This window comes from Chaetodon trifascialis, chromosome 8 (genome assembly GCF_039877785.1).
Source record: "Chaetodon trifascialis isolate fChaTrf1 chromosome 8, fChaTrf1.hap1, whole genome shotgun sequence".
NCBI lineage: Eukaryota > Metazoa > Chordata > Actinopteri > Chaetodontiformes > Chaetodontidae > Chaetodon > Chaetodon trifascialis.
The window spans coordinates 16,400,694-16,933,559 of record NC_092063.1 but is presented as its reverse complement, the minus strand read 5'-3'; the positions used below and the strand labels follow the sequence as shown (position 1 = coordinate 16,933,559).

At 42.6% G+C, this 532,866-nt stretch overlaps 19 protein-coding genes across 40 annotated transcripts; 12 read left to right on the top strand and 7 right to left on the bottom strand.

The window, feature by feature from the left end:
- The first annotated feature begins 28,285 nt into the window (after positions 1–28,285).
- On the top strand, positions 28,286–109,122 carry LOC139334703 (TOX high mobility group box family member 2-like). Of its 2 annotated transcripts, XM_070967793.1 has the most exons (9): positions 28,286–28,909; positions 56,755–56,847; positions 65,721–65,780; positions 83,569–83,829; positions 100,543–100,773; positions 103,167–103,247; positions 105,332–105,730; positions 106,369–106,508; positions 107,435–109,122. In XM_070967793.1, exons 1-9 carry the CDS (start codon positions 28,805–28,807, stop codon positions 107,475–107,477), a joined length of 1,413 nt encoding a protein of 470 aa, XP_070823894.1. In that variant the 5' UTR covers positions 28,286–28,804; the 3' UTR covers positions 107,478–109,122. The 2 variants fall into 2 exon arrangements, with proteins under 2 accessions (XP_070823894.1, XP_070823895.1); XM_070967794.1 differs by lacking the exon at positions 56,755–56,847 and having other exon boundaries at positions 28,289–28,909.
- A 2,318-nt stretch (positions 109,123–111,440) lies between these two features.
- Positions 111,441–121,207, bottom strand: LOC139334701 (large neutral amino acids transporter small subunit 1-like). Of its 2 annotated transcripts, none has more exons than XM_070967788.1 (11): positions 120,794–121,207; positions 119,638–120,171; positions 119,369–119,494; positions 117,198–117,303; positions 117,004–117,048; positions 116,498–116,621; positions 116,242–116,345; positions 115,603–115,699; positions 115,000–115,149; positions 114,083–114,257; positions 111,441–113,831 (listed from the first exon to the last, which is right to left on the bottom strand). In XM_070967788.1, the coding sequence occupies exons 1-11, from the start codon at positions 120,867–120,869 to the stop codon at positions 113,755–113,757; spliced, it is 1,614 nt and encodes a 537-aa protein (XP_070823889.1). In that variant the 5' UTR covers positions 120,870–121,207; the 3' UTR covers positions 111,441–113,754. The 2 variants fall into 2 exon arrangements, with proteins under 2 accessions (XP_070823889.1, XP_070823890.1); XM_070967789.1 differs by having other exon boundaries at positions 119,638–120,168; positions 120,794–121,181.
- Positions 121,208–129,242: 8,035 nt separating this feature from the next.
- On the bottom strand, positions 129,243–146,697 carry LOC139334706 (N-terminal EF-hand calcium-binding protein 1-like). The gene is made up of 12 exons (XM_070967798.1): positions 146,377–146,697; positions 142,923–142,947; positions 138,187–138,295; positions 137,082–137,107; positions 136,651–136,748; positions 133,748–134,006; positions 133,472–133,551; positions 132,201–132,254; positions 131,870–131,982; positions 131,632–131,709; positions 131,357–131,448; positions 129,243–130,450 (listed from the first exon to the last, which is right to left on the bottom strand). The coding sequence occupies exons 1-12, from the start codon at positions 146,491–146,493 to the stop codon at positions 130,422–130,424; spliced, it is 1,080 nt and encodes a 359-aa protein (XP_070823899.1). The 5' UTR covers positions 146,494–146,697; the 3' UTR covers positions 129,243–130,421.
- Positions 146,698–148,249: 1,552 nt separating this feature from the next.
- On the top strand, positions 148,250–156,674 carry alas2 (aminolevulinate, delta-, synthase 2). Its single transcript, XM_070967787.1, has 10 exons — positions 148,250–148,341; positions 149,594–149,945; positions 150,095–150,190; positions 150,342–150,564; positions 150,707–150,891; positions 151,100–151,279; positions 151,991–152,155; positions 154,721–154,989; positions 155,367–155,529; positions 156,009–156,674. The coding sequence occupies exons 2-10, from the start codon at positions 149,615–149,617 to the stop codon at positions 156,170–156,172; spliced, it is 1,776 nt and encodes a 591-aa protein (XP_070823888.1). The 5' UTR covers positions 148,250–148,341; positions 149,594–149,614; the 3' UTR covers positions 156,173–156,674.
- A 10,409-nt stretch (positions 156,675–167,083) lies between these two features.
- Positions 167,084–178,400, bottom strand: LOC139334702 (tumor necrosis factor receptor superfamily member 1A). 2 transcript variants are annotated; one of them, XM_070967791.1, is made up of 10 exons: positions 178,141–178,400; positions 175,452–175,539; positions 175,226–175,351; positions 174,404–174,535; positions 174,196–174,241; positions 173,086–173,267; positions 172,647–172,817; positions 171,711–171,748; positions 171,354–171,462; positions 167,084–167,596 (listed from the first exon to the last, which is right to left on the bottom strand). In XM_070967791.1, exons 1-10 carry the CDS (start codon positions 178,303–178,305, stop codon positions 167,235–167,237), a joined length of 1,419 nt encoding a protein of 472 aa, XP_070823892.1. In that variant the 5' UTR covers positions 178,306–178,400; the 3' UTR covers positions 167,084–167,234. The 2 variants fall into 2 exon arrangements, with proteins under 2 accessions (XP_070823892.1, XP_070823893.1); XM_070967792.1 differs by having other exon boundaries at positions 172,647–172,814.
- A 1,887-nt stretch (positions 178,401–180,287) lies between these two features.
- znf362b (zinc finger protein 362b) lies at positions 180,288–188,973 on the top strand. Of its 2 annotated transcripts, none has more exons than XM_070967795.1 (9): positions 180,288–180,406; positions 182,419–182,482; positions 182,761–183,022; positions 183,170–183,274; positions 184,103–184,421; positions 185,149–185,373; positions 185,516–185,594; positions 185,771–185,929; positions 186,726–188,973. In XM_070967795.1, the coding sequence occupies exons 2-9, from the start codon at positions 182,420–182,422 to the stop codon at positions 186,840–186,842; spliced, it is 1,329 nt and encodes a 442-aa protein (XP_070823896.1). In that variant the 5' UTR covers positions 180,288–180,406; position 182,419; the 3' UTR covers positions 186,843–188,973. The 2 variants fall into 2 exon arrangements, with proteins under 2 accessions (XP_070823896.1, XP_070823897.1); XM_070967796.1 differs by having other exon boundaries at positions 180,292–180,406; positions 182,788–183,022.
- Positions 188,974–189,004: 31 nt separating this feature from the next.
- Positions 189,005–205,479, bottom strand: ccdc30 (coiled-coil domain containing 30). 8 transcript variants are annotated; one of them, XM_070967779.1, is made up of 28 exons: positions 205,386–205,458; positions 204,368–204,601; positions 203,162–203,344; positions 202,757–202,877; positions 202,284–202,462; positions 201,950–202,030; positions 201,704–201,781; positions 201,053–201,209; positions 200,728–200,799; positions 200,152–200,267; positions 199,960–200,066; positions 199,665–199,857; positions 199,303–199,401; positions 198,803–198,931; positions 198,535–198,672; positions 197,922–198,100; positions 197,459–197,726; positions 196,990–197,112; positions 195,439–195,609; positions 194,961–195,170; positions 193,895–194,055; positions 193,568–193,733; positions 193,216–193,337; positions 192,901–193,042; positions 192,633–192,769; positions 191,332–191,449; positions 191,010–191,074; positions 189,005–190,931 (listed from the first exon to the last, which is right to left on the bottom strand). In XM_070967779.1, exons 2-28 carry the CDS (start codon positions 204,386–204,388, stop codon positions 190,724–190,726), a joined length of 3,744 nt encoding a protein of 1,247 aa, XP_070823880.1. In that variant the 5' UTR covers positions 204,389–204,601; positions 205,386–205,458; the 3' UTR covers positions 189,005–190,723. The 8 variants fall into 8 exon arrangements, with proteins under 8 accessions (XP_070823880.1, XP_070823882.1, XP_070823883.1 ...); XM_070967781.1 differs by having other exon boundaries at positions 193,895–194,052; XM_070967782.1 differs by having other exon boundaries at positions 201,704–201,778.
- A 1,051-nt stretch (positions 205,480–206,530) lies between these two features.
- LOC139334709 (epithelial membrane protein 3-like) lies at positions 206,531–209,544 on the top strand. Its single transcript, XM_070967799.1, has 5 exons — positions 206,531–206,616; positions 207,584–207,671; positions 207,772–207,874; positions 207,960–208,100; positions 208,809–209,544. Exons 2-5 carry the CDS (start codon positions 207,594–207,596, stop codon positions 208,982–208,984), a joined length of 498 nt encoding a protein of 165 aa, XP_070823900.1. The 5' UTR covers positions 206,531–206,616; positions 207,584–207,593; the 3' UTR covers positions 208,985–209,544.
- Positions 209,545–209,742: 198 nt separating this feature from the next.
- zmynd12 (zinc finger, MYND-type containing 12) lies at positions 209,743–216,120 on the top strand. The gene is made up of 8 exons (XM_070967797.1): positions 209,743–209,931; positions 211,598–211,727; positions 212,252–212,423; positions 212,622–212,791; positions 213,061–213,183; positions 213,279–213,372; positions 214,008–214,153; positions 215,773–216,120. Exons 1-8 carry the CDS (start codon positions 209,792–209,794, stop codon positions 215,902–215,904), a joined length of 1,107 nt encoding a protein of 368 aa, XP_070823898.1. The 5' UTR covers positions 209,743–209,791; the 3' UTR covers positions 215,905–216,120.
- A 39-nt stretch (positions 216,121–216,159) lies between these two features.
- Positions 216,160–233,849, bottom strand: rimkla (ribosomal modification protein rimK-like family member A). The gene is made up of 5 exons (XM_070967778.1): positions 232,831–233,849; positions 224,882–225,112; positions 222,969–223,055; positions 221,564–221,767; positions 216,160–220,645 (listed from the first exon to the last, which is right to left on the bottom strand). Exons 1-5 carry the CDS (start codon positions 232,991–232,993, stop codon positions 220,125–220,127), a joined length of 1,206 nt encoding a protein of 401 aa, XP_070823879.1. The 5' UTR covers positions 232,994–233,849; the 3' UTR covers positions 216,160–220,124.
- Positions 233,850–238,788: 4,939 nt separating this feature from the next.
- LOC139335668 (forkhead box protein J3-like) lies at positions 238,789–299,767 on the top strand. The gene is made up of 13 exons (XM_070969387.1): positions 238,789–239,045; positions 250,648–250,771; positions 251,084–251,558; positions 270,798–270,872; positions 274,509–274,592; positions 279,101–279,202; positions 283,454–283,612; positions 288,086–288,302; positions 291,714–292,007; positions 294,142–294,243; positions 295,457–295,729; positions 296,380–296,481; positions 297,716–299,767. The coding sequence occupies exons 3-13, from the start codon at positions 251,199–251,201 to the stop codon at positions 297,835–297,837; spliced, it is 1,890 nt and encodes a 629-aa protein (XP_070825488.1). The 5' UTR covers positions 238,789–239,045; positions 250,648–250,771; positions 251,084–251,198; the 3' UTR covers positions 297,838–299,767.
- Positions 299,768–300,790: 1,023 nt separating this feature from the next.
- Positions 300,791–310,946, top strand: pdpn (podoplanin). The gene is made up of 4 exons (XM_070967587.1): positions 300,791–301,332; positions 307,414–307,806; positions 308,099–308,207; positions 309,317–310,946. The coding sequence occupies exons 1-4, from the start codon at positions 301,269–301,271 to the stop codon at positions 309,321–309,323; spliced, it is 573 nt and encodes a 190-aa protein (XP_070823688.1). The 5' UTR covers positions 300,791–301,268; the 3' UTR covers positions 309,324–310,946.
- Positions 310,947–317,154: 6,208 nt separating this feature from the next.
- On the top strand, positions 317,155–326,051 carry prdm2a (PR domain containing 2, with ZNF domain a). 3 transcript variants are annotated; one of them, XM_070968398.1, is made up of 5 exons: positions 317,167–317,441; positions 318,868–318,953; positions 319,393–320,899; positions 321,956–323,676; positions 324,019–326,051. In XM_070968398.1, the coding sequence occupies exons 3-4, from the start codon at positions 319,462–319,464 to the stop codon at positions 323,647–323,649; spliced, it is 3,132 nt and encodes a 1,043-aa protein (XP_070824499.1). In that variant the 5' UTR covers positions 317,167–317,441; positions 318,868–318,953; positions 319,393–319,461; the 3' UTR covers positions 323,650–323,676; positions 324,019–326,051. The 3 variants fall into 3 exon arrangements, with proteins under 3 accessions (XP_070824497.1, XP_070824499.1, XP_070824498.1); XM_070968396.1 differs by having other exon boundaries at positions 317,155–317,441; positions 319,393–323,676; XM_070968397.1 differs by having other exon boundaries at positions 317,167–317,656; positions 319,393–323,676.
- A 7,231-nt stretch (positions 326,052–333,282) lies between these two features.
- LOC139335693 (kazrin-like) lies at positions 333,283–488,837 on the top strand. Of its 8 annotated transcripts, none has more exons than XR_011602436.1 (11): positions 333,303–333,713; positions 354,200–354,357; positions 382,931–383,117; positions 441,163–441,270; positions 469,113–469,304; positions 478,841–478,977; positions 479,492–479,662; positions 479,896–479,979; positions 481,042–481,231; positions 483,105–483,228; positions 488,758–488,837. XR_011602436.1 is itself a non-coding variant. In XM_070969434.1 (11 exons), the coding sequence occupies exons 1-11, from the start codon at positions 333,638–333,640 to the stop codon at positions 483,273–483,275; spliced, it is 1,611 nt and encodes a 536-aa protein (XP_070825535.1). In that variant the 5' UTR covers positions 333,303–333,637; the 3' UTR covers positions 483,276–485,752. The 8 variants fall into 8 exon arrangements, 6 of the variants coding, with proteins under 6 accessions (XP_070825536.1, XP_070825535.1, XP_070825537.1 ...); XR_011602437.1 differs by having other exon boundaries at positions 483,105–483,216; positions 488,758–488,835; XM_070969434.1 differs by lacking the exon at positions 488,758–488,837 and adding an exon at positions 482,585–482,721 and having other exon boundaries at positions 483,105–485,752.
- On the top strand, positions 487,131–493,299 carry LOC139335695 (kazrin-A-like). Its single transcript, XM_070969441.1, has 7 exons — positions 487,131–488,966; positions 489,093–489,211; positions 490,295–490,526; positions 490,641–490,742; positions 491,372–491,538; positions 491,691–491,832; positions 492,093–493,299. The coding sequence occupies exons 1-7, from the start codon at positions 488,721–488,723 to the stop codon at positions 492,249–492,251; spliced, it is 1,167 nt and encodes a 388-aa protein (XP_070825542.1). The 5' UTR covers positions 487,131–488,720; the 3' UTR covers positions 492,252–493,299.
- A 3,408-nt stretch (positions 493,300–496,707) lies between these two features.
- tmem51a (transmembrane protein 51a) lies at positions 496,708–502,625 on the top strand. The gene is made up of 3 exons (XM_070969442.1): positions 496,708–496,879; positions 498,483–498,938; positions 499,632–502,625. Exons 2-3 carry the CDS (start codon positions 498,532–498,534, stop codon positions 500,035–500,037), a joined length of 813 nt encoding a protein of 270 aa, XP_070825543.1. The 5' UTR covers positions 496,708–496,879; positions 498,483–498,531; the 3' UTR covers positions 500,038–502,625.
- Positions 502,626–503,115: 490 nt separating this feature from the next.
- On the bottom strand, positions 503,116–506,295 carry LOC139335510 (chymotrypsin-like elastase family member 2A). Its single transcript, XM_070969143.1, has 6 exons — positions 506,155–506,295; positions 505,780–505,877; positions 505,045–505,167; positions 504,695–504,831; positions 503,545–503,690; positions 503,116–503,304 (listed from the first exon to the last, which is right to left on the bottom strand). Exons 1-6 carry the CDS (start codon positions 506,293–506,295, stop codon positions 503,116–503,118), a joined length of 834 nt encoding a protein of 277 aa, XP_070825244.1.
- A 1,475-nt stretch (positions 506,296–507,770) lies between these two features.
- On the bottom strand, positions 507,771–509,126 carry LOC139335508 (chymotrypsin-like elastase family member 2A). The gene is made up of 6 exons (XM_070969138.1): positions 509,109–509,126; positions 508,971–509,056; positions 508,867–508,920; positions 508,604–508,740; positions 508,247–508,392; positions 507,771–507,929 (listed from the first exon to the last, which is right to left on the bottom strand). The coding sequence occupies exons 1-6, from the start codon at positions 509,124–509,126 to the stop codon at positions 507,771–507,773; spliced, it is 600 nt and encodes a 199-aa protein (XP_070825239.1).
- Positions 509,127–510,198: 1,072 nt separating this feature from the next.
- Positions 510,199–512,502, top strand: LOC139334948 (chymotrypsin-like elastase family member 2A). 2 transcript variants are annotated; one of them, XM_070968250.1, is made up of 8 exons: positions 510,199–510,235; positions 510,408–510,496; positions 510,597–510,694; positions 511,116–511,238; positions 511,366–511,502; positions 511,648–511,793; positions 511,900–512,052; positions 512,485–512,502. In XM_070968250.1, exons 1-8 carry the CDS (start codon positions 510,199–510,201, stop codon positions 512,500–512,502), a joined length of 801 nt encoding a protein of 266 aa, XP_070824351.1. The 2 variants fall into 2 exon arrangements, with proteins under 2 accessions (XP_070824351.1, XP_070824350.1); XM_070968249.1 differs by lacking the exon at positions 512,485–512,502 and having other exon boundaries at positions 511,113–511,238; positions 511,900–512,064.
- Positions 512,503–532,866: the final 20,364 nt, after the last annotated feature.

The window sequence follows — 532,866 nt, the reverse complement described above, 5'->3', positions numbered from 1 at the left end:
CTTTTGGGCCAAAGTCATATGACAAACATGATAAATGGACATAATTCCCCACCTCATGCTCATACTGTTTCCAGACTGACCCAAAACAAGTCTCTGCACCACCCCTTGACCTCAAGGCCCCAGAAAGGACCAGAGAGCCCCCCCTGGGCTCCCATAGTCAATCATGTATTACATTGTGCATTAGCCTGCCATTGACCTCTGCATGCTAAACCCAATTGCCGTATTATCTCCACCTTAATGTTCTGCTCTTAGTTATCTTCCTAAGACTGAATCAGATTTTGTGCCCCACTTCACCCTCAGGCATAAAAAAAGTCTCAAATGACTGCCAGGACTGGAGGGATGTGAGAGTAGGTAGTGGGGGTGGGGTCGGGGCGGGTTGTCTCATCTAAATCACCAAAAATGGGATCTGAGGTACAGAAAGGCAAGAGAGGCAAATGAAAGATTCGGGTAGGGATGTAAGACAGAGAGAGAGAGTCGCCGTTATTATTTTTCCATTAGAAAAAGTGCATTTAAAAAAAATTATCTCTTTAGAAAAGTCCCTTCTGACACCTGGCACTTCTAACATCTCTAATTATCTCTCACTGGCTTAAGCAATTATTGCTTTTATTATTACGACCAAACATGCTTGACCGATGCTCCCGCAAATGTGTCTACTTATCCTGCTAATACAGAGAATAATGATAATCCTGTGATAATGTTTTGAAGTCAAAATAATGCTAATACCTCTAATGATGAAGCATGTTCAGAAATCCCTCCCCGTCATCCCATTGTCTCTCGTGGCGGAGGAGCTAGCCCCCGCGGCCCCATGGGAAATCTGTAATATATTCAGCCAGGCCTTGGGAGTAAAATGAAAACAAATGTGGTGTAATAAAGGAGAGAAGATGAAGCGATTCTGTGATGATGCTCTCCACCAGCCTTATAAATCAAAATAAAAGTGGAGCAGGTCATATGTGCCCGCACCCTCACTGGGTTTTGTGACACACACACACACACACACACACACACACACACACACACATTCGCATGCATGCATACTAATACAGGGGTGAAAAGAGAAGAAGAAGGCAGGGGAAAGCACAAGAAGAAAACCTTCGTACCATCTATTTGCAGCAAACGTAGTGTGTTTTACTGTTGTTTTTTGTTTGTTTGCATGCACATCAGGAGTTTCTTTTCATTATATAATTGCAAAAATGTGTTTATTCTTGATACATGTGGCCCAGTAATGATCAAATTTCTTAACATCTTGTACTTAAACTTCATACACACCGGTATCCTATCCCTCAACAATACAGAACTGTTTTTGCAGCTTTTTTTCTTTATGACCTCTTAAAAATAAGCATGTGTGCTTATGTGTTATAACCAGGTCAACCACAAAGTGCTTTTTGTGACTGCTCCTGTTTCATCTGAATATTTTTAGCAGCCTGGAGAGGTCAAAAAATTTTAGTAATTCACAAGAAAAAAGCAAAGATTCTAAATGTTTTTGTGTATTTACCCTGTTAATCATCTCATGACCCCTGAGATTCATCTTGCGGGCCTCTTTGGTGCCTTCGACCCTTCGTTTGGAAACCACTGTTAATGTGATTAAACGCCGAAGCTGAAAGCCGTGGTAGTACTGCGCTCCGCCTGTGGGGGCTGCTGTGGTGTCAGTGTACTTACTGTATGAAGCCAGCGGTCCCAGACAGAGAGACTGGAGGCCTGCTGATGGTACAGTAGTGGCAGCTCTCATTATACAGAAAATCAGAAAAATTAAAATGGAAAAAAAGAAGAAATCTCACAGCAGCTGGTTATCTTGGCCCAGATTTTAAGCAGGCAAGAAGACTTAAAGATTTATTGACATGAGGATTGGGGTTGATTTGATAATTGTCACCTTCATACATGCATGGTGTGTCAGGTTTTAAGGTCAATAACAAGATGTGAGTTCTTTTTTCCTTTGGGGCTCTGCTGCATTAGCATGGAGAGATCCACTCCTTCAGTCCCTTTCGAACGTGCAAACTTTGAAGACGGTTTTTGAGACTTTCTCTGACAAGGTGGCTGCTTATTACACAGATAAAGAATAGTAAACAGAGAGTACAATAAATAATTGATGCCTAATAAGTTGAGGGAGAGCGCGCCAGGGCTCCTTTCTTTATTTTCGGGCCAGGAATAGAGAAAGCCTCCTGAGTTGTTTATTTCCTCCATCCTTTCTTTCTTTTCATGTCCTTCTCATTTTACGAGCCATGAGTCAACACAGCACACGTAAATGATATTTTGACACAGAGAGCCATGAATAATGCATTTGAATTTACTTTTATGCCAGAGTTAGACCCCTCTCAGCACCCTTTCTCTCCCTCCCCATCTCTCCTTTCTCTCCCCTTGTGCCCCCCTTTCTCCCCTCCTCTCAGTCCCCACCACCCCCCTTCCTCTTTACCCCACCCTCCTCCTCTTTTTTCCTCTTCCTCTCCTCACTATTCATCCTCATCAGAGCTCAACCTCATTTCTCCTCTCCTCGCCCCTCCTTCCTTTTCTCCTCCTACACCTCCATCAGACAGCAGAGGGGAAACAGTGCAGGATCAGACTCGAGCTTTCACAAATGAGCATCTACTGTATCTGTGTTTATTATCCCCGTCTTGCTCAGGTGGCTGCTCACTGACACATTTTCATTATCATGAGAGAGGAATTGGGACACGAGTGATATTTGTGCACAAATTGAGAGTAAAGCTTGATTAGCTGGTTAACTTATTGATTTACTATGGGCCAATTGTCTGAAATAAGGTAAATAATGAAAAAAAAGCAGAAATGTGGAGGAAGACTGGTTCTAGTTAAAGGACAAGATGCTGAGGTTGACACTTGTATTTTCTAAAGTAATCAACCACTTCAGAAGCAGGGAAGCCTTTTACATATGTCACTTTACACGACCTAATGAAGGCCTGCGAGGTGAACAGAGCCCTGATGAAGCCAACAGCACGCATTGATTCAGTGTCTAAATTAATCAGCCATAACTTGATCCGTTCCGATAAAGTCATCAGCAGCCGGCATGCTGCATGATCAGCAGCAATCACTCTTCCCCTGCCACGTCGCTGATGTTCAGCCCGGGGCCCACAAACCGCCGGGCGCGCCCGTGTTTTAAAAGTAAATTTAAAACATTTATTCGGCTGCTAAACAGCTCGCTTATAATCATGACAAACAGAGGAAGTGAGGATGGAGGATGAAACTCACGGTGCTCCGACTATGTCATCATCCTCTCCATCATCGTCATGTTCATGCGTCTGCTCCTCCACCTACACATCATCAGTATCATCATCATCTTTCAGCGATGTCCAAGCTCTGATCCATGTTACCTTCCTTGGTCGTTTATTGTTTTCCAGAAGGCCCTCAGAGAAATGAGAAATAACTTGATTTTATTCATTTTATGCCCTCTTCTCTCATTGTATTTGGTCCTATTCCGTATTAATCCAAACTGTACAGTCAGAGGATATTGTGTCTTTGTCGTTTTGTTCTGCGTATTCTGTTTGTAATATATTTTCAATAAACTCTGCTGCCAGGACTCTGTCAATATACCCTCAAGACTGTCCTGGTTAGACAAAGGTTAGCTAAAAGGATATTTTAATATTGTGTAATGCTGAGCTGACAAAAACCTCAACATGAGGAACAGTTTCATTTTCAAATTTTTTTCACTGGGAGTTTCTACAACTAAACAATTTTGTGATCACCCCACCGACAGTATTTGCCATTCCTCTCATCAGCTGTTATTGTCTTTTGACTCTGTCATCTGATGTTACGTCTTTGTTTTCTTCTGTAAACCGTACTGTCATTTTGACCAGGACTCTCCTAAAAACATCCTGATCTGAGAGTCTTTCCAGGTAAAATAACAGTTAAATTTAAATGACGCATAAAGTGTCAGTGAGAAAGAAATCAACACCTACTGCAAACTAGGCCCCACACAGGCCATTTCAGATACAATCTTATCAAACCATATGTATCAATGTGCAAGTCTTTGACATTAAAAAGTTTGGGAACCCCTGATCCAGACCATAATCCAGATGGTGATACCAGTCCCTGGCTGCGGCCTTTAATCTACTTATTTTACACTTCTGGGTAACACAGTCCTCATCCCTCTGGTGATAAATCCCTCCGCTGAGAAGTGGCTTCGAAGGAAGCAGGAATGAATAATCTGCATCATCCTCATCGTCCACAGAGTGGTTCTCCATTCATAATTTAACACCCCCCCCATTACATCTGATGAAAGCCACTGACCTGAAAATACAGAGGGAATGAGCTCCTTCAAGTATGGCGTTAACATTGTCTGCGTCCATCCTGTACATGTTGCCAGCAAACATCAATAAATGAGTCCAATGTCAGCAACGGGATCTGATGTCCTCTCTGCTCATCCACATGGGAATATGACACTGAGCAGGTTTCCACTCAGATATCTTATATTTGAATGAAGCGCTGTAGCATCACCTCAAGTATAATGCATATTTATAGTGCATATTAAATGGATCCTTATGGTGTAACTGAATGTTTCACAGCAAGATACACAATTACACGATATTAAACTCAGAGATGTGATCAAATGTTTTAATAATCCAGTAAATTTAGACTAAAGACCACATGTGGTGCTGTTTTATGAGTGAAAGGACATCAAAGGGTGTTTTTACATCATCATGCATCATATGCAGCACAGTATGCATATACCCATGCAGTACTGGAAAGTCAAATGTATTAAATGCGTTTCTCTGAGGCTCTTCTTTCCCATGCTATGACCCAGAAACTGCATTCTCCCAATGGTGTTTGAAAAGTGCAAAGATACACATTAAGCAGTTACATTAATTTAAATTGTGTGTGTGTGTGTGTGTGTGTGTGTGTGTGTGTGTGTGTGTGTGTGTGTCTGTTTGTGTTTGTGTATGCATGCATGTGCTGGGACTGAGAACACGTTAATGGTACATCTCTTGGCCACACATTTTCCTGAGCTGAGACCTCTTTTAGTAGGCATCCTTTTGTTTTACTGTACGATTGGATTGTGACAAACAAAGGAAAAAGCTTAGCACGCAACAACAAGTAAACAGTAAATTAGTGCCTCATCCTTTTCCCACAATGCACTGCCTCATACTGAAGAGAAGAAAAAGCTCCATTTAAATGGTTATTAAATAAACTTTAAAGAAGTTTTTTTTTTTTTAACTGGAATCTGCTAAAATACTATTATATAACCAGTTTCTTGGCCAGCACAAGTTTGAAGCTCTCCCTTTTCTTTCTTGTAAAACATGACCAGTTTTCACATTAAATATATAGGCTGTCTAATCGCAGCTAAATGCATTAGTCACCGTGTTGGCCCGAGGCAAGGACTGTGTTCACAGCGCATCATTTGCTGTGATATCTAAAGCTACCATATCCCTTTAAGCTAGTTTCACCGAGTGTATTTCTTGTTGCAGTTAAGTGCATATTTAACAGACTCTGGTTTCTCCTGTATAGTTATTCATATCAAGCTTTTCAGAGATAAGCCCGTCTCAGAGCACAGTTTAAGAACTTCCACTCCCCTCCACTTCCACAAGTAAAAACAGTTAAAGAAGTGGAACAAAAAGAGGAAGCTCCAGCACTGTCAACACTGTACCCATTCCATATCAGCATGAAAATCAGGGTGTATTGAGAACCTCAGTGTGACTTTAACGCACCACATGAGTCATCAGGGATTATGAGTCACATTCTACCTCAGTACAACAAGAGCCCCTGCTTTACCACACACCTACAGACAGGGAAACTTTTGACAGACTGAAGTTACCACCTCAGCATGCCTGCGACTGTCGACTATGTTAAAACTGGGACAATCGGCTTTTCTTTTTGTTCTCTTTTTTTTGGCAGCACAGCCCAAATGTTGTCGCAGTGAGGAAATGGTGACAGCTATGAAGCCTTTGACCTTTGAAACTTTGCATTGTACTGCATTTAAAACGACCAGGTCTGGATAGATAGATAGATAGATAGATAGATAGATAGATAGATAGATAGATAGATAGATAGATAGATAGATAGATAGATAGATAGATAGATAGATAGATAGATAGATAGATCTAAACTCTTGCATGCAGAGTCACAATTGCACAACACTCCAACACAAACGTGCAGGAACAAAGTCGCTCACCTCAGACTTCATTAGGTGAACTTCATCTGAAGTTGCAAACTCTGTTTGAAATAGATGCATCTGTGCCATTATAGGGAAATAATTGTGGCCACTTTCATCCCCCGCGCAATTAGTCTCTCTTCTGTGAAGTCGTCAGTCAGATAAAGGACAGGAGCAGACAGAACCTTTGTCACTTTAATCATTCTTCTGCTTGTTTTTTTAATCCACACTGGAATGGAACGAGTTCCCTACAGTTGAATGTCAACAACGCGACGTGTCTTTCAGGCCTATTTCACATCATTAGTGCTCTTCTTTGAGTTGATACTGTGACACTGCCAACCTGTGTTGCATGCCCAGGGGCATTAGAAGCACTGTGTACTATGTTTATGTTATTTCCAAAACGGATCTTGAGTCGGCAGTTACGTTTGAACACAGAATGCTGTAGGACTGTTATAGTGTTAAATTATACCAGCACTAACATTTAACACGTTTCCTTCAACAGAAAAATATCTTCTTATAGCAAATATGATCAGAATTTGAGATATTATCACAGTTGTGTGCAGAATGTTAAATAAACAAGTCATCACAAGACTGTTAAAAAATCAAAATACTGACTTTTATTAATGTATCTATTCATTCATAAAAGTAGCACAAGCACGCATTCAGAACCAGAGGCTGAAAAGAAGATTTCTGGGGACACACATCAGTTTTTTGTCTCATTGTCTGCAGACACATAGAAAATCATAATGTCGCATGAGCAGATAATACTCTGCAAAGGGCTTTAAGTAATATGTTTATTCACTGATGCTGCTGAATGACAAGTAACATAATACACCGTGTTGAACGGCTTGTGTTTTTGTTGTTTCACACACACTTACACACACCCACATGCACACACACTTGGCTTTTGGTTTCATCTCTTTTTTTCATAAGTGTGACTGACTTTGTCTGATGCATTTCCAATGGAACAGACATTTTCCTTAACGTGATAATAGTAACACAATAATAGAATATTGTCAATGATGTTAACAATGATAATGCTGATAATGCCTCTACACTTTCTGACTGCAGTGTTTTTACTTGTAAAGGAGTATTTAAACATCGTCACATTGCTGCCTTATTGAAAGAAACATATCTGACTGCTCCCTCGACCACTTCCTGACTTTTCGCTCTTTGTTCTGCCACTAATCGCCGATAAAAGTGACTTATTGTCAGCAGTTAATCTTCGGCGCACACAGTCACCCTCCGTGGCACTGTGGTGAAGCCTAGTGAACCAGAGCTACAGTTTGAACACCCCCACCCCACCACCCCCGCAGCACCTCCCAATAAAACTGATTTGCTCTGGCATGTATTGTTTTGGAAAATAAATCAGTCGACTCTTTCCACTTCATGCACTCATGACATCATTTGTTTCCCCTCTTAACTCAATTATTGTCACTTAGTTCATCTGAACGGCAACAATGACCTGTAGCTACAGTATACAGGGCCCTTCCCACTCTCTGAAGCATGACAGAAAGGACTAGGAAATGGTTACGCCTTGAGCCTGTAAGTTTGTCAAAGTTAAATACAAGAGAGCATATTATCCGCCTTATTTTTCTGTCACCCAATCCTCTTTTTCCCGCCTCGAAAATAAGCTTCAAGGTAATTGTGTCATTGTGTCATAAGGCACAAGAAAAAATGGTAATCCATTAAATTGTATTCCTTGCTCTCTGTTGCTTTTGTAGTACAGAGCGACACCACAGGATTTTGGAAAGGTGAATTATGAATAATTGCCTTTGATCCAAAAAGCCTGACGAGTAATAACATTTAATGCTATAGCTGATCAATGAAACCGAGGCTCCGCGTTTTTCATGTTCGATGAGACGGTTTGTGCCAGCTTGTTTATTATCATATTCACAAAGAGAAAGTGTGATTTACACCGGCGATATTTCCACAAAGTTGTTAAGTTTATTTTTCTTACTTTACTTCAGTTCAACCTTTAACCTTTGCTGCCTGACGTGTTCACCGGCGCCTGAAATGTTAAGTTACAGCTAGTTTGGATGCAAAAGACTCATCCTGGTGAATAATTTAGCATTAAACATGAGAGGGGCCAGTTGTCATTGAACACATTCGAAAAGGTCTTTGTTGTGTCAATTAGTTGATTAAGTATCATCTACTCCCCTGTTGATGCCGGAAACCTGATCTGTTTTTAAACGGATTCATATTACAGGCGTGGTGGAGAGCGAGAGAAAGGGGACATTTTCAATTACACGTCAGCATATTTGACTGACCGTCAGCCACCATTTGATCAGGCTTTTACTTTAATTGCTTGCATTTCATTAAGTATAATCATTTATGGTGGAATTTAATCAGTGGGGATTCACGCACACACACGCACACACACACACACACACACACACACACACACACACACACACACACACACACACACACACACTCTGTGTGGACCGTGTGGAGGCAAACAGCAGAATACACTCAATGGAAGCAAGAGAGGTTTTAGACAGCCTCACCATCAGGGTTCATTTCAGCCTAAAAGTCAAAAATATGCTGGTGTTTAATTGGTTCATATCACAGTTTTGTACATGCAGGTCAAAGACATCAGCTCAGCAAGTGGACAAACGATGTGTAACAAACATTTGCTTAGTTGTTAACATGAAAACTTCACTGGAAATGAGCAACATGCCTCTCACCTCTAACATTTGAAAGGATTTAAAAGACACTTGAAATCCTTTCACAGAACTGAAATCCTTTTGTTCTTAAAACTATTTCTTCCCACACAAAATACTTTCTTCCTACACTAAATCTCTAGGATGCCTACTGTAGATGTGATCATTTGCAGAAAAGAGGAAAACAGCTGCGAAGCACAAAGACGACGCAGAGCGAGCACGAGTGTGTGTGAGGAAAGACGAGGGGATAAAGCCGGAGTGGAAGCCATATTAAGATATTTTATATTTTATAATATTTTTTATAATATTTTCATATTTTCAAGATCATGATATGTTGCTCATAGAAAGTCTTTATCTGAAAATTAACCAGTAACTGAAGCCCCTAAATAAATATAATGGTACAGTATTTCCCTCTGAAATGTAGTGGAGTAGAGGAGTAAAGTAGCATAAAGTGGAGATAGTAAGTATAAGTGCATCAGAATTGTACTTGAGACACAGACAAGAAGCCCTGAGCCGAGCCTTATGATGAGTGCCTGGGCACAGCAGGAAGTCTTCACCCTCCTAAATATTAGCAAGCACCTGATTCTCAGCTGATAGTCCAGACCTGGCCATATTAGGTCAGGAACATCACAAGACCTGATCCTCCACCACCTGCCAGAAGGACACACATCAACGGCTCGTCTCTTTCTCTGTCAGACCCTCTGGTTCACCTGCAGGGAGGAAATCATTTTGCAGAGAACAAGATTATCCCTGCAGCTGATGGAAGATATGTCACCTGTGGATTTGGAAAAATCTTCGGTTTGCTGATCAAGCAAATTTTTAATCCAAAATGTGAGTGCAGATAATAACTGCTGTGGAGAAATTCTGTCTATCAACAACACAGGAAGAAGCACTCAGACTTAATTGCTTGCACACAACAATTAATAAAGCTTGTTTTGAAAGGAACATATAGGAAAGGGCAGTGATGCGACACATGATAGCTGAATTTTAAAGAGTCGGATCACCCAAATTACAAGGAAACTTATTTTCTCATTTAGCCCGATCGAGCCATGCAGAGAGTTTTGGTTTTATTTGCCCGGGTTTTCAGATGGTCCCCAAACAAACTGTTGAGAGTGTGCTCTAAAGTAACTGGGACACTGTTTCTAGAAAGGAACATTGCTGTTGAATTTTTAAAATGTTTTCAATGCCTTAGACACCACAAACAAAATCCCATATATCTCCAATGTCCTGAGGTGGAGGCGAAATTCTCAGACACTGATATTTAAAACAGCTTTCGTTTTTTATTTATGTTTTTTCATGCTAGTGGCATGGCACTTGGGATGGAAATGCCAGTTTGATGAATTGCCGTGAAATTCTGTACAGATGTTCATGGCCCTCAGATGATGAATCCTAAAGACACTGGCGATCCCTGACTTTTCCTCTGGCACTGCCATGAGGTTGAGTGAAATGTCTCGACAACTATTGGCTAGATTGCATTGAAATTAGGTTCGGACAGTCATGCTGCCTTAATTTTTCATGTAGCGCCATCATCAGGTCAAAATTTTATTTTTTCTACGATGAAATCAGTGTAAAAAAAAATAAAACTACATCATCCTCAACTGAACTCACTGTTTTGTGTTAATTTGCAAAGGTTAATAAGCTAAAGACAAGGAATATGGTAAACATTATATCTGCTTAACATGAGAGTGCTAGCATTGTCACTGTGAGTGCGTTAGCATTTAGCTCAAAGCACAGCTGTGGCTACGTAGAGCCTCGCAGAGCTGCTAACATGGTTGTAGACTCTTGGTGTTATTGTGACTGTATGAATTCCAGTCCTAAGCGACAATCACCTGACTATCAGCTAAACGTTCTGTGTTCATCTCCACAAAAAACAGAACCACATGTTAGTTTCACCATCAGAACCTCGCTCAATTTGGCTTGTCGGTCTGAAACAGTACTGTGCTATTCTCACGTCGCGTGTCCTCTCAGTGCTAATCCATTCAGTCTGGGCCGAAACAGAGAGAGAAGACAAAACTGCAGGAGACAGGCATACACAAAACCAATTCTCTTTGACTGCTTCCTCTGACATTGTTTCTCAGTAAGAAATGGGGAAAACCATGAGACGGTTTCATTCATCCTATATGCACAACGCCGCGCGTGGGTGTTCACCTAGCAGATGGACATCCTGATCTAAATTATAATCAGGTTATCCAGTGAGAAGAGGGACAGCTCATCATTGATGGGCATGTAATTTGCATAAAAGTACACACTGCTGTGAAAACCCCCATTTCTTGTGACATATGCCTTAAGTTCACATTATCTTGGAATGCACAGCAGCAAAATCACAGGGTGACAACAGGCATTTAAAAAAAGAGAAAGTGATTCACGCGCATTGCAGAGAAACAGTTCACCCCTCTTGTGCCATTTGTTTTTTCATAAATACCGCAGCTCTGAGCGCTGTTAATACTTTGTGTATCAGTTTGTTCTTGTTTGCCAGACAGTGTTCAGTAGCAGCCTCTGGGGCCTGTCTACAGTCAAACAGGCTTTCTCCTCTCTTTCTCTGTTTTCTGACAGTTTTAAGTGATACAAGACAAGGGTGAGAGATGGCGGCAACAAGCAGCTGTACAGGAGTGTGTCGTCTGCTGATGCTGGTCTCTCCTGGCACATGTAAGAGCTGTCACTTTTCCTCTCAATCACAAAATCTGTGTCTGTGTGTCAAAACATGGAGGCAGAAATAATTCTTTTTTAAATCTCTGACCATAGTCTTAATACATCTCAATTTGTGAGCATTGTTCAGAGTCAGAAGAAAATGACAAAATTGATGGCAGAGCTTATTAGTAAGATGCATCTAATTAAAAGCATGTATCAGAATGAAACTGTTAAATTACAGAAAAAGAAAAGAAAAACATCTCGGTGCATATATTTTCTCACTTTCTGTGCTTACTCTTTTGTATCGTAATGGCAATATTTTCACAATGTTCCCCACCATCTGTGGGAATGTGATACCTTTCTATAGCTGAGTGAAAGAAGGGTGGGGGGAGGAAGTGGTGTTCTCTAATCCCAGAATCCCTCACATCGAATCATGCAAATTTGGTGCACTTTGAAGCGAATCCAGCTCCTACCATATGCAGAGTGAAAACAACAATCTATTATGCATGCATTGCACCAAGCTTATGGTAATGTTATTTCACTGCTATTCCTATAAAGTCAAATTTGCAGATGCACAAAATATCTAAAGTTTCTTTTAAAATAATATTTGTCTCATTGTGGTGTGTGTTTGTGAATAACAAGCAAAGCGTTTGGAGGTATCGCTGCTGAGATCTGTTTGTGTCTCACTATCCAAGTGATGCTTGAAAATTGGACGGGTGATATTTTCTTCTTCCAATCTGTGTTTGAGAGGTTGTAGTTTTCCTGTACTCACTCTGAGTATGTTCTCATGATTCAAGTTCTGCTCTTCAAAGACAACAACACAATGAAAACTTCCTGCAATACATTGCTGTTTTCGTGGTGTTTGTCACTCCCCATCACCGCAGAGCTCAGCGTTCATGATGTCTTTGTCATGGTGTTCATCAGTAGCAGACCATGTTAGAACGACATGATGAAGTTAGAGATCTGCATGTGCCACAAAAAAAAACTTTTAATGACAAGGTATGTATTGAAGCTGTCGGGCTGCTCATCACAACAAACCGTTGGGCACTCTCACATTATATTTCACAAGCCAAAAAGCTGTCAGCGCGCTTTGTTGCTCTCCGTCTACGGCTGGATTAAGAACACAACATCAATGATATTTCCATTTGTTCAATGGATAATTAGGGCCCACGACATGCCAAGAATCATTTTCCATCTTGGCTCATCCTAATTTGGGGGAGGAATCATGCAAAGTGTAATTGGCAAGACAAGATGTGACTGGTGTCTCCCAAGCGGATCCATGCTTTGTTACAACACACAGTTCTTAATGACGAGGCCGGCGGCTCGCTTGATTATGTTGTGCTGTAATACAAAATCATATGCATAAGCCTCCCAGTACTGTGCAAGTAAACTAAATTAAAACTTAAGTCATTACCTGACAATTCTATCTATCTATCTATCTATCTATCTATCTATCTATCTATCTATCTATCTATCTATCTATCTATCTATCTATCTATCTATCTATCTATCTATCTATCTATCTATCTATCTATCCGCTTACTTTGCATATTCCTGTATCTTTGGGACTGAAGTTTTTTCATCTTTTTCTCTCCCTCTGAGCAGATCTGAAAGAAGAAACTTTTACTGAAAGCAACATCAGCAGGTTTGAGACTGTCTGGGTCAGTGTGGGTGATGCTGAAGAAGGGATGGCATCCCTCTGAAAGGACACACACACACACACGCAAGCACGCACACAAGCACACGCACACAAGCACACTTTGCGGTGTACCTGTGACAGTACTGTTATGAAAGATGACAGTGTGTCAACCAGTTTCTTGTTGATTATGAAACCTATTTCACACACCGAAGCACTGTTTTCCTGCAGTGCTGCATGTGCCCAAACCCCATACATACTGTACACAAGTTTACTTGCTTACTTGTAGAGTGACAGTGTTTCGGTGTCACTCTTCACTCTTGATGGTGGATTCTGAGGTGGTTAAAAATGCATTTCAATCATTAAAATACATTGGGAATCTTTTAATGCACCTTTTACCCCCTTAAATATCCAGTTTCTCCCTGTATTTCTCCTTTTCAGGGCTGTCTGGCAGGCTTGGCTTATTTCAGCTCTTCATTCAAGCTACAGTGTGATACATACTCAAAACCCAAAACAAATGTCTTTTTATGGCTGCACCTTTCCATCAAATGGAAATATTCTAAATATTTTGTGCATCTTTTTTTTTTTTTGCACATTTCCTCAAAATTCAGCCTGACCTATTTTGCGTCTTTGGAAACTTTCTCCACTAGAAGCAAAAATAAAGCTCTGCGGTTTTGAGTGTTTTTTCCCTGCACATCATGAGTTTGTAATGACTGAGCTACCGACAGGTCAGAGTGGTTTAAATGTTAGAGGTTTTCAGTACACGATACAGCCCTGTGGTGCATACATATATAGCACATATACAACACTGAAATGCACACAGGCATGCATACAGCAGACACAGTGGCCTTCACACGGCCATTATGCACACAAAGTCTCATAGCTGGTGCGTACACCTTATAAATCCACAGGATTTAGGGAATAAAACTGTTAACCCACTGTTGAGAGTGAGAGTGTGGCTCGGCAGGGGTGGCTGCATATCATGCAGGATGAGAGACGGGACGTGGGGTGGCTTTATCACTCAAACTGGCCTCATGGAGCCCAGTGCTCCCTGCCAGCCAGACTCCAAGTTATTCTATGCCAGTGGAGCATTGATTTTCCACACTGTTAGCTCATATGATTCCCCCTTTCCTCAGAGGAAAATTGCCGGGATGAAAAAAAAGGACTCCCTGTGATCGATTGGTCCGCTGCGCTACTGAATTCAGGTTACAAGCTGAGGGAGATGAGGAGAGAGGGAGAGCAGGGAGGGTGAGGCTGAAGACAGCGCACAGCAGGGCGTGAGCATGTTAGTCTCACTGAGGTAAATATGGACCTGTAAAACTACAGCTGAGGAGGAATAGGTTGTAAAGCAACAGCAGTAGCAGTGCACAGGTACTTGTTTTGCACCCTTTTAACCATCATTAAAAAAAGGGAAAATCACCATTTTGGATTTTTGTGTATGTAATAATTAACTTGTTGCTCAGTGTTTCGTCTCAAGAGTCGGGTTGTGTATATCAGTTAAGACCCATCAACCTTGGAGAGACCTTTAATTGCTCTCCTCTAATGTTATTAATCTTGCCAAAAATACTCCGCACTTGCCTTTGGCTTTATAGATTCATGTGGGCTGGGTACTCGCATCAAGATGCTAAAATATCTGTGAAATATATCTGTGAATGTGTAACCAGAGCCTCTCATTCTTTTTGGCTGTTCTTTATGTAACAGCATTCTATAGTCAATGTTTCACACATTAAACCATTTCAGAAAAAGCCCGTAATGATCCAAAATACTGGATCCAAAGCCGACAATGCCAATAAGCAGCAGAACATAATAATGTAGTTTCCTTCCTTGTGGAAAAACTTGGCAACGAGGAACGAGCATGAAGTGTATGGAGACGGTATGAAAATAGCCCCTGCCATCAACAGCCAGTCACTTAGCCATTTAGGATTAATAAATAATGCTCTGTCTTCCTCTCAGTCTTTGCTTCTACTAGTTTTAAATGGTATACATTTTCATTAATGTCAGTGGGTGCTTCGTTATTGTGCCATCCTGCATGTTAGGTGAGCCTCTCTCAGCCTCTTAAGACCATTATGTTAGCAGTGATGCATACAAACTCATTTTCACATGATGGATGTGAAGGGTGGGGGAGAAGCACAATGGCCTCATACAATAGCTCATCTATGGGTGTGAAAACAATAGCTTCCTATGTGTTTTACCATGAAACATCATGTCATGCTTGTATGTATATAGCCTCCTGTACTGCACTGTACTTCAGCCCTGCTAGCAGCACTGGTCTAAGGATGGCAGTCAGTCATCCTCCACTTCCAGACAGAAATATCTCAACAACTAATCAATGGATTGTGGTGCAGTTGTGTTGTTATATTCATGGTCCCCAGAGGATGAACTGTGATAACTGATCCCTTTAACTTTTAGCTTTGGTGATCCTGACTTTTCCTCTGGCCCGCCATGAGGTTCACATTTGTGTTTTTGAGTGAAATGTCTCAATAACTATTTGATGGACTTATAGGAACGGCACTACAGACATTCATGCTCCCCTGAGGATGAACTGTGATGACTGATCCCTTTATTTTCATTTAATGTAACATCAGGCCATATTTCAGTGTGTCCGATACTTTGGTCTACGACCAAATACCGCAAAAGTACTGATATTCAGCCTCAGTTGCTATTTGTATTCTGTGCCACTTAGCAAATGTTAACATTCTAACGTGCTAAAATCAGATGGTGATCCTGATAGACCTACTGACCTACTAAACATCAGCACGTTAACACTGTTATCATTATGAGCAAGTATGAGTACGAGTAAGTTGCATCCTGATGGTAGCACTTAGCTCAAAGCAACACTGTACCTAAGTACAGTCTCACAGAGTCACTAGCATGGCTGTAGATTGTCTTTATTTATTTATTTCAAGATAGAAGTGCAGATATCACTAACCACTATCAACACACTCTCACCACCAATCAGGAGGTTTAATAATAAAGAAAAAAATATTCTTACTTAATTCCAGTGGTGTAGCCAGGCTCATAATGTGGTTTGGAGGCGTTGATTAGGTCTCTCAGAATTTGGCCTCCACACCAATACAGTGAAAGTGAATGAATTTGGTTTGTGGCATTTAAAAAAAACAATGTGTCCTTTCAACAGCAATGTCCATGTTACCTCACTGTGAACAGTTTCATGTTTGCAAAAATGGGGACACAGATTCTGTAAAGTTGTTTAATTCTTTTATGTTATTTTTGAATGCCGTGAGCACCACTAACACAAGTCCATTCACCTCCATTGTGCTGGGGTGGTGGCAAACATCTCTGACAGATATCTCAAAAACTGGCTTCATCGTCTTTTTGTAAGCTGGGCCAACCAGCTATTTCAGAGGCAACCTGATTTCAGCTCTGCAACGCTTATTTGAACAATTACATATGAATAGGGGCCCGGGAGGACTATTTTCACACACCGCAGTCTTGAGCAGTCCAGGAGGTAGACATTTGCCCTGCTCCCATGAGTGAAACCCATATGTAAAGTATAGGTTTCATGCAACAGAAGAGAACTTAAATGTGTCCACTGCATTCCTTATTTTACTATAATACCATGACACTGCCTACTTGTGTGTGTGTGTGTGTGTGTGTGTGTGTGTGTGTGTGTGTGTGTATATATATATGACCTTACTGTATGTTTGCATATATGATCAAAGAGTTTGATTTGTAGATTTAAAAGTCCAGACCAAAGGTAGCCCTTTAGTTCTGATTTAGATTACAGATTGAACCTTTGTCAGAGGGTGATGTTTGCACAGCACAGAAAACTGTAAAAACGGCTTCTCGTGTTAATTGTAATTAAAGGATGACCTTGCAGGGTCAAAAAGTAAATATAATTGATTCTAATCTAAGAGATCTAAGTGATCTACTTTGTATATAATGCAAAATCAGGTTTAGAAGTCTTGTTCTTAAAAAGGTTGCTTGCTGTACCTGCTGTAAGTTACCTCGTTAGAACCCTATTCTGTGTGCCTGTGTGTGTGTGTGTGTGTGTGTGTGTGTGTGTGTGTGTGTGTGTGTGTGTGTGTGTGTGCAAATACTAAAAGTTCAAAATCAGCACTTTTCCTAACGCTATTCTAATAATCTCCACTCAAAACAAATGCTAAATTTACATCTCATCTTAACCATATTTATCCAAACAGAGCAATGCTTTCTTTTTGGGGGGCCAGAATGGGTGATAAGCTTTGTCACTTTAATTACATCAACGTAAATATTTCATATTGGCCAAATCAGATCTTGTGGCTGCAACATTCTTGTAAATGGAATTTTATCTGTAGCTCGGGACCATTAGTGGCACTGAGTTCTGAGGCAGCCTAGAGGACGGTAATTAAGTCCACTCAGCCGTGACTAAACATTTTTGACATTTTTCCTAGTCCGGAATGAACTGTCAGTGTGCAGAGAGAGTAACCATCTTGTCACTTTGTGTTTGTATAAGAATAGCAGAAAGCTGGGTGCTACGCTGCAAGTCCAGAGTTTCATATCATAAAAAAAAGGAATGAAATGCAGAAAAGGAGAAAATGGTGGTGGCTTAAACATGGGTTTGTCTGTCTGTCTGACACACACACACACACACACACACACACACACACACACATAGAAGAAAGACTGTAACCCATTTCTAATTCTAAGTTATTTTCATTTCACAACAGCACTGAGGGGAGAGCAGCCTAAGATACAGTGTGTGTAAAAATGTAGAAATGTTTGGAGCTCAGTTCATGCGAAGGAAAGTAGGACACATTTGACTCTGCTTTGCATGGTGGTTTGCTGATGGACCGAAGCTGTCAGAATAGCCCAGTTTCTAATAGGTGCTTTTGTTAGATTTTCTCCATATTTGTTTGGACCTTCAACCAAGGTGTGTGCACGTCTGTGTCTGTGTGGAAGCGCATTCATTAGCAGAAACTAAGGTCGATTTCAACAAAGTTACTGCATATTGTGATACATTTTGCATCTCATCACAGTAAGGTACCAGGGTACTAATCTGTTTCTCCTCTTGTGCGTGCAGAAATAATGAGTTACAGTGGTATCGAAGACAAAATTCAGAGATAACAAGGTGACTTTGAACTTGCCTCTGAAGATATTCCACCGGCATTCTTAAGAAGAAGAAAACAACCAATGCCTTAATAGCCAATACAAGCATTCCATCAACTTTGGTATGCTTGAGTAAATTGAATACCCCTGCTTTGCCTTTTGTTCTAGAAAATGCATCAAATTGATTGAAAGAAGCAATTACGGTACCAGGGAGCAGTATTGATTTTATGAAAGTGTGCAATTACTTTAATTGGGATAAGCGTGTCTCGATTAGACGTTCGTAGTAGGCTATGTTAAAAAAAAAAAAACAAGCCTGCTTTTTACAGTTGTTTTGATTTTGAGCAAATTCCATTTCCACTGCAGCCCAACCTTTGTACCTGATTAGCCTGTTCATTTTTCTCTGTAATCATTTTCTCTGGGGATTCAGAAGACATTCAATCAACATGGGTTCAAAGGTAATGAAAAAAGTCAATGGAAACATTAGTGAAAATTATTTTCAATGTCACATGTTTGAATGATTCTTCGGCACTACACTGGATTTAATTTGTGCACCGCACACGTGGTCTGTGAAAGCCCCATTATGAGCAAACAAGAACTGTGTTTGATCCCTAAATGTGTTGTTTGCCAGGTACAGCCGAAATGCATCTTCTGCTCCAGCAGCAGTACTGAGTTAGAACCAGCAAAAAAAAAAGGGGGGGGGGGGTAAAAATGAACAGTGAAGTCAAGCCTTAAATCTGGCTGCATACCATGTGACTTGACATGGAGCAACCAAATGAAAAAGAGAGAAACCGAGAGAGAGAGAGAGAGAGAGAGAGAGAGAGAGAGAGAGAGAGAGAGAGAGCAATACCCCCATAAAACCATCTCTGCTTTCAGTTCAAATAGGTCCTATCATCTCCATGACAACAGTCGTAATGGTAACATGGAAATATATTAATGTAAAACCATGGCAACGTTCTCCAATTGAATTAAGCAGCACCTGTGCACATTACAGAAGAAGATAAAAGACAAAAGGAGCCAGCTTCTGCTTGCCAAGCAGCTGTGGCTTTCAGACCTTAAAAACCCATCTACATTTCCTGAACGCATTTGTTTTCCAATGTTTCTGTGCGGCAAATTACCGTAGCATTGCACGTTTTTTGAGGGGTTTTCTGTCGTATTTGTGCAAACAGATGAGAAACTGGATAATTACATTCTTTTTTTCCGCCCCCCGTCGACTATAAGCCCAGCTCCTCTGCCAGAGTAGTGCAGCCGGATTAAGAGTATGTGTGTTTTATCATTAAATCACATAATGGCGGGGCAATCATTCTGATAGGTAAAAGGGCACGGTGTTTGTGCACAAAGAGACGTGTTAGACACACAAACTCGGTACATTGTGCTCCCCTTCATTCAAAACAGGGTGTGAGAGAGTGAAAGTGGTTGTGCTCTGCCTTCTTTTCTCTGAGCTGTGCTGAAAAGAGAAAACATTATCTACATCACCATGCCATCAAATCTGATGGATTTTATCCCATCCCTCCCCCTCCCTCTTTCTTCTCTCTTCCCCTAGCCTCTGTGCTCACTGGTAATGGCAATGTAGCATTCTCTCACCCTTGAAAATGCGAGTCTGTGTGTGTTTGTTTGTGTCGGTAAAAGAGGAAGAAAGAAGGGGTGAGGCTGGCGAGGACACGCAGCCTAAGTGAAATTACTCTTAAAAGGATATTGTTGTTCCCAAAGAGTGTTGAACAGCATTTTCAACTGCCATATTTTATTCATACGGGCAGTCATGTCCAACACAGAGACCCATACAGTACATCGACTTCAGCTCAACTCTGTCTGTCTCTGGGAGAAAATCCTCATCCTGTTGCAAGGTAGCGTAGATAAAACTCTAATCTCCAATCTCTCATGGGATCTGATGAGAAACTGTTTTCTCCATCCTGCTTTCCATTGTGCAACAATGCCACTCCTTCCAGGCGGGTAGAGGTCCAAGCTGTCAGTACTAAGTGTGCTTATACATTATAAGGCACTCAGGCCTCCCAGCAGGCACCTTCTCTGCAATAGGTCAAAACTGCATAACAGTCTCTTTCAAATGTAGCGTCTGTTTAATGCCAGGGAAGAGGGACGGTGGGTTAACAAGATGAACACTGAGGGAAAGTCTAGATTGGCTCTCTATCAAATATACAGTACATCAGTGAGCTGCACGAGAAGAGTGTGCAGTGCACCAAACCTTTGATTGTTTGGTTTACGTTGTGCAATGGCACTGGTGCTTACTTAGTGGAAAATTGCAATAATTTGCCCAATACACTGCATGCGTGAAAATGAGCAGTTAGGTTTTCCCAGGAATTTGACCGTGAAACACATTTTTCCATGTGTCTGGTAATCACCGACATTTCTCACCACATGAATCCACTTGTAGAACGAGATTATAATGTGATTTGTCCTTTTATAAAGCCAAGGTGAGAAGGTATTATGAAGGCAGCCTTGAATTGTGAGAATACTAAATCCATTCTGTACTCGACTGCCTGTTGGGCAAAAGGTTCATTTCAGTTTCCTTTGCTCAAATTTCAGTGAAAACGCTGATATACTGTATTTGCAGTGGCCTTTTAGTGCTGGGTTTTATGTATTGATAAAGTAAGTTCTTTCTTAAAGGAATATTTCACCCCAAGATTACAGACTTTGTATCAGTACAAAGTACTGTAGGAGGCTCCAACATTTGTGGTACCTCTGATGCAATTAAGTTGACTGCATATATATATATATATATATATATATATATATATATATATTTAGAAACTAAATAAAGTGTAAAGAAATATGAGAACAATTTTTTTCATATTGTATTTTGGGCTTCAAATGGTGAAATTTATGAAAGATTATAATTGGATAAAATGTACCTTTAGCCATCACTCAATAATTACTATTATTTTTTTATTTTTTGTTGTTGTTGTTGAAATATCCCTTTAATATACTCTGCTTGATACAGTATCTGATTTTTTTTTCACTCACAAATAATATATTTTGTGAGTGAAATATACCTTTGAACATCCAGTAGTTTGATTGTCCTTCATTGCTCAGTAAATAATATTATTTTCCAGTGAAAGAGCCTATCCCTTGCTAATTGATAATATTTGGGTGAAATATTTCTTTGTCATCCAGAAAATAAGATATTTTGTGAGTGAATATTCCTAAATATTCCTTCAGCTTCCAGTATGTTTGATAATTGATAATGTTTGGGTGAAATACTGCTCTAACCCGAAGTCAGAAATATACTTTTCGTAGCTACTGTTGCTGTGTCTGTCAAGTCTGTTCAGGATGTGACACAAATGCAGTTTAAGGTGATGCAGATTTAACACCTGCAGTGTTTTTCTAAAGATTAAAGGTTTCTTGATTTTCAGCTCTGATTTTTTGCTGAAATGAAAACCATCATTGTCAGATTTTATTATCTATAGCCAGCTAGCTTATAAAACTAACATTAGCTCCAGGAGTTGGTCTAAACACTGTCTTTGTCTGACTATTAAATATTTCCAGCTGACCGGTTTTAAAATGAGAACCGTCTGAATGGGTCTGAAATATGCTGTTTATTGCTACATACATGATGTGGTGCTAACAGCTAAAGGCTAAAGCTGATGTTCTGTCAACATTCTCACCAGCTAATTATCCACACAGAAAACATGGAAACAAAGAAACAGCATGTTCTTGCATTGCAGTGAAGCCAGCTAGCCCTAGTATTACAAGTATCGTAAGAGTGAACTGATGTTTTTAGGCATTTTATTTTGATGTGACTGTGTTTGAGTTCCATTTTTAAAGTTGAGAGCAAAGACTTTAGCAATGAGGACTAACCAGTGTGTTTGGTGAACATAATACTATGTTGGATAACGAGTTTGGCTGGGCTTCGCTGAAGCACAGACTTCTTCAAATCAAATAAAGAGCAGCACAGAGCTCCACTGTGCCATAGTTACAGTTGCTAAGCTATGATTGGACAGTTGCAGTTAAGGGGTGGGTTTTGACAAAAGATCACTAGATCATTTTTGGTAGATATCAACACTCAGGGTGTTTGACAATGCTAATATTTGAGTGAAATACTTCTTTATAATAATAACCCATATGTGAGGTGAAATATTCTTTGAACATCCAGCTCAGTCTTCAGAGTTCATCCGCAGGTTTGAGGCCATGCAGCCCATTTCAATGTCTCTAATAAATTTATCGCACTTGTCCTCTTATTTCAGGACCTGGATAGAGGCCAGTGCAGGCATCATCCTTCAACCCAGATAAAGATCAAGTATGCTTCATTTAATCAGTGGACGGAACATGAGAAGCAAAAGCATTGTTTCACCACCATGCATGATAGATGCTACATAGGATCTGCGTGTGTTGACATCAGCAGAGAGTGAGAATGGAGAGGGCTTTTACACAAAATGATGCTCGTATCTAATCTACAGATCTGCATAAATACAGGATTTTAGCATGAGTTTACTGCAAGGCTGTGAAGGTTAACAGCTACTGAAAAAGGATTATATTAAAATAAAACATTGACTTCTGACCAAATAAATTCCAAAATGTGCAGTCAGTGGAAAGTAAAATGTAATTCAATGGTTGTTATTGCTGTTAGGTCACATTAAAAAGATGCCTGAATTCAAATTAGCCTAATTTTTTTTTCTTTTTTCCTCTCTTTTTCCCCCACTCGGTAAAAACATCTATAATTTGAGCTACTCAAAAAGAATCCTAATTGCTCATCTGAAAGGGACCATGATTGGATGCTTGAATTTCTTTATATAGGAATGACTCACAATTCCTCCGCTTGAATGACAAACAATTTTCTCTGGCAAATGATGCCATGTGTCTCGTTGAGTAGAAGTAAGAATAGGTCCTGTTTTCCGACATGTGCACAAAACATGCACTCAGTCATATGCATGAGATAAATTGTGTCCAAAATGTAAGAAAAAAAAATGAAAAAACAGAGGCAATGTGACGGACTTGGTTTGATCACGCATACCAAGCGCTGGCGACCAAAACAACGCACTCTCTCTGATTTCTAGACAGCGTTCAGAAGTACAAAACTTTAAGTCACTTGACATTATCACCATGTGCAAATGTTGGCCTTTTTAATGATATGAAAACACTGAGCTAAGCTCCTGCAGACTCCAATACATTCTTCCCCAAATGAGAGCTGAAATGCTATAGGCAATTAGAAGAGTCTCTAGAATTTCCTCGAAATGAAGTGCTAAATGAAACGTGGTCAGACTGACAAGTCTGCTCTCTTTTTCACTGAGCTTCTCTGTCTTCCTGCAGCTCTTCATGCAGAGGGGAAAGGTATTCACATCTCTTTTTACCAAATCAAGAGTCAATGCATGTAAGCCCTGTGGTGATTTTCCTTAATTATGCTTCAGGGTGATTTGCAAGGTGGATGACACAATGAGGACATGATGTCAGTCAAATAGTATCCCGGCATTTTTCTTCACTGCAAGCTCAAATTTACATGCGTACTGTACTGCATCTGAGTTCTGCTAGGGAGTCAGCATTTTCCATGTATGGAATAAATCAAGAAAAACCACACATGGACATAATCTTTTAGTGGTTCACATGTCAGAGGCTTAAAGTCCTGCAACAGAGTATGGGAGCTGACCTCTGGGGAAACTGGGTCATGACCTCCTTGTCTGCAAAGCTGCATTGAGGACATTATAGGATCACTACAACTATTCCAATCGGGAAATTGGAAAGAAGAAGAAGAGACTGGCTTATGTTTCACTCACAGTTAAAACAACATTCACATAGATGGAAAATTACAACTCGCTCTTTTGTCCTTGAGTAAATGAATGATCCCAGAATCATTATCTTTACTGCTGTTTGTGCTCTTGGACCAGATTGTTGACACACTCAGGACACACTGCTGGTTCCCATGCCCTGTTGAAACAAGCAGGGTCAGTGTGACCTGGCACAGGGGTCGGAGGTCAGCAAGCTGGGCCAGAAAACTGCCCTCAAGTCTCCCTCAGGTGACTGCGAGATTTAAAAGTGTTGTTGTTTTTTAAACGTCCTGAGGTGTCATGTATGCTATTGCCCACATCCCAAAAGTATTAGTAATAGTATTTGAACTTCATACACTAGAAGCAAGTCATATTTTTATATTCTCACTTCTTAACATGTAAAGGGGAGCAGTGAGACAGAACCACTGATCTCAATAAATGACTGTTGATACTCAGTAAATGAACAGTCTTTAACATTTATCTCTTAGCCCTGAGACGCATTTAGCTCCAAATGCCCCGCAGGCTTTGCAGCTCATTATTGCAAGACTGCTACAGGTACAACAGACAGGTACTGTGTGTTTGGTAATAAGCAACTCACTGAGAGACACTGTTCAGGGTATTTTCTCTACAGCTCAACACCGTTTAGTGGTGCAGTAAAACTAAAAAATAAAACAATGGACTAGACAATAAACAAATATACAATAAAATCTAATGTAGTTTTGATTCTATGTATTTTTAACATATATTATGATTTATATTCATATATTATATGACTGGCAAGCTAATCGTTCTTTGTATATATGGGGAAAATATGATGTACTTTTTGCATTTACTGAGTGAGAGCAATGATAACCTTATTGCCTCATTTGCATGTACCTTACCATAGCTGCCCTTTGTCATTACAGTTTGCATGAACAGATCAGATTGTGCTAAATGCTTGATAGTACAAGTACAACATGTACTGCACTTCTGTGGGTGTGTCACTCTGTACATCAGGAACAAAAACTGGTTTGTCAGAATTTCAGAGAATCTCTGTGTATGAAATCGGTGAGTGAGGACGAAGCCAGTCATCAGTCATCAGTTCTTATTTACATCCCCTGTCAAGATTTCCAACAACTTCATTCATAGTCTGAATTTAATTCTTTTTAAAGATCCTGTTAATCCTGAAACTTGAACTAAGGCCTTGTGGTTTTATCCCTCTGCCAACCAGTCAAGTCGAGATGTGTAGTCAAGACTGAAGTAATTTGATTTAAAAAAAAAAAAAGGTATTAGGTGAGTTTTGGTGGAATGAAAGTTATCACTATATTGACATGTATGATTCCAGTGAATTCCATTTAGAAACATGCTGTCTTCATCTCATGGTGCAACAACAATCACCTGAAGCTCAATATCAGCAGTACCAATGATTTTGTGGTGAACTAAAATGCTTCAAATATGGATGCTGCTGCAAAGAAGCCACAGAGGATCTAAACAATGAGCGCTGTGTAACGGTCGACACCCAAGATTAGTGTCAACAATTCAGTATCTGATGAAATATGAAATATGGTCACAATCAGCCCTTCTGTTCCTGAGTTATGGTGTTGAATAATGTCCAAAAAAAAAAAAGTCTTGTACAGAACTTTATGATATCACAGTGAAGCTGACCTTTGACCTTTTGGATGTAAGATGTCATCCCATCATTATTTTGTCATATGAGACATTTATGTGAAATTTTGTCATAATTAATGTGTGAATTCTTGAGCTATGGCCAAAAAAGTTTTGTGTGTGGTCACAGTGACCTCTCACCACCAAAATCTAATCAGTTTGTCATTGAGTCCAGGTGAACATTTGTGACAAATTTGAACAAATTCCCTGAAAGCGCTCCTTAGATATCACATGGCCACAAACTCATAATCTGATAATAAAGTAAACAAATTTGTCTTAGCTTCATCACAAGCTCATCATAGGAAGAAATTAAAAACACATTCCTTTGGAATATGTGTAACACCCACCTTTTCACCAGCTAGACTAGAATATTATGCAATTTCCTTCTTTTGTGTTGTGCTACGTGAGGCACTTCACTAAGAAGTCTCAGTATTAAAAAAAACATTACAGTACAAATACTAGAGGCTAACAGTCTGTGGACACATGCAGCTTCAAGCCGTGTTGTACGGTAATTACTTGAATATTTTGAAAGTGCTTTAATGATGCATGAATCAGGACTGGGGAAGTCTAAAAAGGCAACCATACTTTCAAACTGTGAAAAGTTTGTAGTGAAGGCATTCAGCCACTGCTCGACTCCAGTAACGTGAGACTGTGCTTAATTCTCAGAGAGATCAAAAAGCTCCATAACGAGAACTGACACAATTCAATTACTGAACTTAAATAAAGATACAAATACACAGCTTTCAATGTGCATTCATCCTAAGATCATGGTTACCATAGCTGGTTAGAAATCAGAGCAATGTTCAAGTAAACACACCCCGTGGTCCTTGAGAAACATTCGGTGTAAACTAAACAATGCACACAGCCACTATGGATGCTTTGCAGTGGTGGTCGCTTCCCCGGCCCACTCCAGCTCTGCTCAGTTTGCTCTGTGATATGAAGTAGGCCTTGAGTGAGTGTTAAACAGTCTACAAAGTCACTGAGTTTATTGCCATAGCAGCTTTGCAAGTCATCATTTAATGACATTGCAAACTGGTTTACTGCTTTCTGCTGCAACTTTGGGAAAGAGACGTTCAGCACTCGCTTCTTTTCTTAATTTAGCTGTCCAAGGTCACAGAAATATCACGTGCGGATTGAGTTTTGAGATGATTTTCGGTTTAAACCAGCACCACCCTCAGCAGTTCTTTTGTTCTCCCACGCTTTACTCAAATCAGCCATCATTTCTGCAGGACGCACCGACAGCCAAATTATCTTATCTACCTTTCATCTTCCAAATTTTTTCATCTGCATCACATTTTATTTGAGATTAAAGTAGGGCTGTGTCTTTGTGCAGCACTAATTGCCATAGAGCTTCAGTAATTAAAGGACAATAAAGCCTTAGTAGTAATTAGTTTCTCTTGTTTGGTTGCTAGCCCATCAATTGTGCTTCAATAATACTGATCATTAGCATGCGCCTGGGCAGTGAGGGATGCTGGGAAAGGAGCCCTGCACACACAGCACTCCACATTCCATTCCCATGAAGCCATGGCACTGAGCCATGTGGTTAACCCTCTGTGCGCTGGGCCGGGGAGAGTGGCAGCCTGTGCCTACCAGCGAAGAAGGCCCACACTGTAAAATAAAGAGTTTGCACTGTAACATAATAGACCTGCTGAAATAATAAGCAGCTTTTTACATTTCAGGAGGTTGGGGACATAAGCGCTGCAGCAGTGGGCAGATGCTGCTGTCATGGTTTGCATAAAAACAATTGTACCCTTCTCTGTGTTACATGCTCCTTTATTCACATCCAGGTTCACCTAATGAAAGCCTGTCTGCAATACTGTTAAGGAGTGATGAAGAGGATATATTATCACCGCTTTAATGCTGATGCATCCTATAAACAGATCAAATTTGGTATCTTTACACAGAACAGCATCGGGAGAATAAGGAGCATTTCTGTGCAGGCAGGGTGTATGGATTGTGCTGTAAACTGTGGCACAGTAATAACGCCAGGCAGCAGAAAATGTGCTCTGTTCTGTACTTTGCCTTGACATGATTGAAAGACAATGGTCCCATGGATAGGCCATTTCAACATCAAATGTGCATGCACATCACAGGGCAAGGGTGTGCCATCCATCACATTCAGTGAGCTGTCAGAGGCAGCTCTCACAGCCCCGGCTTCTCTCCACACACATATGCAACTGCGTGGCAATACAAGATTAAACCTCCCTGCACATATTCCACCCCGAACATGCTATATTTTACACTTTTTGAAAGTCCCCAGAAGTGTGCTTCTCTGCATTGGTGTGTGTGGTTACTGTGAGAGCTTTCAGTTTTAGACCTTATTTTAATCCAAACAACACAAAAACTAGACAAAAGCAACTTTATTGTTATTGAAATTGACTTCAGATTAAAACATATATAACTATCCTAACACAGATTACACAAAACTTGACTTTATAAGAATGAAATCTCTCAGAGTTGTGCTCCTCTGCTTTAACCTTTTAAAATGAGAGCACAGAGTGCATTTTGCGCACTGCTTTCGGCTACAGACTGTGATAGGTTTCCTATAATCAGGTGATGTCGGCATTAAACACAACAGGTTCGGCTTGCAGCCATGAAAATGACAAACAAAAATACATGAATACACGGTGGAACAACAGAGGAGAGACTCCGCGCAACCTCCTCCCATCCGCCTTGGTACAATAACCCAAATGGAAGCCTTTATGAAGCACTGATGGAGGCAGAGTGCGCTTTATAATGCACAGCCGCGCACACTACTACATTTCCAGCTAATCAGAAGCGCGCAGTTGCAGAAAGGAGAGCGGTTGCCAAGGCAGCCACCAATCTCCCCTCCCCCTTCTCCCTCCGTTCCTCTTTCCCGTTTATTATCGGCAGAGGTCGCATGGCAGAGGGAAGTCCAACCACTTCTGTACTGGAACCAATGCAAGAATATGCACCTCCATAACAAAGCCCGTGTGGAGTCCTGAGAGCAGTGGGAAAACAGGAGGCTGCACATTTATGGGCTGCTGTTTAAAAGGGGTTTTTAAAAAGAGGATCTAAGTTTTGCTTTAATTTGTTCTGGAACAACGGGATAGTTTTGCCAACACGTGTGTTTCCATGAAAATTGTCCTCTGCGTTTTGAGTGAGTGAGTGCTTCGCATCCTGGTGCGGGGCTCTGAGGAGGACTGCGCATCTTCAGAGTTGGTGCCGAAGTTCGGCCGCGAACGGATGTGAGGGAAGAGTGCACCGAGTAAAACTCCCCCATTTCTTTTTGTGTGTGTATGTGTGTGTGTATGTGTGTGTGCGCGCGCGTGTCTCCTGCTTCGGCGTTGTGTTTGCTGAGACAATAGTGAGTCAAAGACGCTGAAAGTGATTTCATGCCTTCAGTCTCGCACAACCTGAGATGGACGTGAGATTTTATCCTGCGCCCCCGGCAAATGTGGGTTCATGCTCCATACCGACTGATCCAAGTTGTCTGAGCTCGTTGGACTATTACCACTCGAACAAGGTAAATAACAAACTGTGTGTCCTCGTGCGTTGAAATGCTTAGTGTCTCACCTGTCTCTCCATATGAGCTGAATACAGCCTGCAACGTTCACGCAACGCCAAACGCATGTATTTGACACGTTTGATTCACGGGCACACACTTAAAAAAAAGAAAAAAAAAAAAAAAGTCAAGTGTCAGCAAGTGACCTGAGATCAGATGGGCAGCGTTTCATTTAGTCTGCAGGGCACAGGATTTGTATTCAGTTACTTTCGACTGAAACATGCAATCTTTCTATTTTGCTGTTGAAAGAAAACATGTAGTGCAACTTTCTTCCCTCTCTCTCTCTAACCAACATGGTTATTATGTTATTTCCCCGGTGAGATTGTGCAGTTGTGTTTTGCACGAAGCTGGCATTAAGTGTCCCACCCGATGTGGAATACCAGGGGCTGTATAGAATCCATACTGCCCCACTCTGCTCTCTGTTCCAACATGATCTTCCCTCTCAATGGTTTCTCATAGCTTTACATGCTTTCTTCCGCTGGGACTTCAACGATTAAATGCATGTGTGTCAGTAATGTACTGTTAATTACTTTGTGAGGAGAAACCAGCCTGGCTGGTAGCTACAGGTACCTCTCTTTTCTGAGCTTTGACACCCCGCGGCTTTAGGTTTGTGACCTGCACTGACTCCACTGCAAGTGCGCAGGTGGCATTTAAAACAACATTATGAATATTTTGTAGTTTAAATAAATCATCATCCCCCGCAAAAAACAACCCATGTCTGTTAATCCTGTTATAAAGAAGCGAAGGATGGGGCAACACTAGAAATCTTTAGGTGTGTTAAACTGAAAGCCTGCCATAGGAGATTTAAAAAAAAAAAAAAAAAAACACCACAAAGTAAGATAAGCTCACAGCAAGTGTACTAATGAGCTGCACAAACCTAAGATATGCCCTGTGGAAACAGTTGGAAAACTATTTTAAACTGTTTAATTAACAGACTTACAGCCTCCTCTAGTGCTACCTCCATTCAGCCATCTGCACTCACAGAATTAGACTTTGTTGTTGTCGCTTACCGTGGTGGGAATATTACAAATCAACAGGCGCTCGCTGTTGACCTGCTGCTGCAGATGAACTTCTAAGGAGGCAAAGATGGTCTGCAGCTCTTTGCCTTGCTCTGTCAGATAAAGATGGCTTTCAGGTATGGCAATGAGGGGAATGATACACAGTTGGGGATGTTTGTCTTTCACTGTGTGGGCATTGGAAAATCTCTGTAACTGAATGGAAAATTCCAGTCATCAACAGCAAACATCATCTCCCTGTGCAGGTCTTAAAAAACGGTCGCTGCTCAGGTTCGGTCGTGCAGAGCTTGTTTGAGCTCCGAAGACAGTTTTATTCAGCCTGATTTGATCACAGATGAAATAAAGTCCATGTGAAACGTTTACTGACGAGCCTGGTTTACACCTGCGACACACAAATGGGCTCATATAACTGTCTTCTCCGCACAGGCTATCATTTTGTAGGTCAGGCGAATTAGGATCATCCTCCATGCGGATAATCCCAAGAATATGCTGATATCCACACACAGCATGAGTCCTGGAAACAAAGCCAGTAGATATTAAGTGATATAAAGTGCTTTCACAAGGGAGAAAGTGACACCAACTAGTGTCACTGTTACAAAAGTGTGGCGCCCTTCAAAATTACAAGTGTTCATTTGAATTATTGAAATCTCCTTTTGCTTGAGGGGGTGTGGGGGAGTCTTTTCCACAAAGGGAGGTATAATTTGCTATCATCACATGTGTAACACTAACTACCTTCACTAATGCAAATGAAGGCGGGAGCAGCAGGGATTGGTGTCCTGTTAACACAGCGCACGAGGTCAAGTTCCTCTCCTCAAACGCTTGTCAAACTGGCTGTGGCATTAAAGAGACATCTGATTTGTTATGTAGGTACTGTATCTATGGATCAGATCTGCCTGCTGCTAATCATCTCTGACAGGCCCGGTTGGCCAATTTCAAACTCTGCCCAGGTCACTTTCCAAAGCAGCGTAGAGCCAAAAGGCTAATCATAGCATTGAGGTCAATTGTTTTTACGGACTTACTTTGCATATTTATGTGGATTTTTTGGGTTTGTAGCTGAGTTTGTTGGTGGATTTGTTGGCTTCTGCTTTATCTTGAGAATATTCTTTTGGGATAATATTATTGGAAAAGTGTGAAAATAATTTAAATAAAAAGAAGCTTTTGGTAAGATGGCTGTAATTTGGCAACTGAATTGAGATTTAGCACAATTATTCCTTCCTGGCTGCTCCAGTATCCTTGTTGTTTTTTTTTTTTTAACCAGTTCACAACTGAAAGAAAACATCTCCCCTTTTATCGCTGTGAAATTTAGTGTTAATCTGAGTCACACACAAGCTTAATTGGATGAAATGAGCATGTGTTGGTTTTTTTTCATGTTATAGTCCGTTTATTTGCAAACCTGTTTTGTACCAACCTGTTTCGTGCGCGGACACAAGCCTAGTTTGAGTAATTAGCAAGTTTATGTGACTTCCAGGGAACATGTGCTGCTTTCATGCCTTCAGCCTTTTTCACTCTGCTCATTTGGAGCCGCAGCTTGTTTCACTCATAATCGTCGATGTGCATGCATGCTTCTGGATCAATTCTTCCCTTCACCTTATTCACTGTGCTGATAATTACCGTGATCACCGATCGCTGTGTGAATCACTTGCCTTGATTAGGCAGTGCTGTCCACAAACAACAAAAACACCTTAGGAGGGGTAGATGTGAACATTTTTGCAGATTTGGCAGTCAACATCTGTCATCGCCTGGCGCTTAAAGAACACAAATCACTCTGCTAGCCACATCAGTTTGTGCTGAGACTGTGTTCGCTGACAAGTTCAGAACTGGAAAGCAGAAAACAGGTGATGAATGCAAAAAAAGAGATGCTTTAAAATGAGCAGAGAAGGTACTTCAAGTGCAGATTAAGATGATTCACAGTGATCCATAAATAACCTTGAAGATGTCAATACTTTCAATGCTCACTTCTCTTTATTACTGTGGCGCTCTCCACAGCCAAGGAGAAATTACACAGAACAATACCATTAGAACAGCTTTGTGCTCTGATGGCCATAATAAAATGTTTCATGTTTTAATGCTTTCTGCTGCCTTAACGGCTGCATGGTACATGTATTACTCATACATAATTTGCACTCTTTGCGTTGCAGAAAGCTCTGGAAGTATGCATCTCATCTTATGCAACATGTACAACTTTAACTTGTTTGTCAGGCACTCTTAGTTTGCCCTGTGAAATGGGAACACAGCGTCTGCTCCTTTATTTGAATACCTTAATCAAACAGTGCCGACTGCTGCTGCTGCTGCTGCTGCTGCTGCTGCTGCTGCTGCTGCTGCTGCTGCTGCTGCTGCTGCTGCTGCTGCAGCTGAGGTGAGGTAGTGCTCACAGTATAGCAATAGCATAGAGTATAGAGAGAGTAGGCCCTGTGTTTATACATCCAAGCCCCACCCAGCTCATATATCCTCCCAACAACTGATATCTGCTTAGATAGGGCCTGACTGAAGAGCTGGCTTTGTTAGTTGGTGGTCTCCTCTCCCTTAGATAAGCTTGGGAATGATGCACTCCATTTGAAGGCCTTATCTTAGTTTTATTTTTTATTACAGGACTGCCTTGTGTATGCTGTGCAAAGGTTTGATTGCTTTGCATTAACATATTCAGTCAATTCCCATCAACTGATCATCCTCAGGTGAGACAAGCTCTTAAATAAACGCAGTCATGTTAATTGTTAGTTTTGGATACATGCGCAAGGGTTATTTTTAATACTTTGAGTCTGTAAACATGGCTGATAAATTAACCAGTCCCTGTAATGCAGGCTGTAGTGTTATGTTCATGTTGAGTGGTGTTGTTGCTATTAGCTAATGGCAAACTCTGTGGTATGTGACAGAGAGGCAAAAAGGGAGAATCAAAGGATGAGTGAGAGTCAAATGGGTTGAAGTAATCAGTGGCCCAGTATGGGGACAGCGTGTGTGTGTGTGCGTGCAAGTGTGCGTGCCTGCACATGCTAACTCGGGGCCATTCAAGCGTTTTGCTGACTACGGAATCACAATCACAATTGCTTTCATAGCCCCGTGCAGAGGAAGGCCATGCATACCACAGTAAGGGCCGGTGACACACAGCGAGCAGGGGCAAAAACAGCCACTAAATCATATTCTCCCAGCCCCGACACACGGAGGAGATTTCTAATAGGGATTCCAACCATTTGAAATCATTTCAATGAAACTGGAATTGCTTCTGACATTGGCTGAGTCACAGAGTCAGCATATGGCACAGAGATTTCTTGCCATATATATATATTTTTTTCCTTACTCAGGTGACTGCGTGAAAAGTCTTTTCCCGACTGACCACAAGGTGTCTACATCTTTTTTTTCTGTCTTTGTTTTGGGGATTTTTGTTAGATAAATATTGATGAAAGGAAATGAGATACGTGATGCAGCAGTAATACCACATGCAGGATCACGAATGACTTTTTCACCATTCAAATGCCCCGTTTGTCTTTCTTTGGCCTTGAAATGCTTGTGTTTGATGTAGGCTATGAGAGTGACAGTATGAATGTGTGTGTGGTAGTGGTAGTGGTGGAGGTGGGGGGGGGGGGGGGCTACCCATGTGCTAATTATTGGCCCTGGCAGTGCTAAGCTACTTGCTCGTTGGTGGGTAGCAGTGCATCCCCCTCAGCGTCTGTTACCGTAATTAAGACCAGCCGCCCCACTGTAGTGTGCTTACATTAGTCAGCCTGGGCCTTCCCATGGGGCAGTGCGACGGCATTCTTGTTCTTACTGCAGAAGAAGAAAGAGAAAGAAACAGAGCCAGCACCTGCTGCAGAGTAGGCCCCTGGGTGTTTAGTTAAATGTTGATTATGTTTGTTAATGGCTGCAAACACTCAGAAGGAACGAGGCTCGACAGTGTGGTTAAATTGATGTGCAAAAGATGCAGCCTATCTATCTATCTATCTATCTATCTATCTATCTATCTATCTATCTATCTATCTATCTATCTATCTATCTATCTATCTATCTATCTTGGTGGAAGTTCCTCAGAGCTTTGTCATCTCTTGTAATAATTAAACATGCATTTGTTGCAGTGGTATTGTTGGGGTTTTTTTTTAGTGGTTTAAGTTCACTTGCACTGACAAGATTACTGGAGCTTTGAGCTGTTCCCTCAGGAGATTTTAACATGAGACCTCCAAGTAACTCCAATTTTATTTGTTTAGCAGTAGAAAACAAAGGAAAAAAACCCTAGAGGACGATTTGGAAAGCTGCAACGTACAACACACCACATATATTGTACATCTGCACTCATACAGAACCCAGCCAGCATCTCTATGCTTAAGGGAAGCAAATGTAGACAAATAGTGAGTGCATGAGTGCCAAGAGAGCCTCTTTCTATAGGCCATGTCCAGTATGTATAGACACTGTATGTTTCCATGAGCTGATAAGTCAATTAATTGATTAGTCAGTTGACAGAAAATGTTTGTCTGATTTATGTCATTGTAAATGGAAGTCTTTGAGTGTTGACTGTTGACTGGGGAACAGAAGCCATGTGAAGTCATCTTCTTGGGATCTGGGACACAATTCATTGATAAAAGATTTAACAGAATCAGTGATTAAAACAGTCAGTAGTCCCAGTATGTACACAGCATGTTTACTGTAGACCTATGTATGCACTGGATGTATGATTTGCCATACATATTTATGTACAGTTTACAGTATATATGTCAATGTATGTATGTATGCGCTGTGCTGTATGTGCTGTGCTGCCTGTGCTGTATGTATGTACTGTATGGAAGAGGCTGGAAGCTGGACAAACATTCCCAGTTGTCTCAGCTTCCTGAGGTATGTCCTGTGCAAACACCATGGGCCATGGTATAAGCTCCTTGCCAGGGATTTAAGGCTCTTTCCCTCCCTTGTTTTCACTGAATATCCTTTACAAATATTACCGGCCTGGTGTCAGTGCCATGCTTGCACTGCAGCCTGAAGGGACAGTACCTATATGAAAGTTCAGTTCATGGTTCGGGCCCAGATTTACACAGTACATATAAAGTACATTTTTCTGATCTGAGCCTGTGCTTGGATCACTCTAAGTCTTGAGGGAGTTCAATGATAAATCAGATCAGAATCACTTTTTTAGGTTGCATCACTTGTAGGTCTTTAATTTCTAACCTGAAGGCTGATGTCTTCCGTTAGTTCATTGACATTCATTGATTTGGGCTGCCAAAGGTTTCCACTTGAGGAAGACAAGGCTGATAAATCCATAAGATCCTGAATTTGCTCTCTTTCCTCTTTCCCCAGCTGTGACTGTCTCGCCTTGTCCCTTGTCTGTCAGGAGCATGTGTTTATTACGTGTGACATATTTAGCAGGCAGATATAATTGCCTGTGCAAGGCTGTAATCGTCTGCGTCCAATTGAGTCAGCAGAGACTGCGGGAGCCCACAGAGCCGCCGAGGTAATCAAACTGTGGCTCATTCTTCCTCTTTGAGAGCTAATGATGAGCTCCATGATTGTTTACAATGGGCAGAGAGAGAAGTGTGACAGAAAGTACAGGGGTAATACCATGGTTTTAGTTCTTATGCTGTTATCTTTTGGTTTAAGACATGGGAATCCACTAAAACGAGGAGAAATGGAAAAGTTGCTGTACAGTTCTGGATAGAGAAAAGAATAGAGATAGACATTAAAGAAAAAGGGAGGTAGAGAGGTTTGTGGAGACTTGTGGGTTGAGAAAAGGGAGGGAAAGCGAGAGAAAGAGGCCCTCTCTTTGTGTTGTCGACCTATTTAGGCTCAAGCTGGCCAAGAGCCTCGTTGATGAGTGATGTCGCAAAGAAAAACAAACAGAGGAAAGAAAAGCAGCATTTTGGGAATCATGATATACGGTCAATAGAGTTCTGCTATCAAGGACTCTGTCTGTCTCTTAACCAGGCCTCAACAACCTCACAGCAGCTCGGCACGGTTGTTAACACACAGGAAAGGGAAACTTGAGCAGATCTTTTTATAGAATTGTTAATAACACAGTAGACAGTAGTGAAAAACCGTAGCCTAAAGCAGCACTTACTGGCACAACCCACGTGAACCAAGCAAGTAAGTATACTCTATGTGTATGTGTGCGCATATGTATGCATGCTTTTGTGTGTGTTGTTGGCACCTTAGCAATGATGAAAGACATATTGAAATCCTTTACATAGGTGGAAGTAGCAGTACCACATGGTAGAAATACTCTGTTACAGGTAAAAGAAAGTCTTACATTAAAGTACAGTAAAGATATAATATCAAAAGTTTATGTACCACTGTCTGTACATTAGATGTACTCAAGTTTTTGACTTTAATGAGCAGTTTGTAAGATTATCCCAGAAATGCAATAGAGTATTCATAAGTATGATTTCATTGGTGTATAATCACCTGAAAATAGGAATTGTTGTGCTTTTATTACCTTAGAATGAGCTCATTATGTCTACAGTGGGACCCCTTCCACAACTTCCACCATGTTTCTACAGTAGCCCAGAAAGGACAAATCAAACGCTGGCTCTAGAGAACACCTTTCGAGTTTGTTGTGAGATTTGTGGCCACTGTAGGTTCTTCTGCATGCTTGGAAAGGGAGGAGTGAAGCGAGGGGTGTTCAGCTGGCTGCAATCTGCAACCTCACCACTGAAATGCCACCAAATCCCACTCACTGGTCCTTTAAGTACAATTTAGAGGTTCTAGTATTTTACATGTGTACTTCCATTTTATGGAACTTTATGCTTCAACTGCAATATAGTTCACATGGAAATATTGTACTTTTTACTCCACTGCATTTCTATTAAATTTATAAAAATACAGTCCATATTCTGTAATAAAGCAGTGGTTTCGAATGTTGGCTTGTGGCAGCTTAGATGAGTTCCATCAAAGAGTGACTTCCCCTTTTATTGAAATAATTGCCTCAGGGTCAGAGAGATAAAACTGTCCAATATTTCATGAAAATATGCATCAGAACTTTTTTTCTTCTTGGCCCATTATCTCCATTAACCATCCCATCCTCAGATTTCGAGGTTCTGCAATTAAAACAGCAACAGCAAAAGGCTTTAGGAACGTCATAACCAGGAGCAAATGTTTGTGGCAGCGGGGCAGGGAAAGGGAGTGAAACTGAGAGATGGTCATGTTTTATTAAGCCTGATAATGCAGCCTAATCTGTGGCTCGGGTTACACAGTGCTTTGTGGGTAATTAGAGATCATGTCATATGCCTGGCCTGCTGAAAAATTGCACTCCGCCCTAATCCCCTCCTATCTGCCTTTCACCCGCCACCTCCCTTCTTCTCCCTCTTCATTCTGTCCAAAAAAAAAACAAAACAAATGAGCTGGCTTCCTGTCAGGAAAACGCACAAATAAACAAACATGGCAGCCATACTTCAGGTAGCTAGTCATCAGAAAGTCTATACCTTGCTGTAAGACACTTGGAAATGTGCTTATGTGCTCAGAATTCAATAAGAGGAAGTCGACGGTGGAGCACTTTGTGGTTTGTTTTGTGGAACTTGTTAGATGAATGACTAATGCCTCCTGGCAAGTGCCCCAGGTTTACTATTACCAAAACAATGGCACTTGATACAGAGCACCGTAGCCTTGGTTTTCACACAGACAGGAGCTCAGGCTGCTGTTTTCTTTTGAACCCTAAATGCTGACTGCCCATTCATGCAACATCCCCCGAACACAGAGACACACACAAAGGAAATTCTCAACTGACACAGTGACTTGTTGAAAAAAAACAACAGCTGCTTTCATCGCTCATTGTCCCCAATTTTTCCATTGTTAAAAACTGAGAAACGTTTCCCTTTCTCGGCATCTAGATTTGGCTATCGCGACGTGTAAAACAGCAGCCGTGTTGACATGCACACAGTTGTTTAATTACTGGCTTCACTGGGATTATGACTGCAACTGCATGACACTGTCTGCACATCAGGTGGAAAATAATGATGAAACGGTTTTAGAGCAAAAGCAGCTGCCTCCCACCATAAACTGCATAGGTGCAAAGACGGGATGAAAAGCAGGTTTAAACTGTAACCCACCGAGTTGAATGCATGCAGTGTTTCCCCCCAAATTTTTGTCACGCCTGGTGGTTTGAGCTAAAAAACCCCTTTACATAAAGGAAGCCATGAAAGCGATAATAAAACCAGATATATATAGAAACTGTGCATTTATCTCCTCAGTATCTCACTGCCAGCTCATAAACATCCTACAGTATTGACTGTGTGAGTCATTGAAAGAAAAGTATCGGTAAACTGTTTTGAATTTTATCATTATGAGTACACATGATAACAGTATTGTCACAGACAGCTGCCACAAATAATTAACAGTACTTGTGTGATGTTTGGTTATCCACACTCACATCGAACTCATTAACCTCCAAAGCCATCTGAGGAGGTCTTACAGTATGAATGATCATTTATGCAGACACAGAGGAGATGAAGGCACAGCTTTTCATTGGGATATCTCTTCATATTGCTGCCGTGTAAGAAACAAGCTTTCAAACAGCTCATATACCATCAGGCTTCACATTTGCATAAAAAATGCAAAACTGAGCTATATTCAAAGCGTTCAAGTAGCATGGCGATTATTGGCAGAGCTAGAAGGCTTTTAAGAGTTGCGGTAGCTAATAGCTACCAGCGGCTCTTCATCTCAGTCTGCATGTAGGTGTTTTTTGTGGATATGTAGGAATCAGAGACAAAAGATAAAGCAGGAAAACAACAGAGAAGTTGTTAAGCAGCAGGTAAATTGGACTCGTGAGGCCAGACCTCAGCTTGTATCAGCTTGAGGTGTAGGTTATTTTGACTCCTCTGTCCTGTTTCTGCTGGTGTGATTGGCTCCACCGGTTGTCAGTCAGTGGTTCAATGGTTGTCAGTCATCCCCACATACAACATGTTTTTGTTTTGAGTCTTTAAACTTGTGTGACAGACACGATATATATAGTTGATATTGTTCTCACTCAGGTTGTAGGATAAATGCTAGCCTCTGGTTCAAATGTTGCTTTTGTATTTGGCCCCATTATTCCTGCTAATAATGCAATCATCCACATGTCATTGACAGTATTCTCATCAGAAGAAATCAATGCGCAGTCTAACTTTCTGTTGGCCAAGATGCCCAATTACAACTGCAGGACTTCCAAACTAATTTTGAAACCGGCAGGATCTCACACACACACACACACACACACACACACATACACACACACGCAGGGTCATATACACTCACTCACTTTTACACCTCTGAATCCCCCACCATCCAATCATGCACACACTCGGCATACAGCTTCAAGGCATTTCATTTCCTCTCCTCCTATGACAACATCACAATATAATGGGACATGGTGTCACGTGACGAGAGCAAGTACATGGAGCGATCAAATCGCTCTCTCTGTCCCTCTCTCTCGCTTGAAGGGCAGAACGGTCAGTCGTTACATAAACTAGAGTTGGTTCAATTACCGAAAAAATGTGCTTTGTGTCCTTGTCATAAGCAGAGTGATGAAGCAGATAAAAAATAAGTTGCTTCAGGATTTTGATGAAATACCGTCCTTTCTGTGCTCACTCTGGCCATGGAGCCATACTGCAGTGAGGCTACAATAGGATGCTAAATCTAAGTGCTGCTACTTCAAGTTTTATGTAAAAATACACCTGTATTGTCAGCTGAATGGCTGCGTGGGGCTGCGCTATAAAAGAGCTTCTCATCTTGATCAGTAGAGATGGAAAATTTACACAAATGAAATTCTTAGATTAGATGTGTGCACCCTCTATCTCCAGGAAGTGGCAAACCGACAGTCTCTTCTATGCCTCTCCCTTTACATGCAGTGTCCTTTGGTTGGAATGACCAGCAGGGCTGCTCTAACATTATGCATGCGGCTTATAATATCTCACTCCTGATGTTATCCTTTATTAAAATTGCATCTTAAAACCAGGAAGAACAAGCAGCAGCACTGTTATCCTTCACACCTCCTCACAGCTGACACTATTAAACCATTTCTGCCTTTGCATGACTTGAATATGTTTTTTTCTGGCGTGCAGGCCTTTTTCCAGCAGCTAATTTTTCATCCATTCAACTTTGTTGTGACTGACCCTTACTCCAGGTACTCACTGTGTTCTGCAGCACAGTGCCATCGCACAGTTTTCAGATGAGCCTGTAATTAAGTCATCTTGGAGCCTTGAGCTGAGACCAATTTGCTGCTAATTGTCCCGAGTTTTAATTTCTAATGGAATAAGGGCCAGAGGGAATGCCGCCTAATGAGATGCAGTTACTAGTTAGTGTGAGTGAGTGAGTGTGTGTGTGTGTGTGTGTGTGTGTGTGTGTGTGTGTGTGTGTGTGTGTGTGTGTGTGTGTGCGCTCTTTTATCTGTTTACAGTAACTGCTCTTGCCCTGCTGAATAGAGAAACAAGAGCAAGTAAAGCAAAATGTTCGGTTTTAATTCCATTACTTTGGTTCTGTTTACTCTACAAAGCACTCAAGTTGTCTCTTGTCTGTCCAAACTGTGAATTTACACATTATAAATAGTAAATGCACCTCGACATAAGTAACGGAATTGATTGTACATTGACAGTAGAGTCAAAATCTGCCTTTTAGCGATACCAACTCCCTTTTACACAAACTGAGGAGAGCCGTCTCTTAATAACTGTGTGACAATGGAGAACCATCCAAAAGTGAGAAGTGCTTTTTGCCCCTGGCACTCAAGTTATTGCTCAGAAAGCGTGGCTTAGACTGGGACTAGAAGGGCTGTTTACATAGCCTTGGGAGTGTTTGTGTCATGATTTAGATTCCAGGCATTTCAACATCCAAATAAATCAGTTTAGACTTCTGAGGACAAATAAACCTCCAAAAGAAGAAATGGGTCAGCTGTGTTTAAAATCTGCAAGGTACTCTTATCTCGAAGCTCAAGCAATTTTCTTTTCAATTATTGTAGGCAAAGGAAGTGGGAGTCAGAGTTCACTGAGTATATGTGGTTTAGTATATTGGCAATAGGGATGTTTATCTTTACAGTAAATTGCTTTTGCCGTGTTTGTATTTGTTACATTATTATTGCACTTCATTAGGCCTGTGGTTTTAATGATAGCACACACACACACACACAGACGCACACACACACACACACACACACACACACACACACACACACACACACACACACACACACACACACACACACACACAGCAGTCAGCTTGTCCTGTGAGGTGCTACATAGACAACAACTTTGGCAAAACTGCTAAGAAAAAGAAAAGCACACGAGCACCCCAGAAGACACACGTCGACATGAACCTTTCAAACACTTTGGTGACTTCACTGTGATTTTTCTACCTTATCGCTTTCGAGCGGAGTTTGCTTTTGCAACTGACTCAAGGCCCTTCCTCTTATTGTTTCAATATGTCAGAGCATTGTTTGAATGAGGTCACCCATTACCGATCTGGCCTGGGGCCAGCTTGACTTCAGCTGATTTAATTGAATCTACGACATGAGTCAAATTCAAACAAGCAGAGACTGCTTTGCCATGACAGCCTCATTACTCCACATTAAGAACTCATTTCAAAATGCATTGTGACTTTGGGCTTGACAAATGGTGAAAAGGGATGAAATCAAATAAGTGAGTACATTTTGGGAGACTACTCTTGAAGTGCTCTGGCTGAAAATATTCCAGTACTGTACATATATTATAGGGAAGCCAAAATGCAGTCTTTCTGCTATTTTGTATAAGTTAATGTGAATGCCTTCTGGGTTAGAGTGTTCCTGTGTTTGCCGTCTGCAGTAATGGAATGACATTCAATGCCATTTTCCCTCTTAAATGGAATTTTTGTCAAAGCGTTATGAATTCAACCTGCCTTGTCACTCAAGCCGCAGACAGTGCTGAGAGAGGAGAAAATATGCGAATGAAACCTTTCTCTGCAGATTTTACTGTTAGCTGTGAGCAGACCAAATAATGACGCCTTTATCACGTCTATGGCACAACAAACAAAGAAAGCTTTCTTGTGACATACCACAAGATGTGATATGGGGCAGTATAATGACGTGCATTATGTTTGTAACACACGCACAATATTCACAGCATCTCAGCAGTGTGCTAGCTGCATTTCAGCATTTCATCAGCTCGAACCTCGACTAAATTTCTCAATTAAGCACGCATTCTTTGAGAGCCATTGGCAGCTCGGCCAGAGCTCGCGGGGGGAAAAAAAAAAGTACAGCAGGCTCGACGTGCCAGGGCCTCGCTCCACAATAGGGAAGGAAATGTTGAGGCTGCAAGGCCTGTGGAGTGGAGATATGGCAGTGTTTGCTTAGGGCTAGGTATCGGGCACAAAAACAAACATGGCCGCCCTTAATGAGCCTGTTTGCCTGCCAAAGGTAAAGACAGCTGTTGTCTCTCGCCACAATGGGACAGGCTTCAGTACCATGGAGCACAGAGGAGCACTCCGCGTCCCCATAGTAATGCTCACCTTGTGTGCACTCGAGAGGCAACTTATTAAGTCCTCTTTGCAGATAAATAGTGAGTAAAATGTACATTGTGAGGCCGGACGGCACTTTCATAAGGCCTGACTGTGCAATGAAGAGGTTTATTAAATCTTGTCTTTAGAGTGCTAAAAGTGAAATTGGCTTGTGGGAGTGTGAAACGGCTGTGCCTTGAGCATGGACTCTGACTTACTCATGACTTTCGCAAGTGAGAGTTGAGAAACTGTGGCTTTCTCTTTTCGACAAAGCAGAACACATGTTATCGGACAGTTTGAGAGGCCGTGCTCACTTTGCTTTTTCTGCATCTGTCTTTCATGGCTGCAGAAAATCTCTCCAAAAGAAAAAAAAGTGGCTTCTCAAAAGGACACTAATGCACAGGGATATAGGCAAAGTGGGGGGTACCGAAACCTAGAAAAGCACTTTTCTCCCGTATGAGAAAATTAATACATTCTAGCCGGACCTGTCCAACTGAATCAGTGCTGACAGCTTGCTGCACTCCACGGCTAGTTTTAGAGTGTGGAAAGTGAGTGAGATGACTGCACAAGCATTTTGTTGAGAGGATAGCAGCCAGTAAGAAAGTGCGAACATTAAAGGTCCAACTGTCAATTGCATCAGGGTGGCTTCTGTTGAAACAAAGCCCTCCCAGCCCCCGCCGCTTTCCTGGCATTGTTTACAGTACAGTTTGAGCTATTGAATGGATGACATTTTTTTTCCGATATTACCCTGGCTTCTGAGAAAAGGACTGACAATGTCACAGATAAACAGAAACGTTTTATATTTGTGGATGAGTGCGCTGTGTAATGTGCTTCGTTAAAGTTAGAAGTACCGTGACCTGAATGGACGAGAATCTTCACAGACATTTAATTACATATAGAATAAACAGAGCGCAGGCAATAAGTGAGAAATATCTCACTTGGATATAAAAAGAAAAATTAATGTATGGAAACTACTGGTTATAATTGAGAGGAAGGAGTATGGCAATTTAAAGACAAAGCAAACTTGGACAAAAGGGAAATAAGAGAGAATAAATGCTGGCAGTATTATTTCAACGTGTGCTTATATTTATGTTCATACACATATGAAGAATTTGATTGAACAAATTTCAGACCATGCAAAGATTGCTTTTACTTTATTGCCTCTGTGTTTGGTCTAGATTAACTTTGCTACAAGTTGGAGTTAACTTGGATGATGCAGAGTGGAAATCATGCTCTTCAATTAGGTGTTAACCGCTCTGCAAAACTGATGCAAGTCTCGTGTTTGAATAAGATTATGGGAATCTTAGTCACACACAAAAAAAATCTTTAAAAGCAAGTGGGATTTATTTTTTCTTTTCACTGTGCACTTTTTTTTCTTCTCTTGTGAGAAAAGCCTTACAATTGCCGTCAAAGCTCAAAGTACATTTTGTGTTTGGCTTTTTCAAAGAAATTCCACACAACTCAACCGCTGCCGTATTGTGACTGTGTTGAAAATGTCCCTGACCACATGTTTGACACCACAGTTCCTGCATGGTGACTGGTGATGTGACTTGTTGGCATTTTATGTCCTATATCTTTGCATTAATGCACACCCACGCATGCACGCGTGCACACACACACACACACACACACACACACACACACACACACACACACACACACACACACACACACACACACACACACACGCATCACATGCCACAGCTCCTCTTTGGTTATGCTGCTGAGGCAGCACTCTGGTGGTGCTGTTGGTCTTTGCTGCTGTGTATCAGGATGTGAAAAAGGTTTTTGCCTTCTTTGGCGAGTTATGACCCCGCATTATAATGGAACTAATTATATCATGACAATAGATGCACAGTCCAGGAATAGATGCACAAAATGAGGTTTTTATTCAGACATTTCTTAGAGGCAGAAATGATGTTTGGTTCATTTAAACCTCACTGGGTGGAGCGAAGGAACCACTCAGACGTGCAGTGATGAAAAATAACGACCTACCTATATTCAACTTTCCAGGTTAGCTTAGCTTACAGCCCAAATGTTGCTGAGTTGTGTTAGCAAGCACCATAAGATAGCTTCTTAAGTCATAATGCCATGTTTAATTCTTTTTTAAATGGTAGTGTTTTATGTATTTTTTAGGTTAGATTTAATACTTTGCTGTTCAGTTTTGTGCATACGTTGAAACAAAAAAAATAGGTTGATTGCACCCTTTCATTGAGGTTTAGCTCAGAAGCTAATGTTAGCCTTTGTAGCTGCTCTGCCTTAAAGAAATGTCAGTATAACCTAAAACAGTCTCTAATTAGTGAACCATTGTTGTGTGCAGCACTTTGCATGGTTAAGATTCTATATTTTCCCGCACAATAACATCATTCCTTTGTCAGAGACATTTGACTTGCTGCTTGTGTCCCTGGCTGTAATATGTTGACACTTCCCCTATTTGTTTGCTGCAGTGTCTTTCAATTAAACAGCAGGGCCAGTTTCTTCAGAGATTTCGTTTTCGAGTGACTCCCCAGAGAGGGAGCAGAGGAAATGGCTGAACACATCAGACACATTTGTCTTCTTTGCTTAGTTACCTTGTAGGGGGAAGATGGTGATACCCATTTCCTCCATCTAATGTGTTTGCTTTTACACCCTATGCCAAGTGTCAACATGCAGCTTCTTGACAGTCATTTTTCATTTGGTGCAAGTAGCTGGGTTGCATAAGCCAACGCGTGGCACTGTTTTTGCTTTTTCCCTTCTTTCATCAGCCAGTTGTTGTTTTTAAGGTGGCAAACTTCTAACACGTGTAAGGTTAAAAGTGCACTAGTCAGAGAGATTATCACTTAATAGCCTTGGCTGGTTGTTGATTGAGAATAAAAAGCCAATTATCATAATAGGATATGGGACATAATGACAGAATTAAATGAGTGTGACAGACACACAATAGGCCTGCTCTGTCATCGCCTTAGCCCAGCTCGCTTATTAGAATTAATCTGGCCTGATTAAAAATGCAAATGGCTCAAAGTCATTGACAGAGTTTACATGTTTTTATAACATTTAACTGATTTAATTACATGGAAAATGAAATGGTGGGATGTGCGATTGATTTTTTTTTGTTTGTTTTTTTGGTCGTCGTCACCCGCCTGCTGGTTGCCACAGAGAGATGAATATTCTCTCGTGCCAGGAAGAGAAGGTAATGAGATTAGTGTTCTTCCTCTCTCTGTTTCTCTCTCCCATCTCTGCCTTTCAGAAGCTGATGGTTTGGTTCATCGAACCAAGAAGAGCTGTTTTATTGTTATCACTGAAAACATTTTATCTTGGTCTCAGAAGCACCTACTGTATTGTGTGGGCTGAGAGCTTCACAAAATTTAAAGAGTTTCCTCCTACAGTGTATCATTTCAGAAGACCACTATATGATGTATAGCCGGCGGGAGAAAAGAACATGTTCTGATTCCTCCTGCTGTTGTTTTTCATACTTAAACTGGCATGTAGAGGAATTATCAGAAGTCTTAACAAACGCTAATTGTTTATGTGTACATGACATGCCTTCGCCTGTTTAATTCCAGGAATGTGTTTCTGCCTTAATAGCGATTTGTCACATGACGTGAAAGACAAGCAAACTAGTTCTTTTTTCCTGTTCTAATTGTGTCCTGCGAAATCAAACTGTTTGCAAAAAAAAAAGGAAGAAATGTTGTTCTGCATCAAGCTCAAGGTTAAAAAAAAAGTCCCTTAAAGCGATCATCTCTTTTTGCACAGTCATACAGTGTATCGCACAAAATGACCGGCTCGAGTGAGATCAGCCAGTTCCTGTTTTCAGACTATATTCAGACTGTGTGCACCTTGTACTGCGAGCTTGTTAAAAGTGCAGATTGATAGTTTTGCTTACTTGTAACATGCTCTGTGTTTTTGCACCTTTCAGCCATGGTCGTAAAAACCTGCTCGCATGCGGTGGACATCCTGTGGGGGAGGAAATTGATTTTGCTGGGTTTGTTTGTTCTAGACCGACAGGCGACATGTTTTTTTTTTTTTAAATCTCTTTACATTTCAGCCTGATCGTTTTATTGGTGTATTAACATGTTTTATGGCTGCTATGACTTTATAGCTTTTTCAGAATACTGTTATTTGAGCCAATCATAAAAGGTCTGCAATGTGCAAGAGAAGGCATTTGGAAGTTACCGAACGTTTTTAGATTTGATTCATGTGAATGGGCCAGATGTTCCATTTTGATCTTGATGTGTTGTGTCTATGCCTCTGTTGCACCGTCTCCCACCCACCTTGCCTTACATCATCATCAGCCGTGCAGTTATTCAGTGTGTAATACCGAGATGTCAAGCTACAAAGGGGTTCGAGGCTGCAAACACGCTGTGAAAAAAGCTCTTTATTTAAACACCATTTATTTTGCAGCCGGAAAAAAAAAGACACACAGAGCTAAAACTTTGTGTTGACAGGACAGGATCAATTCCAACTGCGTGTCCGTACATCAGCTCAATGTGTTGAAATGGAAAGTATGCTATCGATCTGTGTGCATTAGTGCTCTACAGTAACATAAGCAATGAGTGGCAGAACAAAAGAGGCACTGTGCGTCACGCTAGAGGAGAGGTTCAGTACAAAGAGGACAGTTAACTCCATGCAGTCTATTGGCATTTCATTGTTTATCATTTCAAGTCCAAACGTATATTTGTCTTTCATAAAAGAATTTTAGCCACTCACACACATCTGGAAGTAATTCTGGATAGTTTGAAATATATAGGCCTAATATACTGTTTTGCCCTGCAGACAGAAAGGTTATTAAAGTATATTGTAGTAAAGTGCTGAAAAAAATACGATAAGACTTGACATTAAAGGGCTAAGAACGCCAACAAAGCTTTCTCTAACAGAAGCCGGGCAACACAGTTACATCCTAGAAATCAAGTTGCTCATTTAGATCTCCAGGAGCCACCCTCAGTCACAACCGCATCATCTTATGAGGCTGGAAAGCATACATCCTGCACCGATATTTCTCCTCTTCCAACTCATACTTTCCCTCTAGGGACAAAACACAATTACTCCATTGTGTCACACAGTGCAGTATATCACATTCTGCGCATTTCAGCCGGAGAAAAGACGCAGTGTTGTGTTGGGGCATAATGGCATCATGATAAATATGCTTTAGAGGAGGAGGGTAAGGGTTGGAGGAGGGAGGGTCACTGTGAGGGCAGAAATTGAATGAACTTTAGCGTGGTGATTGGATTAGTGCAATGTAAACAAAGAGTTATTTCTGTAAATATCCTAATCCCAAGGGCCTGGATTAAAGGCAAACAAACAGAGGACAGTGAACCAAGAAATGTCTCCAGTACTTAGGCTTAATGTTTCCGCTTTAGCATGTCAATGTATCTAACATGCTATATGGAGGAAATTACCTTTATATCACAAGCTGCAAAAGGAGACACTACCTCGATAGGAAGACAAAGATCTGTGACCACATCTTAGAGAGAGACAGTTAGACAAACAGTGTCAGGGCCTTTTCAGTAAGTGCACTGTTTAACTGTACCTACACACCGATGACAGGAAACGTGGTGGTGACAAGGAAAACCCTGAGATGCCACACCGAGGGGTAAAAATAGGCCACTTGGCACGAGAGGCAGCAAGAGAGTGGGAGGAGAAAAATCAGAAAGAGGGGAAAATTGGTGCTCAGTGTCTTCTTGTAGGGACTTTCTTCTGCAGGCCCGAGATAAGAAACTTCACTCTTTAATGTTGGCAAGTTGTTAGATCAGTCTCATTCTTGCTTGTTCTTCCTCTGAGAGAGAGAGAGAGAGAGAGAGAGAGAGAGACAACAGAGGAACAACGAACACCTCTCTCTTTGAGTTTACAGTCTGCGCCTCCTACACCTTCAGTTTGAAAAGCTGCCCACTTTAACCTATCACAACCTGAAGTGTGTTACAAATCTCACTTCCTAACAGTGTCAGTGATATTTCTTGTAAACGCTGACCCAGGAAAAACCCACTTTTCTTGTGGGTTTCAAGGGTCATCACAGCGTTTCTCGTCCAGGTCCATTACAGGTTACCCAGCACTGGTGGAGATCAAACACTGCTGTAGGGGTGGATGCTGACCATGACTTGAACCCAAAGATGCTTTAACATGGTTGTAAAGTGTAAGATCTCACATGAACCAAACTGCTGCTTCAGATATGTTGAATCTATAAAAACAGCATTACAAGGACCAGTACAGTCCCGTTTGTTCAATATAAGATTCAATAGCGGATCTCAAACAGGGGATCGACGCCCGTCAAGTGGGTCTTAAGATAAATCTCATGGATCAGAAATGATGAATGTTTTAGGAAAGAAAAAGAAATGCTGTTCAGCTGCAGAAATGGGATTCCTTTTCTGATTTTCACCTAATTTTTGCCTTTTTTCTTATAAATTAAAGGATGTGTGCACTATATTTCAAGCCTGTCTCAGTCAGGTGCCCATATGGACTTGGAAACAGGTCTGGTTTGCTGTTTCTCCTGTTCACCATCATTAGATCCCTTCCCCATGTGCTTCAGGTGATGGAGTACAAAATCCTTGTTCTGTGCAAAAATATATTCAAAAGTTTATCTGAAACGACTCGGAGGCACATGAGTGTGTTTCTTTTTGTTACCATCCTTCCACTGCAGGTCAGCAGGGAAACACTGTCTAAGGAAACACAAAGAGGGATTTTGCACTAAAAAGGCTGTACCTGGAAGATAACCACTTGATTTGAGTAACTCAGACTGCTGGAGCCTCGTGTTTGCTTCAGATAAACTTTGGGAAAGGAGCTTTTAATGGCCAGAATTCATGGACGTGTATGGGCTGTGACAGGCAGACACTGCTTCATATTATGGGCCTATAAACCAAAAAGGTTTGACTCTGTTTTTGCATGTTCAGATATTCAAATAATTCATATTCATGTCCTGTATCACACACCAGATGTGTGAGGGTCAACTCAGCTTGTTCTAAGCCTTTTGGCTTGTCTCAGCTAACGGTCGAGCTGGAACAGCCAGTCAGAGTCCGCTCGTGGCCCTTGAGGAATTGAAAAACGACATGTCCTCAGGCCTGGCCCTCCACTGCATATCTGCTCATTCATCTGGGCCACTCATTAAGGGGTAATTACCTGTAATTAGTGAATCATGTCGCTTTAATGAAGATGTTGAAAGCTGCTGGAGCCAGAAGGGCTGGCCTTAATTCTGAGTGATGTTCAAGATTAGTGGCAGACAGGAATTCAATAAAGGCGGACATATTAATGAAATATTAATGTTTTTGGGGTTTTTTTTGCCAGTGCTGTCGATGGCTTGTATTTATATTTTATATTCATTTACAATTCCAGCGGCATCAACACCTGGTTCTGAAGGGCAAGTACGTGTTACTGTATCAGAGCAGGCTAATAGGCAGGATGATGATGAAGCTGTGTGTGTAAGTACGTGTGTGTGTGTGTGTGTGTGTGTGTGTGTGTGTGTGTGTGTGGTACATGTGCAAGTGAGTGTATTGCTTGCTGTGCTGAGTGCGTGTGTATGTGTGTGTTCCCTGGCGGCATGGTGAGTGTTTAATCTGGCCCGGTGGCGTGCCGTTGGCCCGGCTAATCACAGTGTGTCTGTAGGAGTGCGCTGAGCCAGGGGAGCACGCCGTCGCTAACAGCGCCTGACAGACTCATTAGAGAGACCTGGCACTGAGCAAGCAAGGCACACACACACACACACATGCACACACACACACGCACGCACACACACACAGTCAAAGATACACACTCAAACACTTTGAAACACATGCAGTGGGAACGGCACTCAGGCTCAACTGCACAGACATTTGGATGAATTCACACACTTAAACACCTCTTTTTTTGGACATTTTTGCACACACACACACACACACACACACACACACACACACACACACACACACACACACACACACACACACATACACACTCATTCATATAATCACCCATAGATGAGTGTGCACTGTGTCTGTCTTTTACACACACACACACATACAAACACACACAGGCTCAGTGCTCCACGTGTGAGAACAAGGCAGGCGGTGACCCCTCACAGTCGCAGCCTAAACACAGACAAGAGCCGAGAGAGCATCTGCGAAAAGAGGAGGGAGGGAGGGGAGATGGAGGGTGGGAAAAAACGAGAGGAGGGCGAGGAGGAGGAGAAGGAGGAGGAGCGGAGAGGATAGAAGGGAAGCATCTGATGCAGCAACGCTTTCTTCCATTCAAATGGTGTGTTTAGACAGGCAAATGGCATTTTCAAAGGCTAATTATGTGCAGTCAGGAGCTCACCTGCACCCTGTCAAGAACCTTAAGAGTGTAAAAAATAGCATGTTAGAGACACGCTGAATGCAGGCTGTGTTTACAGGCAGGCTCAATGTGAAAAGGCTTATTAGTCCTTCTTCAGGCAAAAATGTTCACAGTTTTTTTTCCAAGCGCGAACATATAAGTGAAAACTATTAATTTTTCAAGTTTAGGTAGAATGACATTTAGCAAAGTTCGACAAACTACTTTAACAGATTACTGAAGTCTTGCTTGCGTTGTGCTCACAGTGAGGTTAATTGCAGCTCAGCTGCTGCAGAGCCAAGTGGAAACATTAGGTTCGGCTGAATAACAGGTGAATGCAAAGCAGGTCAATACGTAGTCAAGTGTGGGCCTGCCAGCTGTTCACTCCCTCTGTTCTGCCACCACCGCACCACAGTGACACACACACACACACACACACACACACACACACACACACACACATGCACACACACACACACACACACACACACACACACACACACACACACACACACACACACACACACACATGCACACACATGCACACACACATGTTCATGCTTTGCACACAAGAAATAACAGGGACAGGGAGTTAACCCTCTGAACCCTGAGCAGTTTCTCTGCAGTTTGTGCAAAGAAGTATTAGAGACTATTAGAAAAAAAGGGAGGGGGCCTCCACATACATTGCTGTGCATGCAGTAAATACAGTTTTCTAAACTCTGAACAGAGTTTTTTCAACCTCTCCTCTCTGTGTAAGCTCAGCCTGCAGATCACTTGTCTTAACAGAGTTTTGGTCATGTGACCTGGTGTCAGCGTAGTCACTCGTGGCTTTCCAGGTAAGCTGAGAGCACAGAGTTTTCCCATGAAAACAACAAAACCAGCAATGCATTTATCTGACTAACAAGTACTGTCTGAAGCCACCAAAGCCTGATATATATCAATCCTATGTGCCACAGCCATCCATTGATGTCTAAAATAATAAAAACACATGAATAGCCGCCCAAAACACACTTTGCACCCGTTTGAAGTGGCAAATCTAAATACATTGATTTTTTTTTGGCCACTGGGGGCTGTGAACAATCTGTAAACACAGCATTGGTGAACTTTCTAGCAAACATTTGTTTGTTTACATCTCCATCAGACATGGAGCAACATTAATATTCATCTGCACTCATGATTCCATCCACCTGACAGATATACATCCAATAATCACTCTCCTCTTAGCTCTGTGTTGCTCTCCATCACTTCTTGGTGTCTTTGCTGCTAAATGTTCCACTGCGCTCTCTAGCTAGTCACTAACTTTGCCTGTTCTTTGGTCGTGGGCAGGTTTTTGATGAAAAAAACAATGAGCTGAAAAATGCTAAAATGCTTCATAGATTATTGGGTTCGAGTCTTTTGATGCATTATTCATATAAAACACTGATAGATTAGAGCAGCTTTTTTTCTTTCTTTTTTTTTTTTAACTGTTTATTTGTGACCCATTTTTTAAAGCTTGACGTTTTCTTCTGCAGGAACAAACGGTGTAGCTGTTAGGGAAGTCGGAAAATATTGAGAGAGGACTAACACATTGTTTGGTTTTGGTCTTTTCTTTGGATTTTGTTGACTGTTACAAAAATCTCAAGTAACACCTGCTGTATCCTGTAACACTTGAAAACACTTAGAGAAACAAAGAAAGATCCCACACAAAAATGCACCTCATAAGGTACAGCATATTCTCCTGCTGGTTATTCTAGGTCTCTCTCTTTCTATTTCTCTCTCTCTCTCTGTCACACACACACATACACACACACACTACCCTCCTTGTCTGGATTTTTAATCCAGCATGGTAGCTGTAACTGGAACAAGTTTTGCTGACAACCTTGTTTCACCTAAAAGCCAAATCAAACTGTCTTTAATTTTCTCTGCCACTGTACCATGTAACAGGCCAAATCTCCTCTCTCCCTCTCTGTTTCTCTGTCTTCACAGTACAATGGCTGTTTTGCTCTCCATTCTCTCTCTCACTCTTCTCCAGCACAAGGCTATGACATTGAGGGAATGTGATGTGATGTATTGTAGTGAATAATGTATTCTGCGAGGATTGTACAGAGCGCGTAGAGCAGATGGCAGCAGGTTGATCTCGATGTGAGTGTGTGTGTGTGTGTGTGTGTGTGTGTGTGTGTGTGTGTGTGTGTGTGTGTGTGTGTGTGTGTGTGTGTGTGTGTGTGTGTGTGTGTGTGTGTGTGTGTGTGTGTGTGTTTAATGATGACAGTGTGTATATGTGTGACGTGCCTATGAGCATGTGTCTGTGTGTGTGTGCTCACTCAGAATGGGGGAGGGGATGGAGGAAAAGAAGGGAGGGAGAGTGGGGGTTGGTGTGTGTGTGTGTGTGTGTGTGTGTGTGTGTGTGTGTGTGTGTGTGTGTGTGTGTGTGTGTGTGTGTGTGTGTGTGTGTGTGTGTGTGTGTGTGTGTGTGTGTGTGTGTCTATGTGAGCCTCCTTTGTGAGATAAAACATGCAAATGGTGGATTATTTTAATGCATTTTTTTCTAGAGCCTCGAGCTATAATCCCTAAAGCAGTTGAAATGAAAATAGTATATGTTTTCTTTCTTTCCTCCCTCTCTGTTTTTTATTCCCTGATAGGAATTTACAAGTACCAGCTGTCTAGGAACGGGATCCTTTGCGCTTAAATTTCTCTCTAGTGTAGTTAAAGCCAAAGACTGATGATTATACCGGGATAGCATGGAACTGACTAAAGCTTGTCAGGCCTGCACTGCTCTGTTACACAGTGGAAGGATCACGGTTGTGAAATCTGTCTGATTGAATGTATGATAACAATGTCGATCATAAAAATAGGGCAGAATGTTTGTTACTTTGAGTGGACTGCAGATATAAAATATGCGCATTTCTAAACACTTGCACATCCTCAAGTACATTGAATGTAAAAAAAAAAAAGAAGAGGAAGGCTCAGCATTGCAGGGCCGTGGTGCTTGTATAGCATTTAAGCTTTAAGCCAACACTATAGATTATCTGTAGCTTATAATACATGTAAACAATGTATTATGTATCGTGAAAATCCACATCTCACCTAACCAGCTCTTTGAAAACAAAGCTCATGTTTGTTACGTTTTCACATATGAAATGAGATTCACGTGTAATGTCTCATATTCCTTGTTTGAAAAATCTGAAATGTAGCTACATGTCTAGTTCTCGTTACCTCGATGAATAACAAAGTACTGAAAACAAGAGCTTGCCAGGGTTTTTGTTGTCAATTTCAAATGTGATTAGTATGAGCATAATAAGCAGTGGCTGAGGCACACGAACCGACACTAATACACACTTTTCCCCAGTATGATGCTGTCCCCTATAGACGAAGCTAACAGATGGTAGAATCTATTTATGCTCACTCAGGTGATGAGTTTGTATGCTTAAGGTTATTCTACAGTTTCCTGCACCTAGCGTTGACTTGTTGTTGTGTTGTGGAAAATATAGTCAGCTGTGGAGTTGCAGTCACACTGCATGTATTGATTGCCTCATTATTCTTCATTACTCCTTTCATTAATTTTGACTTGGCACTGTACCATGGTATTCCTGTTCATTTCCATCCTTTTCCTACCTGTTGGTTACCTGCCTCAGGAGCTGGCGGCGTGATGCTCTCAGACTCCTGAAGGCTCGTCAGCCATGTGGCAACAGCGAGATATTTCTAGGTGGCATCTGAGGCTGCAAAGTGCAAAGTCTGGTTGATGCCTGGCAACTGGCCTGCAATGTTGTTGTTACTGAAGCTAGACAACACGACATCGACAACACGACACGACAACAGCAAACATCCTTTAGTGTATCTCCTAGTCCGCAGAAAAAATAGAGGAAAAGTCAAGAACCTTGTTGTTGCTTTTTTCTATGAAAATCTTTTATCAGTTCATCATTATATGAGTTGATGAGGATTTTCTTGGAATATGAAGGCTGAATCAGAGCATTTGGAGCAGTAGGCCGAAGAAAGCTTCTACATCCTTGTGTCTTTCATACGAGAGACAGCGAGCATAATTGAGTAAATGTATTTAAGTATTTGAGCGAGCCGATTCAGCCTCTCTGGGATGGCTGATATTGTACTTAGGAAGAATATTGCCTGAGGCAATTCATTAGTGGTAAATAATTGAGAAGCTCGGATAGTGCTAAGGTGAAATGCTGTTATTATTTTATGGAGTTTGTGTTCTTAGGGCTCTTCAGTTTAAGAATATTAAAAATGCACACGGCTTTCCACAAATTACTCACTGGAAAGATTCACAATGGGCGCTAATGACTAGCCATCCATCTTCCATTGTTTTCATGCTCTGTAAAAGTGTTTCCCTGCACCATTATCAATTCTTTTTCTGCTTTTGGTAATGCTCTTTTATTTTATGAAAGATGTCATTTTACCCGCATGCTTTTAACATTTTTTACTCATTTCATTTGATTCAGGTGATTAAGGCACATCAGCTATTACAGTGGGATACCTTTCATTGACATTTTATGTACTTCTGAAACCTTGTAACTTACATCGTAGCGTCCAGCCTCTCAACAAAGGGTGTGGAGGGTGTAATGGAGCTGTCAACCAGGCGTGCAGCAGACTATATGCAGCTATATGAATAGTGAGGGTTTAGATCAAACATCAGCAGTCTTGCAAAGACTCATTGGCAAACTAATAAATCTGCCCCATGTCAGTGTGGAGTACACCTGCATCTGTTTATTTAACCTCTCATATGCTCAGATGTCATTTTTTATATTCATTTGTATTCAACTAAGTTTCTATCTGCTGAAAGGTTTTATAAAGCTTTCCTTTGAACGCTACTGTTTTGTTTTTTTTTTCCTCTCTGTGGCTTTCTTGTTTGTGCATGCTTCAACTCTTATGTGTTAAAGAACTGTCACCTGGACATGTTGGTTTTCCGATGATGCAACTTAAAGGCCACTGAGGTTTTATTTAACGTCGTATACACCCACTTGCCATCATGTGACAACCTCAAAATGGGAGAGCAACTGATGGTCTGATCGGTTATTCACAGCACTATATGTACTTTAATAGTATGACGTGTTTAGTTCGTGGTCTGTGGTCTGGGCGCAAGACCTGTTGGTCCTTAACAAGTCCAGCGTTATGTATAGTTGGTGTAATGTTTGTGAAGATGTTAACACATGTGGGGGCACTTTCATTTCAGCCATCGTAGCAGAGGATGGCAGAGGATGTTAGCTGGTCTGTCTGTCTGACTGTGTGTCAGTCCATTTGTCTTGTGGAAAAACGCTTTGAGTGCAAAATGCTGAATGGGTTGATATTTGATATGAACATTCATGGTCCTCAGAGGATGACTCCTGTCTTCATTACCATCAGCAGGCACTTGATGACGGGGTACCTCTAAACCTCATGAGGGAGTATCAAATATCCTAAAACCGCTAGTGTACAGAGGATGAACCCTTTTGATTCTGGTCACATGGTGCCATGAAGCTAAACCACACTGTTTGCCTCACACATTTTTCAGCCATTCGAAAGGTTGTTTTCCATTGCGTAATGAGGATTTCAGCCTCACTGGGCTGAAGTTTAATATGTTATGTGGCTTTGATTATGTGCGCTCATATTTGCAGGTCATATTTATAATGCAGGTTATGTTAGATTACTCTCACAGTTGTTCATAATCCAGCGATTGCTGTGAGCTGTGTTTAATGTATGTGGAGACAGTGTAAATCCACTCGTTGCTCCATGATACTCCTTTAGTCTCAGATCCTTGGCTCAGTGCCAGTGTTCAGCCCCACTGTCTTGTAGAGGGTTTGTGTATATGCTTGTCAGTGTGTGTAAGAGAGTAGGGAGGTGGGCAGAAGGAGGAGGCGTGTTCGGGGTGGAGGGGATGTCAGCTCATTAACCTCCATTCTTTGCCTAGCATGGCGCTGCGTAGAGTCACTGTGTAAGTCTCATGTCATTACTCCTCCCCCTGCACGCGTGTGCTGGGCATGAGGGGAAGAGCAACTGGAGGAAGGGGGAAGGACGGAAAGGTTCACGACAGAGGACGGGGGGGTTCTTGACATGTTCCTTTACAAATGCCCTGCTTGTATCTCACATAAACTAAAGCCCCGCCATCTCGTTTCCTTCCCCACCTTTGTCTTCTCTGTCTCTTTCTCTCCCTGCTGTCTCTCTCGCTAACCACAGGCCCGGTACAGTGTGGGTGAACGAGGGGTTAGACTCCACACTGCCCACCCCCCTGGCATCAATCCAGCTAGGAAAAGACTGCCCACTGCTGTGGTGAGATATAGTAGCCTAGCCTCCAATTTCTGAAACCATGTCTGTTTGTAGCCAATTGCTTCAGAAAGGTGTACCACAAGGTACTGACCTGGGCCCGGTGTTTTTTTGGAGGCTTCTTTTGGAGGCGCTGAGAATATCTAGAGTTGTTAAAAAATATTTGCTTAATGGAGAGATATACTGTATTTACTTCAACTTGGTAAAACATGCACATACTGCCATATACATGTGTGAATACATTCGAAAAACTCATTATTTCATGTTCTCCTCCACACAGTGCAAATATTGCATTTATTTGCATTGAAAAACAGTTACATTTACTGGAATTCACAGATGATACCAGGAGTTTCTTAATCGCTGCAACATATGTGTGAAAGCATGCATAGGTGTAAAACACGCCTCTGTAGTTGCTAAAGTTGGGTCACACTGTGTGAGCATCCATCGAAACACATTTAGTCTGAATCTGAAAGCACCTTTGACATCTCCAGAGTTAATCTTTGATCATGTATTATTAAATGATGAATAAATGACTCCAATGCAGTGCCCAAAATATAGCACATAGATATTTCTACAAGCAGCCTGCTCTCAGAATAAGTTACTTTCTGTGAATGTTATATCTGTTTGAGCTACGCTGATTTATTAGCCTGCCTGATATTACTGGTAATAATGTAGCATACCTTCCTGTATGGTAAACTAAAGTGTTTTTGTGTTAATATTTGCGTGTGTGTTACTAGTGCGATAATTATTTGCTGTCAGAAAGTGAACAAACCACAATCTGATTATCAGTACTGTAACAATAACAATTACAACACTTCCCTCACAACTCCCATAACTGTAGATCTATGCTGCCTGTTAAAGTCTATGCCATGGTGGTGCATGTAGGACACAGACATAACCTTTCGTGTCATCTCCCAACAAAGAAGACACCTATTTAAACAGGTTGATGTGTTTCCTATACTCGTAATGATTTATTTTAGTCACTGCCAGAACAGTCAGACTTCAGACTTTTTTTCTTCTTCTCTCTTTGCTCTTTCATACTTTATTCTGTGCAGAGGCAAGAGAGCAGTAGATTGCAATAAGATAACCAATTATATGCTAGAGGAAACCAGACTTTTTTTTCCCTGCTGCTGTTATCTGATGCTGCGGTGAGCAGAGGCAAAGGGCTGGGGTAATGTGACATTCACTCTGCCCTTTATCTTCTCTCATCGCTGTTTACCCTAGTCAGTTAAAAGTGGCTTGTGCTCTGCATCCTCTCCTGCAGCCAGAGAAACCTCACTGACATAGACTCACACTGAGACGTGCACTTACTGTACAGACACACATATTGTACATACAGACACACAAAGCACACACACACATATTCTCACCCCAACCAGACAGTGTAAGTGTCAGGTAGATTGGTGGGATAACCACTTTCCTCCTAGTAGCGGCCATGTTGTTAAGTATAGCCTATTGCATCTGCTGGGTCTAGCTGCTAATTGCATGTGATGGTGCTCTGCTTGATGTCAAGAAGGTGTTTCCCAGCACTGGTTAGCAGGCAGGCTGTTGAAGGCCACCGCAGCAGGATGAGGGAGGTCGTGTGGGTGGCACTTTGGTCTGACATAATTTTTTTCTGTTAAACCTTTGCACATGCTCTTACATGTGGTGCAGTCCATGTTAATTACCTCTTTTGCTCTCTGCTTTGGAGACAGTGCACTGATGATACACAATCCAGCTATATGTTGACATTTTGCACCTCTTGGAGAGATGGTGCATCCATGTTTCATCTAGCGAGCCCCATAGGGACAGAAGCTTTGACCTAAAGCTGCGTATCACATAGAAGTACATTTCACTCATAATCCTGAATAAAAGATGTTTTTAGCCAGTTGGGTGGAGCAGAAATAAGATAAAAAATGCTTAAATGATCAACCTTAAAGTTCATTCAGAAAACCTGTTAGCAAACAGTTGCCTCTACATCCAGCAGAAAGCAACACTAGCATTCATTTGGAGTCATGTCTCTGGCCGTCTGATGCAAATGTTCACTCTCGTTTTAGCTCTGTTTTTGCCTCCACCAGCTGCTGAGGGAAATATCTGTTTCTTTTGCAGCCAAAGGCTCCACTGTGTTCACCAACTAGTCGCCAACTTTGTTTAGGCCATTTGGTGAAGGGTAGTGTACAGGTGTTTTTTTCCTCACAGAGAGCTGAAAGACGCTAAAACTCTCCTGCGAAGTCACTGCAGGTCCATGTGATAATTCTCTGTGGGTTCAACATGACAAGTGACCCACTTCACAAACAAGTAGTCATGTGATCCACTGCTGATCACACAGATGGATAAACGTTAAGAGCGAATTACATTTGTTTCCTAAAAAGTAGTGACAGCATGTGAATATTTTGATCTGTTAAAATGTTATTTGATATGAAACCATCACAGACTGGGTAGGTTGGTAAACACGAGCCCCCTGTGTGCTGTTTGCTGACACAGGTTACATGGTTTCTGTGTATTACAGTTCTGGTTTCTTAAAACATTTTCTTGTTACGGCTTTTTGCAACCACAAATATGAAGTTTGTATTGTAAGCTTCACTTTCACTCAGAATTTGAAGACTGTTTTGTTGCTGTGCCTGCAATTGGAACAGAAGTCATATCGTTATTAGAAATTACTTCTCTATGAAATGATTTTTATTGTTATATTAACTCAAAAACACAATGAGACAGAAAAAACAGATTTTCCGAAACATTCTTAAAGGCATCGACCTGCGATTGCTGTTAAAACAGTGTGACTTATTATGCGTCACCATCACAGTTTAGATTTTTATCCTGCTGTGAACTCACTAACTCACAGTGAACCTGAGTTCACAGTGGAAACAAAACCTTATTTAGCGCCTCCCCACCTGGCCTCCCTAACACACACACACACGCACACACACACACACACACACACACACACACACACACTCACACACACACACACACACACACACACACACACACACACACACAGCGCTTCTCCTCAATCTCCCCTCCCATCTCTGCTGTTGACTGTTGGTTCTGTTTTGTGGTTGCTCCAGTGCAACAGAAACTGGATGAATGAGAGCTTCAGCTTGCCTTCTTTATTTTTACACATCACACGGTATAGGTGGAGCCGGAAGCGGTTGGAACCTGTATCATGTCTTTTGTGAAAAAGGTTTTTTTTTTTCCCAAGCTGTTTCTGATGGGAAGTGTGCTGTGTGTTTGTGTGTATTGTCTGAGTGTGGAATGCTTTAGACCTGATCATAACAAACAGAGCTGATGCTCATTAGATGTGAGCTGATGGATCGCACCGTCGCTGACAATAAAAGAAAATATTTCTTGAACAGAATCAGCTGGAGAAGTAACGCAGGTAGTCTTTATAACACTTTTGAAACATCCCTTTGAGGAAATGCAGCGCTGGACCGATTCATGTTTCCAATTCCTCTAACTAAATACTCTCTAGGTTGGCACGAGGCCAGCAGATTCCAAACCGAATTCCATCAAAACCCCTCCGTGAGATACTGCTGCGTGTATCTTGTCGATATCTGATCATGGCGTCTATGTTATGTGGTCCGCTGACCGGAGCACTGTGTGTCCAGATAAACATAGCCCAGGTTTTGCATATGAAAATGAACCATGCAGCTGATAAAGGTGAGGATACATAAGATGCTGGGCGTTGGTGGATGTGACCCCGGTGCTGCTGCAGCTGAGTGTGCACATGCAGTGTGTATGTGTGTGTGTGTGCGTGCATGTGTGTGTTTGTGTGTCGTGTGTGTACAGGATCAAACTCTCACACCCAGGAAGAGGCCCTGTTTCCCTTATCTAACGACAACAGAGCATGTGTCGCCATGGCCACAGGCTGCGCTTTTTATGGGCTTTGTGTGTGTGTTTGTGTATATGTGCGTGTGTGTGTGTGTGAGTGCCATGTTCATTGTTTGCCCATGTTCATTGTTTGCTTGGGGCGTGGTGCAACACCAGAATTGTTACTATAGTCTCTCCTCTCTTCCCTATTTCTCTCTCCTCCTCCCATGCAACTCTGAAGTCTATCTACTGTAGCTTTCTTTCTTTCTTTCTTTCTTTCTTTCTTTCTTTCTTTCTTTCTTTCTTTCTTTCTTTCTTTCTGTCTGTCTCTCAACCTCTTTGTTTTCACTCTTCCTCTGCTTTTAATTGTGTGTGTGTGTGTGTGTGTGTGTGTGTGTGTGTGTGTGTGTGTGTGTGTGTGTGCGTGCATAAGTCTGTCTCTCTGCCTTTCTGTCTGTCTGTCTGTCTGTCTGTCTGTCTGTCTGTCTGTCTCATCCTCTTGTCTGGCTTTGAACCAGCTCTGACAAGTTGGGCAACATCGAAATTCAGTGGCACATTGTCTCACGTTGAGGTTTGTTAGGTCTCTCCTGCAGCTTAATTGTACAGAGGACGAGGGAGAGAGAGATGTAAAAAGAGAAATGAAGAGAAGAGGGGGAAGATGAGGAAGAAGGGTGTTCAAACAGGCATACATATTGCATGAGCCCCCACCATCACCACCACCTCCACCACCTCCACCACCACCACACCCCTTTCTTCACAGAATGGCTGTGTACTGTTCTGGGCTTATTAATTCCGCTCGGTGAGAGAATTATTTTTAGAGACTTGGTGTACTGGCAAAGGCTTTTAAAGTCACAAGTATTACACATTCTGCTTATAGATTCCCTTTTAAAATCGAAAAGCTCTAAAAGTTTGTTGTGGTCCTTCTTTGGTGTGATCCTGTGTGTTCTTTTGTTACACTTCTACAGATGTTGCTATGGTCTGCTTGAAAGGTAATTGGGTAAATGTCAAATTCTTCCTTTTCTTTCCCACGCACCAACATCTCTAAAAGTAGAAGTAGTACTATCACAGTGTGAAAATACTGTAAAGAAAAAAAACTTTCTTAAGAGAAGTCAGGAAGAGAATTGCCCCCTCAGGGTGTGTATTATTTATGTAACTGGATTATTAATATTAATGCATGAACTTATAAGCAGCATTTTAATGTTGCAGCCAGCCAAGGTAGATTTAAAACTACTTTATACACTTTTGAGTTGTTTAATCCTGAACAATGCAGCGTTCTTTACAAGATGCTGTAAAATCCTCATCTGCAGTAAAGTAATCAGTAACTATAGCTGATACATGAATGTAGTGGAGTAAAAAATGCAGTATTTACCTCAGAAATACAGTGGAAAAGAAGAAGAAAGTAGCCTGACACGGAAATACACTTCCTTACTTTCCACCGCCTGTGAAGCCCTTTGAGACGAGCTTGTAATAATGTTATATAAATAATGTTATATAAATAAACCTGAATTGTAGTTTAGCTGTTGATACTAATAGAAAAGAGATTAGTGTTTGTGTGTTTCAAATCACTGGATCCAGTTATGTAAGTTATGACAATTATTATTTTATTCTGCTCCTACATAATTGGTGTCCTAGCTTTCAAAAATTAAGGTTTTTTTCCATCATTTTTCTGTCTAATGATTGGACATTGTTGTAACATTACACAGGCACACGAGTGCCTCATCCCCCCCCCCCACAAACAGATGTTGCCTTGACGGCTTTACGAGGAGCTTATATGAATTGTCCATCAATCAAAAACAATCTTCCATGGAGTCTGTAATTTTGCCTCCGATCCTGCCATCAACTGCCTCACCGGTGCACTCCAAGATGAAAAGATCCCAGCATTGTATTGCACCATTAGCACTGTGTAAATATTACATGTTTTCCCTGGATATGCTAGTTAGCATTACTTCCACCTTGTGGCTTCATTATTTTTGAAACGCTCAGCTTTGTCGATGATTGCGAGGCATGACCTAGTTCTGGGACTCTCTGTGTCTCTCTCTTTCACTGTCTTTGCTTTCTCACTTTTCTTCCTCATTTACTCATTCTCTACGTCTTTTTCGTTCCATCTCGAGCTCTCCACCTCATTTTCTCCTCATGCCGAATCTGTCTACCTCTTTCTTTGTCATTTATTCATTGTCTTTCTGCATTTACTGCCTCAGCATCACCTTCATCCTTTCAGTCGGTCTGTTGCTCTCATCCTCTTTCTCTCTCATGTATGCATTCTTTATTTCACAATTTGTCTCCCTTCCACAACCTATTATTATTTTTCTCTATTCTCACATCCTCCCCCCTCTCTCTCTACGCCTCTCTGACTCTCCTTCCCTCTTCTCCATGTTTTTATTCCTCTCTCCCAGCACCACGTGTGTCACGGAGGGAAACATCGCGAGCAGTGGTCCCTGCTGAACAATTACCATGCAAAGCAATCCAAATAGAGATGTTTGCCGAAAACAACATGTGTGTAATTACTGCTTAATGAGGCCCTTGTCTCAGGCAGAATGCCCAATTAGACTGCCGATGAGAAAGCGATGCCAAGGCCCACTGAAGAAAGAGAGAGAAGAGGGGGAGGGAGATGGAGAAGGAGAAGGAGAAGGAGAGGGAGGTTGTAACACGGAGAGCGGTGGGGACGATGAGAACATGGGAAAGGGAACAGAGGAGAGAGAAAGCAGCAAGGAGGGAGGATAGAAAAGAGGAAGAAACAGTGAAGCCGGGGGCGGGGGGGGGGGGGGATGAAGAAAGAGGGAAGAACAGAGAAAGAGAAGATGATTTCTGCTGTGAATGTGGAGTAATGGCAGAGCTGATAGCATTGAGCCGAGGATAAATTGGCATTTTAAGTGGGAGAGCGAGGCAGTGCAAAGGAGAGCCATGGAGAGAAGAGCAGGGGAAACAGCTTTACATTGCAATATATGGGCAGCCATGTTGAAGCACAAAATGGCTGACCTTTCCAGGCTGCATTTGGCCTTTTTGGTGAATATTACACTGCAGATGGAATTGGTGAAAATGAGCACTGTCTGACTTCATTGCTTCATTTGGAGCTGAAAGAAACAGCAATAAGGCTCGGCAGTCGAAGAATTCAGTTTGCAGAAATAAGCTTAAATGCAAGAACTGGCAGCATTTTGTTAAAAATGGCATTACTCACTGACTGTACTCTCCTTTCACCCGAGAGAATCTTATTCCAGAGAAGCTCTCAAAATGGCTTTACGTCACCAGTGATATCAAAGTGGATTTCAATGGAATGAAATTGGTCAGTTATGCGAGGACAAGAGGCTTTCATGTGAGGAGCAGAGAGTTTATTGTAGATATGTCACCAAGGTCAACATCACTTTGGCCCTCTCAGTGAGCTGCAGTCACTTCTGGCTGTCAGGTGATGGACGCCACCATGCTTCATTAAGCAAATTATTGTCCGCGTCTCCAGCTTCTAGCATTGGACAATTAGTCAGCATTCAGCTCTACCTGAGATAAACATGCCATTTTTACAGATTAATCGTGTGAGGTGTGAATGCCGCTTAAAAGCAAGTGCTTGTCTCGGTTTCATTTTTGCGTCTGTGGTTGAATGTAAATGCAATCATTAGAATAACCAAGTGAATCCTCACAAGGGCTTCCATGACACGTGTCGTTAACCAACCATTGCCCCGAGGCAGGCGCTCATTCCCCCGGCCTTTCTCCTGCAATAATGTACAGTAATTTCTCTTTCTCACCACTCACACGCTCATTTAGCTAATTCAACTTTCTCCTGTCGACCGGTGTGGATATTAGATTTCACCCACAGGAATTCTTCCCATTTCCGTCCATTAGTCCACCTAGTCGGACATTGTTTTTGAGCAGGTATATCTGGTATGATCCATTTGTGTTCACTCATATCCAGCGTGTGTTTATCTTTCAAGCATTCAGTTGCTTTCTCCACAGGCACAAAGCAAACCAACCCCAAATGAAAAGCCCCCCCTACCCACCCCCATATCTTCACATCTGAGGAATTTGACATGGAATGCTGTCTAGTTTGATCACGTTGTCTCTGCTGTCTGTTCCAGAGACTTCTATGCATTGATTTCACAAAGGATGACCTCCGTCAACAAACAAAAAGGAGGCTTTGTTTGACACGTTTGGTCTGTGTGTGTGTGTGTGTGTGTGTGTGTGTGTGTGTGTGTGTGTGTGTGTGTGTGTGTGTGTGTGTGTGTGTTATTATCCAGTCCAGTCAAGGTTTGTTCCATTTGCTGCAAGCGTAGTATGACAAAGCTTTATGCCTTTGGAAGCCAAAGGCATTTCACAATGCGGCTCTTCTTAACATGGTAACGGTTTCTCAGTCACCTTGACACTGCACAGGTTCAGTAACTGAGCCTTTTGTGGGGCAGAATCTCATTTTCTCTGGAGCCAAAAACAGAATCTGTGTTGTTTTTTCCTTCATTTGTCGCCCACTCGAAGCTGATCTCAGTGGGGACTTCTTCAGGGATTTAGCTCACCAGCACACAAGACATCAGAGCTAGCATGTTGCACGTCACGCTCAACCGGTGGCCTGGTGCTGTTTCCCAGCACCCTTCGGGGTCAGGGGTCATTTGTTGTTACGAGAGCACTAACCCTGTGTCAAACAGTGTTTTGGCACCTGCAGCAAGAGATCTTTCAGTGCCTGATTAACTCCATCCTGAAGGCCCAGCATGCCCTCACTTTGCGGCACACACACACACACGCACACACACACACCCTGGATCCACAGCCTCAGACAAGAACACACACACTTTACTACTGTCTGCACTCACAGATTCATTCACACTCATTCTCCCTCTCAGACACACAGCAGAGCCCACAGGGAAAAGCCCATCTCTCGTCACTGTGCTCATGTAGCCTAATTACCGGCCCGCTGACGAACAGTAATTACCCACGCTGCCATGCCACCACGAGGTTTAACCAAAGTGACAAAGTCATTAGTCTCACACTTCAGGCCACCCGTAAAGAGCCTTTCCTCTTCACACCTCCTCCCCAGCCCGCTTTTTTTTTTCACACATTTTTTTTTTTCCCTATAGCACAATATGTTTATTTCTCCTCTCTGTTTCTGTCCGCAGTTTGATGGTGACAACATGTACATGAATGACAATAACCAAGAGTTTCGGTCTCCAAACCAGGTAAGACAGCCCACGTCTTTTCCTATGAACCCCACACGCTTGTATAAATAAATAAATATCTGGGAAACTGTGGTGTTATTAGCTTCAGTATTGCAGGTGTCAGCTTTTAAGAGTTTATATAATTAGAATAATATGTTTTGGTAAATGTTGGAAAATGTTAAATGCCAGTAAAGGTGCTCATTAAGTAAAGGCGGGGTTGGCTGTAAACAGACACGGTGCTGCGTAAAACTGGAAAATAGGCACAATTTACTGGTAATCTGAGTGGAGAACTTAAGTCACAATGGCATGTCGACACTCTGACGTTATTAACTGTTGAGGGTAAATCTTTAAACTTCATCGGCCAAATGTGATGATTCTTAAAAGATCGTGTACAAGCAAGACATGAAGACAAGCTATGCTAGCAACATAGCTCGAGGGATAACAGTCTGTTGGTTAAAAAAACTGAAATATCTCAACACTGGATGGATTGCCATGACACTTTGTGCCGACAGAGGTCCCAAGAAAATTAAATCTACTAATGTTGGAGCCCTAACTTTTCCTGTAGCGCCACTGACAAGCTGACATTCTAGATATTTAGTGCCACCCTCAGGTCAAGATTTCGCTTTGTCCAATACTTTGGTGATTTATGATCAAATACTTGCAACACTAAAGACATTCCCATCAGCCTCAGCTCTAATTTGTTTTCAGTGCTAATAAGAAAATGTTAGCATGCTAACCTGCATCACTAAGACGTTGACTTTGATAAACATACCTACGAAACATCAGCATGCCACTGTTGAATGTCATTGAGAGCATGTTAGCATGCTGACATTAGCATTTAGTTGTGTCAATGTACAGCCTCACAGTGTGGTCACAGTCACGTTTTCCATTGTACTCTATGAATCCACAGATTTGGTACGTTGGTATGTTACTGCTTCATAGTCAGATTAACTCAGTGACAGCAGCAACAGGAATGTGATCTCTGGTTGGCAGTTTTACCAGGTGTCTGACATGTCAGATCATCTGATCTCTTCAACTTTCAAGTGAAAACTTGAGTATTAGAGATGAAGAGGTGTCTTTTGCAAGATCTCATGCTGAAGATTTCTCTTAAAATCTTTTATGTAAGAGCAAGTGATGTTTTTTGTGTAACATCAGCTGATTCAAAGATCAAATCATTGATCGGTATGGGTAGCCTTGAAACCCTAATCGGAACATCACTCTAAAACAGGCGTCCATGACTTTGAGCCTCTCTTGCTAAGTAGAAAAAAACATTTAATTCCTCATAAGTCAAAGTAACCCTCTAACATGTGCTGTTTGATAGATTGCTTTATCCAAAGCACATTAATGTAACATATATCTTTAACATTACAGGGATTAAACCATTAACCCCAACAGTGTCAGTACAAGGTCAACCCACTGAGCTAAACGGGTCACTCACAGATAAACCAGCACTAATGTTCACTCTTCCAACTCTTCCAGACTCATTGAAGTACTGGTCCCAGTCTGTAGCGGCACAATCATAGTCACACTGTCAGTGAGTTAGACAGGCGCGGCACAAAGTGCTCCCAGCTGGTAGATGGGAACACATGGCCGGACATATGGCAGAATTTGGAGCTCCAGGATTTGTTGATCCAGCGGCAAGGCCTTCATGTTCTGACAAAACACGACGAGGTGGAGGCTCCTCGTCAATTAGCGCCTCGCCAAATACTGTCAGGGAGTCGCGGGACAAGGCCAGAAGGCTGAGGACGGCGGGACACACACACATGCACTCTCACACACAAACACACACGCATACTGTAAAAGGAAGTGACACATTCTCTGACACAAAGTTATTCATAGGTCATAAGCACATGTGCAAGAAGACATTCTCAATTTCAGTTTGTTTCACTCATGTACTGTACGAACTGCACACACACACACACACACACACACACACACACACACACACACACACACACGTGTCTATACATGAGGACCCACATTGACATAATGCTTTCCCTTGTCCATACTCAAAAACTTAACTATCGCAACTACCTAAGTCCAATCCAAACTTTAAAGGGTCTGTTCACCCGATTTACAAGAAGATGTATTTCCTCATTTACTTGAGTGATGTCCAGCCATTCATAGAGTTTTGGTTTTATGTGTTGAGAGTTTGAGAAAGCTGCCACTGAAATGTCTGCCACCACCTCAATTCAATGGGGACAAATGAAATTTAATACGTGGCTCCCTAAATGTGAAAAATGATGTGTGGAGAACAGACACTTCCCTTTGCAGAAACAATTTTCTGGCTACTCTGGATAACCTACAAACCATGCTTTAAACTGATTTTACAGGAGCTGCCCTCTGCCAAAGAGGTTTTTTAGCAATTTGTGTGAACTGACCCTTTCAACCTAATTATAACATTATCAACATTAACCCTAAAACTGTCTCGGCTGTCAAGCAGCCCTTTGAAGAAGTGATGACCAGCCAAAATGTCCTCACTGTGCAAGTGTGCTTACTGTCAGAATGTAAAACTTAAATTGGTCCTTGGAAAGACTGACGAACATACATATGTATGTGCACATGAACACATACATATACACGCTCATAAATCCATGCACACACACATACTGTCATGAACCCTGAAACACACACACACACACACACATACATATATACACACCGTCATGCTATAGCTATAAGGTTGTCTTTCCTTTGATGTTGAGATTGAGTGACTGTAATGAGGGGTCGAGGGGGGCTTTAGCAGCTTATTGTCTACTTATAACACACATCACAGACGATGAGGTCCATCGCTGTTTGCCACTTTTCCTGATCTGCCCCAATTATGTCACTTTGCTTGCATACATGGGTGTGTGCTAATTGGGATAAATGTCCAGCTTTGTAGTTTCTCTGCTGCAACGGTCACATGTCAATCATTGACACCCACTCCAGGTTTGCAGTGTTGTGTCAACAAATACCTTCTTAGTGGATGAGGCAATTTGGGCTTTTCAAAACATGTCAGCTGCAGTTGATGCTCTGTCAGTGCCGTCAAATATAAGCTTACACACCACTTCTGAATAGCCCACCGAACACGGAGTTCACTGTTTGGCCTCCATTTTTTTAATGGAGCAGATTTAATTTGAAGTTTAGAAGAGGGAGGATATAAAGTTGAATAGAGCCTTCAGCACAGGTTTTAAGGAAAGTAAACGTTAGCTGCAGCCCTGATGACAAATACCTGAGTGGCTAGCACTGATCTTGATATCTATGCACAACCTTTTTTAAGCTTGACAGCATAAAAACCCCTATCCCACTGTTTACCAGGAATTTTCCACCCCACAAGCCAAACCATTACATTCTAGTTGTCTTGTGCATAAGTTTACACATATTTCCTTATAATTTAGCATGTCCTCTGATGTTTGGATGTTCACCAGAGTTAATCATTTCTCTGGATTCAAACAGTACTTGAGCACAAGCCTGCTTTTTCAAAGGTTAAACCGGTAAAGTCTGAAGAGGTTAACCCATAAATATCTTCAAAGCCACCACATCTGAGGAATATCTGCATTTTGTATGTCGTACAAGATTCATCAGTCTTGCGGCTTGCTGCACATGTGGGCCAATCCTTTCTTAATTGATGCTTAATTGTGTGCATTAGCCGTGCGGTGCTTTGTCACGTACAGCTTGCTTTTGAAGTTAAATCAGACAAATTGGAGGTTCAAATATGGAATCATTTTCTGCATCAATTTGAAATGGTGATTACTGTCTAATGAATATGTTGAATACCTGCCTACGTTCTGCTGTGTGTGTGTGTGTGTGTGTGTGTGTGTGTGTGTGTGTGTGTGTGTGTGTGTGTGTGTGTATTATTACTGTTTTTTAATGTGTTCCTCATTTTTCTTAAGATTTAAACATTCCTCAGCTCTGTTTGTCAAAAGAACAAGATGGAAAACAGTATCATTTCTGTTTCTCGTCGGTTTATTCTGTGTGAACAGCTGCAGTAAGACTTTTATTCTTTGCTTCTGAGGAAAACACTCAGCGCTCACAGCACCATCACAATGGCCAAACATATTGTGAAAGAAGCACCCTGTATATGCCTTAATGCAAGTTTTAACACCACGTTGAGATGCCCACCCGAGCCTTTACATGATGTGTGCCTGTGAAAAAGGTGCATGTAGCCAGAACAGAGAGTCCTTTGTTTGCATGTCTCGGGGTCTTCCACAGTGTACGCACTGAGGTAGCAGTTTGACATAGCCAGGAGATTGCATTACACATAACATCTCTGAGCTTTTAAAAAGAGAAAACCACTAATCAGAAACAGCTTTAAAGGGGCCATTTACTGTATGCTTGAACACAATCTGTCCATTCAAACAAGATGTTTTCAAGGCTTTCAATACGGTATGGGTTCTGTATGAGATATGCGTACACGCTGCACATATGGAGCTCTCAAATGTTTTGATCTATTGAGGTTTAATATTTGGTTCATCTGTTGAGGTTTCAGCCTATATGCAGAAGTGTGGGCGTGTTATTTTGTTCATCCGCATTGTTCATATCTGCCCACACACAAAGCTACTTATGGGATAGTTTGTTGAATTAAAGATTATTAAACATCTCAATTATCCTGATTGACTCAGAATGTGCTTGTGAGCCATGCAGAGTGTGTAATCCCTCTTGTAACCTTGTTCCAGAAGCCTGAAACGCTGGCCACGTCTCGGATTTTTTCAGCAATTCAAATACATGTAGGTCTGGTGTGTGCTCATTCACTACTGATTAGATCAGCATATTTCTTCCAAAAAAAAACAGAGGAGAAGTGCTGCAGAAACCGCAGCGCCTGTGTCAGATGAAATTGACGTCGAGGGACGGACACATCAGGCTCATTTGACCGTGATTTCAGACTGAATAATAAAGAGAAAATGGCAATTGAGTCTGATCTATCTGGTGCATTCATGGCAAATAATGCTGACTGCGGTGTATATTTCTGCAGCACTACAATAGCTGCATGAGAATGATCACGGCCAAACCAAAATGGCTGCCTCCAACCACACATATTCTAATTCTGTATAAAGGACAATTAGTGTTCCTCATTTGGATTCATATCAGGTCTGATCTCTTTGAGTGATTGTGCAGACTTGTACCTCCATGAGTATTTTTGTGTGTTTTGGCTGGCGTCCTCTCTCCCTATAATCAGTCTCTACATCATGTGGATGCATGTCCATGTGTACGGTATATACAGTATATGCATGGGATAGTTTAGAGAAAATTAGAGACCAAAAAAAATGTTTTAAATCTCTGGTTAGAGAGGAAGCTTGAAAGAGAAAACAAGGCAGTGGCAGGAAGAGGGAGAGTAATTTTGTGCGTCTCTTCCTCTCGTGTGTCGTACTTGTTGCATTGTGCTCCTGCGCAGGAGAGGAAGCTCAGGGGCCACTGGTCTTCGGAGAAGCAGCAAGTTTCAGCCTGTTTGTGCCTCTGTGTTTTCTGTTTCCAGGTGTCTTGCTGAGCCATGTGTCTCTATCGATTTGGCCGGCTGCAAGAGAACAGTGGCTGATGTTCGAGATTAGAATAGAAACCTCACTTGTTGGATACAGGCTCTCTCTCTCTCCCTCTCTCTCTCCTCTTTCTGCGTCTGTCTGTTTATTTTCATATATTCTTTAACTCTTGACACTCTCTCACACTCACTCATTCTCTGCCTTTCTCCTTCTTGCTCTGGTTTTTCACCCACGTTCACCCACCCAACTCCTTTCTCCTGAAAATGTCTGGCTCTCACATATATCTCCTAAACTTCAGACAAACAAGTCATGCATTCCTACATATACACAAAGTAATTATACAGCTCATCAATTCCTTCATTAGTTGCTCAAATGCAAAACTCACTGAATCAACTTAACTGAACTTAAAATAAGTTCAGCTAACACCTCGAACATTTTTGTTTTTCAATAGGGTTCATTTTTGCTCTCGGAAAGCAACATCATTTTGTGTTTGAAAGACAAAAAAGACATTATGGGAAGTGGTTGAAGCGGACAGAGATCATGTGACTGAGACGTGTGTAGTGTGTACTACCTTAATTTGATGTTGCATTCGTTGATAAAATGTCGGGGCACCACCTTCCTCAGCTAAGAAGGACTGCAGAAATTAACTGCTATAACGCTGATAAATACTAACGAATGAACTAACGGTAAACCAGTCTGATAACCTGAAGTGTAAATTCTGGATACAGGGATCGTAAATATTCAGTTCAAAAGGACACCGTCTAACCAGGATTTAAATCAAAATATCATTTATTAAGCAGAATTGTGGATAATGGGTAATGTACCATGAACAATAAGACAGAAGATGGGAGGTGATATGACAGAACAAACAAGAAACTTATGGCAACACAAGGGTAAATAAATTGGCGATAGTGAGAGGCAGTCTAAAAGGAGTAATGGGGACGCGAACGCGGAGTTAAGGGAAAGAACGATTAATGGAGAGAATTTGGACGAATTGACCTAATCTTAACCTCACGGACCAACTCTTATTCAAACCCACTTAGCGTGCCTACTTGGTTGCTGGCGTCCCGTTGTGCTCTGCTCCGAACTGGCTCGAAGACGTTCCAGATGTTCGTCCGCGGCTCGATCTACTTGGTGGTCTAGTGGAAGGCCCAGACCTCCAAGATGACAAACTGGTGCGGAACGGGGCGTCTCTGGAACTGGTTCGGCGGTCGGTTACAGATGATGGACTGCTCCGGATGGTTGTGAACCGGACCAAGGATCAACAGCTGGCCGCAGGGTTTGGTTCGGTTGAGTCCGTGACGGATTATTTTAGACTGATAGTACAAATTAAGAGTCTCTTCGATGGCCGGTCGAAGAAGGCTACAAAATTAGTATTACTTGCCTAATTTCACTAATGAAAACAAAACAAAACGTTTGGCTAAAGAAGAAGTTAACTTTGAAGTTTACGGCAAATTATAAGAATACGTCTTCTGAAGATTATTTACGCTACTCGGAATGGCTTGGAGTAGCTCGAAGACGAAAACTTAAGGAGCAAAACGACTGTGCAAAACTTAAGACAAAAGCAAAGAAAGGAATTCAGCTGAGAGTAACTAGACGTGAAAGAAAACAAAGGAACAGAACAAAAGAACAAAACAAAACTAAAAATCTACTACAAATCTACTCTACTATAAAATCTACTAAATCTACTACAAAATCTACTATAACTCTTACTCTAAATATACTCTACTGAAACGCGCACTACACGCAGTTTTTAAAGGTCGCTCCGGGGCGTGTCGAAAGGCAGGCCATCGAATCACGGGAGACTCTTTGTGACGCGCGGTGTAATCTCGCCTCATGGAGCTGAACTAATCAAAGAATCATACGAGGGCTCATCTGCTTCTCACTATGGTCAATCACATATAATTTCAATGACCAATTTTCAATGGCATTTCAACATTGCTCACAGCATGCATTAGACACTTTCTATGGTTGGGTGAAAACATTAAATGATAATCATGGTACAGTTTTATCCTAACAGGTATAATAACTCAATGAATAACTAATACAAAAATAAAGGTAATAATAAAGAGAGGCAGATTATATTTGTCAAAAAAAATGATTATCACGATTACGGTTACTTATCGATAAATGTACCAAGTAAAGCATATTCAATCTGACGGTTAGGAAACTCTGGATGGCAGTATAGTTTGTGGTGACAATTCATACAACTTTATAAAACCGTTAAAATCACAACTTGGTCATACTTCGGGTCAGAGATACGGGAAAAACATCAATATTATGCGTACCCCGAGTCCTGTAGGTTGAAAACATGAAAAGTTAAGTTTGACATAAAATCTGGTTATCTTGGAGTGTTGAGGAAAACACACAAACGTGAGTCACTAGTTGCTTCAAGGGATGTCCGGTTTACGACCATCAGCATTTGCTGATGTCTGTGGATTCCTCTGAGGCCTGCTATTTGTCTCTTAAGGCAGTCTTGTTGTATGGAGTCCTCGGGCTATTGGGGAAGTAATTAGCATAGAGGGGGACATCCTGGTTTAGAGATAGGCGCTGACCTTTTGGCTCTCTTTCTTCAGTGTGTGAGTAAAGTAGTTTACTGAACCAGACTTCCTGTCTCTCTTCGAAACCAGATTGCATTATAGGTAAACCAGACGGTCTATAATTCAATTGGTTGGCGGGTTTACACCTCCATTTCCCTTGAGTATCACCAGAAAAGGAGGGAAAGAAGGGGTCAGTTAAAGGCCGGTTCTGCTACACGTGTATAAAAATAAACATAACAAGAACATGAGCGATCTTTCTCCAAATTAAGAAAAAGGAAGACTCTCTGGGATTTCAGCACAAATGCTGAGAAGTATGCTAATTTTATGACCGAGACGAATAGTTTGACATTTCGGGAAATTTGCTTGTTCACTTTCTTGCCAAGAGTAAGAAGAGAAGATTGATACTACTGTAATGCCTGTACTGTCTATATGAAGCTAAAGCCAGGAGCTGGAACCCAACTTGAGATGTTAAACAAACACGACATAATTTGTTAATTAATTCATTAATTGTGCTTTAGAGAGGTTTGCATATTTAGTTACCTTTGGGCAGAGCAAGGCTAGCTGTAGCACCAATGCTAAGCTGGCATGTTTACATGCAGACATAAAAGTGGTATCAATCATCTAATCTAATGTTCGGCAAGGACGCAAATAAACATATTTACCAAAATGCTGAACAGTTCCTTTAATTTGGCGAGTGGGACATTTATTCGGCTCATGGCATTATGTTCAAAATGTTGAGTTCTGCAATGGATCTGACTATTTAAGTTGACCAATTAAAGACTGACAAACTTATCAAGATGCTCTGATTAAATGACAATAAGATGAGTTAGTTTGATTAAATTAATCAGGAAATGCACACATGGAAATAGAATAAGAAATACTGAAAGGAACAGTTTCAGATTTTGGGAAGTACGTCTCTCAGCTTTCTTTCTGAGAGTTAGATGAGACGATCGATACCACTCGTATGTCACATTAAACATGAGCTAGCAGCCTGTTAGCTTAACTTAGCCTGGCTCTGTCCTAAGGTAAAAAATATATCTCACTTTTTCAAGCTAAGCTAACCGTGCTGCGGGCTGTAGCTTCAGATTTAGCGTGCAGATATGAAAGTGGTATCGACCTTCAGAATAAGAAAAGAGGATAATTCTGTTACAAGCAGTTGACATAATGATGTTTTGTCAATCAGCTATGAATAGACATCCAGATGTTTGACCTGATGTTGTAACACGTCATCCCTTCCCTCCCTCCCTCCCTCCCTCCCTCCCTCCCTCTCTCTATCTGAGGCAGAGACACCTCAGTACACCCTGGCACCGCACACCCAATGTGGGCGATGCTGATGTGAAAAGGCACCGTTACTTAACAGTGACTCACAGTGCACCATATACCCCCACCGCCACAACTGCAACACTCTCCTCACTTCATAACACTCCCCCTCCCCGCCAGACACCCCCCTCACACTCCACTGAGTGTGTTTCTCTTTCTATCCTCTCTCATATCCTTTCCCTGCAAGAAAAGTTAGGGGGACATTCTAGACAAAGGATGAAAAATGAAAATTGAGGGTCTGAAAACGCCAACACACATCTCACTCCCTCTTTGAGGCCGTACGGAGCCGCTGGCAAGGTCGCGAGAATGAAGAAGAGATATATATTGTACGGTATTTAAATTTCAAGAGAGCGTACGATTTCAGTAGCGTGGATCGAGGCTGAAAACAGTTTTCAGCTCTAAACCAGCACTGGGGCGTCAATATCTGAAAACAATGCTGGAGGAACATCAGAGGAGCACCACATCCACGCCCATGCCAGTGGGGATTGTAAGTTACAGTTGTAACCAGGGATCGGTGGTTCTTTATGTAGGTCAGTCCATGTCAGCCAATAAGTCCAATTACCATCAGCCTCTGAAAGAGAACAAGCTGCGACCTCTGCGCTGCTTTCATGGAGCTGAAATGAATGCGATGGATGGAGATTCGTACTCTGCAGCGGAGTAAGGATTTTATTTATTGAGAATAGACAGATATTAGTGAGTGTAGAGTAAACAGCAGGGTGAAAAAATATTAGAGGGAAATGTCAAAGGCAGGGATCCGTGGTGATGTGATTTTCCCTTGTTGGAAGAATATGACAAGATTCATATTTCATGACGTCTGTTGGTATCAGAGGCTTTAAAGAAAACGACCCACTGTCCCACACTTTACGCCGTGCTCCCTCCTCAAATACATAGCCCAAAGAGAAGCAGCACCCCCCCCCCCCAAAAAAAAAAAAAATATATATACAGCAACTTATCGGCAGCGAGAGTGCTCTCAATGATTCATACACTCTTTTAAGAGAACTTGAAACCTTGGCTCTATTTCGGTCCGGGCCTCTCTCTGTATATGCTGCACGACGGAGCAGAGGGATTTAGTGGGACTAAGTAGTTTGATATTTCTATTGGTCTTTTGGTGTATTTTCGCTCTCTCTTTCCCCCACTCTCAGTGATCTTTCTCATCATATGGAGACCAAGGTCATGGCTGATTGAAATATAATAGAAGTGTAGACATCTGGCCTAATACTGTGGGAAGTTAAATCTATTTTAATGGCCCCTGCCGCAGTGGATTCTCTCTGATGCACTCTTGCGCTTCACTGACAGTAAATCACAATGTTCTCTTATTACCCTGACTGGAATGAGGGCATAGAGAAAGAACAATGAGGGATCCACATCATTTGTTTTCACCCCTCCCTTGCTTTTTCCTCTCCCCTCCACCCCTCCTCTCCTCCCCTCTCCACTCCGTTTGCGACTCATAAAGCAAGGGGCTTAAAGAGAGTGACATCATGAAAATAAAAATAAAGGGGATTATGGACGAGCGATTGTGCCATATGTGATTACTGGGGCTTCCATGTTCCCTTGGGGGGGATGAGTGACTACGAGACAACATATTTTATTTATTTATATGATTCTCTCTAATGAATAAGAATAGGAAATGTGGCTGAGACCGCAGTATTGCCTACCAAAAGAAAACACAGCCTTTGCTCCAAACTCGAAAGAATTTTCTGTTCCGGTACAAAGATCACAGATATTTTTGATCTACAACTATGTGTTTGGTTGTTGTTGTTGTTTGTTTGTTTTGTTTTTCGAAATGAACTGACATAAATGTGCAGCCACTTTTCACATCTTTTAAAAATTCAATCCTTTGCGGCTGTGTTTTCAGAGCTCAGGTACAATCCAGCAGAGGTCCACCCGCATCTGCAATGAGGAGTCAGGTCCTTTTTGCCCACCTAAATGAGATCCATTTTGATGTGACATTTGAGAGAATTACCAGTGCATGGGGGGAGCAGGGAAGAGGTTAGCTCACTCCATTGCCATTGGTTGAAGCATAGCACAGCCCACCTTTAGTGACGGACGGTACGAATGACCCTGAGCTACTATCGGTCATGGTGAAACGCCCCCCTCCCCACCCCTCCTTGCACACTTCACTTATCCCAGTTCTGTCTTGCTGTCAGTCAGCCCGGTGGGTCTGCTGTTCCATTCTCCTCCTATTGTACCGCTCTGCCTGCTTCTCTTGATACATCACCCAAATGGAGTTCCTTGTCGTTTCAAAGTCAGGTCAGATAGCCTTTGTGGACCCTGCAGACTGTCACTGTAATGGTCACTTGTGCAGCACAGCTCAGGAGTGTTCAACAGCGGCTGATGATGAGTTTGATTTCTGCCCTTTCTCTGCTCTGCAAGGTTGATCTGTGAAGGTGAATTTTGAAATTCCCCATAAGATGTTTTAAAGATTTGCCGTTGCCGTCCGTCTATCTGGGCTACACAGAGTGGACGTGAAGACCTTTATGTATGCATGGCCAGCTGTTGTTTGTCGCCAAAACCATGCTGCACTGTCATTTTTTTTTCCCACAAAGTAACATATGGCTGGATGACTTTCCACAGGACACTGTATACTCATTCAAAGTTATGCGATTTTATGACGCAAAAGAGTTTTTTTCTGAAACCTTGTCAGTGTTTGGTATTACAGGAAACACTCTGAGTGTGTCAGTCACTGAAGCTGTAATTACAAAGTCCATCAAAGACAGACAGCTCTTGTCTTTGGACAATTTGCCTCCCATCAGCCATGACAGGCTCTCTGTTGTACTGTGCAACATTTTCATTCTGCTCCCTTTGACGAACACATCATTGTTCCCAGATGAGCTGTCTTCCACTAAACACCTCATAGGCTACGAATGACTCCATCACCAAGCTAATGACTTCATCTCATCTTCCCAGCCGTTTGTGTCAAGAAACTTTTAGCTCAGCTGATTCATTTATTTCCACTTAAGATGGCTTAACTGCTTAAGATAGCTTGACAAGGTGGAGCTGTGTTTGGTGGAGACTTTTCAACCTGCTAACAAGCTAACATGTCAAGGTGCTGTTTCAGCTGTTACTGTTGCTGCAGCACGGACCCAAATCTTGAGAGAATTTAACAAACATACATAAACTAATGCAAGAGAGAGGACTAGAAACTATATGACTTGGTGCCTCTGTGTGGTGTCTGACTTTCTGCACATACTATAATATAATACTTTTTACTTTGTTTTGCTGAATTAAAACACATTTCAATAAAAAACTTTTCTATTCATCAGCCTAACTTTGAAAGGCAGTGTTTTGCCACCCTCTGTGGTCAAAACTTTCAACTCTCTTGGGTGTGATCAGACAGTCTCTGCTGTTGCACCTGTAACCACATCCAACAGCGATGTCACTGCACACACCGGGGAGGACGCAGCTACATGACTGCAGCAAGGTGAGGGGTTAAACCACGGTGGGGGCCAGCACAAGCAAGGTTTTCAGCTGCTGTTGCTCTGTAAAGCAAGATTGATAAAACCGTGTCTGTTAGGAAATAATGCTGCGAATCTGACAACGCATGGTGGTGGTCATGGTGGTGGATCAGCCTCAGTGACGCAGGCTTCATTTGTTAGGAGTTAATATTATAATAACGGTCACCTGCTACTTAAGCACAGCACTGGGTCGCTTTAAAAGCAAGAAAATACATTTTCTTCCTTTCTTTCCTGTGTGGAATTAATCAAGCTTTGGGTTAAGTTATGTAGGAGTGAATGTCATTAGCTCCACTGAGCTTGTGACACCGCAGAACTTAATGATGTAGAAGATACAATTGAATAATATTACCTTAGGTTCAAACCAAACAGTAAGCGTCGTTAATACTGCTATGCTTGAGCTTCCTCTTAAAACCACTTTTTATGACTCCATACCCAAGACAGTTGCTTCTGGAGACAAAGGTTTTTTTTAAGGTTTTTTCGTACATCCACCAGCCCATCCCATTCTGGTGAATGTGATTTCTCAGTAAGACATTGAGGGAAAATCTTCAAATTTGGAACAAACAAGGATGAAATGATTAGGTTTGCTGGTCAAAGGTCACTGAGACTTCACAAAGCATGCTTTGGCCTGTTCAAAATGCTAATTATGACAAAATTTCAAACAAATGAATCAAAAGAGGGCGCGTGCCTCGCAGCAAGAAGGTCGCCAGTTCGATCCCCAGGTCGGGCAGGGCCTTTCTGTGTGAAGTTTGCATATTCTTCCCACGCATGCGTGGGTTCTCTCCGGGTACTCCAGCTTCCTCCCACAGACCAAAAACATGCTCATTAGGTTAATTGGTGACTCTAAAATTGTCCTTAGGTGTGAGTGTGAGCGTGAATGGTCGTTTGTTTACATATGTTGCCCTGCTATCTGCTGGCGACCAGTTCAGGGTGTACCCCGCTTCTCGCTGGGATAGCCTCCAGCGCCCCCGCAACCCCGAAAAGGGATAGTCAGGCATAGGAAATGGATGGATGTCTCAAAAGAATAAAATAAATAAGTGATGACATTTTCTATCCAGGTCAGCTTCATTGTGATGTCTTAATGTTAAGGGGAGATTGGGACCATTTCACGTTCAGTCGATTCTGAGTTGATGACTCTAATCTTGGTGTCCACCTTCAAACTGTGCTGGTTGTTTAGATCTTCTGTGCTGCTGGGTTGAAGGCGTGAGTGAAGCATCCATGTTTTAGTTTGCGGCTTCTTTGCAGCAGCATCCACATTTGAAGCGTTGTAGTTCACCACAGGCTCATTGGTTCTGCTGATACTGATCTTCAAGTGATTGTTGTTGCATCATGTGATGAAGCACTCCATCAGTCCTTTTGAATAATTCACTGGAGTCATACATGTGCAATATAGTGTTAACTTCCACCTGGAAAAAAAAACAGCTAATTCATCAAATTCACATTAAAGTCTTCACTACATGTTTTGTTTTCTTTGTATTGAGTCTGAACAGACATGGCTGTAAACTACAGCTTGGGGTTGGTTGGATGCAGACGACCACAAGGCCTTAATTCTACTTAATGTGTGTTTGTGTTTTAATTGATCTTAGTGTGAAACATCAGACATTATACATTTTTTCAGTCTGCATCTCCCATAGATTAAAAAAGAATTGCGAACAGTTCCCCTGGGATGCATCATCTCAATGTTTTTCTCTCCAAGAACCAGGATCTGCCTTATGTATGATGATAGTCAATATGCCTCGGAGCAGTATCTTACATCTATAAACTATGTTAAAGCAATATGGTTTTTTGATGTCAAATCACAACTGATGCAAAAAACAAGCTCAGTGCAATCGTGTTTAAGTTATGGAAAGAAAAGAAAATGATGTGTAGACTCCTCAAAGATCCAAAGTCACGTCCTTGTCTTGGAAGATGACAGATTTGCTTAAATTTCACCTCTGGAGGGAGGGGGGTGAAGGTTAGTGAAAGAAGGCTGAATCAACATTTGGCGTTTGTTTCTGACCCCTCGCTCTTTTATTCACTCTCCTCCATGTCCTGAAAGACAGTATATTTATGAATTATTTATTTATGTTTGAAAATATTAAACTTGTGATGTCCTTGTCCTGTGTCTTATCTCCAAGGGCATCATAAGAAGCTGTAAAGAAAAAAAGGAATCACCAAAGCGATGGAAGGCACGGTCATAAAATAGCTCTGACAGCATTTAAATCTTGGTACATCCCTCAGCGTGTTAAATTACTCATTCTGGCCGAACAAGCCTCTCCTTCTTTCATTCCTTCTTTACGGTGATCAGAAAGGGTTGTACCTTAGCTTCCTATCTAGAGTTCCTGCCTTTTTTGGCTTGTGACCCTTTATAGCCAAGCAGCGTCTATTCAGCTGCGTACATGCATCGTACTGCAGAGACAAACACATCTTCAGAAGATGAGGTCATGTGATTGACACCAGTTTCTTCTGTCTATGACTGTGATGCTCCGCTAAGGTTAACTAAAAGTATTTTATGGGCTGAACCCAACCAAACTTTAACCATAGTGGTGGTAGATGAGAAAACAATCATATGAATCATGTTTGTGTGGTGTGGCACATCGGAAAATGTGTTATTTTGAAAGGCAATGGCCAACCACCACAGTTTCTCATTGAAACTGGAGGACTTGTTGAATTTATGTCCCACAAGAAAGAAAAATGAAAGTAATTTTGTGGAGCTAAAATCTTTTTTCTTCTTCTGAGTCAAAGACTCAGTTTCCTCTCGCACAGCAGCTGCAACTAGCAATAGTTTTCATTATCAGTGAATCTGCTGAATACTTTGTCAATGAGTCTTAAGTTAATAAAATAGCAAAACAAAAAAAAAGGTTTCCCAGAGACCAAGGTGACATCTTCAAATGCTCAACAACACCAAGATATTCAGTTTATTATCATTACTGACAAAGAAAACCAGCAAACATTCACATTTGCGAAGCAACCAGCACATTTGCCATTAAGAAACAACAAACGATTGATTGCTTAGTGATCACAGTTATGGCTGATTCCTTTTCAGTCAATCAGTCGCCACACCATTGCAGCTCTTGCAGCCCCCAGCTGGGGAAACACTGCACTAAAGGGACAGTGGTGTAACTGTTTTTCTTTTTATCTGTACATGTATGACCTTTGAGCATTTGCATAGTGGCTGTATTTCAGTCAGCATGGGGTCACAACCCAGGGGACACAGGTCGTGACTCAACAGACTGAAGCTTTACATGGTCTGTCTGTGGTCTGTTTAATGCATGAATACTCAGATGTAATACTTTAAATAGCTAGGACTAGATGCACAACCTAATCTGAATAGTTTTCATTTTTATTCTATTATAACTAGTGTGTATGATCATGGCACCTCCACGTCCTTACCACAGCGGGTTCGATTCCAACCTGCTTTCCCATCTCTCTTCAGCTATCCAATGAAGGCAAGAGACCAAAAAAATCTTAAAAAAAAAAAAAAAAACAGAAAACAGTGCATACACTTGTTAACAATAATAACAAATGACAATAGTAACAAATGTTAGACAATGAAGAAACAGACATTTGCAAAACCTTCATCGTGGGAAAAGGAATTGTCAGCAATAATATTTCTGAGCAAGCACCAAACGAGGAGAGTGAGCGTTATGGGAAGAGAAAATAGCACATCACCCCCTGATAGTAAACATACTCCCTTTTATTATTATTATTTTCTCCCTAATGATAGTGCACATTATGAGACTTTTATCCTATCTTCAAGCACCGGTTCTGTTAGTGGGGACATTGTAGCGTCGTTTCTTGCCATTTGTTTGCTAAAAATATTTGTTTGCAAGATGAATTGCTGCACTGGCAGGCGAGATGACAGCCTACACGAAGATGATATTGAATTGATTTCTGAAATGTTGCAGAACGGACTAGTTGATGTGTACCACGAGACATGAATAATAAAAATTCTATTAAAAAGCTCTTGAATGGCTGACACTGGAATATTATTTGTGATGATTAATTTTCTTCAGTCATTATAAAGGGGAGTTGGCATCAGATTGCCTCTGACAAAATTGCTTTTCATTCCCTGGTGAATACCCTCAGTATGCTTTTTGAGAGCACAAAACCATATTTCTCAGCGCAATATTATGTCAAGATAGGCCCTGGAAAAGACAACCACAGGCTCTGCTCATGTATCACTGTATTAGTGCCATAAAATCTGTGCTCTTTTACCTGGTGGGGGTCATTTGGACATGCTGGATATGTTTCATGATGAAGAATGTGAGGTTTGCTTCGTCCAGCCTTTCTGTTTCAAAAACACGTGATTGGCATTATAATTACGAGATCATAAAAATAGCAACTTAAGTGAGTGTCACTGGTGTTTTCCCACTTAATGAATTTGATTAAGTATATTTTAAAGGCGTGCAGGCTGACGGTATGTTGCTTTAAAGCTGACAAGACTTCTGAAGCAAATTACTCTGTACAGCAGCTGCTGTTGTCTAATGCTAATTAATTTGCCGTGTACGTTTGTGTTCAGTGTCTGCCACGTACACAAATATGCACCACAACAACAATCAACAGGTGCATTTAAAAGCCAGCTATGAAGTTTTTTTCTAATTACTCTGGATCAGCCTTTGTTTGCTTTTTCTCACCCAGATACTGAACTTCAGTTTGTCATTAAAATGTTGTACAGTGGTTCGATTGTCTGATGGCTGCATCTGCTGCTTCTGAGAGAGAGAGTGCTGAAACCAGGCTTGTGTTTTATTGATGCTATTTTATTGGCACTGGTTTGAGATGCAGGTGGAAAGTTTCTGTGTGGTCTTGTTGTGTTCATGTGGATTTTCTCTATGTGCTTCTTCCCACGTTCCAAAGGTATCAAAATGACTGTAGGTGGGTTAGAAGTTTCCCACATATATTAGCATCTGTTAGCTGTCCGTTAGCGGCAAAAGCTTTCCTTGGTTTTTTTTAGATGCGTTGCAAACAAATGAACCATTTTGCAACCCTGAAAATGTAGCAACAATTAGTAAATGTGTGAAGGTTGCTGCGATTGATTCCCCTCTTCTCTCTGCCTTTCCAGAGCTACTCCAGTCAGGGCAGAGGCAGCAGTGGCGGAGGAGGAGGAGCAGGGGATGAAGACTACGAGATCCCCCCTATCACACCCCCCAACCACGCCGACCCTTCTCTGTTGCACCTCATGGAGCACGAGTCAGGTTACCCCTTCCACTCCCTGCCTCACAATGGCCTGCTCAACACGTACTCCTACCCCGAGCTGCCCGCCCTCATGATGTCCAACATGCTGGGTCAGGACAGCCACCTCCTCTCGGGGCCTATGCACTCGGTAAGTTTGCCTCTTTTTTTTTTTTTTTGTCCATCCCTTTCCAGCTTTGTGATAATGCCGATCAAGCGCTGTGGTAGGCTGTTAGTCTTCGTGGTCGCAACTGCCCGTGGATCTCTGCAGGTTTCACATGTTCAGTCATGGAGAGTTCAGCCTTTTCAAAATGTTTCCAAAAATTGATGATCTTATGATACTGCTGCAAAGCAAAGAAACAGCGAAGTGACTAATTCTTCTGTGTCAACAGTCTCAGATCATTTTTTTATTATGGGTAAGCGTTCTTCTATTACAGTGATAATTATCTCGGTTAGAGGGCAAGGAAGCTGAGACAGTCAAGTCTGAGCCTGGCCAGGGTCTCTACATGCAACATTTATAAATACAGAGAGCTGCTGCCTCCTTAACACCCAGACCTTTGCAGCAGAGCACCTTTAATATCTATTCAGCTACACAACTCAAAGATTTCATTGCCTCAAAGTGAGCTAAGAAAGAGAGCAAGAAACTCTGCGCTGCACATTTTCATTCGTTATGATCGGCAAAGCAAAAAGGAACAGCGAGGGATGGGGGGGTGAACAAGAAATCTTGACGAGGAGAGGGGGGTATTCCTTGTCAGCTACTTTTCATTTTCAAAGGGATGCTGAGGACCCCCGCTCCCCCCTCCAGTAAAGGGACTTTTTCTTGTGTTAAACATGTTTCAGACTGAACATGTAAACACCCCTGGCGAACACATTCAAATGCTTTAATCATAGGATCGAACCAGATGAATTATAGATGGCCTGTGTGGTGAATTATTCAGCGTTATATACTTTCATCTGACATAAATGTTACTTTTTTTCTCTCTGCCCTCCATCATGAATATTTATGCTTTAATGTGAGCATCCGTGGCATTTATCCTCCGTTAATCAGGTCTTATGTGATTTTCAGAATCAAACTGCATAAGTTGCAGGCTTCTTTTTTTCCGTGGGTGGTAGCTAAGGCCTCCATTAAAGCCAGTCTTCAGGATTAGGTCACAATCCATTGGCTACTGTTCTGAATATGCTGGGTGCAGGAGAAAGATGCTGTTGACTGGAACATTTACAGTCAGGCTGCTTTTTAGTCCCAGTGGCTGCAAACCTGTACAATGATTTGGATGGGTTGATTTTAGTAGAAGACAACATATAAACCGTGTCTCTGGATGCATTTATGCGGTATTAAGTTTATACTTACGTGATGTCCGTGCATGAGTATATGTAACAAAGCAGCCCCTTTTGACCAATAGTATTTTAGAAGGAAACAGAGAGGGAGTGCCTGCTTCTCACACAGCTTTTGTTTCACCTTTGCAATTATTTATTCTCAAATAGCCCTTCAGGGTAATGTTCCATTTTCTTATTTCACACCCCCTTTTCTCATAAATGAACCGTCATTGCAATAAATCACTGCACAAACAGAGACTTGCACACACTGTGAAAGGTCCAGAGATTTATGTAACACATTCATGTTTCCCACTTCCACATTTTAGTACTACTCCAGCAGAGCCTGGCTAATAATAGCCGCTATTAATATTTCTTGTTGCCTAGCAACCCCAGCAAGTAATAGCTTACTCTGGAAAAATAGATGACCGATAAGGAAGGGGGGGGGGGGGTGGATTCAATTCATTTATTATCTCCTGGGACAAGAGGAGCTTATTTCTGAGGCTGCGGAATAGGAAAGTAGGCTGTATATTGAGAAATATTTTAAAGCAATTGGAGATGACGTTATTTTCATTTTGGTTCCATTAGGGATGTTACATTTGATGCTTCCCCAACAAAGTCAATTAACCTTAATTTCATACTGATAAAGGTATAATAAGCAAGATTGAATTTATGTCTGCTGAATGCTTAAAGAATAATAAGGGTGGATGGAAACAGGCTGTCAGTGTAACCGGGGTCGGAAATGAAGAGACAAGCCTTTACCTTTGTTGTGTTGTATTAACAGAAGACTTACAGACAGAAATTGGAGGAGATAGCTGGAAAACCAAAGCGCTAATCATTCAGCAGTCTTCGTTCCCCATCACCGAAGAAGCGAATAAAAAGTCAACAGCATTACCTTAAGGATACTCTTCTCTTCAATAAAAGCTATCCTTCAGTGCACATATAAACCTCCTACAAGTACAAGCTCAGCTGGAGCAACAGATACGCTTCATCTCCAGGGATGTTGTTGCTGGTTTTTGTACAACATTTAGCCTAAGGCTAAAGCTCTGTAAACTTCTCCCTGCTTTGGGATTCTCTTTTTCAGCGCACATCGATCCTACAGCAGTTAGATCATTACGGGATTGAGAGCAGCGGATTGGCCATCATCATCATGCTGCACAGGCGCACAATTTTGCATCAGTTCATCCTAGAAGCTTTAAAGACTGTAATTTCTGTTCATTTAGAGTTGACTATATAATAATCTTAAGATTTCTGGCCGGCAGAACAGCATATGTCTCTGCAAGAGCCCTGCTTTTTCAAGCTAAATTTATTCTGTCTGTCAGCCTCCTCTTTTCCATCTAATTATGACTCCACAGGCAGCAGAAAAAAAGTATAGTAGGTGGATAAAACAGGTGTCAAATACATGCATTGAGTCTAATGCAACTTTCGGAGCTTTAACATTTATGTACATTGTGATTTGGTTTTCTGCTGGAAGATGTAGCACCTGTTCAGATGCAGCATTCGATCCTTTCTGCTGCATTCACATGTTGTTCGTAAAAGTCTTTAGTGACACTTTTGAACCATTTCTCATCTGAAAATGCAACATTTACAAGGACTTCAAAAAGCAGAAGGATCAGCGTCCGCATTATAAAAGACAGAGCTGTCAATCATAAATGCTTTTACGTTCTCTTCACTCCACCCACAACGCTGACCTGCTCTGTCCGCTCCTTTGAATGGAGCCAGAAACTGGATGTTGTGAAATGTAACATGGGCCGTTTCTCAATATGCGTTCTTCTCTGTACTTGTGTTCTTGTGTACTTGAGAAACGTCATCACTCTGAGTCCAAGTACGGTTCCAATTCAAAAGTCCGCATCTCGACAAGTACACTCAAATACCCGGATGTGTTATTGCCCCTCCCACTTTATCGAGGATGCATCGGATGACTTGTGCGGACTTGGGGCAACCACGTATCCCAGAATGCATTTCGTAGCAACGATGGCGGAGGAGAGGACTCACAACTATAAGTTACAAGTTTGGAAATACTGCTGTTTTAGTAGTACGGAATGTGGTTTTAAGATTATTTTATGTGAGAAAGCGGATGTCAAAACTTAAAATCTGTGGTCGATTCATCACGATAGCGCGTAGTTTAACATTTGCTCCAAAGTTTTCGGAGATGTGTCGTCCTGCTAACATCATCAAGCACGCTGCTGTTCCAATTGCAGAATGACGGTCCTGCGTCCTCCCGTCCTGGAGAGACTGTACTCCCAAGTCGAACTTGCTAAGTCCGAACTTGGCGTACTTGGTATTGAGAAACGGACATGGCTTCGTGTGAATGCTCATTGCTGAGGGAGAATCCCTGTCTCACCCTAAGCTGTCAGCGTTTCTGCCACCCCGGTGTTCAGGGAAGAGGTGGCACCCGGGGGTCTCATGTTCAACAAGCCCCCTGATCGTTCTGGTCTGGCTGAGGCTGTGACGGGGGGAGATGTAAGAAGATGTGGCCCTTTGAAAAAAATAAAGGAGGAGGAACACTCACTGGCAGACGGTAATGAGGGATCGTAGAGGAGTTTGCAGAACGGCCCCAACACGGAGCCTTGAGGGGCACCAGCACGTTTAAATATTGAAACAGAGCACCAGCCCCCATCTCATTACCAGTCTAATGAGGCTGGTGAAGGAGTAGGAAAGCCCCTGCTGCCAAAAAAGCAGCTGCAAGTTTTACAAGTTTATGCCACACGTTCAGTCAGATGAATCCTGTTGGGAATTTTGTTTAGTTTTGTTAAACACGTGGTGCCAGATTCATATTTTTGGCAGGATGTGTGATGTGTGACAGTCCACCGGCAGTCCATTTGCTGCTGTGTTGAGACAGTTGAGACAGGCGTTATTTTGACAAGTTGTTTTTGATATCATGCATAATTTGTCAGTTGAAGATGCTTATTTATTTTAGGGCTGCATTAACAGATTTTTGATCATTTTATTTGTTTGGGATTGATTGCTCTTTTGTTTGTCTTAGTGCTGAACAGTTATGGTATTCAGTTTGTCAGATTTGATTTGTTGAAATCTACTGCTGCTGGAAACTGGGGTTACAGCAGGTTTAGTTTGTAATAAACAGGTCATTATCAGGACATAAAACCACAACAGTTAGTTAAAAGAGGCTGAGAAGGTGCAGAGTTAGGTGATAATTCACAATGAGCAGCCCCGTTCACATTACACATAGTCATTCGATTCATTGGTAAAACAGAAAATATTGATTAGAGGAGCTTTAACTGGAAAATAAGTTGACCTCATCCAAAGTATGAAATACTGAGCACATTATTAGTGCATTGGTACAGTGTGTTTGCACTGTCTTGCATGCTCAACAATGATACACTATAAGTGTGTTTACTGCATGTATGTGTGTGCCTTTATTTCAGTCTTCGTCAGAGTCACTGATTGCTACGAGGTTATGTGAGCTTGACTTCATTTAATCGGTGATAGGAAAGTTATTTTGCATCACTTGGCATTTAGGACATAGTCAGTCAGGGGAAAGGCCGTAACTATTTTAATGCAGCAACATAAAATCTGTATTGACAGCTGTGGTTATTGACAACACAGGGGTAGTTAGATAGAGGCACAATTAAGCCATTAAAAGCACATAGTAAGCTTATCAGTGCTCATTCATACTAATATGAAAATCCACAAAAAGGAAAAATGTGTTTACAGTAGAATCTGTGAACTCAGGGGTCTAGTCAGTGGCCAAAGGTGCACATCATGTATGTTTCAACCTGGAAGATCACCAGGCCCGTCCGCAGCCTAAAATCTAATGAGAGGAACTGCCTTAAAATAAACTTTATCTTAAAAAAACAAAACAGAAACGCTGCTGAAAATTTCAGTTTGACTTGACTTCACATGCTCAGTGCAGTTGGATTACGCATGTTTTTTAAATTGAAACAGCAATCTTTCTTTTCCAGTGTAGGTTTTAGACATATCTCATATGACCTGCTTGCTCTGCTGCCTTTCACTGGGATAGATATGACATCTCAGTGACGTTCCCAGATAAATCACTTTTTGTAGCAGTAAAAATCTTTTCTGTTGTGGCTTTTCAAAAAAAGACAGATGCCCTTCAGTGCCGCACTCCACAACACGGGTGAACAATGTGTCTTGTAGCTGTCAAGAGAAATGACAGCGAGATAATTGGGAGGGCACTCCCGTTTCATTTAAACTGAAACAAATAGGCTTCCAAGGAGACTGTGCTTTTAAAAAGCAAAGCTTTGTTTTGTGCAGGTTATCATGCAGGGTTCGCAGCGAAGCAATGAAGAGGAGTATTAATGGATTGAGCATTAAAAACAAATGCTCATTCATTGCATTTCATGAATATTCATGGTACTAATTCAAATAACCTTAGGCGAGTGTTACGACTAATGAATATTTAAAACAGCTTGGTCACAGAGATTTGAACACTGCATTACAGCTGACTTTCTGGGATCATCATGTACAAGGGTAAACAATTAGGAATGGCAAAAACAGATTTCAGTGGTGATCAAAATACATCTGGAAAACAATATCTCATGTTGTCACATTAGTTACGGGCCATTGACGCCGCAAAGGAGAACGTGATGACATGCAAGAGGACAGCAGAGTGAAGAGTTGGCAATACTCACAGTGATTAGCTGATTAATCAATTAGTCAGTCAACTGAAAATATTCTCTGGTTCCAGTTTTGCAAATGAAAGACTTTGCTGCTTTTCTTTGTTCTTATGGTTCTGCATTGAATACCTTTGGGATTTGAATTGTTGGTTTTACAAAACAAGCAAGTTAAAGATGTCTGTGATGGGCTTTTTTTTCCCTATTTTCTGACATTTTGTAGATCAGATTATTTATTGATTAGTTGAAAAAGATAATCCACAGTTTCATCAGCCTCAAATCCTTTGAGCTCCCTCATCCGGGCAGAGTTGAAACACAAGCAGGGAAAAGCAGCCTCAGCACGGCAGCTAACAGAGCGGGACTCACCCTCTGAGGGACCCGCGGGTGACGAGACATGTTTACATTTACCACGCTGGTTGCGAACAAACCCGGCACCCTGACTCGCTACAAGTAGGAGAATCCCACACTGCCCACTTAAAAGGGGGCCTCGGCTGCCTCCTTTGAGGGATCAGCGTGGTGACTCGTCCTCCTCGCCACCACCGCAACGCTAATTAGGCCCACCACAAAGCCAGCCTGTGGGGATAATGTCCCATTATTAGAGTCATTTGTTTCAATTAACCGCTCTGTGATTCTACAATAGCACAGCGCAGCCCAGTGCAAAGAGGCCATTACTCTCGCCCAAGGAACCACTGAGGTTTGGGAAAAGAGTGTTTGTAAGAGGTTTATGGATACCTGCTCCTGCCAGCGGTGATGCTGCCAGGCTCCACATACTGCCCAGTCACTGATGAGTTGTTTCAGCACCCAGGGAGAGCGGAGCAGTCCTTATTCACATCTTATCTAGAGCTGTTAAAGACTGTTACTGGCTTTGTTAGGCCGACGTGCCAGCGGCAGCCGTGACTGGAGGCGTCACGTCTTCAGCTCGTCAATGCGATATCTCAGAAACGCCTGCAAGAATTTCGTTCCATCTGACACAAACGTCCTCTTGGACTCAAGGATGAACTGATTCGATTTGCTGGTCAAAGGTCACTGAGACCTCACAAAGCCTGTTTTTGCCCATAACTCAATAATTCATATGCTAATTATGACAAAATTTCACACAAATGTCTCAAAGGATAAAATGATGAAGTGATGACATTTTCTATCCAAAAGGTCAAAGGTCAACTTCACTGTGATGTCATAATGTAATGTCATAACTCAGAAACAAAAGGGTAGATTGTGACCGTATTTCACATTTGGTCAGATTCTGATTTGATGACACTAATCTCGGTGTCCACATTCAAACTGTGCTGATCGAAGATGTGTGTGAAGCATCTGCGTTTTGCAATTTGTAGCTTCTTTGCAGCGGCATCCATATTTGAAGTATTTTAGCTCTTTGGTTCTGCTGATATTGATCTGATTGTTGTTGTACCATGCTATGAAGCTCTTCATCAGTCCTTTGTAAATATGGTCTCTAAGTGAAGACAGCATTGGAATCATGCATGTCAATATGGTCATAATTTCCATTTCACCAAAAAATACACTTAATACCTTTTATCAAAGTCTTCACTGCATGTATTATATGAGTCTGGGCAGACATGGATGTAAAGTGCAGCTTGAGAGGGTGACAGAGGTGAACAGCCTGAGGCAGTGTTTCTAGGTGTTTCTGAAATTTGGGAATTTTTGTGCACTTCACTGAGAACTGATTGAAGATTAGTAAAAGGACTGTTGACTTGAGCGTGGACCACTGAGAACTATAGGCGGTTCTCGTTCCCTTTTACACACTGAGAGCATTGTGGTTGACTGAATTACTATTCTACTACCGTATACTTAGGCTGCTCTTGTCATTTTTAGACTGCAATCAGGTTACTTTCTGAGCTTTGGGCAGCAGGCTCTCTTTTTCTCTTTTCAGGTCATGCATTGCTCTTGTACCTCTAAAGTCCTTGTCTTACATTTGACAAGCTTTGTTTGTGTGTTTTCATTTTCACATTAGTAGACAAAGAAAGATTTTTTTGGACAACGACCCCCCTCCCTAGTTCCTTTATAGCCTCCAATATGCGACCCTTGATGAGCGCAGTTTGCACTGTTTATGAACACTTTAATGCTGCTTTCTTGTGGTCACAGCTGAACGAGCCTACCGGTTGCAGGTTGCATGAGGCATGAACGTGAGAGAGATCATGACTGTCGCTGCCGGATGTAAGAAGAAGATCAGATGTGTTTGTGTAAATGGCTTTGATGACAGTTCACTTTTTCCTGATCGTTTGCAGGTTGTTTTTAGCAGCTGTGAGCTTCACTGTAAACTACCTCAATGTTTTTGGACATTTAACAGCAGTAGTACAAAGACGCTTATCAACTTCAAATGCTCCCAAACACAATATTTCAGAGCACTTTTAGGTCCTTTCACCACTAGATAATGGAAACTTCGATTGTTACCAAGAGGTTGCTGCCCTGTGATGCTTCTGTTGCCAGGCTCTCTCATTGGCTTTCTCCCCCCGCTGCGCAGATGTTTACAAAGAGACATCACCAGCTCACATTAAAGGGTTCAAGTTGTCCCCTCGGGCTGTTGCTATGGAAATAACCCTGCTATGGTCGCTCATTCCTGTTTGATTAATTGTTTTTTCCTTTCTGTGCTGTTGCCCCTACAAAGACCTCATCATGGGAACATTTCATCTTGAAAACAAACGACAGGAAAAGCTCAATATGTCCAAATCGGTTTTATTCTCTCCACCTGCTTTGTGGACATTTTGTGGATGTTCTGTGGTGATAAAAGTCTTAGACACTGTATATGTAGAGTGTTAATGTTGATAAAGCTGTGCCTGTGGAGCCTTACAATCATAAAGACTGTGTTTTTATTTCGTTTCCCAGACTTACCTGGACTAAAGATAAGCATTTTGCCTTTTCGCCCTCCTAAATTGCACTGTGCTGTGCTGAGCTACAGCAACCCACTGGGGCCAATTAGGATGCCAGCAGAGCCAGGAAGTGCATAGCAGATGCTTTTGCCACTATTTATTAAAATCCAATCTGCGGGGGCCCCTCCAACAGCTCGTTAAACTACCGTTAATCTAATTAGCTCTCACTTGCCACTGTTTTCACCACATTACCAAATACAAGGGCCTCGACTTCGCAATTTAGGGTGATTAAGTAGGTCCAGTGCTGTTAGGCAGTGCTCGTAGGGAGGAACTCCTCAGAGCTGTCAATCATTTTCCTGAGTCGGATAAATCATGCAGCTTAGTTCAGCAGCGGCTTTGGGCTTGATTTTGATATATAGTATCTGCAATGGGAATATTGGTTGGAATCAAATCCACATTGCCAGCTCAGTAGTGCAAGCCTGCATGTCTGAAAACACTAATCAAATACTCCACATCAGAAAGACCTTGTATATTTGTAATGGCATGGTATCAGAACTGGATACAAATTCTATAATGGGCTCTTTATGGATCAGGTCTATGCGTCTCCCATTGATGTCCTTTCATGTCATTTAGATCACAGCCATGAATCTGCACTTCCGCTTCATTATTGTTTTGGCGGGACCATAGTTTTATTTGATGAGTGCTGCTTTCTGGACAAGTGCCTGGTTCTACTCAGAGATCTGTGCGGTGGCGCTGATGTGCAGTCCAGCTCATTGCTTACAGATGGGCAGGCTGACATGGAGCAGTAATCTCTTCCAGATGAGGAGGGCACAGTTTGTATTTTAAGGTATGTTTGAATCCATCAAGCCTTTGTGGTGTACTAGGTGGTGGGAAAACAAAATGACAAGACAAACACAGGGGTGATTGTAAAATAATTGACAGGTAGTAGGAGATAAGAAGGATTTATAGGAACTGTGGTTTAAGTTGATGATCACACATTGTGTGATGTTCATACAGGTTGTAAGAATGTGTTTTAACAAGCATCTTGGATTCCATTCATGGCATCTACAGGCAGTCTTAGTTTTGAGAAGGTTGAATCATTCAGATCTCAAACAGCTTTGTTTACATTCTCATCCTGCCTGCCAACATTTTTAAGGCCACAATCTTGACAGCATTGCACACAGGGGCACTTTGAAATGTTAGGTGAAACCAATATCTAAATAACAACTAAATGCATGTAATAAAAACCAAAATGTAAGCCCACATGATCCCGCAGCCTAATTATGGAAACTTAACAAAGACTTGCTTGCTCTCTCTCATAAGCCACTCCAGCATTTATTCTCTCCTGCTCCCAAATCATCTGATCATACAGTCAGGTAGAGAAAAGCTGTAATTCATTTTAAAAACATGATGTCTTCTGGAAAAACTTTGGAGAGTATTCATCATTCATCATACGTTCCTGCACTCCTTACATGCTGCAGCTAACAACTGGATGGATGATTCAGTTGACAAACATGTTTTCACGTGTTTAAACCAGCTGACTTTGCAGCCACCCATGAAAGATGACTGGATGAAAGAAGATTTTTTTGTTCTGATATTTTTGTCACACCACACAATCATCAGGAACCCACTTTCTCCTTAAGGCTGCGAGTTACAGCTGGTAGGGAAAATTGCAGAAAAATTATATATGGCATCTTGAAATTACATTATTCTCACTGCTGCTTCTCTAACCATGGCCATTTATCTATTTATAAACCCACAAAGGCTTAGAGTCTGTAACAGCTGCACTAAGCTGCACTTCTCTCCAGTATGCTTGTATGGAGCGGTCCGTGCCTGTGCTGTTGAAGAGATTTATGCTGCTGTACCACATATGTGGTTTTTTTTATGAATATCATTATTTAATTTCCTCAATCAGAGTCTCCATGATATAAGATCATAAGAATGTATACTAGATACAGTAGCCTGAACCACCTGAACATTATGTGCCATGGTTCATTGGAGCTTTTGATCCTCTCACCAGGGAAGATATTACTCTAAAGTCATTAGATGAGATCCATTTACATTGAGACTAATGTTGATGCAATGTTGAATCTTTGAAACAGCTACTATCGGTATTTTTATATTAACAATGGTTCACATGACTTCTTGCATCTGAAAGTGGTTTCTCGGAGTGGCAAATCCATTAAGTGTTTTTCACCAAACAGGTCATCATAGCTCTAAGGAGCAAAGTAGCGTCTTTCATTGTTGTAGTCTTCTGGTCTAGTTCTCTCTCATTACTCCCATCGACATCGTTTCTGGTGCAGCAGGCAGCCTCGGCTGTAAAGCTCTGAAAACCTGCTCCGCACAGGCAACGGGGGCAGAGTTAGCAACTAGCTGGTGAACATAGTGGCGCTTTTAGCAGCTTAAGAGCCAGACATTTACCTCAGAAGCTGGTGGAGACTAAAGCGGAGCTTAAAAGAGAGTGAATTTTGGACTTAGATTCATCAAGTGGATAGAAACTGAAAAAAAAAACAAAAACACATGCTCGCACAGCTTAAAACAATTAAGTATCGGTATCAAGGCCAGTCTGGACATATTTTAAAGGATTGGTATCGGCTAAGAAAAAGCACAACTTCTTCAGTCCATTCTTAAGACAGCATTTAGGCACTTCAGCACTGAAAACAACAATCTTAAAAGTGGTCTTGTTATTGAAAAGTCTCCTTGTTAAAACTACTTTTCCTGGCTTTTTTCAAGTCAGGCCTCAATCAAAGACCGTTTCACTAAAAATCTTTTTATTGATGTTTTTGAGCTGCTGTTTTAAAGAGCCTCTTCTGTATCACCATCAGCTGCTGAGTAGCATTTCTTCTCATTCTTCAGACTTTTCCCTGCAAAGACTAGCATGTAAAAATGTGTCTATCATGTATTCTATGTCGATGCTTGCTTGCACACAAACTGCATATTACACCGAAAGCCACTGCTGTGTGTGTTTTTCCATTGTACAGTTGTTTGGCTTGAAATCAATGGAAGCGGCATTCAGATTTGATTAAGTGCCGTGCCCAGCATCTGCATCATGCTTCGGTATAATGACCATCACCGTAAAGAGAGAGTGCATCTGTGCATCACCTCTGAGCAGTTCCTGTGTGCTTTTATGGCCTTTTGAAATCGATATGCCATGCAGCACTCTCCACTTTGTTGCCCAGTGTGTATGATGATGATGATGATGATGATGCATATATTCAGGAGGCTGTGATTTGACAAAAACTCTCCCATACAATTACCTGGTTTTATTGTCTAATTTTCATGTCTCTTTTACTCTGTCGCTCTCTGCATCTGCGCCTGTCCTTTTTGTTATCGACCCTCCTCTCTCTACATCACTCCACCTCCCCCCTCCTCCTTTTATCTGCTCTCTCTACATCAACTCTCTCTCTCTTTTCCTTTGCATCTCTCCACTCCTCTCTCACTCTCTCTCCCACTTCCTCATTCTCCCTCCTTCTTTCTATCTCTCGCTCTGTCTCTGCTGTTTTGATAGTGACGCAGTTATCAGGCTGTCAATTCTAATCTTGTCTTGCCAGTGCAGTGCTGTCCATTCAGAATTACAGCTTCCCCCTCCTCCCTATCTCTCTCCCCGTGTCCACCACCCGTTCCATCTCTCTTTCCCCCCTCCCTCTCTCTCTGTCAGACAACAGGAATGCTGATGGGATGAGTGAGCTAAGGCTGACACTACAGTTCAATCTTTTGCTTGTAAACTATAAAGCTGTGTGCAAAATATATTTAGACTCAACTGCTCTGTGCAAGACATGGTGGTCTCACCTAGCAACAGCCATGTGCTGTTTTTGGCCGTCTCTACATTGTGGTCTTTAAAATATAGATGAAGTGAAAATGTCTTTATTTTTTTCAACATCACTGTTGATCTGCCCTGTAAATGGGCAGCATGTCCTCTTGTGTAGAGAAAAGACTAAATATTATTTATTCTTATATCTTCTGGTCTCATGGTCGCAGTACCTCAGTACTTTCTATGTACAGACCAAAAAGTGTATGTAGCACGAAGTGTTGAAAACTATCGTGTTCTAAAAACTGATATCAAAGATTTACTTACTATCATCTTTACTTTAACTGTGATTAGAAAGGTTCAAATTAAAATGTTGCCAATTTTAGATAAAAGTGTATTAAGACAAAGTTCCTGAAAAAACATTAAAAACCTTCAACATTTGGCTTTTTCTCTTACAGGATATGTATGACAAATATTTTCTAAGTAAAGCATTGAAAAATTATTGTTTGATATCACATATAGTGTGGTGTATTATGTATAGCTGCAGTATTTATGTCTCTAGAAGCACACAGTCTGTAAATGGCCCTTTGACTGAAACATTCACTTTATTGTTCCACCTTTTGCACGCGGAATAAATGGATTCTTGCTTCTTCAGACATTTTTCTATGAGATGGCAATGTTCGGATTGGCCTCTTAATTCACCTTCGTTGTCACTTTTTTCTGTCATTTGACTTGCACGCTAAAGCTTAAGCTCCAGAAGAAGAAGACAACGACCTAAAGCAGACGTCTGTGCATGTTCACTGCAGTAATAATAATAATAATAATGTAATAACTGAAATTCATCATTCATATTTATTAAGAAATGAGCCTGTTCCTCAGTGACTTGGAAGCTAAAGGGAAATGTTCAGATTTATATTTGTTGACATGTTTGGAGGGCATACATGTGTTTTTCTTATTACTGTGGATGTCTGGCCAAACAGACAAAATTACTTCATGTCAAATCACGATATCTCCAGCACAGTGTTGTAGGACATGAGATAAATGTCCAGCAGTCTCACGTATGAATGGTAAACGTCAGGAACCAGTGTCAGCACATCATCAGAATCAAAGAGCTACTTTACAGACTCAACACTTCACATCAACAGTCACATGGGGAGAAATCCATCGTAGAGGATGACCAGATACCAATCTCTCCACTGACAGTATCAGAAAATAGGCCAGAAAGCAGTGCCGCCACAGGATGTTGTGTTATGAATAAGGGATGTGACTCTCTTTTTCTCAGCTGACAACAACAGCTGTCATAATCATCACTTTTCTCTGCACCTGAATGAGAAAACCAAAGAAAATAAGCTCGTTATTACAGAGTGGATGTGTGGTGGATATTTGTTTAGCCACCATCAATGACTTGTAAAACCACTCGGATGAATGTGTTTGTGATTAAGGCAAAGAGGAAGAAATAAAAGTCATCTGTGGTCCTCGTATTTGAGTAATTTTATCCACATGAAATTACTCAGATGTAACATGTGAAATCAGCTGTCTGCACTTTGTTGTGGTTATGGAAACTCCACTGAGCCACTGCAAAAATCCCCTCCAACAAGCAACTATTAATCTTGAGACCTTACAGCATCTTCACTAAAATCTGCAGATTTCTAAAAATCAGGCAGCTGTAAAACCTAATTTGACCTGAAATCTAGTGAAACAAAGACTTTATAAGAGCAATAAAATTGAAGAAATTCAAGATAAATGATCGGGAAACAAGATTATTTGTCTTTTTAGTGTGACAAATGTGGAATTATTATGCTTATTTTAATGTGGATTTATACATTTGCAGTGAAAGCTGTGTCTGTCTACTTGTTGCAGCCAGGTAGTTCACATTTCACTCCTGTTTTTTGTCGGCTCGAGCCCAAAAATAGATCTAGATATACGTTAAGTCAAATCAAAGCCAGTGTCATATTCTAGTGAAAATGTTTCTTGGTCAAATATTGTCTTCCTGTCAGACATTATTCTGACTTTTTCAAATTGCCTTTTTCAATGAAGTTCACACCCACTTTTTCTTTTTTGAGGGTATTCTGGGAAATGTAGGAAGATGTTAATTAGACAGGGTGAGAGAAAATGAAAGCACGTGAAAAAGTCCAGATTACATCTGAAGGTGGATTTGTCCTCTTACGGTTACTGAAGGAAGACGATGAACACTTTCAGTGAGTGGAGTTTTGGTTTTATTGTACTCTTTTTGGTTTTATTGTACTCTTTTTCAAAGTATGTTCATTCATTTTTCATCTGTATTCTTTCCAGTCTTTCATTGATATTTCATCTTCCTCTGCCGGCCTCCAATAAATTCACAAACATGAGTCTTGTACAATGAGAGAGGAAAATAAATAAAGAAATGGAAGAATATGCCCCTTGTTCTCCTGGTTGATTGCATGTAGCTGCAAGCTATTGAGTGTCATCACTCTCTCCTCTCTGTGAACACATGTGAATTTTCCTGGAGATTATTTAGCCTTCTTTTTTCCCCATTTTGTCATTCCATTAGCTCTACCTTCAGTTTATTCTATTTTCACTTCAAAGGCTCGGGTGGAACAGATGTCGTTTCAAATGCCTGTCTTCTGCCTCATTGCCTAAAAGTGAGGGATGATTATTTTTTAATGAAACCAGGCATACTCGCACAAAAAAATTACCTGTAAGCTGTGAAATAGACAAGCAACACTTTCACATAACCCTGAATGAGAACATCCATTCATTTCCGCACACCACAAAAGCCATTTTGAAGTTTTTCTTTAGCTGCCAAATGTGCTCCTGGACCTTGAATTTTGATTAGTTAATTTCATGCTGTGTGGAATACAGTGTGCTGTTTGGCTGCGAATGCTTTGCTGAAACAATGCGATTTTCAAAGGCAGTCATTTCCTGTTTTCCAATTGACAGTTAAAGGGGAGAACATGGCTGTTGCTTAATCCCGTGATAAGTATGCATTAGATGGATGTGAACGTCTTTAAATGTCCTCAAGTTGCTGTTTGATACTCGCGCAGGGACAAATCTTTTTCATGGTTTGTTCTCCCCTCCTGCTGAGTTTCAACATTGAAACCCAGGATCAGGGGATCATGAAAGAGAACAAAGCTGTTTAAATTTTCTAAAATGCAACCTGATGAAATAAAAACTGTTTGCCAGAAAAAAAAAAAAAAGAGTTCGCTCTCACTTCACTCGAAGTCCCTAACAGCATTTGAGTAACCCCTCAACCGTAAATAGTGCACATAAATATTCCTCATTTGATATAATGCCAATGTATATCATTATATATTCAGTATGTCATTATATCTTCTATTATATGGATGGAAATTGGATTGTTTTTTCCTGCCTTCACAGCAACCAAGATTTCAGGTTAACTGATGTTCTGCCGATACTAATGGCAACATCAAGCCGTCACTTCTTCCTGGCCGTCCTCCCTCTGCTGCACCTCCTCTCCCTCTTTCTTCACATCTCTCTCTCTCACTCCCCACTCCCTCTCCTCTCCCTCCTTCTCCCGTGCTTGATGTGTTCTCTCCTCAGCAAAGAAGGCAATTTCCATATAGAATCGCAACCAGGATCAGGTGACCTGGATTTGACTCCCCGTCAAAGCCCCTGCACGGAAAATGAAAATGTATTCATGTGTATTGGATCGAGTGTATCACACAGATGTGAGCGGTTTTTGCCTCCTGAAAATGTAGTGAGACTGCAGTGTGTTATTGTTGACAAACCACCTGGGTACGTGATGTGAAAAATATAGATTTAATCCTTTTTTTTATGGCTGCCTCAGAAAGTGGAATTGAATTCTTTGTGATCTACATGGAGACAAAATAAAGATTGAAAGAAAACCAGAAAGTATCCACCAATCCAGCGATTTCACGATGAAGTCTTGCCAATGTGAAACCAACTGGAACAGCTGCCAATGAGAGTTCAATTAGCCCAGGACTCCCCCCACCCTCTCCCATGTTTGGCCAGTTTCTCCTGAACCGCACCTCCCTTCCCTCCTCCCGCACCCCAGAGGCTAACCTGTCTCACTGACGTCCTGTTAGTCTTCATTCACCCATGTCCGTAAATTGATCTGTTTTCTCTTCTCGGAACATGCTGCTGCTGCTGCTCTTCGCAGAACTCTCCTGCCTTCACCCTCTGTCCAGCGTTTATTGAATGTTCTATGTGTCTATTTCTTTTATGCCACGCGACATGTGCACAGTGGTTAATGGTTATTTAACCTTGAAAATATCACCATGCAGATGCATCATGCCATAAATGCATTAAACAATGAAATACTTCGCTCTGTAGCAGCTGCAGCAAAAGACTCATTGTCATCGTCTGATTTATGACCAGCAGTGTCTCTTTTTCCCTCGTCCCTCCACCCCTCTTTCTGCCTCCAGATAAGCAGTGAGAAGCGGCCCTCTGCAGAAATGATGAAGCCCAAACCCAAACCTCAAAAGAAGAAGAAGAAGAAGGACCCCAACGAGCCACAGAAACCTGTGTCGGCCTATGCGCTCTTCTTCAGAGACACCCAGGCGGCTATCAAGGGCCAAAACCCCAACGCCACCTTCGGGGACGTCTCCAAGATCGTGGCCTCCATGTGGGACAGCCTAGGAGAGGAACAGAAGCAGGTACAAAATATGAGGGTCTGGTATATTGGAAACAATAGAGTGGCCAGGAATCTCTAGTAGATTCAGTCATATTAATGCACATTTTCACTGCTTACACTAAAATGAAAATGCACATATACATACACACACACACACACATTGGCACAAACACACACAGTCACATGCACGCATTCTGGTCCAGCCAGTAGATGGCATGTGTGCTGCAGCAGGCGAGCAGCCTTTCCCTGGCATTATGTGCTGTGTAATTACCAGAACATTGCTGTGAGATACAGCTCACCTTAATGAGCTACTTCTTCTCTTTCTAAAGATAATCCATCCGTTTATCCCCACTCCCCTGACTCTCATAAAAATGATTTTCTTTCTAAATTTAATTCTAGCAGAGGGGAGGAGGAGGGATGGGGTAGTATTCCGTGCAACAGCAGCCCGTAAAACAGTCTGAGACTAACAAAGTTGGACATTTTACAGGCACGAAATGGTCAATATGGGAAAAGCACGAATGCACACGGGGAGAATTCAGGAGTCTAGAACTGATGCAGTTATGCAGTGTGTAAATACTCTCATACCCACGTGCTAGTGCAGCCCTGCAAAAGCAAACAATCAGATATGAATACACCCAAGGTGACGCACCAACTGTCACAGTGCAAAGGCGTCCTCTGAGTTTTTCTTAGCAGCGCAGTGTCCATCAAGCCAAAAGAGGATTTTCCAAAAATATAGTTGTAAAAGTGAAAATCACCTCTTTGCCAAAATGAAACTCCCACAAAGCTCCAGGCGCAGGTACGCTCCACACTTCCTGTGTCCCTCCAGCCTCCATAGCTGATGCCTCCACACCATGCATCTTCATTGGCCCTCTGACAAGCAGGGATGTGAGAACTTCTCATTTCCTCTCTTTATTTATATCTCTCGCCTGCTATTTTGATCGTGCCTAGAATACAGAATTAGTGATCCCCCCCCCCCCCCCAACTATCGTCTCGTCCTTGGATATAGCTGAAGGGCATCTTGGCTATCCAGGAAGAGCAGTCTATTGTTTTTGTTGCTATTTAATGTCATCTCCAGCTCAGCAGTAATAGGTAGGAAATGCTAATGATGACAGAGTTATAGGAGGTCATAATGTTTTTCCTCATGGGTATTCAACACCAAGAAACCACAGTTGTTAGTTTCTTTTGCTATTAGCAATTCTCTTGGGATGAGGCAGGTTTGATTTTCAAGAAAGGATTCTGTGTAAAGGCAGCGTAGTATATGATGTGTATTTAAAGGCACTAAAACTGTTTGTTGTTGGTTTGGAGCATCAGCTCTGTGCTACACAGAAAGAGGATTGAGTGAAAGCAAATGTGTCCATAGCGCAGGGCATCGAAAACCGACACATAATAAAAGCTGGCATCATTAAATTCGTAATAATGTATTTTTCATCAAATATTTACTTAAATCGAAAATCAGGCAAAGTTCTTTTATGCAGGCGACATTTAGCATTTGAGAAGTTTGGCGTATAAACAAGAAAACATGTTTATACCCTCAGAGTTAGGTATTAATAAAAAAATTCTGTTTGGTATCAGCACCAGAGGTCACAAGAGCACTAATATAAAAATCGTCAATGCCCAGCTCTACATCAAAAGCACAATGTATACTGTAAATCCTTTGGTTTTCTTCTTCCCAGCATGCTTCTCTCTCCTTTTGTTTTGCATAATGGACATGATATTTGCCTATAGCCCGTATAGCTAATAGGCCCATTTTCACACACTCCACATCCTACACGGACAATACCTGCAAAAAATACCTATGTGCAAAAACACGTATCCTTATGCTCTCACAAAGCCACATTCTTTATGCAAACCAGCTAAGTTCATTCAAACACATAGCAGCAGCAGCAGCAGCAGCAGCAGCAGCAGCAGCAGCAGCAGTTAACTGTGTGACAACAGACGTTCATACATCACTGAAACAACATGGAAGGCAGTTTCAAACAAAAGTCAAACACAGGCAGGGACTGTATCCTAATGTGCCAAATGACAACAACCATTCTGGTGTATCACTAATGTCAGTATGCTGATATGAGTGTTATTGTGGAGCTAAAGGGAGAGAGAGAGGAGTTCCACTTCATTTCTTTAGGTGGATTGGAATAGAAATGATGTGCTGCTACAATAGAGGGAGACACATTGAGATGAGGGAGTTTTAGTGCGGTGATGAGGAAATAGAGGTGTTCTGTACCATTGGCTCTGATGGAAAGGGAAACATTAAGGACTTGTGTGTGCGTGTGTGCATGATGTGTTTAAGAAAGTGTTAGATAAAAGGCGTGTGTGTGAGTGTATTCAGAGACAGACCTGTGTGTCTGCACATTTATGAGCATGTCAACCTCTCCTCTCACCCGAAGCCTCTTGTTTTGATGTTTTTTTTCTTCACAGGGGTACAAGAGGAAAACCGAGGCGGCTAAGAAAGAGTACCTGAAAGCCTTGGCCGCGTACCGAGCAAGTCTGGTTTCCAAGGTAACGCTTATGACACACAGGCCCTGGCTAAGACTGATGATGGATTGGATGGAAAATCCCTGCTAATGGCCTGGGCGGGGCTTCTTTGGAGTGAGGTGGTGGTGGTGGTGGTGGTGGAGGTGGAGTGGGTGGGGGCATCTGATGCAAAAAGAGCAGGCCATATTTGGAACAATACCTGATTTCCATAGGGTGCAGATGTTGGGGGTTGGTGATTGTAGTTGGTATGGTGATATAGTTGGGGGAGGGCCAGTTGTAGCACACGAGCATATGGCCATAACATGTAATAGAGATGGAGGATGGAAAGTGATTGCTCTCTCGTGTGCTTTACAGTCCCTGGTCTTCTTTATACGTATCTTCAGAAAATACAAACCCTACATTTATCCTTCACCAACACACACCTGTGTCATGCATTAGATCGTCAATTTCCTGCATCTCATCATCTACAACAGGAAATACATCAAAATTAGTGCAGGCAATCGTAGGATTTCCTGCTGTTTCCACCTCTGACACCGTCCTGCAAATTCAGGTCTGTGACATCCCTTTCGCCCTGTGAATGACGATGTCTTGCATACACCGGCGTAGTAGCACGGAGAATAAAGAAAGGCAAGGAGGAGGGCTGTGGATTGCATTGTTTAGTGCCGTCTTGTATTAACAACACACAATGTAGTGTGGGGAAGATTCCTTTTGTCATTCCATTTGTTCTGCAGGCAAACAGCCTCATTTCTCTGCCTGGCCTCCTGCATATATGTGTGAGTGTGTGCGTGCGCGCGTGCGTGTGCATGTGTGTGTGTGTGTGTGTGTGTGTGTGTGTGTGTGTGTGTGTGTGTGTGTGTGTGTGTGTGTGTGTGTGTGTGTGTGTGTGTGTGTGTGTGTGTGTCTCTACTTTTCTCATCTATCTGTCAAGGTGTCTATTGATCATTACCTCGGCCCCAGCTCTATTCATACAAATGGGCTCCATTACCTTCTAATCAACACTGATGGTTGGAGATGAGCAATCTGACAGCTCATCATAGGGGCCTGGAGAGGGTGGGGTGGGGATGGAGGTGGAGGTGGGGTATTTTGTGGGTGTGGGCACCTGCTCAGAGTCATACTGTCCAAAGTGAGAAGAGGTGAAGTTTGGGGGATTTTGGTTTGGAGTTTGGTGTTTGTCCTTTAAAGCACTGCATCCCTTTTCAGCCTCCACCCTGTTTCCCCATCCGTACGCCCGTGTGTCTGCGTGTGTGTGAAAGTGTTGCAAAATAATTAGTGGAAGCTGTCAGGCCAAGGACGGAGTGAAAATTAAATATATAGAGTCTCATTACTCGGTGAATATCAACATGCTGGGAAAGATTTGCTGTTAGGAGATTTGATTGTCAACTGTCCTGTTAAAACTGGATGGGAAAGCAGCTCTGTAGTGAAACAGCTGTTGAGAATTTGGACAGTGCTGAGGAGGCAGTGGGGGAACATTGTTTTTTGTCATCCTGTGTGTTTTTCTCAAATAAAGCTAATTATGCCTGTTTATCATGATAGCATTGACTCACAACCTCTGTTGCATAGATTTGGCTTGTAGGAGTTCAACCTTTCCAAAAAACCTACAATTGTAACGTAATCTAGTTAAACATTTCGGGGAATACACTTATCTACTGTCTATTGAATATGAAGCTGAGGCCAGGAGCTTAGCTTAGCTTAGCATAAAAACTGGAAACATGGGGAAACAGCTAGTTCTGACAACCCACTCATCTATCTCAAGAAAGGGAAAAGGAATAATTCCTTTAAAAAGACAGGAAGTTGTCCCCTGGAAATCCCTGCAGCTGTTGTAGTAATCCACTTCCTTTTCAACTTGGCTGACTTAGCTGCTGTGTAATAAGACCCAGCTTGACCAATAGCAGAATTTGCCTTTAAGATAGAGGTCTGGCCTGAAGTTTTGTCTGAAGTGTAATGGAGGCTGCTATTAAAAAGTGAGAGCAGAGATGTGCTGTGGTCAGGGTTTGATGAATGGTGATTGATGTGTTATTGTGATGTGATGAGGGTTTCAGCTCCAGGTTACATGTCTGTAATTTAGAGAATGATCGCAGTGATTAAAATTCTCTCTTATTCCTCCACAGACTTACAATGACCCTGAACCAAAAAGTGCCCAGCAGACCAGCCAGCCCTCCCACCTGCTGCCCCCAAAGCAGCCCCTGTACAGCGTGCCCCCCCAGCCCTCCTCACCCTACCTGGGCCCGCCGGGCTCCTTCCCCTTGTCAGACCTCCAGAGCTATGCCGGCCCACCCCGCCACACCCTGGCCCCGACCCTCAGCCAATCCCAGATGCTGCCGCCCAGCATGAGTGCCTCTCCCCCAGCTCCCTTCCAGATCAGCCCTCCTCTGCACCCCCACGCCCAGCTCTCCCTGCACCAGAGCTCCCTGCTCAACCAGCCAATCCGCATGCAGCAGTCGCAGCCAATCATCTCACACCAAATGGGGCTCCAGGCGCCTCTGCATTCCCCTCCTCTCAGCCAACAGGTCGGTCCTTATTAAAAATCTGTGAAACATATATATGATGACACACATACATCTGTTAAAGCTCCTCATATGATCAACAGAAAGTGCAGATATTGTCACCTGTAATCAAATGACCAATTATTTTTAGCTACTGATAATTGTTAATGTAATTTTTTTACACTTGCTGTTGTGTTTTTTGGCTATGATTAAAATGTTTGTGTCAGTTGCTCCTTTTCTTTTCAAACTCAGTCTCATTGTATCACATAACAGGCCTCAATCACGCTTTTAGCATAGATATAAAGAACAAAGAACATGCTGGAAAATTAGTTTTCACACATTTTTTTTTTCTTTCCCTTTGACTTGATAAAGTCTTCAGTCCAGCAGGGTGTCGGTGTAAGAAGTGTGATTCTGAGACCCCTTTTAACCAAGTGACCAGAGTGAATTGAGAGAGAAAAAAGTGCTATTCCTGTTTCCCACACACTCAGTTCAGGAGCAACTGCTAAAGACCACTGACAGCAACTGACCCCACACAGGATCATAGCTTAGCAAACTCTAATGGCAGACCATCTCAAAGCTTTCCTCTCTCCTCTCCTCTCCTCTCCTCTCCTGTCCTCTCCTCTCCTCTCCTCTCCTCTCCCCTCCTCTCCTGCGATCTACAGGGATTCTCCCACATCCAGGCTGATTACCAGAACAGTGTCGGGGGCTCACAGTCTCCAGGGGCCCCGAACCCAGTGCACGGCCAGAACCCTGACTGGGACGGCGAGTACTGCAACAGGGACTGCGGACCCAACCACTGCGGGTGAGCTCATCACATCAGTCCACATGTTGTGTTGTGATGGTTAATGTTCATCAAGGACACAATAAACAAGGAGAGATCACATCGAGTTAGCCGCGAATAGACGATCCAAAATAAAAATGCCTTCGCCTTCTGTAAATCCAATCTGGGACGTTTGATTGTTGAGAATAGCAAGTCGTTGTCTGACAGTTCCTCATTTTCCAAATGAGTTGCACTCAACCACTTCACTTTCACACTCCGAGACTCAGACAGTATTAATCATAAACTGCGATTTCCCTGCTAAAGCAAAGCATCTCCTTGAAATTGAAATGAGTAATGCAGCAGTAGAACAATGCTATTACCAAGCTCGGAAAAAGTGTGACATCCAATTAAGTTTCCCTGTGTTTCGCTCAGCACACATTGCCTTATTGAATCAAGCTATTCAAGCAGGTACGAGAGGAATGTTGCTTAGTTTCACACCTGAAACTTGGTGTTGCTATTCCGAGAGGCGGCAGAGCTGGAAGTCAGTATCTCCTGCATTTAGAGCTGATTCATGTGTATGTCAAATAGGATCACGCCTGGGTCAAATCAGGTTTGATGCTCTTTGAAGTAGATTGAGTCTGCGCTTAAAACCTGCTCCCTCAGTGTCAGATCATTGTAGTTTGCAGTTTTGGAGGGTGCGGAATTATTTTCAGTGTGTCAGTAAAGATAACTGGAGAACAGACTCTGCATCTGACATTTCAAGCACCAAGCGATCTGCAAATCCTGACTTTTGTCTTTCTTCGTCACGCCGATTGATGTCTGTTTTCTCAGCCAGGTGTCCCTTTGAAAAAGATTTCGTAATCTCACGAGGATTTCCTGCTGAAAATATAGAATGAAGAGAAACGCACGCAGCGAGAACGCGCTCGTGTTCACATGCAGACATACATTAACGCTCTCTTCCTCCTCAGCAGTGGTATGGGAGCTCGGGACAAGCCTCTCTACCTCACTTGAAGTTGAAAGACCTCCAAATGTCAGACTCCAGGGAGCTTTCCAACATTACGTCATCGATGTATCAGCTTCTACACCATTTTGTTTTTTTGGGTTTTTTTTGTGACGGATTTCGAAAATCCCAAAGACTGCTACAGTAACTTCACCTATTTGCCAAGCACTTAGATCGGCCCAAAGCCTGAGGCACTTCTCTTGCTTTTTTTCCTTATCAGTGAACTCTCTCTCTTTTTTTCCTCTTCCTTTTTTGCTGGGGCACCGAGCTTCAAGCTCAGGCCAACATACTGGAAATGAAGACCAAAAGAAAAAAAAAGTCTTCTCATTTTGTTTTGAATTTTTTAGCAATGCTTTCTCTCCTCTTCACTCCATTACTGTGTGTTTGCCATGGACTGCCCTCATCAGGGAGATGAAATGCTCTGAGCATACTCAGCGTAGGGGTCTTGGGTAGAAAAGCTAATGCGGGAAACTAGAATATAGTCACGTCAGCAGGGGTGGATGTACTTCAGGACCGACTGAAACACCCCGACTGAGTGAATGCGAAGCGAAATTTTAATGAAGATAGTCACGAACACATAAGACATTTGTAAATCATCCTCGCCCATAATAAAGGACTCGCTCATTTTCTTTCTTTCACACAGAGTGATTGTAAATATCACCAAAATGGATCCCTCTTATGTGTGTATTTAGCTGAAATCCCTTGCTTTCGTTTTCTTTTTCGAGCATTCTTTTCGTTTGGTTATGTGATTTTCGTGCAGGCGGATTCAGTGAGGGAATACACACACTAAAAGTTGTGTTGAAACTGTGTTCACTGGTCTTGTTTCTCTCCACACGAGAGAGAAGAAGACTGCAAAGCGCTCCATTTCCTCCTTAACCGGCGGAGCCCCAACAGAGAGCGTCACTCTCTTCACATGGCCTCAGGACGTTACAGAACTGCAGAGGTCAAAGGTCGATACCTCTCCTTTTAGCTCCTCCTCCTCTTGGTCAGTAAGGACCGCCCCCACCTGTAACCCCGCCCACCTCCCCTTAGTCCCACTTGTACAGGTGAATAAAAAAAAGTTGCTAAATGTGAAATGTTACTAAAGAAAAAAAAAAACATAACAGTGGGTTTTAAAGTTTTTGACTAGTTTTATTAGGTGTTTTAGAATTGTGTTGAACTCATCTTTATCATTTTTTGTGAAGAAAAAAAAATTCTGAAGATATTTTGTTTTTGTTTTATTTTATTTTTTTCACTGTAGCAGGATTTGCGTTTCGGAGGAACAGTTATGGGGTAGATATTTTAATTTTGTGTATAAACCTGCCAAATGTACTTCTTTAATTTGTAAAGCCAGTGATGAGAGAACCCATTTTGTTTTGTTGAATATCATATGTTTTACAATATGGTCATTCTATTTAATTTGGTTGCAGGTTTCACATCTATTTATGAATGATATGAAGTAACATTTTGGCTTATTTTCATCAGGGTGCATTATTATTATTATTATTATTATTATTATTATTATTATTATTATTATTCAAACACCATGATTATTAGAATAAAAATATTTTTTCAGAAATTGTCGTTGGTGCAGCACCAGTGCACCAGCATTAGATTCATTTTGTGTCACAGATACTTCTTTTGTTTTCTTTTGTCTGTAATAAAATGTTTAAAGTGGAGAAATGGACGTGCTCGTCTCTACTTTTTTTTTTCATCATTCGGTTTGCTGTGCTTTACATTCATTAGCAATTAGATGAGTAGAACCCGCCGCGGTGGCCTATAAGCATAACTTTGCATTCCCTTGCATGTGTCTGAGGTTAATTAGCAGAATTATCTTTGATGCTGGAGAAAAGTGTGGCTGCTGTCACACGGCTCATTAGGTGAGAAGTTTAGGCTTCACAGCCTACTTTCGCTTAATGAACTTTAACCTTTTCACCGTTTTTTTGTTGTTGTTTTTTTTCCTGATGTGATCAATATAGTATATCTAGCAACATATCTCTGCCTGCCGGTCAAGTTTCTTGGTGAAGGTGTGATGATGAAACTTGGAGTTGATCTAGCAGCACGCTGTCTTTCAGAGAGCTACCTGAGAAGAAAAAACGAATGCCTTTTACTTATGAATTTCACAGTTGGATTAAAGGCAGAATAGAAATGGAATCTATCATCCCTCCCCTCCTCTCTCTCTCTCTCTCTCTCTCTCTCTCCCCATGATGATAATGATGACGTAGTGCCCCCTAGAGCTGATTCATAAAACTCAGGCTGTTGTTTTCACTTCTTCTTCCTAAAGAGGAATCAGTTCATTACAATTCAGTGACTTCATTTCAAGTGTTGGTGAAAAGCAATGCTGATGTGTTCTACACATAAAGGCCATGAAAGGCCCCGGCCTCAGCATCATTACACCCATGGAGGTGCCCTTCAGCAAGGCCTATCCCACAACTGTGTTTTACTGCACAGCTTCCAGGTATGAACGAACAGGAATGAACGAGGGCATCGCTCACAGCAAAAGTACCTTTTAAAATAGATTAAAGAGTTGAGTAAAAATGAGCACTTGGGATGTCACATTTGTGAGCAGATGAGAGCAGAATATCCTTTCAATTCCAACAAAAAGAGGAAAAATAAAGATGTCACACTGTACATAGCTTTAAAGGATGTTTTATATAGAAACACTGTTCTGGCTGATTACCAGCAGCAAATAGCACACTGGACAGGACCTCTCTGCCGTTTGACCGTCTCCCATTGATGTTCCTCTGTCGCCATCTGCTGGTGACATAGAGTGTTGGTGCTAAGTTTGTTTATAAACTGAATCCAACATCTGTATTGTTTCAGAAATGCAAAATAATATATATTTAAAAAGAAAACAGAAATATATCCTGATTCTATGTTTTGTTTTGTTTTTTCTCATTTTAAGTCACTACAACAATACAAAATAAGAAAAATCTGGCATTGGGGTAAGCTGTTAAAATATTGGTCATGACTTTTTAGTAAATTTCTTTTGGCTGTTTATCTTTTATTTCAACGCCATTCTCAAAGCAAGTGACAATGCTCAGGGGGCAAGTGGATTTATATCACCCTGCTGGCACAATTTGTCTTGTGTGAAGAAAAATACATCTCAACAGGCTCAATGCAAACAACAGAATTATGTGTAAAGATTGATGTTGATGGTGTATTCTGCGGTGAAATTGAATCAATCTCATCCCAGCAAGATATATATAATTGAAACTCCTTGCAGATGTAGTTTTGTCCAGGGGTTACATCACAAAGAAGAAAGCTTGCCAGGAAAGTGAAAGGTAAACGAAAACAACAATGTTTTAATGTAATTCCTGCTTTGTGAAATGACCTTTCAGATCTGTTCTTTTATGTGTGCTTAATACATTATGCAGCCCATTGACTCCAGTGGGGCTGGCCTTTACTTCACTGTATCTGCTCATTTATTATACCACAAATTAAATGAGCTGATCAAGTCCCTGTCTGATGCCCCCCCACCCTCTTTCCAGAAGGTTTCTCTGTATGTCATCTGTGCAATATTGGCTCCTTGCTTGTCCAATCTCCCATTGCTAATATTGTCTCCAGCAGCTCTGACACTGCTTTCATCAGTAGCCATCAGACCCTCTCATTTCCTCCTCAGACGGATATGAACTCTCCTGACGGCACAGACATCAGCAGCATCGTTGTCTGACAGCCAGCAAACAATACGAGGCAAACAAGAAACGACAGAGCATTTCATACAGATCACTAACCAAACACTTGATGGCTGAGACGATAACGCCGCCGGACGACATTTGGGGAAAATCGTGCTTGTGAAACCTCCTCATTTGGCTAGAAGCTATCTTGTGTTTTGGGATTGCTTGCTCTATTTGAAAGTGTTATCTGCAGAGAGGCTGAGGGCTGGTCTTTTGTTAACTGATGCAAGTATATTAGCACACAGCAGTGAGGAATCTGATTTTAACCTTCTGAGGAAGACTTTTTGTTGGCTTTACATAACACACACAACCAAAGTGTGAACAAAAATATTTTTATTGTTACATGTACCTGCCATGGTCACTGACATACAACAGTTACAATAACTGACAGAGGTACTTTGCTTTTTAAGATTAAAAATACACTATTGGAGTTTTTTCTCCATAACATTTCATTAGAGAGGTACTGTCAACTCATACATACAGTAATACTCTCCATACAGTAAAACAGTATGTTGTGCAAAACATAAACTATATGATGGAGTCTACAGAGACCATTTGTCTTAATAGTCACACACAGTGATGTACTGTGTGTGTTTGTGCCCTCAATTTAGATTTATTTAGTGCACATACAGAATTCTTCCTTCAAGCATTGCACTGTTTGTTGTGCTTGCAACTATATAAATCAGAGTGGAAAAGGTACATTATGTTCAAAAATTTATATCAAACATTCAGAATTTCTTTTTTCTTCAGATCCGGTGTAAACATTAGAGGGTTTAGGGGACTTGGGTTGTTAATCAGAGATGCTTCTCTCTCCCTTTGCATGTAAATTCTTTTCCATGGTGGTATTTTTAAACTTTGATTGATCGCTGTCCAACGTGTTGTAACTGCACGGTTCAATTTCCATCAACATGATGTTTTACGAGCGCTCGTGCTTCTCAGAAAGAGCACATTTCATCTCGGGTCGTAAAAAAAGATGTTTCGATGAATAAATATGTTGGAGGTCATTTTTGTATCAGCCTTTCCATCGCTGCTTTCTGCCAATGTGTGAAATTCAGAAGGCTTTGACTCTATTTATGTTGGAAGAGCAGCACTCGTTTTTCTGTTTCGTCTTCAACCAATATGCATTATTTCAGTGCATGTATTTCCATTTGATTCCAGTGTCCTGCAAAACCTGAACTGTCAGCACGATCAGTCGAGGCTGACAGTCCATTAACCAGCGTTGATATTTAGGACTTTCTACTCTGTAAAAATAAAAAATCCAGACACCAGTCAACTTCCCCGTCCTTCGGTTCCCTCAGAGACTTTCTTCCTCTGGGATCTTAGCCCGAGCAGACTGGTGCTTGCAGTGACTTGGGGAAACCTCATATATTCAGTTTGAGGTACATTTCTTATTGAAAAAAAAAAAAGAGCAAAGCTGATGTCCCTAATTTTGCAACATTCATTCTGGTCTTATTGTGACAATATAATAAAACATCTGGAATATCAGTATTGACATGTCTGCCACAGAATATAGATACACGCAATACAAAACACTAACACTACAATGAGTTTACTAAATACAACCAGAATGACATTTATACAGGATTTCAGTTTCTTATAACAATGCCTCACAAACAGTTGCTGGTATCCACTGTCATTTCATCAAAATATCATCACACACAGAGCGCTGACAGTTTGATGTGAGAAGAAAATGACAGAAGAAACACCTGATTCACAGCAACACATCTTAAGGAAACATTACATACACTGCTTTATCTTGCTTTCGTTGTGCTTCAAGACAGTGCCGTGGATTCACTTTGAAATGAATACAGAAAAAAAAATACTAATAGTTAAACCAGCTGTTAATTAACATAAATATTAGTAGCATATGAGTATAATGTCACCAGTGTTATACTAGTTAACCATCTCCTCCTCCATCCCTGACCTTATTTATATGCTGTACACTGTCAGTGATTGGTTCTCCTTTACCTCAGATTGGTCCACACATCACTAAGTGCAGCAGTGAGTTTTACTCACAGGTCATTAGCTATTCCAGAAAACTGTAAACTATACAAAACTATGCCTAGTTTGGTTGTTAGAGTTTACTCAAATGTAAAGAAAGTAAAAAACTTTTTTCTTGTCTTTCTAGGATACTCATTTGCACACTTTAGGTGAGCCATAAACGTTTATGTTTTAGGCCACTAGAGGATACACTGTATATGCAGCTTCGGATGTTGTGTTTGCAGTATGCAATTAATCACATGACTCTCCATTAACTAACTAACATGCAACATACAAGCATGTTCTGGCATTAAAGGAGGTATGCATGTCAAATAGAAGTAAAGCAGTGGAAAATCTAAATGTCATGACTAAGAGAAGACTTTCTTCAAATTTGAAACATTGTGCAGTGTTCATAACATGTGCCCTCACACTGCAGAAAAGAGCGTATGTCCATGTAAACCCTCCTTTACCGAGATTGCCAGGCCGCCCTTGTAAATACCAGTTTGTTCCACAGCTACCAGCCTGGTTAGATAAAGGTTTCAAATAAACTGCTGCAGCCAAATCACAAATGAATGAATGTAAACATCAAGAAAGCAACATCAAGAATGTTGAGACAGAAATATTGACTTCATGTTGTTGGGCCTGTCCAGCTTTACTCAGCCGCCTCATGTTGCTCCCTCTCCTCAGGAACAGACATGAAGATCTTCTGACAGAACATGGTGAAGATTTCTGAGGAGAAACAACTCATCGCATTAGCCGTGTTTGTTTTCTTTCGCTGGGTTGCTACAGGTCAAATGATGTCAGACTTTTATTAAACATCAGATCGACACCTTGGTTCAAGTCCCTCACGCCGCCTATATAAACACACTCCAGCAGATATTCTCACATGAACTTCATAACAAACTGTAATGAATGCTCCTCCAACCTTGCCTGAACAAACAGAGAAAGACACTGGAAAGAAACAAAAATGCCTCACTCACCCAGCATCTTCTTGACCACATGGGGTTTCTTCCACTTGTAGCCCAGTAGGTACGCCGGGATGCCTGTGAGAATAATGCTGCTGCCTACCAGGGACTCAAACGGAGCTGCCCAGAAGGACACGACGATCATGAAGACGCAGCTCACAACGAAAGTCACAGGGATGATCAGAGGACACTGCAGACAGAAAACGCAACAGTTACTTGTGTATATTATCACATCACCAGTTCAAACCAGTGCCAGAAAGTAGCTAAGCACATTTACTCAGGCGCTGTACTTTTGTACAATTTTGAGGTACTTTACTAAAGCAATTCTATTTAAAACAAAAAAAAAAAAAAACTTTTTACTCCAATTAGTCAGTCAGATCCTAACAATCTACAGTTATTGTAATATTGTGATTATATTGTTATCTGGCCATTTAGTACATTTTAGGAACAGTACTCAGTGTCTCAGCTGAGCCTCACAAGCTAATGAAGCAAAACACATTGTTGCCCAGTCAGAGGTTCTCAATTTAGATCTAGGAAATAGCCAAGCTGTCCTGTTTCATGAATGGTTTACTTGTTAGAGGCTCATTTTATAAAACAAATGGACTGAGAGCACTCGGGCTCAAAGGAAAGATGAAAGACTAACGGTCCCATGATGAAACAGAAACAAAGAGCCACTCCGTCTTTTCCTGAAAACACAGCGTGGTTCCTCTTCCAACTAATAACAAGAGCGGTGATACAATGGTGCTTTCATTAAAAAAAAATAATAAATAAAATAAAAGATAATGGACTCTCTATGAAACCAGAAGCCTTGTTGATGTTTTGGGCAGACAAAGAAGCTGGCTGAGGTTCAGTTAGAACAAAGGTCTTCCATCATATACCTTTCAAATCCTTTAAGAAAGACTCTTCGCAGGTGGCTCTAGAGTGTACTCTACCTTAATGGGCCTCCTGAGCTCAGGCTTGGTAAAACGCAGCCAGAGCATGCCAGCAATGGCCATACCAACACACAGCCAGGTGAAGAAACTGAAGAGATTGATGACAGAGAAGATGTCCTGAGAGATGGCGTACATCATGGACAGCAAACACTGACACGAGGGAAAAGGAAGACGACACTGTATTAGTCGTACATACACGGCATATAAACACACACCTGTTGTGCTCCTCAAATTATATTGAAGCATCTTTTAATGGTGTTTTTGTGCGTTGCTAAATGCTAATGTGAACATTCAGAGAGCTGATTAAGAGGCTTCACCTCTAAATAAACATGACATGTGAAATACACATTTCACAAAATAAAAATAACTCTACTCTCCGAACACATTCATGGCCTGTTCTCTTTTAGCGAACTTGTCAGAGACTTGTTGGTCCTGTTGCTGTCCTTTGCTTACAGATAGACGTCAATAAAGGTCACACCTGACTTAATGCACCTTTATGTTTAATACCCTGATTGGATTGGTTGTTTTGACACCAAGGATTTCTAATGGTGATCATTTATAAGACAGAAAAGTAACAGTCACATCAGTGGAGCAGCATCTTACTGTGAAGATGAGGGATGGCACCGGTGTGAAGAGGTCTGTGTGGACCAATCCCAGAGCAGCAGGGAGCTGACCCTCTCGAGCTCCAGCATAGAACAACCTGGAAGAGAGAAAGCTCAGTGGTGAGTATTTTCTGATGAAATACTTTTTTTTTTGCGTTTGTGGCTGTTCACCTTGTAAAATCTAGCATCCAACTGCAATTTCACCTTCAAAGAAATATTACATTTACATACATTTTTGTAAAACTTTTGGAAAAATAGACCAAACAAGCATTCCTGAACCGTATATCCCACCCAAAACTTATAAAGTCCCCGTCCATCTCCTGTGCCCCATGCACGCAGTATCGGCTCTAAAAAGTACAATGTAACAGGCAACTTACATATATACATACTATATACAAACTGTGACTTTCTTGGTTTGCAAAATTATCTTTTAAACTGACAGATATCATATGTGTAATTCATGGCATATTTCAGGATCAGACGTGTCTCTCGTTGTTAACTACCGTACATATTTTTTCCTAAATCAGGCCCCATGGTGACCCACTGGAAGGGATTTTTCCTCTCTGTTGCATAAGCTGTAAACTCTTATATTACTGCAGCAAAATACATTAAGTTTTGTTCCCTATGTGCAAACACACACCGTGCTGAGGTGAACAGCGATCCGTTGACGGCTCCGAAGCAGGACAGTCCCACAAAGACAGGAATCATCCAGGACATCACACCAAGATGGTACTCCCCAAAACTCTGCCAGACAGCACAACATGGATGAAGACAGCTCACATTTAGTGAACACACAACGCACCTACACGCACAAGTTAAAGGTGTAACCAATGGCTGAGAGCTGCACTCTGCTCGCCATCGCTGCGCTAACGCTACCACAGAAGCATGACGCTCACCACGGCAACCGCCTCGGACTCCACCATGGCCTGAGGAGAGATGGTAGTGAAGTAGGCCAGGTTGGTCAGGACATACACCACCGTCACTATAGGCATGGATATGACGATGGACAATGGCAGGTTCCTGTGGTGGGGGGAAAGGTCAAAGGTCATTTGAAGAAAGAACCCCCAAACGTACTTCATATCAACTGTTTCTGTGAAATCAGTGATTGGATTTGTGTTCAGTTTTACTCAGTGGTATTTGATGAGCAGCATGCAGTAATCAGCCATGCTAGATTATATAATATTTAAAAGCATTAGCATCACGTGCTTCTCTGAACATCTTCAGATTTCAGGTATCACACAAAGGGTGGACAAAACAACTGGAACAGCTAAATATCTGATGTAATCCAGTCCAGTGCAACACAAGTCAATACGCTTTAGTCAAAACGGTCAGAGAGCTGTTGAAGGATGGATGGACGTAGTCATGCATCCTGTCGAAACAGCTGTCACCACACTGAACTCACCTCTCTGGGTTGATCATCTCCTCTGTTACGTAATTCAGGTAATTCCTAGAAGAAAATACACAGCACAGTGCTATTTTAGCTGTTAGATAAAAACTGAAATTACTGTGTAATATGAAAAGACACAAACGGTCTATGAATAAACCATTTCTATTTCTGGTCTGTAATCATGTCAGAATAGATCACAAAAGCCTCACCAGCCTCCGAAAGCAAAGAGACCACTGTACAGAGCCAAGACAATGCTGTCCACTCCCAGTTTGCTGCCTTCAAATGCCTTTTCTGGTGTCAGGTACGGCACATCGCCTGCACACACACGCACACGCACACACACACACACACACACACACACACACACACACACACAGTTCATGAGGTAATCGTGAGATTTCCAAGACATTTCATGGATTTTAATTCAAGGCTGTTGCCACTTTTATATTTCTCGCCTGAAGTCCAGTCTGTTGCTGCCTGCCATTTGACAGGCTTTGACATTTTCCAGCCAGTCGGGACTCCATCTGAGCACTTTACTTCTGTGTTTGATCGTGTGCTTTGATGTGCTTAAACACAATCAGGTCCGACCCAGCTGACATTTGAACATGAGCAGAAATATCTCTTGATAAATAAACCGCAATCCACTCGTTTATCCACGGCAGCTAATAAATCCAGAGAGAGTGAGTGTGTGTGTGTGTGTGTGTGTGTGTGTGTGTGTGTGTGTGTGTGTGTGTGTGTGTGTGTGTGTGTGTGTGTGTGTGTGTGTGTATTCGCACATGTTTTACTCACATAGGTGCCCATAATGTTAACCATTACATTTCAGGGGAAGACTTGGGTTAAGGTTAGGTTTAGGTTAAAATGTTAGAGTTAGGCATGTAGTGGTTATGGTTAGTATATGGTGTGTGTGTGTGTGTGTGTGTGTGTGTGTGTGTGTGTGTGTGTGTGTGTGTGTGTGTGTGTGAGGCCTTGGTTCAGCTTGACTCTCTCCTCTACCTGTGGCATTCAGATGGTAATGACTCTGCTTTCCATGAGGTCTTTTACGCACACATTATTTTGTCACTCTGTCCTTCTCTCTCCACGCTCTGAAAGACCACAGTGTGACAACAGACGGCAAGCTTCGTTTAGCTTAGTTTCCATGGTAACACAGCGTGGAGCACAATGGCGGTGGGCGTGGCCTTGGGAAAGGGGGGGGGGGGGCAGATGTAGCATGGAGCAGACGGTGGCCACACTGTGTTCCCGCGCTGTTTGATTTTGAATGACAGACTGGATTCAGTTTTGGAAAGCATGTACATCTCTTGTTATTCGCGCACGTATGAATCATGCAGGATGTGGCTGCCTCCATGTTTAAGGATTCATTGCGTCAGTAATCAGTGTTCCTCAAATTTCCACTGTTTCTCTTACACCATGTCAATTCTACGATGTTCTCTTAGCTTCATACATATGAGTCACGTATGAGACGAACCATGTCGAGCAGTGTTCATACACCCACGCAAGCACACATGCACATGGCTGCACACTTGCTCAGACTCAATCACATGGCCGCAGACAGACGAGCCTTGTGTTCAGACTCAGCAACTGTGCTAACAAACTGAAAGGAGGGCAGTCTGCTTGGTTGGACTCATTAGTGTTAGTCAACAATTTGTTGATCATCAGAGACAAAAGAAATAGACTTGCCAGTTCATTGGTGCTGACACACAGAAGGACGGGACATTAAAGGATCGGACTATACTTTGATAAAACCTACAAACAGTAAGAGTATTTGTTTTATTACACTTCAAGCATCACTAGTGAAATAAGCAACAGTGTAAGACACTGTACACAGTTGCATGTTGGGAAATACACACTTATCATAGGCAGCAAAGGCAGCCATTAAAAAACTGACCATCACACAGTGTAGTTTTAGTGGTCATTTAAGTAGATCTTAATGCTCCTTAGGCATAAGATAATCTCGTTACACACACAAGGTAAGTAAGAACCACCTTTCCCTGCTTGTTTTTCTCACATTCGGAAGGTCTAACAATGTAGTTTCACAGGAGACTGTGGTTAGTGGTTTGGTTTGGTTTGGTTAGACAGTACCTGTCTAACTTGTCAAGCATGTCTACTCAACTCAAAGCACCAAGCTGTGATCAAGGAGTTGGCACTAACATTGGAAATGAGACCAGAGAGTGAAACTGACTGAACTGCAACACCCAGCTGGTAACACATGCAATTGAGAGATGGGATTAATTAATGTGTTATTATCGCTTCTTTTGGTTTGTTTGTGTTTATGAGACCTGGGGACACAGAATGTTATAAATCCCTGAAAGAAGCCTGAATCTAAATCTGGACTTTTTGTGGCTTTGTGGCTCCGTATGTTGGTCTGTGAGTCAGTGGGACTCACCTGTAGAAATCTGGATGAAGCCAAAGAGGATGATGGTGACCAAGGCCAGCAATTTGGAGGCTGTGAATATGTCCTGGACCTTGGTGGCTGCTTTCACGCTGATACAGTTTACAAACGTCAGGGAGGCTACAGGAGGAAGAGGAGGAAAGAGTAGAGTCAGGAGTGAAGGGAATAATCACCTGTGGATTTTATTTCTTTGTCCTCTGTAAAGAAAGAGAATAAATTTCAACAGTTTTTGCAAGGTAACCCTCAAAGCAACCCTTACTCACTAAGACACAGGCAGGCAATGAGCTTGGCAGCACTGTCTGGCACAGCGCAGTTTGGGTAAAGAGGTTTCAGCAGGTAGGTGGCAAACACCAGCGACACCACGTACTGTGACGACGGCCGGATGATGAGCATCTCTATCCACAGCTTCAGAAAGGCCGCCAGTTCGCCGTATATCTCCAGGATGTAAGTGTAGTCTCCCCCCGACTTGGTGATGGTTGTGCCAAGTTCGGCGTAGCACAGGGCACCCATGGTGGAGATCACTCCACAGGCAGACCAGACAATCAGGGAGAGGCCAGCTGAGCCAGTCTCTTTGACCACGCCTGTCGGGGTGACGAAAATGCCAGAGCCTATGATGGTGCCTATGATCATTCCCACACCATTGAGGAGGGTGATGCTGCGTTTCAGTACGATCTTATCCCCTTTGTTGGGTGAGACATTGGTAGGGCTTGTAGCAGTGGGAACGGGGACCATGGGGGTGGATGGAGACGCTGGCTGTCCAACAATCAGACCATCTTGGTCTGGGTCGGATTCAGCTGCTGGAGGCAAGAGGACAGCAGACCAGGAGATGAGACAAGGCAGTTTTGCATTTGAGGTATGACCTCTAAGTTTGATAGTGTTCACAAAAAAAGAGATTCATCAAGTTGTCTAAGAAGATTTCTTGGCTGAGACATTTGAGCCGCTGGTGCATTTGAGAGGATGTGGTACCAAACTTATATGAGTGCACACATGTGAGACCAAGCACAAAACAGGTATTTCTTTCCCAAAGTCTGTCTCTGCGTGAGGATCCAAGCAGTGGAATGGCGGTACAGTCTGCTGCCAAACAGGTTAAACAGGCTCATCAGGGTAATTTTAAAAACCCGTTTCTTAGGAATGACATCTTAACTCCCCAATATATCTCTCATACAGTTGTTGTGACACACACTGAATGAGGTCATTGTGTTGATACATCCTAGAAAGGGCCGTTTAAGATTTCCACACCTGTCACCTTGGTCACCTGTCACCATCACACAGACACCCAATACATCACAACACATCTCCATAGCCCCATCAATCTGAGTGTACTCTTGCATGAGGCAATGTTGCATCAGAGCACATGGCGGAAAAATGCAGCCATGCACCATGTGGAGTCACAGGAGTGTGAGCATGCACAGTACCTACCCTCCATCTTTTCCTGACTTGCCGCCTTGGCAACGCTCTCCCGGCTGCTCCGTGATTTCAGCTCTGGCTCAGCCATCTTCCCTCTTAATCTGGGTCCCCTTGTCTTGTCTTTTTCCTCCTGCCCCCCTTTTCCTTCCTCCCTTTATGTCCCCTTCCTCCTCCTGCCTGGATTTCCTCTCTACCTCTCTCGCACTCGCACAACCCACCCCCCTCAGCCCTGTCTCGCTCTAAAACCCTCCCTGATTTGTCCTCTCTCACACACATGCACACACGTTGCCTTCGTCACTCAGACTGACCCTGATCCTCTCTGTGTGTCTCCCTCCCTCCCTCCCTCTGTTTCTCCAGGATACAGCAGGGAGGAGCTGAACCTTTGTGATGATGCTGCTGCTGCCTGAGCCTACACCCACTCCAAATGAATGATGGGATATCTGAGAGAAGGCGGGGGTTAGTGGTAGGCACCATTTGGAGGGGCCGCCATGTGACGCTGTAATCTTTTTGTGTGCTCCCTAATCCAGTAGCATACAGTATGTCAGCCTGTATCTGTGTGTGCTTTAATGTCAGAGAGTATTAGGAGGGATGTTGTAAATCTAGTGCTCCCTCTAGTGGCGTCAACATGGAAAAACAAGTGTCTTTGTTCTGTCAGGCAGAACGGTGACACCACAGAGAAAATGGAGACCCACTTGCCATTTTTGGTGCAGGCAATACATAATGATAATAATGACGAGACACGTGATATTTCTATATTTCTATATCACGTCTATCTGCTTTCCCACCATTTTATTTCCACCACATTGACTAATTTGAAATTGTGAAATTGTCCCACAAGGTCTTCAAGCAGGATCAGATCTACACAGCACCACTGTGCTCATCCTGCTCCACAGCCATAAGGGTACTGTAGCCTGTTGTGGGTGCATAAACATACACCATCATGTGATCATTCATAGAAATTATTTTGCTGTGAATTCTGGGTAGCCCGAAGTGATCAGTTTTCAGAAGAAACAGCATTGCAAGTACTTGATATATCAAACAATGCAGCCTATTGTTTTCCTGAAAATTATTTTTATTTATTTTAATGTAGCACTTCATAATTAAAATGGGAAGTACGTGGTGACATGAATTATGGAGAGTTTTCACATTTGATTTGCAAATTATAGCCTATTTTGTAAGGTTGATTTGCTTGGATTTCTGTCTGGCACTTGGTTGGACATTCATGGGTGGCACGTCACATTTTTGACCACTAGATGGAGACATAAACGTGTTTCAAATGCGGAACTTATTTCTGTCAAATGATGAATACAGGTAATGCTGAAGAGGGAGTGTAGAATGTACACACACACACACACACACACACACACACACGTTTCTCATTTCAAGCTCTGGTAAATTCAGTTTGTTTTGAAGCTTTTTTTTTTTTTTTTTTTTTTTTTTTTTTTTTTTAAATAACCAAGCACACCATGTGTTCAGAGCCCACAGCTGTGAATTATGTGACCCATCAGATTCTGAGACTCATAATACTGTACTAGTACAGACCCTTCAGGCTCACAGTGTATCATTGGCACTTGATGTGTTAATAACTACTGTGTGGATATTTAGATATTTTATATTTCAAAGTAGTTACTGAGTAAAGGGATGTGCAAAATGAGCATTCCGAGAATAAGCCCCGTTCTGTTTCAGCTTTCGTAAGCACCCACTTGTATGACTATTACGCTGACAAGTTCGGCACGTGACCACCAAGCTCTGCTCATCGAGCGTCTTAGCTTCGAGGGAAGGAGGCGCACGAGTCGAGACTGGATTCACCCAGGACACTTTCTGCCACGAGTCCGGGGACTTTCCCCTGAGCGCGAGGTGAGGAATCAAATCCTCCGCGTGTAGCTCAGAGTACAAGCCTTCCGAATGCCCGGATGTGCCAATGTGACACCGAGATATAAGAAGGCAGACAGTTTACGTGAGTCTACAATCATGGTTTAGCAAAGCTTAGAAATAGTTTCATAGTGTAATGTTCATTTTATGAAATACAAGCGACTGCTTCCTATTATAAAGATCGTCTCTATTGTTTTTAAGAAGCAGATTTAAATTAAAACGTCCACAGCCGCGAGGGATCATGGGGATTTTTAAAGGCGTAGTAATGGGCCAAACAATAGTCAACGCAAAAATGATAGATAAGTTCTTATTTGTTTATAGAGGCACAGTGTGTGTCCCAGCACTGAAATCCATACCTTCCTCGCTCCCACTTTGAAATGCATTTACACGTCTGTTAAACCTGTTAAGGTTGTCCACGCGCAATAGTTTATATTCATGTTTGTATCAAAGTAAGTAAGGAAAAGCACAAACTGCAAATCATGCCTTCTCAAACTCTCCAGATATTGATCTCAAGTAGATATTATGAACTAAAACAACTGATTGAAAAACAAGAGTGAGTAATGAAGCTTCTCAAAGCTGATTTCTTTCTCACTGGGGATTCTTGCAAATTATTGTATATGACTTAAGTCACATAGATAAAGGAAATTATGAAAATGTATATTCATTGGGAGGACATAACTGTAGCATTTTCTCCCCACTGTGCTGATTCTTTACCCATTAGCTGAATTATATTTTGATGTGAGGCATGGATGGCTTCTCCATTTAAAGCAAGGAGTTTTTGTTTTTTTTCTTACATATAACAAAGGAAAGTTTTCTGCAAAATCAAAAAGCCCTTTGTTTCATCTGTTGGGAGTGTGATATGATCATCTGAATTATCTAAAAGAGATCTCTCTCCCAGCATGCCACATTTCCCCCCATGTTTTTATATCACCCAGCCCGCTGTTTTATGAGGAAGGACTCCAATTCAAAAAAGGGAAAGCAAGAAATTGTATCAGAGGTATAAGATAAAAGTAGAACGAAAGTACTGCAAAATAAGTCATGTTCCTGTGCTCACAGTGAAATTAGAGATGTACTATCTGCAAAATGTATGTAGCAATCCAAAGTGAAAGTGTTCATTAGTATTACACAGTAGCCCCCATGCTTGTGTTATTGTCACAGTCTGTGTCCCTGTTCCTCCTCTCAGTCACATTTGTGTCCTCTCGGACCCTTTGGTGCTATTCTCCACTTATCCACCAGATGCCCTCAGACTTTCTCTCCTTTCCCAATGACCAGACAGCCTTTCCCAACCTCTCACCTGTTCTCCCTCTTCTGTTCTGCAGTTGCCTGGACTTCTCTGCCCACCTGCAGCTCATTCCACCATCAGACACTCACTTGACTGTACGCACTGGTCTACTTCCTTTGCTCCTTGCCAGTTTGTAATATCACTGTTCATAAGCCTTGGGTTTTTTGTCCTTTCTGTGTATCTGTTACTTTGTTATGGAACCCGTTTTTGCCTGCCTGACTGCTGTGTTTGTCTTTTAGCCTGCATGTCAGATTTTGGATTTGTGCCTGTCCCTTTTGGATCTCTTGTCCTGTGTTGGACTGCTGTCTTCTTGTTATGACCCTTGCCTGCCTCACTATACTGTAAGTCTTTTGTATGTTGTTGTTGAACTGCACCAGCTCTTCCTCAGAAGTCTGCATTGGGTCTTTCACCTGTTACCCTGCTTGCACAAGCCGTGACAGTCATCATATACAGTATACTCTTAAATCTAATAATTCTTCTTATTGATGTCTCAGTGTGCCAGTACTTGGATAAGTAGAGCAAATTTAACTGCTTTATACTACTGGGGAGTTCAGTCTATAACAATGCATCAAATTAGAGTCTGATAATATATTTTGTAAGTAAAATCTGCACCAACAAGTAACTTCAGTTATCAAATAAATGTTGTGATACATAAAGTGCAATGTTTCCCTCTGAAACCTCAGAACTGTTCTTGAGTAAATGTACTGCCAGCAACTTGCATATCTAAGCACATTGAGAACCCTGCTGGTTAATACATTCAACAATAATATATTTATTTTGTTAAGTGGTATGCTTCATAACCATAAGCCTTTCTTAATCCATTAAATCTACATCTGTGAGGTGACATGATAATAAAAGTAAAGTCATTTGTGGCATTGCTGAGGCGATTAAGCAATGATTACTTATAATATCTTGCTTGTATGATTGAACTCATGTGAAAGTTATACCCAGTATATTGCACCAATATGATGGCACATTAATTACTGCCTGTGCCGACAGTGCTGACAGATGATGATGGACCGACAGGTTGTGCTGCAGCCCACACAGATGTGCAAGCAGTGTGGAGTTTTTTCAGACCGCACTGTGACAGTCAGCATCTCACAGGATCCACCTGCAGTGATTTCACATGCCGTCTGCATTTCAGCATTAAAAGTCCTGCATTCAAGTTAAAATACATGTATAGGCAATTTGCAGTAAATGTACACAAGTATTCAAATGTTGTAGGACTCCTTGTGAAGAAGGGACCCTTTCACAGTGCTAATTTAGCAGCAGGTCAAAAATCATCATTACATTACAGTATTGCCATCTTTTATCTTTCCTTTGGGGATTTTTATGTTTTTAGAAATGTTGATAGTGTTGACCATTTTCCCCATGCATTAGATTGTGTATAATAACAGACTGTGTAACATCTGCTATAATGCTCTTTGTTCACAGATGTTTTTTCTCTGCATGCATCTGATTTTCTGTTCTCATGTATGTTTTTTTCATCGTCTGCTCTTATTTATTTTTGGCTTTTCCATTTTCATCGCTATTCATTGTTCTCTTGTTGCTTTTTTCCCCCTCTGGCTTTCTTCTTACTTACAGTCAGCTCATATCTGTAATCTTATTTCACAGGCTGCTTCAACCTCCTCTCTTTTCACCTTTTAATCCTATCATCTTCTTTTCTTCATCTGTTTTTTTCTACCAGCGTATTTCTCTCTCTCAATCCATGCTCTCCACCCAGTTTTGTGCTTTTCTTGTTTTCTGGTCTGTCTGCCTCCACTCTTCCGTCCTACGCTCTTCTACTCTAGATATGTCTTTTCTTTGCTGTTATCTGCCTGTATATGAGGAGACAGTGATAACTTCATGATGAATGTTTTATCACTATCAGTTCTCAAAGACCTGAAGTGAGGCAGTTCATGGGTCCTGAAACTGTTTGCCCTAATGCAATAAACTCATAATAAGTAAACATTTTACTTTTCCTTCCACACAGTTTATTATTGATGTATTATGTGTACAACACGGTAAAAATCCATGGAGACACAAATTATACAACCATATGTGACCTTATTATGCTGCTGTAGCAGCCTTCACTCCTCAATGAAGGCTTTCCACAGTAATTGAAACATGACTGCAGGGATTTCACTCAGTTCAGTGGATTCAGGTACTGATGCTGATGCACACTAAGTGTTCCAGTTCATCCAAAAGGTGTTGGGTGACGTTGAGGTCAAGGCTGTGAGTTCTTCCACAACAGATTAAAAAAAACATTACATTATTTACATTTATTATTACACCACTGTAGAAAATACCACTAGACGCTGTAGCATTGATACTTCTCACACTTGAACATAAGGAGTCTAAAGCCAAAACCATAAAAAAACAACCCCACAAATGCACACAATTATATGGACAAGGGTGTCCACATACTTTTGGCCATGCCGTGTGGATGCATTGTTAATACTGCAGGTTTTCCGCACAGGATTTGCATCCTTTTTAAAAAATCTCATTATTCTCTGTATGTTAAATTGTTTGCACATCTTTTTGCTCTCATCCTGCCCCACACTCTCCTTCATCATTTCATTCCACAAGTTTCCATCTCCTCATTTTTTGTACTCCTTCATCTTCCTCTCCTCTCACCCAGTTTTTTTGTCCTGTATTTCACGGTGCCAATTTACCGTTTCTCAACTCTTCAAAGAGCATCCTCCCCTCTGCTCCCATCACCGATTCCTCTCTGTTTCATGTTTCTTTTCATCTGGCCTCCTCCACCAGAACCTCCTGCATCTCCTCCCCAATGACCCCACTCTGCCTGTATGAGATGGCCATGTTGCAAATTGGCTTTATCTTATCTGCCTCTTGCTCTTTTCTGCATTGCTTCTGTATCTTTTCTGTATTTTAACCTCTTTTTTCATTTAATTGTCTTCTCTCACCACTGTGCTGCTCTTAGCTCCATTCTCTTGAACCTCTCTGCTGCTTTGTGGCTGGTCAAATGTTTTTTTGTTTGTTTGTTTTTATTTATTACATCAAGCCAGACTATCCAGATAATGACTGTATATAATGATAGATTTTAGTAAATTAACACAAACATACAGCAGCTACTTTATGGTGATCTGAAGTTTGTCAAGCAGGGACACAATTAACGTGCTTCATCTTAGTCTTATAGCACCGTAAGACTTGAAGCAGTGGGTAACTTGATGCTTACTGCACAGAAACCACATCATCCATCTGCTGAATGTCATCACTTCTGTTTTATTCAGCATTAAAGAGAAAAAGAAAAGTCTCAAGAAGCTCCACAGTTATCCTGCTTGTGAGCAGATGCACTCCTCCACTTACAGTATGTTTGTGTCATCCTCTGCCGCTGCCGCAGTGAATGTGTGGCCAATGAAAGCAGGCAGCGGAGCCCATCTGATAAGACAGATCAAACGCCTTCTAATTCCAGAAATATATTTTGTGCCTTGGGCCGTCAGTAATTCCTCCTTGATCAACTGTCGCTAAGCTGGCCTGGAAAATGCAAGGAGACATGTAACTATACCCATCGCTGCATTCTCTGAATGCTCTGCTCCCACTTCCTCCTCCTCCTCCTGCTACCTTATAGCTTAGCTGTGTGTGTGTGTGTGTGTGTGTGTGTGTGTGTGTGTGTGTGTGTGTGTGTGTGTGTGTGTGTGTGTGTGTGTGTGTGTGTGTGTGTGTGTGTGTGTGTGTTGCACTCGGGGAAATCAGAGCTCAGGCTTTCTGCTTGAGTTTGCTTCCCCTCGGCGTCAGTGTGCCCTGACAGTTGACCCTGATTTCCCTCCATGTCTCTTCACACACCATTTCCTCTTCTCTCTCTTCCTTTTCTCATTCTTTGTCCCACTTTACTCTGCTCTCTAGATTTGTTCATTCCCTCTCACCCTGTCTCCAACTACTCCAAGCGCTTCTTCTTAATTATACACAAGCACAAACACAAGCACATAAGCTACTAATTGACAGAGCAGCGGTGTAGAGACACTTAAGTGCATTAACATCAGGGACAGACATGCATTGTCTGCTAATGGGTGCCAGAAATGGCATCCATTTACAGCCAATTAATTACATTGGCTGACTCATCCTCTCTCGTGTCCACCTTACAGTCATTAGTGCACTGGGAAATTGCACAAAAATATATAATGGTGTGTCAATGTATATGTTCTCAGGAGGATTGTAAAGAGACAGTTTTGAGACCTGACTTGATGCTTACACATACACATGGACCCTATATAACGTTTTTTTAGCCCACATAGCTGCAGTCGTTTGGGCCTCAACATCCAAGCAGAAGCCCCGCTGTCACTGAGGAGAAAATAGCAGCAGAGAAGGATTAGGATGTGAGATCTGAAGCGACACAAGAATTTCTCTCCATGAGAGGCTGCAGCTGTAAAAGGCCTCCTGCGTCCACCATCTTCACTTCCTCAAAGAGAAACCTTTCCATTTGCTTTTTATGCTCTTTAGGTTTCATTGGAATCACATGAGACGTGTTAATAGAATTCACATATGAAGCACTTAGAAATACTTTCAACTGCTATAATGTGAGGAAACGTTACACTGGCCTATTTTCAATGTCTGAACATCCACTTATGGTTAACAAGTGTAAGCACAACAATACAGTGTTAGTACTTAAAGGAAATCCTCATATGAGTTATATTGTGCATAGATTATGTATAAAGAGGCACAAAGTACAGAACTTCCACAGCTTAAACTGCTTATTTTAGAGTACTCTGAGATAAAGATGTCAAATATAACCTGATGTGTATGTATTATTAAGGTAATATAGAGTGAATGTGAGCTGTCAGCTGCTGCAGGTGGAAACTAAATTTTCTGGGTTCGAGATGTTTCAGGTTGTGTTTTAGAGGGAATCAGCTGAAAGACTGAACAGGCTCTGAAGAGGGAAAAGCAGCCAAAAGACCCAGATTCAACACAAGGTGGGCTTGACATTGTTCCATTGTTTTTAGGCTGTTCCTCGAAGGTGCCAGCCGTTGATATCACAAGTTCATATTTGCAAAGGGATTTCAGTCTGTCAGTCTTCTTCAGCCAAGGAGAAGGGAAATAATTTCCTCTTTTTTCACTTTCTCTGACTGCTGCCACATGCAAATTGGTTTCTAGTACAATTTAAAGATCAAATCCAGGCTAAAACCCATTATTTACTCACACTGATCATTTATATATTTGCAATAAAATTTGGTTACAGGGATAAACATAAGCACAATATGAGGTGGCTGCTGAATACTGTGGACCATTTCAAACTTAGAAATATCCATGATTTTTAGATTATTAGATCACAATTCAGGGGGACAATTATTGCATCAAGTCGCGTCATCAACAAGTCATTGACTTTATTGCATGCCATAAAACAAACATAGCATCCACATAACAACTGTATATTCTTCATAAAAGAAATGATAAACACTTCAATGAAACACATTCATTCCTCCTCAGAGCTACCAAAGCTCAACATACTATCATACTGTACATTTACCAACGTTCTACAACACTTACAGCTGTCATTAATTACTGTACACCATCTGAATAGACTTTGTTTCTAATGGCATTACACTGAACAGTTTATGCTTAATTTCTGTACTCAAAATATAAACCTCTATTTGCTGTACCGCCAAACTCTTCTGATTACACACTGCACATGTAAAATAATGGCTTTTGAGTTTTATTTCTAGAGTGACAGTACAGGCAAACTGCAGAATTATTTGGTTAATTGTTATCGTCTGCTAATGTCTCTCTACACATCAGTGCAGCTCTTGGCTCATTATAACACCAGTTAATTCTACATTTTCAACAAATCTACAATAAATATCCATTCTTCACAATTAGGTCCATGTTTCGTGTTTTTCTAAAGTGCAGGAGTGACACACGGATGATAAAAGTTTAGATGTGGACCGTAATTGTTCTACCTAATGGCTGTCTAACCCATCAACGAAAAGACGACTGGAAGCAAAGCTTTGAAGGAGACAAAATGCACAATACCACAGAGAGAACAAGGGGAAATGCAGGTTAACCCTTCCACTAATTCTGTTTCTGTCTGTATTTAAGAGTGACTGATGGATAGTGACAGATGGACAGATCAGTTTTCATTCATGTGTTTCTATTTTTGTGGCATCACTGACATTATATCTACTCTAAGATGTAATTTTGATTGAAATAAACTAGCACTGAGAAATAAGAAGTCATGCAGATCTTTTTTTTTCTATTAAACCAGAAGCAAGAAATGTGCCAGCCCTGTTGAATGAATTGGCAAAGATCCTGACCACACACTTAAATATTACATTACTGAAATTCTTTCTCTCCCAAGGTTTTCATTTGTTTCACTGAATGATTTATCTAAGTGGTCTTCTCTTCTGTAACTTCGGACAAACGCTTTGCAAAAACAATCCTGGCCATGCCATGAGGAAAAAGTGGACATCAAAGAATGAGAAAGATAAAACGATTACATAATCGCCTCTTCTTCCTGCTTTTATTGTGTTGAATAGCAGCAGCTTTGCTCTGTCAGTTGTTGTTCATGATCCACCAGGAAGCTGTTAAATGAAGCAATAATGAAGCATCAGTGTTTTTATGCTCTTTGCCTGAAATAAAGCCAATCAGTAAAAATAACAGTTAATATAAACGTGTTTTTGTTTTTTTTTGTTTTTTTCTTAAAAACAAAATGACCTAAGATTTTAATTCATTATCTAACATGTATCTCACACGCTGAGCCTGATTTTGTGTAGCGGAAACAAGATGTAAACAGAAGACTTACATACAGGACTATCAGATTTTAAGTTAATATAGCAATTTACACATCCAGCAGGTACAGAGCAACATTAGCATTCATTTGTAGTGACGTTTCTGGGCAAAAAGTTCAATATTCACTCGGCTTTTAGCTCTGTTTTGGTCCCCACGCTCGGGAGGTTTCTTTAGGAAGTAAATGCTCCGTTATGTTCACTTGCTAGTCGCTAACTTTGTACGTCATTCAGCGACGGGCAGGTGGCACACAGAGGGTTTATCAGAGCTTTTTAGATATTACCTCGATATTACAAAACAGTAAAGTTACTGTCCAGAAAACCAAAACAATGAGCTGAGAGAAGCTAAAACGCTAACGCTGTTAGAGCTGAGGGGAACTGCAGAGTCAGGTGATAATTATCTGTGGGTTTGTGATTATGAGTGACTCCTTTCATATACACATAGTCATTTGATCCTTTACTATTCTAAAAATATTGATTTTAGCAGCTTTAACATTAAAGGGTACCTGTAAAGCACCTGAATTCTCCCAGCTATTTTCCCAGAAAGACTTTAACTACAAATAAGATCTTATAGTTCAGAATACAGAATATTTATCATTAATTCATAAAGGTAGCAATCAAACTGGACTTGTGTGAACCTCTGTGCTTGAAAAAGCAGATTTCAGTAAGCTAGAGATGAACGTTTAAGAGTCTGGTCTTTACCTGGAAGGAGCATAGTGGACACCATCTCCGGCTCTTCCAGCGAGTCGATAATGCCGCGCTGGAAGGTCTTACTGATGGACGACTGCAGGTAGCTGAGAGGAAAGAGGGATGTAAAGGATGAGACTGTCAACTGCCTTTTAGCAAGGCAATAAGGCTTCAAAGAGAGCCCATGAGCAGCTTGGTGTGCTGTGCAAATTTCGGTGCAGCAAATTGAAATTGAAATTCTCAGAACGTGTTTTCTAGCCTAACGTACCATGACGCCCTTCTGATCCTACCTCATCCAGGAGAGACGGTCCTGCCAAAATTCGTACATGATGAAGCAGGATCTGTCTGGCAGGTTCTGGACTGAAACACTAAACGGGGGGGGGGGGGGGGGGGGCAGAGAGAGAGAGAGAGGGCAGTGGAGGTTATTTCATATGTTTGGGAAAATTGAAGCAATTTGAAATGGCTGCATGAAACCACAACAGAGATCCTGAGGCAAACGAATACACCGAGGCAGACAAAGGGACATACTGCAGGTTGTTTAGCTGGCTGCAAGTGGCATCAGTGTAGATTTTAAGAGCTTGCTGAAACTGGTCCACATCCCTCTCCTTCACAGACATCTGTCTCTGGACCAGAAGTATGTTCTAGAGGAGGTGGGGGTGGGGAGAAAACAAACCAGAGTCATAATCACATCTTCAGATGACATCAACAAATTAGGCTCATTTATTTATTGTTTTTTGATGGATAAGTGATTTCCAGCTATTCAAATATATCATATACAAATCAAATACATGAAAAAAAACATGCATGGGACAACTCAACAACAGCAATAAATACATATTTCAGCACACGCTGGACTCACCGATTTATATGTCCCTGCCAATGTGTCCTCTTTGAGAGGTTCAAGATGTGGACTCTGAAAACGGGGGCATAAATATTTCAGTTAGCCATGGGCAGAACAAGAATTAGCAGCAGAACAGGCTCGACCGAATCAAGAAAAAGTTACAGCCTCTGGTTACAGTCTGTCACGATATGTTGGCTTTCACAAGGAAGAAACGGCCGCATTCACATTCACCCTCCAACAGCCACACTGCAGCCCTGAGAACGCGTGTTCTGCAATGTTCTTGTCTGCATGGCCAAGATAAGAAAACGTCATTACTAGTGTATTAGCAGGCTAGCTTTTTATCCTAAAGCGATGATATCTAATCTTGGAAAATGCCTCATATGTAATCATAATTAAAAAATGTTAGTTGAAGAAATTCAAAACATCTGAACACGTCTGTGTTATCGAGGAACACCAACGACAAACAATCTGAATCTACAGCACAAAAGCATCAATATCTGTTAGCAGTGTCGAGTTTTCAATCAGCCGCTGTGTCTCGAGCTTTTTCTGGGTCCAGTTAGAGTGAAGCACAGCGTGTGTGCACAGGATGATACCTTCTGCATGACGTTCAGTGTGTGCGTAGTTCAATGTACCGTCAGCCTCCACACCCACATGCACTTTGTACAAATCATCCTCTCTGACAGCATGTTGGATCTCGTACCGCAGGGCAGACTCTGTACATATCTGCAAACACGCAGCAGGGCTCATACGGTCTGCTTGACATTTCTGTCTGTAACAGCTGAGCCTCAGTAGTTAGATGTGATCCTCACAAAGAGCAATTCTTCCTTGTCGTTGCATCAAACCCTTTGGCAGTAATTGTCAGTCTTTCTAACAAATGAAACTGAAACTGGAACATGGTTGTGTCAGCCTCAGCAGAGTCGGGCTGATATGGTCTTGTGGAGCTCAGGACATATGACACTGACATGGTTTAAATTCTCATTAAGATTTTTAAAAACGGAGATGGGATTTCTATAACTTTTGACTTGCTTTGGACCTGTTTTTTCATTAAAGCCACTATTGTGATGAATTGGATGACAGGGATAGATCACCATTTTGGAAAATGCACTTATTAGCTCTGTTGCTGAGAGTTAGATTGATAACACTCTCATGTCTGCCTGCTAAGTATGAAGCTGGAGCCGGCAGACAGTTAGCTTAGCTTAGCTTAGCTTAGCTTAGCTTAGCTTAGCTTAGCTTAGCTTAGCTTAGCTTAGCGTAAACACCAGAAGCACAAAAAGAGATTTCATACAAACCTCACACTCCAGTTTGTCTATGAGCTGCTCCAGCTGGTTGATCTGGGAGCCCCAGTGGTTGTCTGGCTCCACGCTGACCCCTGACCCCAGAAACACAACATCAGCACAACACAACACAGGATGTCTGAACAATGACAATCAAAGTGATGCACGTTTTGTTTTGGATGACCGACTGTAAGTGTCCCCCTGATCCCAGTCACTTGCAATATTCCCTTGTAGGTGTCCAGCATCTTGTCAGACTTTTGCCCTGATCAGGTTTATCTTCCTGAAACATACCTGTGGTGAGCATGCCAGAGTAGGGGTCAGTAGGGGAGAGACACATGTTCTTCTGGATGCGTCTCCCAGGGCGTTTGGTCACCCTCTGGATAGGCAGGTCCTCAGGCTTCTTCACTACCCTCCTCCCTGTGCAGCCCTGGTCATGAACAGCCTCCATAGCGCAGTCCAGTGATGACTGAAGGGACTGCAGCTGGGTGGTGGTCTCCCTCAGCAGGAAGCGTGTCACAAACTGACCCAGCACTGATGAGCCCTGGTACTCCTGAATGGAGAAGGAGGAGTAAAAATGAAGAGAAAGAATCAGCGGTGATGTGGGGAAAACATGAAATTAGCTTTTAATTCTTCCCTCTTTAATTTCTTTCATTATCTTTAGTCCGAGACATGTTTGTGTTTTTGTAGCTGACATGACGGACCTGCCTGCCTGTTAATGAACTGTGACACATGAAAGAAAAAGCCTCGAGCTGAGATTTTTGGTTCGTGCTATGTTCATCTTTTTGAGCATTTGCTTCTCAGATAATCTTCAATTATCAGGTATCTTATCGCAGTTATATCTTCAGAAGAAGTTAAAATAGCATTAATCCCACCTGTTAAAAACAAAACAGGAGTAAACACAGAAACGTGCATGCTGTGAACGTGCCGCTCAAATTATGCTCAACTAATGAATGTAAAGCAGACAGAGTGATAATGGACTATTCCATGAACTGGAAAGAGATATTATGGTAATGCATGGATGCCTGCTGCCGAGACCTCTCTGAGAACATTTGATGCAATATCTGCTGTTTTGTTTGCTTGTTTTTCGGATGTATAATGAGTGCCGTCACCCTCACCAGCACCCAGCAGTGCAGTCAAATAGAGTCAAAAAAGAAAATGACAGGGAGACATTTGAAAAATGACCAGCGAGCTTATTGGGATCCTTGTCTCTATGTGCTCTGTTTCTCAGCAGCAGAGACGCTGAGTAATGAACCTCTGTGCGTTTCTCAATTTCTCTTTCCTTTCATTTCCAGAAAAAAAACACCACAGCGGATGTTTTCTTCTTGTCTTCTTATAAGCACCACAACAATACAAGTTAGTCTGTTGATTTCATCACAGTACTGCTCGTATTTCCAGGCATTATGAAAGCATAATAAACTGGAGTTTGTGTAAAAGTGTTACCCATAGTTTTGCCTTAAGTTAGATGGTAGTCTTGGTGATAATTGAGCACAACTACAGGATCAGTTTCTTTAGCAACAACTAATAAATAAGGCACATCTCAGGATGGCTAAAAAAAGCATCTGTTCTTCAGGGCAAAGAAAGCTTTTTGACTGACTAATAGCAACATGAAAAATGCATGAGCTGTAGGAAGGCACGGGTGATATAGAGACGGGAAAAGTACAAGAGGAAGAGGAAAAAAAAGGCAGACAGGAAGACAGTGTCGGAGAAGATGGATGTACAGTGAAAGGAGATAAAACAGGGAGAAGAGAGTGTGCCTGAGCGAATAATAGACTTCTAGAAACTGAAAGAGAAGGAGAATAGAGCTGAAAAATGGCCGTGTGTTTGTGGTGCAGTTATGCGGAGGACATCCTACGTCAGATCAGCTGGACAGCTGGGGGGGTTGTCAGCCTTAGTTACTGTCACCTTCGCTCTACTATCGCCCTATGTTCTCTCTCTTAATATCATCAGTACCACCCACTTCCTGCACTGGAGGGAAAATAAGTCACCACCAAAAAAGAGCCAAGCTCAGTGGAGGTTTGCATCCAGATCCAAGCATCTACTGTTCACAGTCCACACATGCCTCTCCTCCCTTGCCAAACAGAAATAAATATTCACCAGCTGGCTTAACATGGAAGGTTAGGTCAGATCGATGGAGAGTGAGCTGAGCTATTGATTATGTCTTAGTGGAGTTCTTTTGATGTTGATCTGGTTTCAGTGTGTGCCGGAGCCAACAGGATTACAGCCCTGCATGTCTGGGGCAGACTCTTTAATCCCCTCTACATCTCAATGAAATATGTACAGTACACGGTTCTGCTCAACCAGGTTTCATAACAGGATCTCATAACGCTCTAATTAGCATGTTTCACAAGTCAAGGCTGGTGATTTGATGAGATACTGTGCCTCATTATCTGGGAATACACGTAAAAGAAACATTGGTGTGAATGTTTCGCTCTTTTGAACTGAACAGCATTGATCTCTACTGCATCTCCGAAACCTTTTTTTCTTTACTTTGCAATTAGGATAGAACATATGTAAAGAAACCAAAGGTTTGCAAACTTGGAAACATGTTAAGATACCGAATACTTGGTTTAAATAAAAAGCCCCAAAATATTCAATATAATGTCAAATGACCAAAGCAATGCAACCAGCACTATCATGTGAAAAGATACACAAGTTAACAGCAGTAATAACACGAGCTACGCTGCCAGAGCAAAGCCAATAAGGACACAAAAGCGTCTGTTTGGTTTGTCCATTCTGGGCTACTGTAGAAACATGGCAGTGCAGCATGTAGAAGAAGACCTGCTCCATCTGTAGATACAAAGAGCTCACTGGAAGGTAGCAAAAACGAATTATTATTTTCAGGTGAATTAATAAACTGATAAAAATACACTTATGAACATTGTAGCTCTATGACCGCCATAGAAGTTAATATCTCTACAGTATCTACACCATCCTCTTCAGAGGCAGAGTCAGTCATGCTGGCAGGTTTCCTTTCTTCTGTAACGCTGCCACAGCACAGTGATCTCAAAGACGTCTGAGGGGGTTTCAGACTGACAGCTGATGCACAAACAAAAACTTGTCTGAACACTTGGGAGGCATGAAGGATGCTTACGAATGTTCTGAAAGCTGCTGAAATGGACGATGGTGTGCTGGTGTCCAGTTGCATTTAAAGTAGTGCAAAATTTAAGACCATGGTGAAAGCCATCGTGACCCACCTCTTTAGTTTTATCCATGGCCTTCAAAATGGCCACGTTCAGCTTTTCCAGAGCGGACAGGACGCTGACGTATTCTCCCAGATGTGGAGTGAAGTACTCTAGAGGAAAAGAAGATTTCTTAAGCAACGTGCTTTGTGGCTGATCAGCACACTGATCAGTGCGTATTTCCACAAGAGGGACATAAATCAATATGACACTCATGACATTAATTGGAATTAAAGTAGTTTGGCTACTGATCGTTGAGTCACTGAGACTGAGGCATGCTTGTCTTTGATTTATAGTCATCATCAGACAGATTTAGCCGATAGCAAGAACTAAAACTAAACTAAAACTAAATACATGAAGTTGATGTTATGTACTGTCTGTAAAATTTTAAGAGTAGTTTTATGAGCAAAGTCAGTAAAATAAGGCAAGAAGGACACATCATTTACCTGAGAGTTTGTCTATGTCCAGGTTGCTGAGAGGAAATGGGAAGAAGACAAAAAGAGACATGTTATTTAAGAGATGTCGCTGGGAAGCCAGAGATATTTTTGTCAGTAAAAACAGTCTCGTTTTTTTGTCTGTTTTAGCTGTAAAACTAATGACACTCCACCAGCTTCGACTCTTCTTTATGTGTAGTGCTACTTAACAAATGCTATCATGCTAACACAGTAAGCTCAGATGGTGAAGATTACACCTGTACACATTATACCTGCTTGACATCAGCATGCAGGCATTGTCACTGTGTGCATGTTAGCATGCCAACGTTAGCATTTAGCTCAGAGCACAGTGTCAGCCCCTAGCGTAGCTGGAGACACAAGGCAGTACAAATTTTCAGGACTGATCTCTGAGGGCCGTTTAGGCAAGGCACTAAACACAGGAGCATAAGTGCCTTACAAATAAAAATAAAAGCACTTTTACAGCACAGAAAGAACAGTATAATCCTGTATTTATAGTAATTAAAGTGCACTGTAATGTATACTGATGTTTAATTGTTTATGTATTGCAAGTTTTCTTATACTCCCCCCCCTTTTTTTTTTTCTTCACATATTTATATTTGTTTGAAGTTGATGGTACACAAATGACGCTGCACATTTAAGGGAGTAGTGAAAATTGTAATACCTGAGAGGTCATTTTTCTCTGTGATTGGTTGATACTTCAGTGATGCTAGTGGCACACTGTGATATCTCGCGTCTATTTCATCAGTGTTGCTGCCCGCAGACACAGCAAAGAACACCCTCTTGGCTATTCTTTTTCTATTCCACAAAACATTTTTCAAGTTCTTTATTGGCCAAGTATGTGTACGCATACAAGGAACTTGACTCAGTTTAACTGTAAGCCGGTGGCACAGGCAGATGTTTACATAATCTTGCTCTTCAGTGTGCAGAGTGCTGCAGACTCTTGAGCTTTCATGCCAGAATTAAGGCTCTCTATGGAATATTGACATCATCTCCATTGAAGTGAGGTGTCGACATCTCGCTGCCATGCAGCAAGAGAGCAGGAGGGGCTACAGATGGCAGGGGAGTTGGAGGACGTCCAGAAGGAAAATGAGCTTACTCTGTCTGCTGCCTGTCGATGGAGTAATACAGCTCCCGCATCTGCTCGTCAGTAAGGATACCATCAGTGAAGTACGACTGGAACTCCTCCAAGGACAGCTTCCCGTCGTCTGAAAGGAGACAAAAAATAAAAGCTCACTGACGCCTGAGAGTTTTTTTATCACCTTAATGAAGAGTTTGTTCATCATTCAATATGATGAAATTAGGCTACTTTGGTTTCACAGCACTAAATTAATTCCTGTGATAAGCTCAGAGGTGCTGCTGCAAATGAAAACGCTTAACATCAACTGGCATGATCCCAAAATGTCTCTTTATGAAGCTTTAAAACCTCTGTCAAGGACAAATCTTCAGGCAAAAAAAATAAACTTTGAGGACTTTCCCATAAAGCAAAATAGAACTTTGTAGTAATTTCCACTTGTCCACCTCCATTATTGTGGTGTATTATGAGTTGTTAGCGATGTGATTCATTTGAAAATCCAATTTATGGTAATAATGACCTCACTGAGAAACACACAATGAAAAAATAGGGCTGCTTTTATGTCCTCTCAGCTGAAAACTGAAACTGCAAAATAATTCACCCACTGTTATCATTTCTGCTCCAAATCATTTCTGCTATTACAATTTTGTCATAATCACAAAAACACAATCTGCACATGAACCAGTCTCATAGGACTGTGTAGTTAACGGCAGCTTAGAAGGTGAGCATGGTCCACCTCTGATTAGCGACGTGCTGCAGTGCCTCCAGGGTCCTGAGGAAATTGGGAGCAGGGATTGAGGGCTAGTTTGAACAGTCAGAGCTCAATAGCACACAAACGATGATAACGAGATATCGCCTCCATCTCGCCAGCTTTGCTCTGTAAGCACTGAAACCTTTGGAGACCCGGCTCTGAGATCGCCGCCAGGAAACAGAGCTCAGACTGATAGGCCTGAGCCAACAATAAATCATATCATCTGTTAGTTTGTCAGAACTATTTTGACTTCGTGCCAGCTTACACAGTGGACTCTGGACATCATGCGCAAAGCCTTGTTAGCAAAACAACACATTGTTGCTTCATCATTAATCTTGCATAGGGATCATACCCTTAAGAGGGAAATCTGCATGTCTGCTGAACATTTGTTGTGGTCTAGCGAATCTATTAGAGAAGGCAGAATTATAATTCTTTTCTCAGACTTCCCTGTAAAAATCTTCTTTCCACATGATGGAGGAGTAAACACAATCTGTTGCACCTCTGACTCATTTTACAGCCGTCTCCATCAGAACGGCTTTGGTGGAGATTCACACCCAATTAGACAGCCGAATACAAGTTACAGAGCAGCTCAGATGGCATAATACGCAAGTGTTTCTCAAAGAGCAGAGCTGCAGTGGTAGAATGGCTGAGCTTGAGGCCACAGACAGACTCACTTATACTTCTGTATTCATGACTCTTGCGGCAGACGCTTAGCTAAACCTAAACCACAACATAAAACAGGATGATTTGCTGCCTTTTTCTGTTTCATATCCATTTCAAAAACAACTGGCAAACAGGTTTCTCTTCTATGTGAATACAGAGATTTTGCAGCAACTAGTCCAGAGGCTTCATGACTAACAAGTGTCAATACGCCCTATCTGCAGGGAAATTAAAGTGTTGTTCAGGTGGATGATAAATCAGTACCTCCCCAGAAGTGAGGCAGCTAACCCGCTTTAATTGTCTCGCTTCACAGTGAATAAAACCGCAGCTGCAAAATCTCTCCCTGTACTGAAGCTCGTATCTTTCCAGGAAAGCTTTTTCTTGAGGGAATCCTAAAGCAAAAAGTGCTAACACTGAAGCAGCACCAATAATTCATGAAGCCCAAAAGTGCAATTCAGGAGAATATGAGAGATAAGAATAGAAAGAGTAGACACCGACAATAAATAACTCAATTTACGGATGTCAGGTGAACCAAGTCGATTCTCATTATTGCTGCAGTATATTTAGGTCAAAAATAAATGCGCCAAATTTCAGGTGTCAAAACTTTGCTTGGATTAATTAATGGAGTCATGTTGTTGTTGCTAAAATAGTGATTGGATAGAAGGCAGCTGAATATCTGCTTTTCACAAACTGCTGGTAATGTTACTCTCTTCCGCCCGGAGGTGCAGCAGTTTGGTACATCGCTGTATCCTGTGAGGACTCTGCCGTCATCTCCAAACCTCTCCACTACAGCACTGAACACAGCATTCACTAAAAAACTAAAAAAAGTATGTGGTCCTCCTCCTTGTATGCAAAGCCCTCAATGGACTAGCCAAGTCACGTGGCTTAATCCCTTGTTCACTATTTGTCTTCAAGAACGCTGCAATCATCTGCTGATGGTCTACTGGAGGTTTCCAGCAACAGCCAAAAGAAAATCAGGAAAGCTCTGGAACATTAACCACAGTTAGTGTTGTTGTAAAATCTGAATTCTATGGAACTGAACTTTGGGTGCATGTCTTGTGTTTTTTGTTTTGTTTTTGTTTTTTGTTTTGTTTTTGTTTTTGTTTTGTTTTGTTTTGTTTGTTTGTTTGTTTGTGTCTCCTGTTGTCATAGTGTTGTGGAATGTTTGTCCCAATACTTCTGTTTAAAGCGTCAATCAATGTGAGTGTTATGTTTACATGTATGATGTGATGTTTATGTTGAATGATATGATGATTGAAAGGACCCCAGGAAGAATAGCTGGTTGTCCAGGCTAATGGGGATCCTAATAAAACCTTGAAACCTTGAAACAGATATCAGGGAAGCAGCAAGCTCAAGATTTTTTAAATAAAGCTATAAACTAAACTTAACTAGCTGTGACATCTCTGACACAGACCTGAAAATTTGTGATTTGCCTCGTTTTTGTTATTTTGTCCATTAGGTCTTTTCTATGTCAAGCCATCGCTTAGTGAATGTGATTTCTTTGCTGTAAAGCACTTTGAGCTGCAATTCCTGTATGAAGGGAGATACACACATAAAGTTCAGTATTATTATTATGTAGTAAAACGATTTTGTCTTTAATAAAACTATTGCTTATGTGAAATCAATCAATAGCCTTGACGAACCATTTTCAGCCCACTGCCTGTCGTAACACTTCAGCTCAGATAATGATACTTAAATCTGTTTCTTTGTTGTTTTGGATTCTAACATCACTGATCGCACTCATCATCTCGGTACACTGTGAAGCCTCATGTACGTCTCTGAGCTCAGTGTGCAGCAACATAAATGTATCTGAAACCAATCTGAACACAAGGGAGTAAAAGCTTTCAGGATCTACTTTATATTCTTGTAGCCTTACAGTTGTTTTCTTGTGCTTTTAAAAATTTAATTCCTCATTACAATAGCGTGGAGGAATAAAGTGTAGTTGGTTGGTAGCCAGCCTCATTATGTGGTAAATCTGCAGTGCTCGAGGAGTATCATGGCAGCCCACTCAGTGCTGATTGGTAGGGAGCGCTTTCCTCTTGGGCGCACGACTCAGTGAGTTTGTGAAGACGAGAACCAAAGCGGAGCTGCAAGCTGAAGATAACTACCACAAACATGAGACAGAGTTCTCGCCTCTCCTTTTATCTTCCTTCTTTCTACAAAGAGTGAAAAATAAAAGCTTTGTGTGAGCGTTGGGAGGCGGCGGGTGGAGAGAAAGAACATAAGGAGCAAATGTGAGACTTCATAAAAATGTAATATAAATCTTTTACTTACTGAGTCAACATGTATTTCTATTAAACCGTCACACCCCTGTTGAGTTTTCAGGCAGAAATTTAAAAAGTAATCACCTGAGACGAGACACAACTTGAACAAATAAAAAATCCTCCCACCCTTTTCGTTCTGTCTTCTTCAGGTTCTTCACAACAGCAAAGAAATGATCATTTTTTATGGGCTCTTTGATAATTCACCAACTTACTTTTTTCTTCCATCTTAAATATCAAGCCCCAAAGGCCCCCCAGACAACCGCTGCTCACGGCGGCACATGTTGCATCATTAAACCCTGCTCTTACGTAACACACACACTGTCCTCCTGAGAAAAAATGATCAGAGTTTGGGAGATACTCTACATGCATTAATCACTTACCCCTTTCACATTCTGCGTTCCATTAAATGGAGATGCTGTGCATGAATAAAAAATTGAAGCAAAAACATTTTCCTGTTTGTCAGCACTGTTTTTCATGCGCAGCTGAACGCTCTGTGTTTTCCCCGGGGATATTTAAGGAGGGGGGAATTTCCTTTGAAGTAAAGAGAGGATTTAAATGTAACCCTGTAACACATTAATCAAATGAAACAGTGACAAGTTTGCAGGGGGACTACATTAAAACTACATTAGGTGCAAATCTGCAGTTATTTTGGAGTTATTTTCTACTACTGAGGAAAACAGCACAGGCCACATTTACTCTATAGGAAGATTACCCACGATACAAAGCAGTGTGTACGTGTTCTCACTGAGCACAGTATCGTTGGATAGCACTGAGATGAGCATTGCATGGTGAGCCCCATCAAATCCACTCACATCACAAAACCAAAAAGATGCATCCGCACCTGGACTTGATTATTTATATCCTCTCTACCTGGATCTCTCATATATCAGAAAGATATTTCCACCAGGGTCACATAAATCCCTCAAAGTCAGAACAGAGCGCCTGTCTCAACAGAGCCATCAAAGTTGTGCCTTTTTGTCACGGCATGCATCTCATTTTTATGTGCAGCGACTCCTTCAAAGAGATTTTTAATTGAGTTTTAATCAGCCGTATAATCTAATTACCTGCTTATTTTACTTACTCACCATTTTTGTCTGCCCGGCGGAATATCTGCAAGAAGAGGAGAAGATCATGTTAAGGTTTTTAGTTTGGAGTAGAGGCAAAAATGACTCAAGACAGTGGAAAAAAATTAAAAACATACATCAAAAGGATCTGACATTTTGGGCAATTAAGAGGAGGAACAGTATCGTCATGTCCTGACAAGACATTTTTATAATCTGAGAACAAATGCAACACAGATGCAAAGATTCGTGCCACAGATGTGAGGCAATCCGTCTGCATAAGAACAATTTTTTTTTTTGACATACTGCTGTTTCTTCGTGCACAGGAGAACATTTAAGAGGAGCTGCAATTTCCGCATTTCAATAACAAAAGAGACTTGAGACATCTCAGGAAATGAAACGCTGACATTTATGTGCACCCATTAGGAGCTTTGGAGTGATAGCTTTTATGTTATTTTTCCTCTCCGGCACTGAGAACAATCCCGCTGCTTTGAGATATTTGCAGGGTTTCGCGCAAAATCTGCAAGCAGCAATCCTTTGTGTTCATTAATTTACGCTGTAAAATCATACATAATACATTATATCTTAATTTTCATCACTGCGTAACGCCGAACCTGGGACGAGTCAGATCTGTCTGTGGAGTGTGAGGTGTTGTTTGTGAGAAAACGGTGGCACCCTTTTTTTTTCCGAGTTAATCATGGTGTGTGAACCAGTGAGTCCCAGTGGCTGTTTGATTAACTGTATCATCAGAGTGGAGCGGCGCACTCACTCCCAGCTGTCACCTTTCGAGCACATCAGAGTGTGAAGGCCTGGACATGCTCTGCTCACATCCCATTCTTTAACAACACCACCCCCCCCCTCCATTCAAGACACATCTACTGAGCCTCTCTGAAATCTATTACAAGAAATAATGGTTCTGAACATCTGCAAAAGAATTAGAAAGACTGAATATGTCAGAAACCCAGAACACATTCTGTCTTCATGGTCCAATTCAGAGTGCACTTAAAGGACTTTACCAATGTGTTTGCAAATCATGTACATTTAACATCCCCCACTATTCCAGGCAAACACGGACAGACTTGATTATGTTGTGCAATCAATCACAGTGATCGTTCAAGTCTGCTTTCATTTATTTCAAAGTTCCACTATCACTGCACAGTAATGCAGTTTAAGGCCAGATTGATTAGAAAAGTCTGCACGGCCTCTTCTCAAAACAATCATGTCCTGCTGACAAAAATAGATCAGACACTACAAAACATTAAATGTAGCAGTGTGTGAATAGTGAATGTGCGGAGCCCTGAAACTGACTGAGAGCTGTAAAGGTAAAGCTGTAAAGTCAACAGTACAATTGAAAACATCGATCAAAAAACACGCACCTGCTAATCTTTTAAAATAGTCAGTCACCAATAGTTAAATTAATTATTAATACCTGGCAGTACTCTTCAATATGCATAAAGGTACAGGAAAGTTTTTCAAGCTATTATTTATGTCAACACATTGAAAGCATGACATTTCTGCAGTGTCCATACTCTAACAGCAATCAGAATATCTGTGATAAGGTAAAATGAGCCAAAATATCAGCCTGCATGGTGTATCAGTCAGGCACAAAACACAAAGGATAGTTGTCATCGGAGAATAGAGGATTTGTAGTGAGTGGACTGAACCATTCAAAACAACTGGTATGATCCTTTAACATCTGACGTTTGGATGCAGGTGATGCCTGGAGGCTGCCCATCACTCTCAAATCTCCCTAAACCATAAAAGCTGACGCAAGCATCCTGTCCAGGGCACGTCAGAGGAGGCCAGCAGGGAGCTGCTCCATAAAATCTGGGAAACAAATTGAGAGCAATAAACACTGGCTCTGGAGAGACTGGAGATTTACTGGCCTTTATTCCTCCTTTGTGCTTTTAAGTGGGAGGTTGGTGGACTCATCCCACAGAGCAAATGAAGTTCTCCTTAAAGCAACACGGATGCTGCTCAGTTGTAATTTCTTTCTCAGCCGGTCCCCGAGGCCTGTTAATATGTCCAACTGAACACAATAAAACTAGTAACCGACAGTCGCTGAACATCTACAGAACGGCTCTGAATGAAATGCTTCCCATCAGCCTCTGAAGCAAATTATTATCTCTAAAAGAGCTGCAAAACACTCCTCGGGGATGTAAAAGCTAACAGCCTTCACACAGCTGTGAGCCTTTTAAATCAGGCAACGAGCCCTTCAACTTGTCTAATTATATAGACAAACATCCTTTTTTTTCAGAGATGCAGACAAAAAAACAAAACACAAAAAGCATCCTCAAGTGTAAGTGAGCCGTAATGAGAGCGTGCAGAGGAAGGAAAGCACAAACAAGGCTCAGTTTTCTGTAAAATACTGAGCACCAGCATGATTTAGTTGTGAGGAAATAAGACGGAGAAGAACCAGTGCAGGTCGTTTGACAAGTTGCCTTCCAGCGATCGCACTCTTAATTCATGCAGCTATTAAAGAATAAATGACCATCCATTAGCTGCTGTAATAGGTTCAGTGAGGAAATGCCAGTTTGGACGTTATGCAGCGTTGGGCTAGAGAGAATGGATGTTAACTGCATTTAAAGCAAATGCGTACTCGCTGCAGTCTAATGCTTCGCTCGCTGGCCAATAATCTGCCTCCAGGAAACTGGAGAATTGCATTTACAGCCAGCTGTCAGGGAGTCTAAGGCTGGGAAATGATGCTGCTTGTATTATCTGGTGCCATCAGAAAACCAGAGGCAAAGCAGCCACAAGGGCTCCAAACATAAAGCAATGGTTTCCAACATGATACTGCATGCACAGACTAGCATTCACATCAGCAAAAAGAGGAAGACCTGGAGTTTGAGAATATATCTGTGCATGTCAGTCCAACCCTCTGTCAACTATGCGAGCTGCACCCTGCTTAAATCAGTCACACTTTGAGATCTCTCTATTTTTATGTGTGGTTGGAGCTGTGTGAAGGGAAGGCTGCTCATTAAAGATGTACAGCATATCATGTTTGAGATAGGCACCATGCATGTTTCATCTAGGGTACAATCAACATCATGACTCGCATCATCCATTATCACATGAAAAAAAAAGAGCTAAGTTAAAAGAAGCACATTATAACGCTTCGCAGGTTAAGAAGGTGAAACATTTGTGTGTCACGTGACTCACATGACTTGTCTCTTTTGTTATTCACGCACTAAGGGCCATGCACTCACCTTTCTTACATAATAGGGCTGCTGCACATCAAGCACATGTGAATGAGAGGCTGGCGAGCATTACCTCAGTATGAACCATTCATAAAGAGCAGGATGAAGGACAGTGACTTAAGCATGCTGTGGCTTTGTAAGACGACCCTCCAAAAGGTGGACGTGAGCAAAACATAGCTAAATACGGACAGGATCGAAAATATCAACAAAAGGCTAATTAACAAGGAATGAATTCTGAAGCTATATACCTCTCAGGGCGGTAAAAACCAGAGTGTACTCACATCCTGAACGAGAGAGATGCCTTGATTTTGGTTGTGGTCAAGCTCCTGCTGCTTTCTCAAGTGTTCGTGCTTGGCGGACTGAAGACACATGGTTATCATCTCTGTGCAGGCCAGCATCTTGCTGCTTTCGATGCGATCTCTGCTTTGCTTTCAAAGAAAACGGATCCTGCCTCTGTGTTTTCACTCTGGGGAGCGTTTGTCCTCGTCGGGGGTGGATGGGGGATGATGCTGTTGGTGCTGTGATCCAGTCGGGATGGAGGTGGACTCAGCCTGCTGCCCTCTGCCTGCACGACGACGACAGCAGCAGCAGAGAGAAAGCACTCCCCCTCCACACGACCAGCAGCAATGATTCAGAAAAGCCCAGAGAAGGCGCCATCTGCTGGTGGAGAGCACACTCTGTTAGACAAACAGTTCATTACAGGCTGATGAGGGGAGTGAGGAGGGCAGAGGACAGGAGTGAACAAAGAAAGGAGGACAAGCTGCATTTAGACATCACCTGTGCTGTAATATATTCAATATTCTGAATATTATATCCCCATAAGGATTTTAAAGTGAGTTCACGTGTTTCTGCAAGAGCTTATTCGTTGGTGTGATGTGAGAATTCATGGACTGTGAAATTAAAACCTTTATTTGCCACATTTATACTCTTGATATTATTTTAGAATACTTAAATCTTATTCAGTGTACTGTTATTTTTATAAACGCAGGTATTAAGAAGTTTTTAGCCGTTTATTAATATATGTGTAAGCAATTGTAGCTCAATAGCATCTATGACTGTTTATAATAGGAGTGTCAATAGGAATGATTGATAACGCAGTATTACACAGATGTATAAGTGTTTAAATACACATTTAAATCGTCCACAAACTGTTTCTGAATGTGTTAAAAACTGAAGAGGACATGTTGAGTGTCACATTTTTTTATTCTTAAGCCAGAAACAGTTTGAATAAAACATTAATTCAAGGCCCACTTACCAGATTTTTTCTGGAGTTTTCAGTCCCATCTCAAGGCCTTTATCAGCAGAAGGTGTTTGCTCAACTGCTCAACCATCCATCCATCCATCCATCCATTTTCTATGCCGCTTATCCCTTTCGGGGTCGCGGGGGGGCCGGAGCCTATCTCGGCTGTCAACGGGCGAGAGGCGGGGTACACCCTGGACCGGTCGCCAGTCGGTCGCAGAACTGCTCAACCAATAAATTAAAAATAAATACTGCTTGAAATGACAAACATCAGGAAAGAAATCTTCAAACTGTACAGAACAGAGCAGCCAGATGAACTCTGTTTGCTGTAATATGTGTGAGATGAATAAACGATTATCTTGGCTAATGGTGGAGGCTGAGGTAAACTCCAGCCTTCTGGAATAATATACCACATGTCCTCTGTGAAAAACTCATATATAGTGATTTTGGTCATGGGTATGACATGTCAGGTGAGTTCTGGTCATCTAGAGGTAACAAATCCAGTTATAGGTTGTATGATGAGAACTGTTCTTCTGCCTTCTGACAGTTCACCGTGCCCTTCTTGTGTCTTATGACATTTTAATCTCCTGATATCACAACAGCTAACAAAAAGAGAATTATCATTATTATTATATTCACGTATGTTGTGGAAAACGCAGCATCACTGGTTTAACAGCTCAGACATCAAAGTGAAACGACCGCCATGAAGTCATTTTACATGACAGAGAGTGGCAAGACTTTAATGGAGGCTTATCAGCATCTTTGCACCTCCCATACACACACACACACACACACACACACACACACACACACACACACACACACACACACACACACACACACACACACACACACACTTTACTGGGTGGCCCCCAAAGCTGAGACCCATATGACATGTCTGAGGGGTGGGAGCTGAGCTCTTCTACATCTGACCAATAACTGCTGACACTTTCTGACTTTCTGTCTATTTGCTGTTTTGAAGTTCGTCCTCAGTGCAGGTCAACAGGTGAGCTTCCTGACAACTTACTACTGTTACTATAATTAGAATTACCAGTATTATTATTGTTATTAGTAGTAGTAGTAGTAGTAGTAGTAGTAGTAGTAGTAGTAGTAGTAGTCGTCGTGTTGTTGTTGTTGTTGTTGTTGTTGCTATCAGCATTTTATTTATTTTTAGTTATAGTTGATAATGTTGGCAATCACACTATTACTATCATGTGTATTATTAGTAGTAGTAGTGTTATTTTTATATACACTGCTGTATAATTATTGTGGTTATTATTGTTAAAAGCTACACATGTGACAATAAATATGGCATAAATTGTTATAATTATTTATGAGTGCTTTATTCATTCCTACATGTAGTGGAGAGCACACTACATGAATATATACTTATGCAGACACAGTTTATCCCTAAACATTTGTTGACAGTCAGTGAGAGCAAACATGAGATGTGGATACTGCAGCCTGTAGTTCTGGCTTGTGGCATTTAAAAGACAGTGGTCTTTGAGAGACCACTCAGATAACTCAAGATAACATTTGACCACAAGAGAAAGCCACACATCTCAAGAATTGTTGTATCTGCTGACCGCAGGAGGGAAATGACACAGCCGGCCTCTGTTTGTAAACTACACTACACACACAGGTGCTCAGCAGCTTATTAAAATGTGGATCATGTATTGTTTTCTCATCTTACAGTGGATTATTCATTGGTGCTGAAATGGAGTTTTTCATCCAACATTCATTTTTTTCCCTTGGAGTCAGAGAAACTTAAAACAGCAGGGAAACAACAGTTATTTATCAAAAGGATTAGATGCATTCCTGCTGTGTTTTATGGGGGATTATTTGATGGGCATGGCAGTAATCAGCTGATGACGTCTGTCAGGGCAGCACTTGTGCGCCTGCAGGGTGAAGATAAGCAGCAGCAACCTGCCGCACCCTGGAGGAGGCACCGACTGCTCTCTGAAGCTACACCGAACGACCACATACATCTCTAGCACCTCTGAATGTGTTTAACTTTGTAAACTATGAGATTTCAGTTTTATGAAACTCAGTGGCAAATCCAGTCATTCTCATTTTAAACTTTGGTCATCTGATATAGAAGTGATGAGATTTTGGATTTTCTGTTTCCCAAAAGGCAACGATTTCTTTTAAATATCCTCACTGCACAGTAATTCATACTCTGTACAGATATACTGCCTATGATGAGTCATCCTTGGATATTTCTTTAGAATAAAAGAATTTCTTTGATCTTAACTCAGACTAAGAACAGCTGTGGTACAATGGCTGCCTTCCTTCATCACTGCCCCTTCCTGAAGTCTGTCCCAAAGCCAGCTTTGAGGAGAACAGGGGCCACCTTGCTGTCCCTGGCCGATCGATGCCCCATCATCGCTCGCCAGATCAGCGTGAGCGGCCCGGCCTCTCTGGAGGCCAAGCTGAGAGTCTCACCCATCACACCGAAGGCAAACCGGCTTCCCGCAGTGAACCAGAAGAGGCTGTTTGCTCAAACGGCTACTCAGGTGGCTGTGTCTGCATCTAAGGGCTGCCCTTTCGTCACCTCTCAGATCGGGATGGTCCGAGCCAGCCCTGAAGTGCAGGAAGATGTCCAAGAAGGTAGGAAGGATGAGCCAGCTGTAGTGATGCTGCAATGAATGTACACAAGACCAGGGTAACTGACTTTGAATTTTATCTGAATCAAATATCAAAGAGAAGATGGAAATGTTAACACCCCACACTGACAGTCCTGCACTCCTCTTTCACAGGCTTGATGACTTCACTGTTGAAGGGTTTAAAGGATTCAATCCTCCCAACATCAGCTGAAACCAGCACTGTCACCCACCTCCTCAAAGACAGCATGGGTATGTTTTACAGCTGAAATGAGCTGAAGCCACTAATATCACTTATTTCATATGATGCAGTCTAGTAATACATGCTTTTTTTTTTGCATAATTAGATAGCTGTTCATTGAGTGCTGTGAGTGCTTCAAAGTCTAAACTTTCACTCCTGCAGTTGGTCCCAGCTACGACTACGACAGTTTCTTCAATGAGAAGATTGCTGAGAAAAAGCAGGACCACACATACAGAGTCTTCAAGACCGTGAACAGGAGCGCCGAGGTCTTCCCTTTTGCTGAGGACTACTCCGTCTTCGGGCGGGAGGGCTCCCAGGTGTCCGTCTGGTGCAGCAATGACTATCTGGGGATGAGTCGGCACCCGCGGGTCCTCAGTGCGATCAGGTAAAATGATAACGTCCGTAAGATGAAGTTAAATCTCAGCAATTTGTCTGGATTTGAAAATCAGTTGAAATAATAAATGATGAGACACCCTTCACAGCATGAGTTACGTGATGCTTTATCATTTTGTCCTGGATGATCTCAGAGATGCCCTGGACAGGCATGGTGCAGGAGCAGGTGGGACCAGGAACATCTCAGGCACCAGTAACTTCCACGTGTCTCTGGAGAAGGAGCTGGCCCAGCTGCACCAGAAGGACGCAGCGCTGGTCTTCTCCTCCTGCTTCGTGGCAAATGATTCCACCCTCTTCACTCTGGCTAAAATGCTTCCAGGTAAAGACTGACCTTTGACCTCTAAGCCACAGGTTGCATTAACAGATTCAGGGGTGATGGCATTTATTAAATGTCCAGCATGAATGTCAATGTCACAGTTTGTCAGTTACTTTTCTAGAGGCGCCATAATTGTATCACATTGAAAAGGTGATCATTATCTCAGGGTTATTGTCTCGAGGGTTTCACGGTGTGTTCGCTGTGTTTACAGGATGTGAGATTTACTCTGATGCAGGGAACCATGCATCAATGATTCAGGGCATCAGGAACAGCGGAGCCAAGCGCTTCATCTTCCGTCACAACGACAGCCGACACCTGGAGGAACTGCTGCAACGCTCCGACCCCATGACACCCAAAATAGTGGCGTTTGAGACAGTGCACTCAATGGATGGTGAGTTAATTTAATTTAATTTAATTTAATCAGATGTATAATGAAGGGTAAACCCACTTAACCTGGATATTTACTTGCAGAAAGAGTTTAGACATAAATTAATTTTATCATTTGTCAAGAGATGCAAACCTTGATCTTTATTTACTCAGACTTATCTGAGTAGCATCATGTGTACAGTACCTTAAAAAAGAAAAATATATATAAATGTATGTCCTTTAAAGAGTTGAAGTTATTGTTTACTGTCATTTACGGTACATTGGTCTCTGTGTGGTTATGAAAATCTTCAGCTCACTGTATGACCATAGTGTATTTAAAGATTTAATAATGAAATGCTCCAAAAACTAAAAAGGGAATATAAAATTGTTTCACCAGCTGTAGTTGTGTTTTCCTTATATAGATATATTATATATTATATATTATAAAATAAGTACTCCAGCCACCTTCAGCAGTAATTAATAGCTAATAAAGAGAAATAAAGCACAGCAATAAGCACAAAGCACAGGCTGAAGTAGACTGAATGTAAGGTTGTCACCACATCCAGGAGGGTTTTTCAAAATACTGACACAAACAGGTTGTTTTGACACAAATGTCCACATGCAGTTTACGTATATTGTACATATCTAGATGTTACACAGTGCAGCACAGATTTCCTGCTGTTCACCGACATTGCACAGTTCTAATTATAACACCTGATTCTCTGGGGGTTTTCAGGTGCCATATGTCCTCTGGAAGAGCTGTGTGATGTAGCTCACCGTTATGGAGCTCTGACGTTTGTTGATGAAGTTCACGCTGTGGGCCTGTACGGAGCCCATGGAGCCGGAGTGGGAGAGAGGGACAACGTTATGCACAAGATTGACATTGTTTCTGGGACCTTAGGTGAGTCTCTTTAAAAGACACCCTCTTGTTGTCCTTTTACATGTTTGTTAGTAAAGATGGCACTAAAAGGGCAAGGCAAACTGCTTCAAACTGTCAACTATTCTTGGCCAAACTCCCATTTACAGCCACTTGCACTAACTGACACTGTCACACTGCCAACAACAGCAGCAATAGCTCTCAACAAGCGCGATACTGCTGCAATGTTGGTCAAATGAGGGCAGGAGAAGAGTGAGCTCTCATCAGAGGAAGCAGAGGTTTTATCAGCTGGGTGTCGGCTTTACTCCCTCTCTGGACAGACTGATAACGCCATCATCAGGGAGTCCGTGCTGTGTGTCGCTTTATGACGACTGAAGGGTTTTAGGTAGAAATCCCTGTCAAGCACACATCAAGTGCAAACTAATCCTGGATTACAACACTTGACTTTACAAGGCTAGAGCAAATAAAGAAACAAGCTCAAACCGAAATAACAAATTATTATGTGCTGTATCAACACACAGAACAGTTTGATTCCTTACATTATGGTCATGTCATAATTGTTTAGTCACTGGGACTCCAAAATAAAACAGCGAGAGTTTAGTCTCACATCATCTTATGTAACACAAAATCCATTTGAATATCAGAAAAAATATATAATGTGGTGCCAGAAAAAGAGAAAGTATCCATCAGATTCTTTATTTAGTAAAAGTAGCAATACCATAATGTACTCACATACATACAATTAATTAATAAATCTATGTACGTATAACAAGTAAAAGTATAGATTTTATACTGAATGGCTGTTTTACAACTGTTACGTTGTTGTATATGAACACAACAACATAACAGTTGTAAAACAGCCATGTATTATTGTTATAATGATTTTATATGCTGTTAGTTTCATCTTGGATGTACAGCCGGTGAGAGTAGGGATTCGTTTTTTTCTACTTTGTGGATTACTTTCATGAACTTCAGGAGATGCACTGAACTTCGGGTCCATTGTTTACACATGGGAACGGCTGATTGCGCTGAGCAACACCAGCATATTGTCAGTGGCAAGACTGGAGATTCCCAAGGAAGTAAGGAGAAGGGAAAGCAGAGCTGGGGTAAAGTGCTGGGACAAGAAAAGATTGTACAAAGCATCCATACCGTCAGTTATTATAGGAAACGTGAGATCTCCAAATAAAGATGGAAGAGCTAAAGGCGCTAACCAGACTGCAGAGGGAGTACCGGGAGTGTAGCCTCATGTGTTTCACTGAAACTTGGCTGACGGAGATCATGTTGGACTTGCATGTTACGCTGGACAATTTTCAACTGCTGAGGGGGACAGGAGAGTGAAGGAGAGCGGTAAGAGGAAAGGTGGGGGCATAGTGATGTTTGTGAACAACAGATGGTGTAACCCAGGGCACATCAAGGTAAAAGAGTAGCACTGCACCAGGGACATCAAGCTGTCAGCTGTTAGCATTCAGCCACATTACCTCCACAGGGAGTTCTCGCACGTTATTGCGATAACTGTGTACATCCCCCCATCGGCCGATGCTGCAGCAGCATGCAGGTTTCTGCCCACAGTGGTCTCACAGCTGCAGACATTGCACCCCCAGGCCCTCCTCCTCATCTCTGGAGACTTCAATCACACGTCCCTGTCTTTCACTCTTCCCACTTTTATACAGTATGTTAAATGTCCCACCAGAGACAATAGAACACTGGACTTAATGTATGCAAACACTAAGGATGCTTACAGCTCATCACCTCTCCCCCCTCTGGGCCATTCCAATCACAATCTGGTTTATCTGCTCCCTGAAAGCCCTACTGAACGAGAAGAACAAGGTCCTTAGATCAGGGGACAAAGATGAGCTGAGGAGGGTACAGAGGGAGCTGAAATGGGAGATACTGAGAGGCAAGGAGAGCTACAGGAGGAAGCTGGAGGAGCGCCTTCAGGGGAGCAATGCCAGAGAGGTTTGGAGGGGCTTGAAAACCACCTCAGGTTACAGTAGCAACAGCAGGGGGGCTGAATCTGTAGAGCGTGACCTGCACATAAACGCCAGCAAGACGAAGGAGATGGTGATGGATTTCCTACACCTGTGAAGATCCAGGGCTTGAACGTTGAGATTGTGGGTGATTACAAATACCTAGGTGTTCACCTCAACAGCAAACTGGACTGGATAAATAACACAGGTGCCCTGAATTTATAATCTGTACAAAGGTACATAAACATAGTTGTTTTTCTATTCTGTATCCTGGACACTTTTTATTTTGACCTCTTTATGCCAATGTGCTCGCTCTTTGTAATACTTGTTGGCTGTAACAACTAAATTTCCCCAGTGTGGGATCAATTAAGTCTTATCTTTATTATTTATACATATTTTATATGCTCATCATGCAATATGTCTTCTATATTAAATATTAATCAACAAGGTCAAGTTGTCAAACAAATGAAGATGTCTCCTATCTGAAATGTAGTATAGAAAAAGTACAGTATATAAAGTGGAAATACTTTAGCATGTTACATTTGTACTTGAGTAAATGTACTTCTCATCACTGATCAGCCTCCTCACCTCACATACCCTCTGTCATCTGCTGCTGTTTCAGGCAAAGCCTTCGGCTGTGTTGGAGGCTACATCGCCAGCAGCGCTGCCTTGGTGGACACGGTGCGCTCCTTCGCAGCTGGCTTCATCTTCACCACTGCCCTGCCCCCTATGGTCCTGTCTGGAGCCCTGGAGTCTGTCCGGGTCCTGAAGAGTCCCGAGGGGCAGGCACTCCGCAGAGCCCACCAGAGGAATGTCAAACACATGAGGCAGCTGCTCATGGACAAGGGCCTGCCTGTGGTCAACTGTCCCAGCCACATCATCCCCATACGGGTATGCAGGTTTAGCAGCTGCTGCTGCCTCCTCTGCAAGATCTGACTCCTCATCTGACTCAAGTTGTTAATTAAATTTTGCATTTAAATTATGCAAACTTAAATCTTTTTGTGATACCATATTCTGTGATTTCATGTAAAAATCATGATTATGAATTCTAGGTGTTGATGTTTTGAATGCATCAATTACATTTTGATTAATCAATTTGTAATTACTTTTTAAAATGCATCATATGATTAGAAAACACAAAAACTATATAGTAATGCCAGTGGCATACACTTGATTCCACAGGTCAGCCACAGTAACGCGTTTCCTACATGTATGACCAGACTGCACTAACTAATGGCTCATATCACCTTTCATGATCCATTGTCTAGGTGGGCAATGCTGAGCTGAACACCAAGGTGTGTGACACTCTGCTGGAGAGACACAACATCTACGTCCAGGCCATCAACTACCCCACAGTGCCTCGTGGTGAGGAGCTGCTGCGTCTGGCTCCGTCTCCTCATCATGACCCCGCCATGATGGAGTACTTTGTGGGTGAGTGTGGAGATCCTGACTGAAATTAGGTCAGAGTCGATCCAGCAATCATCCAATCACATTAAGTGAGGACAGCAGTCACAACCAGTGATTTATGTCTGTCCTCAGTGAGTCTCTTTGCTCTGTAAGCATAATACAGTATGCGTCTCTTGGCATGCATCTGTCACCAGACTGCAATGCAGTAAAAATGACACAACTCTGTAGAGACCTTTACATTTCCAAGACAAACTGACAAAGTCCAGTTGTGAATGATTAAATGCCCTGAAGCTTACAATGACCTGGATGAATGAGAATATTCACAGGCATCTTTACGTTCTTGTCCCTAAGTAACAAAACTAACAGCATAACCTTTAGCGTGTGCTTGCTAAAATGATCAGAGATGATATTTTAGATCATCTCTGATCATTTTAGAGAAGTAAAAGAGAAATGAATATTGGCATCCAATCATTGATTGTTCTAAATTTCTGTTTCACTCACAGATAATTTGGTGGAGGTGTGGCAGGAGGCAGGGCTCCTGCTCAACAGCCCGGCCACGGCCTCCTGCACCTTCTGTGACCGTCCGCTGCACTTTGACCTTATGAGTGAGTGGGAGAAATCCTACTTTGGCAACATGGAACCGCAATACATTACTGTGTCTGCATAATACCAAAGTACATGTAGCACCTCAACAAAAGTTACACAAACAGTATAGTATACGTATAAATTTAATGATATATTTAACATCCTTTTAAATTATAATGTCCTACTTCAGATGCACTGAGGAGAGCGTTGAAGTGTTAAACATTCTTTAATGTCAGTGGTTTGGACCAAATTCCAGTATTTATATCTGCTTTCCTGAATTTCTTCTTATTAAATTGTGTTTCCTGTCATTGATATGATTAAATAAAGTTGTACGTACTCCAGTTTAAAAGCACGATACCTGCACACTGGGCACTTTCTCTTATCTAGGTGTGATGGTTTGATTAAACTATGCTATTTAATTTCATCTTGCTTGGCTGCCTTCATAGCATATAATTATGGCCATCATGTTTTGTGTCTATTTCCACAATAAATTAATTACTAATGTTTCAGTGATATAATGTATGAAGTACCAAAGTTAACTAGTTAGTAAAACATGGCCAAATAAAACATTTAATAAATTTGTGGTGTTAAAAATCTCTACCGTTCACATAGTCTTCTCATGTTCAATATACTGCTTTAGTGTATGTCTACGTAGTTTCATTTTCTAAGTTTGCAAAGAGTTGAAAAGATTTGCTACAAACACTGGACCATTAAAAAGAACAAAACCAAGATGTTTCAGTGTTCAAACGAACATCAGTTATAAAAAGTGACAGGAAGTAACTCACATAAATATACACACATAGAAAACAGAAACACGGCTGTACTATGGGATTGCCTGTGTCCCCTATTGTGGATAACATATTATGGAAGAAGTGGAGAGGAAAGAGTGACTCTTACAAGGGTGATGCCCCAAGCCACTGGTTCAGGTATGTGGATGACACCTGAGGGAGGTGACTTCTACATCTCAAGGTCATGTGCTGATTGTGTGACTCCTTACTGTGTATTTCTTGCCAGAGTTACTTCCCATCATGTTTAACAGCTGGTCATGGTGTTTGGATGAACAGCAAAGCATCTTGTTGGTTGCTTATAAAGATCTTGAATGCTATAACAAAAGCTGCTGATAATCTTACAAACTTAAATTGAAATTGGAAGACATCATATGAACCAAGCACCGTGTCCTAAAAGAACCGCTGAATGTGTTCCATAATATTGTGGAAGATGTCTCATCAGATAGGTCATTCCTCTACAGTATGACATCTTAAGGTACAGGCACTGACATGAAGACATTATGTAACCTCAGCTGGACCTCCTGTGTGTCTCAGCACTAGTTGACGTTGCAGGGGCTCGCCACTTCTCGCTTGACCCTTGCCCTCAGTCTGCGGAGCTCAGTGTTCTCACTGTCCACAATCAAGCCACATTCAATCAATGTCCAGGCTTTGCTGAGCTGCTGCTCCCCATAGTGCTGCAGCGCCCCCCGCAGGAAGCACTCAGCCAGACGTTTCCTCCCCAAACCAGCCTCCACACACTGGATGGCCCGGGTCCTGTGGAGCTCCAAGGCCCGACTGAAGTCCTCCAGAGCTGCTCCCTCTCTGGAACAGAGCACCAGGCTGCGGCCACGCCGACACAGGTCCTCCACCCAGACTTGGGGGTCATCTGAGCAGCTGGAGTCGGATCCACCGTGTCTCTGGATAACTCTGTCCAGGTCAGTTATGGCCCGCTCGTGTAAGCCCAGTTGAGCAAGGCAGGCAGCTCGCTGGTGAAGATACTGGAGTCTGTGATTGCCCACTGCTTGTACTGCCACAGTGAGGAGTGTGACGGCCTGATCCCACTGACCACCTGAGGACACGCTGCTGGCCTCCTGTGCTGCTGCCTGTTACAATATAGACGCAGAGCATTTCATATGCAATTTGTAAATACATAAATATTCTTTATTTACTATACTTCAGCTTGATTAAGGAAATATGCTACTGTTCTTTCTTGTAAATATTGTAAAATTGTTTATTGATGTCTTCATACATTATGCATACCTTTTCATCTTTTCTGACCTTACTGTTCATTTCAAGAATATGAAATATTCATGATGAAGGTGCCACTTGGAGGGTTTCATCCCAAGTCCAGCACCCTGAGACTGTACGCAAAGTGGACCGAAGGAGGTCGAGGACTGGTGAGTGTCAGAGCCACTGTCCAGGATGAAACAACTAAGATCCAGGAATATATCCTGAAGATGGCCCCCAAATATGAGCTGCTAAGGGAATACATCAGGCAACAGAAACCCGATAATGCAGAAGAGGAGGACCGACCATCATGGAGGGACGAGCCCCTTCACGGCATGTACCACCGCCAGATGGAAGAGGTGGCTGATATTAAGAAATCCTACCAGTCGCTGGAAAAGGCTGGACTGAAAGACAGCACAGAAGCACGAATCATGGCTGTACAAGAACAGCTCTTCAGTACATGATCAATAGAGGCAGGGGTCTACCACCCCAGACAAGACCCCAGGTGCAGGCTGTGCAAAGGTGCTCCTGAGACATTTCAGCACATAGTGGCAGGGTGTGAGATGCTGGCAGGCATAGTGTATCTGTCCTGAGTGTGGGCTGGAAGCTCTAAGGTCAAAATGGAAGACACTTCCTAAGGTGGTGGAAAATGACCGAGCCAAGATCCTGTGGGACTTCCAGATCCAGACTGACAAGATGGTAGTGGCTAACCAACCCGACATCATGTTGATAGACAAACAACAGAAGAAGACAGTAGTGATAGATGTGGTGAGGGTAAGTCTCCGGGAAATGAATGTAAGTCCATGCAATGTCCCCACAAGTGATGAAAACCTAACATGTGTGTGTGTGTGTGTGTATGGTTATGTGTATACACATACACACACACACACACACACACACACACACACACACACACACACACACACACACGCACACACACACACACGGACACACACACTGTCTTGACACAAGCAATAAGTATAAATCCTGAAGCACTGGTTCATGTAACAGTTTCAGTGACTTTGAACATGTCATAATTAATAACTTGTATTCTATTTCACTTTATACAGTATATATTCTTTATTTATGTGCAACACTCACTATATTGCTCTCTATCTATCTAAAAGCAGAGATGTGAGGACATGTTTTAGTCCTGTCATGTAAATGTCTGCAACAAATAAGTATTTTGCTGATGATAGTGTTATAACAAATGCAGCCATAGCCAGAACAAACAACTCAGTTCATTCTGCATTGAAACTAGGATTCATTCCTGCACGCAGGCTTACCTGTGCCATGCGTTTTCGTTGATTGAATGGGATCACGGCCAGTAAGAAGTCCAGACTGGATGGATCTTTCTCAGACAGTTTGCTGAGTCTGCGAGCTGCGCTGTGGTAGTTCTGCTGCCAGGCCTCCACCACACCCACCCTGGCCTGGGCCACTGTATCTCTTGGCTCCTGACCAAACACCTGGCACAGATGAGCACCTGCTGCCTCAACTTCACCTGGAGCAGATGAACCGTAACAGCAGGAGTAAGGATTACTATAAACAAGGGGTACCATTCAGTGGTTTCATTTATCACCAGACCATTTCCAGTGACATCAAGGATCCCACTGAGAATTCCAGCAGCAGCATTTGGCAAATTTCCCATCTCACCTTTGGCTAAGAGTACGTCCACATAGAGGAGATGCCACCTGGGGTCTCTGCAGTCAGTCCTCATCAGAGCCCCACCAATTATAAAAGCCTCTCTGAGCTGCTCTTCATGGCAGGGGACGGCATTAGCACGCAGGATGTCTGACAGATTGGTCCGACAGAACTCATGCAGCCAATCACAGACCATCTTCCGTGCCTTGTCCTTGAGTGACAGAATGTCTTTAGTGACTATGTCAGTGTTTATCTGAAGTGCTGCCAGGATGTCATGAGTGCATTCCTACGGGCAAAAAGAAAGTTTGAATTTTAGATTTAAACTGAACATATCACCATATATCACCTGCACCAGACAGACATTCATCTCATCGGCCAAAACTTAAATATGTTTATAAAAGAAAATAACATCCTCTCCCCTGAGACCCTGTAGATCATATTTGCTCAAACTAGTCATAGTGTTGGAAGTGCTGACTTCTCATGAACTAATGCACCTTTTGCCTCATTATGCCTGCCCATTATGGTCAACATAAGCATGCTACTGGTGTTTTACAGATGTCACTAGTTGTAGCTACTGATGTGTAAAAGTGCCTAGAGTACCCTGAAGTCTGAAGACGGGCAGAGACAGGGACTAAACTGTTGAAAGCACTGTTTAAAGTACTGTACAATCTCTGAGCTACATCTTGATTTTACAGTGTTTCGACTCAAGGATACCTTTTGCTGGTTCAGCATGAGGTAGGTGAAACCTCGTCCACAGAGGGCCTTAACATGCGTTGGGTGCTCCTTCAAAATGGCACTGAAATCAAAGATGGCTGTCTTTCGTTGGCCCAGCAGGGCATAACACCTCGCTCTCTCAAGCAAAGAGTCTGCTGCCTCACCACCTTTATAAATACAATGATTTGATTGGTTTCACAATATTGACACCACTATCATTTTCCATGTTCTAGGCTACTTCCTTATTTATACATAAACAGACACTGATCAAAACACAGTTTAGTGGCACGTACGATACATGATGACATTACTTCACATTCACAGGTTTCTACTAAGGCCGACTGTCTTCTAGTTTAATAATACAGAACCAATCTGCCTGCTTCGTGTTCAGTGTTTTTAAAGATGTACCTCTGCTGAACTGAAGCCAAATACAGAGAAACAAAGCTTCTGTTTTGCCAGCCCTTCTCTTTATCCTTGTAATCATTTCCCCAGTGAAGATTAAAGTATTACCCACTATTAATTAAGCCAACAATCACAATAACAAACATCAATAACTCATCAATCAGATTCTAATCACCAGAGGCCATGATAGCGATGGAGAGATATGCCACGGCCTCCCTGACAGCACTCTCCTCTCGCGTGCCCTCCAGGATGCGTTTTGCAGCAGCATGGCAGTGCGCCTGCAGCAGTCTTCGATCCTTCTGTTGTGCCACCGCCAACAGGGGGCGCAAGCAGCTTGTATCTCCACACTGAATGAGTTTTTTCAGAAGCTGCAGGAAAAATGGACAGATATGAAATCTTTCACTGTAAAAACTGTACAATTAAGGAATAAATGCCTGAAGCTTCTTGACCTGATACACCTCTGGTGAAGTGGTGTTCAGTTTGGTTTAGATGATCATTCAAAATCAGCTGAGACTACTTATTGACTGCTTATTGGCATCTAATGTTTACAAATAGTTCACTACATAGTTATATTGTGTTTTTACCCTTATCACCTTATGGCTTATTGTTTAATGCTTAAACAGTGACAAAATGTAAACCAGGCCCATTGAATTAGCCTTACACTGCAAAAATAAAATGTCATTTTAATCTTGAAGGAAATTCACAGCCACAGCACTGGCCCTCTGTGACTAACTTAAACATAGAAAATTCAGATTTATTCATTAAATTCATTAAGAAATAAAATAATAAAAAGAGTAAGAGTCAGGATAAACTGATTGCACCCTGAGACCTTCTGTCCTAAATGTACAGACCTGATTGGTGTCATAAAGAAAGCCTCTGTGCAGCTGCAGCAAGGCGAGGCGAGCCAGAATGGGTGCCCGGGGACTGGTGGGTCCAATGGAAAGTAGTGACCGGTAGGCCTCCTCCACCCGACCAAGCTGGTACAAGGCATCTGCTGCCAGGATCTGAGACCCATCTGCACCAGGCTGGAGCTCCATCAGCAGCACAGCCAGAGACTGGACACCAGCAGGAGTCCTAATGCAAAGAGTGAGAAAAAATAACGGCACCAAGTGAGAACTTCATTGTAACAGAAATCATAAACTGAAATTTACAGTTATATTGAGATTAACTTTAACCACAAATGTAAATAAATCAACTCCAAATGACAAAGTAAATTTCCAATTGGATCAGGGACACACCATTGGCCTTCTTCGCTGCAGACATTTTGGCTTGTAACAGGAAAAGCATTCAAGTGTCCCAGTAAGTCATGACAGTGTGACAGTGAGGCAGCATGAACAATAAGAGGACTCTGAAACTGAAGCAGCTAAATGGAATTCAACTATGATTAATTTTATTATTTACATCTGTGTGTTTCATTTTGTGACGAGTCCAAATGTCTACCAAAAAAGGTCTATTGAGTAAACTGTGTGTGAGACAGATGTCATACCCTGTCCTGTGGCTGTCTCTTTTTAATGCGGCCTGCAGTTGCTCCCCTTGCTGGGGCTGTTGGGAGTCTTCATTGGAACTGAACTTGGATTCATGCTCTCCAGTCCCCTCCAGCATGACTCGTCCCTGCTCCAGTAAAACAGTAAATAACAGTCCCCGGTAGTTCCATGGCACCAAGCAGCGAACAGTCAGTGCTGTTTCCTGAGGCTGCAGCCTGCTGGCTGTCACATAGTCTAGAGCTGTGAGGTAGTTTAAGCCGCCCATCATACGCAGGAGGCCCCTGCCACACAGTGCCCGCACACAGCTAGATGGGTGAGGGGCATTGTGTTCAATCACAGCCTGGAAGTCTTCCAACGCCCCCTTGTGGTCATCAGAGAGAAGTCTTGCATATCCACGAAGAACCTGCACTGTGTTTTGATAACTCTGCTGACCTTGAGCAGCAGCTAGCTGGCTACAGATGGAGAGGGCCTCTTTGTGTTCCCCTCTGAGGAGAAGACACTCAGCCAATCGTACCCGCAGCGCCCTGCCTCCCCCGTCAGGCTCCAAATGGCACAGAGCCCGTAACTGAGTGATCACTGGGTCCAGGAGTTCAGCTCCTTCAGTGGACCGCAGGTCTGGACGGGTGAGGACCCTTTCTTTGTAAGCAGACAGGCCCTTCTCCGCCTGCTGTCGGAGGTGGTTGCGAGCAGCCAACCCTGTTCCATGATCTGTGAATAGTTTTTGGAAATGAATTCTGGCAGTAGCAGGGTGGATCTCAAATGCCTGCCCCAGATCCCTGCACGCCTCCGCAGTCCGTCCACCTGCTGACAAGCAGGCAGCTGCTCGACCAATTAAGAGTCCAGCTCTCCTCTCAGGAGTGTCTTGGAGTAATTTGTCTGTACAACTATCTGATGTGTTCTGACAATGACCATGATGCAAGAGAGCAGAGTACATCTCTGCACTGTCCCCAAACCTGCCTGTAAGAAATAAATATGCTGCTTGAAGTTCCTGAACGTCTCTATTACCTGGTGAGATAGCCAATAAAAACTCAAGAAGAGTGGGAGAATCTCCTACATCTAGCTTGTCATTTCCCTTTGCTGTCACGGCATACTCGCTGTCAAAATTCAGAGAGGGATGTGTGTGCAGTAATTGATCTTTAAAGGCCCTCACTATTTTGGGTAGGTGTTGAGCTTGTCTGCTTTTAACCAGTGTGACAGCTTCAGATTTGTTACTCTGGTAAGCTTTGAGGTAAAGCCTCAGGCCCTTGATGCTGTTGGGCTCTGAGAACAAGCAGGCCAAGGCACGAGTTATCTCCAACAACGTGGCAGTCGCACCTTGCAGATGTGGGTTTCCCTTCCCTTGAAGCAGAGCACTGCAGCGAGCAAAAATTTCCTCACAGCCATGTCCACCACTCTGAAGGAGAGACTCCATTTTGAAAATGGTGGCTGACAGGTTGTTGGGGCAGAGTGTGGACAGAAACACAGCAGCAAGACCTTTATTAAGACCCTCAGTGGGCTGGTTCTCCACATCACTGTCAAGCCAACCTTCTAGAGTAGAGATCACCCCACCCAGGCTGGACTTCAATTTCCGCAGGTGGGACACAGTGGAGGCGGCATGAGTCCTGAAGGCAGACATGTAGAGAGTGGTAGCCCTCCCGAGCTCTCCAGCCTCAAGGAACTGGTCTCCTTCATCACATAGCTCCAAAACATTGACACCAGGCCGAACCACAGCAGTCATGATCAGACAGCGAGCCCACACTCTCTGTTTGTCTCTCCTCACCTGTTCACAATGATGTCACCTGATGGTTAAAAAACGGGAAACAGGGATAAAAAATTGTTTAACTTTCAAATTATTAAGTTAAATAGCAGAATTATCAATGCTCTGAATGTTGTACCAAAACGTCTCATGGTAGGTATTCTCACATTTTGTCTTACAGACATCGTACAATAAACACAGGTGTTACTAATAACAATAACAATGTTCTAGTCAAGGGTCCCAGTAAGCCATGACAGTGAGTCAGCATGCACCTGCACCCCAAATCACAGCAGCAGAAATTATTATTTTCACTCCAGATATTTGGTCCACTGTGGAACTGGTGTTTTGTGACATTTGTTTTCTGACATTTTCTTCCTGTATGTAAGATTTTTAGCATTAAGTGTTTCTTATTAACAAGAAAAACTGAATTACTTTCAGTCAAACATGTGTGAAAGTCTTTATCTGTTTTACACTAGCATTGCAAAATAAGACATTAACCAGTATAAACAATTTAAAGTAATTCATAATATATCTAATAACTAATAACAAGAATGTGATAATATAATAATAACTAATTGTAGCCTATAAGCCGTATATACAGTTTTTAGTGTCTATGATATTTACAAGAGAAAAATATGGGCATATTAGGCTATGTCACATTTAAGGAGCAAAAGGTTTAGCGCTGTAACATTGGAAAGTACAATATGTGGAAAAACTCTGGTCTATGGTCAGAATAAGTCAAATAAATGCCTAGGTTTTTTTTTTATGGTGATGTTTTTTTTGCATACTGAAAACATATCAGCGCCCCCCTCCGTGTGAAGAGGACTCCTTGCTCTCTCTGGCCCCTGGTTCACCTACCTGCTCCTTTGGCACCCAAGCCCAAACAAAACTAAATTCGTGGCTTTTTATGAAAGGAAGTAACTCACCGATACGGCCGGTGTCAGCTCACTCTGTCACTGACCGTCCCGAGGACAGAAACCCGGGCCCCATTTTTGTAACTCAATAGCCCTTGGCTCTGGGTTGCCTGGACAACACTATGTGTCCGCTCAAACAACAAAAGACAAGTTTTTAAAGTCTCTAACAGGTGGACAGACACAGCAGCAGGACATAAACCAACCGGAACTCGGTCCACATCACGATGAACTCCTCCCGGCTCCGTCTCCTCTTGTTGGGACGCTCTCACTGCACGAGCTGTTGTTCTCGAGCAGTGGGCCGGTTGCCAATGGAAACCACTAACGCTCGTGCTCACAGGAAGACCACAACGGCGCAGAATGGGACACCGCAAGGTACCTCAGGAGGTCAAGGTTTTCAGGCTCATATACAGCAATGTAATTACAACGTAGCGTATTGGTCCCACAAGAATAGATTAGACAGCACAAACGTTCAACACATTCAGACTTTTGAAGTTAGACCAAGCGTCAGCACGGAAAAACATTTTTGTTTTTGCTTATAATGCAAAAACAAAAATAAAGAAAATTACGTGTCTTTGTATGTGCGTCAACATATTGAGGATAATGATAAATGTCCCTCTGTATGGGATCTAAGCTTTTCCTATTCAGGGTGTATGGACAATGTAAGACAGCTGTTCTTTGTGCTGAAGCAGAATTTGCAATTCATGAGACTGGTCTAATCCACCTCAAGAATAAAAAGCTCCTCAAGCGCCCTGCCTGCATTCTCTTTGTATGGGATCCTGTGTTGAAAACTGCACACCAGCTGCTGCTGTTGCTGCTGTTCAAACACTCAGCCAACACTCCCACCCCGTGGCCGTGAATTTTATTCATCACATACTGTTGGTGACCCTTTGACTAAGGCTCTTACAGTTTCACCTTATCATACATTTGCACAATAGGTGACTCCAGTGAAGATAAAATTGCTTGCTCTGACCATTTCCATATAATAATCCACTCATTGAGCTTTGTAACAAAACATACAAGCATCCAGAAGTAGTTTCAGAAACTTAAAATTATAATAATATATAATATATATACACACACACACACACACACACACACACACACACACACACACACACACACACACACACAAAGCCGAAAACCATAGACCTCGATTCATATTTAAATGTTCATTAATAAACTCCATTCATTGGAAAGTCCAACTCTACCTCCACTAACTGAACTGACACATAAAAACTCTCAAAGTGAGATACCCTTCACAACAGTCTTTGCTCTGACTAGTTGAATGTGAGCATGGATTTCTTTAGAATTCAAACAAGGAAGTTTTTCTTCGCCTTCAACACTTCCTGTGTATTTTTCACACATACATGAACACATTCATAGAGGTATAGACATTTGCATTTCAGCACTGTGCTGTAAAACCACAACTCTCCACTGTTGGCTTTTAAAAGACGCCCCACGAAAAGCTGGTGTGTGCTAAAGGGTGTTTTGACAGTGTAGCTAATGGAAGGGAATATCCCTTATTTCATTTTTAATAATTTTCCTCCACGTAGATTAGTAGAGTTCTGCCTGAGTGCTAGCAGGCCATTATGTCCTTTAAAAGAATGTGTTGTTGTTGTTGTTGTTGTTGTTGTTGTTGTTGTTGTTGTTGTTGTTGTTGGTGTCACCTGCATTCAAGGAAACCACTTAATAATCCAAGCTCCAGTTCTACAGCTGACTCTATATCTATTTTCTAGATGTATATTCTGCCTTTTAAGTGAAATCTGGAGGTAAAATAAACCTCAACTCAAGAAAGGATATATTATACTCTTGTCTTCAGTGTATTTGGTGGTGTTTGGTTATATGGTATGCTATTTGGTGATATTTGCCAATTAAAGAAGTAAGAAAAGAGTTCTAATAGTTATAAAATAGTCCAATTGTATTTGGGCTCTATCAAGATATCTACAGTGCTCCATAATGCCATTTCACACTTAGATAGACTGTGATATACTGTATATGTGACCAGCCACGAGAAAACCAGCGACAAGTCTCCTGGGGGGCATTTTGAGTTATTTACAGATTCTGAAGGTGTAGTTTCTAAGCTCTCCAATGATGCGAATATTATTTGCATTCCTCATTGTGGGTTATTTGTCACGTTATTGCAGCCTGTAGTTTCACCATGTAGTAGCTACAGTTAGTGGCATCCTCTCCAGAAACCTGAAGTTTCCAGTTTTATACACTGGTGTATAATAGTGTGGTACTAGTGTCCCCAGGTGCAGCCTCAGGTGTCCTGCATGGCCTCATTGAAACCATGGTGTCTGAAATCTTGCTTCAGTTCAGGTGGCCACTCCAGCTTCTCGAGGCTTTCCTGCAGCAGCTGAGCACACCCAGATAAATCCATGTAGTGCAAGGCCGAGAAGACGTCACTCAGGCTTGCGGCAGAACGCTGGCACCACAGCCGAAGCATCTGGTACTGCCTCTCCATGGAGCCCAGACCGGCCTCCAGCTCCACCCGCTCCAGTTGCTGATCAGCCACTGAGAGAAGACGCAAGAACTCCTTCCACCTACGCAAAGGCACCTCCTTGATAATCGCGTAGAGGACGACGGCCGGCCAGTGTTCTGATTGCTCATCTTGTCTGGCAGCTGGAAGGAGACAATCACAGACATCAGATGACACTGAAATGTGTGTAAAACTGAAAACTCTGCTCTGGAAAAGGTCAGATGCAAGAGTGCGCTGTCCGCCCAATGTGCTATTGCTTAACCACATTAAGATAAACCTTTTTTTTTTTTAATGTCTCAAGTTTTCCCTCTGTGATTCAGTGTTCAGCTACGTCTTACTGAATGTTACACTGGCTTGTTTTCTGGCCCACTGTTGACCCAGATTCAAGCTCAACAAAAAGGTCATCATGATACAGAAAGTGTGCAGAGGCATTTAAGCAGACCATGTCAGGACACCAGTGCTGCACTGACTGCATTCATTCTGAAAAGGTTCACAAGCTCTTAAAGGGAAACATTTGGTGACAATCTGTATTCTTATTTTCAACAAATCTCATGAAAATAACAAAACCAACAATTAACTGATTCTTCTAATAACTACTGAGTGTGTGGCTAAAGCCTGATAGAGCTTGTTGTCTACAAAACACATAAGAGAGCCAAAGTGTTGCACTGGATGACATGTTCCTTTATTGGTCATTGTTCATTTATTCAGTATTTACTGAGTAATGTTTCCTCAGAGCGACAGACCGCAGATGTTTTAGGAAATTTCTTGGCCTTCAAAAATAAAAATTAAAAATTTCAGCCATTGTCAAACTTGGCCTTCGTTTTGATCTCGATTACACACCTGTAAAGTGTCATGACTGCATCTTGCACAGTTGTGACGGTGCACATTCCTTACATCGAACAAGGGAATATTTCAGCAAAACACACACAGTATGTAGGTGTTCCCTTCTACCATTTAAATTGTTTACTGACAGCCTTGCACCTACGTGATGTGGGTGTAGCTGCTCTCCTTCAACTCAACAGGTTAAAAATTGACCATTCAAGAACAGTTAGGCATACTGAATAAATAAGGTACGAATTCACTTCTCTCATGACATGAACACACAGATTTGTGTCCCCCTCCCATGATGGTCCCTAGTTTTACCTAATGTCTTTGAGTGGATGGGAATGATGCAATGAAACTAGAGTACAGTGATCTGCAACTTAAAACGAATGTGGGCCGGGGGCACATCTCAACTACACACTTGTGAAGTTTTGTGACTGCATCTTGTGCACAGCGTTGACAAAATCTGCCCACAGACAGACATACAAACACTTGACAAAGAACTCAAAACTGCTTCTGTGGTAATTACAATAGGTGTCTCCAGGACCACAACAGGGCAACAGCTGCTAACCTGCTACTCCGCATAAAAACCACCTACTGTAAACATACGCTCATTCAACATCATGTTACAAAACAGCAGAGTGCCCAGGAAGATCAACAGCACTGTTAGGTGACTTGTAGGATGTGTTCACCTGATTAAATTTCCCTGCGTAGCATATACAGTAAAAGCAAAATGCCATCCTTCATCTTGGACAGGAATACACAACCACAATGCTGAAGTGCGACCGCAAGGGGGTTTTCAGCTCACCCACAAATGCCAGACACAACAACAACATGACATCACTAATTACAGGAAACACAGTTGTATTCAAGGTATTCCCTAAAGTTTTCTTTTTTTAACTGAATTTCAGAAGTTGTCCTGGTGACACAGGACTCACACTGATCTGCTGTAATTTGTTTAAAATATAGGAAATTAATCAAGTCTCATGGAGTCTCGGAATGAGCAAGTGAACGGCCAAAAAAGTGGAAAATGTGCTAAATGTGGCTTCATCAACGTTTCACACTGGAGGAGTCCTAAATTGGTGTACTGTTTGTAGGCTAGTGACATGCACTCACTATCTGATTTGCCATTTCCCCTAATGTTGAATAGCAGACTGATGCGAAAAAGCGAGGGCGTCCTGTTTCCCAGTTTCCACCTCCACACTGTGGGCCACATGGCTGATCAGTGATAAATGAACATGCTGAACAGGCAGAGATGAAAAGGCTGCTGCTCTGGGTGTGAAAACAGTGTGTGTGTGTGTGTGTGTGTGTGTGTGTGTGTGTGTGTGTGTGTGTGTGTGTGTGTGTGTGTGTGTGTGTGTGTGTGTCACCGCCACTTTTTTTTTCTTCACAGGACATTTGGTACGAGTGGCGTGATGACTAGTGATGCCACATTTTAACCAGAAAACCAGATGATCTCAAGTCTTTGTGCATGCAACTATCCACCCTGCTGAAGTGCTCTTGAGCGAGACACTAAATCCTTTACTGGTGATGGTTAGACGGTACTTTTAAATACTTCAAGTGCAAATAATGCTGTTCTAATGCTGATGCAGGGATTTCTAGCTTGTTTGAACCTCTCATTTGTCTCATTCAAGGGAAAGTTCGAGTCTTACGTAATCTGATTGACCAACTCAGCCCCATTTCTCCTGGTTTTATCGAAGAAATGTCAGAGGTCCAGTTTCATATTGTTCCCAAGCATGATAAGGCATTTATAATGGGTGATTTAAAGGTCGGTTTGTGCTGATTGGACCAAGTTTGAACTACAAACTTTCTGTCAATTACGTTTCCATCCATCCATCCATCCATTTTCTATACCGCCCCTTTCGGGGTTGCGGAGGGGCTGGAGCCTATCCCAGCTTCAACGGGCGAGAGGCGGGGTACACCCTGAATCGGTCGCCAGCCGATTGCAGGGCAACATGCAAAGACAGACAACCATTAGAGTCACCAATTAACCTAATGAGCATGTTTTTTGGTCTGTGGGAGGAAGCCGGAGTACCCAGAGAGAACCCACACATGCACGGGAAGGACATGCAAACTTCACACAGAAAGGCCCCGTCTGGGGATCGAACCGGCAACCTTCTTGCTGTGAGGCAGGCGCACTACCTGCTTGCGTCACTGTGCCGCCCCAATTACGTTTCCAATATCAAAAATGCTAACATAAAGTAATGCGTTCCACAAACGTGTAAGTTATTGATCATGAAGGTATTTTACTCCACTGTGCTTGGCTATTGAAAAACTGACTATTCATAATTAAAATCCATAACCTTTATCCTCTCTTGAAAAATGCAGTGAGTCAAGATGCTTTGCAGCAGCAACTTTTCATCGTATTAAACTATTAAAACTATGTATATAGCATCTTCATACAAAAACAAAAAAGAACTGACAAAACCACGAGATGAGTTTTTTTTACCCTCAAGTGGGAGACAGATATGACCCCAGAGATATAAATGCATAATTTAGTTAAACAAATATCTTAGACTTTCAGTGATGACGTACCTGTCTGGAGCTGACTCTATTTTAGACCAGTTTCACAGATGTCTTTTTACCATTGCAGAGAAAGTGGTTTCTTATGTTCATGCCTCTTTGATAACATGCATCTGGCTTCACATCTCACCACAGAATTGAAACTGTTTATAGGGTGATGATTTCATTACAGCTTGATTCAAAGCAGATCATAACACCGCCGAGCCACCTGTGATACATACTGACTCTGTTAACATTGTTGTCAGTAGTCGTAGAAGTAGTAGTAGTAGTAGTAGTAGTAGTACCAGTTGTGGTCAAAGCAGTAGCAATAATACACTCACGAGATGACATCTGACCTTCAGTCATAAAGCTTGAAGGTGGACTGCAGCTCAATGCGCTGTCACACTGTTTAGAGTTTACATTGTTAGTTAGCAATTTTGCTAATAAATAGATAGTTACAATGCATTGTTAGCCTTCCAAGCCATTTTTATCATGCTATCGTTCACCTAATGTTTTAAGTGTGTTGGACAGGAACAATGATGCCAAACAGCACAGTATATTGAACACATCTCTTACCTTTGGGTTCAGCGCTTGGCGATACTGGTCCGATGTGGGCCAGATGTTCTGGCGTGGTCGGATTCTGGCTGACAGTCATCATGGGAGTTTCCTCTGATATATTTAATGTCTTGACAAACAAGATAAGGGAGGTAAAAATCTTTGTTGCAACTAGCTCTTTCAAGAGAGTGATGTATGAAATTCTTTAGCCTTCAGTTCAATTTAACGACAAATTGTGGACAACATTTTTGCTCTATTTGACCTTTACATGCTTGTTGGGGTTTTTTCACAAGGCCATCTGACTATCCACCTACTGTACTGTGCCAATCTAGATCTCTATCTCAAAAGAACACAAATTGCATGAAACTGAGCACAAACCAGTGTGGTCGGACTGCTGCCTTGATGACTGCGTTGTTCTGTTGGGAGGAAAGCAGATCTTATCAGTAAGCTTCCTGTTTGAACATGCTCAACAGAAAAAGCTCTTTAAAAAACAGAAACTAGGTAAAATTTCTGTGAAAAGATGTTTTTTTGCTTCCGGTCTCTGACAATAACCTGGAACTTAAGCTTTAGCTGTGTTCTGTTACCTGCTGTATATTTACAAAGCAACAACAAAACAAACAAAACTACACAAAATGTTCTATATTTAAAGTATTTGAGGATTTAATCTAATACATCTAGTACTTCTGATAAATTAAGCACCACTATAGCTACTTGTGGTGGAAGAAGTACTCAGGTCCGTTTCTTAAGCAAAATGTAAAAGACCTGCACTCAAATGTTACTTTAGAAGTAAAAGTAGACAAGTATTGACAGCATCAAAAGTAAAAGCACGTATTGGCAGAATTGTACATAACATTGTATCATTATTATTATTGATGCATTCATGTGTAAGCAGTATTTGAACGTTGTAGTTTACCTGCTGTTAGGTAGTTAAAAATACAACATTGCGTCATATTTATAAGTTGCTCATATGTTTTGTACGTAACATATTAATAAGCAACTTGTAATTTAAAGACATCAAATCACTACATGTATGTGTATTCATTAAATATATTGTCTTCTCTACAACCTAGAATACTGGACTTGTATACAGACTTTTATTTATGTTGTTCAATTGTTCAGCTTTTTATTGTCCTTGTTGGTAGCTGTATGTCTATACCTATGTTAGTACAACCAGAGTCACATTCCCTGTATGTATACACACACTTGGATTCTGAAGCTGATTCTGATTTAAATATGTAGTGGAGTAAAAAGGTAAAGAACAGGTGGGCTACACCAAAAACTGCACTCATGAACAGCACTTCCACCACTGGTTACCGTTGAATTTGGGGTCCTCGACACAGTGCTCCAGGGTCTTGTTCACACGCCAGCAGGGACAACCCTCAGGGTATCTGGTTGGGCTTCTGATGAAGAGCAGCACAATCCAAAACAACACCAGACCTGTCACCACAACCTCCACCAGAAACAGCCAGGGCATTTGGTTCACTGCTGCGGACACGAAGAAACACTGACATCATGGCACCACTCTTCAGCTCTGTCTGAAAACCTCTGATAATGAAATCCTGAATGACCCTGCAGTTTTAGTCCAAAGCTGACCACACAAGGTGCAGCACAAGGGGAAGCAATCATGCTGTGTTACACTTGATTAAATATCCACTGCGTAAAGAGCATATGAGTCATAAAAGTGTAAAACCCGAGACCAGTGAGTCATTTTCCTTGTTAAAGTACATATGTACAGTACATATTTAGAACTAACACTTAGGTGGAACTGCATTCACAACAGGATTCGGTGTGCTGCTTGACGCTGTGGATCTTGGAGGTGTAGCTGCTGCAGTCATAAATACAGATGTGCTGTTGACTCCAGTTGTAGGTGGATTTGTAGGAGATGGACTTGTGGCTGCTATACATTTCTTCCGGCATTCTGGGTCTTTCAAGCACCTGAAAGAAAGGACGAGACTCATACAGACAACAGTGGAATCTGACATCATATTCAGCCAAACCTTAAAAGGTATGTTTAAATTTTTTCAAGGTGCACACGTGAACACAGAGACCACCTTTCACTGGCCAGCATCAACTGAAGGAATGAGTACAGCCTGTTTCAGTGCTCAGATGTGCACCTGACTATTGTTCTATGACAGACTGTCCTTAACGTGTGTCATTGAAAAGGCAAAGCGGCAATCTTGTGTGCACAGTTACAATCCTTCATCACTAAGGCCGACAACCTCGACAAAACAGTCACATCTGCAGCTACACAGTTCAGCACAGGTAGAGTAAGGCCTCAGTGAAACCACAAGAACAGAGTGTCTGACAGATTTTCTTGGTTTCCTCCACTCCAAAGGCAACATGGCTCCAGACCGGAACTCTCCCATTAAGACTAAGAGGCATTTAAGGATCAAAAGTAACATTTTAGAAGCTGGAGTCAGCTGGAGGTGTCATTTCTGCTGGATTAACTGAAACATTACTGAATTTTCTGTCAGTGGACCAATAGATTGATTGACTGCTTGTTTCAGCTCTTAGTTTCAGCCCCACAGTGCTTTCTCCAGGCTCGGTCATATGCGGATCACTCAGAGAGCGATACGCAGTTCATACACAAACACTCATCACTCTGGTTGCAGTCTGCATAATTAAAAATCAATCTGTTCCCACACTAAGTTAATCACATGAGTCAACAAAAATAGAAACGAGTACTGTACGAAAAACATATTGACTCGATGTCTACATCAGAAAATCTACATACAACACATGAATTATCCAGGAGGAAAGAAATTATCACAGACATTGTTAGACAGAAAAGGGTAAATATAAAAGCTAAGAATTCTGACATCAGTTCACAAGTTTTAGACAGTCATATTGCCAGATGTCGCACCTTTGGCAGGGCTGGCACTTCCTTTTGTAGTCAGGGTTATCAGGCCCTGAAAAAACAATAGGAGGGCGATTGTGAGAAATCCAGAAATAAAAAAAATTTCCGCCTTAGTTTAGTTTAGAGGGTGTCTATATCATACTGAATAAGAAAGGGAATTCACCAATTTTGCAGTTGTAAATACCAATCTAGGGCTCCCTTTGATTTCACTTACGTTTACAGTCTTTGCAGGGGCATGGCTGGCAGTCCTTCATGCTGGGGCTTAAGCCTGCGTTGTAGTATCCCTCTTTACAGTCACATTCCACGTCAGCATCAAAGGAGCAGGGCCTTATTTCCATCTCATAATCTGGTGGGAAATCAAAGTGTTTCTGTCTCAAAACGCAGCATTAACTCACAGTCCTGATAAGGTGACCACAGGACTTCATGCTGTGCAATGAAACCTGGAAATGAACTGCTGACAAATGAAATGATTCAGTCAGCACACAGCTATTTTCTTAATTCTGGTTAAACATGTATGGTACACCTGTCCCAGGCCAGAACTAACCTTTAAGACAAGATCCCACTTAACCTGGAGTTAACCTGGAGTTAACCTGGAGTTAAACTGGAGTTAAACTGGAGTTAAACTGGAGTTAAGCCTCACTGAATGAACTTACATGCTGCTTTCAGGTAACAAAGTCTCTAATCTGCTTTGCCAGTGAGCAGCGATATACAAGACAATTGTACATCCTAGACAGATGTAGTCCATCACACTTTTTCCACTTCCCAAACAGCAGGATTTTTTTGCACCCCCCGCCCCCCCCAGCAACATCCCACATACTATCATTAACAGAACAGCAGAATGATAATGAACCTCATCATGAGGAGAGGTGAATGGTAACTGCAACAAACAGCATCATACTTTAACTGAGGTAGCCAGAAAATGTCAACCTCCTTTATTATCTTGACCAAATTTAAAAGCTTCTACGACATCCCACAAGCTGACAGCATGTGCTTCTGTCACCCAGCCCTGCTATTGGTATTTGAACAAGATACTCACGACCACATGAGTCACACCTCCGACATTTCTGCAAAGTGTTTTCTATGTCTGTGAATGTGGTGTTTTCACATTTTTCACATCTGTGCTTTGCATTTGGATTTTCACAGTCACCAACTTTATGATATCCTAGGAAACAGTGGAGAAAGGCAATGAGTTAATGTAATAAGTATCCCATAGGAACTGTGCAACACAAGGCCAACGCATGCTGTTCCTTGTTTTAACTTACCACGTGGGCACAGAGCGTAACATGAGTTACTGGTCGCCCTGGTGAATCTCTGTCCAGTGGAAAGGAAGGCCAGTATCAGTGGGAAGACCTGAGAGAAAAGATGAGATTTGACGATGTGAGGCACTGTATGATGAAGAGGACACACATATCAACTGGCCTGACATTCTGACACCACAGTTGCCATTACAACAGAGGAGCAATGGAAACATGGCTCAGAGCAGCTCATCAAGTCACTGCATGGCCATCTTTTGCTTTTTTCATTAACATCTGATTTCAAGAAGGTCTTCAGGTTATTAAAACATTCCAATGAATTTTCAGGAACACGTGCATTTACAGGAAAACAGTGTCAGATTTTAGAAAACTTTGTGGCTGAGCTTCGAGTAGTGCAGAATGCTTCAGCTGCTCTTGTTAGATTGAAGATTTATTTTCATTTGAGGTGAATCAGCTGAGCAAAAGGTGCTTGATCATGCGCCACAGCAATTTGCAGAAAAGGCTGTTCCTGCAGCTCAGTTAGCAGTGATCTTTAACTCCTCTGGGTCCACTCTGAACGTGGCCTTCAGAGGGCTGCGATCAATGACTGTGCCACAATCATTTGAAAGGGCATCAAAAATCTCCGTCTAAACATACAGCCAAGAGTGTCCATGTCAGGCCCCAATCTTCAAGCACTCCTGAAAAGACATCTGCCAGTGTGCTCCTGGTCAGATGGAGCCTGTGAAGTCCTCTACACCGTAGTGGCCTATCCATGATCCATACTGATGAGGGAAGAGCCAGACCAACTGCTAACTGCCAAGATACTTCTAATAGTTGTGAGTCCAGCTCCTCTTCCCACTGCAGCCTCATGTGATCGAAGGAGGGACTGTCTTGTGTAAAAGATTCCAAATATTCTTCTGTCCAACTATTTTTACAGAACTCCTAACCTGTAGGTATCAGAAGAAGTTAGACAGGGGAGTGTCAAACTGTGTCTTCAGTTGTTTGAATGAGACCAAATTGCCCTCGCTAAAGCTTCTTTACGCAGCCCTCAGCTGGAAAGCCGAGCCAATGAGGGACACAGGCAACAGAGAATTATCCCAAATGGGAGCCTTGACAAAGAGCTGTTTACAGGAAAATGACTCCTAAACTGGCCCCAAATCTTAAGAGTCCCACAGACAACAGGGCAGTTCATAGAACGATGCTTGTTTAGTAGCAGCAGGGCACATATCAGAGAGCTCAGTCATACCAGTTTGTTGTATTGTAGGCACAGGGGGGATTTCTTCACCCACCTCCTCCTGTATGAGCAACACCAGCTCACGAACATTGGCTGCCCAATAATAATACATATAATTTGGCAGACAGACGGTATCAGATGAATTATGAATGAAATGAATAATGACTTTCGTGTAAGTATTTGTATTGTTTGAAATAAAAGTAAAAACTGCCATTTTTAGAGCTAGCAACAAACGACAGTGTCTTGTTTGGCTTTATCGAGGAGCTAACTTTTAAGTGTGTAATTTAAGTGTGTCACAGCTAAATATGTAAATCTTAGAGATGAAATGGCTGGTCGATTAATTGTTTAGTCGATCAGATCAACAGTTAGTTGATCAAGCATCACAAAAGTGCCTTCAAACATTGAGTGGTTTCAGTCTGAACTGTAACTGGGCCTTGGACTGCTGACTGAACAAAGCAAGACATCTGAAGAAGTCTATTTTTCTGACAATCACAGACCAAACAATGAATCAAGAGATCAAAATAATCTGTAGATTAAACAAAAATGTACATTATCATTAGTAGAAGTCTGTGTAAATGTATTACAAGATGATAAGAAGCAACACGTTGAGTCTTCCTTTTAATTCTGAACACACAGCAGTGAGATTGCACATCAGAGCATCGGTGAGTCTATGGGGACTAACAGAGTAATGTGATAGACATACACTGTGTATATATATATATATATATATATATATATATATATATATATATATATATATACACACACACACACACACACACACACACACACACACACACACACACACACACACATATATATATATACATATATATATACACACATATATATATATATACACACACATATATATATATATATATATATATATATATATATACACAGTGTATGTCTATCACATTACTCTGTTAGTCCCCATAGACTCACCGATGCTCTGATGTGCTTCACACATTTAATTTGAAACATGCTGGATGTTTATGTCAGGAAAATGAGACTTCTGCTTTTATAGGAAACAAGTGAAACAAATGAACCCAGTCACAGATTTTCACCTGTTTTGAGAGTTTGGATATGAATAGCATACTAATAGTAATTATTTAGCCAGTTGTTTCACATAATAAGTTGTTGTGTGTATTGCTTATACATAAATACTGTATCAGCAAAGACTCTCACACACTGAGCAGCTGGAGTTTTGTTGTATTAACAGAAATGAATGAAGTGTTGTTTAGAAATGATAAGTATTTACACTGAAAATAATCACTTTCACTGGCCTTAACAAGCAAATATGGACACATACAGTCCAGTGTGTTTGCTTGATCACTTTGATGGTAACAGCAACACTGTGACAAGATTTCTATAACAGGGAGTAATGATTATAAAGAATCCACTGACAGAAAGTAAAGGAACTCATCCCTGAAACAACCATGAAGACCATCCAAAATCAAACATCTGAAATGGATAACTTACCACAACAACGTCCATGTTGGAAGAGTCGACCGGGAGGAAGTTAAACAACCAACTGCAGACAAGTGTTAGTTTCGCTCTTTGGAAGGAAAACAAAGCCGGATTATCACAATAATCACTGGGTGAGGAGACGAGTAAATTCACGAACAGGAAGCATTCTGACACCATAGATTTCCTTTAAAGCTGAGTCAAACAATAAGGTATTAAAAGGAAGCTTGTCTCTGTGGGTCTCTGTGTGTGTGTTTGTGGGTCAGAGTTGTCAGTTCTTTGGAGTCTTCAGAGAAGTGGTGCAAGAAACAGGAAACACAATGAGATCACGAACACCCCCGACACACACACACACACACACACACACACACACACACACACACACACACACACACACACACACAGTGACATGATTACAGGTGGCGACGTCAGCACACGAGTCCCTTCGTCTGATTGTTTCCTATAATTTCCCTCTGGTAATAGTTCAGAGACAAGGACTGGTGACATACATGGGCCGAAATTTAAATGAGACAGTAGGCAGGTACCAGAAGTGAGGGCCAATCACATCCACTAAACTAAATGCTTATTTCAAAATTAAAAAATCAAATCTAACATGAAAGTCTACTCAACTGTTGAAAAGACTTTCAACACACACACACACACACACACACACACACACACACACACACACACACACACACACACACACTCACTCACGCCAGCTGCATATATAACTCCATATATAAGCAATACACACAACAAGTTTCATGTAAATAATTGTGTGGAACAACCGGCTAAATTAATTACTGCTGGTGTGCTGTTCATATCTAAACTCTGATAACTGTGACAGGGGTCATTTGTTTCACCTTCAGAAGTTGATAGAAATCAAGTTTGCAAGCTGACTGAAGTCTCATTTTCCTGACACGGAAATCCTGACACAACCTGCACTGAACACTGGAGTTATGTCAAAAAGTGGAAAGAAACTCAGTCAGTTTACTATTCAGATTCAGACGTGCTAACCCCAGACAGGGCTGACGTGGTACAGGGTGCCCACGAGATGTAAAACACTGATGAAAAGGTGGTGAGGGCAGACAGTAAGTGCACATATATCACTTGAACAAAGGTAAAATCTTCAGCCACGGTAAGCCCCGATTTGGAGATCAAAAGAAGTCTGGATGTAAAAGATAAAACTGGGTTGAATGTGATTGAAAAGCAAATGTTTTTAGGGATGCAGTATTTCTAAACTGCATACAAGTCTCATTTCAACAGTGTGAAACAAGTCCTAACTACATATTAAAACATCCCTGCTTTACAGTGAAACATGGTTACTGAAATGCTGCTGAAACAATGTCTGTGAAGGTTTATCTCAACCATGTTAGACCGTGTTTTTTTCACTTCTCCACCCAGTTCAGCCCAGTTTAAAGCTGCACAGTAGATTTTGCTTCTAATTAATTATCGTTGTTGTTGTTGTTGTTGTAAGTTTATGCATATTAACAATGTTTTCATGCTACTTTCTCTTTCCTAAAATTCCAAGTGTTTTATGGTACTGAGACCTTTACCTGATTAAATTAAGGAAAATAAGCTCTTGACCTGCAAATCATCAGTTTACGTGTCGGTTTTGCCTCATTTGGTGGGGATGCAGGTGCATTCAAGCTTTGAAACACATTCTTCTTTTCCTCCATTACATTTTTGGAATATTATTGTTTAAAATGACACCTCATTTATCTGACTTTTTCCACATATAGGCATGATGATGATGAAGATGAGCTCATAAAATATGATGCACTGCTGCAGAAGAAAACCCATAATAGCCTCAGTGAGGGGCCATATTTCTCATTCAAACACTATTTCTGTTTATATTTGGGCACATTTAGCAGTCACTATCTGACTCAAGTTAAATTTTGAACGCAGTACTTTTCCTTTTTTTCCACATTGTGGCGTTGCTTCTTTCATGCTCTGAGTACTTCTTCCACCCCTGCAGATCTAACGCTAAACCCAACGCGCTGAAATAACGTTATTAGATCCATCATATATGCGCTGCCCATTAAACAAGAATAAAGCAGGTCATTGTGCAAAAATATATGTGTATTAAAAAAAAAAAACAAAGCAACATTAGCAGAATATCTCCCTCTGTGTCTGCACTGTACTGAGCCTGCAGCAGCACCCAGAAGTGAACAAAGCGACCCGGAAGCGGTGGTCCGACTGGAGGCAGGCAGAAAGAACATCAACCTTTTATATTATAGCTGTACTCGCAAGACAATATCTGCAATCAGGACACAAGGTATTTGTGTGCATGTCTTTTCGTGTCTTCACCGCGGTGCATTTCTCTCATAAGCGATAGCCTCCCGCATGCCGCGCATTGTGCACAAAATGCAATAGCTGCCATTTGATTCGTCCAAAAGTTGCAGAATGTGAAAAAAAGCAGCCCTAAAGTGAAATTTGGTGAAGATGGCACAGCGTGTTTCGGGGGACCGAGCGTTGTGCGCCGGCTGTGTTTTGACCTTAACGCATCGCTGCGGGTCTTTTAGTCGGTGTGGTGTTTGGGTCGAGCCTGCTTCTTGTCCGTTTCCGTGCTGTTTTTGCAGGGCATGGTTGTTGTAGGAAGTGTCAGTTTTTTTAAGAGGTGGGGAGGCCGGGCTATTCAAACCTGCAATTCGCCGTAAACAATCATTCATCCCTTTGACATGATAAACACACCTTTGTGTCCGCGGCGGCCGCTTCTCGTCCCCGGCACCGTCCTCACGACAACATGTTCATGCTCCTAAATTTTTTGGGGTCTGCAGAATATGGCGTCCCGCCTTATAAAAATAAGGCTGCCATTTTTGTTTCTCTTTTGTCTGGAAATGTTTAAAGAAAACTGTCTGAGAATGTCTGAGTCGCCCCGGGAGGCTCGATCCGAAACACCCGCCGTCGGTTCGGGTCCAGGCGGGATCCAGCACGGCCGACATGTCCGAAAAGTCAAAGAATGGAAAGTTTTTTCACTGCGTTTATCTGAAAATTTAAAGCGACGTGCACTTATTTTCAGGAATTCACTCTCAGACAAAAGGAACAGAGGGGCTCCGTGTCCAAGCCAGACGGCCGAGGCTCCGTCACACTCGTGTGTTTTCGTACATGACGGCATGTTTCGAGGTGACATTTATCTGTTTGACCCGCGTTCACTCAAAGGTGACACCGCAGGCCTCATTTACTCTGCGCTCATTAGCCTCACTGTGACAGTAAGTTCAGGCAGTGTTTAAAACGAGCCCCGGCGTCTGTATCCACGCACAAGACTCTACTCAGTGTCTGTTTTTCAATTCATTAATTCACATTATCTTCAGCTTTTTTAGCAAATAAACTTTAACTCAAGGTCCTCTTACCAGGTTTTTTTTTTCTTTTTTTGAGACACTCCTCCTCAGCGGACGGAGTTTGCTCTCGATAACAGAGTCATCTCCATGGCAACTGAGCAAACCCATCTGCTAGGAAGCCCGTGAGATGCGGATGAAAGCGCGAGACATGTAGTGATGGAAGCTGGAGTGGGTCAAACTAGACTAGTCCAAGGTCAAGTTCAACCTTTAGACCAGGTGTTCAAACGACGTTAAGTCGTTTTCAGTTTGTGTTTATAAAATAATGTTAAATGTTGTTTCTTGTCAACATTATTAACGTTATTTCAGTATATAAAGCCAACATAAGGTTCACCTCTGTGTGTTCGTACACGTGCATACGCTTTGCTTTTCTGGATGAACCCAACCTCCTGATTACTCCACCGTCATGAAAAATGCTAAATAACTTGTTTGTCAGAGAGGAAATTGGAAATTGGAACAAATCCATAAAAGTCCATAAAAATATTAAGAACTTTTATGGACGTTATTAATATTTGCTTTGTAAAATCCTTCAGTTGCCACCAATGCAGGTAAACATGCCTGCGTGACGGCATCAAATGCTTTTATTTTTGGTCCTACGAAGATCTTATAAATGTTCAAACCCTGATGAGTTTCCTAACAAAATCTGCCCTTTGAGCACCCTGAGTGGTTCTCAATACTCAAAAAGTCATGGAAACTGACTAAATGTATATGCTAAGTTGGGCTAAGGGAAATGCTCATCTTTTCTTCTAAACGTGAAACCTGCTTGCTGCCTGTGGTTTGGGTGTCATGGCTTTCATCTTCCAGTCTCACATTAACGCAGTCTGCCTACACGTTCTGTTCAGACTATTTGAACGTTACAGCTTGAAAAATGACAAATGTGTAGGGAGATTAGCGCTCATGAAGTATAACTATAACATTTGAATGCGACTACAATAAGCGTTTCTCATTTCAGGATGGCGGAGCCTCGATTTAACAACCCGTATTTCTGGCCGCCACCTCCATCCATGCCAGGCCAGGTAAGTCCACTCATAACATGTAACTACTGTCACATTTCCACTTTTAAGTGCCATTTGTTTCCATGTGTGAATGTCTTTTCAGCCATTCAGCACCAGTCTGTTAGTGAAACAGTCTCTCAGAGTGACAATCTGTCACAGTTCCTTCTTGTAGACAAAAAAAAGGATCTCATGCTCTGTGCTGGTCAGTGTTTCCTGTCCTGGGATGTGTTTTTTGGGCGTGAATGACATTCACACACGGTGGCTGTTTTCTGTTGAGCATGACCCGTTAACCCTTTCAGCTGGATAACCTGGTGCTCATTAACAAGATCAAGGAGCAGCTGATGGCCGAGAAGATCCGACCCCTGCACCTGCCGCCTACCTCCACCCCTTCCCAGCAGCCTTTGCTGGTGCCCACCTCATCTCCGGACGGAAGTGCTCAGCACGGCATGCAGGTGCCAAAGCCCCAGCCGCAGCAGGTGCAGAGCCACCACCCGCAGCCGCAGGGCTCTGGACAACCAGACATTGCTCTGCATGCTCGCCCCGCCTCCAGCTCTGGGCCAGGTACAGCCTTCGCATCATAGTTGTAGACCGACTGTTGACTTCCGCTTGTGTGATATCCTCAGACATGAGCATAACACTGTATAGGGTCTATGTCAGGGCACGATTTACTGTTCACCGATTAAAATGCCATCACCTGACAAATTCCAGAGGGAAACATGGACGACAAGTCAGCCGTGAAGGCCAAAGGACTGTGGGAAGACTGGCACATGAGACAGCTCGGCGAGCAACCCGGCCGGATCAACCATCGCTCAGGTACTGTTAGCTGGCAAGAACGCCAGGCTTTATATCAACAGCGGGATGATCAGCCGTAGTGTTTGATTGTCTCTGGAGACTGGCAGACGATCACACGCGGTAAAGCTTCAACAAAGGAAATACTACTATACTACTGTTCAGCGTTCAGTGTGCATTCAGGCCCGCAGCATGAGAACCTGCTGTGATACTTACTGTATCATTAGTTAGCTGGTTGAAAAGCGCACAACACATCAAATAAGACATTTCATTAAACAGTTCCTCAGGCTTAAAGTGGGGAAATAAACAGAGAGACTGTATATTGTGCAGGCTGAGCAGTGCCAACAACGCTGAGGGAATAATACTGAGAGACACTGTGGTTGGTTTTCAGGCAGATGGCTGGTGATGAGAGTACACAGATTTGGGTTTTTGAAGATTAGAACAAATAATTTCAGACGGACGGGGTAAACCGGCAGGCTATAAAACCAATATATTGCTCTGACAACAAGTGATTCACATGCTAGAAGGCTCCAGGCTTGTTGAGCTGTTCAGCTAACCATTTTGCAAACTGCTGTGTTTTAGCAGTTTCAATGTGTTTTTGCTCCCTTCCAGCAGCCACTGGTTTTAATTCATTTCTATGCAATGTAAAAATCAGTGAGCAGACTTTGAGACTTAGTCAAGACGTGTATCACATGTAACATGAGTAAAACATAATAGACCTTATGCTCACTGTGATAAGTTCCACAACTCAAACAGAGCTAGAACTTCAAAAACAATGTGTTCATTAAAATGATCAGAACTGCTCTGCAGTGCTGCAGCAGGTGTTTGTGTTGAAAGTTTTTACTTCCTCAGGTCTGGCTCCTTCATCCCGACCCGACAGCCACAGCACCTCAGAGGCCCTGACCCCCACGACTCCAACCTCCAGCAGCCACAACCGCCTGGGCGGTGCGCCCTCTGTGAACATCATCTCTGGGCTGGCAAGCGGTCCTGGCATGGACCACATGAAAGCTGGAGGCCTGGCTGGACTCTTGGGTCCCCCACCCAAGGCGCCCCGGGGACGTAAGAAGATCAAAGCTGAAAACCCGTCTGGTCCTCTGCTGGTGGTGCCCTACCCCATCCTCGCTGACCAAGGCTGTGTCACTGTCGCACCCAAAGAGGGCAAAACCTACAGGTTGGACTCAGGAAGCTGCTATCGTTCTCCAGTGTGTACTGCAGCACAGGGAGGAGGATATTTCCTTTTACTGCTGGCTTTGCAAACCTAATTTACAGATTTAATTGTGGTCTACAAAAGATCAATACTCGTTTGCTTGAGACAAGTTAGGTTTTAAGTAGGCTGTAGATGACTGAGATGTGCTCGTCCTCACGGAGGCATCAATACGAAGCCATCCTTCACCTGACTGGACGAATGCTTTCCTCAGTGGACTGTTTATTGATCTTTGCCTCTGATCATCACCTGGAAAAACATGGCAAACTTTTCCTTACTCTTACTCCTTTTTTTAGTTTTTTTCTCAAGGATCAGGGGTTTTCAGAGGCAGCGAGTCACATCATTATCTAAATGATAACTTCCCAGCTGCCAGACTTAACTGATTCTCAGCAGTTGGCAAGACTTAATTTGTGAGGTTAGCACAATGCAGGTCTGTGGGACTTTTAAAACATTACCTCCTTTAAATTAATCTAGAATTAAACTCTGCTCTGATTTTGGTTGGCTACTGCTGTTACTGTATAGATCAGTGTTCACAATCGGTCATTTTTCGCTTTATTTGTCTGGAAACAATACCTTAAAACATTAAAAGTGTTATGTTATATAGTTTCTTCAAGACAGGCTTTAACATAACTTGCCTCAAAAAGTCTGATTCCATCGTGTTCATACGTTTTTGCTTCCTTTTTCTGTCTCAAAGATGCAAAGTGTGCCCGCTCACCTTCTTAACCAAGTCAGAGATGCAGATTCACTCCAAGTCCCACACCGAGGCCAAACCACACAAGTGTCCCCACTGCTCCAAGACGTTCGCCAACGCCTCCTACCTGTCCCAGCACCTGCGCATCCACCTGGGGATCAAACCCTACCACTGCTCCTACTGCGAGAACTCGTTCCGTCAGCTGTCACACCTGCAGCAGCACACCAGGTCGGTCCAGCTGTGAACACAAAGCAGGGAAAGTCTGCGTTTTGTTTTCGTGGTTAGGGGTGTCTCTCATCGTAGTTTAGGTGCGTCAAGAGTCAGATATTGAGTAATGTCTGACTTTTTTGATCAACTTCTTTTGCCACAGAATCCACACTGGCGATAGGCCTTATAAATGTGCTCACCCCGGATGTGAAAAGGCTTTTACCCAGCTGTCTAACCTCCAGGTCAGTACATGGTCCTGCAGCTTCATTCAGCCACACAGTGTTCTGTTGCTTTACACCGAGGTCGACAACTACACAGTGAAGAATGCAGATCAGACATAAACAGGTGCATTGCTTTAACTGACTGTAATCACAAATGTTCAAATTAAGGGTTATCTGTGTTTCTCCTCCCCTGACAGTCTCACCAGAGGCAGCACAATAAAGACAAGCCGTATAAATGTCCTAACTGCTACCGTGCCTACTCAGACTCCGCATCATTGCAGATCCACTTGTCAGCGCACGCCATCAAAAACGCTAAGGCCTACTGCTGTAGCATGTGTGGCCGGGCATACACCTCAGTGAGTAAACCGCTGTCTGTTATCTGCATGTGTCAGACTTTCCCAGCGTACCTTCACGCAGACGGTTTATATGGCTGATAAGATGATGGCCTTTGATGACACTCGGACTCACTCGCCCTGAGACGAGCTGAGTTTCCTGTTTGTGATATTTCACAGTTCAGCGTGTTCTTGCTCGTGTTCAAACACACAGAAGAAAAGTGAATTCTTATTATTTCATTATGTCTTCTGATTGTCCGTCCATACATATGTCTCATGAACACAGTGTCTCAGGAACGCCGTGAGGGGATTTCTTGCAGTTTAGCACATACGTTGTGAGTGTTTGCTGGTCAAAGGTCACTGTGACCACACACAGTAGTTTTTGGCCATAACTCAAGAATTATTATGCTAATTGTGAATTAGCAAAATTTCACATAAATGTCTCAAAGGATAAAATGATGAAGTGATGACTTTTTATTTTATTCAACACCATAACTCAGGAACAAAAGGGCAGATTGTGACCATATTGCACATTTGGTCAGACAGAGTTGATGACACTAATCTTTGTGTCCACCTTCAAACTGTCCTCATTGTTTAGACCTTCTGTGCTGCCGGGTTGAATGTATGGAAATAGTGTAAACTGCAACGTGATTGGTTGGTGGAGACATACAACTGGGAGACCATTAATTCTAGTTTTTATAACAAAAAGTAATGAAAATGGTCAGCTGTCATATCATAAAAACTGTGTTTGCTTCAGGCTGTTGTCCAATCTGCTGTCATTTCATTTTGGACCAAATGGTGTGCTTTCATGTCTTTGCAGGAGACCTACCTTATGAAGCACATGTCCAAACACACAGTGGTGGAGCACCTAGTGAGCCACCAGTCGCCTCAGAGGACCGAGTCCCCCAGCATCCCCATACGCATCTCCCTCATCTGAGCTCCGCGGCCCCTCAGCAGCAGGTCGGATTCAGAGTCTAGGAGCTGGAGCTTATGAGGCCCTGCACCCACAGCCATCTACATAAGGCTTACATTAGCATTATGACAGCTGACATAAGCATTCAGTAAACAGGCTGCCTCCATCCATCTCGACACAGGCCATCTGTCAAAAATGAGCACAGCGTTATTTTGTGAATGTAACATTACAGCTAGATGTTGTCCGGAGGATCGAGTGGCAAAGAATGTCTTGCGTCAGATTTAATAAGCACTTTCGTAAGCGTCATGTAAACTGCCGGATGCATTGGCCATCAGAAATGTTTTAGTTTAGGTTTTTTTTTTTCCTCTTCCATAAAATGGGTTTCCAAAATGTGCCAGATGATACTTGCCCTTGTAAAGAATTGAGAAAGTAGAAAAAAAAAAGTTTGCTGGGTGTATTCTGGAGACATCCAAAGATAATCTTAAAGCACTTTTAGGCCTTGTGGTTTTGGCTCAAATTGTTTCAATCTTGTTGGATGGAAAATGCCAAAAGGGCATTACTTGTGGCAGCTAAGAGTACTGACTGTGTATAAAATAACAGTCTTTTTCTGTTACTTTCTTTGTCTTTACTCACATTTACAGGGTCATCTAAATTCGAAGAAAGGCAATCGGTAGATGACAATTTCAACATTTAATGATTGTATTGAGGAGATGTATTATTGACTTGGGGAGGAGGAAAACAGAGCAAAAATGTAAGGGAAGAAAGATGAATGTTTTTTGTTTATTTCTAAAATCTTTCACTCCACGTTTGATGTTCTCCTCTTACGGCACCTTTATGATCACGACCTGTGATCATAGAAACACTGCTTTTCACATTTATCTTTTCCTCCCATTAGCTAGTGCCATATATGAGCCTTGTTGAGGTGTAAAGTGAAAGCGAATCTTGTTCTAGCGTGTGTCTGCTTTCTCTCCTCGGCTGAGCTCTGACTCTTTGTATTCTAGTATTAGAGGTTGAATACATTGCACATGTATCAGTGCCAGCTCTACTCTACTCAGCCCTACTTTTAAAATACACCTCAGCTGAAAGTAAATTTTACACGAGGGGTAAATTTTAAAACCTAAACATTGGACCAAAATGTGAAGTTACTGTACAGCTACTCTGACCCAGTTAGGTTTTTTTTAATCCTTAATAAGCTTTACACATTTGGAATAAACTGCAGTATGTCATATTCCATAGGTCTGTGAGTTCATGTGGAGGTGATGCTTCTCCTTTTGATTTTTTTTTTCTCCTTAGTATTCTTTTTATTGTACTCAGTATTGTTTGTCGTATTTTTACTGTAACTCTAACCTCTGGATGGTACTAATAGGGTACCCTGTGTTCTTCAGGGCACTTCAGAAAAGGTGCTACGGCTAGACGTTACGTTGGAGATGGAACTGAGAATAATGTAAAATACATATACAGTATATAGTATGTTTTCAAAAGAATAAAAACTTATTACTCAAGCCACTGGCCTGAAAACAGACATTTACGCCAACAACAGACCCTGCCTCTTCAACTTACTCTCTCTCTTTTGAGATAATGGGAAAATGTACATGTTGCTGTACTGTAAAACATGTTACTCATTTATAGTACCTATTTTTAAGTTTTCATAAACATGCTCTGTTTGGGTTTTGTAAAAGTTTATGTATTAACTTACTGTAATTATTTTAGTCTACCCGTATGTTATTAATATTCATGTTTTATATCAGTTATTTACATGTAAGCCTTAACTGTTTTATCATCCCATTTCCATTACTCTGTATTGTGTTCTGCAGTATTCAGTCGTGTATACATGTTTATTTTTTTCCTTCCGCATGGAGTTCCTGAGCTGTAATCTGTATGATAACTGTTAACCCATGTTCTCTATGAAAAGATATTGCGTAGATTTATTACACCTTTTCCTGTCTTGCATTGTGGTTTCATATACAGTTTCTAGACAACTAAATATGCACAGCCAAGACTGAGAAGTTAAACTAAGGTTATCAGTGTTTAAAAAAGGAAAAAAGCTTTGTATCTTTACCTTGTTTAATAAACAGACTGTTATAAATTCATCACTGATTGCTTTTACACACAAGCGTACCAGCAAATCTGTGTTTTAAGAGAGCAAGATGGAAGAGGGGGAAAAAAAATAAAAATCAAGCATTAGGTTGGTTATTTATTCAGTTTTATTTATGAAAATATCTTTATGTTTAAAAATGTATTTACACAGATACAACAAATGTTTCTTGTCCATTAGATATCAGTTTAAATGTCTGTCGCAAATAGGCTTTTGTTATTCGACGTGTTCATGCAGCAGCAAGATAAAGTTAAGCACTTCATCATTTCAGGCACATTGAAGACAAAGTAGACATCGTTTTCCACAGTGTACAACTCTATTATTGACACAGAATAATAACAGTGGTCTGAAATGGTTAATGTGAATTTTACTCCCATGCCACACACACGTCTTTGTACAAGAATACGACTACTTTCTGATTGAGTGTCCCAGGAGGAAACCACTGAGGTTGACCGATGTAAAAAAAACAGCTCAGGATGCTTGAAATAGACAAAAAAAAAGCTCCTGGAATTCTGTGGCTTTTCATTTTGGCTGTTTTTTAAACTACATGAAAAGCTGTACATTGTAAATACTGAAGTGGCTGAGAAGCAATATAAGTGACAGATCTCAGAAAAGACCCAATATTTAGACTGTTTAACCTACAGTCTCTTTTTGGACAGGGGGGTCCACAGGTCTATCAGTGTCAGAGAAGAAACATTTTGTAAACTTGTAAAAATTGTGTTTTTTTTTCTTTTTGATGCAGTAACACCATGAAGATACAACACCACGGGCGTTTTTTCATTGAAAACACTGCCAGATTGAAGTTTAACTGGAGGAAAATACGTACCATTGAGACACTGTTATTGTACCCACCGCTGTAGTCCACTGCTACATTTTCCCAAAATGTAAACACACGTCAGACTTCTTATAAAGTGCTCAGTTTAAACTATTCTCATTCAAGTGTCCCTCATGAAACATCTTTTACCATTGCATTTAAAAAAAAAATAGAATTCAGTAACATTTATCAGCTACACACATTCACCATTAACTAGCTGCTTATTAGCATGTATATTGGTTCCTTATTAGTGATTAGCTGCTTATTAGCATGTATATTGGTTCCTTATTAGGGATTATAAGCACTTATTAAAGCTTAGTTGGCATATTCATTTTCAACAACTACTAGACTATTAGGTTTCCCCTCAATACCTTCCCAATTACTGCTTATTCATAGTAAGGAAGGAAGGTGTATATGAGCTACCTAACCCTTAATGACACTAACCCTCAGAATAAGGCATCAGTAAATGCTTTATAACGACTAATAAAGAGCCAATAAGCTACTAATATGCATGCTAATAAGTAAATAGTTAATGGTTAAAGTGTGTACCACTGTGTAAAGTGTAAATATCTTTCAAATAAGACAACATGAGGCTTTCAAGCTTTCTGATTTGCTTTGGTGTGCTGATGCGAACAACTGACCATACAGACAAGACTGCGCCACATGTTTAGCTTCCAAATCAAATCTCCTATTACAACCTGTTTCCTAAATCTGCCATAAAAAAATATTTGACAGCCTTTTCTTTTCACAAAATCCCAAAATGTTCACCTTCAGTCTGAACCTGGATCAAAAAACAAGCCGAACAAGAATCTGCTGAGCAGAACTGCAGTGGAAGCTCTCTTTCAGTATTACGGCCTTTTAAAAAGGATTACTTGGATTCTACATATTTTTTCACTCCTTTATTCTGACTTTTATCTCCAGTGGAAGTGGGCGGATGCGGTAGTGCTACCCAGTATGCTGACACTCTCCTTTGCTGGCGGCAAGACCTCCGACCTCTCATACCTGGTCACTGCTATTAGAGCTCTCCTCTGTGCCTTTGGTGTCTGGAGGAGCCAACGGGGAGGTGAGATTCAGGTAGCCCTGCTCTGATGGTTGGTGTGTGGAGACGGACGCTCGGGTGTCGTCCACCGCCACACGCTCACCCACCTTCACACGGCAGATTGCGTCCAGGATGTCCAGTGGGTCACACGAACCTGACGTCAGACTGGTGACAAAGATGTGGTGAGAAATGGCAGAAAAGGCACGTAGAAGCAGACACGTGTGTGTATGTATACCAACATACCTGAGAGTAGATGTATGCAGGATGCCATCACAGAGACTTTCAGAGGGAAGCACTTTCTTGGTATTCTGTTGATCATTTGAACCGTTGATAATCAAAACACACTGAAGTGTTTTTATTAAGACAGAAGAAGGGACATGTCGCCCATTTTACGCCCATTTTAAAACATGCCTCATCCAAGACAGAATCCACCATTTTCGGCCAGACAGCAAACACTTAAATTAGAAGTTTTTAATCTCACATACAGAATTAAAAACAATAAAGCAAATCTTTGAAATTTGGGTGGCATGTCCCATTGAGGCAGAAAACATCTGCATGGTGTTACCTCGAGGCTGTAGAACGACTGGACGTTCCTCAGGGCACGCTCTAAGGAGCTGACCTGCTTGGAGAGTTTCAGAGTTCGATCCTGAAGTTGTCTGTTCTCCAACTCTAAGACGTTGACTCTAGAACAGATTAATGGTCACACTCACTCACAAGAACAGTTAAGCCACTGTGTCATTTCAGTCCTCACTAACACATGTAGATTAATGACAGTTTTGGCTAGCAATGAAATGTCCACAAGGCATCCAAACAAACACTTTCAGAAACAAACTTATAAGCCCCATGAATCACTGGCCTTCAGTCTTTACAGTATTCAGTCATTAGGTAGAGAGACATACTACTTGTATATTATTTCAGCATGTCTCTTAAAAGACAGACATACCTAAATGTTACAAAATAAACAAAATAATGTCCTATAATGTGTTGTTGAATTACTCCCTCGTATCAGCTTGACCTGCATTTGATTTTCAATCAAGGTAAGTGACTTTGGGTGCAGAGTGTCCATCCACGTGTCCTAGAAGATTTCAACGTCCCAGACAAATGAGAGAAATGCCGGTCAAATATTATCTGATTATAGACCCTATTTTCAGTGTTTTTGTCTCAAAGTGACTAATGGAGACAACAATTTTTTAAGGTTTTTCAGTATTGAATGAGAACGCTGCAGTTGGCAGCTGCAAACAGGCTGCAATGTAACCCTTCCAGGCGTTTACGCACCGTCAATGTACGTCCACTAACAGTGTTTGTTTTACCAAACTGTTATTCTGAGTGTCTGACACATTATGGAAATGATCCCAACAGAGATACATTTCTGTTAAAGAGAAAGATCTGTTTTGTTTAACCAGAAACAGCTGTTATATTGCTCTTGCCAAAGCCACCAGACCCCATTCACAGAAACAACTTTATCAACGTAAAACCCACTTCATTCAAACACAGCAGAAACAAAATAACTCACCAAAACCTTCTCGGTTCATCTTTTCACTGTTCCAACAATCAACACCAACTTCAAATAAACTCTTAATTCACCGAATCATGAGAGGAGCGAGAGAGAGGGCAGGAACTATGCCAGACTTAAACAGGTTTAAACCAGTTTAAAAAATAAAATAAAAATGAATTACTGGACAACAGTGAGTCCACATTGATCATTAATTTTCACAGTTGGATGTCTGGATTTTTTTACAATTTAAGTTTGGAAAGTTCAGTGACAACCCTTATTTCCACTTGGAAATAACTACTCAAACTGCCACTTCAAAGGCGTGTATGGATGAAAAAAGTAATTCATTAGTGTCATTCATTAAGATTCAGTACCTGTGTTGGACAGTGGAGGCGGTCCTCATGCCTTTGCTACCCATCTCCTCTGCCTCGCTTATCTTCCGCAACAGTTCCCTCTTCTCCTCCAAAAGCTTCTCATTTTCCTCTGTCACAGTATTGATCGTCTCCTTTTCCTGAAACCCACCAGGAAGGAGACAAAAGGAAGAAATATACAAAAAGAGAAATATTTTTCTGGTGCAAACACATCTTGTGAGATATTTAGAAGTAAATAGACTCAGACAGCGTTCTGCATCACGTGTGTGACCTTATGTGAGAGGCTGGAGGCCAGCAGCAGGTCATTTTCCAATTTCTGGATGATGCGGTCCCTCTGTGCAGTCGCCTTGAGAAAGACCAGCTTGGCCTGACGCAGCTTGATCTTGTGCTGACTCTGCTTATCGTTGTACTTCCTGGTTGGAGCAGCAGAGGAAATTAAACACAGGAAAAGCAGCAACTTCTGCTCATTAAGGATTAATTAATAATCTTATTCAACTGATCAGAAAACACATGGTTATTGATTTCTAATTTTATAATATTGTCTTCAATATAGATATTTATATTTGTGCATGTGTGTGTGTCTCACCTAACGTGTGTGTCTAGTTGGAGGAGAACCTGCTGCAGCTCCCCCTGCAGTCTCTCACACTCCTGCTGACTGGCCACCAAGTCCTCCTGCAGTCGGTGGCTTGACTTCTGGCTGTCTCTCGCCTGCAGGACACATGTAACATACATTTCAATCTAAACTCACACTGGATTAAACACATTTTGAGGCATATAAATTATAAACAATAAATATGGCCAGCAGTTTAATGTGAAGACTGTGTACAACATCTTTGTAAAAATGCGAGTGTGAAAATGAGAGTAAAAGGTGCCTCAGGTGTCCCAATCCCTGCAGCATCAATGGCATCTGATGAACTGCTCTAGCTGCTCTTCCTTACCTCCTCTCTGGCCTTGCAAAGCTCAGCCTCCAGGATGGCCAGGCGGGTGTCCAGCTGCTGGGCACGGTGGCTGAGCTCTGCATTTGTCCTGGTCATGGAGGCCTCTTTCAGCCTCAGGGAGCGCACCTGCTGCTGCAGCTCCTCCTCACGTTGCTCTAACAACTTCCTGAGATAGGAAATGGAAGAAAATCTGGATGTAAGGTCGGTCAGCAAAAAGAATGGCTCAGAACTGTGCCTTATAACGTGCCATGTTGCCGATGGCACCATTGTTACTACGGTGACTGAGTCAAATTTGGGCAGCATCAGCAGCACCACAGTTTGTGTGACCTGGTGATGTGCTCCTCCTGCTGCTTGGCTCTCAGGGCTGACAAGGTGTCAGACAGATCCCTGCTGTCCCTCTCCAGGCGGCTGGTCTCGCTGGCCCGGGCCTCCTCCACACGCAGCTGGTGCTGGGCACTCTTTAGCTGCTGCTGCAGCTCCAACACCTGCTATCACAACACAGACAAACAGATAACATGAAACTCCCGACCTCCTATTCATTTCCAAGGTATGCCAGGATTTCGTCATGAGCCCTCTGTTGAGGAGGGGGCCTTTATCACGAAGTTTTAGTCTGCCTTTTTTTTAGCGTGCACTGTCTTGACAAAGCCTAAAACTGGCAACCAGGGATAACCAGTAATAAAGCTGGTTACCTAATAGACTGTAAGATACTGGGAAAAGTAGTTTCAGCACAGATTAACGCCTTTCTTAAAGAAAATAACATTTTGGAGGAATTTCACTCTTTAGAACAAACCACAGCACTGAAACTGCTCTGACTAGAATAATCAGCGACCACAGACTAAATTCTGATGAAAATAAGGCCTCTGTTCTTGTCCTCTTAGATAACAGTGCAGCATTTGATAGGATTGACCATGATATCTTAATCAATTGTCTTAAATAGTTGGTTGGTCTTTCTGACTGTGTGTTGAACTGGTTTTAAACAAACATTAAAGGGGGGAAAGTTTTACATCAGTCTTGGACATCATGTGCCTCGTGCTTGTCCACTGCTGCACTTTTTTGGATTGCATTCCATTGAATCTATTTTTACTTATATTTTATTATTTTTTGCTTTCATTATGAATTGAGTTTTATTCTCCATCTTATTTTACATTCATTTTTTATCTGTTTATGACAGTTCTGTCTTTTTTTATGTAGCATAAGCACTCCCTTGGTGCATGTGACTTCTGTCTTGTAAAGCAATTCCTGTATGAAAGGCACTATATAAATAAAGTTTCTTTTCAGACGAATTTGTAAGTACATATAAATAACATGCACATCAACAAAACAAGAGCACCAGATTTAGCACCAGATTAAATGGAAGTGCGTATCCCCGTGGATAAATTGCACCAGCACTGACCTTCTTGTCAGCAGCAATGAGTCGCGCCCTCTCGGCCTGCAGATCCTCCTGCAGACTGGTGGTGGCGCTGCGGTTTGTGGAGTTACGTGCCAGTTCCAACTCCAGTTCCTTGATTTTCTGTTGCTGACGTTCACACTCAGCCTCCTGAGTGTGGACGCTCTGCTCCACCTGGACCAGCTTGGTTTGGACCTGCTTCAGCTCTGCACAAACCTGAAGGAAGCACATGAAATAAGAGCATATGAACATAGAAAGAGATACTTAACATCAGCGTAACAACTATTCTGACACTTACAGCTTTTTGAATAGCACCTCTCTTCCCTGTTAAGGTTTAGGTTACAGTTTCATAACAGTTCATATCTGTTGCATTCACAGTGAGGTGACAGGGTGACTAAGAGAGTGATTAGGATGATGACTAAGTGTTGAATGTCAGAGGCATTCAGGAAAATCCAAACGTGCACTTGTGTAGTTAGATATTGACCTTGAGTTTCTCCTGGTCCAGCAGGGCATTGTGTCTCTTCAGGTCCATACTCTTCTCCTTCTCGTAGCGCAGCTCTCTTTCAGCTGAGGTGAACAGGCTCTGGGTCCTCTGCAGGTCCTGCTTCATCTGTTTTGCCTCCTCCGCCTTCTGGCTCAGCAGTAAGTCCTGGGACTGAAGAGGGCAACACGGTTTGAATAGGTTCATAGGCCAGATAAATACAGGCAGCCAAGTGTCCCCAGCTCAGACTTTTTTTTTGTCGTCTGTGATGAATCATCAAGCCAATCCCACATGCTGAGTTTTTTTGAGTTAGTCACCAGTACTTACTATGAATACAAAAGAGGGGACAATTACCAGAAACTAGACGTCAACCGATATGGGTTTTTCACTGGCTGCTGCCAATATTTAGAGGACAGGGCGGCCAATATATGATGCCAATATCACGTTTTTTTGTGTCTGATAAAATACAAAAATGTAATAACAGTAAATTTGGCAAATTGCTGAGTTTAAATGAACATTTATTGAACACTAAAATTATTGTCTTCATTGTTTCTGTTTGCTTAAGTAGATCTGCACTCTGTCTCCAGTGCACTTATCTTAAATAAAAGAAGTGTATCAAATAACTAATGTTCAGAGTGCAACAAAACACTAAATGTAAATGAAGTTTTAGTACACTTAACAGTCCAGTGTGTAGGATTTAGTGCCATCTAGTGGTGAGATATATCGCAACTAACTGAATAACCCTTGTTTCACGCTCCCCTGCAGTAGGTGTGAAAAATGCATGCTCTCTAGCTAGTGTGTCTGTTCAGGGTTAGTGTGAGCTCTCTCTGTAGATATAACAAGCTCATTTTAAGGTACCGGAAACTCAACTATTCTTATTTTCACTGTGAATATTATATTACATTTCTGCCAATGGATCCCTCAAATTCCTCCACACTGGACCTTAAACAACAGCATCGCTTAGTTTTTGGTCCCAATGAACATTTATTTGACACTAATGTGTTATTCACTTGAACACAGACAATATTGGAAAATAAAAAAGTGCATTGTCTCTGACATGTCTGCAGACATTTTTTTATTTCGTCAGCCTTGTTAGCACAGGCATCGGCTGATGCTAATTGTCTCAAAATGTCAGATATTGATCTGCTTAACTGGTCCACAACTAGCAGAAATGGCACAGTCTAAGCTATAGAAATGTTTCAAAATGTGCTTTTGTATTACTGTCAGTTCATTCAGACCTGTGTGTGTGTGTGTGTGTGTATGTGTGTGTGTGTGTATGTGTGTGAGTACACACACACACACACATATATATATATATATATATATATATATATATATATATATATATATATATATATATATCAAGTTGTCTATTACCTAAAGTATGAAAGCATAATGCAGCTGCTGTGATAAGAAAAGCAAAGCAATAAAAGACCAATTATGTAGTAAAGGGAAACTCTGTAACACTGAATACGTAGCAGTGATTATTAGAGAAATTGAAATTGGAAATTGAACTGCAGAAACACCAACGGGTTGCGTTATAATCATACATACCTTGATGCGTGCCTGGGCTTCATTGGCCTGAGCCTGCAGGGCCAGTTGGTGCTGAGAGGCCAGCTGCCGCTCCTCCCCCAGTTTGGTCTGCAGATGCTTCAGTTCCTGCTTCAGACATGAAAGCTACGAACACGACAGACACAGACAGACACACACACACACACACACACACACACACACACACACACACACACACACACACACACACACACACACACACACACACACACACACACACACACACACACAAATCATAAGTGATTCTTACAAGGGAAATTCCCTTTGTGCTTGCCTCCTCCTACGAGCAGGTCAAAGGTTAGCATCAGCTTCAGTCTGTGAGCTGGTGGGGACGCAGCCTCGTTTGAGGACACCAGCGCTCTAACGCTGAAGGCCATTCTACTGATGATTTCACATATGACCCTTTTCACAAATCAAAGTAACCCTATCAATGGACATGTAATCCAGTTACCTGATGTGAGCACTCATCCCTGCTCCTCTCCACTGGACTAAGCCTAGATTCTACATGAGCTGTGTGCAGTTCAGGCGTCTGGCTGCTAACAAGTGCTTCCTTTGTAGATGAGAGCTGCTCTTGATGCCACTTGAGCTGCTCTTTGAGGCGCTGTAGCTCAAGCTCCAGTCTCTCTCTTTCCCTCTCAGCTGTCAGCTTCTCCTGGACACTGGAGCTCAGCTTTGCCCGGAGCTCAGCTGTCTGCAGCCGCTCAGAAACCATCTCAGATCTGGAAAACATGCAAAAAAAATGCAAAACACAGCAAGCTTCAGTGTTCTAGTCCTATCTTGTTGCTGGCCATGATATAATATAGAGGCACCAGTTAAGTGCTATCACTAATCTCTCAACACTGATCTACTTTGACCCATGTCTCTAAAATAATACTGCATGAGCCAATACATTTCGCAACAGGGCTGATAACAACCTCAAGGTGTTGTGTGATGTCTGGAGGCTGCTGAGTTCTGCAGTTAGCCCGTCGGCCTGCTCTTGAAGCTGGTCGACCTGAAGCCTGTTTTCCCTGAAATCCTCCTGGGTCCGGTAACTGTCCTTGTAGCGTTCCAGCTCACTCTGAAGCCGGCTGTGGGCGCGCTCCATCTGGGCCACCTGTGAGGAAGAGATTCATGGATAGAAAGATGAAAACTAACTGTAGTGGTGTAAATGACAAAAGTGACACATGCATGCAGATTTGTTGATGCTCAATATACACTATTTTCATATCACATTCATCTGTTCTAATACTCCTTTTTTGTTGCATTCTTTGTGTAAACACAAATTCTTCATCAACTATTAAAATGCAAATATGTTTGTTTAACAAGCTTAAATTTCTGCACCATTTTGCACACCATGCATTCACCACGTGTTCATTTCTTTGAATATTCGTATTTACTTTTCATTTCTACTTAAATATTTCCTGTATTTAATAACTATTTATCCTTGTCGCAAGATTGTTTTCCCCAGTTTCATCATGGATCAGGACTGATCTATGCATGGAGTTAGCAGTGACAAGCAGACTTCAAAAAAAGATAAAATAAACAAACCTTTTCCTCCAGAACTGCCTTTTCCCCCTTGACTTGGGTGAGGCTCTTGATAAAGGTTTTCCCTTGTTGGCATTCTGTCTGAAGTCTGTTGACCTCAAGTCTCAGCTTCTTCAGCTCTCGCTCACCTATCTGCAAAGCCTTTGATGTAGACAATAAGGGAATTAAAGACAGTTTCTGTGTAACCTGTAACTCCAACTACCTAAATATAGTGCTTCACGACTAAATCTCTTCTCTGTCGGACAGAGCATTGGATGTATGCGTTTTTTACCTCCTTGTCTTTTTTGAGGGCAGCCTGGGCAGCACTGAGGTCTACCTCCAGCTGTTTCCTCCAGTCCTTCTCCTCGGTCAGACGAGCCTCTAGCAGGGCCAACCTCTCGTGGCTGCTGTCCCTTAGGTGCTTCATACATGGTGAGAGGGGAACACAAAGCATTACTAGGCTGACATGACATTTGAAGTATGTCATCTCTTTTGATATAACATTATTTAATCTCTGCAGACTGATGGCCAATATGTAAGTTTATGCCTCTTTTTCACATTTAAGTTTCTATGTATGGCAAGTTGACAGAATAGTAAGAATTCACTGAACACTAAAACTTTTTTTTATTTTACTATTTCTGTACAAATCTGAGTCCAAATGATATTTCTGGTCAAACTTGTGATGCTGCAATGGTTTCCTCTAATTTTATGCAGCACATGTAGATGACCATCCCTCTCTCTTTATAGTCCCATTGCTGCTTATCAAACAAAGAGTCCTTTCTTCTTTCTTACCAGCTGTAAGTAGGACTCAGTGGGCTTGACCTCTTCTCCATTCTTCAACATTTTGTCTTGGGCGTCCTGCTTCTTAAGCTCTGCTTCCAGGCCTTTGATCTGCATGGACCAGTGAAAATTATTACTCAGCCGTCAGAGAGCTACAACTATTCTTAAAATCAGTCCTAGACTATATTATAGTGCCTGAGTTCTTCTAGACAAGGATTGGCGTTAATGAACATCCACAGAACTCTCTCTCTCTCCGAACTTCTCAGGTGAAATGACTCTGCACCACAGTAATGATCAGTAAATAATGCACCATTTCTTTCTTGGTTGAGATAATGAAAACAGATTTTGAGCAAGAATTGAGTGCTGCTCATTACCCTCCTTTGGAGTCCCTCCAGTTCTCCTTCGTGGCGATGCCTCTCCTCCTTGCTGGCATTCTGAGCCTCCCCCAGCAGTGCCTCCAGCTCCTCGTTCCTCTCCTCCAGCTCTTCCTGGTCCTTGCGTAGTCTCTGGAGCTGCCGTTGCAGCTCCCTCACCTGCACAAGCCCGTCTTCCATCGCCTCACGACATCTAACAGAGAATGATGATAATTAAAGTCAGAGAGAGCAGGTGGGAACTTTAATTATCACATTATCAATAAGGATGCAGTTGTTGACAAATGAGTGTATTTACCGTTTGTGAATGTAATCCTTTTCGTGGCCACACAGATTGGTTTGTGGTTCACTCTTGTCCATTCCATCTTCTTTGGCTACATCTCGGTCAACATCATTTATTGCCAACTGGACAAACACATGACCAACAATGCAAGCTGCTTTGACAACATTTGGTTTCTATTTTAACAAAGAAATTCAGTAAAATATCAACCTGGTCCAGGAGATTTTTCTTGTCAGACTCTAAAGTGTGGACTCTCTCTCTCAGAGCTCTGTTCTCAGCATCTTGTCTGTCATTTTGCTCTTTGGCTCGCTGCAGCTTCATCATATCTGAGAAGAGACAAAACCATGACCATGAATGTCTAAAATAAACGTACATGTATATACAGTACATATAAATATACGTATACACACACACATAGATAGATAGATAGATAGATAGATAGATAGATAGATAGATAGATAGATAGATAGATAGATAGATAGATAGATAGATAGATAGATAGATAGATAGATAGATAGATAGATAGATAGATAGAAGAAAGTTTACTTTTGTTTGCCTTGTTGTGCCTTTTTAAACCTTACTATCATACAATATTTTACACATGATAATAATTATAGTGCATCATGGCAATTGAAGGAAGGTGGTCAATTTGTCCAGAAAGGTGTTTTTCTCAAGAAATATGAAAAAGACTCTCAAGCCAACCAGTATTTTAGAACAGTAAAATAAAATCTGTTAACATCACACACTGAATGGCAGTGTTTAGGTTCAAAACCAAGTCTTTCTCACCACAGTGTTTCAGTTGGTCCACTTCCTTCCTCAGGTTCTCTACTTCTTGGACTGTTCCCTGAAGCTCAGATCCTGAGATTATAGGCATATTTTTAACTGTATGAACCTGGATATAAGATTTGTGTTTGTTTGTGCCGTTTTAAAAATTTCTTTTCATATGTTGTTATTCATAAGCCAATTCCGTTGTTATATAAATCAAATCTGTACCCTGACAACCACTTAATTCAAAAAATAAAATATAAGCAATCTTTAGAAATGCACATTAAAGTCATACATAGACTCAAAGTCCTTTGAGGAACACACACAGTCAGTTTTTGTAACATACCACTTGGGTCTAGGTTGTTGTTTTTGGCAGCATCCAGCTCATTGGTGAGTCTGCGGATATCCTGATGAGCCATTGCGAGCCTCCTAGACGCCTCTTCCAGGTCCCGCTCAAGCCGCTGGCGCTCATTTCTCTCCCTGGCAATCTCTTCACTGTGAGCCTGATATAAAAGAATGAAGTGTGGATGGTCAGAGTGGGATGAGTGCAACAGGAAAGAACACTGGTAGTCACGACTGGAGATGCAAGTGGCCCAACATGCTGTAGTAAGAGACATGCATTCTGAGGGTGAGATTCATCATGACTTCAGGCCTTGAAAGGAGGGCAATGAGTGATAATCTTATACTGTATGTCAGCATTCACCTTCATAGAGTAACCAGTGGGAGAGGAAGTACACATGCTGTTACCTGTGACATGCCATTACTGTTCCACCCATTTCAAGCACTCATCTGTTGTTAGAAAATGACATTCACAGATGTGTTACTGAGATGAGCAATGTTGGCTGCATCATTGCAGTCATGTGGATATCAAGACGCATCGTCAGTATGGAACGTGTTTCAAAAAAGTAGTGCCACTCTGAACCAAGGCAGCAATGCCCTTTCTCACAACATCAGTGTTAGTTACTTAGTTAGTATAAGCTGTGAGGTGGAAACCTACAGGGGTAATATTGTGTTTGCTCTGACCAGACCTGCGCAGCCCAAACAGCTTCTTCAGCGGACTCTGGGATGAACACTGCTGAGAGGAAATACCCACATGTGTAGAATCACAACAGACACTATATAACCATCACGTCGTATCCCTGTACTTTGGAAAAATTAGGTTGTTTGTTTCTCCACAAACTGAATTCAACCGGACGTTGTGAAGACCTGTAACTCAGCCAAGCCACAAAGACAGTTGTCTCACCTTCGTCACGTTATCTATGGTCTTCTGCATATCCTCCCTCTGCTGCCTAAACTCCTCCCCCATCGTGTGGTAAATATGCTCCTGTGTCACAGAGAGCCAGAGACTAACTTGACCACATTTATATAGTCTCTGTATTTGCCTTGCATAGTTAAACATTGGCCTAGGACACGTTGATTTAAAAATTTAATACGACTGAAGACTGTACATTCACTGTTCAAAATGGCAGAGGCTGTGCACTTTCACTACCTGTCTTACATTTACAGTTCAAGCAGTGACAATGAACCACACCACAGCAACACCACAAACTACTGATATACAAAGGTCACTCCTTTACCTGGTGCTGGACTTCAGTGAGGCTCTGACTTTCCAGTCTCCTCTCAGCGGCCTCCAGCCTTTCCAGTAGTGTCGCCCTTTCCACCAGCAAGTATGCCACCTGCTCACTTGGGCTGCTCAAGCCCATCTCCCCGAGGTCCTCCTGAGCCAACATCTCTGCCAGCTCCTTGGTCTGACTCTCTGGAAGAAAGGGGAGTTTTCATTGGTCAGTAGTTTGTCCAGCAGGACTATGAAATAATATTTAACACAGAATAGATTAATGCTGTATGGCAGCAGATTTCGGATAAACACAAATACTTAGCTCAGGGAAAGCTTTGATATATTATCAGACTACTTTTGCAACATTCATGGCAAATGAAAATTGTAAGATAACGTGCATTTGAAATATCTTGTTCAGGAGCTCTGGTGAGCAAGGCTAGACTACAACCCAAAGGAAATAATACCAACATTGCACTGAATTTACACTGAATTCACCTTGTTGTTGTCTAATGTGGTGAAGCTCTTGTCGCAAGTGTTCATTGTCTTTCTCATATTCTGCAGTCAGACACTCTCGCTCCTCCAGCAGCCCTCGAATATGTGCAACATAGCTCTCCACCTGACAGACAATAAGACAAAAATCAAAAAGTAATTCAGCTCTAACTGATGACAATTGGCATTATCCTTTAACCATTTCAGAAATGCATGCAAGTTTATTTAACGTGTTGCTGTCATGGGCTAAATCACTAATTTGTCTATAGCTTCAGCGAAAAGAATGAACACAGTCTGTTAGACTGGAAGTATGGCAGCCTTCCATCATATACAATGACGAGGGCACACGGGCTCTATGGCACTGTTGCAACAGTTCATGAACTAAAACTCCAAAGAATCCAAAGTGTTCACCTCCGTCATCTCATTGGCCTGCTGGGTACGTAAGGTTTGCAACTCCTGGGCGGCCGACCGAAGCTTTGCCTCACTGTTGAGCAGCTGCTGCCATAGGTGGCACTGCCGCTCCTCAACACTGGCCCCTGGAGGCAAGCCATCCTCCTGAAGCCGCATGGAAATCTGGTCCAGCTCCGTCCGCACCTGAGAACCCAGACAAGGAGCTGAATGTTATGTGACTAGGTAACATATTCATCAGTCAAGTGTTGAACTGTTATGTTAAGTGGCAGCTTGTAAGATAATAAAGTGAAATATCTCTCAGAACATCCACCAATTAAGCTTGTCCATCAATAAGTAGCCTTGGCATACTGCCTGTCATTATATATATATATATATATTTTTTTTTTTTTTTTTTTTTTTTTTGTTATAGCATATAGCATATTCAACTCAAGTCACTTAGTTAAAGCTGAAACAATTCCAAAGCAGCATATGCTCAAATTCCCTGTACTTGTGAATAAATATTCTTCCGAATATTTTTTTTTTTGAATATGTAACACACTACAAAACAACACAAACAATTTTTTTTCACTTGTGAATTACTTACCCATGCCAAACAATGATGCAGCAAACTATCATGTAAACTACAGCGTTAACAACAGTATTCAACATCAAGGTTGTCAGTCTCGCTGAAAACTGATCCATTTGCGTGACACACAAGATCAGGCTGGCATGCCAGCACTAAACACCTGTTGCTGAATTCAATACTGTACATTGTAGTGGTTGCAACCTGAGCAGCTCTCCCACACAGCATTTAAACTATTCCAAGAGTAGTGACTGCTCCAACAACATGCACCATATTGTCACAAGCTGGGTATCAGGTGTCATGTGCCTGTTGCACCTAAACATCACAGCAACCTTTGCTGGCCTTTGCTCTTGCTGGCCTTTTAAAAAATCAGACATTAACTATAATCATCATCGTAATACTGGTGAATACTCCAGCAGCCCCTCTCTCAAGTAAATCATTGATTTTTACAATAGCTACATGATAAGATGATAACAAAGTAAAAAATGCCAGCAGACAGTAAGCAGCAAAACAAAGTCACAGTTTGTGTCATTTCAAATAGTTCACACAAGTTTTGATCAAATATTTCTGGTGTTGAACACCAGCACATCAACAGTGACTGGCATGGTGTTATCTGTGAGCAAATTAACAGCTCTGAATGTTACCTCTTCATGATCCATGGTCATATACTAAGTTTGATGAAGCTGCATCTGTGGATGATGAACTTTTTCTTCAATGGTGAAAGTACTGATGCCAAAAAACAATTTAGCCTACATGGTATTCAGTATGGTACAACTCAATTTGCAAGGATGTGGAAAAGATCAGCAGGTCCTCATAATTGATCGCTCCCATTGCTGCTGCAATTCATCCATAGAAACGTCTCGTGTCCTTAAGTTCCCCTGTGAAAGATGAGATACTTTAGAACAGTACTATCAAGTCGTGTTAGGACCTGCAGTCACAAGGTTAGCTTAGACAGGCGCAGGCACACTATAGCTGAATTACGTTGTATCACCTGAGGCTATGCAAAGCTTCACGCTGATTAGCTGTGTTTGATCCCCTGTTATCGTGAGGAATTTATCATGGACAGCAATAAGTAGAACATCTCTATCATTGAAGCAGACGCTTTCCTGTCCTGCATTTGGGAGCACTGCATTGAGCAACACAATTTACGCACATTTACTGCCATGCGGACAGTCCCGGTGGAGTTATTTACAATAGGTAGCTACTTTGAGGGCAAAAATCTGTTTTCCAGCTAACGTTAACTATTCTTTTCAAAATGTCTGACGAGGAGGAGCAAAACGAGGGTTTTTGTAGGACAACAGCTGCTTGCATTCCATTTGACTACGCAAGCTCACTAGTCAAAAATATGTGGCTAGCTCATAATTGCAGATTTGCTGGCCGCGCTGTGTTATAATAAGCTAGTAAATAACGAACAAGGACAACTGTGGCTGCCTGCAGCGCTAGCTAGTTAGCAAAGTTAGTTCCGAAGTTACCGTAGTACACTTCACCTCAGCTAACGCTAGCGCGCTAACGTTAGCCATAGCTTTCTCCGGTGGCCGCTTAGCAGAAACTGGTGAACGCTTTTTACGGTTTTCGTTGTTATGGCTGAAGACCCCTGTTGATTGTCAACTTTTTTGCAGTGGTGAAGCTGAGTATGCAGTGTGCGGTGAAAGTTTTACTCACCTTTCAAAAGGGTAACGGCGACAGGAAAGCCAAGTGCTGAGGACAGGCGTGGCGGAGTGAATTGGCTTCTATTAGCACCTAGGCAACGGACCGTACCATTCAAACGATGCAGGGAACAACAGTTCAGAGAGTTGGAACCAACTAACTGGTCGTGTTCGTTTAAAACAATAACAATTACATTTAAAAAATATCGTTGTAAATGACAGCTTTACACGCGAGAAATTAACTCCTAACGAGTTTACCTAATAGATAGATGCTTGAGCCTAAAATAGTTTTTGTTTTGTTTTTTTAATTAAACGATTCTCGAAATTGGTGTCGTCCTCAGTTAGGAGTTCAAGATCATCTGTTGGTTTGTATACATCAATCAATTTATCAATATGTCTTTACTCAAAATTCTCAATGGTAGTTTAGACATGGCTTTCGATTAAAATGTTATCATTCATTCATGGTTATAAACACCAGGGGGCGACAAACATTGCAGTAGTCTTTTCCTCACGGGAGATGAAATATCTGTCAATATTTTAACATTTAGCTCAATCTCCTCAGAACATTTTGAAATCATTTATTTCTCATTTTAATTGGGATTTCAGGCATTAATGTCAATTTTCTGTTAAGTACAGCAATACTTATTTTCCTTTTTTACGGAGATATAATTGTATAATTGGTGTTTTGACATTGAATTTGTTGTTCTGCTGTTACCCCCACTGACCCCACTACGTGAACTGAGGCATGTTCGCATGGTGTGTCCCGCCCAGATGTTTTCTCTATGACCAGTGCACGCTGAATACTCATTATGCTCTGCTGTAGCAATGTTGCAGCTGTGTGTTTATTTTTCATCCTGGCACTAACAAGACTCAGATCATGAATGGCTGGGATATGGCAGAATATCCATTATGCACAAGGGCATTCCAAGAGGACTGTTTACAGAGGAGGGCTTTTCATGCGGTTTCATGTGCCTCCACTGACCATGGGTGGGTCTCATTTAAGTCTTTTTTGGATGGTGATGTTGCACTGAGGGGCCTTCCAACCAGAGCAAAAAGGAGCTCTGTTCTGCGCAGAGGAAATGGGCGTTCTCCTTGGAAAGTTTGGATGGAGAGACTGAAAAAATAAGGGGGGTGTGGCAAGGCTAGGAAGGGAGAGGGCCACCAAGAGGGGCACAATGTTGTAGAGTGCTGAAGCTGCTTCTGAGCTGCTACCAGGATCTGATTCAGAGGAACAGGCAAAACCTGAGGTAAGTAGCTCTTTCCTTGACTTTTCATGATATGTAAATAAACATCTTGTTAAACCCTCAGATTTTAACACAAAGGTAGTATTGTAGTGCTTCTTGCATCACATCTCCTGATGACACAAGCTCTAAAAATACTGGACAGCAAACACCGTGCCATCAAAAGACGCATGTGTTTATGATTACACCTCTTGTGTGCTATAGTAAGATCATTTCCACAACCCTTACACAAAGCCATTCTTTTCATGACCATTTTCAGAGAACTTTCATTCACGTGCACATCACGGATGAGATCTAGTGTAATGACATAATTTGGCAGTAATCAAGACTCCACCGCCCACCCAGATGGACCTCTCCTACAGATAAAGATCTACACAGACAATTTCATCCTCTCTCTTATTTGCTTGTTTTGATTCTTTCTGTTTTTTTGTCTCTCTGCGTGTCTCCTGAACTGACGTGCTCGTTTGTGCTCTTCCACTGTAGTTACAATGTCAAATAACTTTGAAAAATCACAGGCTTTCCCTCAGATTTAATTTCCTCTGAAGTAGAGCAGCTTTAATGAAACCCAAGCGCACACTGAATTGCAGACTGTTTAACCTGCGCAATGAGAAAAACAACCATTCAGAAGGCCAGAGAGGTTAATTAGGTAAATATTTTGGAACCATTTAGACTTCAGTAGGCCCGCCCAGGTTCTCTGCAGGTTTGTTGTATGACGGCGACACACAGGCCAGTCAAAGAGAAATTGTAAAAATAACTCAGCACTCTCTGTTTTGAAGCATACACAACACAGTCTATAGTACTTAACTCAGCTACTCACATTTTCCATTTTATGTTTCAAGGCAAAACAGGAAAGTTCCCTAACTCTGATTTTTACTGTGGAACCAACAGCCTTGTTAAACTGTTGGCTAACAGCGATGCTGGATGCAGTTGCTCAGGAAGCCTAAATTTGTACTGTTCTGTTTGTTTTCGGCAGGGAATTGAAAATGGCGTACTTGCTTATGTTTGTGACCCTCCTGCATCTCATCACACTGGCCATGCTCTTCATTGCAACCATGGAGAAGGTACTGGTCATCTTTAAGACGCGGTGTCTGTTCTTAACTGTATTATTCCATAAGTGCAACATATCCCGCTGTGTGAATCATGTCTAATCTCTCTTTAAAGTCCTGGTGGGAGTGGGACGGCATGGAGAACTCAGACCTGTGGTACAACTGTAGGTTTGACAACTTCACAGGAACCTGGTTGTGTACATCCTCCAAAGAAACTGGTGAGCAACTACTTCATGTTATATACCTCCATAAAACTGAGAAATAAGACTGGTTTTTAGATGTGGGAATGTTTTCCTTTCTCAGATTGGCTCCAGGCTGTGCAGGTCCTGATGGTTCTCTCGGTGGTCTTCTCCTCTGTGTCCTTCTTGGTGTTCCTGGGTCAACTGTTCACCATGTCCAAGGGTGGACTCTTCTACTTCACTGGGCTGTGTCAAGTCTTTGCAGGTAACAGGAGAGCGCGACAATGTGCCACCAATGTGTGTGATGAAAAGAGTGGCCTTAGTCTTACAGACTGAGAGGGGAAGCACATGTCGAACGTCCATGGCTGGCATCTAAACTAAATCTTTCGAGGTATTTTAGCTACAGCAGAAGCAGAAGCGCTTGTTGGTGAGGGAAAACCTGATAGAGTAATTTTTTGTCACCCCACTATTTGTACCATTAAAAATCTTATGTTGTACTGCAAGTGACCAAAACACACCCTCCAAACAATGGTACAATCATTTAGTACACAGGCTGTACCAGTAGTTTACTCCTGGTTATGGCTGAACTGGTACAAATTTATGGAATATGGTGGATCGGATGTACATTTGAGGTCTGTTATGATCACAAATGTGCCCCGACCTGCAATCAAGTAAGAGTTTTTAAAAGTATATCGACTGTATATTGAGTGAGTAACGCAAACACCACCACAGATTTTGTGTTCCTGACCAATATTAACTTTTCTGTGAGACAGTCTGAACAAAAAGTTAATATATTCTGATGTTTTCATGTTGTAGGCTGCAGCCCCCCTGTAGCCTACATGAGGGTGTTGCTATAACTCTATTGTATATGTCATTAATTGATAGGTATCTGAAATAAAGCAGGTTACAAACATTGCAAACTTTTCCACACTTCCTGCTCCTAAAACAAACATCATATTTCCTTTTTTTTTAGGGCTGACTGCATTTTCTGCAGCTCTCATCTACACACTTCACAAAAAGGAAATCCTTCAGGACTCCAGAGAACTGACCTCAGGACACTTTGGCTACTGCTTCATCCTGGCGTGTGTGTGTGTTCCCTTGTTGCTATGCAGCGGGATCATATATATCCACCTGCGTAAGAAAGAGTGACCAGAAACATTGAAACAATGTCATTAACAGTATTGGGTAAAGAAATGACTTCCTGTTAATGAGAATACTCATTTTGCAGGAGTCTCAGTTGGCTATAATATGGCCTTGGCCTTGGTTAATGTGATTATGTTTTTGAATTGGAGATGTATAGTGGAACAATTATCAGGAAATAATGGGCTACCTCTGTAGCAGACATTGAATACTCAATATTAATCCAATATATAATGCTCACCTTCTGTTTTAAGACATGTTTACTTTAAGATTGTTGTCAGCTGTTGTCCTGTGTTGACCAAGGAAGGCAAACACCAAAGCAGCCTTATGTACCATTGTTAATAGTGTTGTTGGCCTCATGAAGCATTGGAATTGCTTTTAATTTTCCTTAGAGCAAACTGGAAATATTTCTATTTTTGTACCTAAAGCTGATATGTAGGATTTATTGCTTTGCTTATTGCTGCTGCTTTCATAAATATTACACAAACAAACATAAGTTGTGCATGTCCATTGTTGTTACCCTGAAATATTTTTTCTTTTGTAATGATAATAAATTGCACATTTGATTCAAAATAAGTTGTAGTCTTCTTCTTAGTATTATTATTAATAGTGCAAATGTAGAATACAGACTGTATCCTCACATTACACACACATAAGAGAACTTTTTAAGACTTAAGTTACGCCTTTACCGGCACTGTGCTCGTCGCCATAGCGACCGTAAACTTACAGCCTTTAGCTTCATTAGCTCGTTTTACGTTGGAAACTGGCGAATACCGGTGGTGTGTTTACGCCTCTCAAACGCAATTTCTTGTGTTAATGGAGGCTAAAGATCAAGTTCTGGGAACAACATCCAAAATAATTCCCCTTGCCTTGCCCAGAGGAGCGGAGAAGTTGTGTGAACTTTGTCAAAGAGAAGCCCACCTGCAATGCACCGAGTGTCGGGTCACCTTTTACTGGTAAGATCGAACGATTCAAGCTGATGTTCGCCATTTTTAACGTCAGGGCCGCTGATGGCTGTCAGGCCATTTATTTGTGAAAACATAATTTCCCAATGTTGTGATGTCTTCTTGTAATCACCTTGAGCCATGTCTATGCTTTGGACGCTAGGTGGCAGTGTTTGTCACGTTTCTTTCCCAGCAAAAACCACCGAACACGTCGGCATGAGCAGCGCTCATGTGACCGTGGCGTCGGGAGGGAGAGGAACAGCTGGAAATAAAATTACCATAGCGAGTATTTTTGCTCATGTGATTGTTAGGCAATTGTTGCCTGTGTCTGTTCTGTTATTTCCGTTTTTTAATGTAAGCCAACATTACCTTTGGCGTTGGTGGACATCTCCACACACTCAATTACAGATCATAAGATGGTGCTGGGTGAAATCCTCATTGGCACACGTTGAGGAGAGAAGAGGAGCATGTGGCGACAGCCCTCCCTGCAGGGATTTAAAGGGATGAGCCACTAAACCCAGTCATCTTAAAGGGAGCTTACAGCCACTTATTGTGCTCGCTTCCCCCTCAGCCTTTAAAATTAACTACAAGTGGAGCACGTTTCTTGAATTGGATGAAGAACTGTAGTATATGCCTCATCCAGCTATACCTCAAAACAACGGATAGAAGGCAGGAAGACTTATGAAACAAGTACTGTAGATTATATGTGTTGCAAGTGAAGTTACTTAGGCTCCAAATAAAACTGTAAGGCTATCACATCAATAGGAGTGAAATGGTTTATTGGAAGCCTAATGAGCCTTTTAGCTGCTAGCTGACTAGTGTTTAGACTAATGTTTGTGGTGACTTTATCAGGCAATCGAGGAGTGATGTGCAAAGAAAGCTCAGCAGAGACAAGAAATTGCAGTTGCTCTTTGTCCTGACAAGCCCTTTTGATTTGTGTGTGTCCACACACAGACACAAACACACAGTGCTGCTGCTGCTGCTGCTGCTGATGATGTGATGTGGCCAGATCACTGCCTGCTTGCTGCCTCTGTCTCAAGGAACACAAATACACTGGAGTGAGCACACATGCTCCTCAGCTCCTCAGTGGAAAAAAAACTCCAGGAAAACCAAGACAGTTTCCACAGAAGTGTGCAGGAGAGGAGAGCCAGATGAACAAAATTACAGACCAGTTATGTAATGGCATACAATTTAGTATGCCCTCTGTGCGCTCAGATGATATTTTCTAAATGGGATAGAGGCTCTTCTTTGGAAATGTTAGCACTTCAGTTGAAACCAGCTGATGTATGCTGTAAAGAAACATTTCACAGTCAATGGTGCACATAATCACATCTGTCTGGTGGTCACCCTTACAGAAAAACCACACAAATTTCCTATGTGTTTCACGTGTCCACATGTGGTACCCATGTTAAACAAATCGGAAACACATGGGCTACTGTTCTACATGTAGAGTACAAGGTGCGGCTCAGCTGTTCAGATCAAAGCAGAGAAAAATGTGTTTTATTAACTACCACATCGTGCCCAGAGTGGAGCCTCCATATGCATGAAAAAGCAAGTTTCACACAAAGCCATGGGGTGGCTGAAGAGGGAGAAGAAGAGTGAGGGAGGGAGTCTCTTTGGGAATGTAAATATGAGCCTAAGTGGCAGTCCTCTTTTAAAATCCTTTGTTATTCCTCAGTGATGCAGAGCACCAGCAGGCTGACTGGGTGGGGATCCACCAGAGAATCTGTCAGTTGCTTGTTCCCATTCGCACCCCGGCACTCTTTAGTGTCCATCGGGCTGGCCACATTGAAATGCAGTTTAAAAAGGTGAGGGTGAGTGTGAGGAGACCTACATTCACATAGCACAGTCTCATTTGCAAAGAAATACATGGATTCTATATGACCTTCCCCAGGCCATGAAAGATTCTGAATTATATTCTCAGAAGTCAGTTTATCATTTCTTTTTAAATGGCCAAGTGTTCCTGGTTTTAAGTTATAGCTTTCCTTATTTCATATGACTTGAGTTGCCTGGATTATGAATGGTAGAATTAACTGAGCAAAAGAAATACATTCCGGAAACAGCAATGGAAAAGCTGTACAATTTAAACATCACAGATACACAAGAACCCTGGATCTTTGTTGTCACTTCCTTCCTCCAGGAAGAAGAAGAGAGTAGATGTCATTGCATGGATGTTACCACAGTGCTATAGGCTCTAATACTGAACACTGGCAGTAAATAGGAGTGGTTTACTGTTGTATATTGTTAAGTAATGTTTGTGAAAGATGAGCGTGATAAATTAATGTGGGGTAAAAGCAACTTGACTTGTCCCCTGGGTTGGTTTCCTACTTAGGCGGAACTGATTAAGATTAGCAGGTCGGTGGCACAGAGCAAACTGTCTGAGGGGAAACACAAGGAGGCTCTGCCTGCTGCCCAGTTCTGCCTGCGCTGCTCCATAGACCTCCATGGCCCCAGTACTGTCCAGATGGTCCCTGCCTACCTGCTGCTGGCTGAGGCCAACATGGGTGAGGAAGGAGCACAAAAATGGTTTCTCAGCTCAAGTTGTCTGCTTTCTCCTAAACAATGACTCTGTGTGTGTGTGTGTGTGTGTGTGTGTGTGTGTGTGTGTGTGTGTGTGTGTGTGTGTGTGTGTGTGTGTGTGTGTGTGTGTGTGTGCGTGTGCGAGCGCGCGCGCATATGTGTGCTTGCACTTGCATTTCCAGGTTTGGGAAATCTAGCCCTGGTGGCCGAGCTCCTGTCCCAGGCAGAGTGGGCGGTGTTGAAGAGTCCAGAATGTGGTCACGCAGTCCACCACCGGTTGCACAGGAGTCTGGGCCGCCTCCACATGGCGACTGGAAAACTGGAAGCAGCTCTGCTTAACTTTGCACATGATGTCTGTGTCATAATTAGTACACTCGCCAGAAATGGCCTCAGTACACGCAGTACATTTATTGATGTTGTGAGGAGAAAAACAAAAGCTCTGTTTCTGCGCTTTGCTTGAAAATAATTTACTGTGAGATTAAGAGTATGTGGAGTTCATTGGTCCTCTTTCAGGATGTACTATATGTTCCTGTCATGTCATGTGCACCCACCCAACACTGGAAATCCCCAGTATAAACGAGTATACCTCATAAAAAGCTAATTTCTCTCATGTTTTTTCAGATATTCTTTGCCGCTGAGGAGTATGGTCTGGACAGCACAGTCACGTGTGGTGGCTACTTTCTTATGGCTGAAGTGTTTGTTGAACAGGGAAAGATGTCTGTTGCTCGTTCTTTGTACTCTGAGGTAAAATGAAATAGATGTCATGTGATTATGGCGGTTTGACCAAATCCATTTTTGATTATGTGTTTTATGTTTTACCTGTATTGCTTATATTGTAGGTGGCACGTACTTGGCACTGTCATCTGACCGAGCTCTTCAAGACCCACACCCAGTATATCCAGAATCCTGACGCGCTGTTGGAGCCCTCTTACGGTGTGGTGATATAGAACCATATAAAACGACAATGAAATGATATGAAGCCATACATTTAGGTTTTGTCCAACGATCCAGTTCTACTGTACTATTCAAACATGTTGCAGACTCAGAAAATGACATCACTGATCCATCATTTGCTCCCCTCGCTAAACAGCGGAGAGATCCATTGGCGTATCACTGAAAAAATAAGGTCAACAGTTACTATATTTAGCTGAGCTGTCTTGCTGTGCAATCCTAAAAGCTAAACCCCAGATTTACACTAGCATGCTTAGGGCGGACTAGAGTCCGGTGCTGACACATCTCTGGCCGTGCAGCATCCGCACCACTACCCTCTATCGCAGCTGTTGGCCTACATAACTATGGGGCTAAGCCTGTTAGCTGCAACGCAATTTCTCAGGCTTTCTGGGATTTTTACTAGGGAAAATTGGGTGCGGAAGGGAAGGATGCTTCCACAAACTATACACAAGATACAGACAGACCCAAATTTTATGCTTTCCTCTATTAAATGTATAAGTACACAAAGTACTTTTTTTCTTTTTTTTTCAAATGTACAGTGCATTTATGCCCATGGTAATATACTGTAACCTAAACGACATTTGCCTTTATTGTCTCTGTCCATAACTTTCAATCAGACAAAGCTCAGCGGGTTGAAGTGGACAAGATGTTAAGAACCATGTTGGAGTTTGAGCAGAATGACTCAAGAAGAGACCCAGCTCAGACTGCACTGGTGGCCCACTGTTTGGCCATGTTGTGGTTCCTGGGAGGAGAGTCCATGAAGGTGAGCTGACCTGGTTCAGCTTGACACGGTGACACATTTCCCCATTACCCCCTTTAGATGACTGTCTCAAAGTGGGATTAGCTCTAATTGGTAAAGCCGTAAAGATGAGGTTGAATTAGAGGGAGTTTGCGTCCTGATGCTCTGACTTCCACCATGGTTTCCGATCTCTCTGTAGTTCCTCTGGAGGTTCCACATTTTTAGATTTGAGTTGAATGAGCAGATCTCTAGTGTGTCATGCCAGCTGAGGGGATGAGGCAACAATGGTGAGGCTCTGTGCCAGAGACGTGAATGCAACAGACTTAAAACCTTGTTGGGGTCTAAGTTCACTGGGTTAGATGAAATCTTATGGCTCAGCACAAGTAGCCTCATCCCAGCTCACAGTAAACATATATAACCAGACCCAACACTAGATGGTTACACAATTAAACCACAATCAGTGCACTACAATAAATTTATGTGTTTGGTTGTTTGTGGGGGTTTGGTGGGCTGTTAGGGTTGGATGAAATACAACTGGAGGTTATTTTAACTTCACAAACAGCCACGCCAGAGTTCCAAAACTACTGGGAGTCTCCAGTTAGCACAGTTACCCCCTGCTGTTAAAAGCCCACCAGATAGGGGCCAGAGTGCTATAGGAATAAGAGCAAGGACTCCATGTCAGGATGATGCCTAAGCCTGAAGGCTGTTCCAACTGATTGAAGGGTATCTGTGATCTCCACAGTGAAATTCAGTTTTTGTCTGCCTTCTTCCACCTGGAAGTCAGATTGTAGAGTCAGCTCTGACAAAGTCAGAGTCAGAGGGATTCACTGTCTTCTCAAATACGCTTCTGCTGGGTGAATGCTTCCTGACATGGGCGTGAGTGTGTGTCAGAGTGCCCTGGTTGATTGATGATTTGCTCACACCCAGCTGCAACTCTGCTATTCAGTCCAACTGTCTCTTTTTACTTTAATTTATTGAAATACCAAGTAGAAAAAACTAGGTGTGGAGTTGTAATGATCACTTTTCCTCTTTTTATGTAGTAGCATGTGATGGTAATTTTACCTCTCGTTTGACCTCCACCCATGCTCTTGTCCACATCTTGGTTCCATTGTGGCTGTGGTTCTAGCCCTGCACTTTGAAAAGAACATAATATAGGAACATACAGTCTGCATTAGGGCGTCATTTTGAGGAAGCTGTGGTTAAATTCTTTCTCTTGTTATCTGTGATTCAAGGTGTTGTTGCAAGAATGGAAGAAAGAGCCCGTATTGTATTACGTCTGAGAGAGCTGTGGGTGGATAGAGCACTAAACCACTGAGTCATATTCCCAGCTGTTTGCAAATCCTCAGAAACTGAAGGAATTCCATGGATGCCAATTGCAAACCTCAGTGAATTCCACATTGAGGTTGACAGGCTTTCATCTATGCATGCATGGTTTGGTCAGCAATGCTTTTATGCCCTCATTTTCTCTCAGCTATAAATGATAAAGGACAGTGTAACAGCCCAGCAGATCAGGTTGTCACAAGGGTAAAGTGGGATAAGGGAAGCTGTTGCAGTGATATTATTATATAAGTCAGATTTTCTCTCCCCAGAGAGTCTAACAGCTGCAGCTGCTGTGTTTGTTTCCGTTTGTGTTTGTGTGCCAGGCACTGGGATTTTGCAGCGCAGCCCTGCAGGCCAGCCAGCTGATACCAAACCATGACCTGACAGAGTCCATCCAGGGCCTGCTGCAGCTGGTGCAGAGTCTGCCTACAGGACCACATCCTGGTTCTAACTAGTCAGAATCCCTCTGCTTGGGTATCTACTCCATCTGTTTTAACTGATTCAATCCATGTAAATGCAGAAACCACTGAATTGGTAACAAATGAACTGAACTTGACGTCATTTACTGTACCAGATGTTGTGAAGCGGTATTGCAGGCAGATAATGAAAAAATCCTGGGGCACGGAAGTTGACATTTGTGCTCGGTTACATATCTGTAAGCACATATAACACAATAAAAAGCAGCAAAAAGAGGAGGAGACGCATTCTCATTGGTTTTGAATAATGACTCATCTTTATTTTCATCTAAAAAATGAGGGATATATATTTACATCATTTTGCACATTTGTGAATTACATGGTTTTGGGATCCAGTTTGTAACACTGTCAGAATGATACAGAACAGAATGATAGTGAGGGCATTTGCTAAAAACTTCTTTATGCAATGTTTTTGCTCATCTCGTACCAAGCAGTCCAGAACCTCTTCATCAGATGACCATAGATGCAGATAGAATTAAAGATTTCTAATGTCTGTGTTTCATTAGCAAAGAGCTGCATTTGACTGAAGCATAAACATTGCATATTCCTCCTGCAAAAATCAAAGTATATTGTAAACCTTTACGCAAACCTCAGGCTCATTTTGAAACACACTAACGTAAAATGAACCCAGTGATTGCAGTGAAATTCTACATATTTATACAATTCTGAAACATTTATTCATCATATCAAAACAAAGAATCACTTTGAAAACCATCTCACTGCTAGTGTTATTAGTACTGAATTATACCACAAAATGTTTGTTTTTTTTGGCATTCAGATTCATTTTTATGTGTTGAGAGGCAGCAAAAGACAGAAACGCTTGGGTTTCCGTGTATTCCCTTTTTCATTTTTGAGCCAAATATACATTAGCAGCAGTTTGGAATTAAATACTAACCTTGTGCTCTGTTGTTTACACAGTGACTAGTCCACAGGTCCCTATGAGTTTGTTCCAGGCTGGCCAAGCACTGCACAGACCACTACACTTTGCACCATTTCCTGATTTACACACGTTTTTGTTTTCCTTCCTGGCGTCCCTAGCATGCAGTACCCATTTCTTTCAGTTGCTTCCATGCCTGTGTATCCACTTGATCACTGATCTATGAAGACCAGGCAGAAAGAAACCCACCTGGCTCAACTATGATCCTCAAATCAATGCTCCCAAAGGAAACCAGACAGTGAAAAGGCATTTTGAAAGTTGTTCGGGCACAGTTAAATGAACTTCTGATGGCTAGATGTACTCTGCCTGCGTATGGATGATGTGTAAAATCCAGATTTAAACAACAGGGGCTGTGAGAGAGATATGAACATCTTTCCCATGGCTGTCTGTCTCGTGTCTTGAATGGAAATGTGATCTTTGATTTGCACTGACACACACAATGTAGAATGACACAGGCTTCAATACAAAGACAATGACTTAAAAAATGGGGGACAACAACAACTGGAGATAGTTCGCCCATATAAGCTTTCATGTTGGGATGTGACCTGGTGATGATCAAGCCCACCGAGAGCGGACATCGGCGGATTTCACAGTTTGCTTGTCAGACTCATTTCATTATGTAGATACTGGACAACATTACAGTTGTCTAAATGGTGTTATTCTCAGTGGAGCCACTGTGATCACTTGACAGCAGACTTTAAATAAAAGCTGCCTTTCCTGTTGTCTGGTGGGTTTTGATTTGGCACCCTCAAGCAGGCCCTTTAGATGCCAGGCAGTGAGTAAGTTTGGCCCACAAGAAAGGAAAATAAAATCAAGCTCCACAGCGGTTTCACTTTATTGAGACAATATTAGTGCACACAAACCACTTTTTTTTTCTTTAAAAATACCATAAATTAGGAAGAGAACAAGGAACAATATAAAACAAGCAAGGAAAAAAAGTGCATGTTAACCATGGTATACACCACATTGTCTCATACTGTAGTTTACAACCTTTTTTTCATTGTTGTTTGTGTTTCTGTCTGCCTGTGGGTGTGTGATGTGTTTCTGACATGTCTCTTGCTCGGATGGATATGTCGTGCCTTTGGGGGTCAGGGGTGAGATCCAGGCTGCTTCCCTGAGTTGTGTTCAACAGAAAGGGTTTTGAGCCGAAAAACATGGACGCCACTACAACAACTTAGGGTTTACATTTGTGCTTTTGATCAGAGCTGTAAATGATTCTCAGTGAACCTCTGCGTTGATTTCAGAAGGCGCACAGGAGGTAAATCAACAGGAACAAAAAAATGTAAGCAACAAGCTCTTGGCCACTGAAATCCCTGGATTTTTTTTTTTCCTTTCTTTTTTAAAGAAAGAAAAAGTAACATTCTATTCAAAGAGACTGCAAAAATATAGTGTCCATTTTGTATTTATACATCATGCCAACAGATTTTGTAAGTTAGGATGCTATTTTTTTTTGTTTTTTATCAAAAAACAAGATGAAAACAATAAAAACTAAAATCTACAAATCATATCAGACTGAGAAATCACATCTAACCAAATCCAGAAATGTTAGCACCAAATTTCAGTGTCAGCCTTTCAGTATTGCAGGTCTGTACAAACAAGTTTGTCCACAGTAGCTTATGAAAATTTCAACGCTGGCAGTTTTTTCAGCCATTCCAGTTTCATCAGCTGGATACTAGCATGCACTGAAGCTAATTCACTGCCTAAATATTTACAAAAAAGCTAAAAAAAAAAAAAAAAAAGGAAATAGAAAATAATACACAACTACCTTTTTAGCTCATAGACATAAAGGGAAGGAACACCTGGTATATCAGGGGCCATTTGAAAATCACAAGGATCCTGGCTGATATGTATTGTATGTTTGAATATCTCTCATCCTATGGCAGTGAGAAGTCACTGTTTTGAGGTATATTTTGTTCACACTCTGTATCATGTTTCCTAAATATGTCATCTGAGCGAGAGAGAAAAAAATGCATTAGTTTATCATAAAGTGCTAGACATTGAATGAATTTTAAAAAGCAGCAGTCTGCTGCTGCTGGTAAGGCTAATCAAACAAGCTAGGTAGGAATGTAAAATTAAAAATCAAGTAATGGCACTCAACTCATTTTTATATTCCAGGTTGTGACTCTGTCACAGAACTGCTGCGGTGTTTGTTATTTCTACAACCTTGCACAGGTTAGGGCAGGTTTGCTTACGTTTCCGTTGGTCTGCTTCCTTCAAAGTGAACAGAAACATTCATTTATAGACACCATGTTTGCACCTGGGATGACGTTCAGGTGCGATGGGTAAGTAGTGTTGGTCACTGTCAGTGCTGCAGCTCCAGCTACATTTTAACATCACTGATTCAAAGCTGCGTTGTTTTTTTTTTTTTTAATTATAGGATTTATTTCATGTGAACCTGGTAAGAAAAACATTGTGTATACAATCTGTTTTAGTTGGATTTACAACATATGGCATATTGAGTGTGGAGTGAATTCATCACTTTCATTATTAGCAGTAAATTTGACATGAAATTCCTCCATCTCCAGTTGCAGCAGGATGGTCCCCATTCTGTTCTGTGTCCTTGGAAGGTACACTTCATTGCTACATTGGAACTGACAGTATAATGTGCCAAGTATTAGGATTTATTCCTCCTGCAAGGAGCTAATCGCTTAATAAAAAAAATAATAAAAAACAAAACAAAAAAACACTTCATTTCGCCTCCAATCCACCAAACCTGACTACAGTCTCAGCAGGAAACCCCTTTTTATGACATCATACTGTAGATTCCTCTTTAGATAATGTCATTGTATCATGAGGATAAAAGTACAGGCAGGCAGGTGTATGCCTCTATGGGAATCCCACACCCACCCCAAAAAACACACACCTTCACCCTCACTATTTTGAAAAAGGAAACTAGGCCAGTTTGGCAGTTATCATATGTATTATATCCCACTCTCGCCACCATGCTGCAGTGTAAGCTAAGTTTGGATAGTGAGGTTTGGGAGTAGAGGTGCAAAGCGAGGAGAGTCAGGGGAGCAGCCTCAGATCTTTGTTTCTTTTCGTTTTTTGGAAGGGATTTGGTAGCAGAAGGCTCATGTTTTGGTGTTTGTTTTTCTGTGTCTGTACATGTGTCTCTGCTCTTGTTTTGCATTTAACATCTTATGTTGTACTAGTTTTTGGATTGATATGTGTTAAAAGGAATGTCTGTTGCCATGCGTACAGGTGTGTGTGTATGCTTGTTGTGTATTTGTGGCGTTTGTGGGTGCATGGCGCTGCTTGAATCTCACTCAGTCAATAGTTTGATTTCATTGGCGAGGAGGGTGTTGAAGTTGTAGGCTGGATCGGGGAGGTCGGGGAGGTCGGGCAGGTTGGGGGCTGTGGACTTGCGTGGCGAGGACTGGGGGGGCTCGGCCAGCTCCGGGTCGCTCTCACTGGAGGTAGAGCCCACGCTCATGTTGCACACGGCCTCGGGTAGTGAGCCGCCGCCAGCGGGCACAGGGCACACCTCGGGCTCGCTGCTTGTCTCGCTGGTGCTCGACACGACGGACAGCAGGGACATCTTACGGGTGAGGCGGCTGGGGAGCATCGACAGGGCGTAGTCGGCGACAATGCCCGCTACATCCATGCCGCAGGCCTGGTCGAAGGCAATGAAGCCCACGTTTGCATTGGCCTCGCAGACCACAAAAGAGCCATCGTTGAGCTGCAGGAGGTCAATGCCACACACATCCATGCCGAGGATGTTAGACACCTCGATGGCCAGCTGTTTACCCTGCTCGCTCAGGGGGCACATCATACCTACACCACCTAACAATCCAAAGAGACATCAAGCTGGTTAATAGCCACCACAATCCATCCAGATTGTCAAAAGCACTTGTGATAATCAACCAAGAGCAATCCTGTAAAAATATATGAGGGAGATTTAAGAAATATTTCAGAGGAATTTCGCTATTTGTAAATTACAGTGCCATAGAATCAAATACCACCTCAGATCCACCTAGAGTCAGCGCAAGTGTCAACATCAGCTGTTACATAAATGCAGATTAATCTGATGACTGATGTCCTAAATCTGTCACAGCACATTACAGCCTCAACTGGACCAAAACTGCTCCTGCTCTGATGATAAGAATCAGCCTCATCAGCTGGAATGCTGGTGTTTCTGCGGCAGATTCAGGACAAGCTTGTTGATTTCACACTGTTAAATATTGTTCTTTATATACAGGAGTGATTAGACCCATCCAGTGACACCTTAAATGTGCCTCACAGAGCAGCAGCTGAATAAAATACAACATGGTTCCTGTTTTTTTTCATATTCTTTGTTAAAACTTAATGCCCATGTTTTACTTTAACATTTCTATGTCTAAAAATAACCTACTTCCTGAACTGCTCTGTCTCTAAATCTTAATAATAACCAGAACAGCTTTAGTTCCCTAAGAACAGTGAGGCACATTTAACCACAGGACTAGAAATAACACATTGCAAGACTCAAGGCAACTCGAGACAGATTTGATATGATTTAAATAATCAGCACATTAAAAGTAACCATGTTAAATATACTAGTAATACTAGTACTGTAAACTTAAACAGTGTCACAGTGCAGCACTGCTGGCACTGTTGATGACTGTCATGAAGAGAAGGGGGCACGAGTTCAGTAACATGCGTGTAATAGTGTTCAATGGTTGAGAAATTCAGTGTGTCATTATTGACTCTCAGGGGTCTGCCTACCCAGGGAGCAGTTGCTCTGCATGCGACCATCAGTGGAGCAGCGTAGCATTGAGCCGATGACACGGCCGCCCACCAGGACCACCCGCACATCACGGCCGTGCGACTCCTTGACGTACTCCTGAAAAAGGTAGGGGGTGTCGTGGCGGATCAAGTGGCACAGATCCGTCAGGTGGTGTTTGTCCCGAGCCAGGAACACAGCCTTGCCTGGGAGAGGGAAGGAAGGACTTGTTCAGGCTATCTGGATTACTACCCATGAAAATAAGATGTTTGCAGGCTCTGACGTTTGCGTAATGTTAGTTGAGGTTGGATTACTTCCTCAGAGTTTTGCTGACAAGTAGCTGCTTCTGCTGACCAAGTCTCATGTCAGTTCCTGTTTGTTATATAATGGTTAGGACACTCCTCTTGGCAGAAAGAGATATTGCTTCTCACAGAGGATAGAAGACGCCTGTTTTAATTAGCACCTTTTGGCTCTGTCTCCTGGTTGTCAAGCCCTCTGACCTGTGCTCCAGCACCAGGGGAAAGCATCATGTGCTTGCTGTATGTGTACGTGCACATTGTGTCTAAGTGACAATCCGAAAAAGATGACAAGGCAATCCCTTGGTAACATCATGACGATGTGAAGATGGACAGTCAAAAGTCAAAAACAAGACAAGCAGGGAATGATGGTCCTGTGACTCAGTGTAAACATGACTACTTTGTGTTGGTGATGTATTGTTTGGACAATGTGCAAGTGAAATGTAATATTTCACAACCCAACAACTACCCAGGAAGAGCACATTAAATCTAAATTTGGGATGCAGTCTAGACCAATTAATACCAATGATTCTTAAAATTTTGAAACAACCCTTTACAGTTGTTGTTTGTTCATGAGAAAGAAGGCTGGCTGGACTTCAGCCAATGTCAACGGTCAACCGCAGAAGGGAGGAAAGCGACCCATTAGATGCCGAACTCCATAGAAAGGGTCAAGTTAGTGTTGACCAACGGCTGCTTTCCCTAACAATGCACTGCGATGCCATTGTTATTCCTTCACACAATGGCAGAGCCAGTCAAGTGTCGATAACCATGAATGGTGGGACTAATGGGTCAACAGACCCTGGGACTTATCTCTTGGAAGCACAACATTAATGACAAGGCTGAAACTTCCCACAGAAGCCCCCTGTGAATTCAGGCAAAATGAGGAAACTAGGGTCAATGTGTAAACTAACCCCGCAGCCACACTGCAAGCATTACAAGCTTCTGTTTTGTGTCTGTTGCAGCACCGCAGTCCTAATCAGTTAACACTCTGTCAATGAATTTCATATGAGGGTGGACTGAGCTGCCATTAGGGGCCCGCAGCGTGCAGATCTCTGAGGTGTGGTGTGATGAACAGAGCTCGTGACAGAAAGACACAGCCTGATGGTCTTACCTCTGTGGCCACGTGCATTCTTCACCACCACGGGGTAGCCCAGTGGCTCTGCCTCGTCAATCATCTTGCGGAAGTTGTCATGCCCTCCTGGGAAACGCCCATGCACACAAACACAAAGAAGGCACGCATGCGCACACACAGAGGTGTAAAATACATTAAAAATTTGTCCTTGTTTTGATAGCATGGTTCACACATTACAGTCGACTGAGCTGGGTGGGGGGAGGGGATGTGGCCCGTTGCTATGGCAACAGAAGTGCCTCAAAACAGCAAGGCTTGTCCTAAGCTTATACTTATTTTGCTGCTTGATTCATGAGATTGGAACAGAGTGGTCAGTGAAGGAGGCGTTAATGTGAAGCAGCTGACCATGGCTCAGAATGGCAGCCTGTAGCAAGGGCTGAGCTTCAGCTTTCTCTGCTTTGGCTTGAGGAGTCACTGAAATAATGTGTCAGAAATATTGGAAAAATGGGAGGTGTTAATACTTTCTTTCCCCTTGCTTTCTCCATCTCCACTTCCCTGTCTCTCTCTCCATCTTTGTGTGCCTGTGCGCTCTCCTCTGGAATTCAGTCAAGGGAACAGATGTGAACTACGCTGTCACACAGCTTTTTCCAGATACACTGATTCACATGTGTTTTCAGAGAGAGGGGGAAAAAACATAGGGAGAGGAGGATGGGAGAGAGCAGACAGCAAACGTGGGCCCGACCACATCATAAGCTGCTGAGGTGGAGAGCAGAAGAGAGGCGAGGGCATCTTTTATTTTGAAAAATCATGAGGAGGGCATGGGGTGGGGCATTGGGGTGGGGTGGGGGTTTAGAGGGGGGATGTTACATAAGCTCTCCAGCCACTCTGCATGCATTGCCTGGCCTACTGTGCAGAGAGACAAATGGAATGTAGGCCAAACACCCCCTCCTCTTTCTTTCTCTGTCTGTATCCTTCCCTTTCTGCTCTCACAAACAACACAGCACTGTGCAGTTTTAGGAAACAGAAAGAAATGTGTGGTGCTGCTTGTCAGCCTTTGTTATGTCTTCAGCAAACTACTAAAAAACAACTAAAAACAGCCGCCTGGCTTGCATTGTGAGGGGTGTGCTCTCGTGTAACCTTCATCAACAGTAGGTTAGGCAGGGAGGTAGGTGTTTGAGAAAATGTGAAAGTGATAAATATATGTGGTTTAGAGGACAGCTGTGAGGATTTGTCCACGTATGAATACGAGTTCTGTCAGTGCTGTTTGAGTAACTACAGTGGAACAGTGATCATCTGACTGATGATTTATTAATCTGCGATACAGACACATGTGGACTAAAGCCTGTGATGCAACTAATGTAATTGAAATGTCAAAAAACATGCTTAACACAGCAGTGCTAGTGTTTATGCTAATATCCATTTGACTATAGATTATGAAGTTATATTCCCTTATAATTTGTTTATACATATTAAGAGACGGCATTTACATCTACTTTGTTTCACATGATCTCCATCTTGTGTTTACTCACTGTCACTGAATTTGACTAAAATACTTTTTTACTGTTTTTTTCATTAAACACCAAGCATGGTGGAAACAATTCATACAGAAACTGAATCTACACGTGGAAGCTGGGCTGAGTGGGTCCATGGGACTTCTTTCAAGAAGCTGTGTGATGGACACCTCTATTAGAGCCAGGGTGTTAATTCATTTGTGCATTTATGTACTCTGCTCAGGAATTACAGTCTGCATTCTGGCTGCTGCACAGAGCTGTGACAGCCCCACATGAGGGACAATGCAGTGGCATCATCCAACTGAAGGCCAGTATTTGTTGTCCACATCCTTGGAAGTAGATGTATTAATTAATAAAACACACTGCTTCAGACTTAGTTACAACAACAGTGCGACCACAGCATATCAACACTGTGAAGACTATGAACGGCAAGTATTCACTTACCGTAAGAGAAGGTGTCAGGAAGGGGAACACCGTGGCCGGCCAGCTCCTGAAAGGTCCAGAACTTGTTGACACAGTTGAGTATGGCCTGGGGCCTGTTGATCAGCCGACAGCCCATCTTCTCCAGGTGGCGCAGCACAGTGATGTCACTATCTGACTGCACCCAGGGCGTGGGCACCCGTACCACCACCACCTGTGGATAAGATGTCACCAGTTCCTGCTCCACTCGCAGACCTGGGGGTGGAAACAAGATGACCATCATTGAACAAAAATCATTTATGAGTTAGCAATTCATTTGTCCCCTTAGGATATACAAATTCTAAAACACTCTGGACCAGATCATATATTAAGTTCTTCAGTGCAACGCCTGGCTTGTAACAACTACTGTTATATCCTAAACATGTTATTTACAGCAGCAGGAAACATTGTGAAAGAGATTGGTGAGATTTGGAATCCTTCTACTGGTGGAAAAGACTACTCCTCTTATGGAGACTGTTTGTGGACACTGCTCCGGTCGCCAAGGCTGGTGGTGTTAAGCCATGAATTTGGAACCTGCCAGGCCAGCTGATAAGATTATTTACATGCTGTCCGTATCCATACACAGTCCTCCCCTGCAGTTCTGCCAGCTCCTCTGCCTTGTAGGCCAATACGCCAATCCCCTCTGCCTGAGACAGAGATATCCTTGCTGATACACCACTTTGCCTGAAAGTAGGGCAGTGGGGTAGGGAGAGATGTGTAAAACCCCAAGGGTGTTTATCATGAATTTAATCACACATGAACACACATCAGGGAGAAAATCAAGATTAGAAACATTAAACCGTGTGCAACAAAGTGTTTATTTAGGCCTTAAAGGATTTCAGGCTACTCTCTAGTCCACCATTCCTTGATTTAAATGGTAATAATTCTTGATCCTATCACAATGCATAATCATTGTCATCTGGTGACTCTCATCTGAAATTCATGGTTTTGGTTTACTGAAAGTCAAATTGGCATTGGTTTTCAATGTCTCAGGCTGACACCACTTTTATTATGTAAACGTAGGGAATACAACAGGCCAACTGAACACTGATCAGCCGTTTCAATTCAGCACAGCATGTTCAAGCCATGGAAAATGGGAGACTAAACAAAAAGAAGCTTGTAGAGTACGGTGGCAGGAGTAAAGCTGGCGTGACTTGGTATACACTAACTTTTCGACAAGACAAAAAATCTGGCAAAGTTCAACATTCACTAGCCATCTCCAGTCTCCATCAACAGCTATCTGGATCTGCAGAACAGAATAAGATTTTGAAATAACAGAATATTGGCTTGAGATTTGCCAAACACAGATGGCAAATTCACCAGCCATTGCCAAAAATTTGGCAGCATTTTACTGGTGACTGGTGTTACTTTGTCACCCTGGATGAGAACAGGAAACAGAGACAGACTGTGAGATTTTGAGCAGGCGATGCAACCCAACAGCTCATTAGAATGAACAGATTGGGTGGAAACAAAAACCTGTGTGTACGTGTGGGTATGCACACACAGTATATACGTGTATGCATGCGAATGAGGGGAGGAGACACACTTGTCACTGGCACAGCACTTCACCTCTACCATGACCTAAATTTCAGCCATCTTAGAATCTGCAGGCTCACAACAGTGACAGCGCCACTGGCTGAGATCACAAGGGGTCACGAGAAGCTTGATGGCTGCTGCATACGTAATAACATCCGGCAGACAGCTATTGGTGTGCCAGCAGATGCACTGTGCAGTAAGCGTGTATAATGGGTGGGACCAACACTGGTTGTAAGGGTCATTCTGTGCAGACAGGTGGACGGGCAAACAGGGGAGGCAGCAGGCAGCGAAGGTCAGGGATGTCTTGTAGCCCTAACATAGAGGAAGGGAGGGAGGGGAGGAGGAAGTCCAGAAGAAAGGAGTACGATGCCATGAAGACTGCCACCTCTCCCTTTTTCTCCTCACAGTCTCAGTGTAGAGGCATGAAGATTCACTGTCTCTCCAGCCCTATTCAACACTCTCACTCTCTCTCACACTGATCTGATTGTGCAGCCACTGAGAGCACTCAGTGGTGTTACAGTGGGAAGTGTCAGGGGATCTGGTCTCATGCTTTTTGACTGACAGTATTCACTGTTTACAGTGCTCGTCTCCATCTCTAGGGGAACCAAACAGAGACCAATGAGGCAGCCAGATGAATCAGTGCTATTCATTTGTGTAAGTGTTCGCGTGCACTGCGCTGCTCGTCATGTGACCATTGCAAAAACATTCAGAAACCCTCCTGACCATTTGGCGTACAACAAAGGCAACATAGGTTTTTGTGTGACACTACTGACATTTAGTGTGGGTGGGTGTTTATAGCTACAACTGATTTACAACAGATTTTTCTTACCTCTACGACAGCCTGTGATGTTTTTATGGTTCAGTAGACTGTATATGTGGGTCCCGTTTTCAATCTGCCTGACAAAGCTAACAAGCATGACAAGCATTCTATGCATACCGCTGCAACGTCACAAAGCTGGCGATGCCGACAGACGCTGTGCCAATGTTTGGCTGATGGGTCCTGCCAGGCCTGAATGCAATCTCAGTCTGGGTATCCTGTCTAAATTAGCCTGATAGGACAGCAGGATTCCCCATGGTTGCTTCTGGTTTGGTTTGGGCTAACAATGCCTTCAGTTCATTTGCATATCTGTCATCAGTGACACGCATCAGACAAAAACATTTACTGTAGGCCAAATGTGAGGCCAAGCAAAACAGCAACAAAAAAAAACTTTTGTTCAGCGAGCAGAGGCCATGTAAACCTGCATATCCTCTGTGAGTTAGCCTGTGCACTGTATCGCTGATAGCTATTGTGCCATTTACATTACTTGAACTAACTGAGGCAAGCAAGACATATCATGAAACAACAAACACATTTAGCAAAGGTAAGGAGCAGCTCAACAAACACTTTAAACTGCTACTGACAAAGAGTCCTCTTTTAGTCTGGTTTAGAGCTGGGATGTAATTCTATAAGACTATGTACTATGTTTCAGATGAGATTTAACTTGGCCATACTGGATGATGTGGTCAGTGAAGGATGATGATGTTTTAATGTGATGACAGCCAGTTTGTAATGAACTTGTAGGGAATGGAGTAGTAAGTACTTGGGGACAGAGGCAGAATGAATCTTCTTTTAGGCTGTTTTGCCAAGCCTTATTCAATGGCTATTTTTATATTTCTGACATAATGCTGGGTAGGAAATATTTTGTATTCACCACCAACACTGGCTGATCCAAACAAACAATAAACTGCTGCTTGTTTAACTGATGTTTCTGTACCATCTCCAAATGACTCTTCATCATGTGCCTGAGAAGGTGGTAATACTGGCAAGTCCACAAGTTTTAGGTTGGTGGCTGCTGTCAACTTTCATTGCCTCTCTTGTGGGGCGTGCAATGTATGTGGTATGACAGAAAAAGCAGGAAAGAAACATGCACCTTCATTCCCTCAATGATATTTGTGGGTTTGTGGTCACTTGCAGCCTATTCCCACCACAGTTATTTTACAGTGATGCAACAGTGTTCACCATCTGAAAGTATGAAGTCAGGAGGTTTATAGTCCAGTAATCATAGAGAAGACACTGTTCTCTTTGGTTAGTACTGCTGCAACTATGCAAATTACAAACAAAAGTGCTTATTTGTGGAATGACCATATATAAAAAAAATGCAGAGCATTCACAGCAACATAGTCAGATTTGATATGGAAAGCTGTGTCAGCCACTCATGGCCTAATAAGGATCTGGATTCTATGGATAGAGTTTCCAGGTACAACAGCAACAGTGAAAATGATTTTTCAGGGTGTGTCAGCTCCTTGTCTGTTGACACAGCTAGTAATAATTTAATACTTACAACACAGCATGTGACATTAAGGTATGTTGCCTTGTGTGGAATATGTACCTAGGAGCCAAAATATATTTGTGAGGTGTAGGTTAAAATAAAACAGAAGAAATGCTGTTGTTGCATGGTTAAATAGTACACACACACACACACACACACACACACACACACACACACACACACACACACACACACACACACACACACACACACACACACACACACACACACACACACACACGCAGCAGGTACTGTGAGCCTCTTGAGCAGCACCAATGCAAATATACGTGTTCAGGCTCCATGTGATAAAAGAGATACCACAGACTAACTGACGAGTGGTTGTCCTTTGTGGCTGTGAATGTGTAATCAAGTCACAGCTCTATAAAGACTGTACACTCTTTATTAACATAAAACTTAACACAGTCTGTATTTTCTAAGCATGGATAAAACGGAACTGTTATTTTGTGACAAATATCTCAAGTTTGGGGTAAACAACGGCTATACCTGACTGCAAAATAGATTATATCAAATTAAAAGCTATGCCATACTGCTGATCGTCATATAGTCTCAGTTCTCATGAAATGGGGAGGTCGTGCTTCATAAGTAACCAAACAAGGGCTGGCATTAGTTACAGTACAGTATCCCAACCGCATGTGTGTTGATCCTGATACACACTCACATTTATGCATTAGTGTTACATCTTCCTGTTCACTGACATAGAAGTGTTGCATTCATCATGTTTGGGGTAAACATGTGCCCACTGGCAGGTGCAAGGATCACAAAGGACTGTAACATCAATTCATATCCGGTCTCTGTTTAAACATCTCACAGCGCAAATCATGGGATGTGAAATGTCTCTAGCTAGCTGAATGCTGGGTTTGGCTGTCTTATGTGACGGGTTAGGGTTAGGTCTTCATTGGTCATTAAAATAACTCGTGTGTGTGTATGTGTGTGTGTGTGTGTGTGTGTACACAACTCTCTTCCTGGGGACACATTGAACCCATTAACATGTGTGAAATGTGGACCTCAACCTGACTTGAGAACACACAAATGAGCCAAGAGCAGGAGAAACCTTTGAAATTGCAGGCCGTAAAGGTGTTATCAGTTTTAGGATTCTGAACACATTCTGACCTAAAACAAATAATACATGTGCAATAACTTTTTTGTGGCTTTAGTTGTTAATGCAGCATCTACTACTTGTGAGGCTTATCGTTCATATCTGTTGCCCATATGATTTTTACTTTGAAAAGCCATGAATTCATTTTGGCATAAAACTACACCTCTTCTTTTATAATTCCTGAAATAACCTGTTGATTAATATTAAATGATGTGTAAAGGTCAAACAATGCACATTTTATCTTGTCTCAGTCGCTGCATATGTATTGTCTATAGCCTTTTTGCCTCCGGCACGTGTGTTATGCTAATGTGAATGAGCCTGCACATTGCAAGAGACTAGCAACTTTGTTCTGATAAAGATGATGTGGTCAAGTTCCCGTCTCCCGTTTGGATTATGCATCGGAGAGCACCTTCTACCTCCAGAGTTTCTGTAGTCTAGGTGTAAATGAAGTGTGGATAATTCATATGTAGCTAAAAGTTGCATGTAATGCTAGGTGCACAAGATGAGTATGGACCTCTCCACCCCAGTCACAGAGTATGTACTCTACAGCCTCCTGTGCAGCAAGCCAATCTGTCTGCCAAGGCCAATCTGTCCACTGGCGGTTAATCTGCATTGTCAAATTTCTAAGTATGGTATCTTATGATGTCACCTCACTCTTCACATGCATCCCCACCCTGGAAGCAGTGAAGGCTGTAAGGAAACAACTGCTACAGGACAGCACCCTCCCCAGCAGAACTAACCTCACACCAGAGGACATATGAGCCCTGGTAGACCTCTGCCTGACAACCACCTACAGACGGTAATATGGTGGTCGGACAATGGCTTTGTCCTTTTCCAGTAGTTCTAAGCAATTGATTACTTTCTTCTTATAGCTGCTGGTGGGATCTCGCTTCAGCGTCTCATAGGTGGCTGTGTCAATGAGTAGACTGGTCACCTTAACATGGCAGTCAGCTGTGTTTAACACCACTTAGCGTCTTCCTTGCAGAAGGGTTGGAAGCTGGAGTTTTGGCACTGGACAGGGCAGCTGATACATTCAACCTGAGTTGCTCTGCCTCTGTGCGGGTCAACGACCCAACCATTATCACCCATCAACACCTATTGTGCCAGCCACATCCAGACTTGCGTGACTCTAACGACTCGCATGATGCTGTGTGGAGCTATGATCCTACAAGAGGATAAATACAGAAGCCTTTTGGATTAGAGGCGAAACGTCCTCTAGAACCATAAAACAGTCCAGTTGTCTTTGGAAGCACTTAGAAGTACCATGACCTGGAGGAATGACAATCTTCACAGATGTACTGCATTGTCAAACCAAGACTCACAAGACATTTACTTTATGCAGAATTGGGGCCTGTGCGGATTACAGGTCATGCTAACTGCCCTGCTCCAGTTGTCTGTATCTTGCTAAGCTGCAGGTCTAGACAGCTGTCTACCTACCTATCTTCATTAGATGATATGTTGACATTTTCAGGGTGTCTACTAAATGCATTTATATGCATTTTAAATGCATGATATCTCCAGATTAGCCTCTTCTTTAGGTCTAATTATGCAGCCATGGTGGCAAAAGCTGCACTTGAATGTAATTTTCACGTGGTAGGTACAAATGCCACAAATAGCCAATTCTAGGATTAGTTTATGTTCACAAATATCCCTCCGGTGGGACTATGGTATGTGAAACATGTGTAACTTCTTAAAATGTCACGCCCTCCACTTTGATACTCTATTGTTGGCATTTGAAACCCTGTATTGAGTACAAAGCTTTGCCATGACTGATCTGTACAGTAGACCTGTTGAAACCGTATGAAGCCTGCAAGGGACCTGCTGCCCAGTCTCAGCCCTATTCATCCTACATCCTCTCCCAACTATTCAACCTGTGCCAATGTCAGCTGCCAGCCAACACCTTTATGTGTTAATAGAGACCCACACACCTCTCATCTGGTGACATGGCCCCATTTCACACCACCTTGACAAATTCCACGTGTGTCTGTTTGCTGAGAGTTCCTCTTATTACCATCATCTTTATCAAGGCCTCCTGTACCAATAATGTAAAATGCTGTCATTTCATAACGAGCAGAAAACAGTGCGTTCTCGATAAAGCAGTACCAAAATGACCACAAAACACTCATATGTCATCATGACATAATGTCGAAAGCACAGATGAGGGGAAAAAATACAGAAAAGCTGTCAGTAGTTTAGAAAACCTGTTTTGGTAATGTACAAATTTCAGTAATCTATCATGTAATAACAATAAACAGCTCCTGGTTATGATTGACTTTATCCTCAATAGTTTTTTTTTGTGCTTCTGGTTTAACAATGAGACAAATTTAAAGATATCACTTTGGAAACTGGTTAAATCATTACCTTGACTGACCGCTCAGACTCGACTAGCCTTCTCACGGCCCTTTTTTGCATGTGAAACATGTTTACATGCTTGTGTCTTTTTCTTTAGAAAGGAAATGTTCCTGGGGCCTGGCATCCACATGAAAAACACAGGTTAACTTGTGGGTGAATAGAATAAAACCTACAACTGCAACGTTAGTGCGTCGCAATGTGCAGAAAGAATTGCATCAGTTCAATCTGTTTTAAAATAATAAATGCATCTGATTTAATGGTTTGGCTTCTACAATATTGAGAAAAACGATTTCCCTGCTGCTTTAGCTCTTTAGTAAATATAATCATCCACGACGACGTGTTCTGCGAAATTAAATCAGGCATCATCGCTCCCCTCGGTCTGGAGGCAGTCTAGCTGGAAAGTGGGTTAGGCGGTCACGGCTGTGGTTACACTGTTTCCTTGCTAACAGGCACACCGGGCTAGCCCTGCACTTGCTTTACGGCAGCGTAGCCCCCAAACAATGACCACCAGCCATTAACTTTGTGGAGCGCGTAGACCAGTGAACTACAACAATCCACTGCATCGTTAACACAGTTTACGACCAGACATCGACTGCTTTGATTAACTGAGTAATACTTGCCTAATTGTCCCTCGCTGATCGTTAGCACAATTTGATCCATGAGGAGAGAGCGGAATTCAACATCCTCGTCGGCGCAGCGCTCCTTCAGAGCCCGGAGGATCTGGAGTTGGGGATATTCCTGGCTGATACGCCGGTCGGTTACGAACCAAACCCGAGAGCACATTTTGGATGAGTAGATTCAAAAAGTAAAAAAAAAAAGATCCGACTACAGCTGTAGTTATGTGAGGCGGCAGGTGTATGGTGGTAGCGAGTGCTCCGGGGCTCGGGCGGCAGTGGAATAGCACACAGATGCTCACACAATGGAGACCTCGGCGGTTAGCGACACGAGCACGCTGTGATGTGGCTGAAAACGGGACCACGAGTCGACCGTTGTCCGGTCCGAACCGGCTAGGATGAAAAATCTTCTTTATCACCTTTGTTTCCCTTCATTTGTAGCCATGTAGTCTTCTCGAGTCGCAGTTGACGTTAGTTGGAACCAGACCGCGTGAATTCGACACGAGTGAGCCGAAAGTAACGGTCTGTTTACACGCAGAAACTTGTCTCTTTCAAACAAGTTGCAGCTCTTGGCACTATTTGCCCACCGGGGCAAACAAGGCTCAACCCGCGCAGCTTTATATCTCCTACTTGCCGACTCAAAACTACCAATAAAGTTTTCCCGCGATCGCAGCGGTTGTTGGCGTTACAAACCGCAGTCGTCGGTTTGTTACAATGAACTAAGATAGCCCACAACGACAACCCTCTGTGCTCCGTTTGGCTGCTATCCACAAGATGCTGGTGCTGAAAAGTGCACGCGCTTCGTTTACAACTCCACTTCTCCGCGCTCCTGTGCAGACTTAAACGGGGCCTGCCCCAAAATAAAAGGTTTGGAGGGGCATTACCCAATCGCAATTCGCAGGCGTTCTCGTTGTCCAAACAGCGCGCAAGCAGTGTAGGCGAGCCGCGACCATCCTAACCAATGAGGGAGGTCTAAGCGGAATGAGGGGCGCGCGGAGTGCTGTGTGAATCAGTGCTTGGTGTCTGCAGTGCGCACGAGACCGCGCACTTTCCGAACCGGTTCAGACCAGACGGTGCAAGGAGGTTTGGCGAATACCGACCGCGCTGTCTCCATGCCGAAGAGGCAGAGATGAAACAAGGTCACCACAAACTGAAGTCACTACCCATCTTCCTTTACTTTCATTTTGCACTTTCCGTTTTATAAAGATAGAGGCGTTTATCTGACTAATAACTTGCATGTAGACAGTGAATAGTGTTTAGTGGTGCCATCTTTAGACAACGGGCGGAGCAGAAGGAAGAAACTAATATGTGATAATGGAGTGAAAATATGCGAATGACCCACTTCTCTAGTTCTCCGTGCCCGTGCATATTATTGAAATCAAACTCGATTTCACACACGATACACATACTTTTTGATTCAGCGGGACTTTACGAATCTATCATTAACCCACGTAGAAAAAAAGGCATCCTTACAATTGCCCAACTTACCTTTGAATAATACTGTTTTTAACTTTTCTTCACTATAAAAGTAATTCATTGATATTTGTTTGTCACCACCACGGTGAAATTGTACACAAGAACTATTATTAGCTAATTCGGCATACTTTTAATAGTGCAAATTTGCCAAATGAACTCACTAACATTAACGTGACCTAACGTGACCTAACCCTCCCCCAAAGCATTATGGGAACTGAAGTTCCAACACTCAAAACACCGTTATCCTCCATACAACAGTAAGACTACTGCTACTACAATTAATAATAATAATAATGATGATAATAATAATAATAATAATAATAAGAAGAAGAAGAAGAAATAATAATAATAAGAAGAAATCCTCTATTAGTCACAATTACATACACAACATGCGGAGTTGGGGGGGCGGACTGCACACGCCATGTATTTTGTGAAATTCGTTCTCAGCTTTTAATCCACCCTAGTCGTCCTTCCTCCGCGGCAGACCAGGAACGGTGGGCTGCCAGTCGACCGGCGCCCGGGGACCAAGTTCCCTGGACCACGGGGAGAACATGCAAACTCCACACAGAAAGGCCCCCTTCCTCGCGAGGCAGGCACTGAAGGCAAGGATGGAGGACACTCCACCAACGCCCACAGCGGGATTCGAACCAGGACCTTCTAGCTGTGAGGCGACAGTGTTACCACCTGTTCCACTGTGCTACCAACAACAACAACAATAGGCTATAGTTGCGTACAGATGGCTGTAATTAAACTGTACCCCTTCAATTTATTCGATTTCATGCCTTGCCGAAGTTTCCGTACAGAAACTTAACTCGACTACTGGACATCAGTCCTCAGCTGATGGTCGTAGTTGTAAATCTGTTAAAACAAACAAACAAACAAACAAACAAACAAACAAACAAACGCTGTAAATCATAGAGCTCTTCATCAACTACACCGTTAAAGACCACACACGTTAATATAATGCAAATTCTTCAAGCAAACATTAAGTAAACCTTTACAATCGGGTGCAACTGCGCATACTCACCTCTGATCTCTCTCGGCGTGTTCTCGCGAGGCCTGATCATGCTCTGCCCACTTCAAACATCAGACACAAAATTATGTTGAACGTGTCTGGTTATGTGACGCAACAAAACACTATTCGTATCTTATTAACGTAGATAAAGTTCACATCATTTCAAAACGTTCTATGTATTTATATTAGCCAAATACAAATATTACCACATATGCAATAATTGTTACTTACTTTTTTCGAGTCTGTAATTTGTTGTTTGTCATTAAAAATATAACCTCGAGACATTACCTGTACCGTCCTAACTTTAAGATATGCATGTAGCCTCAAACCTAGAGTTCAAAAAGGGAAAACTTGAATCTTTGCCTTAAGAATTATAACAGGCAGTTCTTATGCTTATTGTCCGCCTTGTTTCGCACACCCCTGATCGTGCGCACTGCAACATCGGTGAGCCAACAGGATCAAACCGGGCACAGCCAGCCGTACTGCCCAATCTTCATCACAACGAAGGAGGAAGGCGCCCAAGACGACGCATTCCTCATGATGAACGTCGCGCAGTCCGCTCCAGACAGACCCCCTTTTCCGCTGCAAGACCAGCCTCTCTTATTATTCGTCATGTTCACAGAATAGAAACATAAACCACGAACTGCGGAACTGCTGGACTTTACAAGCAGCACAGCAAAATACTGTGTATCACATGGTTCCCTGCATCAGAAAGTAAGACTATTAATGTTTAGAGAGAGAGAGCACCCAAAAGATAATCGTTGTCAATATTCTGTTCTCATGAATAAACTTTTAATCGTTATTGACTATGAAATTATGATGTACCACTGTCGCGTTAAACAGGGATGAAACATATCAGAAGTCATTTAATGACTGAAAAAGACCAGCAGTGTTTTCAGTTCGCTATTCACAATTTACAGTGTTTCAGGACATGTGATTGGATCAATGTGAAACAGTAAGTTCTCCCTTAAATTAAAAAAAAAAAAAAAAAAAACCCTCTGTGTTTTTTGGTTTTTTTTGCAAAACTACGGCAACATTGTGTTAGGTTGGAGGGCCCTCTAGTGGTGGACTCCCAGATTACAACAGTTGATTCAGAGGAAATTTAAAAATTCCACATTTATTCATCTGCTTTTTGTATTCCTTGGACATAATCCTGTGTTGTTATTATTGTTTAGAGCAGTTTTTCAGCATTACAGCCTGCAATTTCTTTTGAAGTATGTAATTCATGAAGAAGTAGAAATTCCAGCACATTATATTGTTGCTTTAAACACACTCAAATTGTGTGGCTATAAAATAAAGATCACTATGATATTTCAGTAACCATTGCAAGCACCACCGCCATCCAGATGAGTGCAGCACTGAGTTGTCTCTAAATCTGCGATCAAGACAAAAACACACAATTCATTTGTCTGGTTTAATGTAGGGGTGTTAAAAGATTAAGAGAGAAATGATATTAATAGAAAACTGATCAGAAATTTGCTTGTGGTCGTTCCGACTGATGAACAATAGCATATTGAGGAAGTTAAAAAATCAAGATATGTAAAGATTCCCTGCTTTGAATTATAAATCATTTCATGTAGGTTAAGATTTTTCCACAAAAGAGTTCAATAACCTCATTAAAAACTCTTATAATTACATCTGATCCATCTCCCTCATTGAAAAATCCACAATGCATATAGATATGCAAATGTTTTTCCTTTCAAAACTTCAACCTTTGGAAAAGATGTCTCTCACTTCACAACACACTCCATCCTCGGTATGTGCAATGGAGGGTTTCAAGTTTCCACATCGCACTTGTGTAAGTTGCATACTGGACCACAATTGCTGGTTCCAGACTAGTTTTGATGTCACAAAGCATGCCTGTTATAAACTCAGATTTAATGTGAGCACAGAGAAACTTCTCTCCTTCAGCTGGTAAATGTGAAAACAGCCTTCTATTATCAAACTCCGCACATACATCACTCTACACACTGAAGGTCAGACGTCTAAGTGAAGTACACAGTGGTTCTGAGTGGAGGAGAGCTTTAATTCAAACCCAGATACAAGTGCACCATGCCGCACAAAGCCTGGATGTTTTCCACTTCCTTCCATTTGCTCCTCTTATCAGCATCAAAACAATCTCAAGCAGTTTTTCAAGGCAAGGCAAGTTTATGTGCACGGCGTTGTTCGACAACAAGGCAGCTCAAGGCAGAAGACGAGAAGAGGAATTTTTAAACAACGATGGCCCTGCATTCTGAGTTGTGTTGTGCTCTGTCTCATCTTCTCTGTGCAATTAATTCTCAGAGCTGAGTTGTACATGTATGTCTGTTTGGTGCTTGATATCGTAGTCAGGGATGTGGAGGGTACATCCAGCACTGAGGGGAAAATCTGTGTGAGACTTGTAGATCCAAATGTCACTCAGAATTTGAATTTAGAACCAAAATCTGCACAAAAACATACAAAACAAAACATACACTGACATAACTTCACGTTGCTTGCACGTTTGTATCCCAGGGGAACAGTTTGTGTGTTGCATGAATAGCAAAACACAACTCATGCTCATTGTTTATGTCTTAAGGGCTTTAAATCCAAATTTTTAGGCAATCATTTGCAAAGTGAAGGAAAACTCTGCCCAAGTAACTGACACACCGGCAGACGCAGTCCTGCACAGACAGTAGTCTAATGTGAGACCTAACACTGAATATATATTCTTGACAATGTGTAAACTTTACGAGGTCAAAACGCCGGACTAAATCGCAGCACTCCTCAGCATCAACAGGGTGCTCTGACTGATGTCCTGTCCAGGTGGGTGCGCTGTACTGCGCATCAAGCTTCTCTCTGCATTTAATCAACAAATTACAGGCATGCAGCCTCACTGTGGAGCACCTCAACCATGACAGATAAGACGCACACCACCAGCACCTCAGTCCGTTGGTGTAACAGACCCGAGCGGAGCAGCGCGTGCCACTGAATGCAACTATTTTGCAGCAAATGATCTGTTACACTAAAAATATAAATGTAACCATACAATAATTTGCGTTTTTGTATGTCTATACACAACACTGACCGTGTTTTCTGTTGTTTTTAGTCTTTAGCAGAACAGTCAATATCACTGACATGTTTTAATGATTTGTCATTATAATAATTATTATTAGGGTCCATCAGATGATGATGATGATTAGACAGGATTACTTAACAAATACATAACCTAACATAATAGTAATGCTGATAATGACGTATTATTATTATTATTATTATTATTATTATTATTATTATTATTATTATTATTATTATTATTATTATTATTATTATTATTGCCAGGCATAATTATGGTAAGCCTTTGTGATGTCCTCGTAGAATCTCATTAATAAGGAAATTGGGAACTAGTTAAATGTCTGTGATTTCATTTCTCCTATTGTGGTGCATGAATTTATCTTCAACGTGCTCCGGCTGGCGTTGGAAGTAGTTCCGGTGGTTTAGCAGCCGAGCGGAGCACAGAGACCCGGGATCTTCGTGCTGCTGACCGCAAACGCGAATAGCGGGTCGAGTCCGCCTGTCATGACTGTCGACTGACCACAGCAGCGGTCAGTTTGACGCCTGCAGGGCACCGCGCGGCAGCCCGGCTGACAGCGTCAAGACACCGCTGGAGCTTTTGTCTTCGAGGGGAATTTTTCAAGTGCAGAGCAGGCGTCTGGAGCTTCTGAAGCGGAGTCCAGGGGAAAACTGAGCCGGTTCCCATTCACCTACGACGGTGAGTAGTCCGTGCAGAAGAATTCTTGAATGTCAGTCATGAAGGTTTGTGGCAAATAGCGCTTCACTCGGGAGAGAAGTGTTCGCTGAAGCCAGCGCTTGTACTTAATGGCAGGCTATGACAAGTTCGCTGCCTGTCACAGTGTGCACGCATGCAGACGCCGAGGCATTTGTCTTTATCCCGGGCGTCTGTCACACAAAGTCAACTTATGTCAAGTTTACGGTTATAGTCTAATGGTAGCGTTCAGACAGCTGGGCTGACGGTCAGCGGGTTGGAAAACAAAGTGGTGTTTAATAAAACAATTACCCGACTGGTGAGTCGTGTTGGACAGAGACAGCGCCGTGCAGAGCTGCGAGCGCTTTGGAAGTGATAGCGCCAGTCAGTCCCAGCTCCGGGAGGACGGAGCCCGCAGGGATGTGTCCCTGTGTGGACAGCCAGAAGATGCTTTCATGAGGTGAATCAGATAGCGAGTTTAAAGCACGTTTTTCATGTAGGTGACTCTTGTAAGACAACGCGTTAACAAGAGGGACAGCTTCAGGCAGTTCATTGGATTTAACTAACTTTGTTTGACAGCAAATGTATATTTCATTATAGGTTTATGTGTCTGTGTGTGAATACACGCCAAGGCGTCATTGACACATGTATTCATCGGTGCTCATGGCTGATTTCTTTTTCGTTATGTGTGCATGTGTGTATAGTTTATTTTACAGTATTCCTGTGTTTGTGCTGTGTGGATGCACAGTGTGTCTGCATGCATGTACTTATTCCTGCATGCATCATGTTATCAGTCTGCACACTTTTAAAAGGAGGGCCGTTTTCTGTGCAAACTGGTGTTTGTTGGAAGTTGATGTGATTTACAGAATTGACTTAAACGTGTGCTGAGATGGGTGAAGCATCTTAACAGTTGTTAGCTGATGCAGACGGAAGATGCTGTGCTATAACTGCACCTCAGTGCACGCAGGTCACTTTTATTCACTGTTTTCCACTAAGCTGAGTTTGTTGAAGGTGCAGTTACGCTCACCCTCTGTGGATTTCTACTCCATAGGCTGCCTTAAATGCAAATGATCAGTGAGGTCTCTTTCCATAAAGGAACCCAAACCTCACCATCAATGGTGACCATCTCATTCTGTAGAAAGAGTTGTTATTTTTAATCATGCTACAGTGTGGAGAGCCAATGCTATACAATTTCATCTCTCCAAAAACACACAGACAAGGGGCGGTGTGTGTGTGTGTGTGTGTGTGTGTGTGTGTGTGTGTGTGTGTGTGTGTGTGTGTGTGTGTGTGTGTGTGTGTGTGTGTGTGTGTGTGTGTGTGTGTGTGTGTGTGTTTTTGTGGGCAACAGACTGAGAAAGCATTTGAGAGAATACCCTGCTCCTGATTTGGATGCGCCTCTAATTCCTATCAAGATGAGAGCTGTCTGAACAGATTTCTCTCATCATTATTTGCTCTGAGATTTACTTGCGCTTGTAAATGGTGTTGATTGAGGGTAATTTGGCTTTTTAATTGCTGAACAGCTGCCACACTCACTGCTGATTGCCATTGTAGACTTTCTCAGTAGATCACTCATAGACCCCTAAATGCCTCATTAAAACGTTATGCAGAATCGCATGAAACGTGAAGAGAAGGAACCCTCATAATGTTTTACTGATTTGTGTTTTAGCATCGGAAAGGTCGTCGTAATTATCGTCAATGTCAGCAAATGCGAGGCTAAGAAACGACTGTAGTAATGACTTTTTGAAAGTTGAATTAAGGGCTATTTGTGGATACACTGCATGCATTTGAGTTTCTTTGATAAAGATGAACTCCATATGCCGGTGTGACGGATGTTAGTTGGGCATAGATGAGAAAGACTCAGAGCACTGATTTCCTCCATTTATTCCTCTTTCTGCAGAAAGACAATATAGCACACACATAGAGCAAATTGTGTAGGATGGACACTGCACATCTGGACCCTCATTAATGCAAAAGCAGCTTTTCTTTACAACGTCTTAAGTAACACAACAACACTGCATGGCTGTGACATTACAATATGGCTGAGCAAGTGAGTGTACAGTGTTCCCTATATCAGAAAATCATTAGCTGAGAGCTTTTAACTGGAGGAGGTTTTTTTTCTTACGTCAGTATAACAAAAGGTTGACTCTCTGTTTCTCAGAAAGAGTTGATTCAAGCCATCAAAATATAGAAAATGTAAAAACAGCGCGTTCCGGTAGGCTAAGTAAAATGGTGCATGAAGTTAAGCCACTAAACACAGGAGGCAACACCATAATTGCAATTACCACAGAGAACATATCTGCAGGGAGACAATATAGCACACACACATGCTGTGTCCAGGTCAGCCACTGCACATCTGGACCTACATGTACAAAATAGCAGAGTTTACACAAGGAAATGGATGTAAAAAATCTCCACAGGGCTACGTGAGTCACATGATACAAGGTGGCCTGGCATGCCAGGAACGGTGCTTCTGCACAACTAAAATTAGTGGTCAAAATAATAGTAACACATTAACAAAAACATTATATTATCAGTAGGATAAATGCATTGAGGGATGCAACTTAAATGTTTAGCTTATCCACGAAAGCAGTGGCAGCAGTGTTACACCACCCTCATCAATGCAAATCAGTGTGTGTGTGGGGGGGGGGGAAACTCGACAGGTACGTGAAGGGTAGGAGAGATGTGCAGTGACTGGATTGCCGTAGCAAACTGGTGAATAAAAATAGCTGAGGCTCCTCAATGAGATGAAATTCACACATACTGAACAAACTTAAGGAATTCATTTTTTACTCTGTAACATCCATCCCAGATTTGGGATGAAGTAGTATGAGAAGAGCACTTACCTTCCAGTCCAGTGACTGTCATAAGCTGTCTCACACACCTCACAAGACCCCAACACATAGTGTAAGACAGAAAGAGAAGAAAATGAAAAAAAAAAACTGAAATAAAATTACAGCATTACACAACACTACTAGACCCATAAAGGGATGGGTTATCTGACTAAAGATTTAATCAGCAAAAGCCTGGAACATTGACTTGTAAAGCGCTTTAACACTTGTCCTGCCCGGACATGGTTTGTATCAGCCAATTTACTGGTTCAACTAGGCGACCAAATCTCATCTGCATTGTAATGACCAGAGTGTGTGGCTCAGGTCTGATCAACAGTCTCCACAGTGTGTTTTGTGTTGCCTGTCTGTGTCATGGTGTCGAGGGGCAGGTCTAGAGTCACAGGTCACAGGCTGATGTGTCGTCTGGTCTTCAGGTATGGTCGAGTAGTCCTCAGGGGCAGAGGTCGCACTTATTATGTCGGGAACATCCGCTTGTGACAGACCAGGTGCAGACAGTTGTGTAATCCATTCTGTGGTTCTCCTTTCAGGTTCCGCAGACTCCAGGTCAGTCAAGGAGCTCTGTCCCTCTCTTACAGTTACAGGTGAGAGAGAGAGGCGGTCTGATTGAATCTCATCAGATAGTAGGGGGTTGTGTGTGGTAAATGTACGCCTGGGACCCTGAGCAGCTCACCTATTGGCTGGCTCTCCAAGTTTTCTCCTTGGTCCCTGTGGATCCTTTCTGGGAATGCGAAGACACAGAAGTATTGGTCTGAAAGAAGCTTGCTGCTTGCATAGCTGACTGGTCTTTACAGGGAAACGCCTGAGCCATTCTCATAAATTGGTGTGTTATCACCAAGACTGTGATTGACCTTTCGCTTGAGCCTTGAAGTCAAAACATAGCAGCTTTAGTGGCCCAGCTGACGTAATGCTCTCCAGCTGAGCTCTGTCTTCAGGTCAGACTGTGGCTGACGTGGCTGTGCGTAGTCTGCTTCATCTCTGTTGAGGTTTGACCAGATGTTCAGCATGGTTGTGAACTCCTTTCAGGGCTTCATTCTTGAGGGAGTCAGGGACAACATATAAGAACCTCTTCTCGGATAAACGGAAGCGAGCAGCCTTGCCCATTAAATGGCTCATAATCTTGTTCGTGCACAGGTAGCTGTGGCCTTCTCAGTTGAGTTTTTCAATCACGTCGTGAACTGGCAGTGCTGTCACCTCTCAATGTCTGGACTTCAACATGACAAATGTCATGTTTGCTAACTTCACAGTCTGCGTTCTAAGTGATAGAAGCAGCCTGTTTGTCACTAGTCATGTTTATCACACCAGCTGACTTTGCCACAGTGGATTCACCCATGTGTGCACCTAACTGTCCTCCCACGTCTGTGAAACAGCAGCACGGCGGTGTGGAAGTGTGAGGACCCTGGGCCCTGATCTAACCCAGTGACCATACATCAGACATGAACTTGGAGTGTCTCACATCCCTTCTGTCAGCAGTGCCACTGAGACAAACACCCCTTCCTTTTGGCAAAACTGGACTAGTAAATAGAGGACCAGTTAATTGGTTTGACTGATTAATTAGAACCAAGAAGATATATTACAAACTATGCCAGCCGATTAATTTTTATACCTGCTCTGAACTAGCATTATTATATTGGCCTTTATTGACAATATATGTTAACAAAAGTAATTTAAAGTCACAGAGGGTAAAGATCTGAAAGCACTTCACTCTGACTAACAATCTTATTATAGATCTGAACACACATTAAGACGTTTAATTTCCACTATTTATTCCTGTAAGTGCAGGAAGACAGTATAACACACACATACAGTATATTGTGTGGGATGGTCACTGCACATCTGGTCCCTCATTAATGCAAAAGCAGCTTTCTTTGTATGTCTTAAGCAACAAAAACACTGCATAGTTATGACATTACAATATGGCTGACCAATGATTGTACAGTGTGTTCCCTGGACCTCATCAACGCAAAGCAACGCTGTGTGCGCTTTTCTGTTTAATGTCTCAAGCAACACAACAATACTACATAACTTTGACATAACAATATACTGTTTATGGCTACTTTAATTGAAAGCGTCTACAGAACTGTAAATATGAGTCATATGCACTGCATGATACAACTTAAATCATCTGAAAAAAGTAGTGCCATTCACAAATACGAAATAAAATTAGGAATTAATAAATAAAGTACATTTTTGATTCTTACACCAGAGTATGAATCCGTCATGGCTGGCAAGATTTGATGTTGTCTCTCTACATATTCATTATGACTTGTAATATATTCTTTTTGTGACATTTCATAAGTAATGTTGTGCAGCCAATCTTTCATCCCAGAGTCTGCCAAGAATGATTTGCTACCCAATTAAAACAAGATGGAGATAAGATACTGAACTTTTCCCAAATTATGACGAAAACGTGTTTGGTTAAGCAGATCATTTTGGTAACATAACACAGAGGGCTTTTTCGATATACAGTATATTTACATTTTTGAGAAATGTAATGCATTTAGAATCCAAACACAATCCCAGCGTGCTGTTGTATGTGCAGCGTCCGCGTAGTTCAGTTCATTGAAAAACCTGGCATGATTAACGTCACCATGTATCACTGAGAAGGCTTTTTTCTGCAGCTCAGAAGTGCGTGCTGACATGCTGTGTGGAAAATGTTTGTCTGTCTTTGCCACAGTGTCGATCTCTTTAAACAGACGGCTATAGGCTCACCTTTTCATCCTGCTGCCGTTATACAGAAGAAGTCTTTAACCTTGGAAAGATCTATTTACACAAGGAAAAATGTACTGAGACTATGCTTTTGGCAAACGCCAACACCCACTCTCTTCAGTTGTATGGAGTGATGCCTGGGAGCTGTCTTCATCCTCTTGATCATGAGCACTTTGCTGGAGAGGCTGTGGGTGAACTGCCTTGCTCGAAGATAGCTTGGCAGTAGCTTTCATTTGCTTCAGCTAGAAGCCCTAAAATCTGCTTCTGTAATTATCCAGGCCACGACAGCGTTGCAAGGTCAACAGGTCATTGTAATTACCTCAGGTCATATCAATAATCAGCTGTTTAGATCATCATTTAGACAAAGTGGTCACTGAAATGACATGATTACCACGAGTCAGTCAAATTTTACTGATTCACCCTGATACCAAAAAAGTTGGTATGCTGTGTAAAACGGAAATAAAAACAGAATGTAATCATGCAAGCAAACAAGTATTCCTGAGCTCATATAGTAATATCCTTCATCCAATCATAACCCCTTTCATACCCAATCATGATACTCTCACCTGTTACCAATGAACCTGTTTACCTGTGGAATGTTCCACACAGGTGTTTTTGGGGCATTCCACAACTTTCCCAGTCTGCTCCCAGGCTGCTCCTGTCCCAACATGTTTCAATCATGTATGAATTTGATGAGGTCAAATATTAAATAGATCGTCTTTGTACAGTCTTCAATCGAGTGTATGTCAATAAGGATTAACAAGTTATCATTTTCTGTTTCATTTTTGTTTTATACAGTGTCCCAACATTTTTTCGAAGTAGATTTGTAGCCCAAAATCTCAAATTACAATATGCATCAAGGGGCTTTACAATCTGTACACCCTATATCCTTAGACTCTCAATTGAAGTAGGGGGCCACGGAGGAAGGGTGCCATGCCCAGAATGGACAGACATGCAATTGATTACAATGACAGAATTTCTGATAGACCACAGCCCTGCAATTACAACAGAACATGAAGTCAGCTGTTCCTTAGTTGTTGATTTGCCTACATACTGTACCATAGCAAACAACTCTGTCATCAGGCTGGGAAGATGAGAAATTTGACAACGCATTAGAGCAGAGTTACTCTCTTTTTAAGTACCTTTAAGTTCTCTGAGTGCTCCCAGTCATTGTGATTTCTGCTGTGTCCTCCAGGAAAGTACACATAATTGGAATTCAAATGCAGTCCTTTTATCTAGTCAAATCCTCTTTGATTCTGTTAGTAAAGCATTGCTATGATTTGAAAGAGAAAGCTGTAAAAGATAAGATAAGGGATGATCACTTTTAAAGGGCTGTCATTTGGATTGAACTCAGCGGCGGTGCTGCCAGCGACGAGTTCAGTGCACAAGCTTCTCTTGTGAACCTGATGTAAATCCTGTGTCTTGCACAAACTGAGATTGTTGTTGCACTCTACTGGTTATGTTTTAATGAGTAACAATTGTTCGCCAATTTGCATGTAAAACAATGCAATTATAAACAAGCATCAAAAAGCTGTAATACTTCTAAAAAATGTAAATTACTCTCCATTATAAAGCGCAACAAAACCTCAGCCATGCCTCCGAGCCAGGGCCTCTAGGTTTTGGATGCTCGCTTCCATTATTAATGTTATTCACAAGCCAAACTTTTTAGGTTGGTGCAGTTGGGCGCTTTAATCTATTTTTGCTGTAAATTAATGAATTTTTAAAGAGAACTAGTCCTTGCTGAATAGGGCTGGATGTGGGAATGTAGCTTGAGTCGTGGTGACGCAGTGCTATAGCCCCCTTTACTGTGCAAAGCATGAGTTCACAAACAGCATCCCATCTCTCTCTTGGGACCGTTCGTTGGGGGAGTTTGCCGAAATGCTGCACTCCTATGTTTTATTTATGACAAAATATGCCTTTTTAACTTCGCCGTTGTCAGAGTCTAGAATTGTGATAGCTTTTTCCTAGTCGGCAGAGGTAAGTCTTCAGGGTTGCTAACTCCCTCTACCTCGGCAGATGTTTCCAGGTGTTCTGTGTGGGCTTCGCCGATGACATATTTTATTCTAGGCCTTTGGGGATTCAAGGGAAACTGCTGATTTTCTTACCGTCTTTCAATCAGATTTTGATTCAGACCAGAGGAGAATGAATCAGCACGTTCTGTTTCATTTGAGATGCCACTTGATTGACTTGGTTGACATGGGCCAACCATCAGTATTCAGAAACCGCTGATGAAAGTGTGCTGTCATGGATAAATTATCGTCCTCTGTATTCCTCTTTTTCCCCGCTTATTTTTCCTTTCAGGCATTAGTTTGCCTGACCACTCGCTTTAAGGACTAAGGACACAGAATGTATCTCAGTTTGAAACGGTGCATTACATCGATGCCTCTCCAGGTCTCCTTTGAGAATAAGTAGACAGTATCAAACGATAATTGCTTAACCCAGCTCCATTGAGAGATGAGCAAGCAGCCACCATAAGGGCAGCTGATTTGCCTTGATATCTTATAATTGAACCTTTTCAGGGGTATGTTTTCTGGCACTGAAGCAGAAAGTAATTAAGACGTTCAATACTGCTTTTTGGACCTTTTCCTCCTTCCTTTGAATGGCCCACACTCCTAGACATGACAGCGCTCAGTATGCCTACAGACTTTCTTTTGACACATTAGCCTTACCCTTGCCAAGGCAGTCCTTCCCAGAAACCCCCTCTGCTCTGCACGCTCCGGGTGGGTATTTTGTCATTACTTCATTTTCCTCAGAAAATATTTTGATGCCTCTTTCTTTTGGCTCCCTCCCCACTTCTCTCACCCATCCCCCGTCACTCCATTCAAAGTTCTCTATTAAAATGCAGAACTGTAAAGCCTCTCTCAGTCTAAAAGCCTGCTAGCAGCGGGGGACTGTTAGCTGTTAGTGATGCATACAGCTGAGTGAGTGCATCACAGCTACAAAGTCTAATGGGTGAATACATTCAATCACACACAGACGCTCAACTCTTTTAAAGGGACAATGTTCCCAGTCATGAAAGCTCCATCCACAGTGCAGAGAGTGATGTATTTAAATTCTTTGGAGGAGAAAGATTTCTTGTTCATAAACGTCCAAATCCTTGCTCTTCTTTTTATATTAGTGCTTGTAATCTTTTTTTCTGGAAGTGCCAGCTAATATTTCACAACTTTCAAGTCACACAAGTTAACTTTTTATGTGCTCTTTTTTTTATCGTCGGGTAAAAAGATGAAAATCTGAGGTGCCACATGTGCTCCTTTTTGCCAGATTTTGAACCTCTTTTGATACCCACTAATGTTAGCCAAATGCCTAACTCAGAAAATGTATGTTCCCATGCACATTCATACCACAAGCATTCAAACTATTTAATCAAACACTGTTTTTTTTCTATGATCAGCTGCCAGAATATCCCCACCTCGCTTCCTTTATTTTTATTCAACTACAGCTCTTTGAAATCTGCCCAGTTGGTAAGTTTTTGATGTTTCCTGATCAGTGATACGAAGTTGAATCTTGTGGGTTTTTGGCTAGCATGTGCAGAAATGGTGTTAGTCGGGTTTCTGCATGAGCCCCCAGTCGCTGCGCTACCATTAGTTCCCTCCTGCCCTGCAACAGAGAGATCCTGTATCTGGTCAGTTAATGTATAAGCATACAGTTGATGTATATTAATGAATGGAAGCTGATAATTAGTATTCTTAATGAGGTTCAGATTTATATTGTTCTATTTACAGGTCTAATTGTTGCCATAATAACATAATAGTCAATTTTTAAAGTGCAGTGTTTAAAGACACCTGCATTTAATACATGTTAAAAATGACTGAGGTAGACACTTCTGATATGGATCTGAGTATGATGTCGAGGGGTTAATTTCTTCTCATTGTATGGGTGTATATCGTACAAATGGCTGTTTCAGTACACCCAGATCGTCTGAGATGAATAAGCCCCCTTTAAACTAAGAATTTAGCACTCAGCATCTACGCATACGGTGCCTGCATTTCTATAGATAGAAATGCAGAGATATACTGTAAGCCGTCCTCTCTGCTGTGATCATTTTTCTTCCCTGATACCACGCAGGCCTCTGAGACTGATGTGAAACAGCAGGTATCAGAAACAAAAGGCACAGTGCTGAGGTTAGCCCAGTCACTGTGGGACCAGTTGACTGAGTCGACTAGGTAATTGGTTGCGTCTACCCACCCAGCAGGGCCCCTCTCCCCAGAAGCCAAGTCATGCCCCTCCTCTCCTCTCTCCGCTCTCTTCTATTACTCATCATCCCAACGCCTCACCAGGCTAGCGGTGCGAAGCTACACCGTGCCGCCGTGCAGCCAGCCCACGCTCCCAAACTTCTCAACAACAACAGCCACGGCAGCACAGCAGGTCAGGGCTTGTGGCAGGCTGATTTGCAGCTTGAGCCTCCTTTTAATGAGGAGAAAATAAGTACTTGTTGTTCTGTGTCTTGTGTGTCACCACCCCCATCCCCACCTACCCACCATCGCTACAACTAGCAATGCTACCTTCCCTTCAGCAAAAAAAAAAAAAGAAAAGGAAAAGGTGCACTAATTAAGATGGCTTCTTGGGATTTGGAAGAGGGGGGGTTGGCTATGGCTTCTCCCACAGTGGCAGAGCCTTGAGGAGGAGATGGGGGTGGTGTTGTGCAAGAGGCCTCATCGGGCATATCTCTTCACTTGGTTCCTCTTTCCTTACCCTGGTCCCACTGCCTGGCTTGTTTGGCTTGATGAGTCTGCTGCTAAACATTTGTTTTTTGTTTTTTTTTTTCGACTTGTAATTAAGCACGGTTTTTGCAGGAGCTGAGTATTTCCCTTCTTCTTCATCCTGGCTCTCCAGGGGGATCGGAGGAAAGAGAGACAGAGGGGTTTGTGTTCCTGCTGGTGGGAAGGCACATTGAAGTTCTCCCACCTTGATTATATACAGTGAGCATGAATGGAAAATGCGTGGGCCAAGAGGCTCTTTGTTGTTCAAGGACATACGAAGGTTACTGCATGGGATGGTAGATGAAGGCTCAGATTTAGATTTCTGTATTCTTAGGAGGCGGAATTCATCCAGCCATTGTTAACTCTTCACTGACACTGGCCCTCTCTGTATCTGTACCTTTCAGAAAATTTATAGTTTTACCTGCACTTCCCAGTATGTAGGACACTTATCTTCCAAAGCACCAGGCACTAAACGAGGCAGTTCTCTTTGTTGAATCACAGTGTGTCTGAATGCAACATCTTCACCCCAGTGATGAGTAACAGTTACATGACATTCTCAGTCCAGTAGTGACAAATCTACGAATGTTCTGTGACTGACTGAAGTACAGAACAATTGGTGAGTAACTTCTCTACCAAGCGATTGTCTCTGTTTTTTTTTTTTTCTTGAATCATGCTAAAACTATTTGCAAAAGCCCCCACTACCAAAAAAAAAAAAAAAAAAAAAAAAAAAAAAGTTCTGACACAGGACACGTTTTTAAGTTCAGTCCCGCTCTAAAAATAGCTACCAAATTAAAATGTTGAGGCTTCTTTAGTTATTTCATTGTTTGTGTCTGTCTGAGCAGGATCTGAGACGCGTGGGGGTGGGGGGCATGAGCATGGACTTGACAGGAGAGTGAGGCACGTCGAGACTCAGAGAATGGGAACACGGTGTGTGTGTGTGTGTGTGTGTGTGTGTGTGTGTGTGTGTGTGTGTGTGTGTGTGTGTGTGTGTGTGTGTGTGTGTGTGTCTGTGGGGGGGGGTTACACAGAGAGGGAAAGGGGACGAGCCTTTCGGCTCCTCTAGAGGGTTGGAATTCCTCCCGAGCTGTTCCCCCCATTTGGCAGGCACTTGTGAAAACAATTCCCCAGCTTTTAGTCACTCTGCAGATCCAATTGCCATTTCCACTTTGGAGGGAAGGAGAGTGAGAGGCAATCCAGTTATACAGAGCAGAGAGAGAGAAAAAGAGAAGAGTTTTAATCGGGTTGGACAGATGCCGAGGCCAGTTGAGCGGTTGTGCGATATTAATATCTTATGAAGGCTGTCTGGCAGCGCGAGCTCACCGTCTTGTGTGGTTTTGTGTTTGTGCGTTGCAGCAGCGGCCATTGCAGTGGCTAAATGAAGAACTTGTGAACATGCACGAGGGAAGGACTCTACCTTTCACTTCGGTGACTTCCCCAGATGCTTTGGCCCAAAGAAAGATGGAAAGGAATGGGAAGAGTAAGACACTTAACTCATACCTAGTCCCCCATACTGCTTAGCTTCTCACTGTGTACTTAAAGGAATACAACTGTTTGATTACAGTCTTTTCTTATCCATAGCTCACATTGCAAGTCATACTTGTGTATACTATGTGCAGTGTTAAAGATCAGGCAATGAACATGCTAGAATATTACGTTTTCCATTTTACAAAGCTTCACTGTATGTGGAAAATAATGTGCAAGTTAACATCTGTGTGTCTCTGCCAAGTGTGCTTTCTGCTCCAGCTAAAGAGATGAATTGGCGTAGTAAACAAACCTCCTGCTCTTCCAGACTTGAGCCAAGGCTGCTGCACAGCACCCATTCAGTGAGCCAACAGGAGATCCTCCATACGCCACGTCACCGAGCCTCTCATCCTTCCCTTTTGACCCCTTGACCTACAAGCACCATGACCTCTGAGCTGGAGAGTAGCTTGACCTCAATGGACTGGCTCCCCCAGCTCAGCATGAGGGCAGCCATCCAGAAGGCGGATGCGGGCCACCACCACGGACACCACCACGGACACCACCACCACGCTCACCATCACGGACACGGGCCTGGCAAGAAAATCTCCCATCTGGACCCTGGAACAACGCTGGACCAGGAGGAAGCTGCACAGCACAGGGACGGTAAACCACCCTACAGCTACGCCAGCCTCATCACCTTCGCCATCAACGGCTCGCCACGCAAACGGATGACCCTCAGTGAGATCTACCAGTGGATCTGTGACAACTTCCCCTACTACCGAGAGGCAGGCAGCGGCTGGAAGGTAAGGGGACACGAGAGATCAAGTATGATGTGGAGTGTTTTAGGCTTAAGCTCTGGCTCCAGTTTGGGTCTGTTCTAGGATGCTTAAATACCGTTATTTGCTAAGTACTCAAAGCTGACAAGTCTAAATATCCACTATTTTTTAATCTCTCCTCACTCTTAAAATAAAGTACAAAACATTCAGAGTGCAGGCTTCCCCTTTTTGGTTAGTGCTGACTTTCGCTCTGTTACTTCTGTTGACATGACAAACATCAGCGACTGCAAATTACATCAGCTGTAGCTTATTAGCATCAATTCTCCAACTTGACTTGAGAACACGCTCTAAAACAACCCCATGATCACGGTTGGACTGTGAACTGTTTTTGCAGTTAAGTATGACCAACAGAGAGGTGAGTCATGTCCGCTTCAGTAGTGGGAATTAGAGGTCTTCACGGGTCCACTCAGTTCTGAGGCTTGACCTGGGACATGAGTCGAACCAGGTCCAAAGTATACTAAGCATAATCAGGTCTGGTAGGGTCTCATTTCACTGCCATGGATCTCGAGTCTGTGTGTCAACGTGTCTGATACTGCAGCGGATCCAACTGGATCCTAGTGCACTCCAGCACTGATCATGTGGTTCCTGGTAATCATAACAGGGGGAAATATTTTAGGAAGTCAGTAACTTATGGAAAAGGTTTTTTACATTAAAGGACAATTAGTTTTTGGATGCACATATGCAATATTTGAGGCCTTGTTCTTAGGACATTATTTTAATGTAGCTGCTCTTTTTGACTGTTGCTCCTTGTCAATCTAGTGCATCATGCTGCTGCTCATTTTAAAGTTTTGATTCTTGAATGCTGAAGTAGGTTTCGGATGGCGTCCAACATGCTGGTTGTACTTTCTCATATATATCATATTAATAATTTAAACTTCTGTTTTGAAGCAAGTAGCTCGTGAAATATGAGGTGTGCAAAAGTAAGCAGGCGACAGCTGTTATTTCAATGTCTCCTCGTGCTTTTCAGGTCATAGTTACTCCCACAGATCTGAATCTTTGACTTTAGTTGAGTTATTTATAACTTCTAAATGTTCAAGGCTAAACCGAGATGTGATTGGGGATTTGAAAGAAATTGGATTCAACAAGCGGATTTAATACTGGATTCAAATTTGATCAAACGCTATCAAACCTCAACAGCATTGCCAGTGCTCAAAAATGCACAAATCTGATCCAGTGGTTGCCTCGAAGAGCAGGAAAACCTCTCAGTGAACCAGAATGATTGACAGATGCATTTCGCCTCATTCAGACAACATTATTAAATCCTTATGTAAATGTAGCTATGCAAATCCTGGCTAATATGAGCAGAAAGGTGGCTGTGTTATTGGAGACAAATGAATAGATCCCTACGGTTGTGTCTTGGGGATTCTCTACCTTATTAGTGAAGAAGGGGATGAATATAGTCCTTCTACTGACACATCGAAAAGGCTGTCTGCAAACTATCAACCAATTCATCTCTCTGAGAGCGGGAACATTTTTCTTCTTCTCTCATTATTTCTCTCTCTTTCACTTTCTATCTTCATCTCCCAAGTACTTGCACTTCACCAAACCCCCCGCTCCCCTTCCTCACTCCTTCTCTCTCTTAGTCACTCACTCCTCTCCTCTCTTCTTTCCCTTTCACGAACCTGTGTTTGTTCCCCGTCTATAATCTTCAACACACCATTCCCTGAGCAGAGCTGCATGCCAGAAACGGAGACAAAAAGGTTATGATACAAGCCAGGTTGTGTTGGCAGAGCTTCTTACCTGCATGTAGGATTCAATCAATTCGTTTTCTGTTCGGAGAGAGAGGATAGGGGTTATTAAGACCATTCAGGCTTTCTCTCGCTGCAGCTCATGACTGCCTTCTCCTGCTGGTTGTATTTGAGTGCCAGGATGTTTTAGTATCCCATAATTACACCTCGAGATTCATTGATTTGTGTGTGTGGCTGCATTCTAGTGGCATCATTAAAGCACAGAACCGATGGCATTGTGGTTATATTTTCCCATGTTCTGGCATTTGACCATGATATCAGTGCGGAGGGTTTGTTGTGAGATACCAAAAGTTGTTTATTTGTCAGTATAAGAGCATATGACAGGATGTGTTCAAAGCGCAGCACTTTAAAAAGGAGAAAATACATTTTCACATCCGCTGAACTGTGCATGAACTGACATTTTAGAAGCATGTAAAGTAACAAATTAAGAGCTCTGCAGCACTTCAAGGTAAAGCACAAGTTACATCTCCGTGTCTTTGAGAAAAAGCTGTAAACTTTTGCTTCCTGGATGACCCGATTCGGCACAGTGGGGCTTGTTTTATACCAACCATGGCCGTCACAGGAAAAGTTACATAAGTCCGGTTCATTCCAGTTCAGGTGATTGCTGTCAGCTGTACACAGTGGGACGCAGACACAGAGATTGTCTGGCTGCCACGTTCGGCAGACATCGTCAGCGCACGCACACGCGCGTGCATCGCGAGCACGCACTTTGAAATGCGTGTTTTCTGAATGTACCGACTCAAGGCGAACGCTCCAGCTTTCAGAAAACGCCTTGTACACGGTCCGCCGTGCTTGCCGTCTCCTTCACCCTCTGCCACACACGCCTGCACACACACACAAGCTCGTACACCTACAGAGAGACTCCCGCTCAGGTCGGCAGTGTACGTGTGCAGTCTACAGATTGCACACGGGGAGCACAGCAGGAGGGGAGATCGGGGGGGTGGTGGTGGTGGTGGTGGGGGGGGGTCGAGTTGGAGAAGAGAAAGGAGACTGTCAGAGAGCAGAGGAGAGTTTTACTACCCAGCACACGCACTCCGTCTGCTCTGTATGATAATGTGAGAGTGCAGGAACGGCAGAGTTGAAACCAGGACAACACACACACACACACACACACACACACACACACACACACACACACACACACACACACACACGCGCCAGTTTTCATACATAGAAATCACACGAGCACATACACTGCTTGAACACCACAGGCTTACCGCATGCATTGCAGCAGCACACAGACACACACGCATGCACACGCACTTTCACGTGCATTAAACGGCCTAAATCTAGTTAGCTCTTACAATCAAGTGGCTTTCCAAGGTCGTGAGATTTGTGTGTCTCTGCTGGAAATGAATATGGAGAGGTCTTTCCCTCCGAGAAGCACTGACGAGAGCCTTGCTCCAGAGCTGTGGAGGAGGTTTAGAGTCTGCAACAAAGAAGTCCTGAAACTAAATAGAACACAAATGCACAAGGCATTTGTTTATGGAACCCGTTGATGCTCCTAAATTCATCTCGTGTGCTATGCGTGCGTAGCATTTCCATTTTTAAAGCAAAGGATTAAACTGGAGTTACAGTATGCAGGAGGGGAATGCAAACAGCGTTGCATCAGGCTGCGTCATTATTCTGTATCGCTGGAACAGCATTATCTCCCCCGTTATCTTTACCAGCCTCTCCCACTCTCTGTCTGTGTCCTACGCTGCTCTTTTTTCCCATGCCCTCCGCAGCCCCCTCACAGCCCCTTCACACCCACGTGTCCCTCCACTCGAGGTTCCACCTTTACCACGACTCATAGTGAGTGCACAGCGGGGGACCAAACCCACACAGGGTTTTCTCGTTTTTCTCGCTTCCTGTCGTGGTCTTGGTTTGTAACCGTGAGTCATCTGTAATGAAGTCTGCTTTCGGTCTTTTGAGAATATCTCTCTTTTTTTTATCCCAATCAGAAATTTTAAACTCTGGAAACTGACCTTGCCCGACAGAAATGTTTTGTTTTGTGTGAAGTATTTTATGTTATGTTTTTTCTTAATTAAGCTTTCCTTTTATATTATATTTCAGCGTTTTATAACTCACTCTCTTTATCTTTTCTGCTGTATGTTGTGTTTTATATCTTGATGAAATAATAAAGTCTTGGTGGACAATACTGTTATTTTCTCTTCTATTTAGTTTGATTCTATTAAGTTTTGAAACAATGAGTTGATTGACAGAGCAATTTTGAAAATGGAGTCCCTTATTAAGCAAACCATTTATTGGATTCAGCCTCTAAAATGTGTCCATGTTGTAAATTGAATGTCTTTTGGTTTTGGACTGCTGGTGGGACAAAACAAGGAACTTAAAGATATCACATTTGGCTCTAAAAACTGGTGATGGCCATTTTTTCACTGTATTTTAAAAACTAAATGATGAATCGATGAAATGAAAAAATATGAATCTGTATTCTATGCTGCTCTATTTTATTCTGTTCAGCCTGAATATAATGATGGGAAATGATGGTTATTCAAAGCTCACCCCAGTGCTACATTATTTCTGAAATGTGCAGGCCTTCCCATTATTTACCACTCGAGAAATGCAGTCTAGACCTGTACCTTCAGCAAATAGCTTGTTGCAGTATGTGCTGACTAACCTGCTCTCTTGCGACCCCCATCGCCTCAGGCTAGCTCCCATGCAGCCGGGCTAATTGCCTGCGAATTAGCAAGGCCTAATGTGACGTTGTAAAGGGCAGTCCTACCACAATGGCCTTTGGCCTTTGGCTGAACACCACATGTCACAGACAATCACCTGATATGAATCAGCACAAGGCCATTATTCTGGCTCCAGTCCTCTCCTGCCTGCTCTGTGGGAGATCTGCGACTGAGCGCCGTGGAGGTCGGAGCGTATTGTCATGTGTACTTGCGTATGTGGGGGAAGGCTGTTGTCGTTGGCTGCTGAGAGTCATTATGTGGCTGCTGCACCGAGGCTCCTGAGCTTGTGTCTCATGAGCACATCTGAAATTTCGCCGCTGTACTTTGTGATTCAGCTTTGAGACAATCAGTGGAAGATCTATTGTGTGCTGTGTGCGTGTGTCTGTACTTCTATAGTATGCAGTGCTTATGTATCAGGTTACTTCTGTCAGTGTGTGTATGTGTGTGTGCTTTTGTCTGCATGTTCCACAGAGTCCTTTTAAAAGAGCGTGATGGTGGTGAAAATGCCACAGACGTCTGCTTGTTTAATTGAGTCTCACCTCTGACTCTGTGTTGATCCCCTCGTCACTAAGTAACACATACAGAAGTGTTACATGTAGCCCAGCATTCCCAGTTTACACGTCACATTAGACCAGTCTGCAGTCCAGATGTTGGTGTGTGTGTGTGTGTGTGTGTGTGTGTGTGTGTGTGTGTGTGTGTGTGCGTGCGTGCGCGCTTGTGTGTGTGTGTGTACCTGGTATTTATCACGTTGTGGGGACAAAATTCTGTTTACACAGTCACATTGTGGGGACTCACCTGCCTTATGGGGACGAAATGCAGGTCCCCTTAATGTAAATCATTAAATTTTAGGGTGCAGACTGAGGATAGGGTTACGGATTAGGTAAGGTTAGGTTAGGTACAGGGTTAGGAATAGGCAGATAGTGGTTAGGGTTATGGTTAGGGTAAGGCTCCAGGAAATGAATGTAAGTCTATGTAATGTCCCCACAAGTGATATAAACACAACTTGTGTGTGTGTGTGCGTGCGTGCGTGCGTGCGTATGTGCGTGCATGCGTGCGTGTGTGTCTGTCTGTCTGTCTGTCTGTCTGTCTGTCTGTCTGTCTGTCTTTGTGTCTGTGTCTGTGTCTGTGTGTCAAGTTCAAAGTCTCCCTCTCCACACTGCACTAGAAATATTTGATTCTCAAAGTAATTCAAACTAAACCTTGACTCTAAAGTGATATTTTTTGGTATTTTGCTGTCAAAGCTTATTTCAGATAGCAAATTGAATTAACCTTTAGAAAACAAAATCCTAATTTCAGTAACTAAAACAGCAATAACTGAAAGAATCCAGGTTTACCTTCACAACTCAATACATTTCTTAATGCTGTGGTATAATGGTAAAAGGAAATCTAGCATTTTAGACAATTTTAAGTTTAAAACACTCAAAACACTGTCATAATGGAAACCTAAATAATATTTATTATAGAAGCTAGAAAATGAACTGATCCACAATGTACCGTGTCACAGCTCTGCTCTTGATCAGTTATTCTTTCATGTCTGTGGCGACATGAAAACACCTCGGCCAAAATACATTAAATTCTTTCTTTTTTAATTTGAACAGGAAATTGTCTTCAATACAAAACTAGAGACAAAGACAAAGGCTCAGAGCTGTGGACATCCCTTATGCAAGAAATATTCTTTACTTGCTCAATCTGGGAGAAGTTAAGGATGAACTGTGAAACAATAATTGCACAAATTTCATTCGGCTGTATACCAGGGCCACTGTCCCTCCACCACATTTTGATTTTTAATATATACTGTTGCTATCGTTTGAAGAACAACTCGAGATTATCGGCCGAGCGTCATTTTTATGCCCCTCCATAAGCACGGACACACATACACTACATGCACACATGCAGCTATTAATTATACTTGCTGTGTAACTGCTAGAGCTTTTAATTACATACTAATCACTAATAGCAGTCTCAGTATTAAATTCTTAATTAAAAGCAAGGAATTTCGCTTGCTATCTCCTCGAGGATTTGGCACCCGTCCAGCACCACGTTTCCCTCTCTAACCAGTCAGGCCTGTAGCACTCTCCATATGGCTAATAATAGGCTTAAGGCTGGTTTCCGTAGCACTCTGGAATGCAACAATTATACCACAGAATGAGCTTATTCGCTAGCCACTGGGTTTGTATCCCGTAAAGACACGAGGGCCTGTCTTTTGTCAGACCCTAATCATGTCGGAGTATGTCATAAAACAAAAGTTAGAAGCTCTGCTCATGCGTGTGGGGTGATCTTTGTGTCAGTTAATCCTGTGTTTTGCTTTTTACGATAAAAGATAAAAAGGACACTGAACCAAAGCAGGTTTTGCCAGCGACTCTCTGTGACCGTGTTTTCTGTTTTTCATAAATCTATGGAAAGACAGAGGAGGTATTGAATTCATGTAAAAGCTAGCTTTGATCCAGCACAAACAAATGGCGTGAAGCAGCAAAAACTGCTTTCAGTTGTTGTCAAGTTTGTGCTTTTCACTGCAATCGAACATGCACAGAGTTAGAGAGCGGATGCTTTTACATGAAACCGCAGTCACGATATATACTAAGGATCACATATTCACCATTAACTAGCTGCATCCATATTAGTGGCATATTGGCTCTTGATTACTCATATAATGCACTTATTAATTCCTTATTGTGGAGCTCAGGGTCATGAAGATCATAATTGATATACAATAACATCTTTACTATCAGTAAGGAGTAATTAGGAGGTTAATGAGGGAAAACTCTTAATGGCCTAGTAGTTATAGAGTATGGTCATGCAGAATAAGTGCTTTATAATGGCTAATAGACATCTAGTTAATGTGTACCTTAATGTAAAGTTTTCTCTCTGTTTTTTTTAGTTATTTCCAATAATCTATGGGTATTTCTCCCACGACCTCAGTGCATCCACACTGAAATGGCATAACGTGACAAAATGGAACGCATGTGGAAACGACACGCCTCCACTTTAGCACTTTCAGCTGGTTTTGGTAGAACTCGCTGTCTCTGATCTCTTCGCCTTCATCCGTTTCTGTCGCCAAACAGCAAATCACAGCCAACATCTGCTAAGTAAAGCGACAGAAATAACCTGGTTACTTTGCCGCATCCTAAAGTGGTTGAACCTCTGAGTCCGCAGTTTCCCCTCATGTTCAGATTTTTTACACTCTGGAGTCGTCTGAGCTAAGATCAATGAGATGTGATCGTGAATGGAGCCTCTTTCACTCGATCAGGTATAGAAATCACAGAGAGGGTTGAAGACAGCAGAAATTTGGCTTTTTAAATTTATCTTCTTATGTTATAGCCTGCTCACTTGTGTTGAATCAAGTCCCTCCAGAGTGGTCTTCAGTTCATGCAGAAACAATGAGGATAGAAAAAGGAGGCTGTCAAACATTGTTGGGATGCAGAGTACCACCAAGGAGCTCCTTCCTGCTTGTCCTCCTTCCCCTCCCTCCTCCCTCCCCCTTCACTCGCCTCCTCCGCCGGAAAGCCGCTGACAGAAGCTGTCACTTCGCCACAGCGCTCTGCTCGACACAGCCAGCAACAGGAAGTGTGCCGCCATGACCTCTCTCTGCTCTGCAACCTCGTTTGGTCTCCGTGTTATTTTTGAAACACTGTATTAGAATAACAGCTGAAAGGATTTGTCTTTCTAAATCAGCTGTGAGACGAGAAATCTGCTGATGTGACAGAGGGAGGCTGGTAGCTTGTAGAGAATGTCAAACGATTGGCTGTTCAGCAGGTCGGGACACCCCAAAGGGTTGCAAGATACATCCAGGGGGTGATGAGCTGGTAAAAAAAAGATCTTAAAGCTCTTTAATTGTGAAGACTGTTTCACTTCTTCAGGCCTCTGATAATTATTTAAATGCACATGTTGGTTGAGCTGCTCGTGGCTCTGGGCTGCCCTGCAGGGCACGGCATGGTCAAAGAAGCTATTTACCTTGATGACATGCTGGAGGTGTGCCGGAATGCAGAAAATGCAGTGAAAGACCATCACGTGCAGCTCTTCATTTAACTGCTCACCGAGTCTGTTTCTGCTTATGTTTTTATTGGAGAATGGCACCGCTAACAAAGCTCTCTTCACTCAGCGATAAACACATGACACTTCCTGTAGCTGCTTCACAATAATAGCCTCCTCCTGGTTAGCTGGAGGAAAGCTTTTAATCTGAAGCAGCAGCAGGAAATGTTCATTTTGCATCAGCAGTAACTTAACAGAATACCCATTTTATTTGTGCTCTTCACCAGCTTTGGGGCAAAATTTTAAAGAATACATTACCTATATTACCTTACAACATTTTAGTTCTGCTGTCTCCACCTTATTGTAGTATTTACAAACTCTCTTTCTGTTTCTCTCTTGTGTATGTCTGCTCTGTTGACTCTGTTCAGCAGTATGTTTTGTAAGCACGTACCCGATCGAAATAATCAAAACCAGCATGGTACCGAATGACATCGGCACCACTGTCAAGCTTTTATGAAGCACCAGCATAAGTAGGCTGATTTTAAACAGGAGATGTTGCACCACAGCAATCAGTACGTTTACAGGAGGGATGTAATACCAGAGAATGTGTCTCTCTCTGTGTTTCTCTGCAGAGTGACTGCGACTGTCACTAGACGGGAGGGGTAGAGCGAGGGGAGATTGTCCACTAGTTACTCGACCCCGGATAGCATCGTCCTCTGGGATGGATGAAAAAAGAACACTTAAAAATGTCAAAATATGTCCCCGAATATACTCTGGTGGATATTTTGATATCAGTTTTTATGTGGTCGAGTGCCTTATTTGATGTCTTCTTGCCGGGATTCATGACAGATGACGCAGACATTTTTGTCGATGTCGAATTTGGTTATTCGCCAGGACGAACAGGAACAGATGAGTGAAACTTCACTCCAAACCAAGTGATTCAGTTCAAAACTACAAAAGTACTCAGAGATGAACACAAAGGCTTTTAAAAACAGAGCTTTTTCTCCAGTCACCAGTTGGGGCATGTGTTGATCCGCTCAAGACACGGCTTGTTTGAGGGGGGGTGACCGTCACGGGCCACAACAGCGTGGCTCGGATTTCCTGTGCTCTGAGGACACAATGGAAATGCATGTGCTCATGGCCAGCAATTAAATCAGACCGACTGCGATGTGCAACCTGTGACGAGGGCTTGCGAGTAGACCGTGATTTAGCAGATTTTGGTGTAGCGGGGCCTGCTGCTCAGAATGATACACTGAATTTGAGTTTGCTCTTATTGTGTTGGAGCTTCTTACAAGATCTCCAGAGACAGCAGCAACCCTACTTCCACCTTGTCTGAGGTGGTTTTGTGCCAGTCACACACACACACCCCCACGCACACACACATACACACTCACTTATGCCCTTTCTCTCCTTCTCTTTTCATTACACACACATACACACGCATCTGTAAACAGGCGCTGTGACACTATTGCTATAAGACATGCTTGCACATAGACACACATTCACACGGCCGAACAGGTGTGTACATAACTGCTCACAGTCACAGGCGCACGCACAGGTGCACACACCTGCTTACACACACACACTTATGTGCAGGTGCATGCACAAGCAAAACTGAGAAATAAACACATCTGCAGGCACATTCAGGCAAACACACTAGTGTATAAACACTCATTGCACAGTCACACACACACACACACACACACACACACACACACACACACACACACACACACACACACACACACATTTCTCATCTTATAGATGACTTGTGAAGTACTTCAGTGAGGGAGTGAAGAGGGCGGGGGAAGGGTCCATCAAATGAAATGAATATGTATTAGATGGGGTTTGAAGTTGTGACTTGTATTCAACCTCGCATTCTCACGGAGCGTCTGTCACTCCGTCACCATCAGGATATAATAAGGCATCTCAATGATGCTCAGAACCCAGGAGACTTTCACATCTAAGACACCTGTCCGTATGTGTGCGTACCCCCACACTCCCTCTTCCAGCCGACTCCAGCTCTTTACTTCTTTGTGCCTCTTGCACCCTCCCCTCTTCCAGCTCCTTCTCCTCTGCCTTACCTTCAAACTTTACCACATTTTACCCTCTCTTTATGCACTGTATGGGTTCAGCTGAAAGTTAATAAAATCTCCTCCGTCTCTCTTTTCTGCAAATATCCCCTCTTGCTATATCTTCCTTCCCTTTCTCTCAGTTTCTTTATCTATTGTTCTGTCTGTGTGCGCACAAGGACTACCTCTCTGACACCACAATACATTCATCCTGAAGGGCATGGGAGACACTCTCCTGAATATGGCTGTGTGGGTGTGAATTTGTGTGTGCACATCAAACTCCATAGGCCCTCCATAGGTTAATACCCTGGCAAACCTCTCGCCCTTTGACCTTTGTCTCCCTACAGACACACAGTTGGGTAGAGGTTTCAGTAGGATTTACACAACCACAGACATGAAGAGTGCATTTCTGTTCCATGTTGCAGTTAAACAACAACATTAGAGAATTTATTCAGCAACAAAAACTTGAAAATCTACTTTTCTCCAGCCTCTGAGGCTCATTCATCTGCAAGACCACAGTGGTCCCATATGTTGGATTTCAAAGAGCACTGTGCTGCATTTAAATTTGTTTTCTTCATTTCTGCATCTGTTTTCAGCAGTCCTGTGTTCTTTCTTTCTTTCATGTATTAACATAAAAAATACTTAATCTTTTAAGTTCCATCTTAAGCTTGAATATGTTTTCATTTATTTGTACATTGTCAACAGACGTGAAGTCGATACCTCAGGTTGTGTGCTTTACATGTTTATCTTTGAGTTCAAAGTCTTGTAAATTTTCAAATAAAATCCAAAATTCATAATTAAGTAATGGCTGGGCCTCAAATACGTAATAGCTGGGATAAAAACAGCAGACAAAAGTAAATTGAACATTATTTTAATTTGTACAGCAGTTATTCCAACATTATTAACACTATTACAATAACACAGTCCAACTCACGCAGTGCATTTACAGCCACTTGTTTTTATGTGCACTTTTAATTTGTACATAAAAAGTGAAACTGAGTTGGCTGAGTTGGAGAAATTAGCTTATCAATAAAAATACAATAAATTCATATTTTGTGAATGAAAACATCAGAGCAATGAGGAAGCTGTGACCTTCCTCAACCTGAGACATAAAACCAGCTTAAATCCCATTTTTTCATGAAGTTTTTCATATCGTCTTCATTTGTTTGAGGTTTGACTGGTGCTCTTTTGATTATGACATCTCTTACTGTTTATCTCAGTGTACCCAATTCCTGACATTTAAAGAGATTATGCCCTGTGAACTTCTGAAAATACACATTATGTATTATCATAAACAACTGTAAACAAAGGCCTGTCTCTAATAAGAGACTGTCTTAAATAAACTTTAAAAGGATCATATTTTTTCAACTCAATCCTAGCATGCCATAACGCCGTTATTGTCGTATTTTTTACTTATTTTCTTATTTTTATATTATTTACTTACTGTCATATTTTTAACTTTTTAATTGCTTCTTCTTGATAGATGTGTCATGCACCAACCTCACCAAAGCAAATTCCTCGTATGTGTAAAATCGTACTTGGCAATAAAGCTTTTTCTGATTCTGATTCTGATTATGAGCACTTTCTTTTCATAACGGTAGGAAAGAGATATTCCCCTCAAAAAACACTTAAAAATAATTTCCAATTTTAAGTTGAAGCCAATATGAGTCTTTAGCAGTCTGACTTGGACTATTCAAGTGTATATCTCCCAAACTTGCTGTCTTTGTAGTTTGAAATTTCTTCGCTATGTTGTAATGAAAAGACTAACTTTGGAAGGTGCCCACATCATTTGTCTAACTCAGACTGCTGAAGACTCATATTAGCTAGCTGAGCATAAAAATTGATTATTACACAGACCAAGGACTATGGATGTTGTCCCCCATTACTTATATTAAAATTTCTCTGAAAAGGTGGTTAGCATCAAACATTCATGACTAAATTAAAAACATATTTCTTTTGCTACTATCTATTAAGAATTGAACTCTTAAAAGTCTAGTCTATCAACTAGTCTGCTTGATGAGGACCGTGTGGTTGTGGTTTGATCAGATGTAATTGACAGTGGTCTGGCATCATGAGCAAACAACCCCACAACCGTCATCACTTTTTCGTTCAAAACCTGATCGGTGCACACAATGTACGTCACCTTTGTCTGGCAGAGCCCTGTCCACCTCAACCACCTCAACCAGTGAAGCAGAAACTGATGCGTGAGTGTACGATCTAATCACTCACAGTTAGAAGCTGTTTGAGAAAAATACATTTTCAGTTTCAGAAACGTTCTTTTGGACACGTAGTTGACCTCTCTTCTTGCATTTTTATGAGCTCCGACTAGTACATCAAAGAACCCAATGTTTTCACCTGATGATTCAACTGGGAGAGTTTCGTGCTCTAAGTGTGAGTTGCCTTACACTGCATATGCACAAAGTGAATTGGGACTGTTACTTCTGGAAACCGAGGCACCCGAAAATACTTCCACCCACTTCGCAACTCTATACCAGTTGGGCTGTACTTTATGTTTCCAGCGCATTCAACTTCACCATCCAACCATTTCAGTGTAATCAGCATTGTTTTGTTAAAAGTGTGTTCGGCCTACATGTGAAACATCACTTTTCACGACTGTTTAATTCAGTTTAGAGGAAATGCCATCTCGTGTTGCCCCTTTGTATTTAACTCAGCTGCCATGACCCAAATCTTCCAAACCTACCCGCTTATGTAACTTGAGTCTTCTCCGTGTGACCTGTTTCCTTGGTGTATCTTCATACACACACACACACACACACACACACACACACACACACACACACACACACACACACACACACACACACACACACACACACACACACACACACACACAGTAAGCTCCCGAATATCCTTGTGGCTGCTTTAACCTGCACCCCACCTCATCGGCAAACGCATGCACATACTTTAACCTCTTCAACCATTTCTGTCAACCTTCTAACTTGTCATCCTTTCTTTGATCACTTTCTCTGACTGATACACACATGCATACACACACAAAGATGTGCGCGCACACACACACACACACACACACACACACACACACACACACACACACACACACTCACACACACACACAGCCTTATATGCCTTTCCTCTGTCTTTCCACCCGACAGCATGTTTCCAAAACCTGACTTTTTGTCACACATCACATTATATCACATTGCATTTTGTCAAAAAGTCATCCATGCTTATCAAGCCTGGCTCATATAACTAACCTCTTCAAGTCCAGGATGCTGCACCATACGTTAAGCAGCGGCAGCAGCAGCAGCAGCAGCAGCAGCAGCAGCAGCAGCAGCAGCAGCAGCAGCAGCAGCCAGTGCCACATGCACACATAAACAGTATATATGGTTCACACCACACATGCATGCACAAAGCCTCATATCTAATAATAACTGTGTAAAAATTATAGTTTGACCTCATTTTTCCATGACATAGCTCTTAATCTCCAGTCTCTAAAAATTGCCCAGAAAATCAGGAGGCACTATAGGAACTGTTCATGTACAGTAGTTTGGAAAGTGAATGCATGCAGGTGCACTGTAGCCTGTACTCAAAATGATCTATACAGCGTATTCATGTATGCACACAACACATCTCTTTCTTTATCTGTCTGTCTGTGCTGCAGTATTGTCTGTTACAATATCATTATTTCTGGACATATTCTTTTGAAACACAAATAAAAATGAGATGTATTTATTGTTCAACACAAGAAGAGTTTTAGGTTTTTCTCAACATTTTCCCTTAAGTTGATTTAAAATGTTTACACTTGCAAAACTATATTATTCAAACCAAAGATGTTTTGAAATGGAAATATCGTAGATGTCCTATACATCATATTGTACACATGTTCCCAAAATTCAGCCTGATGTGTGTGTGGTCTTGGAAAAACATAAAAATTTCAAATTTTGAAATTGAATTAATGCACTTTTTTTGGTTCCGCCACAAAATAAAAGTTATTTGTGTGTGAACAAGCGACACATAGCTGGAGTTTGTAAAGACGGTACTTCAGAGCTTAAGAGGCTAAAGGTTAAGTTATGCTCAAAAAGAACTAACTGCCTACATAAAGGGAGGCAGAGTGAAAAGCTGGCAAAGAGAGGTGGGTGTCATATTGTTTTAATTAATATGGGGATAACACACATCTTCAGACGCTCACTTCTGAAGGGCATTCACAGTTGTTTACAGAAGTTCACACCTTGGCTCCTCCTTCACCTCAGTTGGCCAATCACAGCCTAATCCAAAGTCAGAAAGGTGTGTGCGAAGTATACTGCCGGCTTAAAGGTTTGTATGCAAAGAGAGAACATGAATGAACCGATATTACCCATTTTGCCACAAGTTTGTTTTTGTGGCATCTTCCTGCAGTGGAATCAGCAAGTGTTTATGGTGCACATGTAATATTCCTCATGCTAAAGTTATGGCGATGAACCAGCAGTCTTCTTCGGTGTCCTTCCTACATGCAGATACTCACACACGATGCCTGTGACTGTGTGATCCATCAGCTGCTGGGCAGGAATGGCATGGCCCCAGCCCGGCCCAATAAGCTCATTAATCAGGCAGGGTGAGGAGTGGGTGGAAGGAGGACACAGCAGAGAATCTCATTATCTTACTTTACAGCACTGTTAATCAGTACATTTATTGATGATGACTATTCTCATCCAGTGAGAGGAGATTACTGTTTCTCGAGCATGTAGAAAAAAAGGCATATGTGCGTACGTTATGTATCTGCATCTACAATGTGTGCACACAAGCAGACAGATGCTTTCTGGGTGGAAGGACAGTCTATGCCAATTATACACACAAAGACTCACACACCTTCCCTCTTCAGCATGTATGTCCTTGTAGCTCAGCCTGGTGGTGAAACTGTTGGTTTTTTGTTCTGTAGGTATACTTTCCTGTTACTGCCTTTGACCTTTTTTGGAAATGTGTGGGTGGGTAACAGTATGTGGTTGTGTGCATATGTTGTATGGACTTCATACCACAAAGGCTTTCTGCAGAGCATATATAACATATAGAAATGAACCTATAAATGCATAAAGTACATTAACTTTGAATGGATTTGAACAGATAAAGTAATAATTGCTTTGCAAAGTACAACCCCGCTTCCAAAAACGCTGGGACAATGTGTAAAATGTAAATAGAAACAGAATGTGATCATTTGCAAAACATTGAAACCCCATATTTCATTGAAAATAGCACAAAGACAACATGTCAAATGCTGAAACCAAGAAATGTAATGTTTTTTTAAATAAATCCTCATTTAAAATTTGATGCTAGCAACATGTTTCAAAGAAGTAGGGACAGGGTCATGTGAGCACTCTGTTGCACCACCTCTTCCTTTAACAACACTTTTGGGAACTGAGGAGACTGTGTAACAGTTCAGGGTGTCCTGTATTTACATTTCATAATGCACCAAACATTTTCAATGGCTGACAGGTCAGGACTGCAGGCAGGCCAGTTTAGCACCTGGACTCTTTCACTGTGGAGCCATGCTGTAAGACATGCAGAATGTGGTGCCTTCACAAATGTGCAGGTTAGCCATGCCATGTGCACTGATGTCCACCATACCATCAGGGATGCTGGCTGGTCCCTCTTCTCTTCAGCCCGGAGGACGTGAATCCATGACATCCAAAAATAATTTCACATTTTGACTCATCAGACCACAGGACAGTTTTCCATTTGAGTCCATGCTGTGATGTCCACGACAGAATCCAGTCTGTTTTCAATGCAGTGCCGTCTGAGGACCAGAGGTCACGACCAGCGAGTATTTATTTTTCGGCCCTGTCCCTTCATGTCTTCAGATTCTCTGAATCTGTTAATGACATTATGTACTGTAGACAGTAAAATACCCAAATTCTTTGTAGTTTTATGTTGGGAAACGTTTTTCTTAAATTGTTGCACTCTTTGCCAGTGCAGTCTGTCACAGAGTGGTGAACCCGTCCCCGTCTTCACTTCAGAAAGACTCTTTTTTATACCCAGTCATCTTCCTAAGCTGTTTCCAGCTAACCTCATTCATTGTGAGATGTTCCACCAGCTGTTCTCTTTTAGCATTTCACAACTTCAACAGTCTTTTGTTGCCACTTTTTTGAAACATGTTCTAAATGAAGATATAATTTTCCAAAAAAAAAAAAAAAGAAATTTCTTCGTTTCAACATTTGGTATGTTGTCTTTGTGCTATTTTCAATTAAATATGGGGTTCAGTGTTTTGCAAATCATCACATTCTGTTTCTGTTTACGTTTTGCACACAATCCCAACTTCTTTGGAAACAGGGTTGTATAAAGGCCGGATGATTTTGACAAAATGTCACTATTTTTGTGCGTGTTTTGTGGCTGACAATTGGAGATTTAAGAGAAAGAACACCAGGCAGAAGCATTCATTGTTTGTTTCGCTCAAAGTCACAAATAAGAACAAAAAATATGCGCTAATAGTAGTTAACGTAGAGCAATACATTCAGCGATATAGAGCGGCAGTAAGGCTGCAAGCTGTCACTTCTGATACTACTACAAATATCCTGTGCATGGAGCATTCAGCTAATATCATTTGCATTATAATTTAGGTTTATAGGGTTTTTTGTTTGTAAAAGTGTCAGAGCAAGTAGATTTGTGCAGTGAGTTTAATGCCATCAAACACTAGAACATGATGAGAGGGTGTATGACTCCATCCAAAGCAGACTCAAAGTGTTTAAAACCTCACCTCACATGTATTATTCGAGATGAGCAACGCGATGCCAAATACGTGGTCTGAAATGACCTTTTTTTGGTATACGTCTCACTACCAATTACAGATGTGCCAAACTGTAAACACTGATCATTAACAACATGAAGGAATTAGTTTTATGTGAAAACGGGACTTTCCTGGTATCCTGACACTCCCTTTGGTTTGCATGATTGGCTGTTTGTGGACACGTGAATCACCAATCATAAGGGACGCACTCATGAGGAGAACGAGCTCTCTGTGCCTCAAACCATCCTGGAAATAATACTTGAAACTCTCCATAATCTTTATGGGGGGAGCTTATGACTATGACTTTTAAGAGAGAGAGATTTTTAAGATCAGCAGTGGTGACTTTCTGGCACACCTCCTGGCCCCAACACACATGCCTGAAAGTGAAAAGTTCCAGTGTGCAAAGTCTGAAATACACAGGGTTGTGCAGACATTGCAAGTAGTGCCCAGGTGTGTAAAAACTGCTTGAGTGATAAAAAAAAAAATTGTGTGTAAATATACAACAGTAGGTAGAGGTTAGCAAAGTTAGACGGGCCGGCTGCTGAAGTGGTGGCAGACTCGGTGTTAATGATCAGGCACCTCCTCCCTCAGGAAAGTTTTTGGAACAGATGGTTACCTTTGTGTGCTGAGCTTGTGGCAGCCCTCCTTGCCATTTTCATCACCCGACTGCCACGCGTTTCCTTGATGGACGGCCGCAAACAGCCAGTGACCCGCTAAGTGGAGCAGCTGAAAACTGCCGGAGCTTTTCTCCAAGAGGAGCAGGGCGGGGCGGAGGTGGACCAGGCTGTTATGGTATGCTACAGACAGAGAGAGAGAGGGAGAGGGAGAGAGGGAGAAGGTGTTCTTTTTTTTTATAGCAGAAAAAAAGCCGGTTTTGAGCAGAGCTGAGGAGAAAGAGCAGAGAAATACCTCCCATCCCTCTGTCTTTTCCCCTCCTCCTCCCCAGTGGTATTAATTAGCAGCAGCAGATGAGTGGAGAATGGGAGCCTGAAGGGAGAACAGGTTCATGTAAGGTTAGCCTGCACTATTACGGCTCTCTCTCTCTCTCTCTCTCTCTCTCTCTCTCTCTCTCTCTCTCTCTCTCTCTCTCTCTTCACAACACACAGACGTACACACACACACACACACACACACACACACACACACAAAATAGGTGTTACAAATTGTAGAAATGTCAATTTCCAGTCATTATGGTCAAAGCTATGAATTTAGATGCTCCAATAATGACGGACCTTTCATAAAGCTTAATTTAACAGCCTTTTTCAGCTTAAACATGCCCCCTCCACATATTCAGAATTACATTCTACTTCACAACCCCGCTCCTCACAGCCTTATTTCACTCTGACATGGTAAAGAGAGGAAGGTGAAAGACTGCTCTACTTTAACATACCTTCATTAATGGCCAAGAACATGCTCAGGAGCCAGAAACTCGAGCTAACGTCAGCCTCAGCAGATGTAGCAGAGGCGAAGGAGAGTGGTGAGATGGGGGACAAGTTGTTGATTTGCCAAACAAACGCTGTATACTACCACAAAATTAAACTCTCTACGCCGCAGTGGATTTCTGTGTGACCCCTCATCACATGTTTATAATGCTCCGAGTTATGAACAGTTCAACCAAACTGACTTTCCCTTCTCAAACTGTTTGAATTGCTAAAACCATCCAGTATTTCTCAAGAAAAGAGGTCAGAAATGGGAGAAGAAATATTTTCTGATTCTCTCCTATCCCATTAATCTTGTGACCCACCCGAGGGGGTCCCAACCCCTGGGTTGCCAACCACTGGTCTAGAGGACAGAATATTTAATGCACACTGTAGACTGGGACCAGAATCAGGTGATCGTATAAAAAAGTGACTGTAAATGTAATTTACTTTTTCAAAAAGGAGTATGTAGTGTTAAGTTTCTGTATTTCTCTTCCCTCTTTCTTCCATTCCCCTGCCTTTTCTCTCACGTCCTCTCTCTCCCCGCCTTTGTCTCTGTCTCTCTCTGTCTGTCTCTCCCTGCAGAATTCTATACGACACAACCTGTCCTTGAACAAGTGTTTTCTCAAAGTGCCTCGCTCCAAAGACGACCCCGGAAAAGTAAGTATTTCCTGAACAATGTAATGCAACTGAAAAGCTCAGCTTGAATTACGCTGCGACACGCGCTGAAAATGCAAGCCTATTTCAGCGAGCTTACAAATAAGGCCGAGGCGATTACTTTTCACGTGTTTAGTCGCCCTCGTGCCGCACGTGTGCGCATGCTTGTGCATAAGTGCACCCAAAGACACCCATACTCATTTTTTGTCTTTCTTTGTCACACACACACACACACACACACACACACACACACACACACACACACACACACACACACACACACACACTGTGTCTGCACTTAAAAGCAATTTGTAGCTCCATAACCAGCTGAATGCCTAATGCCGCTTTCTCTGTTTTCTGCGCCTCTTCCGATATTGATTCTGCCAAGTAATAATGTGGTACAGGGAGTAATGAATAATAAGTATATGTAGGTACACTCCTTCAGATGCAAGGCCGTTCATGCATCTGTTATGCTTTATTAGGCACTGTTCCACTCTCTCCCTCACACACACACTATCAGAGGAAGCGTTAGATATTTTTCACCACTGCCACTGCTGTGGTTAGGAAGCACAGTTGCCATGGCCTCTTCAGCAGCACCGGCTTGATAACAACAATTTGTCAAGTCCTTGTTTGTGCTGAATCAAAGGAATTGCTCAGATGGGGAAAGTATATAATTACAGTTGATCACTGAAGCTTGCCCTTACAAGATTTTTTAATAATAGCTCAAATGTGTGCATTTCTGCTCATCACAGGGTTAATGTGAGAAGCCTTCCACCACTTTTCCAAAAACTGACAAGCCAAAACTTTTCATTGTGCGCTCCAAACTCTGCTCGTTTTGTTTGTGGGGGAGTGGAGGAGGGAGTTTCTCCAGACTGAGGGGATTCTGGAGCCATTGAAAAATGAATTAGGGGGAAGAATGTTTAAATAATTCAAAAAAAATCCTTGAGCTTTAGTGGATGCCTATAGTCTGCAAAGACATAAAGAGAGCAGCTCCCCCCTGATTAGCCTGACTTGGACCTGACCAGCACCTTAATTCACACCGCGGATCGAAGTGGTCGATACCTCGGCATGGGGGGAGGTCATGTGTGTGTAGTGAAGTTGAATGTGCGAGCTCTGTTTGAAGCCATAGAGAGAGGGGAGAAGCTAAATCATGCATGTGCTAACGTTAATTGGCTGTGTACTGTTCAGTGATGTGGGACTGAGAGACAGGGGGAGGAGAAGAGGCGAGGATGGCGAGGTGGATGGGGGGTGGGCGAGCTAGATGTTGAGAGATGAGCCGTGCGTGCGTGCGTGCGTGCGTGCGTGCGTGCGTGCGTGCGTGCGTGCGTGCGTGCGTGCGTGCGTGCGTGCGTGCGTGTGTGTGTGTGTGTGTGTGAGGCCTAGATGAACCTCCTGAATTCAGTCTGCAGCTTTGGACCTCCTTGGGAGGGAAGAGTAAAAAATGAAAGGGGGAGAAAAAAAACTCAGACCATAAGGAAATCAAGGACCTAAAAGCAATTGATTTCCTCCTCTCCCATTGTATGTGTTTATTTTGGAGGCTGCTGTGCTTTAACATTGTGTGTCAAAAGAATTGCCGTGGCTTTTCTGGGGAAAGGAAGCACAAGAGTGCACCACAAGAAAACTAAACCGGGGGAAATCTGATGGGATGCAGAGCTGGAATAAAAACAGATGCAATGGTTTTATCAGATGCGAGGGAGATCCATCTACTGTACTTTTTTCATTGAGTGATACTTGTTGTTTTCACCCATTTAAGGGACTGAAGCAGCCTCGCTGAGAAGAAGTGAGAAAAAAGACACTTACAGTAATAGTCATCATACTAGGGAGAGATACATTGAAACAAGTGTAAATGTTGAATTGGATCAATATTACTCTAAAAAAAATGACAGATAATAGATATAAGCTGTAATGAACAATATGTGACAGTTGAATTTTTTTCCCCATATTGTCATATTGATATGAAATTTAACTGGTGAAGTAAAATAAAAAGGCTGCATCTATAAATGGTTTGACGAGCACAGTAACACATTCATTTGTAACATGTAAGTCATTCATAGACACATGCAGGGGATTCATTGTGAAACTTAGGAATCGCGTTGCAGTTGCACTGATGCTCCCCTCCTCTGACATGGAGTGGGTCAGCCTGTTTGTTGTCTTACGTGGAGTTAGGCGCTGGGTTGATATCAGTTTCCTCTCTTTGTGTTCAGAGGACAAGCTGTGACGTGCTCGCTTGGCACGGTGACTGGAGGTGTGGGGAGGCGCTGGGCGTCTGCCAAAGGAGGAGAAATGTGTCTCCTGGTAACTCCAGAGGTCTCTTATTCACATGTTGTGTGTTCTTAGCCGACTTGCGAGCGTTTCTATGTTCCCTGGGGCCTGTGTTCTGCAGCTCAATACTCTCCTTAATATGACACATTAAGGAGACCCTTCAAAGGGTCTTCTGTTCTCAGCTGTGTTTTTTCCCTTTCAGACGTTCAATGTATGTTTCCCTGGGTCAGTATGTTTAACCCTCCTACAGCTCGTACCCTGCTAACTGCATTTGAAATGTCCATCTCCCTTCGTTCTTTTGCAGCTTGAACTGTGAACATGGCCTTTCTCTCTTACAATGTTAGTATAAATCCAGGGCCCCTGGGAACACACGGTTGAGGCCCTGGTTAGCCTGCTTTCATGTGTGGAAGTGGAGACTTTGGCATTACTAATTACTTTTGCTATTGAGCCAAAGTAACGTGATTGCATTCCCAATGAGTAACGTGTAATGAATAATTCTACGCTTTTCAAGTAACTTGCCCAACACTGTTGACTATTGACTCATGGAGAAAAAAGTTTTGGAGAAAAGAACCAGGAGGAGAGTTCAAGTACAAAAGTACAAAAAGATCCAAGAAAGTACAAAAAGATACAATATAACCTGTTTTTGGTCAACTTACAGTGAGCTGCTTATTAATTCATTGACTAATTTACATAGTTTTTTAATTCATGGTTTGGCAGGATCCTGTCCTCCTTCTCATGTTGCCTGCTCCATGACCGACCAAATGACTTTAACTTCTGGAGATTCATAAAGTTAATGAAAGAAATGGGAAGCAACTAATTAAATTTACTCAAGCACCATATTTCAAGTTGGCTTCTAGATCTGGATTTTACATTTAAAACACAAGTTTGCCCAATTATTTATCCTGATTTAGTGTTTCCAATTGTCTAAAAATGATCATTTGCTCCAGTTCTACCCAATAATACAGCTGTCTGGCTAATCAAAGCCATGTTTGTTTCCATCATGTTTATGATACCCTTTAACATGCAGCAATAATTGAATCCTGTGCAAGGTGTCTGTCATGATGAGTGCCTTTATGCTTGATACATAGGGTACTTTTTGGGGTTTATTTTACAGGTAACACCAGTGAAGTGAATTCAGTACTCTAACTTGTAATGGAATATTTTCTGTTTTCCCCCCTGTGGTGTAGCTATTTTTGTTTAAAGTGATTATTTGAGGGCTTCTTCCACCACTGACTCATTATTGAAGAAAGATAAAAAAGAATATGAAAGTGTACCTAAACCTACAGAGCAATCAAAAGCACTGGAGAAATACACAAACTGAGCAGCTTCCATCAAACACAAGGCTTATCTCTTTGTGTTATTGGGGTCACTCTGCAGGGTTCCTACTGGGCCATAGACACCAATCCTAAAGAAGACACAGTACCCAGCAGGCCAAAGAAGAGACCGCGCTCTGGAGAAAGAGTAAGTACCTTAACCATGCCTTATAAAATCTTCCTTTTCCCATTAGAGCTCATTGTTTTTAAAAACCTAAAAATGGGGTGGTAAAGACCTCATTTATTGTTCATAGCTGACATTTCTACAGCCATTTTCATACTAAGTAAAGACTTAAAACTCTTGTTATTTGAGGATTCGTGCTCTCAGAAAACAATAATCTCACCTTTGTTTTTACATAATTTCTTGGTGCCACTATCATCAAAGCAATGTGCCGTTGCTGACACTGTTAGCATTGTCTGGGAAAGTGTTCATGATGTAGCAGTGTGAGAAGGCACGTGAGCAGAAAAACAAGAGAGTGAAAAAAAAACTGCTCTGTACACCTGAGATGCTACACAAAGGATGGTATGTGAACAGACTTCCAATCTTTTCCCTTTATCCACGCTGTAATGATGCCAGGGTAAACCAGCAGGCAAACAAGGTGCCTTTAAAAAAAGAAAAACCACAGAGGAAGAGTCTGCAGCCATGCTAGCAGCTCTCTGAGGCTTCAGCACTGCAGCGCTTTGAGCTAAATGCTGACATAAGCATGCTAAACAATGACATGCTAACATGCGGATGTAACAAGGTATAATGTTTGGGCTAACTTGTTTTAATTAGCAGTAAAAAATGGCTCAAGCTGATGGGAACGTCATTGTTGTGCAGGTTTTTAGTCATAAACCAAAAATACTGGATGAATTCAAATTTTGACCTGATGACGGCGCTTCTTTAAAAGACAGGAGTGGTTAGAGTTTGTCCATCAGCTGACATGAATCCATCTAACAGTTGAGACGCTGGAGGAGTCGTCACAGATTCACCAAAGGCCGTTGGATTCATCCTCTGGACACCATGAATGTGTGTGGAAAATCCACCGAAGAGGAATTTTAGTTTGGACCACCGACAGACGGACTGACATCCTGACTCCTGCCCCAACAATAAACCCTCTTTCAATCACTTAGATCTTTTCCTCTTGGCACCTTGATACGGGATCAGAATCGACTGCTCAGCGTTTTTATACGTGCCACAGAACACGATTGGATGTTCATTGCTTCATTGTGCCAAGCAGCCCACTTGTTTGGATGCGTCTGCATTCGTTCTGTTCCTCCACTCATTCATTTGAGCTTTTCCTTTAATTTGTCGCCCGTCTATGTAACCCTAATCAACGCGGCAGAATGCAGCTGGTGTTCAGTCATCAACCTGAGGATCTGAATGCAGTGAGCTCCATGATGTATTGCAGGTCTTGTATCACCTCCGTCTGCCTACATCTCTGTTGTTTATTAGCACACTCATAACTAGTGTTGGTTTAAAGACTGAAATTTCAATACCGCCTCCAAACCAAACTATCAGATTCATTATATAACTTTAGAAACATTCAACAGATGAAATTCTCTTTTGACCGTCTCTTCAGCGAAGCTTAAGTGAACGAATAGCTGTGCTCCATGCTTGACAAGTATCCACATGCTATATATCTTGACTGGATGCTAAAGCAGTCAGCAGCACACCGAGACTTTGATAGAATGAAGTTCCTCTTAAAACGGTTAAAGATGCAGAGTTGACGTGAGCACATGCCCCGCAGAAAGTACCACAGAGATGATATAAATAGAAGGGAAAAAACTAATTCAGTGATGTTCTGATAAGCAGCGATACCTCACTGACATCCGGCATTAACGCTTGGCTTCAGGTAGCATGACAACCCATCCTTCCAGGGCTGAGCAGCCAATTAGTGAGATCAGCTGGACCAGGCAGAAGACCTGCTGGCTTTAAACGTCATCAGTCAAACCTGTTTCACAAGGGAGCTTTAAATCCAGTGTGCAGCTGCAGTTTTCATTGCACACTGTAGATCTTCGTGACCAGCAGCTGACCCACTGAGGTTTTTCCTCATTTTACACCTGACTATGTTTGTTGCATTAAAGAAAACCTGCTGAGCCTTTCATCGCGATGCAGCACAACTGGTCATCTCCCGTCTTTTCTCATCTTGCGTCTCTGTCACTGTCTGCGTATCTTGATCATCATCTTTCTGTGCGCCTGTTTATCTGTGCGTGTGCCACTCTTTCTTCTGTCTGTATCGCCGCTTTAGCAGCAAAGTGCACAGTCGCAGTTGCTCATGGGAGGAAGAATTGAGGCGAAAGGGAGAAGGAGGCGGGTTAAAAAATGGAGGATGATGTGTGAAAGAAAGGATGGAGAAAGAAGTGAAGAAGACTTTAAGGTGGAGAGAGCACAGAGGGAAAAGTCAAGCTGCAAGCGGAAGGGGGGAAAAAAGTAAAAAGGGAGAGGAGGGAGAGGAGGGAGGAGGGAGAGTATTCTAGGCTTGTGTTCCAGTTAATTACCACAGAAGGCCCCGGGGCTGCCGTTAGACATATTTTCTTCACCATTTTTTTTTTATTACAAACATTAATTAATTCAGAGCCTTGTCATCTCGTCTTACGTAGATGGGCCCTTCGACCCCTTTTCTTACGCCTCACTTGCACCGCTGGCAGACACACTGTGGGCTGTCACATGGGCTAAGGAGAAACAGGGAGGTTTTAAGTGCTAAGATTTATAGCAGCGCTACCGCCTGAAAAAATAAAAAAAGGTGGGCTAAATATGTCGTACTGTTTTCATTGGGGTTTTATGTTGCACCAACGCTACACAGTCAAAGTCTTTAAAGTCTCCTGATGACAGCAGCTGTGCAAATGAAAAGATTTGAAGTTGGCAGCGAGGCTAAACGTCAGCTGCATAAATGCATTGTACAAATGTGTAGACAGGCTGTGTTCACTTAGTTTAGTACCTGCGTCTCCAGTGCCCTTAGCATAATCACTCTCATTTCCTGCATGCCAGTCTGTCTGCCTGTCTGTCTGTCCGTCACTACTCGATTATCTCTCCACCTATTCTTTCCCCCTTCCACAAGCCTTCCTCACCTCATCTCCTCACCTCTCCGTTGTCTTCTTTTTAAGTGCCTCCACCAGGGAACCGACAACCCGTTTCACTGGGAGTTTATCATAAATTAAAGATTGCATTGTTACCAACCAATCCTCTTACTGTAAGCAGTTTGGGAAGGCAGGCAAGCTGTCTTGAACCCTGAAAGGAGTCAGACAAGGAAAAAAATATTGTCCTCTTTTTTCTTTGCCATTTTGCGGGCGTCAATTTAGCCCCTCATCGATCTGTGAATAGTACCTCATATCCTCACACTCAGTTAACCCTACTTTAGCGCTTTGCGAGGACGGCCGAAAATGAACTGCAGCTGAATACATTTTAGACTCTTGAATAATGCATGAGGATGGCTTGATTTATCTTATCAAGTGCAAGCGATGTGTCCACTTTTCAGGCTGTTTAAGTGTCCGGCAATTTAAATGAAGTGCGCCTCAACTAGTTCACATAGTTGGGGCCTGGGGCATGGTGATGATTCAGGAGGCTCAGTGCAGAATCATGAACTTGCAGCGTGCAGAAATTTCTCATAACCTTCGTCACATTTCATTTCCTTCCTCATTTTTGCTGTCACTCTCTTCTGCATGTTTCCAGTCTGGAGCATTAATTAATAGACAAGACTTAACAGTTACTGTTGGAAAAGTATTTGTACACCTATTTAAATCTGACCTGGAAAAAACACCACATACTGTATGATAAATTGCTGATCTTGCCCATTAAATGCCACAGCCGGTGACGCAGGCTGACCTTTCTGTGATTGACATTATTGTATTAGTTTTTATTGTATGGTCTGTGGATCCAGTAATGAAAGATGATAAGCTCAATTAAGCTGCATTAGGTTTATTGCAGGTAAACAGTCGTGTATTCATTGAGCTACACAGGCATTTTTATTTGCCTTTTACTGGTCACCACGCTCAGCTCCTAAAGAAACAGGAGAGGTGGTGTCTGCTACTTCATTATTTTTATCATGTTTTCTGTAAATTTCATCAATCTCCCTGGGGTGTAACAATTCACTGATTTAAATCAATCTACTGAGCTTATTGCCTGAGATGCAGCAGCGTCAGTACAAACAGCTTGAATTTGGCCACAGCAGGTGGAGAATCACAATGGAATAAACACAGTCTTTTCATTGTCAGAAAAACACACAAATAATGAAATATCTGGAGATTTTGGGGGAGTGTTAAAAGCTGAAATAAAAAGACTCCGTGTATGTTCTCAGACTTGCCGTGCACAGGTTCAGTGCTCACTGTTGAGTTGGATGCCTTTGCGTTAACGCAGCGTTAGCTTGACCGCAAACGCGACGCATTACGGGCCTTGCTCACAGCAGACACTTTGACTCGTCATGGTAAGAAAAGCACAGCTGTTAGTAATAACATCGACAATGGATCTGTTCTTTTCAAATGTCCCAGTCAGACATGACAGTGTGACAGTGAGTCAGCATGCGTAATACCACGACCCTGAAACTGAAGGAGCTAAATGGAATTCAGCTTTTTTTTCTTGCTTTGACCTATGAAAATGTCTCCTGTGAAAATGGCCTATCGCTGGTGATCTGCTGGTGGCACAGGTTAATACTGGATCCCTCCATCCTCTGCTTTCAGGCATCTACTCCTTACAGCCTGGAGTCCGAGTCTCTGAGAATGGACTGCATTATGTCTGGAGGGGCGTCCCCAACTCTGGCCATCAATGCTGTAACCAACAAGGTACGACACCAGCAACACTGTTACAATCCAAAAATACAGCAACACAGCGGGAGTAAAAGATAAAATCGACCAGATATTTACCTCAGAGTGCCACGATGCCTGTTGTTTCCTCTTATCTTAAGACTCCGTTCAGTTAGAGGTGAGAACTTAATTGCGTATGAGCTACTGAGGTGGGAAAAACACAGATTGCTGCAAAGCGTGTAACAACAAACACGTACAACTTCTAGTTGTACATAGCAGAGCGTGTGCCCCCGTGTACAAAGACTGTCTCTGCTGCACTGGCCTTTCCACTTTGTACTGTGTTGTCTAACACAGGCGGACAAAAGTAGGAACAAAAAACAAGCCATGCAAGAAACATCTAACTGGAAACTATTACAAAAGTAGTATTTGTTTACAGTAGAGCTTATTAATCGGAAATCGATTAATCATTGTAGTCATTTTTCAAGCAATGATGCCAAACGTGCTGGCTCCAGCCTCTCAAATGTGGCCATGTGATGTCTGTCATTGTCTTTGGGGATTGTACTGTCGGTCGATTTAAAAAAGCAAGTGCATTACATCTTCTTTGGCTCCCGAAAGTTGGATTTTATCGACAAAACGATGAATCAGTCAAATTCAAAAATATTTGGCAGATGAATCAATAGTGAAAATAATCATTAGTTGCCTCCATAGTTGAGTGCGGGGGAAGGTGACATTCATTTCTATTTCACATTGCATGCTGTGGTTTGAGAAAACAGACCTGACTTCCAAGTGGTAGCTTCAAAGGATGTTCTATGTTTCCCAGCTGCAGAAAATACAGCTGCGACTTATAGTTGAAGTCACAAAGTAGAGCTTGTAGTTTAAAAACATGACCTTTGGTTCAGATTGTCATTTTCGAACAGTTTCAAATAGGAGGGTTGTTAAAGGGACGCCCACCACATCCGACACCACAACCAATATATGACAAGTCTCTGTGTAGGCAACATAAATCACTCTGATTAATAGTTTGTTGTCACCATTGATCATATCTTCATGGAAGTGGCATCAGTGTAGCCAGTCACCTATTGACATGAGTTCATAAGGGCTTGACATAGATGCTAATATTAGCTGGCTAATTAGTTATTTTTAGGAGTTTATGGATGTCTGAGCCAATTGTTTCTAGTCAGGGCATCAGAACAGACAGATTCCTAACAGCACAGCCTCTGCACGACAGAAGGACCTGGAGAGATTGAGCCATTAATGGTTGACTTAAATGAACTAACTAGCATTAAGAATGACTTGCTGAAAGGTCTTATTATGCTTCAGGATTCAAACTGAACTTTGAAAGAGTTGAAAAAGCTCAGAAAGATGCTGTTTAGTGGCCATTTAGGTCTGATGAATATTCGTTCCTTAATGATGTGTAATGATGATTTTTGACAAATGAATTAGTCAAGAAGATGTAGTCATTTGTACTCGCAGCTGAGAAGAGTGTGTTGAACTTTGTCAAGGCTGTAATTAATACTACAGTAACTGTTACAAGGCGTGCTTGCTGAAATCTGCAGCAGAAGGAGTCTGTTTTTCTCTTTCACCATCAGTGGCCCGGACTGTTTTAGAGTTCTTCACTTTCACACACAACCTGTGCAACCACACACACACACACACACACACACACACACACACACACATGCTGACTACAAAGCTGAAGTGGGTGTGACCGTCTGGATGAGGGTCAGAGATCAAGCGTCGACTGGGACCTCTGACGCCTCTCTGATCTGGAAAGCACGCACACACACATAGAAAATGATGATGTGTGGTACGTGACCCTTTCGTCTGACCCTGACCAAAGAGAAAATTTGTCCCACAGCAGCAGCTCACATAACTGTTAAGTGTTTGGTCTGGATGTGATGTGAAGGTCTGGGCTTGACAGCTTATTCCACTTTTCCATTCTGCGCTCTTCACAGATCTTGACTCATACTTCCCAGAAGTTGTCAATATGAAACAGTTTTATCACAGATTCTTAACACGTCGGGAATTCAGCTGTCACTTGAAAAATATGTGCTTTCTCAGCAGCGTGCATTCACTTACTGTACTTTTTATGACCAATTATTTGTCATTTATCGAGTAAAGATATTAAGCACCGGCTGCTTCTTTAATATAAAAAGTTACTGCTGTTCTCTGTTTGATTAAATACTCTTAAAGATTAAAAAGTCACACATAGATGATTGATATAAATAGGAAGATAATCTAAATGGTTTCTTAAATTGGCATTTTAGCCCAACCAACCCCTCTAGTGCAGTGAGTTCAGTTACCTTCCTGCTATGTTCCCTAAAACAGGAGTTACCCCAGTTGTTTGTTATTTCAAACAGTTTGATCTCCCTTAATTATACGTTCAATAGTATCTAAAGTTCCAAAGCAATGAAAAAACAGATCTACAATCAGTTAACAATGACATAAAGAAGGTCTTGGCCTGTGAGGTTGGGAAAACAAGAAGAGGAATAGTAATGCTGATTACTGTTAACATTATTACAAATGCATTGGCATGTGTTCTGTGACTTTTTCTGTACCAGCACTGTGTGCAGGTTACTGATAAAGAATATTTATTAATATTTTATTTGCTCGGGATTATTTGCTGTGGTTTAAAATTCTGGTATTGTGACAGCTTTGGTTGGCACCATCACATTTCTTCACCATGTAAGTTTGCACAGGGCTGTCGATGACATGGTTAAGCAACTCTGTCAAAGTTTCTCCAGTTTTATTAGATTTTCACACGAATTAGTCATAAAATTTCACAACAGAAAGCAAAGAGGTGAGTGTCATTAACAGCCAAGGAAACATTTCCACTTTCAGACTTGTCAGACCGGCAGCAGGCAGCAGAAAACAGTTTATTTACCCGTCGCATGTCAGCTTGCACGGATTCTGTTTTACTCCATAAAGATTAAAACTCGACTCATTTAATCATCACTATACATTTTGAAAAAAACAAGAAGATTCAGAGCAGGCAGAGGAAGACCTTGATGATGATAATGCTGATGCCAACGTCAATGATATCCACCCACATCCAGACAGGTGGCGTCCTGCAGGCACAGCAGTGCGTCAGAGCCTCTTCAGTAACACATTTGCTTTATTCTGTTTGCATTGGAGAGTGCCTGTGCTTTTGAAAGACATTCCTATAATATGATACAGGAACACTGGAATAACAGAAAATATTTTCCTTGAGAAAGGTTGTTGTAGTCGTCATTGCGTTCGGATATTGTAATGTTTTTACCTGAATTCCTAAATTCCGAGTAGCTGAAGCCTTGCTCAGTCTAAAAAAGAAACCATGTGTTTGAAGGTGTTTGGTCAGGTTTTTTTTCTTTTCTTTCCTAATGCATAGGTATGAACCTCAAATGTTCTCTTAAACCACATAATCGTTTCCTTGTTACTACTGTAACAGAGCGAGGAGAATTACTGGTTCCCTCAGAAGTCGCCAAATCCACCAAAACAGAAAATGTCTAGGATTAACACTTAAAAACACAGACTCCTGAAAACACTTCTTTTTCCACTACAAGATGTTCTACGGGGTAGAGCACCGCCCCAGAGAGCCTTTACTGTTGTCTCACCCGAAGGCTATGATTTCACATTTGTCTATACAATTAAATGTAGCCTGGAGGTAATGCTGGCGCTCTGCTTCACAAGTACTGACAGTCAAGCAAAACAAGAGAAACTCCATTCAACATAATCCTGAGGCACTTCTTTTAAAAGCTTTGTGATCTGCCACCACAAGACAATATCCAGCACACTTCCTCTGAAACGGGGCTCGTGTCTTTGTTGGTGCCAAACTCTCAGACAGGAAAGTCATTTGTGAAGTTTCTCAGTGGTCTCTGGGTCAAGACATTTAATCAAAATCACCGTGTTCAAGGAAGAAGAATCATCATTAGTTTAGGACCTGTGCTTTTCTGCAGCAGACAGGACCACTTTGCATAAAGCAACACTTAACTTTCCATTTTTCCTCATGAGCTGTCTCATAAGTTAATGGTGCATGTGTAACTTGTTGAGGTGGGCAGTGTTCACTTTAGCCTGGGTATAAATTGGCAAATGGATAAGATGAGGGAGCGTCGCAAAATGGGCAGTGAGGGACAATAAAATCATGAATCACTGCCTTTGAAGGAGTTTATATGGTGCATTGCCTTAAAAGTTTGGCCCCGTATAATTGCCTTTATTGTCATATTAACATGGATCCTGTGTGTGTGTGTGTGTGTGTGTGTGTGTGTGTGTGTGTGTGTGTGTGTGTGTGTGTGTGTGTGTGTGTGTGTGTAGGTAGCGCTGTACAACCCCGAGGCAGAAGGCAGTGAGAGTCCCGGGAGTCTGGGCGGCAGCCTGAGCAACAGTCTTTCAGAGCAGAGTTTGGCGTCCGTCAACCTCAACAACCTGAACACCGCCGTCAGCAGCGGCGGCAACGTGCACAGCTACACACCAGTAAGACCTCCGCTTTATTTTGGGTGACAGTCTAATGATTGCCGTAGGAGCATTTCCCTTTCGTTGCATCTGTGTGCACGAGGGCGACAGCTGACCTGGCGCCGCTGCGGTACAGACGCGGTCTTGTTCGAGGACGGTGTTTTCTCACACTTTTGCTTTTTCTATCTCGAAGTGACATTTTTGTAAGTGCCATCATTCAAAGTGATTTTTCTTATATGTCCTGTGCTCACTTGAGTCTGACATAATCTGGATGATTCAGTCACGGTCCAGACACTCTGTCGGTACAGAAGGTATCTGCTGCTCCCTTAGCAAACTGAGGAGGTGGAAACCAGCTAACAACATGTGCGCTGGATCTTCAGCACGCTACCCAAAATCCCATTTTCTGTTTGATGCACAGACTTTGCGAGTACATGTATTTTCAGTGCTCCTTTGCAGAACACAGTCAGTGCGCTCGCATGACATATAGATTATTCTGTTTAACGTTAACAGACACATTCTTATGTCTTTTTCGCCTGCAACAAAATCCTACATTTCCATTGCGCTCACTTACTATTAATAATTAAAAATTGTTGCTTAATAGTCCATTTTATTGCTGTTGTTGTACTTTGACATGCATCATCAAACAGGCAGTCAAAAGGGCAATTTCAGCCTGTGTTTCCTATACAGAGAATTTATTTTAGCTCCTCAAGCAAATCAAATTTCCCCCATCCTTAAAGATTTTTGTATTTATCATTTCTTCTTTTCAGAGGTGTGTGGAAATGCAATTGAAAGCGCAGATTGATTGAAAACTCTGTTGCCTCTTGTTGAATGTTGCTTTCATATGCTCTGATTATTTAGCTTGTGAATTGAATTTTGTTGTGCAGCCGACTATCAATACTGTTTGCAGCGCCTCACACCCCTCAGGGTCGACCAGCATAAATAAATTCTAAACCCGTGGGAAATGCTGGTGTGCTTCGATAAAAGTGCAAAAATAAAACAGCAGGAAACATCAGAGTCACCCCTTTGTTCACCTTTATCATCTCTGATGCATGAAAATGATGCCTGACCACTCCAGCATTAATGCATTTGAGACAAATGGGCAAAATTGTATACAATTAAAAGCAGATTAATTCCTTTAGTCAGTAATTAAACACATAGATTCTGGTGGCTCTGTGTCATTTACCACACACACACACACACAGGGACACACACGCGGTGAGGTTTATTTAAATCAAGGCCGTCCCATGTCGTCTGCTGTTATGGTGCCTACGGTCTTGGCCGGTGTAAACTACACCCCGGCTTGGCAGGCCACAGATACACTGAGACATTTTTGGCTAGATTTTACGCTGGCTCTGTAAATGATTCCTCATCCTTTATAAATTAAGGTCCTTTGGCTATTTGAATTGATTAGTCTCAACCAGTGTGTGCGTGTAGATGATAATAAGCTGCCTTTTGTGAAGGAGGGACTAGATTGGCCAACCTTTCTGTCAGGAACTAAACTGTCCCATGCTGAGCGATTTAGATCTGGAACAAATATTTAATGGAAACAACAAACAGTTCATTACCAGCTGATCAGGCGCGGAGAATGTGGCCGGTGTCCTTGACATAACAAAGGCTTTTGACAGAAATAATAACAGTGATCTGGCCTCTGGTTTTACATAAATTGACACAAACAGAAACCAATATTTTATATTTAGTTGTCCCTTTTTCTGTATTTCTTTGCAGAAGATGCTTAAATTGCAGTATGGATGTTTTTCACTGTGAATGACTCGATGCATACATGTATGCATACATGCAAAGATGCAAATACTGTGTACACATGCACATCAACATACATACACGTTAAAACCAAGAAAAGCTCTGACAATCCAAACCACATGAACACCTGTATTTTTCAGTCGTTTACATTTAATGTGAGTTCAGTTTTTGGAACATCCTGATATTTCTCACATCTTCGTGATGTTTTGGAACAAGCTGGATGAAAATTTTCATTCCCAACTGGCTGAAAATAAAAGTGGCCTGAAGACTTCAGTCGGTCTGTTCAGGACTTTGCTCCAGATAAAGATCTCACAACAATGACTGGCCAGATTCCCATAAAGTTTTAGGTGTACCCTCATGGTCCCCAGTAACGATTTTGGTGACTCCCTGATTATTCGTCCAGCCACAGGCACATCAAACACTTTGGTCAGTGGTCAAAACTTGGGAACTTTCATAAAATTTGTTTTGGATATTCTTGGTCCCCAGAGGACATATCCTCATGTTTTTGGTGACTTTCATAAAACCTCCATTTGTACACAAGAAACTTCCAAAAAGGACAGTTGCCACAACACATACCGGTAACATTCACGCTCTCCAGAGGATGAACTTTCAATTTCGGCCACTCTCCTTTCGCTTTCCTCCTGTATTCTAAGTATATTCATGCGTCCAAGGGATAAAGCAGAGAAGTGCTTGAAATGTTTCTGTATTCCTTTGTAGATCATTTTATTCAGTCTATTTCACTCTGTACACTCTGTTACTCCATGCTGCTGCAACAGCCTGATTCTCCCACTGTGGTCATTAAAGTTACGTTCATTCTAATCTAATCAAGGTGACTTTTGATGGACTGGTCATGCATTTGACACGTTTGTCAAAGTGTTTCCGTTCGTCCCTTTAAACCAAATATGATACAATTTGAAAGGCCAGTCTCGGCCCAAAAACATTTGGCCCAAAAAAAATGACAGGAACGCTGAAAAATCCCAGCTCTTCATTATTTCTCCCTTGTAACAGCTGCTCACCTTTTTACCATCAATCACTTTTCCCCACTCACCTCCCACCTGCATTAGCAAAGGTCAGTGCAATCTCATCTCGTTAACCTCTCATTTCTAGAGGCCATCTTTTGTTTTCCTCCTCCCTGCATCACCTCCTTCCACCCGCTGCCTGCCCTCCTCCTCCTCCTCCATCGCCTCAGACCTCATCTGTGGTCTAGTCCACTGGGATCGGGGTTAGTTCTGCCTCATTACCTGGTGCAGGTGATACCCTCCCAGCTGATGGGGATTACTGGTGGCATCACTGGCAGAGATCTCAAAGACACCTAGAAAGTTGATGGAAAAGCTGCCATTTCTGTGTGGAGGTTAGCTGTGTGGTGGATCTGTCCTGCTAAGTTGGCTTCTATTTGCAGAGATACAGTGATCACAGTATATTGCTTGTGTTTGCTGGGTGGATGGTGAGGAAGAGGACAGCTGGGATGAAACAATAGAGGGCGGAGGAAGACAGGCTGCATTCGCTATATGTGATAGAAATCTGAAGTATTTTGTGTGCCAGCAAAAAAAAAAAAAAAAAAAAAAATCCTTTTAATTGCATGAAATTGAATTTGGTATGATCATCGCAGTGAATGAGTGAATTAAAAAAACTGACTTGTCGAAAGAATTTATGTAAAAATTGAATTTGAACAGCGCAGTTGGAAAATAAATTACATTTCTTCTTGAAAGTGAATGTGATTATTATTGAATTTGACTTTTTATCTATTTCGCAGTGCAGCCTGCCCAATTGAAATTCAGGTCTCTCAATGTCAGTTCAGCCACTAGAAACACTTTGCTTCCCCGTGTGTTGGCTGACAGGCAGCGGCCCACTCCAACGCTTGAATTAGCGGCCTCACACTCTTCACTTTGGCCAGCCAGGCTGTTCTGTTTGCATTGACTGCTCACAAAACTGCCGTTGGCACACATTGTCTACTTATTAAGATTACACTATAAACCTTTATAATTGAGCCTTGATGTAGTTCATGCAAGCGTGGAGCTGTGGTGGTCACATGCTCCACACAGTCCAGCTGTATACTTCCTTGTCCTATCTTTAACACCAGGCGGTCCACATAAACATTTGGTGCTCATTTCATCTGCATACATAGATGCTGAAATCTGCATACCTAGCTGCTACACCACTACCTGATTTCAGCATTTTAACTACTTCCAACTCCACAGCCTCCTCCTGAATTAGCATGTAGGTGTTTCTTGTGTATTTTAAATGCAGTATATATTCATGTTGATTAAATGTTTTGTATCTCCGGCTCTGTCGGGAGGGTTTGGGAGGGAAATCAGGGACAGTCTTTGTTAAGCTTGCAGAGATTTGTTTCAAACATCATTTGAGCAGAACCGGTAGACCAAACTAAAATAGGTATTGTTGCAATAAATGATGGAATCCTCGACTCTGTGCCTTAACTGAATAGTAATCTACCAGGAATGTGCACTTAGCCATATTTTTTTTTGCCAGTGTGGTGCCTTAATGGATGATGTTGCATTTTGTTGTGGTAAAACTTACACCAGCATCAACTCTTTGCTGGACAACCCTCTATTTTTTTTTCCTGTTTTTGTTGCCGGTCTGACAGCAGCTTTCAGCTGCGGTGTGAATTCAACATTGAGGCATTTTTCAGAAACCAATACATTCATTGATTTCCCCTGTTTGTCTTTTTGTACCTCTCACTGTCCATCTGTTCTCTCTTCCTCGCTGTCTGTCTTGAAGGTGAGTAGCCACTCGGAGCCTTCGTCCCAGTCCCTGAGCCTTCAGCAGCCCGTCCAGCAGCCCCCGCCGCCTCCCCCTCCTCCCCCACAGCCCCAGTATGGTTTGCCAGTCCCGGAGTCGCGGGACAAGCAGCTCTGCTTCTCGGACTTCGAGGACCTTAGCGCCTCTTTCCGCAGTCTTTATAAGTGCGTCTTTGAGCAGTCCTTCTCACAGCAAGGTGGGTGTCAACCCTCATTTTGTATGTGGATTAGTGTGTATCTGTTCATGTGTGCCTGTGCAACATCTTAATTGACACGTGTGTTCACAGAAAAAAAACTTGTAAACCTCTATGTCAGGCTTCATGCACATAATTAACTGTCAAGCTTAAGCTCCTAATGAAATGGAAATAATTTAACATTGCTTTCATGGCAGCAAAAGCATTCCAGTATTAACCTCCACCACACACTACTCCTACTCTATTGTATTTTAATAAACAAAACAATCTGTTGTTCCGCATATCTGCATTTTACGGCTCGCTCAGTCAAATGAGTTAAGGCAATTAAGAGGAAGAATTCAACAGAAGGAGAAAAAAAAGCCTCACAAACACATCTGCAGTCGAGCAGAGCAAAGGGTTCTGCAGCTTTGATAGCAGCTAATTAGATTGGTTCTAAAGTTTGTGTAGCATCTTGCTAATTGCTTCCTGAAGCTTTCAGGTCACCGGGCCTCCTCCCTCTTGGACCCCCCACCATCCCACCACCCTCCTATCACCTTCCCTCTCCCGCTCTCTTCTCCCCGTACACATCCACGTGTGCGCGCCGCAGCCGAGGAGATTGATGCGCTCTATTGAGCGCCGCAACTGCTGCCTGCGTTCACCCTCTGACAAGGTCCCCTTCAATTTGTGGTCAGGGGTGCACATGCAGAAAGATAAGACAATGAGAAGGCTAGTTGGGGGGGGGGGGGGCAATATGACACAGAGACCTAGAAAGAAAATGAAGTAGAAAATGGATGTAGCAGATCATTTATTGGGCCCTTTAAGTGTGAGGCTTAGCAGGAAACAGTGTCGCCAGTCATTGTGTTTGGGAGTTGGAGTCACAGTGAGTCACCCAGACAGCGGAGCTCATCGTCTCCCTTGAAAAACCACAGTGAGTCCAAGACCACACACCAAACTGTGACTGAGTCAGGTGGTGTCACATTCAGCTTGTGACGGATCTTCATCCTGATGAATTACAGGTTAAATGAACAAATTCAGGTTTGAAATCATCACTTGGGTCAACATGGAAACTCATTTTACAACCCCGCTTTCACCAGAACCTGCTTTCCCTTATTGTTTCAATTCAATCCAGAACAACTTTATTCGTCCCTGCAAGACATGACAGCTCTCATAACACCGATACAATAAATTAGGAAGACAAATTCAACTGAGACGGTTAAAAACAGTGCATAGGCCTCCAGTAAATCGTAAAGAAATAAACAATGGCTGCGAAGCATTTTTCAGAAAGCATTGATCAGACACATGGCAGCGAATAAAAGAAGTGGAATAAATGATACTTATACAAGCAGGTAAAGCGTAACGACTCCCTGTTGGCAGGAGGGAAAATTCAGCCACGTGGATGTGCTCAGATGGACTCAGTATGCTCATCGATTTCCTTCTGATTTGTTGGTCACAAAAAGAACTCAGGTCCCTCGGTTTCACTCCACTGATCTTTGAAGAGATCTTAACGGCACTGTTGAGCCAGTTTCTGTCTTTCAGTGATAAGCAATGAAACAGCAGATAAAAGAAAAGGTCAAAAGAGGCTCAACACAAGATAAACAACTTAAGAATAAATGCACTTAGAGAAAGGAATTAAGTTTCTGGTCACGCTTAACGATCATGTCTGTGTGTATATCCAAACTCAATTGATTGCACTGTAACAAAGTACCTGTAAGACTCATTTACAGCAACGCTTCCAAAAAAGTTGGGACTCTGTAAAACAGAATGCAGTCATTTGCAAATGAACTTAGTTTACCGACTGAACACTTTTATGAAGTGTTCCTGAGCTCATGTAGTGATATCCTTCATACAGTTGTGTGTTCACAAAGTGGTGAACCTCTCTCCGTCTTTGCTTGTGAACGACTGAGCCTTTCCAGGATGGCCCTTTCATACCCAATCATGATACTCTCACCTGTTACCAATGAACCTGTTTACCTGTGGAATGTTCCAAACAGGTGTTTTTGGAGCATTCCACATCTTTCCCAGTCTTTAGCTGCTCCTGTCCCAACTTAAATTTGCAGATATTTACAAAAATCAATGAAGCTGATGAGGTCAAACATTAAATGTATTGTCTTTGCACTGTTTTCAATTGAGCATATGTCAAAAAGGATTAGCAAATGATCACATTCTGTTTTATTTATTTTTTAAACAGCATTTCCACTTTTTGGTAACATTGTCGGTACATTTAACTTGGATTTTGTTCAAATGAATTGCTGTTGTACTCCGGCACAGAAGCAGGAAGAGCGCGAGCATGGTCCGACTCTGTACCTGAAGAAAAGACAATGCGTCATCGTCTGAAAATTTAACAAGGTAGCTGCCTGTTTTACAGTTCGTGCAGCTGTCGGTATCCATGATGAAAAGTAAAGGAGATAAAACGCTGCTGGGGTGAAGCCATGCATTCAAAAAAATAAATAAAGAACAGCCACTGACAATTGTTCTCTGCTGTGTGTCCGTCAGAAAATCCACAGGACTCTTTGGGAAGAGAGGCGAGGAGGAAGAGATTTTCATAACTCGCGACAGAAGGACCACTGGACTGAAATCATTAACATTGTTTAGGGTTACTTATTTTTGGAAATAGCACCACAATGGAAGATTCCCAAATGATGCTAGAATTGAAAATGGAACTCGAACCAAAAAAAAAAAAAAGACCCTCGTATTCTGCTCAGCACATGGTGTAACGTCTGCCCAGTCATTATCCTCTAATTATTCTGTCAGTCCTGTGGTTAATAAAGGACAGAGACTTCAGTCTTTTGTGCATGAAGGTCAAAACTTCAATCCTCTGAGACCACTGTATTCCACCACAGTTTACAGCCCTGTTCATTTCACCCCGTGCTTCTCTCAAGATCGTTTGACCTTCTCCACTACCTCCTTTGAGAAAGTGTTTCTTTTTATTCGGAGCACCGTTCAATTCACCGTACTTTATTATTTGGAAAAGCTACATTTTTCTCACACAAAATAAACCAAGGATAGTTATAGTTAAATAATATAAAACTGTCCTCTGTCCAACTGTCTTTCAGTGCTCAAAAGACATTAACAAGCTGGGTGATGGCTATGGACATACGGAGTACGCTGTTATGATTTGATGCTCAGGGATTTACAGACACCAGGAACTGAACCATGAAACAAATCAGTCTCAGCGCTCCTCTGTGCCGCAGCACAGGTCACAAACTGGTTTTATTCAACTGTTTGAACGATTACATTTGGCAGAAATAAACTTTCAGAGTGAGAGAGCCCGTAGACGATCTGACACACGAGTGGGTGGAAATATGTGTGAAAAAAAATCACTACCTTTCATTCACACCATGCATCCAGTGTGTCCATATTGTTGCAAATCTTTGTCCCGTTGTGTGTTGTCTTGTCCTCACCTGTCATATTTTGTGTTTTTTCAACCCCTGCCAGGTTTGATGGGTATGCCCGGTGATTCCAGCCAGCAGGCCCGGACCGCCTGCTCCTACCAGCACTCTCCGGGTGCGGGAAGTGGCGGTGGCGGCGGAGGCCACCACCACCAACACAACCACGGTCAGCCATCGCACCACGCCCACCACCCTCAGCAACACCTCTCCCCTCACTCCACCCACAGCCAGCACCAGGCGCACGGGCAGCATGGCCAGCACCAGCAGCACCCTGCTCATTCCCAGCAGCACCCGTCTCTCTCCCACCAGAGTCACACTGGACAGACCTGCACCACAACAGGTGAGAGCGGTCGCAGGTTTCCAGTTGCCTTTGTGTAAGAGATGAACATTTCTGACTTTAGTGACACCTGCTGGTAGCACAGCATGTCTGCACACACCACGTGCCTAAATGAATCCACTGAAAGCAACATGTAGACTGTTCTACAGATTCATTTGAAAGATGATATAAACTTTCTTTAGCAACATAGGAGCTATTTAGCAATATAGATATAGGTATGACCATCAGTTTGTAATATTTCTGCGTGGCTGCGTGGCAGCACCTGTGAGCCTCGGTCGATACTGTTATTCACATCGTACAAGCAGCCGAATGGGAAAACCGTTATCGTCAGCCTCCTAGTTTAATTAGTAAAGTTGGAGATATGGGGAACTTCAGATGGCTATAAAATCATCCCAGTTGGGCAAAGAAATTTAGAAGAGCCCACATACCTGTGCCAAGATGGCTCCAAAGTTACTGTCACTGGCAGTTTAACGAAAATAAAATCCAATATTAACACTCCTAACGTCGGTGCAGCTTCTTAAACAGAGCCACACTGTTTGTTTGTATCTGGTTTTAACTTGTTAATGAACTACTGCTACTATGTAGCACAATCGCAAATTTAGAAGACATTTCATTTCATCTAGTCTGGCTACAGGCGTCCCATGTGAGAGACCATCTTCATGCTGTGGGTCATAATGAGATATCCCACTCTGGTGCCGCGTTGTGAATGCAGCACTGGGAGAAACCTCCACCAGAGCCACAGCATCACAGTAATAACATATTCAGAATATTTCATAGTTGCTGAATTGATCCAGAATGTGGATACAAACAACTGAATGTATGAAGAGGTTTCTTCACAGTGAACAGAGCTCGTATGTTTCTGCCCACAGTCCTCGTTGGGAGTTGTACTTGACTTTTCTGCTCACATTTTTTGTATCCGTTCAAGTACTTGAACCTTTCACTTTTTAATCAGTGAGCCAGAAATTTAAAGCGCTCCGACAGTCACCTCACATTTTTTATAAGAAAGAATGTGAAAAAGTTGATAATGGGAGTAGATTTTTTGTTTTTTTTATAAACAGGACTTTTGCTTTGGAAACACTTTCTGTACTCTGCTGCACCTTTTTACTAGTTCTTGTGAAAGGAGCCCACACAGTGTAGTTTCCTGTTTCATATATATTGATGCTGCACAGCACCAAACAATGCTTCTACTTCTCCTCACTCCCAAAGCCACATAGGTGTAAATGCAATTCACCTCAACACACTAGAATAGGCTTGGCTGTGCACAGGCTCATTGCATTTATATTATACTGTGTGCCTGTTTAAGGTCCCAGAGCATTTGATTTTATGAGGCTGGGCTGATACAGACAGGAATCTCCAAAGCTTCGCCGAGGCTTTTCCTGCTCATATTCTTAGTCTTTGTTTTTTTGTTTTTTTTCTTTGTGTCTCTGCAACACAGCTCTCAGGCCAAAAGAGGGACTATACAGACATTATTTATCTAGGTTAGTATTCCTCTCAACCAAGCTGAGGATGAATGAAAGCAATCCCTCTGTCTTTGATCCACGGCCTCAGAGTGTATTGTTGTTTAGTTTGTGGCGGTGAAGGCAGTGAAAAGCATCTTCTTTTCTTTCTTTTTTTTTCAGCAGAGCAGTAGCTGGAAATTGTCTGTGTGAAGTCACACCACCTTGTGGTCGACTGCAGACAAGTTTCACTTATTAATCTGCATCAATTCACCTATTTCAGATAGATTAACGCTGTCACGCTGATCAGACTCATGATGTTACCCCAACATTTATTTCAGTGCTGAAGCAACTGATTAATAGAAAAAATAAAATCATCAACTTTGATAATTGATTAATTGTTTTTTTATCAAGAAACAATGGCAAATATTATCTGGTTCCAGTGAGAATTTTTCTGTTTTTCAGAATATCTTTTGGGTTTTGGGGGAAAAAAACAATTTGAAGACGTCAACTCGGGCTCTGGGAAGTTGTGATGTGCATTATCCACAATTTTCCAACATTTGTAAACCAAACAACTGAACGATGAATAGAAAAAATAACCTACAGCTTAACTGATAATGAAAATTATGATTGGTTTGTGCATGCGTGCGCGCGTGCGTGCGTGTGTGCTCACACGTGTGTGTGTGTATGCTCTCTCCCAGGCATGTCATCAGACTGGTACCCCAACCTGGACTGGCTGAAGGAGAGTTGCCGCATTGCTACCAGCTACAACTGGGCTGACGTAGACCTCTCCCCATTTCAAGGTAGCACACATACTGTACGCACACACACACACCACTCAGAGTCGTGGTGCCATCAGTGTGAACAGCCTCTGAAATGAACATTGATAAAGCTGTCTGCTGCAGCCTGTTTCAACACAGCGAGACTTGATCAAATGCTTGTGATGCCGATCAGTTGCTTTGATTAAACCATTATGATTCCTCTCTGCGCTTTCATATACACTCGCCCTTGAGGAACAATATTATAGTATCCATTGTCATAATAGTACTGGCCTAATAAAAGTCATTATCCTACATCTGAGAGGTTGCCACTCTCTATTTCTCTCTCTCTCACACACACACACACACACACACACACACACACACACACACACATGCAGTCTCCCTCCTTCCAATTGTATGATGTGAATAATCCAATTAGGCCCCGGCTCAGTAACAGCCTCTTATCACGGTCAGCGCACAAAGCCGGCAACATCCACACACGATGGATGACGACGGCTGGTCTCATAACACACACAGGCCCCGCTGCCTTTCTCCTCCTGCAGCACTTGACCTCCCTCACACCACCGTAATGCCATCCTCCGCCGTCTCTGGCTCGCCTCCAAAGAGCCGAGCCTCTCGTCTCTGTCACCGCAAAACACAAGCATCGTGAATTAGATTGTGGGAAATATCACACTGCAGTTTGTTGAATAGAGGTGTAGGTGTGTCTTTGTTTGAAGAATGAATGAGAAACGGAGGCGTTACAGGTTCAGGGTTATATGTCATCAAATGTAAGCAGGTGGAACAATAGAATCAGTAAAAGGTGTTTGGTGACTGGGAAAAACTGATGCATTGTTGCTCTGATGGAAAGCGAATGCTAATATCAATGCAAGATGGCATAATATTGCACCTCATTTATGAAGCAAAAGCACTGCTGTTAATACAAACATTAATATATGTTCTACTAACAAAAGTGCCCCTGTTAACCAGGTGTTAAATCTCATTTTTAACCCCACACGTCTTTAATCCTCCCAACGTTAACCTTGTAAATCCTGGAAACCCAGGATACGCACTGCTCACAATCGCTCACATTCTTTTGTATTACGGTGAAGAACCTGCAAACAGTTTAAATCTTGCTGAAGTTTTGATCAAATATAACTTCAAGCAGCTTATGTTTATGTTATTAACATAGACTGATGAAAGCTTTGCAGTGAGTGACCGTCACTGTCCGTCCTCACCACTTCTGTCTGTCTGCCAGGACTAAAGGAGAGCATGCGGCAGGCTGAGCTCAACAACTGGTCGCTGGACCCCGCCCAGATGGCCGACCTGTGCTCCTCCATCAACCAGTTCTTCACAGCCACGGGGGTCATCACCCCGCAGGGCGCCGCCCACCCGCAACCTCAGGTCCAACACCCGACACCACCAGGAGCGCCGCAGCACCCGGCTCAGCCGCACGGGGCGATGCACCCAAAGGCCAGCCAGCACAATCAGCACGGGCAACACAATCAACATAACCACCACATCAGCACGGGTCAGTGAGCAGAGCTGTTCTATTGTCACATGCCTAGCCAGGTACCCCGGATCAGGTTTACATCATAATCTTTACTGAAATAAAGGGATCAACACCACAATCTAAAATTTCTGCTTTTAGCTGTTAAGTCTGCTCCAGTATCAGTAGTAAAAATACGGACTTTATGAATTTATCTCATCTGTCACTCAAGCTGTCAGATAAATGTAATAGAGTACAACAATACAATAAAAATAACAGAACTTGATTAAAAATAAATGGAAATTTCACTCTGAAATTTGGTTAAACATCTCCTAAAATTCAAATCTATGCTCAGCCACATTTCTATACTCGCCTGATGTGACAGGCGCCGTTGAACAACAGCCTCTCTCCCCCTGCACCATTGTTTGCCCATTACAGATTTACAAGGGAATTATGGATGCTGTCAGCTTCATGGCAACTGGAGATATGAAGAAAAGGGGATATTCCACCAGTGGAAAATCCACTGAGAGGCAGCACGTTCTGTAGGATTTCTCAGGCTTAGCATAAGATTGCAGTAAAACTCTACGCGCACATGATAGCAGCTCGTGTTCTGCAAAGACATCAATGCACGTGTGAAAGTCGGGATACTAATCTGACAGTTAGTCATTGCCCTTTTGTCTGCTCTCCCACAGGGAACATGTACATAGACTCGAGACAGAGCATCTCCTCTCTGATGGGCCCACCAGGATACCCCCACATGCCTCCCATGAGCAACACGGCCCCCGCCATGACAGGTGATTCCTCCAGTGCTCTTTTAACAGGTCAGGTGGAGCAGGTAGAGATGCGGTGTATACGTGTGTGTGTGTGTGTGTGTGTGTGTGTGTGTGTGTGTGTGTGTGTGTGTGTGTGTGTGTGTGTGTGTGTGTGTGTGTGTGTGTGTGTGCGCGCACGCGCGCAGGTGTGTATCCATGCGTGTATGTGTTTGTCAGGATCAGAATTTGCCAGTGTTTTTCCACTAGACAGTACAGTATCAGCATTTGATAGTGATAATGCGGTAGTGCTATGACAGCATGACAAACAAGTGAAACCATGATGAAATACCAACTTTAAGGGAAAGAACCAGAAATTCATCATGAATATCAGTAATTTCAGTAAGGTTGGTGCATTTCACCTGCTGTACATGTACAGTTTAGCTCGTCACGGCCTGGCCCAGAGAGTGTGGCACAGCGACAGAGGTACAACTAAAGGGGTACTCCAGCAATTTAGTATTGTATTTCCAAAAACTTCAGGGACTCAGAGGAAACAGATGAGAAGAAGAACGGTCAGTTTTGATGCTTTAAGTCAAGGTCAAACTCAAAAAACACTGGATCCTACATGTCCTGTGACTCCACAGATGTCAGTTGTAATTGACTTGACAAAAGCTCCTCCTGAGAGACATCGCACATCTACATCATTTATACCTTTAAAAAGAAATATTTTTTATATATTTTTAAATTAAATTGAATTGATTAAATGCCAAGGTTTTGTGTGTCAGCACAGAAGGTTTTCTTTTCCTGCTGCTAGAGGACACTGTTGACCGTAGTGTTCAGTATTGTAAATGGTCTTCTTACAACAAGGAGGGCTCAGACTATGAAGATAAAGATACTCACAGCATGCATAATGCAACACAGTGTTACTACACCACACTTTAAAGTGTCAAATATTATCAAATAACTGAATCCACACCTGCCTTCCTAAAAAATGTAATTTTCTAAGCTTCCTAAAGATTCAGTCGCTTTTATTCAATTGGATTGTATTACAAGATGTTCCGTTATGCCTACCCCCCATGTTTAGTCTGCAGTGTAAAATCACAACAATGTGTGTTACCCCTAATTTTTATGTGGCACCATAACAGAAATACCATGTGTCAGCCAGTCCAGGTGGATGAGAATTTAAGCCATTTTTCCGCTAACTTCTTCATCCTAATCACAAATATGTCAAAAACAGTATGTTTGAGTATTTAAGCTTCTGCTCTCCTTCTGTCTTCAGGCCATCTCAGCCAGCTGAGCCAGCAGCAGCAACACAGGCTGCCTCTGGGACACTTCCAGGTGAGACGCATGCTCACTGCAGATGACATCCAGGACGACTTCGACTGGGACTCCATCGTATAAACTGAGCCGCTGGTGGAACAGAGGCATGAGGAGAGAGAGAGAGACGTGATGGCAGGTGAGGTGCGGAACAGGCCGACCTGCTCCTCTCACCCGTGTGCATAAACAGAAGACAATCCAACAGAAAACAAAAACGCTGAGTCATTTTTCTGATCTTGCTGGCCTTTTTTTTCTGATACAAATGGATGGTGAGTCTAAAGACAATCATTCAGAAAAGATGAGACTTGCACGGGATTGGACCAAGCCAAGATGTGATCACACATCGCCCGAGGCGAAAGGCCGCCTGAAGCTCTCTGAATTGTCTCATGTTTTGTCCTGCCCAGTGCCAACAGGGTTACAAGTCACCAAAGTGTTGTCAAATTGTCTGTGAATTGTTTAAATCTTTTGTGTTTCCTGCTACAATGTGTGTCACGTGTCTGCAAAGGTTCAGCACTTGCACCTGACGTGAATAGAAACCTTGCTTTCACCACTCCCCCCCCCCCCCCCCCCCCCCGCAGAAAATCACTCACATTCAGCAGGTCTGACCATCCCATCCTCATACCATTTGTTTGTTCGCTCTAATATTAGGCAACCATGTGGCTGTGGGTCCGTGAAACCACAGTCCGATGGAGGAAATGAATGATGTTCAGCTTGCTTCAGTAACGGTTGAGTGGAGCTCCACCTGCTGGTGTAAACAGGCACCATTTAGCGCCTAAAGGAGTTCTATGCACCACAGTCTGTCTTTATCTTTGTTCTGTCACGTTGGACAGTTTATCACTTTAAACGCCATTGTTGTGTGTGTGGAACAGTGCATCATGCCATGTTCTCAGGGTGTTACATTCACATACCACGTCAGACCAACACAAAGCCATTTACATGTCTGTGCGCGAGGTTACGGTGCTGTCAGTGTGCACTTCCTGTTGGCGAACAGCGAGCCTCCTGGTGACTGCTCAAAAGGTTTGTCTGCATTTGTCAGCTTATAAGCTATCTGATATAAAATACTGTGGAATAAGAAGCTCGAACAGCAGCCACTAATTCAAATGAAAATGAGACGCTGGCTAGACTTGGACTCGGTCAACAATAATACATCATTTTCTGAGATATAATTCATTTTTCCCAGATTTTAGGATTTTGGGAAAGTGCATATCAGTTGCGACCAGGCAGTGAAGGTCAGGCGTGATTTCAGTATGCCTCATTTAGGAGACGACGAGCAGTTTTTGCACAACACCAAACTTGATAGCGTCTGGTGGATGAGAGGAATAAAAGAAAACGGTGAGCGTTATTGTTTCTTTGTTTCAAAAGACATTTAAAAAAGAATCGGTCAGCAGTGACTGAACGAAATTTTCAAATGCTCAACTTTATTTTTTTTTACTGTGATGTTTAGTTTTGTCTGTGTGAAGTGTGTATAGTCCTCTCTGGTTTCCTTTAGCATACAGCTCCTTACAGCTCAAAAAATACACATAAGAAACAAGTAATTTGTTTGTATAAAGTGGGTACACAGTGAAATATGGGACCTTAAAGTGCTCTTTGGTTTGGAGGATCTCAGTGATTGTTCGAATGGTCAATACAAGGTCTCATTGTAAAAAAAGAAAAAGAAAAAAAGAAAAATACTCTTCATTATTGCCATTAAATGCTGTATTACAGTGACCAGCATATATATCTTGTATGTTTGTGTGTTGTCGTCCTTGTAAATAACAGTATGTTACTCCTATGTTTGCCCTTGAAAAACACAGACTGATAAAAAAAAAGTAAACTGCAAATGGAGAGAAAGTATTTTGTTATTTGTCCTTCAGGAGACATACTGTGTACATATGCCTTCAGTATATTGTAAATAAGTGAGAAAAAAAATGGCATTGGCGTTTTGTGTGTCATGAATAATCTGTGTATGGCGGTTCAACAGTTAAAAATCTGTTTCAGTGTTTATTAAAATGTCATTGACCATTTTTACTGCGCTAACCTTGCATCTGCTGTCGTTATTCCATCAGCCGGTGTGCATGTTTGTATTAACGGCATTTAAAAAGCCTTTAAATGATGAAAGGCAAGTTGCTGTGCTGTTTATGACTGTGGCACTAACATGCTGCTCCAATCAGATTTTTCAGGGTTAAAACAAAAGTAAAAGAGCAGAGAAAGGACCATTTTTGGTTACTGGGGAAACTTTTTCCTCCTTGGCTTTGTGCTGTTTTGACCCTTGTAGCTTGTTGTCCAACAGGTGTCAGCCTAGCACCAAGCAACAGTTTGTTTGCCCTCCATCGCATGTAAACTCAGCAGACCACCCATGCCTGCCTGTGTGAAAGTCACACAATGTTCTAACTGTATTTACGGCTCCTTTTCATTGGAAAAACCTGTTTAAAAAGCAGCTCTCGCCCGCTGCTGTCTGTCAGCCGCAGATGTACGCTGCCACTTTCCTTTGCAAGAGCAAAGTTGATGATTTGAGAGATCAATACAGACGCATTGCGGATGCTTGTGTCATTTGCTGTTTGCTTAAACACTGTGAGAGACTGTGAAAGGTAGCCGCGAGGCTGCGTTCCGTTACGGACACTTTCTTGGCTCTTAGCTCTGTCATTAAGGATTATTTGAGACAGCGCAGAGCTCTGTTTACATCTCGCGCCATTCATTCAGAAAGCATTCAAAAAGCTTGTTGCTTTAGATATCTAAGTGCACTAACTGTAAACTGTATTGTGAAGTGTCTGTCTTGTCTTGATAAATAAGTCAGTGGTCAATTTATCTGTATTTCCAAGTGTGTACATGTGTGTGTGTGTGTGCTGATATTACAGGGTTTGCAAACAGAGGTGCTGGCTGTGCACTAAGAGCAGACCGTGTCCTACACTGGGCTGGACCATGAGGGCTGAAACCACCTTACTGCCCCAATCCAGACACCCTCCTCCCAACCCAACCTGCCCCTTGCTCCTCAACCCGCCCAGCCCACCACCGGCAGTACCAGCACCCCTCCTCCACTCCTAGCTCAGTCACACACACACACACACACACACACACACACACACACACACACACACACACACACACACACACACACACACACACACACACACACACACACACACACACACACACACACTCCTCTCTCTCCTGCTGTGTGCCAGTCCCTCTCTCTCCCTCCACTTCCTCAAAGTGGCCAGAGCTCTTCTCTCTTGTCCTCTTTACATCCCTCCACCACTCTTTTTCTCCCTCCTCCAGCCGTGAGAGCGTCCAGCCCCAGCCCGGCCCTGTTCCTCATCACTCCGGCAAGTTGAAAGGATCTCGGGCTGCTTCTTTTCCCAAACTTCTCCTGAAGACTTGGTTTTCATTCTTGACCCTGTTTTTTGGGTCCTTAACCCTTCCCCTCCGGAGAGGCTGATCGGTGTGTGTCTGGCGTGTGCACAGCGGCGTGTGCGAGGGCTCTGGTGTCGTGAACTTTACCCTGAGGGAGTCCCTAAAGGAGAGACGTTTTCACCACAATGAATGTTCAGCTGCTGCTCCTGATGGCCCTGGTTGGCCCTTTCTGCACCTTCACACATGCAAGTAAGTGAACTCTCCGCTATCACCATCCTGCTGTGAGCACACTGTGTCCCCTCACTCCCTCTGCCTCCATGTGCCCTCACCACGCCACTCTTTGTCTGCTTTTAATCCCCACTGATCGAACAGTAACTCTCTGGAGGCTGATTTCACAACGTAGAATAAACTCTGTTTTCAAGTTTGCATCATTAACTGCTTAACTAAGTTCTTCTGTTCAAATAATTGTAAACGCTTTTCTTATTTTTTTTGTCTTTACTGTTAAATCATCTCTGAAACGTGCTTCTGACCTCAGCAGCTGTAGTCCTGCCCATGTGCTCCACCTTAGCTGAGAATCCCCCCGATGGAAAAGCGAAGCTTGAATGTTGAAGCTGTTCATTTAACAAAGAGGGCGCATCTCAGATGGATAGTCTGTGCTGATTTGAGCAGATCAACCTACTTCTGTCTCGCTATCGTTTCATTTCCGCGCTGCTCCTGAGCATCTGGACAGCAGGAAAAGTTTGATTTGCAGACACGAGGGAGAAATGTGATGTAATAGTGGGAGCTCTGCTGCCTCGTGTCTGTAAATTCTTGGCACTGGCAAAGAAAGGAAGAAAGGAATATCCTTTGGATGGCTCCCAAAACAGTGCTCATACACAGGGAGGGATGAGGAGGGGGGGCTGTAAACTGTAACATACACCGTACACATTAATCTGAAAGTTTATCCGCTGTCTCCTCTCACTTTACCCCTGATTTTCTCATTTCTCTCTCAGCGCAACCGCTTTCTTCCTGTTCCTCTGTTTTTTCTTTGCACCTCATGCCTCTCTTTCTCCCTCTATGTATGTATGCATGTTTTCCCTTTCTTCCTTTCTTTCGGCTTCCTTCCACTCATTCCTTGACCAGCAGTGTTTGCAGGCAGGCACGGGGGGTGTGGCTGAGGCCAGGGGGAACTGTAGGGCAGGGCTGGTTTGCGTGTGAGTATTAATAGAGAGAGGCTCTATATTTAAGAGGGTCATATGGATGAGAGAGGAAGAGAGAGAACACCCAGTAAATGATGAGCTTTAAGAGGGGCCCCACCCTCTTTTACCCGCATGTTGTTAGACCATGCGGCACACCACCCCTTGGCATTTACCCATCTTTGGTGGGGTGTCGAGCTATACCACTTAAAACCCCACCTCTCCCCCATCTCCTAACAGTCCTCCACCTTTCCCCAACGCTCTGCCCCCTTCCCCTGTTCCAGTCTGATGAGCCTGGACCCCGGGGGACAGGGTTGGTGTAGACATGGGGGGGAGCAGAGAGGGTTTGGGCCTATTTTTAAACAACAACCTTTACCAGTCGGACACGACATGCCAGCCTCATTTCCATGGAGGTCCTTAAACTTTCAGAGTGAGTCCTAACTCAGCCACCTCAGTTTTCCAAAGAAAAGGGGAAACAAAGAAAAAAGCTCATTCCACAACTTTGACTCACAAATGGGGTCTTTTAACTCCCTCGCGACTGCTCACTTAACTAGCAAACCCCATGTATCCTGTAAAACCTTCACACTGCTGCCCCCACCCCCTCCGGTCTCCTTCTTAATGAGTTTTGTCTGCCTCTCTGGGCCTACAACATCCCCGTCACATCTGGCTGCTGAAGAGAGAGGTCAATGCCCTTTGTCTGTGCCCACTTCTAGAAATGACTCAAATGTTGCGCTCATACTCCAAATATGAGACGTATGCCTGTAAAGGCCGTGCCAGTGGAGCGCCTCTCACGTCAGCTGAGTATCATTTTGAGAGGGAAAACGCTCAGTCATACTTTCAAATTTTTCCGCAAAGAGAAAGAAACATCTGCTTATGGAAAGGAACGTGAGGCCATTTTTGGCCGGCACCAGGCCCTGACAACTTGTCCCTGTAGCAGGGCTTCAGGGAACGGCCCAAACCTCCCTGTGGAAGTTTTTTTGTGTGTGTGTCTCCTCCGTGAGGACTGACACAAATGTCTCATATCTGTAGCACCTACGTGTGCTGCAGGGTGAGACATGGTGCACGAGAAAGTAAGAAAAAAATAGAGCTGCTGACTAAGGGACACTTACACAACCGGGTGGGGGTTTTATGATGTGGGAGTCGGATTTGAAGGTTAGGAGGTATGTGATTAGAAATACATTAAGTGGCCAGGAGTGTTGCTTTTATCTGGGCTGTTTAATTTTGTTTGCGAGGAAAGAGCAGGATTACAGTGATGCCACAGCATGGTCTGTTTATGTAGTCATTTGTACGGTGGTTGCATTTCACGTCGTGCCTGCCCTGATTCATTACATTTTAGGAATTTAATCAGGCCTGTTAGGCCTAAGATTAAAGGCCCACTTGAGCTAGGTCTGGACTAGTTTCTGCCTGTGGCGATAGAGTCCAGATGGAACCTGTCCTCCTATCTAAGTTAGACCAGCAGGGGAAAAAATGATTCCTTGTATGAGCGAGGACGCTCCTTGTGTTGCATCTGTGATAAGACCGGCTGAGAATATTCCACTCAAGCCTGTCTCCTGCCTAAAATCCCCTGTGTGCAGTGCATGTTGCGCCCCAGTGTCTCCACAGCTGACTCCTACTGGTTGAGTGGGGGAGGCTATGCCGTGCGGCATCTCACCGTAGTGCAGTGAAGACGGGCAGGGTGCCTATCTCTCTCACATTTCCCTCCTCCAGCACAGCAAAAACATTCCTGGGCTCCAAAGGTGGACGCTCTCACACTCCCTCACGCCGTGTTCATGGACCCTTTGCCTCCTACGCAGGACTGGGAATTAGTAGCTCTGTCTCACACACAAACAGGGGGCCTCGGTGACAGCTGATCGTGATTTTAATGGATGAAAGCTGCTACTCCCTCCTTTTCTGTCTCACATTGTATATCATTGTGTCCCTCCCTCACTCTTTCACTCTCTCTGGATGTTTTATTTATGCCAGGCAGGAGTGAAGCCCCACACGGGTGCCTCCACCTCTGTCTCCCAGCTTTTTGCTGTATTCCTTTTCTGATTTTCTTACTTTTAACTCTTTTTGCCTGCCTTTTACACCTCTCTGTCCCTCCCTCTATATCTATATCCTATCATTAAAGCTTGTCTAAGGTTGAGGGAGATTTTAAACCCAGTATTATTCACAGTCCCAATTACTTTGGTCCATTATTATTTGAAATACTTACTGGAGCCTATTTTTACAGACAGTGTCATCACCTCATCTTAGCTGCTGTGTGCTTTTTGTGTCCTGTTTGTCCATAAACTTTTTGTCCTCAACTTAACTTTAACATAATGAGTGGGGAAACATATCTTCAACCCTTTGATTTTAGCCGATGAGCAGCCATGAAAGTAACGTATACGTAAACACAAACACGCATAACAACATGTGGCATGAACTCATTGCACTTGCTAATGCTTGTTAACAGGCAGCATGATTTCAGACTGTTTCATGCTTCACATGGAAATGGATGTGAGAGAGCACATGTGGTCAAAATGATGTAATCATGGGTAAAATGACCTGGGTGCACCACTGAAAATTTGGAATAATAAGGACAATGCCGCAGTTACGTAAACATTTCCCAGTCTAGGACTGAGAGAATGAAAAGAAACTGGAACGGCTTCCAGTCCTGCGGCGCTTTTACTTGCTGAGGGTTGCAGGGAGCTGAGGTTCCTCACAATGCCCCTTAAGCTCAGAAGGTTTAAAGTGTGTGGTCATCAGAAGCAGAGTGTCGTGTGTTGACCCATTCTCAAACCCCTATGGCGAGAGAAACCCTCACCAGCTTTAGGGGTCCTGTTCTGGATCTGAACCCTGTTCTCTGACCCCCCTGAGGATTAACTTACATGCATGCTAACCACTACACATGGACACACTTCTTGCTGTGAGCCAAGGCAGCAAACCAGAGGCAGACCTTGTTCACAATGAAATCAAGCAGCAGAAGGGACACTGGGCTGCTCCCCGGCCGTTCTCTCAAAGCTCCCCTCCACTATCTTGCGTTCCCTTCTGCCCTCCCTTTCTTTCTCTCCCTTTCTCTCCAGGGATTCGGCCCTCTCAAAGGCTTCAGCAGCAACAAACCTATCCTCAGGGAGTGGCAGGGTCAAGGGAGAATGAGACGGACGAGAAGTAGATTAAAAGGAAAAGAGAGAGGAGAGGATGTAGACTGCAGCAGTCGTACTGTGTTACTCACTAATGCAGCTGTATTTAGGATAGTCCACACGGTGGGGAGGAAATACTACTCAGATCTAATTGTGGGAACTGTACACATAATGAACCAATTGTTAGAGGAGGCTGAGGGGGTGATTACAGATAGCGTACGACCATACTCTGGGAAGCACAGACCATTTTATCATCGCTTACAGACTTTCCAAACAAACAGTCGTCTTTTGAAAACCCCCCTTCAGTACTCTGCCGCAGTGGGAACAAATGTTTTGTTATATTTACCCTGTCTGTTGCTAATGAACCCGCTAGCCAACACAAGACTAGGAATAACTGCACCAGTCCAGTCATTCAGTGTTATTTTTACCCTTGTAAAGTATTCTCTATTATTTCAAGTATTTAGAACAATCGTAGAAAACGGACATGGAGAGAGCATGATGTCAGACGCTAAGTTTAGAAAACTCACACAGACGCTTGTTTCTGGTCTCTGGAGTAAGAGATTGGTGAAGGAGACGCAGATTTAAGGGGTTTTTTCTTGTCAGTGGAAAGTTAACTGTATGCCGTAATTTTAGTGCCACACTGAATTCCACCTCCTTAATTCTGAAGCAGCGCTGTCCAGGCTGAGCTTCCAGTTGTGGCTGGGAGGATGTTGAATGTGGGAGATGTAGCGAAGGTTATTGGAGGGAAATGATGAGGTTGAAGCCAGACCGCTTCATAGTCCAGGCCTTGATGAAAGACACACTGGTAAATACAAGTCTTTGCAAAATACTGAATGGGAGCCTCCATTTTACTGCAGGCACAGAAGGTCTTTTTAGCTCTGGCAAAACCTGATTTTAAATGTTGATCATCCAAAAAAGTTCCTCATGAATGATCCTGGATGATAATTAGACATATCTCTGAGAAAAACAGGAGTTAAAGATGGTTGTAAAGTATATGGCTGACATTTCCTCAAGGTGTTTGGTTTACTATTTCATCAAGCCTCCCTGAGAAGTGGAAAAAAAAAAAAAAAGCTGCAGATGATCCAGTTGTGGTGTTTCGTCGCACGATCAGGCGTTGTCCCTCCAACCGCACCCTTCAGTGACTGCACATGTTCAGCAGCTGAGGGTTAACAAGCTTTCCCGCGCTCTCCTCACACGTCAGCTGCAGCGGCAGCTCCCTCCACAGGAAATGAGGCAGAGGATGTGGCATGCCAGTATGCTAACGCAGAGCCTTAAAGACAGGATGGGGGGAGGGGGGCATTTTATAAAGTCATGGGGTGTGGTGGTCATGTTGTCACGATAGCCATGTGCTGGTGATGGGGAGAAGACGGGAAAGAAGAAAGGTCCTGTCATCATACTATATTAGTATAATGATAATGACTTTATTTATGTAGCACCTTTCAAAATTACTGTTTCAAAGCGCTTCACAACCAAGGACAAGTACAAGAGGGTGAGAGAACAGTCAAATAAGTTGTCAGAGTCATCAGAGTTAACAGAGGACCTCAGGTTACAGGCTGGTGACTAATGGTTTGGAGGCTCTGCCAGGTAGCTCAGTGTGATCCCGTGCAAGGCCTTAAAAGTCAAGATTAAAGATATCATCATGCTTCCGGCTGCATTTTGGACACCCTGAAGCCATGTTTCGTCTAGATTAATTATAACTAGTTACATTTGAACAAATCTGCCACAGTGTCGCATTTTTTGGTTGTATGAAAACACTAAAAAATAAAAAGTCAACAGGATAAACATATAGTAATCTTGACATATCTCTGTTAAGATAAATGTGATATTATTTCATCCACACGAACAAAAAGTTTGTTTTCAGTCCTGGAAAATTTTAGTTTTAACTTTATAACAACTATATTCAATTTATCGTTGTGTTGTCCCTTTCTTCTTATAGTTAGGGAACTGATGACAAAAGCAATATGTACAATTACAACAGAAACAGTTCCCCAGCTGCAAACTGTTAATCCTAAATTTATACCTGCATGTGAACCACCTCTAATTGCTCTCCCCAGGCCCCACAGTTTTCCCAACAAGCGCTGATGACGGGGTCACTGAGATCACAGCAGACACCACCGCTGATGCTACACACAATCCAAAAGACAACCTTAATGTTGTCACTGGTCCTCCTCCAACTGACCCAGTGGCGGCTCCTGGTGAAGTTGCAACAGAAGTTGCCACAGTGGCGGTGCCTCCTTCCCCTGCGGTCACTACTGAGGAGCCCATTGCAGAGACACAAGCCCCTATTGTTGTTACTGCTCCTCCACCACCACCACCAGAACCCGTTAACACCGACGCTCCTGCTGTGGAGACTGCAGCCCCCTCTGAGGTAACAGAGGCTGACGTCCCATCCAAGGGGACGGCAGTGGAGCCGCATGAAGAAGTGGTCGTTGAAGGAGGCAACGTCGGTGAGGAATGTGTGGGGGGGGTGGATGTTGAAGTGTGGGGATGTAGTCAGGTGACATGTAGAAGTGACTTAAATCTCTCCAAAAATGAACCTCCTTCCTCTTTCACTTTCCAACTCCTGCTCGTTCTCTGAGCTCAATGATCTTCTCATAGATAGACACACATTTGATTCAGAGAGTGAAAATTACCCATGAAATTTAATTTCGCTGGTCTACATAGAAGATGAAGAATAGAAATATAAAAAGCAAAGTTAAGTCTAAAAAATTAACCTACTCTTGTCTGTCTGTCCTACAGAGGGCCTTAGTTCTGGCCAGGTAGTCGGCATCGTGATTGGCGCTCTGTTGGCTGTGGTCATCGTCATCGCTGTGGTGATTGCCGCTGTAAGGAGGATGGGCAAATACTCGTAAGTACCCCCACCTCTACTGGCTGTGAATGCAGACAGTTAAATGAATGCTGTGCAGTGAGTCATCACTTCAGGCTCCCTCTAAATATGGAGTGAAACAGCATGAGCTTTTAGTCATCGCTGACACATCCTGTGATGAAATAACACAGGCAGTGACGTAATTGGTCCTGCAGAGAGTGTTGCTCTGTGTGAGATCAGATGGCCTCACATGCCCAGCACAAACTGCCATAGCTTGTCAACCAGAGTTGGTCTCTGCTGTAAAGACATATTTGAAAGTGAACCAACCTTCATGAGAGTAACAGAAGTGACAGTACTCCTGCAAACTCCCCTGTGAGACTGCGATCATGAGCTGCATGTCCCGCTAACGAATGAATGTTTCTTGTGTCACAGGTCTGCCAGGAACAAAAAACCTGCGAAAAAAGACAGCATTATGGTTTCTGTAACATCCTCTATTTGATTCTTTCAGCCAGTCCTTTTTAACCCATCATGATCTTAATCCATGTAAAACATCGCGTCCTTCTCCCAAAACCCATTGACAAAGTTTGACGCTAGTTGCTGCTTTTGCTGACACAGTCCCATGGCCCTGGGAGATAAACTGGGCATTCATGGTGACAAGTGGCTCTATTTGGCATTGAATCGAGCTTGTTTATTGACTCAGTGTCTGTCTATGTGGCCAGTGGTCATCAAGCTTTACATCAACAGATTTGATCCCCTGTGTTTGTCAGAGGTGAGGCAGCAACACAAAGCTGTGAGCTTCTCTTTGTTTTCCTAATTATCAGTTTTTCTGTGGTCTATTTCATTATTTACTCTTTATTTCACAGTTTATCGTCTTAAACTTGCTGCCACCTCAAGCTGCTCTCTAAATGGGGAAAATGCAGTCCAAAAGCTAATGTTGTGAACTCCTGAACAAACTCCTTTAAAACAAAACGTCCTCCTTTTAATGCTTTGATAAACACACCCCTCTGTATTTACCCACATTTTTAATCATCCAATTAAATCTTCAAACCAGCTTTATTCACCGCCCATATGAAACTTTAATCTTTAAAACGCTCAGACAGATAGAATAACTCGCCGTCCTCAACCACTGACTCTTTCTCTGTATCCCACAGCCCTTAAGGAAAAAGTCGGCCAAGCAGCAGAAGCACCCAAAGTTCTGGAAATTCTGAACTACTGAGCTGTGACGTCACTTCCGATCATGAAAACAAGCAACAGAACTAAATTCTCTTCAGGACTTCTGGACTATTGCCAAAAAAAAGAAAAAAAAAGTAAGAGGGGGAGGCTTGTGTGTGTTGTATGTATGTGTACTGTATGTATGTGAGACAAGAGGGGGGTGCATGAGCAAACATCCTCACCTCCCCCGCTACCTCCCAGACCCCCAGGAGCCGCTGATATAAAAGGCTCTCTCCTCCCTCGCTCCCTCGGAGAGAACAAAATGTGTTGACGGCAGGATGTCGCAAAGAATTTCAGGCCTTTTCAAATGCATTTTGTTATAGTAAAAAAAGAGAGAGAGAAAGAGAGGGGGAGAAAGAACGGTGGGAGATCATCTGACATCTAGGGATAAAATCTCTCTCCTTTCAAGAGATTTACATTTGCATGGAAGTTTGAGAGGACTCAAATATGGAAAATACTGACAAAGCTGAAGGAAATTAAACACACAAGGAAGGTGGGAGCAGTAGAGAAAGCAGGAGAGACTGTCACAAATTCCACAGGATGTATATACAATGCAAGGAGACTACATAGTATACAGCTAATGACTTTCTCATATGTTGCAGTTGCATAGGCTAGCGTTTGATATTTTGGAATACACAGTACATACAGGCAGCCTTAGGCTACTGTTGTGGTTAACAGCCCTTTAAAGCAACCCTGAGCACCATTTAAAGCCGCTTCTCACGTAGCCAGAATCCCTGATATGTTGGCCAACTGTATGACGCACCGTGTGCAGAAGTTGTTGTGACATCAGACTCATGAGCTTGGAGGGCTAGCATGGGGCTAACGGGAAAGCAAAAGGCACCCTCGTTGCAAGAGTAACGTGACATTCTGCCCACTTTAACACTGACATATAAAAACCTAATACATATCTGTGAAATTTAGCAGAAGGGTTTGTGCCACTGTCTCTGGTATTCTCGAGGTAGTTAGGAGGATTTTAACTTTTGAAGTGCATTATTAATGTGAATTGACTGTACTTTTTAACTGCCACCCATTCCAAAAAGAACAGCTTTCTGGCTTGTTCCTCGTAATGGCTTACACACAGCCAGTGGTTAGACGTAGTCATAACATTGTCTTGACAATGTATTCATAGTACTTGTGTTTCTAGTTAGATTATCAGAGCAGCCATCCAGTCTTTAAATTCAACTAACCCCAGACTGTGTGCACAGGGTGACGTTTTATAGTTGCACTTAGGTTTAGTGCACAGTGTTAGGCAGCAATGCCCGTTTTTATTATTTCTGCAATTGTCAGTGTGCTGAATGGGTGTACAATAATGAGGCCTCAGCTTAGCGCCGCTTGCTTTACAAACTCGTTTAATATGTGCACTGAATGAGTGATGTAATGTTTAATGATTATAGGCTTTAGACACTGCAAATGTTTGCAACGACATGTGTTTGTTTCCTCTCTTCTGCTTTGCCACATATCATCAGTACTCGGTCTATAATTTGTGCCATCTGATCTGTTTGAACTCTTTTAATTTAAATGCAGTGTTTTTGTTCATACTGTTTCAATAAAAAACTGAAAACACTCCACAAAATATGTCTCCAAATTGTGAACTGAAAGCTCTCTTTTGTCTTTCGTGTGTGAGAAAGCATCCCTGAATGGCTTTTTTGGATATCTGTTTATTGTCCCTAGACATTTCCTATCAATTAGATTACATAGTCACCCTGGCAACGCCAAAAGGCAACACATTCTTGAGCACCACTGTATTCAGTATTGAGTTGGGGCAAAATACTTGTGACATCTTATGACCCTTATTTGACTATTTCCAAGTGCAATCCACACACATACAAATCAAGTTTCCACACAGGCTGCATCCAGTCCACTGATTGGTCCATTCAAGTAAAGCTCCAAATTCAAAAAAAAAAAAAAAAAAAAAAAAAACCTTTTCAGCAGGGAGACAAACGGCACCAAATATGGAGGAACACATGGCTTTGAGCCGTTGAGTCGGTTGAGCCTTCTGACAGTTAGGTGGTGTTTTTATGTCATGTTGTGGACTTTTTCATACAGTGCTGTTAAGCTGAGGCAAGGCTCCAACAGCAGGCTGTGAGTCGCACAGAGATGCTCTGTGTCTGGCTTCCTCTCCTCCGTGTGGTTTTAGGCAGCAGCCCAACGCCCACCTCCCCAGCCTCTGCCCCACCGGCGGGCTTCATAACTCTCTTTAGCTCACTCTCTCGCCTCAGACTGCTGGGAACAATGGAGTCTTTTGAGAGGGGCAGATGGAGAGGCTATGGGCTGTGGCTGTGGAGCTGCTCGCCAGCAGCTGCCTCTCTCTCCTTCAGCAAGGGGGAATTCTGTGCATCGCTACAGGGAGGAGTCACTTCCTGGGTGGGCCCAGCATTGATCATGTGCGTTTACACACTCTCTTAGAAATACTCTAAAAAAGACCAAAATCGCCAACTCTGTGTCCTCTGTGCAGATGAACACATGTTAAACCTATCACAACATGTTCCAGCAAAATGTCCCAGCAGATGCAGTTATTAAGATGTGCCATAAAAGTGTGTGATTCACTGAGAGTCAGACTCATGGTTCCAACAGTACACACACACACAGGTCTGTCTCATATTTAATTATCAGCCTCAAAACCGCCTGTATGTGGTGTGCAGGCATAAATATGAGCTGAGTGTGTGGAAGCTCTGCGTTCATGTGTTTGTGTGATCCAATGTGTGTGCGTCTGGGTTTGTGCACGCTGTGTGTTGTGTCTGTAAAAACAATGTGCTCTATGAGCCGATGGGTGCACACACGAACTAAATCCCAGTAATGGGGTCGGCTTTTAGAACTCAGTCACTACACAAAGTTTCCCTCATCTGGAGCAGACTGAAACACGAGGAAGGAAGAAACTGCTCAGCTCCAGCAGACAGACAGATGAGGAAATATCTTCCCCTCTAAATAAAACCAGGCCAGTGTATTTCGATTTAACAGAGGAATGTTTGTATGTATTTTTCTCTTTGCAGCAACAACCAAAAATACCAGGTTACTTATAGCCAACTGTGAGCTGCCTGTTACACTCCACACAGAAGAAACAGGTGGTCTGAACTGGTCATCATTTTAATTGGTAGGAAAACTGTTGGTGCCCACTCAGCAAATTATAATCCTGACAGTGTAAAGCACAGATTGTATAACAATAGAGGAATGAGTGGGTTTTTTTTTTTTCTTTACTCCCAAATATATGCCTTGAAATAAACACCAGGCATCAGGCAGATTGTCTTACATTTATTTTTGGCAGGTGAGCTCTGTCCGTCCTGCAAGATGTTTTGTTTTGTGCTCACTCTTATCAATTCAAAAATACTTAAAATCAACAAATTGTAAAGGAAAAAGCTAAAATTGATGAAAAAGATCACAAATTACAGACGCAAAACCACCTCACCCTATCCAGAAAGAAATCTATGAACAAGGAAACAAATAATTAAAATCTTCCTTTTTCGCCTTTTTTAAGTTCCATAACTTTGGTAACTTTGGTGCTTACAAAATGCATAATCTCCATATCAATTTTTGACTCAAATTATTAATTACAGTATTTGAAATTGCAATAAAACCTTCACTGTGCTGTGGCAAAAAGTGGCACACCAGTTCCACTTCTCCTTACTGTTCAGTTGCTTAACACCACTAATTTACCAAAATAAAAGCACAACCCAACTTGTTCGTTTACCAGTTTCAGTAATTCTGGGCATTAATTAATGCTTTTTAAGCAAACGCTTGGATAATTATCTATTACACATCAAGCATACATGCAACTGCATCTGTTCAATTTGTGACGCAGAATGTTTTAAACGTTTTCCCCAGACTGAGCAAATCAAGGGCAAAACCAAAACAAGTGACTGTCGATACAAACAGAAATAGAAATCATGTTTCCAGTATTCAGCATGTTTGGTTAATGAAAATAGTACAGATGCCAATCATCTCATTGGAATATTATGTAATACCAGTGGTATACCCACACACCGGGTGAGCAGCACTCATGCGGGCTGGCACGTTCACACCTTTAGGCAGAGTCGCCAGTTCAACAGCTGCACATGTCAGTGATTGTGGAAAACAGCCGGAGCATGTGGAAGATACACATACGCAGAGAGAACATGCTAACTCCACAGAGAAAGGTCTCAGCTGGGCAGGACCTTAATGCTACTATCATGTCACTGTGTCAGAGACAGTTTGAGGACATCGAATGCTCTCAGTTCAGTGCCATCATAAAACCGCAGGATGTTTCAAAAATGTGCAAATGCATTTGTGGTTATAAGCTTATGCGTTGTTTACATCAACAGGAAGTGATTTGATAGTTTGACTGTTGTTACAGATATGAAAGAATATGAGTATTTCTACATTATAATATACATGTATGGCAGACAAGACACTAGTGTAAACAAGCAGTGGTTTTCTCCATGTGTGTCACTTGCTTCTGTCTGCACTCTGCAGTATTCATCTCATGGAGGTGACATGAATGCCATCCATCAGCGACTGGAGCTCTGTAGCAGCGCGTAGGTCTGCTTGCGTGCGAGGAGCGCCACATGTCAAGCCTCTAGAGCGCAGGGGTTTGTGATGTCATGAGATAAATGTCAGCAGATAGGCCTGTGGGCTTTGAGGGCTGCAGACAGCTGGATGGAGAGGGTGGGGCAGGGTGGGGGGGGCACAGGAGGGAGATACAGTTGGGTGACAGGCATAGGGAGTGTGTTTGAGGGTGTGGTGAGATACAGTTTGGATGATGCAGTTGAATTTGCTTGTGTGTGATTGTGAGGCAGCAGAGTCGAAGACAGTGAAACGGGAGAAGGGCTGTTGTTGTGTGTGTGGTATGTAAGCGTGTGTGTGCAGTATCTTTGCACATGGTGCACTACTTTATGGGGGTCAGGGTGCATCTCTTAATGTGTGTGTGCAGAAATGAGAAGGGGCAGTGATTCTGGAGGGCACATGTGTGTTTATTGGACTTTGGGGGATTATTAGCATGGGTGTGGTCAGGTGTGTGTGTGTGTGTGTGCGTACTGTAAGTACAAAAACATAAAGTACAGAGGGCCACAGTTATGGGCACTCATGAAAAGCATCATGTGTTTTTGCAAAGAACAGTTTGTATTTGTGTTCCGACGTGCTCACATTCACACGTTCTTCCCTGCTTATGTGGTATCCCACGACATGAAGCAAGAATACTCTTTCCTGCCAGTGACATATGTTGACTGAGCACAGGCGAGGCTTTGTCTGTGTTGTGTGGCACACACTTTCTACAAGGGACTCTTATTGTTTCATACCAAAGCCCTGTTTACTAATCTGCCGGATTCACAGGCGAGTTGTGGACCACCTCTCTCCCTCTCTGTCTCTTTTGTGTTTTAGGTTCCTGTGGATGGTGAATGTTTCATTGTGCACAGTCACTGGCACAAACCAGAGCCCACTGCCACAGGATACACCATCACGCACATAATCTGAGCCACATTTTGTTTCATTTTTTTCTCTCACAGTCACTCAGTTTCCTGTTTGCTTTGAGAGTTGTCCTCAAGAATATCAAAAACCTTTAGAGCTTCTGGTACGTTTGCATGAGAAGATTTTTCCACATGTATATATTTTTGTTTTTCATTTGAATTCCTTCCATTTTTATTGTGCTTTCAAATGCAGAAACACAAGGGGCCACAGGAACCACACATCCAACTTAGATCCAAGGTACTACACTGCATACAGTGCATACATACATACATACATACATACATACATACATACATACATACATACATACATACATACATACATACATACATACATACATATACCTGCAGAGATAATAACACAATAAATAAAACACACAATACAATAACATAGTAGGTATGTATGAGAGCTGTCAATGGTGCATCAAAGAAGAAGTGCTTTAATACCAGATATTCCATTTTTATCCCAAATGTGTCAGTTGCTATTGCAAAGATGTCTACTTGTATGCGACCATGATGTAACAGAGAGCAGCTTCTGATAAAGCCATATACAGTATGTACTGTACTGAAATGCTCTCAGTTCTCGCAAAACTCATTCCTACTGTATGACAGACTTTGATTTCTTCCCCATGTGTGTGACGTGACATCCAGGCGGTCAGCACCTGCTTATACAATGATTTGACGTATGTGTCTGACCAGCAGACCCAGTCGAGAGCTGCTCATCGTAATTCCACAGCTGCAATCGCCATCAACTGTGAGAGACATGCTGGGGCCTTGGGCATGTCCGGAGTGACGAGCCATAAATATACATGATCATGGTCAACTTGCCGCTAAATTAACTGCGTGTGAGAATCATACACTGTCTTTTGTTCCTCAAGAGTTCATCGCACAGCACCGTGCCAAAAACTGTACAGCAAGTACAAGTACAAGTTTGGACAATTGAATTAAAATACAGAGAGAAACCATGAGTAGACAGAGGCCTGTTGTTTATGATCTTTCATTATAGCCTGCAAAGGTCTGGCATGTAGTTTGATAGCAAAACACCACTCAGCCGACATACCATGCATGTACCACGAGAACACCATCCCTGTCTCACGATGTCACAGACGTACATGCGGGTTCTGGTGAACGCCCACAGATCCTCTCAAAGAATGTCTTTTATGTCGGTATGATTCTGGAGGTGGAAATCTGACATGAGAAACCAGGGGGTAGCTTTCTATCACTGTCAGTAGGGGTGAGCTTGATATGAGCTAGTGCCTTCTGATTCAATTGACAATTGTTGGGGAAAACAGAGAAGCGGTCAGGGGGAGAGAGCACACACTAGACCACATCGTAAATCTTCATCTTGTCAGCTCGGATTTCTGTTTTTTCAACAGCTGTGAAACAGAAATGACAATGGGAATTTGGGATATGGATGTACGGCCAGCTGTAATATCAGAATTAAAATTGCCAATGAGTCAGCACATATTTTTACACAATGAAATAAAATCAGGTGACAAGTCTGTGCATGTAGATAGATTTAAATAAACCTGTACTGTCTTTTAATTAAGCTTTTTTGCTCACAACTTGTGAGCAAAGAAGAGGAATGTTTCAAACGGTTCAGTGGCGGTTTGCGTGGCTGATTGGTGTTAATGTGTTCTGCTTCTCTTTTTATGTATAAAAAAAAATCTCAATACGACTACTATATATACATTACAACTGAGGGTAGGAAAACCATGAATATAGTGAGTCAGAAACTTTGTACTTTTAAAATGTTCATGTCATGCAGTCATCACAGAAATGCTCTGAAGGTTCTACAAACGTCTTGACATTACCTTTTCTTTATTATATTGCGCCCTCTAGAGGCCAAATCAATACACTACAAGGACAGAGTTAATGAGATGACATTAAGGCTGTACGAAGTTCAAGCATTTAAATTGATATATGTTTTATGTGTATTTGTCAACACTCTTGACTGTTTTTTGAGGATTTAAAGTTGCAGATAACCGAAATTAAAGATGCCAAACTAAAGGTGTCATCATAGGTAAAGGTATCTGGCCCCAAGTTTAGAGTTTCAATATGGAGTTCACAATTACAAAATTCATTAAGCCTAAAGCAAGCTGGAGACGGAATGAATACTTAAAGTCTCTCTGTAATGTTGATCTACAGCAAAACATCTGTGGACATTTTATGAAACATTATATACAGGCTGTCAATAATGCGCTAACGTTCTCGAGGTAATTTGGTGACAGCTGCCTTTGGCTGTGATGTCTTTTTTTGTTTTGTTTTGTTTTTTTTCCCCCTCAGCGCTTTAACAAACCTGTTGCTGATTGGTCAAGATTTGACGTCCACGTTCTCTGACCAATCAGAACGCCAGAACCTTTTTCGTACACCAGGGAAGAAAACACAACTGTCTACAACCTGCATAAGAGAAATGTTTCAAACGGTTCAGTGGCGGTTTGCGTGGCCGCTGACACAAGTACGTCCGGTAACTGTAACGTGCAGTTTTAAGTAACAGTCAGTGTCCGTAACGGCCCTGTCGCACGATTATCGGTGACGATAGCCACTGCTTGCGAGCTAGCATCGCAGCTAGCAGTAACGTTACATTGTTAATGCTTTAATGGCGATACCAGCTGATTTCTTTCACTTGGTAAGTGAAGCCTTGTCTTGGGAATTGCACGGGTACGGGGTCTAATTTGCAAGCGGCTTCCTTGCATGCATAGGACTGTGGCAGGGCTATTTCGGAGAAGCCAGCTGACCTTTCAGTGGACGAGCTAGCAGCCTCTGTAGCAAAACAGTGAAGTGACGACGTGTTGTATGACCAGCTAGCAATGGTGCAAGGACGGGGGAGCGTCATCAAACCAGGTGAAGCAGATGCGTGGAAACGCGCCCTCAAAGCTAATCCGAGTTGTAATGATAATATAAAATACCGAAGTGTTGTTGTGAATATATTATATGTGTCATAAGTGTCAAATAAGCCTGTTGCAGCGCAGATGGATGGAAATAGAAGTTGAATATAACGAGACTGGCTCAAATAATTCAGCATGTAGGCCCTCGGATGGTGCTGGAACACCTTTCGGTTCTGCTCATATAATATCGTGGCTGATTCAGTTTTGTTTGTGCAAGAGTAACCCACCTTAGGATTGCATTAAGATAAGGGATAAGGCTTATAAACGTGAGCTCTAAGGTATTTGTTTACATTTCCTCTTGTGTCTACAAGTGCCTGAAACCTGCAAGTGACCGAGCAATTTATGCGGGATAAATGAAAAACAACATTTATGTATAACGAGCAAATAGTATGATAAATGGCTAATTTTAAGTAATAAATAAGTAAGACAGGTTTCGATGCTGTGAGTGCTCATGCAGTCGTGAGGAGCAGGTGGAAGTGCACGACAAATTTGGCACACATGCTCAGCCTGCCATTTTGTCCCACCAAGCAGTGGATGAATGTCAAAATGCGCCAAATTAGATCAATTTTGCACGTTTTCCATAATAGCTGAAAGGTAGCGATCAAAAACTTATAATGATTGAGGTGTGTGTGGCAGTATCCAGGTGTGAATGTGTGTCATCAGTGTAGCAGGTGGTGTGAGGCAGCCAGACAGGGTAAACAAGGTGGCTGCTAATCATGGGGACAGACTCCATGTATTTTGGGACTGTACTCACTGCAGGCACCTGGTAAATAAAAGGGAAACACTTACTGTCAAGTGTGAAAAAAGTGTGGGTCCATTAGCTCATGCCGTGTTTGTCGGTTCAGGTTTTAATTAGATTTCTCTTTATCAGAACATTCTGTTGCATCCTAAGACGTACACTGTTTCTGTAATATTACATCAGACATTATGAATAAGTGGCTCATGTAACCTTGATATGCTTGAGGGACATTAGCATAAGTTAACAAGACGTGACACTAGTCTTATTCAGCAGCCGAAGGAAGAGATTAAGTACACGCTGCTCAACTATTCCCACACTGCAGCTGTTCACTGTGATCAGTGTGTGCTTCTTATGATTCAGCAGTTTGAGCTTGTGTCGTGCCATATGATGGACCTCTTTTTCCTTCTTCTTTTTTTTTTTTTTTGCAGTTTTCTTTCTTCTAGGAGAGAGAAAACCCTGTGAGATCGTCTGTCCAACAAAACATGCCTTGTACTCTGCACTGACCATTAAAATGGTGAGATGGTGTTTTCACGATTCTGCAAATTATTTTACTTAAGCATTCTTGTCTTTAAATACTTAGGAAATGGAGAGTCTGCGTGGTGTGGTTGAATTTATGTCTGTCATAACATGTTAAAGACGAGGAAAGGCTACAGTAATGCTAAGGGCTGGTGCAATATGAAAAGAATAAGATTGTGTTGTTACATGTTCATGTATATTTGTATGTCTGTATGCCACACCTTTAATGAATGAATTGCAGCTCAAAGTACTTTACGTACTCATTTCATAAAACAGACAAAAAGCAGTTGAAGTGGTTGTGTGTTTATTTGCTTTATAGTGTAAAATGTGAATTATTAGACAATTCATTTGATGCTGTCCTTGCTTGGCACTTCAGCTGTATTACACACCAGGTTACCACATCAATGACATCAATGTCATCTTTGTGTTTGCAATAGGTGTGACAGTTGTCAAGAGTCCTGTGTGACATACTTCGTTCAGAGAACTGGATACAACCTCCGCAGAAGATGGAGGACTCTCCTGACTTATACATCTCTGAAATTGGAGACAATGAGGAGGGAGAGGATGATGACATCTATCAAGAAGTTGACATGGCACCAGACATGATTAAATCACTGTACCCAGATCTGCATAAACATCCCAGTCAGGATACTGAGAGAGACTGGAACTCTTTTCCCTGCCAGCACTGTGAGAGACATTTTACCAGCAAACAAGGCCTGGAACGACACATGCACATCCACACTTTGGCGGACACCGAGGCACACACATACAAAAGCAACAAGAGCAACATGTCTTTTGGTTCAAATCTGGGTCAGCTGCAGCATGAGAAGATGAAGCCTCTTGATTCAGAAAATTCAGTCATGCAGCTTCACGCTCCATCCCCCACTACCTCTAATACTTCCACTTTGTCAGCTGGAGACCACACTGCTCAGCCAGACAAGCAGGGAGTGTCAGACGGCCATCATGCTTGCAAGTACTGTGAAAAGGTATTCAATACACATACCAACAAGCGACGGCATGAGCGCAGGATCCACGAGCAACACCTGCAACTCACACGTGTCGAAAAAACGCAGCTGCCCCCACAGGAGCATCCTCAGAGGATATTCAATGAAGCATCTCAACAGAAAACAGAGCTCAGTGACAGTGGAGCACCTGCAGCTCTTCCAGAAAATGAAGGGGAACACACGGAACAATACATGCTAGATGTCTCTAGCGATATTTCAGAGAATCTCAGCTTTTACATTGATGGGAAGATAGTGTCAACAAGTACAGTCAGTAGCTGTGAAGCAACTGAGGTGCATTCTGGCTCTTTAGTTAGACTGGATTCCCTGATTATAGACCCTGCCCACATCAGCCAGGTTTTAAATACAGATTCAGTTGCAGGCAAAGAGATACCTGGTCAACCAGTGGCCAAGAGAAGAACTGCAACACCACCTCTTTTACCACAAATTAAAACTGAACTGGAGTCTGAAGTGGTTGTGTCCTCATCCTCTTCATCACTTGTATCTTCTTTAATAGAGAATCTGCTTCCCCAGAATACAGAGTCTACCATTGTGCAGAAGGAAAGAACAGTGTTTCTGTCACCTAAGCTGAAGCAGCTCCTGGAGAAGCAGGATGGCCTTAAACCTACGCTTGCCCTCATCACAGATGGTCAGAAGCCTTGTTCTCCTGTCTCTCTCTCTGTCCTGCCTGCTGGAACAGGGAGGTTTAAAAGAAGGACCGGATCTCCACCAAGCCCTTCACAGCAAAACCCAACATCATATGAGGAAACACCAACGCTAGATTCAGCAGATTGTGATGCTGCAAGTGCAGGACAGATGGAAAGCCAGCATAGTTCCTCACCTGTGCACCAAGCAGCCAATGAAAAGGACGACATTGCTCCATCTGTAGAGGATCCAGCAGTGAAACCTGTCCTCACAGAGAGCTGGCCCCCCCTGACTGGCGGTAATTCCTGCAACCAGCAACCACTGGATCTCTCTAATACAGTGAAAAGAAATGAGGATGTAGCTTTAGCTAACGCCGTGCTGGATTTGAGTTTGCAAAAAAAGATCCTTGGTGAATCTGACCCGACAGTACATGAAGTTTCACAGGCGGTCTTGAAAGAAGGAAAATTAAATACATGCACGTTAGAGCAGACGTTAATGAATATTGGAGAGCAAAATGTAAGCCTGGGGAATCCTGGGACCCCTTTAGTCACAGATTTCACCATAGTCACAGGTACAGACATAATGACCCCAGTGGAGCCTGTTGCAGAAGGACTTGTTTATGGTCTTGCTCTTCCCTCTAACTCTCTGACTCCATCACCTGCCTCCCTAACCCCTGTTGCCTTGCAGCCTGCTTCACCGTGCACTATAGCTTTTGCTTCCCCCGCCTCACACACCATGCTCCCTACTGCTTCTTCTTTAATCACAGTTTTGGCACCACCACCTATTTCCAACCCTTCAAGCCAGCCAATCCAGGTATTAGCCCCAAACATTTCTCCTGAGCCCTTAGTAATCTGCACAGAAAATGCATTAAATTCTTCAGAGTGTGATTTAACTACCACATTTGCCGCTACAAATTCTGCAAACCTTGTCACTCTCTCCCAATCCCTTGACCCGAGTCTAAATCTACCTGGCCACGTGTTTCTCACTGATCCAATAGCTCTCAATCCACCTCTGGTTGAGTCCACTCCTGTGTCGGAAGTGCCATTCACACCCACTGTAACTTTAAATGATTCCCTCATCAACTCTTACAACATTACCAGCAACACAGTTTTGATAGAGTGCACAATAGCTCTTGAAGCCCCGGGGAGTGTTGTCCCTACTGCCATCACCTTACAGGAAAACACTGCTGACCTTCCAGCACCTTCACAGATGTTTGTTAAACACATAGAACAGCAGCAGATTGTATCAGTGCCCAACCCTCAAACTGTGGACCCCACTGTTCTTGTGTCCTCCATCGCAGAATCAGTAACTCTGTCCACCACCACCTCAGTGATATCTGATTGTCCTGCTGTAGGTGAAGCCAGTCCTGACCTGGAGCCTGTTGATGATGCAGAACCACCAACCATGAAAGAGGAGGAAGCTGCTGACAGCACCGTTTCCACACCTGAAACCCCACTGAAAACCTCACCGTCATCTGTGAAAGCTGAAGACGACGAGTCCTCAAATAGCACACCAACAGATGCACAACCGCAGACGTTCACCAAGAATTTCATCTGCAACGTGTGTGATAAGCTTTTCCATTCAATGAAAGAGCTAGGCAATCACGTCGGTGACCATGCCGATGAGTGGCCCTACAAATGTGAGTTCTGCGTGCTGCTCTTTGGAAAACCCTCCACTTTGCTTGACCACAGATCAAGCCTCCACGGTGTCGGCAAGACTTACGTTTGCAGTGCATGCACAAAAGAATTTGTCTACCTTTGTAATCTGAAACAGCATCAGGAAGAATTACATCCCGGCCTGCAGTGTACATACACAGAAGAAGAAAAGGGGAAACTAAGACCACAGAACTACAACAACTCAACAAAAGTCAGCACAGAGGCTTTGGCGCCCAATGCTCCAGAGGAACCCAAGAAACCGGTGAACAAGGAAGAAGGTGAAGTAGATGTGGCTGCTGAAGAACTGTTTACAACAATAAAAATCATGGCCTCAGATGGAGGCAAAATCAAAGGGCCTGATGTTCGTCTTGGCATTAACCAACATTATCCCAGCTTTAAGCCCCCTCCATTTCCTTACCATAACAGATCACCTGCGGGCTCAGTGGCTTCAGCCACTAACTTCACCACCCACAACATCCCACAAACCTTTAGTACGGCTATTCGGTGCACCAAGTGTGGAAAAAGCTTTGATAACATGCCAGAGCTGCACAAGCATATCCTGGCTTGTGCAAATGCCAGTGATAAAAGGCGATACACCCCCAAAAAGAATCCCATCCCGCTACGCCACTTTGCAAAAACTCACAAAGGAGTTTTGTCCACCACTAATTCTACTAATGGACTAAATGCTTCAAACAAACCCAGCCAGTCAAACCGGTCCAAACCCAACCAAGAATCACCGGTAAAAGTGAAGTTCAAGGTACTGAACAAAAGAAAGAAAAAGTTGGTCCAAAGGGTCATGCCACAGAGGAGCAAGTCAGTCCCTTCATCACATAAAATGTCACCTGCACAGGTGGGTGAGCAGCAGGAGTTGTTTGCCTGCCCACACTGTAGCAGGGAGTTCACAATGCGTCGCAGCAGAACCAAACACATGGCGGTCTGCCCCAAGAAGCCGAAGGAGGTGAAGAAGAGGAAGGAAGGAGGAATCTCTGTGACAAAGGAAAATGATGGACACCTGCATCGAGGCGTTGAAGAGAAACAAGCCTCACCCCAGCATAAAACGAGACTCCAGACTTCTGGCCCTGCGAAGAGGCCTGCCAACCTACCTGTGCAAACAGTTTTTTCAAACAAAAGAAGTAAAATAATTATCAAAGAAAGCATGCAGCCAAAACAAGAGGTCCCCTCTCTGAACGAACTTCCCATTGTACGCACTTTCAACCCCTCCATGCGTCAGTATAGCAGAGTGCAGCATAGCGTCAAAGGGATCCCCATTAAAATCACCCTGGTGAAACCACAACAGGCTGCGCCACATAAGGATGAGCTGCCTCCCACACAGAGCCGAGAAGAAGCAAGCGGGGCTGTTAGCAGCAGCTCTGAGCAGAGCCCCACAGCTTGAGGTCTACGCAGCGGGGGGGATCGTCAGGTAGTTAAAGCACATTTATGGTTTTTTGCCAAACGATGACAATAGCCAAGAAATGTAATTGCAAACAGAAAATACAGACAGTAACTCCTCATTTGTTCAAGATATATAGTATAAGCAAGTAGTACAGGTTAAACAACTCGTTGATGAAGCCTCTTAATGTACAGTGTGATCCTGCAATTTACATTTTACACAGACAGCCAAGATCTCCGCAGCTGTGTGCTTACAAAATTAATGTTTTGTGTAAAGATAAATAAAATGAGTGATCAGTATGAATGCAGCAACAAAATTATAAGCGACCTCATGTCAATATCTTTCCCAATATGTGTTTTGTTTTGTTTTCAGGACCCCCGCTGTGTGGAACACACTTGTGTCACAGTGATACTAAAGGGAGATAACTGCTAATCACACTGTAAACCCCATGTGCTCATAGATTGCATCACACTGTACAACGAATGACTGAACTGAGGATGGATATAACAGATGACTGAGGATACTGCAGTGAGTGGACATGTTTAACTGAGTATTTGAACGCGTTTGTAGTAGCTTGAAGTTTTGTAAATTTCTCCTTCATTTCAACAGCTTGGATTTGCACTTTGAAGTTAATCTGACTGCTACATGTCACAAATTGGAAAGGAAGTGGGAGGAATTGAGCTGGGAGGCTGCTCTCATTTCATACTTGGTGGGTTATTTAGAGAGGGTGGCAGGTGGCAATCATTTTCAGCATGCATTTGCACTTTTCCTTATCTGTTGTCTGTGGCCTTTTGGTTTAAACTCTTACTGCATGCTGTGAGCTCGTACGACAGCTACATTAATTTTGGATGGATTCTGTTGATGTAATTAGGCCTTAAACGCTGATTGGGGTGTTGCTCTGTTGGTCTGATTGACAATAACCAGTGCACATGGGGGACGCATCAAGATGGCATCACAAACGCAAGACAGAGAAAACTAACACGCTCTATAGTATAGTGTACCTTACAAATTATTCAGGATATCAGCACTGTTGATTACTCTTAGGGAAATCAGTACTCAATTATTGGTATGAATGTAATATTGGTAGATGTGTTGCTACAGCCTTTGCAAATTCAAATCTGGTTGGCCTAGTTGCTATTAGTTTACATGAAGGTATTGAGAATAACGCTCTTTATGTGCCATCAAATGTATATAATATGACTAAATGTGGCATAAAGGTAATGGAGAATAAACATAGTTTGGCGTTTCCCCACACATGGAATTAATTTTGTTGGCCCACCCTAATAGATAATTTGTTTATCTCTTCAGAAGTCTGTGTGGAGCTGCAGTTGAAAGTGCAGAGTGCTTAAAAAGAATGCATTGATGTGCTATCGCATTTTTAAAAAGGGCTCCCTGCTGCAATCTAATTTGGAGATTACAGGCCACCACACATACATTTTCAACTTTGGGAAACACTGCAGTTTGATGTATTTGCACTGCAATTCCAAACACATACTGTGTGCAGTAATGCTGTACAGCTTGAATACATCATCGGCACTTTTACAATAAAACAAGTTCAGTTCGAAAGAGCGTTAACGCGTTAACAGAGCCAGCTGCAGTGCTTGGCCTCATTTCTTCTGAAATCCTGAAATATTTACAGTAATCCAGTTTTCTTGTAGGCTTTATTTTGCACCTGTTTAACAAAATGCTTGTCAAAAATATGGTGTGTGTGTGTGTGTGTGTGTGTGTGTGTGTGTGTGTGTGTGTGTGTGTGTGTGTGTGTGTGTGTGTGTGTGTGTGTGTGTGTGTGTGTGTGTTTTCCCCCCATTCAACGACTAGAAATCTTCATATGAGTCATCTGTCGCATACAAACACTTCACTGTTCCTTATACTCTGTATAACAGTTGTCAACAGTTTATTGTGTGGAGTGTGTATAATGAAATCCAACATGTATTAGTCACACAACAGAAAAGTAAGTTCATGGGGTAATGTTTGCTGAGTTGTTACACATTGTCTGTTTAAATTTTTTATATAATACTAGTTTGTCGATCCAGTGCTATACAGGGTAGTTATGTCATTATGATTGAAATGAGTCATTTTAATTTGAGCAAACTAAAATTGGCAATGTATCTGAGAGAGAGAGAGAGAGTAATGGTACTTCTACTTTTCATTTTTGCCTTTTCAACCCTCACTGGTAATATTTCCCTCATCGAGACAGACTGCAGTGAGTAGGATGTACAGGATGGTTTGAGTGACTGTTATTTAACTGTGAAAAGTGCTTGTAGCATTTCGAAGTGTAAATTGAGTGATGTATATTTATTAATAATTTAAAATCATGTTATCAATCTCTGAACAGTTCTTCTGTATGATTTGCACTAAAGTTTTTTCAAGCGAGTATTCAAAATAAATGGAGAATGTTAAGGTTATATGTGAAGTTTGTGTGAAACCTTCTTTAATAAATAAATCAAATTAGTCACATCACTGCTGGTAAATTCTTTATGTAGGAGTCGGGGGCTTTCATAATGTCGAACAGAATCTGTCTTTTGAATGTTGACTTGCATGCATTCATCCACTGCAGCATGTTCTGTACCAGAAAGTGATAAAATGTCCAGGTGGTGGCGCACTTTCCTAACTTAAACCAACAGATTGGATAGAGAGCAGATTTTGTAATACCACTGCATCTCCTCTGCACTCCCACATTCTGTTTGAAGAAAACATTTCCAGTGACGTGTTTTTATGCTACTCTCAAAGCGTTCTCTCAGGGGCCAGTATTTCACCATTTGCAGCTTGGATGTCAAAAAGTCTCCATGCAGAGGTGTCCAGAGCCACCGGCCTGTGACCTGTTTGCTAAGAAAGCAGTGGATAATTTTGTGGAGCAGCTCATCCCATTTTATCCTACATATTTACTACCTACAACAGAAAGTGCACATCATTTTTCTCAAAAGACGCAGGCACAAACAGACAATCCAAAAGTCAGAAGATGTATTAAGCTCAGTTGCAACCTCAACTCTGAGTTGACATTAATGGACGTCCAGTTTGTGCCTCTCGTGTACTCCGGGACTTAAGACATCTACGTAAAGTGATGAGTGTTAATCACAAATATACAGCAATACTAGAGATGGCAAAATATATGCACATAAAATGTATGCATTAATTCACCTGTGTGAATTAAGAGGTCAAACCAAGAACCCTCGCTCTGTGAGGCAACACTGTGCCTCTCTGCACATGCACCATTTTGTGGAGACAAGTCTAATTAGCTGCTCTAAGGTCTGGCTTCAGTCTTTACACTTTCAGCTCCTCATGAGTGTCTGTGATTGCAGCCTTACTACAGTTCAATGAGCAACCAAATTGCAAGTTCAGTCACTATACTGAGTCCTGAATAATATGACAAACTGCCCTATAATGGAAAATAATCTAGAAATCCATGTAAGAATAGAGCTTTGAGGGTGTGGGCATGTATGACCTTAATCCTGGTCCTCCAGGGTCAGTGAACAGATGAGTTGTCCACCTGTATCACTCTGACTGTAACTGTAAGGAAATTGACATTTACCTTTTAAAATGAGAAACGTCACACTTCCTGTTGCCCTCCACCTCCTCTCTCTGAAAGACAAATGGAGGACAAGGGTAGTTAAAGGTGAACAGATTTTTTTGTGATAAATGAACTGATACTTACCTTCTCCGTATCGAACTACATGAGAAGATTCACACTTCCTGTTGTCCCCCCTCATCTCCTCACAGCCTTCCTCTGCCTTACTGGAAGAGTTTTTCCTGTCTCTTCCTTTTTCTTCTTTTCTCTTTGTTTCTTCTATCCTCATCTGCTCCTTGTTGTGTCTCCTCTCTGCCTTGTTTGTTCTCATCCTTTCTCTTTTTTCTTTTGTCTTCCCTTCACGTGTCTCCTCTTCTTTTCTTGCTTATTCACCGTTTTCCACTTTTAATCGTATCCCCTCTCTTCTTTGATCACTTCTCCCTGTCCTGTCTCTTGACTTGTTTTTTCTCATCTCTTCCTTTCACTTCTCTTCAGGCCTTTCCTCCATTCTTTTCATCTTTTCTCCTCCCCCCTTTAATGAAACTCCTTCTATTACTTGTGCAATAACCATTTCCCAGTGTGCACAGAGGTCCTTGTCACTGCAGTCTTGTATCGTCTGAGGGTGGGCATTTGCCCAGGGCGTGCTCGGGACAGGTAGTGTGAAACTCTAATGTGCAATTAAATTCGAATCATTTCCATCTCTTTAAATACTTTCAGTTCAATGCAATTTAATTCAAATAAATGAAATTCAAATAAAAAAAAGAAGTAAATTCACCTCAGTTTAGTTGATTTCAGTGACAGAAAACTGAATTCAATTTCTGTGGCTCTCTTACGGGGCTGCACGGTGGCGCAGCAGGTAGTGCGCGTGCCTCACAGCAAGAAGGTTGCCGGTTCGATCCCCGGGTCAGGCGGGGCCTTTCTGTGTGAAGTTTGCATGTTCTTCCCGTGCATGCGTGGGTTCTCTCCGGGTACTCCGGCTTCCTCCCACAGACCAAAAACATGCTCATTAGGTTAATTGATGTCTCTAAATTGTCCGTAGGTGTGAATGTGAGTGTGAATGTTTGTTTGTCCTTGCATGTGGCCCTGCAATCGGCTGGCGACCGGTTCAGGGTGTACCCTGCCTCTCGCCCATTGTAGCTGGGATAGGCTCCAGCCCCCCGCAACCCCGAAAGGGATAGGCGGTATAGATAATGGATGGATGGATGGATGGCTCTCTTACGCCACCTGCTGCCGATCTGTTTTCTCCTCCTCAACTAAAGCCTCAAGTTCTTCACCCTCTTAGCCTCCAGGCTCTCTGGGTGCCTCAGGTGCTTTAGGGTGGCACGCTTTCATTGGGTGCCTGAGGTTGGTTAGCAGCTCTCTTAGGGAAATCTTGGTGGGATCATCTGATGACACACAAGTCCGGTGAAGAGGAGGAGGAGGAGGAGGAGGAGGAGGAGGAGGTAGGCGAGACACTATGGGAAAAACTAGAGGAGTAGCTTGAAGAGGAGCTAGAAGAGAAGCTGTAGGAAGATCGAGGGGATGAGTTTAGGGAGTAGGTAAAAAACTAGAGGAGGAAGTAGAGGAGAAGCTGCAGGAGGCTGTAAGGCGTTGGTACAAATTATTTAAAAAAAACATCTTTCACAGTGTTATTACTGCGGGGGGTTGACATGTGATGCTGGTAATATGTGAAAGCACACATGGACTATGTCATTCGCTTATGATCAAGGCCATGAACGGCATGAACTCACAGCACCAATAAAGCTGAGGCATACAGTTTACCATGACATTTCTGACTCACCGTGTCATGTCATCATATCATATTTCCAGAGAGGTGGAGCACTGAAAATGTAACTTGAATTACTTCAGGAATCAAGAACATTTATTTGTCATTGTATAAGACAACACAGCGCTTTCATGCTACACACACATAGATCAGATCAGTTAAGTGGTACCGTAACAACAGTTGGTACTCTTGTTAGAAAAATCTCTTTTTGCAGGGCATGGTGGCATAAAATTGACAAATTGCTAAAAAATATCCAGAATATTTAAAAATAAGGATTACATACTCGTCACTGCTTGCATCATTTATTGCCTACATCAGCACAAAGATGAAAAAATATGGGAACATTATTTTTATTAGCTGATATATCTCAGCCTGCTCGTTTGTTCAAGTGGACTTTCAGTTTCAGTTTCCTTCTTCATACTTGAAACACAGCAGTCAAACATGACAATTGAAAATATTGTCAATATTGGTAATTACATCAGTGAATTTGGGGGGTTTGGAAAGCCTCAATGGTAAAATGCACAGAAAACCACATGGGTTTAAAAAGTGTACAAATCTCATAGTTTCATGAGTCAGTGACAGTAGGTCGTCCTGGATGCTCCTGTGGTAGATACAGCATGATAAAGTGCCCTCTACGGTGGTCTCGAGTGGACAAAACACAATGCAGTGCCTGCTAGAAAATGAGTTGGCCCTGATCTGCCTCTAACTGATTAAAAAGTTAATATTGCCTTGTGTTTTTATTACAGGGGTGAACTAGTTGCACTTTAGATCTGAGTCACATTGGTACTGTTTGGCAATAAATGCTTCATGACTTCCTTGGTGCTGGTGCCCTTTCCATTTTATTCACCCCTGCCCCCCAGGCAGCCTGAATCCACCAGCAGGTGGAGGAGTAGCTGAGAGAGTAGAATTGGTGGAAAGTAGCAAATAACAGTGAAAGCAGGGAAGCAGAGTTAGTCAGAAAAAAATAAAAAAACACAGGTTTGCTTGAGAAGCCATAAATGAAAAAGAATCTAGTACACACTAGTACACACACACACGCAGCTTCACGGCGTGTTGTCATGACAGTGACGTTGCCAGGTTTGGTACCATCATGCCTGTATAAAACCAAAACGAAAACCTGTGCTCATTTACATTATCTGGCAACACAAGCTGCAGCTGGAGATGGTGCGCGTACAGGGTGGATGGATTAACTGTTGTACTAAAAGGTGCCTGTCGAGTTATCTCATGTACAAATGTGGCTTTACATTCAGTGTTATTCACCGAAATGTGTGTATCCTTTGAGAATGAGAATGTGTGTTGTGAATGCATTTCCTTCCTGATAAAACATCTGCAAAGTTCACGGGAAAATTTAGAAACTACATCCATGTTTATTTGCTAGCAGTCCTCTACTTCCCTGCCTTTGTTGGTTCATTGCTGATGTCTTCATGTGTTGCTGCCTCCTGTAGATCAGTGGAACAGTGTGAAAGCAAAGCAAAGCGTCTGCCCTCACCTGCATCCTCGTGTGCATTCATGAAAACAAACAGAACATGGACCCGCTCATAAAAACATCACTCCACAGCGCTACTAGTGGTCAAAAACTCCACATACATAAATGTTTTTTAAAAGATGGCACTCCTTCACCTCTTTAAAATTAAACATGAATGTTGACTTTATGGTGGCTAACGCTGTGTGTAGAGAGCAGGCTCCATGTGCTGGCCTGCATCAGCACGCTGTCTCAAACACTAACAGTGGAAAAGTAATTTCTTGCTAAATTTAATTGTTCATCAACATGCAGCGCAGTGGGCATGAATTTAATTGGAATTTTGGCAGTCATGCAGAATCTTTTATGTGCTACAGGCAAATAATATACGGGTCCAGGGGAAAGATCTTTTTTACAATTCTACAACAGAGAATGCGTTGGAAACAGTAGCTGTGGCGTACATCAGCCTGTGACATTGATATATCACTGTAATTCCCCCCATCCTCTTGTGTTATGGCTATAGCCAACACGGTAATAAAACGCAGATGCAAACGACTCAGCAGCAGCAGCAGCAGCAGGTGAAGCGAGCTGGTTCAGTCTGCCGCGTGCTCTTATGTAAAGGCTTGTTCTTCCCCCGGTGAAGCTTACATTTTCACTCTTTAGAAGCTTTTAGTGCTTTTGTGACAAATCAACACAAGTGGTTTGGATTTTTAGGATTTTCCTTTCTCTCAGACAAGTTCAAAGCTACGGCAAATGTGTTTTTTACAAACTCGAGCACGTAAGGTTGAAGGGACAGGGTGTAAGGTGACTTTGTAATTGAACAGAGGGAAGCCAGAAGCTGTCAGATACTGTGGCTCTTAGGATTAATTGCACAAGTGTATAAAAAGGCACTGAAGACACCTGATGTCCTTTTAGTAATTAAGAATTCAAAAAAGTCCAATTACAGTCTGTGGGAATAAGGGATTGGCCTTCGGGTGATATAAGCGGCTGTGCCAGGCAGATGATTTTTAGTTAGGAGCTGTTCCAGTGTGCCTATAGCGACAAACCACAGCCCTCGGGTACAAGATCTCCCAGAGCTCACAAGCTCAGCATTAATTTCAAACTGTGATGGTGCATTTGTAAGCTCAGCATAGCTTAGGATCTTCGCCCAGGGCCATGTTGAGTTCTCGTCGGAAGCTACAATGAGAAGCGAGGACACGTGATCAGCGATGCTTGAAAACAAAAACATCCATCCCAGAAGTCCGAGGAGAAACCCTTGATCTCCTTCTCTTAATTTCATCATCCTTACTGAAAGTTTGATAAACAGCATTCATGCTGAACTGAAACTGGTAACATAGTGTGAGAAGAAGTGTATTTTTTTCCCTCCTTGGTGGGTTGGAGGCACGTCCTGTACCCAGTTTGTGGAAAGGCAAAAAAGTCGAGTAGAGAAGAGTTTGCATGGTGCAGCGTGTCATCTGGAGGTGACGATTAACTTTGCATGTACAGGTGAGCAGTGCATGAAAGGATGACAGGAGCCTGTCAGTGTCAGTGTTTCAGGTGGAGGTGCGTGATGAGAGCTGAGTCACACCACCTCTGGCAGCGCTTGTTCTGGCTGACGTGACGGTGATGTTTTATGAGGCAAATTTGTATTATAACCTCAATGTTTAACAAACTCTTTTCTTAACCAACGATAATCTTACATTCTTCTTCTTTTTGTATGTTTCTTTTGCAGTCAGAGTCGTTTTGGCCAGATCTTCCTTTTCAATGTCAGGTTGCCTCGTTATAAGTAAAATTCCAGTATTTGAACACGGTAGTCTTGCAGATGTCCTAATGCAGATGATTTGCTGCCTCCAACAACTTATGTAAGGCTGAGTTCAAAGGAAAGCTGAACCCTTCCCGGCATCAGAAAGGTAGCCACCCCCCCTCCAAGCAGCACTGGGTGGAAGCAATAATACAAACAGGATACGGGGATAAAGTACTTTTCTACAAGTCTCTTCTTCCCTCTCTGCATGCTGTTCATGTGGGACTAGAACAGACATGGTAATGAGGACATTAATAAAGGATGCAGATCCATTTTTAATGATCCACTGGCCCCTTTAGTGTGAAACTGATTTCCGTGTCCGTGGTTGAGTTTTCTGCTCAGAATCCGTGTTTTGTTTTGAGGGGGGCTCGCGAATGTGCTATTTTTTGCCTGCACAAGCAAAGTGCTGCATAAGACTTGCATACACCTGACTCTGTGTGAGTGTGTGTGTGAGTGAGTGAGAGACAGAGAGATGTAGGATCAGTCCTCTCTGTCTATATTTGGAAGATAATGCTGAAGTAGGGAAGTGAAGTGGGGGGGAGGGAGGAAGAAAGAACTTTATTATCCTGGAGGAAATTTGGTTTGGAGCCAGGCATCAACACACGCAGCAGATCACAGAGAAGAGAAGAAAAAGTCAGGGTGGAGGTGTACGCCAAACCAAGATCCAATGACAGGGCTTCTTCTTGATCACTCTGGTCCACCTCTCTCTGCAGCTGTCAACAAAGCCACGATTGGTTAATTCGTGAGCGTGTGCTGCTGTTCGCTTGTGGTCTATGAACTTACCAAATTTGTTTAAGAGTCCTCTGCTGAAGACTATTGTTATCGTGCTTATCTGTTGTCTATCTTGTAAATTTCCCAACATGTATGCCTGCCAAATGACCAGTGAGGATTCAGACTGGATTTAAAAGAGGGAGATAAAAGAGAAAGACTCCAAGCAGCAGCAGGAGCTCCAGTGTAATGTTAGAACTGGCTATACACACACTTACACACATGTCATCTCTATTCTCACTTCCGTCGGGGGAGAGAGTCTGTCTTCTCTCTGCAGCAGGCTTCTCCCTCTCATCGCTTACTCTCCCTCTCTCGCTCTCTCTCTTGCTTTGTTCACGCTGTGTTTGCCTGTGCTCTCTGTCTGAAGCAGCGCCACACTGGAGCACTAATGAGCACGCTGAGAGCAACTCAACACAGATCTCCCATCAGCTGAGGAGCAGCAGCACCTCTGACGGCATCTGAGGAGACGAGACGCAGCGCTGATCTGCAGTCAGCGGGGAGACAGCTGTAAAAAAAAGCAGATGACAGCCCTGGGAAAGGCGTAGGGAGAGGTCGTGAGGTGGCTTCATCTGAAAATTAGCAGTCAAGTTGAGAGAGTGAGGAGAGGATTGCTCCAGTGCAACAGTCGACCCCCTCCACGCTCGGAGGCTGACCCTCAGTCCACTTTCTCTCTCTGAAGACGAAGGACCTTTCCCCTCCCAGAGGACCTCAGCCATGGAGGAGATGCTCACCTGCAGCCGCAGCCCTTTCTCCCAGGTGTTTGGGCGTCAGGGTCAGCTCATGCAAGCCAGTGAGTGTTAACAGCCAGCTAATGTCTATCGAAATATCAAAGTTTTATTTGGCTTTCTTGATCCTGATTAAGTTGAACTTGATTACATGCAGCGTTTCAGTGACGGGTGCACCCACTGTCCATTTGTTTTTCATTCTAAACACACAGACTGGCCATCATGGAGAGTCTTTTAAAGTCGACTGCTCTGACAATGACACAAATTTAAATCCAGTGATATTGGTATGCAAAATTAAGGCGTTTAGGGAGGCAACAGTTGAAGATGTGTGTCCCAGTTTCACCAAAAACGGGTAGGAAATAACATTTTTTAACATCGCCTGCCTTTTAAAGCAGCTTCTGGTGCGATGAATCATTCAGTTCTCCCAATATTTTAATCATGTTATGCTTTTATGTTTTATAAGGGTCATTAATATATTTTGTCTGTCTTTCCTGTTGTGAAATCACTGTGAAAAAAGGCACAATTTATATTTCATGCCACTTCATGCATGGCTTTCTCAAGTGTACGGGTTTTCTATCTTTGATACTGAATCATTTCTGGTCTAACGCGGTTTGACACAGCAATGTGTTCATGTTGATAGATTGTGACGCTCCTTTCATGCACAAGAGAGATGTCAGGTGTGAATATGTGTGCGATGTTTCTTGTGTGCGTGCGTGCAGGTGGGTGTGCGAGCGTGGAGCTCACCTTTCATGTACGACTATAAACCTTTGATCTCTGTCGGACCGAACATGCCACAGGTCTACAGAGGAAAAAAAAACCAACAGATTATCAACAGTCTGCAATTACAATTAGAATTAAGAACACAGGGGTAATTTAATAAACTCTGAAATTTAGATTTTTGTCTACCTGGTTGACAGAATGCAGCATTAATTCCCAGTAAAATGAGAATTAGCACATTTTTAGTCAAACAAGTGCCTCTGTGTTAAAGGCTGCACCAGCCCTCCAAATCAATTTTTGTAGATTTCATCTTTGCAAGTATGTCTGAGGCTGCTTGGTGAATTAGCAATGAAAAATAGATGATGTTTGCTTATAATTAGCCTATGCTTATGTACTTTGCGGGAATTATTTTTTATCCATATTTGAAGAGATTTTGTGCAGTATAGATGCCAGACACCCACAGCCCCCATTCAAACTCTGCGTATGTGGGTGCATATATGGATTATTTGTATATGTGAGCTTTTAGACCCTGTGGATTTTTTTTCTGTATCAAACCTCACATCATGGCAAAAAACACCTCTGGTGTTCTGTCACATACTTCCTTAAAGAGAAAATGGCACCCTTTGGCCACAGCTGACCTGATGTGAGGCAGAGTGAGTTTTCCACCAGTTTGCAGCAGATTTAGATGATTGTATATACATGCTTATAGCTGCTGGGCATGTTCATCCACTGTGGTATAGAAACAGATTTTTTTCCTCAGCTCAGTTCCCATACAAGGCCAGACCTTGGCCTTTTTTTCGTACTGAGTTGAGCTGTGCCTTGTCTGATTATATTTTGTTATTCATCAATAAATAAAGGTTTGCTTTTAGGCATCTGTTTTGCAATAGGAAAGATTTCTTTCGATGTGCAACAGAAAGTTTTCTGAAATGCTTCTTTTTTAATACTGCTCCTCTTAGATTCGTTCTGCTTGCAGGTTCGGGGTTGCAGTTTGCTGGAGTCTTCCGTTGTAATCAGAATGGCTTAGATTGGATAGGTTTCCTGATTCGAGCAATCGAAACGACTGCTCACTTCACGTTCAGGCAGGAGACAGCAAGCAGTGTGACACAGCGGAAAATCAACGGAAAGGACTGTTTAAATGTTTGGAGGCACGTCAAGCTTTCTTTGTGCAATTTGTTCTTGGACGATCACATCCTGAAAATACACTCACACTGAATATTCAGTCTTTGTTGCGCACTCATTTTACATATGCCCAGGGGGTGTTATTGTGTTCCTTCCCTGTTACTTTCCCCCATTCAAACCAAACTTAAAGACAACTTGAAGTCAAACTGTGGAGCTCATTCACAGTGACTCCCCCCACCCCCACCCCCGCTCAAAAGCCTTGACTTATCGGTCACAGCCTAGGTGAGAGCGCTGAGTGAATTAAACCTAAATGCCACTCTCTGTGGTGATGCAAAATGACATTATCATTGCATGTGTTGTGGTGAATTACAGTCAGTCTTGTGCTCCCCAAGTTATCTATGCTCTTTGAAGCTTGTGCTGCACGTCTGTGATTTCGGATGTGCGAGAGAGGGAAGGGAAGGGGAGATGGAAGGAGAGAGGAGGGAGGGTAGGGGATGGGGGTAAGAAAGTGAGCAAGCTGCAAATTGTGTGAATAAGAGATGGGTGGGTTTTTTTTTTTTTTTTTTTTCTATTTTTAGCAACAACCTTACATACTGTTACACAGCTGCTGCAAGACTAATCCACAGTAGCGCTTGCTGGCAATATCTGAACAGTAATTATAGGGGGATTTTTTGTTATCTTTGGCTGTCACCCATCATTGGATCAGAAGTCCCTCAGCTATATGCAAAGGCCTGCCTGAATTGCAGAGAGAAAATCCATTACATGAGTGTTGCACATGCCCAAAGACTTGAATATTAACAACCTTCTGGTGGTACCCTGGCAGAATAAACACTTGACAGAATATTTTTTTTTCTCATGAATCACATTCACGTGGCAGTGCCAGGTGCATAATCCTGCTACAATTCTCTTACTCCCCACTGGAGGTGTGATTTGTTCTGTGTTCAGTGTTGTGATGTGTTGTCAAAAATCCCACAGCAGCCGATGCTCCCGTTTGTCAGAGGGAGCGAGACAACTTAGTTCCCTTGCTTTGAAAGTATTTGGGGAAAGTTCATTTCTTATCGGCATGACTTTTCAAGGTTAGTCCATTCAAGGTAGAGCATTATTTCCATCAGCCACCCACTGCATACTCAACTACTTTAAGTTCCTGTAATGGAATTTAAAGATCTTATTTCTCTTGAGGAACAAAGACGTTTCCCAACACAACAATGTCTATTTAAGCAGAAGTTTACTGCTCAATAGCAGAACATTTGAAGTGTACAAATAGGCTGTTGAAAGGATCCTAGATCAATGGCATTACTTCACCAGGACCTGAGATTTCTGGTTGTCGCTCGATTTGAACAAAAGCCTCCTGTTTTCTCACGTCTGCTATTGTCTCATGGCCTAAATTCCAGATATAAAACCGTTGTCTGCCTGTAAATAAAACAGAATTTAAGATGATTCACGTCCAACGTTAATTTGGACTATTTTTGCTTTCTCTGATACTCTTACGTAAACTGCTTCCACTATTTTTTCCACTATAATCCATTAAAATACATAATAGGCATTATCTAAATATCTTTGTAAAGAGCAGAACATCTGAGAAATTAAATGTTAATAAGGACCTGATCGCCCTAAAATTGGAATGAATTGACTGTCACTCATAGATGTTGATGCTTACTTAATACCACTGCAGTCATGGCTGTAAATCCAACAAAATCCCAATGAGATTGTGACTTCAGAGACAATGTAAACAGTGGAGGAGAGTATATATTGTCAGTTTAGCAGTCATAGTTGGAGACTGTTTCCTTTCTTACCTATCGCTTTACCCTTGAATATCCCCTTAATACCTCAATAAACCGTTTGTAAATCCCTGCTCAGGAGAGGCGGACGTGATTTGAAGTTTTAATACGTGACCACTGCAGGTGTAGAACATATTTTGGTCTTCTTTGAAGTGATTAATTCCTCTCCTTCTTCCACTTGTGTTATGGCTCCAGCACTCTCACAGATTCCTCACACCTCCTTACCCGGTGGGCTTTCCTGCAGTGAGAGATTAGCTTCATGCTCCTGGTGTTGCTAATCATGTAGAAGGAGTCACGTTGCAAGAGGTTTGCCGGTACAGTCAGTGTGTGCACTCAGCGAGGTAACATCAGTTTTTTTTTTTTGTTTTTTTTTTTCACGTGTTGAGTCATGGATTTGGACTGTTTTCAGGGTTTTTATTTGTTTGTTTTTATTTATTTCTGTTGCCCGGCTGGAAAACTGTTCATTAGTGCAAATGAAAAGCCACGCCGTGACTCTACAAGATCTATGCATTGATACTATCATTCACGCTCCATGTGCTGTCATTTTGATGTGCATTACAATAAATTCACCGAACTTAATTGAAGAAATGAAGCCATGGGAGATACATTAGCACTCAGCCAGATTTAAATTTGATCTCACACAGTTTCAGTCAGAGAGGGAAAAATGTGTCACTACACTGGAAAATAATTCAGGTACTGACAGAGACAACAATCATCACTCCTGATTAATGCCAATAATGTGCTGTGTTGCACTCTGGGGTGCACACTGCCGCACACCCCCAAGGGTTCCCACATTTTGCTGCTAGTTTTTGGTATGCTGGGTTAATGTTTTTAGGTTTTAATTCTATGGGAACAACTGTAGTGCATGGTGTAGAATTTCCTTTTTCTTTTTAAACTTAATCTACTTTCACCTTATTTTGACCTTGCACAGTGCTGTTTAGAGGTTTGCATAATCCTGGGAAATATTGCATACTTACTCGTTTCTATATTACATTCAGTATGTATCAGTATTAATATTTAATCTTTATGAAAACTTAACATCTTACCGAGTGCACAGTAGAGCATTTATAATGTTGCATCATGTGCTCGCAAACATACAGCATGTTAATAAGGATATCACTCACTTAATGGTATGATGACTGTAAAGGTATTTGTCTTGGGAACTCAGTGGATCTCTGCTTCGGAAAAGTCCGGATCAACATTAAATGCATGACCCCAAACGCAATTAAGCAACAAAAACAGAGGTCTGTGTCACAGCTAAAGAAAGAGGATAGAGTGATGTAACAAGCTCAGATGTACTTTATGTCTAGACCTGTTATTGACAGGTCAGTCACAGTTGAATGCAGGCCATTCGTCTGCACCAGTGGGTCCACTCCTCCTCACATGAGTTAGAAACCCTGGTATTTCCATCTGCAGAGCTAAATCCCAGCATCAAGATCACATGTGAAATGCAGAGCTTGTTCACTCAGCCACACACACACTGTATGCGCTATGCAAATTATTTTTTTTAAGTTGCATATACAATGATGGGTACCTGAAACTCTGCAAATGTTTCCTCGGTGGCAGTGAAACCGTTTGTGTCAAGTTGTTGTGGGAATCGTTTTTATAACGCACGCCCTCTAAGTTTATCATTCAAAACTCCTCACAGAGGAAAACTGCTGTCAAGGCAATCAGCGACGGACCATGGGACACCTGGCACGCTCTGAAAAATTTACAATGCCACCCCCTCCAATCCATTCCTGCGCTTAGAACTGGGCATCTCCAGCTTCCATTAACCTTCAGATGAATGAGCACGCTGCCAGGGCATCCTGATTGAAAGCAGAGTTGGGGTCAGCAGCCTCTGTCTCTGCATCTCCTCTGTCTCATTCTACTTGTCCTCTCTTCTATCCTCCACTGACCTGCCTTTCTAATATAAGCTTTATGTGCTGGCACATCCTGTCGCACATAGGAGTCATTCTGAATACAGATTCTATGCATTTAAAACTGTCATTGTCCTCAAGAGGTATAGGACTGCAAAGCCAGTTTAAAAACACTGAATATATGATGACTTTATCTACAGTGCAATGACAGCTATAAAAAGATAACATGTTTGAGTGTGGAAATCTTGTGCTATGGTAAAACCATAGCATACCTTCAAGGACATTAGGTGGTATCTGCGCTTTGGAGCTTTGCACAGATGTCACATTTCATGCAAAATTAGTTTCTGCAACATTTTCCTGCTTACTGTTCCACTCAATGCCTTCAAATTTGATGTGATGAACAGCAAATCAATATTCACTGCATCTGAAGCTATTTGAGTTTGGGAGGATGCAGCTCTTGATGAATGTGTATTTGTTTGAAAGGAACACTTAACCGTCATTATTGCTGATTTTCAGGTCAACCATCCTTGGTAGTAGCAGTATTAATCTCTTCAAATATTATTCATAAATACAGCAAAGAAAGGCTACAAAAAGGGCTTTTGTTGCAGATGAACTCCAGCCTGCTTCGGCACTCACTGTTCACTGAGTGCTGTTTCCAGTCACTTGTGGTGTTAGTCATGTTCATGGACGCCTGCGTCTGAACAGGTTAAAGGACTGCAGGAAGGTATTCGTCCCTTTGCGTCAGAGGAGACGGCTGCCTAATGAATATGGAAAAACAAATTGAAAAATACAGAACAGCCACTTTGTGACTTCACATCATAACAAAAATAATATTGCTGGAAAACAAGAAGTGCAAAATGTATGTTGTATTTTTGGAACTACTTTCTGACAAAGAAATAGTTCCTGCTCAAATTTCACAGATAGATTTCTCAAAACTTGGTGAAAAAAAACCCTTTTTCCTTTCCTTTCTTTTCTCATCCTGCATTTACAGCCGCCGCCTAACAGTGGCACTGTTGCAAACGCGGATTAACGAGCCGAGGCCTTCGATTCTTAAAGATAACTCGCATATGGCGGGTTTATTAAACCTCTAACTTAAGCGAAGTTAGTGTGGACAGGTTATATAATTCATTGTAAAAAAGAAAGCAGACAACTAACTAGTAAAATAACAGAGGAGGATGATGAAAGCAGAGATTTTTAGACGGAAGTAGCGCCACAGCGCGACCTTGGCTAACGTTAGCCCAGCTAGCAACAAGAACCACCTGAGGAGCGCCCACTTTCCAAGATGGAGAGTCTGGTCGAGGCGAGTCTGGTCTGTGTAGGAGTTACAACAGACATACTCGGAGTTGAGTACCGTGATGTATGTTTCAGTACAAGGGAAAGCACAGAGCACACACCTGCGTTAAGGTAAGACCGCATGCTCTACTACCAAGTGTTGATGCTAATGATCAATGATGATGACTATTGATGTAATGAACAGTGCAGCGCTTTGCTGATTGATAAGCGGATAAGTGCCAGTTAGTGTTGGGTCGTGACTGATGGAGAATGCAACATTTTCTCTTGAGTTATCAGAGCCACTAACAGATGTGCAGTGAGGATTCACAGGTGTGTACTGAGCCTTTGATGTTCCCTTGCAGCTGATTTCATTTTGCTCATGAAATGCTATATTGGTGCTCATGAGTGAAGCATTGCCTATAAAATGCAGCTCTTTCTTTTTTGTACTCCACATCACAGATTTCTGCCTGTGTTGACTTTCACACCGGCTTTGTTGGTTGCGGGTTCTGCACTATGTGTAGTCCTCTGTCCTTAGCCTGTGGTCCTCAAATCGCATCTCTTCCATCCAGCTCTGAGAGGTGGATGCTGCAGAGATGAAGGGACAGTAAGGAAGATGGAGTGGTACGTTGCCCTGCATGGGTCCTATCCATAGTCCACAGATGTGTGTGAAAGCAGATTTTTCACAAGTTTAAATTGCTAGAAAAATGACTGATCCCGCCATATTACTTTTTGAGGATTTAAGAGCTTAAATTGGCCTACATCTTGTTAAGAAATAAATTATAACATCATTATGAACCTGCAGGGCTACTTGAAATGAGACTGATATCAAACACACTGATATCTGTTAGAAAGACCTGAATGAAAAGCCAGTGTGTTCTCTGAAAGACTATGGATTACTTTATCCTTTTAATAAACGTGATTTAAGCAGGGAGTGTAGGCAAATCATCCATTTGCTCAGTTTTTGAGGATCATTAAAATTTTTGGCATTTTCTGCATCGCACATGCTTATTAAGGTCTTGAAATGACTGAATGAATGTGTGATTTCTGCAGTACGCACTGGCTACATTTGGCTGCTTACAGAAGTGGCACTAACATTGGCATAATTTAACTATACGCCACTGTAAAAGCACATATGCCAGCAACAGAATCCAACACAAACAGTCGAGCTCAAGCTCATTGCAGCGGAGAGACTTGATTTTTGTTGGCACAAGTGTCCAACTGGTGTACAAGCTACCAGTTGGCTCTCAGTGGTTCTGTGATTATCATATCAGCGAGCAGTGATGCACAGCAGCACCACAGGGCAGCCGCAAGCCGGCGGGCCTGGATGTCAGCCAATAGCCAGGCAGCGGCAGCCTCGACCGCTACCTTTGTTCCTCAGCCATACGCTGTCATCTGTACTGCAGTCTTGCTTTTCTTCTTTGAAATTTTAACACATTATATGACCTAAGATTTCCACAATCTGATGTGCTATGTTACATCCATATATATATATATATTTTCAGTGTTTCGACTGGCCCATACAGACCACATGACAAATTGGCTATGGCTCTTTTTCATGGTAGACATTTTGGCTTGTTACAGCAGGAAAAGCACAGGTTTAACAAATATGGAATATAAAAATGGGCTATTAAGTGTGTGTTGTTCTTATTCTGACAAGACACAATGTCTGCATTTTGAAATGACTCTTGTCTGATTTTACAAAGTCTTGTTCTGTTAGATCGCCCTCCCTTGGCAGCTGATGAACTGTAATTACCTCCAGCGGGGAGGTGATGTTTTTGCTTCGGTTTGTTTATTTGTCAGCGGGATTGCAGAAAAACCACAGGCCCGTTTGGTGGAAAGGGTGTAGCATGAGCCAAGGAAAGAACCATTCGATTTCATGGAGAAAATGCACAAATTATTTCTCATCTCAACTACCATCGCAAGATAGGGAATGGCATGGTGGAATAAATTTCCTTACATCCAGTAGATGGCAGTAAAGTTCATCAGTGACAAAACACTGAAATACGATGACTTCGTGTCACAGTCCACATTCACAGGTACCAGTACTCCTCTGAGGTAGTCGACACGTCTCCATAGAGGAAGCAGTCATTTTGGAGCACTTGGTTTCATAGAAGAGCCGGTACAGTTGGAACATAACAACGCTTTCCTTAATCTAAGATGTGCCTATGGAAACGTAAATGCACACATATCATGCAACAAATTATACTAATTAACTAATTATACCCAAATCTAAATGTGAATGGTCTGCAATAAACCCTGCCGGAGATATTAAGGAAAAATAATTATGCTTCACAGGAACAAGCACTAGTTTTCACTGTGAAGTAATTTCCTCCTTGTGAACATAGTTTTTTGTAACAAATGTTTTTGATATCAAGCTACCATTTTCATTTAATATTTGTGCGTATATATATGATATTAAAGTCTTCTCTGGTTTTCACAAATGTGCTTTCACTGTTGAAAATGTTTCCTTTATTTTACATGCACATAATAGATGCACAGCAGAGACGATAAGGCTTTAGCACAGCATGTTGACATCATTGCACTAGTTTTGGGAATATATCCAGATGTACAGCATATCGTGGATTAGCGGTCTGCGCTCTCCGAGTGCCCCTCTGGTTAAGGAAACAGAGTCTATAGCTCTGCTTCTGAAGTAAAAATTTAATTTCTGCTCTCAGTTGTTACACATTTGACAGACTGGCACAGATTTTCCAGAGTGTACAAGAGAGAAGTCTGAAGGCACAGAGTGCTGTGGGGAGTGTTGCGTCAGATTTTCCCATCCCGTTTACAATAGAATTATGGGATTCAGATTAAAACTTGACAAAGTGTTGGTTTAACTCTATTTGAGGGATCATGGGGAGTTATGTCATGCTTTAGGACAAATAATTTCTCTTCTGGCTCATCTGCAAGGCATGTGTAATCCTCCCTAATCACTGAAACTTGATTATGTTTGCAGTTGTGATTGTTTTGCGTCATGTTTCGCATTCTTTGGCGCTCGCATGACACGTCTCTCCTTTCCCTTGTTTTTTTTCTCTTGGCTGCATTTATCTGCAGCGGCAGGTGGATGACGCGTCAGCAGCAGCAGACGCATGTGAAGTTTTCTGCCAATCACGTCAATCCTACTCTCTAATCCGTCACTTTCCTGCTTCTAAATCCTCACTTCAAGCGTCTGTGCTCTCCCATCTAGACAATCCATCTCCGCCAAGCTTCCCTCTGTGAGACGAGAGATCATTGATGAGTGATAAAAGCTTAGGCTTTAATCCAAAACACATACAGGATTAAAGGACAAGTGTTGCACACTTGAAGAAAGGCAATTGGGCCTGCTGTGACTTTGAGACTGAAATGGGAACTTCACGAGATGTTGTAATAATTGTCCAAGAAAACATCTAAGCGCGCTACATACTGTAGTTGTCAGAAATGTTTTTTGTTAATGAACACCAGCAGAACAGTCTATATCCACGATTAGCTTGACTTCTGCTTTTTCACGCTCACATTACAGCACTTTCCTTCTCCGATAGTTTCTATGTGTAAAATATTTGCACGTTCAGGTTTTCTGAACATAATTGCTTTGCAGAGGACAGTGTTTTGAGGCGGTGATGCAGTCTTTTGTTTGTCTTGATTTTACACCCTCAAATTAAACACCTTGACACGAAATCACCTTTAGAGATAGTATTAGCGTGCCCATTGAAATGCGTCCACTCAAACATTATGTCTAATTGACTGCAGGAGATAAAGGAACAACCACAGTGCAAACGTCTGCTTACATCAGTGTGTTGGGAAAGGAATAATGAAACCCTGATAAATGCCAGTGGTTGAAATGATTTTGCCTCCTGCTGCGCATTCGATAAGCACAACATACAATATTACTATACTCCCCAATCTTACTTTAGGTTGATAAAAACACTGGGAGAGAAAGGAGCTGGAGGTCCATACTGTAGATGTCAGCATCAGTAACCTAATAGACGTAAGAGAAGAAACCCCCCTGATTGCTTTTATTGCACATTGGCAACCAGTAAACAGAAACCATAATGCCTCACACAATGCACAGAGGGCCCAGTGAAAGGTTATCATCTAATACATCAAAGTAATGGCCACATAGGCATTATACACACTTCCTATTTTCTCAGATATCCTTGCTTGTTGCTGTTCTCTCGATGATTAACGAGAACAGCATCATGGTTGGAGAAATGATGCTCTCATTAAATGCTCAACATTAATTAAAACCTGAAGATGCGATCAGGGCTGATTGAATCGTTCTGATCAGTCGCAGGTTATCAGGCAAATAAAAATGATGCAGTGTATCATCTAGCCAAGGACAGAGGAGTGTTTCATTCTCTGGATGTGCTGTGGCTTAAAATCTCACCTTCCACTGTAATTATCAGAGGCCCCCGCTGCCTAAGGGAGTAATCTCACTCTAGCTGGGGTGTTAGGATGGAACAGCACAGCGGGCTGGAAAACCACACAGAGCCGTTAGACCGAGCTGACCCCAAAGATCAGTCACGTCTAAATCAAAGTAGTCTGTGTTGACTCCACTGCAGGTTCTCTTACAGCAAGACCAAACTAGACATTTAAAGTATATTTCCCAAAAGATCTACCTTTTCCTTTAAAGGGGTGTTCCAACATTAACACCTCCATTGTGCTGGGGTGAGGGCAGAAATTAAAGACAGATATCTGGAAACCTGGCAAATAAAACCAAAACTCCCTGCATGACTAGTTACCACTAGAGGAAAGAAAGCACGTGGGCTTTTTTGTCATTTGGTTTAATGTTGAAATATGTTTCATCACTAGTTCATCTACGTGCTTCTTGATCACGTCTGCATGTAACTATGCAACAAAAAGCGATATAACACAGTCATTTAATGAGCGTCTCCTTGATTTGTTAGTGTTCAGAAACCATTTAAGTCTTATTGAATTAGACACAGGTCCACAGAAACTGCTTCATTAACTGAAAGTTCCCTGATGAAACTTAACTTAAACACTAAAGCCTGACAGAGAACTGTCATTATACATGTAATCCCTCTTGTTTATGTTTTGGCAGCAGCTTCCAGCCCCCACAGCCAAATCAGCAGGGATGACAGTGAAGGGAAATGGTCTTGTCAAGTGTGATTCATGCCCCCCCACCTTCTCTCCCGGTGCCAGTATACAGACTTCTCAAGTGCAGTTTGAGAAGCTGCGGTACAGCAGATATGTCTACTCACATTACGGACTGTCATGCTTCCTATACACCGCATCATTTTCACTGACCGACACCTTCGCCACTAGAAACACTTCTGTAAATATTAAAGAGAGTAGAGGTTCTGTGATGTTTGTGTCTGTGTGGGAGTGGGTTATGTCTAAAAACACACGAATGTTAAGGCCAGTTTCTGTAGTCAGACTCAAATTTCCTCCGCTCTCATTTTCCGTAATGTTTTTGATAATGCGCTCGGCATTAGCCGTTAACTGTTCTTCCGTGAGTTCAGAGAAAGTGCATAATCCTGTTAGAGAGCATTTGAAATCATTTCACAGTGAGAGCATTTTTGTCTTTAAAATTCACCCGGCGTTGCAGAGAAAATAAGAGTACCACATTCAAAAATCCTGCCTCGCGGATGTGACATGTTTGCGGAGCGCCCGGAAGTTCAACTCTGGACTTCAGTCGGAGGTGTTTATCCTGGGATCCACATTTTAATCATCGTAGTCGGGGCAGATTCAATAAACAAATGGAAATCTGTTTTTACAGCAAACACAGGCAGAGATTCATCAGCCTCTAGATACATGGCCTAGATCCAAACTTTGACAGTATTTACAAAGGAAGTTCTTCTAGTTCAGAGATGTGCTGCGAACAGCACGCTGTCAGACCACCCAGCATCTATGAAGAGACTCCACAAAGTGTTCTCAAGGCATAAAAGCCAGACAGTTTAGAGTTGACATAACAGTTTAATCTAGACTTTGGCACTGAGGTCTTTGTATTGAATCCTTCCTGTTTGTGCAGAGCTTTGTGTTGGCTGTGACCAACCAGAAACTTGGCCTTTCCTTTCATCTTAAGAGCCATGAGTCTGTTTATGAGCCAGCAGTGTTTATGAGGCCACATTATTAGAAGATGAAGTTAATGCACAAACAGCGTTACTCCACTCATGTTACAGCTGCTGTCCCCTTTGTGCCCAGACATCAGATACTGCTTTATATTATTGTCTCTCACGCTGAAGTGCAAGTAGAAGCTCAAGCCGCGGTCTGTAATCCATTCAACAATTGAGGATGTTGTTACAAGTGCAGCAGAAAAACACAAGAATGAGGGCAGAGAGAAGAAGAGAGCTTCAGTCATGTAAAGCTCAGCAGAAACAGAAGGGAGAAATCGAGGGGGATGCGTTCTCTGCTGGAGGGAAAAACAGGCAGATAGGGTGAGCCAGCGCTGGATTTTTCTATCACGGGAAAACACATACACACACAAATACACCCACATGCACACACACACACACACACACAAACCATTTTCTAAGTGCACAGCTAACCACCTCCAGGAAACCACATCTCATTTCTGCTTCTCTCCCTTTATTCCGCCCATTACAGCGGTAACAGATACGATTAGTGGAGTTTAATGAGCTCTGCAGAGATGAGAGTTCTGCTTCACGGCTACAGAACCCCCGGGGTCCGGCTCCACCGAGCCAGTGATGTGTGTTCCTGTGCCATCTCCGTCTCTTTATCGTCAGCATGTAAATCTTCCAGGTGGGAAGGCGGTTGGCATTATGTGCGTTTGTGTTCATGTTTGTAAACACGCGTTGGCCCGCTGCGTGAGCCTATGTGCAACCTGTTTATGGTGTGCCCACGACCTGTGATTCGCTCTTGAACGCTACATTCTGATCTGTGTGTGGAAGAGAAGGGCTGCAAATGATGATCATTTTCATTATTCAGCTTAATCAATTAGCGCAAAAACATGTCAGGATTGTGAAAAATTCACATTTCTTAAAGACTTAAGCAATTTATCAGTTACTAATCTAAAAAAGTAATTGACTAATCAGCTTGATTTCAGTGCTGATGCAGAGTGTGAGTGTGTGTGTCTGTTGGTCCTTGATGGGTCAGAATATAGTGCATCGTTTTCCAGGTGACAGTAACTTTTCTGCCAGGTGGCCCAGTCATGTTTATTGCAGCAGCTTTGTTAGACTCTCATTCTGGATAAGGAAAACCTGCACAAAAATCCTTTGTTTGTGATTGTTTTGTTGTTGAAATATTTTCTACTTTTTCCTCCATTTCGATCCACGCACCACACAGCAGATTTTTCAGTCTGTGCTCATGCATATTGTATGCTGATGCTTATTGTGCCTAGTTTTCTTTTAATGGCCCGGCTTCATATCTCCCACCAGCCTCCACACTTGAAACCCACAGAGAACTTCTGAAAACCCTGCAAACATCATCTGAACACACAGGTTTTCAGCCGCAATAACATCACTTATTCAGACATTATATGCTCAACATGCATCCTTGCAAAGTGATGGATGTTCCCCAATGAGACATAACCGGTCATATGTTTTTATACTATGAGACTTAATCTTCATATTTAGAAGAAGAGTGCTCCTTTCATCTTTTATGACATGAAGCCCCAGCATGAAACTGCTTTGGTTTACAGACATCTACTTTAGCAATAACCAGCTGTGATGTTTTCTTGTTATCAGTAGGGGGCAGTGTTGTATAGCAGTACTGTCAGGTGTTTACTCTGAAATGCTTTTGGGTGCTGTGCCGTTAAAATTTTCTAATGTTCAGAGTAGCTCACCTCTTGCTCTCATGTGACTCCTCATGTTAGAGGGTGTTTCCTGTCCTGATTTCTTCAGCACACCTTCAGAGTCACGCTCTGGATTGTAGTTCAGTCTTTGCTTAAATGAAATGTCTTGTCTGTTTATTTGTCCTGTCAAAAGTGGTGCTAGAATAGCATTTTTTTCTGTCTGAAAATATGGTTTTTTTTTGGTGTTTAAATCAGCTAAACGTCTGCGTATTCATGAGAGTTTCTGCTTCTCAGAGCTGAACAGGAGTTTACCATTGTCTAAAATAACTCCATTGTTATAATGTTAATAACGCCGTTTATGGTCTCACGCATAGTGGAGTTCATTAGTTTTATCTTTACGGCTCTTATAGCCCATCTGTCCCATTTGCCAGATGTTTAAAAAGCGCATCATTTTAAACCGTGCTTAATTGTGCGCACACTAAACCACATGCTGGGCTTCCAGTTAAGCACCAAAGGAATTAGCCTCACCAAGATGAACATAAAAAGGACCGTTCCCTGGCTGGAGCTGTCTCCCATTATGTGGCTGCTGGGTACTTTGATCCAAACCTATCTGGAAAATATGATTTTTAACAAAACAACACCGTCTTCGTATTCGATGTCTCTATGTTCGAAAACAGCGCTCTCTCTGATGAATAGAAGTTACACTTTTCATTTCACACTGGCTGTCGCTGTGTGAGATTGTTGCCCGCTGATGACTGCCGAGGGAATGAACTTCAATTTATACGGCCGTTCTTCATGAGAATGTCTCGAAGCATTTTGCAGAGAAAGAGAAAAAGCTTGTTTAAATCAAGCTAATTAATAATCAATCACAAGTGAATTTATATGTATTGTACATCAATAGCGCCTTGGAGAGATATGATAAGTCGGCTGGGGTACTGTGTGAAGATTTTAATGCTGGTAATACAAAAGCAGAGTTTCACTAACATTATTAAAACAATACTTTTTGCAAACCTTTAGATTTTGGAATATGAACATCTTTCACTCAATGACTATGTCACAAAATGATAAATTCATTAGAATAAGAATGATTTATCCTGCAGGACACCTGCACACAGCACCGCTCACTAAAGTCTGACTTCCAGATGCGCTATGAGTGTAGGCAGGTAGCCGTGGATGATAACATCCTTTTCAGAATGGATACAAACTCAGGAAGAGGAGGTATGCCAATTTATACTTGAGTTTTATTTGCTTGTACTATTCTCTGAAAAATGTTTTGAGTTTTTAGCTCTGAGAGTGTGTAAAGGATTCTTTTATTGTGGTGGAGTGTACAGACGTCCTACTGCTTCCTCCTCAGCTGTTGATGAGATGGCTGGTCTTTACAAAAGTTCAGAGCTGATTACGCTGGGTGATTTTCACAGGAATTGGTTCAGAGTTCCACCTCTGATTATTTAAAATAAGTTTGTTTCAATGTTAAACTTTCACAGATAATTACAGACCCCGCCAGTCCAAACTTAAAATACCCTTGAATGTCACCTCTGATTGACTTAATTTAAAAAAAAAAAAAATGGAAGAGAAAAAAGGACTGCATTGAGCTCAGTGTCCAATAGCTTGCATTAGAAGTACCAAGATGAACAAGCGAGGTGTGTGTATGATGATTAGATGGAATTTCAAACATTTTGATGAGCAGACCTTCTTGAATTATCATCTGGCAAGTGACATTCATGATATAAGCCACTGATGCTGAATTAGCTCTTGACCATTTTTTAGAAGTCTCTCATATTGCGAATGGCGTCTCCACCTCAGTGTATCTCCAGGTTAAAATGGAGGTTGTGTAACTGCTCCTGTATAGTATTTCAGATGTTATGTACGATGTTAAGTAACATTCCCACCAAAATGAAGATTTTGGATGACCATGTGCAGCTCAGTGTGGAACAGCAAATGTAAGTCTGACATCAGAAAGCCCAGAAATGGATTTTGGTTCATCACGCTTCATGTTTCTCAACATTTCTCCAAGATTTCACCTGTGCTGCGAACAATTCCCATGAAATAAGCCCCTTTTATCTCGACTTTAGCCTGTCTGCTGCACCTTATCCTATTAGGTTTGCTGCATACATTCTCATTTTTAAATATTTTTCATCTGCTGTGATCTTATTTCCCCCGGCACCCAGAGTTCTCCTTCCTGAACAGATAAAGGCCTGTCGAGGTGCTGCTGCGGCCTCTGTTCCTCGTTCGTTGGGTTGTTCCCGCTCTACAGGAGGACATGCAAGGCACTTTGAGATTTGCCCATGCTGGTGAGACGCAGACAGAAAAAAGAGGAGAGGAGGCAGGAAAAGCACAAGGGCTGAGCTGGAATGACAGTTTTATTTTCTCTGCATCCATTGTAACCTCACAACAGCATTTTTTTCCTTTCTTTTCCCTTCCCGCCTCCTTGCCTTTGCCTGGCTTTCATCAGCTTTCAGATTTGCTGAAGGCAAGCTGCAGGTAAAATCTATTTCAGTTTGCAGATGAAGACGCCGAATGACAATCCCTTTAGTTTGGTGTATTTTGCATCGTTATCCTTGGCAACAGTGTCACTGCATTATCCTGTCTGTCACAGTGATATATTAGGTGACTTTGGAAACACAGAATATGTGATTTAAAGTAACCAAGTTTACATCCTAAATGTTTTGCATGGCTATGTATAGCCTGTAAAGTAATTTGTTCTTGACCAAAGCACCAGCATCTGTTAGTACTGATGGAGTATATAATGGGGGCTGCACGGTGGCGCAGCAGGTAGTGCGCGTGCCTCACAGCAAGAAGGTTGCAGGTTCGATTCCCGGATCGGGCCTTTCTGTGAAGTTTGCATGTTCTTCCCGTGCATGCGTGGGTTCTCTCCGGGTACTCCGGCTTCCTCCCACAGACCAAAAACATGCTCATTAGGTCATTAGGGCTCAGGGGCATTAGGTTAATTGCCCCTGCAATCGGCTGGCACCCGGTCCAGGGTGCACCCCCCCCCCCCCCCCCCCCGTTGACAGCCGAGATAGGCTCCGGCCCCCCCACAACCCCGAAAGGGATAAGCGGCATAGAAAATGGATGGAAGTATATAATGTATATGATGAAATCTATAATCAATAATTGTAGCTGGTCTATTGCTGATGAAAGTGCAGCTTGTAGGAAGAGAGAGGAGTGTTTCTATGTGTGTGTGATTATCGTCCTGAATTGATTTTTGTTGATACGCATGAGGGAAACACCTTATTAAAAAAGTATTGATTTTCTTAACATGCGCTTCATTAAACTGGTTGATAGTTGGTTTGTGAAATGACGTGCGATGCTTCCACTCCGTTTGGTCGAACCTCGTTGCTTCCAAAGGCTTATTGATCGCAGTATTGGCGACTGGACGGTCGATATTTGATGTTGAATATACAAGGTAAAGGTTACTGTGTGTGTGTGTGTGTGTGTGTGTGTGTGTGTGTGTGTGTGTGTGTGTTTGGCCCTGCAGCATGATCTCTTCATATTGATTTCAGTGCATGGTGTAGCTGTCATGGTCAGTGGTTATGGATTTAAACTTTATCGATGATGGTTACAGTACAGTGGCACTTTGTTAGTTTCAAAATACCTTCATTATTTATACTGTATGAAGTCTTTTGATTCCACATGCAGTAGATCAATAGTTTAGTTTGTGATAACATGATTTCAATTTATGCACTTAACACTTAGTGGCCACTTTATTAGGTCATGTGTAAGATGTAATGGATCAGCGATGATTTCCACCTTTACAAAAGTAATGTTCATTATTGATTGACTCTGTTAGAGAGGTATCCATTCACAACCATTTTCTTCAGCAATTAATCTCCTGATTATTTTCTTGATGTGATATATCTTTAGTCTGTAACATGTCAGAAAACGGTGAAAAGGTTTTAAAGATACGTTACTGAAGCTACGGTGATACCAAGAAATACATTTCAGTCAATGCATTAGCAATTAGTCTTCATGATGGTTACACTAAGTAGTTTTTGTTGAAACATTATCTTTGTAAAGTTAGAATTTATGGCTGAGCTGTATTTGGAGTGCATTAGATTTTGCAGGTGTTCCTAAATTAGTGAAAAAAGAAATTGGTCAAAGCACACAATAGCTCGCCCCCGATGTTATTCGCTCGCCCCACATAACATAAGAGAGCCAAAATTACATGCTGACATTGCTTTCCTGCAACCCTTGTGTTTGGCATCAAATTGCCTTCCCATTCATCTCAAAGCTGCGCTGGCTCACAAAACCCTTCCAGTGTTTGTGTTCTCAGCATATGAGCCAGAAAATGATCAATAATACACAGTTTTGGAGTCACAATTGCCTGCATGTTCATGATATGGCCACTAGAGGGCACTAGGAGTAAGCAGCTGAAATCACATCTGCCAGAGCTCGACTGAAGGACAGAGGAGGCTTTATGCATAATTGCTGGTGTGCATCTGTGTGGTTTCCACTGTAGTCAAAATATTCTGAAATTAGCAGGAAGAGAAGATATGGCCTCTTGCCTGTGAGTCAATCATAATTAGATTTCAACTGAAAAATGTGTAAGAACAAACTCTTGCTCACTCCAGCTTGCTGTCGTCTGTCTACTTATGAGTTAAGACAGTGTTTAGGAGGTGAACTGGCCGCAGTGTCTCTGAACTCAGGCGACAAGCAGCCCACTCACGTTTTCAGACATCTGACGTCTGCTCAACTCTCACCTCGAGGGGACATTGTCTTCCTCTTCAGCTCCCTCTTCCCCTTCTTATCTCTGCCGCCTTCAGTGCCGACTTGTCAAATTTCCTACTCAAAGCTTGTTTGCTTGGAAATGTCATCCACGGTGAAAGAATTTTTTTGGTTATGTAACACATTAATCTATGCTCTCTCTCTCTCTCTCTCTCTCTCTCTCTCTCTCTCTCTCTCTCTCTCTCTCTCTCTCTCTCTCTTTTTTTTTTCGCGTGGGCTTTTGTGTGTGAAAGAGGCTTTATATTTTCATCCTGAAAAGGCCCTATCCAGATTCTTGGCCTAAAATCATCCTTTATATGGATTTAGCAGGTTGGATTTCTTTATTTGGCAGAAATGTGTCAGTGCATGAGTCCAGCAGAACACAAGAGATTTAGTGGGTCAGAGTCTGTATCAGATCACATGACCTTTGGACAGTGGGTTGATCCTTGATCACTGCACCTCTCTCTCCCTCTGCAGCTGACAAAGATCTAAGTTTGAGGTTTTAACAAAGTTTGAATGCTGGGAAGATGGATAATGAGACATTAGGGGTTAGTGTAACAGCTCATGAAAGATACAAAAGATACTTAGACTAAAACGGCAGAATAATATGGAAATTGCTTTTTCTCCAACATTTCCACCATGTGCATGGCCTCGGAAATAGTTGTGTTGACCTTTCAAAGACTAGGGGGATTAATGGCAAATGGAAGAGGGTCGAGGAAGTCTTTGTGTGTGTGTGTGTGTGTGTGTGTGTGTGTGTGAGAGAGAGAGAGAGCGAGAGAGAGAAGAGGAAATACAATAGGGCTGGCTGCTTTTTAACGTGGAAGCCTAGCTGTGGAGGAAGCCTGAGAGGAGATGTTTGCCAGGGACACACAAGGGCAAGAACAGGGAAACAAAAACAGGATGGCTCTCAGGCCGACATGGAACATTCTGGACCAGAAAGGGCGTTGACAGAGAAAGTCGGTGACAGTGTGACAGTAGGAAACTGTGTTCTTCCACCGTGTTATCTCTGCTGTTCCTGCTCAGTAAGAGGCTGACAATACATGCATAAAGGAAGGAGAAGTGTGTGTGTGTGTGTGTGTGTGTGTGTGTGTGTGTGTGTGTGTGTGTGTGTGTGTGTGTGTGTGTGTGTGTGTGTGTGTGTGTCGTGGCGCTCTGGTATTGAAAGCATTTTATGATCCACTTAAGCCTGCCTGCACACTGATAACGAGGACGTATAAAAAGCTGTAATTTTTACTTCTTAATTGTCTTTTGTGCTACCGTCTATTTCCCGGAGAATCACGAGGAGCACAGTTGATGTTAAATTCACCAGATTAATGATTGATATTTTTAATCAGCACATCAAAATCCAAATAGGACGAGTGCTCTGCGTGCTAACAGCCTATCTGTGCTGACATTTATTCTGTGTGTCCCTCTAGCCGTGCAGTCTCTGAACAGCCTGAATGACCAGATTGCAAACTTCATGGTGACTGGGCCTAAGCCCCTGGAGCAGGAGGAGCCTGTCTTCCGTCCCCCTGAGAAGGAGACACTGCAGAAGTCCATGACGCTGATGAGACACCTCCTCGTGGATGCACAGGTACTAGAAACAGTACATTTGTTAGCTCACAAGATGGCAGGTGGGGCTAGAGGAAGAGAGGTTTATTGCTGACAAGCTAGTTCATTCCCTCAGGTCTCACTCCATCCAACATTGACATTTCCAGGGCCAGCCCTGAATCAGCATTTTCACAGTTGACTTTATTGTGTATCTGAAAAACATATATTTTGCTGCACTGCCCAGTTACTGTCATTTCAGCGCCACACTGAACTCTTACATCAGCCTCCATGGGTCCTGTTTTACCTGAAGAATCACACTTTATTGCCTTTCCTCATCCGTGATATGAACATGTTTCCATTCAGTGTGCGTCTTGCCCATAGTTGTGTTGTAAAATCCCGGCACACCACTGAGCGTCTCTCCTGCCGGGCTGCTGGCAACACTGTCAGCCCGAAGAGTCAATCACAGCGGAGGGCAGTAGAGGAGGTTGTACCACCGTCTGCTTTGAGAGTGGTTGAGCCGACTTTGCTGGCAGTCATCACCGGAGCAGAGTGTCGGAGCAGCCAACAGACCGCCCTGCCTCACGCTGCCCTCCTCTCCTCCTCCTCCTCCTCTTCTACCCTTCTCTGCTTCCATTTCAGTTACTTTTGTGGTGAGCTCATTTTGAAAAGTTTACAGCCTGCCATGCTGTGGCTCCCGCATTAGCTCTGAGTACAGTGACGCAGCAAAAAGATAAAGTTCACCGAGTCGGCTGACAAAATGCAAGTGGACTCGGGGACTTCTCGGCTGACTTCCACCACAGTCGGTTCATTTGAACCAAACTGCTGTAATCAGTGATGGTGGCCAAGTAAACGAGTGCAAAGCTGAGTTCATTTGCATCATCGTTAGACACATTCTGGATGAAGCCACAATGACACCATCTTCTAGCACCGCTGATTTTTCAGTGAATCTTGCTGTGCCACGATCACGGCGCTTACATCCATCCATCCATCCATTATCTATACCGCCTATCCCTTTCGGGGTTGCGGGGGGCTGGAGCCTATCCCAGCTACAATGGGCGAGAGGCGGGGTACACCCTGAACCGGTCGCCAGCCGATTGCAGGGCCACATGCAAAGACAAACAACCATTCACACTCACACTCACACCTACGGACAATTTAGTCATCAATTAACCTAATGAGCATGTTTTTGGTCTGTGGGAGGAAGCCGGAGTACCCAGAGAGAACCCACGCATGCACGGGAAGAACATGCAAACTTCACACAGAAAGGCCCCGTCTGACCCGGGGATCGAACCGGCAACCTTCTTGCTGTGAGGCACGCGCACTACCTGCTGCGCCACCGTGCAGCCTGCGCTTACATTTATGCTGTTAAAAATATTTCTGAAGTAGTCTGGACATTGAGCCGCTGCAGATGACCATGTAAGCATATGTTACAATAATAAATCAAGTGTTTTTATGTTTTGGACATTTGGTCAAAATAAAAGACTTACTTGATAGGCATTTCTCATGTATATGATTAGTTGCTTGATAAATCTAGAAAATGATGAGGCCTAATGAGTTTGAAAATAATCATTAGTTGCAGAAAGATTAAGTTGCAGGACTGATATAAGACAAGACGCGTTTAATCCACCCCATAAATTGCTGTATAATATGATCTTGGAGAACAAAGGTCAAAAAAGATGCTTGGAATTTGTGAAATCACACAGAGAAAAACTGAGTTTGTTCCAACACCTGGCAGACTTGTCGTGTAGGAGTAGACTTCATGCTTCATTTTGTAGCAGTACAAATTGTTTGTGAAGGCACAGAATGCCATTTGTGAGATGCTCCGGCAAAGGGCTCAGATGAAATGAAAATATTGACTGTGTGTAATAGGGATGCAACAACAAGGTTACATTTCCTCCATCAGAGTCAATTGCCACTTAAAGTCCCTCAGTGCAGTGACGGATCCCCCGAGCACAGCGCAGCGTTAGGAGGTGTTCTAACAGTTGATTTGGTTTTTTCTTGCCACTTCACCCCGCTGTCACGTCCTCGTCCTCTTGTTCAGAGATGACCTCGGTGTCCTCAAAAATGAATTTTGTGTGGCGTCGGTCACACAAGTAAGAAGCTGTGAGAATGTTTGACGACTGTGTTTGTGGACTGCCGGCGTGGCAGCTTTGGTTAATGAGTGAATTTTCTGAACCATTATTGTTGTGTCAAACGGAGACGACAGGGACATGTCATTATTGGCACCTCCTCTCCTACACGTATCCTCCCTCCCCTTGTTTCGCTCACGTTCTTGCCGATAATTTCACGTAACCTTTGTGAGGGAAGGGTGCAGAGGAGGAGATGACAGGCTGGGGCTTCAATTAGGGGAGGGAGGATGCCGCCAGCTGGAGTGGTAATGTCAAGAGTGTGATTGAGCTGTTTCCGATTTAATGCGCATATGCTCGTTGTGTTAATTCGTTACAGTGTTGTTTGTACTCCCTCGCTCAAACACAAATTCATTCAGGCTGAGAAATGTACTGTGTGAGCTGCAGTGTCGCGGCTGGAGTTGAATTAAACTGGTCTTGAACTCTAAACGGTTGCAACGCTTTCAGTGCTCGCTGGTGGCCTCTTGACCCGGCCATTAATACGTGTCATCATTCATGCAAAGCTGAAATAGGTTACCCCACACACAGATCCAAACAAAGCCTGTTTGCCTCTCTCAGGCTCTCGTTGTCTATTTCTGGCTGAGGATAAAAAGCGTCTTTAATGCTCAGCCCAAGGAAAATCCACCCGCACGCCCGGACAGGAGACTACTGAGTGACTGCTGACTGACACTGAATCCGCCTTCCTCCTCCTTTTTTCACTTTATCACTTTATCTCTCATTCTCCGTCTAAAAGACAGGTAGCCATCTTTCTTTCAGCAACCCAGCTGACTCTGTCTAGTTAATTTAATCGCAGCCCAGGTACTTCTCTTTCTGTCAGCAGTCTTTTGAACGCTGTTCTTTTCATTTTAGTCATGACGCGAGTTAAGATGCTGTGAAGTAGAAAGGATTGCTGTCCTTTTTTGATCCCTCAGAACGAGATGCTCCGAGCAGTATGAAGTGGCTAATGTGTCAGCGTAGAGAACACATAAAACCTCTGTCCATTTCGGTCAAATGGACAGAACAAACATAACGTGACATTTTTAAAACTATCACTACGTTTACATGCAGTCAAGTAACCCTTTCATAACTGGAATATCAGCAATAACCTGGTTGCACACGGCCATGTAAACACCAATAACCCGAATATGACCCCTGGGTTTCTCCTTTTTTAACCCAAATTTTTGGTCATGTATATCGGAAAATCCTCATCGAACGGAACATTAATTTGTGTTCTGCGCATGTTCTATTCGCGAGGAATCTTGGTCTTTTGAGTGCAGGTAGCATGGATATGGATGGCACAGCTCCGGCTCCATTACCTATTTCTTCACGTTCTCGCCTTCCATTAATGAAGAAAGTGAGACAGAATAGTGTCAAGCACTGGTGGTGGGTCAGCACCAGCCCCGGCTGTTCATTATCCGCCGTGCTGCTGCTGTTGTTGTTGTTTTTGGATACAGGAAGAAGAAGCTGAAATGACACGCATTGCGTCATGACGTTCTCCGTGCATCGCTTTTTGATCAGGATATCCCAGTTGATTACACCTGCTCACGCATGTAAACAGGTTATTCCAAATGTTTCAGAAACTGGAATATTGACCATTACCCGAATATTGACTGCATGTAAACATAGTGTATGTCTCTAAAAGTTCATGGAAATTGACAGTGAAGCAGCTTTTAAGTATAATGCAATACCAATAAAACGTTTCATGATTGCTCAAATCTCCACTCTCCACAGGTATTTAAGCTAAAATAGAAAGACAAACTTAAACTATTTAAATTTGTAAGGTTGCCATATTTGGCTAGAATAATGATGACAAGTTAAAAGCTCGGAAACAGTGGCTTAATGAGGCTGACCACAAATTTTAGGTTCTCCAATCTTCCTTCAGCTTTCTCAACTTTATCATGACGTATCATTAGAACAGGGCAATTTCAGCAAACCACTACTGTTATTCGGCAAGAGATGGCTCACTGCAGAGCTGCTCCCTGTGGATCTTTCTTTTCCTCCAAAGGTCCATCTGCTGCGTATCCTCTTGTCAAGCTGGGAGGAGATTGGCTGCTGAGCTTTTGCCACCGACCCTCCCTCTATCTCCCCTTCCCCGTGCCGTACCCGGCTGTGACTACATTAGCTGAGCTGTCGCTCATCAGTGGAGGGGAGTGGGGAGGGGGGAGAAAGGAAGAGTTTAAGCACAGAGGGGACATGGTGGACGCGGTTTGGAGGCCAGTAAAGGTGACTTTGACAGTGACTGAGTGGAGACACTGATAAATAAGATCTATCTTACTCCCTCCGACCTCCACTCTGTGCTAATCGTCAATGGAGAGCCGCAGACACGTCTGCCAGTCACGCAGAAAAAGCAAAGCAGATTCATGCACTCAGTGGTTCTCTTCCACGAGTGCAAAGTTGCACCAAACATTAGAGCTGAAAACAATGAATATAGAAACATATCCGATCAATATTCCATGTAATGAAATTTTCAAAAAAATCCAGTAATTGTTAACAGAGCTAATCAATAATGCTAGCATTGCGGGCTATCTGAGGAAATCAATATTGTGTGGCTGTAAAGGGTTCAAATTTAGCTCCTCCGTTCAGTATTGTAGCTTTATTTTTTTAAATCATACAGTATCACCAAGCTGCACTGATCAATATTTCCATATTACCAAGAGGTCAGATAGCAATGGCCTCTCTCAGTGATGAACCCACAGACAGTATTGGGTCACCTCTGTAGTCCCCCTCAGCTGTATGGAGCATGTTTGCATCTTCATGCTCATTGTTTTGATGTTCCAGCTCACAGCTTGTTTTGGCTCATCAACCTCATTTCCATTGCTAATGTCTGCTCCGTGTAAACAGACAGCTGTTTTCTAACATGTATCATCTTACACGCATCAACTGCTCAAGTTGATGATATGTCAACTTCATGTGTTTACTGCTCGTCCTGCTGCCCAAAGTACCCAAAACGCCGATGATACTGCCTAAAGGAAAGCATTGTGCTGGGTTAATACTTCCCCTGTCTATAATTGGCTTTACTGGATGCTTAAGTCAATCATATGAAATGAAATGCCTATCTGGGAAGTGTCCAAATTAATATTTGAACACAAAGAACTGCTTTCCACATATATTAGCCAGTAGTGCTGGACCTGTGCCCTTGGTCATGGAAGAGCGCAGGCTGCCCACGGTCTCAGAGGGCTTGGGGGAGGTGCTGTTGAGGGAGCGAGTGTGTGATGGGTCTGACTGGGTCAGTCTGTCTCTCTCCGACTGGGGCCTCAGCTGGCCCTCCAGAGTACGGTTCTTACCCATGCATAATACATCACCTTGGTCCCATCTGCCCTCTCAACCCTTCCTCTGACTCCACCAGGCCTGTCTAATAGGCACCGCTCCACTAAGGGCCAGTCAGATACGCAGCCTTGTGCTGCTGTGGTGATGGCTTATTGTGGCCCAGCTCAATCCCAGAGTGTGACAAATGAGAATGGAAATTGGGTAATTTGGTTCAAAGAGAATTTTGTCTTCATCTACTGTTGGAAAGAGCTGGAGTGTTTCCTGGGTTTTGCTCTGCTGTCAAAACATCCAGCAGTATTTTGAAAATAGTAGAATTAGCCGAGCCAAGTTCGTGGTTTCGGCCTGTTGTTTGATCTCGAAAACGATTCTTTCATGTCAAAGGCAGCGAGCTTGAATTTGAGGTTGTTTTTTTAGAGGTCTCTGTCATTCCACATTTTAGATTAGTTTATTCCGAGTTCTGTTTGCCTTTCCCCTGAGTTATAATTGGCCGATCTTGGGGAATGTTGTGGGGAGTGATAATACTCCTACAGACAAGGTCAAACCCTTGTCATTTTTAGTGCTGCTGTGGTCAAGAGCATTGCACTTAATGAAATTTCCCAGGGATATCGCATTCATTGAGTGGATAGTATCCAGAAAGAATATGTAAAATGATGTCTTTTACTCTTTATCTGCTACTTGTGATCATTTTTTTTTAGGCCACACAAATTTCTATTGTGGGTGCAAGATGCATGATATTACTCCTCTAGCTGGTGCACTTGTAAGCTGAGCAGATTGAAAACGACGGCTTATCTTGTAAGGAATAAATTGAAAACCGTTTCATTATGGGAATACAGTTCTGGATGTTGCCTGCAGAGAAAGGAGCTCTATCATAGTCAAACAGTAATGCTGTGGCAATTGTCACAAACTGTACCCTTTCCTCTTGAAGTCATGAAAGGCAAACAGCACATGAACAGAATCCGATGAGTCCAGGTGAAAAAGCCAAAGGACAGTATAATCATGAGAAAGGATTTTAGAACTCTGATGTGATGAAGATTGTGATGTTGTGTATGTTTTTTGCTGGGGCTGCGACGGCACCCCCGCCGTACAAATGCAGTGATCTGATTGAAATGAACGAGGTTGCTGAACAGTCTGAACACAGCTTTGCAACTACTATCACCAGTTTAAAATCAATTCACATACATTACGATGCGGAAGACTTGTTATCAAAACAAAAGACTCCTAATTATCCCACTGGACTATTTTCTCTTGCCTGACGTGCATGGGAATTAGTTCTCTCAGCTTATGACCAAATACAAGCTTTATGCAATTTGCATCATATATCAGAGCGAAATACGTGACCACCAAACATTGCAAAAGTCTCAACGCCAGCATTGAGTGGCTGAGCTGCCAATATAGATAATATGCCAATATAAACATAGTGAGAATAAACTGTGTATACCAGTATCAGCACTTATCAGCCAATGAGAGAGAGCACTGACAAATGTATGTCTGTATTGCGAGTTGTCCACCTTGGCACATATCTTGTCCACACTTTCTTCATAACCAAAAGTATGGATTTTATTTGATGGTGTGCTCACTGTTACTTTGCATGAATCTGAATAACGCTGTTGTTTGTGCTGTTTCTGCGGCCCAAAAGAGCCATGTCACGTTCTGTAAGCCGGCCGTGTGAGTCATGTTTTGGGTATTTGTTAGTGTGTTTGCACATGGTGTTGTGTTAACATTTGTGAAAATCCCAAGTCAGTAAAGTACTTTCCCACAGCAGAAGTCTTCGGGGACACGGAGAGTCTCATCTTACGTCTGAAGAGCCATTACATGGAATAAATAATGGCATGTTTCAGGCTCGCTCTCTGCAATGAAAACTGAAAATGACCAGTTTATCGATCTGGGAGGTGTGCTTAACAGAGCAAGAGAAAGAGCTGATGATTGTGTAAGATCTGCTCTGAACAAGCTTTAACCCTTTCCATCAGAGGTCAAGGTGTCCCTCTAATAAAGACCTATGCATGGTGTAGAAATAAAAGCACAACATGGTTAATAGTCTGCAGGGATCCAGAATGCAGTGCCTCATAGATTCTGTGACTACCAACCCTACAAGCGGGTCCCTGAACACAGCTGGAGCAATGACAATCTGTCCTTTTCGGTCTCTGGAGACAGGGAAAGATAAATGTGCATCCTTCAAGGTGAAGCACAAGCTTGAGGTCAGATTTGAGCAAACAGCTAAGTAAAGACGTTTAACCCAGAACAAAATGTTTTCAGGTTGCAAATAAGGCAGACTTGCCCTCCCCAAATGAGTTGCGTTTGATTTTGGGATTGAGTGAGAAGTCCGCATCAGCTTGATATAGCTGCTTCAAATGGCTGAGAGCCCCACATGGGATCGTCTCCAAAGAGATACAGCGCCTTTGTTCGGCTCTAAGTTGTTACAGATAAAAGGGCATCATAATAACTAAAGCTCATAACTAGATTTAGTTTATCCACTACAATGCTAGATGCTAAGTAGCTTGTAGACAACCTTGTTTGCAGGTAAAATACTGTAAAAAAAAACATCATTACTTTTATTTATACACAATCTTTTGTATTTGTTCTTGGCTGTGAATGCATTTGGTAAGGATCTAAGGAGTACTTTAAGGAATATTACATGCTATTACCCCTCTCAGACTGTATAACCGCAATATGGCACTCAAGGGAAATTCAGTCAGCTCAGTAACTTACGCTTTTGGGTGTTGAATAGAAATATTTGCATAACTGGCCCAGCCATACCTGGGTTGCTCGGCAGTGACAGGCACGGTCACAGACAGCCGTGTTGATGGTTAAATGTGTGTTTTGGTAATTCTTTTTCTCATCAGCTCTGTTTTTCTTGGCTTTGTCATGGAAGAGAGAAACCTTTATCTGAAGCGTATCTGTGCGAGCTCTGGCAATGGATAAATATTGATTTTTTTCATTTGTTATTCTGAAAGTTCCAGCTGCCCTGGAGCAGCTTAAAGTATGTCATGGTTAAACTGTGCCTGGCACCCCAAGAGAAGGGTGCCAAGTACAGGATGATTCAGTCAGCCTGCTGGCCACATTGAGCAAGTGATGTCAGTCGTCATGTGGACAGCAGTCTGTCTCAGCAGGCCGGGCCACATCACAGACAGCACTCTCCTGATCTAAGTTGCTCGTCCCTTGATGCAGTGGAAACCACAGTGGAAGGGACTGCTGCCTCAGGTGTGTGTTTCTGTGTACACGTGTGCACATAAGGCAGTGCGTTACTATGGAAACAGGCCATCAGAAGATTATTTTGATCGTACAAACAGGAGATATAGGCTGAGAGAGGTGATAGCCCAAGCTTTTTTATGTTTGTACCTCTTGCTCTGTCTTTTGGCTCCTGCTTCTTCCTCATGTTCGTTTACTCCATATTACCTGGCAGAAGCAGATCTCCCAAGATCAAAGGCTTTGCCCTCAATTTCAGAATGGGGTTTCAGAGCTATATTGGGCTGCTCTGACGCAGACGTGTGCTGTGCCTGTAGTTTCAGTGTTTAGTGGAGGTAGACTCATGATGCTCAGGTGAAAACATTGGCCTCATGTATGTGTATGTGCATGTGTGCAAGCACGCACGTGGAGCCACCGCTGTGTCCGTTTCTGTAATCTGCCCCACAGACGACTGCGCCGACCTTTCCCTTGTCTTTGTGCTGGCCACAATTAACTTTGACTTTGCATCTGACTGTCAAGTGTGGTGCAGTATCCCTGGTAACAAAGGGTTGTATTAAGATTTAAATCAAGCTAATAGCGACAGGAGGTGGCGCAGAGTGTAGCGTAGGCGTGATTGGAAAGTTTGAAATCTGCATTATGACTGAGGTGGCTCATTACAGTGGCTGCGCTCCTCTCTTGCCCCTGCACAGCGGGAGTCATGTTTCACACAGTACACTGTGTTGGCCTGAATATTAGATGATGCTTCTTACCAGATATCCCCTACTCTTTTGCTACACCCATTTTTGGATAAAGACTTTTTAAAGATAAGAAACCCTTTGATTCCTTGTTGATGGTCACTGGGGGCCATTGTTGCCAGCTTGGTGGCTTACTAGCTAGATAGATTTGATGGATGCCTTTACTCCAACATTTACATTGATATGGCATGTAGTGCAGTGGTTGTGGGCAAATTAGCATTTTAAGCAGTGTTTAGCTGTTTTCTGTTGGTAAGCATTGGTAACACTGCAGTGGAGCTGAAACATATTCCAGCATACATTAGGCGAGAGGCAGGATACATCCTGGACAGGTCCCCCGTCTGTCAGACTGACGCAGCATTCACAGTCACATTCACAGCTAGGGGGCGCTGAGAAAGTGTGCGATCACCTTTCAGCAGAGACGGAGACCGATCAATACGTTTTCTACTTTCCCTCCATCTACCAAACCTTCTGCCGTGGTTGGCTTTGTAATGCCGGGTTCATGGACAAATGGATTTCCCCTCATATCAGATTTTTCTGCACTTTCTTTCCAACACAATAGAAATTGTTTCGCCTGAAGCTGCTCATTTCATGTAGGTCTTGATGGAAAAAGCGAAGAGAATGGGAACCCCGCTTTGGACTGTGCTGATTGAAAGATGATAAAACGTGTGTGAAATATGTGGTGAAAGTGAGGAGGGGTGTGTCATGTTGCTCACACACATTACTTAAGTAAACACCGCTAGGTGAGTTAGGAGGACCTGACAAATAGAACTATTCACACTGGCCTAATCCATGATTTGAGAAGCACTGGTGCTGCCATCAAAGGCCTCTTTGGATTATTCTCTCTTGAATGAGGTTTAAAAGAATCAATAAATAGAGAGCAAGCCGAACAATACACGGCTCAGCAGTGTTTGGTTTTGGAAAAATCACTTTTCCAATGGCCCATAGTGGAAAAATAATTAAGGGTTGTATTATCTTTGGAATCATTAACATGTTGTGCTCAAGCATAAATTGAGGGCAGCCCTCTCCATTTCAACAGTTTTTAAGAATTAATCTGTGTGGTGCAGCTGTGGGAAAAGCTTATTGGATCTTGTGGAAGCCTTGAGATAAGAAAACGCAGTGCAACACTTGGACTTTCAGTTATGATTGTCCTGAAGTGACATATATATACATATATATAGACTGAGTTTGTCTCCAGTACACCTGTCACTAAGAAGTGAGCGTGTGTTGAAGGTGCTCAGGCTTTCATCCTCAGGCTCATGATTACAAAAAAATGATCTTTTTGGTAAGTTTTGTGGTACTCTACCATAAGGAAATAAAAAAAAAGTCTTGCCATTGGGACAATTTAATTAGAATTCCAATCCTCACAGTACATCCATCCACATAAAAACACAGAGTGCTCTTTATAGAAGAAGGAGAAATCTAATTGAATTACACTTTGTGCTACTTGTATGCTCGTCCAATCATATACTGATCTGAGATACTGTGTGGGCTCATGTATCTGATGCAGATTATTCTCCGTTTGCGAGGCTCCAAGGTCAAGGGCGCTGCACTGAATGGCGGTAATCCTCGCGGCCAATCAGCCATCCAAGTGAAAAAGAAAATGAAGCTACTATAGCTTTTGAAATGCACTGTAGTACTCTGCAGTCACACATGCTTCTAATGTTTCATTTCAGCTGTTCAATGGGCTTTAATACATTTCTGACCATAGTTAGAATCATTCTCCTTCAAGCACTCTCTCCCTAATATGACACAAAAAGAACAACAAGGCAGCAGCAACAAGCTGAGGACCAAAAGTGGACACTTCAGATAGGTAATGTGTCCTTATAAGCAAGTGGTGTGAGCTCCTTTGTTCACTTTTTACTATCGTCTGTCTTTTGATTTGCTCTGTTCTGTGGGTATCACGCCTAACACGGAGTGATATCAGTCTTGTCTTTGATCTTGGCCACCGATTACAGGCTGTAAAAGCAGCCAGGCTAGATCTCCTTGTGGTTAAATACCAGAGTAAATGGGATTAGCTTTTGGTTTCCATGAGGTCTACTGAGCCTTTCGTACGGAGCTGACGCACTCAGGATGAGCTCAGCGCTGCCCGAGTAATAGATAACAGCGCTTTTCCTTTGCTCATAGTGGCAGCGTATGTGCATGTCTAACTCGTTCTAATTTCATTGACCTGTTTTCAAAGGACTGACCTGGACAGCAGGCTGGATTTGCATAAAAGTGTGCTTGCCATGGCTTTGATTGATTTCTGAAACCCTGGGCAGAACAATGAATTCACATATTCATTGTTCTCGCTTTAGCGAGGGCTGCTGCTCTGTGCCTCTGACGGTACCACAGGTAAAGCACACAGAGCTGGCCTGACCATACTTAACATTTCAGCTCAATGAGCTTTGCGTCTGACCTAAGAGCTAGTTTCATGCCAAAATAGGATATCGAGTGTTTAATAAATGGAACTCGTTGAGGGCAAGAAAATACAATGGCCTTTTTCTGTCACGAGGATAGATGTATTTCAGAGTTCCCAAAGGTTACTCAAATGAAAGGAAGGCTGCCATAGGTTCTGAGCTCGTCCTTTGAGACGCATGGGGACGTCATCTTCTTCTGCCAGAGCCAGATCGCAGTCATGACAGAACAGCTTGGCTTTGAAGAGAGTTCTTAAGTGTTTTGTACACCAACAAATTGTTTTTGCACAATCAACATATGGAGATTTGCAAAAAGAGAGAGCAGCCATTCTTGAAGTGAATAAACCAACAGCAGTTTGAGCGATGTCCCTTTGAGCGCTCAGTAAGAAACACAATTTACAGTTGACAGTTGTTTTTGGAAATGAAACCTTCGCATCTCTTTGACTGCCGTGATCCGGCTCTGGCCGTAGATTCAGACTGGGCCGAAGCAACATCCAACGTGAGAGGAGCGTTTATTGCTATTTATTTGTGGCTGCACAGTGGAGGAGAGTACAAAGTGCTCCATGCCTTCTGTAATGTTCTCATGTGCAAAGTCTCATCTTTCTCTTGTTTCCTCACAGTCACATCCGATACACACCGAAAGCGTCCCAGTCCTCCTCCCGTGCTATTTCTTCACTTTCTGTGTACTGGTCATCAGAGCCGGCTGATTCTCCGTGGTTTTTTGCTGACGCTGACTGGGCACGCTTGGGTGTCTTTCAATTTAGCCCCTTCTGATAACTCAGCCTCCTCCAAATAGATAAATATTAAATTAGGACAAATGACTCCCACTTTCTCTGCAGTCAATTGTGTCTGCTTCCCCCGAGGCTTTTAGCATCAGCTAAACAAGCACTGCTGCGATTTGTAATTAGGAAGGAAAAAAAGAAACAAGCACACACACTAACACGTTTGAACAGCTACTGTAAATGAACAGCCTTTGCTATCGACAGTGAGCGTCCAGCTGCCTCCCCTGGATAACTGGACGTTTTTCAGATCACCTCCACAAACTGCTAAATGCACCGCAGTTCTTTGACTGAATCTGCATTCATGAATATTCTTTATTAATGTGGAGGATAGGATTCCACATAGGCTTTTTATATGAAAGCTAGATTTGGTTTGCTGGAATGCTTTTACTTTTACATGGTTAAGTGTCTCATACATATACTGAAATACTCTTCTTGCAAATCCTTTTCATGTTTGTTTTTAGCGCAGATTCTGGGTTCCAGAGAAGGTTGTAATCCTGTAAGCCTGTTTGAGTGTGTAACATTATTAGTATAACATGATTTGGATGGAAAAAGACAAGTGAGTTTGATTGGGCGTAGCTCCCGGGGGAACGCTTTTGGATGAAGGTAATATTGTGTAGCATCTGACTATCTGGCACACGTTATTAGATGGTTTGTCTGATAGGGACGTGCTGCCATGCTGAAAGCTGCTGCAGATGGCTCATATCTCTGCGTGTTGCAGCAACAGGACCTGAGCGTGGAGCAGTCAGAGCAATATCCTGAAGCAAGGATGCAATTTGCTGTATCGCTGTTCTTAAATCAGTCTTTGTAATATTGATATACCCATCTGTCTGTTGGCACATCTATTTATCGTGCGTGTTATTGTTCTATTTATTTGTTTCCCTGAATTCGTATCAAGTCAACTTTCTGCGATTTTATTTTTTATATTTTGAAGTTTGTGATACTGAAGGTGTGTATTACAATCACTGCACCATCACTCTGTGTGTGAGTCTATGTTTACATACTGTATAAACACACATCGCCCTGTGACCTAACCAGTCCCACGAATACATAAAGCACAATGTTAATCAAGGTAACCCCAGCTAACATATATACACTACAGCGCACTCCTCTTTGTGTAAATGCACTGTCCTAAGAGCCGCTTTGGTTCGAGGACAGTACCGGTGGACATGGCTGCTGCTTACACACTGTGTCTGTGGATTATAGCTAAGGAAAACAGCACAGAAGGAGATATGGAGCTCACTGATATACATGTTTCTGTGACAGAACATATATTTTCCCCTTCACTGTGTGGGAAAAGTGCAATTCTTTTAACCCATGGTCTGTAAGCAAGGCATCTGGGAAGATGAGTGATGTTAGGATTACAGTGTAGAGGCACTGGCTTTGATCTGGGATTTGATTTTGTGGTAGGACCAGAAGAATTAAAGTGGAGAGCAGTGTTGACAGTTAGTCGGAGTTTCATGGTGCCATCCACAGTGTCGTCTAGAACTGTGCCACGTGGTAAATCGCTCATATGGGTCATTTTGAAATGCGCTGACGACCAAGCTGAATGAGCCCTTGTTTAGTTTGCGCTTGTCCTGTTTTGGCACTGAAATTACACATGGGTTGTTATTACGCCGTTTGAAAGAATGAGCAGTGCTGTCATTTTTTGGAGAGGGCAGTCTCTTGTTGGCACATCTGCAGTGCAGCTGCAAAGCCTCTCTGACTGACACTGTGTGGGTTTGAAAATGAATAAAGTGACTGTTTTTATGCACACTATGTTAATGTCTCTCTTCATATAGTTAGGTTTGCAAAATTGCGTCATATTCAAGGTGCAAACTTTCTGTGGAAATTAACAGGAATATGTGGGAATGTATAGGAAATAATGGGATTAAAATGGAAATCTGGGGGTTATTTGCTCACCCTGTATTTACCATGATTATGCCATATAAAGATAGAAACAAACCTCATACCATATCTTAAGCAGACTGTATTGTTATAGACCTAACAGAAATGAAAAAATAACAATTTATTTAGGTTGAACATCAATGAAATTAGTTGACTTAATTAGTTAACTGTGTGCTTTAGCCTGTGCTGCTGGTTACCAGAAATATCAGAAATACAATAAACATATTCACTCCAGTTTTGAGTTTTGGTTGAAAGCCTATTGTTTTTACATTTCAGTACTGTGGGCAGCTCATGTTATGGGACACTGTGCATGAGGAGGGTTGTCATTTTACTGAATTCCTGTTTAAATGGATGCTGAAAAATTCTGTGTATTTTCCTGCGGTCACTACTAAAAGGTACATTTTCTATGTTGAAATTGTGCGAAAAAACATCTCAAACTTGCGAGCTCTTGTCATTTTTCATCATGAAAAATCTACAGTCAAGGCTGCTCACCTGCAGAGAACTGGGTGACGCTGTACGGCGCTGCAGAATCTGTCCTTCGCCATTTAGCTGCACCGTGACCCTCTGTCAAGACAACGCCATTCGTTATCAAATAAGGGTGAGCGAGCGGTCTCCCATGGTTTGCATACGGATATTAATGGCTTGCAGTGATTTACATTTCAATTCCAGACACTATATGAGAAATTAGTCATATGCAAATCATGAGCTGGTGAATTGTGCAGGAAAGTGATGGACATTTTTCAATAAACGCTGCGAGATGCGTTGAATATGTTTTGTGCATTAATTAACTGGAGGAAATGGAAATGACCCCTAGCTAAGGTAGAATTAGCATGATCTATTCGAGGCTTTGTCGGGGTCGATTACCCAGCTACAACCAGGACGGCGAAAGGAAGCGGAGCCATTTTTGAACAATGTCGATTCATATTAATTTTGATGGAAAGGTCTGAAAACGTCCCGATCAGACTGAGCTCCTGCCAAATTAAAAAAAAGGTCAGACTTTCTACATCTGACTTCCATCCCGTGTTTGCAGTGCCGTGGCTGTGTTTGAAAAGGTCAGATGATCACAGTATGTAAACAGCAGCGTTATAATGGAAGAACCTGCCTCCCTTTGATGAGTCACACCCATTCCAGTGTGTTATGTGGTTGTTGTTCAGACAGGATGAAACTTCTCTTTCCCACATTGTCAGGCGATACAGGCTTTAAATACAAAGAGCTTTTGTAACCTACTAATAGATTTTACTAATGTATTCTCATCCAAACAAAGGCCCATGGCATGCAAAGGCATCTCATTGCCAACATCTGAATACTCAGACAGCAAATCATAAATGTAGAAACGCGTCAGACTGACACAACACAAATAAAGATATATTTAAATCGATCCTGACAAAGGAGATATGAAAGTGTCCTCACTGACAGAGTCTTGACGTGAACATTATTTATCATTTCCCTTATCGTTCACCTTGAGCTGTGAGACTCTGCCATGGCACTGTAAACGACGCTGACAAATTCTCCAGATTTTAACGGAAAAGGAAGCGAGCGACGCTGCTCTGATGTCAGAATGTGTGTCACCGTCATGAAATATTCATCATGTTTGCCGAGGGTGAGCATTAAGTTTAGAATAAGAATAGCTCGATTTTCCAGCAGCAGACCATTGATCCGGGCTGTATCGTTAGTTGAATGACTCATCACAGAAGAGTGTTGCTGAATATTGATCGTTCACTTGACGGAGCCCTCCAGAGAGCTCTTCCTAATCTGTTCTTCTGGCTTTCTGGAAAAAGTGAAAAAGGAGATTTGCGTCATACACGTTATCGCCTCTTCCTCATTTAAGGTTATTTCCAGCTGTCAAATTTCACCAGGAGGACATATTTAGAAACATGTTTGTTTCGCAGTCTTTCTCTGTCCTGCACTGTCTAACTCACACACACACACACACACACACACACACACACACACACACACACACACACACACACACACACACACACACACACACACACACACACACTTACACTGACACAAAGATAGGATTTCAGTCCTGTTCCTTCTCCTCTCCCTCCTCCTCTTCCTCCACCTCCCTCAGATAATTACACGTTGCCTATCTTTGATTTCCTCTGCCCTCATCGGGATGCTCCCACGAGTTGCCCTGCACGTGGCTGCTTCTGACACGAGCAGTAAATAACAGTGAGAAAGGCCATAAATCATGGTAATTCTTCCTGCAGCCCTCTCAGCCTGATTTATCACTCGTGTGCCTTTGAGGTCCACCTGTGAGTCTTGTCCCACTGATATAAATTAAGTGGAATTATGGGTATTATGCACGATACTACTTGTGTATCCCAGCGATTCTGCAGTTGATGTGTGGAGGAGTGGCGTGAAAGCCTTTTCAAAATAAATGTTGAGATCCCATTTTGAAAATAATGATTCATTTGTCCTTAAAAGACAGATTTGGGAAATATAGTAATTATGATAATTTTTGTATTACATTTTAAATGAACGTATTTAATCAGTTCATGATTGCTAGACAGTGAAGGCTTTGAATGAATTCAGCCCAAAGCAGATTATTTTGTAAGGTATATTAATAAGGAAAGTTACTTTATTTGTAAATAAAATGTTTGTACTGGTTATGAATTTGAGCCAGAGGGCGGTTCACTGAGCAGGGAGAGTGTCTTTCAACTGGACGAACTTCTGAAACAAAGTGTCCTCAAGTCAGACACAGAGGCCCTGTGGATGAGGGGGCACGCGGAGAGAAATCAATAAAATATCACGTCAGATTAAGTTACATGACATGATCCTCAGATGCTGCAGTTTTCAGATGTCACCAAGGTCCTGAGCGCTTTTCTCACTTTTGACTCTTGTGACATTGAAGAGGAGCCACATGCAGACACCCACCCACACACACACACACACACACACACACACACACACACACACACACACACACACACACACACACACACACACACACACACACACACAAATACATTGTGCACAGCTAGCGAGCTGAATGACTGACATGTTAATGTTTACTCACCTTGCGCCTCTGCTTATTTCACTTCTCTAAGACTCCACTTTTTCCATTATAATTGACTTCACAGGGGGGCTCACTGTGCTCACTGAGTTAGAAAATCATATTTGGATACACAGCTAGCAAACTAATCCCAACCATGCAGAACTCTGGACCAGACTAGTAACAGCTGCAAGGCGTGCTCAAATGCTGGAGCTTCATCTCCCTATTGGCAACACTGGGATTAGTCTCTGCAAGACTCTTTTTTTATCGCACTTCTGAGCTCATCTTTCACCACTCCATTAATGCAGCTTTTCTTCAGTTGCTTTCCAAACCCAGCTGTAGCGTGCTGAAGGATGCTGGGCCATGCACTGCTCTGTCAGGTCAGAGTCAAACAGAACTGGCCTTCTCTCTGGCTCTGCACAGGCACAAGGAATTACTTTTCACATTAGCATATGCAACATTAGCTACAGCATGGAAGTAACTTTATAGACAGAGCAAGCAAGAATGAAACATGGATGTTAATCTGTTTGTCGCCATTTCCTCAAGCTCAGTTCAGCGTTTTCAGCGTCATGGAGTCATTACTGTGCTTTGAACTTGTGATTGATTGTGAGACATGTATCTGTGACAGCACTATATGTCACCTTCATCGCGTTGTGAGTGTGCGTTACTGGCTTGTCATGAAGCAGCACTGACTTCAAACAAGGAGCTTTTCTTGTTTGATGACGTTCATAAATAAATGGGACAAATTAAGTTTTATGCTCCTGACACTCCAAAAACCCACTGAGAAAAATCTATTTACAAATGTACAGCATCTACCAGTTATAATGAAGAACTCTTGAGTCCCTTGGAAAACAAACTAGCTTATGTTCAATTTTGAACAATGGCGGTCTGTTAACAGCCACACCAACATTGCTGCGTTGCTTATGACCGAGCACACAATGAGGCAGACAGACAGTCATACCTAGGATCTGTGACATGAGGGACGCCTCTCCCACACAACAACACATAAACGCATCACCTCAGAAAATACAGGTGTTGATTTTGGCTTGTCCCTGCCTGCTCAGCCCAGGCTGTAATCACAAAGCACCCATAGGTGTCCACATCCCATTGTTCCCATAATCAGCACTTAGGCTGTTGGCAAGCACCCTATGCTAATTTAATACTGGAGGTAATGAGTTCATTTGCAAAGATCTGCATATTTTGAGGAGAAGTACAATGAAAAACACCAGAAGTGATGGAAAAGCTGATTCCCCGTGGTGTGTTCAAGGCCTCTCTCCCCGTTCTTATAACCGATTCCTGTTTCTTCTCCATAATCATAAAGACAATAGAAGCCTGCTTAAATCTGCTGCAAATGAATAGAGTGTAAACATCATTAGTTATCGATAGGAATCGCATTCATTTACAAAATTAAGTGTGGTACTCTCTGCTAGATTCACTCACTGGCACTGAGCTGAGTCCAGACATGAATATTAGTGGAAAATAAACCGTTAACCCAACATCATTTTGATGTTTTCATGAGTGATTTTATTTTTCATGTCTTTGCATATTGCAGCAATCGTACATTGTTAAGTGATGGTTTTGACTGGCTCTTACATCTGATTCATATTCATTAGTTTTATAGTTGTAGCACAATATTTTGTCCCACCCAATAACTGAATGCTGAGGATTTTTCCTTGTTGCCGGGCTCTTTGCCCTGACGTCCACCGCATGCCGGCATCACAGAAAAATTACTGACAGACACGCCGACAGGCTGAAAAGGCCACAAACAGGCACTTTTTGGTTGACAGAAAGTAATGGACCAGCAAGTGCCCAAAAAACATAGAAGTATTTTTGAAATGTGTTCCAATTTCCCACTGAACTGTGTATTCACCTCGGCGGGTTTGACAGGGTGACAGCCACATGCAGTGCTGAAGTCACAGATGATACCAAGCAATGATAATATCGAGGGTCCCCCAGCTGATTCAGAGCCTGTTAGGCTGATGGAGGTGAAGCGATAAACTATTTTCATTCCTCATCCATACAGATGTTGAACTGATGAAATGACAGTACTGGTATTGTCTGTGATGCCAAAAGGAGAAAACGAATAAATTAAAAAGATAAATCACATTTTGTTTTGCTTCTTTTTGATAATTCTAATTATGTACACAAGTCAACACAAGCACAGAGGATATGTAAATTAAATGCTTAGCAAGACAGAGAAATTTTATTTTCAGTTTTCCTCTGTATACTTGGATGCCTCTGAATGTGTCTTAAAAAGAGCTCCTCTGTAGCATAAAATCTCTTCCTCTATTGTTCCAAATAAAAGAGCATATTTTTGTTATTTTGTTGCCACCTTTGTTGTTGAAGTGTAGAAAAGCTTGTCATCCATGTGCTGTGCCTTTGAAAGAAAGTGGTTTTGAAAGAATGCATCAAGCCAGGCAGCGTCAACCCCCCTACAGCACCTAAACAGAGCTTCTCTCAATCCTCGTCACAGAGACGACGGCTGCTGAATACTGAGCAGAGGAGACAGGAGCTGCCCCTCAACCTGAAACACAAAATGATTCTCTGTCTCCCTGTCTGACACACACACACGACAGACATACAGTGCATGCATACGCATACACACATGCAATTAACGGCTAACTGAAGCAGCGCACACCTACGCAGGGATTTTAGTGCACAGAACACTAACAGCATCAGACGTGCAACCACACACTCCCTTTCAGCAGGAAAAATGGACCATCTGTGAGCTCCTCAGGCCACCAGCCAATGACATTGTTTAGGACTCATTTTAACGGCAGTCGTGAACTGCATTTTGAATCTCTGCTCAGCCGTCGCCAGCGTTTGGTTTTCGAAAGGCTTTTCTTGTTGTGCAAACATCTGTGTGTGGCAGTGAGGAGTCATTCTGATGGAACTAGGCTTCACTGAGTTCTCAGCTACTGTATATCGTTACCTACGGTCGCCTTTGAACAAATGTACGGAGGTGGGAAAACACATAGTCATCATGCTAATGAGGTTTTATTCTGATACTCTATTTTATGAGTTTGAATATGGATTTGAAGGAAAATGCAGTCCTCTGATCACCAAATTGCTCGGTTTGAAAGATTGTTTTATGGAAATTCATGGCCGTCTCCTTGAGTTTATTGAGCAGGGGTGTCTCAGTCTCGTCTTTTTGGCCCCGATCCTGATCCAAATCCTTTAATATTGGGTATCTGCCTATACCAATGCTTATATTTTCTTAAATGCTGACTCAATATGTATCTGACATTACATTATTGATGTGAATTACAGAATAACTGGGGAAATTTTCCTGTTTTTTGACAATGAAAAAGACATTTTTATCATTTCAGCGTGGTAGCAATTGTCCCTAATGAGACGGCCCAGGGTGGAACATGAGTTTTAAAATGTATGTCGGCATTTCAATGAATATTCTTGACCTTGTACGTTGTTTGAAGGTTTTTCTAATGGCGTGTTCTGTGTTTGAAGGTGATGTCTGCTCGGGCTCAAAATCCACTTCCATACACAATCATCGCCACCTTCAGAAGAAGCCGATCGATAATATCACACGGCCGGCTTCAAACCGACATAAAAGCATCTTCCTCCTCTGCCTGTAAATCTGTAGGAGTTCTTCGCTCCCTGCTTGTCTCACTTCAAAGGAGTATGTATCTTAATTCCCATCAAAGCCCGCAGACCTGTTTGTGTCTGAGATTAGCCTTTAGCCTGTACCACGGAGCCGCGGTCCATTCGGCGGTACGGCGTGCCCAAAAATGTCCATCTCTGTCTGGATCTGCCTCACGCTGACAGGGGCCCACGTGAACGAGCAAGAGCTTAGTGTGAATGGAACAAGAGATTAGAGAAATTGGGAGCGTTGGGATGAGGAAACAGGATATTCCAATAACACACTTCCCCACCTCTAACCTCCCCACCCTTGTCAGACAGAATGGAAATCTTATCTGTGTGTGTCGACAAACTGTGTTTGCCGGCTCCATCTGTGTATTTTATTTCTTAACCGGCGGGACATGCAGTGCTGGCGTTGGTATCGATATCCGTTCACTGCGAGCCAGTTTGCTGCCTGACATGAGTCACTCAACTCGGTCGGGTCATTAAAATTACTGACAGTCTTTAGGACAGAAAGGTAATGAGGGACCAGGGAAAGGAAAAGATTGCTTCAGAGATCTCAAAGGGATGTCCTGACTCTTTCAAATTTGATCCTTTGTGCTTAGAAATCCATATCATTTTTCTTTTCCCATACTTGCACCAATTAATACAGCAATATCAACTGAAGACTGACTGACGAGCAGCTGAATAGGATGGCTCTCTGTTAGCAGGCTCCGGTTTGGATCATGCTCCAGGTTGGCATAACATTTTGGATCTGTTAAGCTTCGAGGCCAGCAAATTTATTATCATATCTCTTTTCATTTTTAACAGTGAAGAGCAATGTGCGTAACAAGCATTGCTTTTGAAAATCACAAATATTGCTATTGGCAGATGATACCAGCTGGAGATAATTAAAGCGAATTACCTCAGTAATTTTGATTCAAGCAAAGATCCTTTTTTAGACATACAAGACACAATGACATAAGTTAAGCTCATCAGTGTGATCGTTCAGTATTTGGAGAAAGTAGATGGAGAAAGAAAGGTGTCAAACACCAGAGTTATCTACTGATACCATGATAGCAAAATGTACTTAGACTCTGAAAGGATTCAGAATTAACAAATGGATTTGATCCTGGATTCAGATTCAACCCTACGGCAAAGTGATGAGGAGCTGGATATGATTGGCCACATGGGGGCAGCAGAACAAGCTGAAAACACAGGATATCTTACAAATGATGTGATGAACGTGTAGGCAAACTAGTATACTTAAACATCCAGCGGACACTAACATTTTCATCCTTTCAGCTCCGTGTTCGTCTCCAGCTCCAAACACCCCGCTGTGCTGACCAGCTAGTTCCTCGCTTTGTTTCAGAGGTGAGGGGCTGAAATATGTTGCCATCACTAACACTTTGGGATTTCAGCTGGTTTGACCAACACATGGCGTGAAACTGGTGACCTTTAGTTACACAACTGCCCATGTAATTCCCCCGGGGTTAGACAGACCGCCGTCTCTGTCCTATCCTCCAGCTGCTCAGTATTATCCATTCTCACATAGTTTAAACAGCAAAGTAAGAGGAGGGCTGAGGATAAACAGATTAGCGCCGTGAACGTTACTCTGTTTTCATAAGACTTGCGTCTGCTCTTCGTCTTGCTTTGACCCACCCTCGTGGAATGAGCTCATGGCTCTTGTGTCGACCAGTAACTCGTCTGCTCCCTCTCTGCAGAAGTTATGCTTTATGCATAATTGAGGGAGCGTGCTGTTCTGGGAAACTGCTCTTAAGAAATTTTGGCACCAAGCAGCAGGGCATCACTTTGCTCTTGAGTCACCTGAGTGTTTCTTTGTTGTATTAGTAAAGCCTGTGGATTCCACCTCACTGTCAACATCAGCCTTTATTTTCAGACCAACTCAAGCCTTGTGCGCTTTCACTTAATTTGATCCCTGACCTTGCCTCTTACTGTGCAGTATATCCCTACAAATTACTGACTGTATTCAAGCATTTTGCACTTTTCAAACAGATTTTCCTGTCTGGGTTGAGACCTTCATTGATTAGACCGGGAAGCAGCTGGATAGAGGAGGAACCTATGGGCAGCTGCCAAGTTACAGTAATGCATGGGAGTAGGTCTGCAAGAGCGATCTTGTTGCTTCATTGTGAAGAACATTAAACAATCATCACTTGTTCATACAACTTTAGGATTGAACTCAAATCCAGTCAGGCCATTTTGTCAAATCTAAAAATTGCAGATCCCAGCCACAAAGTCAGAAAGCCAGCAGGAACAAATAGAAGTGTCTCAATAGTGGCATGCTGGGGTAACAAACACTTTGGTTAACATTTTCTGGGAAATTCTGGCTTGTTTGGTCATAGTGGTGACTCATATGAGGAGGAGTGCAATAGCTTCTGATCACGCAGGATCTGTTGCCCCCGTGGAAGTTCACTGTTTGCAGAAGGAGCCTGAGGGCACGTTCGTTTCATTCCTTTGGGTGCCGTCTGCAGCTTCTACCCACAAGTGACAAGATGTAAGAGTTTCCGCACAACAATGGCCATAAATGACACAGGCAAGGTAAATGTTATGATCTTACTGGGGAACAGTATTCTCTCTGCTCTCTGTCTCTTTTCCTTAACGCCTCAGTGCATTTCCTTCACCACTGTGCATGTTTGTTGTTTGGGTGCACTGTGTGTTCTGACTCTGCAGAGAAAGACTTTTTTTTTTTGCTGAGCCCCAGTCTCCCATAAGATAAGATGATCTCGATAAGAGATCAAGATACCGTTCAGCTACAAAAACGCCATTTCCTTACTCCTCCAGGGACATTAAACTGTTTCCTTTTGCTCGAAAAAAATCAAAAATCAAGCAGCCCACGAATGCACATCAGCACGGAGCTGCATTACAGCATCTTTTGCAGCTCACTGGCTGGCCTTTCCAGATGCTATCAATGAGCAGGTGATTTTGGTGCAGCCCATACGTTCTGCATTGCAGAGGCATAGTCTGAATCACTGAATACAGATTGTGGTGCAGTTATCTTTACATTGTGTTTAGAGTACCTTCACAGAGGTAAACAAACTCAGATTTTGATTAGTGCCATATTTGAGTTGCACCAAACGTTTCCTCTCACATGAGTGGTGCATGTAAAATGTGTTCTATACTATCAGACTGACAAAGATTGTGCCCGAGCACATATTATTTCTCCTTCTTCTGTCATGCAAGGCACACGCTGTGATTAATTAATGAAGCTTATCTGAGGGGAAAAAATTAAATGACTTATCTCGGTCCATGGCTGTGTGTCTGAATCTTTCAGCAATTTTAAGAGACATGACAGAAAAAAAATCCGATGCCCAAAGAAGGCTTCTGCACACATGCCACTGTAAGCTTCAGCAAAAAGCTTCCTGTAGATGGCTCCTCTTTTTTCCGTGTTAACCATTCATTCGCACACTTAGCTACACTTACACCACACCTGTTAATGCTGTAGTTTGCTCATCATTTATGCCTACCTTCAGCGGTTGGTCTAGAAAAGGTTCGAAAGTGTGACAAACTAATACAAGTTCGAGGAACTACTGTAAAAAATGCTTTAAAAAAACTTTAGTAAACACTGACAAACGTTGGAGCAGTGTGAGGTGTATACGTTATTTACGTTTTTTTTTGTAATTAGATCACTAAAGCTGAATTCTGTTTCTGTTGTTGCCAGGCTACAAATACCATCCCAGTGAGTTTTTGACTGTTATTGCTTAGCAACAAGATTCCGCCGCAGTAAGTAAAAAATTTAATCAGCGAGGCTTAAAAACTACTGTACACAGACCTCACTGCTGCAACTTTTTCGCACGACTTGAGTTGAATTCAGTCACTCGGCTGCAGCGGCCCGCTGTGTGGACGGATCCTCAGCAGCAGCACAATGAATCCGATCCCACTCCCCACTGTCTCTATTCAAATGCTAATCCAAACCCCCAGCACACCCACTAATTACTGATCCTCAGTCAGCCCGTGGGTCCTGATTCACTCCGCCGACCAGCAGACACATTCAAAACCCCAAGGGAGGCACTTGAGCGACGGGTCATTTATGTGACGTACACACAGATGTGAATCACGTTTACAACTCATGTCCGCATGTTTGGAGCTAAAATCGCAGTAAACCAGTCACCACTCTCAGATGTCGAGAAGTTAGGAGTAAGGATGTTACCAGCAACACAAAACAGGTCATTTCCATAAGCCTGTTGTTTAATCTTAAGCTGCTGTTCATTAGGACTTCCTGAGTAAAGCCAATCACGAAGGAACCAAAGGCGTCAACATGCTTCAGATAAATGTGGGGAAAAACTGTGAAATGTCATTATTTTTGTGGGTGAATTGTGTAAATTTTGAGGAAATTTTAAACATTCAGCATTATTACTGCTGTCTTTTCTTCAGTACCCCTTACCTACAGATATGAAAACTATATATTTCACTCCACTGCCCAGGTGGTGTCACCCCAGCTCACCTGCACAGCAGCCATCCCACACTGACCCTCTCGCCCGGGGCAATTGTGTATACCAGCATACTGTATGCAGGCTTGATAACAGATGCATTCTCCTGAGGAAACACAAACAGTGTGATGTAAGATGTGTAAATAGATAAAAACAAATCCTCTTACAAACTTCGACACCACGGCAGCTTAATTACCCACAAGGGTCCAATAGACTTTTATGACACCTGACAAGAGATGAATTTCATTAATGAACATCAAATGACTTTGGGATTATTAGCCCCCCAGTGTACGTGTGTGTGAATGGGTGTACAGTAGGTGTGTGTCTGTGCCCTCCCTCCCCTCTGACTAATGTATCAAATGCAGCAGCAGGGTCGTCTATAAATAACAACATGATGTTCATTCGCTGAGTGGGAGGGGTGACTTGTGTCTGGGCAGATGGATGAACGGTTGGAGTGTGTGTGTGTGTGTGTGTGTTATTCCCCATCCCCTTGCTTGCAGACTGTAGCGGGCGGTCAGCTTTTATTTGAGACCTCAATATTTGGCCCACACACATGTAAACAGAGTGCCTGAGGCCGCAGTAACGTTTTCAGGGAGTAGGTAGTAACTCGCTCCCCCGGCTGATCCATGCTTACCACACACAGCGTGGATTAGGGTCTAAGTTCACATAACCTCAGGAAACAATAACAACACAGCTGTACTGCTGAGTGAGTGGGCATGCTTTGACAGCCAAATGTCAGATTATAGCTGAGAAATGCAGGGTTGAGTTGGGGTGTTGGGTGGGAACTGGGACAGTTTTCTTCTCCACCCTGAGGCCCGGAGACACCGATACAGAGTAGTTAATTACACGTGCTTGTTTTTTACAGCCAACAATTACAGTCTGAACTGTCAAAGCGTCTTTCCTGGGCTGTGAGATTGGATACTGAGAACACGATGTTTTTTTTTTCTGTGAAACCTTTTCCTCCAGCAGTCAGTTATGTATCGGTGTTGTATCTTTGGCAGTTATGCTGCTCGTCAGCTAGAGGTCCTTTAAGCAGGCTCTTAATATCTGCCATGCATGGATAGTGATTTGTAGCTGACCCTGTGGTTTGTAGAGGGGACGGATTTCAGTTTTTGGAAATCTTCTTGTTGACACTGAGCACTGGGTTCATGTAAAAGCTTTGGGCAGCACAACAGGCTGTAAACACAACATTATCTTTAGTGTTCATCGCCTGGCAGACACAGAGCAACAGTAGAATTAATGTGTTTCTGCCAACCTGGCAAATGTAAGTCCAATAATTACTCTTCTTTTAGCTCTTAGAAAGTTCATCAGCTCATCGCGGACTTTTCGGTGCTGGACAAAAAAAAGCATTCAGGGCTTTTTCAATGATAACAAGAGCCTGCTGCTGCTGGCAACAAGGTTGATGAGAGCAGTGAGACCGGACCAAAGTAAACAGTAACACTGGGTGCTGCATTAGTGGTTTTGTCACGATGTTCATATGTGACGAGATGGCAGTGAGAACAGGTTGTACCATGATTTGGTATTTCAGGGCACATCCGGTGTTGCATAGCGGTGTACAAAAATTCAAAGATGATACCTCATATACAGTATCTCAGATGAATCCAGATATAAATGCATGTATAGTCATAAGAAAAACAATTGCCCGTCCCATACATGTCTGATTCCTATCGACAAACCTTTTTTTGTCCAATAAGCTTCAAGTATCCATCTGTCTCTTATTTGAGTTCTGGGGTATTTTTGACATTTGGAAGCAATGTCATTGGCCCGCAATGCTTCAACTACAATAAAAGCAACCGTTTCCACACCCCGACTGCAGATGCTTTGACCAACACTCCTCTGAGGTGCCGCAAAGGGGAGAAAGAAGCTTTAATGTTGCATTCGCTGTGACTGATTAGGCTTATCTGTGAACAGGTGGCACTCACTGTGGCTGCTGCCTGCATCTGGAGCCTCTCAGTCCTCTATAAAGAAAAGAGAAGAGGGAGAAGAGCAGAGCAGAACTTTAGAAGGGTTACATATAAGATATACTGAAGGATGCACGTGTGTTGCAGTGTCGACCGGACTCAGGGCAGGTCTTTGTGAAGTGTGACTGTCATCTGTGTGTTTGGAAAAGGTGTTAAATTCAGTCATTCATTGTGCCTTAACAACTATTTGTGTTTCATTTTCGATCCGTTTTTCGGATTTTTTCGATTGACTGTTCAGTCGTGGTTTTTTTTTTCATCCAAAATCCAAAGATATTTCCAATGAAATAAAATCCATAAGACATCGTCACATTAGAGATGCTGGAACAAGCGCATGTTTTTATTTGGGTTTGACTTTTGACTGATTGAATGATTTTCTGCTGATCCATTCATCCGCGCATCACTTCAACATTGTCGTGTTTTATGGGCTCAAAACGTTCGGTTAGTTTGTAGGAGGGACCCTTTGCTGTGATACTGAGATGAAAGCTTTGTTTGCATAACTATATTGTTTTCTCTCCACAACTGCTTCTTTGTCAAGCTCATGATTTCCCTCCCTTTTTACTGGAGTCCATGGAGGGAGGTGCATGCAGCACACAGAGAAAACAGAGCTGCAGCGTTTTACTGAAGTGCTTTTCCACATTCGCCCAGTGAAATTTCTTGCGTGACAGTTCAGTCAAACACACAATCCCAAGACCTTACAACAGTATCTCCAGAAGACAGCTGTGCTGTGGACCTCTTGACTTCCTTGTGCTCACATGGTCTAGCTCAGTTCCCCCCACGACTTTCTCTGCAAATGGTACAGTCCATTTAAAAAGGTGCTTGTCATCTCTCAATGCTCTGTGTCCTTTCAACAGTCAGCTGCAGGGAGCACATTTCACAGGGGCAGTGCTGGCTCTCTAACACACACTCACACACACGCACACACACACACACTCACACACACATACACACACACACTCTCTAGTGCTGTTACGGAACTCAGACACACACATGCATGCCGCACACTGACACGCACACACACACACACACACACACACACACACACACACACACACACACACTACACTCCTCCCAGCAGATACTCGTTTCCCCTGAGCTGGATGCCTCTCTTTAAGGGAAAGGACAAACTGCTTTGAGGATTTAACTTGGTGTTCACTCTAAAAAGGAGCAAGAACAGACAGAAAAGGGAAAGAGGAGGGATTTTTTGGGGGACACCTTCCTTCACAGGAAATGGTCAACTTGTCAGCATGACACCTTGTTTGGATTCCCCTCTGCTCCTCAGGCAAAAATCCTGAAAATGATGGATGACAACAAGCAGTTGGCCCAACGCATCGACGGGGCCATTCAGTCCGCCAGCCAGGAGGTGACTAACCTGCGGTCAGAGCTGAGCGCCACCAGCCGCAGACTGGCCGAGCTGGGGGCAACCGACTCTGCCAGCATGCTGGAGACCCTGCAGCACAACCACAACGGTAGGAGAGCGGAGTGACACTAACTGTGTGCTGAGAGGCTGTGAGCATGTGGAGAGGGATGAGTGCGCTGTGTGTGTGCGCCCAAGTGTGTGTGCGTCTATGCACGTGTGTCTCTGCATGTAATGGATGATGTCCAAGAGCGAGTTGAAAAAGCCTCTGAGAATGAGTGCGTATGTGAAAGGCAGCGAGTGGATGAGTTGAACAAAAGAGGTGAGGGGTTTCTGCTGGCTTGTGTCCACTCTCTGTCCCCCCACAAATCCCCTCTCATGTTGAATAATTAACATCCTGAACCCCTAAGAGGGGGCAGAGCTGCTCTTTGGTGAGGGCAGAGTGGGTAAAGTTACAGCCTCTTTTCACTGTCGGCCACTCTCTGTCTGCTGGTTCATTTGGTTCTCCCTTAACTGGGCGATGGATCTGAGTCTCCTGAGGAGGAAGGGAGAGGGGGCTGGTTTTAGGGTTGCTGTGGGTTACTGTTACCGAGAGCTGTTTGAATGGCTGCCCAGTCTGTAGAATGCTGTCCTGTGTGTGTGTGTGTGTGTGTGTGTGTGTGTGTGTGTGTGTGTGTGTGTGTGTGTGTGCGCGTGTGTGTGTGTGTGTGTGTGTGTGTGTGCTGCAGCTGCTCTGTTTGCCCTTTTCCAACTTTTTTCACTTTCACTTTGACACAAAGATGGTAAACAGATGTGTGTTTTTGTGCTTCTGAACGTGCGTGCGAAGAGGGCAGCTTCATTAGCATGCGTGCACATGGACTGTCATGTTCTTTCAACTTCTGGCACACACGCACTCTCACACCCTCGCTGTTTCCATAGCAGTCAGCCGGTACAGTGAGCCGTCTGATAGGACACCTTCCATCTTGGCTTCGGCACAGCTTGGCACATATCTCTCCGAGACTTCCGAGATCAGGCTCAGGGAAAGGTCCACGGTGTTTCCTTTCTCACATTCGCAAGGAAAAACTGTCGGCGAACTTTCCCTTTACAATGACAGCGAGTTATTTAGTCCTCAGCTGACCTCTGCAGTGTGTCTTTAAAGAGGAAAATGTGAAGGCTGCCTTACACAGCTGGTCAGGAACAGTTCGGTCATGTGTCAGCATTGTTTTTCAGCGGACTGCTGCTGTCGCTTTGTTTTTCTCTGCTTGTGTGAGTGTGTGTGTGTGTGTGTGTGTGTGTGTGTGTGTGTGTGTGTGTGTGTGCGCCTTGCGGTATCCCTTTAACCCTGATGCACGCTCACACTCCTGCTGTTTCCATAGCAGTGTGTGTGCCAGCGTGAGTGACGACAAGCATTCCTCTGGGAGGGTTTGAGCACTGATGTCATTGTCCCTCGTAGCTGCTTCTCCACTCAGCTGAAATGATGCCTGAGATGTGCGTGTTCAGCGCTGGAATCACATTCATCTGCAGAGAAGATTCAGAAAACAAGCAAATGCCACATTAACATTGGAAAAAAAGACCTGACGACAGGTTCATTCTTAAAATGTTCAGTGAAATGTACGCTCTCACAAACTGACACCTATCTGCAGATCTGTCTTGAAAGGGATTTTGTCAGACATAATTGTCTAGAAATGCAGTGCTAAGTGCTTCTTAGTGCCCCTTTTTTCAACATTGAAAATGACACACATGTCCTCTTGATGCTGAAGATTGCTGCCTTTGTTTGGCCTTTATATCTTCCCACTGTCATTGTGTCTCTGTCAATAAGTCTTTTTTTCCCATTTCACACCCACCTCTCTGTCTTTCTCACTCCCCTTTCTCTCCTCCTAGCTGTTCTTTACAAGCCCAGGGTGTATAATAGAAATGGCTGGGGATGGGAGGGATTAGGTAATTTATCACCAGTGGCTGTGTTGGGAAGGAGGTGTGTGCTAAGGGTCGCTGGTTCATTGCACAGCCTGCAGAGTGGGAGTCCTGAGGGAGGCTGTGTTGGAGGTGCTACCTGGCACTTCACTGCCAGCAGCACCATCCTTGCTAGCGGGCTAGCTCACCTTAATTGCATTTCTACTGCCTGGGGATTTACATTTGCACGTTACATTCATCCAAACAAGTGCAAAAATTATGAATAAAAACTTCATGTATTATCTTTATGTTGCGGTCTGTGGGGAGGGATATTCTCACAATTGTTTCTAAAACACGCACATACGCACAAGATCCAGCCTCCCTTTAACTCTCTCAAACCATCTTGCACCTTGTGTATGTTCCAATAGTATCCCCATGTGGTAGTTCATGAGCTTCCCCCTGGACTTAAATGGACTACATTTAGCTTTGTAATGGCGCTGAGGGGCTGCTTATATAGAGAAATGCTGAGCAACCATTAAATTGACTCAAAACTTGTGCCTGTGGCCCCAATTCATGCCGTTCTCATTTCATCTTTGCGTATGGGAGAGACTGTCACGTCCAAAAATGGGTAAGGTGAATGAGAAGCCCGTTCATTCTGCTGTGTGCCCGGTGTGCTCTCCTTTAACTAAAGGTAGTTTTGATGTGTATTTTCAGTAGTGCTTATCGTCTACATTAATTGCCTCTAATTTGGAATGAAATGCTTCTTACAGTCCTTTTATTAGAGGTGCATACAGGTAGAAAAACTCCAGTTTGTGTGTAACCTGCATAGTCAAATAATTATGTGATCCACTGTGGTAAAAGTACAAAGTAAGTAAACAAACTTCTGTGCTGTTGTGCTCATCTAGCTGGTTGGTTTTATTTTTGTATTCTACACTCCTCCTAGTGAAAGTGTTGCAAATTGACAGGGGTCTTAGAGATAGTGACATTCCCAGGGTGCGTTCAGTAGAGGTCTTGGGGATATGATGAACCTCATGCAACCAGACTTTGTTCTTAAAAAGACATTTATCAAATGATAAATGATTTGCATATCTTGTAATTCTGGATTTTGCATTATCTTACACTTGAAAGCCATGTCAGAGTTAGACTTTCACCAGACTTTAACGTACCTTAAGCACAGTCGGCAGCAGTTTGACAAGACGTTTTTCAGAGCTTTCAGCTGCATCTCTGGGAAGAGATTTGCTCTGTTGTCATGGAGATGGCTCATTTGTCATCACATGACCTAAGATGTTATCAGCAGTTTAATTACTGCTTTTAAGCACTGCTCAACATAGATTAAAACACATGTAACAATGTAAAAAATTCAAATGAGATTAGAGTTTATCATGCTGGCTAATGATGGCAGCCTGGCTGTGCTGGTGGCTAACATTCGCTTGCTTGGCTACGAGTAGCTGCTGTGTTATCTACCGTTACAAATCCTGCTTCTGTTCCACACAGTCATGGCAGACCTTCAGCTTAATGCCTGTTGTACCACATGGGAACATAACATCGAAAGATTCACAGCGCAGGACTGCAGCAGTAGCTAATAAGCTTGGTAACTTAGCAAGACAGCTTGTAATATTAGCCAGCCAGCACAGCTAGCCTGTTATCATTAAATAATATTCACTGCCTCTGTTAAATTCCCCTTCCTTGCCCTATAAGGTGCTGTGATATAGACAAACAGTTGTCTAACATGGCATCTAACATGGAACTCTTTCTCTATATCATATATATATGCTGCTGATGCTGATTCAACCAGCCAGTCCTCTTTTTCAGCTCTTTGTTTAGCTCATGCTAACTGTGCACTGTCTAATATATGCATGTATTCAAGCTAGTGACATTGGGTTACATTTCCACTTTTTCATCTTTTTTGCAAATTAGAATAATAATAAAAAATATTTTTGATATTAATGTTTATTTTGATTAGATGTCAGTGCTTTAGAAAACTTTTCAAAGTCGTAAAACTTCTCGTCAGCCACTTTTTTAAAATTCCTTTTCCCAGAAAAGCAGCTAAAAGTTGAGGCAAGCAGTGGAAATCTTACGCTGCTCCATACCTACCTGACTTCTGCCGAACTTACTCTGGGTGTGAAAATCTGCTGGTACTGTTTTACGTATGATGGATAAAACATTGGCTATTTTTCGCTGCTGCTTGTATTCTAACCACCTCTCATGAGGGATGGTAATGTTTATTTATCCAGCATTCAAAGGTTATGAGAGAAGGTCAGTGCTATTGCTTTTAATGACTCACCCATTCTTGTAGTGGAGGGCGAGAGTGTTTGAGCCAAGCGTGTTTGGTCAAGCATTCACAAGATTATTGACTACATTACTGCGTCAACAGAAGGGCATTATTTCCTTCTGAAGCTCACGAAAAAGTCAGGGCAATCATTTGAGTTAAACAGATTTTATCCTCATGATAATTAAAAATACAAAAATATATTAATCTTCAAGGCAGGCTATCAAGATGGAGTCAGGCCTATTATATCATTTAGCGGGGAGGATTTGCTGTCTCTATACATCATTAATGAGCAGACAAGCCCTGCATGTTAAAATGCTGCTGAGAATACAGTTAGGTGGTGCTCTGTAAGTCTGTTCACGAAAACATCCCCGGTCTTTGACATTAGGTATTTAACAGAGTTAAGAATGTCGGGAAGCTGATTGCGTACGAAGTAGTTGCTCCTTTAGAGGTGAAGAAGAGACATCACAAGACTACTCATGATTTTTAATGCTATCAGCCACCAGGGCTTCAACTGGCATGAAAAGGACACCAGTGTTCCAGATCGGCATCTGCACAGCATGTGGTATTGGCTGTTTTTTATTTAGTTTATCCTCTATTTCAGAGTGTGGGACAAGCCCACGCCTCCCTCAGACTGGCCCCACCGGCAGTCTTCAGATCAATGCAGTATTGTGATGGCCGGCCATTCATCAATACAAAAGTTTGAAGGCGAAAGCTTTTCTGCAGCAGCTGTGTGACAGAACCTCTACATCGGGCAAAGGGCAACACATTTCTGCCTGCTCCCTGTGCTTGTGAGTCCTAGAGAGTTCCCAAACTGCTATATAAATGTCCAGTGTCCTTCAAAAGCTAACACACTGCTTGTTGCCAACGTTGACTAACCAGATAAGTATATACAGCATGACTGTACAAAGAAAAAAATGTATATGATGATGATGTTGTTATGTGATTTTAAATAGACAGAGAGCGCCTGTGTCCAGACTAATGATATACTCCCTCTCTATAGGCACTTTGCAGCCTGCGCCACCAACAGATTAAAGCAATAAGACAGTTTTTACACTCTCCTCTGGAGGCCGAGTTTGATGGTGTACTCACCTGTCTGAGCGGCAGTCTGTGAGCACTGAGCCCTGCGAAGTCTTCCTCAATCTGCTCTACATTCAAACTTCTTCGCTCGCTCGTTCTCAAAGCTAAATATAACCAGTCCAGTCAGCCTTTCCGTCCCACTGCACTGCTCAAATGTTTCAGACTAGCTGAGCTGAAAGAGAGACGGATTATTGTCAGAAATGGCAGAAAGGCCTCGTTGAAGGTAGAAGCTCCTAAGTGAATGCAGAAGATGCCGAATGTCATCTGAGCGTGGAGTGAAGTCTCTATGTGCGTGGAGCTCCCTGCACCTCTGCCATCCTGCAGCGGCAGACGCTCCAGCAGCTTCTTCTCTGCTACGGCTGCTGCTCTGGCTCATTTCTTTTGTTCCATTCGTCATGACTTTTTGATATCAGTTTTGTTTTCACTCTGTAACACATGCAGCGTGAAATGTAGAACAGTGCAGAAGTTAAGATAAAAAAGTAAAATTGTTAACTTACACCTCCATGCAGCACTTACTGCTTGCTCCTGCACAGCACATTAAAAATGCAGAGGTCCATTTTGTTCAGCAGCTCATTTCTCAAACATTAAGAGGATGTTGTTCCGGGCTACCTATCTGCTAATCTGTGTCTTCACTTAATTTCCAAGTCATTACTTAAAAAAAATGCAGATCTCTCCTCAAAGCTGCAGCAGTTTTCTAAACAAAGATTCACAGTTTGTTCTTACCTTCAATATATTGAATACAGACAGGATTTGGAAAGACACCTTCATATCTTGGCTATTTGAAAATGTCAGCGGGCTCTCACATAATGTTCTATCCTCTTCAATTAGGGTAATGTATGCTGAAAGAGGTCTTTGGCATGAGTTGCTTCAAATGTCACTGCTTTCTTTTTAATGATTTGAGTGCTCACTTTGTTATGTTATACTGCACTCGTGTTTATAAATAGATATCAGTAGCCCGGGAAATGTATTGTGGTCAATAAATTGTGATTATTGCGTCTTATTTCAATTTTTTAGAATATTTGTGGGAAATGTATACTATAAAGGTAACCACTTATTAATGATATATCACTACATCACAATATTTAATATATAATGAACACAGGGCAGTATTTTTGGGCACCAAAGTGTTGGAAACCAGCACATTTCCAGAGGCCAAAGCACTGAAGATTCGATCTCTGCCTTTGCTGCGACAAGTCCCTATGGCAAAAAGATCATTTCCGCCATTGACTCCTTTTATTGTTAAGTTGTGGTCCTGTCAAAATCCCAGCAGTCACTCAGGTGTCCTCACATAGATTACAGGTTTTTCCATGAATTGCATTTCCTGCTGTCTTTTGTCTGCACAGACGATGCCTGGGAAACCTGACATGCCATTAGATTGGTAGCCTTTCACACTCTCTGTCATTGATTTGATGAAGAGGGATAGGTGTAAAGCTGCTGTCACTCAGACAGGCATTTGGTGCAGAATGTCAGCTGGGTATCCGAAAACAAAAAAACTAAAAGGCAGGAAAGATATAGCAGGATAATGCAGCCATAAAAGCCTGCGATGAATTACCTCAAGCTGTGGAAATGGGACCAAATCTCATTAGTGTTTCTTGTCGATGGAGATGGCTTTGAGTCCCTCTCTGTCTATGGCAATGAGAAACTTAATGACTTGTGTGAGGAAAAATGAGAGTCCTCCTCAGGTTTCATGTTTATGGCACGTTTTATGGGCGTTTATTTGACAAAGTTACCCAACAGATGGTGGCTCATGAAAGCAGTCCTCAAAAGTGCAACAAAAATTGGATATGCCACAATTGCCTTTGGCAAACTTCATTTAGCTCCTCTCCTGGCGTCGACTGCAGTAACTTTACTAATGAATCCCAAGTTTAGAATGAATCACCACCCACTGGAGGGTGTATTTCAAATGGAACGACCCATGTCAGTATAATTAATAAGGCTGAAACCCGAACATAAGGTTGAAGTTAGTAATTACTTGCCTATAAAGCATGTTAATGATGAGTGATGTTGGTCTGTAACCATATGCTTAAAGGTCATTCATTTACATACACATGTAGTCATCAACTGAGGGAGAGCACTGAATTAGATTAATTACAATCTAGTGTACAGTTAGAATATAAGGCATGCTGTCTCTTGTGTGTTCACCATATTCTGGGTGTATTCAGAGCTGCCACACACACACACACACACACACACACACACACACACACACACACACACACACACACACACACACACACACACTCAGCTCTGAGAAGGAAAGTGTTTTGCAGACAGCCATCATCTGCCAGCAGGCCCTGACACACCGTCAGCGGCTTTGTTTGACATTATAACTCTAATTCTAATTAAGTCGCACCCCCACTATCACACACACAGACACACATATTACTTTTCTCTACCTGAAAAGACAATTTGACGGCCTTCTTTGCATTTGGGCAGGTCAGGTCTGCAGTGTATTGGTGTTTTGGGCTGGTCACAGTATGCATTAATGAGTTTGAGTGGCTCTCAGGTATGTAAATGAATGTTGCCCTCTGTCCTTCAGCCTGCCTTCCCTGAAAACTGATGCTAGCAGCACTCTCACGCACAGCGGCAGATGGCACGAGCGAGTGTGCTCGGTAATCGGTGACATTCCACATATTCAGATGCCACGAAGTGCAAACGCCGAGCTATGTCATGCAGAACTGTGGAAGTAAAGGGTACGAAAGGGGCATAGAAGTGCTTCTGTACAATGTAAATGTCACTTCTCCCACTGAAAGACCTTTGAGAGAGGATTTGGAATATTCCGCGGCTCCTTGAAGGTGACGGCAGTATAATGGATAGTGCACCATGCAGATAGACTGTGAACAATGATTAAAACTCTCATTAATTTGATGGAAAGCTTCATTAGAGGGTGATGGTGGGTGGTGGGCATCATTGTTTTTATACTGCATCCTCATTAGTCTCTGGATAGCATTCATTTTGCATGTTTGCCACAAAGCCCTGCTCAAATATTTTAGAACAAATGAGTATCATTTATAACTATATTGTTCCAGTGATCATAAAGTACATAAAAGAGAAAATTAGAGCGGCTGAATCGATGCAAGTGTGTACTACAGTTACATCAGATGGGACTCCGGTGTAGAAATCTGCGCAGTGGACGCTGATAGGTCCGCTCGGTTACCCCAGAGAACACTCCTAATAGAGCGAGATACGAGATGAGGAAAGTGTGTGCTCATCAGGCGTGGAGGCCCCCCAGTGATTTTTGAATGATGTGATGTGACGGGGACTTAGGGAAAGAGGGAGGGGACTGGGGAGAAGGGGGTCCACTGCAGGGCTTCCTAAGATGTTGTCAGCAATTATTCCCAATGAGGTGCAGTCAGACCATCAGCTGTGGCAGCAGCAATGATGCAATGACATTTCCTCTGTTCATCTCACATTTCGAGCAGTGGTAGATTGAAAGGATGAGAGTTCTGCCTATTTCTGTCCTCTGTCCCAGTTCAGTGAGGCCGACGGTGTGCAGTATTACGTGTTTGACCATTACAAAGTGCCGCAGCACTGCGTGGAGACGATGTGAATCTTATACTTAATTTCTCCGCAGGTCTCACAGTAAAGCAGAAGGTATTTTATGTTTCCTTTTGATCATTAGGCTTCATGTAAAATTGGACTCGTGTGGGACATCCAAAGAAATGTTACTAAGCATTAAATGTTGATATACTGAAATTAGTTAACTGGCAAGAAATAAATGTTTCATTAATGACATTTAATCTACAGGTCTGCTTTTACTACAGGGGGTTAATTTTGGATCCTGGCTGGAGGGTACATGGAGTGTGCAACCCAAGATGATAAGGATATTTTGGGCGTAGGTATAGGCGAATAGAATTACTGCATAGCTCTGCAGAGGCTTTGGCTTGCTTCTGAGCATTTGCAGACATACTACTGGTCCTGGGTCAGATTTCTCCTCGCACACATCCCACTGCAACTGTTTAGGAGCTGACAAATAGAGTGGGATCTTGGATCAGTGATTCTGTAAAGCCTCTACTCTACTGTGTCATGCAGCTTCCACCAGCTCACAAAGACCAGTCCAGGGAGCTGTGAAGGTGTTTCAAAGTTTTTATAAGACATTGACTTGAAATTGCCACATCACTCTTGGAAAAGGGCACAGGATGTTATGATCTCGGCTTAAACCAATGACGTTCATTGTTTACAGGCAAGGATCAGTGGGAGTGCAGAGGTACTCATGCACAGCAGACACTAACGTAGCTATTTGAGTATTTAACACTCCCCTCCACCTCCCACATTTGTACTAGACATGCTGTTTGGAATGATGCCCATAAATCTTGTTGATGGTGTTGAGTCTAGATAAGTCCACTGTTGAGGTGCACCAATAACAGTTTCCTTCCTCCTCTGATGCTTTTTCTGTAATGTGATTTAGGTACCGATCAGCAAGAGGTCACAAGAGACATTTCGGGATTATAATAGTCTGGTCGTCCTTTGCATTGTTTTGTAGTTGTCACTCTTTCCTTGGCTTTGATCACACTGGACCCTTGTGCTTAAAACAAAATGTGCAGCTGGGAGCGTTGCTAGTGACGGAGAGCCAGAGGTCATTGGGCGCAGACACATTACACCGTCATTGCAATCGCTATGCATTGCAAGGTTTGATAACTAGCACGCTATCTAAGTTGCATTAGGTACCTACGATGAAGTAACAAAGATTGATTGTTGAAAGTATGATGAAAAGGAGTAACAGTATGGATGTGGAAACCTGAAGTGGCTCGACTGAAGAGAGAGTGCGTTTTGTGTTTGCTCATCTCAAGTTTCCTCATGATAAATCAAAACTAACGTACTTAATATATTTTCCACTCGGAGATCCCAGGAGTGCACCCATAATGCAATATGTTCTTTGTTTGGATGAGACCAACATACTGAAAAATGAAGTATAGAAAAACTGACAAAGGCACAGATTCACAAAACTGCTTTTCATCCATTCTTTGTTATCTCACCTCTGAATTTCTCTTCTAATCATCATAGCAACAATCAGCATACACAGACACAATGCTGTTTCTGTGTCTGTTCTAGTCAGTTAGTCTTGCCTGCCTGTTGTGAATGTGAGTGATCATCCAGCCTACAATTGTCCATCTATCAGCACGCAGGCTGTCCGGCCAGCTGGTGCCTGCTGGTTTGGAGCAGCAGATTGAGCGAGCCTGGGAGTCGCCGCGGTGGCAGGTGGGCCCCGCCATCAGGTACCGTAATGCCCACTGGCACAGACGAGGCCGTCTCAGAGCGGCGTGATGGGGAAGGGACGGGGCATGTGTGGCGGAGGAGAGAGGGAAGCATCTTGAGCCGTGCGTGTGCCAACCCTGACAAATTGGATAAAGCCTCCAGTGGATAGGAAGGGCAGTGCCAGTGTGAGGCTGACATATGAAGAGGATTGGCACAGTGGGTGGAGTGGACAGAGGGTGGGAGGGGTGAGGGTGGCGGAGAGCAGATGTGTGTGTCATCACAACCCAGGCATCATGCTGAAAGAGAGGAGGCATTACTTTACGCAAATGGACGTAAACAGACCCTGTATGTCTCTAAGTGTGTGTCGAGGGAGAGAGAGGACCTTCTTGTCTATAACAAGGCTAAAAAAAATGCCGCCTATGGCGCCATTTTCACACGTACACAGTGTCTGTGTGGGGGTATTCTTCATCCTCTACCTCATTAGTTTTTTCACGTGTCATAAAGCAAATTTTTTGCCTTTCCGCTCCCATTACCTCGTATGAAAAATGACTTGAAAGTCATTTTTTATCTGATGATGCATCTGTGCTTTGAAAATGGCCCCAAACTTGCAGTGTTAGGTGAGCTGGACTGTTTGTTCCGTCAGAATAAGAGACCGTACGAGAGAGAGCAATCTGTGGAGAGGCTGTTCAGAGAGGGAGCAGCGTTGGACAGTGGCCTGAATGGGTGAATGGCCTGAATTTGATGCAGTTCAGTTTTTACAGTGAAAACTGTCATGTCTAGCTGTCATGCAAAAACTTAGTATGTTTACTTCAAAATACAAATGGCCTCGAGATACTGCTGTAAACTCTCCGCTTGGTGTGTGCTTTTGCTTACAGATCAGCAGAAGTTACAATGATCACTCTCAAATGTGCACTTTGATGGTACCAACCGAGCCAGGCCAGCCATGAAGACGTTCACTCATCGTACCAGTCCGAGCTAAAAACAGGTGGCTAGCTGTCAAAGAAATTGGCGGTGTGCGTTGAGTGTTTTGCATCATTACGTCAGACCTTCATTAGCAAGCTGAAGCAGAATTGCTCATTTACACTAAACTATGGTAATTACAGATTTCTCACAAGTGGTTTCACCTCAGAGAAGTGGGGATTAACTCAAATGTTTCTCCCGAGTTGCAAAGACTCACCTTTCATTGCCGGCCCCGTGGGTTTCTTGTGTATGAGGATTTGTTAATGAAAAATGACTGGTTGCGCTGAAGCAGACAGATCTGTATTCGCCTTATCCCTCTTAAGGATCTGCCCTGTCATCGTCTTTCATTTTATTGATTGGGATAACACTCCACAGCTGACTGTAGTGCGGCTTTTATTATGTAAGGAAGATATTACACAGTAAGTAAGAAGATATTAGATGTAACGTTGGAAGCAATCTGCAGTCTGTCCGCATTGTTAATTGAATTTAACTGACATTGATTATCTGAACTGCTCAGAGGGAGCGGATCACGATGCAGGCAATGTGGACGCCGTCTAAGGCTCAACAAATACGGCTGTTAGTTCGGGGTCGATGCATCTGAAGGCATGCTTTGATGCTCATTGAGCCTGTGTGACCCTTAGCGGTGGATCACCTGACCTCCAAACAGAGGATGCGATGTCCTCACATGTCATTAGAAAGCGTTCGATGCATCACCGTGCCTGTTTAAGGCCCGCTGCATCTTTATCAGCAGGAAGCAAGGCAGATGATGGATCAATAGGCAGGGGAAAAGGAACAGAAGAGCCACTTCTCCCAAATGTCTCTTTTGTAAGCAGTCACCAAAGAAAGTCCCTGACCTTCTCTTTTTGAGCCATTGTTCACAAGGCTGAATGCAAAATGCTGAAATTTGTTTACATTTGTTTCTTCATGATATATTCAGGACCTTTGTCGTGCTAACTTTTAATGCTGATGTCTTCTGGATTTTGGATTCTTTCATCCGTCCTCGCAGTATTATTGGGCCATAATACTGTGAAACTAGGGAGTATGGCAGGCCTCATTATAAACACACTGATAGGATGATTTTCTTTCCTCATTGCTGGGATTTCTGGCATTCAGAATTGCACATTCTGGCCCACGCTCTTGTAAACAATCCCCCACGTAGTTGCATCTCCAGCCTCTCAAAGAGAGACGATGGCGCTACAAGTGTGTGACTGGCATTATAACACCCTATTCTCAAGCCAAATTAGCTTATGGTGAAAAGTTAGCAATATTTCACCACTTCACAAAATAATGTGTTGCATCTCTGCTGCTGTTGTGTTGATATTTTCTGTCCTTTACCTGTTAATGTTGCATTTCCTTGGTTGACATCCGAAAAGCTGTAAATCACTGACTTAAAAATCAAGCCATGAAAATGTGTCTTACCACAGAAAAAGCCCCGGCAATGTGGTTGCATGCCGTTTGTATTTCACAAGTTTGTTCTTATCTGAGACATTACAAAGGCACAGGTGCTGCCAGCTGCTCTGTCACTCTAGAGGTAGTCATGACACTTCATCTCTCTCGAGCGAAGAGGTTTTTGTCTCGTATCCCCCATCCAAACAAGGAGAGTTCATCCAGAGTTCAAGAGGAAGTTGAGAGGGAGAGCGAGATTTTCACTTCCCCCTGTGTCAGTTACTCTCCACCTGGTGTTTGGTTTGACAGTTGGGAGGTTGCTGTAGGTGGGGGAGACATATTTCTTTCTACCAACCTCTTGTATGAAACGGGTATGCTTTAAAGGAGGGTTTCTTTCAGGGATTCAAGAGAGATCTTTGACTCAGCCAGCCCCAGGGAGACGCTTTTTGCTTATCAGAGATCCACCTGTGGCCAATGAAAAACCTGTCTGATATACTTAAAAACCAAAAAATAATACAATTTAGAAATGGTGCGGGGTGAGCAGAACAGCACTTCTTAATCTTGTAGAGCTCCAGATGATAGATTGAGGGAGGAAAATGATGACAGCATGATGAGTTATTATGTTGAGCATCTCAGTGGGACTGTGTGGGCAGCGAGACTCAATGCCAGATACTTAACTTTGATGAGGTTAACATGGACCTGGAGGCTCGAGGCCCTTCAGCAAGTCTCATTGTTACGTGTATGGATGTGCGCGTGCGTGTACGTGCATTCTCACAAATACACACTCACATGCACGCGCGCGCACACACACACACACACACACACACACACACACACACACACACACACACACACACACACACACACACACACACACACACACACACACACACACACACACACACACACACACACACAGCCTTGCTGGGTTATTTGCTTTGTGCAGTGGATGATCAATGTGTTGGCATGCTCTGTGGCCATTAATTGATGAGGCTGGCTGTGTAGACTGAATTGATTTCTGGTACAGGCCATAAAGCACAATGCTAAAGCTTTTCACTGTCAGAACCTACAAGGCCATTACCTTGAGAGCAACTTGATGCCGTCGTTGAACAGATTCATGGTTAATTTAATGGATATAGAAAAAGCAACTTTATTCCATGCTAACCTCCTGGGCTATTGTGCTCCTGCTGTCCAAACTCCATCTCTACTGTGGTAACGTAGTACTCTTGTATAGATGTATAATGGATTGTAGCGTTGATACAAATAGCTGTTTTCAGCCAAACACTCTAATTGGCCAAAGAAATGTTCCAATACGCATCACACTGTGTTTCACTTCTGCTGTGCTAACTAGACTGTTTACGGTGGAGATGCCCAGAAATGTTTTGCTTTACCTTGCCAAGTGAAAGTGAAAGGAGGTGATGCATTCACAGCTTTCAGACAGTAATGCCAGTTATAAAATTTGTTGGCCTAAGACTAATTCAAAGGTTCCCTGTGGAGTTTTTGACCTCTGGTAGCGCCCTGGAGCTGTCTTTCTCTGGGCAGGTCCCTGTTTGGTTTGCCTCGTGCATGAGGAAGCACGCAGGTGACGCGCTACACAGTCGCCCTGCTGGTTTCAAAGGATTGGATGTGGTCACAAGGGCAAAACTGAAGCCATAGAGATCAGCGTAACACTGGTTTTCCTCCACACAAGATTTACTGTGGAGTGTGTGTTATAGTTCGAGGAAATGTGTTCAGTCAGTTCATGAGCTGCCCACTGCTGTAAAGATGTCCTAAAGCCTTGAGGGCATCATAACTACCACTGCATTCATAAGCACAGTAAAGACCAATCCTGTTATTATAGTAAAGATAGCTTTAGAGCACGCACAATATCATGTTGAGGGTATGTGCCTGTATCTATGTTTGGATCCCGATCATTACGTCTTGTTATTGTAAGAATATCCCAGAGATTGATGTCTGTGTCTGTCTGGATCCAAGGCAATAAGCTGCTTATATTAGATTTGAAATCCTTCTGATCACCAAACAACATCTTGGCTTTCGTTCCATAATCCATAATCAGACCGTTCACACAAACTTTATTAGGATGCTCCAAGAAATTCACTGATGGATCGCCAAAAGCCCTCAACCTTATAAAGTCCCATAACTCTGCAGCTTGTAATGCGATCGATGTTTTCCCTTTGCATATCTTTCTTGAGTGGATAGATGGATGGGCGGCTGTCGCTGGCAGGTGAAACGGCTTGTGAGGAGGAATAAAGTCAGTCGCCTCTTGACAATCGATCATTGTCAGGAGTGACATGCCAGCCTGTGCATTGTCTGTCTGCCACCACAAAATTGACTTATATTAGGCTTAGTGCTCAGATATTGCTCTGCTGCTCAGGGTGTCACAGAACCATTCCCAGGCTTACGCTGCACACCGTCATGCCAAAGTGTGTCATTGATTCAATGATTGTCTGCCTCTCAGAGTTCTTGCTGTTTGGTGCATCTGCTGTACACAGTGAGGTCGCGGGTTTATGAAGAGCAAATTTGCATCATTTTATTTATTGACAGTTAGATTATTTTTAAGAGTCAGTATAGAAAGTTATGCAGGTTTTGCAGGAGGGCTAAATGTTTTCACACGACCGTCCTGGGAAACAGAAAACTTTGAATATGTAGCGAAAGCACTGCGGTTCATTCTTGAACCTGTTGCATGGTCATTATTAACCAAAACCTTTGTTGAAGCCATTGTGGTCTCATGTGTCCCCCCTCAGAAACTCACATTGCTAGACCTGTTCAGAGTAGAATAATGTTCAGCTTCCACAAAAGAATACTTGCGTAACAGTCTTATGGTGTGTCAAACTAAATGTAGACTGTTCTGATATATGCTGACCTTACACAAGAAGTTATTTGAAGAGTGTTTCCAGGTTGGAATAAATTCAACTTGTTGTGCGTCACTTATTGGACCTCAGTACATTTTTGATTCGTGTCCAAACTGAGGATGAAAAGGTGGCTTTGAATGTCAGATTTGATCCCCAGATAGTTCCTCGGTATTAGGATTAGTGGTGAGTTAAAGCAGCCTCTTTTGCCAACGGTTGAAAACCGGCTTCTTTTGTTAATTATAAAAAAAACGCTTCGTAGAAAATTGTATTTGTATCCCTCAAATTAAGGTATTGAAAAAAGTATGGTGTCTGATCCTGTCGGCACTATTAATGAATGACTTTTAAATGATACCCACCCATGTCACTGACTCAACAGGCAGGGGACTCAGATGGAGCTGTCTCCTTGCCCATATTGACAATTCTGACAAATTGACTTATATAATTGCAAGTCTGACTCAAGAAAAGAACGCTGTTTAAAAAATGAGAGGGTCTTTGAATACATTTATTTTAATGTATGGACATTATTGAATGTGTTTTCAGTTCAGTAATATAACCTCTGAGCCTTGGCTCCTGCTGGTCTATTGAGAGGAATGGAGCTGTTCAGTGGAAGGCAGGTAAATATGCAGTGGTTATAAGAAATGGCCCTTTGGCTATGAAAGAGGAAATTGAATGGTGACCATGCAGTGGAAACACCACAATTTTCCCCTCTTGAGGCTGTGATGAGACATAAACTTTGTGGTTGTTCTGCAGTGTTTGGTATTCATGCTATTCCTCTCATGTCATGTTATTACACCAGAGAATGGTTTTACAACTACAATTTAGTGCTGCTGATGTTCAGCTTTTCTTTTCCCTAGACTGTACTGGATACCATTGTTAAACAGTTTATATATTATGAATATTTCTGTTAACTAGAGGCATTGATGAAATTCAAAAAGTCGCAGCCTCTGTCGAGATATAGATAATTTATTCATTATTCAGATTCATTTTGATTATAAGCATTATGCAACCAGCTGTGTCACCACCCCATACTGGCACGACCTTGTCCACTCTTTACATGAGCTTTACAGCCTCTTCAGGCTAGTGGGGGCTTTGCCTTTCTGGCCCCTATCAGAGCCTTGTTTAGGGATTAAAGTCACTTTCTAAGAGTTTGCCTCCAATCCAGCAACACCGTTATCACAGCCGCATGATCACACTATCAAAGCTCGTGCCCACGCCTCAGCGTGAGTGTGCAGGAGCCCTTTCAAGATCTTAAGAGCCCCACAATCATGCAAAATAGCCCAATTGTGTCCTCTCACTGTAGGTATGCCTGACAGTTCCACCTATGTGCAAGCTTAGTGACAGCGTCCATGTAGATGGAAGATAGGAGTGCGTGGCAGCGTGCTTGCCGAGGGCACTGAGAGAAGAATTGTGAGTTTTCTCTGCTCATTAGGATTCTGCAGTGGCCGCTGAGCGAGGCTGAGATGAGAAGAACTGATGAGAGGAGAGGCAGCGGAGGGCCAGAAATAGATCAAAACCAACTGGAGTCCAGAGCACTGGTGGGCACGGAGAAGGAAGGAATGTTGGCCCTGTAAGGCTGGACACGCTAAATGGAGCTGTCTGACTGGATTGCAGATAGAGAGGTGCCCAGGAGAACGATAGCAGTAGCGAAGGAGCTAGCCTGCTAATGATGGGAAGTATTAAGGAATGCTGATAACAGTAAGAAGAGGTCTTGGTTGTGATTGGGAAGGATGAGGATTAGAGAAACCCTCAAGCTTCCCTCTGCTGTCTCTTTCACTCCATCTCTTTCCTCTCCCTGTTATCTCCTCTTAGTTTTGCTGTTCTGACTGTGATTAGTGGAGAGATAAGAGGCTCATGATTCTTCTATTTTCTGCTCCATTAGTCTGACTCACTTCATGTGGTTGGTCTGTCAGTGGCCGAGTGGCTGTTGGTCCTCTCGCCTTCATCATTTCTCTTTCTGTTTTTCAAGGCCTCTCAGTCTCCAGCCTTTCATCTGATGAGCCGCACATCTCAGTAGCGTGGGTTATTCGGTGCCAAGTTCGAGTGCATTTCAATTTCTCGGGTGTTTTGCGATGTGTTTGACACCGGAGGAGAACCAAAAATGTGGACAGTGTGAGCGAGGTTATTAGTGGATCTTTTAAGCTGGATTCTTTGAGTTCTCAGATCGCGGAAGCACATTTGATTATGTCATTACGATTTATCAAAAGATAAACCTTTTGGTATGAGCTGTGCATCCAGGGTTCAAATCAGATAATTACAGCTCCTAGAAAATGTTCAGCAAGTCCACTGTCTCGCTCCATCCCTGTGCCGTCCTCCCCCTTCTCTCCAAACAGACCATTAGCAGTGCGCTGGCCGCTCTGGAGCTCTGTGGATGGACGACATTTAAGAAACATCGCCTTCAGTTATTCCTCCTCTTCATCCTTCTTGTTGGTTAACGTTTCTCTCCCCCCCTTGTCCTCCCTCTACATTCTCATCCCTCTCTTTTCTGTCATTTGCCATCCTTTCCTCCGGTCCTTCTGTGACTTGCAGTTTCATTCAGGCAATATTTTCTTTCTGTCTCCTCACGCTCGCTCCGTCTCTCTCTCTCTCTCTCTCTCTCTCTCTTTCTTTCTCTTGTATTTCTGCGGATCCATGAGTGGAATGGAAACAAATAGAGCGAGGCAGCGAGGTACAACCCACTGCCTCATCTGGTAATGAGCCTGGAAAGTTCCCAGTCAAAAGTACACCGTCTCCATGGAGACTGAGGTAAAGTTGCTGGCACTGCCTGCGCCTGGTGGCTTTGAAGGGCCCAGCTAGAGTAAACAATGCCAAGGTCAACGCTTCTCGGGGTCTGTTTCAGCATCTGCGCCCACAAAAACACACCACAGTGTTTGAGGATGTCGTGGGAGCTTGTTTTTGGTCGTCTCTTTCATCCAGGACCTTTTCATTAGACTCACTAGACCACCCTCACCGTGACTTACCACCCAACTGACTTTGTTTTTTCGCAGAGCTCTAACTTGCCGTCCTCGTGTTTTATTTTTTGCCTCGACGTTGCCAGAGTGAACTTCCTAAACTCTTTTATTTCCAAGCCACAGATGAAGAGCTCCATGCAGCCTCAGCCCAGCATATTTAATGCCAACTTGTTTGTGTGTTGCTTTATTGGATGTAGCTACAAGGTTCCTGTTCAGTGATATTTCTTAGCGCTGTGTTGTTGTGTTTTTGTGCTATTAAATGTCCTCTTTGTCCTTCTGCTGCCTGCTGTTCTCTCTTCTCTGCCGCACCCCCAACCCCTGGGCCACCTCCATTTATTGTTCAATTTAATTATTAATGTTCTTAATTCTAGACGAGGGAACAAAGCTGCTATGCCATTTATTTATGCCTTTGAGGTCTGAGTCACTCTTGCTACCACAGTTGCTGCTGCAGAGTCACAAGTCATTACTAGTTGGCTAATTAGATACAGAGGCACCTGGCCACACACTGAGCACACACGGGTGGGTTTGTCACATTGCGTTGTTAAGATGGCCTCTCTTGCGCAGTGAGCTCAGTATAAACTGGAGGCCGTATCTGGAGCTGGTGTGTGCAAAGCTGCGACGTGGAAATACCACAGCATGCTGGGCATGGTAGCTTAGCTGCAACCAGCACATTTCCACCACAGCAGAGACTAAACAAGGGAAAAAAATAGAAATAAACAAGCCACCATTACTTTTTGCTTATAAAACTGCACAATAACAACACAATACAATAACTGTACAGCACTGTGTGTAAAATTACGTTTATATGCTGCCAGTTTGCGAGAGCACACATTTGGAGGAAATGTGATGCTGCCTGAAAATGTTTTTACCAGCATAATAAGAAAACATTTGTAAATGTGTCATCAGCTGTTCCAATAATAAACATCAATTTTAGCAGAAAATGTAGAGCTACATCCACAAGCCTACTCAGCGAAGTCACTTTCATTTGAATTCATCCCCACGTCTTGAAAGCAAACTGCATTTGGCTGCATAGTCTATGACTGATAATTGTAAGGTACCAAATTCTGAAAAGGTAATGCCGCCTACTGGGATTAATTAGTGCACAGCACTTCCTCTGCAAAGGTCAGGCAAAATGCTAATGTTAATGTTTTCCCTTTTCCCAAAGTCTTCGTTATGCTCAATTTTCAGACAAGTGTGATGAGACTCGACAGCATCTACATTCACTCAGTGTTCACAAGCTGTGTAACTACAGCATTTAGCAGCATATGTGGCCCTTCAGACTTGTGCAGGTGCTTGACATTCTGCCCTGCGATGCAGTGTTTGTGTATAAATTGTGCAACTGGCATGTCAGAGTGTCCGAAGCCATCCCAGATGCTGCGGGGCGCACATCTAGACATTAATTGGGGCTGAGGGCAAACTCAATACAGATGGTATTTGCACTGTGTGATGAAGAGGATTTTCAGGGTTTACCGCAATCTGTAGTGCAGCTAAGGGAGGAGAGGAGAGGCGAGGAGACCGGAAATTGGAAAAGAGAAATGGGGGAGATGGAAGGCTGAGAGTGGGGGCTGGGAATGAAAGTGACAAACATTCAGTGAGGAGACTGAGGGCAGAGGAGGAAGTCGAGTGAAACACACACATGACATAAAGCCTTACATACAGTCACAGAGAGCGTGGAAACCCCTCTCTGCTCAGGCCTGTTTGGTCATTATGTTGCATGATCGCTGTTTGTTCACCTTTTATTTCTAGCTTTTATCTGGTAATCTTTGATTTTAGACTTAGTGTATTGGCGAGGGCTGAAACGCACAAAAACCAGATCCACACTGTTCAATCAGATGATGTCACGTACAACATCCTGGTTAAGTGGCGGGTATGGACACTCCAGTCAGGACAAAGGGTTAACCCACTCAACACCCCCTCCCCCTTCAAATCCCAGCTCATCCTATAATTAGCACTGATAGAATCTCCTAGAAACTCATTCAACTTCCTAATGTGCAAAGTTAACTTGATGAACGATGAGCAATAATGCATCTGCGGCCTCCATCAGTCACTATTAAAACTGAGAGCCGGCCATTGCATCTTAATACAGCATTATTAGCAGCAGGGTTTCTCAACGAGATTGAGCACTCCGCATACGGAACCAGACAAGAGGCCTCGGTGTCATGCTGAAAATGAGCAGCTCCTCCACTGTAAACTTTCTGAATGACCGTCAGCTATGATTAATGTGAGTGTTTACTTGTGCTCCTGAGCGGATTGTAGCTTAACAAACGGCAGCTGAAGACACTGGAGCTGTAGTGAGAGGCCTCGTCTGCTGCCACAAACTGATTTCAGAATGCCATCTTCAGACGTTCACATTTCATCCTCTGATAAAGCTTCCAGGATCCCTCGGTGGCACACAGTTTTGCTCTGAACATCACTGCGTTTATTATTTACACACGCAAAAATAAAAGTGTCAGGATGCGAGATACAACCTGCACCTCCCAGATCATTTTCACTACACTCACACTTTTTTTTCCATCCCAACACATTTTCAGAAAGCACTCCTCTGGTGAACCAAACAATAACATCCCTCCTGGCTCACAAGGAACGGCAGCTCCCATAATTATAATACTATGATAATAAACAGCCCACAGATGCATCTCAGTTCGTCGTATATGCTGATCTTCCTGTTCTCTCTTTCACCACAGACAACTTTTCACTGTTACTAGACTCCACACTTGCCTGTGAATTCCATTGTTGCAGTCCAGAGCTGAAGCAATGTGATGTCAAAGTATACGACAAACCAACAAAATTGTGTGTACAGTGTGCGGCGCAATTTGATGGAGATCGACTGTGAATGCTCTGTCTGCGGGGTAAAGCTATTACATGCAGCAATGGTCCAGAGTAAGCCTGAGAGACATGTTGAGACAAAATACCAGTGTGTGGTGATGAGCTGCTGTGAGAGAAAGAAAATCACTATGAGGGAGTGGCAGATCTGAAAGGAGCCGGAGAACCGCTGGTTTATCCAGGTGTCCATGTAGATTCTGCTGCTGCAGCATTTTGATTGTTTTCTGCTTTGATATTGTTAGGATTTGAGCCAGGCCAGAGGGATCTTTAGCTTTTCTGAATCTCCTGTTCTAAACGTACCTCTATGATTTAAGTAGAGCCAATAGTTGAGCAATCTGATCAAGATGGTGCAGGCTGGTTATTGTGATTGTTGATATGCAGAAAGTAATATTCAACCACGTCTACTGGCTCTGCCTATGGGAAATAATTAACACATAGAGTCTCTATCAATATCTCAACATCATTTTTTACTGCAGTTGCATCAGTGCATGTGTCTGATAAACACATTACTTTAATAGGTTTGCACAGTTTACATTTTTTTGACAGTTTGTTGACATTGGAGCTGATTGTTTATGAAACAATCATAGCTTGATCTTCTGTGTATTTCTCATCTGTAAAATCTATAAATGTGCTTGTAATATGTTGTCAGTGCAATTTGCTTGTACACAGTGTGTGTACAATAGTGTTAGGAAACGAGATAAATTAAAGTGGTCACCTCGCAGCAGCAGCCCGTCTCACCTCTGACGGAGCGGGAGGAGCAGGCCGTGGAGCTGCAGAAGCAGCTCTCCCTCGCGGACATGATGGATCGCAGAACAGCCAGTGTCTAGAAAAACAAAGCCAGCATTTAAGCTCCTCGCTGCCCACTGTTCTTTTCTGTGGTCCACAGCATAAATCTCAGTCAAGGCGTACAGAGTGCTTCCTCTGAGACGGGTGAGACGGGTTATTTGTTTCACTTTGTGGGGAGTCCATTTCAGGTGGGTGGTGGAGATTTCACCTTGTCTTTGGGACAGTTTTGGAGGCTGATGAAAGAGGTAGGACAGCAGGCAGCAGGGGATTGAACAAATATGGTTGTGTGATGGTGTTCTTGGCCGTGTAGGCTTACTAAGATGCGTTTGAATGGATGAATAGATGGATGTGTGATTGCGTGCAAAATGTTTGGTAAAAAAGTCTCAAATAGGAAACAAATCAGAGCGTGCACATCATGTTTCTCTCTCCGGCCACACATTCTCTCGCTCCCTCACACATACACACACGCTCACATTGGCAGATAAATAGGTAGCTGGGGATTGGTTCAACCACAACAACAGCTGCTCATGTCTGGCCACTGCCATGTTCGCCGCAGCCAGCCATGCCTTCTGCGGATTGCAAGACACTGTTTATTTGCAGTGTATGAAAGCATGTGCTGTTTGTGTGCCGGGCACACAAAGTTCTTGTGCATCACACAACACGGATGTGAGGGGCTCTGAATGGTGTCTTTTGCACTGAGTTGGGAACGTATTGACAAACGGGGCTGTACAGTCAGCTCAAGGCACAATGCAGGGTTCACATTTTGACGCACACATGACGCACAGTCATTTAAGATTGACTGAAGACAGACTGAGGTTTGACAGCCAAAAATGTATTGACTCATTCCTGCTTGAGAGAGGATGAACTTCTTTTGCAAACAGATCCTTATCGAAAAAAGAATAACATCTCACCTCTGATGTGCTCATTGAGATCCTGTCTTCGCTCTCAGCCCCCTTCGTCCCCTGCAGGACATAATGACACAATGAGCTTCAGACACTGTAGAAATGTCCAACCTTGGTTGGATGAACATCCTCCAAAAACATCCGTAGTTCAATTTGTAATTTGTAAAACTCGAATTCGGATGCAGCTGTTCGTGAATGCAAACTCAGTGGAAACGTGCAGATGGAGGTCCGCAGACGTGAGTTTGTGTGTGCAAACTGAGGTGAAAGTGTGTCCAGTGAATCCGAAAGAATGCATTTGTTTTCCCTGGTTTTTGCCGTCAGTGTTGTCAGTCAGCACTGCTTCACCTTACAGAGTAAACAAACAATAATTTGAAGAACATGTGTTTGGAATGAGGCCGAGACTTTCTTACTTATCGCGAATTGTTTTACGGTTTCAGCCTTAGGAAGAGGGATGGGTTGGGAAATACATTATGGTGCTAATATTGCACCCATTTCACCGATTCATCAAGCCTCAGCACACACTACACACTCCTTGCTTTCACCACATTGAGGGAATATTATTGTAGCCTTGCTGAATTAATGGGGGGTAGGGGTGGAGTCGACATCATTGACTGGAGGATTCATAAGACGTTTATGTGCTGTCACATCTCCGTAGACATTTTTACGAACCTCAGATATGCTCTGAATGACCTCTGCTTTGAGCACGCTGCCTGAGTGCTGCCTTGTCTTCTGTGCGCTGATGTGTGTGTGTGTGTGTGTGTGTGTGTGTGTGTGTGTGTGTGTGTGTGTGTGTGTGTGTGTGTGTGTGTGTGTGTGTGCCCTCGTTGTTCAGGGCGTGTCTTCAGATGGTCATCAGGGGGCCAATGGAGACGCACATATTCTCACACACACACACACACACACACACACACGCACACACACTCAGGCGCACAAACGCACTCGCACACAGATTAACGGGGTAAGCTGTGCCGCTCATCTGGGATAAATGCGGTCAGAGAGGGGAACAGCTGAGCAAACAGCTCTGGCAAGAGGCAGAGAGCAGAGTGGAGAGGGAGAGAGGGAAGCGGGGATGACGAACTATTCATCCCGCCACAGTGTTGGCGACCGGCTGCCACGATGGATATGCATCAGCCCCGAACCCGGGAGAATGGGGATCAGTGGAGGTAATGGCTAACAGACACACACATATACTTTATTCAGCCGTTGTTCTGTTTTGTTTTTTTCACGAGGAAAGCTGCAGTGTGAATGAGAACAGTAAGGGCAAACTAGTTCACAGTGCCGCGGGACAAAGAAATGACTGGGATGTCTTGGAAATCCCATGCTTTTTGTTTTTTATGACCAGAGAAGGGCAGGTGCCCCTGCAGGTCTGGTCTTTATGCACCAGTCTTAATCATTTTCCCTTGTGAGTCTGGCAGGGCTCAAACTTGTTTAACCTAAAACAAGTGTCACTGTAGAAGATAAATGCTGTTAAAATGAGGAAAAATGAAGAGGAAGATTTTGCTTTTATATGAGAAGATAATGAAGTTTAATGCCATAATTTTACTCTCTTGTGTGAAATGAGATGATCTGCAGGGCTCCAGATGTGGCACGACGGTTAAGTGAGTCATGTTTTAGATGAAACAGGAGCAGAGGTATTATGTTGGGACATGCACCCTCGCTACAGTACATTATGAGGCCAGATGGCCTGATGCTGATAGTCAGTTATGAACCAATGAAACCAGGATAGATAACAGTGATCTGCCACATTAATCCTCCTCTACTTTGTTCAGATCATAACCTAATTGGCTGGGTTGTTGCTTGGTCTTGTGGCTTTAGATTCTGGGTTGTTGGTACTTGAATGCTTGAGTGTTAATCTGAATTTTTTGTTTTTTACTTCTTTTGCAAGAGAAAACATTGAATCTGTATGGAAAGAAGTGCATGACAGGTAGGGAGGTCTAATTGTATCAGTTACACTTTTTTCAACACCACCGTAGTGTCAAACGCATTAGCCTGTCCCTCATCCGTCCGCCCAGAGAAGTCAAAACTAATAGGTAAGGCTCAGTGCAATTGAGGTTGCAAATTGAATCGTGACACTTAAAATCCACTTTCGTCTCAAGGCTTTCAGAGGTTGTCATCTTCTGGACCCGTTTTGTTGCCCAACTCAATTTACTCACACAGAAACCTTTTCAGTGTCGCTACAGGCTTAAGGAATTACCAAGCGAAAAATTAACTGTGATCCCACAGTCTTATTTTGGCACATTGACATTTCTAGGACGGACTTGTTGTCGCTGAGCGTGCCGTGCAAAAACCGCATGGGCAAAAAAAAAAAAAAAAAAAACTTTGTCAAAAGAGTATTTGCTCCAAAATAAAAAAACCTCAAAGGGAATATCGACTTTAACGTCAAGAGACATCATGTTCACTTTTCTTTACTTAACTTTTGACATGTAAAGGGTTTGTTTTGTCTGGTTCTCTACAATTGTTCCCTTTCATGTCCAAAAAGATCTGACATCCAAACACAGTATTTGGGCTTCAGAAAAAGCTTTTGTCAACTGCTCCTCCTGCTGTATGAAGACACAGTGTGTACACAGTCTATTAGGCAAGACGCTCGGGAAGTCTACCCAACCTTTTGAACTGTTTTCTGGGCAAGATGTAAGATGTTTGCTTTTGAGCAGCTGTTTTTTTTATGTTTTCATCCACTTTTTTTGCTGCATACCTGCACAGCACACCTCGCTTGCTGGGTTTAGAGGGTCACTTGTATTGTGTCGTGAGCTATTTCTGCAGTGGGATTTTAGAGTTTAGTTCAGGATTTAGAGATGTATTTATTTATATAACGGCAAAGCAGGTCTGCATGCTCCTAAAACCCACAACTAAAATCAATTTTCAGCTATTTTCAGTCAAAGAGTAGCTGTATTCTTCCATCTTGTTTAATAGAAGAGCCCTCAACCTTGTACCCTGTGCACTCTACCAATATAGCATGTAAACCTTACACCAATAAGGTTCTTTATTGTCTTTGTGGTCTCAATGAGTTGCTGCCTAGAATAAGGGTTATAACAGCATCACATTTGAGCAAACAACTCAGTTAAAATAATATTTTCCTCCAGTCATGTCACTGGATATTATGCAAACTGAGTACCACAACATACACAACAACATGTGTGTGCATGTGTATGTGCAGTAACACCGAACAACCCTGCGTCCTCTTCCTGTGGCAGCAGTGGTCCATCACCACGGCAGATTGGTGGAGCAGCTGATGGCGGTTATCAAATTTGCCATTCATGTCCAACGTGTGAACCTCCTGCCAGTGTCTCGGGAGGTTTTCCCAGTTAAACCAAGGTTAAATCAAATCAATTCCCATGTCCACATGATTAGGCCTTACCCAATTGTTAATTATGCAGAGCATGGGGAGTTGACGGCAGTGGGGTGAGTGGCCGGGGGATAGAGGCACTTTGATAGACTCCTGTGGTGGAGTGTTATCCAGTTGTGGTTATGTACATTCTCCCGTCTCAGCTTCCCAAGTGAGAGGATTTGCTGCTTTTCTCTGTTACATCAATATAAATTAAATGAGCATTTTCACTGTTCTTTAACATTTTACAGACGAAACTATGAATGCATGAATGGCAAATACAATCAATAGAGAGATAAAGAAATTTTACTTGTCACTTGGTAATGACACTGGCCTGGCAACTGCTTTGAAAGTCTTCCAGAAACCTTCATTTACTGTACTCAACAAGCGCCGTGTTTTAGGTCAACCAGTATGAGAGTTATGTCAGACCAAGAGCCATTTGGCCTAAAAGTGAGTCATTTGAAATTTAGCTCTGGTGTCTGAGCTTTCCTTCTGTCGCTCTGCCAGAAAATGGCTTTGTCAGGCTATTTTAGCCGAGGCTTCAAAGATTACATTTCCCCAGATTTGCTATTCTGGGAGTAAAATGGCCTTTGCGGTGTAACAGGCTTCTGATGGGAAATGCTCCTGAAGGGAGAGGGAGCCCTGGGTCACTGTGACTTTTGAGCCTGCAGAGATGTGGACGCACTGCAAGTCTCTCCTGCCGCCTGTTAGCTGTGAGACTCAAACAGACAAATACACACTCAGTCTTTTAATCTCGTCCCTGCGATGGAGATTGACAGATGAACTGCTCACGTCCTAAACTTTGGTCACTTTCTTGTTAGTGGGCTCAATCTGCCCACATTTAGCTTTTCCATTTAATCTCAAGAACCTCCTTTAATCTGTAGACGCCTGCAAGCATTCGCTCTAAGCCACACTTTGCACATGTGTTTGTGTGTGTATGTTTGGTTTTGTGCATGTTTGCATGCGTTGCCGTGTCTCTCTTGCTCCAGCCCATTTGCTGACTTGACTTTTCATACCACTCAGCTGCAGTAATGAGTATCAGGCTGGTTGTGACAGGCCTCACACAACATTCATGCATTATTTAGCTAATAGTCAGGTGGCAGATGCTGGAGTGCTTGCACTGAGACCAGTGTCCTGGTGGGCAAAAGCTACCCTCCTTGCCTCTCCAATCACCTCATTTTTTCTGAATAAGATCAGTGATGTTCCTCTCCAGCGGTCACCAAGCTCACTGTGGTTTTTCTGGGTATCCTCCCAGTACTTAATGTGGCCTCCCAGGGGCTTATGTTTGAAAGCTTGCAGCCACCCACAGTTTTAAGGGCTAATATCTGAGTCTGACTGCAGAAGTACCCATCACATTTACATGATCAAAAAAACAAATCAGACCAACCTCACCAGGACGCCAGCGCAGTTCAGAGATGTGCGTTTCATTCTGAGATGAAGCCAGCTGTGTGCACAGTTTCGTGTTGGCTCCGTATGAAAGCATTACTTTAAATAGCTTTATTAAACGTCAGGTTAATGAATACAGTTAACACACACTGCTGTTAATTGTGACAGAGAAACTACATCTCTCTTTGGCGGTGGTGCTCCCATCTCAAACCCTATGTATTTACAGAGATGAAGGTCATGTTAAAAAAATCATTTCATGTACAGTCTAGTGATGAGTAAGTCAAAAATGGCAAACATTTGTTGCCCCAGCTTTTCTATTGTGTGGATTTTGTTCATTTCATATAATTATAATAATATTCTCTCCTGGCTTTGATCTTTACCTAATAAACTAATGAACTATACCAAAACTATACCAAAAAGTAATGAAAATAGTTGTGGGTTGAAGCCTGACTTGTCTTTCCATTGTCTTGCCTTGTATCTCTGAGCACCGCGCTGTCATCACACCCGACTCTACTTTTCTCTGAGGCAGCATGGGGTAGATGGTGCAGGGCAAATCAGGTCAAGTAATTAAGGATCGGAGATATCAATCTAGCCTCTCTCATTAAAATGTTGCATAAACAACAAGCGAAATCATTTGTTCCTATTTTCATACATTGAGCCGTGTGGCAAAAACCATGAAATGTCTGTCCAACTTCACACCAGCTGAGGCCCGAGCTCGCAGTCTAATGATGCTAATTGCAGTCATTAGCTTGGCTTTAGGGGAGCGGCTCAGATGTTGTTTGGACATGGATGTTCATTGCGACACATTCTGTTGTATTGTGTAGTATCATCCAAAGCTAACTGGAGCACCATAGAGTGCTGGCTGGTGTAATTGGGAGATGTTAATTAGCCTATTGGATGGAGCTTGTACCCTCCTGAGTATTGCCTTTGTGCACTGCCCTTTTCTGTGTACACAGCCAACCTAATGCTTATGTCAGTGTAAATGTCTGAATGTGTGTGTGTGAAGAAGAGAAGTCATAGGACAGTGTGACTATGTGTGTCTCTGTTTGTATATATGCATGCGACACTCTGGGGGTCTAGCTAATGAGGCAGTCATTTGTTTAACGTAATCACCCACTAGTTTATGCCTCCCGCTTCCCCTGGCACAGGGACAAGCACTATTATAAAAGGGGTGTGTTTGAATTACATTTGCACAGCAACGGCCACCCCCACCTCCCTGTCCCCCCTCACCCTAACTCCCCAGTCACATGCTGAAATGGACCATCAATACCCAGCTGCCGATGCGCCAGCCAAGCATTAATGATGCCATTCACCGGGGATGTGCAGTGGGCCAGTCTTCACTCTTTGTCGGTCCCTGTGGTAACTTCCACTAAAATATGTTAAATTCTGGAAAGAGGCTGTTTTTCATAACACTTTGCATACAGCCAAGTGCTTGGATTTTATGCACCAGCTGTCAAAAGATGCTTCACATGAATTGCTGCCACACATGAAGGATGAGAGGTGGTGAGATGGTAATGAAGCCAAACATATCTGAATAGGCCTTTCTTTTTTTTCTTTTTTTTTTCTTTTCGCAGTTTTTCCGGAGAGCAAAGTATGAAAAAATACTCATTTCATTGCATTTGATGGTGTTTTCAAACAAACTGTAAATTGTTATTGGCCTTGATTTTGGTTTTGAGCTGAAGGAGTTTTTTCAAACCGCACACAAAGTAATCTCAAACACTGCATGAGCGAAGCGGAGGATAGACATCAGAGGCTATTTTTCAGCGGAGGAAGAGTATATATATGTACACTGATTCTCTGATAGTGCAGTCTGATCAGAACAGACTGTCAGGTTTAATTCAAATTGCCCTTTTAAGTAGTCTCACATACCCAGACATATAGCTACGCTTGGTTTAGTGCTGGAGAAAGGTCTGCCTGAACCCTTCATCACTTTGTTTTGGAGTAACATTTGCTTGCAGGCAGACGAGCTCTGAAATTAAAATAGCTAAATCCCCCCAAAAAGAAGAGGTAACAGCTGCTGCCTTGTTTAAATTTGTACTTGGGTCAGCACAACTCGCCATTTTCAGGCAAGGTTGCAGGTTGCTAGCTTGGGGTTGTTGTTGTCCCACGTAGCGAAAACAGTAACACAGAGATTGTGGAAGTGGAAGGAGAATGCGGACTGAAATAGTCGGCCAGCGGCAGGCCTGGACCAACAGCCTACTTTCTGTGTGTCAGACTTCCCTTTAAGTACCAGCACTAGCTTATATCAGGCACATGGACTGCGTATGTAGTTTTTAAGAGGCCTCATAGTGCTGTTTTGCTTTTAAAATTGTTGCCACGTTCAGTTGATTTGAGTGAAAATATCCTTTTTATTATCGAGTAGTTAGTAAGTCAGACATGCCATTTGTGATTCGACAGAAAGCAGACGTTCTGCACATCAGTTGACAGACGGCCTATCTGATCCTCCAGCTGCCTGTCTGCCATAAGATAACAAACATCACCCGAAAGGCCGTGGGAGGATCAGCTGCTCCTAATGAAATCAGGCCTTTCATCACTCCTCCGTCCTGGAGTGAAAATAGAGAGGCCGACATTTATAAAGTATAAACTTGGCCTGAAGTGCAGTTTCCCATGTTTTCACTGGGAAAAGGAATAAACACCGCACATCAAAGATAAACACAGATATTTATGGCTGCATCTTTCCCTTCGCTAAACAAGTGTTTTGTTTTTGATCCATCCTTCATGTTTCAGTTTTTAAAAGTAGGTGCTAATTGTACTTGAGGGAAGTGCTGTGCAAATTAGGGCCCGTGTGTAACGAATGGCTTAATCAGAGATTACACGGAGAAGGCTGCACACATCAGACGATCGCAGGGCTAATACTGGGACCAGGCTGGAGAAGTTCAGCTGCACGTTCATTGCTATCAAAACCCAAATCATATTAACCAAAGTGCCACAAAACAGGGAGCAGCTGAAACTGGCTCAGACATGCAGTCACAAGCTGCAGAATGCAGCAGAGTATGATTTACACATGCATATCAATTCTGTGGTTTCAAATCATAGTATGGCTGCAAATAACTTGTATTTCAGTTTTTGGAGACATTATAACAATATAATAATTTTGATGCACAGGCTGACAATGGGCAGAGATTTGTGTTGCAGATGGACCATGGCACACTGATGTCCTTTGTTGTGTTGGTGGCTACTAATCCTTTGGTCAAGCTGCCGGCCAATCAGATTTGTTTCTCAAATCAGATCTTGAAGACAGGCTGTCCGTACTGTTATTTCCAAGTGATCAGATTGCTTAGGTTGTTGTGGTTGTCAATAATTGCGCACACTGCTGATGCGGCTTTCCAACGCAAAAGCCAGAGAGCGTATTAATCACGCTGTTAAGTCGCCTGCTGAACTCCTCCGTCGCACCCAGCAAACTCAGTGATGGAGGACGCTGGTATACATTGATTCAGCTCAACTGCTGCGATGCACTTTTGCCACTCCGGATTTGACGCTGTGTGTCGCGTTGGGAGTGACACAAAACACAGTTAGAAGCCTGATTTGAGCAGCAGTGCATCCTGACTGAGGCATCCACAGAAGTCAGATCAGAACTGCATTTCAAAGCACTTCACATGTGGATTCGATCCGACTTATAAAAAATCGCATTTCATGTGGTTTTTGCTGTCTAGACTTTCTGAAATCAATCAGGATACAAATAAAGATATGGATATACCAAAAAAGGGATTTGGAACAAGGCCTAAGAGCTGAAGCTAAACAGCTTGGAGGCATTCTTAAGCGGATGTACCAGCAGGGTGCTCAGCAGAGAGCATATGAAGATTACGCTTTGTCATGTACGTGTTACGGGTCTCAGAGGTTAGGACCACGGTAGCAAAAAGGATCAGGTTCACTGTCTTTCAAACCCCTGAAAAACACAGTAAAGATGTCAGAAGGAATGAATGACAGTGAAATGAATGAGAAAATGAAAGAGAAAACAGGCCTGAATCCACTGATACTTTTGCATAAAATTCACCAACTTAACATGGTGCTGGTACAAAATCAGAAATCATGCTGTTGTTCAGGCACTTGGCAGTGCTGTTCACTGTCAGACAAGTATGTTTTCTGGTCCTCTGTAGCATGGAAAGTGTTGTTTTGGCTGTGAAGTGCTTTTGATGTAGTATCCTGTGAGGAGAAGGCACAAAGAAAGATGTATGGGACGTGTATACTATACTGTCACATTTGTGGGATAACGAAAAGGCCTCACAAGACAAGAGGAATCCTACTTCAAAAAGTGCAACTGAAGTGAGAAGAGGGCCTGACGCTCTTCAGGCTCAGTGATAAACATCTCTGCTTTACACTCTCTAAGATCTGGCTGCTCTTTTCATAATGGTAGACAGCATTTTTCAGACTTTGGAGTTGGTTTATAGTTAAAAAAAAAGACATCTGAAAGAGTTCATCTTGAAGGAAGTTTTGTCTCTCTGCTCCATTATCAGAAAATGGCCAGGAAGCAGCAGGTAACCCCATTATTTATCCTCAAATGGACTGAAGCAAGCCCTAAGAATGAAATAGACCGTTAGAGTGCAACCACCGCAAATGGCATCTTCAAGATATGCAGCATCTGAAAATCCAGGTGCCCGTCAGTCAAGTTACACTTGGAGGCACAAATGGGGGGAAGAACCATTATGTAACCAGATGAGCATCTGGACATTTTCTTTCTAATTGGAATGATTATTAATGCAGTGGGCCAGGGGGCCAGCTGAGTCCTGCCATTGCCCTTGTGCTGTTTCCTCTGGGAGCCCTCACTGTCCTGTGGAGCCGAGGGCCAAATCAATGGCTCTGATTTGGACTGCAGCTGGGTCTTCTCTACAAACCTCATCTCCCCCACCACGGACAATGCTGGCTGCCTCATTGAAATAGATGACTGCTCGTACTAACAGCTGTAAGGTGCACAAGAGAGAGGAAAGCCATGCATCTAAATGTGACATGGGCACGTGGTAAATAGCATTAGCTGTCATTTGCCGTTTGATGATGATCTATGATGTAAAATTTAGCAGTTTGGCCCGTTTTGATCCGCAGCTTCTTTTCTTCTTCTTGTCCCTTTCTCGCTTCTTCTTTGTCTTTTTATATCAATTCCTGTGTGAGTGCTAGTAGTTGTCATCCATAAGACATAAGAGGGCATAAGAAAGGTGGGCTGTTCTCTCAGAATGAGGATGAAGTCAGGATAATTAATTATTTGTGACCTCCATTCAACGTCACATACAGTACAGTACAGTACAGTACAGTAAACAAGCTGTTAGCAGTCCTTGTTACACAGCTTTTTAGCCCCTCATGCTGGTCCTGATGAAGAATAGCTTCACTTTCATTCCACTTTTTGCCCTCCTAACACTTTTTGAGTGAAAGAAAGCAAGTTTAGTTTGTTTTAACAGTGTTTAAGTACATAATATATCTCATAAAGCACTGCTACTCTATTATTTATTGCAACCCATCCCATCATTAGCATTGGCTAAAATGGCTCCAGCAGTCACACAGCCTCTATTATGTGGTGCCAAGGAGGGAGCCAAGGGGCCGCATTTGTACAGGTACAGTTCGCTATCGTATATGGTCCACCACTCAACATATATGTAGGCATGGCGACTGCTTTGATATTGATCCTCATTGCAAAGCTGATGCTGACTCCAGACTGCTCAGGTTGTCACATGCACTCCTCACTGCTCAGATTGAGCAGACAGATCAGACCTGTGTATCTTTCATGCTCAGCTCACCTGCGTTCTCAAATGCAAAAGCTTTGATTTTATGACGACCCCATTAAATAGGCAGAGTGCACCACCTTTGTTGAATGGGATGGCCTACCATGAGCGCATATGGCCATGGGCTACCTGACCTTGTTTCACATCATCATCCTTTAAACAAGCAAATTGCAGCAATGAAGCAATCTTGAGTCTTCTGTGGTGCTAATACTAATGCTAATGCCACCAGACAAACCAGACCTCTGCAAATAATGTAAGGCAAGAAGAAAGTGTGTTTCTTCTCTGTCAGTCAGCATTGGAGGTGTAATTCAGAGTGACAGTCTTTGTTGATATTGCCAAAAGCAATTTGTTGAACATATTTGCTGCCTAATGAATTTGGAAATGAAATACAAACAGGCAGAGTAATGTTACAAATTACTGTTTGATTACCAGAATGCTATCTCTCTGGGACGAACAAATCGCTGATATGCAGCAAATCAAATATGTAGTTAACAGCAAGCTTTGGGTTCTAGTAAATCAATTTTGGTTCCCGGATTACTGAGGAAAATAAACTGTTTGTTCTGGAACATACAGTTTCATAATGCGATTAATACCAAAAAGCAGTAAAAAAGCACGGCTGTGGAAGTCATTCTAACCTTGCTGCACAAAGGAGGTTTTGGTGCACGGATGAGGTTTTTATTTGATGTCGTAAATTTCCTGTTATTGAGCTGCTCTGGCAAAGTCAGGCACTGTAGCCTTCTCTTCGATTGCGGTGTTTTGATGTTTGTTTCTTTTATGAAACGCCCTCAGCTGTTTGTGTTTTTCAGAAATGGTAACTCCACATTTTGAGCACGCTTCCCCTCCGTCAGGTAAAATTTAACACTTGACGGCCTTATGTGTAGTATTAACATCATCTAATATAACTGTCTCTGCTCCTCTGCTTCATATTTGTCTCAGCTAACTGTTGCTCCGTGACGGAAGACGATTGGAGTTTGGAGTGACTTTTTCTGCCCTCTTCATCTTCATCTCATTTTCCTGTTCTGATAGAAATGTAGTTTTCATTCCCTTGTTCCTTCTCTCCAAATGTCAGCTTCAGCTCTTTCTCTGCTGCTTGTGCTGTGGTGGCGATGCCTGCTTGTGTTGTTGCTCCTCGCTCTTCAGCGGCTTGTTTTTAGCTTCTCTGTTCCAGCTTTCTAGTCTGTGATTTGTTTAAAGGTTATTCAGTGTGGGTGGACTGCTGTATTTTTTGTCTTCTCCCCTCCATCTCAAACACGTGCTTCTTTGCGATATGTAGGAAAATTAGGTGAGCTTTGGTGTATCTAACGAGATCCTGTGCCATTCTCGTCCATAACGCGGCAGCAGAATTTGGCACGGTTTGGGGTCATGCCATGGCTTATCACTTCACACTTTCTTTCTCTCGCTCTGCTCCCAAAGGACTCTGCTTTGCCCAAACTTGCCCTCAACCCAACGCTGCAATTTGTGGCAGCCGCTGAGCCAATGACAGGATTGTTCCAGGTCAGCCATGGAGCTTTGACCTCTACTCCTCTCTGCCTCTTATCCAGAAAATGGCACACTTGCTTGGCTAAGCCAGCTTGATTTCACCTCAGAGCCTTAGCCTTTAGTCACGCTCTGATAAGTGACTGACAGAAATGGCAGGCTGTCACACCGAAGCTGAGCACTAAACTCACTGACTCCAGATATTTTGGTTACCTGCTGATGCTCAACGAATGACGCTCCACTCGCCCTCAGCTACGTTTAGTGTTTCATGCTAATTAGCAAATACTAGCATGCTAAGCTAACAGTTAGTTAACTCTAAACCTGCTACACGTCAGCATTCTGGCTTTGTTATTGTGTACGTTTTACATGCAGAAGTAAGCATTTACCTCAAAGCACTGCTCCACCAAACTATACCGTCACAGAGCCGCGAGCATAGCTGCACACTCATCTTGTCTGTGTCTGCGTGAACAATTTTCAACCTTATGTCCTTGTCTTGTTACATAGCAAAATGTCTTTGTGCTCTCCTTGATTCTTGTCAGTGCTTTGTATCTCGTAGAACAGCTTTTCCATCCTAAATCCTACAAATACAAGCAAAGTAGTAACAGGAAAAGCTGCAGTCTGACTGACTTTTGTCACAGACTGACAGTTTTATTTGCTCAACAGAATGATCTTTTTTTCTAATTAGTCCTTACTGCAAATGCTTGGCCCCAATTTAGGATGGAGACAAAACAAGTGATCTGGTTTGTGACATTGACTCTTGAGCCTTAACAGATTAAAGGCCTTTATTTGCCCCTATGATACACCAACTTATAAAGTGGCTATACAGTGTATGTGCAGAGCTTCATTTATCAAATCATGTGTCCCTTCTGTCTCTCCCTCTTTTTCTGAAAAGGTGTCAGCTGGCACAAACCTAATTAGAGTCTACACACAAGGCGTCAGATTGACTTTCAACAGGCTCACTCAGGCTTTCATTTTAAGTCCTTATATCTTAACAGTTGGAGAACTCTGACATATGTCTGTCTAAATGATAAGATGGCGAAGCGAAGGAGGTACAGATTCAGTTTTGTCTGTAAATCTCCCAAAGTTTTCACTTACAAATTCACTGTCAGGCCACTTATATCACACCCGCAGAAAGGCTGTTATTGACAGAGTTGGTTGGGGAATCATTAGTGGGCGCAGAATGGTGTCAGTGTAGATCAGTGATTTAAGTGTTGCTATGCACAGTGTCATCCTTTGGCAGTGCAACTGTGGAAGTAGTCTGCTGAGATTTTTCATTTGCCTTCCATCATTTAATTTGAGCTAATTGCAGTTTTTGCATGGCTTCAGGGAAAAGAGTTGAGCGGATGAGAGGAGAAGCTATCATTCTCTAATTTGCATGCTAACCTGTCTGACAACATGCACAGGCCGGATGAAAGCGGCCTGTTCTTGTTTAATGAGTGAGAACATAGCGGTAATAAGAGACACGTGGACAGACAGGACAGAGGACGATCAATTGAAAAAGTAGATGACATGATTACTGTAAAAGCTACATGAATGTGTAGCTGTGATGCACTTGCATTTCTGGTTCTGTTTTGTCATTTGATTGTTTGAGTTTCTTAATATAACAAAACATTTACATTAAACGTGTTCATGTCAGCAATTTATCTACGTGTGACAATCTCACAGGACACCAAAATGCCCACTGACAGCAGCCTGTGTGTATTTATGGTAGCTCGTTTATGTTTTGTCATGACAAACTCGCCCTTTGTTTTCCTTACCATTTTATCTGTGTTATCCTTGCTGTAAAACAAAGGCCAGTGCAATCAGATACAGTAAGTCTGCAATGAATCTGTCTCTATGAAGCGCATAAGCTCACTTTGTGTTGACGTTGTGTCAACAAAAGTGAGAGTTTTTGATCCAGCTCAGCACTACAGTGGTTTTAGGGGGCTTTATTATGTGTGTTGGCATATTCCATTCAGAAACACAACACTGCAAATTATGACTTCAGCCCTTCTGTGACACAATCTAAGAAGAAAATTGGAAATATAGTAAGTTTTACGATGATTGTAGTTACAGCAGAGCTGCTGCATTAGATGTTATATTATTAGTGGGCAATAAAAAAAGTTAATTACAAAAGATCAATGGCAGAGTTCCTCGCTCTGGAGGTCTTGGGATGATAAAGTGTAACAGTGTAAGATGATCCCTGCAGGGAAAACCTTCCTTAAAGTACAGCATGATGGCAGCACAACAGCTCTGCTGACAAGGTGCTATTCTTTTTTTTTTTTTTTGGGTGAAGATGATGAACTGATGAAAGGAGAATTTGAGCTACGCTCACTCTGAATCACCTACAGGACTGCTCCCAAAGCCCTTCATTAATCCACCACTCTGAGGTGAAAGCTGATATCTTGCCTGGAAGGAATATTACGTATTGAACATTACCATTAGTCCATTTACCATTATGGGCAAATAGAGGTTATTTATTTCCAGGTAATAATTTGCAGACTAATTTCCAGTTCATTTATTCAAATAGCTCTACATTGAAAATACGTCTCAAATGACTTTACAGATGAGACAGACGAGTGTATCTAGATCTAATTTATCAACCACCAGTCAGGATAAATGAAGTGATATGTTGTGCAGAAAATAAAATACACCAAAGCAATCAAAGTACAAAACTCATAGCATGTTGGAGATATATATAAACATAATATAATATTTATAAATGTCAGTGGAACTTGATCTGAACTCCATCAATGCTTCTTCTGTACTGAAGCACCAAGAACATGCAAAGAAGGTTAGGAGGAACAGCACATGACAACTTCTCTACTGGCAAGGTAAGCAAAACAAAAAGAAAATAAAAACAAAACACACAAGTAACCCCCGACCGCCACAAAATGCTGACTTGTTGGATGAGTATCCTTGAAGTGGAGGAGAGCCTGAAGTGACAGAGAGCGATTCACCGGGGAGATCTAAAGCCAGAGAGGTGGAGAGACAGCCGGAGTCACGGAGAGAGACAGCGAGAGATCTGAAGAGGGAGAGAGGCAAAGTGACACAGTAACGGAGAGTACGACAGAGCTGAGAAAGAGAGAGTTTGTGGGCCAGGCAAGCCTCGGGCCTTCAAATCTACTGCAGAGGGATTAATAATGCCGGGTCAGACCCTAAGCTTGTTTACAAAGACACACGCAGCTGTTTTCACTAGTGCCGGCTTCCTCTGCTCTGCTGGAGGGCAAAAACTAAACTCTACAACTACACTACCCACAATGCAACTAAGGAGAGGAGCACCTGAGGAGCAGAGCGAGTGTTTTATGTGTTCATGTGAATATGTGAAGGATAAAGAGGAGAAGGGAGGAGCACTGCTGGGAGTTGAGGGGGGTCTCCTGAGGCTTTTGAAGCAGGCTGGCTCTGCGTTAGGTACCGTGGGCTTATTCACTGGACGTATTTAGGGCTACCAACTAGGACACAGGTGTAGCATGTGTAGAAACAGACTTGTGTTTCTAAATGAGGGCCACAGAGCTGGAGAGCACCCAGAGCGTGATTTGCCTGCAGTGTAACCTTGACCAAACTTGTCCCACTCAGCACGCTGAGGCTGTAGTGAGGGTGAACTGTTTGTTTGTTAGTAAAAACATGGACTGCCTCAGATTGCTGTGCACAACGCAAGAGGTGTCTTTATTCATAAAAAAAAGTCTCCTCCACCCTGTAGTCTGCGTGTAACTGACACTGACCCCAGTGGTGATGCCGCAGTGTGGTGTCCATTACAAGAAGCTGTTTTTAACTGAGAGGGCTCCCCCTAATTTAGCTGAGACGCTCCTGTAGGTGACCTGCGACCAAACTGGCCCACTGGCTGCTCCGCTGTGCTATTTTCAATATAGGACATGATCGAGTCCACCCAGTCAGCTCCTTGAAGAAATTAATGAGGGCCGTGTCCTGCATTTTTCTCAGAGCTTTGTCTACTCCCATAGATGACTCGCCAAAAGTAAACTTTCCAGCACAACCACAAATAAAGTGTTTCATCTGATGGTAAATGTCTCATACCAGTCAGGTGAAGTTTTCTACCAATCAGGAAATCCTTTGTAGAACAAATAATTAGCATTGTAAGTGAATCTGTGCATTATTTTGGTGATTCGTTGATTAATAATCAACAGTCCAAAACCCAAAGACACTGGTAAAAATTCCTGAATTTAGCTTCAGTGACTCTTAATGATTCATTTCAGTACTAATTCATTCTTGATTGGCATTACACTGTCTCATTCAGAGATGCAGGGAGACTCACATGAGGTTGGGTGTTGGTGAGACAGCCATGAGCTTCTCTGTCAGTTGTATGTCAGCTGTGGTAGAAATGAGACAAATAACTGGCAGGACGAGGCAGCAGCTTGACAAGGACAGTTGTAGAATAGCGTGGGGGCGAATATAGCAGTAGATCTACTTGGCAGGGTCAAAAACCTGCCGGTGTCATGGTTCAAAGAGCACCAAACTCTGCCTGCCTGTCTGCCTGCCTGTCTGCCTGCCTGTCTGCCTGACTGACTGTCTGTCTGTCTGTCTGTCTGTCTGTCTGTCTGTCTGTCTGTCTGTCTGTCTGTCTGCCTGTCGGTCTGCCTGCCTGTCTGCCTGCCTGTCTGCCTGCCTGTCTGCCTGACTGACTGCCTGCCTGCCTGCCTGCCTGCCTGCCTGCCTGCCTGCCTGCCTGCCTGCCTGCCTGCCTGCCTGTCTGTCTGTCTGTCTGTCTGTCTGCTGTTGTTGGCAGTGTTTACTCAAAACAGCACTTCTAGTCGGTGGCAGGCAGACAGAACATGTCAACACCTGGTAAGCGCCGCACTTAGAAGCTCCCTCCACCTCTTTGCCTAGCAACACATTGCAGTGACAGCTTACATCACCGAGCCTGCTGGCAGAGAGCTCGGCCACGGTCCCCTCCGAGTCTGTCTGTAAATGGGAAAAGGCAAAGCGTGGCATCTGAAAAAGTGACAGGAAATGCTTAACAGGCCTCCAACTGACAACAATTAGGCCCCATTTTGTGATATTATTTGTGAGAGGGAGGCAGACATGAATTCTTGGAAGTGAGTGGTGCTTTTGTCTGAAGTCATGTCTGTCTTCTTCTGTGTCTCTGATGGCTGCACGTACACTTCAAGCCAACCAGACCAGAGTGTTGTTATTTACCTGGGTGTGCTGGTGAGTGATGCCTTCATGCCATTCAGCGTACAATCTAATTTCTTCCCTCCCAGGCAGTAGCCATGAATTGGTCTCTTGTAAATGACACGTCTCATTGTTCATGACTTCTCCATTGATAACGCATGTCTGTAGAGACATGTATTTATTAGAGGAATGGAGCTTTGTGTCATTTATTAGATTAGTGCTGCAACAGGGAGCAAAATTATCCCTCAAAAGGACCCTGCATCTACTTTTCATTATGAATTCAACTGTCACACAGTGGTGCACACAAGGATAAGAATTTTAATTCAGGGCTGAATATGTATTATATTTTCAATTGTTCTCAATCGTCTCATTTCCCCTGGTTATATTTGCCTTTTTACATTTTCAGGAGTGTTTAGATTGCAGAGTGAGCCACCTGTTTTCTTTTGCTACCCTCCCCATGAATCCTGGATGGCACGAGTGATGAAAATGTGACCGTACACACACAGTTATACACACGCATGCATCAGGCACACTCTGTGCTTTTAGCTACTCAACGATACGTGGTCACATGTCAGTGCAGGGGTTTCTGTGGGGTCTCAGTGGCTGCTGCTGTGCAGTGTTGGCCTTGCGCGTGCGGCATGTTTTGTAAGACTCAATGTCAACACACGACAGCACAGGTTGATTTAATCTTTTGTCACCTCTTGTTGAGATGGATGAGAATATCATTAAAGTCGCAGAAAAATGTTGCTAAGTGGTGATACTGAATATGTGTGAATTTTTTCTCTTATCTGTGACGACACACTTAAAGCGATTTGAGTCGTCCTAATAATCCCACGGCTCCCGACTGTACTGACAGTGAATATCAAGTGTTTGCACTGCGATCAAACATTCATGGCGAGCCCCTTTAGTTATTCAGACTGTTAGCCTACATTTGCCATTTTAAGTGGTGACAATGATGTCACTTCCAAATGTTGCGTGGCCTCTGAACAAGAGGATCTGCTTTGTGGATTGGGGCATGAGTCATTGTTTGCCTTTTAAAACCAGTGGATGAGAAGCATGCTTGATTTGGGTTGAAAATGTCAGATATTTCCATCTCTCTGTGATGGCGATGTATTCAACAAAAGGCCTGAGCCCGACAGCCATCGTCAAGATAAGTCAAGACTGTATAAATGTATATATTCCCCCTCTGGATGCCATTACTCTGTCAATGCAAGTACAAAGACATAAGTATGGTGCTGTTAAAGGGTTATATGGGGCAGGGGATGTTCCGCAGTTTAGGGTTAATGCCTGGTCTTGTTGTACATTCGTCTTGCTAGAAGCGAAGGTTTTACTGCCACTGAGTTTTCCACTCTCTTCTCTCATGGCACACTGACTAATGTGACCGCTCCAGTGCCAGCCCCCAACCAATATGTCTCTTAGGAGCTTGTTAGCCACAGACCTGCAGTGACCCAGACGCCCTCGCCTGTTCCCTGAAAGCTGAAAAAGTTACTGATTTTCTTCTTTTTTTCCCTCCTAACTGCCTTTTCTTAGATGGGAGAACTCAACTTTAGACAACAACCTGTTGGCCTATTGGTTGCTTCCAGTTATACACAAATAAAGAATATACCAATTGATGGAGATGATCAGGGAGTGACACTTCTGCAGTTAGTGACTGACATCAACATCTGAAATAATGAGTAGTCAAACATGGATTTTATTGTACTCCTGAACTTGAACTTGAACTTTGAAGTTTGTAAAGAAAGGAATATTTTTTTGTTATTGTGCTTCCACATATAAATACATGATACAGACACATGAAAACAGCACGCAGGCAGACAGCGATGGTAAGGTAAGCACACTGTGTGTGGATTGATCCATCATGCACGAGAACACTGCTGAAGCTTGGAGGCAGATTGATGCCGACTGTAGCCCACTGCCCCCTGCTGAGTCCTCCCCAGTACCCTCCTTTCCCCATTAGCCAATCGATAAAGCTCTAAGGCACACCTGAACGGTTGCCGCCTTAATGCTGCTGCTGCTGAGTGCTTTGCTGGAGTGATGAAGAGGGTTTGTTAGGCTTTATATGACCGTCGCACGAGCGCCTGGAGATTCTGTGTTGTTATGGCTAAACTTTTGAGCAGGCCACTGGAAATGTTTCTTCTTTGACTGTGTGTGTGAGAGAGTGAGTCAGAAGAGAAAGAGCAGAGTGAGCCAGCCAAATGAGTCATTGTTTAATTCCAACATGACGGTTTTATACTCATGACGCGAATCATTCGTAATATTCATCCTTCTTTAATGTTTTGTGTGAAGTCAGCCCACATAATGTGCACAGGCAGACGGGACATATTACCCTTTTGGATCTTTGGCGCTTGTTGATGGAAATGGAAGGTTTCAAACAGATATCTGGAAAAATGGCAGCAGTCCAGTAGTAGTACAAGTAATAAAATAAGTAAATTTAATGAAATAAAAACAAATATGGCCATACATGACTTTGTCTCAAACCCTGATTTATTCTACCTATACGGCCTTCTGTATTAAGCTTGTTTCATCCAAACAAAGTTTCCCTGCATCCCACTCACACGCTGACCCACCTCTGTGAGCATCTGGGAGCTGCTTCCTCCGATGCTTCCTCAGCTATCTGCTGCTGGCTGCTGAACCACTCCAGCGGAGCAGCCGGGGGTTAAGTGGTTTGTCGAACACAAACCTCAGCTGTATCTGTTGATGGAGGAGGAACTTGTTCTCTCTCCCCACCCACATTTCCCAAATCAGTCTGGGATCTCAACCCCTTGACCCTCTCGTCTGAGCTGCCACCATGCGGGCTGGGCGGCAGTTTTTCCTGTGTTTCATCTCTCTTCATGGACTCTCACACCTGAGCAAGGTCACAGGGACGTGTTGTGACGTGATGTGCGTTTCTCCTCCTGTGCACCTGTGAGGAATACTGAGTAAGATGTAGCATGTAGCAGTGTCACTTTAAAGATATAGAATTATTAATGACGAGACAGGTTCAGAAGTTTATTTCAACACCGATAAATCATCAAACAAGAGCCAGTTTTTCTTTCCATTGCACAGTATTTATAGACTGCACATATGGTGAGATGCGATCCCAGGTTATTATTCATGAATCATGTTCAGCCCATGCAAAAATCAGCGGTCACCTTGAGCGTTTTGTTTGTTGTGATTTGCTCTTCAGTTTGCCTTTAACAGACCACAACAATTATGATACCAGTATAAACCCCTTTGCGTTTTTTTACACATGCAGCACACTATGAAAAATTTATAGCAAGGCTACGGAGAGCCGGCGAATTTGTTCCACTATCCCTATCTCATGTCCTGCAGAACTCTGAGGGAATACCACCATCATCATTTGGTATTCATGATGCAGGATTTTCCCTGGTCGATGAGTGAAGTGCTGAGTTGTGGAAAGATTCTGCCCGATGTGTAACATGCCTCAGAGCCCACCAAAGTTTATGTCTGACAGCTGGTTGGCCTTGAAGTCGGGGTAAGTGATGCTTTACTGGCAATTTGTTTTGCAGCCTGAGATACTGAATAAGTAGTGTAGCGCCGGGCACCGTCATGCTCCATGGGCTCCATGGTACTTTTGTAACCTATTTGATTTGTTGTATCTGCACAGCTTTGCTCCCTCTGGAGGAAGAGTGTGCTTCCTTCGTTCTCAGACCAATTTCATGTGCATCTTGACACAGAATCCATCTATGTTCCCAACATAACTTTCTCTCCTGTCTGCAGCGCAACATGGAGCGTTACAATAGTGATTGTACAGTACGTTTGCCATTGTTTACAGAAAGAAACCCAGATATATGGAAGAAAAAGTAAAATATTCATCACATTTTGATTGCCATTATTTTTTGAATTTCAGTTGTTAAAACCAACAAAAAATCAAAGTCCAGTTAATCCTTTTAAGCAGGCTGTTGCTGTGATTGTGCCTTGCTGCGGTGTGACATACTTTCACTAATTGATTTTGTCCGTGCAGAGCTCCCTGTGAGTGGAGCTCTGACAAACATCTGAGATAATCTTTACATTTCTACACTAGAGTTTTCCAACTCAGTTCTGAAACTTAAAAGTGGGTCTAAATGCCGCAACTTTTGTCAACAGCAGCCACGTGGCACCGCTGAGATCTTCCTGTGACATCAGCTCTCTCTTCTGAGAACACTGGTACAGATAAAAAGGCGAGCTCATGTTAATAACATTTTAAGGGATTCTGTCATTTTCAGCTTTTCAGATGCAGACAGCCGCGCGTAAACATTTTGTGAGCTTTGGCCCATTTTGAGCTGTTGAAACTGATGCAGCCGTGTCCCGCTCATTAAGCCTATCACTCATCGCTACATAATACCACATATGCAGTATGAACACAGAATCATCACTCTGTTGTACAGTGTGCTTTCTCAGGAGAACAGAACGGCATGAATAATTTAAGATAACACCTCAAAATACACACTCATCAAAGTAAAACCATCATGAAAGCATATGCAGTCCTCACGCATGTTTTTCCTTACATGCTTCCCTCTGGCTTTGCTCTCTCTCTCTCTCTCTCTCTCTCTCTCTCTCTCTCTCTCTCTCTCTCTCTCTCTCCTTTTCATTCGCTTCTTGTCAGTTTTCACATGTCTTATAATTGGGAACATTTGTTGCTGCTTCCGGGCGAAGCTGTGGTTCATCTAGCGCACAACGCACGTGCCACACACACATCAGCACAGACGCACACATACACGTGACAATCCCTGAATGGACAGACTCCTGCGTTGCCTTCAGCAGCCTTAATTGGAAGAACGATCCAGTTCACGGGTGCACACCGCTGTTCTGCATATTGACAAAATTCAGTGCCCGCAGCAAAGATGAATTCACCCAAAATCCCTCTTGATCTTTCCTCATTCTCAGCCATGCCTTGTTCTTGTTGACGCTGTTTGATGCCTCAGGTTTTCATTGTAGTTTTAGTCCTTGTTTTTTTGCTGTTTCCCCGGTGCACGACCACGAGCACATAGCTGTTATCAAACTGAATGAGTTCACATAGCAACAAACCCGACCAACTCTAGAGACGCTGCTGTGTGACGTCTGTGTGACCATTAAGATCAACAGAGCGCCAAGCCAGAGGATGACGCTAATAATGGCCTAAATACCTTTTTGCTCTGCTCAGACATTTGAAACAAATAAAACTACAAGGAAAAGAGCAACATGTGAACAATGTTAAGTGCAAAATTTCCAAGTGTGCATAAGTGTTGAAACATCATTCAAACAAATGCAGTGGTTAGGCCGGTTTAACGCTCCCCATTGGACAATACCAGTTGAATGTTGAACTACATGCTTTGCCTGGACGAGAGCAGACTCCCCACTTTGAGAGAAATTACACAGCAGGCAGTTTAATGTCTTCAATATGGCATCAAATCCTCCTGCCAAAGAGTCAGCCACATCAGTGGGAAGAAGAAGACATTGCCAGCCCAGATTTCCTGGGAGTTCCCCAGTTTTCACTGCCCTCTCCTGGTGTCCTTCACCTACAGCCCAGTCCAAATAAAACCTGGGTGCACTGAGCAGAAGAGATCTGTGGACAACAACATTTTCCTTGTACGTGTTATAAACACAAGCTAGTTCATTATCAGTTCAGTGTTGAATCAGTAATACTGGCTTAGATAATTACCACATATTTTAGAATTTCAGCAAGTCAAAAGGCCAAAGTTCCAGATATGAGGCTAATATTTGCACATTGAATTAAAACCCCAAATTGGAGGCTGAATTTACTTTATGTGAAAATGTGGCTGCCGACAGCTAGTTGTCATTTTCAAGGGCAGAATCTTCATTCAGAAGAAAACTCAGGTCATCCACCAAACTTTAGGCTGAGAGCACCTGAGCAGATGTAATGAACAACAGCAGTAGCACACTGGTTTGTGTTTAGCATTCATAGCAGCGCAGACTGTGTTTTACCTGCGTGGTCGACCTGTGAGAGCCAGAAGGACCAAAAACATTTGCACAGCTGTTGTGTTCATGCTTGCTGGTTGACATGTAAACCAACACGAAGCAGGAAGAGTACAAAGAAGAAATGTAAGTAAATGTCACATCTGAGTAAACAGTTTCCTTGTAAAATACTTTGAAGTCTTGTCGGCTAAAAAACGACCACAACGTTCACTGTGAGTCAGAAAAATACTTGACTCTGTGGTTGAGTACGACAGATTTTAATGCTTTGTACATGATTCAAATTTGACTGAATTGAATTTTCCGGTCCATTCTTGGATGTAATTAGTCATTTCGATTAGACAAAATGCCAGCATCAGGGTCAGGTATGGAGAACAGGTTTTGAGATTGAAAAAATTTGAACTTAAGAACCGTGAATTTGTTGCTTTTTGATGTCACTTGTCAGTTCCTAAAAGTTCTGACCTACTTTTCTTCCATTTACATCGCCCGAAACGTTTTTCTACAGACACCACAGTGCAGTCGCTTCAGAGATTAGGGCCAGTTAATGAACACTGTCGCATGATGGAGAAGAACATGCAGAAACACAGATGCGGTTGTCAGTAGCAACACTGTCACAAACCACAGAGGATTCTGCGGTTTCCACAAACTCTGCGTCGGCTCACATTTTCCAGAGAGCGCCGTCCCTCTGCAGATAACTGCATCATGAACAAAAGGCACACATGTTACAGAATCCATCAATTTGCCAGCTTCTCTGTTCTTGTCTTGTTCACATATTGGTTCGGTGTTATTATTGTGCCTGGATGGCAGTTAACTGTCATCACTCAATATTGGCCTTTGATGCTCGCATCATTCCCTAAAAAATTGCCAGAGACAGAGGGATTGTTAAAGCTTGCAGATAAACAGACTGAAACACAGTTTGTTTGTGTGCATGTGTGTCTTTGTGTGTTAGAGGAAGAAAAAAATAGAGAAGGGAAACGGCCTCCTAAAAGCTTCTGCGGTTCAATGTGCTCTCACTTTAAAAAGACAAATGCCGAGAGCAAGTGAGGGGAAGACAGGAAAGAGAGGGAACAGACACAGAGACAAAGCGAGAGTGAGCGGGCTAAAAATGGACGAGGGAGTCAGAAAAGGCTGAATGTGCAGAGGCTGAGAGGAAGCAGAGACAGGCAGGAGGACGGGGAATGAGCTGAGATGTGGAGGCAGGAGCAGGGAACCTTTTAGAGAGGAGGAGGCTGGGAGAGAAATGATCGACAGTCAGTGAATGAAAGAGAAAGTGAGGAAACAGAGATGGGTATTTGTCAGGTGTTCGGGAGTTTGAGAGTGAAGGGAGGAGAGCCTCAGCTGATAGCCTCTCAACAGAGAGGGATAGAAGAGTTGTTACTGCCTGGGATGAGTTGGATTGGAGTAGGTGCTTTATACCATAATGGGAAGTGTGTGTATGTGTGCGTGTGGGTGGATGTGTACTTGTACATCTACCTTTCTGAGAACCAATTTGAGTTGTAGACTGAGGTGAGTTTTGGAAAGAGTTCATTTTGGTCGGTCCCCTCTTTCAGATAGACCTTTAAAAGGCTGCTTGAAGCTTCAGGCTTGGTTTTAATGGTCAGGTTAGAATTAGGTTTAGGTTTTGGTCAAGCTTAAGGATTTAGTTGTGATGGTTAAAGTTAGGCTAATCGGCTAGGGAATTATGCTAATGAGGGTCCTTAAAGATATGTGTGTGTTTGTGTAAAAATGTTGTGATGCTGATGCAGAAATATAACTGAATGTCATACTCAATTGAAAACAGTACGAAGACAATATATTTAATGTTAAACCTCATCAGCTTCATTGATTTTTGTAAATATCTGCTTATTCTGCTTATTTTGATGCAGTAACATTATTGAAACAGTTGGGACAGGAGCAGCTAAAGACTGGGAAAGATGTGGAATGCTCCAAAAACACCTGTTTGGAACATTCCACAGGTAAACAGGTTCATTGGTAACAGGTGACAGTATCATGATTGGGTATGAAAGGGGCATCCTGGAAAGGCTCAGCGAGGATGGAGAGAGGTTCACCACTTTGTGAACGCATGATTGTATAGAGGATATCACTACATGAGCTCAGGAACACTTTAAAACTGTTGTCTGTAAACACAACATTCTGTCTTTATTCACGCTGTACACGGTGCCTCGACTCTGTATCGGCTCTGTATTGAGTAGCAGAATATCTTTGCTATTCGAGCTAATGTATTTCTTAGTATCAGCTTACACAGATATGGACACTCTGTATCCTGTAAATCCTCAAATTAAAGGTCAGTCATGTCCTTCTCGGCCCACTCCTTCTCTGAGTTCCTCTTGTTTTTGCACAAATGCTCTTCTCACAAACGCATTCCAGTCAGCTGGACTGCATCGTTATTTCATTCAGTGTTAAGCGTCAGTGAGACCCAACACATCCTCCAGACTTTTCACAGTTTAAGAAAAAAAAATCAGAAAAGGGGAAGGATGATGCCGCTTGAGCTGCTGGAAGGATTGGACATGTGTTGCTGTACTGATTTTATCTAAGACAGCAGGTCATTATCTTTGAAAACAGGAAATGTTCATATTGAAATCAGCTGAAATACAGAATGAAGGTCGCTAATATGCACTTATTTCAAATAAAAGTCTGGTTTCTCTGCATGTAAGAGAAATAAGTGAGACTTCACAGTAGAGACATGTATAAATGGAAACACTCACTTCCCCTTACCAGCATCTTCAGGTATTGTATTTTTATTTTGCCTTTTGTCATCACTCTCTCAGCAGCTGAGCCCTTTCCATCATTCCCACCCACTCTGCAATTACATTATTTCTTGATTGAGGAGATAGAAACTCCATCTTCATATTTTGTCTTTATTTCCTGCCGTTTCTCCCTCTTAACCTTCCTCCCACTTGGTCATTAGTCCCCGTGTCTCTCTGCGCTCCTCTCATTTTCTCACTCTTCCCTCCTTCTCCCATCTCTCACACTCTCACTTGACACATCTGCTCGCATTTAATCTCTTTCTCCTGCTCTCCTCCTTCTGTCTGTCTGTCCGCTTGCATGTGCTGGCAGGCCGGGGTTAGGAGGACAGACGATTGTGAAAGAGAAATGATGTGACTTTCAATTATATGTGCACATCTTTGTGCGTTGACGAAGCAAAATCAGCCCCACAATCAGCTGCGCCTCCTCCCCGTGTTCCTTTGTTCGGCCACAGTATTGAATGAGGTCAGATTGATTTCAATATTAGCCAAGTTTTTGCTGCCAAACACACTTACATTAGCTTTCTTTGGTGGAAACAAGTAGAAATCTTGTTACTTTTGCTCTCTCTGTGCAAAAAGTGATTATTAAAGTAGATACCTGTGCTCTACAAAGCTGAAGCATGTGGTCCCGGCAGTCTGCAGCTGTGCAGCACACCTGTATTTTTTGAATATGCATAATGATGGCAGCCTTGCAAGTAGTGCAAGTCTTTTTCTTGTTTTGCACATAATGTTGCAGCCATGTCTTTGTGAATTCCCACGCTTCAAAGCCCCACCTTGTTGTCTCCACCACCTCAACAATGAGCAGAGATATGCGCGCCTGTCTTCTTTGTAGAATATTATGCTTATGCTAATCAACTGAGGATTTACTTTTCATCTGTCATGGATGATTTCCTCGGAGAGAAAACAATCAACAGTCTTCTGCTTTGGACAAAGAAAACCTTATCCTGAGTTTTCAAGTATTTCTATGACAAAATATCTGAGAAACATTGAGCGTACGTATGTAAGCAAAGGTCTTAAGAGTTTGTAATTATGCAGTAGATAATATAGCTCTCACAATAATCTAGATATTAATGCATGCAGCCAAAACATGGTGAGGCGTCAACGGATATGTGGCGAAATATGCCAGTTAGCTGTGAGGATAGAGGATTCACTGTCAATTAAATTCAGAGTAGATTCTGAATTGAAGTGATGCACTATGGGTACGCACCCATGTGCACCTGTTTTGTCTGCTTTTAGCTGTGTTAGAGCTTTGGATGCACATGAGCTGTTGAACAAACACTGAAACAATTTATGTTAATGCACACTGGCCCATGTGAATAAAGACCGGACTTTAAGCAGAAATAAGACCATTAAGCCAACATCGAATCCACTTCAGTATGGGGAAGACTTGTCCATCAAGGTCGATGATCCTGTGATGCTGGAGGCCAACGTCCAGCCCCAGCGGACATCCACATCTGTCTTAATCTAGACAAACACCTTCACTTTTGCGTGGACTAGATCATGGAAACAGTAGGTCAGAGCAAATTAGATTAATGATGTTGTTCTTTTTGACTGAACCTTTGCCGCCAGACCTGCGCCCCAAAGCAGGAGACTCATTTAGAAACCCATTAAAGTAACAAAAGTGGAATATAAAATTTCCACCTCAGACGCTTTGGTATTTAAGGGGCTTTTCAGATGAAATGTTACGAAATGCTGCTAGATTATCATATTATACAATATTACACTTAGCGGCACTAAAAGATAAGCTGCAAACAATGCACATAAAAGTGTTGTTTAATGTGCTTTGCCAAGGCAATGGGATATAAAAGAAAAGCAGAGTCCTTTGGAGAATACTGCACTTGAATAATTTTGCACTGCCTTTGAGTCATAATTGTTGTTAAAAGCTGCTCATGAAACACATTTGGTATAGATGGTATTTATCAAGTGATTCTGAACAAACTGAGGGGTGTTGAAGAGGATTTATTTTCAATTTTACCTTCTAGGTTTTTTTTGCATAATTGCATTGGGATAATTATTCAAATATCTTCATATTCATTCTGGAGGCAAATTTTTGAATGAGTTTATTAAGTATCCACAGTTTCTCTGTTTTCTATTATGAAAGTAATGTGGTGTAATGCCAAGTCCCAGGGTGCTTTCTGCTCATATTATAAGATTATGCTTTGTAAGAGCATCATGAACGCACTGTTATAGATTAACTAAATGAATATTCTAGATTTAAAGAAATAGTTTTGGGAATATGCTTCATTGTGTTAATGGACAGATATGAAGATTGCATCAACCTTCTCATCTAACTCTCAGCAATAGAGCGAGAAAGCATATTTGTTGAATGTGACTTTAGGTTTCCCAACAGCAAGCTGTTCTGTAATTACATTTGATCTGTGAAGTTGACAGCATGCATAAAAGTAGGCCTGCTGCGTCCTTTGATTTATCCCCATGACAACATCACAACACTGTGGACCCTCACACATGAAGACTGGCAGGTCAATTAACAACAGCTGTCTCAGCATCTTACTGTTAAGAGTTCCATTCAGCATATCAACTTAGAATATGTCATTATTTCTGTATACACAGTATCATCCTCACAGCTGCAGCCGGCTGCTGGAGAGCATCGGTAAAGATGAGAACATACTGGAGGTGGTGCAATTCAGCTATTATTCAAAACCTATCAGACGAGATCAAAATGCAGCATGATGACGGTGGACGCCAGGTTTTCATCACCGTTCGATCACGCAGCTCTCCGTCTCCCAAAGCGCTTTGATTCCAGGGACAAACATGGCGTTGAAGTGGTCATGCTCAGGCCATCTTAAAGCTGTTCGCAGGCACCTGTCTCTGCTCTGTCATGGAGCTCAGCAAATGGGCCATTTTTCACTCTGCGCACAGAGGGGACGTGTTCATTCCTCTGATGGCCGCTGTAAAAATGTCATTCACGCGCTAACAAAAGCCCACTTCTCCTCGGTTTGGTCTCTCAGGCAGCAGCTCATTTTCTCTCAAGTCCTCCTTACACCAACTAATAACATCCCCAGCCTACACACTTCCTTTGAATGGCCCGCCTAGTACATTCAGCAGCCTTTCATTACAATATGAATTGACAGCGAGTTGTCTTGAGATTGGAGATGGTTAACTGGGCAGCTAAACGTTAAGCGCTCGCTCCCCGCAATCACACCTCTGGTCCATTAGTTGCATTTGTCTGCAGGATATTAATAGGACACCTTGAATTGGGGTCTTGAGGCAGGTGATGCAGGGGGGGAACAGGCCTGTCCTGGTTGGTGGTGATTAATGCATGAATACCCAAGCTTTATCACAAGTCCGTCAGCCTCGGGACTGGAGAATGTCCACGCAATTAAAGGCAGGTGGCAGACGTAAGAAAAGAGCGCAGTGCCTATCTGCAGAGCGCAGACCGAGCCGTGGAACACGGGCGGCTCGGTGAAGGTTCCAGCAACAGCGTCTATTCATCCCTTAATCACCTTCACTACTCATTAGGGCCTTCTTTTGTTCCAGCCGTCGTCTTTTCCTGCTCTGTGCCAGCAGATAAAATATGGCAGGCGCGGACGGGAGGAGAGCTTGGGGAACCCCATTAAATGGTGACAGAGAAAGGACAGAAAATGAAGAGGGGAAACGGGAGAGGTGACGCCGGCGTGGCGGAGTCAGTCAGCTAAGGAAGAAGAGAGGACTTGAGGGAGAGGGGTGGTGACAGCAGCGTGAGACATAGACAGGACGGTCGGACCGTGAAGGCTAGTAATTCCTCGCCATCTTCCCTTTAGGACTGTTGGAACAGAAGAGCATTACGGTGTGTGGAGTTTTCTTCCATAGCCATATAGAGTTCAGCTCATTACAGCTGTGACCACTTAAATCACGTCTACAATAATCTCCACAAACTGGTGAGCTTGAACTCTGTGTGAGAGCAGAGTGCTGCCTTTGAGTGCAGAAATGATGTAAATCGGAGGCTTTATTCAATCATTCTGCTTCTTAATAGAGCACGGGAGCCCTCTCCCTGCTATGTACAGGTGCCAAGGTCTTCCATGAGATGAAGTCTGCTAATATTATTCCTGGTTAATGTGTTCCATTGAGAGTAAAGTTGCCCGAGTTCTTGGATCTGTCTGAGCCTTACAGAGGGAGAAAAAGAGAAGAGGGCTGTCAGTGCCAACGGCTGAGAACCAGAAGCAGATTCAAAATAATGGTCGCACCAGTGATCATCACCGTGTTCTTACAGAGACATACACTGGGACATTTAATCTGCTGTCAGTGCATCCTGTACACATGATTATACTTCACACCTCAAATTGAAGTCAAATGAATCCACAGTTAATAATAATGCGTTTGGAAATAGAAATATTACATGAGACCTATTTTCAGTGGCACAGCAAAAACATCAGCAATCAAACTAATGCGTCAAACTAGTGTCTGAATATTTCCCTCAGCTTAACAGATTATCTCTAGATCGACTGCTAAATATTTGGATCCCCACAAGCAAGAGTCTGAATTGTGTAAAAAAAAAAAAAAAAAAAAAAGCACAGTGAAGTCTGCAGTTTGAACTAAATTTTCCTCCACGCTCCGTGAGGCAAAGCATGCTCGGTTGCCTCTATTTTGAGGGAATAGTTTATTTTGGGAGCTGCATCCCTCTCTGACAAGGATTCTGTGTTTCATCCCCGCTGAGAAGAGGAACAACAGGGGGCTCCTGTTGACAAAGGCTGAGTCCTCCATTTAAGTTTTACTGCAGCATTGTAAAGGTTAGCAATAGACTCCCTGAGGAACCAACGGTCAGCTGGGGTCACTGAAGACATATTTCTGTTGTCTCTTTCATTCAAAAGAAGATTTCAACCGTTTTCATGGACAGAGAAAACCGACGTGTTGACCGGGAGGAAAGCGCTCGACGAGGCTGCATCGTTAAAGCAGTTTGGAGTAAATAGAAGATTTTAAGTAGGAGTGTGACTAATAGTTATTTTAATTAACTGATGAATTAATGCTGAAAGTGACATTGTTGAAACTGTTTCTCACAGTGCAACGCAGCGTCTTTGAATTGCTTGTTTTTGTCCAACCAGCACCTCAAAACTGTGTGATAATTACTCAATGATAATAATACTCATAATTCAGTGATATAAAAGAAAAATGCAGCACATTCTTACATTTGAGATGCTGGAAGAAGCGAATATTGAGTATTTTTGCTAAATTGAGTGAGCGTTTCATCACGTTAGCGCTAATTTAGAGATGACAGCAGCAGATTTTACAAAAACGCTCATTGAAAGTTGAATTTAAGTGAATGTCCCATAAGTGGCACGCACTCCAGGAAGGAGCTGTTTTAAGTCTGACAGTAGACCCTGTTTGGCAGGGGCATGGTGATTTGGATAATTCCATCATTACAAAGCCACATATGAATCAGTATTTATTTCATCACAGCAGAATTACCTTTTCCCTCAGCTCTGTGCTCGGATGGCTAAAACGGTTATTATTGAAAAAGTGAGCTGAGGCAGTTTGATGGTGAGGAAAATGGAACCGAGCCATAAAGTGTGATAAATTCTCATCAGCGTTTTAAAAAAAGAAAACGTCTCGACTGCAGTGCAGCTCATCGTTTTCTCATCAAAGCTATAGATCTGGCGAGATTTTTACGACCCAGGCCTCGCGCTGCCACTGTGCGCACATAAACCTTTTCACAGACATAAGTAACAAATACAGCGTTAATGTGAGGAAGCAGCACGGATAAAAGCCATGTGAACGACAGATTATCAACCTCAAGCTGTTTTCCTTGTGGCCTAACAGACCACTTTAATTTGATGTTATTTACTATCTATTTACTGAAGTAATCAGGAACTCCAATTAAATGTGTAAAAAGATGCATGAGCGCTCCACATCAAGCTGCTATATTTCCAAACTCCTGTCCATTTAATTACAATCTATAATGTATGCATTGTTTTACTTCTGCAAACATATAATCTCTCATGTTGTGAGGTGGAAATAGACGACTGGGTGGCAGCCAGCCTCCCTTGCGGTGCGATGATAGGTGAGCTTGTGTCTTTGTCAGGTAATATTCATGTTGGCATGTGAGGAAATGAGGAAAGAACAGAGGGAAGATGGAAGCAGCGAGAGGAAATGATGCTCTTATCTCAAATCCTTAATAGATCACCCCAAACATGATTTATATGACGAGCCAAAGTAAAGGTTTGGAGAAAGCTTCACTCTCATTCACGGTGCAGCGTGGCAGGTTTTCAGGGAGCCGGAGCAGCGAGAGAGACTCTGTTTTTGATTGTCTCTACAACTCTTCGAAATGATCAACCCCTGATATCTCATCCACTGTTTCTCTCCAAGCCGCTGCCTTTCTGTCTGCTCTGTGTGTCACTGTCTGTAGTGTCTCTAAGATAAAGACTGAAAGATCAATATGAAGCACTTGGACCTTATCAGACCCAAATATTCAGTGTGTTGAAAAGGCCATTGATTCAGAGGCATGGACAGTGACCCAGAAAACATTTGAGAATACAATTACCTGCTTGATAACTCAATGTAGCTTTAAAAAAAAAAAAAAAAAAAAAGCCATTTTCATTGCTGTGCCCTTGCACATACACACAAACGCACGTCACTGCATACATCACTACAAGGTCTGAAAGCTGGAGCAGTAATAAGAACAGCAGCCTGACCGCTCTCTCTCCTTACCTCCAACATCCAATTTGTCTACCCGGGAATAGAAATCATTAAAAAATGTTTGCAGCCGAGCAAGTGATAATGATTTGTTGTTTCTTGTGTCTTAAAGCTGCAATGATTTCAGCGAATTTAACAGCCTGTATCACAACATTCAGCTTCAGCATGGAGGAAGCATCCATCTCTAAATAACTGTGACTCAATAAATGGGCCGTATGGATCCGAGTTGTGATTCGGATTGTTTTTGCCTTTGCTATCATCATTAGTGGGAAATCTTAGCAGCAAAGCATGCATCAACCAGCCAACTTATTCACACTGGCCAGTGATTGCTTGCAGTTATCGTATGAGATGTAATATCCCATTTATGTCACACTGATGAAGATGATGAGAAAACATTGAAATATTTCCATTTCAATTTCGTTCTGATGCAACAGTGTGGCTGTAAACATTGTATAAGGGAGCTTGAAGATGTGAAGACTTACTGGATGCAGGGAAGTGAAATTTCTGAGAATGCTAAAGTTTAAGTGTGTCAAGACATCCATCCATCCATTTTCTATATCGACTATCCCTTTTCGGGGTTGAGGGGTGGGGGGTGGGGGGGGGGGGGTGGAGCCTATCCCAGCTGTCAACGGGTGAGAGACGGGGTACACCCTGAGCCGGTCGCCAGTCAATTGCCGGGCAACATATACAGACAAAGACACTCACACTCACACCTAAGGACAATTTAGAGTCACCAATCAACCTAATGAAGGAGGAAGCCGGAGTGCCCGGAGAGAACCCACGCATGCACAGGAAGAACATGCAAACTTCACACAGAAAGGCCCTGCCCGACCCGGGGATCGAACCAGCGGACTTCTTGCTGTGAGGCACACGCACTACCTGCTGCTCCACCGTGCCGCCTGTGCCAAGACAATGCAGAGTTGTCTGCTGTCTTTTGAAACTTTTCTACTTAATATTTTAGTTTCAACCTAACTTTATTACATATACAGTAAATAAAATGTCGTCACACTCCAGCTCCCTCTGCAGCATATCCCCCCGCTCTCCTCCATATCAGCTTCTCCTCTCCAACCCCACGAGGCAGCCATTATAGTTTACTTGTCCCTTTGCATTTATTCCACCAAACTGTTCCCCTTCTCCCTTGGTAAGTTTCTAAATGTTGGCGAGAGCCTGTCAAGGGCACGATACAGGGAAGATAAAACATTTTCATGAGGCTACTGGGCAGCAGCGGCTTGAAGCTAGCAGATAAGTATGTGCTGTGAATTTTTACATTATTCAAAAAAGTGACAACTGTGCACCTGGTGCCAAAGGCTGCACCGTGGGCAGGTTTGAAAAATTATACATTTGCAAGGCGTTGGGTGGCAAAGTGTTATGCACAGTTTTTAAAAAACAGCCCTCATGCGCTCTTACCAATCACTTTAGGTGGGGACATGCAGCCGGGTCGTTTTTTGGTGCCCTGTGAAGTCCATCTCGGCGAGCGTGATGACTAATCTCGCCATAATGACAGCACACACTCAGACCTCGAGCCCTTCACCCAGACACATCTGTGCTCAATTAGTCTAAATAATTCAGCCAGTAACAGCATCTTAGTAGGTGGGTGGTGGACTGATGGCAGAAGGAATGGGAAGAGGAGGAGGAGGTGGAGGCCAGAGAGGAGCAGAGGTTGAAGAGTGATGTGGACGAGATGTAGTTTGCTGGAATGTGAATTTCACTCTCTCTGTGTGTGTGTGTGTGTGTGTGTGTGTGTGTGTGTGTGTGTGTGTGTGTGTGTGTGTGTGTGTGTGTGTGTGTGTGTGTGTGTGTGTGTGTGTCTGTGTCTGTGTGTCTGTGTGTCTGTGAGCGTGAGCAAAGCAGAATCTTAAATCCTTTCCATTTTTCTTCAAGAAGTGCCACAGTAGCATTTGGAGTGACCTTTTAGCGAATTTTATTCGGAATCAAACTCTGCACACGTCTGCAGGCTGAACGGGGAGGACGGCAGACGTGGGCTGAAGTGACAAAGTCGTTTTAGCAAACACTTTTATGTGAGCTGACCCGGAGCAATGCTTTCAATATGCATTCCCCGCGTGCCACTGGTGAGCCAGGCCAAAACTATATTAGAAACCACTGAACCCCATCAGAAATCAAATCACACTGTGGTCATAAAAATGCTAATATTTATATGCAGCAGTCTTTCAAAGTAGCAACTTTGTGTGTGCGCCTGCATGTGTTTAAGCTTGTATGCTTTCGCTACGGCGCCATGTTCACGCTCCCCCCAGAGACAGTAGCTGTGTTGATGAATGGTAAGCTACTGTGGAGTTGCTACAGTGTAAGGAGTGAGTAGTAAAAGTTCATTATGTGCATATTGAGAGGGATGGTGTGGTGTGCCGCATTAATCATTTTGTTTCCCAAATGTCTTCATGCAGTGTGTGCATAGAGGAAAACTCGCACTGATGAGGACTTTAATGTATCATTCATTCATGCAGTTTGGGTGTACACAGGCTTTTTCTCTCTCTTTCTCATTTCGCTGTTGCTGTCTCCATAGTCATTATAAATATGGCAAATACATTTTACTGCTCCAGTTCTAAGGCTGTTCTACATGCTTCAACAAACATCATCCACACACAGGGGAACATTTAAGCTAATAGAAATCTGTAAGACATATACATGAAAATGCCAGGATGGTTATTAATTTTTTTTATTAATTATTTTGCATTTTTATCATCATCTTGCTTCACATGCTTATTTCCAACATCACGGATGAATTCCACTGTCTGTCTATCTCAGTTGTCTTTCTGAATCCCTTCGTTTCTTGTCTGTTAATCCTGTTTGTCGTTTGTTTTTTGTTGCAGATCCCTCTTCCCAGCCGAGGCAGAAGCCACCAGCCACTGACCTCTGCTACAAGACTGAAATCAGCAGTTTAATGGACTTCAACTCTCCGGATGCTTCCCTGGACAAAGGTTAGACCTGATCAGCTCTGTTAAACCGCAGATGTTTGACTCAAAAGTAGTTGTTTTTCCCCTGCAGTGCCACGATGGGAGGATGCTGTGGCAAAGGCAGGGCATACATATGCATCCAAGAATACACCTTTACATAACACACACACACACAGATATTTATACTTGCAAATACATTCTGCCTTGAGGAAATCCACAAGAGCTTGAGATTGAGATAAAGTGCCTTTAGTAAGGGTAAACCAGGGTTTCATAATGGGGTGAGAGCAAGAGTAGCTAATAGTAGCATCCCTGCAGTCATCTCCTCTCGCCTCCTGCACCAGTCACTGGAGCAATGGGCTTCCATTACACACTATTCTAGCTAACGGCTGCTAATGAACCCAGCCAGTCTGTGTTAGAAAAACATCACAAACAGCATTTTGAAATGATCACACAATGGCAAAAGCTGCTTTTTAATTTCCTCTGTTTGCACCTCGGTATTGAACCAGGAGCAGAACAATAAATTGACCACTGCTTTGTTTTGTGTCTGTGCAGTTTGTCGTCTTGCAGTGTGGCCTCTTGTTGCACGCTTGGACAGACCAGCGAGGCAGAAATTATAACTCTCTCTGCAGTGTGCACAGTGATAATACAGTTAGTAAATAATAGTCCTGGCTGAAAATGTCCTGAACACATATTTAAATGCATAAACTGTGTTTGTAATGTAACAACTCAGTGTGGTGTAACTAAAAGTTTTATGTCATTGGTTAAACACATTGAAAAGTTAGTAGCAAATGTTAAAATTGTCATTTTTGATTGCATTTATAGACAGTTTATTTACCTTTTATTGAAATATATTAACATTTTGTCACATTTTGTTAAAGGTGCACAACACAGAAGCAACCACAATGCAATGCTGTTCAACACTGGGGTAATTTAAAGTAGTTCAGTCTTCATCTTAAATAACCTCAAATTTGACTCTACTGCAACCATTATAATTTTACATAATGTACCTTCACCATCTCTTGCACCATTTGTTTACCCTTTGTGAATTAGAAACTGATGCAGAATCGTCAGAAAAATGTTTCAGTTCAGTGAGCTGAGTCACAAGTTGCCTCTGTACATATTTCATGGCTCTCAGCCAGTGGAGACGTTCCTATGGTTCTTGTGAGGACAGTCTGAATTGTTATTGCTTTTACATTTAACACATTCATGCCCTCCAGTCTTCCTGTAAAATGATGGCACAACACGGCTCCATCTACAGTGAATGCAATCGTGCTCCACACTCATCTGTTTTTACAGTTCTGCCGTTAGTGCCCAGTCACCATGAACCGCCCCAAAAGCAGCCTGTGAAATTTAAAGTCTCTATTTATTCCCAGACTCTTGTCTAAGTGGGTGGTTGGATGGGTCTCATGTTAGCGTCATCGGCTGTCCGGACAAACACGGTTACTGTCGTTTATCTATAGGCTGTTTCCATGTTTCAGCCCTTTCATGACAAAAGCTTCTTTCAAGAAGTTGGGGTCTTGCAGAGAGAATCAAAGTAGCTAATCATGGCACCAGTACAGACGCCTCTCATGGATTGTGGATCCGGTAAGGCTGCCAGCTCCAGTATGGATCTCTAGTGTTACCCAGAGAGCCCCCAGGGTCCCTTTCCTCATTAAGTGTCCCGCTGAGGGGCCTGTTTCGCTGCCAGTTCTCTCCTCTCTCCTATTAGTGTCTGTCGATGCCATGATGATACTCAGACTGTTCACAGTCATTGTTTCAAAGAAAGGGAGCAGTGTTGCTTGCCTTTTGGTGACGGTGGTGTGTTCGTACAAAGCTATGACCATATGTGGTAATGATCTTCAGCGATGGAATGTAAGTAGGTACATTTACTCAAGTACGTGCTACCAGTTTATAATTTGGCATCGTTATTGATTAAACTACCAGAGTACAAAGATGTTATAACACAGAATGTGAATAATTGGTAGTATTTTTGACATATACTCAATTGAAAAAGGTACAAAAACAATATATTTAATGTTTGACCTCATCAGCTTCATTGACTTTTGTAAATATGCACCAATTTAAATCTGAATTGGACTGTTTTGCATACTGATTAGTTTTGCTTTTCATATCAAAAGCTTTTGCTGCAAATCACGTACTTTCCCTTAAAGGACCATTGTGTGGGATTCAAGGGTATCTATTGGCAGAAACTGAATATGATATTCACACATATGTTTTCATCAGTGTATGATCACTGGAAAAACATGAATCATTGTGCTTTCATTACCTTAAAATGAGCTTTTTATATCTACAGAAGGAGCAGGTCCTCTTCCAGACACCGCCATGTTTCTACAGTAGCCCAGAACAGACAGACCAAGCACTCGCTCTGTGGTATTACTATTTTTACTTGAGTAAAAGTACTTCTTTCACCACTGCTGATCTGGAGTCAGCTTTTTCTGCAGGTAGCAGTATCCTGTTGCTAAGATTACAAGAACATGCTGGAAGATTTAATTACACTGTACGTTTGCATTCATTGGGCGTCATTTGGAGGTCAGGGGAGCAAATACTGTACTTGATGAGGTCAGTTACGTGGACTAATTCATGCACATTTAAGTTAGCGTGGTTGTATCAGCACATGTACACGCTCTCCCTCAGCACAAACTAGCTGGTGTAAGTCTGTGGTCATTTCCTGGATGCTGTAAATGTGCAGACTCAGGAAGAACACATACGCACACTCCAGCAACCCCTGCAGTGGCCAAGGCCACGTATATCACCACAAGTTTCAACAGAATGAGAACAGGGAACTCAGGGGCTGTGTTATCAGCAAATTCATCTCAGGTCTGCAGTAAGAGAGAGACAGGGAGACAGGGAAGGAGAGGGGAAACAAACGTAAGCAGCGAACACTGTATCATTATGGAGACAGGTGCTGCTTCTGCACATTAACTGGCAATGATGTCACTAGCTGGGTGAAGCGTGGCTCATGGGCTTGTTTAAATAGGAAGGTCGGTGCAGAGAGGTCAAACAGGGCGTCCAGGAAAAGATGGACGTAGGAGGGAGGGAGAGACAAAGAAGGAGAGGGCAAAATAAGTGGAATAAGGAGGAGGAGGAGGACAAGGTGAAAGACTGCATAAGGACAGTGTCGCCTGCAAATGTATTCTGATTAACAAGAGAAAATCATAAAGAGGAGGGGGGAGTAGAGAGACACAGAAATGAACAAAAGAACAATAAAGAAAGGGAGAGCGTGAGGGTGTATGTGTGTGTGTGTGTGTGTGTGTGTGTGTGTGTGTGTGTGTGTGTGTGTGTGTGTGTGTGTGTGTGTGTGTGTATGTGTGGAGTGGTCTCTGCTGAGCACTTTCATTTTTCCTCATGTGCTGACACTTTCCAAAACACCTGCCCCCACCGAAGTCCTCTCATAGCCACTGGGAGAGTGGCACTTAAATTGCCTCCAGCAACAGTATCCCAACCTCTCCACTGTAATTTACACACATTAGAAAGAGCTGCTCAGAAATGCTCAGGCACAATGGCTGTAGTTAGACTCGTTAGGACTGTGACTCATTTAATTACACTAGAATGCAATAACTGGATATTGTTTGCGTTGTCGCCTTCACAATCAGGTTCGGAGGCAATCACGCTTACATTGCGATCAATGTCCTGCAGAGTATTGACATAATCCAGGCAGACTCGTACCAAGATAGAGAAAAGGTAATGCAGTTTGCATCGGACTTAATAATCACAGACACGTGGACAGAGTTTCACGCTGTGGATCCACAGGACACGTGATTTCATGAACAAATGGTGCCACCACACTGATTGACAAAGGGGTTTTCTGTGTGCATGTGTTTCCTCTGGCCTTTCCTTTCCCGACAAAGGATCTCATTATCTGCTCTCTTTGTCACTTTCTAATGGATTCATTAAAGAGGGGCTGCTGCCGAGTGCAACTCAAAGGTCATGAAGTCGAAAAGTTACATTTCAAGACTTAATATGAGCACTCAAGTTATTTCGTCTTTTCTCTTAGGCTGCATACACCATTAAGGTATGTATATATATATATATATATATAGTACATGAATATGCCTTGCATTTAACTGTGCCGCGCACTGCATAATGGTCTAAATTTAGATCTGGAGCCATGCTGTTCAATAAATCAATCAATCATTAATATGCTCTTTCAACTTTCATACTAGAAGTGCAGGTCTAAAAATATGTCCGAGCACACATCAGTGTAGCACTCGCTAAGTGTTTTTGTTCATTTCATCGCAGCGGCGCTTGCTAAGCACTGTGCACCGCTGCACGGTTCAATGTGTGTGATGTGTACTATCAGTGCATCCAAAATTGCCGGGTCTCAGACTGTGTGAAATTTTTGCTGTAAGCACATCACTTGCTCTTTAGTAGATGGACCAGAAACAGCGAATGTGCATTCAGTGACCTTCATCTGATCGCACAGCAGGCCTTTAATCTGCTGCTGGAAGCATCACCAAGTCATGCCAAATGTATTTTGAAGTGATGTCAAATACCCTATATATTTATATATATATAGTGTATGTTTAATGCATTTAAAAGTATTGCATTAAAGTTGTGTTAAATTGACATCACAGGCTGTACTTTGTCCTTAAGATATGCTTAAATGCATGTGAATAGTGCAATATTATTTGAAATCAACTATTTAAATATTTCCAAACCAGAGGATCCTGACTCCGAGAACTTTCTGTTGCACACCAGTGGTTAGAGAAGCTCTAATAAAGCAGGAGGCTTTTAAGACCTGGTTCCACGCCAACTCTGTCCTGGTGATGAAGTGTGGACCAGTTTTTAGTCTTGCAGGAATACTGGAAGGAGTGTGCCCATGCAGTACATGTGTTTTGAAGACTTGGACAAGGCTTTTTAAGTATGTCCCGTTGGGTGTCTGTGGATGTACTCGGACCATTAATCTGACAGATCCTGTCCTTGTGTACCTGGAGTGAGAGCTGTGGGCGTTGTGCTTTGGCAGGGTTTGCATTTCTGCTTATTGTACTGTAAGTGAAGTAGTTCTGTTGGGTTCACTGGCCCGTGACCGTCACTCTGCACTGGGTCGGTCTGTACTGCAATCAGCACTTCCAAATCTGAGGCTACGGTGCATAGATGGAGCATGAGATTAAAATATGCGCGGCTTTGGCAGGGACATGGGCACTGTACCGCACCGATGTGGTGACGTCGATCTCAATTTAGCAGTTTGTCTTCGTTACAGCCGTCATCTGTGGTCATCCAAGCTGAAATGCACTTGCTTTGCAGGGTGTCTGGGCACAGCCTGAAGAGATCAGACATCCAGACTACACACAAAGCTCCTGCACTGCTGCTTCTTTTAATCAATGCACTAAAGAACTACTCAAATACACATGTTACAGTATGATGCTTATCCAAAATGTAACACCGTGGATGAAACACTTCTCTGTGTATACACTCTGTCACTTTATGTATTGTGTTTGGGTTGTGTTTGTTCTGCAATCTAAGAAACCATTCCAGATTTTTTACTTAACACCTGCACCTCATTAGGTTTTGGATTTACACCTTGGTGCAGCACTACGCCGAGGTGTTACTCGAGGTGTATTTGCTATTTCTGAATTCCACCTTGGGAGTTTTGACACAAGGCAAACAGCCAACTGGTACAACCGGTCAAAGGCTGTAATACCTTCTGCCTGTCCTTCAGATGTCCAAATGTCCTGTTCAAAAGGTCCACAGGCAGCTCATCTGAGCTGGTGTCTGGCAGTAGTGAATTGGCAGCAGAGGCGATGATGGAGAAAGACAGCGGTTGTCGGAGCTGAGAGGCACCTGGTGGCTAGAGGCTCCTTCTCACTGATTACCAAACGTAAAGGTTGGAAGGTGAGAGAATAGAGATGCAAATAACAATGAGTTAGAGGAAAGAAAGACCTGCAACGTTTTCAAGTCACATCAGTGTTATTAGGTTGCATACCCTAAGGTGTCATTTCAAACAAAAGACTTAGAGTTGACATTTTTACGTTGACCCACCCTCCACATATATGTGCTTTGCCTGAAGTGAAACAGTGAAAGGGTGGAGCGGGTGTGGTGTGAAGAAGGCTGCAGGAGAGGACGTGACATCCTCTTAAAGGTCAGAACAAACCTGAGACCTTCACATTCCTTATTAAACCCCTGCTGTCTACCCTGTTAGGTAAAGTCTGCACTGACATGTCATAGCTTAAACAACAGTCTTCAGCAGTCTCTGTGCTTTTAGTACTTGTGTAACAGTGTTCAACAGTACTGCAAGAAAACACAGAAGCGTAATCAGCTTCATCTACTCAAAAGTAGAAGTACTCATTGTGGCTCATAATTTTTTATTGTTCTTTAATTAATACTCATGAATCTCACGTTTACTGTGAGTGCACTGTGGAATATATTTTATGTATTGTTCAGACTGCATGTTTATCACTTCTAAGTGAAATAAATATAATCCAGTAAAAAGTACAGCGTCTGACTCTTGTTGTAGAGTAGAGGTATAAAGGGTCATAAGATGCACTGAGTTACTTTCCACCACTGATCTTCTCACTGGTACCTATAGCAACACACCCACACCAGCAGTGTGTGTGTTTTAAAGGGCCTGATTCCACAATAGACACAATATGAGCATCCAGATTGACGGTGTGTCGATGTGTTCGAATGTAAATCAGCTGTGAATCATTCAGAGCAGAAAAGTGTTTTTGCCATTGACGGCTGAGGGAAAACACCTGCTCCGAGCTCACTGATTGTGGCTGGAAGTGCAGCGTGCTTGAAAATTCCTGCAACGGAGAACATTACAGCAGCTATCTGTGGTGTGTGATCCAGAGATGGTTTAACCTTCACAGTGTTTCACAATGAGTCAGACTGAGAAAGCGACATTTCCCTCAATCATTTTTATAATGTATTTAATATTACGTCTCTGTTCAGACCTCCGCTGGCTATTTTTGTCTCTGCTAGTTCACTCTGATTGGCTCACTGATCTTTTGTACAGGCTTGGTTCAAGGTTTTGCAGAGCAAGCTGCAGTGCTGGGGAATAATCACGGGAACAGGAAAACGTTAAAAGTGTGAATTTATGAGGAGAGGTGTCCATTGACGCATGCATTATGTGTTGTAATGGAGGGCAGTTAGGCAGTGCTGAAGACAGGCACTGAAATAATGGACAGTACCTGGATAAAAAGTTGACCATCTGCATCCATGCCCATGCACACACTTCAATGTAATGCCATGCATGCCACAGAAAGCTAATTTCCTGTTGTGTGCTGGTCCCTTTGGTGTGATTTGATGCTGTCTTAATGCAGTGTAAATAGCAAGCGCGTGCCAAGTACATTGTTTTAATTAGGAAACCCAACAGACCTGCTGATTAGCACTTTATCTTCATAAGTGTCTGGGCCTGAGCTGCAGCTGGACCACTTCCTAGTTACCTTACACTCTAGCTAGCATGTCCCAACAGGTCTGGAGCAAGAGTAGTGTAATTAATATGTTGTAGTCTGCCATATACTAAGCTTGCAAAGATTGTTTCGTTAATGAAGTCCGGGTAGATTGCTTGTAAGTTTCTGTATTAGTTAAATATCCAAGCTCTTTCATTCTTGCACAGCTGGGAGCTCAGAAACCCTGAATGATAATTATGGTGGTATCCTGCTAGCATGACCTCATTTTAGATGGTAAAGCCCCCCATGTCATAAAATTAGCTTCTTCCTGGTCGTCCGGCATGTACTGCCCTGCAGTCCTTTCTCGTGCACTCCAGCAGACAACTTCAGCAGCACCATTCTTTAAATAATTTTACAACCCAAAGCTTCACATGATAAATGACATGATTATATTTTTTCACAGATTCTCTATCTGAGTTTCTTTTCTCCAGGACGGGGAAAGTCGCTGAGTCATCTCTCATCTTCGAATTTGTAATCTTTAAACCATTTGTGGGTCGTAGGCAGAGGCACATGATGTTCTTTATAGCCAGTATAACTACTGCAGCCTTCTCCTTCACTGGCATTAAAAGGAGTTTGTTACCTTTTCATGAAATGGTCTCGTGACTGTAAGAGGAAAATAACGTCCAGCAAAAATCAATGACTGGATTCCAAGTCTGCAGTGCAAAGCAGCTCAGCAGCTCTCTCCCTGTCATTTGCTGAGCATCCTTGGGGGGCTATCATGATGTGAAATCATCATATACTGACACGCACGCACATGTTCACAACACAAAGCCTCATGGTGTCATCTGGCCTCACAGAAATGTTGCTCGTAGAATATTGTGGCTGTACCTTCGGCATTTAATCTGCTGCGTATCAGATGGATGTAGAGGAGGAGGCAGCTGCACTACAGGCCTCTGAGGGCCACAAACACCCCTTTGAGAAGGCAGTATTCAATTTCCCCACTATGTCCATTATGGATAGACACAATAGACAAGAGACTTCTTTCTTTAGCTGCTTTATTGTCTTAGAGAGAGGGTTGATACACTGAGTAGCAAATGTCACACTCCCTTGTTGGTATAGCTGTTAATTGACTTTGAAACAGCAGACATCCCATACACTTTTGTGATGTTGGTGCATTGTACTTAAACGTGCACATGGCCTTTTCATACTAGCATCAGCTATAAAACAATAAAAGCTCCCATCAATGTGAATTATACAGGATCTACAGTACGTGTCCACAGTTCTGTCATTTTCTTGAAGCCACAACATGCTTTTCTGGTCATTGGACAGTCACAGGGGCTCAAATGAGCCTTGTAATTAAGCATAGTTCAGCAGGTAATTACTGTTGATTAATTCATAGACACATTGACACAAATTTTAGAGTTTAATTAAATTCATTTTTCACCACCTGCATTGTTTTGCCTCACTGTTATGGAAGCAGGTCCTGAAAGAATATTTGCACAGGGCTGAGTCTAAAGTGGCCTTGTTGATAAATGGAGCTTGAGAGAATCTGGACTCAGCACAGGCCACCAGGAGGCCAGTGAAGGCTTCTGTTTTCACAGCAAAGTGTGGACTCAATTTGTTTTTGCAGCAGCACACCGGCTGTGTAGCCCACATACTGAATGTAAATATAGAAGAGTTCACATATGGAGCTGTGAAGTGGGAAAATGACAAAAATAATAATGAATTGTTTCATTTGAATGTGACTTGGCCACGTGATAAAATATGAATTATTTATAATAGTTGTCGCTGATAATATTCAGGTTGGCACACAAAGGCTCTGCTTTAGTATACATTTTTTACAAGGATGAAAAGGAAATAACCGTTTAGTCAGTCTGCTGTTTTGCCTCTTTTATGGCCAGTTCTCTATGTGCACTTTAGTTGTAGGGATTCCAGTTGTGGTCTGACTCATCATTCTGCTTGTTTTAAGAAGTTTTATCTTCTGTCCTTGCAGGCAGATGAATAAAGCCTCATTAATGCGTGGGCTTATCACCTTTCTTTAAAATCCGAGCTTCTTCAGTCTCACTGCTCAAATTGCATGTTACAACAAGGACGTTTGAATAAAACAAGCATGCAGAGATTGTGTGAACAAATAGTGTGCCCCTCTGTCAGTGGCAGTGAAAGTCTCTGTACTTACTTTCAATGCCAAACAGAGAAATTAAAAAGAAGTGATTAATCTGAAATGTATAAGGCTTTAAAATATAGCTTTCATTGTAAACATCAGTTTATTACAATTTAAAAGGCTGCTGTATTCAGATCTAGTAGATGATAACATCATCGTGTATCTCATGGTTGTAGCTCTAAGTAGATCCATTTCACTGTTGTTTGTTCATCTTACTCAAAAATGTGGACCGGTGGCCTTCAAAGAAAACAGAAAAGAAAGTTTTTTGCTGACTCATCGTAAATGCAGACAAAAACATGAACAGACATCTCAGTGTTTTTCTTTGCCCAGTGTTTTCCTCTGCAGTGGTCATTCTAATGGCACTGAAGGTTTTCATGATACCATAGGGGTTATTTTCGAAGTATGAGGTTACTGAGACCCTCAGGCAAGGCAACAGCTGGCAGACCTGTTGCTGTGCTACCTGCCGGCATCAGCGCTCAGCAGCGTGTAAGCCCACACCTACGCCAGGCTCCTTCCCTCTTCAGTGTGTGTGTGTGTGTTTGAGTAATGTGGGAAAATCCTGGTGACAGCCTCGCTGAGCTCCTCCTCCTCCTCCTCACCTAGTAAACCATTTGAGCTGAGGGGGAGGGGCTGAATGTACTGTATCATTGAACCTGTGGGAGCCGCTTTGAACAGGTACACTCAGAGAGCGAGAGACGCAGCGACAGCCCCTGGATGCATTTCCTGGAGTCAACTGAGCCTGATTTTAGTTGGGAAAAAAACAAAAATGGTTAAGGTTTGAGTGAGGACCGGTTAAGAAAGGAGGCTTTTTGGATTTGGTCTTTCGTCTGTCCTGAAAGTCTCTGGCACACACCTGACATATCCTGGAATCCACTGGAAAACTCCCCTCTGAGGAGGGGATGAAGTCAGATGGGGAGCAAGGAAAGTCTGGTGAGTGAGTGGAAATGACAAGTGCAGGTGCCTTATTAGACAACAGCCTGATGCGAGCTTCAGTCCTGCACTTTGGAAGGTGTTGCACTGAAAAGGAGACGGTGGCTTGTTCAAGATCCCAGGAAGGGAGATACTGCACGTCTGCTGTTTGGCTTGAGGAGCAACATGTTCACGTGTTGGCAGCTGTCATGTCGGCCCGTGAGTCACCCAGTCAATCACCTGTTCTGGTGCTGAGCCGTTGGGAGACTTTACCCTGCACTGACCTCTGAGTAGTTGTTATTGTCTGAACATGAGGGCAGGGACTCCGCCATTAATTCATCAGTTCAGTCAGTTGTCTTTAATATTAGTTTGACATTAAACTCGACATTCAACTCTTTTTCCTTACAAACTCGCAAAGAATGAGCTGGTAGAGATCTGTTTCCTTGCATGTGCAGACACATGGCTGTTAACCTTTGACCCATTGAATGAAAACATCAAAAATATGGCCATGATTCAGACTTTTTCTGTTCTGGGTGTTTCACAGTGTTGTCTGTCTGAGTAAGTTGCTATCTGGAACAGTCTTGGGGATTTGTACACTGAAGTCTGTCTCCAAACAACAGTGTTTTCATGGTCGTGTACAGACGGCGTTGTGTTCTGTTTCTGTTGTAAACACTGTGGTCTGGGGGTTGATGGCTGCAGTTTTTAGCCTGAATGCACATTTCGTAGTCACACAGGAATTCTTGCTGCATCAGCATGGCTGTTTTCACACTATTTTAACTGAAAAGCATTAAATTACAACAACTGAGAAATGGTGCAATGACTATAGGTTTTCTTATCTGTTGTTTTTGCCTCCAAATACCTGCATTTTATCTATATACTGGTAGTTCACCTGCCCTTCAACCTCGGCTTAAAAATAACCCAAACACAAAGGTAAAAGTTCACATAGCGAGACAGATAAACTCTGTGTTTTCTGCCGGTTAGCTTTTGTAGAAATTCAGTGTGCAAGTTACCCAGAAATGTGACATGAAACTGGTCAAACTGAGTTGTATGTTTTTCAAGCTTGTAGTCTGAATCCCTCAGGCTTAACCAGGAGGTGTGGTTGTGACACAATTAGTGCTTTCAGAGTGAAACAAACACCTGGGGGCTACGGACGGCTGTCTTTGCCTATCCCTTGCTATCCCAGGTGTGGTTATGTATTTGTAGTTACTCACCTTTCTGCCTCACATTACTGTGACAGCCTCTGTGACCGGCACTTAGGTAATTTATGGTCTGTCTTTGCAAGCTGAAATTGGACAACATTCAACATGTGGCCATTATTCCTTGTAAGGATATATATAATTATGTGTGCTGTTTAATTTACGAGCAGAATAGCGGAGATATGATGTGGTTTTGCTCTTCTTCTGTGTTAAATTCAAACTTCAAAAATCCTCCGCTCTGCCAGTCAAGCAACAACACCCCAAATCATTTCAGATTACATTGCGCCTTTATGTCTCACAGCTGTCACTCAGAGAGAAAGCAGGGTTTTCAGATGAGTGACATGATGTTGGAGCAGTCTTAACCCTGCGGTTTAACACCTTCTGTGAAGCGGGCTGTAAAACAGACAGCCTGTTACTGACTGACCTGCCACTCACTCAGGTCCAGGCCAGGACTGTGTGTGTGCACCTGCACTGCGCATATGTCCATCTGTGGATAGATGAGATGTGAATCTATGCATGGTCATGTGTGAGAGTGTGTGTGTCAGCGAATGCTTCCAGCAGGCTCATTTTGTCAGTGTAATTGCGAGAGGAACAGAGTTTGGTCCTGCCTGTGTAATTGGCTTCTTTCACTGACAGAGCTGCAGGTGAATGCATCGAGCAGCTCCCTCGGGTGCCCGGCGCTTTCTTCTCTGTCGTTGCGGACACAGAAGACAATTTGGAACAAGTTAAAGACAATCAGCTGCCTGTCAGGCTCGAGTCAGGGATAGTGTTAAAGCAACTGCAGTAATCATGAGCCATGCTGAGTCAGATTTGCTGCTACATTTGAGAGCATGAAGTCATTTTGTATTTCAATGAGGATGGACTGATTGGAGTCTTTATTATGTGCCATCCATCTATCTCTCTCTATTTGAACAACTCGGTGCCTAATCACGTTTACTCTGAAGAAAAATCACAGAATAATTTGGCTGCTCACTCTGCCACTATCACAAATCAGCTTTATCTTACTGTTGGCAGCTGTTTTCAGGCACTGTCCCTTCCTCCTCTGCTCATTAAATATTCATGGATGGATGACAGAACTGTCAGTGGTCAGCAACCTTTTCAAGCCCAGGATCCCTGACCTCAGACTTGGTGAAAGGCAAGATCTACCTGTAGAAGTGTTGAGCGAAGAAGACAACTATGCACGTCCAACTTGAGGCCTTTTATTCAGGCTAATCGGATTTGAATTGCATGAAATGCTTTGGTCCAATTTTCAAATTGACGCAACCAAGAAAACACTGTAACTAGTGTGTGAAACAGGCCACAGCTGTTTTGCTTTAAGCATTTTCCAATACATACCTTCAATTCTAAGTTTCATATTCCAGCACAAAAATAAAAGCATGTGGTCTATTTTTCACATGTGAGAGGAAATCATTTTGTTCATAGTAGACAATAAAGAAGGCAAAAGGCAAATGGTACTCACTCAAGTCAGTGTGACGGCTGTGACTGAATACTGTCTGTGAGTGTTTTATAGTTAAGCTCATAATTTAAGACAGCCAGTCTGAGACAGCGTGCGAGGTGTCTGTCAGTAAAGCGACTCCTGTCGTGATTTTTCATTATTTTCATGTGTGAAAACGTCATCTCTCAGAGGTGAGTGGATTCAAACTAGGCTGTCAATCTTAGTGCACACGGAGTGAGGAGAGGAAACTTCTCCCTGCTGACAAATCCCCAGAGGTCACCGTCCCTTGATCTGCCTTCCAGCTCTAAGTCATTTTGCCAATCCACCGTCTCTATGTCAGCTCTGCTTTGCAAAGCAAATACTTGCTGGAATTTGGCTGCTGTCTGTTCTGTATCAATGGGCAGGAATGCAGCAATATCTTCCATGACATCAAACTCAGCAAACTCAGTTGCCTCTTTGTCCAGGTATGCACGGTACTGTTTAGAGTGAAGAGCATTGTCTGCAATGGCCTGTGACATGTTCTCCAAGTTGGGAAAGTGTTTCAGCACCTGTTCTGTAGATGTGTGGTCCAAACACCAAGCTTGGCCTTCGACGCACTGTGAGCTGATCATGTGGGGCAGGTCTAAGTCTTCTCCCTGGAGCTCAGTGTTCAAGACGTTCAGTTTTGCCGTCAGGTCTGTCAGAAACCTTCCGTCCAGCAGCTTTGCATCATCTGATAGCTCCTGTGCTCCTCATTGCTTGTCGACAGAAAAGTCTTTATCTTTGGCAGCAAGTCAACAAATTCCCGCAGCGCTTCATCAGCATGGAGAAGTAGGTCTCCGTAAGCAGCATCGAGCTCATCTAATAACTCCTTGAAACAGCGGTGCTGATGCTTGAATCGAGTTTATCAGTTTAACCATCAGTGTCATTACGAGAGGAGTCCACGACCTTCCCAGCCAAAAGCCTGCTGATGAATCACACAGTGATAATCCACAAAGCCGAGAAATTCAGGCTGATTACAGCACAGTTCTGTAAAACCAGCACGCACTGGCGGGGCCCCATCAGTGGTAATTTCCACCAATTTATGAAAGGGGATGTCATTTTCACGGACATGTTTTTTTAAACTGAACGTTACCTCCCGTTCTCCATCGAACTGTGTCTGGACCAAGTCCTTAAACACCTGTCGATCCACGTCTTCTGACCGTGACTTGACCCTCCTTGGGACTGATGCATTTGCTCCTTTCCACTGGCTCCTTGAATAAATCAATATCGATAAAAGGCTTGTTGTGTTTAGCAAAAAGAAATGATGTTTCAGCAGCAGCCTTATTTTGAACAGCAGGTTTTGTGACAAGCGATTGTTTGGCCTTCAACCAAGATATCAGCTCATCAGCTCACCTGGCACGGCCCGTGCTCTTTGGGGCTTTGCTGTCTTTGAATTTCTGATGGTTGGTGTTGTGGTGCTGCTCCAGGTTTTCTCTTTTTGACAGTGCTTGTGTTTGGTGGCACACTTGTCTTTCATCAAGGTAAAGATCAAGTCCTCTTCTCATTCTGGGTGGAAATTGTACCTTTTCACCTCTTGTTGTGGAACCTGTGCCATGCTAGCTAGCTACTTTGCAGGCTATATCAATGTTACGATGGTTAACATGTCTTATCTCATCGGTCACTTCAACACAGCACCTGTCACGCTGGTATTTATGTATTTATTTTTCTATTATTTTTGGGAGCTGTGGGCAAAGATCTGCCAGTCGATCCTAATCAAAGGGTTGGCGACCGGTGCTGTAAGTCACAGTAAAGGCAGTCACATTTGCAGTCTCAGTCTTGCAGCTTTATTTACTGAAGCTGCCAGCAGACACGCTACTCATTTTGAAAAGCAGCAACAAATGTAGCTCCGCAGCCATGAGCTATATTTTTCAGTTCCAGGATCTTATCGAGTATCTCAGGAGGCAACCAGGATTGTTTTGGCACCTCCATACTCTAATTTGTCTGCCAAATCATTACTGTCATCTTGTCTGGGCTTTCCTGGGTGATAGTATTTATTTCTGGCAACAGATGCATGTTTGTTGATGTTGGTTGATTTGAAGGAGCGCAGGTTTTCGTCACAGTGGTAGGAGCCATCCCGTCCAGGTACGCCGACTCTGTGTGTGCGGTCGTGTGTGTGTGTGTGTGTGTGTGTGAGGACTGATCCACAGTTTGATGAAATATCTGAGGTGACACTGTGTCTGCCCTTCCATTTGGCCCAGACTATAAATAACAGCACCATTAGCCCTCGGCTCCAAAGGTCATTTCTCAACTATATGCACACGCACCCACAGACATACAAACACACCTGCTCTGTCACATAAGCATGGACGCACATCCAAACGCCTCTTGGCTACCTGTCTCAGGTAATCTGTTCACCCACCTAATCAGATTGGTCAGATGAATTTGAATATGTTTTCACAGAAGTCACTCTCCAAAACAGAATTTGTTTGTTGTTCCTGTTGCATCAGAAATTGCTGCTTTGTTATCTGCTTGACTCCCACTCACACACAACGAATTTAGTCTCTGAAAATAGCTGTTTATTTGTTTGCAATATGCTTAACAGCAACACCCGGGGAAAAAAGAGGTAAACATAATAGCACATAGCGTGTAACAATGAAATGGAACCAGATGGAAAAGCCGGTGAAAATAGATGTTACAAAACAAGCTAAATGTCGATAGCTTGTGTTTAATGTCCAGTAGATGTTATTTCATATCATAACTGAATGAATGACGCGTTCTTATTCACATTATAATACAAGCACCGCTCATCAAGCATAACTATGGCAGCAATTATAGCCTGGCCTTGATGCAACCAATACACATTCTCATCATGTTTGCTATAAGCTGTCCAGAAAAAAACACAAACAGTAGCTTCTTTTCTGGAGGCAGCACCAATTCATTAGTGGACCAGCTCAGACAGTAAGGTACGGGCAAGTAGTTAACCTGCAAAATGAGCAAATGCTGCATATATCCTCAATTGCAATATCCTAGAATTGGCTCTGTGCGTCATCTCACAGCATTATTTGTCACACGAATGCCTGCTTGCATAAAACACTGAAGATAATGAATAGCATGGAGCTAATAAGAAGATCACGAAGAAGGATCGTTGCCAGCCTGCACCTTCATTATCACCTCTGTGCAAGGGTTGCCATATTGGCTCATTTGCAGTCTCTGACTCCTCCAGTTGTATTTTGATGGCTCCATCCATCCATTCTTGTATCTGTCAGCCATCTTGCCTTCCATCCAAGCGTCCGCACCTCATGACCTGAGCAGCACCTCTTCCAGTTCCATGAAAATGCTGCTGCTAATCTCTGTGTTGACAAAATTGGAAAAAGCTGTTGAGCATATCTGTCCATCTGCAGCCTGAGCGACAGTAATCTCACTGTTTGTGGTTTTCCACGTCATAGATGGGAGGCAGACTTAAAACAAGCATATTTTTTTGATGGATTACTGTCAATTTGGCACAAGTGGAGACGATGAAACTGAGAGAGGGCTGCTTATCTCCACCAACATTGAAGAGGGTTGTAAATCTCTCGTGCTCAGTCCACCGAAGAAAAATGGGACTTTTTGAAGTAAAAATGCAAATCTGTACCTCGTTTTTTTAGTCATACGTGGTAACTGCATGTGTAAGCGAGCTCTGCCTGAATGTTTGTGTCTTTCTGAGGACAGCAATGCAAGTTCTTGCAAGTGTGACTGATACCATCCACAGACTCATGAGAGGGTTTTAATCCAATGCACGCAGATCGCGGTGGAATGCGGCTGAGATTACTGCCTATCTTTCTCTTTGATCAGTTTTTTTGCTCGAGCTCTGTTCTAACCCCACTCTCGCACAAGTTCAGCCCCCATTACTCCAAGGACCTGAAGCATGAAATAGGCTTGCCAGCATGTGGATGTCAGATTCTGTGATGCTAAAGCACGGACTGCTTGATCGACACTGGCGGACTAGAAGCGAGGGAGTCATGCAGTGAGTGACATCGCCATTTAAAAGCCTTTGATGTGAATTAACGGTGACGGCCTCAAATTCTGTGCAATTCAGGTTGTAGTTGTGTCGAGTGGAAGCGTCAAATCGTGTGAAGTGATACATCTTCACATTTAGAATTAAAAAAAAGCTAGTTTCATTTTCTCAAATATGAGGATGTTTAATTTTATATTTTGGAGTTATCGACATCACACGAGCGCACTGTAAGCTTCAGTGGCATCTTCATAGACTCCTTTTTATGATCCTCCAACTTCAGAGCAATCATGAGTTTATATGAGGCTAAAGACCACGGGGACTTGAGGCTTGCCTTCACACTGGTGCGCTCATCAATAAATAGCAATCCATCCCTGTATGTGTTATCCTGAATACCAATCTCTCTTCATCACTGTCTCTGTTAATGCGGAGTATTAGAGCCTGATTTCTATGATGGAGTGCCCCAAGGCAAGGTGTGTTTTTTCCTTTTTTTCCCGTTTTCATCAGGCGTGACCCTGTCATCTCCTCAGGCGACGCAGGGAGATTGTTCTGCTCATGAGAATTGACTGGCTAATCCAGAGCAAAGCACTCCCAGACAGAACAGACACTGCAGGCTGCCTTCATCAGTCAGAGCTTAGGCGTTACTACCGTCATGAGCCACTGATGAATTTGCTATCAATGGTCCATAAAGATGAGTGTGTGTGTGTGTGTGTGTGTGTGTGTGTGTGTGTGTGTGTGTGTGTGTGTGTGTGTGTGTGTGTCGGCAAGACAGACACACACTTTTATTAATGACTCCAGCATTTCATTGGAGATGAAAGGCTCGGTGAAATATATTTTTTGCAACCTTCCCTGAATAACATAGGCAGGGTCTGGTGTGAAAGTGTGCACATGTTCGTTCACTTTCATGAGGATCTGCATGTGAAAGTGATGCGTTTCACCTTTGCCGTCCCTCTGGCAGATTTTTAACACCTCCTTTGTACCCGTGACGATCACTCCCTCTCTGTGTTTAACACTGGGATAATATTAAATAGCTCAAATCGCAGGCTGCCACTTGTAACTTCTTCCACCTTAAATGGACCATATCAGCGTGTTTGGGTCTTCTAGTTCCTGTTTAGCCTGACCGTTTTCAAATGTATGTTTTTGTAACACTGATCCAGGCAACTTGAGTTTCCATTCATTTCTGTACCGTGTGAAAATCTGCAGATCCTTAAACTTGATTGATTAGTGCAGTTCATCAGAGCATTAAGCATTAAGTCTGCATTTATCTTTGCCGGTGTGACAGTTATGTGGAACTGTTATGCAGTTCATCTGCAGATTAATTTGAAAATGTCAGCGCTGTATTACCTCACTGTACTTTACCGTAAGCAACTTTGACAAAAATTAAAGCAGACTTGATGCTCGCTGTGATGGATTGCAAAAGTCAAGTAAGCTTCAAGAGTATGCTTATAGATTTTCAGACTACAGCCACAATGAATGGAAATCAGTGAAACTCCAAAAATGCAGTCAGTTTTTTAAAAATACAACAGCATCATTTGCAAAATGGTAAGCTGACGGAAAGGAGACATGGTTCATTGTAAATTTCCTTAAGAAGAGCAAAGTAGAAGTGGTTTTAAGCGTAACATCATTTGCTATGCTGTTTTTTTTGGTTCCCAGGACACAGATTCCCTCAGGAGGGAAAGGTCAGATAATGGCTGTTGTTTGCTTACATGCCTGCAAAGGGCAAACATTAATCAGTATCCCATCATGCATTCAGTTAAGTGTGGGAGTGTGCACATACCTCTCTGAGCATGTGTGTGTGTGTAGCAGAATGTTTCGATTTCATCTCCCCATTTTGAGCATTTTATGTTGTGTTTAAATAAGAGGAAAATAGAATAATTCATCAAATTGTGTACGCTCTTGAAATAAACTGTATTTCTAGAAAGTCATGCATAACACCGCTGAGTGCATAGAATTTTCAATATCTCCGTTAGTTTACTAACACTGTAGATGTGTGGATAAAATCCATGAAATTCATTTGCTTCCTTGGATATAATCACTACAGGGAAACAGAGCCATGTCGGAGGGGGTGCATTAGCCTGAGGGCTCTCCTGCATGCAGGGATAAGGCTGCAGATTCCGCTGGATTTATCGGAGTCGAGCTGGTAAACTGCCGGCTCACGTGCTCTCTTCTCTGTCGCAAAGACTGCAGAGGCAGGAAGCGTGGAGTCAAAATACAAACTGAACCCAAGGACCCCGGCTTCAGATGCATCATAGATAAGCATCTGCATGTCGGGAGTGAAAGCAGAATATTCCTCTCCAGATGCATTCAAGTCACATGAGTTGTCAGTAACTGTCGTCATCTTGAACCAGGATAAATCGCTGACTTTGTCCAGGTTTTGAATTCGGTGGAAGTGGACGCGGCTGAAAAGAGTTCGACGAGCTCCACTGCTGCCCTCTGAGCCCGCTCGTCACTGGAGCTTACAAGGAACTTTTTGTCATAGCCTGTTTTTGCCTTTCTGCTCAGGATTTGGTCACAGAAGAATGGCTTTAAAAAAAATCAGCTGAAAATCACAATCACATCAGCAGGAGCGTTCGAAAGTCTGTAATTCATTTTTTTAAGTATATCCAAATGAGAAGTGTGAAGGGTTAAGCTTTTAACCCAGCGTGGCATCTGTGAATGGGTTTTTTGAGAGAATCTCTTTGAATGTAATTATTCAAGCAGGGCCACGGCTGAGTTGCCAAGTCCAAAACAAATAAGAGGATGTGGGCTGTTGCCTCCCATCATGAAAGCACTTGCTGCTCACATTCTTGACCCCGACTGCTCTTTCGGCCCCTTTTTTATTTCACACATTCCTGCTTTGGGCTGTTCCTTTGTCCTGTTGTACAATGTGCTCTGCATTCAGACTGCCGGTAAGGTTTTACTGTACATAGACCCAGAGGAATGACGATGGAGCTTAGCTAGTGCTGCACGTCTTTACAGCATCATCCTGTCATTAAATACGACATAGTTTGGAAGGATTATGTACTGTTACCGCCTCATGTTGATTTTGTCAGATGAGATATTGCAGTAGCTGCAGCAGTCCATACACATTATGTGTCTGTAGTTATTATGGGGAAAAAATGGCTTATCAAGATTTTCTGAAGTTAGTGTGCCTGCTCCATTATTTATATGCTGTTAAGCAGACTGCATACAATATGTGCAGCCATTATGTAGTATGTATGGTGGAGTAGGACAGCCTGTCACAGCAGCAGCCATCATCAGCTCTATACTGCTGGCCTGTGCAGTATGTCCTCACTCTGCCAGCTGGCTGAATGAGAATTCTGTGGGAACAATAGGCCCGTTAATTGATTTTGTCTCCGGTAACAGGCAAAAATTGAACCCCACCCCGTCTTTCCCTCCCACTCACTCTGAAGAGGGAGAACCAATCTAAAAAATTTCCCCCCTCTAGACACTTACTGTCATTCCCTATCAATTTTCGACCTCCAATCCCGTTCCAGCCAAGTCCAATTTCAGCTGCCTCGTGGCCACTGGACTCTCTGACAGATTGCTGGACCTTTCGCAACTTTGCTTTGTGAGTGCTGCTGTTTTTGTAGAAGTGGCAGAGAGGAGGAGCTGGAGGAGGGAAGAACAGAACCGGACAAGAGAGTTTGTGGGAGACGCTGCGGAGTGATGCGGAGACAGAGAGATGCCCTCATACTGACAAATAATCATCAAAAGAACGTCCCAGAGAAACATACTGTGTTAGACTGCGATCCGCTGGACTCAGAAACCCAATAGATTTCAAGAGAAATGGCAAAATCTCAGGGTGTAGAACGTGTTTTGAAAAAAATGTCTATTTTCTCCTGAAATCTCTTTTTCGCACCATTGCGTCCAGGAGAAAAGATGACAGATTTTGTGTCCCCAGAGAAGAGCTGATATTTTGGAACAGTTTGATGACTGGTCCCCACCATACCGGAGCTGTTACACAAAGGCTGCAGGACTATTTAGGAGGATAGTTTCAGCTATTTTGCTTAAATCATATAAATAGGAAATGACACTGATCAGATTCATAATTCACTGGTACCAACTTCATGTCAGCTGATGCATGGCCGCTATTATGCAAATGCACACATTTAAGCAGTCATTTAAGCAGCGACCGAGGATGGAGATTTTATTTACTGTTTCGATGAATCATAATAACTGGAGGCGAGCCCGTTTAGGGAATTGAAATGGAATGGAGGCAGAGATGGAGGGAGGGTCAATGAATGCACATATTTCCATGCTGATCGAGTCTGAGACAAAGATCAGTCGTCATTAGCCTCAGTTTAATCCCTGTGGTACTTCACAGTTGCATAAGACTTCAGTCAGAGAAACACATTAAGCCCCTACCATTTAAATAAACTCCCTGTTCACAATTTTGTTTATTTCTGGGTATCAGAAACGTAAAATGCAAACACAGAGCGAATGCTTTTACCAGCAACGCTGCCAATGCATCTTAAAATCCAGTTTTATGGCAAGTTGCAACTCTTTGTTTTGCAGTCTGGTTCATACCTTTAAACTGTTTTAGCTTACTTGCTCTCACAGTCGCATCAGGCAGCTGTTTTCTACGCATTAAGCTTTAAAAACCAACTGTAGACTACCTGGTTAACATAGTGACAAATTTAGCAGATAGAGAGAGAGATATCTCCCTCAGGAGTAGGTAGAGACCAAACCCAGAGCTAAAAGAGAATGACTGTTGGGTTACATTTAGGGCTGCAACTAAAGATTATTTTCATTATTAATTCATCTGCTGAGTATTTTCACGGTGCTTAATGGTTTTAGTCTATAGAATGTCAAAAAATTGCTTATTTTCTCCAAAAAGCTGTCCAAAACCGTCATTTACTGTTATAAATGACCAGAAATAGCAGCAAATTCTTACATATAAGAATGTGAAATCAGCACGTTTGACGTTTTTGCTTGAAGATCAAAACGATTGACAGATTATCAAACTAGATTAATCGATTATCAAAATAGTTGGAAATTAATTATCTTTCAAGCCACTAATTGATTAATCAGCTAATCGTTCATTCAATAAATGTGGAAATAAGCAACATTTGCCAACAAATTAGCCAAATCCACTGAACAGGTGATGATATGTTCCCAGTAAACACTGATCAAAGGTTACAGGTTCAGCCTTGACCTACTGTGCTGTAGTACCATTCCTCTGAAATGGGGAATATTACAGACATATTGATTGTACTAACTGTTCCTCTAGATGAAATGGTTTAGATAATAATAGTTAAAATAGTTTTGTTTTAGTGAATATAACGTAATGGATGAAAAAGAAATGGCCAAAACTACAAAAATGCCTCCAAGAATAGAAGCCAAACTGTAATACTGGATATATCTTTAGAAGTTAAAATGTCCATTATGCTCTACGTCAGACTTGTGTGGTGGCTGTCATTTAGGAGTAAAGACCGCCCCTGTCAGCCCGTGGAGAGCAGGAGGTGTCGAGGGCTGAGCTAACTGCAAACATGTGACCCTGATGCATCCTCTCATCCCCACAGTACAGAGGTTGTGATGGCAACAGACTCACCACGGCAAACTAAAACACAGCCCTGTGTTGTCAAACTTTCTGCGTGCTCACAGTCCCACACGCTCACCAAAACGTCTCGTTCTTTATATTTGTCATCTCTTTTTTCCTGTTTGTGTAGAGAGGTAATTAAGGCCAGAACGTTTTTGTTGACAGTCGAGCAGGAGTGGAGCTAAAAACAGCAGCCTTGGTTGAGATGTGTAACATTTGACTGCGGCTGCTGTGGTGAAACGATCTCATGAGCACAAACTTGGAAATATATTCATATTCTTTTCCTCTCAGGTTACGTTCTTTCTTACAATTCACTTAAAAAAATTCCCCAAGGTTCTCATTTAATATGAATACTATCCATTTATTTTGCAATTACTGACTATCTGTCATATTTTATGCTTTTCTCAGGGCTTTTGCAATGAATTTGTTATGGTACCTAATTCGTCCAGACTGCAGCATCAATTGAAACATGGGGATTTTCATACATTTGCATTTTGAGATGAGCAAAGTCATTTTATGGACAAAAATCAGAGACACTAGATGTATGCTGTTTGCAGAAGTGCATCATACACAAGCCAGAATATAACCTGTTTAAACAGATAACTGCATATGAATGCAGAATCTGTAGGCAACAGACAAGATTCCAGTGTCGGAAGCTGCTAGTTTCTGTTTGTAAGCAAGTTTTTTAAATTAATCTGCATTCATATGCAGATATCTGTCATATCTGGATATCTCGTGGCTACTGGTCATTGCTCCCAGAGGCTACATGGTCATGAAACGATAGCCAGTGGATTCTGAGATTGGCCAGAATATGTGTGTTAATTTCCCAAATATTAAAATAGAAATAAGTCAATAAATGGAAAAATGTAACACCTGAAACATGTAGCAAGATGATTATGCTTATTTGCATATATATAAGCATGCTTAACTATGAGCCCACGCTTTCCATGACACAAAGGTTGGCAAACAGTGCAGGGAGGAGAGGACCCTCCATGGAATGAGCTGCACGTCCTGGAGGGGAGAGCAGGAGAGATTGCACTTATCAGGAGGCTCCCACTCTGACTGTCATTTGTAATGCAGAGCTACAGCGCATGCTTCTTGCCAACCTAGAGACGATGCAGACATTGAAAAATAGGGGGCTGTCTTCACCCCCACCCCCCCGGCCCCCCTTTAGTCCTTATCTAGAGTGCTCCAGCAGCGTGCTCGCCTGCAGAAAGCTGCAGAAGACAATAACATATCTGTTCCTACCTCACACACTCTAATAACTACTGTGGCATACTTAGCCAGTTAATCTCACATCTCCTATCATGGTTTTGAGGGTCCTCTTGCTGGTAGAATGTCGAAATTCAGAGTTATGACCCACAGCCGAGTCACAGAGTGGATTTAAATGAGCAAGCAACAGAACGAGGACGTAAAATCCAAATTTTCTCCATATTTCCCATAGGTTTATTTTTATCTTTACGCATCTCTTGTAGTTGTATATTTTTCTGCAACATATTCTCTGCACCACAGGCAGCGATGTGACTCTTTCCTTTAATATTATATACTGTTCATAGTATATTCAGCCTGACTTCACATGGCCAGTCGAACATGTTCAAATAACCTTTTGATAATAGTTTCTGTGGTGCTATAACACTTCCTGGGTTAATGTCATTATGTTAAGTGCACATTGACACCCTGGTCCAGTGTCTATAACCCTCTCTTTAAGGGACGTGCTCACAGTTTGAGGACATGGACTGCAGCTCTGTCGTTCTCTCCTGTGGAGGTTGAATGCAGTCACTTTGGATAGGAGTCTGACAAATGAATGTAATGTAATGTAAAAGGAAATTTTCCATGACAGTCATGGAATTCACGAAGATAAAGCAAGTTTATGAATCCGCCACATTTCATTCCCAAAGGTAATAGAAAGTGCTTTACATACCGCTTTAAAAATGAGTACCATAAAACATTAGAGCACAAATTTAAAGGATAAAAAAGATTGTAAAATAAATTAAAAGATTAAAGATTAAAACTGTAATGAATAGAAGGTAGTTTAGGATGAAGGTGGATAATTATGAAAGTTTTAGTCCAAGGCAGTGGAGAACAGAAAAGTTTTTAGCGCGCATGTAGTTCCCAGGAGTCTTATATCATCTGGATGTTTGTGTAAGCTCGATGCTGCAGAGTAACTAAATGCATTTAGATTGGACTGTGAATTGTAAACAGACAGCTTCCACTCAGCAGCCACTTTGCTGTTCCCTATCTGTTACCTCGATGACATGGCATTTATTTACAGCTTTCGGTGTCCCACTGTGATAAACAGCAGGAAGCGCAGTAAGAAGTGAAGTTTCCTCTCTTTGTTGCAGCAGTGAAATCAGTTTTCATACTGGTTGTTATAACTTAGCCAAGAAGTAGCCACGTGGAAAAGCTTCCATTAAAATCAAGTTAAACAAACTCAGTGTCTCCGTATTTTGCATTCAGAGATTTGTACTGGTGACTTTATCTAGAAAATGTTAAACATATGAGGCTGCAGTTATCGAAGAAGCAGTTTAATTCTATAAGGGAGTGGGTGTCATATAAACTGTGATTATAACAAGTATTTATGGTTCGGCTATTAAAGATAAACCCACATTTTCAGTGTCCTTGTCCCTTATTTATGACTCCCTATTTTGTCGCCTTTGCACAATCAATACATGCAAACTTAATGAATAAGTAATCGAGTCTGTGACTATTATAGGATTTTTAAACACCAATGAACTGTGTCTGGTCGCTTATTTTCAGACCGGGCTGGCTCTTTGGTTTGCCAATAAGGCCGTTGATGCTTGAGTTGCTCCGTAAAATGTGGTTCTATTATCGGGTCCATTAAGTATACCTCTGTGTAATGACACTCCACTCACCAGCGTTTTTCTCTCGACCCTTCTCCTAATAACCTCTTTTACATTTCATTTTCGTTATTTAGCGGGCAGCCCTTATCCTCGGCCACTTACATTTAGCCAGTGAACACAAATTAAAGGACTCCAAAGCCCTGGGAAGCAGGTGCATGCTGCACGAGCAGTGAACTGGTCTGAAAGGTTCACTTTAGTTTCGGGGAGGAGAGGTGAGAGCTCAGGGTATCCATGTGGTGCCAAAATGTGTCAGGGAGGTGCTGCATACACCACATATCCGACATTGTACCTGGTAGAGGCGGTTTGTCGGAGTGTTACACCCACTCGTTTCCTTGAGTAACATATCAATCACGACTGAGGCTGCAGGAGGGGAAGATGGGAGTATAACACCAGGTCTGCTGAAGAGGAGTCAGGGATGAACTGTTAGTGCCATCACAGGAGCAGAGGATTAAAGATGATGATATGTCATTCACATATCAGTCAACAACATACAACAACAGTGAAGGCGTCACCGACGACACGTTCAGGGGATGGACAAGAAAGCATGGACACCTGTACAATGTAGTGAATTCAAGAGTCCCTTCAATAGATGCTTCCTTTGTGAAGCGTAGTGTCTTCACTTCAGGTGCTGATTCATAGTCAAGGTAATATTTTAGGGTCTTTTTTGTGATATTGTTGCCATGAGAGTATTATACTGGAAGGTATTTTGTGTTTCATGTTTTCTGTTTCTCTTATTTTCATAGTCAGGTCCAGGGATGTACAATCATCCTGCTAACTGAGAAGCTTAGTCTTAAAGAGTGATGACAAACCACAGTTCCTAACTGTGGGCAAAAGCCATTTTTCTTTCTACTAATAGTCACTAAAATTCATTACTTTCCAAACACAGTCAATGAACACGATCTGTTTCTCGCATTACTCTTCAGAGTCCTTCTGTAGAGATAGTTTCCAATGTGACCCAGCCAATGATTTAACACTGTAGGCTGAGCTTTAGGAGCGAGAAGGCTGATGCATTGAAGAGATTCAAAGCCTGTATTGTTACATGCACAGAGAAGTAGTTGCACTGTACAAAGAGGTTCTTAGTCTACTGTCCTCTCTGGAATAACAAAGCTTCACAACAAAAGGCTCAATCACTGCTAATTGTAAGTGGACGTTGGCAGAAAAAACGTTGTTTGGTGAAATTATTAAGCTTGCTCAACATTTTCTAAACGATCATTTGCAGATTTCTTAATCTGACTGATGCTGTGGTGTAATTATGGTGAAAGACACAGCATTAAATGGGCAATACAGGCAAACTTTCTGTTTGAGAGGATTATTTCCACTGATGCTCTGCACAATGCTCATCATTTGTTGTTTCGCTGAATCAGCGAACATCGCTGGAAATCCACATCTGGCTTTGCATGTTGATCCTTACTATAGATGTTCACACTTCAAAATAATCGCCCTGTCCTCTGTTAGGAAACGCACTCTGTGTTCGGTCTTGGATTCGCCTGCTCCTCTCACAGTCGTTTGTCATATTCACTTCTTCCATTCATCTCTGATTGATTTTAGTTTTTCACACAGCAATATTGGAGCTGGGATGTGAGGGGATGAAGTGTGATTTATGCGAGGCACTTGATAGTGGAGCCATGCGAGATGGGGCTGAGCAGTATTCCTCAGCATCCTCCTCCCCCTCCACCCTCCACCCTCCACCCTCCAGCCCTGAGGATGCATGAAATTGAGCAGAATGACTCTACTCATCCTTATACAGTATAAATTACTCTCCATATGCTCCACCTAGACAAGCACATTCAGTGTGCATAAAAAGACATATTTTTAGATTAAATATTTCTCTTTTGAGGCTTGATGTGAGGAATTGTAGTGTGACATTTGTCTGTTGTGGCTTGTTTTAAAAGTGAGTGAATTCCTCTCTGTGCTGGCGACTCTTTGAAAGCACATTTTCAGTAAGTCAAATTGTGAGGAAAAGTCTGCTTTTCTCTGCTGCTTTTATTTTGTTGTTTGCTTCTCTGTGACACCGGCGGGGGTGTTGGTGGAGGGGGGGGGCTCTTTAAAGCACCAGTCACTGAATATGAGATTGGTATGCTTCCCTCCTTTTCTCATAATTCCTGCCAACACAGAGCAGGTTCAACAGGCAGCTACAAAGACAGATTTCATTATAATATCAATGTCTTGTCTCTGCTCATCTTCTGGACCCCACCTAGCCTTGTGATGCTTATTACCGGCAGTAATTGATCACTGCAGTTATCTCAATTACAGATGGAACCATAACCTCCTATGGTGATATTAAATTGATTTTTGCATTTCAGAAGTAACCATTTCTGCAGTCTTGTAGCTTTTCAAAGCTAACACACCTCTTTGAGGTTGGATCCCAATATGCATACAACCCTTCTCTAACGACCGCAATTACATTTCTACTTTGGTTTAAGATCAATTCATTGTAAGGATATAACTAAGAATATATTGGGCCATGTTAAAAGCTCCCTTTTCATCCTGTGTGTTGTAGTCCTGCTGCGTGAGGAGGTGGCCCAGCTCCAGGAGGAGGTGCACCTGCTGCGGCAGATGAAGGACATGTTGAGTAAGGACCTGGAGGAGACCCAGGGAGGCTGCTCGGCCGACGTGCTCTCTGCCACCGAGCTTCGCGTGCAGCTGGCCCAGAAGGAGCAGGAGCTGGACCGAGCCAAGGAGGCTCTGCAAGGTAAAGACCTCAGCAGCAGACAAGAGGCTGCGTGTGTTTTTAAAAACACGAGCTCAGTTATTATTCCAAAATATGGCCAACGATGCTGCAAGAGATAGAAGGGCAAGAGTGGATCATTTTAACAGGGTTTCAAAGGTTTCTGAATGCAAAAGCAAGTAGAATTCATTTTAATTATATATTTGAATTTGATCTTGTACCACAACATCCCTGGTGTGATTCAGGCTGCATGGAGATCTTTGCAAAATTGCCCCAAACAACAACCTTTTTAGTTCTTCTTCCATCTAGAAGCCATTCGACTGTTTTTTTCTTTCGACTGGAAAAGAAACATTTACTGCTTTTTGAAGTAAAATCAAGTCTGGTGAAGTTATCCAGAGCAGTAAATGTTTGTATTAATTTAATTTGTCAGGGACAAGCAATCAGCACAAAAAACTGAGAAAACTGTGAATGAGCCTAGAACATAAATGTTCATCTGGTTAGATGTCAAAATTGCACCTTAAAAGCAGAGTAAACAACATTTCTTATCACATCAACTTGTGAAAAGAGGTTATTAACAAACACACACGTTGGCTTAGTGTACACACACCGATCATTCAACCCTGAAACATTTAACAGTTTGCTATGATTCACAGTGAGCAAGGACAATTCAGAAAGCCCTGCTTTGATGAACACAACACGAGCAGCTGTGGCTGGATTTTGCCCAGTTAATATGAAGTGACATCATTCTTCTTTTCCTGCTCAAAGCTTCTGCTTGAGGTTTTCTGTTGGCCGCTCCTCCCCCGTGCTGAGAGAAAACCCGCTGCATTTCGCTCCGCAGGACTTCAAACCAGTGCATTTTTCCTCCAACGCGGCTTTCTGTAACACTGTGGTTAATGCTGCCCATTAGCTGCATTAGAGCCCATTAGCATGTGTCCTGCTGGAGAGATGGAGCGGTATTTTGAGGGTGAGAGGGGACGCTGATGCTTTGACTTTTCAAAAAAAGCTGCTCCACGCTGCAGGCAAATCACGCCACTCTGTTCCCACTCTGCATCGCCCACGTAACCTGATGTACCTGCAGCACCGTGTGCTGTAGCACGTCCTCCTGGTTTTCTTTTAGTGTTTGCATGCTGCCGTTTTCAAGCTGAAGATGAGTGCTTTTCTACCTGCCGATTAGAATATGGTGTGAAATATGGCTGATTTATTTGGCGTAGATATGACAGGTATGATGTAATAGCTTAATAAAAAGGAATAATAAAATGATTTGTTTTAAGGTTTAAATACAGGCTAAATGTAATTATAAATACATTAAGCTTACCACAGAAATTTCATTAGCAAAAGAGAGCACAGTGCAGAGTGCCTTAGCCCTCAACAATTACCATTTGAGAGCTTCTAAAGTTTATATAGTGCAGATTCCTCTCTGTTAATGACCAACAACTGCAGTGTTTGGGGCTCTGTTGCTGTTTTATGTATGAGTGAAGGCAAACTGGGAGTACACTTAAATACTGCCTTCATGGAGTCTTTGCACAGGGTAATGAACAAGTTGTGCGAGGCAGTGCTCAGTGGATTGCAGGACATCAAGCAGAGATGTCATCAGCGTGGCAGCGAGTCGTTCTTTTCAAAGAATTATCACCCATGGAATGATGTAGAGCACAAAACCGCCATTTGGTATCAGACAAACGCATGACATGCTGTCAGGGGATTCTGTTGCTGTGACATTTCACTTGACACTCGCAGCCTACACTTTTTGGAAGAATTGAACAAAAACAAAATGGACCGGGGCAGAGCACAATGGAGCACACATCAAATAAATACTTATCTCCTCTTCGGCTGGATGTTTGGCTGTCTGAACAGACTGCACGCAGGCTCGTACAGTCATTTGTGTGACTCAGGCCTGTTAATGAAGGCCAAAGCCTACCAAGCCCAGCGGGCACTGACAGCAATCAGCAGCTAATGAAAGCTTTATAAAGAGGGATTTTGGTTGGCTTACAAGGTCCTGAAACGTTAAGCAGGGTGGATCTGGTCTGCAATTAAGATGGGGTATGTGGGAGGACTACAGGAAATTGGTTGTCATATTGGGAGTTTGGTTCTGATGGAGTGGATTCAGAGCCCGATTGGAGCGACTGTGAACTTGAGTGAGAAGATGTTCCTGTGGCTGCTTTGTAATTGTTTTCGCTCTCAAAGCTACTCTATGTAAGTAAGTGAGCAGAAGTCGAGGTTCAAGCACAGCCTGTGACCAGAGAGTGACCCTCAGAAAGAAAGAAATTCAGCGTCTGTGGTGGAGGCAGCATGATTTCTGAATTATTTATAGTTTTTATTGTTATTTTCCACATGGCCCGGCCTGTACAGCAGTAGCTGGTTCGCAGCTCTTTTGTTAGTCCACGGTTGTCACACTCCATCTTCATACACCGACGCTGCGGCTTGCTTCTACTCCAAGGAGACTATTTTTTAAGACAGCTATGAAAGGCCAGCAACGGCATTAGCTGTAGTGTTTGCATGTTGTGGGTAGCAGCCAGTGAATTCTGGCTTTGTCCCCAGCAATATTTACAGCTGTTTCCAAGCAGAAAGTGGAAACACATCTGTCATCCCATTTTCCCTCATTTTCTTGTTTGTGTTGCTTTTCCAGCTGCTTCCACCGAATGCGCTCGCGTTCTGTGCTGCAGATACTTGGCCGTGGCGCTGACAGCGCTGGTGATAATTGTGGCGTGTGGGTTTAAATTGATGAAGACAGCATGCAGAGGGAAAGTCAAGGAAAGACACGTTATTTTGTGGGTATTGATAACGGAATAAGGGACAGTGAGGAGAAAAAGAAAAGGTTGAGAGGAAACCGACACTTTAGGTGAAAGTGAGGAAGCAGAGAAATATTAGCAAATACTAGCAGCTGTTTTTTCATTGTACACCAAGTATGAGGGGCTGTTGAAGTGTACTGTGGGAGGGATATACAAAGATGTTTGAGACAGTTTTCAGCGTGTCTCTGGGATAAAACGCATCATCTGTGCATGAAACACAGATTTATATCTGTTTCAAATGGCCGCACACACTCAAGGGCAGCATGAAATGCCTCTGTCATAACGAAAGGCGGGACGCAGTGAATCGTGCAGCCTTCCCTCAAAGGCATTCATAGTGTTGACTGCTGTGCGCAAGTGAACGAAGCAGGACTCAGTCGTGAAAAAAGCGCTCATGGGCTCATGTAAGTGGTTGTGTTCGTTGGGTTGTCTGTTTGGGGAAGTCACAAAAATCGTCGCCTCCAATCCGATCCTCTTTAAAAGAGCGATTCAGATGCTGTTTAACAATCCAACGAGCAAACTGAGCTCATTGGCTTTGCTTGTACGCGACGTTTTTAATTAATCGGAAAATAAAATTCACTGTCTTTGGATTGAATGCAGGGTCGGACTGTTGGTAAATTTGGGGTTTACGTCTAATCGTGGGCTTGCTCACAGGGTGACATCGGCTGTGGTCGCTGGATCGCTCCTACAGAAACAGATGCCTGCTTATGTTTATTCCCAACTCTTCTCAGCGTTCTTTGCCTGATGACTTCTTGTGTTTTGAAGTGAAAAAAGACTCATTAGTTGTTGGACATGGTCATAGTTCTTGGGCTTTTAAAGTGGCTTCTGAAAAAACATACATAGTCAAACATTTTGAGAATCCCTCATTAACTACAGCAATTCCTGTATGCTGCCAATTGATTGGAGGCGAGATGTCGACTCTATTTGATTTCATCAAGGCTGGCATATTGTGAACATCCCGCCAGATGCTCTGGCAAGGTGTTTTTTCTCAAAGAATGAGAGCAATGTTTGGAGAACTGAAACACCCTGGGGGATTTTATTGAAGTGCTACCAACGATTATTGTGAAGCAGAGGAGCTTTGAGCTTTTTTCTGTTTATATTTATTTATTTTTCCTGTTGTTCTGCTTTGGATGAAAACGCAAAAGCCTGGATTGATGAAGCAGCGTGAACCAACTGCATCATCCCCTCCTTTGCTCGCTGTCACTTGAGATAATACCTGTTTACTTTGGGAAGGGTTCACAGAAACTGTGTTGCCACTCCTCCCTTCGGTTCAGGCGGTCTGTGGCTGAATTGCATGCAGATTTTCTGGTGCCTATGAATACAAAATGGAGAACACGAAGATGAACACTACTTTTCTCTCCCTCTCTGCCTCTTCCTGTGTCTGCCCCTCTGCCTTTGTTTGGTCTGATGCCCACACCGTTTCCATGTTAAGGCCTGAGCTCACTCCCACTGTGTGCCAGACATTAGCCTGTGAGCACTATAATTGTAATCGTGGGTAATTGCCAACCTCACACAATTGCAGGTTTTGTTATGATGCCCCTCGGCGCTCGATCCAACCCAAGAGCTGCTATTTGCTTCATTTCTTCCCCCCAATCTCAAAGTACACAAATGGCAATGAACTGAAACTGTCCTCACAGTCTCCAAAGCCCAAAGTGAAGCTGCTGTGAGAAAATAAAGCATTTGGCGAATGCAGATCATGTTTACAAAAGGTGTTCGTAGGTTTATCCACCTCTTTTTTTCTGCACTTGTTCAACAAAGTTTTGTTAAATGAATTTTCAAAGTATAGCTGGCCTTCTCTGTTTTTTATTTCTAATTAGCTATTTCCACTTTGGCTAATTACTATCACTGACGGACTCCCAGTCAATCCAGAGCTGAAATGAAAGCAGCAGACAGCTACGTATCATCAAAGCACAGTCTGCCTGCTCTGTTTAGTGTCATTTCACGCTACACTGTACTCAGAGAGCAGCTCTGTCCTTGACTACAAGGCCGCTTCCTTCACCAGGTGCTTGATCACCACAATACACACACACACACACACACACACACACACACACACACACGCACACACACACACACACACACACTGCCGCCAAATCCCATCAGGCTATTTAACCCAATAACATTTGCAGCGGTTTTAGCAATGTCTTTCATTTTCAAACAAATAAGGCTTTTCATTTCAGACTCCAATTGAATTTTAAAATAAGCAAAGTCATCGTGGTCTGGTGTGCGTTTGCAAATCTTTTGTGATTGATTCCTAAACTCTGGCAGCAGCTTCATCAGAACAGGTAATGAGGACTGTCTTGCTATCAAATTTGCGCCTCAATCTATTCAAATTAGATGTTCCCCAGTGAGAACATGTGCGTGGGTCACAGTGGCCCCTAGTGGTGATCAGGTGTACCTCAGTCAGCATTGTGGTGTCAGAGCACATCGCAGCTGACTTGCTCTTTGTGCTCACCTGTTGCAGCCGTGTTTCACAGCTCAGATTCAGCCTTTTACGACAGCGGTTAATTTTGTTTTGGATCCAGTGAAGGCAGAGAGGTGAGTAATGAGGCGCAGTTATGGGATCAAAGCACGATTCTCCCTGCTGATTCCCCGATGTGTCAGTTCTGCTGTTTAAATAGCTTGTACACACACTCATTTACACGAAAACACATCCACACACACACACACACACCCTCCAGATCACCTCTTAGTGAGCAATGTTTGATCTATTTTTAATGGTTAGCTCATAAGGTTGTGCATAAACCTATAAAATGGGTCAAATGTCATTGGTTCGGTTTGTAGATTCATGATGAAAGATTAATTAACTTTTAATTATTGTGCTGGAATATCAGCACGACTTCAAAGAAGTCTGGCGCTGTAGCACCCCAATATCAATCTCATAAAACCCATGAGTTTGTTCTCCCTGAGGAAGTGAGGAGGTGAGCACACTGTGCAGCTCTGAGGCTGCTACTTCATTATTCAGCTGGCAGATTTAAAATCCCAAACCGTGAACACTGGACTCCCTCCAATGAGCTGATGTCTCTTTTGTTCTCTCCCCAAATAATTATGTTAAGAGCCGACTAAAAGCCTGTCCCTTCTCTTTAGGACCCAAGTTATATGGAGTAGTGTCAGTGTGGAGTGCTTTCATTCATTACTGTGAAGAACATCATTTTCTGAGGGGGTGTTGATAAGTGGGTCTCTGTGATGCTGATGTCTGTTGTGGCAGGTAAACTGAACATGAAAAATTGCATATGCGCCAGACATTAAGACCCCTCCAGTGCTGCCATACTCTCTTCATTTATTTCTGCATGTAGAAATCCGTGTAATTTCGCTCAAGTCATGGCTCAGATCTTGTTATATTGGTACCGTAATAGATGAGGCACACCAGATAATGAGGGTTGTTATTTGCATAGAGAAAAGCAGTGAGTGGGATGGGAAAAGCTACTACACTGATAGGCAGGAACAGTGAGCAAGATGGCTGAGGTTGATGTTTTGTTTTTTTTTCAAGGGTCAGTCAGAAAGTCTTTGAGCATGAAAACCATCTGACACTGGTATGACACATATTCACGTGGTGTTTTTAAGTGATAATCCATTAAAAATCTATCCAGTGACCCCCTGCAGCCTTGAAAGGTAGCTGTTAGCAGCTTGTAGTTTGCTTCTTCACAAACAGCAGCGGCTCTGGTCAGCTCGAATTCATGTCACTTACAAAAGGGTTTCCTGTGGGGACATTTTTTCACAGCAGGAAAAAAGGATCAAAACAGACACGAAATGTCTCCTGCAGCATCATCCCCTCCTCTGCTGCACATACATACCCTAACCCTGCTGCAGCGGCTGAGAGGAAGCACAACGGCAAATAGCACGCAATTAAAAAATAGCTAATTCAGATGAATGCTAAAAAAGACCAGCTTGTCATATTCCCTTGTTGTCTATATTTACTGTATTTGCACTATATATATGTGTGTGTGTTTGTCTGTTTAGCCTATATGTTTATCTATATATCTGTTTATTTAAAGGAATAGTTTGACATTTTGGGAAACATGCCTGTTCACTTTCTTACAGAAAATTGGATCATTTGTATGCTTAACACGAAGCTGGAGCAAGCAGCCGGTTATCTTATCTTAGCATAAAGGCTGGAAGCAGGAGGAAACATCTAGCCTGACTGGTAACAAAATCTGAATTATGTACAGGATTATTTCTTGGCCTATCGCAGTAACTTCACATCAGCGGACACTCAAGCGTTTCCAGTTCTCATGCCAAGCTAAACTAACCCACTGCTGGCTGTAGCTTCAGAGTTATCATTCAGACATGACAGTGGTATCATTCATGTGTCTCATCTTACTCCCAGAGAGAAAGTGAATATTTCCCAAAATGCCAAACTGTTCCATTAAAGTTACTTTTGTAATAGAAGTGCCTCCAGCCAGCAGGAGTTACCTGAGGAGCACAGCAGACAAAGGCTTTTAGCCCACTACAGTCGTAGATTCTCACAGTAAACTACTTTAAAGCACAGCGGCTTCGGTGGCAGAGGAGCTTTTCCATCATGAGCCAAAAAAGCACTTGTGCAGATTTTAAGGGAAAGTGTCAGGAGAGCGTGATGCAGGCAGGTGTTCTTCACACTGGGCAGTGGGAACGGTGGTCCGAGTCCTGATCAGCTCTCCTGGAGCAGCTTTTTGAATCCGTGCATGTGGGCACACATGCATGATGCACATTTTAGACATAAATGAAAGCTCGATTGAAAGAGTAGATAAACTCGTCCATCCATTTTCTATGCCGCTTTTCCCTTTCGGGGTCGCGGGGGGGCTGGAGCCTATCCCAGCTGTCAACGGGCGGGAGGCGTTGCATCGCAACATATATACATGAACAACCATTCACGCTCACACTCACACCTAGGGGCAATTTAGAGTCACCAATCAGCCTAACGAGCATGTTTTTGTTCTGTGGGAGGAAGCCAGAGTGCGCGGAGAGAACCCACGCATGCACGGGGAGACCATGCAAACTTCACACAGAAAGGCCCGACCTGGGAATCGAACCAGCAACTTTCTTGCTGTGAGGCACGCGCACTACCTGCTTGCGCCACCATGCAGCCCTAGTCAAGATAGGCAAGACAGGCAAGAAATAAGATATCATTCCTCCATGAAAAGACTATTAGATTGAAGCCTCCTCAGTAGCTTCCTCTCGATGTTTTCCTCCTCCTCCAGCTCAGCACACATTAGCTTCAGCTCTGTGTGGTTCCCAGGTGGTCCCCTCTTGTTTTATCTGGTAATAACTCTTGGAGGCTTGGACTGAGCCACAGAATAAATCAGTCAGGTATGTGGCTGTCAGCAGACGGAGACATGCTGGTGCTTCCCCATCTCCCCTGCATTGTTCAGTGTAAGATAACCAGCAATGAGCCCCAGGACCATCTTTGTTCATTAAAAGTCTTCATACAAAATGGAAAGCAACAGTGCTAACATGATTTGTGAGTGTGAATAGATCCTTTTACAGAGTCACAGTGAGTGCTTTCTTGTAGCCGACACCAGGAGGGTTAACGCTGCCAAACGGTCACAGGTGCAGGATGTGAGGCAGCGGCAGCATTTTTGGCTCGTCTCAAAGACGGCTTTGATTACGCTTCCTGAGGCAGGTGCTGGGAGGTTTCCTGTTCCTCTTGGCCAGTGAGGGATATTTCTTGTCTATCCTTTAGCCGGCTAGTTTGGCTTGAGTGTCCCTTTCGCTTGGGGGCTCCTCTACCAAAGAACGGGTGAAAGAGAGTCATATGAAAGGGTGACAGGAGAAGAATGGCGTGGAGGAAACGAGAGGGTGAATTTGTCCTTGTAAAACTGCACTTCCATTCCACTTGCCTGAGCATGCTCCCCAGATGCAACTTGTGAATGTCAAGCAATTAACTAGGCTGTGATATAAGTTAATTAATGACACACAGCTGGCTTGGAGGGGCGAGAAAAAGAGGGAAGACAGAGAAAGGTGAACACGTGATAACAAGCAAGAGGAAAAACGAGAACCGTGTGATGTTACAAAATATCAGACAGTCAGAGCTGCTGTGCTGTAAGGACGGGTGTCAAAGCGACGGAGACAACGGTGAACGAACACAGCAAGAACACAGAGAATGTAAATAAAGTATATATTGTCAGTTGGGGAAGATAGCTGGAGGGGTGTTCGGCTCTAAGCAAGCAGATGTCTGGAAAACAGCCTTGCATGAAAATCAAGAGAAAGCGAGAGAAGAGGCAGATGCAGAGGAGAGGAAGAAGGATATGTTGTCTTTGAGAAAATTAGAGCTTCTGTGAATAACTACACTGAGCCACATTCTTTATCATGATGCGTGGGCGAGGTGCCAGGGGATTAGAGCGAGTGTGTGGCAGAGAGATAGATGAACAGAGAGACCCAGCCTCTAACGAATCCAGCAGCAGGGACGAGATTGACAGGAGGGTTCATGTGTGATTCACCCCGTTATCAACACGCAGTCACACCACATTAAACCAGCAGGAGCAGATGTGTTTCATGTTTTTACTTAAGCGCTTCATATCTCAAAGTGCTTCATAGCTTAGTTGTACTTCATGAAGAAACTGCTACAACACATATTGACTTTAAGAAGAAGAAATACTGTCCATGAAACACCTCAAAGCATGTTAGCATGTGACCTCTTTACAGTGATTTCACTTTTTATTACATTTCTGCAATTAATATTGAAATGTTGCTGGCATTCATGCACACACAGACACTTCACAACACAACCAAATGTGATTAGGTCTGATGCTCTCTCTCTCTCTCTCTCTCTCTCTCTATCTCTCTCATCTTTCCTTGCAGCCATGAAGTCGGACCGCAAGCGTCTGAAGGCTGAGAAAGCAGACCTGGTGAACCAGATGCAGCAGCTTTATGCCACGCTGGAGAGCCGGGAGGAGCAGCTCCGCGACTTCATACGCAACTATGAGCAGCACAGAAAAGTACGGCACCCATGCCACGAGCATAAACAGGTGCACGTGCACAAAGAGATCCATAAAAAAAGTCTCCCTGTTGCTGCTGTGTTGGTTGGATGCACATAGCATGTGTCCAGGCAACAGCACCACCAAATAATGAGTGATTAGTCTTTAAAACAAAATGTGTGATATTTCACAGATACCTTTATTGAGTGTGAAAATCTTTCCGTTCTACCAGTGAGACATTTCCGTGGTGTTAAAATGAGATGTTCAGGTATGTGTTTTCATTTCCAAGCAACGACTGGAGAAGAACATGTAGTATCTGTGGTGTTACGTATACGGCAGGTTTAACACAGTGAGCCAGTAAAAGGCGTCGTTCCAGCCTTAACATCATCTCAGTAATGAGCAAATTAAACTCTGACCCTGCCTGATTTGAAATCAGGTTCAATGCTGTTGTTCAGCAGCTTTGACTCACTCGGTTTATTCTTCAAATGCATGCTTGATATGTGAGCCAAGCCATCAGGATCTCTGTGTCTACTAGGAGAGCGAGGATGCGGTGAAGGCGCTGGCCAAAGAGAAGGACCTGCTGGAGAGAGAGAAGTGGGATCTGCGGCGGCAGACCAAGGAAGCCACGGAGCACACGGGGATGCTGCGCTCCCAGCTGGACCTCAAGGAGAACCGCATCAAGGAGCTGGAGGCTGAGCTGGCCATGGTGAGACGGTCACACGTGAAAAAAAAAGAAAGAAAAAAAAGCCGGAAAAAGAGAAAGTTATCACGGCTCAGACACACCTGCGTCGCAGGGAAAAGAAGATATTTTGGACAAACAATAGCTGTACATTCACGTTTGATCATGCTGTCTGTCACTGTGTGTCTAATGCATATAATCAAACACAGAAAGCCTCTGATTGTACAATATAGCCATCCCTCATGTCTCCAACCCCCCAGATGAGTAACTCTGTCAATCAGAGAATGGAGTTCCGGGTGTTTGAGCGGGTTGCGGACAGGGACTACTCTCCTAGGGTCATGGCGGTAAGATGGGCCCCCAGCTTGAAATACTGACCTCTCTTGACCCTCCCGCTCCCTGGAAATCTCTCCTACTTGTGACGTCGTTGTCGTTTTGGAAAGCCCCTCCTCAGCTGCACGTTTTTGACTAACCCTGAGCCGACCCTGACTGATCCCAGTGATCCTAACATCAGTGATCCCACAGATTCCCGCTGTGATTGATCTGGATGTGTTTTAGGTCTAATTGAGCAGTGAATTGCTTGGGGAAGAATACATCAATATTCTGTCAACTAATGATTACTGCAAAGGTGTGTGATTGTATTGTGTTTTGCATGTCAAAGACCATGATTGATAGCCGTTTGACCGCTGGCAGGTAGAGATGATTGCAGTGAGGCTGATTGTGTTGATTTGCAGCCTGCCGTCGCTTGGCATGATGAGAAGATTTGCACAATAACAAGATTTCAAGCATTTGTAAAACACCGACATGTCAAGGCTAATCAAAAACATTCGCACAAAGGGAAAAAAGAAAAGCGTCTGACAGACACAAAATATGCACAAACACATTTCCCAAGGCTCCAGCAGCTCATTTCTGTTCCCACTAAAATGTGGGGAGTTGTGCTTTGTGATTAGGCTCTACAGAGCAAATGTTACTCATTAAACTTATGGAAAAGCTTCATTATCTCCATTTCTACACCCCAACAACCCCTAACTTCCACCGCAGAGAGGAAGCAAACAGGAGACACCTCCTCCAGATATTCTGTCCTCCTCCTTTTTTTTTACTTCCCCCCTTGGGCGCTCTCAGGAGCAGCACCAAGAGATTTCACACAACAAAAGACCAACATGAATACAGCTGCATTTTTCATGAGACAGCAACCACGAGGAGCCCAGGGGAGAGAACTCACATGTCCACATGCACTCAGAGACTTGTCAGAGGATTCTGGGTACACAGCTCGGCATGCACACATGTGACATACGCACAAATAAAAACAACATGAACACCAGCTCAGTCAAAAACAACCCAGAGAGTTCAGGAAAGTGATTGTTGGTATCTTTCTGACTGCCTGAAATCTGCCTGTCTACCCTCTCAAGGCCAAACAGTCACTCGCCACCCTGACCAAGGACGTGCCCAAGCGTCACTCTCTGGCCATGCCCACGGAAACGGTTGTCAACGGCAACAACCAGGAGTGGGTGATGCAGGCCGACCTTCCCCTGACTGCTGCCATCAGACAGAGTCAGCAGACCCTCCATGTCCACACGGGCCATCCCACGGACAGACAAGGTAGGCCGACATGAACACCCTCATCCCGTACAGGAGCTGACTGGCACCAGGTGGTTTCACCATCGTTGACCCTCTGCATGCTCATGTGAACCCGCTTCAAACACATTCACTCCCGCCATCTGCTCAGTATGACCACGTCGTTGGCCACTGATGATGCTCCGGTCGTGACATTTCATGCGCTTTATGTAGCCGTTACAGTGGACGTGTTTCTTTGGCTTCACGGCTCCCGTGTGTCTTTGCCGCTCAGAAATGTTTCCTCTTCATTAGAGAGTGGTGGCTGAGGATCAGGCGGGTGTTAAGTGCCGTTTCTGTCTGGTTAAATGCATTTTTACACAAAATGAGTATGTGGAATTCATTTATCTTGTTTGTGATGTAGCTGTAATGTGACCCAGGTTCTGTGGGAGTCAGCCCTTTTTTGGGGGGGGTCCTATTTCTACCTTTCAGGCCCCAACACCCATCTACTCCTGCAGGTTCAAGATTGAATTCCCTTGTACAGACATACACCACACACAAGTCCTTTATGCTCATGTGAACCATGGCTGGCCCAACAGGCATTTGCAGGTGAAAGGCATCTGCAGTCCAGAGCACAAGCTGTCATTGACTCCCATTTAAAATTCAAAGCACAATGAGCACACAGCTTACCCAAAGCTCAGCCACTTTGACTCCTTGTGGCTGGAAAATAGCACTGCTTTCCCCCCTCTGTTGCACTGCAGCAGTGCAGCTCGTCAATCGTGGCGCATCCTGATGTAAAATGGGGATGTTTTTGACGGAGATTCATCCAGAACTTCCAAAATCAGAAGACATCGTGTCTAAACATCAGACTGAACTTCATCAGACTGAAAAAGTTCCACACGCCTCATTTCTACCACAGAAGGAGTCCATCTCCATCGTCCTCGAGCTGTTTGAGGGCAGCCTCGGGTTCAGACTGGCTGCTCACTAATTGAGGACATCAGGAGAAAGAAGCACACAAAGACAAAAAACTGGCAAAGTGTGTGAACAGTCACGAACCCCCAAATCACTATGCAATGGGTTGTACAGTATGTATCAGTCTCACTGGTACACACACACACACACACACACTCGCCCAACCTCTGTGAAGCTGTTTTCACTGTTGCTTAGCAACTGCAGATGATTGCAAATAATTTCAGGCTTTTGAAAGGCATTTTTATTTAAGGGTGTTGTGGCATTGTTGAGAGGAATCAGATTGTCCCTGTTCGCTACTCTGGGTGCCTGAGCACACGCACACACACACACTCACACACACACACACACACACACACACACACACACACACACACACACACACCCCAAAGAAAACAAGCCTTTTCTCTTTTCCCTCTCGTCCCGTTTTAGTGGCTGCCGTGCGGGTGAGCCCGTGCCACTCGCGTCAGCCCTCCATCATCTCCGACGCCTCGGCGCTGGAGGCAGACCGGTCATCCACACCCAGCGACATCAACTCGCCGCGTCATCGGACTCACTCCCTCTGCAATGTAAGAGCTGCCCGCCACTGCACTCTGCCAAGTAATCACCTCCTTTGTTGTACCTGCCGACTGTCCTGCTCCCTGGCCGCTGCTGTTCTCCCTCCGCCACCGTTCTGGCTGAATTCATGTTTGCCCCATGCAGCCTGTCGTGCACTCGCTCTGCAGCTGTGACTTGAATTTCTGTGAATCCTAGTTGTGGTTGTTGAATAAGCGCATGTCTGGCAGCATGTCAAGTGTCACTTCCTCTCTGTGTTGTGATCTTTATCTGCACTGGTCTTAATCGCCCACTGTGCACCCCTTCACTGACTTCCTGCTCTTGCGTCTCTCTGTTCCTTCGCCCATCTCATCGTCTCCTCCTTCCCTCTGCTCTCCCCTTCTCTTTCTTCCTCCAGTCCCTAGAAGATCTGGAGGAGGCGAAGCGTAAGAAGAAGAAAGAGAAGATGGGGCTGGGCTCTCTGTCGCGCGTCTTCGCCCGGGGAAAGCAGCGTAAATCCCTTGACCCCGGTTTGTTTGATGGTACTTCAACGCCTGATTATTACATAGAGGAAGATGCAGACTGGTAAAAGCACATATGTCCGAGCGAACCACCTGGAGAGCCTTTGTGGCAGTTATCAGAAGACAGCATTGTGTTGAAGCGTGTGTGTGAGAGGATGGGTGTGCGTTCGATCTCAGCGTGTACAGATAACGTGTGCCTGCGCAGTCTCACATGCACGCATGCTTGCGTGTGGGAGTGCGAGAGCGTGTGCATGCGTGCGTCGTCCATGGTCAGAGGCCATGTCAGAAGCCGGAGGCGTCTCTTGCTTCGCTGAAGTGTAAACCTTAACGAGCAAATTGCACCTGTATGTATGTACAGTCCTGTAAATAGAGTGGACAGTGTGACACAGCATCATGTGGATATGTTCTGTTGTATCGGCCCTCCAAAAACAGCTGTGTTATTGGATCTTTTAACTGTTCTTTACATTTTGACTTTTTGTTTTCACTCAACTGGAAACTTGAAGGACTGCTGTACTTGTAAATAACAACAGTTGATGTGCACTTTGTGCGTGTAAATGTCTCCTTGTCCTGAATGCCTTTTGTTATTTTTGACATGTACTCCCCTCCTCTCACTACCTTTTAACTTAAACTCCTCCCTGTTTATTGTCCTGCTTGGTCCATCCCCCTCCTTCCACACTGCCATGACGAGAACAGTTTCCTGTAGGCAACATGCAGACTCCTCCAATCCACCTCTAATTCGGTTGTCCAACACATCCCTCAACCCACCAAGAAAACTGTGCACCCCTTTATGTTTGCTCAAATGAGACTTCAAAGACGCTGCTGAGCGGGGAATGAACTTTCTATGCAGAACAGTTTGTTCCACGGCGACATGAAGCCAAACAGGAAATGTAAGAAATGTGTTTTCTATCTGCCCAGATAGAAGGTACATGCCAAAGGTACATGTGTGACATGCATGCACATAGTCCCAGTCCCCCAAATGCATGTTGAACAAAACCCTACTAAACAGAAATGTCTTTCTCCGGGAATGCTGTTGAGGAGGTGATCAGCTCTCTGTTTAAAAAAAAAAAAAAAGAGAGAGAGAGAGAGAGGTCAGTTACTGATTTCATGATGTTTATTCATGATTTCCTCCATTTCAAATGAAGTTATTCCATTTGCTATTCAGGAAAACATCATGATTACTGTTCAAGAGCTTAGCATCCACACTAAACATAGCGCGTTTTAATCTGCACCTACAAGGCTTTTTATGCAAAATTACATCTGAAATATTAAAGGTCAGCAAAGACAACAGTCACACAGGAAACTAAGCGCTTCACTTTAATGATTAAATAATTATTCCACTTATTCATGAGGCTTTGTGCCAATTTACTCCTGTAGGATCTTACAGTAGCTTGTAGCTATCATTTTATTAATACTTAAAAAGGCTGCTGGGACTCGAATTATTCTGGGAAAAGTTCAGCTAAAAAAAGAAAGCTATTATCCCAAAATAAGGGATAGCTTAAACATCCATTATACCAGCATAGTAGATATCAGGCCGATGGTCATTTTACCATAAAATCAGAGCTTCAATTTAGAGGCCTGAGCATGGAAAAGACGCTAAATGACCTGTTATAACAATAACGAGTGCCAACACTGGAGGTTGAAAATCAGATTTAAGCAGGCTAATCAAACTGAGGCAAATGCTTACCTTCTCCCGTGACCCCGTGAACTCACCGAAAAATTCAGATGCAGAGTTCAGGCCACCGCTGAAAAAAGCAATTAACTTTGTGCCAAAGGTTAATAGCATTTCTTCGAGCAAAAGAATGACTACAGACGCTGGATTATTTCCATCATTTGGCTGGAAGGAGCCGGAGTCTGCACTGCCACCCGCAGGAAATCTTTTCTCTCCCTGATTTTAGACTAACACTGGGTATTTGTCGCTCTCATCTGAAACACTACAGAGTCGCAGATTACAGTGGAGCTGTGTTTAACCGCAGGGCGTGTAGAAAGAGCGTCCGTGTAGGCAGTGAGAGGATTATCCTTTAACCCGTAGCTCAGCCTACATTTGGATTTCCAGGTGAATCACTGAGGTAATTCAAAGATAAAGTCATCGTGTATTAAATTGTATGTATAAGAACAACAGCTCAAGCAGTTTCATTAAATGTTTAATGAAATGTATGAAAATCTAGGCTCTTTTTTTTTTTTTTTTCTCATTTAACCAGCCGTTATGATCCTCTGCTGACAGGGGAAAAAAACATATCAAATGTATGAGTTTTAATGCTTTGAGCCACGGTCTCTTTGTTTTTCTTTGTTTTTTTTTTTAATTCTCCACAAATATTTTCCTTTTTGTAAATGAGATAACATTACAGAAATAAAATTAATATTATTATTATTAAAGAGTTTTATTTAAAGTCAAAGATGTAGGCCTCAGTGGAGGACTTCTGCTGTGAGGTCCTGAGATGTTTAGAAGTGGATAGTAGCAAACTTTTAAGGCATGGCAACAAAATTACACTCAAAAGAACTAAATGAGAAAAGTAAGATTATTTTAAAATAAAATAAATAACACTGAGTCTCCATGTGGCTGTCCTCTCTTTCCCTGTGTTAATGTTTGTGTGTGTATGTCTTCATTTGTTGTGGTATGGCTCTAATCCTGATTCGTCCCTTTATGCCGGGGGGGGGGGCTGCCATTTTTAACATATGCGTTAGCCTCTCTCAGCCCTGCAAGTCCATCTGTGAGGGGACTGCATCCCAAAAGCTTCCAAATGGCCTCCTTTCCTCTCTTTCCCAATTTGAACTCCTTATTCCTCTGGCTCCTGCGGTACCGAAATCGACAATGAGAAAATGTCGAGGCGAGGGGAAAGGATGCCATGTCAGACTGTTGGAGCAGAACTCATATGTGTCAGCACATGGTGTCAATGATGCTCTGCTTTGATTTGACCCCTGACCTCTAACACTGACCCTTCCTGTCTGACCCCCACCGGACTCTCAACACAGTGAAGTGACCCAAGAGATAATCAATCAGACTCAGTGAGACAAAGGTATACGATGGCTTTCAAAATGAGCTCCGCTGGGTTGCAAGCTGTGTTTGCAGATGCCTTCTAACTTTCAGACAACATCGCAAAATGACCTTGGAATTACGCACTTCTTCAAGTTGAATCTAATTCTGATGGAAACCATCCGCAGTTGAGTGTTATCCTGTATATACATACATACATACATGCATATAGAAATGCTTTTTGGAGGCAAAGGCAAGTTGTTGTTGTTGTTGTTTGTTCCTGGAACTTTCTGTGGCACACTAACATTAATTCAACGCTTCAGATAGACTTTATAGATTCTCACATTTACTGGAAACACACTGACTGTAGCTTCATATTTACCCTACAGACGTGAGAGTGGCATCAGTTTCTTCATCAGATTCTCGGCAAGCAAGCAAACTAACTATTCTTTAAACTCCCTTTAAGTAAATTTCAGCTACAGCCTTGAGTTGATTAGCTTATCATAAAGGCTAGGAACAGACTGGCTGGAGCTTCATATTTACCACACAGACATGAGATTGGTATCAATCTTCTCATCTTTTGGCAAGAAAAGGGAATAAGCAGATTTCCCACCACGTGGATCTGTTCCTTTAATGCACTTTACGGTCTAGCTAAATAGACACGAGGTACTGCAGCGTCCAGCCACTTTGGGTTTAATTATTTATCTTAAATTGTGATGTATGTCCATCTGGACTCTTGATCCATTCAACTGTAAAACATTTTCTTTGCAAAATCTGAAAAATGTATTGTGATTTTTGGTACACGACACCACCTGCTCCATCAGGACCACTGCTGTGCTGTAGCGATAACATCCATTACAAAAGCTACTCATGAGCACATTCAACATGTCATTGCTTAAACAAAACAGGCTCCTGTAATATGGTAACATAGCTGGTGGACGTTTTTCTGTCCCACTCTGCTTTCAGTGGGTTTCAAACAGGCATGAGAGGTTCATACCCACAGGACAAAAGAGTCCAGCCTCCACAGGTCGGCCTTCAGCTGGATGTCGGACACTCTGTTCTGCAGTTCCTAATGTGACGTGTCTTTGTTAGGCCTCTCCAGAATGATAAACAGACCTTGTATCTGGACAGGAGTGCACTGCTGCCCAAAGAGCAGATTTATTCAGCGTAATATGAATTGCTCTCAGCAGGACACTTAGAAGTGCACCTTCAGTTTATGTGTTGCTCTTAGAAGGGCACATAAATGTATACAGCTTGAGATGAATTGCTGAAGTTGAGTTTAATAAGAATCTGTTTATTTGCTCCCTACGATCATTCATTCGTGAATTTCTTTTCAGAAAGCACACAGCGGTCCAGTAACGCCCGCCAGAAAGTGGGCTTTCCCTTGCAGTGGGAAATAGGGACACACAGAGAACCTGTTGGTTTATTTTCTGGTCTGCGTCAAACTGAAGGAGTCAGACGGAGAGCATATTTCAATCTTATATCTTTATTTTCCCTTTGAAATAATGACAAAGTGGATATAGAGTCCAACACACAGGACAAAGATTCAGTGGCTGTCCTTTATGACTGAACTCTCAGGTGGACGCTTTTTGTTCAGGGCTCATTAGCTTCCAGTTTTAGCCTTGATGGCTAAAGCTCATGTTCAGTCAGTACATGTGAGCCACGGAGTATGGCTTTGTTCTGAGAGCAGTCCAGTGTTTGAGCGGATGTAAAGGTTTCCCTCTGACATCCTTTAAGCTGTCATTTTTAGTGTCAAATAGACAAAAATAAGAGTTTCTACACCTCAAGCAGTTGAGCATATTTCACACATGCATATTCTATGAGCAAGCAGAACCATTATGATGTGTTCAAAATTGACGGTAGTACATGAGGCTTCAATGACTGCTGAGCCCAAAAGTGGTGTGAGGCTGCCACCTGCTGGTAAAGACTGAAATGGCTCCCAGTGAAACAGAGTGAACTGTGTTGCTGACCAGTATTTTTTGGCCTGATTCCTCCAGATATTCAAATCTTGAGAAAACGGGAAATATTTGGCCCAGCATAGTAACATAACAGGTAAGCAATACAAGACTGCAAGGAATAATTTAAGGAAAATTTAAAGGACGCGTTACAATTCCAATGCAGTACTGACCTTCAGTAAATTATGTCGATGTGAGGCAGATTTCATGTGATCACGATGTTTTATCATCAAGCTGTCGCTGGAGGCTAATTCTGACAAACGAGTCGTGCTCATTCAACAGCCTAAACAGCTGTCTGTTTAATGGACTTCTGAAGTGAGGAACTTGGTAATAAATGCTGCTACTTTGTTTACAGCATCACTGGCAAGTGCGTGTCTCGCTGTCATGCAGCCAAAAGCTGAGGATGTTGTTAAAGGCGTGTTTGTTTAGAAAAGAAATTACTCACAATCTCTCAGTCACCCACTGATTTTATGTTCAGCTCATTTTTATTTGTTGCTGTTTGTTGGAATTAACGTTTTGTTTTGTCATTGCTCACGATACCCACAACCACCTCTGCTTTCACTCACACCCTCAACTACATCACCCACATGTCTCCCCCCTCCTCCTCCTCACCCACCCACTCAGACTCGGACAGCCTCTCCAGCCCCACCCGCCTCAGCCTTAGCCTGTCAGACGGGTCGGAGGACCAGCTGGATCGCCTCCAGCAGGTGGAGCTGGCCAGGACGACACCCATGTCCCAGTGGAGGGCAGGCACTGTGCAGGCCTGGCTGGAGGTAGTCATGGCGATGCCCATGTACATCCGCACCTGCTCAGAAAATGTCAAGAGTGGAAAGGTAGGAAAGACACTGACATGATGCACCTGTCATTGTTCAGTCCACTGTTTCCACCCCACCTGCCTGTTTGTTTATAGGCCACTTCAGCTGCAGTAAACTGTACCAGGCTGCTTTGACATTTTGCAGGTATTACTGGGGCTCACAGATGAAGACCTGGAGCTGGGTTTAGGTGTGAGCAGCTTAATGCATCGCCGGAAGCTCCGCCTGGCCATTGAGGATTACAGAGATGCTGAGAATGGTAGAGGGTGAGGAAGGGAAACAGCATCCTTCTTTAAACTAGACAGGATGAAGTGCAAGAGGGTCATCTGCTGGTGGTTTATAGTAACAACATTTAGAAAATGTAATATGGGATCATCTTTCCTTATTGAGTCATAGTATTGACTTTAAATGGAGATAATACTCCTGTAGATTAGGGACAAGCAGGTCAGTTAAATTGAAAACTCTTCCAGCCCAGCAATAAGCTGCTGTGTTCCTGCCCTTATGAACAACAATATTGAATAGGTTCAAAGGTCAGTACACCCAACCTTAGGAAAACAATCAGATTTTCTCACTCACTCTTTGTGGTATTCAGCCATGCAGCTGCTGTAGTTTGGGTTTATGTGCCCAGATTTTGAAATGTAGACAGACAGACCTCACAGTGAACAGGGTTGTTTGGAACCACTTTGCACCAAAGACTTTCCCTTTAAAACTGTTGACAGTAGACACATTTTTCTTTTAATGCTGCAACTAGCAATTATTCAGCAATGGATCTAATTATTGTCTTTTTGATTAATGGAATGGTGAAAGACTCATCATAACTTTCCTAAAGCCCCCAGGCTGAAATATACAGACAATCCAAAACTCGTAGAAATTTGTTTAATTGTGATAGAAGACAAACAGGGATGGTAGAGTTCTTGATTTATAAGATAGAACCAGAGAATTTGTTGGCATTTTTCATTAAAAAATTAAATGAAATGTTGATCTGATGATGACTATGGATATAGTTATTACAATTCATCCTGAAAGTAACATGAACTTCTGAATCAAAAATGATAGCATCCATTCAACAGCTGTCATGACATCTCATTCAAAACCACAGAAATACACCTGATGGTGGCGTTCAAACAAAGGTCAGGGGATCATCAAAGGCAGTAGGATTAATCCTCTGAGGACCATGAATTTATGTACAAAATTCAAGGCAAGCCAATCCAATAGCTGTTTAAGTCTGGACGTTTCCATAAAGCCACACCGCTGGTGGATCTTCATGGTTAGATAGTAGGTGAGAAAATGTGATTTTGTGATTTAGGTGAAGTGACCTTTGAAGAAATAGTTGCTCTGTTTTTCTGCAGATTGTCCAAAGCTGCAGATATGGACCACCACTGGGTGGCCAAGGCCTGGTTAAGCGATGTGGGCTTGCCTCAGTACTCTCAGGCCTTTCACAACCACTTGGTAGACGGCCGCCTGCTGAACTCCCTGACACGACGTGACCTCGAGCGTCACCTCAACATCACCAAGAAGTTCCACCAGGTCAGCTTGCTGCTGGGCATCGAACTGCTGCACTTACTCAATTTCGACAAGGAGGTGAGTAAGAGTCCACATAATGTCCACAAGCAGTGACTATACTTGGCCATGCTCTGACAGCAGATAAAAGAAGTACTTCTGTTATTAAAAGGTGCTTATTAAAATGGTTTCCAGGCACTGCAGGCTCGCAGGATCCAGTGTGAGCACCAGAACGTGGATCCATTGGTGTGGACCTCTCATAGGGTCATCAAATGGATCAGAGATATTGACCTGAAGGTGGGAATGCACCTTTGAGACTGAACACATGTAAAACACTCTCTATGTAAACAAACACATACTGTGTCTTACCGTGTTTAAACGCACAACTTGAAACAAAAACTGAAGCTGACAAACTTGCTGTCCAAGCAAATATTTGATAGAACGGTGGTGATCAAAAGGTACTAATGTATTGAGCTTTATATATCACTATCACATGGCATTGTGAGTAATGAAGGCTCCTGTGCGGACTCAGCGCTCCCTATCTCCACAGACTGATAGAAGCCCTTTGTTATTGTACTTCCAAGCTGCTAGTTGATTACGCAGCCTTTCAGCCTTTACAGCCTCTGTGATGTAATATGAATATCCTCAGTCAACACTGTCTACTGTCGTGGCATAGGGACACATGTTTCCATTATGAGGTGTGACCACTCCGAGGGTGTGCAGAGATAAGGCCGTCTGGTCTGGACAGACATCCTGCTAATAATCTCAGGGAGTGTGAATTTATGCTGACATCAACAAATAAATCACTATGTTCTTTGTCTGGGAGCAAATTTGACATTGTATCTGTTGATATCAGTGCCTCTTCTTTGAGACAGTAATGGCCCCTGTATTACATCAGAGGATTTTCTCTCCGTCCACCTGTCCAGGAGTTTGCTGAAAATCTTCTGAACAGTGGAGTTCACGGTGCTGTCATGGTGCTTGACCCCACTTTTAACACGGACGCCATGGCAACAGCACTGGGGATCCCCAGCAACAAGCACATGGTTCGCCGACACCTTGTTGAGGAGATGAAAACTCTGATTGCCTCATGCAGGTGAGAGGAGACATCCACATGGAGACAAACACACATTTGGTTCCACTTACTGTCACCTCAGATTAGAGGGATGCCCTCTGATAATCTGTGCTGTATAGCGTCTTTCAAGCGCTATATGGCTGACGCTCTGACCCTTTCTATACTCCCTGCAGGTCAGATGCCAAACAGGACTGCGAGCGTCTTGGCTTGGGAACGCCACCAACCCTCCTTCGCCAGAACTCCGTGGGCAGGTCGCCCAGCTCTACTGGCCGACACACTGATGACGAAGGCTCGCTGAGAAGGAGGGCTGTCAAGGTGGGGAAAAAGTTAATCCACTGAAAAGTTTCACGCTTCTCTCAACTTCAGTTCTGGAAGATAAAAAAACAGGTTCAGCCACTTTTACTGTGCGAATACTCAGATGACATGAAGCTTAGTGCAAACACATTTTGGATCTGACACAGCAGGTGTGCAACATTAAGACATCCCATGCGGCAGTAGGCTGAAATTATATTTCCTCGATGACAGCATAAATGGTGGAAGAGCCTCGTTTGAGCGTCTCTGTGTCTCTGTTGCAGCCTCCAGCAGGGTTCAGCCCCAAAGCACGCACGGGGCGGGACCTGAGCTGCCACAGCAGCTATGGCTCCCTGCCTCGGGAAGCTCGAGACCAGACTCCCCCCAGAACCGAGGGAAGCCCGATCCGTGGTTACACCAGCATCGAGGTCACCAACGTGTGAGGTCATCAAACACCAGCTTCATCACAGCGAAATCTACATTATGGACATTTGTCTTCCATGTGCCCCTGAACATGGGATGTTTTTTTAAAAAAAGAGGAGCCTTTACAGGACGGATTGCACTTTTTAAATGGGACAGGAAGTTTCACAAGTTTCCTGGTTTAAGAAAAACTTTATAAGACTCACTGTGGGCAGGTGCTAATTTGATGTTTTTGAAGGCAGTAATTTCCCTTCCCCAACGGCAGAATCAAGGGATGAAGGATTCGAGCTAAATGATTATTTTTCTATTTTTTGTGTGTAAATGGTTCTTCTGTTTTTGTTGACTAGTTGCTATTGACAGACCGTCTGTTTCTCTGAGCAAAGTGGGATTTAAAAAAAAGAAGACTATAAATACAGGGTACTTGATGACAAAATGAAAAACGTTTCATATCAGTGTAAGATGTTCTTGTTTCATTCAGTTCTGCTGTTTGTTTGTGATGCCTTGTCAATGTAGCTGAGGACAAACGACAAAAAAAAGATGAGTTGAATCTTAAAATCTAGAGTTTATGTTTGATAGTCATTTTTCATCTTGCACATTCACACAGTTGTGTATAAACAAAATATAGCACCCTCTTCTGATGTTTTATACTGTGCAGTAAACATGGAAAACATTTGAACAAAGCCAACAAAAGATGACTGCAGAGCTGTATGTCCATGAAAGCCTCAGGGCTGAAAGGTGTGAGGATGCAAATGTGAAAATGAAAGAGTTCCTTTTAATGAAATAAAGATGATGCCGCATATTCAGTGGTCCTGTTGCACCTATCTTCAGCAGAGTTCAATAAAAATCAATTTTGGGAGAATCCACATACTTATTTTGAACTGAGGTAACTGCAGAGGGAGGTTTTGGGATTAGATTAAAGAACCTTTTAAAACAAAACCAACAAACATCGTCTACGTCTCCTCGTTGAGACGCTGGTGGCAGTGAAGACGCTGCAGATGCATGATGTAACCGCCAAAACTGAATGTACCAGGATAACCTGAATTAAAGATGATGAAGAGGAGGAGGAGCAGGAAGCTTGAGGAGAGAGAACACAATTACAATCACAATAATAGATTGATAAATAGCGTCTTTCAGTTCATTGTTTTGATTTTACCGACGCATGTGTACTGTACTGCTCAGTTCTGCGAGTCTCAGCAACCCTGCTCTCAGTAAACCTACTGTAGGCTATCTGTTCAGCAGCAAACCACAAGGTTAGCAGCTAGCTGGTAAAGAAAGTCAGACATCAAGCAGCGGCAGGCAATGAGCCCACGAGTTGCTGGAGGCCAAGCTAGAGTGAGACAGAGAGGGAATATTTGAAAACTAAAGTTGCTTGTTCCTCCTCTGCTGCATGTTTAAATAGGCAGCTGTTTGCTACATATAGCACATGCATTTTCAAAGGTGCAGTGTCTGTCAGGTTGTTTTGGGCTCTTTTTCTAGCCCCTGGTGGCCAAACCCCCCACAAACTCAAAAGAAGAAACACCCCCTGCGACATGATCACTGCTGCTTTAAATCAACATTCAACAACTGATTAGTTTGTAAAAAGTGAGTAGGAAGCTGATTGGTCAGACTTGTGGTAGTGCATGAAATTTGTGAATGAGAGGAGCTTTGAGGTATGAGGAAATGATGGAGAGGCTGCAAATTTATGACTAAAGGATGACAACATCACATGGGAATTTGATAGAAATTCACCATTTGACAAATTGATGAATACATTTTGCAGAAACATTCAACCTTACTGAACTCATTTGGAGGACATGTGCAGGTTACCAGCCTCCACTGTAATAAGCAAAATAAGTCCATACGAGCACCAATTACTTTTGTGTGCTAATACTGACACTGCACACTTGACCGATTTCTCAACAGTATTTTGGTGAGTCACCTCTGTTACCTCGTTTCTTTGCTCTGTGTTGGGCATGTCAACTCAAGCGTCCGTTTCGACCTCTGCGTAATATAGTATGGTGCAACTTCTTCCGCTGACTCACAGCAGCTTGTTCATTGTGGCAAGATATGGATGACACAGCACCAAATGAGACAGCTACCCTCTGGCTAGGAATGCTACCTCGCTTAAACCCTTTCTGGTAATCCTGTCTGGCAGTCCACCCACAGTTGGGAAAAATAGAACAGACAATTCATTATGTGATGCACTTTGTACTCCAATATCAGCAGGATGATGTGGGAAGGCGTGCCAGGAAATCTTCCACCTGAGAAATGAACTGAACTACTTATTAGGAAGTCATTCCGTGGAGAAATGCAATTACATGCTCATGTAACAGCCATAAACCAAGATCAATAATTACATGTCAGTGGATGTGGATGGGTTTGCAAGATGGATATGACAACAAAATCAGGACAGCGGTTCCTTTATCTGATTTGTGTTTTAGGGAAAGCAACACTGCAGTCGACTGCTAACATGCATTGATCAAAACTGAAGTTACTTTGTCCAAATTCTTCCCACAGTCAGCAACAGAAGTCTAGGTGGACCAAACTGAATCCTTTTCATTGCCTTTAGACAAAATGCATTTTGTGGGCCACATTTTCTGCATTTCTGCAGCAATCATATAAAAAAAATTGAACATTATTTACATATTATACAATATTTACATTATATTAAATATTTTAACCTTTGCACAATTCTGTCAGCAATCAGTCCTTATTCACATATAAAAGATGTCACCTCTGTGTTGCTATTTGCAGGCATGAATTGCTGTATTTCTGATTTATTCTAGCTACTGTACTTAAGTCCAGTCAATAAAGTGCAAAGGTGTTATTCTATAATGGAAGACTGGCTGATGTGAAATCATTTAAACATCAAAGATCAAGGTCATTTATGTAATGCTTCCTGTTGTTATAGTTTTTTTTTTAGGTCAGTATGTAATGAGCGAGTGTGTGCTGTCTGAGGGAGAAAAAGCTTTCTGGTTGAACAATCATATTTTGAGACATGTAGGAAGTGTTTTGATGGTCAGAGTGAGTTTTGAAATAACTGTGAGAAAAAGTGGTTTCACTGCAGAACAGCGCTTATTAGCAACTGAGAGGAAAACTAATGGCACACATCATACCAAGTTAAGGCTATGAGGTCATGTTAATCAGGTTTTCTGTGTTTTACTGTAGCATTTGTCCTCTGTAGCTGCGGACATATCACTTAATTTGATTACAGGCTGACAGTGATCAAACCAGACTTCCAGATGTAATCACAGCCGGTCACTGTGGTTCTCTCTCTATCTTCCCTTATGTTTGTGTGTGTGTGTGTGTGTGGTAAAACAGAGGAAACAGACAAAAGCTTAAGAGGAAGACAACCTCCCCAGAGCCCAGAACAACAGGGTGGCCTTACACAAGAGAAACAATGCAGTGAGTGGCCAGATAGCAACTGGTTTTGTCATTACTATAAAATAGACCAGTCCTCATTCTAGCAGGCCCACACAGCGGAGGACCCTGGGAGAAAGAAGCGGAGCCGAGTGGAGCCCAGCTGTCCTGGGTGACGTCCAGCATGTTAACGACATGCATTGCAAGCTCAAACCCACAGACGTCTGAACTGTGAGGTGCGTCCTTGTGGCTGGGGCGAGTAGCTGGTAAATTTACAAAGAGGAAGTAAAAGTCTCATCACAGTAGAGTGACATAAAACTTGTCAGCATGTACTGCTGTTGATAACAGTTGTAATTCATGGTGTAAGACTGAGGGTCACATATATTGTCACGGACATCAAAAACTTTGTCATGGTCATAGTGAGATTTAACTCAGAAGAGATTTATCCAATCTGTATGTGAGGACAAAGACGAGTGAGGGGACTGAAAGCTACTGTTGACCACTGTGTGTTTACTAAAGACCATGTCAATGCACCCCAATCATCAGTGTGCACCAGTTAGATTCCTATTTACTACTTTAATGTGAGGGTGTTAGTCAGAATGAAGCCTGGACATACACAGAAGGATTAATCAGTCTGACTGTATAGTTGCCGCACACAAAAGACATTTTCACAGATTTGTTCAGGTCTGTTCTGTTCAGGTCAGTTTATTCCATAGTTTAGTTTCATAACAAAAATACTCACACATTCAGGACATTCAGAATTTCCCCTACAAGCAAAGGTGAGGCAGCGCCCTCTAGGGTGCCCCTTTTATTTTTCCGCCCCTGTCCCTCAGGCTACCAGAGTCTGCCTCTGAATGTTACACTCATAAGATATTATATTTTCTAAATTTCTACACAGCAGCACAAATAAAGGGGGGGGGGGGAGTTAAGCTCGCAATCATCCTGCGCCTTTTAACACTGACGCTACTTTAAGTCTCCGCCTACAGATTCTGCAGGCAGAGGAAAATTGGAATATAGCGAAACAAGCAGAGGTAAAACCTCATTCATATTCCCTCATATTCTTTGTGTCTCTGTAACGACACTTCCGAGAGTGAAAGGGTTAATGAAACTGGGAGTGAAGCCCTGAGCCCCCTCCCTCCTGCTTCTCCCCGCGCCTCAGCCCGGGCCCATCCGTCTCAGAGGAAAGTTCCTGACCCTCAAACGCGATTTGTCACTAAATTATGCCACAGAAACTCTTGCTGGCACCGACAGCGTTCGTAAAGAAACTCCACGCTTCCCACCTTTGAGAGGAAGAAGGCCACGCGATGCAGAGGTGAGTATATTTGGATCATTTGTATCGCTGAAATGTTACTAAAAGTTACACAACGGCCGCAGGTCGGAGCGGTGTCGGTGCTGGAAGGTCCCGCTGCGCCGCGTCAAACCCGCCTGGAGTTGTAGCAAAACGGACACTGCAGCGTATGTGTCGGTGGAAAACTGTTGTGAGTGTACAGAGAGGGTCCACCCCAAAACGTAGATCTCATCATCTACACTGTGTGAAGCGTTAGAGCCAAGCGAGAGAAGAGCGCAAACAGCTGGCTGCAGAGGAACAGCCATATCCGACTGTGGTGAAACTCAGCGCAGAGCTGTGTGGAATCAAGGTTTTTATGAGCAGCATGTTAATGTCTTACTTTACTGTAAAAAACAATCAAACAAACAAAACTGCTGCCCTGCGGTGAAAGATAACCAGCACTGAATAACTTACCACACACACACACACACACACACACACACACACACACACACACACACACACACACACACACACACACACACACACACGTTGATAATATGTGACATCTTCACAGAAATGTCCCTCAGCTCCTCTGGATTACATAACTCTAACAGCCTGTGAGTGATTTTATGTGTGTGTGTAGGCTACCAGGCCGGTGTGTGTGTGTGTGTGTGTGTGTGTGTGTGTGTGTGTGTGTGTGTCCAGCTGTCATGATGAGCACAAATCAGTCTCATGCCATGCATTCTTTAGTGAGAGGGTAGGCCTGTTCCTGAAGTGGATCCGGTCTACACTGTCCCCTCTCCCAGCAGGCCCAGGCACGTATGCACGTTTGCTGGAGGTGTTCCTTGGAAAAATCTGTGGTGTGAGCGTTTCATGGAGACATTCTTGAATTATCACAGTTGTTATATATAGACTCCAGACTTTTGTTGGGCTTTATTTATAGTTCCCAGCAGCCCTCCTCTACTCTGTGATCAAGCCAAGATTAAAAAAAATAAATCTAAAAAAAGTTAGACTGCAGGGTGGTCTTGTGATCAATGGCATGTTTTGAGCATGCAGGAGATGTGCAAGCCTGCTCATTCTCATTGTATCTCAGAGAATCATGTGACTGTACATCAGTGAAATTAAGGCGAAACTAACTGTTTTAATCAATGGATTTAACAGAGGCAAAAAGAAGTTTGAGCTTAATATGGCAAACCTGTGTATTGTACAGCCAGGATATGATATATCTTGTGGTGTTTTACGGAGACCATAGCTGTCCTTATCTAGCCTTGTAATGTGTTGGCAATGGGTAACAAGTGACTTTGAGAGGCGAGTCTTCTGTAAATTTTTACCATAGAGCACACCCATTCAGAGAAGCCGCTCCTACCATTACTGACTGGACTCTCGTAAAGGACGAAGCGCCAACATTTTCGGGAATATCTTCACAGATAATGTTTATTTCTGAACAGGGGAGCTCTGACGGGTGAGACACTTCAGAAACCAACTGATAGAGTAAGGGGGGGAATATGGTGTCTGCTCATCTTTTATTTCCACAGAAAGGCCGGGAACGACTGTGTTGAACATTTCCATTTTCCCGCATGTGAATGTTTGATTTTTGTTGTCTTTGTTGGTTTGTGTCCAACCTCGTGTGCTTTTCTCTCTACAGTTGTTGACCTCGCTGGAGCTGGTGTGACTGAAGTTAAGGGACTGACAAGATGCACTCCAGTGTGGACGGACCACCAAGCCCCCTCAGCAGAGGAGGCACTGGCAACAACAACAATAACAACAACAGCAGTGAAAACAGTGGAAACTCAGGTTCGCAGTACGCGCTGTGTGCTCTGGGTGTTGGGCTCGTTGCCCTCGGCATTGTGATGATTGTGTGGAGCGTGGTACCTGCGGACGCGGCCGCTAATAGCAGCAGCAGCAGTTCAGGAGGACAAGGGGATTTTGTGCGGAAGAATAAAGCGTCCTCCGTGGCGTTTGTGTTGGTGGGCTCTGGGGTGGCCATGCTGCTGTTGTCCTTGTGTCTGGGAATGAGGAACAAGCAGCGGGAGCAGCAGAGGCTCCAGGAGGCCCAGAACCGTGGAGAAGTGGCAACTAGTGCGCAGGAGGACAGAGAAACGTGAGTCCAATCAGAGCTTTCTAGCTAAACAACACTTAGGAATAAATAACCTGTGGGAACAAGAGGAGTAAATCTATTTATTTCCACGATGACTGTGTTTTTTTCTTGTTACGTCTGTGATTTGACCCTGTAAATGATCTTGATTTTGTGCATGTGAAAACATTTGCTGGTGGATTATTTAATCTGCTCAGAGGTTTTGTGGAAACATCACGTTTTGCTATTTTAACAGTCACTGTTGGACAGAATTACTTTACATTATGATACCAAAAGCATGTCTGGCATTCTTCGTTCAGGGGTGTATCACTGACTCCTGGGTGAGATTTGAGTCTTGAAACTTGGCTGCCAAATATTTTAATCCAAAAAGCTAAAGCTAAAAAGCAAATTATCCATATTATCCAGTTAATAACATCCATGTTAGTTTACTTTTTGATTTACAGACATCATAGCAAAGAAGTCCATGCTGCTGAGCGGCAGGCTCTCAGGTTTTTAATATTTCCCTCCAGCTTTCCAGTAATGATAGAAAGTGATTTGTGATAAACTTCAATACACTCATTTTACATGAAATATTTGCCAGTAATATATATTCATTATATGTTATCCCCTACTTATTAGCTTGAGTGCATGACCTGGCGGTGTACACGTCATGGTTCATCCATGTCATTCATATCTGTATGTTTCTATGAATGTCTGCAGTGCTGAGGAACAAGCCCAGCGTTACGCTGTACCCTCCTATGAAGAGGCTGTAGGCAGTGGCCAGTACCCTGTCCGTCAGAGCAACCTCCAGCCAAGCACCTCCCAGCTACCTTCCTATGATGACCTGGTCCAAGTCGATGGTGTACAGTATGAATTTGAGGGCTCAGAGGTCACGAGTACTCCATCACAGCCTGCGCCAGCTTCCAGTGCTCCCACTGCCGCTGCTTCCACATCAAACCGTAGACCTGGGAAAAATAACCGCAAACTCCTCCCCATCAAGATCCGCAGGATTAAATCGGAGAAGCTGCACATGAAAAACGTTGATAACTCTCAGCCAGCAGCTGGAATGAGTATAGAACCACTTACCCCACCGCCACAGTACGAGGATAAAGTGCCTCCAATTTAAGATTGATGGCATTTAAAACAATCTACTGAAATTCCTGGAATTGTCTCTGAGGTGTCTCTTACTGCCTTTTGTGGATCCGGATCTGCCTTGTTCGGCCAAGACTTGCAGGTGACTCTTCTTGCAGAACTTCCTCAGTGGCACTTTGTTTTAAGTATTAGTTCAAATTCATTACCCATGCCACATCACTCTAGAGCACTGAACAGAGGAACCTTTTTTTTTTTTTTTTTTCATCTTTTATCTTGGATCTTGCTGGCTCTCTGAAACAGACAGATTGTGATGGACGTAGTTGCTGGATCCTTTTTTACTGTGACAGATTCTGTCACACTGTGGCACTTTGGGTTTAAAGCACACACCAAATGCATTTCTCCTTCATTTCAAAGTGTTCGTGCATTGTCTTTACCTCCCCTGTGCGCTGACTGTGCACGTGACTTGACGTTGGAAGAGAGCATAGGACATCATTGAGCGGTCATAGTGAGGATTTGTGTGCACACTCAAATAGATATGTGCAGGGCGCTCATTAGGCTGTGTTCACGCTGGGAGGCTGTGGATTACTGCTGCCAGTGGTTTACCAAATGTAGGCTCCACAGAGAGGGTTGTATGTACTCAGCTGGACTGACCTGATGTGGTCTGCTACACAGAAACCATCCCTCATTGTCAACAATATTGTCTCTCCTGGTCCGCTAGAGCTCTGTGACATATTGGAGACAATGTGCTGCCCCCACATTTCCACGTTAGCTTCTGTTTCGCTAGCTTATGGATAAAACTCTTTATCTGCCTCTTTGAAAAGTTGAAACATGGTACAGGGGTTAAGTATTCTTTAGACAGGGTATCTTCTTCACAGCACCGTAAGAATCTTCTATTTCTAACAAGATAAAACAAAGCTTTGTTAACGTTTATCAGCTACAGCCCTTAGCCACTGGCACGCTCCCAAACCCTAATGGGAAATGTAGTTGTTGACTACTAATGTGATATGGCTTTTTTAAAATTATAATATCCAGGCACTCAGATGTTACCAGTACAGCAGTATGTTTATTTAACAGAAGAGGGAACCTTAGTTTTATGTTTCTGTTTCCAGAGACAAATGAAATCCTGTTATCCTGTACATTGTCTAGCAAACAGCTGCCTCGCTACAACTAGCAGCACGAGTGTCTGGAGTCCACCAGCTCTGCATCTTTAGCTTGCTAATGTTAGCTCCTCCTCACGATGAAGTAGTTTACTTTGGCTCTTTGATGCTTTGTGCTCGTTGATATCACAGAGAGAATGGGATGGACCTGTTGTTGAAAAGGTTGTGGTGGATTTAATGGCTGAAATTTATATTTACGTCAACATTTGGTTGCTTTTTAAGAGAAATGACTCTCTTGGGAGAAACCATTTTCCAGTAAGATGAAGGTCTCTCTTTGAGGAGTGGTAAACTGACTGCAGCTCTGAGTTTGACCTCCAGTTGTTGTCACTAAAGCACAGTTATGTGCCTTTGTGTCTTCCTAAAATGTTTTGAAAAGCCTTTTAGGGCTGAACCTGAGCTCTTCTGATGCAGTGTTGCTTTGGCTCTGTGAGAGAGCATGATGGAAGGAGCCTCTGAATGTCTGAACGCCTTTGCCCTGTAGCCATGGTGAACACTGCTGAGTTGTGAAGGCAGCAGTGTAGTCTTCGCTTCTCTCCGGCCTTGTTTTTGTTCTGACTGACCGACATAAAGACTCTTTGACTGTGCAGCTGCGCCATAATAACAGCATGCTCATCACCATTCCTCCTGCCACAGTTTGACTTGCAGCCCGTGTTCACTCGGACGTATGCAGACGGCTCTCAGCCCCATCCAGGGAAATATCTTGAGTGCCGTCATCATACATTATATCATTAATAACTGCCTGTCGGAAAACTCTTGTTTCTTCTTCAGGTTAGACTTTATTAGATATGAACAGCTGAAGCTAAATGGAAGGATTTATTGCTTTACTCGATCAGATATTACAGAGTTGCACTAAGGTTTTTTTTCCTCTTTTGTTTTGTGAGACAAAAGGCACTTGACTTCCTAATTCAGATCTACACTGTGCACATTTAGTAAAACTCAGTGTGGTCGATACAGCTCAAAGGCTGTCCGCTGGTCATACTGTATATTGGTCAAGCGAAAGGTAACGGTCATTGGGTCACTTCAGGTTTGTTGTTGGAATTCACATCAGCTGCAGTACGTCGACATTTCTCTGGCTGTTTTTTGAAGTTGAAATTTGCCACACAGTTTAGTCATCCTTTATTTTATTTTCATGTTCAGTGCTGCAGACAAAGTCATTGTACCTCATTTGCAAAGGACCAGTTCACTACATGATGGATTTTATTACTATGTCGTTGAAATGTTTTACATTGCTGAAATGCTGAGTGTTTTGATTTCGCAGTCAGTTTCTGTTTTACGTAGAAGAGTGCCTGCAACATTTCATTTATTATTGCTTTTTTATTACTCAAATCTCTATGTCTTTTATATGTACTGTGAAAATGTGCTTTTCTATCATAACTCTTTTTTTCTATTTCTATTTTTCTGAAGCTTGAAAACAAATGTATCTCATGAATATTTTATGAGAAATAAAAGGAAGTGTTTGTTAATTATTCAGTGTTTAAGAAGTGTATTTAACTGTCATTACTGAATAATTGTGAGTATGATTCCATGTTGACTCGTTTGTCTTAATCCCCTGAATATTTTAACATCCATATTTGTTGCTGAATTGTTACTGAGCACCAATTCTTCATAAATTCACAGCTACAGTAGTGAAAGTTGAAGGTGAGTGAAACATCTGGATGCTACCTAGTTGTTAAGGCCCTCCGGTGTGGCTGTGATATGGTGTAATGTTTAGCTTTAACAGACAATGGCTCTGTATTCCACTGATTGCACTGATAAACAGCATTTTTCTTTCACTTTGAAGTAAAAGAATGGGACAAACCATCATAAACCATAGTTGTTGTTAGTGCTGACCAAAGCACTTGAATAGCCTCTTCAGTGGTTGGTCATAACCTGCAGAGAACGAGAGAAAACACAATGTTATATTGTACTTCCTGCTTTTGAAAGCCGAGGCTTTTGTTTGCTTTTGGTTGCATTGTTTATCCTGGCAAGTTCATGGCTAATATGTTCCTCACCGTATTCATCCAGTCGATGTAGGAGCTGACTTGTGTAAAGACGGTAGGCTTCTGGAGGACATTGCAGCCCTGACCAGAAGCAAAGCTGACCACGCCATGGACGTCCCAGGAGCCATCGGGGTTCTTGCAATTCAGGGGCCCACCAGAGTCTCCCTGTGGGTGAGCAAGCACACTGTTGACCAGAAGCTTCTATACAGACATAATGGGGTATGGCCACTAGTGATCACTCAGTCATACTTTTCCTTTGACCCCATTTCAAAGTCAATCTCCTTTCCTTGAATCTTCCCAGAGTCTTTTACACAGTGCTGGATGCTAGATGACTTAAATGATTGTTGCAGCTGACCTTTAAATCACAGTAGCATCTTAAGAGGACCCTTCCTTGTATGAACTCACTTTACACCCAGCAGTGATGCCGTCACCTCCAGCACACACCATCTTGTCTGTGGCTAGGACGCTCCACCAGTCAGGCTGTGAGCAGGTATCATGGCCAACCACTGGCAGGAGTGCCTGCTGCAGGATGTCAGCTGGAGGACCGCTGGCTTTGGGAAGAAACACACTTAACTCAGGTAAGAAACAAGATTTTCACTTGGGAGACACAGGCAGGGTGCTGGGTGGAGATCATTTTTGTTGTTACAGATGGTGTTCAGAGTATAGAGTTAGATGATGACTGTACATGGGGATGTCTCTTGAGCCACCGAGCTGCAAGAGGGCCACTTTGTTTCGGCTGGATTATACTCACTGTTTTTCGACCCAAACCTTATTGAAATGTTATATCCAGCCATTTATAATTGTAAATACCACAACCTCACAGATAGCTATCATGCTAACAAAGGCTCCATTCTGTTGCAACATCTGAGCTTAAACACAATTCAGTGGCAACAATGTGTAGGCCCTTAACTTCCTGTGAAAAACAGGAAGTTCACAGGACAGTCATATATGACTATATGTCCAAAGTGTTGCAAACTGTGCCCTCTGTCATATTTAATGACTTCTGTGCCAAAGGTCAAGTCAGTTAAACTTATTATTAAACCCAATAAAAGCACGGTTTGTGTTTCTTTTTAATTGATAGGACAAATCAGGCCTATGGGAGGGAACTGTAACAGCAGTGTAGCATGTTCCTTTAAACTAAAGCTATTGTTGTAATAGGATGTGAGTTAAACAATAGTATCTCCAATGTTTACATGGGTAGCCAACTGTAGACTGTAAAATCACTTTTGCTATTGTATTTGAGAGGCAGTTTCATTGGCTTTGCAGAACCACAACAGGTTCCTTTTACATACCATTCATGCGAAGAGATGGTCATAGATTGATCATTGGTAGCTGCAGTAGGACATGAATTCACCTAAGGTATGGTTCAGTCTGAGCTCTGCTTATTGAGCAGGCTGGTGGTTAAGGCACATTTTTCTGACCAGTTAATAGCTCTGAACTATTCCCAGCTTTGGCCTCAATATTCAACCTAAATTGACTGACAGGTGCACAGACACTGTGGAAGTATGTAATGCAGATTCTCAGTGATTCATACAACTGAGGTGTATTCACTCACTGGAGAGTCGACCCCAGCCAGTGACATAGCAGGGAGCGCCGTGGGGCAGGACGACGTCCAGATCTGGGAGGCAGGCGGGCATGATTGTGTCAGAGAGGGAGACCGTGGAAGACAGCTTGATCAGGGCAATGTCATTACTGCAAAGACGAAAAAAATAAACCTACATTTAGAAACTATGATAAATAAAAGCAGAGTATATGCTGTGTTAATGTCTTTCCTATGTCGACTTCTTCATTTCAAAAAGATGCCAGTTAACTGATGACTGATGCTCTGCTTACATATGTTGACCTTCTGCTCTTCACCTGGACCCTCTGGACATATTAAGCTGTGTGGGCAGCTGTTGCTGTTACCGGCTGAGCAGGATGTTGTAGTCCTCATGAGTGATGATTGTAGCTGCCCTCAGAGCTATCGAGCCCTCCTCACTTGTCTTCAGGCTGTGTTTACCCAGCTCCACTCTGTAGTTGTAGCGGTCGCTGTGGGACGGCAGATGACACAGTGTTTCCGTAGAGAGATTGGACAGTACTATTGACTTTCCCGCCTGTGTGTGCAGCACTATGATTAAGCTGATGGTGGAATGCAAATGCTTAGCAGTCCTGTAGAGATAATGCATGGTTGTTTGGCTGACCAAACGATTTTTAACTGGCTGTTTGAGATCTCCTACTTTTTGTAAGCAATGTTTCTTTCTGACAACAGAGTCTCTTGAGTACAGCTTCTCTACATGCCTCCTTTTTTTCTCTGTTCAGTCATGGTGAACATTTCTGCTGATTCTGGAAAAAGTAGCCTGTTAGCAAAGCAAAAGGCATCATTTCCTGTTCGGCAGAAGAGTATTTCTTGGCACAGACCATTGGTTTAGCAAAGCAAATATGACTGCTGTCAGAAACTTGAAACACTACTGTGTGTAAATGGATCATGAACAGTAGTGAGAACTCATAAGTACTCAAAACTGCCACATATCACCAATTTAACAATCTATTCCTCGTCCAACCACTAATAACCATTAACCACTAGCTAACTACACAACTTTCATGCTGCACTATAAATTTGATCATATTGACAACCTTCCCCAGCGACCGAGTTAAGCATACTTGATGCAGTGTGCAGCAGTGAGGACCCAGTCAGAGGAGATGAGGGTGCCTCCACAGACGTGACTCCAGCGCCCACTGCTGTCTGACTGGAGTGAGATCTGAGCAGAGCAGAGCAGAGCCGAGCAGAGGACAGCATGCATTATTACACATTAAAATGTCACTCCAGCACCCCACAAATCCATTTCATCCCTCATCCCTGTATACATGTGCTCTGGAGGAGCAATCACAATCAGACGATACCAGACGATTCATAGAGTAAGTGTGTAAAAATAGCTGTTGTTTTGTCCATCTGTAGTGGGAAAAGGTGTGTTGCGTTCATGCTGTTCTGTGGTTGTCAGAGTGAAGATGTTTTTGCACATTTAGAGCAGAGCTTACCTGCCAGGGCCAGCTGTGTGGCCTGACATCCTCTCCTGCCACCACCCTGTTCAGCAGAGGTGGCAAAGCGGGAAGGCCACATCCACAGGCTGCGACAAGGTAAGTAATGCATGTTGTGAATTTATGCACCGGACCAGGCATAAAAAAGTAGGTAATTATTTTGTTGTGCAAGTTAAGTTGTGGATTAATTATAGCCAAGAATGAACATCTATGTTCAGTAAAGCTTAAACAATTCCTATTTTCTCAAATAAAATGTGATCATTGGTAGTCTTTGCAAGACAAATATGGGACTATTCTTCTGGATTACGCTACAGCAGATGAGTTTGAATGAAGTAACTAATGTGAGAAGAGTGGAAGTGTCGTACAACTCAGGCTTTTAGTCATGATAATTGTCTGTAATATACCACTATAAAGCTAAAACTATTGTCTCATATGAGCTGAAACAAGGACCTGAACAGCAGTAAGATCTAGTCAGACGTTTATTTACTGGATACAGCAAATAAATGGAAATGGAAATTAATGGAAACACACCAGCCACATGTAATGCAAATTTTAACCAAATTTACAGAAAATCTGTAATAAATTGCAAAGTAATGCATTTTTCCATCCACTGCTGTTATGCAAATATTAGAAGTTAAGCATCTTGAGATAAACAGCTGGTGGTGCTGATTCTCCACCCAGCTGCCATTAAACCACAGCACAAGAAGGCAGCACAATGAGATGACATCATTAAAAGAGCACAAGTGCTACCTCAAGCTGTGGAAAATGATGTGGCCTTAGTGATGGAAATATGACATTTCTGTTCTGTTGTCTTTTATCTAGCTGTTTTCTTATGCAGGTGAATGGAAATGATTCTAACAATTATGCAAAATGATCAGTTTAGCAGTTATGTAATAATTGTGACAGACCTACTTACCGCCAGCAACCAAAAAAGTGAAAACCACCAGGCTCCTCATGACTGTAGAGTATGCAGTGGAGGCCTAAATCTTGTCTTAAGAAGAGGCTTGTATTTATACTGTATGTTAGCAACCTCTGAGCAGTGTGTAGACCTGGTCCTGGGAAAACCAGCTGAAGTGACGAAAGACAAACAAGGGTTTGGAGACTGAGGACACAGCATGTGCTAGTTGATAGGATTTTCCCATCACTACTCCCACTGGGAACATTGGGTGCTTTTCATTTAAGTATCACTGATAAACCTTAAAAGATGATATATTTGTCAGAATAGAGATAACTGAATATTCAGAATAACCCCTGAGACTTAATTTTCAGCTTTGCTTTATTGCGTTTCATATTTCTGGGAAACTGCAAACCAGTGATTAAGACAAAAAAATGAACAAAATAGAAAATAACAACTCCATTTCATTTATAGTTCCACATTTTATTAATTTTACATGTGCATGTAGTGGCTCTGATGCTGGAAGCCTGTCGTCTCAATAGGACATCATTTTCTGTGGAAGAGATGACGAAGACAAGTTAGATTCATTTCAGCATCGTGTTTCCAGCAGTAACACGTTGGATCGTTTGTTTTAACTGATCCAGATCCTTCTAATGCTTGAAACCGAACAAAATATCACAAATAAAAGTTAAAGTTTTCATCGGGTGATGTAGTGAGAGCTTCAGGAGCTTACAGTGTTTATCCAGTCGATGTAGGCGCTGACTCTGGTGAAGACGGTGGGCTTCTTAGGGAAATTGCAATCGTATATAAAGCTGACGATGCCGTGAACCTCCCAGGCACCGTCAGAGTTCTGGCAGTTCAAAGGGCCGCCAGAGTCTCTCTGATTCACGTGACAGAAAACACGATCAGTGTGCAGATTCCACATGTAGCCATTACCCTTTAAAGACCCTCAGCGAGCATTCTTAGTGTTTGTTCACTTATGATACCTGACAGGTTTTGAGTTGGTGTTCATAGAAGGGATTAAAAAATAAATATCAAAATGAAAAATATACACGTGCCGTTTTCTCTGCATTAAGTACAAGAATTAAAACTTAACAAAAAGGTGATGGACACAGGTGAAGGAAACACCAGCATGGCTTCCTGTATCCAGTCTACCGATGTCAGAAAACATTGGTGCTTCAGTATGACCCGACTCACGTTGCAGCCAGACGGGACTCCATCTCCGCCTGCACAGACCATGGTATCCTTCACCTGACTGCCCCACCAGTCAGGCTGGGTGCAGGTGACGTGGTCCACCACAGGCAGGAGAGCCTGCTGCAGCATGTCAGGAAGGGGACCTCCGGCTATGTGGAGGAGAGATGAATACAAGTACAGTACAGTACATATAACTCAATTGCTGTGGAGCTCAAATACTAAGATAATACTGTATACTAACCCAAGCACTGAGAAGCTGTCAGTAAGAATGTTTTCTCAGCTGCATCTATTATAATTACATATGAATACAGACAGTGAACTGATTTTATCAGAAAGAGAGGGAGGCGACTGTGCGCTCACTGTAGAGGTGACCCCATCCAGTGATGTAGCAGGGGTAGTTGTTAGGGAGGATGGCGCCATCAGCAGGGACACAAGCAGGACTGATGCTGTCAGAGAAGGTGATGGGGGACTCCAGCTTGATCAGGGCAATGTCATTACTGCAGAGGAAACACACACACATAGATCCATCATAGACCTGCAGCTCTTTTCTGAAGTCAAGATCTCAGCTTTTTGATTCTCACTAACATCTTGCAGTTCACAGACATTCACAGACACAGTTTTACCGGATGTAGCCGAGGTCCCACTGCTCGTGCACAATGATGTTAGAGGCATCATTGCTGCATTGAGAACCCATCATGAGTTGCTTTTGGGCTCCACTGTTTCATACCTGATGCAGTGAGCAGCAGTGAGGACCCGCTGGTTGGAGATCAGGGTACCTCCACAGGTGTGTTTCCACTCACTCTGGACATTGTACTGCAGGGAAATCTAAAACATACACATGAACACAATCACACTTCCTGCTTACATGCAGCTTTGTTTCCATCAGTGCCCCCCCCCCCCCCTTGTTTTTGGTGTCCTTATTATGGATGATGCTGTTTTGGCTGTGTGCAGTGTGCATGTCCTGATGGGAATATGCCTCCTGCTTAAGTGTCTCTTTCCAATTTAAATGCACCCTTACTTTAGCCACTGGCACATCTTGATTAAAAGCTGTGTTTTTTGTGCCTTTGGTTGCTTATGTTCTCAACTGCACTTTTATTTCCTTTATTGACAAACGTGTGATTTTATATCAATGTCAGCAGTGGTGCAGAAAAAATACCACTGAGATATACCACTATAATACAACTGCAGTACTTATTTAGACACCAAAAGTGCGGTAACAAATGTTTCTGAATGTTAAGGTAATATGCAACTTTATTACACATGAGATGAGAGACATAAAATAAAATCAATAACATTATATTAGCTTAGAATAATTACATATACAAAACAATCATGTTTAATAGTTGCATTGTTTTATGTTTGTAAACCTCACTGTAAACCTCAAACACTGATGTGGGATTAATTAAAACGAATTGATTTTGCAGATATTTCTAGAATATACACTCATGTGCGCCCATTATTACAGATTTTTTTTATATCCATAAGCAAACATGATAAGATACATTAAAAGCTGAATTTCTGTTCAGACCAGAAAACTGACTTCTGTAGTAAAAGCCTGAAAAATTAAGTTTTAAATGTGTGTGTGTGTGTGTGTGTGTGTGTGTGTGGGTGGGTGGGTAGGTGGGTGTGTATGTGGGTGTGTGTGTGTGTGTGTGTGTGTGTGTGTGTGTGTGTGTGTGTGTGTGTGTGGGTGTGTGTGTAACATAATCTCTTGGATAAAGCTGAAAGACCTGACCAGCTGTGGGATTCACACAGGGGTTGGTATGGGTAGATACAGTGTATTTGGGATGTTTGTGAACTTATCTTCAAGGTTGATGCACTTTTTCCACCTGGTAGCTCTGAAATTTCTCTGAAATGTTAGGCAACACATAGCATGGCTTTACACAGGTCTGTTAAAGCAATGCTGTATATAAGGAGGAACAGGTCCCCCCGAACTTCTGCTGATGATCGTCACAATGAAGCTCGTGATTTTGGCTTTGTTTGTCGCTGGTGGTGAGTTCTGATATTATTCTGACCTGACCATTAAATGTGTTGCTACATACAACTGTCCACATTTGTTTTAACAATATTTTTGCAATATTAAATAATTTAATAAGAATTTTATATTACTTCTGATGTTAAGGCGCCTTCATAAATCGTCATATTCTGTCCTGTTGTTTCTTAGCTTACGGATGTGGCCTGCCCACCTACACCCCCATCCTCACCAGGGTGGTTGGTGGACAGGATGTCCGTCCAAAGAGCTGGCCCTGGCAGGTATGCCCCTTTAATAAACCTCTCCTTTAAATTCTGTGTCTCCTGTCCATTTGCTAAAATCATAAAACATTCACACACTGTCGTTGTTTGTTCTCCTCAGGTGTCTCTGCAGTACCGGAGTGGCAGCAATTTCTACCACACCTGTGGAGGTACCCTGATCTCCAACCAGTGGGTCCTCACTGCTGCTCACTGCATCAGGTGTGGCGAAAGTTGCAGAAATGTGAAATCAAGGCAGTGTACGAGGCACAAAGGGCACTTATCAAGCTGGGTGATAGAGGTCGTATGTAGAGGGAAATAAGTTTGGATTCAGATATTTTATTTACTTGTTCTCTTACTTTACTTTAGCATAAGATAAGTAAAATGCTCAGAGTTGGCATGACAATGCAATTTGAAGGCGGCCTTTTTGAACTGTGTCACTGATAGTTAGTGTCCTTACTTTTATTCAGTGAAATAATTAAAGAAAAGCTATTTTATAGATATCAGAATATCAATAATTAACAATCCCACTTTTGCTGAAACTCTTTAATCAATCACTTTCAGAGTTCAGTGAATGCTGTGTGTTAGCACAGATCCCACATGACCCCTGACCCGTGTTTCTGTGTTTTTTGTGGTCAAGCAGTAGTCGCACCTACAGAGTCTACCTGGGAAAATACAGTCTGGAGACTGACAATGAAGCTGGTTCCATCGCTATCAGCCCCGCCAAGATCATCGTCCACGAGGGCTGGGACTCTTATAGAATCCGGTGGGCTCAGTCATTTCCCTTCATCTTGTAGACGATATACAGTATATGATGCTGCCTTTTCTGATTTGACTTAACCTGTGCTCTAAGCATTCTGTTTCTAAATGTGGTATTTGCATTCATGCTCTAGTAACGACATCGCCCTGATCAAGCTCTCGACTCCTGTCACATTCTCTGATTCCATCATGGCTGCCTGTCTTCCTGACTCTGGTGACATCCTGCCTAACAATGCTCCCTGCTACGTGACCGGCTGGGGCCGCCTCTGGAGTAAGTTCTACCATAAAACAAACGAACAAAAGCTGTCAACCAATATCAATTTTGCTATATCAATGTTATATATTTTTTATGCCAAAGTTACTTGGCATAAAATTTAATTACGCCTCTTTCACCTCTGCACTGTTCCCCCCTAAAGCTGGAGGTCCTATTGCCGACATCCTGCAGCAGGCCATCCTTCCAGTGGTCGACCACGCCACGTGCAGCAGGTATGACTGGTGGGGCAGCCAGGTCACTGTAAAAATGGTCTGTGCTGGAGGAGACGGTCAGCTGGGTAGCTGCCAGGTAAGTGTGATTCATTTTATTTTTCAGACTGTTGTAATTTTTCAGAAAAGTTCCTGTAAAACTGAAACCCTGCCTTACACTCATATTTGTCTCTGTTCCCCTTCAGGGAGACTCCGGCGGTCCCCTGAACTGCCAAAACTCTGATGGCTCCTGGGACGTCCATGGTGTGGTGAGCTTTGGTTCAGGCTTGGGCTGCAACTACCCCAAGAAGCCCTCCGTCTTTACCAGGGTCAGCGCCTACATCCCCTGGATCAACAACGTAAGCGAATAAGAACCGAACAGTAGAATATCTGTCCGAAAGATTGCATGACTTTTTCCTTCACTGGAGATAAAGCCACTCAATGTTGACTTGCTTTGCAAGCAAATCAAAAAATATGAATCCCTTAAATTACTTATGGGAGGATTTATTTGCGCCTGTTATGTGGCTCCTAATAGTACACAAAAATCTGAGAAATGGTTTTATTCAGAAAAAATATTATTCCATTTTTCTTTTCTGGCAAAATTGTAATCATTTTCCAAAAATTCTTACATGAAATCATGCAAATTATGAATTATGACAGCAATCGTCATCTCCATTTTAATTTCAACAGCTGCTCAGAAGAGTCAAGTGGAAATGTCATAAGTACAGTTGCTCTTGTGCCCTCTAGTGGAGAATTTTAAAATAATCGCATTATTCTTTTTTTATTCCCAGGTGATGGCCACGAACTAAGCCGTGGATTGGTTTAAGTCATTGTTGTTGCACTTTAACATCAAATAAAGAATGTACTGACCAGTACAGGGTCTTCTGTCATTTTCTAATCAGACATCAAAATGGTTTTCAGGTGTTGGTTCGGCAATTGTCACAAAATACCCGTCCAAACCCATCCAGAGCCTACAATGAACTCTACTGGCTTTATGTTTATGAAATACCTGTTTTTACTGTTGCTATGAATTAAACACTGAGGTGGTAGATTTGCAACCACAGTCATGGGCTTAGTCATGGATCATCTCTTCAAATGCCTGTTATTCAATAAGTCTCACTGTGGCAAATGATAAGGTATGTTTTCAGGTTCCCCAAAGACCACAAACTGAATGAGTGAAAGCAGAGCCTCACGCCATCTTTAGTGCATTTTGTTGTGAGGACCACCAGTTAAACAAATGATTCTTGATCAGTAATAACCACCTTTTGAACTACCAACAACACCTGATGTTAATGATTGACAGTAAACAAACAAACTAGAACACGTTGGCATCGTTTCAACTGCATCCATTTGCATGTGGACTCTTGACTTTTTGTATATGGGAAAGTGTGATTTCTCTTTTGTCAAACGTTGGATTTTTAATTCGCTCCAACACTTGCCAATTCTTCTCTCTCAAGAAAACTCCTGTTAGCAAGAACCACATGGCCTCCTTCAAGCTTCCCCAAAAAGCCTGACTGTGATGCTATTATATTGTTGGAGGTATGGCCTCTAAATCTATCTGATGATATACAAATGGCCCCTGCTGGTGTTATTTCAAATAGGTTCTTAATAATGTTTTGATTTTATCATGTGACCAGGTTTCAGCTTGGTTGAGGTTCCAGATTGTAAAAGATCACAGTGCAGAAGACAACACAGGCATCAACTCTGTTATCTTTGAAACAGTCAAGAAAGATGCTCCAAATGTCTCTGCAATGTATCTGTTAGTGAATCCATGTTTGACCTTCATGAGAACCAAGAGCAGGTGGTCTTCCCAACTCAGTTCATCCCTCAGAACAACACTGTCTCTTTTCAAAAACATGTGATGGACAAGTGAAAACGTGCAGTGACAGCACTCCTGCTAAAATAGAACTTGAGTCTTCACCCTCAGTGGAATCAAAACCAAAGTTTGATCTCCCTCGTTCCTCCTTCACTTGTTTATCTTCCTGTGTTGACTTTCTTAACTTCTTGTTTCAGTGCTTCATAGTTTTTAAATAGCTGGTTGTGCTGCAGGAAGAGTGGATCCATTTGCTTTCATGGCACCAGGTCTCATTCATCTGCAACACCACGAAAAGAAAACCAGACATGAGCTTTTACAATCTAAAAACAACCACTTGTATGTACGGAAACATAAATATGATATCTCTATAAAACTTCGGCGATGTGGTCTGATCTGCTTCAGGTGGAACAGTGGCTCCAAAACGCTGTTTCACTCTGTGAACCACAGCAATGTGGGGAAAATGACACACCCTTCAGTCGTCTGTATAAGCTGATAAACAACCAGCCTGAGATAACCACCAAACAAACAAAGAAAAAATGGTGGTGCGTAAGAAGAATGTGGCCACTGATTAAATGCCAATTGACAGAACGCCCACCGTAGTTAAAAATAGAAGGTACAAAATCTGGGCTGTCACAGTCCATAGATGGCTTCCCTAATATGACAGGATTTGGCATGAAGGCCAGAAAACACTGGTGATGTTCATAAATCATGGCAACCAGGAACACAAAAGAGGTCAGTGATGAAATAAACCACTCACCCATATCAGCTCATCAGGATTTTACAGTATTGTTCACACCATTGTACCTGTCCCTGTCTTTAACATATCTGTGTTTATTAGACCATTGGGGGGCATGTGACAAATCAACAGGTCATTAAAAACCCTCTTATTTTCTCACTTTTGTCTTGTGGTTTCAGCCATGTATAAAAAGACACAGTTTTAACTGACTTAACTTCAAAAGATAACTGCTTCTGAGATTCCTGCCTCCACCGCTGTACTGAACTAAATAAGATTTGTTGTGCTCACCACTAAAAAAATGAAAGTAAACATTTCAGCAGTAACATCTCTTCACAGATATAATTACGCTCTGACCTGGATTCTAATTTAGAAACCTCACTGTCAACAGTTGTCTAAGGAAATATTTGATATAGTTCCTCTGACACATCAAGCAAGTCATGTTAACTGATATCTAACATTGTCTGTAGATATGCCAACTCAATACCACACTACATACTATGGAGTGAGTTTTCCTTTTTTGTATGGATACGTGATTTTTGTTTCTATATTGACATAATGGTATGTATGTTTGAGTATGCATCAACAAAAAACAAGAAAACAAACAGAGCAAACCGCATTACAATATAAAAATGTTGCCTCTATGTATGGGATTGCTTTGACGGCACGTCGCCACTAGATGTCGCTTTAGAACACGAGGATGTCCTTTCAGAGCTTTCAACAAGAGCGATATGTTCTCACTCACTTCCGCCTTTAAAAGAATTCCAGTTGCGGACTTGCCAAACAAAATTTTGTTTTGAATGATAAGTCCAAAAAGAGATCAACTTCTCTGACTTACATAAAGCTGCAGGTAGTAGACAGTTGACCTCAAATGTGGTGGAACTTTTATTTGATTAGAGCACCTGTTCTTGTTTGATACATAAACAACTACTGCCATAAACGAGGGCGAGGAAGCTCGTCATGGTGACATAAGTAGATATCATCTGCTGCCAGGTGAAGAACTCACCTGCTAGATAAGCTTGTTGCAGACTCTCTTGCAATGTTGCCATCTTGAGTTTTACATCCACCATGAAATTGTATCATTAGTGCTGGAAATTAGTTTGCCTGTGTCAGATGCAACATATCAAATAGGATTCAACGCAAGTAGTAATATGCATTTCATCGAAAAGTCAGTATGCTGATTGATATGATGTAGCCTCCATATGGTGCTTTGTCCCTCTTGTGTTTTTGGTGTGTGACTGTTATTTTTTATTTATGTGGGATTTAAATTTACCATGAGGCCACAATAACCAGGATTTCAGACATGTTGAGGGCATGTGTCACTCGTGTCAGTAAACTGATGGCGTATCCAAACTCGTGTTTTTGCTCCTCTCGCTCTTTGTGCATGTTTGGTGAAGCATGTTTATGCAACTAAATTACTTGCAATTCCGACTATGTCCACTAGGTCTAAATTGCAGCATAAGCTGTCGCTGTTTCACGCATGGCTCTTCTGTGCGATGGCTCGCGAGGAAGAAGTTGGTCGCCATCTTGAATTATACGTCGTTTGTATATGATTTCACTCCATCAGAGTAATTAATGTTTTGTATTTTAGACTTACCTGTCGTCGAGGAGACGTCTCCAAAACTTTCGCTGAGGAATGTACCTGCCGTCAAGTAGGTTCGTTTATTTAACGTTCGTCCTTTATACAACTTCATTATCACCAAATGTTAGTAATAAGTGCTTCTTTTGAAGAACCGAGCCACCGTAGGAAGCTAAAATGATCGAACTTGGGTTGCTGACAAATACACTTATCTTAAAACTAAATTTTTTCTTCAAAATTATGCTTTTATTTTTATTTTTTTTCAATTGTCTTAATTTTCTAATATGCGACCTGGCGCCAAATTAATCTTGAAAAGTAGGCGGAAGTAAACTCGTTACTGAGGTGACGTTTCAGCTCATACACCGTCAAAATAATGGTTATATGTGAAATAAATGTCTACAAATGCAACAATTCGGCCAGACTTAGGCCAATTTAAGAGACATCTAGAGTTAGAGTTAAAGATATTAGAAGTACAGTTTGATTAACGTTACACGATTGTGGACAAGCTAACATAAACGTCTTTTCACATCTGATAATGACTTTGCTCCATTTACCTCTGGACTGCAAAGCCAGCGTGCTTCCGCTGTAGCCATCAGACAAGATGGAGTCTCAAAACGGCTTTTATTTGTCAGTAAAATGAACATTAGAATACACAGAATCTGAAAATTCTGTGCCGTATCCATTCCTAAATTGTGACGAGGAACAAACTCAGACTACATGCAAGTGCAGCTCGTGTGCATGATGTCACTGCTGTAGTGACATCATGCACACGAGCTGTACTTGCATATAGCACGTAGTCATCACTTTATGCAGCATGCTTCATAAGAAGGCAAAATTAATAGAGGGTTGTGTTTAGGTACTCAGAAAAAAAAACATCTGAATATACAGGCTAAATATGATTTGTTGCATTTAGGTGTGGGAGGCATTCAAACTTGCTTTAAATAAGCAAAAGGGGTCCATGCATCTCCTTTCTTTTTGTCCTGCGATACACCTTAATTCCCTTTAGACTGAGTGTGTGACTGGTTCAATTCGTTGTGACAGTTCAATTCTGTTTTATTTATGTAGCGTCAAATCACAGCAGAAGCTGTCTCGGGACACTTTCCATGTAGAGCAGGTACAGACTGTGCTCTTAATCTACATTTTAAATGATGTGATGAGACGATCTTCCACTCAGCAGACAGGCCACTCACTGGACTGAGCTTTGCTGTGATCTTGTAAGAAATGGGAAAATTAGTGCAGTGTACTTTTCTTTGTCTTTCAAAAAATTCAGCTTCTGTAACAAGTCCATGATAACGTGATTGGTTTTGAACCAGCTCTGTACAGACGATGACTTCTTTTGACAGTATGAAAACAATATTTGTAAGTCCCACTTTTGCAGAATTACATCAATTTTTGTTATCCCCAAAAACTTTTCTAACCCTAACCCAACCACATTAACATACTCATTTGGTCCTATTGTTCAGTCTCAGAATGCTATTGGGTCATACATTTGTATATAAGGCCTGGCCTCAGGTCAAGAAGTCACACAACCTCCAGATTTTTGAGAAAGCATCATCCCCTTGATTTACTGGATTGGCTTTATCTGATTGAAGTAAGTAAAATGCTTTAATTTTTTGTGTGTGTTTATTACAGTGTCTAGAACATGTCCATATGTAGTCATTGTGGAAAATGTGCCTTACATTGTATTCAGAGCTTGTTTTGTAATTGTTGCAATATTACAGCATTGGGTGAATGTGGTAGTCAAAACAACCCCGTTTTGAGAGGAATGTCTTGAGAGGAACTACAATTTAAATTTTCCCAATATAACTTTAAACTACACATAATTTACACATTCTAGCCTTATATTAAAATTACATATTATTGTATTAGAAACTAATGTGCAAAGATATATTGCCACATGTAATCATTTTCATTTACTTATAATGATTTCTAACCACCTTCAACACTCAGTATTTTCCCCTTATGTCAGAAAGCAGGACTTTCTAATGAAGAAATTCTGTTTGTGCATGTCTGCCCTTTGTCTTGGCTATTGATAAGAAAATGTTCCTATCAATTCATAGTCAAAGCAGTTGTGGGGGATGCTTGGCGGAGGGCATGTTTTCCATTGTTCTGGAACAGGTGTTGATGTTCAGGAATGTAAGGTGTTGTTGTAAGTTGGAGGCTACGCGCATACCTATTAGTATGATAATCATAGTTTACAATTGGTCAGCTATACACTATTGTGTGACCAGTTAAATGTGTGAATAGGTAACTTTAGTGCAATGTGTAAACACTTCATATTGAAATCAATCTCCCCACCACCCCCTCTTTTTCTGCAGGTTATCTAGAATCTAATAAGCATGTGTGCTGTTAAAATATACATTTGTTTCAATTTTATTTTTTCCATTTTAGAATGATTGAGAGATCCTTGGTACAGTGTGCAGGATGTGATTGGGATCGTCCAAAATGGAGAGAGTGATGTGGACATAGAGTTCGATGACACTGATGCGAGTGACGAGGAGTCAGATAACGATGCCTGTGTGGACAAAGGAAACCAAGAACCTACTGATTGCCTGGCCAATGTGGACATTGAGCCCCAATCAAATGAACACAGTAAGCCCTGTGACAGATATCACTGGCAAAAAAGGATTTTATCACTCCCAATACTGATTTTTCTGGTCCAGCTGTCACAGATGATGCAACTTTCCTCCACACACCGCTGCAATACTTCGAAAAGTTTGTCTCAGAAGACATGATTCAAGCTCTGGCAACCAATACAAATGAATACAGCTTTCAAAATGATGGAAGATCTGTGAACACTAATACAAAGGAAATACAGAAAATGTTGGGCATGTACCTGAGAATGGGCTTGGTACAAATGGCTGGAACTCGTATGTATTGGGAGACAGATAAGCGGTACCCCCCCTGTTGCTGATGTGATGTCCCGCAACAGATTCCAATCTCTGTTGACAACATTACATTTTGTGAACAATTTGACAGTGTCAGAGACTGAAAAGAGGGACAAACTCTGGAAACTCAGACCATGGCTTGAATCATTCAGAGAGAAATGCCTGCAGGTGGTACCCGAGGAGCACAATTCTGTGGATGAGATGATGATTCCTTTCAAGGGGAAGTTCAGCAGCATCAAGCAGTATATGCGAGGCGTGGATTTGTTGGATTCGTTTACAGTGAAATTCAAGTTCGCGCTGACATCCCGGCGTTGGTACATCTACATCTTCTGGCACACCATCACCCTTGCTGTGGTCAACGCCTGGCTCCTCTACAAGCGGCACTGCCAAGCTCTCATGATGCCAAAGAAGGAGATACTGAACATGAGAAAGTTCCAGGCACAACTAGCATCCTCTCTCATTTTGGTAAGAATCTATTTCTGCTATTTGCCATGTTTGCGATATCTTTGACTTGTATCATCATGGATTTTTGGCATGTACATGAATTGATTATTAATATTAATATTGATTCTTCTCTTTCCAGGTGGACACAACACTGAAAACTCAGAAGAGAGGACGGCCATCTTCAGGCAACGAGAGCCCAGATGCAGCAGGGAGTCCTTTGAATGCTGGGAAGAGACCATCCCCAGGTGATGGGAGTCCAAACGGTCCCTCTTCCAAGAAAACATGTGCACATCCCCCACAGGATGTGCGCAAGGACCTAACAGGACGGTTCCCGATGAAGGTGAAGAGAAGACGCTGCAGACATTGCAGTAAAGGGTATACCAATACCCAATGCAGCAAGTGTGATGTTCGCCTCTGTTTTTCAGAGGACAAGAACTGTTTCTGGGACTATCACTGTAAATAAATGTCAAAGTTCTTGTTGTTGCAATAAATGACTGTTCATAACAACATGACTGAGCTTATTTTTCATGTTATACTGTTCTGGAACAAAAGCAAAACCCTGCAAATGAATCCTTAGTTCTGTATTGTTGTTCAGACAATGAGTACAAATACAGGAGATTCTGCTCCCCATTGAGCCCAATGTTGCAATATTACAACTTTTCCATAAAACAAAAACATAATTTAAAAAAAAAAAAAAAACACCTCAAAGGCCTCCTACTGTACAACAACATCTTAATGGTTGAATTTTTTTTTTTTAGTGTTTTTCTATATTTGGGTTTTACAGGGATGGGTATTAAGCTTTAAAGACTAACTCATAGCATGTTGCTTTACCTTCCCCCTTTCTCTTTTTTATCTATAGCAATAAAGCGACTCAAGAATTTTCCTGGAGGGCTTTTCTATTCCACCTTAAAACTTGCTTTTAAGTTTATATTCTGATGCAGTTTTAGCATTTACAAAATATGTTGGTACTAGACTTAAAAAAAAAAAAAATAATGCCACCATCATACTCATTAATTTTGGATAAACCTCTTGAAATCCAGTTGTCTGGGTGACAAATTAATGTTGCTCTAACACTTGAATTTCTCTTCTGGGAGATCAGTAAAGGATTACATTATTTTTTTTTTCCTCCTCTGATTATCCATCCATTTTCTATAACTGACTCCCTTTTCGGGGTTGCGGGGGGGCTGGAGCCTATCCCAGCTGTCAACGGGCGAGAGGCGGGGTACACCCTGAACCGGTCGCCAGCCGATCGTAGGGCAACATACACAAACAGACAACCATTCATGCTCACACTCACACCTAAAGACAGTTTTAATGTCACCAATTAACCTAATGAGCATGTTTTTGTTCTGTGGGAGGAAGCCGGAGTGCCCAAAGAGAATCCACGCATGCATGGGAAGAAGATGCAAACTTCACACAGGAAGGCCCTGCCTGACCTGGGAATTGGATTCTTGCTGTGAGGCACATCTGCTGCCCCACTGTGCCACCCTCTCATCTGATCACTTTTTTTATTAATCTTGGAAGTTTGGATACATTTCAGTTTATTCAGAGAGGGCAAGCCATTTTGAACATACAAGTATTAAGTGCAACAAGCTTGATTTCTGTTTGTTTCCGGTATAATTTCCCATATCTAATGTGTATCTACATGTTTGTAAATAGGACATTTTTTTGCATACTGATAAGATACTGTATTGATCCCATAAAGGGAAATGATGTGTCACAGCCGCTTGGAACAGGTAGATAAGCAACTTTAAAACACTTAAAAAAATAAAATAAAATAGAATAGAATACTATATACAATACGCCCATTTTTGATCAAATGTCGCACATTCATTGTTGCTCACACTATTTTAGTGAACAGAGCATGTTAAGTGAAATGCACCACCAGGTGTATTTCATTTTCTTGTCTTCATCATTGATGGATCCAAACAAATAGGTCTGCAGTACTGTCCTGAGATGCATCTTGTAGCAATATCTTGTTTCTAAAATAGGGGAGAAGAAAAGGAATACTAGTGACCAAAGAGTCAAGGAGAGCAAGGCTTTTTAAAATGCAGGACGTGGTTTGGTAAAAGGGTTCCACTCCAGACCAAAAAATATTTTTAATTAGCATAATTTTCTGTGCCCACTGCGGACCTCCTGCCCCTGGGAACAGACACACATAAAATGAACATAAAGTATTATTATACCCACTTTCCAATACTATTTTTCTGTGTTACAGGTTCTTTAGTCACAACCCCAATTACTGTCCTGTCTTGTACCTGGAAAGATCTCATTTATAACCATGATGTTCCACAGTAATTATTAACAGAGAACCGCTGTGCCTCTATTTTGCTCCCAGAGCTCATTTGCATGTTAATTATCATTAGCAACACAGGAAAACAAGTCATGGCAGCAAAGTTGAATAAGCAACCTTATCTTTCATTTCTCCTCCACCATTTTCTCTGATATATTCAGATGACTTCCATTGTATTTTTACTTGCGATCAGAAGTGTTCACCTTGGATGTTAATACTGGAATACAGCCTCTACTTCAGGGGGTTGGGAACCTCTGGCCTTTGGCCTGAAAAATGCAAAAATAAAAATACAAAAAATTCAAAAATACAAAAAGGTAATTACATTTTTTATAAAGAAAATGTTATAAAATTTAGGATTAACATGTTCTTTCAAGTGGTCCCTGAATGCAACACATGGAGTGGTTGATATCATATCGTGCATCATGGCATTTATTTACAAAATGTAAGTAAATGCACTTTCCAAGAGAAACGGGCAAATCATTATTTTTTTGGTTGAAGTAAAAGACAAGCCAGTATACCCAAGTTCGTTTGTGGGGATGCGGTCACAGTGATGAAACAGGCTAAACTCACTACAGCTTGAATCAGGCTAAACTGGATGAGTTGCAAGGACAAATGTGCTCGGATAAAATAAATTCTATTTAGCGGAGTTTGAATGCCCAAGAAGCAGCTTTCACAAGACCACATTCTGACAGAGACAGTGTTATCCAGACGAGTTTTGTGGTGAAAGAGCTTATCGCTAAGAGGCTAAAACCTCATTCAGAAGGACAATTTGTGAAGAAGTGCCTTGTTGCAGCTGTGGAGCTGCAAGCACTGGAAAAAGTAAAATTGTTCCAGAGTGTCTGTTTTTCTGGAATAATTCATAGAGATGAAGGAAAACCTGATGCAGAAACTTAGTGATAACAAATGTGTGTGTGATTTGGCCTTCATGGTGGACATGACTAAGTACCTCTTAGAGCTGAACCTCAAACTCCAGCCAGCTTCTCTGCTTTCAAATGTGAAACAAAGTTAAAGCTGTGGCAAGTGCAACTGGAAAGAGGTGTCACTGTGCATGCAGTGCAAAAGCCTGTGTGTTTTGGGTGTTTGTGTGTGTTTGGCCACACTTAGTATGCTTTCTGAGATCACCAATCTTTGATCACAGAAAGCATATTATTTATCATGAAACTGTGATAGATAATATGAGCTTCAGAATAAAGATCATCCACTGGTTTTATGCATCTGCAGGTCACACTGAGTGGAATTTCATGATGGACCCCCTCTCCTTGCTGGGCAGATGCCAGTGGAGTTTTCAAAGACAGGTAAAGCTTTGATTCACTTGTTGTTGACGTTTAACCGTAGACATATTGCATTATTTATTCTGCATAGCATATTCTTCAGTAAATATTTCTATATCTCTTTCTGAATAAGGATGGAAATCAGTAATGACACTTGGCACCTGAAGTGAGTCATTTTACTGAAAAATGCCAGGGGACCAAGTTTCATTTTTATAGTGTGCCTGAAAGTTGTTTTCATGTGCCACAAGATGGCGACAGATTACTGTTTTGGAGTCGTTTCACACAGTGAAAAGGCTGCTTTACCTTTGCAATAAGAGCTTCCTTATGAATTGGATCTGTGCGTTTGACTCAGAAGAAATAGGAACACAGTGATACACAAAACAGTGATTAATCAATTATACTATATTTTGTAAACTGTCACTTGTTACTTGAAATGATAACACCCATGTTTAGATTAACACATTTTGCCCAACATTCACTGCAAGGTATTTCTAAAACAGAGATAATAATCCACACATATCATTACAGTACGCCATTAGGTACTGTTTGTAGATGGTGGAGAATATTTGTTTCATGTCTAAAGTGGCTCCCTTAAGATAGGGATTCATTTAGGGTAGTTTTATGTAAAGGCTCCTAATTGGTAGATTTCTTTTGTTACCACTGGAGTTGTAATCAGATGTGGTGTAATTTGTAACCACAGGTTAATGCAGCTAGATTTAAATACACAGAAAGGAAGCCTTAATTTACCCTGGTTTGACTGTTAACATGCTGTAACATTTGTCACTGTGGTATGCTTTTATATCTATGTTGTTGGATAACAACATAGGGCCACCAAAACGTCTAAATGTATACAGCTCCTATTTCATGGTATTCATTTCTGATTTGCTCCAGTCAGATTCAGTGTTTGTGGGCATGTGACGCTGTCAGCACATAGTTATGTTTTACTGAAAAGTGAAAATCTGCATTGTTATTGAGCAGAAACAGCCTGTGTCACAGCAATGGCTGGCTGAGCCTTGGACACCAGCAGGTGTGAGGTGTACTGAACCCAAAAGGCAGTAATGTTGAACAAATGTAACCTTTCAGCCTCTCCTGTGCTGCGATGAGATGTTTTTGGCACTCTGTAGAATTCCTGGATGGATCTCTCTGACTCTGCTTTGACCCTCGCCCATCTGTTACCATGTCCAGGGTTAGAAGGCTACCGAATGCTACACATGTTGTTGGCCTGAGGGTGTGGGCCAAATGTTTTGGGTGAGAGATGGATACTGTGATGTACTGTGGGGGTGGACATTTTGCCTATGTTTGGGCCTTTCAAGTTCAAGTACAGTTGAACCAACTGTATATGCACCCTAGCTAATACAGCTGTTTCATCTTGCGTCAGCTGTACTCTTTACAACTCCAGTTTCAAAATTGCTTGTATGTTTAAATTAATCAGTTTAATAACAGTTTTTAAATAGAGTGAGAGCTGACATCTCAGTTCAGCATTGTAAAAAAAGAAATGCATTTCATTCATTTCATTTATTAAGTGTTGCCACCCTAGTATTAGTCAGGACTTGCTGTCCAGGGTGGGTTTGCTGCTGGGAAATGGAGTTTAAACATAGCACAGGGTAGAAGCTGTTAAGTGGGCCCGCTGCACCAGCTCTGTCAATGCATGTGACCAGTGTTTAGCACCACTTCGCCTCTGAAGAACATGATTTACGTGTGCCAAGTGACAACCGCAGTGACTTCATGCCAGACATCCTGCAACTCGCCCGTAGCCTTTACTTTGCACTCCTGGGTGTGCTAATCACCTTCTTCAAATAGGGCCATGAGATCACAATCACATTTTCTTGTTGTAAAAGACCAGTGTGAATGGAAAGAGCTGCAGGTGTGATGTCGCGTTAGTGACATTGAAAGTGTTCACTTGTCAACCCCTCGACTTTGTACACTTTTCCAACAGGATTATTGGCTGATGAGATCCCATTGTTACGATTCAGTAATTTACAGTTCAGTGTTGAAGTTTTTGCTTTCATTTGCACATGTATAAGTCCACTTTTTCTGAGTTCTTGGTTCGTAGTTATTTTTATTAAATACACTTCTCAGTGTGTCTGATCTTTATTAGTTTTAGCACTATGCACATGGCATGGTGGCATGTGTGTTTTTGCTTTTATCCAATGATCCATCTGTCATAGGCCTGGGATTTGGTACCATGTGCTATTTTAGCATACGCTGGTCCTGCAGTGCGTTCCAGACATGCGGACAGGCAGACTTTAATATCAGCGCAGTTGAAATGGCCAGTATTGAAAATATTAGTTTTGACTTTTAGTTGAGCTGTTTAAGGAGGGTACAGAGGGGCAATGCACTATTAAAGTGTTACTGTCTAGGGGGAAAATAGTACCTTTATCGACGTGGGCTCAGTGGCCTTGCTGATGTCATCATCACCGTGTGTGCGTGTGTATGTACAATGAGGCAGACTCTTCCCGTGTGGGCATCATGGGACAAAGTAGTCTTTATGCAGTGTGCCGAGCTCCAAGGCAGAAACATTGTTGAGCAGTAAAACACTCTGTAACTAAAACCACATGTTCCAGAGTGGAGGACAGACAAACACAGGCAGCTTCTGCTGCTCCACATCAGGAGTTGGTGCCCTATCATTGGGGGCTCGGGGGCTCCTTTTTGACTCCAATGCAACACTCTCGTTCAACATGGTGCATTTTATATGTATCAGGAAACTCAAATCAAGAACAGATTGTCCCTGACAAAAATGCTGTGTATGATGAACACATTTGGTTTGACGCTTTTTAAGTACGGCGTCAATGTCATTTGCTGCTGAATAATCTTTGAAATTTCTTTAACAGATGTTTAAAGAAAAGTACACCTTACTTTGATACCAGCATAATATTGCTCTTGTAGATGTTAAACTGTGTCTGCTTGCCAATAGCTCGTGGCTCACAGACACTTACAGAACATGCCAAACATAACTGCCAATCAGCCATGGAATAACTGCATCAAAGACACAATTATGCAACTTATGAGAGAAAATATTAACAAAAGTTCATGAGAGTTTATTGACAGAAACACTTTACACTGAAGAGGTGAAGTCAATGCTTAACTGCCCAGTGCACAGAATTATTCAGTTTACAGCATGTCATATCAGCTCTCCTGAAGTAAATTTGATATTTCAACCATATTAATATTAAATCAAATTAAAATTAGATTCTTTTCATGCAAGAATGCAGCATACAATTGTAGATTGATTATGTAAATCCTAAGTGTTAGGTAGAGAATTTAGATTTAACATTACATCATTTTTGAACGTTTCTTTTTACCCTACTACTACTTGATGGTAGTTTCAAGCAAAGGGGAGAAAAAAACAAAAGCAATTTGATGCAAAAGATCCATCCAAAACATTTTACCATAGCCTCTTTATATCTTTTGGTAAATAACCATTACCAGAGCGACTGTGTTTGCTCAATGATGGCTGTCTAAATTATTGGAAAACTTGTCAGTTGTGGTGTTTTCCTTCATAAAACTGATGTACGGGCTGGAGCTGCTGATTCACTTCTGTTGTTCAGGGATGTGTTTCCATTCTTCTCCCAGTCCAATAAAGTTTTACAGTTCCATCATAGAGCTTTTAGCAAATATGTGCTGTGGTAATTAGAAAGTTGGTAGGAGTTCATTTTCAGTTGATTCCCCACTCTTCTCACATCATTAGGTGCTCTATCTTGAAATGCTTTAAAGAACTGCTGCCTCCTGAGGAGGTCAGCCCTAATTAAAGGGACAGTGTGCCGCATTAGCCATGCATGGAGTCAAACTGGTAACAGAATTTAGATCAGTCAGCCCCCAAGGTTAAGGGTGAACCCTTGACCCAGACCCAGTGCCCGATTTCCCCCTTCCTTGCTAATGCTTGCTCATATCTTCGTTACTTGTAGCTTAGCTGAATGCCTTCCCACTTATACCTGAACAAGGACCCAGCAATCGCTCATTTGGTTGCTGGTTTCTCTCTCTCTCTAACCTACAATACTTCTCAGCTCAGATTAGGGAGCGTCTTGGCTGTAATCAGTAGAAGTTACTACATGATGTTTGTGTAGTGTTTTTTAGTGTTGGTTTGGGTTCAGTCTTTCGTTTGTCTTAGATGATGGCAATGAGGTTATATAGCAATTGAAAGACAGATGTTGCTTACGCAGCTGCGTTTGCAGTGTAGTGCTATTAACTATGGATGAACAGTATGCAAAATTGTTTGTAATAGCAGATATTGTGATTGCAATATGAGTCATGATTTTAGTGAAAATGGTAATTTTTGCATTTTATTTTTACAGAAGAAAATATCTAAAAGTGATGATGTGATTTTTGCCTTGGTCTGGAAACAAGCAAGTTCCTTTATAATTTTAGGCCAATGCATCTCGTTAGCACCAGAGTCCTTCATTTCTAATGGTATTTTGACACATTTTACCTTCATCAAAACTTGCACTCCCTGCAGTTTGGTCAATTAATTTTTCACTTGTAGTTATTCAGGACTACAAATAATTTCTGGAGTCCAAATGGCCTTGACCTTTTGCAGTGCAGCGTAATTCATTTGTGACTGTTAATGTGTGTCTTTAACCGCTTCAGATAAGACCCGTTATGGTTTCTTTTGAAGTGCTGGATCTGTGTGTCAGGGGCCATGTTTGTGTTATTGCAGATCCTCTGAGAGCCCATTGTTTGGAGACCTCACAGGTTCCTCCTAATCTAATTGACCACGGATGTCCTGGCTCGGGACGTTTCTCCATGCTCTGGGGATTGACAGAGCTGTTCAGGGCTGGAAAAGTCACTTGTCCAAATACAGCCTTGTTTAATTACAGAAGAGGGATGCATGCATATCAACCCCCCCAGCCACCCAACCCCCCCAGCCCAATAAATGGCCAGTCTAACTCTTTACAGACTATATATTCAACTCCACTTCCAAAAGAATCTCTATCCAAATAGGAACTGGATTTCGGTATCCTCTCCTCTTTATCCCAAAGCCCTTAAGCACCCACCACTTCTCCTCTGTTCACCTTCACTTTGCCAGTGACATACCTCCCAGTGGTTCTCCGTCCAGTGTAAACACAAGGAGATCCTCCTGTGCTATTACACTGCACTTCCCTGATCCTCACCACCACCGCTGCCCCCACACCCTCCCATCCCCAGCCAATCCATGACCACCTCAGCCTCCACCTCTATATTCTGAATTGCCAATCCCAATCTAATTTATGGAATATTTTGGAGGTAACTGTATACGGCGGCAGGGGAGATAACATCTCCAGGCCCCTGTGAAGGACAGGAACTCGGCAGCGTGTGCTTAATAACATAAACTGCTGAAAAAGGGCCCGGGCCGGTGCATTGGCAGAGGAGCAGGCCGGTGAGACGGATAGAGAGAGCAGAGAGAGGGGACCCAGTGTTCTTGGGGGGGTGGGGGTAATTGAGACCATGTGAGCCTCCCCCAGTGGAGGGATTAGAGAAGAAACGGAACTCTCTCAGCCTCAAGATCGCTTTCAATTAGATGCGCCCAGAGCAATGGTACTGGGGAGACAGGGAGGGTGAGAGACCAGCATGGCCCAAAACTTCTGGGCGAAGGAGGGAGGAAAGGTGAAAGAGAAGTTAGGGTTGCGTTCCCACCTCCTCCTCTTCCTGCATGTCAGTGCCAAAGTCTGGGCTCATGTCTGCGTGTCACAGTACAGTGTATCCATGTCATAAGGGTCAACAGCATCCCAAACATGCTCAATGGGTGACATGTCTGGTGAGTATACAGACCATGCAGTAGCTAAATTCACGTTTTTCACCAGAGATAAAAATATGGATTATGATAATCTCATCATCTCTACTAAAAATGGTGTAAATCTTGTCAGAGAGAACAAGTATCCTGAAATTTGGATAGTTGAGAAGGTGACTTTTAAATATCATGTGACTAAACTGGTGAGCATATTGAGGAAAAAAATGGCTTCTTCTATTGTAGAAAGATACTCATTGAGGCAGCTTTGCTCAGTCTTGTATTATGGGAACATTTTATACATAAGATAAGATATACCTTTACTAGTCCCACAGTGGGGAAATTTCAGAACATGCATTCTTCAGCTGCGACTCTTTTGTCATTGCGCACCTGCAACTTGCAGTCACATGCAGGCCGATCTGAAACTTACTTAATTTTTATCCCTAAGGCAGTTAAAAATTTTTAATCTAATTTTTTTTTTCGGTTCTAGCTGTTTTTGTTGATTCGTCTGCTTTTTATCACCATTTTTAATTAAGCTTCCTATTTGTGTTTCTTGGTAGGTCTCTACCTCATTGTCTTACCAAGTTAAAATAAATGTTGAATGAATGAATGAATATGCCACACCTTTCAGGTGGATGAATAATTTTGGCCAAGGATAACATGGATTTTAATCAATTTGTGTTCAACATTTGAGAGAAATAGGCCTTTTGCGTGCATAGAAAAAGTCTTAAATCTTATATATCAACTTGTATTTTCAGTGTTTTCGGTTATTTTCATTTACATTTTTGTTTCACTTTGCAAAATGTACTTTTTTGTAAAACAGAAATGCCTTCTAACAAAATAGTGTAATTTAAGTTAATTAGATGAGACTAGTGTAAAGCACAAGGACCTGGCAGGCTAAATCATAACAGCTTTCAGTGTTCTTGGTATGTCCTCAGAAGGAGTCATGGATATGTTGGCTGGTGTCATCAGCTGTAATCAGAGATGGCACATTCACACTGAATACTTCGAACAGCACAGATGTAACTCATCTCAGGAACTGGAACTTTTCAGTCATGACACTCGTATATGTGACAACCATTGGGCATCCTGCCCACTGCACACGCAGAAGGTTTAACCCCAGCATGTTCTGCAGCCATAATGTGTCTGCCTGATGACCTGGAGCTGGCCCTTCTAACATCATACAGTAGCTGTCATACATCAATATTGACTGTATGAATGTTTCATGCCTTGTCTGTCTGTGGTTTGACCAGTTTCCCTACTGACTGTCTTAGAAACAGAACACATGCCATTTTCTGTATTTAGGTAGTTTCACAATGCATTACCAAACTAAGATGGTCAAATTAAAAAGGTCATACATGGAAAATGTGAAAGGAATGAGTTGTGATAACTGTCTGAAACATTAAATATTTAACACAGTTGGAACACTTCAGCAGTTTGTGGCACCAGATAATCCAAGCAGAGAAAGAAAAAGCTAAAAATGTGAACATGTGCTGTGATGCATGGCTGCAGGAAAAACCCCTCACTGTACAAATTAAGTTATGTCTCAATGAGTGGCGAGGGCCTTGCAGAAATACACCAGGTGTTTTTCTGATGAGGTGTTCCTCTGAGATATCTGATTATTGTCCTTAAGTTTTACTTAACTGGGTACTCCTGCTGAAATTTTCTTAGAGACATAGGTAGTGCTGCAAAATGTTGTTACAAATGCATAAGTAGAAATTCACGTGAAATCACATAATATGACCACTCTCAATTTAGCTGATGAGTCTGAAACTTCCACAGATGGAGTCTTACAAGGCATCACTTCATTTCCCAGTCTTGCCGATCCACAGCGCTAGCCTTTTGTATGAAATGCCACATCAGCCCCTCCTGTGTTTAGATTTTCGTTGGCACAGCCATGCAAAAGCCCTGATTGTTTAGAATTTGCTGTTTATTTTCACAGTCTCTAAATGTTTTAGAGAAAACCCCTCACCGTAAAAGACTGACAGTCTGAAATCTCTGTGTTATGCTTTCAGCATCATTTAACTCAAACTGAAGGGTTTATATGCATGCAGTTTCGGTCCTGCAGTCTGCTCCTGTCTACTTTAAAAGCTGACTCCTATGGGCATTTGTATATAATTTTCCAAAGGTCATAAACTGTCACCGTGCCTGACCGAGTATTTCTATACTAAGAGGTTTGGATATTTTACCACCAATATTAAATGTCACTGCTTTAAAGGATGTTTGTGACAGCTGGATTTTTTTTATTTGCTATTAAATATAGAGCTGATTGTTTTTGTTGTTCAGAGAAAACAACTGCCCTCTTAAATTTGATCATGTAAATTTGTCCAAGAACCCTAATTTGAATCACGTGCTTCCCTGTTGAATTGTTAAATTACTATTTTTAAAATTCCTTCTGTATCATTTTCACAGAACAATACATAATAAAATCTGAATCGAAAACTTTTACAAGTCTGGCTAGTCTAAAAGATGCACACTTATTTGTTTACCTGGCATAGAAAACACAGTAGTCCTTAACATGTTACTTATTAAAGCTAATTACTCATTACACAGCTATACCTTAACACAAAGCAAGGATGAAAAGACTCTAAATTAACTCTAAATTAACCAGACATTCTGCCACTCATTACTCAAAACGGCCGAGTATGTGACTTTGACTACCGGCAAATACAGAATGCATTTCAAGTGTTGATGGGCCCTGTCCATGGTGCTTATGGTGTGTGCATGTGCATGCAGAGGACAGAGCAACTTATATAATAGAACGTGTGTGTATGTGTGTGTGGGTGTGTGGGTGGGTGGTTGAATCGCCCATTTTAAATAATTTACAAAAGCACAACAGCTCATCAGCTTAAGTTGCAGATCAGTTGTTTAATTGTTTTGTCGCATGGCCGACTGCTGCTGGCTTTCACTCACAGTTTCGCCCCGAGTCCTGGCCATTTACAGTTTCATGGTAGCCTGACAGCGGCCATATCTGAGTAGTTTACAGTATTTTTCATTCAAAGGATGACAGTGTTGCTTCTACATTATGAAAATCAACCTGCAGACTTGAAACGTGCTTTTGATGTTATAGGTGATCCAGCACAGGAAGCGGTTAAATTTTGTTATTGTTGTGTGGCGATGTAGTAAAGATGAGGGCTTTGAATGTTTTTGTTGTTCTTTCATTAAGTGCATGTGGAAAAGGATGTTGAATCATTGTAAATCATCATTGCAAAATTCTCAGCCGCACCTAAATCCTTTTGTTCTGTAAACAACCAATAGAGAAAATGAAAAAAAAACCCAACAGTGTGTGAAGAACCACACATCTGCAGTGTTTTTATTTTTTATTTTAACATTATGAGTAGAGTGTAGATTACACTGAGGTTGCATTTCTCTTCCTGAGCTAAAAGGACATACTGGAGAGCTCTAAGTGCACTGGGTTAAAGGCCAGAGTCATTGTCAGCCCCTATGAGGTAATTATGTGTTTGTGTTTATAGCATGTTGACTTTCCACTCTGTCTCACTTCTACACTCCATCTTTCTGCCTAACTCCCCCACCTCCTCCTCCTCCTCCTCCTCCTCCTCCCTTTTTCTCCCTCTCTGTTCTTTGCGCAAGTCATCTCCCTCTGGGAAGAGGTGCCTGAGATGTTGGTTCGACCATACATCTCTGTCAAAATCTCTATGAATAAATTAACCTTTTAAAGATTAGTCCACCCTAATACCTCAGGGTTTTTTAAACAGAAGAGCGGAGCCCCTCCAGCCCCCACCCATTCTACGCCAAGCCTCACCAACTTGGTGTTAATAGCGGAAAGAGAACTTTTAAAGGCACAGGGGTAATTTTTCACTGAGTAGAAACAGTGATAGGCTGAGATTATCATTATTTTTATAATAATTGTATTATTTTTACGGTCTTCATGTTAATTTTGATTCCTCAGTTTTAGTAATATTGAGCTTGTGGTGCCCTATCAACCCTGTGGTCTAAGGTGGAGGGCATGTGAGAGCCATGTTCTTGGTTTGGATGTCTGAACTAAGAGCTGTATGCTCAATGTCATGTAAAAAGAACAAAACAAAATTAAATAAGCATATTTTAATGTCTTTGTGCATGATTGCAATTGATAACATTATAATCACCAAATTAATGACATTGGGGTATGGGACCACATGGCTAATCAGACCTTAATGGAGAGTCATGCTACCAAAGCAAATTGTAAACAAATCTCCATTTTAATCCACTTAATATAACATAAATTATGCTTCAGTGAAAATGAAAGTGAACGCACCAAAAATTAGTTTAAGCACGACATAGCTCAGCAGCAACTGATAGATGTTGACAAAAGTCAGGTTGGGTGATAATATTAATTCACACTTGTTTTAATTTCCAAATCTGTTTTTTAGATAATGATAAAAGGATGAATGGCATAATGGTATATTTTTATTTCCTGTCTTGGTGAATAGGTATTGATCGTAATTACA

Bases quoted from the DNA above. Each gene is read 5' to 3' on its own strand.
- ccdc30 (XM_070967779.1), bottom strand. From the start codon at position 204,388: ATGACCATGGATCATGAAGAG. The intron at 201,782-201,949 runs GTGAGACAACTG...ATTTCCTCTCAG, and splicing joins CCATAGATAACGTGACGAAG to CAGTGTTCATCCCAGAGTCC. The intron at 199,402-199,664 runs GTAATGAGCAGC...TGGTCCATGCAG, and splicing joins TGGAGGGACTCCAAAGGAGG to ATCAAAGGCCTGGAAGCAGA.
- zmynd12 (XM_070967797.1), top strand. From the start codon at position 209,792: ATGGAGGCTAAAGATCAAGTTCTGGGAACAACATCCAAAATAATTCCC. The intron at 209,932-211,597 runs GTAAGATCGAAC...GTTATTCCTCAG, and splicing joins TGTCGGGTCACCTTTTACTG to TGATGCAGAGCACCAGCAGG. The intron at 213,184-213,278 runs GTAAAATGAAAT...CTTATATTGTAG, and splicing joins CTCGTTCTTTGTACTCTGAG to GTGGCACGTACTTGGCACTG.
- LOC139334948 (XM_070968250.1), top strand. From the start codon at position 510,199: ATGAAGCTCGTGATTTTGGCTTTGTTTGTCGCTGGTG. The intron at 511,239-511,365 runs GTGGGCTCAGTC...TTCATGCTCTAG, and splicing joins TGGGACTCTTATAGAATCCG to TAACGACATCGCCCTGATCA. The intron at 511,794-511,899 runs GTAAGTGTGATT...GTTCCCCTTCAG, and splicing joins GTCAGCTGGGTAGCTGCCAG to GGAGACTCCGGCGGTCCCCT.
- LOC139334709 (XM_070967799.1), top strand. From the start codon at position 207,594: ATGGCGTACTTGCTTATGTTTGTGACCCTCCTGCATCTCATCACACTG. The intron at 207,875-207,959 runs GTGAGCAACTAC...TTCCTTTCTCAG, and splicing joins TACATCCTCCAAAGAAACTG to ATTGGCTCCAGGCTGTGCAG. The intron at 208,101-208,808 runs GTAACAGGAGAG...CTTTTTTTTTAG, and splicing joins GCTGTGTCAAGTCTTTGCAG to GGCTGACTGCATTTTCTGCA.
- pdpn (XM_070967587.1), top strand. From the start codon at position 301,269: ATGAATGTTCAGCTGCTGCTCCTGATGGCCCTGGTTGGCCCTTTCTGC. The intron at 301,333-307,413 runs GTAAGTGAACTC...TGCTCTCCCCAG, and splicing joins CTGCACCTTCACACATGCAA to GCCCCACAGTTTTCCCAACA. The intron at 307,807-308,098 runs GTGAGGAATGTG...TCTGTCCTACAG, and splicing joins CGTTGAAGGAGGCAACGTCG to AGGGCCTTAGTTCTGGCCAG.
- LOC139335510 (XM_070969143.1), bottom strand. From the start codon at position 506,295: ATGCCTGGTCCGGTGCATAAATTCACAACATGCATTACTTACCTTGTC. The intron at 505,168-505,779 runs GTATGCTTAACT...GCCGTCCCACAG, and splicing joins ACTGCTGCACACTGCATCAA to CGACCGCTACAACTACAGAG. The intron at 504,832-505,044 runs GTAACAGCAACA...TCGTCTTTGCAG, and splicing joins TACAACATCCTGCTCAGCCG to TAATGACATTGCCCTGATCA.
- alas2 (XM_070967787.1), top strand. From the start codon at position 149,615: ATGGCTGCCTTCCTTCATCACTGCCCCTTCCTGAAGTCTGTCCCAAAG. The intron at 149,946-150,094 runs GTAGGAAGGATG...CCTCTTTCACAG, and splicing joins GCAGGAAGATGTCCAAGAAG to GCTTGATGACTTCACTGTTG. The intron at 150,892-151,099 runs GTAAAGACTGAC...CTGTGTTTACAG, and splicing joins TCTGGCTAAAATGCTTCCAG to GATGTGAGATTTACTCTGAT.
- LOC139334703 (XM_070967793.1), top strand. From the start codon at position 28,805: ATGGACGTGAGATTTTATCCTGCGCCCCCGGCAAATGTGGGTTCATGC. The intron at 28,910-56,754 runs GTAAATAACAAA...CGCTAACCACAG, and splicing joins ACTATTACCACTCGAACAAG to GCCCGGTACAGTGTGGGTGA. The intron at 105,731-106,368 runs GTCGGTCCTTAT...TGCGATCTACAG, and splicing joins CCCCTCCTCTCAGCCAACAG to GGATTCTCCCACATCCAGGC.
- LOC139334706 (XM_070967798.1), bottom strand. From the start codon at position 146,493: ATGCTGGCCTGCACAGAGATGATAACCATGTGTCTTCAGTCCGCCAAG. The intron at 134,007-136,650 runs GTGGGTCACGAT...TTCTCCATTCAG, and splicing joins CCATGGATAAAACTAAAGAG to GAGTACCAGGGCTCATCAGT. The intron at 131,449-131,631 runs GTAGGATCAGAA...CTTTCCTCTCAG, and splicing joins GACCGTCTCTCCTGGATGAG to CTACCTGCAGTCGTCCATCA.
- LOC139335508 (XM_070969138.1), bottom strand. The intron at 508,921-508,970 runs GTATGAAACAGT...TTCTCAATGCAG, and splicing joins ACTGCTGCTCACTGCATCAG to CAATGATGCCTCTAACATCA. The intron at 508,393-508,603 runs GTGAGCGCACAG...TCCTCCACATAG, and splicing joins TGGATGGGGTCACCTCTACA to CCGGAGGTCCCCTTCCTGAC.
- LOC139334701 (XM_070967788.1), bottom strand. From the start codon at position 120,869: ATGGCTGAGCCAGAGCTGAAATCACGGAGCAGCCGGGAGAGCGTTGCC. The intron at 115,150-115,602 runs GTAAGATGCTGC...CCCTCGTGTCAG, and splicing joins TGCCATCCCTCATCTTCACA to TGTTTGCTGTCCATGATGTA. The intron at 113,832-114,082 runs GTGAGTGAGGCA...GTTTCTCCTCAG, and splicing joins TGTGGTCAAGAAGATGCTGG to AAATCTTCACCATGTTCTGT.
- znf362b (XM_070967795.1), top strand. From the start codon at position 182,420: ATGGCGGAGCCTCGATTTAACAACCCGTATTTCTGGCCGCCACCTCCA. The intron at 183,275-184,102 runs GTACTGTTAGCT...TTACTTCCTCAG, and splicing joins CCGGATCAACCATCGCTCAG to GTCTGGCTCCTTCATCCCGA. The intron at 185,595-185,770 runs GTCAGTACATGG...CTCCCCTGACAG, and splicing joins CCCAGCTGTCTAACCTCCAG to TCTCACCAGAGGCAGCACAA.
- tmem51a (XM_070969442.1), top strand. From the start codon at position 498,532: ATGCACTCCAGTGTGGACGGACCACCAAGCCCCCTCAGCAGAGGAGGC. The intron at 498,939-499,631 runs GTGAGTCCAATC...GAATGTCTGCAG, and splicing joins GCGCAGGAGGACAGAGAAAC to TGCTGAGGAACAAGCCCAGC.
- LOC139334702 (XM_070967791.1), bottom strand. From the start codon at position 178,305: ATGGTGTCAGAATGCTTCCTGTTCGTGAATTTACTCGTCTCCTCACCC. The intron at 175,352-175,451 runs GTAAGTTAAAAC...ACTGTTTCCTAG, and splicing joins TTACGCTCTGTGCCCACGTG to GATATCATAAAGTTGGTGAC. The intron at 171,749-172,646 runs GTAACCAGTGGT...TCCTCCCAACAG, and splicing joins CGAGGACCCCAAATTCAACG to AACAACGCAGTCATCAAGGC.
- prdm2a (XM_070968396.1), top strand. From the start codon at position 319,462: ATGGAGGACTCTCCTGACTTATACATCTCTGAAATTGGAGACAATGAG.
- rimkla (XM_070967778.1), bottom strand. From the start codon at position 232,993: ATGTGCTCTCGGGTTTGGTTCGTAACCGACCGGCGTATCAGCCAGGAA. The intron at 225,113-232,830 runs GCAAGTATTACT...TTCCACCCCCAG, and splicing joins GATCAGCGAGGGACAATTAG to GTCTGCGAGTGGAGCAGGAA. The intron at 221,768-222,968 runs GTAAGACCATCA...TCCCTCTCCCAG, and splicing joins GAATGCACGTGGCCACAGAG to GCAAGGCTGTGTTCCTGGCT.
- LOC139335668 (XM_070969387.1), top strand. From the start codon at position 251,199: ATGACCTCTGAGCTGGAGAGTAGCTTGACCTCAATGGACTGGCTCCCC. The intron at 274,593-279,100 runs GTAAGTACCTTA...CTCTGCTTTCAG, and splicing joins GACCGCGCTCTGGAGAAAGA to GCATCTACTCCTTACAGCCT. The intron at 294,244-295,456 runs GTAGCACACATA...TCTGTCTGCCAG, and splicing joins AGACCTCTCCCCATTTCAAG to GACTAAAGGAGAGCATGCGG.
- LOC139335693 (XM_070969434.1), top strand. From the start codon at position 333,638: ATGGAGGAGATGCTCACCTGCAGCCGCAGCCCTTTCTCCCAGGTGTTT. The intron at 441,271-469,112 runs GTTAGACCTGAT...TGTGTGTTGTAG, and splicing joins GGATGCTTCCCTGGACAAAG to TCCTGCTGCGTGAGGAGGTG. The intron at 482,722-483,104 runs GTAAGAGCTGCC...TTCTTCCTCCAG, and splicing joins GGACTCACTCCCTCTGCAAT to TCCCTAGAAGATCTGGAGGA.
- LOC139335695 (XM_070969441.1), top strand. From the start codon at position 488,721: ATGTCTCCCCCCTCCTCCTCCTCACCCACCCACTCAGACTCGGACAGC. The intron at 489,212-490,294 runs GTGAGGAAGGGA...GTTTTTCTGCAG, and splicing joins GATGCTGAGAATGGTAGAGG to ATTGTCCAAAGCTGCAGATA. The intron at 490,743-491,371 runs GTGGGAATGCAC...CCACCTGTCCAG, and splicing joins TCAGAGATATTGACCTGAAG to GAGTTTGCTGAAAATCTTCT.